The sequence below is a fragment of the Ceratotherium simum genome, chromosome 23, assembly GCF_057802395.1.
Source record: "Ceratotherium simum simum isolate JZ-2026a chromosome 23, ASM5780239v1, whole genome shotgun sequence".
NCBI classification, from domain to species: domain Eukaryota; kingdom Metazoa; phylum Chordata; class Mammalia; order Perissodactyla; family Rhinocerotidae; genus Ceratotherium; species Ceratotherium simum.
Window position 1 is genome coordinate 14,439,428 of NC_141922.1, and position 576,716 is coordinate 15,016,143.

At 46.0% G+C, this 576,716-nt stretch overlaps 1 protein-coding gene and 1 long non-coding RNA gene across 20 annotated transcripts; both read right to left on the minus strand.

The window, feature by feature from the left end:
- Positions 1 to 36,767: 36,767 nt before the first annotated feature.
- On the minus strand, positions 36,768 to 279,323 carry LOC106801885 (uncharacterized). Of its 17 annotated transcripts, XR_015555948.1 has the most exons (9): positions 279,140 to 279,322; positions 235,935 to 236,026; positions 211,393 to 211,746; positions 191,417 to 191,939; positions 189,722 to 190,218; positions 146,182 to 146,308; positions 127,918 to 128,049; positions 39,005 to 39,173; positions 36,768 to 38,935 (listed from the first exon to the last, which is right to left on the minus strand). It is a non-coding gene; the product is annotated as an uncharacterized LOC106801885 (long non-coding RNA). The 17 variants fall into 17 exon arrangements; XR_015555962.1 differs by lacking the exon at positions 146,182 to 146,308 and having other exon boundaries at positions 279,140 to 279,323; XR_015555950.1 differs by lacking the exon at positions 191,417 to 191,939 and having other exon boundaries at positions 279,140 to 279,317.
- Positions 279,324 to 321,724: 42,401 nt separating this feature from the next.
- MYC (MYC proto-oncogene, bHLH transcription factor) lies at positions 321,725 to 326,874 on the minus strand. 3 transcript variants are annotated; one of them, XM_014787965.2, is made up of 3 exons: positions 326,286 to 326,874; positions 323,896 to 324,661; positions 321,725 to 322,806 (listed from the first exon to the last, which is right to left on the minus strand). In XM_014787965.2, the coding sequence occupies exons 2-3, from the start codon at positions 324,650 to 324,652 to the stop codon at positions 322,250 to 322,252; spliced, it is 1,314 nt and encodes a 437-aa protein (XP_014643451.1). In that variant the 5' UTR covers positions 324,653 to 324,661; positions 326,286 to 326,874; the 3' UTR covers positions 321,725 to 322,249. The 3 variants fall into 3 exon arrangements, with proteins under 3 accessions (XP_014643451.1, XP_004431127.1, XP_087303587.1); XM_004431070.3 differs by having other exon boundaries at positions 323,896 to 324,664; XM_087447461.1 differs by lacking the exon at positions 326,286 to 326,874 and adding an exon at positions 324,859 to 326,269.
- Positions 326,875 to 576,716: the final 249,842 nt, after the last annotated feature.

A 576,716-nucleotide genomic window follows, 5' to 3' on the forward strand; every position in this document is an offset into this window, starting at 1 on the left:
TCCAAGCTAATACCTTAGCTCAATTCTTCTCCACTAGAATGCGAGCTCCCTGAAGGCTGGAGTCTTGTCTATTTTGTTTACTGCAGAACTCCACCCCTACCTCCTCTCCTGCACCTCGAGCAGCACCTGACACTGAGACGGCATTCAATACATAGTTGACAACTAACTGAATGTGCTCTGTGGACTGGACCAGCATTCACCACTCAGTCATACCTTGAGTGCGTTCAATGAACCAAGCACTGTGCTTACAAAGGATGCTCTCTTTCCTTGTGTCAGGAAACAATAATAATAGTAATAATAATAATAATGCCGGATCCACTGGAAAAAGGAAATTGCATGAGATCTGCCCACCCCAACCCCATCTCTGGAGGCACTGAGAACCTGATCTCTAAAAGAGACATTCTGGCTCAGGCTGCTGCACCACCACTGCTGATTTCATCTCCTTAAGGGCCTCCCGAATCCCAAACCTTGCAGACCCCCCTGCCATGCCTGACACGAAGCCACTGCATTCTCTGAAGAAAGACCTGATTATGCCGGAGGCAGCCACCTGCAATTTCCCATCCACTAAGTCAGGCTCCGTGGGGTTTTAATTCTCCCCTTCACTTCAGAGGCCCCCATCCCTTCTTTTAAGTACCTCCCCTCCTCCTGGCTCTGACATCTCTGTCAACATCCTGGGGCAGGAGACGCGCTGACATTACGGTTGCCATGGATTAATCTAACGGCTATATTGATTTCTCGGTTACATCTGCTCCAAGAGAGCCACAGAGAATCGGCCCCTCAGGGTCTGAAAAGATAAAAGAAGAGAAACATAAGTGGACATTTTTTTTTCCTTTTGGGAAATAATAACTACAAACAAATTAGCGTTTGAGCCCACGTTTAGAAGCATTTATTACAAGAGACCATGAAATACAAGCACAGCAGTCGAGGCGTGTAATGTGTAATACAGAGGAAACGAAAATAGCCTGCAAGTAGATACAAGGCAGGACCATTAAAAGGGCAGACAGATTATATATTTGATGAAAAGACCCTTACTAGCTAGGTGAAATTAAAATCTCTGAGCCATATTTCCCTCACCTGTAGCATGGAGCTAATAATATCTACCTTGCTGGATTATTGTGAAGAATAAATGAGACAACAGGTGTGAAAATACCAAGCAAAGTCTCTGCCACATATTAAAATCTCAATTAATATTAGTTTTGCTTCACAGGGGGAAGAAAAGTGATACCCAGAAAAAAATGCATGGTTGTAGGCATGACAATGGATGAGAAGTAAAAATTGGGACAACGTGGGACAATCGTCTATAAATAGTTTTAGAAACAAAAAAAAAATGTCTATAAAATCACACGCAGTTCCTCCATGACATAAACCGGCAATAGGCCATGTGTCTCTCTAAGGAGGCCACGGGGGATGGAAGCCAGACTCAGCCCTTCCAAACCCCAACACTGGCACCACCTTCTGCAGTAAGCCCACCACCAGCACAAAAATTTCTAGCCTGGCCTGCCCAAGAGGCCAACAAACCAAGCAATTACAGAAGATGAGACAGAAAGGGAGCAGATTAAGTTCCAGAGCCACCTTACAAAGCAAGTCCAGACCTCAGCTGCCAAAGAAATCAAATTCACAAAAAGATGGCCTGAGGGACTGTTTTGACCAAATGTTGCCATCCACACTATTAGACTAGTGGGGCAATCATTTTGACTCCAAATCTTCACCTCTAAGATGTTGGCCAGTGGAGAAGGGCTCCTGCTTCTTTCCTTCCTTATTTCCTTCCTTCCTTCTTTCCTTCCTCCTTCCCTCCCTCCCTCCCCTTCTCCCTCCCTCTCCCCATCTCTCTCTCCCTTCTTGACTTCCAGGCACTGATCTAGGCCCTAGGATTCCAGGAGACCTGAGACAAACACTCTGAAGTGGGTCAGCAAACATGGCAGTTAAGAAATCCTTAATTGGGCCGGCTCCGTGGCTTGGCGGTTAAGTGCGCGCGCTCTGATGCTGGCAGCCCAGGTTCGGATCCCGGGTGCGCCCCGAGGCACCACATCTCCGTCCAACCCGAGGCCGAGTCCCGCGTACAGCAACTAGAAGGATGTGAACCTACGACATACAACTGTCTACTGGGGCTTTGGGGGGAAAAAATGAATAAATAAAATCTTAAAAAAAAAAAAAAAAAAGAAATCCTTAATGACTCTGGGGATGATCCAAGGAACACAGATGCAAATGTTATCCTCTTGCACTTTTCAGGGGAGAGCCCCACCAGTCATTTTAAACTTCATCACTCAGGACCAGAGAAAGCCTTCTGGTTCAGAAGGAAGCAAAATCCAGATACACTGATTAAAAGTGGCCCTCCCCCAACCAGGACCTTTAGATGACACGAATCCAAAGTGATTTAGTTTCTAGCAAGAGAAATAGAGTCCTGAGTGAACACCTACAATGCACTAGACACTGGGAACAGATTCAGAGGTGAGCAACATTCATGTATTCATTCGACAAATATTTATTAAGCTCCTGCTATGTGACAGCCATGATATTAGGAACTTGGTTCAGAACAGTAAACCCAGTGGGAAAAAGGGCATTTCTCCTGCTCTCAAGTTAGTCACAGAGATATGGAAAAGTAAATAGATCTTCAAAGCAGGAGTGGTCAGTCCAATGGGAATGGCCGGGAAGGGCTGACCAGATGAGTCTACAGGATGAGTAGTTGTGAGCTCAGCAAAAATTTTGTTAAATGAGTGGATGAATAGTTGAGAGATAGAGAGCTCCAAGCAGAAGGAACATCAAGTACCAAAGCAAAGGAGCATACAAGACCATCAAGATTGTCAGCAAGTAAGTTGGTACGGCTGGTGTGTGTGAAAGTGGTGAGGTCATAACAAGAGTAATGATGATAAAAGGAAGACAGTTGGCATTTCTTGAGTGTTTTCTATGTGCTTGGCCCTATTCAAAGGGCTTTAGGTGCACTGTTTCATTGCACATGCACAAAATTATTAGCTCCACTGTACAGATGGGAAAGCTGAGGTATAGTGAAGCTAAGAATTTGCCCCAAGTCACACAACCCACAAGTAGCAGAGCTGGGATTCAACCCAATGCCAGTGTCTCCCCTCTTCACCTCTGGCTCTTGTGGAGGGCTTTGCATTTCACAGAGAGACTCTGGCAGCCCTGCATTGTCTAAGGTGGTAGAAGTGAAACTCATGCAAGACACCCCTGCATCCACGCTGGGAGCTTTCAAAGTGCTTGATGGCTGTTAAGCTGAGCACTTGGGCCTCTAAATGGGTGAAGGTTGCTGGCAAGAGAGTGGGCTGATGGACCCAAGAAATGTCTCTTTCCTCTTCTCTTTTTTCAATTTTTAGGGGAAAAAAAGTCCCTTGACTCTGGCTAATATGAGAAAGCCCACTGAAAGCACTTGAACCAGGGAAAAGGCACGAGATGAAGGGGGAAAGCACCTGAGATCAAGTCCTAGCCTGGCCCTGACCAGCTGTGTGCTCATCATACCATCTCCTCCTCCCAAGGAAGACTACATTTCCCAGCTTTCCTTGCAGCTGCTTGGGGTCATGTGACTGAGTTTTGGCCAATGGAGTGTGAGCAAAAGGCAGGAAGCCACTTCCAGATGTAGCCCTTTAAAACATCCCATGTGACCCTCTGCCCTCTTTTCCCTTCCCTGGTGATTTTGGGGGACCAAATGGTGCATGGATGGAGGAGAGCCGTCTAACCCCACTAGGACTGTGACTTGAGCAAGAAATACATTTGATTCGTTGATCCACTAAAACCTTAAAGTTCCCAACATTGATTCTCCAGTGGTTCTAAAAGCATGGTCACAGACCGGCAGCATCAGCTTCCCCTGGGAACTTGTTTGAAATGCAAATTATCCAGCCCCACCCTAGACCTGCTGAATCAGAGACTCTGTGTGGTGTGAAAGGCCCAGAAATGTCTTCAGGTGATTTTGATACAGCTCAAGTTTGAGAACCCCTGGCCTGCTCTAATATGCTGCTGTGTGGCCTTCATCTTTTGAGCCCCAGCTACTCTCTCAAATGAGGGTGAATCCCTCCCCTTGCTGGGTCCATGTGAGGGTTAAATTATACTACATGATGTGATGTGTATAAAGAATCTGGTTCAGTAGCCTACACACGGTCAATGCGCAATCTTCTCTCCCTTCCTTTCAGCCCGGAGCCAGGTGCCTTGGGAAAACCAGAGACATAGAAGGTGGGATTCCTACCTTCTGGCACCGTGGGAGGCAGCCTCTAAGATGACCTCCAGTGATTCTGCCTCCCAGGATTCAAGCCCTTGTGTAATCCCCTCCAGTGTGTGTGGGCTGGACCTGGTGACTCACGTCTAATGAACAGAATATGCTAGAGCCATGCTCCCTTCAAGGCTCAAGGGGAGAATTCTTTGCCTCTTGCAGCTTCTGGTGGCTCCAGGTATTCCTTGGCTTGTGGCTGCGTAACTCCAGTCTCTACTTCCATCTTCACATGGCCTTCTCCTCTTCCCTCTGTCTTCTCTTCTGTCTCTTGTAAGGACACTTCTCATTGGATTTAGGGCCATTTGGGTAATCCAAGATGATCTCATCTCAAGATCCTTAATTACATCTGCAAAAACCCTTTTTCCAGACAAGCTCACATTCATAGGTTCTGGGAAGTGGACATATCTTTTGGGGACCACCATTCAACCCACTACACCACCCAAAGACAGGGACAGGTCTTGGTCAACATTATATTCCCCTGACCAAGGCACCTAATGTAGCACTTGACACAAAGTAGGAATTTGCCACAAGTTTGTTGAACAGAAAGGCAGCAGAGCATAGCATGTAGAATTAGCTAAACCCCTATTCAAACCTCAACCACTTACAAACGATATAACGTTAGGCAAATCACTTAACCTCTCTGAACCTCAGTTTCCTCCTGTGGGCATTTTAATAATACCTATCTCATGGGGTTATTATGAGCATTAATCTATTAAGGCAAAGCACCTAACCGTATCTGGCAACTAACAGGGATGCAAAGTGTGGCCACATTGCCTGGTGCACAGGGAGTGCTCAGGGAAGGCTCGCTATTCTGACTAGCATGTGGATGATTGGACTTGTTGTGGTTCCCACTCTCACAAAACCTCCCAGCCTTTTGCTTAGAGTGCACGAGGGTCCCTTCTCCAGCTCAGAGTCACTGGGCACTCAGCAGCCCTTCTGTGAGACAGCTGTGGACAGATGCCCCAGCCCTGCCCTCCACCTGCAGGCCCCCTTTCCTTCCCACTGCCTGGCTTGCCTCCTCCAGTGATGCCTCCCAGAGCAGGGCTGGCAGCAAGCTTGTCTGGGCCCCTCATTGTTATTCCTGGCACGAGGCAATCCTGCCAGCATCCTCAGAGGCCCATAAAAATATTCGCAGTATGTCTTTCATCGGAGTAGCTCAAAGCCCTGTGGCATCCTCCTGAGAAGACGGTGCTCCCAACTGGGTTCTGGGAGCCGGCTACTTCCCAGGATGGTCTGGTATGTGCGAGGCAGCAGGAGTGAGTATGAACTGAAATAACCCAGCCTGGGCACTGGCTTGAGGACCACGCACCTCCAGGCTGCCAGGGAGATACAAGGCTTCATGTGTAGAGAGACACTCTCCAGGATTTTCTGGATGTCAATGCTCTGAGTCATACACAAGTGGGTCTGCATTCCCACTCTGCTACTGAGTAGCTGTGTGACTTTGGGCATTTCACTTAACCTCTCTGTGCTTCAACTTCTGAGTTTCTCAAACAAAGCAGAGATAATCACATCCACTTCCCAGGGTTCCTGTGAGGATTAAAAGGGATAGAGTAGGCACAGACTGGAAGAAAATATTCGCAGCACATATAGCTGACAGCGGACTTGTATCTAAAATATGTTAAGAACTGTTGCAACTCAACAATAAGACAAACAAGCCCCCTCCCCAAATGCATAAACAGATACTTCGCAAAAGAAGATATAGACAATAAGTACATGAAAACGTGCTCAGTGTCATTAGTCAGGGAAATGCAAATTACAATAACGAGATACCATTTCACACCCACTAGAATGGCCAAAATGAAAAAGACTGTCAGTACCAAGTATTGGTGAGGATGTGGAGCAATTGGAACTCACACATTCAGGGTGGGAGTAAAAAAATGATACAACCACTTGGAAAAACAGTTTGGCAGTTGCTTATAAAGTTAAAAATACACTTAGCATATGACCCAACAATTCCACTCCTAGGTATTTCCCCAAGACTTATGTCTATAAAAAGGCTTGTATATGAGAGCTCATAGCAGGCTTATTCGTAATCACCAAAAATTGACAACAACCCACATATCCATCAATAGATGAAAGATAAACAGAGTGTGGTATATTCAGACAATGGAATATTAGGCAGGAATAAAAAGGAGCGGCTCCTGCTATACCTGGAAAAATGTCACAAACGCTACAGAGTGAAAGAAGCCAGACATGAAAAAGAAAAGCTTCCATTTGTAAGTTCTAGAACAGGGAAACGAATCTGTGTTGACAGAAATCAGAACAGTGGTCGCCTTCCTGTGAGAGTAGGGTAGGAGGGTGAATGGAAAGAGGCACAAGGAAACTTTTAGGGGGGATGGAAATGTCTTCTACTCCTGTTTGGGGGTGATAAGTACATGGGTGTATACATTTGTCAAAACTCACCAAACTCTGTACTTAAGATCTTTGCATTTTGTTGTGTGTAAATTACATCTCAATACAAAAGATTGAAAAGCGATTGGAGACGTGGAGGGCTCAGCAAGGGGCCAGACTTATAGACAGAAGTCAGTAAATGTTGACTATTCTAAAATGCTAAAAACAAGTAAAAAGCATATGAATTATTCAACTATATGTTGGGAGTTCAACATGCGCATCTGGACTCTGACCCTAATTAGTCAGGTCCCCTCTCTGAGACGTGGCGAAACTCAGCAAAAGAAACCTTAGGCTAAGTCCCCTGCACCCTGCCCCGACCCTTCCTAGTCTTTCTGCTGCAAACAGAGAAACAGAAAAGGTGTGTTGAGCTGGATGAAGATGCTGTTCTTAGGAGCAATGAAGCGGACAGAGAAGGTAACTTTGAAGGAGTGGTGAGAACAGGCTTACTAACAATAAAGATACATGGATGCCCCAGTGGGTCCACCACCCAAGCTGCCACATCCGGGGGTTTCAAAGATGCCCAAGGCAGCCATGGAAATGAGACTGGCCTGACTGTGTGGGCAGCAGGCTCTTGAAGGCAGGACAGTTTCCAAGGTAAGGAAATTGGCCAAGGCCCAACTGTCCCCCAACATCCCATCCAACCCCAGGCCACCTTTCTTTCTTACAGGCCTCCCCTAGCAGGCTCCTCCTGCATCCCTCACTCTTTCTGGAGTGTTCCATCTTCATGATGTGCTGTGTGGCCTGCACCCAAGCAAAGAGACACTGCTCCCAGCAGAGCGAGTCGTCTGTTCTGCTCTATCTGAGGCCTCTCACTGGATGCTGATCTGCAGTGGCCCCAAGTCTCTCTCTGCCCCCAGTGAGCCTCACGTTAGACGTTAGACAGAATGGATGAGGAGATCTCCAGCCCCATAGCTCTGAGTTTCTGCCCTGTGTGACTGTGACCCTCCCACTTCTTGAGAGCTGTGGCCCGAGTCTCCTCCGAGGAGTCCTGAGGGCAGCATCGGAGAGTTGCTGAGACCAACCAGCAGGGCCTTCCTGGTGGCCCCCTGCCCAGCCCGTGTGGTCCCCCTTCCAGACCTACATGGCCTGGCTCCAGCCTTGCCCACCACAGAGATGCCCGTATTTGCATAAAGTAATTGCCCCTGGCGTCTTTCAAAGAGAACCCTCTGTGTCTGAGGATTACAGCAACAGAAGAAGGAAAAAATAAGACTTCCCTATTATTCACTACCAAATAGGGCTGCTGGTTGGGAAATGGCCCACATTTTGGGTACAAATCCTACAAAGGCCTTAGGAGGCCTTGGGGAAGCCATCTTTGTGGGAAGTGGCGAAAGTACCACCTTTCTGGCCTTTTCAAAGACTGTCAAAAGACTGTTCCTACTGGTGAACCAAAAGTCAAAATAGACTGCACTGAATGACTGAACCTGGAATAAGTGTTTTTGGTTTTCTTTTAAAGAGAAGGGAACTATCAGTTCATTTCCACCATGACATGCTATGTACCCAGAGCCAGCTGCATAATTAACTAGGCCCAGCCGGTGCAAAGTGAAAATGCGGGGCCTCTCGTTCAAAGAGAGAGGAGAAAAAGTTTTTACTTTATTCCGTGATCTCTGTCTTGATCTGATGTGGGTTTTTCAATTTGCTATTTAATGTTGTGCTCTCTTGGCCTGGGGATGCTCACCGGATGAGTGCTGCCCCTCATAGAGTTGCACGCCCCTGCCCCTCCCCATGCCTGTGCCCAGGTCCCCACAAGGAGCCGAGGACAGATGCAGGGTGTGGCGAGGGCAGGGGAAGGGGCAGCCGGAACCCATCTGGGGAGGCAAGAAGGTGATGGGCGGCAGGATTTCACTTACAAAGCATAAATTCAAAGATAAAATTATTAAGAATTTCAAGATGGCTATGGTAGACCATTAAACCCCAAGCATGGACCCCTTGCCCCCTATTTCTGCCAGTCAGTACAGCTGAAGGTTAACACCCTCCCTGTCAATATGGATTCAGGGCCTAGGCCAAGTTACGGATCTTCCCTATTTATAAAATGAGGATAGTTAACAGACCCCCACATCAGGCTGATTTGAGAATCAGAGGACCAAATAATAATTGCTAACTCTTCACGTAGCACTTGCTACATGCCCCTCACTATTTTATGTGCTTTACAAATGTGAAGTCATTTAACCCTCATAACAAGCCCATAGGTAGGTTGGTCCTGTCCCCACTTTAAAAAAGAAGAAACTGAGGCACAGAGAAGTAAAGTAATTTGTCCTAACCCACACAGCTCGTAAGTGGGTCAGTGGTGTAGCCAAGATTTGGACACATCTGCCTGGCTCCAGAGTCAGCGCTTCTGGGCCAAGACTCCACACACTTCAAGGCCCCTAAAAAGCGAACAACGGTTATTGTCTCATTTGACGTCACCCTCACAATGAGCCAATGAGGTGGGTTTTTACACGTATTTGAGATCGTTTCAGAGAGGAGAACATGGGAGCTCAGAGAGGTTAAGAAACTTGCCCCAAGGCCATCAGCAGGACTGACTCTAGGAGAGGAGAGGATGTGAGCTGAGGGGATAAGGAGAGATGGCGAAAGTGGGGCCTCTGACAGAGGGACCTGCATGGATGCCTTGGACATTTTGGGGTAGGCCGTGGGCTCTAGATATAATGGAAGGCTTGAGTTTGAGGGGTATGGAAGAATTGGTAGTTGTAGCCCCAGGATGCTAAAATCCTAGATTATCAGGACAGGACAGCAACATGGAGATCATCAAATCTGAGTCCTAATTTTGTGGTTGGGGAAACTGAGGCTGGAGACGAGAAGTGGCTAGCCTAATGTCCCAGAGCCAGAAAGCACAGTCCCAGGGCAGATGACCCCCCGGCCAGAGTGCTTGCCTGAGCACATACCAAGGGGCCCAGGTCCGTAAATCCAACAGTGAAAACCCCTCCTAACAGGCTACTGGATAACCACTGACAGGGCAGTCCCAGGCACAGTCAAATCCTCATAAAATAAAGCCTCTTGCTACCAATAAGGCAATTTCTACTTAGGGCTGCTTTTTTCAGTTGTAAAATTTAGAGGAAAAGAAACACGAGCTTTGAAGTCAGATACACCTAGATTTTAAAAGCGTTCTATCACTTATTGGCTGTGTGATCTTAGGCAAATTACTTAACCTCTCTGAGATTCAGTTTCCTCATCAGAAAAATGGCTCTGAAGTGAGATCACTTTATAGTGAACATAGATTTCTGGAACAGATTAAATGGAAAGGAAGCTGCAGAGTGTAAAACCGCCTAGTGTAAAAGCTGGTATATAGCAGGTCACTCTAAATCCATCAGAGGCCAAACCTACATACCATGTGACAGATGAGGCTCAGGGGAGATGTCAATTCTAGAATCATCTAAAAGCACATAACAGACATACATCTCCATCTAAAACCCAAGGAGCAACAACACAGCAGAATTTGGAGAGGTCTGAAATGGGACTACCATTCATCACGACCCAGGAGACAAGACTGGGAGGTCCTGGTGATGGGAGGCAGGGGGCCAAAGTGGAGGAGGATGGTCAGTGTGAGAGAACTTACATTTTTGGAGTTTTTTTTTCTATTTAAGGTCTTGCTAACCACTTGGTAAAACTCATTTCTGGTTCCTATTCTTAGCAGGAAAACACGTTCAGGCTAAACAGTAAGAATGGACCCAAGCTTGGAAAGTCCTCAAAGATCCTCCTATCTCTCTGTACCGCTGAGACTGAGAGGTGACATGGGCTGAGCGACTCAATTTGAATAATAGTACTTTGAGGATTTCCAGGGGAGGCACCCAGGGCAACCTTCTGACTGGGGATCTTATGACACAGATTTCAATACAGAGAATGTGCAAGTCCAGAAGATTCTCCCCGGACTGCAAAGCATTCAGCCAACACATATTTATTGCTCACTCAATGTGTGCAGTATTCTGCTAGAGAGGGGAGACACACAGTGAACAACATGGACACGGCAGAGGGCTTATACTCTGTCAGGAGGAGATTTCGAAAGAGAACCTCATGTGGTAATAAGCACTGAGTAGAGAACTAATAAAATAACTAGTAAAATAACTAGTTAGGATCGGGAGTCCAGGAAATCCCTTCAAGGAGGTGGCATTTAGGATGAGAACTGAAGGATGAAAGAGGCGTAGATGAGTTTCCCAGGGCTGCTTTAACAAAGTACCACAAACTCTGTGGCTTGAAACAACACAAATTTATTCTCTCTCAGTTTTGGAGGCCAGAAATCAAGTGTTGGCAGGGCCATGCTCCCTCTGAAACCTGTAGGGTAAGATCCTTCCTTGCCTCTTCTAGCCGCTGGTGGTTTGCCAGCAATCTTTGGAATTCCATGGCTTGTAGAAGCATCACTCCAATCTCTGCCTCCATCTTGACATGGCTTCTCCTCCGTGTGTCTGTGTCCTTCTTATAAGGACCCCAGTCATTGGGTTAGAGGCCACCCTAATCCAGTATGACCTCATATCTGAACTGGATTACATCTGCCAAGACACTATTTCCAAATAAGGTCACATTCACAGGTACCGCAGGTTCAGACTTGAATGTGTCTTTTTGGGGGCCTCAATTCTATGCACTACAGGGAGCACACAGGCCGGCAAAGCCCTGAGCTGGAGATGGAACTGGATGGGCAGGAGGTGGCACCTACGGGGACATGCAGAAGCCAGCATGTCAAGAGCATGGTGAGGGGAGGGAAAAGTGGCATGGTGAAGTGGAAAGTGGGCCAGAGCCAGATCATACAGGCCCAGGAGACAAGGAGGAAATGCTGGGGAATTCACCAGCTCTTCACTCTCTGAGAAGGGCACGCCTTTTCCAGCTCGTGCTGGAGTGGGCCTCAAAAAAGCTGACCTACTGGCAGGGAGTCACAGCCACCGGCCTTTTCATAGTCTGATGCACCACACCTGTGACCTGCCTGCCACTCTGGAGAACCAGAGGTGAGGCAGAAATTTTCTGGCAATGATGTGCTCTGTGCTCTGGAAAACCAGAGGCTAAAAGTGTCCCCTTTACTGCACAGTTGCTGCCTGAGTGCATCCTGACAGGCAGCCGGGGAAACCAGACAGTGCCTTCTCTGCACAAAATACGGCACCTTGGCTATATATATAAAATATATTTTGGTCTTTGAGAAATATTATGCTGTGTGTGTGTATATATGCTTTACATATATACACATACACTTTATATATATTTTGATATATATGTTATATGATATATAGATATGCTTGAAACTTTTAAGCATATAAAATATATAAAATACATATATTTTATGACTGTATATGTGTGTGTGTGTGTGTGTGTGTGTGTGTGTGTGTGTATTATATATGTCAAAGACCAAAAGGTTGATGCTTCAAATAGAGGTTTAAAGGTTTATTTCCTGTGAAGGCTGTCTTTGGTGTAAGATCATTCATTCACGCGTTCCACAAATATTTACAGAGTGCCTACCCTGTCCCAGGCGCTGCTCTAGGCAGGGGCTAAAACAAAATTCCCTGCCTTCCTGGAGTTTCCTTTCTAACAGGATGGGGGATCAACATAGATCAACATAAACAATTGTAAGGCACATTAAAAGGTTCCAAGAGCAACAGAGGAAAATAAAGCCGGAAAGAGAAGAAAGAGCCTCGCAGAATGTGGGGGAGTTTGAAGGTTAAATTCAGTGGCAGGAAAGGCCTCACTGAGATGGTATCGTCGGAGCAGAGACCTGGAAGAGGCAAGGGAGTGAGCAACGAGGGTAAAGAGAGCACAGCAGATGCAGAACCCTGAGGCCGAGCATGCATGCAGGGTCTGAGAGATGGCAGGGTGGGATGAGTAAGATGGAAAGAACTAGGACGTGGTCAAGGGTAGCAGGGCTGGACCACATGGGCCTCATAGACCATTGCAAAGCCTGTGCCTGAATAGAATGGGAAGCACATGGGGCTTTTGAAGCAGAGAGGTTATACGCTGTGGCTTCCATTTCAAAGGGTCACCTAGGCTGTTGTTTTGGGAATAGACTATAGAGGGGCAAGGGCCGATGCAGTAACACCAGTCAAGGGCTGTTGCAATAAAGCAGGCAAAAAAAAATGATGGCAGGGGCCAGTCCCGGGGAGTGGCAGTTAAGTGTACGCGCTCCCCTGCTGGCGGCCCAGGTTCCGATCCGCACCTACACACCGCTTGTCAGGCCATGCTGTGGCGGCGTCCCATATAGAAAGTGGAGGACGATGGGCACGGACGTTAGCCCAGGGTCAGTCTTCCTCAGCAAAAAGAGGAAGATTGGCATGGATGTTAGCTCAGGGCCGATCTTCCTCACAAAAAAAAAAAAGAAGAAGAAAGAAAGAAAAAAGAAATGATGGCAGCTTGGACCAAGGAAGGGGCAGTGGGTAGTAAGAGGATGTGATAGTCCAGATATATTTTGCTGATAGACTGGATATGATAGATGAGAGAGGGAGCCCAAGGTTGACTGACTCTAAGTTTGTAGCCTGAATGATTGAAAAGATGGAGTTGCCATTAATGAAGGTAGAGAAGACCACAAATGGGGAGATTTGGGGAGGAAATCAGAAGTTTGTGATGATGGTTAGACACCCAAGTGGAGATGTGGTGGAAGCAGCTGAATGTTCCAGTCTGGAGACCAGGGGAGGAGCAACATTTGGGAGATGTTGGAATAAAGAGGATATGGACACCCCCAAGACCAAAGGAGCTCTCCAAGGACTTGTGTGCAAAGAGAAAAGAGGGGATCTAAGAATCAAGACTTCCAGGCAAATGTTTCAACTCTCTAAAACTTAGGATCAGGGAGAGGAGGAGAAACAGTCAAAGGGGCTTGAGAAGAGTGGCTGGGAGAGGGAGGCCATCCAGGACAGTGGGGTCCTGGAAGCCAAATGAGGGACATATTTGAAGGAGGAGTGATTAACTGTTTCAAGGGCAGTTCAAGGGCAAGTCAAGAAAAGACTCAAAACAACCATTGGAGAATGCACTTGTGTTTTGGAAATGAGGACAAGGAATTTCCTGACACATATGGATTTTTCGTTCTTGCACTAGGCACCGTAATTACTTGATTATCTTAAGTATGGATCGAATCTTAGTTCCTGTCTGTCCTTCTCACTAGAATTCCATTCACTGGTGTTATGGGCTGAATTGTGTTCCTTCAAATTCATATGTTGAAGCCCTAACCCGCAGTACCTTAGAGTATGACTGTATTTGGCGATAAGGTCTTTAAAGAGGTCACTAAGTTAAAATGACACCATTATGGTAGAGGCCTAAGAAGAGAGACACCAGGGATTCATGTACACAGAGAAAAGACCACGTGAGTACACAGCGAGAAGGTGGCCATCTGCAGGAAACCAAACCTGCAGATACCTATCTTGGACTTCTAGGCTCCAGAACTGTGAAAAAATAAATTTCTTTTAAGCCACCCACTCTGTGGTATTTTGTTATGGCAGCCCTAGCAAACTAATCCAACTGAAAAATAGGAAACTATTTTTGTCTTTGCATCACTGGCACCTAGCATAAATCATGGTCACCCAAAGCAAATGATCATTGAATAAAAGGTCAGCAGGGCTTTTGACTTTAGACATACAGTGATGTGAGCAGCTGTATTCCTTAAGACTTGATTTGGCTGGCAAACCAGATAGAAATGTATTTTTCTCTCGTATACATGAAGTCTAGAGGGAGACAGTTCAGGACTGGAAGGAAACTCCATAGTTTCCAGGATTCTTCAATCTTGTTGATCTACATTCTGCTTCATGGTTCAAGATAACTGCTTAAGTGCCAGCCATCGCTTCTACATTCTAGCTAGCTAGAATGATGAAGAGGTGTTCCCTCCCTCTCTCTCCTTAAGAACTCTTCTAAGAAAGCATTCAGGACATTTGTGCTTATATTTCATTGATGAGAAACTAAGCACTTCGCCAAACCTAGCTGTAAGGGAGGCTGGGAAATTTAGTCTTTATTCTGGGCATCCATGTACCCAGCTAAAAACTGAGGGTTCTATTACTAAAGATGAAAGGAAAAATGTAACCCTTCCTGGTACTCTTCCACGGGTTCTCCCAGTAGAGTGTTGTCATCAGCAGTCTCTGGCACAGCAGCCCAATCAACCTTGCCCACGAGCCCTTCAGTATAGCGTCCCCGAGTGCTGGCTGGAAACCACTGGCCTAGACCAGCAAAGCGGGAGTTTACTCTGCAAATGGGACGTGCCACCTCCAGGTCCTTCTTAGGAGACAACGGCAGGAAGGAGGAGATGGTGGAATAAAGCGGTCTTTGCAGTCTTCCCGAGAAAAATCATGTGAAAGAAAGAGAACACTGGGAATAAGCCTCTCTTGTACCAGAAGTGAGGTGTGATGAGACCCGTCCTGGGATCAATTGGCCACTGCACCAGGCTGGATGCACAGAACGGGGAGAGATGCTCAGGGATGCGGGGAGAAACCCTCTCCAGGCCAGATGGGGGGCCCACTGTGACAGCTCTCAGAGGGGATCAGCTGTGGAGGGCCTGGAAGGCACATCTCCCAGAGCTTGGACATGAGGCTGTCGGTGCCATTGGGAAATCACTATGAAGGCACCCCTGGGGCAGCTGACAACGGTGCCTCACAAAAACTGCAGAGCACTCTTGTAGAAGGTGAGATTAGACACAGCCGCCTACTAGGAGAGCCCCTGGAAGGGAATGGGCTGGTGGCAAGGCGCAAAGAGCTCTGGCCTTGGGGAGCCGACTTGTCCCACCACTTTCTAGCTGGATGACCTTGGGCAGGTCATCTCCCCTTGCTGAATCTCAGTCTCTTCTAATACTGAAAATGACGAGACAGACTCTAATCGTGCCTGAGCGCCCACCAGCTCCGGAATCCCGACCAGCTCTGTGTGATTCCGAGTTACAGCTGCTCAGACTGGGAAGACATCCTCTGGGGCAAGGGATATACCTACGAGTTCTTCAGGAATCCTCGGCTCGCCATGTTATTCCCTCGTTTTTGCTCTGCCACATTTCGCCAGGGTCAGTGGCGTTGCAGCTCCTTCAAGGTTCCAGAATGAATCTTGTCTCCTTGCGTTCCCAAGTGCCAGAGGCTCCGACTATGCCCTCCCCACCCAGAGATCCATCTCCACACAGCAGGCAGAGGGAGCTTAAAATGCAAACTGACCATACAAAATCCCTCGGTGACTGTCCACTGCTCTTAAGGTAAAACCAGTCTCCCCACCGGAGCCCACAGCCCTACAAAACCGGCTCCTGCTGAACCCCGACCTCCCCACAGGCATCTTGCTCTCTTTTCATCACCTGTGGCCACACTGGCTTCTTAAGTCCCTCAACGATGCCAAAGTCTTGCCCATCTCAGGGCCTGTGTCTGAACATCCTCCCCATTCTCCCTGCAGCTGCTCCTTCAGGTCTTGGTTTGACGGTCACCTCCACAGAGAGGGCTTCGCTGGCCCCCCATCTCAAGTGTGTGCCCCTTTATTCTCTCTCTCAGCCCAGTGTTTAGCCTTGGTGTACTTAAACATGATTTAGTTCTCTATTTTTCCTCTCTTGATTTAATTGGGTCTGCATCCCCCACTGGAAGTGCACTCCAGGGGGACAGGGACCAGGTCTATTATGATGTACATTACTACATCCGCAGGACCAGGCTAAGGGGCTAACTCAGAGGAGGCACTCAGGTGGTATTTAAATAAAGGCATATTCGCATAAATATTTAAGAAAACATTTGTTAGAGGAAGGGAGGAAGGGAAGAAAGAAGGGAGAGAGGAAAGAGGGAGGGAGGAAGGAAGGACAGAACAAAGGAAGGACAATTTAAGAAACGTGCAGACTCAGCACTTAAACCCACATCTGTCTATCCCCAATCCCACTCACTCTCCATGCCCCGACAGGGCCATCAATCAACGAACAAACCATGGGGCTGGCACCACGCTGGGGAATATGGATGCTTAAGGAGCTTACAGTACAATTGAGGAAGCAAAACTAGCACACACATTACATGACAGTGGACCTGAAGAACAAAAAGAAGCCATTAGCAAAGTCTGTTGTAGAAGAACATTTCATTATAAAGAAAGATGCTTGTGACACAGTTTTAACTAAAAGAGCAAGTTAGAAAACAGCATGTAAAATATAATCTCCTTCCTAATATATATATTTAAATATATAATATAAATGAATAAATATATTAAATATATATACATATATATGTATGTGTATATATATATTTAGAAAATGCACTAGGAGATAAGACATCAAAATGTGAACGGTATGATTACTGGATATTAATTTGGTTATTTTTGTTGACTTAAAATTCCTATATTGATTACAAATTACTTTTGGAACAAGGAAAAAAGTAATCAAAATTATACTTAAGCATCCACACAAGTCTGTAGTAAGCTGCAGGGTCAACTGTGATTCCCACAGAAGGGGTAGGCCAATGGTGGGTCAGTGACGGCTTCCAGGAGAGGAAGGCATGAACTGAGATGGTTCGTGCAGGAAAGGAGGACATCTCTTGGTGTAATTTGCCCACAGTGACCCTGGGCAGTGGCCCTGAACCCTCACTTGTGCTCTGCCTCTTCAGGCCTCAGAATGAGAAATGCAGCATGTTGGCTGGGCCCTTGAGAGGCCTCTCCTGCCTGGCCTTGACTTCAAGGCCTCCTACGCACCCTCAATTCCAAAGTGCCTTTGAAAGCATCCTTCCCCGGAAGACCCGGGAGGAGCTCACAACTAATTCCCCATCACGCAGGTAAGTGTGAGCGAGTGAACCGAGTGAGCCAAGTGGCGCCATATGCAATGACGTGGAGAGCAGGAGTCTGCATGAAACGGTCCTGGTGGGCAGCCACCCTGCCACTGATTGGCTGGGCGACCCTGGGCACCTCATCTCAGAGCTTTAGTTGCCCCATCTGTAAAATGGAGTAATGGCTGTCTCACAGGGCTGTTGTAAGAGCAAAGTGGGATAATTTTATTGAAATTATTGGGAAAAGGGTAGAAACAGTTGCTTTCTAGGCGGGAACTGCTCACAAACGTTAGTAATCATCCCACAGAAATTCACCAGGAGGTGCAGCAGCGTATTCTCCACCACTGCCAGATAACCCAAAAGGAAGGTACAGCACAGTCCCCGCCCACTGGGGCCCCAGGTCTCTAGAATCAGGAGGTCTGGGCAGAAGGCAATAGGGATAACACTTACAAGGACGTGCCCACCAGGAAGGTAGGTGCTGCCAGCTTGCTCGTCACTTAGGAAACCTCTCCAGAGAAGGAGTGGGCTGGTGAAGGGGAGCTGGGGCAGAAGACATTGTTATACTGAGCACCTACTACGAGCCAGGAACCGTACTATCTCTCATACAAGCCCCTAACAGATAATTATCATCATGACCATTAGAAAAAAGAGAAACATGAGTTGCAGAGTGCTAAGTAACCTGCCCAAGGTCACACAGCTAGAAAACGGCCTCTCTTTCTTCACTCTACACACAGCAATTTCCAGCCCAGGCGGAGGGGCCACCACCGGAAGAGTGGTTTTGTCGAAGCCCTGACAGTGAGGTGGGGAGGGCACGAGGGTGATTTGAGAAGCTCTCTGTTCCCCTTGGCAGCTGTCTTTCCATTCTCACCATCTCTTGCAGCCCTGTGCCAGGCCTGTTGATCGCAGAGGCACCACCCCACTTGCTCAGCCATGAAGGGCAGTGTTTCCTCTGGTTTCCAAGCCTCCAGCACTATTCTTTGCAGTACTCTAAACTCGGGGGCTTCTTGCGCTCCTCCAGGGATGGGAGGTCTTAGCCACAGCCCTGAGGCTACAGCGGGGCCAAGGCCCAGGACCAGGAGTTGACTGTACCCCCCACCCCACCCCCTACCGTTGCCCAGAGGCCATGCACCAGGAATCCAATTCCTTATTGGAGGGACAGGACAGGACAGGGTGGGGAAGACAGAGGGGAGAGAAGACACAGGGACTGCCCCAGGAAGGCAGTCCAGAGGTCCAAAGAGAGTAACGACTTCAGGCCCTGCTCATGCAGAAGTGTCCAGCCTCAGGGGAGCAGGATGCAGCAGGTTCCAGGCCACCAGGAAGGGCAGGAAAGAGAGGCACCACAGCCCTGTCAGCACCCCGCAGGTGATGAGCCGTGTTGGCTGGTGGGGGGAGGCAGTGGCACAAAACACCTGGTCACTGGCTGTGGGTCAGAGGAAGGTAGAAACTAACGGAAACTAATGGGGGGTGGCGGGGTGGTGGTGGAGCGGGTGGTGTTTCCTTAAAAAGAATAGACTCTGGAGCCAGGCTGCCTGGGTTTGAATCCCAGCTCTGCCACTTATTAGATTCTCAGGCAAGGGAATTAACCTCTCTATGCCTCAGTTTCCCCAACTCTACAAGGGACAACGATCATAGACTCCCTGATCTAGACTAAGGTTGACTCTGGAGATCTAGATGTGGTTGGGGTGGGGGCATGTTGGCTGGCTTCCTGCAACTCGCAGGGCTGGGCTAGGGACTGCAGTGGGAAGACCCCTGGGCACATGGGCACAGAGAGAACCTCCTCAGCCATGAGGAGCCAGGACAAGTGATAGCAGAGGAAATGTGGCAAGACTGGGGGCCTGGGGAGTTGGGCAGGGCTGCTGAGTGCTCTCGCTCTGAGCCTGGAGCTCCCCTGCTGTCATCATGGGCATCAGAGTCTATGAGGCTGGAGCCTCTGAGGACAGCAGGCAGTGTGTCCTTCACAAGGGGTGACCATCCATCCTCTCCCAAAAATGTGTGAAGCATATACTATGTTCCAGGTGCTGTTCTAAGCCTTGAACAAGACAGAAGGGACCAGCCTCTGCACCTGGAGATCCTGGTTGGTAGCTTGCCCATTTGTCAGCCCAGAGCTGGGCCCCTGTCCTGGTCTCAAGGAGGCACCCACCTCAGTGAACTCAGCCTTCAGTGGTCCCTGAGTGGCCCTCTCATCGGGGCTTAGGAATTGGGGAGCCCGTTGTTCTGTCCCTCTGGAGGGAAAAGAAGAAAAAGATCTGCTTACTATGCAATGGTAGCAGGGCAAGGGCCCAGCCTGCATTTGCTCAGCTGGCCCTGTGGACCGGAGCCCTTAACATGAAGATGGAAGGGTACTTGATAAATGCTGCTCAGTCCAGGAAGATCCATTCACCACCCCACAGACCCAAGGTCCCAAGAGGCTTCTAACCATAGGCCCTGACCATCAAATGGAAGGTCAACATGTAGCAGGGGTCTTTGAATATCTCTCTCCCAAACTGAGAAATAAAGGATTTTTTTAAATAAAAATAGCTGAGGCGTTACTATGTTTCTGGCACCTGATATACTACCTTATTTAGTCTTCACAACAAGCCAATATGGTGAGTCCCACTGTTGCCATTTTACAGATTGGAAAATCGAGGCTAAGTAAGTCTAACTAAGGCATTTGATGTCATTCCGTTCATAACAATGGAAGAGTGAATCAGAAACCCACACAGTCTGTGCCCCCCCCCCCCACAGATGATGCCCTCCTGCTCCCTGTCGGCAGTCTATCCACCCATACCATATAATAAGTTATATCTAGCGGTTCATCCTTTTTCAGCCTGACTCATCTCCTGCATGGTTCCCTAAGCCTAGACTTGTTGCAAGATACATGGCCAATCCCAATGAATACGTGGGCAGCTGACAGGTGGCTTGAGTTTCTTTTTACACAGAAATGAAAGTAACACCATCTTACCTATGAGAGCAGGAGAAAAGCCCGTTCTGACCATGCCGGAATATTGTGGCAGAATTAGAGCATCAAAGGGAAAACTAAATATCTTAAGAGAGGGCATCAAGAGTATGTACTTCAGGGTAGCTGCTTGTTTTCAACATTTAATTGCTCACACACCTGCGATCAAAGGAAAATGAAATCCATGATCACCTATGGACAGAGCCGCCTTGAGATTCAGAGCAGGAGCCACAAAGATTGGCTGTAAAGAGCCAAACAGTATATATTTTAGGCTTTGTAGGCCATATGTTTCTCTCACAACTACTCAACTCCACCGCTGTAGCCCTGGACAATAGGTAAATGAAGGCGCATAGCTGTGTTCCAATAAAACTTTATTTACAAAATCAGGCTGTGGGCCAGACTTGGCCTGTGGGCTGATTTTGCTGATTCTTGGTTTAGAACAGACACAGCAATATGACTATTTAATGAGACTCGATTGTGTGGCAGGGCACTCCACGTATTTTATCCCCTTTCAAAATAAGTGTTTGGCCAGGCACTGTTCTAGGTACAGGGCTTCAGTGCAGAAAAAGGCAAAACCCTGCACTCCCCAGGGTTACCCGATGGGGAGCCCTGTCTACACCTCTCCACAGGAGAAACCATACCCCCACTTTTCAGATGCACGAAAGATGTGCAGAGAGGGAACATCCCAGAGCACCTGAGGGGCAGAGCTGCGATTCCAGACCAGATCCCATATCTCAGTTCTTTCCACAACTCCACGCCATCCCTCAAACCAGAATCAAGACCCTCGATTCCAGCTGCATCCCGCCAAGCAGTCACCCTGAGCTGAGCTCAACTGCGGCCACAGGGACCTCTCGTACCACTAGTCCAAGTTTCAATGCCCAAAGCAAGAAACGATGCAGCCTCTGATAAATCCAAGAGAGCCTGCTCTCTAGGGCAGCCCATGCAGGGCCACCCCCATCTATATCTGGGACCCAGACCCCCCAGAGCACACAAGGGGTTCCCACTCTGGGTCCTCCCCCAGCATCCCCACAGAGGATGCCAAGGAGCAGAAAGAGAGAGCTGGCAAACACAGCCCTGCTGCCTGAAGGCCCCGTCTGTGCAGAGCACTGCGCTAGAGTCGGCCTGCCATGCTCTTTTTATGGTTTTACGTGGCTTAGATCCTGAAATAAAAGAGCCCTCTGTGGAAGGGAATTAAGACAGGAAAGGAAAGAGAGTGGACGAACGAACTTTTCGTGAGTTTCCACTTGGTGCTGTGCACTTAATGAACATTTTATCCATACACAATGGGGTAGGCATATACCGTTGCTTCGATTTCATAGACCAGAGATGGGCAAACTTTTGTAAAGGGCCAGGTAGTAAACATTTCTGATTTGTGGGCAATATTGTCTCTGTTGCAAGTACCCAACTGTGCCGTCATAGAGCACACACCAGCTCTGTACACATGGTCTACAGCTTGTATAGACAATATGTAAACGAACAAGCATGGCTGAGTGTCAATAAAACTTTATTTATAAACACTAAATTCTGAATTTCCTGTAATTTTGGCATGTTATAAAATATTCTTCTTATTTTTATTTTTTTATTTAAAAATGCAAAAATATTTACATTCCATTTAATTTACATTTCCATTTAAAATGTAAAACTTTAAATAAAAAAACATTTTAAAATATAACAACCATTCTTAGTTTGTGGCAGTGGGTTGGATGTAGCCCCTAGGTGATAGTTTGCTGACCCCTGTCCCAGATGATATCACCGCAAGGTGGGAAGATTCAGCACACGCCTTGATGACAGCTGCTTAAGTGGCCGATCTGGGAATCTAACCCAGAATGTAGGTTTGCAAACCACTCGTGTAGAATTCCCAGGGGCAGCGTGGACAGTAGCAAAAGTCTATCCATTTTTGACAATTTCTAGTAGAACAGTAAAGGCTTGCATTCGTTCTTTCATTCAAACGTTCGTTCATTCACTGATCCTTTAAAATGTGCAGGCCCTGAGGTGGGAGGTGTTCATGTCGAGAGCCTCTTGTAAGCCTCACAACTCTTAACAGGGTTGGTCATTTACAACGGTTATCTCCATTTTACAGATGAGAGAACAGAGGTGCAGAGAGAAGCCCACGCACGTTCTTTCCATTTTCTAAGCTGCTTAGGCATTGTGGGGGTGAGTGCTTTTCCTTAAGGAAAAAATATGTATATTGTTCCAGACGGAGCCAATGCGAACAGCTCAGTGGAGGGAGCATTTTCAACCATCAGAGATGGGGCACTCTGGGCAGCAGGCAGCAGAAAGAATAAGGTCCCAGAGAGGGCATGTAAGGCTGGGTGGAGGGCAAGGGATTTACTGGCTGTGTGAAAGTTACCACAGACATTGGGGAGGTGGGCTGGGCTGGTCAGAGGAGACATCTGTCTAGGGGAGGGATGAGCTCCCCAGGCAGCAGGGGACTCCTGGGGGCCATCTGCTGTGCTGCGACAATTAAGTCAAGGCCAGTTATTACACTAGGAGCACAAGACAGGGGAGTTTCAGAAGATGCTGGAAGCGGGGTATGGAAAAGGAGGGAGAGAAAGAAAATTCAACACATCAAGGGGCCCGACCACCAGCTGGAAATTCTCAGCCTGAGAGTTTGCAGCCCCCTGGTGCTGGGAAGGTTAGCTGGGCCCTCCCGCCAGCCCCAGCAGATGGGATGGGGTGGGTAGGTGCCACCTCTGGGCCTAAGACTCCGGCACAGGTTGGACAGAGAAGAGGAGGGCTCTGTCCAATTCTTGACCCTGGGGGCCCCGGCCTTCCCTAAGCCCTCTTACATCCTGGTCCTCACAACCTCACTAGGGCAGCTATCAGCAATCCTCTTGACAACGGTAAAACTGAGACCCTAGATTGAGGATACACCTGAGTTTTCCTATGACTTGCAGTATTGATAGCACTGATTAATAATGATTAGCATTGAATGCTTATGATGTTTTTCCATGGGTTATCCTATTTCACCATTTAATCTTCACAACCTGATGGAAGTTACTGTATATTTTATATATATATGTATATATACGTAATATTATATGGCATGCCAACAAGGAACCTCAAGCGTAGAGCAGTTGTTCTGGACCACAGAGGATTAAGCCCGGGCTGTTTGATGCTACAGCCTTATCCCTCAACACCTTCATATCCATGGTGTACCCCTCTACCGTGAGACAGGGGAGTACACCCCCACTGGGGGACAGAGAGTTAGGACAGAGAAAGACATGAAGGAAAAATAACTGTCTTAGAGACACTGCGGTCCCCATTATCTGCCCCGAAGAGAAAACAAAGGGTGTGCCGGGGGAGAGAGTGGGTGAATGAGCGTGTGTGTGACGTGGGGACTGGAGGATGATTCTGATTAAAGGTCAGGCTTTTCCAGAGCGAGCATGCAGGCTGAAGGGTAGCGGTTCTCTCAACCACAGCAGCACAGGCTGAGCAGGCCACCAAGGCGAGTGGTAAACTTGGCCGGTGTGCAGGGTGGTGTAATAATCTCAGACCTGTGGGTCACTCTAGAACACCAGGGCAAACTTCATACCAGAAAAACCAACTCATGACCACCTGACAGTTGGACAGTAGGAAGAGTAAACAGAGGAGCGATCGCGCACCTGGGACCCCCCCTAACATTCCTCCCTGTCCTGCTGGGCTATTAATAAGCACGGTAACCAACACTGATGGAGCACTTACAGTTCAGACACATGTGCTCGGAGCCTTATGTGCACTGCACTATCTCAGTGGTGCATCAAGAGCAGTCCTTGAGGAAGGTGACAAAATCATCCCATTTTACAGAGGAGGAACCTGAGGCTGAGGAACTGACTTCGGATCATAGCGCTATTTAACAGTGAGCTGGGATCCAAACCCTGACAACCTGATTCTAGGAGCTGCACGCACGGCCTCCATGCTGTAGGGAAGCAACTGGGCGTGTGGCAAAGGAAACCAAGATCTCAGAGCCTGGGATGGTGTGGAATCAGATCTCAGCTCCCCAACTTGTAGCTGGAGCTGAGTGACCTTGGCTTCACTGTGCTCAATGTCTGTTGTCTCACAGGTAAAATGCAGATCCCCGGGCCTTAGGGTGGTAATGAGAATGCAGGATATAAGCAAAGTAGCTGCCCTACAGTAGTTCCTCCATAACTGGTGTCTGGTCTTACAGCGCCCACAGCCTCTGCCACCTCCCAGGGTATAGCATGGGTCCTCCTTGAACCTCAGGCTTCTTCTCAGCTCCCACAAAGAGTCACTCCACCCTCATGGGCTGTACTCTGTTTGGTGAACTCCCAACTAGTGTTCTCAAACCTAACAAGTGAGCCCAAAGGCCACCGAAGAAGAACCATGTTCTCTGATCACCCAGCCCCAGGCCTTTCTCCCTCCCCATCAAAGTCAGCCTTTAACTTTTCTCCTCTCACCCCCACCTCCCACTGCTAGTTCATTATACTCCCTCCACCAGGAACAACAAGGGAAATTAAAAGGTGGAAAATTCAACTGAGTCAATATGACTATTTTCTAGAAGTTTGGGCATACAATCTGGTGAGAAAAGAAACAGAAACCGTGAGCTCACCAAAGGTGGGCGAAGACAGTCTTCTATGGAGTTGCCAAAACCTACTTGAAAGAAAAACCTCCCACTGTGCCCTCCTTGGAGGTAACCAATTCCATAAATACAGGTTTACCAACCTCAGGAAAGACTTTTTTCCTTGTCTGCAAAGTATCTCTTCTCTACTCCATAAACCTCCACGTCCCCAGCTCCCGGGGAGGCGGGAGGGAGGTCCACGTGCAGAACTGTATTTCAACATAATTGGTTTCCTTTGTAATCCCGAGTGTTTTATTATATGCGTTTTAAAAGCATTATTCTGAAAAGGCACCCATATTTTGTCAAAAGGGTCCATGGCACCAAAAAAAAACCATTTCCAAAGTTGTCTGGCCCTGGGAACTCAACAATCTTTGCCCTTCGTGAAATAATTTCGTAAAGCTTTCTAATAGGTTGACAGATAGCACCATGCCATCTACATCTTTTAGCTTCCCTGAGGAAATCCTCCTGTTTTATCTGCAGATCTGTATAACCAAGAAAGAGAGAGGGAGAAACAAAGCAAGAATGACTCTATTCAGATATATACACCCTTTTCCAATTATAACCCCTACCCTGCTGGGCATAATTGTGTGTTTAATTATCTGTGTTCCCTGTAAATGCTAGGAGGGCAGGGGCAATGTTGATCGTTATATCTCAGCACCTGGAACAGCAACCAGAAAGAGCAAGTCTCTGACAAATGTTTGCTGAAGGCATGAGAAGAAGAGAGAGAGCAGCTGGGGAGACAGAGAGTCTTATGCACACAGCTTCCCTCCCCATTTCTATGGGTCAGTTTCCCTCCCTCGAGCAAATCCCTGGATATTTTCTCTTGGCCTCAGGTGTCTGTCTAGAGTTCTTGGCCTTTCTTCTTACGTGGGCCACATAGAGGACAAGTTGGCATAGTGTCTGTCACCTGGGGTCAGGGGCTGGCCGTGCCTTCTCACCCACATGGACGTCTCCCCCTTCGCCTCCTCTGGGGGCACTGCAGGGAAGCCTGTTCTATACCAGGCGGAGTCCTGTGCTCTTTACCACTGGCATCTGTGGAACACTCCACCCTAAACCTGTAGGGTACACATTCTTTTCAAGTTCACGTGCAACATTCCCCAAGACAGGCCATACGCTAAGCCACAAAATAAGTCTCAATATATTTCAAAGGACTGAAATCACGCAGAACATCTTCTCTGAAATGGAAATACATTAGAAATTAGCAAGAGGAGATAGGTAAAATGTCCCCACGTGTTGGAAGAAACTCTCAGCGCTTGACACAGTGTAGATCCTTAATAATTTCTGCCCCGATATCTCTCTCTACCACAGCTATGACCCTCTCCTGCTCCTAAAAGTAAAGACCGACCACCGGCCAAGGCTACGGCCACAGTCCTCAGCATGGCACTTGCTGCCCAGTCTGTGCAGTGAGCTGGACAAGGAGTCAACCTTGGTGCCTGCTCTGAGCCCCTCAGCTTTCACCAGATCCACACTTAGACAGGAAGATCTCCACCATGCTGTCAAAATGGGGTCCCACCCCACTCTCCACTCTGAGGAGCCCCAACCTTCTCAAGGGGCTGCCCAGGTATGGGGTAAGAGCTGGACTTGGTGATGGACCTTGCTCTATTTACTCAGAATGTTCTCTAGCAAATAAAATCAAATTCATTTTGTTTAGGGAGTTCAGCCCACACCCCTTGAGAAAACAATGAAGACAGTGCATCAGAAAGGCCTGGTTTCCCTTGCCTGCCATTTCAGAGGGTTCTCATGAGGCCAGCAATACAGTCAACCAGAGAGAAAGCCAACAGGCCAAGTCATCCGAGGAAAATGGCGACTGCCGCCTGACATCCTTTGGATGGAGGAATGACGTAGGAACTGAATTTCACTTAAGGGTTTGCTTGAGTTTTTCAAGGCTGATAATCTGATTCACGTTTTTGGTTCACTATATACATGGGCAGTTGTGGTGCTGATAATTCACCAGCCATGGGAGCCAGAGGGTGGAGGAAACTGTTATTGGCACATGCCGCGTGTAAACAAGAATATTCTACGGGGACCAAGCTGGTTGCAGCATCATTTTCCTACAAATCAGGGGAAAGATCTCCTAGACAAGAATGAGTGGAAAATTAAGACCCTAATTAAATCACATCTGAAGAGGGTGGTACGTGACAAAACCTCCTTGGAACTCAGTCCTTGGAAGGTTTCCACCGGGATCCCATCAAGAGAGGGGAGTTTTAAAAGGTAAGATTAGAGCCCCGTTTTGTCATGGGCCATGGACATACACCTTCACCTCAGTTTCCTCATCTGTAAAATGGGGGTGATGGTAAAGGAACCGACCTCAGAGGGTGGCTGTGAGGACTAAATGGGAGGATGCATGAAGATACTGAGCAAGCGCCTCTCACATAATAACACACAATGTCCAGCCCTTATCATGCCATCTGAGCTAACACACTTAATTTTCATGACAATCCTGGGAAGTCAATACTAAGGTTATTCTCAGTTTGTAGATAAGAACCTTAAAGCCCAGGAAAGCTAAGAAACTTACCCAAGAACACAAGCTGTAAGACTTAGAGGCGGGATTCAGACTCGGTCTAACTCCAGAGCCTCAGGAAGCTTCCAGTCTCACAGGAGTGACCAACGGAACCCACCACCACCAGGAGGGCAGGCCAAGCTGCCCCAGGGACAATGCGCTGGGAGCCCAGGGCAGCCAGGAATCGCCCTGCAGGAACAAGGGTTAAGGCGCCCCATGTGAGCTGGGCCTTGAAGGATGTTTTGGTTTTCACCAGGAAGAGGAGGCGGCGAGAAGAGCCTTATTGGTGGAAAACTCACATTGGTAAAAGCAAGGAGTTATTAAAAGGAATTCCCTGTTTAGGTAAGGTGGGAAAAACAGCTGTGCTGAGAGTCCTGGGCTGGCTGGAGTCTCAGATGAACCCATTTCCACGTCTTTGCAAACATTCTGCTGGGCACAGCGCTGTGGCAAAGAGCACAGGCTCTATGTCTGATGAACTAAGCTGTGTGACTTTGAGCAAGAGACTCAATCTCTCTGGTCCTGAAGTAGGCTCACCTTTCAAATGAGGGCCAACATATGAACACTCTGGGTGGCTGACTAAACAAGGCACTCCATATCAAGGCTTAGCCTCAAGCCTGCTGGCATTCTGATGCTTCTTTGTGTTTCTGCTCCACTAGATGTGGCCTGGGTCTCCTCTGTCGTCCTGTTCACTGCTCAGACTACTTTTGCTCACTGGCTGACATTTCTCAAGGAACTACTAGTTAATGTCCTAAAAAAGAAAAGACTCAAAAGCCAAAGAGAAATGGGGCTTGGTCTATTACTAATTACTGGAGATGAGTTTCCACTGAAAACAACTTGCCCGCTTACAGCCAGACTTAGGGATCTGACATCATCCCTCTTGCAAAATACATTTCTGTTAAACAACTGTGATGTGGTGTCATTTGAATTCTAACCATCTGACAGCTGCCTGAGGAAGGCATTTTCTGCCTGGACCACAAGGTTGTCTCTATTGATCTTTGTGTTTTATTGTATAAAATTGGACGGCAGATTAGAGACTTGCATACAAAGGCACATTTGCTTTAAGCTCCCCCTCATTCCTCACCAACTTAAATCTTGGGGGTCTTGTTCTGTGCCTGGACTTAACTAGATGTTTGTGTTAATTACTCTTTAAATCAAAGATCCTAAGATACACCTCTCTTCAAATTTCAACATCTCCAGAATAGATGTGTGTCCTACCACCAGTGACATTCAGTAGTTTAATGGGAAGCGTTTGTTTCTTTCTTAGTGGCACATAAATTAATGGTGAGTTGTATAATTGACAGCATCTGAGATTTGATGAAATATAGTCTGTGCTGGGAACCTTACTAGGTTTGAAACAAAATTTGCTTTTGATCTAAACAACAGCCACATAAATATAGACTGTCACTCCACACTTACACAGGAGAAATCTGATGTCCAGAGTGTTAAAGAAAAATTTGCTCAAGATTGCCTAGTCCTGAGGAGGAAGAGTTAGGGTGGAGTTCTTGTTAACTACTGCTGAGGACAAATTACTGCAAAACTTAGCGTTGTAAAACAACACTCATTTTATGTTGCTCATGAGTTCTTGGACAGGAATTCGGGAAGGGCTTGGCTGGGTGTTTTCCATGGCCCTGTAATCAGATGTCACTGGGCTGTGGTCATTTTAAAGTGCAGATGGTCTAAATATCCAAGATGGCAGCTGGCATGGCTGTCGGCCGACGCTGGGTGCTGGCTGCGAGCTCAGCTGAGACTACAGGCCAGAGCACCTACACGTGGCTTCTTCAGCATGGAGTCTGCACACTTCCCCCAGAATGATATCCGAAGGAAACCAGGTGGGAGCTGCATCTTGCGTGACTACTGCTTGAAGCAAGCACAAGACTCAAGGAAAGACCTAGATCCCATCTTTCAAGAGAAGAATGTCAACGAATGGGGCCATTTTGTTTTTTAACCATCACAGATGAGAACTCTAGTCTGACTGGTGCAAAGACACCATAGTTGGGACTGTTTGTCTGGTGCCCCAGGAGCAGAGAAAGGGAGAAAAAGAGCTAAATGATGAGGAGAATTTTTAAACAAATGCAGGAGGAATCATACAATCACCTGCACTTTCACTCTCAAAGTATTTGCTTTGGGACATTCAACACCGGTCTGGTGTTGCTCCCATCGTTCAGAACATATCTGGAACTTTCCCGGACATGGATTCAGGGCCAACTTGGCAGGTTCACAAGAGGCATCAGGCTGAGAACTTTGTCAGACATATCCTATTTCTATCCAAAAAAAGGCTTTATCTAGTTTAATATTTACTGAGCACCAACTGCAGAATGTTCTGGGTTCTGTGGATGCCTGAATGCACAAAACAATGCCTCTTTCCTCACAGGGCTTACATTCTGATGGGGAACTCAAAGAGTCACCAAATCTGTAATAATGTCAGCAAGTACTAAGAACTATGGATAATGACAGATAATGAGAGGTGGGGGAAACGCTGTTAGAGGGGGTGGTCAGGGAAGGCCTCTCTGGGAGTTGACATCTGAGCAGAGATCTGAATGAAGTGAGGAAATGAGCCAGGTAGGTATGCAGGGGAAAGAGTGTTCCAGAAAAGGGGAACATTCGGTGCTAAGGCCCCAAGGCCAGCCTGTGCTTAGGTATGTTTGGCCAACAGCCAGAAGAGAGTGGGGAGAGTGGGATGAGCAAGGGTGGCAGGGAGGGCCTTGTAGGGCGCAGTAGGAACTTTTGACTTGATTCTAAGTGAGATGCGACTCCATTGGAGGGTTCTCAGCAGGTGAGTCGAATGATTTGGTTGACATTCTTAAAGGATCCCCTGGCTGTTAAGGGAGAAGAAGGGTATGGTAGAAACTGGAAGGCCAATTAGGAGGCAGTAATCCAGGCAGAAGGGGGAGGTGGCCCGGTCTGGACTGTCGTGGTGGTGAGGGTGAGAAGGAGTGGAATGGGCATATATTTTGAAGGAAGATTTCACAGGATACGGTCATGGACACATCTATCAGTTGGTCCTTTAACCTTACAAACAAGGTAGGTTTCCAAAAAGTGCTGAGTTGTTGCCCAAATTCAAATCCGATCTCTACAGAGGATGGCACTGTGGGCAGCAGACAACGAGAGACACCAAGTGCAGTCAGCTCCCTCACACACCGGCCAGGGGTCTCATCCCTCCTGGCGTACAAGGGCCCGGAACGCACACGGGCGTTACCCCTTCCTTCCCACCCCACCCCCAGCCCCCAGCAAGAAAGCTGTGAGGAGATTCAAAAGAATAAGCCACTGGCCGGAAAGACCCTTTCAAAAAGGAGTTCAAAAAAGTCTAGAGCCTTCTAAAAGGGCGGTCAGGGGAGACCCACACCCATTTGCATGGGTGAGTTTAGGTATTTCGGTCACTCACTGCATGACAGGACTTGGTAGTCTCAGCCCCTCCTGTTTTACAAGTTAGCCTTCTCTAAGGAGCCTTTTCTGTCAAAAAGAAACCACCCCTGTTGCTGCTTTGAGACAGACTTTAGGGGGAGTTTCATGCTCCATGGGTCTCGGTAGTGAAAGGGTCAAGGTTCTGCTTAAATACCCAATGATCACATCAAGGTACAAACCCAAGCTTATAATAGTGACTACTTTTCTTTTAATTGTTTTTTTGACAAACGTGCCCATAACCACTTACTACGGGTCAGGCAACGTTCTAATCGTTTTATAAAATACTTAGTCACTTAATGCTCATAAGAACCATATGAGGTAAGTACTACTATTATCTTTCATTTGATACTCAATACACATTTATTGAGCTTTTTACAGGGGACAGTGAGTCACAGAGAAGCGAAGTGACTTGCCCAGGTCACACAGCTAGTTGGTGGAAGAGCCAGGATTAGAATCCCAGAACTCTAGCTCTAGAATTTGGGCTCTTACCCACCATACTAAGCTACCCAACACCGTGCTTTGGTGGAAATCTGTTTTGTCTATTAGAAATGCTTTCAGCTGCAAACAGAAGACAACTCAACTTGGAGTGCATAAACAAAGAGGCATTGTTTCCATAACAAAAGGTCTGGAGGTAGCCTTCTGTCTTGGGCTGATAGAACAGCTTCACAATGCTATCAAAGATCTAGGCTCTTTCTATCTTTTCTGCTCTACCATTTTAGTCTATTGTCTTGTCACCTCATGCTTGCAAGATGGCTGCTGCACCTCCAGATATCATGCCCAACATCCAGGCAGGAAGAAAAGATTAGACTGAGCTCTGCTTTTTCATTTGGAAAGAGAACCCCTCCCTATCATGCTTACCCTAACAAAACTAGATAACATGCCCATCATTACCATATCTGGCTTAAACCAATCTTTACTCATCTCATGAGGCTGGGATTTGGGGCTGTCTTCCCTGAAAGCTGAGGCCTCCTCCCTACCACCTGAACCTGGTTCTGTGCAGTGGGGAGGCAATGGCTGTTGAGGAGACAACAGACAGCATTTGCCGCAGGTAGGTATTACTATCCCCATTTTACAGATGGGCACATTGCAGCTGGAAGTCACAAGCCCAAGATCACATGACTGGCAAAATGGCGGCCCCAGAATACTAACCCAGGTCTCTCTAACTCTAAATCTCATGCTCTTAACTATGGCGGAGTACATTGTGGAGTGGAGTCAAGACTGGATGGATGCACCTTTGGCTTTACCAGTAATAGTTGTGGAGCCTTGGGCAAGTTACTCACTCTCCCCAAGCCTCAATCTTCTTATCTCCAAATTGTGGGTAGTAATGGTACCTAACCAGCGGGTAGCTGTGAGGGTGAAATGAAATAATATATGTAAAGAGCCTGACAATACTATGTAATCAATAATTCTTGGCTATTATTATTGTTATCACCATTATTATTATTGTTGTTGCTATTTTTATGCTACAAGACTTTGTAGCCACAATGCACTGGTACTCAGATGAAAACACCACTCTGGGCATCTCTGGGTGACATGGTAGTGGTACTGACTAGTGGGTAGGCTTAAAAGCGAGGAGAGGGTGTTCGTTATAACACTAAGTATAGATTCAACAGTCCTGAAGCTTGCCTTACTTGAATTTAGTGATCCAGGGCGTGATCACTCAAAATAGGGGTCCACCAATCTACAAAGCACAATAGTGAGTTTTCAGTCTTGGTTCTGCCATTAGTAAAATGCTGTTTGGCCAGAAGCAACTCATTTCTCCTTTTTGGACCTCCATGTTCTTATCTGTCCAGTAAGGTGGTTTTTCCTTCATCAGTAGTCAATGTGTAATAAACACTAACTGAGCACTAACTATGCACTGTGCCATGGAGGCCCAGCAGGCGCAGTAAGGGAGAGAGCAGATGCTGCTCTCAGGAATCTTAGAGATTTAGAGATCTTCAAAGTCCCTTTTAGCAATAAAATTTGATGATGTTAACCAGAAGGTGAAGCTAATAACTTCCAACCCACGGGTTACCTTGAGGATTAACCATGTTGATGGTATTACAACTAAAACCACTGAATAAATGTAAAAAATATAAAGCTTTGGCAGTTACTTACAAAGCAAAAATAGTCTTACCATGTGACTCAGCAACCAGGTTCCTTGGTGTCTAGCCAAGCATTGAAAACATATGTTCACTCAAAAACCTGCATATGAAATGTTTACAGCAGCTTTATTGATAATTGCCAAAACTTGGAAGTAACCAAAAGGTCCTTCAGTAGGTGAATGGATAAATAAACTGTGGTACATCCAGATGATGGAATACTATTTAGCCCTAAAAAGAAATGAGCCATCAAGCCATGAAAAGACATGGAGGAACCTGAAATGAATATTACTAAGTGAAAAAAGCCTGTCTGCAAAGGCTACATACTGTGTGATTCCAACTATACGACATTCTGGAAAAGCAAAATGATGGAGACAGTAAAAAGATCAGTGGTTGCCATGGGTTTGAGAGAGGGGAGGAGGGAGGGATTCAAAGGTGGAGCTCAGGGGGTTTTTAGGGCTGTAAAACCATTCTGCGAGATACTGTAATGGTGGATACATGACATTATGCATTTGTGAAAATCCCACAGAACTACATAACACAAAGAGTGAACCCTAAATGTAAACTATGGGCTTTAATCATAACGTATCAATATTGGCTCATAAACTGTAATGAACGTATCACACTAATGCAAGATGTTAACAATATGGGGAACTGGGGGCAGGGTGTGAGGGCTAGGATATGGGAGCTCTCTGTACTTTCTACTCAATTTTTTGTAAACCTAAAACTTCTCTAAAACATAAATTCTATTAAATATAGATATAGTTTAACAAAATTCATATCTTTTGATCCAATAATTCCACTTCTGAGATTTTCTTGAGATATAGGACATACTAGAAGGAAAATTTCATTTATAGAAGGCAAAAAAGTAAGTAACCTATAGTTTATCGCCAACAACCATATGGTTAAAGGAAATTAAAAAATGGTAGTTGAAAAGGTTCTCAAAGAACATGGGCAATGCTTGCAGAAAAATGCAAATGGAAAAAAAGGGAAAGCTCCTTAAGATAACTATGTAGAAAACTTCAGATAAAACAACACGAGGGCCGGCCCTGTGGCTTGGTGGTTAAGTGCGCGCACTGCGATGCTGGTGGCCCGGGTTCGGATCCCGGGTGCGCATCGAGGCACCACTTCTCCGTTCATCCTGAGGCCGAGTCCCGCATACAGCAACTAGAAGGATGTGCAGCTACGACATACAACTATCCACTGGGGCTTTGGGGGGAAAAATAAAATCTTTAAAAAAAAAAAAAAAAAACAACACGAATGGTTTATAGCACATTGATAGTGATAATTGCTACTATGCTACCAAGGGTCATGAGATTATGCATAGCTTTTTGATTTTCTTTTTCCAATTTCTTATAATATTTTTGAAATATATATACATATTTAAAGGTCTATGAATCCTCTGGCTAGGGGAGGAAAGACAAGAAGAGGTAGCAAAGCCAGATAGCAAATAACAATAGTATCACTTCCACCTCCAGCACCATTTCTTAGGAGCTTACTACATGGAAGCCACCGTTCTTAGTACTTGGATAAGTTGTAACTCATTTGGGTAACTCACTGGAAGTAACAAAGCTAAATGAGCTGGGTTTCCGGTTGCTTACATGCAACCAAAGCAATTCTCATCTGAAGCTCTGGTTTAGTCAAAAGATACTATCAAGAACACAGTAAAGCCACCCCAAGGGCTCTGAGCATACAAAGATAAATGGGAAACAGAAATTCAGAGACCAACAAAGGAGGTTAAGAATCTTCTTACTCACTTACTCACGCATTCAGCAAGCCTTTACTTACTAACTGCTTACTAGAGGCCAGGCACTGGGGATGCACAGATGAATAAAACGAAACCTCTGACCTTTAAGAACTCCCAGTCTAGCCTCCCCAGAACCTTCTATTTCCAAAATGTGACACTTCTGCTAGCGGAAAGGCACATTAACTGTATAAGAGGCTGGAACGACAGGCATAAACTGGAATTCTTTCATCAACCTTGGTCGTGTGGTCAACTTAAGTCTCCCCCACACAGAGCAGCTCCCAGAGAGCAGAGCAGGAACCGTCCCCACAAAGCACAGGATGATAACTCCCCCTCCCCCACGCTAGTTCACTTAAGCTGACTTTTAGGGTCAGGGAATTTATTTCTGAATCTACCTCCCACCCCAGCCCCACCACATCAAGCACTTGAGATCAAATATCTGTGAATCATAGGTCAGGTTGACTCATTTCTTTTTTTGTGTGAGGAAGATTAGCCCTGAGCTAACATCCATGCCAATCCTCTTTTTGTTGAGGAAGATTGGTCCTGGGCTAACATCCATGCCCATCTTCCTCTACCTTATATGGGAAGCCGCCACAGCACGGCTTGATAAGCAGTGTGTCGGTTGGCGCCCAGAATCCAAACCCGCAAAGCCCAGGCCGCCGAAGCGGAGCGCACCATCTTAACCGCTACGCCACCGGGCCGGCCCCGACTCATTTCTTAAAGTTTCCAGATTGTGAATTAAAACGCTATTGATCACTTGGACGAGAATTAAATACAGGGAGACAGTGTGACTTGCTCCGCATTTATCCGCAATAATGCAAACTAGATTTGCAAGTATTTTATTGAAATGGGGGGACAGTTGCTGAGAAATTTGCAGTGAGTGAGGGTTGTAAATGAAAATGACCCATCATTCCTTTTTTTACTAATTTAAGGTGTGTACCATGCTAATGATATTCTCTCCATTCATTGTGCTGCCTTTTTGTTTTATTTTGGTTAACGTGAAAGAATGTTTACGGTAGGCTTTTGGAAACTCAGAATACAGGTTCAGAGACTATAAAATTATGTTTTTCCATACCAGAAAGGGAAAGGGAGGGCTGGTCCGGTGGCATAGTGGTTAAGTTAGCACGCTCTGCTTTGGTGGCCCAGGGTTCACGGGTTCAGATCCCGGGTGCAGACATACACACTGCTCATCAAGCCACGCTGTGACGGCGTCCCACATACAAAATAGAGGAAGACTGGCACAGATGTTGGTCAGTGACAATATTCCTCAAGCAAAAAGAGGAAGATTGGCAGCAGATGTTAGCTCAAGGCCACTCTTCCTCACCAAAACAAGAAAAAACAAAAAGAAAGAGAAAGGGAAAAGGGAAGGAAGGTTATGTGAGCTGAGCACCTACTGCAGAGTCTCATTTCATCTCATAAAGACCCAGCAGGGCAGGAAGCAGAGGCTGGGAGAAGTCAAGTCACCTGCCCCAGGAGCTCACAGTGGAAAAGCATGCCAGACTGGCCTCATTCCTGTACAGACCCGCTCGACCAGAGAACACTTAGCCCAAGAGGTGCTCTGAAACAGAAGCTCACAGCAGGGACGCAAAACAGTGTTGGGAGCAGGAAAGCCAAACTCCTAGAGACCTTTTGGGGCTCCCACACACTTTTCACACCCACTCACCCCAACCTTTCACCTGCAGACCACACTGTCACCAGATCAACGTGTAATGCCAAGACAGGGACCAGAACTCTCACCATACGTGGGAAAGCCTGACTGGGACCCCCAGGGAAACCCACCAGTGTGAGAATCAGAGGCTGTGACCCTTGTAGTCCTGCATCTGAAAGCAGGGGATGCGTGATCAAGGTGCTGAGGCTCACCGGGGAAACTCTACCTATGAATCATGGCAGCACAGAACCTTCTCCGGGCCTCCCTCGGAACCCACTGACACTTGTGTGTCACCATGGGCCAGGGCAGCTGCACAATTTCCGTGTGAAACAAGACGATTTCATGGGTTTTGGTGGTCTCTCCGGATGCCTCATCAATTCACGACATGATGCATCTGCAGGTGACAAGGCTCAGAAATGCCAGATGAAACACCTACAAGTGAGTGTGGTTTTCACCTTTTTTTTTTTTTTTTAGTGAATATTTGGCTAATTTGGAATCATAATATTAAGAGATGGAAACCCAGAGAAGGATAGTGACTTCTCTAAGAACACAGCTGGAATTAGACAAACCTGGACATAGAATTCAGGAGACCATAATCTCTTTCCCCAACACCATACTTCCTTGCTTAGAACAAAAAAGACCACACAAAACAAAGGAAAAAATAGATACATTTTAATTGGATAAAAAAGTAGTAAGAGAGAAGAGTAAGATCCAAAGGCAGTGCGTTCCTGGCCAAATACATACTCTTCGTGACATGGACTCAGCTAAGAGCTCTGGGATGAATCTCTATTTTAAAATTTTAAAATACATTTTAATTAAAATATAATAAAAATATAATTAATTAAAGTTTAAAAATATTTTAAAAGTGCCCCTTTCCCATCCTGACACATAGTGGAGAGCAAGCTAATACACTCTGTTTATCAATCCTGGTGGCACTGTGTAAGCCCTACTATTCAGAGTCTAACAGCTGAAAGAGGCTCACTGAGCCCATTGAGCAGATGAGAAGAATAAGGTCCAGGGAAAGGAAATGACCTGCCCAAGGAAATCTAACACCCCTCACTATCCAGACCTGTGGAATTCCCAAGCGCACAGTGCACTTACTGCCCTAGATTCTGCAGAGAAGGGAATTCAGGTCCCTCTGGCAACCCTTAGCATTTCACATGATTCTGTCTACTGGTTTGGCACAATCCCCAAGATAGTTGGGTGATTTTGATGAAACGTATTGTAGCCACCAAAAGATAGCAGTGGACATGGTCAGTTTGTCAACATACACAGGAGAAGGGATCCTGAATTATAATGCACATGAAAGCAGATAAGGAATTTATTTATTTGGTCCAAATAAAAGGTATTAGATCCACACAATATAATAAAACTATGTAGCAGTTACAAAGAATAAGGTGGCTGACATGGATATCACTCCTTGATATATTGCTGGGTGGGAAAAAACAAGTTGCAGAATAATCTCCTTATCACAGGTCTACAAAAACAGTACTCTGTGTGTGTGTGTGTGTGTGTGTGTGTGTGTGGGTGTGGGTGTGTGCGCGTGCACGCGCGCATGTACATACATAACTGCATTAGTTATGCAGAATGTACGTACTGCAGAATGTCTGCAAGTGATAACCTAAGCAGAGACGATGAGAAAACAGGATTAGGGGTGGTAATCAAAAAAGGACTTTAGCATTATTTGGAAAGTTTCCTTGTTTTTCAAGGTGAAAACATTCATTTACTATTTATGTAATAAATGATTTTTTTTAAAAAAGAGAAAAATAGAAATAGGATTTTATTCATTCATCTATCTAATTTATCTATTCATCCAACTATTTGAGCATCCATTACGTGCCAGGCACGAAACAAGATGAAAAACACAGTCCCTGGCCACAAGGAGCTTACGTTCTAATGGGTGAGGGGGCAGGTCTGCCTGCTGGGTAAGCATAATGAGGAATGGTACACGTGCTCTGGTGAAAGAAGGAAACGGTGCAGAATGGGAAAACAAAATGATTTCCACGTTTCATGGGAGATCCAGAAGCCGAAACAGAGTCCCCAGTAAATTCTGCCATGGTCTGCCATCTTGGAACAAAATGATCATGATGACAGTCTGTGAATGGACAAATCTTTGGTAACTTTAAAGGGATTTCCATTGTCTTTGACTTCAGTTAGAGTTCACGAAGGAATACGATAGTACAAAGGAAAGTTTGGAATTCCCCAAAATTTAACCCCCACAGAGGGAGACGGTTTTATTGCTTTTTAAAGGAATCACTGACTCTTTGGCTGTCTTTATCAGTACATATGGTTTCCTCTGCTAGGCTAGAAATGGCCTCTGCCCAAATTGCTGTTTCGATTTGGATTTCCAAAAATAACTCAGGAGAAGCCTGCAGTGTGAAGGGAAGATGGTCGCTCACAGCTCCAAGGAGGAAAGGAGACAGCATTTGATTCGAATTACCTACGAGCTGAAACTGAGTGCCAGTATCTCCTTGTAGCAACTGCTATATAATTAGCCACCCTAACGCAATCCTTTCGAAACCAAGGCAGTTCAACAAGGAAGTTTAATTGAAAATAAAATTTCCATACCAACTATTCTGTCAAAGCCACATTAAATGAAGACGGCTGAGCAGTGACGGATTAGTGGTAAAATGGGTTCTGGGTTACGGGACAGTGGTTGGGACAGGAGGGAGGTGTTCTCCTATTTGGGGAAACATGGCGATGGTCTAGGCTCCTTTTTCCAGCTGCATGTGTCTTCTAGTCACGGGGCAAAACAACTCAACCGTCTCTGGGTCAGTGTTACTGCTGGGTCTACCCCTCTGGCCAGTGCTTCCCAGGCTCCTGAAAAGAAGCAGCCAGGATTAAAATCTCAGACATAACGACAGGGAGAGAAGAGAAAATTACACTCACCATCCAACCTGCTCGTGATGAGACATGAGATGTCCCGGTCCAGACACGGGCTCGTGGAGGACTCAGCGACTGGAAATGACCTTCACCACTTGGACATTCCTCTTTGTCACTTATTAGCTGGGTGACCTCTGCTGAGTTATTTAACATCTTTGAGTAGCAGTTTTCTCACCTTAAAAAAAAAAAAAAAGTATTACATTTCCACACCTCACTGGATAAGCAGGAAGACGAAATGTAACAATGTACATTAAATTGCTAACCAGTGATGGAGCCAGAGTACACGCCATCTAGCCCTCTAGATGGTGTTGGGTACTGCGTGTGGTGTGCGCCAGGGTGGGAAGGAGGACCAGGTGCTTCCTCACTGCTCAAAACGGGTCGGTGTGTGGACCGAGGCGTCAACATCAGCTGGGAGCTCCTCATTCGTGCAGAATCTCAGCCCCACACAGATGAACTGAACGAGAATCGGCGCTTAACAAGGATTCCTGGGGATTTGTGTGTGGCTCAAATTTGAGGAACAATGGCCTCGGCCATCACTCAGGGGTGTAATTCTGCACCAAGTGACCGGAGTCAAGAGAAAGTGGTCTTAAAGCTGCCCTTTAAGGGGGAGAAGCGGGTTCTCCAGCAGGCTGTCTGTAGGGTGAACCATTTCTGGAGACTGCCCTCCGATACTGTCCAGGCTTCATGCTTCCTGCCTGCAGAGGGGAAATCAAGGTAGAGCCCGGGACCCCCCGAAACCAAGGGATTCTCCACCAACTGGGCTGGACCACTCCAGGGTCCACCACCATGTCATCACAGATGTACCCATGTCATTACATGTGCCCGGGAATAGGCCCTGTGTGCAGAGAGGACAATGACAGCAGCTGGCAAAGAGCAAATGGGAATGGAGGCCTCGTAATTCAGGAGAAACGGGGAAGTGCAACAGGTCACCCTCTCCTCCCTGCTTATGCCCTGTATCATGGAGCTTGTCTGCTGTGAACACAAGCTCACACAATAAAGAAGGAAACATTGTACACACACATGGACTTTGTCGTACACGTGCAGACCATCTCTAGAATGACGGACAAGACACTTCTGACACTGCCTGCCTCCCAGAAGGGAGACCTGTTGGCTGGGGAACTGGAAATGGGGGGACATATCTCACTTTCGCTGCATGTCTTTCTGGACCTTTAGAATTTTCAACAGTGTGAATGTGTTCCTCGGAAGGAAGGAAGAAAAGAAGGAGGGAGGGAAGGAGAGAAAGAAAGAGAAGGGAGGGACATGTAAATTACAAAAATAAAAATAAAAAGATAGTTGACTTGCTTGTTATGAAGGATTAGGTTTAAAAGTTCCCCCAGGAAATTCAGGTCATGAAGTCATGTTCTTCGCTTACAGCCACACCACTTAGCCTGTGATCTTTCGTTCAGACTGAGCCCTTGGTCCCTCACACCCAACACACTCACGTCTGAAAATGCTCAGGTGGAGAAATTCAGCAGGGAAATGTCCTGTGCAGCAGAGATCAACCTTGTTTATTTGCCCCAGACCATGAGACACCGCAGAGATCCCACGCTCTAAAAATCCCCACGGCTCCTGACTGCAGTCCTTTTAGCTTAGATAGGCAAGAAAAAAATCTCTTCCAGAAGATTCTTTTTTTTTTTAAGGAAGATCAGCCCTGAGCTAACATCTGCCAATCCTCCTCTTTTTGCTAAGGAAGACTGGCTCTGGGCTAACATCCATGCCCATCTTCCTTCACTTTATATGGGATGCCACCACAGCATGGCTTGACAAGTGGTGCGTGGGTGCGCGCCCGGGATCCAAACTGGTGAACCCCGGGCGGCGGCAGCGGAGCACGCGCACTTAACCACTTGCACCACCAGGCTGGGCCCTTTTCCAGAAGATTCTGAAGCCTTGGTTTCCAGAGCCTTCCAGGGACTAAAATGGAGCTGGGAGACACAATACTTATACAACGTGTAAGTGTGTGTAAGTGGAAACTGGGATAAGAAACCAATAATAAGGTAACGTAAAACCCTAATTCTGGAGTAAGCGGCACTGACTATGCTCAGTTTGTAGGTCACTTCCTCAGTCCCTACTGGGAGGAAACAGAAGAGACACCCAATTTTAAAGACGAGGAGCCTGAACTTTAGTGGTGGAATCAGGAATTAAACGCTGTCCCAAGGCACACCCTTCCTTTGCTGTCCCAGTCTCCCCAGCCACCTTGCAGAAACGATCACACACCTAGCAGGTGCTGGAAGCATTACGCTACATCTTCATGGTGGGTGGTTGGAGGCTATTTCTTTACAAAAAGTATCACTGGGTCTTCGGCTGAAAATTTATTCTACTGATAGGGAGAGTGATGACGGTGCTCCCTGGGGCCACAAAGCTACTCTCTAGGTGGATGGATGCAAGGCAGCTTCCGAGTCGGAAACCCTTGGGTCAAGTCGTGTCCCTGCTACTCACAGCTGTCTGACGTTTGGTAAATTGATCTCTCTGAGCCTCTGGTTTCTTCATTTTTAAAAATGGCAACAACAACACACCAGCTAATATTTATCAAGCGTGAACTATGTGTGCACTCTGTGCCAGTGTCATTCTAAGTGCTGTTTATTCATGTTTATTAACTCATCGAGCACTCATAAGATACTGTTATTATTCTCCGTGGACAAATGAGAAAGCTGAGGCACAGAAAGGTGAAGGAACTGTCCCAAGGCCACACAGCAATTAATGTCAGAATTGGGATTCTGTAGGCGGTCTGACTGGAGCCTGGGCTTTAACCATAACACAGAAATGCTCTCACAGGGCTGTCAGGAGGGTTATACGAGATCATAAGAATAAAACGCTTCCCGGGCCGCCTGGCACAGAGTAAGTGCTGGATAAATTATAACTAGAAATTAATTTCACTTAGAAATTAATGAATTTCTTTGGCTAGGCAGAAACACAAGGGTTTTGCTATGGTATTCGCATGGCTGATGAGGGGAACTTGCTGCTGCCGCCATCCTATTCCCTAATGGATGTTTCCCCACCTGTCCTCAGCTGGCACTCTGCCTTGGAATCAGGACACAGGCAGAAGCTTTGGCGCTCTGCCCCTTGATTCTCTACGTCGACCTCTCCCCTGGGGAGCCTGCGCGGAAACCTGAGGTGGGGCAGTTGGGGTGGCAACAGCTCTGACGTCCACCTAGCAAGAAGAATGACAGATTCCAAAATGAGCTGGACAGATCTAATCCCCAAGGCCACCGCCATGTGCTGGTTGACTCATCGCTGCAGAAACTCGGGGCAAATGGTTAGTCACACAGATCTGGGGGGAGATCTCTTGCATAGAAGAGGAAACATGTGCTCAAAAAACCCGGCAAAATTAGAGATGTGATGTGGAAGACTCTATTGGTGGCTAACAACCATCCACTGCCCTCTTCATCCTTATTCAGATACTCCCAGTTCTGTTCAGGTACTGGGCAGACAGCAATCTGCTCAGAATAGGTACACGGAGGCCATGGCCATCCTTTTCTCTCTCTCAGACCAGCCTGAGGAGGACATCTGGCCCAGTACGTCCAATGAGACATAAGGGGAAGTCTACTGGGGATTTCGGGGGAAATTTTCTTTCCTAATAGAAGACAGAGAATTGCAGTAAAAGGACCCCCTTTTCCTGCCTGACATGCTTTCTGCTTAAAATCCTATTTTGACAAAATGATGTCTGTAGCAAAAAGAGCATCACAGAGATGCTAATCCAGCACCCGGACGTGCTTGAGCTATCGCATGCATCCTTTCTGATACATCTGATAATACCAGGTGCTGGGGAGGACGCGGGGAGACAGAAACCCTTGAGCACCGTCAGTGGGAGCGCAAACTGTACAGTCATTCTGGAAAGCAATCTGGCAGTGCTCGTGAAATTAAGTGTGCGTGTGCAATGACTCATCCACCCTGGCCCTGGGTCCATACCAGGGAAACTCTCCCACAGTCCACACCGCACAGGTGCGAGGGGTTCGTCACGGAACGTGGCTGGGCCTCCCCAGCCTCCATCAGCCTCCATCAGCAGGGGACGAGAGAGGTAAACAGGGCAGGGCCTTTGGCGAAAGAAGGGTAGATGCAGCCTCTCATCTGAGCTACACGTAAAGAGAGCAACAAGATGGGGTCTAAAAAAGACAGTACTGAGTAAAAAGAAAACCAGAGGGGGGTCTGTAACAGAATCCATGTGTCTAAATTAACCACAGATAGTCAATCAGAACAATGCAGTAGGTACACATGCGAGGCATACAGCAAACAGCCTGTGGCGGGTGCCTGTCAGGAGTGAAGGGAATGGGAATGAGGAAGAAGAGAAAAAGAAGCAAAAGGGAGTCTTGCAGAGACCAAGGATAATGTGCCTTGAACAGAGGGGGCTCTCATAATAGAATTCAAAAGGAAAAAACACAACCAGATGTGGAGTCAGAAAACCCAGGTATAGGGGCTGGCCCCCTAAGCGGGTAAGTGCGGGCGCTGTGCTGCTGGTGGCCTGGGTTCACATCCTGGGTGCACACCGACGCACCACTTGTCAGGCCATGCTGTGGCAGCAACCCACATAAAGTGGAGGAAGATCGGCATGGATGTTAGCTCAGAGCCAGTTTTCCTTGGCAAAAAGAGGAGGACTGGCATGGATGTTAGCTCAGGGCTGATCTTCCTCAGAAAAAAAAGAAAACCCAGGTATAAATGTTCCCATGGGTTTTCCTGGCTGTGGGCCCTTTGCAAGTAACTTAACCAAGCCTCAGTTTCCCCTTCGTGTAAAGCAGATCTGAAGAGCGGCCCTGCAGAGTTGTCGTGTGAGCATCCAAGGAGATGCATGTGGAGAACCTGAGGGTGAACGCAGCCGAGGCTTTCTCCAGGTCCACCAAGGACGCAGCTTTCTTGTCTGTGAAATGGGGATTAGTACATCACCCATCTGGCACCATTATGATGAGGTTTCAATGAGACACGACACAGGAAGGACAAAAGCACAATGGTGACTGTTTGAGGAAGACAGCACGTCCTTCATGGAGCTCAGCTGGTATTAGGTGCCAAGCTGGGGGCTCAGCAGCTCACCCCACTGGGTGAGGCACACGGGTCCTCATACCTGGAAGCAGCCCACACCTGTCACCCCAGAGCACCTGTGACATGCCTGAGAGCAGGCTGCCCTTCTGTGACACCACTCCCAGGGGCACATGAGGCCCTGCAAATCCAAATAGATATTTCTTTTTCTTTTCTTATGTGGCAATGAATCATTTTTTTTAGCTGGATAAGGCAGGTTACCAAAAAAAGAAGAGATGAGGAGACAGATGAGAAGAAGAAACTGTCATACTCCTATGACCCCAAGTAGGCAAAATGTTCATTTTTCCAACAAAGAGCTGATCTCTCTCTACAACATTCCAGAATCCCAGGAAGGTCACAATGCTGTATGAGATTGTCACATCACAGATGGTCACTGCTCTCCTTAAGGTGGCCACCTCTTCTCCATCATGATCCCTCAGGTGTCTGGGAAAGATTCAGTGTCACAGAAGTACCATCTGACCCTGGGCGCCATTTTGCTTCCAATTTTTTCCATATTTTCAAATTTTGCCTATAAATGCATCTGGTTTCAAAAAACCCCTTCCTGCACACCACTACCTTCTCTTTTCCTGGTCTTTGAAATACATTCCCCAAATAGGGATACAAGGTCAAAGTCATGCTTTGATAACTTCTGACAAATAGGTTTGCCAAAAGACTAGTTGATGCTGCCACTGGCAATGCAGGAATGTGCCAGGCTCCCCACAAATTCTTAGAATGAACTCCAAAACCTGTTATTCTAATTTTTGGTAACTTCCTGGGAGTGGGATGCTCTGGTCACACTGTTTTGGTGAGCATCCCTTTGACTCCCAGGGAAGGTGGACTTTTCCCAACTTCCCTGACGCTCTTCTTTCCCCTTGTGAGATGTGCCCATTCGTGAGAGCTCACATCTTTTTAAAGAGGTTTTCTGCATATAAGGAGGTCTCCTTCACATAGCCAGGCCTGAGGAATGGAGTGGGCTGATGGGAAAGTAAGAAAGTTGGGTGGGGGGGGCAGGGGGGAATGACAGCCTAAGGCCTCCAGAAAAGAAGGAAAAACAGAGGAATAATAAATGGGAATGTTTGCATGAAAAGTTGCAATTAAAAAATCCTACCTCCACTGAGAATGCACCTTTATAAAATATATGCACACACCAGAGGAACGGAGACACAGAGAACGTGCAGGAGGGAAAACTAGATTCACAGCTCTGTAGGTGGGTGGATTATGGCTCTGGGATTGGGGTGTTCTTTAGAATAATTTTTACCTCCCTGGTCACTCTTCTCTAGCCCCTAGGTCTTACTGCAGGCTGGGACCTCCACTGAGCACTCCTCTGCCCCTCTGTCAGGCTAATTCCCACACTTCTTTCCCGGCTCAGCTTAAACATCAGTTCCCCTGGGAAGCATCTCCGGCCTCCTAGAGCAGATTCGCTGCCTGGCTTATCCTGCCCGGACATCGTTTGCTTCTCTCATTCCAGAGTTTATAATAGCAGCGACTTGAGCTGGGCGACGTCAATGTTATCTTTTGATTCAAAGCATAATGTTTCTGGGAGTGGACGTAACACTTGGACTGTACAGCCATGGGAGGAAGGTCTGGCGTGGGAGACGGGAGAGGTGTGATGGACTGGACAATGAAAGAGAGGGCGGCGTCCTTTGCTTTGGTTTTCCCCTTCTACGTCCTAGCGTTGCATCACCAATCCAACCAATGCTTTAAAACCTTATTTCTCAAGTGCCTGTTATCACTGAGACACGGTGGTGAAGAATTGCAACACCAAGGCTGTTCCTTGACTGTGGAACCTAGTTAGGGAGTCATGACTTCAACATGAGGAATGCTAGATAACCAAGGAGGAATGAAGTGGAAGATAACAGAACAAGACAAAGATGGATCGCGTGTGGGCACTGTGTGGTCTGGGTGCAGGAGGGCAGGTCACGGTGGGCTGCCAGGGAAGTCCTCTGAGAGCCGGATTTGAAGGACGGCCATGGGGTAGGTGGGTGGGGGGCAGTATCCAGGAAGAGGAGGCCTGTGATCCAGACCTGGAGCAGGGATGGGGGTCTGCATCCTCAGTGGCCAATCAGGAGCCCCTTGAGGCTAGAACAGAAAGAAAACACCTGGGAGTCCTGGGAAGGTAGGTTAGGGCCAGAATTTTGAGGACCTTGAAATCCAGGCAGAGGAGTCTATGCTGGGAAAAAGAGGGTGAAGACTGCATAAAGCAGTGCAGCTGATGAGAGAAGTTCACGGGGAGAGCAGCCCCCAGAATGGACTGGAGAAAGAACTCAGTAAACTCCTCCAAAAGTTATAGCAGCGAGGGAGACACGTGGTGCCAGAGCCTCAGCGTCCCACCTGTGAGCATGGCAGACGTCACCAATCTATCGGAGCCCAGATGGAACCTCAGAATGTGTGGCCACTCAGGCTCCAGGCAGTCCCTACCAATCAATCCAGGGTGCTGGTTCAATCCTCTTTGCCTTGCAGGTTGCATCAGTCAGGAGCAGTGACGTTATGTTACACTAACACATACCCTCAAATTTCAGTGGCTTAAAACAGCAAGAGTTAATCGCCCATTTATACATCCCTCACGGGTCAACCAGAGACTGCACTTAGAGCTAGCCATCCAGCCAAGGCTGACAAGGCAGAAGAGAGGGAGACCTCTGGAGGGTCTCTCACCAGCCTTTTAATGAGAAGGCCAGAAACATCGCTTCTGCTCACCACGTGTTGGCCCGAACTGGTCACAACAGGCAAGGGAGGGCAACTCTAATCTCCAGAAGGCAGAAAGTAGAAAAGATGCATGGCCTAGGCACTTCACTTCTCAGGGCACGTGGAATTTACTATTCATTCGTTCTAGAGGTTCTAGAGGTTCTAGAGGCACTGGCTCCATACCTCTTAGCCATGTGATCTTGAGCAAGTTACTTACCCTCCTGTGCCTCAGTTTCCTCATCTGTAAACGGGCATGATACTAACAGCACCACCAACCTCATTGCAATATTGGGACAACTAAGGGAGATAAGGCACATGGAGCACTTGAAGCCATTCCTAGCATAGAATCTATAAATGCCATCTATGATATTAAAATGGTCATCTGACTACAAGGACACTGGAGCTCAGAGAGGCCACAGGCCTCTAAACCCAGAAACCATCTACTCTCCAATGTCACCTGGCCTCCTAGGTTAGGTGGCCTGCTGATGCTGCTGCTATCTGTGTGCCGGGAGAGAGGCCACTAAGTACTGGAGTAAGCGTCACCCTGTCACGGGGCAGGCCCTGCCCGTAGCCACTCTCCTTTCTCATCATCTTCTTTTATTTTCTTCCTCACACTTGGAACTATCTGAAAAGTCTTAACTCTGTATGGTCTGTCCTCTTGCTTATTGTCTGTATCCCTGACTGGAACCTAAGCTTCCTATCTGCCTGTTCAGAGTGCCCAGTACATAGTAGGGTGCTCAGCAGATATCTGCCGGATGAACAGATGAATGAATAAATGTAAGTTCCCCGAGGGCAGGGACTACGTCGGCTTTATGCCCTGCTGCCCCCCTGGGCACAACGCCTAGCATGTAGTTGGTGCTCAATGGGTGCTGAGGACTCGGCCAGCTTTTGGATGAACAGATGAATGAATAAATGTAAGTTCCCCGAGGGCAGGGACTACATCGGCTTTATGCCCTGCTGCCCCCCCGGGCACAACGCCCAGCATGTAGTTGGTGCTCAGTGGGTGCTGAGGAGTCAGGCCAGCTTTTCACGCCTCAGCTTCAAGTGAGTGCCTCAGCCCTTGTCCCTCTGCAGGGGATTAAGCTGAAGACTGGCCTTGTCGGATGCTACCCTCCCCCTCTCCTCCCCTCCCCTCAGGGCTCGAGACTGGGTGTCAGACTGCCCTGAGGACACGGGTACCACAGGGGAGGAAAGCCACAGTGAAGGAGAGATGCGAAGAGACCGCGGAGGAGGACGGAACAAGCCCGTGCACACTTGAGCACACGCACACAAGGTGTAACAGCCGCACCCTAGGCTGGCCTCTTTAGGAACTTGCTATGGGACCATGGGTGAGTCATTCTCCCTCTAGGCCTCGGTTTCCCTTATGGTGAAACCTGAGCATTGAAGAAGAACATTTCTAAGGGTCCTTCCGGATCGAAAATGCTAGAAACAAGAAATCATCTAGGGCTTTACTTCTCAGTGCACGGTCCACGGGGTGAGGGCTTTTTCAAGGCTTTTGTAGGCCTGACATACAGCACATCAAATCTATCAAACTTACCCAGATCCTACGTAAAAACTAATTCCCATGTAACCGCAAAAGTTGAGCTGCATTTGACAGATGGATGTAAAGTTATATACATATGTATCACCATTTCAATTTTGCAGCTTTGTTTTCATATTTTGAAACTGAAAATTGTATGTCAGTTCTCAAACTCGTTTGCAGGCCTCAAAATACTGACAGGTCTCAGGCCCTCTGCTTATCGTGCCTTCCTGGTCCAATGGCATATCTGAGATGTTTGGTGAAAATGCTGTTTCTCAGGCCCCACCCCAGAGCCAGTGAAGTAGAAAATCAGACAGGGGAGCCCAGAAATCTGCGTTTTAGCAAGTTTCCCAGGTGATCATTTGCAAACTGAAGTTTGAAAACCACTGCCATAAAAAGAAGCCGAGAAAAGGGGTTAGGAGAGTCACTTCTGGGGGAAGGAGGAAGGTTACAAAGGTGACCAGAGAGGGCGAGGCGAAACAGAGAGGACAGCACGTGGCTCCTGGTTTGCATGTGTGCAAATCACTCCTGCCCATGTGCACCCTGCGTGTTCCACCAGAGTAAACATACTTTACAAACCCTGACTCACCCTCTGCTGGGCCCCTCCCCTCGCCCTGGCCTGGGGCTGCACTTACTACTGTGATTTGCAGGAAGAGAACCTTTCCATCATATTGGGCAGACTGCTTGAAGACCGAAGCCACCGCTGCCAGGGACCATACTGCAGGAAGGAATATAAATAGCGCCGTCACTCAGATGTTTGCTGCAATTCCTTCTACCTTTGCTTTGTGATAGAGACTAGCTCCAGCAGCGAGCAGTCTTAAGTCATCCACTGGAGGGAGGTTTTGTTTAATGTCGAGCTACGCACACAAAAGTGTTGCACACGTGCTTGTGCATGTATGCACACATACACACACACCAAACATTATGTGCAGGTGTATTTAAGCTTCTGCAAGGATTAGGGATGCCACCCAGCCATTAGAAGTCATTTCGATTATAATGCTGAGTGTTGGTTTCCAAGGTACCAAGAAGGGACCAGGTTAAAAGGACGCTGGAAAAAAATGAGTGATCTGATAACAAAGGGCCAAGCACTGTGCTGGGGTTTTCCCATGCATGTTTCACATCAATCCATCGCGGAGAGTATTACCAGTTCCATTCTTCGGATGAGGAAGCCAAGATACAGGATAGATCTGTGATTTGCCCAAGATCCTACAAGATCCAACGCTGACCTGGCTAACCCCAAAGTTCATGTTCAATGCTTTATGCAATGCTGCGTTAAAGTTCATAAGCTGTAAGCATGGCGGGGAGGGGAGGGGAGAGTCTGTTCTAGAGAGAGGGGAGCCGAACGAAAAATCATCTCTCCAATCAGTGGGAGAAACAAAATATTCCTTAACAAACAATTTAATTCACAAGCAATGAATGGTCATTGGAAAAAATAAATCACAGATAAAGAATAAGAAAAAAAAAAACATACATAATCACATCCTCCCCAAAATGATAGTGTTGTTTATACTTCTAGGCTTTTTTCTACCCAAATATATTTTTTTCTAGCCTACCAATAAAATGATACAATTTTTCCAATTTTATAAAAATTTTATATAATTGATTTTTTTTTTACGTAGGTAATTAGTGATGCTTGCCCAATCCTAATCTTCTGTGAATTTATGTCAATCCATAAATTTCTTTGCAGATTCCAAGGTGGAAAAGATAAAACCGTTCACTTCTGTTTTATTTGCTTCCTGTTGTCTATTCATCGGCCACTAATGCATTTAGGATGAGCTAAAGAATGTTCTGTCTAAATGCTGTGTTCTGGTAGATGATGCAGCTTTGAAAAACAAGCCAAAAAAAAAAAAAAAATCAGGTTGGTTTCCTCCTCCCCATAGATGAAAATGGAGAATAGGTTTTGCAGCAATTGAAAAAATGATCAAAAAATAAAAGAAAAAGTATCTTAACGCTGAGGGGAAATGCAGCTCTACTATACAGAAGAGCCTAGAAAAGGACCGCCCACTGGCCCTCCCCCCACTGCAGGGATGGGCCCTGCCAGTGCCCCCAAGACTCCCTTTCAGCCATCCCCTACTTGGGAGAGTGAAAAATAACCTCCTTTCCTCTCCCTGGTGTTAAAGAGGCTCCCTATTGAGACGTAGTTAATCCCATCAATTAAGAGCCTTCTTTTTACACTTGGCCTTGCCTGCCAGGCACAGGCCCTCTGTCCAGGGGAAGGTGGATAAGTCATATCATGAGATAATTTATATTTTTTTCTTTCTCCCACTCCACCCATTTTTTCCACTTGTATTTTTTTTTTAATTTTAGGTGTAATTAACACACAGTGAAATGTCTAGATCTGTTTGACCAGTTTTGACAAATGCAGATACCATAAACACTAAACCACCAAGACACAAAACATCTCCCTTACCCAGAAAGTGCCCTGCGCCTTTCCCAGTCATCTCTGCCCTGCTCCCAGAAGCAACCACTGTGCTGACTTCTAGCACCAGTGATTAATTCTGTGTGCTCTAAAAATTCATATAAATGGAATAATATTATGTTTAAAGATGAGCAAGAATGATGAGCAAGAACAGGCAGTTCTTAGTGAGAATGAAAAACAGTGTAGGCACTTTGGAAAACAGTCTGGCAGTTTCTCAAAAGGTTACATCTAGAGTTACCACAGGACCCACCAATTCTACTCCTAGGTCTATATACTCAAGAAAAATGAAAACATATTACACAATGTTATAAGCTAGTATGACCTCAATAAAACAAATTAAAAAAAAAGAAAAATGAAAACATATCCATACGAAACCTTGTCCACAAACCTTCAGAGCAGCATTATTCATAATAACCAAAAAATCGAAACAACCCAATATCCATCAATTGATGAATGAGCAAATAAAATGGGGTCTATTCATACGATGGAACATTATTTAGGCATGGAAAGGAATGAAGTATAGATACACGAAAGAACGTGGACGAACTTTGAAAACATCACGCTAAGTGAAAGAAGCCAGTCACGAAAGACCACATATTGTGTGATTCCATTTACATGAAATGTCCACAGCAACAGAAAGCAGATTATAGGTTGCTTAAGACTGGAGGTGGAGGGGCCGGCCCCGTGGCTTGGTGGTTAAGTGCGTGCGCTCCACTGCTGGCGACCCGGGTTCGGATCCCGGGCTCGCACCGACGCGCTGCTTCTCCAGCCATGCTGAGGCCGCGTCCCACGTACAGCAACTAGAAGGATGTGCAGCTATGACACACAACTATCTACTGGGGCTTTGGGGGGAAAAAATAAATAAATAAAATCTTTAAAAAAAAAAAAAGACTGGAGGTGGAAGGGGATTTGGGAGGTGACAGCTACAGGGTATTGACTTTCTTTCTGAGGTGGTGACAATGTTCTAAGATTAGTAAATTGTATAGTATGTGAACTCTATCTCAACAAAGCTGTTCAAAGAAACAAACATTCAGAATCAACAAAAGTAGAGCCAGTTGTGATGCGTGCATGGAAAAGATAGCAGTTTTCCTTAAGTGGAATTTTAACTGAAGAAGTGTTTGCATTGTGGCCCAATGTGGGGAGCATAACTGGTGTCTAGGAAGGTCTCCTTCCCATAAGAAGGTCCTGGGGTTTGCTGCTTTTTCCAGGGGTCCCTGACCTGTCTCCAGAGTCTAAACTCCTCAGAGTCCAGGAGCTATTCACCAGACGCATTCATTCATTCCACAAACATTTACTAAGCTTGTATTTGGTAGAAAATGCATAACCATATCGAGTCTTGTCGTAGTATCTCGCTGCTTTCAAGTGCCTGCAATTTGAAGGACATATTGAATGCCTGTGTATGTTTGGTCCTGTGTTTAGCAGGTGATGCTTTAGACTGGAGGGGTAGAAAGAGCCTGTTACGAGAGAAAGGCCAAGAACTCTGAGGTCCCGTGGACCTGATTCTAAGACCTGATTCTTACCACCCACAAATGCATGACTTCACCTCTTCTGGCCTCATATCCCCCACCTGCAAAGACAAGAAACTGCCCGATGGTGGAACCATTAAGGGCCCCAACTCTGGGAACCAAACCCCGGCTCTATCACTTACAAGCTGTGTGTGACTTCAGGCAATTTCTTAACCTGTCTGTACCTCACTTGCCCACGTGTACAAAGGGATAGTGACAATAACAGCCTGCTACACAGGATTAGATGAGCTCATCATGTAACCTAAGGGTCCGCTAACTCTTCCTGTAAAGGGCCAGATAGTTAACATTTTGGGCGTTGTGGGCCATATGATCTCCGTCACAGCTACCCATCTCCGCCACCGTAGCGTAAAAGCAACCACAACAATACATAAAAAAAAACGGCAAGCTGTGTTCCAATAAAACTTTATTTATGGACAATGAAATTCCATTTCATGTAATTTTCATGTATCATAAAATATGATTCTTCTTTTGATTTTTTTTTCCCCTCAACCATTTAGAAATGTAAAAACCATTCCTAGCTCATGGGCTGTACAAAAACAAGTGGTGGTCGCGATGTGGCCCGAGAGCCGCAGTTCGCCAATCCTGATGCAAACCACTTAGAACAGAGCCTAGCGTGTCATCAGCACACACTACCCACTAACCGCACCCCAGCCAACAATGGTTGAGGATTTACTGTGTGTTAAGCTGTGTGCTGCGCCCTTCAGGTGTCATATCTCATTTAAATGTCACCATCACTGTGCGAAGCAGGTAATATAATAACTCCCAATACTCAGATGAGAAAGCGAAGACTCAGGTGAGCAAAGAGGCAGAACCATAGTAAATCCAGGTCTTTCTGACTTGAGCCTGTGCTTCTGACCTTTGTAAAATACTGTGCTGGCAGCCAGGACACAACAGGGAACTAGACCCATGGCAGGTTCAGCTCCAAACACCACAAATCATGATTTAATTAATTTGAGACGTGTTACAGAAACCAAGGCCTGGAAGGGGGAACAACAGGAGCATTACACAGTCCACGGTGAGGGAGGTCCTCTGAAGAAGGGACCCGTAGGCTAGAACAGCCATGTGTCTGGTGCTGTGCCACGTGTCAAAGAGAGGAGGCTGGAAAAGGCACATGTATCCCAGTTCCCTCCTGCGGAGGGCGCAGGGCCATGGTGGTCTCAGATGTGGTGTTGGAAGGAGACACTAGTCCAAACTTCCCGAGGGGGAAACACGGCCACCTAAATAGCTTCAACAGCCCTTGCTTCAGCCATTCTTCATGGGAAAATATCGTCACAAAGATTCAACTGAGAACATTCACTGAAGCATTGTTTATAATGGTGCAAAAGTTGATTCCTAAGTGTCTGCTCCAGACACTTAAGAAATATTGGAGGGGTTCTGCCACTTACGTCTGAACAACGGTGAAGCTAGGTCTCCGAGCAATCAAATGGTGAGGGAGCAGAAGTGTGAACGTTGACGTGGGAAGATATTTATCATGTATTTAGTAAAACAGCCATGTACAAACTAATGTGTATACTACCACACTATTACAGGTGTATATATAGGCATATGCTTCAGTTCTTTTAATGAGTCACTGCTGAGCAATAACAAAAGTGTTTTTAGCTTCTTCCTTTTGTTTGTCTGGATTCGGGGATTTTTCTGGACGAGATACTTAGTGCTTTGTAATAAGAAATGCAGTACAACCAGTGCCCAGACAGGATGAAGGGTAAAGTGGAGTTGCTATTCATTAATTTATCCAACGCATCCTTAAGAAGAGCCCATCACAAGAGCCCATCACTGAAGAATGGAGGTAGATGAGGCAGAGAGAGCTCCTTGTTTTGTGGGCAAGCGGGTCAGGTAAACACGTCAGTGCACTGACTCGTCAGATGTTCTGCAGCTCACCAAGAGGGGAGAGGTCTGTTCCCATAATTAGAATGTAGACTCAATTACACTTCACACACTCACAGCTAACGATCTATTAAAGAAGGACGCCTGGTAGCTGTGATAAGACTAGTGCTTGGACTTAAGGCTGCCCGATGATTCCACCACGTGAGCCTTTGTTTTCCTCATCTGCAAAATGGGTGTGCTCTCCAGAAAGCTGTGAGGATCAGCTAAAGTCTGGAAAGTGCTCTGCAATGGCAAAGCCCTGCACACACGACAGAGGTGATTTAATGCTGAGATCTGAACCCCTTTCTACAAGGGTTGACAACCTGGAATTTAAATCATGATGGATGCCAAAGTGCGGGGAAGAAAACATGTTTACAACTGAAAGACTGAACAGAAAAGGCAGTGAGCAGTGCAATTCCACATCACCGCGCCCGGCCTGGCTCACGCCTGATGTATGTGCCTTCCAACTCGGCCAGGGTTTGGGCAGCTCCTGACTTTCCAGAACGCGTCTGTAACCCCAAGAACAGTCTGTACATTTTAAATTGGAAAAAAATTTCTCTGCAAGATTTTGTTCATACATGTTAAAGAGAAATATTTAGGACCTACGGCCTTGAAAAGAAATCTTAACATATCTCACCTCTGGTATAGGAAAGAGAAAGGGCTTTCTAGGTAGGTAGACGAGGGATTGAATGTTGGCTCCGTGCCCTTTTGTAAATTATTTATTATCTCCTAGATTCAGGATAATAATATCTTTCCTGCAGGGTATAATTAGAGCAACATATGTATACGGCATAGACGCTCAATAAATGGCAGCTATATTTTTCCTAGTGGGAAGACACAGGGAAGTAACAAAGCCATGGGGTCACATCACTCAGAAGCTGTACCTTGGTAGAAATCAGCTCATTTTGAAAGGGAGGGAGGCCCAGGGTGGTCTGGCCACTCAGAGCTTAAACCTGACCTCAGCTCAGCCTGGAAAAGGTGAGGCAAGGCTACCTTGGGAAAGCTAAATTAGACTGAAAATCCAAACGTGAATATGTGCTTTGCGCTCCTCTGAGATCCTGGTTGTGCGTGAGAAGAATGCATTAGGTTTTTCTGGGAAGAGAAAGGAAAACGTGTTAATCGGAGAGAGGAGATGGCATCATCACAGGCAGCACGGGCAGCCAGGAGAGCAGCCAGGAGCAGAAGCAGCCTCGTGCCGGTTTCCATCAAAATCACCCTAGAGCCATTGGCTAAAAACTGATTCTAGGTCTACTTTTTGGTTTCAGCAGGCCTGGGGTGGGGCCCATGAATAATCCCTATTTTACCAGGACCCACGGATACTTCTGCTACGTCCCAAGGGCCGGCTTGGGAACCGGTCTTGCGGTAGAGAAGGCACCAGGCACTGGCCCCAGAAGGCCTCAGTTCAAGACCCAGCTGGGCGCCAGCTCTCAGGTCCAACTGTAAAATTTTCTGGAAAACACTGGGACCGAGTCCAGGACAAGGCAGGCTGGGACTTCTTTGCAGGCTGCAAACATATGTACAAATAGGGTAATATCCTTATGAGCTATGCACTAAATTTTAGGTATATATTTAAACATATATGTGTATATATACACACATGCATTCACATATACACATACACAAATACACACAAATACAGACTTCGGTCTATACATATGTATTTATATACACACGCATATTCACATATACATATGTGCATGTGTGTATGCTACACATGCACATATACATGCAGGCATGCATGCCTACACACACATATATTTCAGTTAATCCTCACACACACTCTACTCTAGTACCAATATTATCCCCATTTTCCTGATGAAGAACCCGAGGCATGGAGAGAATAAGAAACGTGCCTCCGCTCACAGAGCTAGTTAGTGGCAGAGGCAGAAACAAGACACGCTGGCTCCAGAGTTCCTGTTTGTACTCACTCCATTATAACAGATAACCCAAGAGGCTAAACAGAGCAGAGACTGCGAGTCATAAACTTCAAAAGCAACTTGTGCGCTGGGGTAGACTGTGTCCAGTGCTGCTTCCTCCAAGAATTCCTCCCATTTCTGTTCCTGCGTGTTGTTTCTCCCATTGAGAGCTGGAGTCGACTTCTCCTGCCCTTAAATCTGTGCTGGCCTGTGACTGCCTGACCAGTAGAAGGTGATGGAAGTGATGCCACGCTAGTTCTGCACCCAGCACTTGGGACGCTGGGCAGCTTTCATTTTAGGCACTTGGGATCCAGCCGCCATACTGTAAAGGTCAGGCTACACTACTGATGATGAGACCTCATGGAAAGAGAGAGGCCCCAGCCGCTGCAGTCAACCCCGCTGAGGTGCCAGACGTGTGAGTGAGGCTACCATGCGGCCTCAGCAGAGCTCCCCATAATTGCGGCCACACACTGCCTCCAAAAGACTCCAAGGGGAGCCAAAGAACCACCTGGCAGGACTCAGCCACGCTATAAGACTATGACAAAAGTAAACTGGCCTTGTTCTGAGCCACTAAGGTTTCAGGTGGTTTGTTGCATAGCAAATAGATAACCGTTTCATGTGCCTACGTGGCTTGCAGACAAGTATATAGTTTACAATAACCAACATCATTGGTTGAGCACTGCGCCAGGCAGTGTATTAAGTGCTTTACATTTATTGTCCTGTTCGGTCTTTATTGCCACCCATGTTGCAGGTATTAATATTATTTCCATTTTACCAACACAGAAACTGAAGCCCAGTACGTACACGTACACACACATACACACACACACACACACACACACACACAGAGACCATGGCCTAGCTAAGTTGACACATAAAAGTAACCATTACACTGCATATCCCCCGCTTGGTGCCAGGTAGCCCTGCAAACCTCCATGGACCCAACATCCCAGCCCACAGTCATGATTTACCATCATGGATCACACAATTTGCAAAATAAATGAGATCTGCCATCAGAGCCTGTCCAGGTAAACCGCAGGGTGTCTAAAGCATGTGACAAGAAGCTACCAGCCATGTTGAAGCCATTGAGGAATAAGCCTAGAGCATGAGGTCAACCAGAATGGCTGAAGTGGACCACTGGTGCTTCTATCAACAGGTGATAGGAATGAAGATGGCGGCCTGGAACTTCTACTGAAAAAGGAGGGAAGGAACCACGGTTGGTTCCAGGACCTGGCTTTACCCTCAACTGGCCATGTGGCCTTGGACCATGCTTCACCTCTCTGGGCCTCAGTTTCCCACATAAGCCTCCTGACCTCCAAAGGTCAAGTTCTTTCCCGGATTCTCTTTGGCTTCATCTTAAGCATAGGTCATTGCCATAGTATCGACTTTTGACTAGGGGAAAAGCCCAGCAAACTCCTCTTTGCCACTACAAAGAAACTGGGGGACCGAGTGCATCATTCACTGTGTGGAAACTGATGGAACCTCTAAAACCCAGGAACCGCCAAACCTGGGCTCTTCTCCTCCTATTGGTTAATATCACTGTGTTCTCACACCCCGCAGCTCCTCAGTTAACACAGTCTGGTGAGAGGTTATCACTCTCACCGGACTTTTGTTTCCTTACTCCCACCAAAGGCAGCTGCTTCCTTCACACTGGTATCAGTCAGGCCAGGAAGTTTCTTTTTCCCTGCAATCCATTGTATGCGGGAAGATCAGAGAGACCTGTCAAATGCAAGGACGGAACCAGTTGGGTACACGGAGATACCACTCCAGTCCTCCTGGTCGCTTGGCCAGTCCCCGGTGCTGGGGGCGCTATACTGACAGTGAGGACAAAAGGAGACTCGTCATGATAATTAATCAGGAGCATTATCATCATCCTAAAGAACCTCTCATCTGCTCCAAAGCCAGCTAGGAAGCTGATCTCACCCCTTCCTGTCTCATAAACCCACTGCCTCCAGTCCATCTAGGACCAATGGATGGAATATGTCTCCTGGGGGCAACCTGTCCAGGAAAACAAAGAGGTTCTGAAGAGCCTGTGTGGACGTCAGATGGGACTACCTCTTACTCATCTCACAGAAGAGAAAGCTAAGGCTAATGATAATACCAACATGTACATAGTCATTTAGTATACTCAAGGCCCTGTTCTAAATGCCTGGCATGTGCTGTGATAGGCAGAATAACAACCACCTGAAGATGCCCATGCCCTCATCCTTGAAAGCTGTGACCATGCTAGGTTACATGGTAAAGGGGAATTCAGGTTGCAGATGGAAATAAAGTTGCTAATGTGTTGACCCTAAAATAGGGAGATTATCCTCAACTATTTCTGTGGGCCCAATATAAGGAGAAGTGTCCTTAAAAACGGAAGAGGGAGGCAGAAGACAGAGTCAGTCAGAGAACGATGTGACTAAGGAAGAAAGGCACAGAGGAGATGTTATGTTGCTGGCTTTGAAGATGGAGGAGAGGCCATAAGCCAAGGTACGTGGGTGGCCTCTAGAAGCTGGAAAAGGCCAGGAGATAGATTCTCATCCAGAGCCTCCAGGAGGAATCAGCTACACGATCCTTGATTTTAGCCCAGTAAGACCTACGCTGGACTTCTAATCTATGGAACTGTAAGATAATAACTTTGTGTTGTTTTTAACCACTGAGTTTGTGCTAATCTGTTACAGCAGCAACAGAAGAATAATATATGAACCAACTCAATTAATTGATTATAATTCTTATAATAACCCTACGAGGTGGTATATTAGTCTACTATAGCTACAACAATGCCGTATCACACCCCACCCCAAACTCAGCAGCCTATGATAATGAGCATTAATTTCTCACTTACATGTCTGCCAGACAGCTCGTGGTCGGCTGATACAGGGAGGGTTTGTCTGAAGTTGGCTCCGGGCTACATATGGATTCTGACTCTGCTCCACGTTGCTCATCCCCTGTGGATCAGAGGCTACCAGAGGCACATTGTCATGATGAAAGGCACGCAGGAAAGCGAGCCCAACCACGTCCACACATCTCCCTCCTCCACTACAGTTACATTGCTAACATCCTATGGACTAAAGCAAGTCACCTGGCCAAGATCCAAACCACGGGGTGAAGAAGTGCATTCGCCCACCTTGAGGCCACGGGAAAGGCAGGAATGCATTAATTTTAGTACGGAGAGTGAAGAACTGGCACATACAGGCACCACTATCAGCATCCCATTCTATAGATGAGGAAACGAAGGCACAGAGTCATTAAGAAACTCATCCATGATCACATTGCTAATAAATAATGGAGCCAGGATCAGAACCCAGAATGTTGGTCAAGGACTTACACCTACTAGTTTGTGGACTAGGTCTCCACGGCTCTAAATGCCACGGTGTCTGGGGCAGGAGGGGGCAGCATCCAGGGGCTGTGGTGATTCCCAGGAGTAAGAGAAAGACACAGGGAGACGGAGGTCACCAATCAAAGATGCAGCCAAGTTGAGCTGTTCCTCTCCTCAGCGAGGCCCCACTTTCAGGTCCAGGCTGTGGCCCAAGGCAGGCTCTGTGACTTTCCAAGGATGATGTGTACAGCAAGTCCAGCATCCAGGATGAGTCAGCCATCCATGGCTGCTGCAGGGCCAAATATCCTTCTCTGTCTTAGAGCGAGCAAGATCTGCTGTTAGCGTGGGCCGTTTGCAAGAAGCCAGCACTTCTGTTTCTTTGAGAGCTGGAGGCTGTTTCTCTGGAGGCCAGAATGAGGTAAAAGTCCAGAAAGAAAATGATACACACATAAAGTGGAAGGAAAGGAGGCAGGGAGTAAGGCAGGACTGCTGGTGAGCACTGGAGAGAGGATGCAGGAAGGAAGGAGGATGAGGAGAGAGGAAAAGAGGGAAGTGATGCTCAGAACTAAACATCACAGAGAAATTTTATTTGAGGGCACCTAGCGGGGATTTCCTGGAGAGGGTCAGAAAGTCAAACTGACGATTCCGGGCCTGTCTGCGGCCTCTTTAGAAAGGCCACTGGGCGGGAAGGCCAGAGGCAGGAGGCAGCAGCCCCCACCGGTACTGTCTGAAGACTCAAGATGCTCTCGGAGGCCCTTCAATCACATGGCCTGGGCAGGCGGCTCACCAAAAGCCCCCCACATTTAGCCCTGCAACTGGAAGTCAGTGGAAACTCCAACTTAAGGTAATGACACACTAAGGGTAGAAGACAAGTGAGAGAACACTTGAAGACCACCCTCTTCCATGTCCTACAGCACCTGATCCTGTCCCTTCTTGTCAACCCAAGACAAGGTCATCCCTCCTGGGGAGTCTCCTCCTTTCCAGCTACCTTTACCTGAAAGGGGGTGTCATGTACTCCACCCCAAAACGAGAAACCCTCTAAGAGGGTGCAGCAGATGACACTTCCTGAGCACACACTATGACCTCTCAGCTCACCCCACAGATTTTCCTCTACTATCACGTGGGGTGAAGAGCACTGCTCTCATTCTCAGCTAAGAACACTGAGGCTCAGCAAAGTTAAGGAGTTTGCCCATGGTCACCCAGTTAGTGAATAGGGAGTCCAGATTGCAATCCAGGTCTGCTGGATTCCTCAGTCCAGGTCCCTTCTTCTATACCATGCTGCTGGCCCTGTACCCAGTGCAGAAACTGCAGCAAGAACCTCCCTGAGAGATGGAATAGTGACCCTTTGATTCATGCACCTCTGGGGTGGTCACCAGGAAGCACTAGATGGCCCTGGCAGAGGGCTTAAGAGTATGGACCCTGGAGCCACTGTGTGGTTTTGGATCCTGGTTTTACCGTCTACTAGATGGGAGAGCTAGGCCACGTTACTTAAGCTCTCTGTGCCTTGGTTTCCTCATCTGTAAAATAAAGGTACTAACAGTATCTACACATGAAGAGGGTGTTACGTGGATTAAATGGTTTGGTAGAAATGCAGCACTTAGAACGGAGCCTGCCACATGGTCAGCGTGATAACAGGTCTAACTGCGGGAGACAAAACTGACTTCATCCTCGCCCTTATGGGATTCCAACCTAGTGGAGGAAGCCGGATGTGAAACAAACACAAATGTATCACGATAGATCATGCTATGAAGGAAAAGCAGAGTACAATGGGAGAAAATAACGGGAGAGCAAAAGCGTAAGAAAGCGCTCACCTTGAAAAAATGGAGGGAATGAACATTCCAAGTAGAGAAATAATACATGCAAAGGCCCTGAGGTGGGAGAGAAGGGGATAGCTTTCTATCACTCGGCCCAGCGGATTTTGTTTTTTATCCCAAGAGCAGAATGGGAAGGCTTGGGTATGTTTGCCGGGGCAGCACAATTTGATTCCAATTTCAGAAAGATCACACTGGCTGCTGAGTGGAGAAAGGATTGCAAAGGGGCAAGACTAGATCCAGGGAGTCGAATCTGGAAGCTGTTGCCATGATCTAGGCAGGAGACAAGGGTGACTTGGACAAGAGTGTTGGTGGTGGAGGGAAAATAATCTCAGCTGAAGCCCCAGACGCCCGAGGCTCATGGGGAGAGAATCCACAAGTTGGTCAAGGTGGTCAGCTGGCTGGTTCTCACCCACTGTCCCGGCCACGGACAAGCCGCCATGACTGCTCAAGGCACCATCATGATCAGCCAGCTGGGAATGTTCTAGAACATCTCTCTTGGTGGACTTTACCTAACAGGGCTTTGTGTAGGTCCACGCGAACAAATGTTGGTGACCTCAGAGCTTACGCCCCTTGGCAGGAAGGGCAGCCATGGCAGAGGCAGCAGGAGACATCTGCAGATTGAATGTTCTATAACCTGATAAGGCCACTCGTGGCCTCTTGAGAGGGAACTCCATCCTCTTTGATCTGAGGGAATGGGGGCATGCATCTGAAGGGAGGCATCCTTTCCTTGGGCATAGAACTCCCCCCAAACCCCCAAACACACCAGATTCTGAGCTACCTATGGGTAGGGGCCCATGTCTTTCTAGGTCTGCCGTCCAGACCTGGCACACACTCTCAGCAGGATGACCATCTCACTGGAGGACTGGCTCCGTGAGGACAGTTTCCATCTCACATCTCTTTATAACTCCCATGCCAAGCACAGACCTAATATATCATGTGCACTCAATCAAATTTGATTCAGTGACGGAACAAATTCCATTCCCTTGGAGTCAACTTCTCAATCACCAGATCAATGGTTCTTGCGGCCAAGCTGAGAACCATACACCACAGTCCCTGCCCTAAAGGAATCCACATCATGCTGAGAGGCCAGACAGAGGCAGAAAGAGAGGAGGTCCATTCCTGCTGCCCAGACATGAGGCATTCTGAGTCATTTAAACAGAGGAAGATGACTTCCAGCAGAAGAACCCAAAGGGAAAGCAAATGATGGAATGGACCTTGAGCACAGGTGGGATTTGGATAATCAGAGGAGTGGCTAATTAGAGAGACAGAAGCCCCCACTCACAGAGTACCTGCCACGAGCCAAGCTCCCAGTTGGAGCCTTCAGGCAGGTTCTTCTCACAGGAACCCTGGCGCAGGAGCTAGCAGCCCATGTCACAGTTGAGAAAATTGAGGCTCAGAGTGGTAAAGTGACTTGCCCAGGGTCACAGAGCCCGCAGCTAGTGGAGCTGGGGTAGAAGCCAGACCTGTCTGTGGCCAGAGCCCACGGACCCCTCAGCATTCAAAGGAGGAGAAACGATGAGATCAAAGCACAAAAGTCAACAAAAGACAATGGCAGGTTCAAAAGCGAGACCTGCTTGCCAGGACAGACACCCCACACGAGAGGTTCAAAGGTGACCAGGATGGACTCACCGGCGGGCTCACATGGAGGTGGGCCTTAAGTGCCATGCAAAGAGGTCTGACTGTATTTGAGCTGGAGAGGGACATGGTCAGAGCTGTGCTTCCAGAATTTGGACTTGGCCATTGGAAAATGAGGTGAGAGACAGGAAGACTCAATGTGCCCAACACAAGGGACTGGAGAGGAGGGGGAGAGATGGAAGGACACAGAAAGTGGGGCCAACAGGAAGGAAGCAGAGGCAGAACCGCTGGCTGGAAGGGAGAAACCACTTCTCCTTCCCTTTCTGATGATAGCAAGATTATTACTTGAGAGCAGGGCTGGACAGGGCAGGACTTCCCAAAAACCAGGAGGGGAAGGGCCCTGAGTATGTGTCCCCAACAGAGGTTGCAGCCTGCAAATCATGTGGTCAAGTCTGACCTCCTCTGCCCACACTGGAGCCTCCTGTGCAGTGAGCTCTGGCCTCAGACAGGCCCTCGGGGACCCAGCAGTGCCCCGTCCTCCAGGATCTCACGGAAAAAGAGGTACAGAAATCAATGAGACCCAAAGGACAGGCGGTGAGAGATGCCAAGAAAAGTGGTGTCACCCCCATACTATGGATGAAGAAACCGAGGCACAAAGAGGTTAAACAACTTGTGATATCATACAGCGAGTGTGTGCCCAACTCAGGATTCAAACACGGGGCCTCTGTATAGACTTTGCCTGTATCAGCTAGGAACCCAGCAGGGAAGAAGCAGAAGAATAAATACCCTGACCTCACTCCTTCCCTGCCCTCCCGTCCCGCCAGTGCCTCCCAAACAGAAGCGAGAGGGTGCAGGAGCCCCATGGGGCATCCATCCTGGGGCATCCACACAGGTCGGCCTCCTGGGCACAGAGCAGGGTGGAAAAGGACAGGGAGACCTGGATGGGGACATGGAGGTTACCCGGCACCTCGCCATTCCCACAGCCAAGACTCTGGCGGGTACCCGGCCTCAGCTGCCTCCACTCTGCAGAGCCACAGGGCAGATGCCCCAGGCCTCGGCTCTGCAGCATGGGGCCACCTGCCTCTCTGTACCAGGGCAAGGCCCCACACATGCAAGCGCTCTGCCTCCATCCCAAGATGCCCCAGCATCATCACCCTCCCTCCTTCCTTCCTCATTCACACTCCCTCCCCTGCCCTGCCTCTACCATATACAGAAATTTCAAAATGGCCTTCTTCTGACAAGACAGGCTATTGAGAGCAGCTGTCTGAAGAGATGAGGGCCGGCTGATGCCCACTGCAGCCCACGCTGCCCACTCCTGGGCCCTGGCCCGCCCCCTGACCCTCCCTGCCAGCCCTGCACATTGAGGCCTGGCTGCCGGTAAAAAGAAAGGACTGCTATCTCTGATTCCGCAGGGCCTCTGATAAGAAATGTCATCCCTTGCTGGGTAATATTACCCGCCCGATAAGAATCTCTATCAAGCTCAAACATATGGCTGGCTACAGAACACAGAGCCCGGCGGGGCAGGATAATTTATTTGCTTAAGCTGAAAGCCCTGGGCGGCCCAGAGCAATGCACTGAATAAAAGAGTCAGAGCCAAATTAGAACCTATTCTGACTTGAGTTGGTATTTTTCCCCCAGGAAGGATGAGCACGTGAGAACAATGGGGTGGGGGCCCTCCTAGCTTGTCTCCCTACGCAATAAGCAATTTCACCTCCGTCTTTCCTCAAAGGGCACTCACTTCTGTGATCACATTTAATCCTCATGACAACCTCAAGAGGAGCATTTTTAGCCTCCTTTTACAGCTCAGGAAATGGAGATTCAGCAAGGTTAAGTCACATGGCCAAGGTCACACAGGCAGCCCCACCAGAGCCTGGACTCAGACCCCACGGGTCTGACTCACCAGCGTGCTGTCAGATCAGGAGTCTGATCCCAACCGCTGGGTGGCTGGGCTCATACAACTAAATTATTCAATGAAGTCAGACCTGCCTGACTTAACTGACGGTGTCAGCTACATAGTATCATCTCAAAGGTCCATCTCAGGCCTCTCCTCCGTCTCCTGGTGTCTCTGTAACCTGGGGAATAATGAGGAAGCCTTGCACAGCACAGAAACTCAAGGAGGGAAGGGGAAGCCAGGGACAGTACCCAGGAGGGGGGAAGGGACTTCCAGAGTTCCGCCCCAGCCTCACGTGTTTGAGGAGTAGCAGGAAGAAGGAAGTTGTGGAAAGAAATGCCCCACTCTGTTCATTCATTCATGCCTTCAGACACTGACAGAAAGGCTATGACGTGCCTGGCTCTGGGCTTGGCCCGGGCAATATCACTGCAAACGCACAGCCCAGGTCCTGCCCTCTTGGAACATGCTGACTCCTGGACTTCCAGGTCAGCAAAGAGGCAGGAACAACAGAACGTGTTAAGTGTGGGTGCAGGAAGTACAGGGAGCCAATCTGGGAGAAGTTGGCTGTGCACACTCTCTACATGGTTCTATGGCCTTCTTTTTTCAAATCAACCTTGTTAAGGTTGACGTTGCTTTTTGATAGTTAATATAGCTTCATGATCGTTCCATAAAGCCACTAGTTCTCTTTAACAGCTGTATGGTATTCCATTTTACAGATGTATCACAATTTTGTCCACCAACCAGCAACTGAGGAGCATTTAAATCACGTCTCATCAGGAGAAATGAATAGGTGGAGCACAGAGGATTTTTAGGGCAGTGAAACTATGATATTGTAAAGATGGATACATGTCATTATACACATGTCACAGAATGTACAACACCAAGAGTGGATCCTAACGTAAACTATGGACTTTGGGTGATAACGACATGTCAAGGTAGATTTGTCAATTGTAACAAACTTACTGTGTAGGATGTTGATGGTGGGGAAGGCTGTGCAAACGTGGGGACAGGGGCTGTATGGGAACTCTCTGCACTTTCCACTCAATTTTTCTGTGAACCTAAAACTGCTCTAAAAAATAAAGTCTATTTAATAATCTTTTAAAAATTCAATTGTTCACAGGAGTGCGAGTTTAGCTCTGGAATCTCAATTCTACCCTGTTTTCTATGGACCACTTTTTCCCCTGAGTTTGGGTCATGCTCTTCTGTTTCTTTACATGTCCAGTAATCTATCACTGGATTAAAAACTAGGCATTGTGTGTCAATCAGTCAGTCAATCAACCAATTGTGTCTCATTGTTGGCTATTTCAAACAACGTTAAGATGAAGATCCACTGCACGTCAGTCACAACTATGCACCCATTTCTGTAGGATAAATTCTTAGAATTCACCTAGCATCTTTTAAACCTGACTTTCCTGCCCTCTTCACTTTGCAGTTGCAAAAAGTCTCAACGCTGCACCTTCACTTTTCAGTTGCAAAAAATGTCTCAGCGCTGCACCCTGACAGGCTGGTGGCCCCCGCGTGCCCACCCCCTTCGGACCTGGCAGGCTCTCCTAAAAGGGAGACTCCTACTCCTTGGTGAGCAGCTGCTGTCATTTCCACAAGAGCACATGAGGAAACAAACATTTTTCCCTTCTGGTCACCAAGAAACCACTCCTCCCGCCCCTGCCTCCTCTGGCCCAGGGTGGCTTAGTTCAGGAATCAAGCCAAACGCTAAGCGAGATGTCCACCTCTCTTCACCCAGGCCATTCCCAGAGCTGGTCAGCTTTCTTCTTTTTCTTCTGGGCCCCGAGGTGTTGAAGAATGCAGAGAGCCCCAGGCTGGAGAGGCAAATCTCCAGGGAGATCCGGACTCCTCTAAAATCACAGCACGGCCGAGGAAAGCACAGTAAATGTCCATGATGCAATTTGGAGCCCAAGGCACCTTGAGGGAAAGCATCCATTACAAAGAGAAAACCCTCTGATAGAAGATAAAGAGAACGTGTTACTGTGCCTGAAATACTGTGGAACCTAAGGTCAAAGAGGTCATCCTACATGTGAGAGGTGGCCATCCACTGAAAACACTGTGGTGGACGCTGAGAAGGAGAACATACACGAGTAAGCCACAGCCCACTCCTCGAGGAACTTGTAATCCACTGGAGGATACTGCAGAAAATGCTGTGATCCGTGTGGTCACAGATGGAGGGACCAAGAGCTTTGGGAACAAAGAGGAAGTCGTCAATGGCTATTCCTGCATGAGTTAGAGAAGAGGTCAGTTGAGCTAGGTATTGAGGAGTAGGGGTTCACCAGGCAGAGAAGGGGGTACAGTAACAGCGTATGTACCACGGAAAGTGGAAACACAGCCTGCCAGCAGACAGGCTGTAAACGGCATCCCTCACGTGCTGTGCTAAGGAGTCTGCCTTTCCCCTACAGATGCGATGGGGAGGCACAGAGGCTCCTGGGCAGCCGGGTGACATGATCTATGCCGCAGCATCACCATGAAGGACCCACTGGTGAGAGCAAATTCCCAGCCATGGAGGAAGCAGTATACCAAGGTTCCCACAGACATCGTGGTTGAAACTGTGGCCACCAGGGCCAACCCTCTGTCATCAAATCTCAGCTCTGCCCCTCCAGCTTGAGCAAGCTGCTTATCTACTCCATGGACAGTCTTCTCATCTGTGAAATGGGGGTGATATCTGCAGAGGCCTCTTAGCGCTAGGGTGTGGACTGGGACTTGGATGAGTTAATATATGTCAGGTCCTGAGGACAGCGCCCAGCACAGAACAGGGGCGCACCACACGACGGCTTTGGGGACCACTCCCGTCTCCCTTGTGCCCTGGCTTCCTCCATCTGCACAGCAGTTCTTCTGCAACAAGAGCTGCCGTGACTCTGAGCAAAGGTGAGCACAGGTGAGCCCAGGTGCGCTTGAGGAGGGCCGACACTATGGTCTGAAACAGAGTTTGGGCATTCCTAGTTTCCTGTCAGCTCCCAACATCCCTGATACAGGGAAGATCTAAGATGGTGGTTCTCAGTGCTGCTGCACAAGAGATCACCTGCGGAGATGTTATGACCCCAAAGCCCAGGCCCCACTCCTGACGAAGTCAGAATCTTTGCGAGTTGGGTGCCAGCAGCAAGATTTTTCAATTCCTCAGGGGATTCCAATGTTAAATCCAGTTTGAGGACAGCTGACCTGAGAGCCAAATTCAACAGGAGAGGGAGACGGTAGAAGGGACAGTGCGCCACCCTGAGCTGTGGCATCTGAAGCCACCGGCTCTCCAGGCCTTCGTGTCCTCACCCTCGGGGCGGGTATGGGATGCTGGGACCCCTTACGCCTTAAGGGGCAGCTGGGATGTCACAGAGCTACCAGACTGGAAAGCGCCCTCGGTCATTAAAATCATGACATACTCCTCAAACCTATTCTGGAAATAGAGAAGGGTGTAGCAAACCAATGGACACACCACGTAGGAATTAGTGGAAAAAGCACTAGTTAGGGGCAGAGAGGTAGTAGTGGTCCTGGGCTCTCTACTAACCCGCCACATTACTAGTAGTCCCATCCCCTTTGAGCCTCAGTTTCTTCAACGGTCGACTAGGGATAAGAACTGAGTGACTATCAGACAAGGTGACTGTGAGGTACAAGCACGAAGAAAGACGGAGGTCACACTATGAAGAGTCCGGCTAATGTAAAGCATCTTTATTTAACATGTTTTCCAGGTCCTCACTGAGCATGAAAAGCTCTGGAGAGAGAGATGCCCCCCGAACCGCTACTGTCACTGAGGGAAGGGAGGAGACGAGGAGCAGGGCTGCCACAGGCAAGTTTTCTTCAGGGCAGACTAGAAGGGAGCTGGCAGGGACCCAGTGGGGGTCAGCGATAGGACAGGAGGGCAGGGTGTGGCCCAGGGCTGTCCCGTGGAGACGTTAAGATAGGAAATGTTATCTGGGAACAATGGAACGACCGGACCGTTGTCCTGGCCTGAATCTGACAAGAGGGGATAAGACTCCAGGAAACACAGCCCCTAACCACTGGCCAGAGCGGGCTCCACAAACCACTGGGCCACTTATGCATTCATTCACCCATTCACTCATGTGTCCTCCAATAAGTGTACACCAACCACGCACCAAGAGTTGTGGTAGAAGGCGGGGACGCTGACATGAAGAAGGCTCGTCTGCACCCTCAGGAGGGACAAAGATCAGGAAGACAAACAAAGAAGTAACATTTAGTACACTATGTGCTAAAATAGAATCATAATAGTGATCATCATCATCATAAAAGAGCCACCACTCACTGATGGCCAACTGTGCACCCGGCAGCATGCTTCGTATTTTATATTTAACATCTCAAAACCTCAAGGGTCCCCTCCAAAGAAGGGTGCTCACTCCACTTTACAGATGTGGAAACTGAGGCTCAGAGACGCTGATTACTCGACACAGATCACACAGCCAAAAGGAGGCTGGGCTCATGTTTGAATCCAGGGAAGTGCTGCTTCGATGCTTGGGCCCCTTCCCCACGGCTCACTGCTGTAATCTGGAGGATCACAAGGTATCCCCCGCAGCCACGTACCACTGACATACACAGTCCCCTCGTTCGGAGAAAACAGTTTAAAAACCATAACAAGCAAACAAGAAAAAAAAAAAGGCATGGCAAACAGCCTATACTTATTGCTCAACAAATGCTTATGAGTCAGAACCCAAATATAATAGCATCTGAAAGCCGAGCAGAGGGGCGAGGCATTGGGACCTAATGGGCCTGGGTTCGAATTTCGGCCTCAGTATTTACACCTTCCTGAACCTCGGTGTCCTCATCTAAAATATGGGACAGTAACACCTATCAGAGGACAGATGGGATGAGGTCCAGATAACAGTAACAATCTCCGTCCTTCGGGATCCCTGCAGCCCTGCCTAGGGCTTGGGGGGTCCACAACAGCAAATGAGAGAAACCAGCACGTTTCAGAAGCTGCCATAAGTCTGGAAATGGGCACCACGCGAGGAAACCGATGTTTCTACAGAAGCCTGGTTCTCCTCGGATTGGGCAGCCCTCTAGGACGGAGCATGAAGCCATTTTAATCTGGGCGCAGCCACTGCCCACAGGCCTGGGTGCCCCCCATGTAACCCCCTCAGAACAGTTTCTCTCCTTTGAGAGTTAGCGCTCACTGCATAACAAGGATTAGTCAGAAAAGCTGGGGGACAGCCAAACGGGGTGTCCTGGGGCAGGGGCAGTAGTTGCCAGCGTTATCATTATTTTATTTAACATCCACTGAGTCCTCCCAGTGTTTCAGGCACTGTGCTTAGTTTTGTTTTGTTCTTTAGTCTTACTAGCCAGGAGGTGTTAATGGTTTAAATTAGAAAATAGCTCTGGGTCCAGATCTGCCAACTATGAGTACCGGGGTGATCTTGAGCAAGTTACTTTACCTCTCTGGGCCTGAGTCACGGCCTGGAGGTCATCTTTAAAATAGAGACTCCTCGGTTCAACAAATACTTACTAGGCACCTACCCACGTTCCAAGGAATAAAGCATTAAACAAAATTAACAGAAATCTCTCCATTTGTGGGGCTCAAGAGGGGTGGGGGTGGCAGAGAGTCAACAAACAAATAAACAAGTGGGTCAGATGGTGATAAGGCTGTAGAGACCAATAAAGAGAGAACGGGAGTTGGGGGCATGAGGTGGGGACTATTTATACAGAATGGCCAGGAAAGGCCTCTCCAATAAGGAGACGTTTGATCTGTGTGTGTGTGTGTGTGTGTGTGTGGTATTTACTGAGTACTTACCATGCACCAGGCACTGTTCCAGGGTGAGGTTAGGTGTTTCATGTGGAATAACTCACTTTACCCTCTCTGACATCCCTAGGAGGAAGTCAGTGATACTGCCCCCGTTTCACACAGAACAAGACTGAGACACGCAGTTTAAATGACTTGTTGGGGTGACTGAGGCAGTTAAGGACCAAGCCAGTGGTTGGACCCTGAAGCCCAGGCTCTGAACCACTGCACACTGATTCTTCCATTCCTAGAGAAATGCTCTAGGAATTCGGCGGTGAGTGATGCTCTGTAGGTCAGTACCACAACCACTGTCAAGCCGCCCACAAGAAAAGAAGCAAACAGTATGGAGGACGGAAGGAGAGCGAAGCACAGGCCCAGCTCCTGGCACAAGACGTACGTTTTAAATCGATTTGGAAAACAAAGGAACGTTGACCGTAGGGTCTTCTCCATCTCTGTGCCTGTCTCTGGTACACACGCCACCTTCACTCCTTTTTATTCATCTTTACTTAATGTCCTCAAAGAAAGCAGACCAAGGTTCTGTCTCCATTTCAGACTGACTCCTAATTGGAAACTTTGTTCAAGGTTCTGCTCTCTCTCATCCTAAAGGAAAACCTATCCCACCCAGGCCCCTGACAGCACCTCGCCCTTTCTCATGGCCAACATTCCAGAGCCAGTGTTTTTCTGCTCAAGCCACAGCCTCTGACAATGGGAGAAAGGGGAGAGTGGGTAGCCGATGAAGACCCAGGAAGGTCCCAGGAAGCAGGCATGGTAATGGTCCAAAGGCCAACTCCTCCTTTCAAAGATCAACACCTGCCTCGGAGATCCTCACACTCCAAAAGGCCAGAAAGAGCTCCTTTAAGAAGACTGTTGAGGAACCTGCTTCCAGGGACTCACATCACGTGTTTCTTCTCTGGCTTCCCATTGGTTGGAGCTCCTGGAGCAAGGCCTCTGGGCTCCGCCCCACACATGTAGCACCTGTAGGGATAGCACGTCTGATGAATGCATCCATAGATGGATGGATGCAAGGGAAGGAGAAAAGGAAGGAGAGAGGGAGGGAGGGAAAGAAGGAGGTGTGGCATGTAGGGTGAGTAAAATAAATTCTATGACATGACATTAGGGGAAGTAGAAATAAAGGGGGAAAATGGAAAAAAGCAAAATGTCCACTAATGCAGAATGGTTGGAAAAATTATGGAATACTATACAGCAGTTAAAAAGAATGAGATGTGTGTACACACACACACACACACACACACACACACAGAAGATTTACAAGATACATGGTTGAGCGAAAAATAAATATGTGGAAATATTTGATTCCCTCCAGCTCTGAATGCCACAGAGTCCACGGAGCCAGAGACAAGGCTTGTGGCTGGATCTGGGGATAAGTCCCAAGGAGATGAGCTGAACTGAGTCCACTGCCTCAGGCTGACAATGCCACCCACAAGGAAAGAAGGCCATGCCCTCTCTGCAGGTCTCTAGGCAACAGCGATCTTGTGACCTGGCTTCCAGTCTGGCTTTGCTCACCCAGTTCCTTGAAAATACTTTACTGATTTCAAGACAAAATAAATCAAATGAGCTTCCCTCCACCTCCACCTCCTGGCCCCCAGCCTGTGATAAACCATGAAGAACAACACAGTGGCACTGAGTTGCAAACTGAAGACCTAGGGGTTCTAACCCGCTGCAGGTTTAACCCACAGGATGTTTTAAATATTTCTGAATTCATTGCCCACATCTAAAATTCAGGAAATTTCATTACAATATGAAGTCCAAAAATTTATTTGACAGCACTGATCTCACACAACACAACAAGCTAGCTGGATGCTGAGGCAGGGCTGGCCCTTTATTCAGGGCACGCACCCTCCCACTGGCCACAGTCTCACCCTTCTGAGACCACCTAGACCAAACTCATCACAAATGAAGACACTGCTGCTCAGAGAGGTGAGGAGACTTTCTCAAGGTCACACAGCAGACCAGGGACAGGATGGGAACCAGAACTCAGTATTCCTCACAAAGACCTATGACCCATCTACCTGCCAGGGTGTACCTCTTCTCATTTAGAATCAATCACAACCTTAGAAAGTGGATGACCCATTTGACAATTAGCTAGAACAAGGCTCCTGGGGTCATCCTGAGTCCAGAGCAAAATCCAACTTAGGCAGAAGTGATGCCTCACACAGCACAGTGACCCAAACACTTGGCACCATCATTCGCCCAGGCCTGGTCATCAGGACAACCCTTGCTCAATGTTATTGTTTGCTTCATGGTTTCCACATACAGAAACAATACTTCCCTAAAAATCAATTGTCCCCAGCAACCCACCTACACAGTTCTTGGAAAATATGGGTTAAACATTCTGCTTCACAAAGAAAATAAGGAACAGAGTGGGTGAGGGAGATTCATCACCACGGTCCTGTACTTTTCATTATTCACACCAAACGTTTTTCAAGTTACTAAGTTCAAATGAGCCTGTCTCCTGGGGCTACAGAACTATTTTTACCAATGCTTGCCAGTAAGGAGGTTCCACATGTTCTAATAAATGGGATTACTTGGTATCAAAAGATGCTAAATGGTTTCAAGAGGCTAGAGGTTAGGGGAATGGAAAATGGCCTGGAAGGAAGATGCCAGAATAATTGGTTTCTGACATAGGAGAAGGAACGGCTGATACCATTCTGCTGCCCAGAACTCTGGAGAGGCTGAGACACAGGAATTGCAAAACATGAGTCAAATAAATAGGTGGCCCCACTGGGATCATTTCCCAAACTTCGAGAACAAATAAGGAGACAGATGGCTCTGGTTTTAAGAAGAGGCAGCATGCAGTAATGGGGGATGCCTGGCACAGAGTAAGTGTTCAGTAAATATTACACATACACACAGACACACACCTGGTTTCTGAATCTCTCAACTTGCCTTGGATAGCCCAACGGACTGCTTCTCTCTCTCCAAACTCGCCCTTTTGGTGATCACACCCAGTCTCGAGGCTTAAATAACATGGCTCTCAAATATGTACCCAAATATTTATTGCTCCTTTAGTCCATCTATTTAGTCAGGGTTCTCCAGAAAAACAGAAACAGAACCCATAGGATATATATGGGGGGCGGGGAGAGAGAGAGAGAGATTTTAAGGAATTGGCTCACACAGTTGTGGAGGCTGGCCAGTCCACTCTCTGCAGGGTAGACGAGGAGGCTGGAGACCCAGTGAAGAGCTGATGTTGCAGCTCAAGGCTGAAGGCAGTCTGCAGGCAGAATTCTCACTTCCTCAGGAAACTTCAGTCTTTTTCTCTTAATGCCTTCAACTGGTTGGAGGAGGCCCACCCACACTATGGAGAGTCAAGTGCTTTACCCAAAGTCTACTGCTGGAAATGTTAATCTCATCAAAACATAGCTTCGATATCTGAAGTAGTGTTTGGCCAAATGTCTGGATACTGTGGCCTAGCCAAGTTGGCACATAAAATTCACCTTCACACTCCAGATTCCTGTATCCAGCTGCTTCCTGAACATCTCTATTTGGATATCTGACAGACATCTCAACGATAACGATTCCACCCCTACCCATAAAACAAAAAAACATCCCTGCTCCCCTGGCTGATCCCCATATGAATAAACAGAAACTTCCTTCTCTATTTCCTTCAGTTAAAACCTGGGGATCACCCCTTTTCAGATACCACGTATCCAATTCTCCCTTCCCAATATATTAATATCTGATCACTTCTCACAATGTCTTCTGCTACCACCCGGTCAGGCCAACATCATCCCTTCCCTGGATTTCTGCAGTACCCTGGGTTACTGCAACAGCCTCCTAACTGGTCTGTCTGCCTCCACCTATGCCACTTTCAATCCATTTTCAGTACAGCAGCCAGAATGATTGGTTAAAACACTAGTCACATCTACTTAGAAGCCTCCAACAGCCCCATCTCAACAGAGAAAGAACCAACATCCCTACCATGACCCCCTCTGAACCATTTCATCCTTGAATCTTCCCTGCTCTTTGTGGCTAGACCACCTTTCCCCTTGGGGGGTGACTGCCCATTTCCCAGTGCCCAGATGGGGCATTTTCTGAAGCCCAGCCAGCACCCACTGAGGCCTTATAAGCCAAGCAGTGACCATGAAGACATTAGGGCATTAATCTGAGGAGAATGGGGGTGGGAGGGGGCACTGAAGGGTATTAACTAAAGGAGAGGAGGGCACAGGCTGGGATTTGTGTCTTTGAAAGACTCCCCAAGGCAGCTGGTGTGGACTGTTCTCCAAATTGTATTGTAAAAGGAGAAGAATTAGGTAGTGGCCAGGTAAGGAGAGGTGGGAGGAGGGAGGAAGGGGGTAAGGAGGAGAGGTGGGAACCTGTGCAGGTGCTCAGCATCCTTCAAGAGCACACCGCCAAGCAGCTACCATTTCACACACTCACGACTTGCGGAATCCAGGAAACAAAGACAGAAAGAAGACCTGGTGTGTGACTGTGGTAGAAGGAGGGAAGCTTCCCGGCGGCCAAGGGGAGGGGCAGACACAGGGTGCCAAGCAGACACTTGGCAAGGGGGTTGATTCTCCCTCCCCAGACTCCTGTGTCCCTTCTCTTCCCTCTGACAGGACCTGAGCACAAAGGCTCACACGCTACAAGGTCCCTTCTGTGTTCTAAGCTTTGGCTGAAGACTTTCAGAGAGGGAGAGAGGAACTGCCCTCTTTCCTCCTGCAGAACATTAAGTCAGTCACAGGGCACTTCGTCTATCAGGCCAGGTTCAAGGTCCCCGCAGAGCCTCCTCTGACCGCGCCTCATGAGAACGGCCCTCATCACTTCTCAGAAACGCCCCTTGATGAGCAGGACACAGCCTACTACAGAGCATGCTCTTCCAAGTAATAAAGGACTTTGTCCCCAATGAAGCAACTAATGGAGCTGGGCCCTGTCAATGAACACATGGAATGTTCCTGAAGGGGGCCAAGCCAGGACTGAGCAGGCGTACAGGGCCGGCAGGAGGGCCACCTGATTATTTACAGGGTCCTGTAATTCCAGACACCACCTCCCTCTTAGCACTTACTACCTCCGGAAATTCGATTCTTTCTTTCTCAGCCTCCTGCTTGTCCTGTGTGTGCCCCATTCGGCTGATCAGCACAGTGGCAGCGTGTGCTCCTCATCGCAGCACCCTCACACCCAGGGAAATGGCAGCATGCAGCAAGCACTGAATAAATATGTGTTGAATAATAACGCTGCTCATGGCCAAATGGGGAGAAGACAGCTTGGAGGCTGATGGAGAAGAGACGGTTCAAAGAAATCTTCTTCCATGGACATTTGACCCAAATCCTTGATTTCAAATGGTGAATTCAAAGTTTATACCAGTGATTCCAACTGGGTCTCAGGATTCCTCAATGGGGGTCTTCAGGCTATTTTTCAACTGGTGAAGACATCTACCAGAAACTGCACCTTGCTTTTCAGGCCACAGATGGCACCTAAAGTATCAAGCTTCTTTGCCTGATACTCGCCTGAATGAAATCGACTTGGCCTGGTAACACGGATCAGAAACCCCAACTGGCAGATTTGTTTTTTTGTGTGTGAGGAAGATCAGCCCTGAGCTAACATCCATGCCAATCCTCCTCTTTCTGCTGAGGAAGACGGGCCCTGGGCTAACATCTGTGCCTATCTTCCTCCACTTTATATGGGACGCCGCCACAGCATGGCCCCACAAGCGGTGCATTGGTGCGCGCCCGGGATCTGAACCCAGGCCGCCAGCAGCGGAGCGCGCGCACTGAAACCGCTATGCCACGGGGCCAGCCCCTGGCAGATATTTTTAAGTAAGAAAGTGGAGAAATGAATGCTTCACAAATGACATTTATTCAGTTGAAAAACTTTCTTGCAAGGAGGAAGAACCAATTAAAGGGATTTCTGGAGTTGCAAATGTTGGGACTCGCTAGTCTAAACTACAGTGGTTCCTAACGGATGATGATTTGGGCCCTGCCCCCAGGGGACACTTGGCAATGTCTGGAGGCATTTTTGATGGCCGCTACCGGGGAGGTGGTGCTACTGGCATCCTTGTGTAGGGGCCAGGGACGCTGCTAAACAGACTACAATGCGCAGGACGGGTCCCCCAAGTGTCACTCATGCCGAGGTTGTCAAACACTGGACTCTAAAGCAGTCCAAGGAAGAAGGGGCTTAAGTGTTGATTTACCTCTAAAGTCTCACATTAACACCTAGCCGTCACTACATAAGATGTGAGCTCCCACCGTGATCTGGCCCTGCCTTCCTCTCTGAACCCATCTGTAGCCCCCTCTCCCCCTGCCCTGGCCTTCTTTCTGCGGCCTGACAGCACCAAGCTCCTTTCCTCTACAATGCCTTTGTAGATGCTGCCCTGCTTGGGAGAGAAGCCTTGCCCCCTGCTCCTTGCTGTTCAGGTGCTTCTGTAACATGGCGGCTCTGACGAGAAGCTGAACCCAGCGTTCTCTTTCCTAGCACTCTGTTTTTTCATCAGAAGTTGTAATTATTTGACCTGTTTATTCCCATGTGCCAGCCTCTCCACCGCATGAGAGACTTTAAAATCGCTGAGGGCAAGGATTATAGCAGCCTTTTATACCCTTGTATTCCAGAGCCAGACACAAGCCTGGGTTCAGAGTAGGCACCCGAGGAGTATTTTTCATATGCCTGATTGAATGCATGACAGGCTGTTGTAGGATCAGAAGGGATGATGAATCGGAAGGGCCTTGTCCAGGTCCCACGGGAAAAGTACGTCGTCTGGCAGTGGTCCTCGGGCGGATCGTGCTGGTGGTCGGGAGGAGCTAGAGGAACTGTTTTTGCTTTGGGCTCTGTTACGGGTTGAATGTGTCCCCCAAATGACACATGGAAATCCTAACTCCCAATACCTGTGAATTTGACCTTATTTGGAAATAAGGTCTTTGCAGATGTAATCAAGTTAAGATGAGGTCATATGGATTATAATACTGGACACCAATACTGGTGTCCTTATAAGGAGAGGGAGATGCAGAGAAGGCAACGTGAGGATGGAGGCAGAGACTGGAGTAATGCAGCCACAAGCCAAGGACCCTAAGGATTGCTGGTGACACCAGAAACTGGAAAGATCCTCACTCTACAGGCCTCAGAGGCAGCATGGCCCTGCCAACACTTTGATTTTGGATTTCTGGCTCCCAGAACTGTAACAGAATAAATTTCTGCTCTTTTAAACCACTCAGTTTGTGGTCCCTGGGAAACTCATCCAAGCTCTAACACCTCGACAGGATCCTTTGGAAGAAACGTGAGAGGAGGAGTCAGCCAGGATCCCTCTACTAAAAGCCCTTCTTGTAAAGTAATGAGGCTGCCCCTCACCCCCTGGCTGAACCACCTTTACCTTACCCATGACCCTAAGGACCGACGTCCACAGACTCTAGTGCCACTTAAAAATCGAGAATGAATACACGGCCCATATGTGGTTCTCAGTAAATACCGCTGGATGACTGATGGACTAATCAATTAGTAAGAAGGGTGAGAACAGCAAAAGCACTCGGAGTTAATCAGCCATTACCTCCACGTTTACCATCAGCAGGGATGTTCAGATGGACACCTAAGAAAACCCCAACTGTGCTGTGTGCCTCCATGGACCTGCTCATTCGCTCTCCATCCAGGGGGCATCAGGGCAGCTGCAGGGGGTCTGAGTACCTCTGAGTACCAGGTGGTGGGTGTCATGGTGGAGAAGGATGGGGAGCAGTCAGCTCCGTAACATTTTACACTGTGTGTTCACATCCATGATCCATTCATGACCTCATTTAACGATAGAAACACAGAGGACCAGAGACTATTCTCACATTTTCAAGTTGAAGGAACTAAGCTCTGAGAGGTTCAGAGGTTGCTCAGGTTCCCGTAGTGAGGAGAGGAGAGTGACAGCTTCAAAACCAAGTCTTCCCACTCCAGGCCGACGTTCCTTTTCTCCTGGACGGCACAGAGCAGGCAGGATGCGTGACGGCAGCTGCCTCCGTGATGGCAGTGATGGCCTCATGTGCTGTCACAACCGCATGACCACAACGTGAAGGAAACAAAGCAAGAAAAACAAATCTCACCCATATTTCCCATCACACCAGCATAAAAACCTGAAATTCCCAGAGCTGCCTTCTAGAAGTCATTTGTGTACACACATATTTTCACATTGTGCTCATAGGAGATTATGTGCTTTGCTTGTGTCACTCGGTATGTTATTTCAAGGATCTACAAATGCTCATTTGGCATTTATTCAACCAATTTTATTTTGCACCTGTAATATGCCAGGCACCTTGCTGGGCAGTTGAGACAAAATGGTGAGCAAAATGGACATTGTCTCCACCAAATAAGTAGGAGACACAGACATTAATTAATTAATCAAGCAGTTAAATTATTAGAAACTACAGTAAGTTGTATAAAGGAAAAGAACAGAGAAAAGAGCTTCTACTTCAAAATGATAATCTTAAGGGTCTCATAAAGTTGTACCAGCTAGACACATCCTAGTTTATTTAACCATTCTCCATTTCAACTTTTGATTATCACACAGTTACCCTGAAATATTTGGAAGTGAAATACGATGTCTACAATTTACTTGGAAATATTTTAGGAAAAAAAAAGATGAAGTAAATCAGGAGAATGTTTACAATTGTTAAGACCAGGTCATGGGTATGTGGGTGCTTATTATACTCTGCTCTCTACTTTCCTGGATGTTTGAAATTTTCCATAATCAAAAGTAAAAAAAAAAAAAAATCAGGATTTAATAGACATTTTCACAAAATCATTTTTTTTCTCCCCATCTCCTTAGGATAAAGCTGAGAAATGAGGTGACAGAGTGAAAATACGGACACTATCAAGGCTATTTTTGCATATAATGCTAAGAAAACCCACTCCCGAGTCCACCAATTGCCACAGGCAGCCTCCAAATGCCACAGGCAGCCTCGGCCTCATCACAGCAACGCGTGGGGATGTTTAAATCGCTTCCGCATTTCATTAGTGTAAAGAGGCAAGGTCCCTTGTATTGTACACGTCTTCTATTTTCCTGTAAGCATCTGAACTGCCTCTTAGAACATTCACAAGCTGCTGATAGGAGGTGGCAGAGGGAACAGAGGATGGGTCTGGGGATTCAGGAGGCCTGATTTCAATCCTGGCTCCATTGCCCTCTAGTTGAGCCAATGCCTGGGCAAATACTTAAGGTTGCAGACTTGGGGCTGCCTTGTCTGAGAAACAGGGGTGAAAAGTCTGCCCAGGGGGCTTCATAGGTCAGTCTATCAGGGAGCACCTGGGACAGCCTCGGACGGAGTGGACGCCTGGGGCCTTCGCCCTTGTAGCACACTGCGCTCCTCTCCCTCCAGCCAATGGCAACCCTGACTCCACTGTCCAGTGTCAACACGGCTCTGCCTGTCGCAACCTCGCAGGAAGTGTCATGGGAGGCACACGGTCAAGAACTGGGCTTCTCGCACAGGGCAGAGAATCTGGGATGGCTGGGGTTCCCTCTGTCCCGGGGTGCGGTTAGCCCAGCCGGTATTTATGCTAAAAACGCATCCAGGTCTACCCTCTGGATGGACTCATCTTACAGCCCAGGTGCTTCCAGGCTGCCCCTTGCTCTCCAGCCCTGCTGTTGACGTGGCCTCAGGAGTGCAAACAGACTGTGACAACAACGCCACAGCAAAGGCACATGTATTTCCAGCTGGCGGAAAATACCCGACAGCAAACCAAAGCAAGCCCCTCCTCTCCCCCACAATTTATTATGAAACAAAGAAACACACATTTCAGAATCACATTTGGGATCACCTCTCACTTGCTGTGTGGCCCTGGGCAAGCCAGCCTCTCTCTTCCTCAGTTTCCCCACAGGCAAAGCAGTGAGAACAATGACTCACCTCTGAATGTATGTGTGGGATTCAAGGAGAGAGAATGGCGCTACCCAGTAACAGACCAACAGCGAGACGGGAGTACCATCTATAAAATGGGCACAAAGCCCTCAGAGTGGGGCCACCACAGGGCACAAGGCCCCCAGTGCAGTGCTGGGCCCCCAGAAGTGCTTGGTTCTGAGCAGCCTTAATTCCTCCCCTGTCTGGGGTCTGCTCAATCTCTGCACCACTGGTAATGGCAGCAGATAACTGGTCAGGAGGAAAGGGACCAGGCAGCCTGTTATCAAGTGAGAATCCCAACAGCGGGTCTGCAACTGACAAACCACAGCGGCATCAAAGCCAAATGCCCCAGGGAAGGATGACTGGGCTGGCTCCCACCCACGCTGCTGGCCCCTACAATGACCGGCACATGGCAGGCAAGATACACGTTTACTCAATAAAAGAACTTACGTATATTCAAGAGTAGCTTAAGAGGAAAAACTGGGGCTTCCTGTGAATTGGAGGACCCCAGGAGGGTTAGAAGCAAGTGACCAGTCCAAAAAAATCCACAACTACTAAATGTCTGTGGATCCTCCATCGAAAGGCTCCGCCCAGGTAACCCCTCCAGCCATTGCCCTACACACAGGCATCTCCGCTGAGTGCTTCTCCAGCATGCAGTGTTTTCCTGCTAATAAAGAGAAGGCGAGGGGCAGGGGAAGGAGCTGGGAGCACACACTGCCTTCCAGGCCTAGAACTTCATGTGCATTTTGCTCTTCAACCCTCACAGCCACCATGAGGTGGAAACGATTCTTGTCTTTATTTTATAGATGATGAATCAGGGGCTCTAAGAAGCAACACACCAAAAGGCCCCTCAACCAATAAAAGGCGGAAATGAGCTTGAACGAAGGCACTGGGACTCCAGGGTTCCTGTTCTGAAGCACTGAGCCATTCAGGCTCCTTCACCGCTATAGAAGAGCGGTGTTAACGCTCATTACGTAACATGGCAATGACATGTTGGATTAGTTTCCTGTTGCTGCTGTAACAAATTACAATGAACTTCACAGCTGAAAACAACACAAATTTATTCTCTTACAGTTCTGGAAGTCAGAAATCCAAAATAAGTCTTTTTTTTTTTTTTTTTTTTTGTTAGAGGATAAATCTTCAAATTTATTTTAGAATTTGCCAGAACTTGAAATAATATATTTTCATTGAGAATAGTGGTTCTTTAAATTTGCAGTGTGCTTTATAGCATAAGCTTTTTTTTTTTTTTTAATTTTTTGTTTATTGCAGTAACATTGGTTTATAACATTGTAAAAATTTCAGGTGTACATCATTGTACTTCTATTTCTGCATAGATTACATCATGTTCACCACCAAAATACTAATTACAACCCATCACCACACACATGTACCGAATTATCCCTTTCACCCTCCTCCCTCCCCCCTTCCCCTCTGGTAACCACCAATCTCTGTCTCTATGTGTTTGTTTATTGTTGTTATTATCTACTACTTAATGAAGGAAATCATACGGTATTTGACCTCCCTCTGACTTATTTCACTTTGCATTATACCCTCAATGTCCATCCATGTTGTCACAAATGGCTGGATTTCATCGTTTCTTATGGCTGAGTAGTATTCCATTGTGTATATATACCACGTCTTCTTTATCCATTCATCCCTTGATGGGCACTTAGGTTGCTTCCAAGTCTTGGCTATTGTGAATAACGCTGCAGTGAACACATGGGTGCATGTACCTTTGCAAATTGTTGTTTTCAAGTTCTTTGGATAAATACCCAACAGTGGAATAGCTGGATCATATGGTAGTTCTATCCTTGATTTTTTGAGGAATCTCCATACTGTTTTCCATAGTGGCTGCACCAGTTTGCACTCCCACCAGCAGTGTATGAGAGTTCCCTTCTCTCCACATCCTCTCCAACACATGTTGTTTCCTGTCTTGTTAATTATAGCCATTCTGACGGGCGAGAGGTGATATCTCATTGTAGTTTTGATTTGCATTTCCCTGATAGTTAGTGATTTTGAACATCTTTTCATGTGTCTGTTGGCCATCTGTATATCTTCTTTGGAGAAATGTCTGTTCAGGTCTTTTGCTCATTTTTTAATTGGGTTGGTAGTTTTTTTGTTGTTGAGATGCATGAGTTCTTTATATATTTTGGAGAATAACCCCTTATCAGATGTATGGTTTGCAAGTATCTTCTCCCAATTGTTAGGTTGTCTTTTCGTTTTGTTGATGGTTTCCTTTGCTGTGCAGAAGCTTTTTAGTTTGATGTAGTCCCATTTGTTTATTTTTTCTATTGTTTCTCTTGCCCGGTCAGATGTGGTGTTTGAAAAGATGTTGCTAAGACTGATGTCGAAGAGCGTACTGCCTATGTTTTCTTCTAGAAGTTTCATAGTTTCAGGTCTTACATTCAAGTCTTTAATCCATTTGGAGTTAATTTTTGTGTATGGTGTAAGGTAAGGGTCTACTTTCATTTTTTTGCATGTGGCTATCCAGTTTTCCCAACACCATACAATGGGGAAAAGAAAGTCTCTTCAAAATAAGTCTTAAAGTGCTAAAATCAAGGTGTCAGCAGGACTGGTTCCTTCTGAAGGCTCCAAGGGGAAATATGTTCCTTATCTCTTCCACTTTTAGAGGCTGCGGGCACGCCTTGGCTCCTGGCTACATCACTCCAATCCCTGTCTCTATGGTCACATTGCCTTCTCCTCTTCTGTTGTCAAATCTCCCTCTGCCTCCCTTTCATAAGGACCCTTGTGATTATATTGGGCCCACCTGGATAATCCAGGCTAGTCTCTCCATCTCAAGATCCTTAACTTAATCACACCTGCAAAGTCCTTTTTGCCATGGAAAGTGACAGCCACAGGTTCTGGGGATTAGGATGTGGACATCTTGGGGGCTACTGTCGAGCCAATCACACGTGTTGACCTTCTGTCTCCTCCACCATGTGTCACTCACCACATATCCCCAGCACCCGGTCTGGTGCCCACCATTCAGTAGGTGCCCAGTAAATGTAGAAGGAGGGAAAGCAGGGAAGAAAAAGGGAGGCCCAGGTGAGAACACAATCCCAAAGGTCCCACCTTATCCCTGAGCCCCCACAAGCGAGAGAGCAGGAGGAGGCTCAGCTAGCAGATGCGCATCTACTGGGACCACTTGTAAATAGCAAGGTGTCAGCACCCTATCGGCTGGAGGATGGAAGGCCCCAGTGTGTAACGTGTGTACCGCCCCTGTGCCTTCCCACAGCTACTGCTGCCCAAACAGCAGGCCAGCAAACAGCAGGCGGCCCTTTCCCACCAATTTCCTGGGAATCCAGGTGGGGCTGGTGCTGATTTTCCGGGGAATCCGGGCAGGGCTGGAGTGTGTGGTGGGTTTACTACTGTGTCCTGATGCAGGCACTTCTCCTGCAAGAGAGTAAACACTACCACAGAAGCTCCACATACCGTATCCTGGCCACAAACGCTTCTGTTTCCCACCCAAGAGATAGTAAGAGTGGTTCCTTTTCAGAGAAAAGATCATCACAATAATAGCTACTGCTCACTTTAGGGCTTTGCAAACATCATCTCTATTCTTTTCAACAAATCAGCCAAAGTAAACATTTGTATGTTCATTTTGCCAGTGGGGAAACTGAGGCACGGGGCAGAAGTAACTTACTCAAAGTCACCAGCTGGGAAAAGGCAGAGAAAGGATTCACACCTGAGTCAATCAATGGGAAGGCTGAGCTCTTTCCACTTGGACACAAATTTGCCAAGTGTGAGGATCAAGTTGTGTGCATGGAGCCCCACGCTTTGTCTGTAGAGGGGGCTGGGTATGACAGTCGGGCGTTCCAGCTTCCAAGCCAGAGCGGGGCAATCTGAAGCCCAAGCCCTCTGCAGAACTGAGGGTGTCGCCACTTACACATTCATGTATCCACTCCACACACACAAGTTTACTTCCGCATGTACTCAGCACTGTGGCAGGCCCTAGGGACACAGAGATAAATACAGGAGCTGCAGTCGCTGCCTTCAAATGGCTCAGTTCACACACACACAGGGTTAACCAGAACAGCGCTGTAAATGCTACCCATACCAGAACAAAGCCCTGGAGATGTGGTGGTCCTAAATAGAGAGGCAGCAACTCCAGGTGGGGGGCGAGGAAAGTCTCATGGAAAGGGGGCTCTGCAGCTAGGTACAGAAGGATGAATAGGAGTTTTCCAGGAGGGAGAGAATACTAGTTCTTGCAGAGGGAAGAGCATCCTCTTTATAAACCTTTAGGTCATTGCGAAAAATAAATAAATACCTGGGTTGATGTTTGGCACAGAATAAGTGCAGGGAGGAGACAAGAAGGAGAAGACGACTCTCGTATTTCTATCTTCCATTCAAGGCTCTGCACTTGATTCTTACCAGGCCAAAGGCAGGGCAAAAAGAGGTGTAGTTGATACCACCAAATGCTCACAGCACAGCAGGGGTGGGGAGGTGGGCCGGCGAAGCAGATGGCTGCCCAGCGTTCCAAAGCCGACCACCCAGCCATCCCCTAGACGCATCTCCTGGGCCTGGGAAAGCCCACAAGTGTGGGGTGGGGCCCGAGGCAGCGAGTGGAGAACAGCGCTCCCCGGGGAACAGCCTCCAAGATCGAGGTCAAGCCGAATTTGGCATCTTTACTCCTTGGGGCTCTGCCATGGGTGAGGAGGGGCACAAGAGACGGAGAAACAGCTCCAACCATACAACGACGAATCACTCGCTTCCAGGCCATTTTTGAAATCAGAGCCCTGACTTAGTTTCCATCCCCAAGGCCGGAAATTTAACTGGCGAGGCCCAGCCCACACCTTGTGGCTAATTTATGGCCGAAAGGCCTCATTTCTCCATGACACTGACATTTTGGAAGCCCCTTTTCCGAAGGCTCCCAGGGTTACAGAAGGAATCCTCTGCAATGTTCTAGCCTCTGGGGTGGCCACCCAGCGGGAAGCTTGTGGGAAACCAATGGCTCTAGCCGCCCCTTGGAAGAAGAGGTCACTGTTTTTCTGTCCTACGGCTTCTTTTCCTCCCAGCCTCCAGCCCCCAAGAAACCCCGTGTGGGAGAACTGGCTGCAAGTGTCTCCTAAGTCGGCCCTGGGCACGGGTTTGGGCCCTTTCTCACAAACACACGTACACACGGGAAACAGGCAGACGACATTCCAATGCTGGCTGAGCCACTTCCCAGCTGGGAAACCTTGAGAAAGTGCCCCGGCCCCGCAGAGCCTCGGGAATCATAGCACTGACCCCCTTCAGTGAGGTGCCAGGCTCTTAGGTCTAATGATGTGATTATTTTTAAGTAAGGATGACAGCCGAGGCCAGAGAAGTCTGAGGGACACTTAAGATGACATCACCTGTATCAACCACAAAAAGGTCCCAATTCTTCACCCCCTTGCTGTATCCTCGCCCTCCGCCATGTACCCTTGCAGTCCCTCCCACTCTGACATGGGATTGGCCATGTCACTTGCTGCAGCCAAGGGGGCGTTAGCACATGAGAGGCAAGCAGAAGCCAAGCTCCCAAAGTCCCTGCTCGGTGGGCGTGGTCTGGCTCCTGCCCTCTGCCTCACTGTGAGAAGGACATTCCCGGCTAGTCTGCTGCCCCAGCTGAAAGATGCACAGAGCAGAACCAAGACATCGCCGACACACCAGATAAACCAGATGAGCCAGGGGCAGCCAAGCCCCAGACATGGGGGGAGTCCAGCAAAGATCAGCAGAGCAGTGTGGCCAACCACCCCAGATGTGCGAACAATAAACACTTATTATCGAAAGCCACCAAGATTCTGCTGGTGTTTGTTACTCAGCATTACTGGGGCAATAAATCCTTGATACAATCTGTACTATGACAGTAATAATAATAGGGATGTCCCAGGGCCACCGTGGAGATTAAATGAGATAAATGAGTGTCTGTACTTAATGAATGGGAGCTGTGATCCCACCATCATCATTACAGGGTCTGAGGTCGCCACCAGATTGACTGCAGAGCCTTGGTCTACTGTCCTGAGGGAGCAGGCCAACATCCAAGGAGGCAGCCAGGGTGGGGGTGACCTCTCTACCCTCCCCTTGCTGTAGCCCTAGATCCCTGCCGGGCCCCCAACATGGTGAAACAGAGGCTCCTGCAGCCCTGTGCACACCCATGCAGTTAGGGTCCAGAGCCAGCCAGGACGGCCCTGACCCCATCTGCTCCTCCCAGCTCCAGACAGCACGGCTGCATGCGTCTTCAGCTCTTACAGCTCAGCTTCCTCAGATCTCAAAATCACTCCTTCTCCTAGGCTTGCTCTAAGGATCAGACATGAAAATGAGTTTGAAATTCTGGCAAGCAGGTCGCCATACAAATGAAGGTATGTCCTTCTCCATCACCATCACCATCACCATCACCATCATGGTTGTCATCACCAGCATAATCGACAGGGAAACATAATACTCAACAGTAGAGGGAAGAAATGTGCAGCAAGGTGGTTATATACATGTGCTCCACGATCCGAGTCTCAGGTTTGAATTTCAGATTGCCTTCTAATGAGCTGTGTGACCTTGGGGAAGTTACTTAACATCTCTGAGCTTCAGTTTTCTCATCTACAAAATGCGGATAGAAATGGATGACCTACCTCATAGTGTCATTATGAAGATTAAATGAGTTAACACATGCAAAGCAATTAAAATGGCCTTTGGCACATAATCAATGCTCAGTAGTTACTAGCTGCCAGTGTTATGATTACTGTTGTTGTTACTATTATTAGACAACCATATAGAAGGCACTTGAAGTATCTCAATCCATCTAACGCTCACAAGAACACTAAGAGTTTGGTCTCATTAAATCCATTTTACATGTGGGAAAGCTGGAGCTCAGAGAGGTGAGGAGTCTTGGCCAGCTTGGAGGTCAATGCTGTGTCTGCTACCCCAGGGGGCCCGCGCAAAGTGTAGGCCATCACAAGGCCCCCAAATACTCCCCTACACCTTCCCAGACCCACATCGACGGCCAGGAAACAGGGTGATAAGCTCCGTGGCAGTTCCTGGGCGTTGTTGCGTATTTGTGCCGCTTTTCTGCAGCTTTTGTCTTCCACAATGCACCCGGCTGGGCAGGCGGCCCCTGTGGGCATCAAAGGCCTTGCTGGCAGCAGACACAAGGGAGCAGCCGTGCCAAGCGTCCCTCCCCTGCCAGCTACCAGGCCCCCACCACGCAGCCTGGGAGATTCACAAAAAGGAGGTGCCTGGCCTCACAACCACTCCAGGTGTTACGTAACCCTCAGCCAGGAGGTCTGTTCCAGAACAGCCCAGGTGTGCCAACCCCAGGTGTGACAGGCAGGGGCCAATGTCCAAGTTGCTCCTGAACCAATGGTGGCCGGCAGATCGCTGGCAACTCGATGGCTCTGGGGAACTTAACCTCTGCAAGTGATAAAAGAGTTCAGAGAAGCTTTGTGGCACGTGCAGGGTCTGAAATCCAGAATGGACAGATCCCCACGTCCACAATGCAATATTCACTTACAGGGCACCTGCTCTCGGCCAGACCCTCGACTTGGGCTGAGGGAGTCAAAGCTAATCTCACTTGGTCCTGGCTTGAGGAGTCCACAAGCCAGTGAGGAGGCCACGGAAAGACACGTTGAATGCTAGGATGAGGTCTGTGCAAGAAGAAATGGGATCAAAAAGGAAGTGGACTTCGTTCATTCACTCAGTAACTATTAACAGGGTGCCCACCACGTAGCAGGTGCTGGGAAGCAATGGGGAGTGAGGCAGACATGGCCCCTGTTCCCATGGAACTTCGATTCCTGCTAAATCTGCCTCCAGGAACCAAAAAGACCTTCACGGAGAAGTGTCTGGGTGTCACTGTGCCCCAAGCAGCTGGGTAATCCTGGGAGACTTAATGTTGCTTCCCAGGGGTCCACTTTCTCATCTGTGAAATGGGTATGGCGCATTTGTATTATGGTACATTTGTATTATGGCATGTTTGTATTATGGCATGCCCTGTGGCCTTTAAATATTGCCCTGTAGAAAAATTTCCTAAAAGGAAAAAAAGTTCACCTTATGTTAAAGGGCAAAAGCTGATAACAAATACTTTACTTTTTCAAATATATGTATATCCAAGGATATACGTGTGTGTGTGTGTGTGTCTGTGTAGTATTATATATATATATATATATGTGTTATAAAACTAGCTATTCCAGTGTACATGTGTCTTAGCCTGCTTGGGATGCTATATAACGAGATACCACAGACTGGGTGGCTTAAACAACAAAATTTATTCTTCCGGATCTAGAGGCTGGAAGTCCAAGATCAAGGCGCTAGCCAACTCCATTCCTGATGAGGCCCCTTTCCTGGCTTGCAGACAGCTGCTTTCTCCCTGCATCCCCACATGGCCTTTCCTCTGCGCTCTCACGGAGAGACAGCGAGATCTACCCCTCTTTCTTTTCTTATAGGGCCACTAATCCCATCATGAGGGCTCATCCTCTGACCTCACCTAACCCTAGTCACCTCCCAAAGCCTCCACCTCAAAATACCATCACATTGGGGGTTAGGGCTTCAACCTATGAATTTAGGGGGACACAAACATTCAGTCCTCACAACATGTATACACACGCGCATGTGTATGTGCGTGTGCATGCGGGTCTCTGGCTATGTATATCTGGGCGATGGGATTACAAGTGGTTTGCAGTTTTTCCTTTGCTTATCTGAATTTCCTAAATTGTACAGTGACCACGTATTACTTTTAAAATTACAGAAGACACCTCATTTCACATGGATTTTTTACAGGACTAACAGTGCCAGGCTCCCGGTGGTGTGGAGCACGAGGCCAGGCCTCCAGAGGCCATGCTGGGCTCATGTATGGCCTCCTGCTCCTCCCGGGCCTCAGGTGCTCTCAGCAAGCACAGTGAAGACCACCACCTAATGATAACGCGCTCCAGCAACTGGTTATCGAACACTCACAATGTGCTACCTACAGCACTTCTTTCCTCCTCACAGGACGTCCGTGAACTAGGTGTTCTCCTCTCCCTGCTTAGAGAAGGGGAAATTGAGGCACAAAGCAGCTAAGTCCCATAGTTAGAGGCACACAGTGCAGAGTGAGGTGCTCAACACATGTCTGGAGCCCCGGTCTATGCTTCCACCCTCCACCCCAGCCTGTCTCTCCTCAGAGAGCTCAGAACCCAGCCAGGCTGTTCTTGCTGCCTGTTCTCCTCTGTGGCGACAGGGGCCTCCCCAGAGGCCGGGGGCTATACTGAGGCCGTCACTGTGGGAGAGGCCTGAGAAAAGACTCTGGGCTGTGGGAACAGCCCAGCAGCAGCCCCAGATGAATGTCCATGCCAGCCGAGGTGAATATTCCAGGCATTTCTGTCCCCATGTACATGGGCCCCGGAACAGCCAAGTCCAGGGAGCCCGCAAGGTGGGAGGTGGCTGCCAGGTCTCTGGCACCAGCCCTGGGCCGTGTGCACCCAGGCCAGCTCCGTTGGCTGCCTGTCAAGGCTTCAAAGCAGTGTACGAAGCAAGCTGGGGGACCGGGCTGGACTGGTCTGCCTGAAACTGAGATGAGAGAACAAAAGGAGGCCGTTGTGGGTTGGCTTGGCGGGAGCCCGTGGCGGGACAGAGGGCGGGAAGGGGAAGGCAGCAGAGGGAGGGCTGTGGTGAGCCATGCAAGGTGCAGTCAGCATGGGGCAGCCAGCAGGAGGTCCCAGGTGTGGCTCCTGCACAAGGAACCTGAGGCCCAGGGAAGGCAGTGCCTTGGCAGGTCCCGGCCAGCTCAGAGAAACTCCTGTGTCTGTTAAGAATCCACAGGACTCGGTTGGGCACCTATGCATTTCAGAGAACTCATTCCACTCATTTCTCCACTTATCCAACGTGGACTAACACCCACTATGAGGCAGACACTTGGTAGCACCGAGGACCAGCTGTGAGCCAGAACAGAGGCTCTGCCTCAGCAAGCTTCTTTGCTAGCAGCTCCCCCAGGCCTGGGTAGGTGGATCCCAGGGTGTCTCTGGGATGAAGACAGGGCAGAGCCTCCTGGCATGGCACAGGAGTTAGATGCCCATGTGTGGACTAGAGAAAAAATGTCCGGGCTCCCCTCCTGACCCCATCACTGACTGTGACCTTGGGCACGTGACTTACCTCGAACTTCAGCGCAGGCAAGCAAGCACATCAGGCAGGTGGGGGGAGCCCACAACATGGGACTCCTGTCCCCAGCAAAACGCTCTTCTAACTGCACCTTCCCAGGGGAATCACCGCCACGGGGGAAGAGAGAGCCTGGTATGTTCTAAGCGCCCAACCATGGGAGCTGTTGTAATTGTTGCAGGAGAACACAACATGAGAAGGAAGTAGTCCCTTAACCAAAGAGGCAACACGCAGCTTGCCCTGGGGCACAGGGGCGGGGTCAGACCTATCCCACAGACTCGGAGCCCCAAATTCCAGCTCCAAAGACACAGTCACCCCTGGCCCCTTCCTCTGGGATCCTCATGTTCTTCTTGGAGATGACAGCCACACATAAACGGAAACAGGGGCACCGTGCACAGCAGCTTGTGATCAAGGGTCACAACAGGTGACCCACAGGAGAGCTCCAGGTGATCAAAGGAAGCAGAGGGAGGGACCAGGAGGTGGCAGGACAAGAGAGAAGCCTCAGAGCACAGGCCTGGGGGGCAGGGGAGCTAGATTCCTCTCCAAGCTCTGCCATGCCCTCCGTGGGACAGGGCCAGTCACGTTCCCCTCGAGCACCTTCTCGGTTGATGAGTGAGGGTACTGGAGCAGAGGACCCCCAAGGTCTCTCCTTCCACACTACAGATCCATGACTCCGGACTGGAGGGCAGCTGAGAGGCTGTAAGGAGAAGGCTGACGTCTGAGCTTTTCCCTGGAAAGGACCAGCAGGGCACCAGCTGCTCTGGGTGCCGCCCCAGCACTCCCAGGAGGCGCGCCAGCTTCCTCACCCGCCAGTCTGCCCTGGCACACCTGGTCTCTGCGGGAGGCAATGTGGCATGCGGAGAGGAAGGGCGAGGCTGGAGGCAGAGACCCGCATCCACCTTCTGTCCCTACTTACTGTGCAACTTGGGGGAAGACATTTCACCCGGGGAAGACCCGCCTTCCTTGGATGCAACATGGGGGTGAAGAATCTTCTGCCTCAGAAGATTAAATGAGACACCACATGTGGTGAAGCCTAAACAAAGAACAGCTCAGGGAAACGTTAAGTCCTTTCTCTCTCCTCTGACCTTATTTGAGTGCAAACCCCCTGGATGGAAAATTCATGTCTTCTTTAATGTGCACTAATACCAAAGAGTGAATTAGAAAGAAGCATGGATTTTTAGGGGGATGGGGTACAGTCTCTGCTTTGAAGCTCATTCTACCTATAAGGCAGTGGGCCAGGCCCTCAAGCTGTCTTGGCCTCAGTTACCTCACCTGTAAAATGGAGCTATTCCTAAGGCTTCATTCGCAGGGTGTGGGAGACCTGAAGCCAGCCAATGGATGTGAAACGCTTTGCAAACCAGAAAGCTCTCAACGCATCAGTCACCGCAACGCTCTGACTTACCAAGGCAGAAATCTTCCTATTATAAGAAGTGGCCTCAGAAGCAGTCTCTCACATGGTTCGAAGAGGAAGGGAGCTGTGCCGAAACTCTGAATGAATTTAAATCGTTCCCAATGTCTCATCAGAGGAAGGCAGTGTGTCACCAGAGGGTCTTGCCAGACTCCAGCAAATACTTTCTGACATGGCAAGAAGGGGTTGGAAATGGTGTGAGGTGGGACATCTGCAGGGGCCTGGGGTGCTGCGGGGGGTCGGGGGGGGTCTCTCCTTCCGGGGCAGAAGGTACCCGATGCACAGCTCCGGGGCACCCTGCCAGTGTTTGTTCCGTGCACACTGCCTGGGCCTCCTGCCTTCTCCACAGGGTTACATTAGGTGCTGGCAGGATTATTACCTGCCTGTCAGGTAGCTGAGCGAGGCAGGTACAGAGAGGGCAAGAGACAGCTCCTCAGAGAAGCTGCCAGCCCCAGCAGCTGGCCCCCGAGGCCTGGAACGCCCAGGGCCCAACGGAAAGCATCCTGCTTCCTTTCCTGACCCGCTGAGCAAACACACAAGGATGGCAGGTGCCCGGGGAGGCTGGCCAAGCAGGGCTTCTGCCTGCTGCTCCCTCCACCTCCTGCCCAGCAGCACCAGCCTGAGCTGAGGCCCAGAAGCCTCCCTGGCACTCCAAGCAGGCAGGCAGGAGGACGGGCAGGGTGGCGCTGGAATGGGGGCTTCCCTCCGCAGCTCCTCGGTGGGGTGGTCTGGAAACAGCACACACACAGTAACTGTGGGTTCTATGTTGCGTATTTTAAGGAGCTGACGTGGAGGCCAGGAAACTGACAATGCCGTCACGGGAAACTTATCAAGCATTTCAGTGATGTCCAGTGACCCATGAGATCTCAACCAGACACACCTAGAAGGGGTGTCAGGTAACCTAGTCACAATGCACAGCCGTGGGCAAGCCACATCCCTTCTCCAGGTGGAATTTCAACAATGAACGGTTGGCCTCTAAGGTCCCTCCAGAGCGGGATGGAGTTTATAAGAGGTTGTCCTTGCTGTCAGACAGCCTTGGACATAAAAACTCTTGCTGCTACTTTCTTAGCTGTGTGCCCCTGTTAATTCATCTGATGTCTCTGAGCTGAGGTTCTTCATCTTTAAAATGGGGAGGGCAATTCCTCCCCACAGAGTCTTGCAGTGAAAATCAAATGAGAATGGCCAAAAAGTGCCTGGGGAGCAAGTGCCCAAAATACGGGGGCTGCTATTTTTCTAGCCCACCCATGCCAAGTTCTAAAACTGATATCTGTGTCCGACTGTTTTCCCCCTGAGGAATGTTAACAGGCTTATCTTGGGGTTGGGGACCGAAAGTACTCAGTGGATCACCAGAGACTTACTTACCCTTCAGATTCTGACCTAAAACTAAGGCCTTAGCTACTCCACTCAACACACACCACACACACACACTCACACACACACACACACACACACATTCTCTCTCTCTCTCTCTGAGACTCACTCACTCTATGCATATCCACTAAATGGCACCTCTGCTCCTATTGAAAACCAAGTGAAGGGGGAATGGGGGAACGGCAGTGATCCTAGCCAATTAGAGATATTCTGGGAAGAGGGAGTAGGCAATGTGCCAGACATGTTCACAGTGGGGTTACCTAGTTTATCCTTATCAGATCATTCAATCATTCAACAGGGATGTGATGTATCAGGCAAGGCACGTGGTGCAAGGAACTCCTGCCCTTGTAGAATTCAAGTCACCTAAGAGTCATTATTGATATTCCCCTTATATCTATCACCAAAAAATGCTGCGTAACAACAAAATCTCAGTAGCATAAGCACTAAGTGTCCATGCAACTGGGTGGTCAGGCAGGCGGCTCTGATGATCTTTACTGGGCTCACTCAAGGGTCTGGGAGTTGGCTGGTTGTCAACCGGTCTAGGCTGGTCTCAGTTAGTAGGATTAGAGCACCTTGATTATGGTCTATGTGTCTCTCAGCCTTCTCCTGGAAGCAGAAAGCTAGCCCAGAAATGTCCTTCTCTTGGTGAAGGCAGAGGTCCAAGAGTGCAAATGGAAATGCTTTTTCCAAGCTCTGCTTGTGAAGTGCCTATTAACACCTCACTGGACAAAGCAAGTCACAGAATCAACTCCAGCATCAGAGATACAGGGAACAGGTGAAGAGTTGGGGCCATTCATGTGATCAGTTCACCACATCATTGTATAGAGGGAAAAGGGAGGTACATACAATTATGGGACTTATATTAAGTGTCCTAGGGAGGATTTGTACTCAGGCTATTTGGACTGTGCCACAGGACAGGTACATAGGAGAGGCAGTGACAACGTGGACACCAACAGAGTGAACCTGATGCTAGATCTGGGCCCTGCCAGGGAATACTTCAGTGCATCTTGGGTATAGACGGCCCTACTGAGTGCAGGGAACACCTACCTTACCCAAGACCAGACTTGCAGGATGGGAACTAACACAGGTTCTAGCCATCAAACGTTCTCCTTTACCCAACACAGATGAGAGCAAATAGCAGTGAGTTAAACATCTGGAATCAACCAGCCGCCCCACTTGGGAGAGTGGGTATGAATTAAGCAGTTCCACAGAAAGGAATGCAATTTTCCCTGCATTTCCAAGCTCCATAAATCAAGGAAAAAGGTCAAGCAAAGTCTCCATGTTAACTGATCCACCTCCTCTCACTCACCACCCCCAAAATGTCCTCATTTTCCCGGAGACAAGGAGGGTGCGCAGGAAATCACCTGGGCACCAGGTCTGCGGCTCTGCCATCTCTGCTGGGTTGACACTGGAAAGAAAAGGCCACACAGGGATCCAAGCTGATACCCAGCATCCGAGTCAGTGGTTCTGGTTCAGGCCCAGGAGCAAACAGTTTTCATAAACTCCCCCAGGTGACTCTTGATACAGGGGCTCCTCGGATCACATTTTGAACCCCTTCTCCCCAGGACGGACGAAAGAATACTGCTGTCAACCTCTCCATGTCCCACAGAGATCGTACGTGCCCAAAGCGAAGCATTCGCATTCTAGCGCATGCACGCGCACACACACTCCCACATGTGTACAGAGAAAGAAGGGAGGGTCTGTAACAACAGCAACTAAGAAGTACTTCACACTTCACGTGGCAAGCACTATTCTAAGCTCTGTGCACACACTATTGCATCTTATCCTCACATTAATTTTGTGAGGCAGGGGATATTTTTATCACCATTTTTCAGGTAAAAAAAAAAAACTAAAGCACAGAGAACTTTAAGTGTGCAAAGTCCCAGAGCTTGTCAGCTGTGGAGTCCAGATGCATCAGCATAAATTCTGAGCCCAGAGCCCCGGGTATCATCCGCTGCGGAGACACAGAAGCACTATCCTACGGCGCCCTTACAAGATGAGAGTCAAGTTCTTGCCTTGTGCCCTCAGTACCTTAGAGCAAAACTGCTGAGACCATTAACTACTTTCTCTGATGCCTTTTCAATGGGAAATGGCATAGCCACATGACCTCTCATTTTTTCTGCCCACCTCCTCATGCCAGCTACCATCACCCCTTCTGTTAAGCCATCATCCAAAGGGGGGTGCCATGAGGAAGGTGGCTATCCCCTGGACCTACTGTGTGCACCCCTGGAGGAACATACCTTCTTTCAGTCCCCACAGTCTTGCCAAGGCTAGCCCTTTTCTTCAGCAGACAAGGAACTGAAGGAGCCACAGAGAAGTTAAGGAATTTGCCCACGGCCACACAGCCAGTCCAAGGCCCGGCTCTGTGCTGGAACTTTGGTCTCATCTAATCTAGAGCCTGAGCTCTCGCCTCTTCTAAAATGTGATTCATGCGCCTGTGTCAAGGCTCTTGGGGATTCAAAGAAAACGTTGACACCCAGGCTGAAAAATGTGATTACTGTGTTTACTGGAGGGAAAGGAACTCCTGCGTAATTATTAAAAGTAATGAAGGGGGCGGGGTAGGACTGGGAATAGGAAATATGCTGCTTCCCAGAAGAGGGGGCGTTTGGGAGCCAAGGAGATGCTATGTTCTTTAAGGCACATTCCAGGGCAGGGGCGGCCTGCTGCAGCCATCAATGCCCAGGGCTGCCATGGAGGCCCCCACGCCAGGTGCTGGCTCTGGCTCTGCAGAACGCTCACTGCGGACGTGGCTTCTGAGGAGGGGACAGGTGTCCAGCCAGCAGCCAGCAGGACAGACTCTTTAGCAAGCTTCCCTAGGATGGAATATGGAAAGATTTTTTTTCCCCCTCCATACCCTATATTTCCCCAGCTTGGAGAAAAGCAGAAGACAGGAAGAAAATGGGCCTCCACACTTTGCACTGTTTTAAATAGTGCAAATGGAAAATGGAAAATCAACAAACCAAAAATGAAATTCTAAAGAAAATATCAGCATTTCCAACTTGGGCCTGCGCGAGTATCTCAAGTGGACTCTACTATCGTCCCTCTGGTGTGGGAACAGCAGTATTTAGAGTGGGGGGCTGGGGGGAGGTGGGACCAGGTCAGGGTCCTCCTTGTGGAAGAAGGGACACTAGCCCAGTTTTTCATTCTTATTATATTTGTTATGGTGATCTGTGATCGGTGATCCTTGATGTTACTATAGTAATGGTTTTGGGGTGCCACAAACCACACCCATACAAGATGGCGAACTTAATCGATAAATTTATGGGTATTCTGACTACTCCACTGACCAGCCGTTCTCCCATCTCTCTTCCCTCTCCTTGGGCCTCCCTAGTCCCTGAGACACAACACTATTGAAATTAGGCCAGTTAATGACCCTACAATGGCCTCTATGTGTCTAAGTGCAAGGAAGAGTCGCGTGTCTCTCACTTTAAATCAAAAGCTAGAAATGATTAAGCTTAGTGAGGAAGGCATGTCGAAAGCCTAGATAGGCCGAAAGCTAGGCCTCTTGTGCCAAAGAGTTAACCAAGTTGTGAATGTAAAGGAAAAGTTTTTGAAGGAAATTAAAAGTGCTACTCCAGTGAACACACAAATGATAAGATAACAAAACAGCCTTATTGCTGATAGGGAGAAAGTTGTAGTGATCTGGATAGAAGATCAAACCAGCCACAACATTCCCTTAAGCCAAAGCCTAATCCAGAGCAAGGCCCTAACTCTCTTCAACTCTTTGAAGGCTGAGAGAGGTGAGGAAGCTGCAGAAGAAAAGTCTGAAGCTAGCAGAGGCTGGTTCATGAGGTTTAAGGAAAGAAGCCATCTCTGTAACATAAAAGTGCAGGATGAAGCAGCGAGTGCTGATGTAGAAGCTGCAGCAAGTTCTCCAGAAGATCTAGCTAAGATCATTAATGAAGGTGGCTGAACTACGATTTTCAGTGTAGGTGAAACATCCTTATATTGGAAGAAAATGCCGTCTAGGACTTGCACAGCTAGAGAGAAGTCAATGCCTGGCTTCAAAGCTTCAAAGGACAGGCTGGATCTTTTGTTAGGGGCTAATGCAGCTGGTGACTAAGTTGAAGCCAATGCTCATTGACCATTCTGAAAATCCTAGGGCCCTTAAGAATGACGCTAAATCGACTCTGCCTGTGCTCTGTAAATGGAACAACAAAGCCTGGATGACAGCACATCTGTTTCCAACATGGTTTACTGAATATTTTAAGCCCACCGTTAAGACCTACTGCTCAGAAAAATAGATTCCTTTCAAAATATTACTGTTCATTGACAATGCACCTGGTCACCCAAGAGCTCTGATGGAGATGTACCAGATTAATGTTGTTTTCATGCCTGCTAACACAACATCCATTCTATAGTCCATGGACCAAGGAGTAATTTCAACTTTCAAGTCTTATTAAAGAAATACATTTTGTAAGGCTATAGCTGCCATAGATAGTGATTCCTCTGATGGATCTGGGCAAAGTCATTTGAAAACTTTCTGGAAAAGATTCACCATTTGAGATGCCATTACGAATATCTGTGATTTGGGGCCGGCCCTGTGGTGCAAGCGGTTAACTGCGCGCGCTCCGCTGTGGCGGCCCAGGGTTCGCCGGTTGGGATCCTGGGCGCGCACCAACGCACTGCTTGTCAAGCCATGCTGTGGCGGCGTCCCATATAAAGTGGAGGAAGATGGGCACGGATGTTAGCTCAGGGCCAGTCTTCCTCAGCAAAAAAAAAAAAAAAAAAAAAAGAGGAGGATTGGCAGATGCTAGCACAGGGCTGATCTCCTCACAAAAAAAAAAAAAAAAGACTGTGATTCATGGGAAGAGGTCAAAAAAATTAACATTAACAGGAGTTTGGAAGAAGTTGATTCCAACCCTCATGGATGACTTTGAGGGGTTCAAGACTTCAGTGGAGGAAGTAACTGCAGATGGCAGAAATAGCAAGAGAAGCAGAATTAGAAGTGGAGCCTGAAGATGTGACTGAATTGCTGTAATCTCCTGATAAACGTTATTGGATGAGGAGTTGCTTTATATGGATGAGCAAAGAAAGTGGTTTCTTGAGATAGAATCTACTCCTGGTGAAGATGCTGTGAAGACTGCTGAAACGACAGCAAAGGATTTAGAATATTACGTCAACTTAGCTGATACAGCAGCAGCAGGGTTTGAGAGGATTGACTCCAATTTTGAAAGAAGCTCTACCGTGGGTAAAATGCTATCAGGGCCGGCCCCGTGGCTTAGTGGTTAAGTGCACGCGCTCCGATATACTGGCGGCCCGGGTTCGGATCCCAGGTGTGCACCGACGCACCGCTTCTCTGGCCATGCTGAGGCCGCGTCCCACATACAGCAACTAGAAGGATGTGCAGCTGTGACATACAACTATCTACTGGGGCTTTGGGGAAAAGAACAAAGAGGATTGGCAATAGATGTTAGCTCAGAGCTGGTCTTCCTCAGCAAAAAGAGGAGGATTAGCACAGATGTTAGCTCAGGGCTGATCTTCCTCACAAAAAATAAAAAATAAGAAAAAAAAATACTATCAAACAGCATTGCATGCTACAGAGAAATCGTTCATGAAAGGAAGAGTCAATCGATGTGGCAAACTTCACTGTTGTCTTATTTTAAGTAATTGCCACAGCCGCCCTCCCAGCCTTCTGCAACCACCACCCTCATCAGTCAGCAGCCATCAACATCGAGGCAGGACCCTCCATCAGCAAAAAGATTATGACTCGCTGAAGGCTCAGAGGATGATTAGTATTTTTAGCAATTAAGTATTTTTTAATTAAGGTATGTTCATTGTTTTTTCAGACATAATGCTATTGCACACTTAATAGACTACAGTATAGTGTAAACATAACTTTTACATGCACTGGGAAACCAAGAAATTCGTGACTCACTTTATTGTGATATTCACTTTATTGCAGTGGTCCGGAACCCAACCTGCCATATCTTTGAGGTATGCCTATACAAGCAGCCCCTACAAACAGAACTGCTGTTCTGGGAAGAGTGTGCTAAAATACTTCCGAGATGTTTCAAGACAGTAGAGGCAACCGTTTTAAAACAGTGCAAAATGAATCCACTGAATACTCATTTAAGAGGTATTTTAATAGGCAACTGTAAGCAATATGCCTAATACGGTAGACAGGCCCTCAATGTCCCATTGCCTTTCTCCTTCATTCTGAACATCCCATGACTCTGTTGTGAGCAGGCTGATGGGTGTCATGATGCGTATGGCACTGCACAAGGCACTGGGGGAGGATGGGGAGCCAGGCCTCACTAAAGCATTTAGAGTCTGATGGGGAGATGAGCCTTGCGCATCACACATCTGAATAGCAGCCCTCATGGGGATTCCCTGAAGGCCAAAGGGACGAGGTGGCACATGAGCAGGGCCCTACAGGACTTGGCATTACAAGGCATGCCACTGGGAAAGCTTGGGGATGCAAGGGGATGTGAGGAGAAACCAGATGTACAGAGGGAGTCCTGGGAAATCAGGCTGCAGAGGCACGTTCCTGTCCCGATTGAGGACAGTGAATTATAGGCAGAGGGGTCTGCACTTGATTTAGCGGGAACAGGAAAACCACGGGATGCCCGTAGCTGGGAAGTGAGCGATGCAAGCAAAGCTGTGTTCAGGAAGATGCACCCGGCAGCATGTGGAGGACAGTCTGACAGTCAGGAAAAGGGTGGGCCTGGAGGTGGGGAGACCCCCTAGGAAGCTACCACAGCAACCTTTACCGTGAGCCCCAGGTGGTGGGGGTACAATCCACTGAGCCACGACTATAGACTGCGGGAGAGAGGAACTGTTTAGAAAATGGTGGAATCACCTCCTTCAGGAGAGCCAGGAGAAGCAGGCCTGGGACACAGAGAAGGAGAGACACTAGAGCCGAGAGTGTCTCCTGGGGAGGAGCAAGCATATTCTGAAGTCAAAGAGAGCGGCCCAGAACCTGTGTTCCCAACCACTACAACTGTGTATTAGCTGTCTACAGCTGCCGTAACAAATCAGCACGAGCTCAGTGGTTTGAAACAACACACACGCCTTGGATCATCTCACAGTTCTGTAGGTCAGAAGTGAGAGTCAGCTCAGCTGGGCTCTCTGCCCCTGGTATCACAGGCTGGACTCAAGGGTCAGCTGGCAGGGCGCCAACTGGGAGGCTGTGGGAAGGACCCTCTTCCAAGCTCATTCATTCATGCCGCTGGCCACATTCAGTTCCCTGCGGTTGTAGGATTGAGGGCCCTGCTTCTTTCCTGGCAGTCAGCTGGACACCCCCCCTTAGCAACCAGAGGCCTCTCTCCAGTCCTCGCACGTAGGCCCCTACATTTCAGAGCCAGCAGCAGCACACCAAACCCTCCTCACACTTGGAATCCCTCTGACTCTTCTTCGGGGGCATCTCTTCAACCCCAATCAGAGAAAGTTCTCTGCATAATCCAGGATAATCTCCCTGTAACGGCCCATTGGTTAGTAACCTTAATTACATGTGTAGAGTCCCTTATGCCATGTAAAGTAACACATTCATACGCATAACCCCGTCAATTAGGGTGTGGACATCTTTGGAGGTCCATTCTGCCTACTAGAGGTTCTCTGCTTCTCGAGAGGAAGCTGGCAGACATCACACAATGAATAATAAGGTGCGGTGACCGTGACCATAGATGGGAGCCCTGGGTTCTAAGGAATCGTAGAGAAGAGGCACTTTGCCCAGCCGTAGAGAGGGGGTGCGGGGAAAAGGGGAACATCAGGAAAGGTTTCTCAGAAGAAAAATGAGATTATCTAATGGAATATGAAGATGAGCAGCAGTGAAAGAAAGTGTCACCACCAGAGTGGGTGAGCCTACAGATTATCAGATTAATGTGTGTAGCAGAGGCCAGAAGCTAGAATAAACTTCAAGAAAACACCCCAGGTCTGAGATGTGGACAGTGTCACCAGCCCTTCCACATGTAAGAGCTGCTGTCACCGTCCCTTCTCCTGGTGGGGTGATCCTGCTCTTCCAAGAACCTTCCAGAAGCAACATGGTGTCACATCATGGGAACCCCACCACACAAGGGAAAGGAGCTAAGTGGATCTGCACGCACTGGTCTGGGAAGAAGTCTGTGACGCAGGAAATGAAAATGACGTGATATGCATAACACGTTTCCAATTTCCCAAAAGAAAAAGAAAGTGATCGTTGGTGAGCATGCACAGGTTGACGAAAGCTAATTGCTCAATATTCAAGAATTTTGTGAACTGGTTTTCAAACCTTTGGTAGCCTGAAATCAGCCGTGGAGAGATTTCGCCACAGAAATCAACAAACCTACAATTCAGGGCTTTTTTTCCTTCCTGAGAGGTTGAACAGCATACCACCGGATTTGCATAATTACCCAACTGATAACAGGGATTATCTCAGGAAGAGGAGGGATGGGTTTCAAGATGGTGTTGGTTACTTTCCCTTCCTCATATTATTAATTTTTAAAATTGGTACAATTACAGCGATTTTAATTTTTTTTCATTATTTTCCAGATGTAAAAAATAATGAACATAAAACAAACCCCAGCCTGTTGTAATCCCCATTTTCGAGTCTCTCTGCCTTGGAGGCGGCTGCAGCATCCTGAGCATCGTGCCTGCCTCCAGCTGGTCCAGGCACAGTGGGCTCTGACGTTCGCAGGCCCCGACGGGAACCACCACCCAACGATAATGGGCTACTCACTGCTGACCGCACTGCTGGGAACCCGGCAGCCCAGGCCAGCCAGACGGCTGAGGTCCTCCCAAGAGGCAGGACATGCCTCCTTGGGAAAAGGCTTTCATCAACTGCAGTCTGAGCCACGGACCTGATGCCTCATCTGCTACAATCATGAATCATACACGGATTGTCAAGGAACTAGGAGAGCTTTTCCAGGGCCTGCCAGCTCTGCTCCCTGATCCAGCCCTTCCCTTCGTGCTGTCAGATTTAAGGAGGTGGGGGTGGGGGCAGGTCCCTGAACTGCAGACAGGAACACAAACCACCTGCCCACAGGAGGGGAAGCTTTCTCACTAGTAGTGCTCTGGGTAACACACACATCATAGCCCACACAGTCTAGATGGGAGAAGGTAGGCTCCTGCCCAGGCGGCTGGATGGAGACCTGATCACAGACTAGCTGAGGCTCCCCCAAGCCAACACTCCCTGGTCTACCCTGATGTCATGCTGTCACGACCCGTAGCAGAGATGTTTCCACCTGGAACATTTCAGTATCTTCCCCCTGGCTTCTCACCGGGATTCTCTTCCTCTGTGACTTCTCAATACAGTGACTACGTGGACTATCATCACATCAGTGGTGAGTGCTGTCACATGGAGTGGTGAATGTCATTACATGCACTGGTGAATGTCATTACATGTAGTGGTAAACACGCCATCACACGTAGCAGTGAACCTGCTACACCATGAAGGGGATTTGCTCCCAGCCAGACTGCCAGGGGCTTCCAGGACCAGCCTAAAGGTCAAGACGGAAGCACAGATGGGCAGGTGCCCATTTCCTTGAGAACACCTCCAGTGACCCCCAGCTGGGGTGCCTGGCATACAGTAGCTGATCATGACATGACTGCTGATCTGTGGGCGATTTTATCTGAACCTTTATAGCATCTTGGTCTTTCCTTACCATATTATCATGCCATGTCAACAATGCGCCTCCTGTCCTTCTTTCCCATAATGAAGCCATTTTTAACCATCATGTAATGTTTAAATGGCCGAATAATGAATTCTCTGCACATGCTACAGTTCCTTCAACCACTCCCATATTCTACGACATTGAAGCCATTTCTGATTTTTCACTGTTATAAACACCATCACAGCCAACATCTTTGTGCACAAGCACAACGGGATTCTGAAAAGGCACTCTGAAACAAATCTACCTATTGTGGATTGTTACAAACTCCCCAGGGTGCATGGGCATGAGATGTGCTGGTATTCTACCCGATGCTGAAGAACATGGGAGTTTAATGCGACCTGCAGCTTGGTCACATACGGTGTCATCCCTGATGCAGAGAAATGACAGCACCAGAGACTGAGCTCCTCTCTGACAGGTGACAGGCTGAGGATGGCTGCCAACATAAATGAGGGAGTTGGTGTCTAGGTCCTAATAACTCATGCTAAAAAACTGAGGAGGAGGCAGGTGACCCTGTTAACAGCTGTGTAGACAACACAATTCTTACTGTCTCATAGAGCAGACAGCAGGAATTCTCGTGTCTCATAAACCCACCCATCACCTTTCCTACCCTCACCATTGCCCCGGAACACACTGAGAAGGTCCCTTTGACACGGCCCAGGAGATACCCAGACGCAAAGTCTGGAAAAACAGCAATCTGGGAGCTTGATGTAGGGTCAAGAGAACTTAAGTCAGGACAAGGACATCTGGATTTGATGTCAGCTGGATTTGTCCTCACCCTCCATAAGTCCTCCAACCTCTCTGAGGCTGTGTTTGTCCCTCTATAGGCAGGTGGGGTGATCACCAGATGACCTCCGAGGTCCCTTTCTGAGGTGCTATGAGGCTCTGGAACCCAAGCAGAGGAGCTGCTAATCCAGGAAAGGCAGGGACCTGGTCTCCTCACCTGGACCGGGACATCCGATCCTTTGCATTTCAAACCCCCACAGCACTGGAGCTCTGACTCTGGAAACCATCACTGTCTGGCTAGGATAATCACCTCATGTCACCCGTGTGGCCTGATGAATTGTAAGTAACCTGAGGGCAGGATATGATATGACTCATCTTTGTCTCCCTTACAACACTGGCTGTGTGGTGAGTGTGTACAAGAATTCATGCTGCATCCTTTGAAACAACAAAAAAGAAACGAACACAATCTAAAAGACGCCAGCAAAGGATGAGCTAACACAAATCGTGATCCAGTTACAGAAGATGACAGGTAGCCATTACACTTATGATAAAGATCTATCCTTACGAACACAGAAAGATGTCCACCACATAATCTCCAAGGATAAATTAATTACAGGACCAGAGGAATGGACTTGTGCAGCCATGTGTGTCTATGAGGGATATTTACGTGCCATTTGTGGAAATCCCTGGGTCTTGGGATTTTAGGTGAATTTTTAAACTTTACCCTTTGTCCTTCTCTGAATTATTTAGTTTTTCATAATTAGTAAGCATCCCTACCAGTGGTGTCTACGGCAGTAGTTGGCAAACTATAGCCTCCAGTCCAAATCTGGCCACCATCTGCTTTTGTTGGGCCCACAAGCTAAGAATGGTCTTTTCATTTTTAATTGGTTGCGAAAAAATCAGAAGAATAGCATGTTGTGACACATGAAAATTATCTGAAATTCAAATTTCAATGTGCAAAAATAAAGGTTTATTAGAGCACAGCCATGTGCATTTGTTATGTATTGTCCATGGCTGCTTTTGTGCCACAGTGGCAGAGTATAGCTGCCACAGAGACCAAGTGGCCCACAAAGTCTAAAATATTTACTCTCCAGCCATTTGCACAGCAAGTCTGCCGACCCTAGTCTAAGGCATCACTTGCTCTGGAAACCTTTGCAAGAACCCTTCCCCAGACTCACAGCTCACTGGGGTTCTACATCTCACACTTCACTGTAATGTACAGTTGATCCTCGTTATTCACGGATTCTGTATTTGTGAATTGGCCTACTCACAAAAATTTATCTGTAACCCCCAATTTGCGGCACTGTCACAGTCATTTGAGGGCATTCCCAGAGCAGCAAAAAAAACACCAGAGTTGCCCAACGTGCACATTCCCAGCTGAGGTCGAACAAGGCGACACTCTGCTTCTTGTTTCAGCTCTCGTGCTATAAACGAGTGTCCTTTTCCAGGTCTGTGTAGTGCCTTATTTTTGTGCTTTTGGTTGGTGATTTCGCTGTTTAAAATGGCCTCCAAGCACAGTGCTGAAGTCTGTCTAGTGTTCCCAGGTGCAAGAAGGCTGCCATGTGCCTTTTGGAGAAAATACGTGTGTTAGTAAGCTTCATTCAGGCACGAGTCATAGTGCTGTTGGCCATGAGTTCAAACCTGATGAATCAACAATCTATATTAAACAAGGTGCCTTTAAACAGAAACACACATAAAATAAAGTTATGTATTGATTGGTCAACAAAAATGTTGTAGGCTCCCAGGAACCTAACCCTGTATTTCCCCGGGGCAATGATTCAGTATTCACTAATTCAGTGTTTGCCTCAACTTCATAGAACATAACTATGGCGAATGATGAGAATTAACTACATTCGCTTTCATAATCTATCCACCACCTCAGCCCCCACAAGCGTGACTTGCTCATATCTGTATCCTAAACACCTACGACCAAATCTGGCACAAAGCATGTCCCCACTTCGCCAGCCTCACGGTGAGGTCAGGGGCAGTGCAGAGTAGGAAGGGCCTATGTCGCTGCCTCCACGGTCTCCACCACGTGACAGCACAGCGCGGCCTCTGAACCTCTTGTCCTCTGATGCCTCAGGATCCTCTTCTAGAGAACGGGGATCATACAGTAGCTGCCTCGGGTTGTTAAGAGGATTCACTGAGCTAACACAAGTAAGCACCTGGCTCTTGGCACCCAGTGAGTCCCAGTGCGCTCTTATTACTATAATACCACTCAGCCCAGTAGGAACCATCATGAACTTGTCAATTCATCAACAGTTTTGGCAAAGCGCTGTGACAGACACAGGAAGGATATTGACTGGCCTCTTCCTAATCCCATCCCAAAATGCCTAACAGGGCACCAATTTAGGAGTTTATGAATTAGATTGTGAAGAAAAATACACAGTCAGAAAAAATTAATAATCTGTAAGGTGAAGCTACATTGGCAAAGAGTAGGAGAAAATCCCCAAATAATAAAGGGCAGAGTTTGTAGCACGCACCATACCAGGTAGGTTATGTTCATAAATCCAACCTTACTTATCCTTATGCAACGCTAAGGGAAGGTATTTATGGCAGAAGTACCAACCAAAAGTTTATGATCCCTCTTCTAGAGCTCAGAGTCGCCTGTGGGGAGTGGTCACCCAGGCAGGGATTCCATTTCTCAGCCCCATGCTTCTAGGCAGGGACAATATGACCAGTTCTCACTAACAGAATGCAGTGAAGTGCTGCAGGCCACTTTCAGGACAAGGTGTTTAAGAAGTGCGTGTGCCTTCTCCACCTCCCCTTCTCCCCTCTGCCAGCTGGATGGACATTCAGGGCCTTGAAGGGAGGGCAGACCAACAACATGGAAGAACCCTGAGTCCTCCAATCACCGCATGAAGAAATTCCCACCCACCGACCAGGAGCATCCTCCTCGGGCCATTACATGAGTAAGAAACAGGCATCTTTTGTGCTGAGTTACTAAAATATTGAGGTTTATTTGTTACAGCATCAGAGTTACTCAAATTAGATAGTCCTACCTGTTGTTTTCTTCATTGGATGAGGAAACTGAGGCTCAAATTAGATTAAACTTGACAAGGTTACACTGAGAGTAAGATGTTGATTCCTACAAGTTTATTGGAAAGTTTCTAAAATCTATGATCTTTCCAGAACACCCAGCTGCTGACCTGCTCAGAACTCTGTAAGTGCTCTGAGCCCAGATGAAGAAGGGTTCAGGGGAAAATACTCTGAAAAGTACAAAGCACTCTAGAAATAACCCAGTCGCATTTGTCATCAGCTTTCCTATCCACATTTCCTTTTCTTGGCCAGGTTCAGTCCATCCACAATTTCATTTTCAATGGAAACAAAGAAAGCCAATGTGGTAGCAGACATCATTAACCATTCTCAAAGCCTTATTACTTTGAAATGGGCTAAAAAAGCCCAATTTCTCTACCCACTGGGTCCCCCACCACCACCCCCCAGTCTGGGCTCCCCGATCAGTTTATTATGAGTACCACCCACGGCCAGGCTGCTTCACAGAAGCCAAAGAAGTTATCAGAAATGAGTCCTGGATTTGACAGTGTGGCCAGATGTGCACACAGGGGTATTTCAAGGCCCTCACTTCCCCACTCATAATTAGTCACCTTCAAGCAATGATGAGAATCTGACAACATCGCAAAATAGTGACCTTCTCAGGCAGCTCCAGGGAGGAAGGATGCTTCAGCAACCAACACAGGAGTCTAGAATGGGAGCACTGACTGAAAGCTTCAACAGATCAGCTAACTTTCTGTCTAGAGATGAGGACAAGCTCCTCGAGAAAAGATATTCAGTCTGTCGAGTGATTCTCTGTGATTCCATGTGCACCTACTATGTGTCCGGTAGGGGTGACCTGAACCCTGGGAGGGAATACATGCAAAAGCAGACACAACCCCTGACCTTGAAAAACCAAGGCTTAACGAGAGACTCAGACATGTTTATTTCAGGCCCACGTGTCAAGGGCCCACCACCCCTTGGGTCCCCATTCTTCACAGAACTAACAGCTATCATAGCAATCATGATGGTCTGAACCTACGTATGCTTACATGTCTGTCTTTCCCAGAAGACTGTGAGGATTTTTGTGAAAGTCTTTTTATCTGTGTGATGCCAGCATTTAACACCGATTCTCGGAATGTGTGGCTTGAGCTGAAATGAACGAAATGGATCAATGAATGCATGAGGCACATTGGAAATACAGAAATGAACAAAATGCATTTCCTAAGCCCAAAGCAATGACTATAGATTAATATTGAGAGCGAACAGGTAAGTAATTACAGTAAGTCCAAGGATATCAGATGCGGAAGACAAAGAAATAATGCAGGAGAAGCAATTAGCTCTCACAGAAGCACTGTCCTCCCAACTTCCAGGCAAGAATTAGAACCATTTGTTACATGTTCCACAGCACCCTGACCTGCCTCCATAGCATCCACTGTACACTATTATCATCTCTTGTTCATCATCTGTCTCCTTCATAGACCACATTCCCTGAGGAGCACAGACTGCATCTCTCTTGTCCGTTCCTCAGCACCCAGCAAGTGCTCAAGAAACATTGTGGAATGGATACATCACGTTAAAGACACAAAAGCACATCATAATTCCATACGAGAGATATACACAAGGCAATGATATGCTTACACACAAAAGAAAACAGGACCAGTATTATATATTTACATACACACCATGCCACTACCACAATGAGAGCAACCATCAATTCTCATGAAGCCCTAGCTGTTCACCAGGCCTGGTCCTAAGAGTTAATGCTCACAACAGCCTCATAAGGAAATTAGCATCACTATTTCCATCTTACAGAGGAGGAGACAGAGGCAGAGGCGCAGAGAAGTGAAGGTGGCCTGCCCAAGGTCACAGAGCCAATGAAGAGGAGAGTTGTGGTGCGACTTCACGTAGTGGCCTAGATCATGACCTCAGATCAGGAGAGTTAGAGGGAAGGAGAAATGACACCATTTCTGCAAAACAAAAAAGCAACTGGCACGGGGCCAGGCAGACCATGGGAACAAAAGAGACCTCAGCGTTGACACCTCATCATGATAACCTGTAAACCCGCATGCACAAATCTGCCCCACACCAACACCAATTCGATGATTCTCAACCATCCGAAGAGATTTAAACACACGGATGCCCAGATCTCTCCTTAGACCAAATTAAATCCTAGTCTGAGGGGTAGGGTGGAGGAGAGACTGATACTGGCATTTTTTTGCAAGCTCCCAGGTGACTATGGTACACAGCCAGGGCTGAGAACTCCTGGGCTGATGTTTCCAAATTCCACTGCCTTCCCAGCAGCACAGACCAGGGCTCTGGCAGGAGGAACTGCCCAGAGAGTGCTGGAAATCAGGCTTGAGGACAAGAAAGGATGACTTGATTGTTTTAACTACTGTTTCCCTAGACTACCTATTCAATTCAACTGCATTGTAACCAGAAACAGAGTCTCCATCAACTCTGCCTGTGGCCCATAACTACTTGCACACCCACCAGTGTCAAGGGCATGGACTCCCATTAGCTTGGAGAGGATGCCCACTGCCCGCAAACCTAATGTCCTGCCCAAGAGGAGCTGGAGACCTCGCCAAAGTCACTCTACTCTCTGAGCCTCAGTTTTCTCATCTGCAAAATAATAATAATCATAGCTGGTTCAAGGGTGATTGTGAGGATTAAAGGGGATACGGATGCTGAATAATTTATTAACAAGAACAGAAAAAGCCCACCCTAAGAGAAAGTGTTATCACTGCCAACTTGGAGGAAGTCAGGTCGAGTGATGGGGTCGGCAGAGATCGGGGTTCAAGCCTGGCTTGGCCTTTAGTAATGAGTCAAGAAATCTCTCTGCCCACAGACTCCTCTTCTGTCATCCACAATATAGCAGTGGCTCCTTCATTCATTCCTTCATTCAGCAAACTTGTACTGGGCATCAACTATGAGGTTGTCCTATGAATTAAATGAGATGATGCATATGAAAATGCTTTGGAAATCGTAATGTGTTCTACAATTGAGGGGATATTGTTTCCATTTGTAATGATTAACCATGGGCTCATAGAATCTCAGGGTCTACAGGGATCTTACAGGGTCACACCACAGCGCGATGCTTAGACCCCTTCCACCCTATGCCCTCTCAGTCTCAATGTGGCCTCTATGTGGATATCTCCAGCACTGAGACCCTGACTACTGTCTGAGACAACTCATTCCATCCATAAGGCTCCATTCCCTTATATTCAGTTGACATCTGTCTGCCTGTTATTTCCATCTCTCCATCTTGGTTGTGATCTTTGGGGCCATATAAGACATGCCTGACCCACTGCCTTCCTCCCAGCTTTTCATTATTTGGAGACAACCATCATGAAAGTCCACCTCCACCTGCCATCTCCCCTCCACATCTCTATGTGGAGCTAAGATAGCCCTAGTCCCCCTGTCTTAGCTCAGGCTGTCCCAACAAAATACCCTAGGCTAGGTGACTTAACAGAAATTTATTTTCTCACAGTTCTGGAAATGGAAGTCCAAGATCAAGGCGTCAACAGGTCTGGTTTCTTCTGAGGGCTCTCTCTTTGGTTTGCACATGGCCACCTTCTTGCTGTGTCCTCATTTCGAGGGGGAGACAGAGAGAGAGGTCAAGCTCTCTGGTGTCTCTTCTTATAAGGACACTAATCCCGTCATGGGGGCCCCACTCGCATGACTTCATTTAAACTTAATTACCTCCCAAAGGCTCCACATTCCAATACCATCATCTTGAGGGTTAGGGCTTCAACATATGAATGGGGGGGGGCACACAATTCGGTCCATAGCACATCCCCCCACAAGGTTCTCTTGCTTAGCAGAAGCAAATCCTATTCAGACATTGACTGAGTACCCATAATGACTACAAAGCATTAGTCATATACACTGAGGAAACCGATACGAATTAACTGCCCTCAGAACACTTACAGTCTAAAGAGGGTTACCATCTACATATAAGAAGTCTCTGCACCATGAGAAAGTATATTTTTATACTAAAATATTTTATACTAACATTTATACTATATTAATTTAATGTAACGTTAAAATATTTTATACTAAAATATATAAATATATATCCACTAAAATACTGTATATTTTTAGTTCACACAGAATTGGAACACCACCATACAGTTTACCCCTTTGGTCATTTCAAACACTTAAGACAGGGCTGGTACAGTTATTTGCCTGTGTATCTTATATGTACATTGCTCACATTCACATAAGGATCCATCAGGATTGACACAAACATTGCTTTTGTTGGATTTACCAAGAGTTAAGAGATTTTTAAATACATTTCTCAAAATCTCATGTTGTGCTATTATATAAAAATCTATTTTGAAAAATATCACAGGGGCCGGCCCGGTGGCGCAGCGGTTAAGTGCGTGCGCTCTGCTGCAGCAGCCCGAGGTTCGGATCCCGGGGGCGCACCCATGCACCGCTTGTCACGCCATGCTGTGGCGGCACAGATGTTAGCCCAGGGTCAGTCTTCCTCAGCAAAAAGAAGAGGATTGGCAGATGTTAGCTCAGGGCTGATCTTCCTCACCAAAAAAAAAAAAAGAAATCACAAAGCTCTGGTCAAAGGTTCATTTAATAACACCTATATGTCCTCAATGTCTTCAGACAAAAGAACCTTACAGTTCAATTAATGTTTGCTTGTTGGGTGCAATTTGACAGGGAGCACCTGAAAGAAACAACGAAAGGGGACTGTTAACTATTTCTAGGATAATGGTAACTGTGTCTTACCCAGACATATAGAATAGGCCCTTTAACATAACAAATATTTCAAAAGACAAAGATACTTTGTTATGTGATGCTTTTTTGACCTTAGCTAAAACAATTTTTAATCACGGAATTTCTGAAAATCTTGTCATTTCTTTCACCACACTTATTGGAAGACAATTACTATTTTTGTCGAAAGACTGAATTTTTTCCCTCGTTTTCCATACCCTTTGGTTGAAAAAAAATGTTTCTACTAATGGAGTAAGCAGACATCTAATATTCTATATGCTTTTGAGTTATGTAACAAAACTGGGAAACTTCATTATTAGCTTGATTACGTCATTGATAAAATGGTGATGTGTATGAATGTTAGTTCAACCGCTATTTATAACATCTAAGAATATGTAGCTATAATTCTGTGGGAGAAATGATTTGGCAGCGTTCCCTAGTTTGCAAAAACCTGGTGCAAGAGCTTGAATATCTAAATGAATACTGAAATGAAAAGAACATCTTGGACCGACCTTGGCCTCCAGTTCCTAGACAGACCTGGCTGTGGATTTCTGGCCCCCATCTCACAGTGAGCCGCTAAACCTCATTGAATGATTGGAAGGAACAATGACATAATGCATGGGCGTGCTCAGCATTGTGCCCAGCACAGTGAGGGCTCCATAAAGACACTTACATATTCTATTTTTACTATTATCACCACCATTATCATCCTTACTGAGGGATCCATCATGGAGACACCATGCCAGAGCAAGGCAAAGGAACTTAGACCATGAAACAGAGCTAACGTTTAGGAGCTACAAGAGGTGTTGGGGCAGCCCAGAGAGCAGAAGGAAGTGAAGAGAAACCGTGCTGGAGAATGAACCCCAAAAGAAGTAAGGAACAGGCAAGAGGAAGGGCCAGTACTTTCAGCAGCTACCTCAGTGAACACACCAGAGCCAGTGGGGGCACACCATTCTGCATCTGTTTCCTCACTGATAAATTGGGAGAATGTTACCTAGTAGTGGGGAGGTTGCATTAGTCAACATTTGTAATAGTTCATGGCACATAGTAGGCCCTCAAGAGATGTTGCTTTTGTTCTTGCTTCTCCCTTCTTGGATCAATGAGCATCTGCTCTGAAATGGGAAAACAAACCCATATAGAAAAATAAACCTACCTAAATGAAATTTAGCCTAGTGATCATTAAAAATTCCTAGGAGGAACTGATGATGGTTCACTAATTAATTGGGTTTAGAGGTATCAAGCACCACTTAACAAATCACTGCTCCTTAGAGGAGCAAATAGGACGACTGTCACTTGGCAAATTGCTAATTTACACTGCTCTGCGGAGACCAAAAGGATCCACGCTTAGGAAGAAAGTTCTCCCTAAAGTTTCCAAAGGTGAACAATCGCCAGCTTCCTTGGATAAAGCTAAGACATGTCAGCTGCTGTCACTGTAACCAGCATGAACGGCAGGCCCCCTTTGTGTCTACAACTAACAGATTTTGTCAAGGATCAGATGTGGGAAAGTGGATAATGGAGGTAAAAATGGGTGAGTATCCACCAGATAAGTTTTGCATGGCACTGCCTGTGTAGGAAAATATAGCAGAAATTGAGCTGAATGAGGAAGCATCAAAACTAAACAGACACGAGCAGAAGCACACCCACACATACAACCACATGCTGATTACTTTCCCATTTTAATATTAAAGCATGCTCTTTCTTTAAAAAAGTACAAAGTAAAAGCTTCAACTTTCTCACACCTTCCAATCACGTTTCCCGGAAATGTCTGTTAACAGGAAATACATACCCTTCTCAGAATTTCTTTCATGTATAGATAAATATGTATACGCACTATATAGTTCGGTCTTGTTTTTACAAAGTGGGCTAATTCTATACAAAAAGCACTACAATTTTTCTTCTTCAATTAATTGATCATGGACACCTTTCCACCTTACTATATATAAATGTATCTCATTTGTATTTGAATTTTTTTTTTACTTTTCATTTTGAAATAATTTCAAACTTACAAAAAGAGTTTAAAAACACGATGAATTCCCACTGCCTTGCGATTTCTCAGTACTGATATCTTCTATTACCACAGTATAATTATCAAATTGTATCAGGAAATTAACATTAATATAATACTATTGCTTAATCCAGAGATTTTATTCAAATTTTACCAATAATGTCTTTTTCCAATCCAGAATCCAACCCAGGGTCATACATTGCATTTACTCGTCATGTCCCTTAGTCTCCTTCTATCTGGAATCATTCCTCAGTCTTGCTTTCTCTTTCATTTTTGAAGAATATTGACCAGTTATTTTGTAGAATGTCTCTCAATTTGGTTTGGTCTGATATTTCCTCATTACTAAATTCAGGTTATGCACTTCTGGCAAGAATACCACAGAGGCAATGGCTGATTCCAGGGCTGGGGTGGCGAAAGCACAAGATGAGCCTGGAACATCTTGTGGTGCCAAAAAGCAAGGCAGTGCTCAAAAAATGATGGCGAAATGTCAAAAGGACATAGAACCCAACTTGAAGGACATCCCAATGGCCGTATCCAGGAAAATTTGAGCAAAAAAATTAATTGTAGTTATGGATTATAATCAAGATGATAAAATAAGAATCCATGAGTTCATGCTGATATAAATAACTGATTTTTTTTTAAAAATGGAAAAGAAAGGAAAGTTCTTCCCTACATTAGAATTATTCCAATCGATAAATGTAGAAGGACTGATGGAACTAGACAACCACTGTTTGGCAAACACAACAGTAATAGTTTCAGACAAGAACTAGCAGTGGATGCTAAAATTAGGTAGGTGAAAGTATGACAAGAAACATGATATTTATATAGTACCAAGGATCTCCTACTAAGATACTTATTAATTATAAAGGGAGAAATAGTAACTTTACAGTGGAGAAACCTGGCAGATACCACCTTCATCAAGTGATCCAGGTAAATGCCATCAGTAATGAGACAAGCCAGCACCATGTGCCTCCTGATCTGATGCACCGAGGAGCACACGACATCTCATTCTTCTTAGTGAGTGCGGAGCAGGACACTGTGGATCAGTGAGGCTGTCCTCCAGGTTCTGCTATTTTCTCAATGCTGTAAAATGAATAGCTTTTGAAACTTGCTTTACTATTTCTAGAGGACAGACTCATTATAAGTGGGACTGCTGGGCCAAAGGGTGCACACACTCTAAACTTTGAAAGGTCTCACTAAACCTTCCTTCAACGAGTTTGGTCCAATTTATCATCATCCTGCCCTGCCCCCACAGCGCAAGAGAGTCCCCACTTTCCCCTGCCAACATTCATCGCTACAACCTGCCAGAATGCCTAATGTAGGAGCAAAGGAAGCCAGCTGTGGCTGTGTCAGCACTGGGAAGGTACAGTGAGTACAGCAGGAGCCAGGAGAACTGGGAGCAGGGGTGCATCTGCACACAGAGGGATTTTCTGAGGTTGAACAAGGTCAGGGCTCCAGGCCCAGCAGGAGTCAACAGCAAGCACGTGTACAAAAAAATACCAGGGAAAAGATGACAAGACTCTAACATATCTGCAGGATGCCATATAGGTTTGCTATTTGAGAATAATTCAAGAGCTTAAACCTGCACATATTGCTACCTGGCCTCAGCTGCAGATTTCAATGATAACTCCTTAAAAGCCTAAAATAATATAAACGTAGGAATGAAGTTTCCCAATCCAACTTGTTAATGACAATTATCAAGCTTTATGTTGTCTTTTACAACCCATTTCATGTCACTTGAAGTAAATTTCACAACTTTAAGAAAGGCGTTATTATCTTTACAGGTAACAAAGAGCAGAAACAGAGAGGTGAAGTAACTTGGCCAGGGTCACACAGCTAGAGAATGAGAGAGGCATTTGGTATTTGGAAGCCTAGCTCAGAGTTCTTCTGGAGAGCAGTGGTTCTTCCAGCCTAGGCCTCTCCCTCACGACCGGACTATTATTGTACTAAGGCACACATCCATTATGCCATTTCCTCTCCACAGCCACCTGATGAGGCAGGTACCATTATTAGCTTCATTTTGCAAAAAAGAAAACTGGGATTTTGCCCAAGGCCTTGCCAGCAGTAAGGGGCAGGCTCAGGACTCCCACTGGCTTATGTGACTTCCAGGCCCATGTTCCTAATGACTGCACTGCTGAGGCCTTTATCTACACTTAGAAAGACCTTGCTTAATGCTGCCCACTCCCTGGGCCATCAGCAGACTGGGTAGAGGGCCGGGAGGGGAAGAGGAGAGCTTGTTCATTCCCTCTCCTGCCTCCCTGGAGATGAATGAAGGGAGAGAAGGTGAAGAAGTGCTGGCACCTGGGCTGAAGACCCCCCTTCTCCCCCTCCCAATAAACCCAGTAAATTCACGATCACTGATCACCTGCTGTGTACAAGCTGTCAATTCCACAGACTTGCTTTATGAGCTAGTCTGGGGCAAAACAATGCATGTATAAAAAACAGAATGACAGTTCAGTACCAAACAGTGACAGAGATGATGGGTGCAGACGAGACCCACAGCTGAATGATAATGAAAGGGCTGAGAAGGACAGGGCCCAGGAAGGCCTCAGACATGACGCTGCCTAGAGTGACCCCAGGACTGAGTATCTGCCCGCTCAAAGCTCTCCCCTCCTTCATGGGCAGGGGCAGGAGCAGCCACTGCTGGAGGCAGGGAGGAGGGAGAGCTGGGCAGAAGGGAAAACTGCTAACAGCTACTAGGTACCTACTTAGGGACCTCACTTACCCTCCCAAATAATTCCCTAGGTAGCCATTATCCCCATGTCCCAGATGTGGAAGTGAGGCTCAGAGAGGGTAAGTGACTTGCCCAAGGCACCCAGCTCCTGATGATTTAAAAAATAAAGTGGTAAAAAAGCCAGGACACAAACCAGATACATCTGGAACTAAAGTCAGGTTCTATCTACCATGCCAGGCTTTAAGTTTTCATTGTAATTCACAAGATCCAAGGGAATCTTACTGTAAAAAAAATCCAGAAGATAGGGCCTACTATGGACTGAATTGTGTCCTCCCCCCAAATTCACCTGTTGAAGTCCCAATCCCCAGTGTGACTGTATTTGCAGACAGGGCCTTTATGGAGGTAATTAAGGTTAAATGAGGTCATAAGGGTGGAGCCCTGATCCCTTAGGATTAGTGTACTTATAAGAAGAGAGAGAAGAGAGCTCTCTCTCTGTACTATGTGAGCACACAGCAAGAAGGTGCCCCTCTGCAAGCCAGGAAGAGAGCCTTCCCCAGAAACTGAATCAGCCGGCACCTTGCCCTTGGACTTCCCAGCCTCCAGAGCTGTAAGAAAATAAATTTCTGTTGTTTAAGCTACCCAGTCTATGGTATTCTGTTATGACAGCTCAAGCTGACTAAGACCGGGCCCCTCCATAAATCAGACTAGTGGCCTGATTATTATTTTTTTGAGTATGTCCTCATAACTCATTTTGAGCATAGCACCCAATATCTGTTTAAGTGTCTGTTTATAATATATACACATGAATGCCTGTATTATTATAAAACATACAAAATCTAAGACATTTTACAAAAAAGAAATAAACAAAAATGTAAGTTGCAACATTTTTTTCTTACACTCTGCTGTGGGTTGAACGGTGTCCCCCAAAAAAGATACGCTGGAGTCTTAACACTCAGTACCTGTGACTATGACTTTATTTGGAAATGAGGTCTTGGCAGAAGTTAGCAAATTAAGATGAGGTCGTATCGGATTAGGGTGGACCTAATCCGTACAAGATAAGGGAAATTTGGACACAGACACACGGGACAGAAGGCCATGTGAGGATGGAAGCAGAGACTGGAGCATGCAACTACAAGCTAAAGAAGGCTGAGGATTGCCAGCAACCACTAGAAGCTAGGGGAGAGGAAGGGAAAGATTCTTCCCTAGAATCTTCAGAGGGAACGCACCCCTGCTGACACCTTGATTTCAGGCTTCTAGGCTGCAGAACAGTGAGAAAATACATTTCTGTTTTTAGCCACCTAGTTGGTGGCACTTTGTTACAGCAGCCCTAGCAAACTAATACATATCCCAATAAATCTACACAGCCCATTCTGGAATGTTCTGAATAAGGAAGGGTAAGATGCAAAGCAATGTAAGGAAAATGGAATGCACGTACAAAGGCCAGTTCTTGATGCAGTTGATCATCATAATGACGACGATCAATTAGAATTCCTGAGGAATATCATGACTTATAATCAATCACATTGTACTCCGAAAAACATAAAGTTTTGGCACTGGAGCGACACAAGGATTGTCGATGTGCCTGGTCAGGAAGGTGAGTTCAGACAACGATATTGCGTGGGGGAACAAATGGGAAAATCAGGGAAGGAGAGTTGTTTTTGCTTCGCAGGCACACCCCTCAGTGACTGGCCTCGGAGAGTCTGAGGGTCTCAGGAAGCGGCCAGAGAGCCCCGGAGCATCGGAAACCCCCCAAGAAGCACCCGGCCCACGTTCTCTCCCCGGGCCAGCCTCACTTCCCCCTGTCAGCACTGCCCTGGCTTATTTTGACAAGGCTGTTTCCACCCCACTGGGGCAAAGGCCCTGCAGACGCAGAGGAGCCCGGCCCACCCTGGGGACTGGTGTTCATCGTGGAAAACCCAAAGCATCACCTCCCTGCGCAGCAGGCTGTGGAAACAGGGGCTGCCGGCAAGCCCCCCGGGAGTGCCCGTGGTTGTGGGCAAGTCGCAGGAGGGGGGTGAAGACAGTAAGCACTGAGAGCAAGATGCAGGGCTTCCGGGCACGGGGCTGCAGGTGGGCGGTGGGTGGTGGCCCTCTGGGCCTCGAAGTGACAAGCCTGAAAACCTGCTTCGAGCTCAGCTGAGCGAAGGAGACAGGGTAGGAAATACAGAAATATACCTTGCGTATTAATTACGGTTCAACACGGGAAGAGGGAAAATCCCGGTTAACAGGCAGAATTTCAGACAAAGAATTAACCCATTTACTGAAAAGGCAAAAGGGGGATCCGAGAAGTCGTGGCTGTGGAGAGCGAGCATGCCCCTTTAGGGATGGGGTTTGGGGTGGGATTATCAGAACTGAAAAGGCTGGGGGGCCCTGGGGAGCCCCAGCTGGGGGGTGTCATCTCTGAGGGCAGCCAGTGAAGCTGGTTCCTGGAGTGTGGGACAAAACCCCCTGCAAACTGGAAGCACCTGTCATTGTTGGGACCAAATGCTGCTACCAAGGAAAGACGTGTTGCTACAGCAACAGCATTGGGAACAGGAGGCAGATAAGGCAAGGGCAAGGCCCTCCTCCCTCCCTGGCTTCCAGTCTCCCTTGGAACAACCAGTTCTGGCCACACTGGGCCAGCAGTCCTTCAGGGCCACAATCAGCAACCATGGACTGGCCACTGCCCTGTTTACACTGGGCATGCACGGGGGCAAGAGTCCAAACGTTCCCGAACAACTAGTCAGGCACAGACTCTGGGCAATCAGACAGGACACTGGCCTGAGTGGGGCTGCACAAGCTGTCCTGGCTCCTCGCAGCCCTCGTGCCTTCCCGTTCCACAGCAATCCCTGCTGCCTGCCCACCAAGCCCACATCACTTATTTATACTGCCTGACTGGCCCCTGTAGACAATTGAGTTTGAGACCCCTGGCCGAAAAGGAAACCAGGTAGGAGATTCTGCATTTTGTGAACTCCTTCATTCCCATTCAGTGTGCGTCAGGTTACAAGAAGGTAGGGGTATGTGTCTTATCCACTGCTTTATTCCTCTAACAAACTCTGAAACTGAATGGATGAACCCCTTCCTTGGTTTTGGGGCCATGCAAGGCACTGTCTAGGTGATGCAGTGCTTCCCTCAAGGGCCTGGTCTACTTGGGAGGGGCAGACAAGCAGAGAATTACAAAAAAAAAAAAAAAAAGTGGGTGCATTTCTGATGGGGTAAACCCAGGGAGCTCTAGGAATGTGTGGGGGAAAAGGGGATGTAGTGGGGGTGACATGGAAATGGAGGAACAACAGGGAAAACTTTCCACAGGAGGACAGGAAGGCCAAAAGGCCAGGAAGGGCTCACAGGCCCAGGAAAAGACGTGCAAAGGCCTGTAAGTGTGGCAGTGTCGCAGTCTGCAAGCATTCGGGGCCACACAAGTTTCCAAATCTCTGTCCAACAGTGTCCGACTCATCTCGACATCTGCTCAATCTTGACGTCTGCTCATGAGACCACAATGCCCACAGGGAAAAGTCCAGTGTTCTCAGCCCACTGCTCTCTGCCCATGTGGACTTTCAGAGCTTGCCATTCATTACCTCCTCTTGCCAACCAACGTGGGCGAAAAAAACAAGTCTGTTCAAAAGGGCGTGGATATGGTAATAGGTTAGAGTTGGGACATCAGTATAAATTCATGGTTCGCTTAATATAGATACAGACAGATACCTATGGAAATATTTATAGGTGTATATACATGGGTTGTATACACATGCATATATTTCATTGCTCTGTTGGCTAAGGCCTAGAAGCAATGACACCCCAGTAGCAATGAGCACATCTGGCACCCAAATCTTGGTTCCTGATACCATTCTCCAATAAAACAAATCAGGGCTCCTTGGAGAAATGGCTGCTTCTAGGTCTAGGGCAGGAAATATACAGGATGAGCCTGGAGCATCTTGTAATGCCAGAAAGTAAGGAAATACTCAAAAAAATAAATAAATAAATAAAACCCACAATGATGGGGCTATGTCAAAAGGACATGAGCCAACCGAAATAGCTCCCACTGGCCAAAGCTGGAAAAATGTGAGAAACAAAATCAATATAGTCATATTGATTATAATCCAAAGTATACAATAAATATCCATAAGTCCATACTGATATAAGTAAATAAACGGGGGAGAAGAGACAAGTCTCCCAGGGATGATTCCAAATAGTTTGTGAAGAGGTGCCACCATCAAGGGGAGCATAACCCCTCACTCCTTAAGTGTGGGCTGTATATAGTAACATCCTTCCAAGCACAGTGAGGAAGAGGGGGTGGGGAGAGTATCTGTACAGCAGAGAAATCTGATAAACAGTACCATGGCCAGTGATCAAGGGCAACATTAACATCAGTGATGAGTCGCGTTGATAGTACAAAGCCTTGATATGATGGGATAAAAATGGCACTTTGCCCCTATGGTCCTTCTCCCCAAACCCATCATCCCAGTCTAATCATGAGAAAAACATCAGAGAAATCTAATAGATGGACAATCTACAAAATACCTGACCAATAGTCCTCAAAACTCTCAAAGTCACCAAAAACAAGGAAAGTCTGAGAAACTCACAGCCAAGAGGAACCTAAGAAGACATAACAACTAATGGAATGTGGTGTCCTCGTGGGATCCTGGAACGAAAAAAGGACATCAGGTAAGAACTAAGGAAATCTAAAAAAAAGTAGAAACTGTAGTTAATTATAATGTATCAATATTGGTCAATAATTGTAACAAATGTACCACACTCATGTAAGATGTTAATTGCAGGGAAAACGGGGTGTGGGGTATATGGGACCGTTCTGAACTATCTTCACAATTTCTAAATCTGTTCTAAAAATCAAGTTTGCTTTTATAAAGTGTGTGGAGGATGTGTGTAGGAGCATGGAAGTGTAGAGGGTACAGGTAAAAAAATCTGACACTTGGAATATTTTCGTCAAATTCCCGCTCCTCGTGATGACTACCTTATACTATTCCCATTAAACTCTGAAGAGTTTTATCTGCCAAAAAGGAATTGGCGTGAATGTGAAATGTGTGAACTGGGAGGGACCGTGGCAGCCATCCAGTCCCCTGCTTTTCAATTACAGCTGGGGAAAATGAGATTCAAAGACCCGAAGCAAAGGGCCAACGAATGCATCAGCTCAGCACCCACTGGCGGAGCATCTTAGGGGTCTTCGAGGAGTCACAGCCAATAATGTCATTTGGTCTGCAGAGTACTCCGCTCTGCAGACCAGGAAACCAAGGCTCCGAAGTGCCAAGAGCCTTCCTCTCAGCCCAGGGCTGGCAAGTGGCAAAGCAGAGACCTGGGCTCAGGTCCCCTTCCCGGCTCCCTGTGTAGCACCGCATCCCCCACCCCAACCCCCAGGACTAGTCACCTCCCAATTTCCCCCACGCCAGCAGAGGCAGGGCTGATACTCAGGGAAGAAGCAAGCTCAGGGAGGATGGCACTTCAATTGGCTTTTCTTTTTTTTTTTCTTATTTCTGTTTTTATGAAACTTCTCCTTAATTTAACATTTTTAAAGGTCCCACATCTGATTTCCTCTAGGCTTGAAGCCAGGGTGCCTCTGCTCTACAACAGCAGAAAAACGCCCAATTGAGTCCTCAAGGCTGAACATCATATGACGCTGAGACAGGTCTATTCCCCCATTTTGAGGTTTCATCTTTGAAGGGGGGAAAAAAAAATCCTCAGGATGCCTCGCATCTGGCCATGGGTGTTTTGTTCATAAAGGCACCCACTACAACCTGCTCCAGGAGAGTGACAGAACTGGAGAGAAAATGGCCTGGAGCAGAAGAACGTGAATTCCCAGCAGACACCAAGAGCAGCAACGGGGCCCCAGAGCCTCGGAAGTGCAGGGCTTCTGAAAGCCACCTGCACCTCAGAAGCAGCAAGGGCACCAGACAGCCATGTGCCATGTGGGGCTCTCCATTTATTTCATTACAAACCAAGGATAAAACCTGCTGATCCCAGACTTTGCCCAGCTTCCCAGATAAACCTGGGTTCCGAGGGGAGCAGAAAGGGAAGGGTGGGCCCTGGAGAGGACCTGGAGACTGGGCTGGGAGGTCCCCTGGAGGGAACAGAAGGGTCTCAGGATGATATAAGAGACACACCGTGATGGAGCTCCCCGGGATGTGTCCCATTAACTCCAATTTAGCAAATGGTCCTTTCATTAGTAAAAGCTTCTCAATATTAGCCTCAAGTTAAAAAAAAAAAAAAAAAAAAACTTTAAATTATGCAAAAGCACTAGTATACGCTTCAAACACTTTCCATGGGGAGATTCCTTCAATTGCCATCTTGGGCTCATTAGTTAATCTCCATCCCTCATATGCTCTGAAGAGTAAATGAGATAATATATGTAAAGTGCTGGGGACACCATGAGTAATACATTTGAGCTATGATTATTTTTACTATTATTATTGGTAGTATTACTAGCAGTGTTTTCATCATCATTCTAGAACCCAGCCCCCCAAATCCCATTACTACTCCTATAAGGACAGTACCTTAATAGTGGTGCCTAATAGCAGCTGTTAAAATTCCCAATGCTTAGCTACTTCAGGAAGCAAATTGATTGATGGACCAACAGAATGCACAAATGACTGAAGAAATGAACAGATTCCTGTAATATGGGGAGTGCATCTCAAAAGGGAGGCAGCCCACTGGGTCACAAAGGGCAAGACCAGGAGTCCAGGGCAGCTCTACTTCCAGGAGCCTGACGCTATGACCACAGGAGTGTTCAATATATACTTCATCATGTCTGAGCAAGGAAGAGACCAAGAGTGAAAACAACCAATTGGGCACAGCTTAGGGAAACCCTGAAAATCAGGATGCAGACAGAACCGGACAAGAGAGGCTCTTCTGATTACTTGATTCCGGCTCCTCGTTTTAAAAGATGGGATTGTGAGGGTCGAAGGCGTCAGCCGGGGCTCAACACTCAGAGTGGCTCTGGGACCGAGGCAATCAAACCGAAGCCTATGGCTGAGATGTGCATCCACCGAGTCTCAGTCTGCTCGGGCTGCCATGACAGAACCGGAGGCCATGTGGCTTCCACCACAGTCTTTTTCTCACAGTTCTGGAGGCTGAAAGTCTGAGATCAAGGTTCCAGTGGATTTGATTTCTGGTGAGAGCTCTCTTCCTGGCTTGCAGACAGCCGCCTTCTCACTGTGTCCTCACACAGCAGAGAGAGGGAGAGCGAGCTCACCGGTGTCTCTTCTTATAAAGACACTAATCCTATCAGAGCAGGGCCCCACCTTTATGACCTCATTTAACCTTAATTATTACTCCCTTAATCCAAATACAGCCACACTGGGGTTTAGGGCTTCAGCAATATGAAGGGAGGGGGCACAAATATCCAGTACATAACACTGGGTAAATACAGTTGTTTGAATATGCTGTGTTTCCCCCAATATATTTCTTATCTGCTCTGTTGTCTCCCCATAGCTTGGCGCAACACCGAGCTCATAGTGGGGAAGTGGAAGAGAGGAGGGAGGGAGGAAGAAATAGCTGCATCATGGCAGTGTCCATACTAGGTGCTGGGAGGGGGATTCGGTGAGACAGACCACCGCCCCAGGCAGGAGCCGGAGCACAGCCCCTTTACCATCGGATCCCTTCCCCCAAATGGCACTGTAAAGAGAAAGACCCTTATCTTCAGAAGAAAGAGAGCTGGAAGAGAGGGAAAGGGAGATGGCAGAGGAGAGGAGAGGGAGAGAAGGAGGGATAGATGGAGCGGCAAGGAGCAGCCGAGGGAGGCCAGGTACACCTGCAGATCAGGTGGGGGGTGGGGGTCGCGGGTCTGAGTGCCTGGATTCAGAAGATCCACGTTCGATTTTGAGATTCACCAACTAGCACAGAGTTCACAGTAAGGCGATCGCTCTGAGTCTCCAATTCGTTCATCTGTGAAATGCGGTGTCTTAGTCTGCCCGGCTGCTATAACAAGACACCGTAGACTGGGTGGCTTAAACAACAGAAATCCATTCCTCACAGTTCTCGAGGCTGGAAGTCCAAGATCAAGGCACCGGCCGATTCAGTTCCTGGTTTGCAGAAGGCCGTCTTCTGGCTGTGTCCTCACATTGCAAAGAGCAGAGAGAAGCTACTCTCTTGGGTCTCTTCTTATAAGGGCATTGATCCCATCATGAGGGCTCCACCCTCATGACCTCACCACCTCCCAAAGGCCTCACCTCCTAATACCATTACACTGGGGGTTAGGGTTTCAACATATGAATTTGAGGGGGACACAAACACACAGTCCATAACAACCAGGATCCATAAGGCCAGTCTCTGTCCCTGGATTTCCTTCAGAGCAAGAATGGTGGCTTTTTTCTCCTGTATTCCAGGCGCCCTGCATAGTGGGAGGCTGCAGTTTCTCAGTAAACAGTCGTGGAATAAAAGAAAGGTGAAAGGACAAGAAAGAACTTGACAAACTATCAAGTCCTAAGCAGACGGCAGTGCTTACGTTGTTTCCAAAGCAGACTGGGGACCCCTTGAAGGAAGAGGCCTTCCTGCATCGTTTCTGACTTTCTAGCCCAAACTCGGTGTCCTAAAATTCAGTCAGTCCTAGAAAACATCCCCCAAGTATGTCTTGTGTGCCTGTCATGATGCCAAAAGCTGGGGCTGGAGAGAGAATGAGACCCAGAGCTCACTCTCAGAACATGCACACTGCAGGGAAGAGAGCTGATGTTCAAGAAAGTCGGATGCTGCTTCTGGAGACGATGAAAGCTACAGGCGCGATAAGAGGGAGTAAAGAGTCCAAAGCCTGGTCTTTATTATTAATTATAATAATTACCATCCACAATGATAACCTCGGTGGTTGTTCATCTGTGAGGCCAGCTACTGGATAAGCTGAACTAAAAGAGACCCAGAAACACTTTCGTTTTCAGGGGGTGGCCCAGATACCGCTCCCTGCCTCTGAGGAAGCCCATTGTAGGCACGACTGAGGAAGCTCGGCATCTGCTGGTGTGATAGATGTTATCAGAAGAAACAAACTTAGGCACCTTTTCCCCCAGACTTATGAATCCCTCCTCTGCATTTGCCCTCACATTCTGACATTAATTGAACTCTGTGTCACGACTAAAAATAAACACACAGGTCAAATGCGATGAGCCAAAAACCTCACTATGAAACCACAAGAAACAGAATAATAGTAAAATGGGCCAATACCAGAGGTGTTTTGAAAGTACATTTCTGTTTCAAGCGTAGAGTTCCGAGTGGGCTGGGAGTTCTTTCAGTACTGTGGACACCAAATATAGGAAGCAACCTTTACATACATATAGCTAGAGACCACGGCTGGCAGGAGCTATTGAACACCCTCTCAACAAAGGCCAGAGAGGGCAGCTTGGGAACAGCAGGCAGGAGCCAAGAGATGCTCCCAGGGGAAGGTGGGACCAGGAGACGAGTCCGAAAGAGCAAGGAGAGGGTCAAGGGGAAGACGCCAACCCTGTTTGCATGTCCAAAGAGGGGCCAGGATGAGAGGGAATAATGCTGAGGAGGTCGGGAACTACCCAGGTAAGGAGGTGAAAGAGGGGCAAATAACAAGGGCACAGAACCTCAGCCCGGGTTCTGTGATCCTCAGGACCACCCAGGGGATCCGTCCAATTTGAAGCTGAGAAAAGAGAAGCTCGGAGAGCAGTACAGGACCGGCCCGGGATCCCAGGAGGAGCGGGAAGTGGGGCTGGAGTGGAATCCAGGTGTACCGGTACCTCTGTTCCGTGAACAGTGTAAGTGGTCCAGACTCACGGATGGGAAAGATGTGGATGCTCTCCTATTGGCGTGCAGCCCAGGTGAGCTCATTTCTAGCAGGGATGCAGGCAGGCAGGCTCCCAGCGGGCAAGCAGTGCCTTTGGGACAGGTAGGACCACACGCACAAGCACAAACGCTTGGGCCTTCCTCAGAGTCCCCATCAAAGAACAGCCCTACTCCAGACGTGTTCAGGACTGTGGGCCTCCAAATTCCAGCATCCCCCCTGCTCCATCTGCCTCCTCCCAGAAGCTGAATTCTAGGGAAATTCCTTTCCCATCACCCCCAGACAGACCTGCCAAGCCTCTCCTCCGTTCACAGAACACAGGCAACACTGCTCACTTTTGCAGCCACGGCATCAAGAGAAGGTTCTTCCAGCTTTCAGATCCTCCAACCCAGCGACTCGAGTCCTGTCTGCCCTTTCCCCCACAACGGGAACAGCTCCTTCCAGCCCTCCAGGTGCTGCAGGCAGTGGCGACCACAGAAAAGGCTGCTGCACTTCCGAGTCCACTCCTGCTCCGCAAGCCGACTACCTGGACCAGGTGTGCGGGCTCCCAAAACAACTCCAGGACTGGCTGCACGCTCGAGGGCCAAAAAAGGCACGCAGCACGTCCACAGGAAGGCCTGTCAGCTGCGCTCACTGCAGATGAGGTCTGACACCAGAAGTGGGAAATTAGAAAATGAAATAAAAACGAATGAGGAACGTGAGGGACCACGGGGGCTGAGTTCCACAGGATGGAAAGGCTTCTTAATTGCTAATCAGCTCAGCTCCTGGAAGGTCTTATTCATACACATCTTTCGAGAGTCTCACGAAGCAGCATCCTCTCCAGGCAGCCTCCCCGAATGGACAAGGGCCCCTCCCCAGGCCTCGCATGCACCCGGTGAACCTGGAGCATCCTATGTGTGTCCCCCACCTTGACCGAAAGGAAAGCCCTCATGCTCTGCATCTCTGTATGTCTCAGGACTGCCGACCACCATAGGAGAAATTTAGAAATACATTTGCACTTTGAAAAATTTAAGGCACAAGAGAAAAGATGACACAGGTAGCACAATTCTCTGTGACCTTGTGACCTCCCTACTATCTTCTCACCAGTCTACACTCTCACTCACCTTTCCATCCTTGCACAGTTTTCAAATTTGTGGTAGGAATCATGTTACCCTTTTCCATCACATTATTTATGCTTTTCCACATCTTGTTTTAAAAAAAAAATTGCAACTGACCTCATTCTTTGTTCTAAATCTTTAAAAACTTTCTTCTTTTGATGCATGCTCTCTTTTCCTCTCTACTCTCTCCTTTTCAATTATTCATTCATTTGTTCTTTCAACATCCACAATGGGAGGCCCAACCCTGGGGCGTCTGGATGTGTAAGACGGTCCTTGCTCTAAACAAGGTCACCAGCGACTGAGGGCACAGGCAGAGGAGGGGAGAAACCCTGCGGTAGGATGGAGGCATGCCCCAAAAGGTTGCTGCCGTCAGGGGAGGGAGTAGCCAGCTCTGCTGGGGCCTGGTGGCTGTGCATGACCCTCCGTGAAGGTGATTCACATGCCGGTTCCCAGGCCGACTTGGCAGTAGGTGAAAGGAAGAGAGAAGAGCAGGTCAATGACTTAGAAACAGCCTGCTGTGTGGAAGGACCTCTAAATGGTGTAATTACTGAATTAAAATAAAAAAAGATTCTTCCATTTTGGAGCATTCCCTCCTCCATGCCAGGCAGCACGCTAAATTCTTTATCTCCACTATCTCGTTCAATGCCCCCAGCATCCTCCACAGGCAGGCGCTAATACCATCCCTATGTCACAAATGAGGAAACAGAGGCTTAGAGAAGCTCCCTGATTTGCCCAAGGTGAAGCAAACAGCAAAACCAAGGAAACTGGGGTCTGCCTGAAGCCTTCGGTTTTATTTATTTATTTTTTTTGTGAGGAAGATCGGCCCTGAGCTAACATCTGCCAATCCTTCTCTTTTTGCTGAGGAAGACTGGCCCTGGGCTAACACCCATGCCCATCTTCCTCCACTTTATACGGAACACCACCAGAGCATGGCTTGCCAAGCGGTGCGTCGGTGCGCACCCAGGATCTGAACCAGCGAACCCCGGGCCGCCGCAGTGGAGCGCACGCACTTAACCACTTGCGCCACCGGGCCAGCCCCAAGCCTTCGGTTTTAACCTTAGCCTCAGACTCGGTGTGGCTGGAGCATGCAGTGCAAGGAGGCAGGGAGGGAGGAAGAGAGCACATTCTGGATGCCCCCAAAGGCGTTTTGACCTGATCACGTAACCCCCACCGCACCTTCTCCTCCTCTCCACAGTGCTGTCTGCACATGTCTCAGCAAGACAACTGGAGCATGCTCCACCTTCCGCCAGGAGGAAAGGAGTGGGGTATCCACCTAGGAGGTGGTGGGCTCCCTCCTCAACTAAGGACAGAGGGAATGCTCCGGAGGCACAATGCCCAGGCGACCAGACATCAAGAACCAGGTCGTGTATGTCAGGATGGGGTTCAAGGAAGCCAGCTTCCCAAGCGAGAACCACAACCCAAGTTGTATTGCAAGAGATCACCAATTCCAAAGCCATTTTTGGTCCCATAAAGCCCAAGAGGAGAAAATTCCTTACCTTAATTCTCCAAATCCCAAGATATTCCAGCTTTAGTTCAGCGAAGGACAGTTCTCAAGTCCCTCTGGAGTGTTGAATGGGTATGTATTTTTTTCAGATTAAAGGCACCTAAATCCCAGGTATAACAGGATTCTAGAAATATACAAGAAAAAAAACAGGGAATTATTAGTATCAATGCTTACCTTGAATAGATTTGGTAATGAGATGTTTCATTTATTTAAAAAATAAGAACTGCATATTTACTATATACTAAATGAGAAACATCAGAAGAGCAGGCATTTATTGAGTCACTGTTATGTGCCAAGTACTGTGTCAGACATTTAAAAACTTTAAGCCATTTAATCCTGTGAGACCAGTTTTGATAGCTCCATATTTCAGAAGTCACATAGGCGGCCAGGCCAGAACTGATGCTCAGATCCTCCTGACTCTGGAGCCCCCACCCATCCATCCCCAAAAACTTTTCATTCATCTGATTCCAGGAATTTTGAGTTGAGGGGAGTGAGCAACATACCCAATAACTTCATTCTGAGTACAGCCTGTCCCTCAATGCCCAGTCCATTACGCAGACAGCAGATTATGTGAATCATGGGAGCTGCATCAGATTAACTTTGCTATAGCTTTATCTGAGCCCAACACTGTCATCTAGTCACATGTGATCCGTGGACATCATGCATTACACAGGGAATGAAAAATGTGGCCTCACCAGAGATTCTTATCCTAACTGATAATCGAGATGGCTACATGAGGTGGCCAGAAGGGGTGGGACAGTGTGGCGAATGGGACATGGGGTCACCCCTGGTCTTACCAGCTCTGGGAGGACCTCCTAAGATACCCCAAAGCAGGGCCAATGCTCAGCCAGGTGGATTCGGACACTGACCTTCTCTTCTCCTTTAAGGGATAGTGTGACACCCACAGAAAACCATACTATTACATTTACAATAGGGTAGTCCTTCCCCTTCCAGATCTCCCTCCTACTCCCTCCCAAACCTCCAGCATCTGGGCAGCCAATCATCAAGGAGAGGGGGCTTGGGGAGCACTGATCCAGAATAAAGAACACTGACAAGTCCTGGAAGGGAATTTGCCCTTAAGTCTGGGAACAGCTGGAGAATGTCCTTGCCCCACAGCTGAGAGCAGAGGCCAGGCGGCCGGGATTCCCCACCATCAATTCCCTCTCTCTCCTCCAGGAAAAACTTGGCCGTAACTTGCTACTCTGAGGCCCTCTGGTTGGTTGTCACTTTCCTCCCTCAGATGTGTATCACGGGCAGACCTCCAACAGCTCTGCGAGCCCCAGGGAGTTCCCGTCTCCTCCCGTCCAGCGCTGCTTTAATCCCTCCTGCGCTCAGAATCCCAGTTCCCAGCAGGAGAGGCTGAATTCCCCTCACTCAGAGAAGTCCCCTCCACTAGCAACACGCTCCGAAAGATGCCTTCCTCAGCACCTCCACACTCCCGCCCTGGGCAGCCTCCCACGCTTCTCAGGCATCTGACCAGGAAAGCACTTTTTGCCGAAATGCATTCGCTTCATTACCCAAAAAGGGCAGCAGCCCAGCTTCCCAGTCGACTGTGGGCTCTTGTCAGACCGCCTGGGTTGGCGGCCCAGTTCTACTACTGAAAAAGTCTGCTTAGGAGGCTGAGCATGTTACTGAAGCTCTCGGGGCCTCAGTTTCTCTTCTTCCAGGTTTGTTCTTAGTGTTAAGTGAAAATCTTTGCAGAGCGGGCACATGGCCTGGCACAGTCTGAACACTTAGAAATGTCAGGGGCCAGCCCCGGTGGCCTAGTGGTTAAGTTGAGCACGCTCCGCTTCAGTGGCCTGGGTTCTGTTCCCAGGCACAGACCTACACCACTCTGCTAGCGGCCATGCTGTGTTGGAGGCCCACATACTAAAAAATACAGGAATATTGGCACAGACGTTAGCTCAGGCTGAAACTGCCTCAGCAAAAAAAAAAGAAAAAAGAAATGTCAGCTACTATTAATACCACTTAAGCAAATGCTGGGGTCTTACCTTCTAAGTCTCCTCCCAATAAGGCCAAAAAGGTCTCCCCTCTTCCTCTCTCACCACCACGACTTAGTGTAAGTGCTCAGTGCATGGGGCTAAGGGAACAAGTGAGGCCGATGTGCATGGAGCCAAAGCGTGAGGATTGCATCAAAGATGCTCGGTTCCTGGCCTGAGCATGACCCTCACCTCTCAGTTTACTCATCTGTGAAATGGGGTGGATTATAACACTTCCCATCTCCCGGGTGTGCCTCCAGGACTGAACGAGACAGTGCATGCAAGAGGTGCCCTATAAACTATAAGGTGCTAGATAAATGTCATGAATCTAACAACAGCACCATTCACGAGCACACTCCATACAGGACACTTTGCTGAGGAACGTTTTCCCAGGACCTCAGTGAGCACCCACAATGACCCAAGGAGGTCAGGTCACAGTGTGACCCTCATCCCCATTTTACAGACGTGGAAATTACAGCTCAGAGAGGCGAAGGTGGCTGCCTGACACCAAACAACAAGTATGTGGCTGAGTTGCTGGTTTGCAAGCTCACTCCCCTGCTCCTTGTAGGGGGGCAGCAATAACACAGGACATCAGCTCCCGCGCAAAAAGAACCTCTGTCCAAGGCAGCCAAACTGATTAATGTTTTTAATTAATGCTTTAAAACCACACACATGGAGCAATGTTCCATGGAAATTAAGGAGCTAAAATTTCTAAGTTTCTCCCAGGAGTTGGGCCAGCCAGAGGGAGGGGGTCCTGGGCTGGCCAGGGCGGTCAGAGTGGGAAGGTCATAGCCCGGCCTCAAAGCACTGAGCCCGGCAGGCAGTACAGCACTTCCCACCCATAGAGACTAGCCAGGGAAAAGGAGACTGGGCCAGCACAGGATGACAGGACTCGCGTGGCCACTCCTCCTCAGGAATCCGGCAACCCCTGCAGGAGGGGGAGCAGGGGTGCCGAGAGAGGCCCCACAGGTAGCATGTGCCAGGGTCCTGGACCTGAAGGGTCAGGTAGGTCTGCTCCCAGACCCTCCGCCCTGACTCTGTGTCCCCAGGACGGGACATCTACCTGCTCTGCGGTTGACAGAGATACCCTGCACCTGAGCCAGGGAGCCGTGGGCTTTCTCAGGATGCTGACAGTACTTCCCTGGTGTCGCTAGGGATGGCAGAAGACCAGTGCTGGGCCCAATGCTGTGCTCTGATGAAGGAGGAAGTGAGAGGCAGACTGGGGCCCGACGCCGGCCCCACAGCTGTTGTGCTCTGGGATCTTCTTTGCTCTGCTGGTAGAATTCCAAGTGTGTCACAGTCTCAGAGCGTCTACTCCTCTCCCACAACCCAAAAGGCAGGGATGTATTGTCTTCCTTTCTCCAATGAGAAGGAGAGATACATGGAGTGTGAGCATCAAATAATTAATCACCAGCTCCGCTACGAGCAAGGCCGCCTCAGCATCAGGGCAGCCAGCCTTGAATGCTACCTGGACGTTGCCTGGGCAGTGGGGCTGACGAGCACACTGAGGCAGCCAGACCAGCCACCCTATTAGGCAGGAGCCCTGGGCAGCTCAGCAGGAGACAGAGCCAGCATGAAATGAGCGACTGCACTGGACACCTGAATTGGAAATCATCCAAGTGCCATTCGCTCCCTGCACACAGACCATGGAGGGTGACTGCAGCACCCACAGGAGCAGAGGACAGGACAGCTCCCCCACAAAGCCCCTGAGAGCAGGCCCTGGGCATGGGATGGGCCTGCTCCCCGCTGCTAAAGGCCTCGGAAAAGAACATAAATACACGTACTCCCGTGCCTCTCCTGGAGGGTCAGTAAAGCTGGTGAAAGCCTCCAGCCTGGCTCACATGCTTGCCCTGGATTCTATGAAATCTAGCAGGACTGAACGCAGAGGCAACATGCAGACTCAGGATACAGGCTGCCTGGGTCAGAGCTAGTCCCCACCAGTTAACAGCTGTGCACTCTAGGCAGTCTACTTAACCTCTCTGATCATCATCTAAAAATCAGCGCTGGTAAGGGCAGTTACCTTCCCGGACTGGGTGGGGATGCACTGCAGCATATGTAGAATGCTTAGCAATGATGTTTGGCTCAGAGTCTGCTATTCTCAGTGTCTAATTGCTGTCATTTTTCCTATTGCCTGGCAGGCAGATTAGACAGTTCTAATTGTACCCCAGCTCTGCCACTTCCTGGGAATGTGACCATGGACCAATCGCTTGACTTCCATATGCCTCAGTCTCCTCATCTATAAAATGTGGGCACAACCACCAGCCATATGGGACCACCAAGGATGACAGGGAGTGCAGCTGAACAAGTGATACAGCATGAGCTTTCAAGAATGAAAGTCCCAACCCAAACTGAGGGACATTCTGCAAAGCCACTGGCCTGGACTCCTCAAAAATGTCAAGGGGAAGAACACTCAGGAAACTGCTCCAGAATAAAGGGGGGCCTCGGAGACATGGCCCCTAAATGCCGCTGTGATCCGGAATCGGGAAAAAATACTCCAAAACGACATTATTGGGACAACTTATGAAATTGTGTGTGGCCTGTGGATTAGATAATACAATTGTAGTAGCAAGGCTCAATTTCCTGAGTTTGATCATTACACAGCAGTTATGTAAGAGAAAGTCCTTGTTCTTAGGAAACACACGCTGAATATTTAGGAATAAAAGGGCATGTCTGCAACTTACTCTCAAATGGTTCAGGAAAAAAATTGTGTGTGTGTGAATGGGTGTGTATGTGTAGGGAGTGGGGTGGAGTGAGTTAACAATTGGTGAATCTGGGTATACAGCAGTTCTCTGTATTATCCTTGTAATTTTTTCTGCCAGCTTGAAGTCATATCCAAATAAAAGCTGACCAAGGGCTGGGAGCAGGACAGCAGAAACAGGCCTAAAGGGCTGAGTATGAACCATCCATGCAGGACAAAAACACAAGCCTTTCCCACAAAACCCATGCCACCTTATAGACAAATGTTATGATTTATTGTGTAGAAAACTACAAAGGATAAAACTAAAATGTAATTTGAACCACCACCGCCTCCCACCAAGAAAAAGACATGGACAGCTACTTCCGTTACTACGCCCTGGGGCCAGGCATGGAGGGTCCACATCCTTGCCATCAAGCAGCGAGCCAGGAGAGGCACCCTGGAGAAGGGTAGAGGCAGCATGAACAACCACAGCCAAGGCTGCCTTTCGCTATATGCCAGGCAGAGTTATGAGAGCTGTCTGCATCTTGAGTCACTGGATCCTTCTGAGAACACTTAAATTTAGCAAATTCTATTGTTATCCCATTTCACATTGCAGGAAACTGAGGCTGGAGGGAAGCCCAGGTTTTTATCTGGAGCATGGGTAGGTTGGGATTTGAGCCCAGGCTGCCACCCTGGGATTTCCACAGGCAGAAGGGAGGCAGCCACTCCAGGCCAAAGGGGCAGCCAGCACCAAGACCAGCCCTTCCCGTGAAGCTGAGGCCCCAAGCCCAGTAATGCTGAGGTCTCAACACAGCGGGAAGCTGCGAGGTGCCCAGACTCCATCGTCCCTGTCCTGTGTCCCCCCACCAGCGCCGCCCCAGCAGTGTACACAGCAGCTGTTCAACGCCTGTTTGTAGATGCTCTCACAGACATACATCTTCTTTTCCAAGGAGTTCAACAATGCACAGATGGTCTCCGGGAGACCCAACGAACTGGGGACGTCAGCCTCATTGGGGAGCAGAAACAGGTCTGGGGACAGGGATGGGGAAGGGTCTTCGTTGAAAACCCTCTGATCCCTTCTGGGTTGTGTCTTATGAAGGACTTATCTATTCAAAAAGTTTTTGTTTCTTTTTTTGAATACAAAGGCAGAAAATGAAATTTACCCAGTTACCGTGCGAGCTTGCTCTGGTATGAAGCAGTGAGCCAGGCCATGCTGGACAATGCTGAGTCCTGGTACACAGCTGTCCCTCACTACACATCCTCCTACTTTCAGAGGTGGAGGGACTAGAAGAATCAACGACCGGAAGAAGCAGCAGCACCCATTATCCTTAAGGGTGGTGGATCTGATCACCAAGAGACCAGCCTGTAGGTCCCTGAAACTCCAGAACTGCTGCTGAGGCAATGTGGGAAAGCCACCTCAAGTAATCCCAACAGCTATCCAGCTCCAACATGTGCCAGGAACTGTGCTGTGCTCTCATCCCCATGACCACCCAGAAGGCGGTTGGGGACTCTTATCACTCTTATCAGAAACTAAGGCAGGGGGCCAGCCCTGGGGCGTAGTGGTTAAGTTCACGCACTCCGCTTAGGCGGCCTGGGGTTCGCGGGTTCGGATCCCCAGCATGGACATATGTACCACTCATCAAGCCATGCTGTGGCAGCATCCCATATATATATAAAGTAGAGGAAGATGGGCACGGATGTTAGCTCAGGGACAGTCTTGCTCAAGCAAAAAGAGGAAGATTGGCAACAGATGTTAGCTCAGGGCCAATCTTCCTCACCAAAAAAAAAAGGAAACTAAATTAGGAAAGTGCCTAAGCTCTCTGCAGAAGAGGCTGGCGAGGAGCACAGAAGTCTAGCTCCAGAAACTGGGCTGCTAAACCCTACACTTCCCCTGGGAGGGAGAGTGAGGACCCATCAGTGTCTGATGAGGAAAGGATTTTGAGTCAGAGACTCCTGGGTTCTGGGCCAAGATCCTCCTAAAAGTTGCATGCATGGGTCAGATAGCATTTGGCAGTACTACCTTGGGTGTGGACTAAAGGAAAAAACACATGGGAAAATATTTTGTAAACTGTAAAGTGCCGTGCAAATCTCCCCATTGAAACAGAAAGCGTGGTGGCAGCCTGGGGAAGAAGGCGGCTTCTGGAGGGTCCACCTTACCAGACAGCTTTCCCTGAAGCATGGAAGCATTTCACCTCCTGGCCTTGTACCTCAAAACTTTCCTTTTTGTACCTACATTTACCTTCAACTTTCCCTCACAAACATCCTCTCACCTCCCCTCCCACCCTGGGGATGTTAAATTATTAAATCAACCCCAAAGGTAAATAGTTTTCATTTCTCCAACCCCAAAAACCTCCCTTCCTGCCGGCATGCTTTCGGTCTTGTCACCCAGAACATCAAAGCATTGCTTTCGGTAAAAGCTTCTCAGATGGCTCAGGTGACAAGCGCAGATAAAAACAACCCACCACACACTGGGCTGTGCAGCACCTTCTCGGCGCCCCCCATGGGGAAGCGAGTCAGCTGGGCAGAACTGTAGGGGTAGATGCTTTGCAGAGAGGCAAATGCCCTGCCCCTCCCTCTCCAGGTCCAAATCTGCTGGGTGATCTTGCAAGTCCCATCCCCACTTGGGACCTCTTGCAAACAAAGGGCGTTGGACTGGGCAATCTCGAGGTCTCTTTCAGATCTAAAATTCACTGATTCCATCTCATCCTCCCTGCTCACAGTCTCTACTTCCTGAACCATAATGACAGTTCATTTATATACAGGAAAAAAAAGAGACTACGTAGTTGCTTATACGCTGGGCTGTAGTTTTTGGTGACTCACAGAGGAGAAAATACATATTTCCACTCAGCTCAGAAGAGTGGTCCCTCCATTCTCCAATTACTCAAATGATGTAAAGTCACTGGGCCAATAGGACCCTTGGGGAAGTTCCAGGCTACTGGGAGTTCAAACGTCAGTGAATGTAAGTTAAGCAAGGAATTTCCCACGGCGGACAGGTGCATCAACAGGTGGGCTGGATGGAGATTCCCCTCCCTCCCTGAGAAAACCATCCCTTACCTATTCACTCTCCATCTCAGTAAGTCACTTTCTAGGGAGCCAAGGAAACACTGGTCCAACACTGGCCCAGGGCCCACTTTCCAGGAAGTCACACCCACAGAATGAAGGTCATCTCTTCCAGGAAGCCAATGTTGAACCACCGCCACCCCGAACCCCCTAGATTACAAACTCCATAAGAGCAGCAATAGTGCCTGACATGTAAAAGGAGCTCAAAAAACATTGACAAAATAGTAAATCTTTGCTGAATGATTTAATCACACTGCTTCCATAAAGCTTAAGTAATTCCATCCCCCAAAATACTGGGTGCCTGTTATGTGCTAGACCCTGGGGATAAAACAGTGAACAAAGCAGACATTTGTCCATCCAGCCATCATTCAAAGAAGCTGATGAAAGAGCTGGCAGAAGATGGACCTTCAGCTGTCAGCCCCCTTTGGAGGCTGTCTTGGCTGAAGACAATGACCTTGCTCAAGGTCACATATCCTTCCCAGTGAGCCCACATACAATGACTGATCAACCCTCATCTCAATTCTGGACACTTCTAAAGGTCCATTCCTGCTCCAGGGCTCCCAAGGGGTTGGCTGAGGCCTTTGCTGGGACACTGTCACAACTTGACTTCTCCCTCTGCTCAATCTTGATTTCTCCTCCCTCAGTTTCATAGCTTTGATCACAAAGGCACCCATAATGAACACCTTGCTTACTAATCTACATCTCAGCATCTGCTACCCAGGGAACCCAACCTGCATCAAGAAGGTTCTTATGATTGATGCTCAGGCCCTGTGCCACCAGGATGAGGGCTCTAGGACCAGGATGGCAAACAGACCATTCCTAGATGAGAACTGCTTCTTTGGAGGGCCCTGTTGACAAGGATGCTGGAGCCTGAGTTCAAGGCTACAATCAACGAACGAGAGCTGTGAAGCAGCAAGCATCTGTCATTGTTTTTGTGTGTGGATGAGCCCAGGCCCTTGAGGTAGAGGCTCATTTTCTTCATCTTGCTCCCCCAGCACCCAGTACCGGAGAGGAGCTCAGTAAAACCTCTGCTGAATGATTAGATGATGACTGGATCCATAAATGGATGGATGGACAAACATATTTGGTTGAACAAGGAAGTCACACCTAAAGCAGCCACACAATAAATAAGAAGTACTGATGATGTGGTGTAGGTTAAATTATGCAACTCATGTAAAGTGTTTATCATGGCTCTCAAGGAACATTAACGATGATGATGACAACTAAACCCCTCAGGGAGAACTTCCTAGAGGAGGTGACCTGTGATCAGGAGGAAGGAAATGAGAGGATGGAGGAAGCCACGTGAAACAAGAGAAATGAGACATTAGCATTAGCAAACTGAGTCCTGACTCTGCTCATCAGATACGGAGTAAATAACAACCCCCTCATTACAGGGCTGCTGTGACAGCCCAGTGATGTAAGATGGGGGAAGCCGTTTGCAGCCATAACATCCACCACTCTGAATGTGGGCTATGATGCTCTCATCACCAGCGGAGGCAGCAGCTGACAGGCGGTCCTGGACATGTACTGCAGTTTGGAGACTTAATCCTACAGTGAAAGGAAGCCATTAAGGTTGTGGAACAGAGGTGCTAGGCGACAGCGTCAGAACTGATACAAGATTTCTTAAATAATCCATCCCCTAGGTTGTCAGCAGTTGCTTCCACCCCACAGCGTGCCGTGCTCCTGAGGCAGATGGCGACTTGAGGGGGAGGGGGCGGCAGATGCAGCCTCAGGGGCAGAATCAACACTGGAGAACCCCAAGCCCCAGCCTCAGTCCCCCTAAGAAATGTACGGACCCTGGGGGCCATGCTCATTCAAGCACCCGCCCGACCCACCGAGCATCCTCATTTCTGAGGGTGATGCCCAGAGAAACAGATGGGAGTGCCTGAGGCAAAGGGGAATAAATAGGAGCATGGTGTTTGCACAAACAAGAATAAATGATGAGAATAATGGGAAAGGGATAAAGTTTACTTTGGAAAATTACGAAACAAGTGATGTCACAGAGGCTATCTGTTAAGCAGTATAGTGTATTCTAGAAAACACAGATGCCTATGTTTTCTACTACACATGCTACATGTCCCTGAGCTGGGATCATCTAAAAGGCTAAATGCTGGGGCCATCAGAGGTGGCAGGCAGGGGTGACAACTCAAAGAACCAACCTCCAAGCCAGCCAGGACGCTGCGTGTCAGGTTGAAGGTACAAGTCACAGGGAGGCAGTAAAGCTCAGAGTTGACGCAGAAAGGTTTTGCTACCGAGCGACCTGGGCCGGATCTGAGGCTCCATCACTTCCTTCCTGCATGACCTGGGCTAGGTAGGGCCCACCTCCCTGAGCCTCGGGCCATATCTGAGATACGAACCTACCAGAGCGCCTGTAGGAATGAACACAACCTACCGGAAGCGCCTGTCACACAGCCAGGGCTCAGTAAGTGGACGCTGCTGTCATGTAATCACAGATCAGGGGCCTACAGACGAATCAGGGAGGGCTACCCTTTCCAGCTGCACTCACAAATCCCTAGGGGTTCAAGAGAGTCTCCTGGGAGGCCCTTCCTGGGGGCTCGATGGAGTTGGGGTGGGGGCAGCAGGGGGACCATGACCCCATTTTAACCCAAACAGCTCTGCTTTAATAGTTACCAGCATGAGGCCTGCGTGTAGGTTTCAGTTGTGCCAAAGTGGATTGAGGGCTTTAAGAAAGCACGAAAGCTTCAAACCTTCATCCTCTTACCTCACTCAAGAAAAACATGAAGCCTCAAGAAACCAAGGGGCTCAAGCAAACTCACACAGCAGTCAGCGGCAGGGAAGGGACGCAGCGGGAGACCCTGAACCTCACACAACAGGCAGGTAGTTCAAGGCCTGGGGTGGTCGGGTACATACTCCGAGGTCTGCTGCCCGAAGGTACAAGACTCTCAAGCTGTGGGCTTGGGGTGGGACCCCCGGTGCCTCGGCACCCCAAATGCAAGTCCACAAGCCTCACTCTCAGAGCCTGGTTAAGAGAGCAAAAAGGAGATCAAGTGGAGAATCCAGTTCCAGGCAGAGAGAGAGTGCCCCCTCCACTACCCTAAAGAGGGACAGTCTCCCCCAGGTCACTTCCCAGAACTGAGCTGGGGCTGGACGAAGGGCCCTGCAGGCTGGCCCTCCAGGGGCCCTCGGGCAAGAAGGGGACTTTCACCCACAAATGCCAGGAATGAGAGAGGTAAGGAGCCAAGCAAGAAAAACCAGTCCCTTCCTTGTCAAGAAATCACAGCTCCCAGATACTCCAACGGGTCTTGTCCGAAGTCATGCATGGCTCTCCATCTGCCCACTACGTAGGCCCATCCAAGCAGTTACACAACTTCTCCCCAAGCAGAGAGGATAGAAGAAGAACAAGACGTCTCACAAATGAAAATGCTCTCAAGTGACCACAGGTCAACTGTCAACTCAAGAATCAGCACAAAGGAAGGAAACACTAGCATCAAAGAACAGATGGATCCTACAGAAATTACTCAGAACAGCCACTCATCTCCAGCCTCATCAGTGCCAGGCACTGGTGGGCTTTCCACATGACCACTAAGCCTGAAAGACAACTATACTGTCCCCAAGCGACAGACGGGTAAAAGGAGCCTCAGAGAGCTTCCCCAAGATGCAGTCAGGTTTGAATGCATACTGTATGGAGTGTCCTGTGCTAAGAGTAAGACCCACGTAATAAAGCCCCTTCCCAAGTCTCTCTTGCTTTTCCCCACGTCCTTTCAATTAGAAATCCTTTTTGTAAGGACATTAAATCTGGTTGAGGTCAATTCTATTCAACAAGGAAGACGCAGATTGCCCAGCATGGGAGGGGCGCCAGCAACAGCGATGCTACCATCAGAAATACTATACAGGGGAGTCCTGCTCCAGATAAGGATTGGAAAAGATGATCTCTGAGGTTTCTTTTACCCCTAAGATTCCATAAGTCTAAATGGAAATTCCAATTCACATCCAATTATTCCCTTGAGTCGAATGCAGGCACTTCTACAAATCCAAAGATGTAAGCTTCGCTCTTCCTCAGGGACAACAAGGCTCATTACAATCTATCCTGGCTTCTCCCAACTAGCCTCAGCCTTCCTGGGGAGGAAGGTTCCAGCTGGAGAGGCAGGCGAGGACTCCAGGCACACAAGACAGACAGGCAGAGATAAACAGAGCTAGAGGAGCCCCCGACCCCACAGGATGTTGTGGCGAGATGAAGCAGCAAGAGAAAATCGGAGAAAGCCATCTAGAAACACAAGCAGCACCACAAATAAAGACTTAACGGGAACACACAGGGACTTTTCTTCATTTTTTTTTGACCTAGGAAGCTCAAAAATAGTTGAAAGAGCTGTATCTCAAAGCTTTCTGAAGAAAAATCCTGTCTTGTTCATAAGACAAATCTAGGGGGACGAGTGTTCAGTTTGAAGTCATTGAGACGACAAGGGCCAGTTCAGATTTCATGCCGAACTCCATGACGGGAGTGAGGAGCAGAGTTTCCATCCCAGCCTTCAAACTCAGGAGCCAGTGTGCTCATCAGCCGTTCACACAAAGGCTCCATTTCGAAGATCTCTCATTTTAAGCAAAGGCCGCACTGCAACCGCCTCAACTTGAAGGCGTCCGCATGGAAAGGAACGAACATGGCTGGTGCAGCAGCCAAAATCAGCATTCCCAAAGAGAGTTAGTAAACAAGCAGATGAAGAAAAAAAAATTGGCCCTATTAAGGATAAAAAAGTATAAATTTAACAAGAGACTGTTTTTGCATCTATTGAATTATAACTTTTTTAAGCTAATAATACCCAGTGTCGAAGAGGCTGTGGTAAATCTGGCATACCCACATGTTGATGGTGGCAGTGTAAACAACCTTATTTGAAAGTAATTTGGCAATATGGGTCGAGAGTCATAAAACTGTTCCTTTTGACTCAATAATCCTTCTGCTGAGAATTTGTCCAAAGGATTTTCCAAGAAGAGAAGACTTATATGCACAAAGATGTTGATAGCACCCTCAAGTATTACAGCAAACTACTAGGAACCTTCATTTTCAACAACAGAGATGCTCTTTAAAAATGATCATTAGTAAGGCGCTTGAAGAAAATGGAAAAATGCTTATCATATAATGTCAGATAAAAAACAGATCACAAAATATTCCCTACGTCTGTGCCTATATAAAACCCTAAGTTAATGTATGGACAGACATATCAGATATCTGAAAACAATCTGACTGGTCAAAAGGAGATGGTTATTGATTTTGTTTTCTTGTCCATTTCCATTCTTGGGAGTTACAATGCTGTTTCTGCAATAAAGGACAACAAATATCGATGATGATGATGATTTTATATGGGTAAAACTTCAATAACGTACAGAAAAAAATGGGGAGAACTCTGGGGCATCAGAAACAGAACTCAGGGTAGGAGAAATTATCAAACCCCAGAGGCCTTTGAGGATCAAGTCAAAGAAACGTGATCTTTAATCAGAGAATGGAAAATGTAGGTACCCAATGGGTCATATATTAGCGACGTCAGTCTTCCAGCCCCTCGGTGCATCCGGCTGTATCTGATCATCTCAGCTTGGTGAGGTTCAGTCTTCCTCCCCACCACGCCCACAGTGCTTACACAGGAATAGAAAAACCCAGATCTGTGTGTATTTAAATGCGCATCCTCCTAAAACATAAAACCCTGCTGAGAGGCCTAGAAATAATTTAAATACTGATTTCCTAAACTAAGTCTTTTTCAAAAAGGCAACTTGAACCAGTTTCTACACGTGGTGCTCGAGGTCATATGGAACTTTCGTTCTCTATGGGGGGGACCCAGGTGGGATTTCCAGTGTGGACAGCAATCTCAATGAACAGCTGTCTCCACTGACGGTCCGGGCAGGGGCGGTCAAGTCAGCAGTCAGGACTTCGGAGTCACAGGTAACCTGAGTCCAGTCCCGACTTCAACTCTTCCAGCCCTGTACCTTTGGACATGTAGTTCACCCCCGTGACCTCAGTTTTTGCATCCGTAAAATGGGGATATTTCAGGACCTTCCTGAAAGGGGTGTGGTGAAGATGAAGAAAAACGCACACACTCAGCAAGGCGCCTGGCAGCAGCAGGCACTCACTAACTGGTGGCTCTCTCCATTATTCTCATCTCCTAGTCTCCTTGTCTGATGGATCTGACTGAGGTCTTCATGAACCACGCATGCGCATGAGGCACGTGCGAACGACCCAATGCAATTCCACTCTAGCTGACATTAGAGTCACCTGGTTACTTCAAAAAGCACAGGCACCCCGGTCCCTCCTAGCACAATATCAGATTCTCTGGGGGTGGGACCCTAGCACAGCTATTTTCTAAAGCTGATCCCACTGTGTCACTGGGCTGGGGCACATCTAACTCAGGCAAGAGCAACCAGTGACTTCTCCTCCAAAACCCCACCCCCAGGAGAGCAAGAGGGGAGAGTTTTCCTTAACTTATTTAGGCCATGGTTCAATAGCTCCTCTTGGAACTATCAAGTGCTTTCTGAGTGACTGGCTAATGGCAAGGGGTTCCCCCACTCCCTGCCCTCCTGCTCAGCCCAGTAATGCCCTGCAAAGGAGGGAGGCGGGCCAGCTGGAGCAACCTGCCCCACAGAGGCCACTAAGAAGCATCTGACCAATATGAGCAGCAACCCGGATGGGACAGGGCTGAACCAAAGTCCCTGGGGCCATCGCTGCTCAAACCTGGTCTCCTTCCCACCTTGTGTACAGACTTCCTGTGTGTCTCTGGCATAGTGACAGCAGATGGGCACTAACAGGCCTTCATGGGTGCACTGCATCTCTGGAGGGAGCAGGTGTGAAGGCAGGAGGACCACATCTGTGAGGCTGGGCGCCTGCAGACCCTCATCTGTGAAATGGGCATAACCCTCCCTGCAGGGTTGCTGCGGTTGAGACGCCAGGTGCCCAGTGCAGGCTCAGCAAAGGCTCTCAACCAACGTGGCGGGAGCTGTGGTTGGCATGAAGTGTCCCTCACAGGAGACATGGGGCCACTCTTCCTGGGCGAAACATTAACCCTTCACCCCCAGCGCACAGGCCTCCAGGCCTTGCTGCCCCCAGCTCAACCCTGGGGTGCAGCAACAGCTGCTAAAGGGAGTGCAGGGCTCCCCCGGAGCAGGATGCCCTGCCTCTCCCCAGGGAAGGGAACAGCACCACCGCTCTCAGCCCACCTTCTCCAACGGTGGCCCGAGTGGAAAAGGGGCTTGCTGGGCCATCTTCGGCACTCTCCCCGGCCCGGAAGTCTCATTTTGCAAGACTATTCAAAAGCCAGGACACTGCTCTTCCCTTCCCTATTCCCAAAGAACCCTTGATAAATACTTCCTGAGCCTCAATAACAATAGTCCACATTTCTGTCACACTGACAACTGGCCAAGAACCTTCCATGCACATTACACACAGTAACTCCTGTAACCTTCACGATAGCCTCTGCGGTCGATGCTATTCTTATCCACATTTTACAGATGAGGAAACCGAGGCATGATAGGTCAGCTACCTTGCCAAAGGTCACACAGCAGAGCTGGATCTTGCAGCCTCGCGAGTTCCAGAGTCTGGCTCTGCTGTGCTACACCACAGCGCCCTGGCTCAAAGGCTGCTCCTTTCTTTGATTCCTCCCTCAGGTCAAAAACATTATTGGGCTCCTGCTGCATGCCAGCCCAGGGCAGGGAGCTGGAGACACTCCATGGGAAAGGACACAAGCTGCCCTCTCAAGAGCTCAGCTGATCCAGATATTCCTAAACCCCTCACAAACAATCCCGAACAGATCAAGGACTCCCGAAAACTTCTCTAAGCAGTGTGGACCTGGGCCACCTCCTGCGGAGGCTGGGCACGGGGCAGGGTCAGTGGGGCACGTGGCTTCAGGGGGCAGCCTGTGGGGTCAGGAAGACCTGGGCGTGAATGCCAGCTGCTCCCAGAGGCGCTGTGTGTGACCTGGACACGCCCCTCTCTGGCCCTCATCTGCAGAGCACAGATAATAATAGGACCCCGCCCAGAGCTGCTCTGAGGGGTAAATGGGAAACTCTGCAGAGTGCTCACAGCAAGCAACCGGGAATGTCTGCACTTGACCAAATGCCAGTCTGAAGACATGAGCCGTTGGGTGGTCAATGTCTCACTCAGAGCCGCTGAACTTCAGGGCTGGGGTGCGGAGGCCAGAAGGGGCCCCAAAAGGTATCCAAGAAGGGTCCCAGCCTGAGATGGATGGGCAGGTGTTAGGTAGGTCTGAGAAGCCCCGCAGCCAAAGAGAAAGGCATGAATTAAGATAAGGAGGTGGGATAGCCAAGGGTGGGGTTACCAGCTGGTTGAAGCAAACTATGGGCTGGAGAGTGGGATGCCTAGGACAGGGAAGAACAGATTGCAGCAGGTTTAATGACAGATCCCACGACACTGTAAATGCCCAATAATAGAGTGAACGAGAGAGAGATGCCACATTATGCCAGCAGAGGCAAACATGCAAGTGCGTCTATAAACTCGCAACTGGAGGCTCTAAATGGCATCTGGGAAAGCTCTCACCATCCACAGGATGGGATTCCCTTCTACCCTAGTCTCCTGGGGCTGCCACCACAAAGTGCCACATGCTGGGTGGCTCACAACAACAGAAATCTACGCTCTCAGTTCTGGAAGCTGGAAGTCCAAAATCAAGGTGTCAGCAGGGCCATGCTCTCTCAGAGGGCTCTGGAGAAGAATCCTTGCTTGCCTTTCTCCTAGCTTCTGGTTTGCTGGCAATCCTTGGTGTTCCTTGGCTGGTAGATACAGTCATCTAATCTCAGCCTCCATCTTCACATGCCTTTGTCCCCGTGTGTGTGTCTGTGTGCCTCCTTTCTCTTATAAAAATACCATTCATTGGACTTAGGCCTCACCCTACTCCAGTATGACCTCATCTTAATTTGATGACGTCTGCAAAGACCCTACGTCCAAATAAGGTCACGTTCACAGGTACCAGGTTAGGATCTGAACCTACCTTTTTGGGGGACACATTCAACACACTACACCCCCTTTACCACAACCTCCCAGATACGCTCCACTGGTCAGCTTTCACCTAAGCCAGCGTCCAGGCTAGCTGTGACCTCCCAGTGTCTTCACTTAACAGGGACACACAGGGTTCTAACGCAGAATCCCTGATGGAGCAAAAATGCACAGCACATTTGTAAGATGAGAGAAGCTGCACCAGCCAACCTGGACCTCATCTCCAGGAACTCCTGGATGCTGCACTCACATCAGTATGGCCTTGGCTTCCTAATGGTATTTTTGAAAGGTGGCTGCCCCCACCCCACCCCACAGCTAGCCCAGAGCTCTGCACTCAAGAGGCACCCAGATCCAAGATGTCTGGACAACAGAGGTCCCCAGACCTGTACCTGTTGGAAAGGACAGGTGAGCACAGATCCTATGCCCTAAGAGGCCAGGCAAGCAGGTATCACTGAAAAGGGGTTAATGCACTCCTGGGTGTCTGCAGGACCCTCCACATGGTTCTGACAGATCCAGAACTTTCCCAAGCTGCTGTCTGGAAAACTCTGTGCCATCTGTTTGTGCAATCAGCCAGGCAGTCCTTCCACAAACATTTCTCAAGCTCCACTCTCTTGTGCATGATTGTTAGCTGGGCACAAACATGAGCAAGGAAGGAGAGGACAGAGAAGGAACGGGCGCTCCAAGGTCACAGGATTCCAGGGCCTTCAAACCCCAAGGTGCCCTCGCAAGGAAGCACTCAAGCATACCACAGGCATCAATAAATGTTAGTTGTGGTAAACTGACCAGACAGACTTTTCCAGTCCATAAATGAGGCACATGTGCTCAAATATTTTTTAATGACCAGCTGTGTGACCTTGGGCAAGTTACAGGACCCCCACGAGCAAGCTCATCTCCATATCTAGATCTATGAACCTGAGATTAAAAGGAGCCTTGAACTACTTGGCATATTTTTCCTTTTTGTCTTTATGGCAGGAGAAGTAATGACCAGGTAAGCTGTCCTGCCTTAGGAGATGTCTCAAAGCAGGCTGGAGAAGTAGGATGTGAACCCTCCCTGAAGTGGTCTCATTCTCAGCAGGGCCATGGAGCACATTCTGGGCCCAGCTGGACCAAGCCTTGTCTTAGGGGCTGGGCTGGGCCATGCACAGATCCCATGGTTCTGTCCAGAACACACACCGGATGAAGAACATCCCCCCTTCTCAGGGCTGCCCCAATGCTAGAATCTGTCATTTTTCTTCCTTCCTACCAGTATTGTATTGCGAGCCTACTTTATGCCCCATATGGGGGCTGAGGGTTAGGGTGAGAGGCGAGCAGACAAAGACCCAGCCTTAACAGGACTAATTGCAGGGGCCTCTCCTCCCTCTACCCCTTCTCCAAGCCCACCAGGAGCTGATCCCCCTCCTTCCCGATGCATTGTCCAGTTCACTCCTGATCTTCCGCAAGAGGCCCCAGGTCTAGTTTCCATTCAAAGAAAGGCCCTGCCCTCCTTCTGACCCCTCCTTTGTCACAGAGGTGGATGCGAATTCCTGTAAAAAGCACTCAACCTACAATCAGCCTGGGGCGATGTTCCAGGAGCTTCCAGAAACGAACAATCCTTACCTGAGGAGTTGTCAGGTGGCCCACCCTCCAATTAGTCTTCCAGAGCAGGCATCAGGGGGTTCCCTTCTGCAGGTGAGGGGTGGGCCTGGCTCAGCCGGCCAGCACACCTGCGGCGGCACAGGGAGACCTGTGATGGAGGGAAAGGAGTCTGAGCACGTCCCAGGGAGACAAAGGAGGAAGACACTCTGAAGTCCCCACCAGCAGGTGCTCCCTGCTGTGAACCTAAAAGAGACAAGGTGGAACCCAACAGCCAAGCGGTTTCCACAAAAGTCCTTCCTATGCCCCACTATGGCCTGAACTTGACCCTGACATCCCACCTGAACCAGAGCTCAGAGCCCAAGAAGGGGCGATGAGCAGGTACCACCCGGAGCTTCACCTAGAGGCGCTCAGAATCGTCAGCCAGCCCTTAACTTGGGAGCACCGTGCTCAGAACCAAGAAACTCCTTAGAGGCACGAATTGAGAAGTCAGGTGGCCCCAGAACTCCAGACTGAGCCATCCAATGGGGCAGCCACGAGCCATGTGCGGCTATTTAAATTTAAATAAGTTAAAATGAGTTCTTTAAAATGGCCATTCCTTAGTCACATGTGCCCAGGGGCTACTGTATCAGACAGTGCAGGTGACAGGACATTTCCATCAGCATGGAAAGCTCTACCTTGCTCCAGAGGCTCTCTCTGCCTCCAGAAGTGAAACAAGACCCACCACCTCTCTTCCAGGCCCCAGTTTACACCCAGCTTCCCAGAAGCGTAGTGGAAAATACCTCCACAGGGAAAGAAGTGGGTGATTGCTGAGAAATGAAGGCAAGAACAGTGGATGAGAGTCCTAGGATTTGAGGCCAGAGTGCAGCTCTGCCACTTACCAGGAGTGTGACTCCAAGCACATGAGTGTGTCCTCACATCATCTTTGAGTGCCTCTGCTTCCTCATCCATATATAGTGGGGGGCGACACGCTCCTTGCCTCTGGACCATTAAGTGACTCCATAACCCGGGTAAACCCAACACATAGAGCGATCGTATGGAAACTAACACTGCCATTAAAGTTTGCATTCTCTGAGATACTACCGTCATCCTTCTCTTCTTATTATGAAAACTTTACCAGCTACATCAATCCATCAGAATTTAATGGGGGCCGGCATGGTGGCGCAAGCAGTTAGGTGCGTGTGCTCCGCTGCAGCGGCCCGGGGTTCTCTGGTTCGGATCCCCGGGGGCACACCGACGCACCACTTGACAAGCCATGTTGTGGTGGCGTCCCATATAAAGTAGAGGAAGATGGGCATGGATGTTAGCCCAGGGCCAGTCTTCCTCAGCAAAAAGAGGAGGATTGGCATCAGATGTTAGCTCAGGGCCGATCTTCCTCACACACACACACACAAAAAAAGAATTTAATGGGCCTCTTAGTAATGACATTTGATTTCATGCAAACCAAGCAAGCTACCTCTCAGTACGCCACCTGCCAAATCCCTAGAACTAGAATTGCAATTCCAGTTGTCCAGTCACCAAGAAGACACAATGGAAGCTCTTTAAAGCCTCAAGCACTAGGATACCAGGTGACCTTGCATGGCCTGCTTATCTCCCGCGGTCCCTGCTCTGCGCCCAGCACTGGATACAGCTGACCCACCAGACACGCTGCTCCTTTGGGTCCGAGACCTTATCCGCCTGAACAGTGCCTTCTAAGTCAGTTTCAAAACCCAGAGCAGGCGTTGCATGTCTTGGGATGTGCTCCCAATTCACACCCACGGGAGCCTAACCCCGATCTCCTCAGTGACCCCCCCGTGCAAGCTCCCGACGGCACTGTCCGTCCCACCACTGGGCTCCTGGAGGCCCCTCACCTTGCTCAGGGCCTGGCACGGAGGGGGCCTCCACATGGGGCTCTCCAATAAAATAAACGGAGACGAAATAGACACAATCAAAAGGCAGCTGCCAACTCCTGGGCATGGGGCAGAGGTGAGGACACTCAGCTGGAAGGGGCCAAAAGTCAGCGGGGGGAATCGTCTTCTCTAAATAATCCCAATTGCATGAGGAGGGCCGCCACCCATGCATCAAGGGCAGGGAGGAGAGAACAGGAAGGGTCCCCCGGAACCCCGGGTGGCTACCGGTGGCTGAGCACAACTGCATCCTCAGCAGCCTTCCCGTGACTTTGCCAGGAAGATGCCACCTTCCTGGTGACGATGTGCTTATTACCTGAGACTTTTCAAAGCAGTGCCAGGGCCTGTAGGGGACTGAGTGGTGGCACCCTCCAAAAAAAGCTCTATTCCCTGGAACCTGTGAATGTGACCTTATTTGGACAAAGGGTCTTTGCAGATGTAATTAAGTTAAGGATCTTGAGATGGGATCATCCCAGATCAGGGTGGGCCCTAAATCCAATGACAGGCGTCCTTTTAAAAGAAGAGGAGAGACAGACAGAGAAGGCCATGTGACGGCAGAGGCAGAGATTGGAGCAATGCAGCCACAAGCCAAGGAACGCCTGCAGCCCCCGAAGCTGGAAGAGGCAAAGCAGGATTCTCCCCCAGAGCCTTCAGAGGGCGCATGACCTTGCCGACACCCTGACTTGAGGCTTCTGGCCTCCAGAACTACGAGAGAATACACTTCTGTGGTTTTAAGCCATCTAGTTTATAGTCATTTGTTTCCGCAGCCCCAGAAAACTAATACACGGAGTTTGCCTCCAGCGTGGGAAGGAAGCCAGGTGCTGACTCAGGATGGAGGTCTGAAGCCCGATGGGGCCCAGTGCCTTCTGCGGACCCCGTCACCCAGTTCCAGCTCCATCAGTGCCTGGGCTGCCGGCTGTGCACCCTGCGAGCCAAGGACAGGAGAGTGCATGAAGGCATAACCAAGAAATACTTCTGAAGGAAGGAACTCTGACAGTGAGGAGCAAGACCACTGTGGGGGACAAAGCACCCCAAGTCTGGGAAGGATAACTGGCAGAAAGCGCCCCCTCACAGAAGCTGCTCCCCTCGGACCTGGCTCAGGTGCACCTTTCTTAGCCCACCCTCTGTCAGTCTCCCCGCTGCCTGTCCTGTAGCCCCGGGCTCATCCTCACCACACTGCTCCTTCCACCTGCTGGTTGCCCTTCTCTGACTCAGGCTGAGTTTTCCCCTCTACTGGCTGTGAGCTCCCTGAGGGTGGGGACGCTCCCATTCCCACTGGTCACCCAGCCCTCGACAAGAGTTACCGGAAGAATAAATAATCCCAGAACCGGAAAGTCTCTTTCCAGTTGGAGATATTTTTAATCCAACTGCTCACTCCACATACGCGCAAACTGAGGGTCAGAGGAGCAGAGGGAACTGCCAGGCCTGGGCCCCAGGACGCCCAGACCAAAGGCCTCGCTGGCCTCTGCTTCTGGCCCAACACAGACTTCTTGCCAGATCAGCTTCCTCCCCAAACAGATCATTCCCTGATGTGTACCAGGACCTAAAACAGTGTCTGGCCCATAGTAGGTACATGGTGAATACGTGTTGAATGAACATTTGTTAAATGACCCCAGAACTCAGAGGATGGGTCTGCAAAGTTGGTCTTAATATTGTAAAGGCTGCTCATAAACAGGGACTTCTGAATGGAAAAATAAAAATTACCAAAGGGTACTAACTCCCTCTGGGTTCATACTTCTGGGAACTTCTCTGCCACATTTTTCCTCTGAGAAGGCAGGAAGGGCTGAGAGGAGCAGGAATTGAAACCTTTCCAATAACAACTGTAATGCAAATAACAGCATTCATTCACTCACCAAACATGCACCAAGTCTTACTAGGTCTGGACTGAGAGAGGCACTAGGAGCCCAGAGATGGCAAACCCATCGCTGACTGCACAGGATGCACCGCTGAAGCGCGAGAGCAGGCAGTTTACCAGGGCAGGTGGTGAGAGATGGAAGAGAGTCCAGGGCCCTGGGGTAAGCCTGGGGGAGTGGCAGGAAGGCTGCCTGGAGGTGGCGGTGGACCCCAAAACTTCAAAGATGCACTGGGGGCACCTCCAGAAGGAAGAGAGAGCTGCCAGGCCGGGTGACACCCAGATTCCAAAGGAGAAAGAGGGGAGCAGTGAGCCAGGTCAGACTCGGATCCCACAGGTCAAAGGTCTACTCTCTCCCAAACACCCCCTCTTCCCTGACCACCCCAAAGGGGATCTGACACCAATCACCCACCTGTAAGTCTCAGTCTGCTCCTCTGGGCAAGAGGGACACTAAAATGGAGAAGAATTCCCATAAGATAAGAAAAAAATCCTGAGCCTGGAATTTAGGAGACACAGGTCCTAGCCCCTAAGAGGGGCTGTAATCCTCAACCCTGTTATCTATAAAATAAGGTGATAGCAAAACTAGATGATCTTTAATGTTGTGGCAGAAATAAAAAAATTCAATGAGTTGATTACACCCCTCGTGAGGTGCTGGCTTAAGGATGAAAAAGTAAACTATATGTTAAAAACCAATTAAACTGTAAAGCGGTGGAAATGAGGATAATGTGAGGAGTAACAATCTCCTAATTTTGCGGCACCCTCCCCGTGAGCCAGGCGCCGTGCTCAGAGTTCCACATTCACTGTGTCCTCCAGAACCACTAGACCGTCTCCTACACACACACACACACACACACACACACACACACACACACACACCCCAGCATTTCCTAGCACAGTGCACGGCATCAAATCCATGCGGAGGCCTACGCCAGACACGTGGCAGCACATGTAATTCCTTCCTTCCTATAATTCCCCAAGCTCATCACACACACGTTCAGGGGATTCTCCCTCTGCGGGGTCTCTCCAATCCATCCCCGTCTCCACCAGGTCAGGCCCCATCAGCACTCCCACCAACTTCAGGCCCCCTCTGATTTTGTCTCCGTAATGCTCCGAGGGTGAGCTTTCCGAAATGCCAACCTCACCCTCTCACGTCCTTGCTTAAAACTCACACAGCTGTCTGGTGCCCTTAGCACAAAGTCAAAATGGTCTCTCCAGGATCTGCTCTCTGCTTACCTGTTCCCTCTTTCCTCCTGCCTCTTCTCTGGGCTAACCCCTTCCTTCCCTGACCACCCAAGTCCACACCGTGGGACCCTCTGTGCACTCAGATGCTCTGCTGTGATTACCTGATCTCTCATCCAAATCTCCCCCGCCAGGAGACCAAAAGTTCCCCACAGGTGAAAAGCGTCCTACTAATTTCTGTCCTCCCAGAATGCAACACGGTACCTGGCCTGTAGTATATGCTCAATTAAAACTACTGCAGAATCAGGAGCATCCTGCATTTTGAACTGTTGTAACAGTGATATCCCCATCAGGATTTTTTTTAAAAAACAGAAAACAGTTATCTACGCCTCAGTTTTTGCATCTGCGAAGTGGAAACAGACTCCAGAACAGAGCAGACGGGAAGGAAGTACCTCAAAGCAAGCCCTGAAGAGGCCTCCAGTGATAAGTGTTCTCCTTCCCTATCTTCAGCTTGCTGATTTCCCTATCAGGTTGCATTCCTCCAGAAGGCTCATGGGTGACAGGCTCTGCCACAAAGATCCTATCTCCCACCAACCGAACTTCAAAAGCATCTTTATCTGTAGCCCCCACCTCAAGGAAGGTCAATTCCTAACTTCTCTGGGTAATCCTTTTATTCTGGGTCTGCCAGGCACACCCACCCAGCCTTATCTGCAACGTCCCCAAGCTGTTGTCTTTCCAGGAAGGGTGTCTCCTATCTACCGACCTCCAGGAGGCCAGAGACCAGGGAGGCAAATGGAAGTGAGGGCCACCAAGGCCCGATCCTGGTTCCTGCCACAGGCCTGCCACCCTCCAGCTGTGCGACCTGGGACCAACCAGCCCATCTCCCTGGGGCTCAATTTCCCCCGTTTTCCCCTCTGTGTAAGGAAGCGGGTGGACTCAAGGCCTTCCAGCTTGGAAACTGCAATAAAAATAATAATTTCAAAGTCTGGGCTGGATAGGCTGAATTGATACCATGACTGCCTATGTTATTAATCCCTTGTAGAAAGTGGGCAACTGTTAAGGAGAAGGAAATCAGGGATGTTTCCAGGAATTCTGGTATCCTGGGTTTGCCGCAGATGACAAAATCGCCAAGTGCAGGAGAGCCTTTCCAAGAACTGCTTGCTGTGTCTGGGCAAGACCAGAGTAGGTGCAGAGACTCCGGGGAGAGTGAGCATTAGGGACAGTTAAGTGAAGGCCAGTTCCCTGCTCCCGGAAACTGAGCAGCCTAACAAGACTTCTGTAGGGGCCTCTTCTGTATTTTCGTCTGAGGGTGGCAGGGAAGAGGTGAGAGCCAGGCAGAGACGCAGGTGCCCGGGCTCCTGAGGGGCCAGCCGACCTCTGTCCTAACCCCCTTCTGCCACGGCCCACCTGGCTTGTTCGCAGCTCCTTGAACCTCAGACGCTGAGTAGCTTAAACAGAGAACGTCTATGATAGCCTAACGCAGCGCCTGGCACAGAACAGGCATCGCTTCCTGCCTCTTTCCTTACGGAGTTTGCAGTGAGCAGAGTGCCTCTGAGTGCAGGCACTGGGTCTTGCAACTTCTGTATCTCCGGAATCTAGCAATACTTGGAAGACAGTAGTTGCTTAATAAATACTCAGTAAATGCATAACTAAGATGAAAACATAAGACAGGAAGCCATCCCAGAACCGACATAAAATATATTCAAATGGCTGAGCACTCAGGAGACGTTCCCCATCCCCTCCTGCCCTTCCTCCTTAGAGCCTCGAGGTGCCCCCCAGGCATGGATCTGTCCACCTGGGGCCCCCCCACCCCACTCCACCCAATAGTTAGCCTTAAAAGGGAGGGCAGGATGGGCAAAATGTGAGGACTCAGGCTACTGCTGGGTTCCAATCCTGGTGCTGCTGATCACAAGCTCTGAGACCAAGGACAACTTTCTGAGTCCTCAATGTCCCCATTTCAATAGGACCTCTTCATGGGGAGTTGTGAGGACTCCGTGAGTTCATACACATACGGTGCTTAGAATTGGGCCTGGCACAATGGCCTGTAGATTACGATTATGATTCCTACCACTGCTATTCAATGCCAGGGCACACAATCACAGTTCTGGAGTCACAGAGCAATGGAAGGCACACATCCCTGATTCTACATCACAGAGGTCAAGACACACTTGAACTTTGGGAGTGGAATCCAAAACCTTCAGGTCAAATCTGGGCTCTCCCCCATGTGGCCTCTGGCACATTACTTTCCCTCTCCGAGCTTCCGGCTCCTCCTCTGGAAAACAGATCATAAACGCCCTCTGTCTTCCCCAAAGGGAGGATCGAATAAAACAGAAAGCATGACGCTTTCTAAGGTTGGTACCATAGGTGCCAAATAATTATATTTATTTAAATGGATGAATTACAACCTCCCCACCCTTAGGTCAATCAGCCAGCCAACCCCCCTGTACGTTCCTGTTTGATTCCTCGTCCATGCCCCCCAGCTCAGCCCCAGCCATTCCCATCTGTCCCCCCACCCTTCCTGTTAGGAGCACTCAGCTTTGATCACCCAGCTGGGCTTTTGGTGCCAGGGAATTAGAAATGGCGGCCAAGATCTGAGAATGTATGCACCCACGGACTGCACAGCTGCCCCCACCCCGGGGCCTTGCCCAGTGGAACACGGAGCAGCAAGGAACCTAGAAGCTACACTCCTCACTCCCTGTCCATCCCCTCTCTGCCCACACCACTGCCCGCCCACCTGTGTGCAGCTTTGGAGATCACAGCAGCATCAGCTACACAACGCATGATGCCACCCTCGGAATGAGACAAGCACGGGCTTAACCGCACACGACAGCATGGGCAACAAAGGCAGACCTCCTGGGTTTGAATCCTGGTGCTGCCATGTAAAAGCTGTGTGACCTTGGACAAATGTGTCGACCTCTCTGTGCCTCCATTTCCTTAGCCACAAAATAAGGATGCTAAATAGCACCTTCCTCTGACGGTTGCTGTGAAAATTAGCTCATTTCTGACCAGTGCCGGCATTCAGTAAGGGCCGTGCAGACAGCAGCTCTGTTGCTGTGATCGGTGACCTACACGCACACTTAGATGAAGATGAGAGATCTGAGAAGGTATCTGCGGAAAAGGCGGCAGGAGTGGAAGAAAGAGGGTGTCGAGGCTAGGTGTCCTCGCCCCCCAGGCATCAGGCTCTGGACAGGGAGCTGGGGTGTAGCTCCAGAGACAAGCAGCTGAGGCACCGGGCAGAGCAGAGGGAGGGGAAGGAGGCGAGGGGAGAACAGGCAGATTCACAGCATCCACCATGGGTGCCACTCCCAACACGACCCCATTATAAATATGACAGCACATTCTTGTCCCTGTTTCATAGACGAGGCTCAGAGAGGCCGTGCAACTTGCCTGAAGCACACAGAATATCGGGGTTTTGAACCAAGTGCGTTCAAGGCACTCACTCTCGTGATGGCTGGGGGAGCGGGGGGGACTTTCAAAGGAATGAGCTGTGTGACCCTCAGCAAGTCACTGCTCCTGAGTCCCAGCCCGATCACCTATAAAATGGAGACTGTGCCCCACCCCCCGACCCCACCCACCTCCCCCCCCAGGCCTGCAGAGGACACATTTAAAACCACCTCTGAAACCTGAGTCCGAGGAGGGGTTCATATCACCAACTGCCACTGTGAGCTATTCCCAGGGCCTGGGAGCAGAGTGTGGATTCTGCCACCCCCCAAGCTGTGCAATCCTGGGCAAGTTACTTGACATCTCTGAACCTTGAGCTTCCACATTTGCAAAATAGGGATGCTAGGAATAGCTAAAGTACAATTAAACAGTGGTTGAAAAAGCTCTTCGAAAAGCATTAAACACCGCGCAAGCTAAGCCAGTAATACTGGTTAATTTCTATAGAGAGGAATAAAAAATAATGATGGTGGTGATGATGATAACAACAGTGCCTACCATGAGAGTCAGGCCTATGAAATGACTATTCTTAAAAGAGCCCAACTGAATAAACAAGAAGGAGCTTCTACAGAAAGGTGAGTTCTAGCTCAGGTTCAAAGCAGACTCTGTTTTCATCTTTTTCAGAGAAATGTAGGACTTAATGAAAAAATTAAACTGAGGGCTGTGTCTTCCCTTTGCCAGGGAAGATGGAAAAGAGGCACAGTCCTCTCCGCTGCCATAGCTCCCTGCCTGTCCCTACACAGTCTGGAAAGACAGACCAGGCTCTGTCCAGAGCAAACACAGCGGCCTGATGCTCCCACCTTGCCAGCCAAGAGCCGGCCTTTGATGGCGCTGGATGAAGGAGGGCCGCCCACTCGCGGCCACTGCTACCGCCCAGCCCCGCCAGCCTGGCTAGGCACTGCCCTTCCTGGGGGACAAGCACTAGGACTCACCCTGGAGCAGCTGAGTGCTGGGGCCAAAGCCAGGGCCCTCCCCACTTGAGCGTGGGTCCCGGATATCTTCCCACATTCCATTGTAACACACCGCTGTTGTTGACTCGCTGTCTACGTCCAGAGCTCCTCAAGGACACTGTCCCAGGCAATCTCTGTCAAGAGGTGGTACTGAGCAGTGAGTAAATTCAGCGCTCCAGAGCCCAGCTACCCGGGCTCAAAACCAGTCCTTGCACAAACTAACTGGGTACCATGGGCAAGTTACTGAGCCTCTTTGAGCTTGGTTTTTAATTTGCAAAACAGAAATGATGATAACAGACTCAAGCAAAATTCCAAAATCTAAGAAGCTCTCAAGACCAACATTTTTGGTAATTTTGAGTCTTGACTTAAACTAGCATGAGGTTGTTTATTGATTTTATTTATCTCACTTGGTATAAAAATTAATATATTTCCCTATAGAACTCTCAAGATTTGGTTAATAGCACTGCCCCAGACACATGGTGTATCAGTTTCCTAAAGCTGCCATAACAAAGTTCCATACACTGGGTGGTTTTAACAACAGAAATTTATTTTCTCATAGTTCTAGGGGTTAGAAGTCCACAATCAAGGTGTTGGCAGGGTTGGTTTCTCCTGAGGCCCCTCTCCTCGGCTTGCAGGTGGCTGTCTTCTCCCTGTGTCCTGACGTGGTCTTTCCTCTGTGCACCCACAACCCTGTGTCTCTGTGGGTGTCCCAATCTCCTCGTATAAGGACACCAGTTAGATGCGATTAGGCCCACCCTAACAGCCTCTTTAACTTAATCATCTCTTTAATGGCCCTCTCTTCAAATACAGTCACATTCTGAGGGGCTATGGGTTGGGACTGAGACATATGAATCTGGGGGGGGGACACAGTTCAGCCCATAACACAGGGTATGAGATGTGCACTGTGTTGTCTTTCTAAAATCTCAAAACATCACGAATGCAGACACACAGCTTGCCCCAAACTTTTCGAATGAGGGATGGAGGAACTGGGGAACTGACTCCTGGGATTGTGCTGAGGAGTGAATGCAAACACGTGAAGCGCTGCCCCAGGGCTTCACACACGACACTCAGCACCCACAGCACCCCCAAAGAGCAGCAGCTCAGTAACGGTTTGCTGAGTGGAGGCATCACACGGAAGTTGGAGGCCTTACCCTACAACTGTATGACCTTGGGGAAGCTACTTCAGCTCCCCAGGGCTCAGTCTGCCTGCCTGTCTGTACACACCAGGCAATTCCCACTGGGAGGCGCTCTGTGGGGCCTGTGGACACAACACACGTGGACGTGGATGCATCCTGAGTCTACGTCACAGTGGACACGCAACCACAACTGGATACTAGTTCATGAAAAACATCTCTATTAGTTACGATACGGGCACTGCCAGGCCTCTCACCTCCAAGAATGATTCTTAAAGAACGTTCTGAGACCCACAGGAAGGCTAAGAGCCACTGGGGGTCAGCTTGACCTCCACAGGCAAGTCTTTTCTTGGGTCCTTGCCAACGAATGACAAAGCCCATGCCTTCTTGTTTTCATTTTTGCACTTATTTGTGGTGTATTTGCTAGTAACTAAGAGTTATTCAAGATTACTAATTTTTGAAGTTTGGTGGGCGTTTTCTCCAGAGTCCTGCAGCCAATGCTCTGGCCAAGCTTTGCCTTTATGTACACATCTTCCATAGCTGGAACTCCACTGGGAAGGAGAGAGGGTGTGCCAGGCAGCTTTCGACCACCTCTCTGGGCCAGAATCAAAAAAAAAAAAAAAAAAAAAAAGCCAGTCATCGAGGAGATGCACAGAGCAATGAGCTCACAACAGACTTTTCTAAGTGGGAGAAGGGGAATATTTCATCCTCTGAAGTCAGGAGATCTGGTTTTGGGCCCCAATTCTGCACCTTTGAGTTTCAGCCTCAGCTTCCTTACCTGTAAAATGGGAGCAAATCATCTGCCCAACTTATCTCATGGTGAGCTGGGGGAGGGGTGTAGGCAGTGCTGTTCCTGCCAGACCAAACACTAGAAGTTTCTGGAAAAGTGCTTGGTGCATACTAAATACTCAGGAAATGTTGGCTATTACTAACTACTCTTCTGCCTGTCTCCACAGCCACCATCTGATCAAGTTTTCCAAAGAGCCTGATTTTATGGACGGAGATGGCACAGTTGTAGTTGGGTCAGGTTCTCAGGGCAGGCCACAGCCTGGTGTCTCCAACCTCAAGGTCCATCTGTGCATCCACCTAACACGAAAAGTCAAGTAAAGGGATTCCTGTACAGGGAGGCTGCGGTGGGGTGACCTCCAGCAGATCAGGGCCAAGATGCTCCAGAACCACTCGAAAGGACAGAGATGGCCCCGCCCAGCCTTTGCGGCAAAAATGAAGAACACGCCGTCACCACCATCTCAGAGCCAAGTTCCAGGCGGGCCCTTCTCCTCCTCCAGTTAAGGAAGGGCAGAGCAGCGTCTGCTCACTGGACAGAATAATCTAGAAACACAGGTGCGATTGCAGCAAGGTACAACCCGGTAAATACACAACCTGGGAGAGGACCCTCTTGCTGCTCTAAGCCTTGTGACCCTGTGGACCTCCCCAGTCTGAGCCTCAGTTGCCTCACCCGAAAATGGGGATATCATGCATCTTGCTTCACAGGATGGCTAGAAGGCTGAAAAGGAGTCAATGGATAGAAAAGGCTTAGCACAAAATAAGCACACAAACTATGCCAGTTCCTTCCAGCACAGCAGGTGAACAAAAAATTGGCAGGTCTTCAAGATACAAAGGAAGCATCAAATAAAATGCATAAAGATGCAAGGGGGCTGGAAGGAAGGAACGGCTTTGCAGCCCTGGGGACACTTTTGCTGAGTAAGCAACAAGGACGGCGTGTGTTAATACAGCCTCGGAGCGCAGGGAGCTCAAAGGGCTTCAACAGACATGATCTCACTGGGTTTTTTTTTATTAGCTTCTAAGGCAGGTTAACAGGTTCCTCCATCTCTGCTGAGACAGTGAAACCGCGGGCTCCCCCAGCCTCCCCTGACACACCGAGGCGGGGCAGCCTTTCTGCGCCTGCCCGAGCGGCAAAGACCCAAGATCTGTTTCTTGAACTGCGATATGTCATGAGCCAGGCATCTCAGAAGGAAATTAATTTTTAAAAAATAAATTTCCTAGAGCAACATTAGAGAAATTCCGTTTTTGTTTTTCTAAAGAGCAGAGCAGGGAGGGAAGAAGGGAGGTCTGGGGCCAGCCTTGGGCTGAATCCTGGAAGTGTTGACCAGTCTGCGAAACAAGGTGAACAGCTCTCCCCTGGAAGGGCTGTGCCGAGGACCAGCACGGTGAGGGGCATGAGGTTACCCCTCCGTGGAGGCATACGACTCCCAAGGGATGGTTGCTGTTGCTATTACAGTACCCTGTTACACGAGTCTTGATTTCTCCTTCTAGGAATCTTCATCTCTAATCGCAAAACCATTCTGTGATCTCCCAAGGTCCTTCAGACTTCACAGATGTCAGCCCCACACTGTGATGCTACCTTCCTTTTGATTATTCTGAGGCCTGCATCTAAGGTGGGCCTTGAGATTCAAGACACCCACTGGCCTTGCCTGGGATTCCTACCCATGGCCCTGCTCCCCAGGCCACTGCCAGGGCGTCTGGGTGTAAGGACTAACACAGACCGGACAGTTCAGTGCAGGGGGCCCCCTGCTTCAGGATCACCGAGCTCCGGCAGCATACTTGGTAGAAGGAGCTCGGGGCAGCTCCCAGACAGGTACTTCCCCTCTCTGCAGAAGCCTCAGTTCCCCCTTCAGTCAAATGGGGGCTTGAATTCCCATGTGGTTGCTCAGAACGAGATCATGTCTGTGAAATGCTGAGCAGTCAGGTGCTGTGTTAGCCATCCTCGCCCCCCCCCCACCTCCTCGCAGGAGGATGCTCCTCTTGGTCACTGTGAAGACAGGTGGGGAGGAGGGACTGTAGACGCCAGAGAGCCCTGGTCTCCAGGCTGCAGCCTGAACTTGGGTGTGTGCGAAGGGGACAGGAAGGAGAGGCCCAGACCTAGGCTTTCTTGGGTGAAGGTCAGTCCCGCCCAAGTCAATCTTTACTTCCACTGACCTGTCTCTCTCTCCCTCTAAGTAACTCCCAGCTATCTCCTCCTGCTCTCCGGCCAGCTCTTCTCCCAAAAGTCCCTTAAGCAAATTCGCTATCTGTGCTTGGCGACCATATAGCCCTTTCCCTAGTGCCCATCTGAGAAAGCAGGAAACTCCGCCAGCCCCAGGTCCATCATGCAGGGGCAGCATGGAGCCATGGGGAAGTTCACGCTCTGGAGTTGGGGTGCCCACTCGGGAAAAACTCTGCTCACATTTCCTACAGTACAGATCTGTGGCCAAGGACTCAACAGGCAGACCCCACACGCAAGCCGAGGGACCCAGAAATGCCTGAGTCTCAGTCTCCCCTTCCATGAGACGGGCATAATAAAAACAGCATGCCCTTGCAGGGGTACCCGAGTTAGCCCAGGCACCTGGCACACAGCAGCACCCAATCAAGTGAGCTACTTTCTACTGTGAGCATCCACACAGCTGAGCTGGTGTCCTCGCCAGTTAACAGAGAGATTAGAACAGCCCCTGCTCAGAAGTTTATTAAGAGGATTAAATGAGAAGATGCCTGTAAAGTGTTTAGCACAGTATCTGACACTTAGTAAGTGCTCAATAAACGAGATCTAATGATTTAAGTAGGAGGGGAAATCCACGTGCTTGGCATGAAGCTTTTCCAGGAACCCGGGCTGTCGGGGGTGGGGGCTGGCCTCAGCCTGAACATGAAGAGTCTCTCTGGCTGGTGACTCAGGCTCAGCCACCAGCGAGATCCAGCAGCTCAGGCAGGGTGGGGTTGGGCTGATGCCTCGGCTGGCCCACGTTCAGGGTGACACGTTTTCACCATAAGGCCTCCGGAGCCAGCACTGGCCTCCCCATCCCTGGGGCCTGACACTCACCAGTCGGCCATGAGAGATGCTTCATAAAAGAGGCAGAGCCCTCCAAACTGCAAATGGTGAGAAAGACGGGGAGGGAGCCAGGGAGGGAAGGACAGATGCATGGGCGCGTGTCATCTAATAAAAGCCACCCTGGGGTGTTTAGCCATCTGAGGTGCGATGATAGCACCGCAGGTCCAGGTGCCAGGCTGAGTCCCGAGACAGGAGCCAAAGCCAATTAAGACCAGGGATGAAGGGGGAGGATAAATAGTGAGGCTGATGGGAGGGATAACAGTGAAGGAGGGGCTGGGACCCCAAAAAGGGGAGGAGAGAAGAGAGAGACAGACAGACAGACACATACACACACACACAACTCTTGGGGTCCAGACATCCCAAACTCAACGCAGGAAACAGAAGCTCCATTCGCAGGGGGTCTACCTTCAACACGTCCCACAGGCCTGGCATTCCTGTGCTGGGACACATTGATTAAGTCTGTGGGCTCCAGAAACCAAACATGAGGGTCCAAATGCTGGCTTGGCCCCCTACTTGCTGAGTAACATCAGGCAAGTTAATTAACAGCTCTGTGCTCCACTTTCCTCATCTGTAAAATGGGAACAGTAATAACCCCCCACCAAAAGCATATACACAAGGATTAAGTGTGTTCAGACACAGTAAGGGCTCAGAACGGGGCCTGGCCAATAGTGAAGTCTCGATGACTGTCAGCTGTTCTTACCAACCCTTACCTAGCCTGTGAGGCAGAAATCCTAATGCCCCTTCTTGCAGCTGAGGCAAAGGGGGTTCAGAAAGGGTGGCAGCTCATGGCCGCTGTATCAGTCAGCTAGGGCTGGCATAACAAGTACCACCGGTTGGCAGCACAATGGAAATTGCTTTTCGTACAATTCTGGAGGCTGGGAGATCAAGGTGTTGGCAGGGTCGTTGTTTTCTCAGGCTGCTCTCCTTGGCTTGTAGGTGGCCGTCTTCTCCCTGTGTCTGTGCATGGTCTTCCCTCTGTGTGTGTCTGTGTCGTAATCTCCTCTTCTTATAAGGACACCAGTCGTATTGGATTAGAGCCCACCCTAATGACCTCATTTAACTTAGTGACCTCATTTAACTTAGTTACCTCTTTACAGACCCCATCTCTACAACAGTCACATTCTGGGGTGCTGGGGGTTAGGGCTTCAACACACGAATTTTGGAGGGGACACAATTCAGCCCATAAGAGTCGCCAAGCTCTCTTGGTCTGGGATAGAGAATCAGCGTGAACAAAGACTGAAATCTGAGGGAAACCTTTGCTTTGCCCTTCTACTCGGAAACGGGGTACAAGTAGGAGATCCATCTGTGCATTTTCTCCCCTGAGAAACCAGAGGGGTTGACCAAGAGTGGGTCATCTTCACCCCAAAACCCTGGACCTGGCAGTGTGCCAGGCATAAGCATAAAGCTAAGGAAGTACTTGTCCCGAGCACTAAGATGGCACAACTGTGTGCTCTATCACTTGACAGCTGCTTCCCAAAAGGAAGAAAATGCTACCATATGGAGCATCCGCAACCATTCTAAAGTACTGCTCTGTCAGGGATTATAAAGTATAGGAAGAAAGCCATCTTGGGACTTGGAAACGTCACTCCACTGTGACCATTCTTTTACTCTGTGTCCCATCCCCAGACTCAGCATCCAGTAGGCATTCAGTACACAAATGATGTCTAAAATGGTCCAGAAACCTGCCCCAGGTATCACAGCAACTAAAGCAGGGCTGGGGGAGACCCTATCTGACTCCACCGTTCTCTCAAACGTAAATTATGCAGCAGCTAGGATGCCCATTTTAGAGGTAAAGGAAACTGAGGCCCGCAGATCTGCAGGCTCACTGTGAGCAGGGGAGAGGGAGAAGAAAACACAGCAGAAAGAGCAGTTAGAAAGGACAGCTGACAGGGCTCCAGGACAAAAGAACTTGTAAAGGGCTTGTTCACGGTGTATTTCAGCCCAAATTGTCTCAATCAGCCTTTGGGGAACAGTAATTATCTCTCCGCTTCAACCAACTTCATGTGCCACCCCCCGCCCAAGTCTTTTCCAACAAGGGAATAAGAGTGCAGACATTAAAAGCCAGACAGTGGTGATTTTGAATCCATTCAATCCAGCTGTGTGACTCTGGGTGAGCTACCTAACCTCTCTGAGCCTCTGTTTCCTCATGTGCAAACTGAAGAAAATATCCCCCGAGCTGTTACAAGGTGAGACGAGATTGGGGACCTGTCACGTGACAGGCAGTGAATGACGGATCACCCCTTGTCATAAACAAGGTGCATATCATGAAAGCATGACCATGGGTTTAATTTCACACAGCCACTGTGAAAACAAGAAGTCTACATTTTAATACGTATTTATTATAGAAATGAACAGAATCATTATCAGAGCTTGCTGCTTAGAGAAAACTGGGGAAAAGGAAATTTGAGAACAAGGTGAAAATGTCAGAGGGAGAGAGTCATGATCGTGGGTCAAACGCAGGCTGACCGGTGCTGGTGGCAGACAGCAGGGACTTACTTCTCTGGGATTCTAGGGGTTCCAACAACAGGGACCAGCCACAGACACTTTCAGATAAAACAAAGGCACCTTTCCCAAACTTTGACCCTGTGCCTTGGCTCACAGATTGCCACTCTGTACTCAGTTTTCCCGTCTGTAAAATGGGGATAACGATATTCCCTGCCTTGTTTGTACAAAGCATTTACAAGAGGGTCTGGCACACAGTAAGTGCCCCATCAATGTGAGCTATTCTTTTTATTCCTATTTAGTATTATTATTATCATCCCCGCATCGTCTCTTTTCTTTCCTCTTCTTGGGAATCAGCACTTTCTCAGAGACAAAGGACAGTTACCTAAGTAATAAAGATGACCCCCACTTCTTCTCTATTATGAGTGACAAGGTCACCTGAAAACATCCACGAGGCTTGAAGATGCCTTCGTAGCACTGAGTTCATCTTCCCACAAATCCTTAATTCTTTGCTCCTCTGCCTCCCAGACTACAGGCCCCACGGGGTCAGGAAGCCTATCTGTTTTGCTTGCCATTATATCCAATGCACTTAGGACAGTGTCTAACTTATATTAGGTACTCGATAACATTGATGGAATGACTGATGCATAATAATCGCTCAACAAATCTGTGTGAATAACCACGAGGAGAAAGGCCAGTCGCCGTTAAGTTCTCTCCATGCACACCTGGCCTCCAAATTCAAGACACGGGGGCCTGTACCCAGGCAGACCAGCAGCAATGTGGCCCAGAGGGGTCCACCTGGGTTCGCACCAGCATCCCAGCCAGCTCTGCCCCCGCATAATGCTTTGCTTGTCCCTAAACACGTCAGTACACACTCATGCAGACTGCGAACTCCTTCCCCTTTCCAGTCAACTGCAAGGTTGGTAGCGTTAGTCTTGCAGTACCCAGAAACAAGACAAGGCACAGAGAGCTCATGGGTCTCCCCCTGGGCCTCAGAACCGACAAAGGGCAGCAAGACTCCCAGGGGCCAGCCGGGAACCCAGGCCTTTTGCTTCCACATCCTGTGCTGAATAAAATGCTCAATAATTGCTGGTTACTCGAAGGAAAAAAATGAACGAATGGGAGCAACAGTGTGATTGTTTCCCAAAGAATTCAGTCCTCTCTGCGGCTAAATTGTAGAGAAAACTACATTGTAGTGGGTCCAAAACTGACACTCCTTGAAAACGAAAGTGAACTGAGAAGGGAACTGTTTCAGATAACAATGCGCAAGCCATACCTTCTTCCTGGGGGTCAGAGATGGGCGGGAGGGCTGTGAGGATTCACGCCACCTTTGGGGTCCTTCCTCATGGGTGGGGCAGGTAAGTGTGCATGATGCTCAACCTCCTAGCAATCACAGAAACTTCCAGAAACTGCGCTCACCCATCAGACTGGCAAAAAGGTGAAAATCTGAGGTACCTAATGTGGGTGACAAGGTGGGGAAACGGGGCTCTGTGTACAGCGGGTGGGAGTGTAAACCGGCATGGTTGTTCTGGAGAGCAATTTGGCACCATCTGTAAAATGGAGAATGTTCATCTTCCTGGGAGGCAGCCATGTCAGCTCGGGGTATAAACCCCAGAGAAGGACTCACACACGTGCCCAAGGGAGCAGAGGTTGTTCCTCCTAGCACTGTGACGTGGAAGACGAGAAAGGAAAGAAGGAAAGAAAGAAAGGCATCGAGCGCAGGATCTCTCAACAGGGGAGGGATAACCAGCCCTTGGAAAATACTCCACAACTGCTCATCGCTCATTCCCTTGAGCCCCGACTCCCCCCATGCTCCCTCGCCCACTCCAGGCTCATTTTTATGTCTTCCCAGCCCACTGCCCTGCCCTCCAGGGGAAAGAACAGAATTCACATATGAACACAGCACGCCAGACTCTCCGGAAAGCTTTTCGATGTCCTTTGCCCAGGAGAGGTTCCCGTTACCATGGGGCCTGGACCTCAGCCATGAGCCCAGGGAGGGGAAGAGCCAATTTCACTCCACTTAACCTGATTTGCCAGGCCCGGAGGGCGGCTAATGAGCAGCCTGAGCCCTCAGAGTTATCGATACCACTTTCCAAATCAAGTTACCAATTGGTCTTAAAACCGCTTCAAAGAGGCTGGGCCGACTGTTACCAAAGAGGCATCCCGCTGCCATATGGCCACAGCTCCTGCTGCCAGCATCCTCCTCCTCAGCATGAGCGGGAAAGGGGCAAGCTGGCTGCCTTTCTCTGCTTTGGGGGCCTCCTTCCTCCAAACGCCTGATCCCCCAGAATGGAACTCGGGTCACCAGAAAAAAACATAGGACAGCTGTGGCAGACATCCAAATCAAGGAGGACCCGTGCAGATCGCCCAGCCTGGGGGACCGACTGCTCCCTCCCTATACCCACCATTTTGAAAAGCTGAACCAGGAATGACAGGAATTGGTGAGAACCATGCCTGAGGTGTGGCTCCAGCCGCTCTGGGGACCCTGGAAGCCGAAGGAGAAAGAAGAAAGCCCCCCACTCCACTGCACCCCATTCCCTGGAAAGTTTCCCAAATAAACCATCTCGGGGCTGGGTAAGGGCAGAGTCCAGCACCCAACAGAGAACTGGACAACAGAACCTCGAAGGTCACCTCCGGACAAGAATAATGGAGAGGAGTTTCTATCCAGGATTTTATTGAAGCCTCACAACACCCTGTGAGGTCGGTACCCTTTCTGTCCCCATTTCACAGACAAAGAAACTGAGGTTATGAAACCCGAGCATGGTCATGCACTAGCAAGCAGCCAAAGCAGAAATCAAACTTGGGCCCTCTTCACACACAGCCCACGCTCAACCCCTAAGCCACACTGGCTTTACCGACGAGATCTGGGTGACTTACGTTCCCTTCCCTACAATTAAAGGTAAAAATGGTCAAACGAACCTTGCACAAGAGCCAAATATGGTTTCCTTAAGATACTTTCCATTAGGAATCCTAAATATGGCACCTACTCTTTCTTAAGAGAGGGGGGCTGGGGGTTGGGGGGCAGTGCTACTGTCATCTAGTGGGGTAAAGGCCAGGGATGTTGGTAAGCATCCTGCAATGCACAGGCCTGCCCCACAAGGAATGTTCCAGTCCAAAATGTCAAGAGTGCTGAGGCTGAGAAACCCTGCTCTAGACCCCATGTGTCTTTTCAGCTTCTTCATGGTCTTGATTTCACACAAGGAGAGCTTCTCTATTACTCAATACAATAAAATAGTACTTATTAATTTGCATTAGAACTTAACACGGATCATTCTTGTGGCTAACGCACCCACCGAAGCCTCACAAACGGTCGGCCAGAAACGAGACCTGGGCTGAGTTCAACACATGAAATAATGATGTAGGATCGCTGGAGAAATTCGCTCTCTCCCTAAATGTAACAGAGAGCCCACTGTGTGTCAGACCCCACGCTGGATCTGAGGGTGGTGTCAACGGGCAGGAACACTCTCTGTGAAACGCAGGGCTGGAGTGCCTTCTCCCCAGGGGGATGTCCATCATCTCACAGAGCCACCGAACGGGTTGGGAAGGGCATCGCATTGCCTTTTAGTCCAGGAACGTTTCCAGGTCCTCAGGCCCAAAGCCCCACAGCAGCACTTGCTCTTCTTTCAGAATCTCAGGAGAGAGGCTCCAGGCCAAATAAAGAGAGAGCTGGAAGACCGGGCACTGAGCTTGCAGAGGCAGCCCCGAGTCAGGCCCGGCCCCCTGCCGTGTTTTATCCCTCAAGTCCCAAAGAAAAAGAGCCTCAGGTGAAATGTCAGCTTATAGAATCTCACTTCGTTCTGGGCTCTTCAAGGACCACTCCAGAGCAGTGGCAACCTCAACGGCAGCCAGAGCTGACACCCAGCTTCAAGGCAGGATTTGATCCAAACAGCCCTTCTCCACTGAGGATGATGAAGCTGGAGGCTCTGGTACCTGAAGTCACCTGCCACAGAAGCATAGCTGCTAAGACAAGTCAGAACCAGCTCTGCTCCAAATGTCACCAAGTTACTGTCACTAATTCTGGTCACCAGTCCATGGCGTGGCCTCAGGAAAGCCCTATACACTCCCTGGGCCTCAGTTTCACTAGCTGTAGAATGGGTGATTACACCCCCCCCATGGGGGCTGTTATTGGGTCAAAGGGGAGAAGGTGAGTGTCATCAGCCTCAGTGCACAAAGATGTAAATGAGCACTTTCGCTCCACTTGCTGAGCAGTCACACACAGGAGAGGAAGTATTAACGAGGGCCACTGTGGGACAGTAAAAACAGAACTGCGTCTCAATCCCTTCCTTTGGTCACAGCAGACAAACCTGGGTTGAACTGCCAGCTCAACTGCTTTAGGCAAGCTGTGCACATTCCCAGAGATTCTCCCATGCACATCCATAAAACGGAGATGAGACCTCGCGACGGGTAGGAGCTGACAGGTGCAAGTGTCCGGCCCAGGCGCATGGTGTGAGTGTGTTAAGCACCACACGCAGGGGGTTACAGAGTTGGGGACAGAGACCCACACTCCAAGGGCAGCCAAGAGTCCGTGGGTGTGGGGGCCTGGGACTCAGGCTGCCCCTGGGAAGGAGCCATGGTGCCACTGACCCCCGAACATGGGCCCACAAGGGCGGCACCCTCCACGCCTGGTTCAAAGAGCAATCGGCCCAGAGCAAGTCAAGAGGGACAGTCCCCAGAGACTGCCACTTCCCAAAAGGGGAAAAGCCCCACCCCACGCCCACGTTCAGAGCTGGGCCGGTGCTGAATGAGTGGCTTGGCAACGGAACGGGGGGCACTTCCAGGCCAGCCAGAGGCTGGGGGCAGGAGCTGTGGATTGAGCATCATGGGGGACGGGGCGGGGGGGGGGGGGCGGTGCACAGGGAATGGCAGCGAGTAAAGAGGAAACCCACCTGCCCCAAAATCACGAGTCCAGAATTTGTAAGACATGATGACGGTGATTAAGAGGTATAGCAGGATGTTCACATACACATTATTACACCAAATAATAATAATAACTTTTTAAAAGTGATCCCTAACAATAGGAAACCAGAACAATAGCGAACCGGCTGCATAATGCACAACTTCTCCACCGCTAGAATAACGAAAGTGAAACTGCACTGAGATTTACTATAGACTAGATATCATTAGGTTGACTTTTTGCAGGTCAGCAGCTGAATGCTGGCAATTTCATAGGGTTCAACCTCACTTTTTAAGTACATTACATGTATCAATTAACTTAATCCTCACAGCAACCCTTATGGTACGGTGGGCAGAACAATCTACCCCCCAAAAAAGAGATGCCCGCATCCTAATTCCCAGAACGTGGGACTATGTTACCTCCCAGGACAAGGGGAACGCTACAGATGTGATTCAGATTAAGGACTTTGGGGTGGAGATTATTCTGGATTATCAAGGTGGGCCTAATCTAATCACGTGAGTCCTTAAAATTGGAGAACCATTCCACGCTGGGATCAGAGAGATGAGGAGGAAGAAGAAGAGATGGGAAGTGTGAAAGGAACTGGACCTGCCATTGCTGGATTTGACCATGGAGGGAGGAGGCCACCAGCCAAGGAGCGTGGGATAGAAACTGGATACAGCTCTCAGCTGAGGGCCAATAAGAAAATGGGATCTCAGTCCTACAACCCCAAGGAACTGGACTGGGCCGACAACCAGCATGAGCAAGGAAAGGGACCCTCCCCCCAGTCTCCAGAAATGAACGCAGCCTGCAGACACCGTGATCTTAGCCCAGTGAGATCCGTGTGGGACGTCTGACCTACAGAACTGCACAATAACAAATCTGTGTTGTGCGAACGCTGAGTCTGTGGTAATCTGTTATGGCAGCCATAGAACACTAACACACCAGGTAAGAAGTGCTCAGAGCCACATTTAGGGTTCAGATGAGAAGACGAACCATGGAGCCCCAGGCCACACAGCCAGCAAGGGGCAGAGCCAGGTTGTGATTGGCGGCAGGCGGGCTCCAGGGACTCCTGGCCCCACCACTTCGCTCTGGTCTCAAGGAAGAAAGATTCCAAATCACGTTGCCAGAGGACAACGCAGAGGTTGCATTCTGGACTTACTCTACCTGTAGTCTGACTTTTTTTAAATACAGTTATTATTTTAAAGAACTGAAATTGATCAAAAGAATAAAAATATAAGATAGAGCAGTTGATAAAGAGTTGCTTCCCCAAGAGGACAACTGTTGTCCCACTATCTGGGCCTCTCCTCTGGGGCCTCATCCCCCAAGACCTTCACAAAATGCAGGGTTCAGGCCTGGCATAGCCTGGAGGCTCCCAGACCCTGGCACCATGCATCCCAATTGCTCAGGCCTAACTATTTTGAATATCACCCCCAGAGGAGAACAAAGGAGAGGTGAAAAACAGTGGTTCCAGCAGGCAAGTGACCTTGGACTTGCCAGAAAGAAAGAAGCTCTTCCTGGAGCCTCTCAGGATCTGGGAAGCGGGCAGGAAATGCATGACCCTTCCATTTGGCCTTGAGCATGCCTCTATCACCTCTTATGAGCACATGACCCTGGGCAAGCCATTTTACTTCTCCAAACTTCAGTGTCCCTCGTGGTAAAATGCAAACACCAAGAGGGCCACCTGCCATGCAGCTCAAAGGAGAGACCCTACAGATTCAGCCTCCACTTAACAAGAACCATCATGATGACTCATATGTGCCAAGGACACCAAGGCATCTCAGGACAACGCTCCGTGAAGTGGGGTCAACTATGACCATAAGTGCTCTGGGAACCAAAGGCAGGTTTGCAGAGCACAGCATTCCCAGGGACTCGGGGGCTTCGGGAAAAGCCCACTTGGCTCAGCCCAATGCCTCCAAATGTGGTCTTTCTCCAGCCAACTCATCCCGCTGGGCCACCCCGTGTCCACCTATGCCCCTTCTTTGGTCTCCTCTGTCCGGGAAACATGGGTGTCTTTTGCTGGTGCCCCTTCCCTTCCCAGATCAGGATGCGGAGCCACGGTGCTGGTGGGGAAGGGTACCAGCCCAACCCCTGTGATGGGGACTCTTAACACATTTTGGTTAATTGAGAAGGAAGGTGGGAGGGAAGAAGCACTGAGTAGCTGAAACAGACCCAGCTCTTTCGTCCTCAGTAACCAAGGAGGCTTGGCAGAGACAAAGGTGAAGCCAGAAGACGCCCTGGTACAACCCCCACAGCCAATCTAACCTCACCAATAGAGAAGTTGAACACCAGAAAAGAGAAGGGGCTTCCACGGTATCACACAGCTCCAAGTTGCTCAATCCTGCCATCCTCAGTTCCCTCATCTATCAAATGAGCATGAAGCCCACCCTGTCTACCCACCAGGGGGAGGGACTGCTCAAGGCAGATGTGCAATGAGAATCTTCTCCATGAGCTGTAGGGTGCATTCAACGACGTGATGACGGCACCACCTAACAGTCCACACAGCTGCCAAATGGAGACCCCAGGATGACATAACAAAAGTGCGATCAACTCGAGATACTGCACATTTGTAAAAACAGCCTGGAATTTTCATCCATTTCCAGGGAAGCTTAAACTTTTCCCAGTTTTGCAGCTTTGAGAACAAATGGTCTTGTTTTTTAAATGTGTCATTTTTCTTTAAACACTTTAAGAAAAAAATATCAGAACCCCCAAGAAATCTTAAATTTAACCTCTCTCGGTAATCTGTATTGCCGGGAGCTTTCAAATATATATGTTTCTGGAGCCACAGGATAAACCACAGGGTAAGGCCTTTTGTTCACAACACAAGACCCTCAGAACTCTAGGGGCGTCTCTCATTCATCTTGAGCAGCTGCCTCGAGGAGTGTGCAGTGGATACAGCCGTTTGAAACAAATAAGCCTCATCTCTGGCCAACAAGAAACACGATGCGATTTGGGCTTCTCCATCCCAGGACGGGACCTACCCCCGAGACTGAAGCCAGGCGCAGTCACATACTTTTCCTGGAAAGCACGGAGATTTTTACTTGGCTCACATTTGATCACTGCCATCTCTTCTCAGCCCCAGCTGATAAACCAAGGGTGGCACCATTTCTGGAATGATGTGAGGGGGCCAAATAGAGCCCTGGACCCCACGCCCACCCCACCCCTATGCAAAGACGAAATCATTCTCTGAGGGATCTGCTGCTCCTTGTAAACACCCCAGGGAGGTTACTTGAGGTTACAAAGCCAGGGATTCCAGTGGCTGCAGCCTGGAGTGAAAGAGTCTGGTCTTGGAAGGCCCAGGACAAGAGCCAAGAGAGGAAGAACTGAGAGACTGTGGTATTGCAGCATCGATCTCCAAACAGGCTTTGAACTGGACAGAGCACGTAAAAGGTCACAATTTGGGGTGACAGAAACACCTGGGTTCAAATTTCAGCTCCATCACCTTCTCAGCGAGTGACGTTAAAAGATGTCTTAACCTGGGCCAGCCCCGTGGTGTAGTGGTTAAGTTCGCGTGCTTTGCTTCAGCAGCCCAGGGTTCGCAGGTTCAGATCCCGGGCACAGACCTACACACCACTTATCAAGCCATGTTGTGGTGACGTCCCACATATAAAGTGGAGGAAGATGGGCACGGATGTTAGCCCAGGGCCAATCTTCCTCAGCAAAAAGAGGAGGATTGGCAACAGATGTTAGCTCAGGGCTGATCTTCCTCACCAAAAAAAAAAAAAAAAGAAAAAAAAGTCTTACCTCTCTGAGCTCCAATTTGAACCATGGGTAATAACGACCTTGTGCGATGCTCAGAAAAGATTGCACCAGATAATGCAGCTAAGCGTCTCAAGACGTGCACTGAAGACTTGTCAGTTTCCTTGTCCCTGCTGTCACAGGGCTTACAGTTTACTTGTAGAGGCCAAGTAGATGCCCATAACAAAGTGACAACCAGATAACGAAAGATTATCACCAAGCAAATAGTGCAGACTGCAGGCCCATATGGGTCAGTGTCTCGGTCTGGACTTAAAACAGGGACAGGGAATCAACAACAGTGGTCATTTTCCTGGTCTGCATATTCCTTTCTGTGTAAAACTCTCCCAAGGCGCATGATGAACACACACGGAGTTATACTTGGCCATATAATTAGAGGATTAGACATCTAGAGAATCCAACCAAAAGCAAGCACGGTGTCCAGGAGGAAGAGGCTATTCTGTGGGACTGGTGGCCTTGAAGACAGGGGAGCTGAGCCAGGTCACAAAGAAGGGTATGTTCCCAGGCGAGCCTGTGGGGCCAAGACCGGCTTAGGCTACATTCAGGGTGAAGTTCCCCTCGAAGGTGCCAGAGTCGCCCCCTCACACAGAAACAGGAGAAGCAGCAGCCTTGCCCATCATTCAGCAGAGCTCACAGCCTTCTGTGGCTTTTGAAGATGGACACTCAGGGAGATGGGGGGGTGGGGGGGGTGCGGCGGGGAGGGGAGAGATGTCTCCAAGGCCAGGGCATGTGGGCCTGGCCCATGTGAAAGGCTGGAAGCAGGCGTAGATCCAATATCGAGCCAGGTTCACAGCACGGCCAGTGTCAGGGCAGCCATAGGAAGTCAGAGGCCACGCTCGGCACAGCCTTCCTCCTTTCTGAGAAAGACCATCAAAGCAAAACGAAGGCGGCTGATGGGGGTGGAGAGTCCCAGCCTGGGCACCTGAGGGCTTCCGTCCTGCTTAGAGAAGGCACTGTCTGCCCAATGCTCATCCCAAGACCACTGCTCACTCGGACCCCTACCACCCGCCTACCAGCCATCTGGCTACCCCCAACAAGACTCTCCTTCCTGAGACCACTGCTCGCACCGACAACTTTTGTAATCATGTGGCTTCCAATTAGTCACCCAGCTCTTGTCAAATCCACTTGAACCAGGATGATCACCATAGCTAAGATCGCTGATCTGCGTACTGTGTGCAGAACACTGACCTACACTCCATACGGAGGACTTGACTTTGATAACTGTTCACAGTGACCTTTGGGGTAAGTACTATTACAATCCCATTTTATAGGTAAGAAAATTGAGGTTCAGCAAGGTTAAGTAACCTCCCCTGGTCATCAGCCAGACCCCATGCTCTGTGCCACTGTACCATGCATGCCTCCCTTCCCCTGGTCTCTGGGGCAGACCCCTGGGTTTAAATGTGACTCCAACATTTACCAGCTGCGTGACCTCAGTCAAGGCACTTCATCGCCCTGAAGCTTCACTTCCTCCTCTACCACCAGGATCATCAGAGCACCTGCTCTGCAGTGTGGCTGTATCAGCTGATGAATGCAAGTGCCCACCCCAGGGCCCCGTGCATAGTAGATACCAGAAATGGCAACTGCTCAGCGGGCGCGTAGGGGAGACAAGAGAGAGAAAGACACACACACACACACACACACACACACACACACACAGACGGAGAGACAGACAGGCAGACAGACTGACCTGGCCTTGCTGAAAAGGCAATGAGTTAACCTTCAGAAACAAATAGCAGCTGAGAAACACCTTAAGACACGCACTGCTGTAGGGAGCGAGCCAGCACAGATTATGCTGTTTTCTTCCTTCCTGAGGGAAGAGAGGCTTAGAAAGAGGAAGAGAAAATGTAGGAGGGCTTGGCTGGATACCAGAGATCCAGGTGCAGCAATGAAAACAAAACTGTCCAATATTGATTTTACCCAACCCCATCTGGTACTGGGGGCGACCGAAGTGCAGAATGCATAGCAATTATCAATCATCATCAATTCCACCAGCTCCACCCAATTCCAGCAAATTGCTGACAAGACAAGAATGAAGCAGCTTCGCAACCTCCGTGACACCTCGAGGCAGATCTGTACCCTAAAGTCTTAGTCCCGCGGGAAAGTCATTAAGGGAACCTGTAAACTAACGTTCAGAGATCAGGGAGGCTGTGCTGAATGAAGGAGGCAGTCTGGAATCATCCAGAGCTTCGTGGGGAGGAAGAGGCATAGAGAGAAGGGTTCAAGGGCCGCAATCTCTCAGTGGATGCCACCGCAGACTCCCATCAGACTGGCACCTTGATGAAGATGAAGATGGGGCCATCTTGTTTGCCACCCTTTGCCCAGACAGGTCCCTGGGGCAAGGTAAATGCTCAATAAATTTTTATTAAATGATTGGATAAGCAGGATCCTTCCACAAAAATGAATTTCTTGCAGTTATCGCCACTCAGTGAAATGCCCAACGAGAGACTGCAGCTTCTCTGCCCCTCTGCATGTACGAAAGATACCTTCTCAGTGACGTTCAGCAGACAGCCAAGACTGGGGCAGAGGAGACCCCCAAAATGCAGTGAGAGGGGCTCAGGGCCATACCCTGTGGCTGACTCTTGGTCTAGTAACTAAAAATGACTAAAAATGGGCAACATGCAGCTCTTTTAACACCCAGCTTGCTCTGGGCTTGGTCCCTTGTAAGGGCTTCACTGCCCATCTCATCTGACCCTCTCGCCTTGTGAGACACACAGACAATCACTCACATTCCATGGATGAAGCACCCAGGACTTAGAGAAACTAAGCAGACATGGCCACGGTCACCCATCTAGAAAGCAACAGAGGCAGAATTCATACCCAGCTCTGCCTGTCTCCCAAGCTCAGGCTCTTTCACTGTGCTAGGAAGCACGGCCAGGCCCAGAGACAGCAGCAAGCAAATCGAAACAGAGGGCCCTCAGTCTCGGGGTGACCACACGCTTGGCAAATGTCTGCAGGGTCTGCCCCCCACCAAACCCAGGAAGACCTCTTTCTGCCCCACCTGGCATGACGGCACCAGCCCCTCACCACTGTGCCGTCTCCCCACAGTGACCCACCCCGCACGCGCACAGGGTCTCTGCTCCACCAGAGTGATCTTCACAGGGGACTGTACTCACAGGGTTGGTGTCTCTCTTCATGCAAAGCGGGCAGCAGGGCTGAGTCCTCTTTCCAAACCCAGGACTTAGTGCCCAGCACACAAGAGGCACTTAATACATATTAGTGACATTGAGTAACGCAATGGATCAATTCCCATCCATAAAATGGGAATAACAATATCAACCTCCAGGGTTGATGGAAGGATAAGATAACCCATGAAAAGAACTGCTAACTACAGTCCACACTGTGATAAATATATCCCTGATTCCTGACGACCTTTACAGTTAATGAACAAAAGGAGAAAAATTAAATGCGCCAATAACGTAGCACAACACCCCACGTGCACTGGGAGGATATATATATATGTGTGCACATGCATGTGTTTGCATGGTGTGTACGTACATGCATGCACGCACGTACTTACCAAGACAGAAAGGAGTGTATGTGGTTGTTTTACAACTGACAACGGGAGAAGGGCCTTCGGTGCAGCTAGCAGAGCTGTAGCTTGGTACTCATCAGGTACACCGTCCACAAACAGCTCATCTGCACAGAGTACAGTGAGTCCAGTGATGTGCCCACCGAAGGCTGGGACTCAGCCACTTTTGCGGGGAGTCTGATACAGCTGGTCCTGGGAAAGGAGCTGATTTCCTTCAGCGCTCATCTTGGAAGTCTTGCAGACAAGGTGGAAAGAAAACTCACGCAGCAAAAGCTTTTGCATGACCTACACTGTTCATGCCCACTTGAGAAAATCCATGTCAAACTTACCCATCTTCATCCCTTCACCTCATCCTCTGCCAGGAGAGGGGTGGAGAGGAAGGAGGTTAAATCTAAATCGGAGAGGCAGCTCACTGCACACCAGTTAGGAACGGAGGGGGAGCAGAAACGGCCTGAGCTGCCCACCTGAACGCCATCCCAAACCCAGGGTCTCCCCATCCCTGTGGCTGGACCCCTGCTTGCCTCAAGCGCTGGAATTTTGAACGTAGCTTTGAGTACATGTCATTCCCAGCAGTGATGCAGGCCCTGCTCCAACATCCCTTCCCATCAACAGCCCTCGACTGGCCACAGCCAAAGGCCAGGCCCTCCGTGCAGTGTTCCCGGGAACCTGGAGAACATTCAATAGAGGAAGCCCAGGGATGGGACAGGAGAAAGAAACAGGACAAAGTGGCCCTGGCAAGGTGTCCAGAGGAAATGAGTAACCCGTTGTTAGGCAGTTACACATCGCCAAGCAAGGAAGTGGCATTGTCTGGGGACCAGCCGAGGGCGTTACATAACAGGCACCCCCCTCGCATTCTGGCCATGGCCGTATTTGGGGATTGGCAAAAACATCTGATGAGCACCTCTGCCCTGTGTAAACACTGGCTTTATTAGGGAGGTGGAGAGAGGTCTGGCCCGGAGTCCTGCTTGGCTCTGTGCTGAGGCTGAAATGGACGCAGGGTCTCGGAAGCCCTCACTCAGCAGCTTACATCCGCCAAGCGGCCGTTCAGCTCCGTGGCTAACCCTGGGCTCAGGAGCCTGGCAGCTGGCTCCACCATTTCCCAGCTGCGTGATTTGAGCAAGCTGTTCTCAACTACTCTGTGCCTCAGCTGCCTTATCTACACACAGGGAAATACTTGTGCCTGATCCTGGGGTTGCCGACGATGAACTGAGATCATAGACACACAGTGCTCAGAACAATGCTTCCCACAAAATAAGTTCTCAGTGAGGTTCCAAGTGGGGTGCTGGAGATAAACATCATGCTGCCCCCACTCTCAAGACAGGGAACAAAATAATAAGCAAAATGCAGGGTTCTGGGGCCTGCAGCAGAGTTTGCACAGGGTCTGGCAGTTGCACAAAAGGGAGCCTTAGAAATGAAGATGGACAAGGATCTCCCTGGAAGCAGCCAGCAGAGGGGGAGGCACAGAAATAAGAAACACTAAGTTCCTGTTGGAGATGTAGGAAGGTACTAGCCCAGTTTAACAAAATCTTAAAAATTCACTCCAATTCAACCGACATGGTCATGGCCCATGATGCCATGATCAAGGCTGAGAGAAGACGCCGAAAGGGAGTCAGTTCTCCGTGGAGTCTGTAAATCCATCCACCACTCTCCACGTATGTATGTGGGCACATCACTGAGCAGGTACAAGGGAATGGAGAAACCCACGATGCCCAGGAACCAGGACCTTTGGGCACCCTGCCAGGGTCCCCACATTCACAATGTCACCTCCTGCTCACCACAGCCCATTCAGGGAGATATTGTCACATGCACAGACACGCGCACACACACACAGACCCTTTGTTTTGAAAGATGAGGAAACTGAGGCACAGAGAGGTTAAATACTGCAGCTACAGTTGAACCCTGAGTACATTTAAAGGGTCAGAATTCAATCCCAGGTTTGTTTGACCCTCCACTAAACAGATTTTTTCCCCTCCATTGGTTGGTTAGTTGAATTTTTTATTATTACTATTATTATTTTGTTTACAGTTCCTTATTTTGTCAATTGAGATATAATTGACATGTAACATATTAGTTACAGGTGTACCACATAGTGCTTCGATATTTGTATATATTGCGAAAAGATCACCACAGTAAGTCCAGTTAACATGCACCCCCACACATAGTTACAATTTGTTTAAATTTATAACTATGTAACTATTATTTTTTAAAAATAATCACAAATTTAGAGAAAAGTTGGGATTACAGTGCAAATCCTTTTTCCCGACACCGTGTGGGAGTAAGTGGCTGGCTGACACCCCATCGCCCCAGAATACTTTGGCGTGAGTTTCCTAGAGCCAGGACATTCTCCCTAGAACCACAGTCCACCAGCAAAATCGGGAAGGACAATCACGGACACTCATACGTAACTAACATCTAGTTCTCATGGCCTATTTGCCAATTGTCCATAATCAGGCGTTGTATCTAGTCATCCCATCTCTTCAGTTTCCTTCAATCTGGAATCCTGCCCCCGTCTTTCCTTAACTCTCATGACCTTGACACTTCTGAAGATGATAGGACAGTTGTTGTGAAGCCTGTCCCTCAATTTGGGTTTCAGATTCATGTTATGTATCTTCATTAACTTTTCTTTTTTCGCATAATTGCAAAGTAAGAGTTGGAGGGAAGATTTCCTGGATGAAAGTAAATCATCTAAGTCAGCTGTGATGACAACCTTCACCCAATGATTCTTCCTGGGGCGAGGGAAGACAGTGGAGGTTGGTACATGACTCAGGCAGGCATGGCACAGTCTGCAGTCTGCATCTGGGGAGGGACCATGGTTTCTACACAGCCGAGGAGACGCTGGCCTTGCTCACTCATGCCAGCTTTGCTTACAAATAAACAAGAAAGAAAGAAAGAAAGAAAAACCTCAGAGTTCAGCTTAAAAAGACCTTTCATGCAGTGCCAGGCCTCTCCCTACCCCACCCCCCACCTCTGTCGCAAAGTACAATACGTATGTTTATCTTGCTTCTAAGAAGGGGTATATTAAAATACTTGAGGATTTTCCCCTCCTAACCCTGGCATGCTGGCTCCCACCGGCTGCACGGCCACATATAATGAAGTGCAAAAGCAGCAGTCAATTATGGCTTTCGCAAACACAGGGACCTTTCCTGAGGCTGGAAGGCGCATCACTTGAAAGGCTGACTTTCTTCAAACTTCCAGGAACTGAGTGGCCCAGAGCCGCTCTATTTAAAGGTCAACCCAGCCCTGCTGTATTTGGAGGGCTGCCACGGACACAAGCTTATTCTCGGCCCCCCTCCGCAGCCACCACAGCGGGCCAAGCTGTGAGCAGCATCGTGTCCCTTCAAAGGGAGGGGAGGGTGTGCCAGAGACAGAGGCAGGGCCAGAGAGAGACAGAAAGTCAGAAGTGAGCAGTCGCTTCCCCTTTGCCCACTGCACCCCTTCAGGGGACAGCGTGGGGGCCGATGCTTAACAGAGAGAACTCCTCCACGTGGGGCTCATCCTTAGAAGCAGCCATCAAATCTCGAGCCCAGGTCCCAATTTTCAGGGACATGGTGGTCCTTCCCCCTTTTAAGTCAGCTGTCTGGGCCGGAGCTCTGGCAGGAGCAGACGGAGAAGGGGTGGCAGGAGAGGGCCCCTGTACCCCTTTATAAGGTAACCTGAGGGATGAGAGCCCATCTCACCCACCAATCACATAAAAAAACCTTTTGAAAGTGTTTAAGCCTTAGCTTGGTGTTAACTCACATGGCTCTACATTTATTTAATTCCATGTGTTTACTCTTCCAAGTGTCAGCCAATTCAGAGGTGCCAGGTATCGAGAAACCACTGCTGACAGCGCACCTATAACATGCTCAGGGTCCTGTGGGTGGACAGTCGGCATAGCTTACCAACCCAAAGTCACTCAGCTAGGAAGGGACAGGGCCAGAATCCCAATGCCCACCCATCTGACTCCAGAACACACTCTCCTGCTTCATCACACCCTCCATACACCCCCCATGTTCATGAAGTCAGCGATGTAGTAAAGGAGATAAACCCGATGGATCCTATACTATCCAGCAAATAGTGCTATGCTGGGAAGTATTAATCCCACCTGCCGTCATCCAACAGGACTTCAGGGAGGAGGTGGCACTTGAAGGCTGCCTTCACTGGGGCTCAGAGAGAAAAGGAAGAGTGACCCAGGAAAAAAGTACAGTGTGAACCAGACCCCAAAGGGCCTGGATGGATGATAACTGGCTGCCAAGGCTGAAGCCCCAAGAGGGTGAGGGAAGCCAGGAGTCCTTAGGGACGGTTTCCCAGCCTCTGTGTACCGAGCGCCGACTCGATGCCAGTCACTATATCACCCACCCTGATCATCCTGATCCTTGCAACAACGCCAAGAAGCAGAGATGACCAGTCCAGTTTTCAGATGAGAAGTCACCACTGATTATCTGATTACTGAGTGGCCCGGGCTGGACTTGACCCCAAGGCCACCTGGTACCAAGACTGGTGAGCCTCCCAAACAGATGCTCTTTCCAAGTCTTCTTTCTTTCTGCTCAGGTCACTGCCGACACAGGAAACGATGTTCATGGGGAATGAAGGGAGGAAGGGAGAGAAAGGAAACAGAGAGAGAGGGAGGCAGGAGGGGAACCGCGCCAGCACTGTGATTCAGTGCAGACCTTTCCGAGCGCCCGATTAGCCTGAAAAGACTTTGAAACCCAAACCAACAAAACAAAACAGAACACCCAGCGGGCCCAGCCAGGAAGCTCAGGCAGAGACCCTCCAAGGCTAAACGTCATCAGAGGGGACCAGGGAACGGACTTTGTTACCAGACAGTGTCTTAGGGTGCGCCCCCCAGAAACAGATCCTGAGATGAGAATTCCTGTTTGCATGTTTACTGGGGAGTATGTTTGACAGAAAGAAAGTGAGGGGCGCAGGGCAGAGGAGGGGCTCAGCAAGGACGTAGATTCAGCTGGACACTAGCCTCAGCCTGATCCCAAGGGGAGCTCTGACACGTGAATGGCACCCCAGAGTTCGCCCCACTTTGAAGCAAAGGGGCTGGTCTTTTGTGCCCCTGAGTCAGCAGGCTGGGGGCAGAGGAGTGAGCCACTTCCGGGATGAGGCAGCAAACCTCCAGAGAAGAGGGCGCCACGAACTTTAGCAGCTGGGGGTGAGTGTGCCGGTCTGGTAAAGGGGACCTGGGCAGGACATCAACAGCAACCACTACAATTAGTCATAATTAGATGACCAGGAACGATAACAGCCCCATTTTTTAACATTTCCTGCAAAGCCGGCCTACCTAAGCCAGAGATTGGACCCAGGCTGAATCAGCCTTTCAAATGAGTGCTGGAAACATCTGGGACTCTGAGGGCCACTGTGGATGGGAAGAGCACTACCCTGGGGACAAGAGAGCCGGACAGACTCGCGTCTGGCGGGAGATGAACAGGAAGGGCAGTCTGGGGAGTCGCATCCCTTCTCTGCATCTCTCTCCAAAGACAGTCAATATCTGAAATCAAATGAAATGGGCCGAGAACACAAACTTGTTCTCCCATTCGCCCATCCAAAAAAATCTAGCAGGATGGCCTGTGATAAATGTGTAGATCTCTTCAAGAGATTACACAATCAGATATTTTCAACAAATTACTAGATGGGCCTACTATAGTGCCTGGCATATAGTCGGTGCTAAATAAAAGCTGAGTGGCTTGTCAGCGAATACATTTTAACCCCCACCATGTGCTTAAAGGTAACCTCCTAGACCTTTCTCAGAATGGTGGAAACTCCTTTCTGAGTGAGTTTGGCCTTAATCACGTGATACTGGATCAGCCACATCTTGATTTTTCAACTAAAGACTTTTGCTGTCTCCACCTGTCCATCAAGAGATGAACGGACAAACAAAATGGAGTCTATTCATACATCGGAATATTATTCAGCTACAAAAAGGAATTAAGTATTGATACAGGCTACAAGTTTCATGAATGAAACTTGGAAACATGATGCTAAGTGAAATAAGCCAGTCACAAAAAACCACATATGAGTCCACTTATATGAAACGTCCAGAATAGAAAAATCCATAGAGACAGAAAGTAGATTTGTAGTTTCCTAGGGCTGGATGAATTGGGGGTAATATGGGGTGACGGCTAATGGATATGGGGTTTCTTTTTTGGGGTGATAAAAATGTTCTAAAATGGACTGTAGTGATGGTTGCTCAACTCCACGAATATACTGTAACCACTGAATTGTATATTTCAAATGGGCGACTGGTAGGGTATGTGAATTACATCTCAATAAAGCTGTTATTAAAAAAGGAAAGAAAGGAAGAGTTTTGCTGTCATATGAAGGAATGACAATAATGCCACCAATGGTGGATCCCAGCCACTGTACAGGAATGTTAGCTGGTGGCTTCTAGAATACAGTGTGCTGGGTCTGAACCACTCCAGGAACACACAGACATGTGTCCCCAAACACACTCCCCAAAAGAGGGAAGACACCCCCAGCTGAAAGCCACAAAGCTTTCAGAATAGCTGCTGCCCCCGCCCCCCCCAACTCCCAGCGATCCACCGCCACGACGGAGGGCCACGCAGCGGACAGCCAGGAACTCTTATTTTGTCTCCTGCCCCGAGCAATTCCTAAACAGTGGGAGTTAAATATTTATAGAGCAGTCACTGTTTGTTTAATGTTCAATCTGTACTTGCGAAGCCTGATGCGGGGAAAGGCCGAAGTGACAGCTGATTATACAACCCAGGGAAGCGCACGTGGGGGGCGCCGACATCACCGGGTCTCTGCCCTCACCTTCCCTCCCTTTGTTCCTTCCTCCTCCTCCTCATTGTGCCCCCAGGTTAGGAGGGGCCTCCACTGTTTAGTCTCCTCTTCCCCGCGCCACCCGCAAAATAAGACAAAATAGCCCTTTTCACCAAAAGCCGCAGGTCCCATGGCTCTGTGCTCTGAGCTGTGCCTGAGAACGTGGGATGCTGTGTGCGTGTCAGGGGGGCGGGGGGGGCGGGGAGGGTCCTTCCTTCAGAGACCCCACCACACAGAAAGGGGGGCCTCCAAACCAGGGCGGCAAGAGGCGCTCAGGTGCACGAGGAATGCCTTCTGGGGTCTCCCCCAAATCGCCCTGCTCGTGCCTGTCTGAGCACAGCAGGGCCGGGCCCCAATCTGAACACTGCACGTGGAGGGCAAACCTGGGGACCCAACTCTCGGGCTCTCATCCCGGCTTCAACCTGCTCGCCTCAGTTTCCCCCACTTGTAAAAGACCACTGAAAGGCCCACTGGCTTCAGAGAGTCACTTGTGATTAAATACGATGTGACTTTAAGGCATCTAGCATCATGTAGCTACTATTATTGTGATCAGGAAGGTCACTGCCACCGCCTGCTTCCTCACTCAGCTCTGACCCTGGGCAGTTCCGGTCACTTGTTCCAGCCCCAACCTCAGTGGCCTAATCAGCGAATGAGAATCAACGGCCAGGATGAGGAAATGTTCTTTGTAAGCTACAGAACGCTGCCGAAAACACACGTCAGGGGCTATCGGTGTTGCTGGTAAACTACAGGGTGGGGAGGTGGCCGCTAATGCCTCCCCGGTGACCCGATGGCTCCTTTTGGGACCTGAACTCCTCTGAGAGTGGCTAATGCATGGGGAACGGCTATGCCAGACTCGCCACAGCGCCTCCCCCATCACTTCTAGGAATTCCCACCCATCCTGTTTGCACCAGGTCCGTCCTAAAGTAAGGGCAGAGGGAGGCCTGGCCCCAGCCTGCTAGGACCTCTCCTAAGCTGCCGGCCGCTCCCTTCTTCCCGCTGTGTGGCCAGCGCTGAGCCAGGCGGACACGAGAAGGAGGCCAGGTCTCCTTGCTCAGAGCTTCTCCCTTGCACCACGAGCCAGACACAAAAGGAATCTCTGATGAATGCACTGCAGGGGGAATAAGGAAGCACAGAGAGGTGCAGATAAGGTGGGGAAGAGGGAACAGCAGGAGCAAAGACCTGGGGACACAGAACTGAGTGGAGAAGAGGACCCAGAAAAAAAGCCACTTGAAGCCACTTAAAATAAGGTCTAGATATTTGGAGTAAGGAAGGCACGCGTGTGCCATCGGAAGGGGTGGCCTTTATCTTGACAACACAAGCTGCCACCACCTGCTCCTGATCCCCAGCTCTCCCCCTCATTCGGCTGTGATCTGGGGCCACTCATGTCACTTGTCCTAGACCTCCTCTGGGGGACTTTATCTTGAGAAAAGAAACAAAGACTTATAACTAGAAAATATTTTATATTCATAAATTAATAATTTATCACATATAAAGATATAAATATACAATATATAATTTATATTATAAATTATAAATAATTATAAATATAAAGCAAGGTTCGTCTGTCTTAAACTTGAAGTTGTCATTCTAAACCGTGCTCTAAGTGTCAGTCGTGCAAAGAATGACTCCAACGCCAAAGTTTTCTGAGCACATGTTTTCCCACAAAATGTAAACCTTCTCACGACTCATCATTAAAAGGATCATTTTGCAAAAGACCTCTCGGGGCTTCGTGAATGTTCCCAAGGCCTCTCTTAATTTTTTTTTAAATTTTTAAATCACTTTCTTCTGATTTGCCCAGAGGGTCCTCATCCATGCTTCCCCCTCTCCACTGCTAAGCCCCCAGGCCTCCCCCACAGCAGCGCACAGGCCTCTTCCTGCTTCTCTCTCCCTTAGAGCATTATGGCCAAGTGCCTACATTGACCCTTTGGTTCCAGTTACAGGCGTTTCGACGCTCTGGGACGGGAGGTCCCATGAGGGTGGAGATTTGTGTCCACTTTGCTCTCCACTCCCTGTAACCCCACTAGTGTATCAGGCGCTCCATCAGTGCCTGCACACAGGAGGTGCCAGGTAAGTGTGCGCGATTCAAGCACCTTCACCTGTGTCAGGAAAGCCTGCAGTCTGCGCAAGTGAAGCAATTTCTGGCAGTCGATCTGCCCTGGAGAGAACAAGCCCTGTTCCCCGACTCCCTCACTGTCACGTCTCTGAAAAAGTGGGCAACCATAAACAGGGCAGACACTGAAATATTTTAGCATAGCTGCACATTTATTAGCCAATCGAAGGGCAGGGTCTTTCCTTGTGCCACCGACCGGAGATGCAAATCGTCTTTCTTGCAAAATACACACTCACGATTCAACATCTACAGTTTCTGATTTCCATTTCTTTAAAGAAGGGCAAAAGTTAGTCATCTGCAAAGCATAGGGAACACAGACTCCTTACAGTTGTACAATTTTTTTTCCTATTTTTTACAGCTGTTTTGCCTCTAAGTGATTTGGTGACAATTTTTTAGGAAATCAACGTTATCTACTTTTTCAAAAGTACTAAACTTAGTTTTCATGCAACAACTCTTTTTTATCATCAGATTATGTAATGTTTAATTACCAACACAACTTTTGGCCAGCACAGACACCACCAATGGATGGCAGAAGCCTTCCAGGCCCACCAATATCAAAGCTAAGATTTAATGGGCATTTACCCCGGGCCAGGAAACACTGTTCTAAGCCTTTACATGTATTAACTCATCTAATGCTCATAATCACCCTGGAAGGTAGGTACTAGTATTAGTCTGATTTCACAGATGAAGCATACAGGCACAGAGAGGTTATTTAACTTGCCCAAGGTCACACAGCCAGTCACGGCAGAACAAAGCTTTGAATCAGGAAAATTGGGCTTGTGAATCGCCTACCAGCCCCCAGCCTCCAGTGAGCCTGGGGCCTCGCTCAGTTTGCTGTACAAAGGGAATGGGCAGCTTCAACTAATCCAGCAAAGGAGCCAAATGGAGGTCAGTTAAAAGTTTCTGCTATTCGTGCCCTGGCCTGACAGATGTTTACAACGTCTGGCAATCAGTAAAAGACTGATTATCGTCAGATGTGGGTGGGCTGGACGTTAGCAATGAGTTTATTAGTGCATATTTTCATGTTATGATGACTTTTGCTTCCCTGTGCAATCTGTCTGCAGGAACACAGATATGCGGGACCCCTCAACTTCTGTGCGGCTGCAGCATGAACTGCTAGTGGGGGATGGGCAACAGATGAGGCTGGGTTCAGAATTAAGGGCGGATGTGCTGGGCCCTGGGGTTTGCATTCAATCCTGCCTATAGATGCTTCTTCATGTGCAGCCGCTGTCTGGACAGTGCTACCTGCCTGCTGCTGCTCCTAGCAAATGGTACGAGACTCAGAGAATCCCCAAAGCGCTGGGATGCAGGGCAGTCAGCGCAGGAGAAAGTGGAGAGGAGCCTGAAATCCAGATGGTGGGCTTACAGAGGAGGCCTTGGGGGCTTTCCTTCCACTTTCTGATCTTCCTGAAGACCCCCAGGATGCCTACACTGCTGGGCCTGGAAAGCCAACCCACCCCTTAAACAGGTAAGGCCCAGAGAAGGTGAAAACCTGAACAGAGGGCGACCAGCTCTTCCAGATGGAGCAGAGATCAGGCATCGATCTCCAGGCTCTCGGTCAAGCGTCCTTTCCACCACCCAGTGCCACAGTCTCAGCAGACAGAGCCTGCATGGGGACTGCTCAGGAGGGGCAGACCTGCCTCGGACAATTTCACAGAAGGAAGGACGAGTGCTCAGTCTGCAAAGGCCCCTCCTGAAACCCAGACAAACTGACAGTGTCACTAAATAAATCACCTTCCAGACTAGAGGGTTAAGAAGAGGAAACAGCTTTGCTACTTAAATCCCTTCCGCGTAGTAGAAGTCACCTCCCTGTGTCTTGAAATAATCAACATCAAAGAGGCCGGCCCCGTGGTGTAGCCGTTAAGTTTGCGAGCTCTGCTTTGGCGGCCCGGGGTTCGCAGGTTCGGATGCCGGGCGCAGACTGGCACACCGCTTGTCAAGCCACGCTGTGGCGGCGTCCCATATAAAGTAGAGGAAGATGGGCATGGATATTAGCCCAGGGCCAATCTTCCTCAGCAAAAAGAGGAGGATTGGCAACGGATGTTAGCTCAGGGCTGATCTTCCTTGCAAAAAAAAAAAAAAAGAGGAGCTCAGGGAACTTTCAGCTCCTCAGCCTGCTGAAAAGGCGCCATGCTAGAATGTGCACGCTCTACAGCTATCCAGGTACTATGGGAAGTATGGTGATAAGGGGCTTTAAAAAATAAACACACAAACACCACCTTAGGCTTCCCTGCTCCCTGTTTAAAAGTGGAGGGCTGTCACGTTCCTGCACTCCACATGTGACTGCATCACTGGGAGGGGACGCCACATGCACTTGGCATGTCCTATGTGCTGGATGTGCATTATTTCATTTAACCTCACCTTTAAACATTGCTCAAGAACTGCAGAAACATGCTCAGGGAGGTTAAGTCACAAAACCAATGCCACCCAGCTAGGTAAGTGGTTAACCCAATGAGGGAGAAGACCCAGAAGGGACATGGTATCTGCCTTCATGAACTTGCAAGCTGTCAGCTGTGAGAAGGGCTGGTTTCATTGGGAGGGACCCTGAGGATCAGAACCCAGAGAGCTGGGAGAAGGTGCCCACGACTCAGCCAAAGAAAGAACATCACAGAACCATCAATGCCATCTTTCAGTGGTAGTGAGTGTCCTATCAGTGGAGCTATTCAAGGGTAAACTGGACAGACAGGTGGCCGTGTTGCTATCTGTGGGGATACAACTTATCTCATGGGTGGTTAGATGGGACTGCAGCAGAGATTCCATGAATGGATCAAGTCTGAAGCACTTGATCCTTGCGTTATGAATGCACACAGGAAAAGTTGTACCACCGAGCCTGTTTCAGAGACTCAAGTCATCTAAGCTAACTCTTTGTTCGTTCACACACATACACACATACTCCTCTCTCTCTGCAAAGCTAGACGAGCCGTATAGGTGGCATAATCAAAGTCTCCTTTCTCCATCGAGCCATCTGCCAGTCACTTACGAGGACCCACTCTACAGCAGACACTGTATGGGAACTGTATGTGGATGAATAATGCAAGTCCCCAGTTCCAGTCCTGTAGTGCCTACAGCACAACAGGTCAAGTTCACCCATTCAGCTAGAAGCCAATGAACATTCCTGAGGGCCTACTGGGCTCCAGACAGCACATAAGACGAGTTGTGAAGGCCACAAGAGTTGGCAGTAGTATTCTTCCCACTGACAAATGAGGACACAGATCAGAGAGGATAAATGGCTCCCGACGTTCACTCAGTGAGGAAGTGGAGAAGCCAGCACTAAATTCAGCCCTGGGGGCTGGCCTGGTGGCATAGTGGTTAAGTTTGTGTGCTCCAATTTGGCAGCCTGGGGTTTGCAGTTTCGGATCCTGGGCACGGACCTACACACCACTCATCAAGCCAGGCTGTGACAGCATCCCACATAAAAAATAGAGTAAGATGGGCAGAGATGTTAGCTCAGGGCCAATCTTCCTCACACACAAAAAAAATTCAGCCAGCCCTGCCCAAACCCAAAGGGCACAGTCTTTCCATGGCACCGCCAGGCACAGCGATACACAATCTGATACCAACGAGAACCCCCCTCCACCAGGAAAGTCAGAACGTGCCCCATTGCCTCCACTCCTCCATCTATAGCCCTCAAGGGTCATTCCACCCATTTCCCTTATAGTTTACCATCGGCCTAATTCAATTCCGGTGGCGCTGCCCGCCCCGGATGTAGGCCAAAGACGGGCCAGGCTTTGATACTAGAGATGAAAGGCAGTGGTGCTGTGTGCACGAGGTCCGAACAAATGTCAACTGCTTTCATCAGGAAAACCCAAAATTACCCACTCTTACACACAGTCTTTCATCTCCTACAGGGCAAGCAGAGGCTGCTTATTAGAAAAGCTGCCTTGTCCACAATCTCCCTTGCGGGGGATGGGGCTAAGGGGCACATGCCAGCGTCACCCTCAGCATCACTGCACTGCCCCACTCTGAGGGGCGGAGGGGCCGTCAGAAACACAGGCTCCACTCTGCCCTCTGCCACAGGACGCTGACTAACCCGACAGAGAGGAGGTCTGTCCAGGACAGCCGCCACCACTACACAGGAAGGGCACTGCCAACAGACGGCCATCCCCAGAGCAGGCTGCAAGAGCGCTGGGCCAGCCAAGCCACCATGTGCGCCTCCCACACACACAGCCTGTAGCCCCAGGAAACGGAGGTTTGAGACCGCAAACATAAATGTACAAGAGGACTGACCTGCCCCTCTATTTCTTCCTTCTTTCTTTCTTTCTCTCTCTCTCTCTTTTCCAGCAAAGCCAGCAATTGAGAACTCCACATCACAGATTCCTGTGGCTAAAAGAGGCCTCTTGAGGTCATCAACACTGTTCCGCCACATCGAGACAAGCCTGTCGTGAAGCTGCTGCAGAGGCATCGTCCTCATTAAAGGGATCTGAAGGAGAGGCTGCTGCCTCCTTTGTCGCTACCAGAGCAGCCTCCGCCTTTCTGTATCACAGATACAGAAATCACTCGTGTATCTGTATCACTCGTGATGCTGTATCTGTATCTGTATCACTCGTGATGCTTGATTTTCCTCTTTCAGTCCAATATCTATGTCCTACTCGTGACTGTGAGCGCCTAAAGCCAGGGACCCTGTTTTAATCTTCTCTGTATCTTCAGGACTTAGCATAATGCCTGGCCTAGTGGGGCTGCTTAGTAAATGTGGGTGCGTGAGTGGGTGAATGGGTGGGTGGAGGGATGAGTGGGTGGATGGATAGATGGACGGATGGGTAGATGGATGGAGGGGTGGGTGAATGGGTAGGTGGGTGGATGGGTGGGTGGGTGAATGGGTGGGAGGATGAGTGGATAGGTGTGTGAGTGGGTGGGTGGATGGGTGGGTGGGTGAATGGGTGGGAGGATGAGTGGATAGGTGCATGAGTGGGTGGATAGATGGTTGGGTGGGTGAATGGGTGGGAGGGTGGATGGGTGGGTAGGTAAGTGGACAGATGGATGGAGGTACAAGCAGAAAAGGGAAAGAGAGACAGACGATGGTTGCAAATAGGGGCCATCAAACACATCCACTGTAGACTGCCAGAATCATGGGACTTTTGGGCCAAAAGGGACTCGGGAGATCCTCTAAGTCTCACCCCCACTCCTTACTTTGCAGATGTGAAAACTAAGACTCCGACAGCGCTGCTTTGTCCGAGGTCACATGGCTGAGGGTGAGCGAATCCAAAGCAAGACCCAGGGCTTTGGGCAGCCAGTCAGAACCAAAATGACACCCACGCTCCCAACTCAGGCACAGAGCAGCACTGCCTCTTACTCCAACCCATGAAGCTTCAGCTACGTGCTCCTAAAAACGTGATGGAACCAAGAGGAGGAGAGGCACAGGGAAGAAAGAATGCCCAGCTCTCGTGGTTATAAGGAAGCTTCAGTTGACAGCCCAGTAAGTGCCCACCAGGATGCCAGGGCTCCTGCTTCCACTGTGACACTCTGCCCTGATCACGCACCTCTTCAGGGTGAGGGGGGAACAAAGCTGAGCATTTCCACCCTCCTTTATCCTGTCTTCCTGCAGTAATTCCTGCTATGAAAGAAAACGCAGCCAAAATCCAGAGAGCAGAATGAAACCGGCCATCTCCACCTCGGTTATGGAGAATACAGACGAATCAATCACAACTATTTCCTGACAGTCTGCTGTGTGTTCAGTCCCGGGCTGAGCACATACCCAGGACAATTAGCAGTCTAAATCCTGGCCCAAGCCCACAATCCAGGTCACTGGCTGCCAATTGCTCATTTACTCTCTCTTTCATGCAACAAATCACTGCTGAGCACCAGCCACATACCCTGGGCTAGATTTAGAGTTTGGATCCGTTCTCCGCTGAGTATGCAAGAAGCTTGAACCTGATCTGAGGAGTGACCATCCCCATCACTCGTGTCCACATGATGCTTTTCCATTCTCAAAGCACTTGCCAGACCCGGATGTATTCGATCCTCACGACGACCCCAGGGAAGACAGCGGTGAATGTTCTCAAGCTCTCCCACTGCACATCTAGGGAAACTGAGGTACCAAGGGTTTAAGACTCATCCATGATCACACAGCAGAACAGTTACTCAAACCCTCATCTGTTTTCTTTCGGCTACAAATCCTTGTGAGAGACGTGAGGAGTCTGTGTCAGGAAGATCCCTGTAGGCGGGTGGCCAGAGTGGACTGGACCGCAGAGGAAGTAGATACGCAGAACGTAAAGGGCAGGCATCTCATGAAAGGATACGAAGTAGAGCTTCTCGAGGTCAGCATGATGCATCCACGGGCTTAGCACAGTTCCTGATGTGAGCCAAGAATCTAAAGCAAAACAAAACAAAAGCCGTGTGTGTTGCCAAGGAGGAGGAGCAGTGTAGAAAAGTGATCAGGTCAGAGACAGACCAACCCTGGTTCTGTCTGTGCCACTATAAACCGTGTGCCCTCGGGGCCACCCCGGTGGCATAGTGGTTAAGTTTGCACACTCCGCTTCAGCAACTCAGGGTTCGCAGGCTCGAATCCCAGGTGCTGACCGATGCATCATTCATCAAACCATGCTGTGGCAGCATCCCATATACAAAACAGAGGAAGATGGGCACAGATGTTAGCTCAGAGCTAATCTTCCTCAGCAAAAAGAGGAGGATTGGTAATGGATGTTAGCTCAGAGGCAGTCTTCCTCACCAAAAAAAAAAAAAAAAAAAAGCCTGTGTGCCCTAACTGAGCTTAGACTTTCTCATCTATAAAATGGGAATAGTGGGGCCCATTCCATCTCTACAGAATCCAGTGGAATTAAGTGTTAGACAGTCTCTGGCGTGAAGCGAGTGCTCCCCATCTCTCTTTTTACCTAAGGGGACCTTCAACACCACCATGTTTGTTTGTTTTGGGTGAGGTGAAATTCACATAAAATAAATATTAACCATTTTAAAGTATACAATTCAGTGGTATTTAGTACATTCACAAGGTTGTACAGCCATCGCCTCGATCTAGTTCCAAAACATTTTCATCACCCAAAATAAAACCTCATACCCATTAAGCAGTTACTTCCCATTCCCTCCCACCCCCAGTAACCACCAATCTGCATTGTCTCTATGGATTTACCAATTCTGTATACTTCATAAAAATGGAATCATACAATATGTGACCTTTTGTGTCTGGCTTCTTTCAACTAGCAGAATATTCTCAAGGTTCACAACAGGGGTAGCATGTAGCAATACTTCATTCCTTTTTATGGCTGAATAATATTCCATTGTGTATATGTATATATAGATAAATGGAATATCTATGTTCCATAATATATATATTCCATCATGTGTATATATGTGTGTACATATATATACAGATATACACATATTATACATACACAGTATATACATACACACACACACCCTACATTTATCCATTCATTTCATCCATTGATGGGACATTTGGGTTGTTTCCACCTTCTATTGTGAATAATGCTGCTATGAACATTTGTGTACAAGTTGCTGTGTAAACATATGTTTTCAGTTCTCTTGGTATATACCTAAGAGTAGAATTGCTGGGTCATGTAGTAATTCTATATTTAACCTTTTGAGGAACCACCAAAGCGTTTTCCACACGGCTGCACAATTGTACATTCCCACCAGCAATGCACAAGGGTTACAATTTCTGCACATCCTCGCCAACACTTGTCATTTTCCGTTTTTTTGATTACAGCCATCCTAGTAAGTATGAAGGTATAGCTCGTGGTTCTGATGTACATTTCCCTAATGACTAATGATGTTAAGCATCTTTTCACGTGCTTGCTGGCCATTTGCATATCTTCTCCGGAGAAAAGTATATTCAAGTCCTTTGCTCATTTTTAAATTGGGTTGTTTGTCTTTTTGTCGTCGAGTCCTCTGGCAAACTTCTATGATGCCTCAAGACGATTGATCTGGTGGTGACGAGCGCCACAGACGGTCAGGGGCTGGGGTGAGGATCTGGCATGCAGGCCCAGAGCGGACAGTCAGCCCTGTGTGTGACCCCAATCTCCACTCAGACAGGCTGCTGGAGGACCTGGAAAACGTCTGAGGAGAGGACAGACGTGATTAAAATGGGCTGGGAAGCGGGACCTGTGAGGAAGGTCAGAGGAGGGAGAGAGCAGGAAAGACTGGATGACTTAATACTCTTACAGGGGCTCGGAGTGGCTGAGTAGATTTCAAGGAATCAGTGGCCAGCTGTTTTCCATTTCCACCGCAGATAGCAAGGAGGAAATGTGCACAGCGGGGGAGAGGGTTGAGGAGCAGAAGGAAGTGCTTCCGGACTGGAGAGCTTTACGAGGACCCCAAATCTGGCAGAATCTGCCAACACCTGGCATGGAACACAGACCACCCATGGGACAGGCTGGACTCATCCAAGCAGCAAGCAGCGCCCTGACGGGGTCTCAGGCTTGACTGCCGCCATTCCCCATCGAAACACCTTCTTCACCAAAGAGGCAGAACTGGCCACAGTCACACATGGCCCAGCATTCACCTTGACACCCCCTGGCTTCCCAGCACCAAAGGGCACACACCGGGCCAAGCTTGGTGGATGACCTTCTCTGGTCATCCTGGGTGCCGAGAGCAGACATGAAGAGGACTTCGTGCCTGACCCTGAGGGGTTCACGGCTCACAGGGAGGATTCTGGGGACACCACCCCCTCCAAACCAGAGGAAACACAGGCACTCTGGGGACACCTGCACAGAAAGGCCAGCTGGACGAGGTGACATGAGCAGAGCCTCCAAGTTTGCAAGAAAGGGAGGAGAGGATATAAGAGTGACCCTGTATTTGGAGTCAGTGGACCTGTGTTCAGGCCTAAGGGACCCATTTACAACTTCTTGAGTTCTGGCAAACTCCTTAACCGCTCAGAGCCTTTCTTTCCTCATCCATCACAATAGGGATGATCACACTTCTCCACTAGGACATTGTGGGATGACATGGGGGAAGAGACAGCTCCAGAAGCTGGTTGTGCTTCTCTTAGGGGAGTGCCATCACCCAGCATGAGCTTAGCTGCGTGAGCTCGGCAGCCTCTCCATGGCTTCAAATCCCCACTCGGCCACCGACTTGCTGAGGGATCTTTGGCAGACTACTTTACTCCTCTGAGCCTTAGTTTCCTCATCTGTAAAATGGGAGTGGTGATAACAGCACCGATCATGTGGGGTAGTTGTGTGTGTTACACGAGTTCACACACGCAAACCACTTAGAAGATGCCTGGGAAGTGCTCAAAAATATAGCTAGCTATTATGATTACACAGCCTTCAGTAAAACAAACAACATTCCCCTAAACTGTCTCTGTGTTTAGTACAGTTTCTGCACAGTGAGCTGAACGCCAGCTCCAAATGCTCAAACAGCAGGGGGATCCGAGGAAACTGACCTCCTCTAAGGAAGAAGCGCCGGCCCACAGGCTCACCCAACCAGGGGCACGCAAATCCAGGTCGCCTCCAGCAGCCAGTTATGCCCCGGCCCTTCCCCATCCGCCGACTTCCCCACACGGAGCCGCGCCCATTCTTTATCCATTATGAAACAAGCGCCACCCTAGACCTGCGGTGAGGTTCAGTTAAGGCAGTTTATGGAAAGGAAGGCTGCTCTTGGTGTCTTCGCCTAAGATAAGAGGAGTCTGGGACCTGACAGGAGCCAGGATGTCACCCACAGCGCTGACCCTGGTCCCAACAGAGAAACCCTCAACCTCCCTGGGCACAGCAGAGCAGGACAAGCATGCTCTGAAATGCAGCTGATGTTAAGCTCTAGTTCTCTGGCTATGCCTTTGGGAAAGCTCCTTAAGCTCCCTGGGCCTCAGTTTCCTCACCTGTTAAACAGGGAACACACGGGATGTACTGATGTAAGGAATAGGGAGCCCCACACAGCGTCTCCTCCAGGGACTCCCGCCTGCACTTCATGGAGGCAGCAGTGACCACTCTCAGAGACCCATGGCTCTGGGCTAGGCCCTGTGGAGCCCTTGCAAGGCCAGCAGGCTAAGTGCTGGGAGTGGGGAGCAGTGGCCGCTTGGCTCTGTTGCGCAGAGTCGGAGACACCATGCTCAGAAGCACTCCCGGACACAGCACTCCCAGGGAGAGCTCCCAACACAGACACGCCTGGATCTGCTGACTGACACAGGCCCACAAAGCAACGTCCAGAACAGAGGAATGTGGCTGGAAACCAGAGGGAGCACTTACGAAAGGAGCTGGGCAGAGGCTGGAAGCAAAAGGGGGAAGTCACCCTGTTCCGGGAACCCTGCCTCTCTGGCCCCTTCTGCACCCCTGATGGTTCAGAGCAGGTGGAAGAGGAGATGGGTGTCGGGGGTCCAGCCTGCTCCTGGCTCTCTGAGCACAGGTCCTGGGACTGACAAACTGTGGCAGGCTGAAGGAAAGCCCACATCCCTATCCCTTCCCAGAACCCTCAACTGTGATGTCTGTCAGAGCTTCTGTAAGCAAGCCTGACCCACCCACAAGAATGCCTCACAATGGTCTGTTGCCCTTCACCACACACACACACACACACACACACACACACACACACACTCTCACTCTCTCTCTCTCTCTCTCCCTCTCCCCCCACTCCCCCTTCAGGCAGGCTAGTACAGTGGTTAACACCATAGGCTCTGGAGCCAGACAGCTGGGGCTGGAATACGAACCCAGCCACTTTTAGCTGTGTGACCTCAGAGACTATCCTCAGCCTCTCTGATCCTCCGTTTTTCTCATTTATAAAATGGGGCTAATTATAGTACTGCCCCTCCTAGGATGACTGCAGGAATTAAATTATATAACAGATGAGGTCTAGTCACATTGCCCAGGACTTAATAAGCACTAGATGAGTGTCACCTACGATTATTGGCCACTAATCTAATTATTACCATCAGGAAGCCATTTAATTTCACCGATCTGACTGGTTCAGGCTTCATGGATTGTCAGTCTGACAGAGGTTTACCAGCAAAAGAAGACAGTTAAGAAGGGGGAGGGGCGGCCCCGTGGCGTAGCAATTAAGTGCATGTGCTTCTCTGCTGGCGGCCCGGGTTCGGATCCCAGGCGTGCACTGACACACCGCTTGTCAAGCCATGCTGTGGTGGCATCCCACATAAAGTGGAGGAAGATGGGCACGGATGTTAGCCCAGGGCCAGTCTTCCTCAGCAAAAAAGAGGAGGATTGGCATGGATGTTAGCTCAGGGCTGATCTTACAAAAAAAAAGAAAAAGAAAAGAGGGGGGAATGAGCATTCTTGGTCTGCTTCCTACAGACACGTGATCATTTCAGGTCAGGATTTCACAGTGGCTCCACGGAAAGGAAGTTCTTAACCCCAGTTTGCAGATGAGGACACCAAAGTTCAGAGAGGCCCAAGCAACAGAACCGGGTTCCAAACATAGTAAATTTGTTAAGGAACAAAAACAAGCTTTAAAAGTCTCACCAATTTCGTCCACATGTTCGCATTTTGCAGCTGGGGAAACTGAGGCTCAGAGAAGTACCTGATCTGGGGTCACATGATAGGAAGTAACAAAGCCACGATTTAAACTCAGGCCTTCTCACTCTGAGACACATCACTTTAAACACTTTTTTCTACTCTTTTCCTGTTATTTCACCAGATTTAGGGAGGGGAGGCACGTCTTTCTAGTCCCGACCCTGAGAACACAGCAGACATCCACTTATACTCAATGACTATCTGAATGGTAAACAGCAGCCAATACTCAGGTGGAAAGTGGCCTGCAGGATCCATCCCCTTTAATTCTGAAGAGTCTCAACCAGGGTTCTTGCAAGTTCTTCATGCATCAGCAAACATGAACTGGCCCCAGATTAAGAGCTTTGAAATACAATGTGGACCGAAACCTGGTCCTCCCACTGGAAATGCTCACAGCTCCTGGGAGAGACAGACTCACGTGGCAGGAGCACATCGGAGAAAAGAGCAAAGAGGACAGAGCCACGAGCTCTGCTGGGGAAGCCAGAGTAAGCCTCGCGGACCCCTCAGCTGGGTTTAAAACCAAGTTCAGGTGGGGAGAATGGAGGAGAGAGAAAACTTCCCAGGAGAATGTGCAGCCCCCTCTCACCACTGGTGATGGCGGCATGCTTGTCCTCCTTGTGACAGTGGCCCTACTGCTACACTAGTCCAGACACTCCGGTGGCTCATCCACCTACACCCCAAGAAGTTTCTCGTCAGACTGTGAAACAGGCTAGGAAATCAGCAGTCCTCAGAGATCCAATCTCAAGGTCCCAGACGATGGGGATTTTCACCAGAGTCCCACCCCAGGCTAAGAACTGAGCACAGGACCCTAAAGGACAGGTAGAGGTAAACAAGCGCACAAGGACGAGGACCAATGCTCCGAACCACTGACCACCTTGAAAACACAAAGGCCAGGACGCCCAAAAACGACTGTGGGGAAGAGTGAAATTTGGTTGTGTTTTGTGGAGCCGTACCACATGTCGCCTCGACCTATTATCCAGAAAAAGAAAGAAAAAAGGGCAAATTCCAAAAAGATGAGGCAGCCACAAAATGAAGATAGAGAATGGCATGAAGGATGCCTGGCCACAGAATAAGTGAAATGGAATTTCCTCCTTAGTCACGGGAAGGCACAGGAACTCAACTCCAGGCGAGGGAGGCCACTTGAGTCACGTGAATCGGCCCCTTGTTCACTGTTGGGAGAGAAACTTAATCTGGAAGAAGCTGGGTGTGGAATGTGCACATTCCTGTCCCCTCTTCCTCTTCCTCAGCTACCACCCCTGCCCCACCCCCTCCTTACAGCCTCCATAAAACCTTGGCTCTTGGAAAATCCAAAATCCACGACTACCAGGGTGATCACTTAGAAAGCAAAGTCCTTTAAAATGGCAAGGACTTCATGGAAAAATACAAAGATTTCACATTCTCTTTCTGCAGCCCAGGCTTCAGAATCTGGTCCAAATCTGGTCATTTGAGTGGCCGTCCAATAATCCAGGAATCTGTCCACAATATGGTCTGAATTGTTGGTAGTAGGTTTCCTCCCTCTCACCAGCCCTGCCTATTCCGCCCCACTCCCCCTGACCACCAGGCCCACGTCCACCCAGCAAACCAACAGAGCTGGGGCATAACTTCCTGTCACCCCCCAGAGTGCTGGCCGGCCTGTGGGTTATGACTTCCGGAGACACTGCAGAAGAACAACGGGGGCTGTAAATAAAGCAGGCTAGTGCCACGTCCATCAGGCTCAAAGATCCAGCACCCCTCTCCCCCACAGAGCCCCCTCTGTCCATCTGGGATGAGAGTCCTGGCATTTAGCACAATGGGTTTTGACATTTTTGGGGTAGGGAGCAGGCAGCCTGGGGAACGTGCTCAGGAGTCCTAGGGAAACTGGGAGTCCCAGCTTCGGCCTTACTAGCTTAATGTCTGATCTCTCTGAGCCTCCGTTTTCACACCTGTGACAACATTTACGCCTTGGGGTGGCTGGGAGATTAATCTTGGCACACAAAGGGCATTCAATAAAGGGAAAGGAATACACAAGAACTGTGCCATCGATGCCTACACATCAACGCCCTCTATGACACTGTGCTCAAGACCTTAACATCTGACAGAACGGATGGGAACAAGACTCAAACGTTATACCATAGAAGCACCAGGAAAGCATTGGCTTTTCCAGGCAGCACAACAGTCCCCCCTCATGCCCCTCTCATCCCAACACCTGGGAGCAGAGGACACCAGATGTGTCTGCCATCCATTTCTCACCCGCTCGTCGCACCCAAGAGGCACAGTCTGCTCAGCCCAAGTCTGAATGTCCCCTCATTTTCCCTTTATCATTATCTTTGTTGCTATCTAAACACTGATCATCCTCAGGAAGATGCAAAATGCCAGCGCCGTCTGAATTCAAACTGCAATGCCCACTGGAAACCGCAAAGCCATTTGGAGGTATTTATCTTGGAGCTAACTAGAGAGCAAATGAAGCCCCAGGAATGGCTTAATTAACCCTGCATTTTTTTCCTGTCTTGCTCTGGCTCCCAAGGCTCTCGCAGGAAAGAGAACGTAACCCAGGTGGTCATTAGGTCTGTCCCTGAAGGCAGGGTGGGAAAGGTACTCCCATTTGGAGGAAGAAGGGCCCAGTACACGCAGTTCCTGACCCTCTCTGAATCATGCTGAGGTCACTTATAAAGCGGTGGCCAGAATGACCAGACTTCATCGAACACTTGGTGTGTGTTGGGCAGTCTGCTTAGCCCAAGCCTGAGTTGGGTGCTGTGCTAAATGCAACACCATAATATCTCATTTAAACCTTGAAACCTTCTTACACAGAGGCTGTCTTAGTCTGCTGAGGCTGCTGTGACAAAATACCATAGCCAGTGGCTTAAACAACAGACATTTATTTCTCACGGTCCTGCAGGCTGTGGAGTCCAAGGTCAAGGCGCCAGCCAATTTGGTTCTTGGTGAAGGCCAGCTTCTTGGCTTGCAGACAGCTGCCTTCTCGCTGTGTGCTCACACATCCTTCCCTCGGCATGTGTGCATAAAAAGAGAGAGAGGGATCTCTCTGTCTTCTTCTTCTCATAAGGGCACTAATCCCATCATGGGGGCCCCATCCTCATGACCTCATCTAAACCTAATCACTTCCCAAAGGTCCCCCCTCCAAGTACCATCACATTGGGGGTTGGGGCTTCAACATATGAATTTTGGGAGGACCCTAACATTCAACCACAACACAAGGACTATCATGACCCCATTTCTCAGATGAGGAAACTGAGGTCAAGAGACATTAAACAATTTGCCCAAGGCCACACATCTAGCAAATGGCAGAGCCAGGAGTCAATGCAGACCCCCTGAAGCCAATGCCTTCTGTTGCATATGAAGTGACAGAAAAGATTTAGACTGTGATGACAGGTAAGCCCAGAGCGGGATCTTGGCTCCACCTTGATTTCCTCACCTGCCAAATGGGGATGACAGCAACAACCTCACGGGGTTGCTACGGCGAAGAGAACAAACACGTCCTCAGGGACTCAGAGGGGCCTCGATTTCTCAGCACAGTGCCTGGCTCTCAGTCGGTGCTCGGCAACCGTCAGTTGAATACAGAGATAACCAATGACCATGAAAACCTTACAGGGCTGTCTTAAGGATTAAATGGTACCACAGATAAGAACTGCCAGCACTGTAGGACCTCAAGAGATGCACATCCTAGAGGAATTCTTTTCTCCAGGTGAGGTGTCCCCTGGACATCAGCCCCAGGACACCATGTGAGTGGCCTGCACACCTGAAACCAATCGATCCCCAGCAGAGACAGCGATGCTCAGCACACCAAAGAGCAGGTGGGAGGCATCAGTGCCCAAGTGACAAAGCAGGAGAGGGAGACCATGCACCCCCCCAAGACAGCATGGCAGGATCGAGCCCCAGACAGAAGCTGGTCCAGTCAGATTTGTAGACGTCCATCTGAGTGCTTGTGCATGTAGCCTGGGGAAGGGCAGGGGGCCAAAGTAACTTGTTCCCAGGGAAGGCAGGCACCTACGAGCACCCTAAGGACTCTACTAGGCCTGGGCTCTACAGACACATGAAACACAGCCCAGCCCCACTATGCTTTGACTCGGGAAGTAGATGCAAGGTCCCAACCTCATGCTGCCCTTGGGGCGCTTCATGGACATGGCCTTCAGAAAGGCCAAGGGCTTGATTTAATGCTCTGCTGTTGCCATCTAGAAATTCAGTCTGTTTGTTTTTTTCTTTTTTGTGAGGAAGATCAGCCCTGAGCTAACATCCGATGCCAATCCTCCTCTTTTCCAGAGGAAGATCAGCCCTGAGCTAACATCCCATCTTCCTCTACTTTATATGGGACACCGCCACAGCATGGCCTGACAAGCGGTGCGTCGGTGAGCGCCCGGGATCCAAACCCGTGAACCCCAGGCCGCCGAAGGGGAATGTGCAAACTTAACTGCTAACGCCACCGGGCCGGCCCCTAGAAATTCTTAATCATTTTTGAACAAGGGAGCCTGCACTTCATTTTGCACTGAGCTCTACATACTGTGTAGCTGGTCCTGCCTACCAGGTTGCTGACAGGGCCAACCGCCTCTCCTTGTCGGCGTGAGTCTCCTCAGAGGTAAAGTGGAGGCATGAGGTCAGCCTCAGAGCTGCCGAAGCTGGCCGGCGACATGTGTCTCAGCACTGGATGAGCGTGAGCTGCCTTCCCCTCACTGCTGAGGGCCTCAGTTTGCTGCTTGGAAAATGGGGTTATTGTCTCAGGCACTGGCTACTCCATGGGTGTTTTGAGGGTTCAATAAGGCCAGAGGTGGACACACACCTCAGAACGATGGGTGCTGACATCATCATCATCACCACCACCACCATGAAATGGTGAGCTGGCCACAGGAGTGGCATCATTCAGGGGCCTGAGTGTTATATTGGGGGTGGGGGAGGGGGGCGCACAGTTATCAAACACAGCATTTGGACCAACGTCCACCCTCTCCTGGCACCAACCTGCAAAACCAGATAACCCACCAGAGGAAAAAAATCCTCAAACCCCTACCGTGCAATCACAAGGGAAAGTATTGCCAAGACTCCCTCCCACCACCTTTCCCTACTTCATACCAAAAGCAGGCTGTAACTCCCTGAGGACAGAAAGCAGGGCATCACCTCGGGCGCCCCACGGCCTGCAGCCTCACACAATGCCCGGCACGCAGCTGGGGCTGAATCAACACCGTGACTACTCTGACGATGCTGCGTGAGCTGTCAAAACACTTGAACCTCAGCGGTAGAACTTAACTCATAGGCAGGGTGACCACCACCCCAGTGTGCCCAGGACTGAGGGGTTCCAGGAGGTGGGACTTGCAGCACTGAACCCAGGAAAGTCCCAGAACAACCAGGATGAGTGGGTCACCCTACTCACAGGAGCTATTATTATTACAAAGGTTACCAGGGTTGCTCTTCTGTGGAGGGTCATGGGACTTTTTTTCAACCATCTATACATTTCTATACATTCTAGATTTTCTCCAAAGAACTTGAATCAGTTTTATCATCAAGAAAAATGTTTATGAAGAAAATAAGGCTATTTCAGAGTATACACACAATTATTCTCCCATTACCAAACCCAAATTTTCTACTTCTAATCATATTTTTAGAAAGAATAAAAACAAAAAACTCTCAAACTTTGTGTTCAATCCTCTCATTCTCATGTTTCTCTTAGCTGTTCCGCAGCGTGGATCTTGCTTCCAGCAATTTCCTCTCCAGATCGTCTACAAACTACCGCTCCAGCCCTCCTCCTCTCCTTCAACACGCCTGAAACTTTGCTAGAAACCCAGCTCCTGGCTGATACTGGCTTCCGTAGTAGTCATGGTGACTCTCCATCCCCCACGATGGGGACGCTGTGATGGGGACATTGTGTACCGGGCTCCTCGGTGAGTAAGGGTGGGGCAGACTTCACCCAGCCCTGGCTCTCAATCCAGCACCCCTATGTCCCCCTCAGCTCTCCACACCCACACACACTCAGCCTCATCCAGCCCCACAAAGGCCACCCAGCAATGGTTCCCGGGCCCTTTGTGTCCAGCCTAGCCACATCCACCCAGGCTCAGACACCTCTGCTGGCCCCTTCACAGGTATCCTTTCAGCACCAATTTCTCCACCACGCCCACTTCTTTTCTCCTCTCTGCTGACCAAGTGCTGCTTTGGCAGAGGGCCATCGGGGCACTGCTCCTTCTGTATCCTGACTCTGGTCCTGCCCTCAGTGCCCATCTCGTTTCCTTCCAGAATTCTCTCCATTCAAGCATGTAATGAGCTAGAACCAGTGCTGGGCACTGCCGACCCAACACAGGGATACAGCATCACCTCCTGCCCTCAAGGAGTTCACCCAGTAAACAGATCGTCCCCGCTGGACAGCAGTGTGGCAACCTCCGGCAAGGTTGACAGTGAGCATTCCCTGGTCCTCGTGCCCCTGGGGACACCCCTCCGTGCACCTGGAGATGTGTGCAAGGAAGCTCACCCAGCACCGCTCAACAGCACAAACCTGGAAACAACCCAAAATCCACCACGAGGGGCATGAAGGAACAAACACAGCATCAGCATCACCCAAACATAATAGGGAAGGAAAAGAGCCAAGTGCAGTCACCACACATCTATGATATGCCACCTCCACACAAATTTTAAAACACATAAAACGGTGCTACAAATAGCCACCAAACAGATTTGTAATAAAAGTGTAAGAACACGATCTATTGATAGCTCGAGTTCAGGAAGTACTTCTACGAAGCAAAGGAAATGGAACAGGAGAAGAGGGACCACAGACTTCCACTTTATCTCTAATTTTTTTTATTTCTTCCAAAGCAATGATGCAAAGGAAATAGCCACATCAACACTTGTTAATCCTGCGGGCAGGGTTAGGGAGTTTGTTAAATAACCCTTTGTGGCTTCTTGTTTTGTGTTTCAGATCTGGACGATTCACATTATGCGAAGACATGGCCCCAATACTGAACAGCAGATTCTAGAATCCGGCAAGTCACCCTGAAGGACATTGGGAAGCAGAGGAGAGCACAGAGTTGGGGGCACTTACAGGATGCCCAGCGCTCCGTGACTTGAAAGGGAGGCAGGGCTGCCTGCGTCCTGAACACGCCTCAGCAGTCTCGTGCTGCCTGGCTAACCTTAATAAACATGCTCCATGCCATCACCTCTGCCACCTCCACACTCCCTCCCTGAGGAATCAGGTTCAGCCATCTCCCCTGGCTGTGAAAGGCAACCCAGCTGTCAGCCACTTTCCCAGAGGTGACTCATTTGGTCCTCTCAACAAGCACGTGAGGGGCACAAGGCAAGGACACCACCTCATTGAAAGACGAGGAGCTAGAGCCTCAGAGAAGTCCCAAGAAGTGCCTGAGCTGACTCAACAACTGGGAAATAGGACAGTCACAAAACGAATCTGACTTAGATTCCGAGTTCCTTATGTGTCAGGTTCGGAGCAGGGGGACTAAAAATCCGCCGGGTGTCACATCTCAGGTCATCTAATTTTCACAATAACTCGACTTCGCAGGGGAGGAAACAAAGGCTCAGAGAGGCCAAGCGTCCTACCCAAGGTCTACACAGCCAGCAAGCCCCGGCACTTACACAGTCCCAGATTTTCTAACATGCCCCCACAACCTCCCTAGAGCATTTCTCCATCAGGAAAGTTCTGTTTATGACGAGCATCTTCATGTTCCCTGAACATGCAACAAGCAGTTTCCGGGGCCCCAGGGGAGCAGAAGGCTGGGAGCCTGTCCTGGCTAATTTTTATTTGTTTATGTCATCGCCTCCCGCTAAACCCAGTCCCGAACCTCTGAGTGCCTCAGAGACCTCACCACGAGCAGCTGCTCTTTGCTGGGAGCCAGATAAGCCTCGACCGGGGAGAGGAGGGTAAAGGCAGTTCCTGGTAATCAGGTGGAACTGACCCCTCTCCCCAGAACCCCCGCCCCATGTGGAGTCAGAGATGGTGGCAGATAGAGGAAAAGACCCCCACCCCAGCAACTGCCCTGCAGCACCAGCTATCAGCATGGCCAACACTTTAGGGGGACAGACTCCCCACGCCCCTCCGCAGGAAATACTTCACTTCCCAGAGAGCAACCAGGGCAGACGGGACACATGCTCACGGCCGAGGCCACGCAGCTCCGTGCAGGCCCACCATATCCACCCAAGACCCCAAGCAGCAGACTCAGACCGTGCTCGCGCACTGCCTGGGATGAGCCCGACCCAGTGCGGCCCAACAACCGCAATTTCACTGCCCAGCTCTGGCCTCCAACATCCTAAGCAACGGCACTTCACTGCCTCGCTCTGGTCGCCAAAGCCTTCTTCCAGAAGGTTCCACGAGCCAGAAACAGAGACTGTATCTTGAAACTGTCTCAGTCAACAGAGGCCCATTCTCTTTACCCCAACCCACTAGTTCTACTGAATGTGCCTCTTGGGTCCTAAGGTCAGAATAATGAAAAAAAAAAGTTTCCTTTTTTTTTTTTTTGTTTAAGGCAACTGATTCTTCTTTCAAAGTTCTCACACAGCCCCTCCTGTGGACAGCTGAGGATCATTCCCCAGCTTTTTCAAATATGCTCCCCTTCCTCCAAGATGGCCGGCCTTGCCCGCCAGGTTGTTCCCAGCGCCTCTCTCTGTCTAACCAGGCACCACGGGGAAGAGGCTCCAATTCACCCACACTGGTCCAGGCTTCCAGCAGCCGAGGCCATGGTCCCGCCCCACCGCGTGAGAGTGCTTTTGCTATAAACCTTTCATTGCCTCCAAACGTGCTCAGGGCTAACAGGGGTCGGAGAAGGGGTGGCAGGTCAAACAGAGACCCTCCTGGAATCTGCCCCCTTCATTAACTTCGGAATTCCACAGGCCAGTGTTTTCTCAAGCCCTGAACACGCACCCGGGAGGAGGGGGCTGCAACCCTCACACCCACAGGCTCCAGCTGGAAAAGCCAGGATACAGCTTCCTGGGATGAAGGAGGGGTGAGGCCAGCAGCCACCAGACCCCCATGAGCAGGCATTAACATTAGAGAGCAAATACCAGCTGGCTACACTGCAGCAAAAACTAGAGATTCAGCCGTCTTATGGTTCCCACTTTGCAGATGAAGAAAGCGAGGCTCAGAGAGGTTTAGGAATTAGAGCAAGGTTACACAGCTATGACACAGCAAAGCTTCAAAATCTGGTTGTGTTTGGCTCCAAAGACCACACTCTTCCACTAACTGCAGCTATCATTCAAAGAGGGCAAGGGTCTCACAATGTTCCCAGCCACTCTGTGAGGCAGGACCCTGAGTGGCTGTGTCTGGAGCTCAGGCCTGCCACTCGAATTAGCAGTGAGGCCTGCGTGTAATTCAGGGACTGGACAGTGCACCCGACACTGAGAACACTATAAACTGACCCCCCTAAATCATCACTGAGTGACCCCTTGCTGATGCAGCCCCCTCTGCCAAAATGCACGTGCCTTTAGGTTTTATTGTGGGTCAACATCAGAGCTGGGACACAGCAAGCCCTCAATAAAGATTTGCTAAATAAACAGCAAAAGAACTAGCAGTGTGAAGGCCTTCTTCTGTATTTTCTGTAAAACCCCAACGAAAGCACTGCCCTTATGTTGCTCAACAAGCCTCATATAAAGACTACATCTTGTAACAAATTTTTTTCAGTATTTATGATCCAGGAGAATTTTCTCTCTTTCAAAAACAAACAGGTTTCCTTCATTTAGACCAAAGGGCAAACTACAGTCTACGGGCCCATTGCCAGTTGTCATAAATAAAGTTTTATTGGAACACGGCCATGCCCATTCATTTCCATATTGGCTATGGATGCTTTTCAGACACAAAGGCAGGACTGACTAGCGGTGACAGAAACATATGGCCCACAAAGCTGAAAACATTTACTATCTAGCCCTTGTTAGAAAAGTTAGCCAATCCTTGTGCTAACTAGGAAGCTCAGAGCTAAATCTAATGTTAAATTTTAGTAACTCACACTCAATATTCTTTCTTTCTATATGCCTATATGTTTTGATCTTCTAATTCCATTTTAACATTTTAGTTAAAAATAGCTATATTCCCTGAGTGCTTATTATATGTCAGGCACTGAATTAAGCCCTTCAATATGTTCTCTTATTTAATTCTCACAATAAACCCAAGGGGTAGGTAATATTACTCCCTATTTATTGAGGCAAAATGAATGAAAAAATGAGTGAACGAGTCATCTATTGATTACAGAGTGGGAATATTTACTATTTCATCATTCAGTCTCAGAGAGTAATACAGGTGTTGACTGGAAAACTCTGGATGCTCCATAAATATAACAGAGTTGGCAGGGCCGAGATTAGCAGCCGCGGTCAATTCAAGCAGAATTAAAGGATTATAAAGCACTGTCATTCTGGGCTTCTTTTCGTTTTCAATCTAGCTTCAGACTGAGCTGTGCAGTCACTTCATCATGACTCTTCTGGATTTAGGGAGGATCACAGTGGACTAAATGGCACAGCTGACATGACTCAGGACACAGAGCTACTCAGGTCACAGGCTGAGACACGGTCTGTAGTGATGTGGCCAGAGCCACACAGCCAAAGGACCACAAAGGAAAGCAGGGAGCCGCACTCCAAACTCAGCTCTCTTCAAGAGGGCTATGTCCATTTGTCATCTTAACATTTTTGCAAAATCGACCTTTTTTTTTTTAACTTAAATATCTACGTTCTAAGCAGTAATATCTGCAACATCACAGATCTCATGTGCCAATTGTGGTCTTTTTCTAATGCAAGTTAAAGTAAGTATAAAACAAGTATTTTTCTAAAAAAGTTTGCCCCCATACAACCTAAAATCGTCTCGCGCATGTCATCGCACACTACGAGAACCACTGGCTGAGCAGAAGGGAGGTGGAAGGCTGACAGGTTGGCATGCACACGCCAGCTTCTCCGCCCTCTCCAGAGATGAGCATGGCAGTTTTCTGGATCTCTCTGAGCCTCAGTTTCTTCATATGTAAAAGGAGGGCCACACCTACCTCGCCAGGTTGGAAGGTTAACCAGGCACATTCCAGGCGGTCGTAAACACCAGCCATTAAGCAACCCCATGGCTGTTCATTGAGAGCCCCTGTCTCCAGACTCGGCCTAGAGAATGAGTCACAGCCCTTCTCTCACGGTGACCCTGTGCAGACTCCAGGGGGCCCAGGCACCCCTGTGGGGGAACAGGTCCAGGGCGCTAAGCCATCTCTGGGAATGCAGGCTGGGGGGTGTGTGTCAGTGGGGGGGCAGCACTGTAACCCCCAGCCCCCAGGACTAGAGTGTGTGCTCTCCACCACCACAGGGGCCCATCAGTTAAAAAACATACAGATTGGGGGGCCGGACCAGAGGCGCAGCGGTTAAGTGCGTACGCTCCACTTCGTCAGCCCAGGGTTCACAGGTTCGGGTCCCGGGCGCACACCGACGCACCGCTTGTCCAGCCATGTTGTGGCGGCATCCCATATAAAGTAGAGGAAGATGGGCACGGATGTTAGCCCAGGGCCACTCTTTCTAAGCAAAAAAGAAGAGGATTGGCATCGAATGTTAGCTCAGGGGCTGATCTTCCTCACAAAAAAAAAAAAAAAAAAAACATACAGATCAGGCCTGCTCTAGCCGCAGTCTGGGCAAAAAGGGCTCAAAGAGAAAGGAGTTCTTCCAAGCAGCTAAAGGCAGACTGTGTGTGAGATGAGAAGATTACGCCAAGCTCATGTGCCATGAGCAGAAATGCAAACTGCCCACGCAACTGCAAGGAGAATCTGGAGGAGCCAACTTGCACCCAGGAAATAGCAGCATTAGCAGCAGCAGCACCACCACCAGCAGCACCACAAGGACCAGCAGCAGCACCAGGACCAGGACCACCAACATCAGCACCAGCATCAGTAGCATCAACACCAGCAGAAGCACCAGGAGCAGCAGCACCTGCACCACATCACCACCAGTAACACCAGCAGCAGCAGCACCAGGACCAGGACCCGCAACACCAGCATTACCACCACCACCATCACCACCAGTAGCACCAGCACCAGCAGCAGCAACAGCAGCAGCACCAGAATCAGGACCCGCAACACCACAACCAGCATCATTAGTACCAGCAGCACTACCACCAGCACCAGCAGCACCACCAGCACCAGGACCAGCAGCACCCCCCTCCATCTAACTGATGAGTCCAGGTGCCACAGGGTCTGGTTTGCCCAGCACCCTCCTGGTTTACACCTCTCATCCCAGAGTCAGTGTCACAGTGCTCCTTTCACTCTTAAGTGTCCCAGCTTAGAAGAGAAATTAGATGGTTTCCCTACCAATGCGGGTACAAAGGCCCAGAGCAAGGAGGTGATCTGCCCGAGGTCACACAGTCGCTGGGAGACCAAGAAGAGAGCAGAAGTTGTGTCTCTCAGCTCCAGGCAGTGTGGCTCAGTGGCTCTGGAATCAGAGAGAACTGTGTTCAAATCCTGCCTGTGTGCCCTGGGGAGACCTGCTTTGTCTCTCTGAGTTCCAGTTACTTCAACACTAAAAAAGACCATAATAACAGCACCTACCCCATAGGTCTGTTCTGGGGTTGGAACGGAATCATGTCTGCCACGTGCCCTGCACAGAGCATGGCTTAACAAATGGTGATCGTTCCTGCATCAACGTCCACAGGGTGCAACCTCACAGACGTGGGGCAGGTGCTCAGAGCAGCCAGACAGGAGGGGGAAGCAGTAGTCTTATTTCTCGCCATGACCATCCTGTCTTCTGGTGCCCAAGCCCACCCTCGCCCTCCCGGGAGGAGCAGGAGATAACCAGGACCACCACAATGGGGTTGTTGGAGGGAGTCACTGATAAAAGGAGAAAGAGCAGGGCTGCGGGCCTCCTGATAAGTGAGACGCAGCTGCCGCAGCAGGAGGGTGGGAGGAGACGGCAAGGAGGAGTGCAAGAAGCCTGGGAGGGCAGAAGAGAAGGGGCGGTGCTGAGCCCTGGTCTCCCCCACTCACTTTTCTAGCTGACTTTTCACGTCCCCAGGACAGTTCTGCTTACCACGGCAAGCCCAGCCAAACCTCCCAGCCCTCCAAGTCTCCCAGTCCCTCCAGAGACCCTCCCCGGATGACTCCTCTCCCCGCCCTGCTTGGCCATGGTCCGGCTGTGCTGCAAATCCCTGCTCACCCAAGGGCACAGGCTCCTTGCAGACCATGAGCCGCCCGGTGCCAGACCATGATCCCAACCTCACTTCATCCCACGGCCCAGCACCATGCCTGCCTCCTCCGCACAGCGGGGGACACAGTTCTCACTGAATGTCTCTCTCTCCCAGAGGACAACCTGGGCACCCAGTTCTAAGGACCCCAAGAGCACTCCACAGCAGGCAGTGCTCAACACACACACACACACACACACACACACACACACACACCCTTCTCAGCTTCCTGCTCTGCCTTCTTTTGGATAAATAACCTTGGGTAAGTTACATGGCCCCTCAAAGCCTCAAAGTTTTCAACTGTAAAATGGACACACCATTGCCCACCTAGTGGACCTGTTGGGCTGATTAAGTTACACACAGATGCTGAAAAAGAGAGTGTTTCCCCATGAACAAAACGAAAAGACAACCTACCAAGTGGGAGAAAATATTTGCAAATCACATATCCGACAAGGGGTTAATTTCCAAAATATATAAAGAACTCATACAACTCAACAATAAAAAAACAAACAACCAGATCAAAAAATGGGCAGAGGATATGAACAAACATTTTTCCAAAGAAGATACACATATGGCCAACAGGCACATGAAAAGATGTTCAACATCACTAATTATTAGGGAAATGCAAATCAAAACTACAATGAGATATCACCTTACACCCGTCAGAATGGCTATAATTACCAAGACAAAAAATAACAAATGTTTGAGAGAATGTGGAGAAACCGGAACACTCATACACTGCTGGTGGGCATGCAAACTGGTGCAGCCACTATGGAAAACAGTATGGAGATTCCTCAAAAAATTTAAAATAGAAATACCATACAACCCAGCTATCCCAATACTGGGTATTTATCCAAAGAACTTGAAATCAACAATCCAAAGAGACTTATGCACCCCTATGTTCACTGCAGCATTATTCACAATAGCCAAGACGTGGAAGCAACCCAAATGCCCATCGACTGATGAATGGATAAAGAAGATGTGGTATACATACACAATTGAATACTACTCAGCCATGAAAAAAGACAAAATCATCCCATTTACAACAACACGTATGGACCTTGAGGGTATGATGTTAAGCCAAATAAGCCAGACAGAGAAAGACAAACATTGCATGATTTCACTCATATGTGGAAGATAAACAAACACACGGATAAAGAAAAGATTATGGTTACCAGAGGGGAAGGGGGTCGGGGGGTAAGCGAAAGGGGTAAAGGGGCACATACATACGGTAACGGATAAAAATTAGGGGCACATACATACGGTAACGGATAAAAATTAGACTATCAGTGGTGAGCATGATGCAGTCTATACAGAAACTGATAAATAACAATGTACACCTGAAATTACACAATGTTATAAAATATTATGACCTCAATAAAATAACTGGAAAAAAAAAAGAGAGAGACAGTGTTTCCCTTTTGTGTGTGTGTGTTTCCCTTTTGTGTGTTCTTTTCAGAGAAGCGGAAAGAAAACCACTAAGAGTCATCATCTGATCTGATCAACTACAATGCAATAAGATGCCTACCGCGTGCTTAGCCTGTGAGCAAGACAAACACGTTTCCTGACCTCAGAGAGACTACTTGCTAGTGTGGGAGAAAGACAAGAAATCAAATACTTTGCATAAATGAATATACCATTACAACACAGTAGGAGCTGTGAACCAGAACAGTGTGGAATAACCAGAGGGACATTACTGGCATTAGGTCAGGGAAAGCCTCGCTGAGAAATGCCATTGGGCATGAGCAGAACTGGGAACCCAAGCAAATTGAACCCCAGGCCCCGCCCCAAGTACAGTCTTGGCAGCCAAGTGCCAGGTGGCCCCAGGTGACCTGAGCACTCGGGGCACTGGCTGTTTGGGCTGCCACTCTCCTGTGGGTGGCCCAACGCTAAGGCAGCATCCCTCGGAGCCACCAACCTCACAGCTGCCAAGTCAGGACGCAGGGGGCCAGTCCTTCTGCTCATCAACTGCAGAAGCACACCAGGCCTTGGTTGCCAAGTCCCAGTCCGGCTGCTCTCTCCGTCACGCTGATACGAGGCTCCTTCCCCTCATCCGCTGCTGACCCGCCACTCAGCCATCCCACAGGCTCCAGGGACTGTGACCTTCGATCAATTGTCCACGCCAACCAGCAGTGCCCAGTTCAAAGTCCAGCACAGCCCACCGGGCTCTGCTCAGAAATGCTTTCAAGGCCTCAGCCACACTCCTCCTTCCCAGAAGCCTTCCTCCCACCAACAGGGACCCTACCACGTGCTGAGTGTCTGCTGTGTGCCAGGCACCATGCCAGGCGTCAGCACACAGGCCACTACTTTGTGAGCCTTGACACCAATCCTGTGAAGGACAATAACACATCACCTCTATTGGAGAGAAAAGATCAAAGGATCCAGCAGTCACTTGCCCATGTCACACAGTGGACGCAGGTGAGACATTCAAACCCAGGCCTTGCTTGCTCCACTGGCACTCTGCTGACACTCAATTCCTTGTTTCTAGCTGCAAGCACAGAGCCAAGAAACTATCTCCTCATGCATATGTTCCCTATTTACTCTTCGATGTCTTAATTCATTAATGATCATGTCTTAACGCACCCTTCCCGCAGCAGGACACATTATGTGCCAGGCATCACGTGACATGCTCGTGACACAGAGCCCCAGTCTTCAATGCACTTATGGTCTGCGAGACGGCGAAAGACACAGGAACCAGGAAAATAAATAAAGGGTGACGGCATACACGTCAGCACAGGAACAGTGGCGGCCCCCCCAAGACACTTTTCCATTTCCATCTGTCTCCCCCAAGCCCCCAGCACCAGACACAGAATGAGCTCACGAAAGGCCAGTGTCTTTTGAGAGCCGGCCACATCACAATGACCTCTTTACCACCAGCCAGGCCAGTGTCCCCTAAGCCCAGGGGAGTGCTTGACAGAACACGCATTAGATGTGTGCACACGAGACGTGAGACAGGACTTACGTTTCACAGGGAGCCCCCACAAGGAGCCGGCAGAGACCCAACTGAACATTCCAGTCCAAGATGAGGACAGAGACCTCTCAGGAAGCTGTGGTCCTTGTCCCCCACAGGCGTCCAGGCTGCAGGAATCCACAAGGCATGCAGCCAGAGCCTTCCTTAAAACCACCTTTAGCATCCAGAAATGTGCCGGGTATGTGTAATTCCAGAGAATGCTTCCACCAGCATGATTCCCCAGGTGGCTGAATATCACTGTAAATCCACACGGCTCAGAAAATCCCCGAATGAAGGTCCACAGCTGACAGGCGCAGCCATCACAACGGGCATCTTCTTAATTCCTTTCTGGTCAAAAGATCAGGCCTGGGGACAGGAAGGAAAAAAATCAATCTTGTTACAATCAGGGACCCAGAGCAGTCGTCAGTTATCCTTTCTTCCTTCTATTTGACCCTAATATACTTAGTGGGGAACTCACTAAAAATAATGCCCTGTGGGTCTGGTCCAGGTCAAGTGGGAGACGGGGCCCTCAGGAGAGTGTCACCTCCCATAGGCAGAACTTTCCACCGCTTAGAGCTCCTCTGAACCACCCTGGGAGGGCAGAGGGGGCTGAGGTATGTCCATTATAAAGATGAGAAGAGAATGTTCCGGAAAGGTTAAGTGGCTGGCTTCGGATGTTCACAGCGCGGCCAGGCCTGGCACGCAGCCCTGACTCCCCTGCAGGGCTGAGGTCCTATAGTGAGCTGAGGGGGTTTTGGGTCAGCTGGTAGGACGTCGTGCTTTGTTTTGTTTCTTTTTAAAGACAACCGCAGAGCCCTGGCGTCACGCCAGGCCTTGTCCGGCACTGTGAGCTTCTGCAGGGCAGGACAGGGCCTGTTCCTCTTTTATGCATTCATTCAGCAATCACTGAGTGCCTACTAGGTACCCAGGACTATTCCAGCTATAGGGAGAGACTTTTGTCTCCCCAACCCAGCGAACTTGAATTATTCTAAAGATAACCATGAACAAATGGATCCACGAAGCATAGGGCCTGAGGCCCCACAGCCACCACCCACCAGATGATAACAGTAACTGCGCTTTGTGGAGTCTCTTACTCACCCCGCTAAAAGCTCTGGTCCACATCTGATTCCACCCCGCAACCACCCTGCGACTCCTGCCCCTTTTCTCCAGATAAGGAAACAAGGCACAGACAACCACCTTGCTTCAAACTGCTAAGAGCGGAGCCCGAATCTGAGGCCTGAGAGTCTGTCTCCTCAGTGTGCATCCTGATCCACTGCTCTGCGCTACTCGTGAGGAATGTCTACCCGGACGGCTACAGCTAAAACGTACCTCTAGGCATTTTGCGTGCACAGAATCCTAATTTAATCCTCACAACAAGCCTACGTCTTCTAAACTATTCTTATCCGATTTTAGGGGTGAGAAAGCTGAGGCCCAGAAAGGTTAAGCGACTTCTTCAAGGTCACTCAGCTAGAAAATGACAGAACGGGGGTTTGAAATCAGGCAGTCTGGCTCCAAAGCCCGTGAGCTTGACCATTACAGCAAGTGTCACCAATAGCAGCCATTGCTGCAATAACAAATTGTCAAATACCTAGTGGTATAAAACAACACAAATTCATTATCTTACAGTTCTGGAGGTTAGAAGTCCGACACAAGCCTCACGAAGCTAAAATCAAGGTGTTGGCAGGCTGTGTTCCTTCTGGAGGCTCTAAGAAGAATCTACTTCCTTGGCTTTTGGACCTACTAGAGGCTGCTCTCGGATGCCTGCGCTTACATCGCTTCCTCCATCTTCAAATACAGCAACATAGCATCTCTGCCCATCCTCACATCTCCTTCTCTGATTGACTCTTCTGCCTCCCTCTTCTACCTTTAAGGACTCATGAAATTACCCCGGCCCCACCCAGATGGTCCAAGATAATCTCTCTATCTCAAGGTCCTGAACCTCAATCATATCTGCAAAGTCCCTTTTGACACGTAAGGTAACATATTCACAGGTTCTGGGGACCAGGACATGGATATCTTTGGGGAGCCATTATTCTGTCTCCCATAGCAACCATGCCACAGGGCATCCATCCTCCATTTTAAGCATTCTTCAGTGACTAGGGGTCACAGGGTCACCAGTGAGCTCCCCTTATCCCATTAAACCCATCTGACATAGCTTTTGGAAAAACCCAAGAGAAAGACAGGTTCAAAAGGAAGCTTAAGTGTCTAAAATCAGCCCCTAAGAGAGAAGTACATGATAGCAGTTAAAACACTGAAGTTTAAAGTCAAACCACCAAATGTATTAATTATGTTACTCTGGAGAAACATTTTTAACTCTTAGTTTCTTCGTCTGTAATATGGGGGTAAGTCACACCCACTTACTTCACAGAACTGCTGTGAGGCTGACATGGCATAATCAACATAAAGCACAGAGCATATTGCCGGGCACTTAAGAGTTTCATCTAAGCCATTATTTTATGCACCAAATGGAAGAGGTCTCCCCCAAGTCTGTCCTTCAGCCTGGTCTGTCCTAGGACTCCTCACACTTGTCCCTCTTCATCCTTAGCTCCTACAGCAACCACCAAGAGCTGCCAGCCCCAGAAAGCAGCCCAGGAGCAGCATCGCACCAGAACGTCAGGATGGAGTCCTGTCGGGGGAGAGGAGCTGCCTACAGCAGGAAGGAGAGCAGTGATTTATGGTACGAGCCCCAGGTAATGGCAGGAGAGAGGATGGGGGACACAGTCTGTTAAATATTTACAGAGGCCCACAGGCAAGTCTGAAGCCAGGCTTGTTTTGTTGGGGTCAGGTACATTAAAGCTCTGTCACCTGGCAAAGAATTATTACATGGTCTGTTGGGTATTACTGCAGCAAATTGGCGGTCCCCAACCCAGGGCAGGGGCAGCGCTGATGTTCACGTGAGCAGGTGGCCCCGCCACGGCTCCACCTGCAAGAATGCACGATGTGGGGCATTACACATCACGATTTCTAGTATCATCTAGATATGATGATTCTCTTCATAGAGAGAAGAGCCCTCTTGGGGAGCATTTTCATTTTCTCTCCTATGTGATTCCTTTCAAGTCATTTTCTCTTTCTGTAACAGATTGGCCAAACTAAAAATGATAGGCAATACCAGCAAACCAACGACTGGCTTCCATGTGGAGCGGGAATTCTCATATGAGCTGGTGGACAGGCATCCTGAACAAAGACAAACAACCACTTTGGGAAACCATTTTTGCACCATCTACTTAAGCTGAATATATGTGCACCCTGAGACCCAGGGGTTCCACTCCTCCGTGTAAACTCACAGAAATGTGTGCATACGTTCACCAAAAGATCTAAGGATGTTCACCACAGCACATCCTAACACCGAACACTGGAAACTACTCAAATGCCCATCAACAGTAGAACGGATTTTAAAAACACGCACACATTACAGAGCAATGAGAATGATCTAGAACTGCAGGCAACATTTGAACACGTCTCACAAACGTAATTTTGAGTGAAAGAAACCAGACACAAGGGAATGCAGTATGTTATTTATATTAAATACATAAACAGGTTGAACTAATCTATGCTGTTAAAAGTTAGGATGAGCCTATCCTGAGTGAGGGAGAAAGGGACAGTTGGTGACTGCAAGGGCTCAGCAGGGGACTTCTGACATGCTGGAAATGTTCTGTTCATCCAGGGGCTGGCTACACATGCAGGTTCAGTTTGGGGACATTTGTCAAGCTGTCTACATACTCAGGATCTGCGCCCTTTTTTATGCATGTTACCTCAGTAAAAAGTTGGTTAACATTTTGTTTTTATTTCTCCTGTGAAAGTCTGTCTGCTGGAATATTGAAGACATCGGAACTCCCCCTCAAGGCCTGGGAACCGACACCTTCCAGGTTTCCCCGCTCCCCCAGACTTTCATGCCCCACAGCCCTAGAGCTGACCCTGCCCCCGAGGGCACTGAGGGAAACACTTCACTAATAAATATGCTCTGGCCTGGTGACATGGAATTTGACACAGAATTGCCCCACAACAAAATACGGCCCTCAGTGTCATTCTCTTGGCTGAGTCTCCCTCCTCTCTGCCTCCCAAGCTGCCAGGCCCAAATATGTCATTTCATTCTTGACCCTCCCCACCAGGTATTTCCACCAGCTGACCCCCACCCCCCCGTCGTGGACACTCTGAAGAAAAACAGAAAACAGGCTGCCTCTCTTTCCTGTCCAGTAAGAAGAGAGCATCTTTCTACACCAACTTCCCCTAAATATGGAACGCACAGAGGGATGCTCTGGGAACCTGAAGACTTAAGGTATCGTGGGTTGGCACAGACTGGAGAATGGGCTACGAGGGACAGAATGAGGAAAGCCAGGTCAGGCGGTCCCTGGTACCACCGTTGTGAGAGGATCGAGTTTGTGGTGCGAGCCACAGAGAGCATCTCCCAGCGGGTGCATGGCTGTGTGTCGGCCCCCTCTCTGCCTCCGAGTCTCCTTGACTCTGCGTGTGTTTTCTCTCTCTCTCTCTTTCCCTCTTGCAGCAGCCATCAGTCACGCTGTTAATTTTAGCAGGAGCACGAGTCAGCAGACGCTGACTCCAACACCTCTGAGAGCCGGCCAAGGGGCAGCAGCACCAGCTGCAGGGGATGCGAAGGTGTTCTCGGAGCTAAGAATCGAGTCAGCGAAGCCCTCACGATCTGGGCTCGCCTCTCTCTCTCTTTCTCAGGTTTGTGGGGTAAGATTTCCTCAACACCGATGCCACAAAGAAGGTGTCCACTTCATCTTTTTCTGACCAAGAGAGACGCGGCCGTTTCTCTGGCCGTGTTCACGTGATTTCTCTGTGATACCCTGAGAGCGGGGGCCTGCCCAACCTGGGAGATAAATCAAGGAGACTTGTTCCCCGAGAAAGCGGCAGCTGTCCTCCTGCTGACAGACTCTATTTTTGCCTCATTTCGGTTTCCCCCCACCGTGTGCTGGGGTGACACGGATCAGCTGATCTGGAATGCCCAAGCCTTCCGGCACACGCTCCTCCTCGCACTGACCCGATGCCTCCCTCAGGGGATGGGGGGATGAGTGGGGGCGTGGGGGCCAAATAAACCAGGGTGTGACTCCCACCGCTGCAGTCAGTCCCTGGCCCTGGGCACATCCCTCAAGGTCTTTGAAAGTGCTTCCTCGTCTGTTTAATAAAAACAAGGAATTGGAATGCATGCCCTCTGGGGTTCATCCGTGGAAGACAGACTGTATATAAAGTGCTTGGCATACAAACCTGCCCACGGGGGCCTCACAACTCACGCAGAGCGTCAGCATCTCCCTTAACAACAGCCTGATCAGCTAGTACTGTTGCTGTTCCCACCCGTTAGGCTTGGGAGATGCAAACTGAACCCAGTCCCATTCACTAGTAATAGTAAGAATCTGATTGATGATGCTCTGCACTGTGACACTCCCTATGCAGGAGGGGGCACGGGGGCCCACACAGAACGAGCCCTCTATCGCCGGGCACCTTCACCTGCATTAGGTAACAGAGCCCTGCTGACAACTCTGCCAGGTACATTGATTAGAGCTATTCTTTAAAAATACTGACATCCGGGTTTGGCCAGGCTCCAGGAGTCCTGCACAGCACTTGGGAAACTCAACAGGTGCCCAATAAATGTTGACTGGCATAGTGATTAATCATAGCTACATATGGAGTGCTCATGGTGCTAGGAGCCAGAAATTACGTTCATCAAGAAAGACAGGATCCCTGCCTTCAGGGAGCTTTCAGGCTATACTAAGAAATCCAGAGAGGGGCCGGTCCCATGGCTTAGCAGTTAAGTGCATGCGCTCCGCTACTAGCGGCCCGGGTTCGGATCCCGGGTGTGCACCGATGCAGCGCTTGTCCAGCCATGCTGAGGCAGCGTCCCACATACAGCAACTAGAAGGATGTGCAAACTATGACATATAACTATCTACTGGGGCTTTGGGGAGAAAAAAGGGAAAAAAAGGAGGAGTATTGGCAACAGATGTTAGCTCAGGGCTAATCTTCCTCAAAAAAAAGAAAAAAGAAAAAAGAAAAGAAATCCAGAGAAGCAAACATGCAGATAGCACATGTCCAAAATCGGGCACATCTGGTGACATCCTGGTTACCAAGGTGGGGTGGCAGGAGGTGGGGCACGGAGGGAGAGGCTGGACCACACGGAATGTGAGAAGCCCCAGCATGTCAGAGCACGAGAAACCTTGGAATGATCTGGTTCAATGCCCTCACTGAACAGCTGAGAAACGAGGCCCAGAGAGGTGACATGACTTACCTAAGGTCACCAAGCTAAGACGCGCGGGATGCAGGATAAGACGCAAATCTCCAGAAGGAAGGGTGGGCTGGACACACAATGCCTGGGAGAGGAACTGCTCCTTTATTTGGTAGGTGCAGTGGCGCTGTCAGCAGAAGGTAGAGGCCCGGGAATAACCACATCGCCTGGGTGCTTGTTCTAAGAGCGTCAGCTGCCTTAAGTCATGGAACATCAACAGCGCTGTGAGTATGAACTCGTTTTCAAACGAGAACACTGGAGCACAGCAAGCTGTAGGGCCAAAGCCACGCAGGTGGTCAGAGACGGAGCTGAGACAGGAGCCCAGGCACTGCCCCCAGAGCCTTTTAGCTCAACCACTAGGTGTCCTGCCTCAGAAGGCCTATATGGTGGGAAAGACTGGGGCCAGGGTGATAGGATAAGAAGGTTCTAGAAGACAGAGATGAGGAGGGCAGGAGCTTGGTCGCTGGAAAAGGCAATGAACAGAGATTCTCGAGGCATCAACAACATCCACCGCCAGACTCTGACCAGAACGACCCCAACCCAATGGCCTGTCAGTGGGTCCCAAGTCTCACTCCTGCTCCCACAGTAAATCCTTCGTGTTGCCCATGACAGGCTTTTCCAGATGGCTCCTCAGAAGAGGGGGAAGAGTGTCCAGCTGTGGTCTGGTGCCATCACATCATTCCTACCAGGCTCAGGGCTGATGCAACAGGAGTGGGGAGGTGGGGCTCCCCAAAACAACTGACCCCTGACCGCTCCTCCCCACCTGCAGGTGAGAAGACAAATGCTCCTGGAGGAAGCTGTGAGCAGCACCCAGGTAGAACGTGGGCACTTCTCGCAAGCCGTCCTACAGACCCACCAGGATGAAGGCCCCTGACTGTTAACAGGGATACAACTGGCCTAATAACAGACCCCTGGGGTTCCTTCATAAGAGCCTCTTCTTCACTAACTAGACCAAACCAGAGAGGAACAGCCATAGCAATTTTCAGAGAAAGAGGCAGATAGACAGGAGGTGGGGCAGGAGAGGGACAGAGGGACGCCATATCAGGCGATGACCAGCACTTTATAGACAGACGAACCAGGGTGAGAACGTCAGCTCCAATGCTTACTAAACAGCTGTGAAACCCTAAGCTCTAGTTCCTTGACTCGACAACCATATCTGCAAAATGGGTCCTGTCTCACACAGTTAGGGGGACAATCAGACATAACCTACATAAGCCCTTTCACAGGGCAGGTCCTCAACACAAGAAAACCTCCCACTTAATCCGCTCGCCTCCACTCTCCTGTACAGCCTGAAGGTGACTGAGATACTGAAATGAGCTGAGAAAAGTCAGCACTTTCCTTCCACAGATGACAAACCTTCAAAGTTTGGTGTTTTGTTTTTTTTAAGTTCCTTTTGTCTGCCTTTGCCAGGGAAAGGTCAGCAAAGACCCAAATGTCAATCAAATCCCCATGAACAAAGGGGGCAAAGTGCCAGGGAACCAAACCATCCAGCACGGACTCAAGGACACAGGTGTTGACAGGACAGCAGGACCTAACCTTCAAGACTCAGCACAGACAAGTTCTAGGGCATGCATGTTCTCCAGGAAAGTAACTTAGAAGGAGACTCAAGATCTCACACGCGTCCTTGCCTGCAAAGAGCTTCAAATCTCATCAAAGAAATGGCGTCATGAGAAGGAGTCCATGTAAGGCCTAAGCCAACAAACTCCAGGACCTCAGGGAGCTCCACCGGGACCGCAGCTGTTTTCAGGGACGGATCACATAGACCCTGAGAGGTATGTAAGTTGGGAAGAAGAAGAAGAAAGACACTCAGGGTAGGGGTAGAGAGTGACGCTCAAAATAAGTAAGGAGACAAGAAATGGCATTTATTAATCATCAACCAGAAAGAGGCCCCTTTTAATTCCCCCAATAATGCTCACAACCCCAGAGACAGGTCTCATATCCCAAATCACAGCAACGGCAGCATGGGAAGGGTAGGCACCTGGTTTGAGGTTATGCAGCTGGCAAGGGGGTGGACTTGAACCCAGGACCATCAGACTGCAAGTCTCCCCGGGTCTATCATCGCGCCAAAGCCCTGCGCCTCACTTTGGGATCTGGGTCACATTCCGAGCACCCCGAGCTCCCACTCTCTCGGGGGCTGGGGAGCTGGCTTCCTCCACACGAACCGCTTCCTCAAGACAGGCTCTCCATCAAGCAACCGCTGCAGCTACCCTTTCCCACATCCCACACTCCACACATCCCATAATCACCCGCTTTGTTCTGGCTCCTGTTTAAAATCTAGATTAGCTGAGCTTCCGGGAGGTCACGCTTGTGACTTCGGAATGCACTTCTGACTTGCACAGAAGCAGGTCTTCACTTCGAGTCACACAGGTGCCCTTCACTACGTCAACTGGGGAATTGATCTCCAGGCCCACAGGACACTGGGTAAATCCAAAGGTGGGGGTGAGGGGGGCAGGAGGAGGAGACAGAGAACAAAAATCCAACCAACCGGCTGGGAGCAAGGCACAGGAAGTCAACACCGCTGCGCTGTCACCCAGATGCTCCACGGAGGACGAGAGTTGTTTAAAACTGCCAGCGAGTGAGGTGGGGAAGCCTAGCTCCTACTCTCCTCTCCCATCCTCGTTCCCCTGCACTCAGAAGGCAAACCCCACTACGTCCTAGCCCATCAGCATTCGGGGGTGAGGAGACAGAAAGTGTGTGTGGGCAACACGAACGTTATCTAGGGAAAGAAAAGAGAAGGAGCAGGGGAAGGGAGGAAAGGGAAAAAATAAAATAAAAAATAGGCAGCAGAAATTCAAACCCATTAAAACATGTCAGAACAGCAGTCCAGAAAAGCACCCTGACTTGGGGAACGTAAGTCTCCAGAGCTCCATGGGACTGGGTGGCATTACAGCCTTCACGATGACATCACACACACACACACACAATGCTCCACATTTACCAAGTGCCTTCACGGTGTGAGTTACAGTACTAGGCTCACTCAAGGTATGTCGGACCGTGCCCCCCCCCCGCCCCCCGCAAGTGCACCTAAGCATCCCCTCCGGGCTTGTTACAGGTCAACCCCCAAGGTCCACCCACAGCAATTCTGGTCAGTAGGCCTGGGGTGGGGTCTACTCCACGGTCCCTGGGTGACAGTGATGCAGGGATGTCACAGAACTCACTGGAGGAACCCTGTTCCTGGGAGTTACCCGCTCTCTTTTCAGCACGAGGTCCTGGAAATACAGTGGAGATACAGTGAGTGGTCACTGCTGGCCAGTGAGGGGCCACAACCTGCCTTCCTGAGCACCTTCTGGGCCAGCTCAGGGTCTCGCTTCATCCCCAGCCACTCCTCGGAAGTAGTTACCAGACGCATTTCAAAGATGAACAGCTAAGGCTCGCCAGGGTGGCTTGCCTGAGGTCAGCTAATTAGGAAGTAGCAGAACTTGGAACTTCCTTTTGTCTCAGGGAAAAAAAAAAAAAAAAGGAAAGGAATACACTAAATTCGGAAAACGTGGAGTGGTTCAGAGGAGAGGAAGGAAATGGAACAGAAAAAAAAAGAAAAGGAAACAGATTATTGATTACTTACTACCTGCCACGCTTGGCCGCATCTCTTTTAATTCTTCCGACAGGCTCCAGGGAGCATGCGGCCCCAGTGGAACCCCCTGGCTCCCCCAGATCGTAACACTGGGAGGAAAAACAGACCTGAGATGGCAAAGGAGGGGGTGATGTGTGACTTTCCACGGTCACACGGTAAGTTGATGAAAGAGTAGAGACGAAAACCCAATACTCCGATTTCTCCCCAACCACCATATAAAACTCAGTTCAGCTCACGACACACGTCATCATTCCCTGCTTCCTCTACCATAAACACACAGGCACCGAAGGTCACGTCCAAGGAAATGCACACAGTGGGAGCGCAGCAGATCCTCAGCATAGCCCTGAGGAGGATGAAGACCTTCCTTTTGGGATGAACAGGGTCACAGGTCACATCTAATCGCATCACTTCTCTGTCTCAAACCGGCAGGATTACAGACGACTGCTTCACAACCAGCCTAAAGGTAACACCCACAGCAAACATTCACGGAGCGCCTTTTAGTTGGAGACAGCGCACACCTCAATATCTTTGCGCCCCTGCCGGGTGGGTACCAGCCCCATCCTCCTGAGCAGGTGACAAAACCACAATACCAGTAACACAGGTGTTAATAAGATGAACTGGAACTGAGGCCCCACCGTCCAAGCTCTTAACTTTACAGCTTCAGCTACGGCCAGCTCTGCACTCTGGCCACACTGGACATATCGCACACTGTCCCTCTTCCGGGCCTCTGCTCCTGCTGTCCCTCCAACTGTTCAGCCCTCTTGGTGAACTCCTACTCATCCTGCAAAGCCCTTTCCCTCCTCTCTGCAGCCTCCCCCAATCTTCTCATCAGTCCCTTGTGACTCTCAGCTGAATCCACTGCTGCCCACTCCCCAGTGCTCCCACAGCAGAAAGACAGACACCATATCAATTTTAAATCCCAGCCTGTCATCTCCTTTGGCCCATTTGCTCTGGCGCAGCAAACCAATATGAGGAACTGGGATGTTCTAAAAGGATGCAGGCCTTATTCTCTCCATACCCCTAGCCCCACACCGAACAGCCATCACCTGTATGTAGCCCCGAGCTTTCTCCATTACGGAGCTGCGAGCGAGCAGCCTGAGGACGGCAACTACATCACCTGAAATTCTGCCTCTCCCAGAACCCAGTAATGCAGCTGCTTGGCAGCCAGTAGGTGCTCAACTAATGCTCACACTGGATGTTCAGCCACTGGACATTTACTGCAAACCTACGCTGAATCTCTGAATCACAGAGGGAACGGAACAGAGAGGTGCACAAAGATTCCGGAAGGAGAACCTCCCCTTTGGAGGCCCAGGCTCTGGAATCACAACGGCCCATTTGCATCCTGCCTCCATTACTCACTGTGTGCACCAGGAGGCTTTTCGAAGCTTCACCTTCCTCCTCAGAAATTAACAACGGCCCTTACTTCCTAGGGCCGCTGGGAGGATAAGACGAGATAATCCATGCCAAGTGCACTGTGGGTCCCTTACACACAGAAAGCACTCAATAAATGTTAGCTATTAGTACTACCCCCCAGCAGCTCAATACGTGAAAGTTAACCACGATTTTCAGCAGCCAAGAATGCACCTGAATGATAAACATATTCCTTGTGCTTCCAGAAATTAAAAGTGGTCCCCTTTCAACTCTCATACACTGCTGGTGGGAGTGCAAACTGGTCCAGCCACTATGGAAAACAGTATGGAGATTTCTCAAAAAATCAAGGATAGAACTACCATATGATCCAGCTATTCCACTGTTGGGTATTTATCCAAAGAACTTGAAAACACCAATTTGCAAAGGTACATGCACCTCTGTGTTCATTGCAGCGTTATTCACAATAGCCAAGACTTGGAAGCAACCTAAGTGCCCATCAAGGGACGAATGGATAAAGAAGCTGTGGTATATATACACAATGGAATACTACTCAGCCATAAGAAATGATGAAATCCAGACATTTGTGACAACATGGATGGACATTGAGGGTATAATGCAAAGTGAAATAAGTCAGAGGGAGAAGGTCAAATACCGTATGATTTCCTTCATTAAGTAGTAGATAATAACAACAATAAACAAACACACAGGGACAGAGATTGGATTGGTGGTTACCAGAGGGGAAGGGGGGAGGGAGGAGGGTGAAAGGGATAATTCGGTACATGTGTGTGGTGATGGGTTGTAATTAGTATTTTGGTGGTGAACATGATGTAATCTATGCAGAAATAGAAGTACAATGATGTACACCTGAAACTTTTACAATGTTATAAACCAATGTTACTGCAATAAACAAAAAATTAAAAAAAAATAAAAAATAATAAAATAAAAGAAATAGACTAGCTGCAAAAAAAATAAAATAAAAAAAAATAAATAAAATTTTACTTATAAACAAGCATGCTGATTAAGATAACCACAGCCTTCTGCTACACATTACGAAGAGTTGGTATCCCTATTTTTGATAATGGTAACCTATAAATATAACGGAAGGTTTATACAAACTGTGTTCCTGAATTAATGCTTTGTAAGAAACACTAGGAATAATTAAGATATTTCTGAAAATTAAAAATATGTTTAAAGTACCTTTTTGAATAAAAATAAAATTAATCCTCTTTAAAGTTCTGAAGAGGGGCACTTAAATAGAGGGGGATAGATTAGTGTTATGGAATTTTATCTCATAGGATTATATCCTCAAATGCTCCTTACCTTTTTCACCTTCTTTTTGATGATTCAAAGTGGTTGCACGCTTTTCCTAAGAAGGGACTTACTATTTTTTTCTAAAGTTTTTATTTGTGTAAGTTCTGGTTAAAGCCACTCAAAAATGCATAAACATTTATTGTTAGCTCATATGCGTTACTAGTTGTTTCTCTTCTGATAAACGTCTAATAAATAACAATACCACTTAAATGTATTTGAAATTGTTAAAAAATAAAAAAAATAAAAAAATAAAAAAAAAGTGGTCCCCTTTCTATTCATTTTCCAAATTAGTGAAGGATGAAAAAGTGCCCTTCAGTTAATTCAAGGTGCCAAGCACTCAGTGCTCACTGAGCAGGTAAATGAGCGAAAGGGAATCGAAGTGGGTGTCATGGGCACCTTCGAGAGTCTACAAGGAGGAGCATGCACTCACTCTGAACCTGCCCAGACTTTCTCTAGAACCCTCGAGAGGACATGCCTGGAGCCAGACGCAGGCCCAGGTCGTGGGACACCACAGACGCTCCAGGCCAGACACCCACTGCTCCATGGCCTTGCCTAACCCAGGAAAGAGAGAAGGAGCTGGCCAATACCAGCGAGTGAGAAAGCAGGGCTGGGGAGGAGACAGCAGCTCAGCCGCACAGCCAGCAACCCATCAGAGAATAGACAGGGCCCTTCCAGTGACTTTGCTCTCACATGTCTGGATTCCTAGAAGATCAGAAGCAAGGAGGGGGAATGGGGACAAAGAATATTTACTGAACCCACAAAGGACCAGTGCCAGCCCTAGACATAATTTCATCAAACATCTCCCATAACTTTCATAAAGGCCCTCGGGGGTGGCAGGACTTTTCCCTCCTGTGAGACCTTTAGACACTGAAACGGTCAAGCAAGGATTCCAAGCCAGGGTGTTCTGACTCCTTCCATTAACATTCTCTGCCAAAGGACAGGAATGACATTATAGGGAAAGGTCACTTCCTACTTTTTACAATTCTGTAGTGGTTGAGGCAATTTTTCAATAAGCATATATTTTTAACACAATCAGGGAAAAGAAATACAGATGTTTGGCTGGTTTTGTTTTTGAATCAGCATCTGGCGCTAGAACTTGCAGATATTCTTCTCTGGGTGTCTAAACGGTTCTTGGCTGGAGGTACAAAAACATCGAAGAGCTGTATCCTCACCATTTCGTTGCATGACAGATGTCCGACCACACTGAGGGGCAGTCACACACTGTAGCTGGTTCTGACGGATTCTTGCCCAAGCACAGATAAACCTCAGGGACCCTCGGCATCAAGCCCCCAACAAGACTTCGAACAGAGACCCAATCAGCTTCACAGATGCACACAAAGCCACACCGTGAAGCAGCAGGCAGCCCGGCACGGCTCACCCAAATCTACCTGGCCCTACCACCGACCCCCTGATCTCACAAGCCAGAGCTGGGAGGGAACAAGGGCTTAGGGACAAGGGGAAAATTTGAGTTCTCCAGCTCTGGGAAAGGGCCACGGAATCAAAATAACCTGTCTGAGACCAAATTTCCTAAGCTGTGCAACAGGATTGTTGAGTGGACGGTGGGAGCTAAAATTCAACGCTTCCCCAAACCTCTTCCACCCAGTGACCTGTATGACCAAATACGGGGGTGGTGAGACACTGGGGGTGGGGGAGGGAGATGGAATTCCCCTCTCCTCTTTAATGTTTATTTGATTATAAGTTTTTATATCCACTGCCCTCCCCAAGAGCAAACCCCGCACTTACCCCGAGGTTTGCCATCCCCAGGGAACACTCCCAGGCGTCCAATCAGCAGAAGGGCAGGTGTCTGTACCAACGCTCGGCCAGAATGGAGATGTGCATCACCTGCTCTGGAGTGTCAATTTCCAACACACCCCATCCTGGTGTGCCCCGGAGGAGCCCACTATCTAATAACAACCACTCCCTTGAATTTCCTATTTCAGCTTTGCTCTCACTGTCTGTTTTTTTCCCTTGCAGAGGAGGTAGACAGGGCATAGTTACTCAATACACTTGGAGGAGGAGGAAGAGGAGGGGGAGGAGGAGGAGGAAGAGGAGGGGGAGGAGGAGGAGGAAGAGGAGGGGGAGGAAGAGGAGGGGGGCAGAAGGAGGGAGGGGAGGACAGGAGGGAGACTTGAAGGTGGCAGTTACAGGGTTAAGAGTAAACGGGGCATATACAGCAACACTACTCACACCTTTGGCAAAAAATAATAATAAGTGCTAACATTCTCGGGGCACCAACCGTGCTCTGGGGGTCTACATGCATCATTGCATTTAATCGTCACCACGACCCAGAATAGGTTCACATTTTACAAGTAAGGCCACCGAGGTCCGAGGACATTAAGCCACTTTCTCAAGGTCCCATAGCCAGTTAGTGGGAGAAAGAGGTTCCTCGAGCTGAAGAGGATGTTTGTCCAGACGTTGAGAGCACCCAGAGCTTCGGCCAGGGAATGCGGAATGAAATGACCAGTTTCACAGCGTGCTTCACCTTCCCTTCATTCAGCAAATATTTACCGAGTGCCTACACGTAAAGAGAGGGACTGCGGCCCATCCTCCTGTCCACCTTCCCCGCCTCCAGGGGAGTTTGTGGCGGTGGCTGTCTTAGGAATCCTTCCTTGCCTCTTCCTCGCTTCTGGGGGCTCCAGGCAATGCTTGGCCTTCCTTGGCCTGTGGCTGCACCACTCCCATCTCTGTCTCACTCTGTCACTGTCACACAGCCTTTCCCCTGTGTCTCTGCAGAGCCCTCTTCCCTACATCTGTCTCTGTGTTCTCTCCCCTCCTCTAAGGACACTAGTCATTGGATTCAGGGGCCACCCTAATCTGGTAGGACCTCATTGGAACCAATGACATCTTCAAAGACCCTGTGTCCAAATAACGCCACATTCAGAGGTTCCGGCAGACACACATTTGAGGGGAACGGTATTCAGCCCAGTACAGTTGTCTACTCTGACCTTCTATTATAAAATACAATTTAACGAACATTCTCAAACTTGCAGCTTATGGAGTTGCAAGGAACGGTACAAACAAACAGGTCCTCACCCTCTCAGGAAAACAGGACGGAGAAAATTCTAACGGAAAAGGGCTGACACGGTCTGACATCTTCGTTTCTCTATCATCCTTTCCTCTGACTTTCAATGACAGTTTAACACTACAAACCGTCATACCAAGTAATGAGACTTAAATAATTAATACTTGATAGCATTAGCATCATTCTGTTATTTAATAATAAAGAATAATTACATCAGCTTCATGATTTATTCATGACCACTTAAATAATTAACTGTAATATGTAATATGTAACTTGCAAGCTTGTTGACTCATTCACTGGACTCCATCCTGAACCTGGCCCCCAGGCCTCTGGTCACAATCATCTCGGCCATCAACACTGTTCTGAGCTACTTATTACTAACCTCAGTCCACCAGAAGCCACTCCTTAATACCAAAGCATGCATTGAGGGACAGCATGGAGGCAGTGCCTACGGGTGTGTTGGGGGAATTTTAAGTCATTCTTAAAGTTTACTAAACTTTTCAAAAGTAAAGAGAAGGCACTGATACATGTGAAGAGGAAGGAGGACCAGGATGCAAAACTATATATGCAGGACCATTAAAACAATGTTACTGGGGCCAGCCCGGCGGCATAGCAGTTAAGTTCGCACTCTCCACTGTGGCGGCCCGGGGTCCGCAGGTTCAGATCCCGGGCGCTGACCTACGCACCGCTTGTCAAGCCATGCTGTGGAGGTGTCCCATATAAAGTAGAGGAAGATGGGCACGGATGATAGCCCAAGGCCAATCTTCCTCAGCAAAAAGAGGAGTATTGGCAACAGATGTTAGCTCAGGGCTGGTCTTCCTCACAAAGAAAAAAAAAAAAATGTTACTGATTCAAATGATGTGAAATTGGCTAAATAAACTATGATACATCTATACAACAAAATGATCTATCTATAGCCACGTAACTATGCCCCACATTCTGGAAATACTCAGCGTTTATTTCCAAGTGGTGGAACTAACATTTTTAATTTTCTCCTTCTAAGAGAGGAAAAGGCCACGGACCCTGAGGGCTTACTGCCTGGTCTTTTACAGGAAGTGGCCCTGCGACCCCGGCATGTCACCTAACCTCTGTGTCTTAGCACGGCCTCACAAGGCTGCTATGGGATTAAATTAAATGAGTTAATATTTGCAAAGGACTTAGAACAGTTGCCTAGTTCGTTAGAAGCACTATATAATTCTTTGTGAAACAAAATAAATATTTATTTTATAATAAGAAAAAACTCATTATTTTAAAAGTCAAGGAAAAAGCTATTGATGGACGAGGACAGAAAAGCTTACAGAAGCCCCAATATAATGCCACTGGGACACTAAGTTGTTGCCCTTTTCTTATGTTTTCCTTTTATAATGATTTCCGGTGGACTTCCCACCCTCAGTGAAGGCACAGTTTAGATCACCAGGAATTGCATAGAGTAATTTTATCAGCGGGCAGAAGGTGGGTGACCTAGGGCCTCTGGCACATATAGATGAAAAGAGATGACCCTAAGAGGTGACAACTCAGAAGACCTTGGTTTCAGGTCTTAGGACTTCCCAGTCCCCTTCTCCTCAACCCCTCCAGGCCCAGCCACTCCACCCCCAGCACATCTGCATAAGAAATGAGACAGCACATCCTCAAGAGTTGTCCTCAAAGTTTACCCGGAGCCAAGGTCAGCCCAGAGGGCATTACCATCCCAAAGTCGCTGCCTTTGTCAGAGAAGGACAGGACAGCGAGGACGGAAATGCAGGGACATAAGCGCTGGTTCAGCAGAGCCCTCCCAAACAGAGCATCCTCCAGGAGCGCCTGAAGGAGGCAGGCATTCTGACCATCACTCATTGTTATTCCAGCCAGGTGTCTGCAAGCCCGCCAACCCCAGGATACTGCAGAGGAATGTGCATGTCTAGATCAGAGATAATGCCCCCTACGAAATTCCTCACCTCCTACCCCTCTAACTGGGGGAGGAGTGAATGAGGGTGTTCCAGGCAAAGGAGCTGATGGGTCCGGTTTGCACATAAAAGGGCCGCCAGGCTGCAGAGTCTTGGTCCCCCTCCTCCTCCAACTTCCAGGCAAGTGTGCCCCTCCCCCTTCATCCTCCCTGACAACTTGACCTTGGCTGAGGCCAAACACAAGCCCAGGCAGCATCCCCAGCCATTCCTCAAATTCTGGGTGACTGAGCGCAAGGAGGGCACAGGCAGCTCTTGAGCAGACCTGAGGAGGGATCTGAGGCCAGCTGAACCAGGCCCTGGGCAAGACGCGCTTGGTGGAGCCACACCATTCAAGTGAGCAACTCACATTTAGCCGAGGGACCTGTCAGGCCAGCAGATGACAAGGGAGCTGTCCCGGCTTCACTTTAAAGAGGCATTTAATGTCATCCTATACAGTGAATCCAAGCCTCAGACACACACACACACACACACACACACACACAAACACCTCACAGACAGAATGTACCTTCTAAAACGGCCCCAAGCCTCTAGAAGATGAACCTCAAGGCTTCACGACGGCATGTGTACCTAGCACAGGGTGCAGCATCTGCAGAGGGTCAGTGAGCGGGAGGCAAGGTATTCACCTCTTTGAGCTGGGTTTCTTCATCTGTAATAATACAGATGTCTGTTCTACAGAATATCACAGTACCCGTCTCTTCCACGAATGCCTGCGTTCACTAGCAACTAACCAAGCCTCCAACACAAGCTAAGATCTCTGCAGAACACTGCTTCCCCACGCATCCCGACCCCAGCGAATGGCAGGCTCCTGTCTCTGTGCCCCACCTGGTGGGGGTGGGCACTAAGGAAGGCGGGAAGCCCCAGTGCAGTGTTCCAAGTGTGGAACGGCCAGGGCCAGGCCTCGGCAGGTAAGCAGAGGGCCTCAACAGGGCTGGGTCACCTCCATCCAGTCCCCACTGCTGCCTGTTGTCCCAGTGCTGTGGGAGCAGGGCAGGAAAGAGGACAGGGGTGGGGTGCGGCCACATTCCCTGCACAGGCAGCTCAAGAGGGCCCTACCAGCAGGAGATGGGACATATCCAGGAAAGATCCAGAAGGTGCGGGACCCTGAGCCAGGGCACAGCCAGAATGCTGGATGAGCTCATCATTCCAGGCTAATGTACGCTTGTCAACTGCACCTGAGATGCTTAAAGAAATACGGAACTCAAACAGACGAGCAATTAAAACTTGAAACAGCAGGGTGGGATGGGGAGGGGTTCCCATACCTCATGCACCATTGCACCACCCTTCCCGGCAGCCCCGAGCCAAAGGCTGGGCTGTCAGAGGAGAGGTAATGGGCATTTGGCATTTATACAGGATCGTTTATCGCATGGATCTCAGAACACTTGGTGACGCAAGCCATCCCTGCCAGGTCACCAGGGAGGCCTCGGTGGCCCTTGTCACCAATGATCACACCCAAATAATGGGCTGCCTGCCAGTGCCACACCTAAAAAAACACGTCCTCTGAGGTCTCCAGCTCGCACTCCTCATCGCGCAAGACACCAAGTGTGGCCATCAAGTGCTTCAGCTTCCTATGGCTGCCGGAACCAATTACCACAAGCTGAGTGCCTTAAATGCACGCAGATCTACTATCTTACAGTTCTAGAGGTGAAAAGTCCAAAAGGGGCCTCACTGAGTGTCAGGAGGGCTACATTCCCTTCTGGAGCCTCCAGGGGAATTCCTGAGTCCTCACATTTTCCAACTTCTACAGGTGGCTCATATTCCTTGGCTCCTGGCCCCTTCCTCCATCTTCAAGCTAGCAGTGTCACTTCTCACATCACATCACTCTGACCTCCTTTTCTGTCTCCCTCTTCCACTTTTACGGACATCTGTGATGCCACTGGACTCATCGTAAAATCCAGGACAACCTCCCTATCTTAAGGTCAGTTTTCACTCCACCTACAACTTTAATTCCTGTTGGTCACATAACGTGTAATGTTCACAGGTTCTAGGGATTCGGATGTGAACATCTTTGGCGAGAGCATTATTCTATCTACTCATCCATGTTTATGCCAGGCCCCAGGATGCTGTTCAACACCTCCAAAGCCCCCCAAATTGTTACCTACCACCTTCCCCCTGAAAAAGCCCAGCCGGCCCTGATCCCAGCAGCTTCTAAATGGTTCTAACCACCTCCCCATCCCGGTATCTTCACCCAACCTGTGGGGCCATGACCCTCCCTAATGCCCACTTTCACAGATGGATGAGCAAACAGTGACAAGAAACTTGCCCGGGGCCACTAGGCTCCAAGTACGGGGCCTGGGATTGGAATGCGGGTCTTCAAGCAACATGCGCTCCACCACCCATCATGGACCCCAAGGACTCAGACCGGTTCTGGACTTGTGCGTTTAGCCTCCTAGTGGGGACCCTTCCAACAGAGGGATGGCTTCTGCACCCTCGTCTGGTGCTCTGCTGGGCAGGAGGACCTCCTGAGTTCTCACTGACTCCGCTGAGAATTTCCCAATGTTCGAAATTTTCTGCCAAATTCAACATGTCAATTATGAAAACGGTGGAGAGGGGACACAAAAGCAAACTAACATCCACTGAGCACTTGCTAAGTGCCAGCAACAGGCAGTGAATCTGCCCACAACCCTGAGAGGAGGCCTAACCAGTTCCACCTGACCCACAGGAGGCTGGGTCTCCCAGAGATGGAAGCGCGCCCAGACCCACAGAGCAAGGGATCGACAGCACCCAGATTCGAGGCAGCAGGTTCTCTCCCCTCCACCAGGAGGCCTCACCTATCCCTGCCCCACCAGGAACCAAGCATTCAACCCGCACGGAAGACTCTCCCTGGCCGCCCCCAGTGCAAACCCCACCCCACCTGCGGCTTCTCCTGCTAGTAGGCTGGGCCCTGGAGTGGTGGAACCAGAGTGCTCAGTTGGTTTCATGCCTCAGCTTGTGACAAAGGAAGCTTCTTTCCCCTTCTACAGCAGGCCCAGGGAAGCCACGCCAGGCGCAAGGCGTGGGTGTAGCCAAGCAGAGGGCGCAGCCGGCTGTCACTGGGCACTCGCCTGCAAGCCAGTCCCAACCTTTCCCCTGGATCTCGCTCTGTCCTCACTGAGCCAAAATAACCCGGAATGACCATGCCAGTGGCACACGGGGACAAGGCCCCGTCACACCAGCCGACCTTTCCTCCACTCACCCAGACACCAAAGCAAAGTCCTGATCGCAGGTGCAAAGGGTGCTGAAGGATCCAGCTCCAAGGAGGGCTCACATCCCTGATCAAGTCTCAGATCCGCCACGTCCAAGCTGGGTGGCCTCAGGCAAGTTACTTAACCTTTCTGGGCATTCATTTCCAAGCACTGCACTATGGGCTTAGGTAACACACAGGATGCAATAAGGGACATGGTCCCTGCCCTCAAGAAGATTCGAGTCCATTCGAGAAGCAGACATGAAGCAAATGTTCACACAAACATCCCCTAAGGTAGAAACTGCAGCTGATGCCCTGAAGGACAAGTCCACCCAACCCCAGCAGTAGTTAACCTGGGGGCTCCAAGTGGAGGTCTCTGCAGAGCTGACACACTAACACCTGCAAGTTAGCATGATTTTTTATTTGCTTACGAAGAAAGAAAGGAAGAGAGAGGAGAGGAGCTCCCTCCCAAATACCACCTCTGCAGGAACATTTAAAACTGGCAACTGCCCAGATTAAGGAGACCGGTCCCCAATTCACTTGCAAAGCCTGATTTTGCCACCACAATCACATGCAGATTGTAAAGAAATGCCCCCCATAGAAATGGAGGCGCCCATTCCTGGAACAGCATGCCTAACAAAGAGTCCAGCGGGGCTCCCCATTTCCCAAATCTGCAAAATTCACAAGTTAATCAAGACAGATCTTACAAATCAATGAGGAAAAAAATTGCCAGCACCCCAAAGGAAATGACCAGTTGACAAAACATAAGCAAGCAATCCACATGAAAAGCAGATCAGTCACACCAGCAGTCAAAGAGAAGCAACAAGAATATGTTTGTTTCGGGGTGTTTCCTAGCACATTACTGCACTCCCACTGTAGGGTTTGTTGCATTAATTAGGATGCTCAAAGTTAGGGGGCTACCTCAGCAACCCCTCCTAGCACTATCTGTGGAATGGTGACTGGGGAAATATTCCTCAAAAGAAATCTGACAGACAGGAGACTATAAAACTCCTCATAATTTCCTGGGGGACTCTGCCAAGAGAACAACCAGAGGTGTGAAAAGGTTTGTGTGTTAGAACAGGCACAAGCAGAAGGAAATCTGGAGATCAGCAGTGCTGACTTGGCTAATGGTGACAATGACAGAAATACCAGCAGCATCTCGCACACATGTGCCCTGTGCCATCATCCTAGGCGAAGTACCTTGACGAGCTCTCCTCACCTCTCCCTCACAACAACCCCACACAGAAGGGGCTCAACCCCCCTAGAAAGGAAAAGCTACTCACAGAGGACCTTTCTTGTCCAGGTGCATGATGGGAAAGCTGCTCAAAACAAGTTTTGAAAACTTTGAATGGCACCGGGAAATACGCTTGATGTATGTTAAGTGAAAAAAGTCAAGATAGAAAACCACAGGGAAGCAGGAAACAAGTTGTTATTAGCAGCTAGCAGCGAGCCTCAGGATTACAGGTGACCTGTATTTTCTGTCTTATCTTGCTTTTATTTTTTCTGCTTTTGTTTTATTTTCTGACTGTGTTTTCCGGTGTTTCTACAAATAAGCACGCTCAGGGGAAAAAAAAAGTTTGTTTGCCTGTTAAGTTCCCCTCAGTTCTATGATTGGGGCCTGAGTGATGGCGGACCTGACGGGGGACTTTCAGAACCATTCTGCTAGGGCATGGCCCGCCTCGCACCACTGGGGCACGTGCTTCTCACAGCAGCTGCTTCCGACCAGGTCGACGACCACAATCGTGGACAAAGGCATGGATGCGAAAGGAAGTCACTTCTGGAAAGGACAGCAAAGCAAGTGAACTAAGAGTTACCAAGAACATACTATGCAATGGGCACTAGGAGGACAAGCCTACAAAGACTGAACAAACTTCCGCAGTTGGGCCTCTAGCCTGAGTCCTCCGATCCCCCACAGTTCTATTAACACATCTCAAGGTCTCGGGACCTCCTTACTCACCTCCGCCTCCTCTCCCTGGCCCCCACAGGCGTCAAGAACCAACTCATTCTCCAAGACTCAATTCAAGCAATTCTCCAATGAAACTTTCCCGGGGGCACCCGAGCTGAACCCTCAACCCCCTCCAGGCTCCAGTGTACCCCTGTTGACACTTCCATTATAGCACCTACTATGCTGTGCGATAGTGATGTAGTTATATGCCGGGCTTCCCACCAGAAAATGAACTCCTCCAGAGTAGGAACCTTGTTGGCTCTTCTCCATCTGTGCATCTCCAGAGCCAGACACAGTGCCCAGGTCAGCAATGACTATTAAATGTCTGGGTGTCTAGGTAGATAGATGGCTGGATAGAAGGGTAGTTAGCTAGAAGAGTGACTAGGTGAAAAAATGGCTGGATGGAAGGGTGGCCAGGTAGAAGGGTGACCAGATGGAAAGGTAGCTGGGTGGAAGGGTGGCTGGGTAGAACGGTGGCTGGGGAGAAGGGTGGCTGGGTGCAAGAATGGCCAGGTGGAAGGGTGACTGGGTGTAGTGACACATAGAAGGATGGTTGGGCGAAAAAAAGGATGGAAGGGTGGAGGGGAGCACAGAAGTATAGATGGAAGAATAGACAGAAGCATAGGAGAAAGACAGTGAGGTGAAATCATCAGGCAGGGGTGAGGTAGGAGGTTCCCAAACAACACAACAGCAGCAGGCAGATGAGAAGCAAGGCTGTGTGACATGGCCATAGCAACACCCCAAATTCACATCTTCTTGACTGTGGGTCATCAACAGCCATCATGTTTCAATGTGAAGGGCACTCTGCAAAGAGCTTCCCTGACCTTGAGAGGGTCACACAGCAGAAGGGAGAGCCATGGCCATATGGCAAAGTGATAAACTCCACAAGAGACTGAGAGCTCACGAGCTAGCCCACGGTTATCAACTCCCCTTCTCTACAAGACTACCTGTCAGCAGGCAACCCACCTGGAGAATCTCCCCATGGTACCGCCCAGCTCCTAAGCTCCCAGAAATCCTGTCCCTAAATGCTCCAATCTGGGATTCCCCGCCTTCTGAGGGCGCCTTTAGGGAGCAGCCCGTTCCCAGTCCCACACCGCACCCCAGCGCCCACAACTGGGAACCAGTCTGCCAGGAGGAGCCGTATCTCTTGCAGCCCCACACCAAAACCTGCTCCTCTTCTCTTCCCCCGGCAGCCAATTCCCTCTGCAAAGCTGCCTGGCCGTTCCAGTAAGACACACTGCCCAGATTTGCACACGCCGTTCCCCACAGTCTCCCACAGTCCCCCACAGTCCCTGGGGCACCCTTAGTGCTCATCACCTCTGGCAGCTGCAAGCCAGTCATGGGGCCCTGCGAGAAAGGAGGGGTTCACAGGGTTTTATGTCACGGATCAGTTCGCACATCGGCATTATTCCTAGGGCTCGCCACACCCAGATAATACAACCTGAAGGGGGGGCGATGACATATTTAGGGAGGGAAGAGAAAGTGATCTCCCCTCGGCACTTGTGACTCAGCCTCACTACTTGTAGGGACAAAGAAACAAATGATTGCTGAGGGCCTTCCACGTACCAGGCACTGCAGACATGAGAGTCCCACTCAAAAACCTTTGACCTAGGTGGTATCATACCCATTTTACAGATAAAGGAAACTGAGGCTACAGCAGGTTAAATAAATAGCAGGCCCCAGATCAAGCCCAGGTGACTCTACAGCCCAGATCTGACTTTGCACTGATTCCTCCAAGTTCAGCACCGCCCCGCCTCTGCTCAGTTCAGAGAGAAAGCACAAAGATACCAAACAGGATCCGGTAAGATACTCACAGGCTAGCAATGGACATTTTTGTCCCAACCTCAGAGCTGCTTATGTACCATGGCATGTACTGTAAAGTTATTTACTTGGAGTCCAGGGTAGTAGGAAGAAAGCAAGCTCAAAAGACAGAGACCAGAGTTCAAATTCTGACTCTGCCACTGTGTGACCATGAGAGAGTTGCTTAACCTACCATAATGGTCCTCAGTAAAGAGCGTGTGCCATCACACGCTGGTACGGGGTGGCCATCCAGGAAACGTTGATTCTTATTCTTTCTTCCATTTCCTAGTAAGATAAGAACCCACACTTAGTTATTCTGTATGTTTACGGATGCGAGGATACAGCTGGGGAGTTGGACAGCCGAGCCATCAACTGAAATGGCCCAAAATGAGGCGTCCAACTGCAAACAAACATAAGAACGTTGGGAGGAAAAAAATACTGTTTTCCTCTCATTTAAAAGTGCCATTAAAAATGAATCTTCAGGTGCAGTAACAAGAGAAAAAGAGGCAGGAGTGGTGAAAAAGAAAAGTGGTGGCTCCAGGTTACCTGGAGATCTACATTAGATTTCATTCAAATTCATACGATATTGCCCACCTTCTACCGGCCGCCACAGTTCTAAAAACCCTCGTATCACAATCCTTCCCTTCCAGAAGACTGCTCTGAAACTTTCAATCAAAACCAGAAACCCCAGTTCAACATCTGGCCTTTTTGCCGATATTCAGTATGTCTCTCTTCAAAAAGTGTCCATTTCAACACCTCTCTCCACCTTGCTCACACGTCGGCTGCAGGAGGTAACCTCAGGCTAAACAGAGACCTCACAGCCACCGTGTCGGTGATAAGCTTAAGCCTCTTGGGGTTTTACACACTCGAGATAATAACAGAATTAGAATCATGAGACCTTTCTAGGCTGACAGCCTCAGAAGATTCTGAACATTAAACTCTTATCATCTTCGTTTCTTCAACTCAAACCACGTTTCATCTTTTCTCGGCCCAGAGCTTAATTTCATCCCAGTCCACCACGCAGACCAATCTGTTTTGAAGATTCATTTGAAGATGTTTCCAATTCACAAAACTTTCCAGTTGTAGAAAACACACGAGTTAATACACATTCATTCATTCAACAAATATTTATGGAACCTCTACCGTGTGCCAGGCAACTAAGGGGGTGGAGGAGAGGGGAGCACATGAAGGGAAAAAGCAACAAAGTTGAAGTCAGAAGATGTGGACCTCCATCCTTGTGTGTCCCTAACTCACGGAGAGTCCCTAGGGAAAAGGACCGCCTCCTCTTGTAGACAACGTCATCAAGAATCCAAAACAGACCATGTTGATCTCAGTATCCCAATACCTAGAACAATGTAGGCACATGGCAGGCACTCTGAGTATAGTAGACTAAACTGAACTCTTTGGCCTCAGTCAATCAATCTATCATATGGGATAACACAAGGGTGGGAGGTTTGAATGAAATTAAATATGTGGCAGTACCCAGCACTTCTTACCAGGTGGACTATTCAAGGGCTATGAAATTCTCCCCAGGGCACATCCAGGAGCACAGTCCTGGGGCTCCATGCTCTAGGTCTAAATGATGGCCTTGTCTGTTACTAGCTGTGTGGCTTTGACAAGTGACTGTGCCTCCCTAACCCTTAACTTCTTCATCTGGTAAATGGGGATAATGACAGTATAGATACCTCTCCCATTAGGTTTCTGGCAAGGATTAACTGAGTTAATATAAGGAAGTATTTCAGCACAGACCTGCACATAGAAAGTACCGTAATGTCTTCTGCCGGACATCCACCCGTGTTTCCGCCAGCTGAACCCTACACACCCCCATTCTCTGTCAAATCCCCCCCCATTCTTTGGTCTATATCTAGAGTCCGGGCAGGTATAAGACATTCTTTACTTCTAGGAAGAGAGGTGTGAACTCCCATCTTTCTAGAAACACACAGCCCTTGTTTTCCTTTTCTCCTTTTGATAGAAAGGTGGGCATAAGAATATTTCACATCTCTCTTTTCTAAAAGAAAAACAAGATGAGCGTGAATATGAATGGGAACTGCGGCATGGCTTCCATCAGGCGGGCCTGGGAAGGGGGATGGCAGGAAGTGGAGAGAGACCATCCCAAAGGGCAGCCCCTTCAGCTCCAGCCAGAGTAGCAGTGTGGGAATGGGACCCTCGCCCGCCCCAAGTGAAGCCAGAAATCACTGCCTCTCAGGGGCTGACCTGAAAGGGGTTCTCCAGCCTCACCTGGGGAGCTCATCACAAATGCAGATTTAATCCTCTCCCCCCCATGCAGATGTCCCCACCCCCAGGGGGGCTATGCTTTAGAAATGGGTCTAGCCCAACTTCCTCTCTTTATGTAAGAGACCACCAAGAGCAGCAGAAATGAAATGACCCCCCAAAGCCACCTGTCCAGAACTTGAACCCCAGTGGGCTTCTCTTAAGGCTGAGACACTTCCCCAGCATCCTGCAGCCTCAACACAAGTTTCCCCTCAGGGTCAAGGAGCTGCCCAATTTCCTCCACAGGTCCCAACGCCACCCCCGCCTCCCAGACACAAACCCTTAGGGGTCCTCACTGTCAAGGCCTCCAGCTGCTTCCTCAGTCCCTTCGGATGAGGTCCAACGCCCCAGTTTGCCCTCAGGGCTCAGCACGCAGGCTGAATCCACAGTGACAGCAGGACTCCTAATGACACTTTTGTTTCCCCTTAATAGTCGGTTTCCTGCACTGCTGACAGCTGCCTTCCTCAGGGAAGTCTCCAGCAGCCAATCAGCAAAAGAGAAGAAAGAAAAAAAAGGAAAGAGAGAGAGACAATGAGAGAAACAAACAAATACACTCGAATCAGGGAGTCTAATATAGTGAACTGAGGTCTGGGCTCAAATTCCAGACACGCCACTTTCTAGCTCTGTGACTCTGAGCAAGTGTCTTCTCCTACTAAACCCTCAGTTTCTTCAGCCATGAAACGGGTATGAGGACAGTGCCCGAGGTCTTGGGGTCGGGACAGGAATGACACGTGGCACGGTGCCAATACAGATGCTATTATTGCACCTGCTCCCTCCAGTGACAGGGGTGGGTTTTCAAGGTCATTTCAAGATGCTCACAAAATACGCAAGACACGAGATTTGTGCGTTCCTCCTGTGGCCCTGTCAGGACACGAGACACGGCCCTCTTCCCCAGGGATCTTGCCTGGTTCGGCCCGCCCCAGCTTGCTTAACCTGCCCACGCTTCTCTCCTATAACTCTGCAGCTGACTTGCGTTACACTCTTGGATGCTGGGGCGCAAAGGGACACAGTTCAGCCCACGAGGCAGCCTAGACATGGGCCCTAAAGTGGTCAGGGTGCAAGAGACCTCGAGGGTGGCCAGCAGCTGAGAGGGTCAAATGCCAGTTTGGGCCCAGGAGGGTCCCACAAAGGACTTGCTGTTAAGGACAGGGCTGCCCTGGTGACTCAGAGGCCACACGGAGGGGCAATGACTCAGCATCCAGTGCAGAGCACCCTTGAGTTGCCTCCAGGAGCAGGGGGTCCCGTGCCAGGCAGGCCGGGCTCAAGTCAGCCCAGAAGAATGCCCCCCGCCTACCCGCCTGTGCTCACTGCCGGCGACTCACGGGGCTGGCATCCCGGGGGCACCACGTGACGGACCTGTCGCTGCGCCAGGGTAAACAGGCGGGAACAGGAGCCCAGCTTCCCGGCCGTGGGGTGAGATCATGCCTGCGCCGGGTGACTGGGATCAGAGGAGGGTGGGAGGCCCTCGGGGCAGGAAATGGCCAGGATGCTGGCACACTGGCTTCTGGGGCTGGGGAGAGAGGAGCCAGGAGGAGAAACGACAGGCTCGCAGGACAGAAAAGGGCAGGGCAGGGGCACGCCCCTGGGGAACAGTGGGAACCTGCGGGGTAAATTATTCTATACGGTGTTCAGAGACTTAAATAGCATCTGTCCCCCCCCCATCCGCTCTTCCTCCTCCTGTTCCTCTGTGATCTCTCCCTCCCTCTCCCATTCATTTTTAGAGTTCAGTCACAACCACTTCCCCAGCACATTATACCCTAGAGAAAGCCTCTGCCACAACCAACAGCCCCCTCAGACTCACCCTGGCACCCGCCCTGCAGCCAGCCCCCTGAGGTAAACCTGCCCCATTCTGCCCAGCAGAACCCCCCATATTCCATTCCCCCTCTCAAAATCCTACGTCACTCACGGGCCACCTCTTCCAGGCAGCCTTCTCAGGATCCTCAGAGCCAATCCCTCACTTTCCCCTGCCCGGCCTCCTACTGGGCACTGACTCCTACTCACTCTTTCATGACTGCTCTAGGTTCCCATTGCTGTTAGTTCTCTGGGAGGTTCCATCTTGCCTCTTCACCTGGAGCCCAGGTCCTGGAAGATGGGCTCTCCTTCCACTGGGTACTTCTAGGCTCTGGGCGACAATCTTGCGCATCATAGATGCTTGATAACCTTCTGCCGCCGACTCTTTCTGATCTAAGATCTGGACAGCATGAGAGAACCTCATTTGTTCTCCCAGAGACCCTATGCCAGCCAAAGTCACACTCGGGCACTGTCTACTGAGCACCTTCTCCACACAGCTGGACGCTGCACTAGACACTATGGAAGCAGAAAGGACCAAGACCCAGAGGCCCTGCCCCCAGGGGCCCCACTGCTGAAGAGGAGCAGCCAGGTCAAGAACCTGCCGTTACACATGGCAGGAACTCTGAGACCAGACCAGTGGGTACCAGGCTGCTGTGGGGAAAGGGAGGGGGAGGAGCCAGGACAGGCTTCATTAATAGTAATAAGGGTCTGGGGACAGCAGCTCACATTTACTGAGCCTTAGTTTGTGCCAAGGGCTTAACATCTTAGTCTTCACAATAACCTTGCTGGGGGCCAGGCACTGTACTGTGCACGTTACACATGTTAACTCATTTAAAAGCCCAACCCTTTGAGATAGATCCTGTTACGAGTCCCTCTTTCACAGATGAGAAAGCTGAAGCCCAGGAAGTTAATATTGTACCGAAGATCACACAGCTGGATTCAAACTCAGGCAGGCTAGCACCAGGGTCCATGCACTAACCATTACACGTGACTGCCTCTTGCCCAAAGCTTCCACGCAGGAGAATGATGTGCTGAGCAGAATTTAGATGACTCATCCAAGGACCCAAGCTTACTCGTGGCAGGGGCAGTCACTCAGCTCGCCAAGCATCCGAGCGTCTCTCCAAGGGGCCTCTGGCTCACAGTCCCTTGCAACGAGACACAGAGTTAGCCGATGTGGTTCCCTGATGCCTCCCAGCTCTGCCTAGAAGCTGCAGACCTGCTCTGCTCCACTGCACTCACTGCTGCCCTAGTTTGGGCCAAACACAAAAGTCATCACGGCAATTACCGCCGCCGTGACACAGCCCCAAGAGTCCTAAAACCAGAAATGGAGGCAGCTCCTCCAGTGCCTCTGAGCCTGGGTATGGGCTACGCAAAATCACAATGGTCGGCCAACAGGCAACTCGGCTCCAGGATGCTCTCCTAAGGTGCTGGCTGAGCTACCAGCACTTGGAAATCTAGATGAGCCGTCACCTCAGCGACTTTGGTAACTTCCCACGTGGAGTGAGAGCGGAGATGGTGACCACTGCCTAGGAGATCCCGGCGGAGAAGCTAGATGGGCCCCTCCAATGAAGCCAGCCCACAGAAGCACAGGGGACAGGGCACAAAGGGCCCGCAAAGACCCCTTGTCCCAACCTCTCTCCTGTATGGAGGTGTAGGGAGCCTGATAACCGGACTTCTAATGAATCAAGTCCTGTCTCTGTGACTCGTGACCCCTGGTCCAAATTCACCCTCCCAAAAGGCTGAGACGAAATGACTCCCCCACTTACCACTGAGACTTTCACTCCCTGGCCCACGTCCTTCACTGGAGGTGGAAGAGGCCACGTCCAGAGAATCACTCTGCCCTCGACTAGACCACCAGGGACTGAATGCCAATCGTGTGTCAGGCCCTGGGCCAGGCGTTACCATACATTATCTCACCTAATTCTGACCAGAAGCCTGCAAAGTGCGTATTACTGTCTCCAGTGGACAGATGAGGACCATGAGGGGGTCCTCAGGGATTAAGTACTGGATCACACAGTTTGGGACTGCACTTGGGTTAGGAACTCAAGAAGATGCAATTCCACGGCCCTCACTCCTCCCACACAACCACAGTGAATCCCAAAGAAAGGAAAATACCACCACAGAAGGGTACCTGCCCCCAAACATGTCAACTAGACCAACGCTTACAGGAAGCCACCGTGACAAATCAATCAGTAAATTATTCACAGCCCCCTTATTCATCCCCCATAAAAGTTTTATCTTTAAAATTTAGGAGAGATTTCGCCCCTCCCCCTGGTTTTGGGGTCTGTTTTGATTCCCTCTGCATTCTTTTTTTAATATAAAATGTTTAAAAACTTTTCTGTAACAGCATTTTCTTAATTTAAGACAAAGGGCATGTGAGCCACTGATGAGTCTACACCGGAGACCAAAGGACAAAATCCACGTATCAATCTTGCATTGCTCAACCCCATGTGTACACACTGATTTCGTGCTTTGAAAAGTGCCAGGAGCTCCACAAAGATCAGGCAAAGTGACTCGTTTTAATATCTGTAAAGCCAGCTCTGCACTGGTCCACACCACAGCTGTGTGTTATAAGCCTAATCCCAGCACTCGGTAACCTATATAAGCATCAGTTGTTTTTATTATTAGTTATCTTTCTCAGAGTCCCTGACCAGGAGCAATGGCATCACCTCCAAAAGCACAGACAGGTGTCCCCAACAGGTATATATGGCCCGAGTTTCAAGTCAAGCTTCAAATGTTGTTATCTGGGAAACCACAGAGATTAAAAATCTCTTATGAAATGCTTCTTTATCAACACCAAAGTGCTCCTCAACAATGACCTATCCTGTAAACCGGATGTCTGACCCTCAGGCTTGCTTCCAGGGAGACAAACCTTTGCCTAACTGCCCTTGAAAGAAGTTTCTAGTCCCTAACAGCCAGCATGCAGCCACGAAAGCCCCTGGCCCACACACCCACATGTACACATGTGCGCACCCACGCAGAGACACATACACAAGCTCATACAGTGTTTGTCTTTTCTTATTTTTAAGTGTCCCTGTTTCTTCTTCCACCCCCTTTAACTTGCCGGTGCTGGAGTATGAAGACAGACACCTCTTGGAGACGATAGGGTGCTGGAAGTTTCCACAGAATCCTACCTTTATCTGATTGAAAACCAGTCTTTCCACCTCCTGGGAACACCTTGCTCTGAGAGCGAGTTCTGCCTTATCCTGAAGGACTCCAAGGACACAAGCCTCTGAGGATCCCCGGAGCTTCTCTAGCCCTGGTTTGCTCCCGCGGCATTCCCAAACCGCCCTGACCCCACTACAGAGACACTGAGGAGGTAACGGTCTTCTGAGGTCTAAGGGAAGGAACAGAAAACTCCAGGGTCCCCAGGCCTCAGCAGATATCTGCCGCCTGTTCTCCAAGTCCCCCTTCCCTGTCCTTGGCAACCTCAAAAACGATCACAGGCTTCCCGATGAGCCAGGGCACGCTCTCAGCAGCCACCCAACCAATCAGGGCTGGCCCAAAGAATGAAACCATCTGCCATCCCCTTCCCAGCAACTCAGCATCTCCCACGAGGGCCCCTGGGATCTAACCCCAAGCTGTGTTTCCACTCCCAGCTCCCCAAAAGATAGCCCACATCCACACACGGGGATAGGAGCTCACTCCGCCCTGGGCCTGGAATTCTCTCCCTCTTCTTGTGCTCCGGCACCACCCAGGTCCTTTCCACACTCGCCTGGCACCACCTCCTCTGCCAGGCCATGCCACACCAGAGTTCCCACCACCATGCACCAGCTGTGGGCACCCGGGCACATTTGTAACCTGTCTGAACCTCACCTGCCAGATAGAAATAACTCACAGGCTATTGAGAGAATCAAAAGAGGCCATGAATTTTTTTTCTGCATATTTTTAAATAAACTTTTTAAGAACAGTTTTCGAATTTTACAGAAAAATTGTAAAGATAATACAGAGGTTCCTCATATACTCTGCACCCAGTTTTCCCTATTACTAACACCTTTATTGCTATGGTACATTTCTCACAAATAAGAAACCAATATTGATACATGATTATGAACTAAAGTCCATACTTGATTCAGATTTTCTTAGTTTTTTCCTAATGTCCTTCTTCTGTTCCTGGATCCCATCTGAGATCCCACATTACATTTAATCGTCGTGTCTCCTTAGGCTCCTCTTGGCTGTGGCAGATTCTCAGACTTTCCTTGTTTTTGTTGACCGTCTCAGTTTTGAGGAGCACTGGTTGAGTATTTTGTGCAATGCTCCTCAACTGGGATTTGTATAAGCCATGTTGATATGACATACCTTTGATGTGATCCGATAAGAAATGGCACTTTAGCTCTGCAATTTTCTTCCCCAAAACCCATAACCATAAGTAGGTCATGAACTGTTTAAATTAAATATACGATAGACAATACAATCAACATGGTTCAAAATTCAAATGATTTCCAAAGATACACAGTCAAAAGTCTCCTTCATATCCCTTTCCCCCTCTGCCCAGTCTCCCCCCATAACACACAGGTACCACTTGTGTTAGTTTCCAGTGTATCCTTACAGAATTGGGGCACATATAAATTCTTACATCCCTCCACACATACGCTTTTACACAAAAGATGGCATGCTGTGCTCACTAATCTGCACTTTGCTTTTTTTCTCAACAATATATCCCGAGATCTGCCCATGCCATGCACACAGTGCTTCCTCACTCTTTTCCACACTAGTTCCACATCTAGTGCAAGGGGCCACCATTCACTGAACCAGTCTTCGACTCACAGATATTTGAGCTGCTCCCAATCTTTTGATACTGTAAAAATGCGACCATGAATAATCTTGTGCGTTGTTTGTTTCACACAAATATCTGTAGGTAGATTTCTAGGGGAAATATCCCAGCATGTGACTACTGGGTCAAAGGGCACATTCATTTGTAGTTTGCATAGAGAACGACACAGACCTCTCCCGAAGGGCTGTGCCAGCTTCATTCCCTCCAGCAACGGATGTAAGAGAGGATCTGTTTTTCCACAGCTCTGTCAACAACATAGTACATTATCAACTTGCACATTATAAGATCTAAATGAGGAAAGGTAGCATTTTTTATTTACATTTCCCTTTTCCTGAGTGGGTAGATATCTTATGTTTCAGTGCCATACGAGATTCCTTTTCTATGAACTCTCTTCATATCCTGAATTTGCCTCACGCATCTCAGCTGCCACTTAGCCGTGGGCTAGCCTCTGTGGGTGCTACCTGGACACTCATCACCTGGGCTCCACTCATGAAAAGGGAGCCAGCAACCTGGGGAAGCAAGCAGTGAGAATGTAAGAGTAAGAACGAGGAGTGTTCTAGAAAGAAAAAGCTCATGTTTCACCTCCAGAAGGTGGGACTCAACCAAGGCCTCCGAGTATTATCTGTTACTTGGAGAGATGGGCAGAGAGGAAAACACCTCACCTGGAAGGAGCCCCACCCAGGTAAAGGCTCCAAGGAAACCTGAAGAAACAGAAGACTGTGGGGTCTGTTGAGAGGGAGGGAAGACCAAAGGCAGCATGGACGCCAACCAAGGCCTCAAGCACCAAGCCACAGAACTGTGTCTTACAGTGCAAATGGAGGGGAATTTTCCAGTCTCATTTTCATTCTTTACGTCCTACTGACATTTTAAGACCAGTTACTTTGTTCTCTTGCATAACCATTTAGTTCAGTAGCTCTTCAAGCTTCAACCGCCTGAAGAGCCTTTATAAAGCACACCTTCCAGACCCTGAGCGGGGTCTGGGATGTCAACGTGGAAAAGGCTTCTAGGTGGATGATTCCCATGTGCATCGCTGATAAAAGGACCACCCCCGGCCTCAAGGTTGACAAGGACCAGTCCAGCCCTGCCTGGGACCCTTGGAGAGCGGGGCCTTTCAGAAACTCAGGTTGGATGGGAAGGTGAAGTTTCGACAAACGGGAATAACCTTCCCTTAAGTTTTGCTCAGGAGAGAAACCACTTTGTCCACTTTGGAAATCTCTCTGGCACTCACAAATTTGTGCCAGGCCTTGAGCCTATGGATAGGGAGACAGAACATTCCATTCTGTAAAAGTCTCAGGTCAACTAAGAATTCTCAAGACCAGAGATACCCTGGGCAGTTCATCTGCATATCTGATGTATTTTTTATGCTCCTGCCAGCTTCCAGAGTGCTCTGGATCATACCACTTGCATAACCTTATCTGGTAGATGGAGGATGGCAATGTTGAGTCAGCTGTATGTATGCTTAGGGTCAAGGGCTAGTCATCTTAAATTTGTAGACTCAAATAATATCTTTGTCTCTCCATTCCTCTGCCCCCTACCATCCACCTGGTCTAGGCTCTCAAATGCTTCTGAACCTCCTCCTGCCTTCACCCTCTCCCCTCCATCCCAACCAGTCTACCCAAGAGACAATCTTATTATCTTGGGGCATGTCTGCTCAAAAGCCCCGAGGATCCCCCTTTTCCCTTAAGACCCAGACCACACTCTTCACTCACTATTAAGGTGTCAGCCTTCAAGCTGAGTCCCCACCAGCCCTCACTCTGACCATCAGCTCCAAGGAAAGGATCCATCTCAGCAGCCACAACAAAGCCTTGGCTTTGGTCCCCCAGCGTCATCCCCCCTCACAACACACTCCTTTTATACCATACGAAGGGCTCAATTCCAATCCCGCCTCCTTTAGGAAATCTTTTCCCACTACTGCAGCCAACACCCCACACAAATAGAGCACCCACTAGGTTCCAGGCACTGCTCCAGGCAGTCAGATGCATATAAAACACAGGTTCATCCCCAAGGAGTTCGTCTAGTAGACGAGACAGACGTTCTGATGCAAGGGGATGAGAAAGGCTCTGGCAGCCTGTCCTAAATCTGGAAGTCAGGGAGGACTTCCTGGGGGAGGTGGCAACTGAGTTGCATCTTTAAGAACCAAGGAGAGGGCCGGCCCCGTGGCTTGGCGGTTAGGTGCGTGCACTCCGCTGCTGGCGGCCCGGGTTCGGATCCCGGGCGCGCACCGACACACCGCTTCTCCAGCCATGTTGAGGCCGCGTCCCACATACAGCAACTAGAAGGATGTGCAACTATGACATACAACTATCTACTGGGGCTTTGGGGGGGAAAAATAAATAAATAAAATCTTAAAAAAAAAAAAGAACCAAGGAGGCTAAGCAGGTTACAGAAGGGTCGTGTGGCTTATAGAAGAGCCGAGCTCGGAAGGCCCTGTGGGCAGGGAAGAGGAGAGGGACAAGCCATATGTGCAGAATGAGCAGCAAAGAGCACAGTCTCAGGTAACGGTGGCCTCGGCTCTCCCCCACCGTTTCACATTTATTATTTCAGAGCTGTCATCATGAGGCTGCAATCAGGACTGCTTCCCCGGGGCAGCTTCCCCATTCACAGGGGCACCAAATCCAGCTAACTAATGCAAATAGAGCCTTTTAATAATGTAGACACGCATCAATAATTCAGAGGCCAGGAGGCTCCCCAAAGACCATGACAAGTATGAAGAATTCCCTGCCTGGGATTCAGCAGCTTCAGAAGGCATGGCCCGTGAGGCCACGCTCTGGACAGAAAGGGGCTTCTCTCAAGGAATCCGTACCAAGTTCCAGGTGAACACCTGTAGTCTGCCCAGGGAGCTGAGGGCTTCCAACCTCATATACAAAAGCAAGTGTCACTCACGAAATGTTTGATTTATAAACACCTGGCCTGTTACAAACCTCTTCCAACCGCATCACCTGTTTCCGTCCCACAGCAACCCTGAGTGGTGGGCAGGGTCCTGCCTGCCAATTCTGCAGACCAGGAAGCTGGGGCTCTCCCTTGGGGACTTTGGGGCATATGACAGAAGGTTCCAGAGGGAGGATTCTGACCTGGCCCTCTCCCCTTAGGATACTTGTTCTCCATTACGTGAATTCTAGGAAGTCTGGCACCAGGCAGACCCCTGCAGGCCACCTTGTCCAATTCCCCCTGATAGCCACTGAAGGACTGAGGGGTTCCGTGACTTGCTGGTGACCGAGCTGAAGGAGTCAAGATGCTGGTGTCCTAAGACTGATTAATCAGCTGGAGACAAACCAGCTCTCTTCTGAGGAGCGGGAGGGCTCATGCATACTAGTTTCTGCGGGCCCAGCCAGGACCTCTCTGGAGAGAAGGAGGGGACAGATGATCTTCAAGGGGGCTGGGGCTGGGAGCAGCACGCCGTGCCGCAGAGACACGGCCTTCCAGGGAAGAGCCCAGCACCGCTGCAGGAGCAAGGTGTTAACAAGTTCCGTGCAGAGTCCCATCAACAGGCCAATCGGTTTTTCAGCTTTTGTCTTAAAAACCCAAAGTGCATAAAAGGTAAGGACAGGCATAAAATTCCAAGGATGTAAACATAAAACACCCCACAGAAGTTTAAAGGGCCGTACAACTTTAGAAACAATAAATAAAAATAAAATAATAATAATAAAACAAAAATCAATGAAGAATAAATAATACAGTAATAAATAATTTTAAAATAACATAAAAACGCTGGTGTTCAGCTCTTCGGTCAGATGATGGGCTATGAAATTACGGCTGTGGAGCACACAAGCTTTGGGGGCAGGACGTGGATTCCACCACAATCCCACCTCAGGCACCGTATTTAGCCTCTTGCCTTCGATTCTGACTTCCTATCAAAGGCGGCTAGTAGTGCCTGCATCCCCTTCCTCCTGGACAATGAGAGGGGTAAAGACCTAATTCTGAGTTGGAAGGGAATTCACTGAACAGGTACCATGTGCCAGGTTCTTGGCCTCACTCCCAACAGCTCTTCAATGCACATCATCCCCATTTTACAGGGGTGGAGACTGAGACTCAAAGACATTAGCACTTTGCCCCAAACCATCCATTCCCAGAGCCAGCTCTGGGGGGTACAAAGGTCAAAAAGAATTCCTGCCTGCAAAGGGTTTCCAGTCTACTTGGTCGCAGTGGTAAAACACGACTGTAGCAGATCCCTCTGTCCTCCCTCACTAGCCCACTCGAGATGAACCCAGGACCCACGAGTGTGCCCTCCCACCTCTGGGCATCCTGTGAGAACCAGCTCACCAAGAGGGACTTGGCGGCAGTCTGGCCTGAGAAGACGCCAGGCAACTTCTGGGCGGGACCGGCCTCCCATGTGGCCAAGGCCATTTCAGTGCCACAGTCTTCGGGAACCCAACCCAACCCAACCCAACTTCAGGGAACCAGACAAGAAAGCCATTGTGTGCCCTGCTTCTCGAAGCACAGCTACGAGAGTGGCGGGGGTCCCCGTGGCCAGGGCTGCCCCACCAAGGTGTGGCCAGCACAGGGAGCACATGACCTCTGCCCCTTCAGAGCCCGTCTCCCAGTATCCCACACTATTTTAAGGACAGATGCAAACAGGATTCAGGGCTCGCCAGGGACAGTCTGTAAAAAGTTTTCCACGGAACAAAGATTTCAATGCTGTAACTCAAAGCATGACTTTACAATGGAATCTGATTATCAAGAGCTCCAGAATATCCTCTTTTGAGACGCACTGCTCCTTTCTCTTTCCTGTCATTTACAGGCTGGCAGGCACACGGCACGTAGACCAGGCAAATGCCTCATCCAGGGGGGTCGGGGGAGAAGACCTTTTCCTCCCCGGGGTCGGCTCTGGGGTCCCAGCACTAATCCTAAGGAGCCTCCGTCCACACCCACCGTGGAGAAACGTTATCCTGATGGTAGTGTCCGTGATATTTATATACATTCATGCCAACCCTCCTGGCTTCCCACTTCCCTCCAAATACAGCACAAAGGCCCCATGTGGTGTGTACCCCTTGCCTCTCTGACCTCACCTCCTATCCTTCCCTCACCTGCCCACTCCTCTCCAGCCACATGAACCTCCTCACTCTCTGGGTTATTCTCCTGTTGCTTCCTCCCCCAGCTCCAATCCAAGCCTGCCCTTCTCTACCCTGCTCTGTGCCCAGCAAGCAGACGTCTACGGGCTCCATCAATGGACCCAATGCACTGACTATCGGCTGAGTTCAGCCAATGGGAGGCACCAGCAGGAGGTCAGAGGGCAAAACAAGCATGAGTTCACCGTAGGAATTATGGGACTCCCTCCATGCAGCAGGGGCTGGGTCCCCCCACACTTCAGCCCTACCAAGCTCCCCACCTCCACCTCCCACTTCCCAGGGCTGGGCCTGCATGATGCCTCATGTTGGTTCCTTAACCCTCCCACACCTCTGTCCATGGCCCCTTCATTGGACCCTCCTCAGCTGAGCCACTGGGACCCTGACTCATCCAACCACCGCATGACTGACGTGCGTGTATCTGTGCTCCGTTTCCCCAGCCACTGGCTGGTTCATTCCCCAACTCCACTCGTGTCTGAACCCCTACCCTCAGAAGCCCTCTCTCTGCTTTATTTTTCTCCATAGTACAAATCACTCCCTAACATACTCTAACTCCCCCTCCCTCTAGATTTAAGCTCCATCAGAGTACGAACTTCGTTTCATTTGCTCTTGTGTTCCAGGTGCCTAGAGCAGGGCATTACGACTGCTCAATTGTTGAATGAATTTGGTAACAGACGTTTATAAACAGAGCTCGTCAGCTACAGCCATCATAGGATCAACAGGTATTTACCGAGCACCTGCTGCAGGCCGGGTTCTCTTCCAGATGCTGGGGATACACGGTGGACCACACAGCCACACGCCAGCCCCCATTCAACAAAAGAGCGTCTTCCAATTCTGGCCTGCTTGGGCTCACCCCGCCTCGGAGGGTCAGTGTCCGGACCTGGAGCCCAAGTGTCGCTGCAGATTAACTAGCTGTCTGCAAACACTCAGCTCGCCTGATGGTAAAAGCTCTCCCGGCGTCTGAACGCACAAAACTGCTCTCTCGGGCCATCTGCATCCTCCACTCGCCAGCTGACTTCAGATGTCTACAGACAAACACGGGTGGACATCCGATTTCAAGAGGGAGCTTAGGTTACTCTGTGCCCTGTGCTGGCTTGCAATGACAACCAGAGGCCACAGGATCGACTGGAGTCAGGCATGACAGCTCCAAACCCCTGCTTAGCTACTCACCAGCTACACGACCTCGGGCAAAGTACTTTACATCTCTGAGGCCTCAGTTTTCTCATCTGCAAAATGGGGAGAATCATCTTTAGTTTTTCTAGGGCTACCATGAAGACTCGATACTTGACGCGTAAAAGGCACAAAGCAAAAACGCATGACAGAAGAAAATGAAAGTTATCATTACGTCTCTAAAGAGTAAATGCTGGGAGAAGTTTCCAATGCATTATTTTTAATAGCATGCATATGTGGGATGGAGCAGGAATCCAGTTCCAAGCTAGAAAAACATTAAATATATTTAGTTACTCCTAAGGACCTGTTTCTGTAACCTTCTGGGTACATATTTTATGTGTTTGAGAAACCTGCCTTTTAAGGAAAAGATGACTTTTCCCTACTGGGAGATGTCACCCAACTGTGTACAGAGCAGGCATCACAATCGAAGGCATCCTGGTAACATATAAAGGCGACAGCCTCGCGCATGCCCGCCGGTGTGGTTTTAAATAAACGCCACCACTTCAGGAAGCTAAACATTTGTCCCAGTTATGGGCTCACGATAAAAACATTCACAGAGCACCTCACTGGACCGTGATTTGTGAGAGAGGGGCCGTGAGAGTGGGGACAGGCGGCATCGTGCCGAGATCACAGTGGCTGCAACGTTCCAGGTTTACTCCTTACTCACACTACACGTTCATCCAATGTGGGTCCACTGGGGGCTCTGCTCAGCACTGTCCTCCTCATCCCGGGACCCAGGATGCGAGAGCAGCTGCCATCTGGAACCTGCTGTAGCATGGATCTTAAAGCTTCCACCTGGAAGTGCCATGCTTCTGCTCACATTTCATTGGTCAGAGCACGTCACACGGCCTGGCCTCGGCGCCAGGAGGAGGGAAGCATCCTCTCCCACAGGAAGGGGAGCAGACGCTGAACAGTGATAGACACCACCGATGACAGGAATCCCTTTTCATTTTTCTTTCTAACCCCCTCGCCTAGCACAGTGTCTGACAAACTGTCAAGACATTCAGGAACGTTCCTTAAATAGAAGAACAACCCCTTCTTTGAGCTTGACCTTCAGAGCCTGTTTATGAGACCCACAAGAAAAGCAGCAAAAGAACAGCAGTTAATATACCATCTATATTACGTGAGCAGTTAAGCTCCCGGCCTGTGGAGCCTTGTTACCTGGGTTCAAATCCCAGCTCTGGCTTTTATTACCTTGGTGACCTTGGCCAAGTTAGTCAACCTCTCCGTGCCTCAGTTTCTTCATCTGTAAAATGGGGATGGTGATAATAGTACTTAGAACATGGGGTTGTTATGAGGATGAGATAATTGATGGAAAGTGCTTAGACTAGCATTTGGCTGGTACTAAATAAACTCGATAAGCAGAAGCTATTATTATTACTATCATCATCAGAGTCAGATCCTGTTTTTGACCCCACATGGTTTGAGCTGAGTCACTTGCTTTAATTCCTCAGTAGTCTTCCCAATGACAAACCTTCAAATTACATGTTCCCAACACTTGCTGAGCACAGGCCAGGATACCGAGACCCACAAGGTGGTTTCTAGAAAACAATTTGTCCATGGGGTCGATGTCCACTTAGCCCAGCTGGGGCCAGCCTGAGCCAGGATGGAGAAGGTAGGAGGGGACTGGGCCCAGCAAGCAGAAGGGAGATGGCATTACCCAGTCAGCAGGACTCGAGCAGAGAGCAGGAGGGAGGAGAGGCTCAAATTCCCCTGGAGCCACTGTCACTGCGGCCCGCATTCCAGTTCCAGGAGAGGAATGCAGGCAATCTCTGAGATTCCTGGGGCAGGACTGCCCTGAGGTAGAAGGGATTACGGAACGCCTGCTTGTTGACCAAAACTGACTATGGAATCCAGCTGAATCCCTCAACAACCCTTTAGCCCTAGTCCCTTTATTCCCTGGGGCTCAGTAGGGCCCAGGAGATTATGTGCAACTAGCAGGGAACAGAGCCAGGACTCATGCACAGAGGCCATAAAAAACAATTCACATCACAGGCCTTGGGGTCAGACTTGCCCTCAGACTCTAAAGCATTCCATTTTCTCCTCATCCCTCTCAACCTAAGTGACACTTCACCATCCAAGGTGACACAGCAAGACAGAGATCAGGGCCCAAAGTGGCCAGGAGAACAGACAAGGAATCACAGAATCTAGAAAGGACCCTCTTCCCTCCAGTGGCTTGGCCACCACCGCAACCAGACCACCATCACTGTCACCTGTAATAAAGCAATGTGGTCAGTCACCCCTCCACACAGCCAGCTGCTTGATCCCATACTGCCTCCTCTCCAACCGTCAATCCAACCGCCCCCCTCACTCAGCTTCTGCCATCTGGCCCTCCTTCTGTTCCTCAAGCAACCAAGCTGGTTCCCATCTTATTTGAGAAATATCTACCCATACTTCTGATGTGACAATCATAAAAATAGCAAACGTTATCATCTGCTCGGATGTTATCTGCAACAATACGCCAGGCATCTCTACTGGGTGGAATAATGTCTCCCCAAAATTCATGTGTCCCCAGAACCTCAGAATGTGACCTTATTTGGAAATAAGGCCTATGTAGAGTAATTTGTTAGGATGAGGTCATACTGGACTAGGGCAGGTCCTAAATCCAATGACTGGCATCCTTATAAGAAGATGAGAGGACACAGAGACACACATCAGGAGAAGGCCATGGAGGCAGAAATTGGAATGATGTAACTACAGGCCAAGCAATGGCAAGAATTTCCAGCAATACCAGAAGCTAGAGAAGACAAGGCAGGATTCTTCCCTAGAGCCTTTGGAGAGTGCACAGCCCTGCTGACACCTTGATCTTAGACTTCTAGGCTCCAGAACTGTGAGAAAATAAATATCTGTTGTTGTCAGCCCCCCAGGGTGTGATAAATTGTTATGGCAGCCCTAGGAAACTAATGCGGCATCTTATAAATATTCTCTCTAGTCCATGCCCCAACCCTGCAAGGGGAGAATTCTTGTTCTCACTCTACAAACGAGGCACAGAGGACCCTTGCTCAAGTTCACACAGCTACTAAGCGGCAGAGCTGAGATCCAAACCTAGTCTGACTCCAGAAAATGGGTTCTTTACACAGGGCTGAGCAGTCACCCTCTTTTTATACAATGGATGTAAAAGAAGGAGGCCTGCAAAGCCACACCTTTAAGCAAGTCTTGCTTAAAAGGCCTCTGGCAGCTCTTCTGTCAGAATGGGTTTCTGGGAAGCTCTGGTTACCAGGGAGAAAGGAACTGGTGACCAACTGCTTCTAAGAACAAACTTAAAGGCGGACGGAGGCTTAATTCTGCAGTTGTAACATAAATTTTTGTTACTGGGACCACCCCGTCATATATATATGTATTTAAAAGGTTTCATTATATGCAATATGCAATCATTATTTTTTGCTCATCACAGAGCCCTTTGTAGTCCCTGACCTGAATCATTATTATTACGCTTGGCTCAGACGCTAACAAGCTTACCTTCTGAACATGCATTCTGGGCAAAAGATCCAAAAATCTTTAACTGGTTCGGGCAGAGAACTTGGAACGGCATCTGGCGTGTAATTATTTTTAACAGGAAAAACAGCCCATCTTGTCAGCTTTCCATTTTGAGCACAGACAAATTGGCCACCAGCACATACAGAAAAGGGTGAGCATGATAGGACCCACATCGTCCTTGTGCTAATTCACTGAGCTCAATCAAGATGAATGCCGTCACTCACTCTCTGTGGATGGAGTGTCCTTAATGTCCCCCTCTCCCCACGTTTAAAGAGAAACTTGGCCTATCTTGGCTCCAAAGGCACCGTGAAGAGGTTTCACGCAAGTTTTCTAAAGCTTCAATGAAAACAGGACTTGTTTGCTTTATCATTTAAATTTCAAAATACATCCCTGGCCAAGGAAAAATACAAACACCACAGGCCTGTGCTGCTGGCAGAAGAGAGAAGAAGCCACCCGGCTTCACCGTCCCAGCTGAAAACTAAAATCCCCACACTTTGTGGCTGCTACTGCTGCTTCCTATTATTATTACTATTGTCCTTGTTACCAATAATAACAAGTCTTACTACTCAGAACCTTACAAAGTCTTTCCCTGGGGAACGTCACATATCCACTCTGGGTCTTAGTTTCCCTCATCCGTGCCGTGAAGAAGTAGATAAATAGTAAGATCCCTTGGCCTGAAGTCTGCTTTGAGAATGAGAAGAGGAGAAAGTTGGCTCCGCGCTGCTGAAATGTGCCCAGGTGTGAACGGCAGAAAGCACTGGCACTTCCTAATAAGAGCCTTCTCTCTAATGAAGTGGACAATCCAAGCAGATGCACCACCCTCCTGCCCACCCCGACCATGGCATCAATATGGTTATTTTCATTTTCAATGGAAAAACAAAAGTGGGCCTATAAATGCTTTTATGTTTCCTGAATTGGTCGCTGGGTAGAAAAAACTGCTCACCACTGAACACAACGGCCTCCAAAGAGCCGTGACTCTGAGCTAACAGCCTGGCTCACCAGCTGTGACAACGGGGCTGGGGGAAATGAGGGAAGGGGGCTCCGAGCCAAGATGAAGATCAAAGGCTTTCAGGAGGGAGAAGATCAGGGTTTCAGGATTCCTGCCCCACTGAGGCCACAGAGCGAGATGCTCCATCAGGACTCAACTCAAATGACCCCTGAGACACACGGTCTGGGGCAGGGCAGGGAATCCACCCTCCGTGCCAGAAAGAAAGGGGAAAAGAAATTTTTCCTGGGAGCTGCCAACTCTGCGCATGAGGCCTGGGAGAGCCGCTCCGCCCTGCCATGCGAGCAAAGCAGCCCTGAGATTCTTGGAACAGGCCCTGGTTCAACGGAGGATAGAGAACAGGCTGCACAGACTCTTCCTTCTGCGCTGGAGGCGCCGGGGCCAGGAAGGGGGCTGGGGAGGAGGAGGCCAAGGCCTTCAGCCTCAGGCCTGCTCAGTGTGGCCCAGGGCTCCCCCACACTGACCACCCCGGAGGGTGGAACAGAGGGGTGGTCAGCTGCCTGGGGAACAGACGCCGGGTGTCCAGGACCCACGTTGGCAGATTCTGGAAGGCAAAAAAGGAGGCCAGAGGGAACGGGAGACGGTTTGTGTGAGTGGAAGAAAGCCCTCTGGCCTGGGATTCAGGGGACCTGAGTTCAGATGGACAGCTACAAAACAAACCGATTTCAGAACACTCCTAGGGCTTCTTCTTAATGCATTACGAAGCAGGATGGCATTCAAAGACTTTTTACTACCTGGTGGATTTTTAAGAACTTGTTTCTTATTGATTGAAGAACGAATCACATGGTAAAAATTTCCACCAAATGAAGAGTCACAGAGACAACGCTAAGCTTCCCTCCTGCTCCCACGAGGCCCCCAGTCGGCCTCCTAGTAGCAGCCGCTATTATCATTTTTTTGTGCATCTTTCCAGATCTAGTCTGTGCATATATGCGTGCGTGTGTACGTGTGTGCTCTTCCTTTGGCACACAGATGGAAACAGTGAGAAAATTCCCAAAGAACTACTCACCATCTGGAGCCTGACTTTGTCATCCATCAAATGACGAGCTTGGATGGGTCCCTTCTGACTTTGAAGAGTCCAAACTACAAACCCACCTGCCAAAAGCCACAGGCAACCGGCCTGAGAAGCTAACCTGCAGGTTGGTTTGACTCAGCTCGGGGGACCTTCGGGTCTGCTGGAGAGCACAGTGCTTACAACTGACCTTGACTGAGCCCTCCCCAGGGCCAGGCGCTGGGCCAAGCAAGTTACAGGCACCATCTTGTCCAGCCTTCACAACCACCTCAGGAGGAAAGGCCAGGTATTATCATGCCCATTTTATGGGAAAAGAAACTAAGGTCCAAGAAGCAAAGCAACTTGTCCAAGGTCACGTAAGTGGTAGGTAACTAGGATGCAGACGCACTTCTCTCATGTCATCATTTTGGGGGACACACACATAACTGGGGAAGAGCTGCCAGCCATATGACATAGGTATTTATCCCCAACGAGGCTGAGTGACTGCAAGGAATGCACAGCTAGCCAAATGCGTCAGAGGCAGAAACTAAACCCTTTGGTTTTGCATCCAAAACCCACGCTTTTCAGCCAGCCTCAGTGGCCTAGTGGTTAAATTCAGTGTGCTCTGCTTCAGCGGCCTGGGTTCGGTTCCCAAGCGCAGACCTACACCACTCTGTTAGCAGCCATGCTGTGCTGGTGGCCCACATACTAAAACACAGAGGAAGATTGGCACAGATGTCAGCTCAAGGCAAATCTTCCTCAGCAGGAAAAAAAAAAAAAGCATGCTTTTGATTTCCCCCAAAGCATCCCCAAAATAGAAATGGTAGTGCCCTGCTGAGCAGTCAGATTTACATCAGCTCGTTTCACCTCCAGCAACCCTAAAGTGGGTGTCATGATCCGCCCTTAACCAACGAAAGAACAGACTGACAGAAGCTGAGCAACCTTCCAAAGTTCTCTTAGGCGAGACTGACAGCGATTGGTCCTCTGGCTCAGGCCAGGATTCTCCCCACTCAGTCACGCAAACCTCAGGGCATAAATTCCACTGCAGTCCTAAGGGGCTTCTCCCATTTCCCAAGAAGCAAAGAGTGGTATTTAAGCGAAACCCAAAATCAAAATGAGAAATAGTGACAAATGCTGAAGAGCACTCCCCTTCCCCTCCACCAAATCCACGTCTCCCTGGCCTCAGAAACCCAGCTTAATAAGAAAGCAACTCCAAGCAGGGAAGATGTTTGACATCATTTTGTGGCTGCAATTTGGCAAAACCAAATGGGAAAGCGACTTAACGATATGCATCAAGAGCCTTAAAAATGTCTAGAACCTTTCCAGAAATCTATCCTAAGGAAACCTGAAAGATGGAAATAGGTTTATTTGCACATGTGCGTGCACACACACACACACTTAAACACACACAAAAACACTCATCTCAGCACTAGTTATGAGAGAAAACTACAGGAACTATTCTTAATACTCAATACTACAGGTAAAATTGGGAAAATGACAAACTATCATTGTAATGGGATATTACAATGTCATGTTGCATTAAAAGTGATAGTTAAAAGGCTGCTTTTAAAATCGTGGAAATACTTCTACTACGTTAAGAGAAAAATCCAATAAAATTGTCGTATTAGGTGATCTCACATTTAAAAGAAATATGCAAAGAAAAAAGAAAGGAAATGCCCCGAAATGTGTTAACATTATTTCCTTCCTTGTACTCTTCATATTTCCCAAATTTTCTACCAGAAAAAATATCCTTATAAAAACAAGCATTATTTGAAAGAAATGATGACCCATGTTCCTGGATAAAATGAGCAGCAGGTGTAACATGAGATCGAGAAGAATTTACTTAGTGTTCATATTATGCTCCTAGCAAGGTACACGATCCTGCAAAACAAGGGAGCCAACTTAGAAAGAGATGGATGGGGAATCCAGGAAAAAGTGGCTCAAGCCCAGAAGAGCCATGGAAAGCAGAGAAGGGAAGTTCCAGGAACCGCCCACACCGCAGCAGGTCCACAGTAACCACAACACGAGGGAGCTGGGGGTCCCCAGGGGAGTGATCTGAGAAACAGGGCAGGGGGCCCTTGACGGAGTGGACTGAGGTTCAAAAGCAGCTACTCTCAGGATAAAGCCAAGCAGTTCAGGAGGAGGAGGTGATTCGAAATCCCAGGGTGAACAGAGAGCTGTCCAGAAAGGACCCGTCATCAGCATCTACCACTTGGATGCCTAAGGAAGGCCATTTAGAGGCATAATAATGCAAACGCTGTTTACCAACGTTTCCACTTTCAGAATTAATCCTGCAGATAAAGCACAGGAGTCTTAATTATGGATACGAGACAGAATATGAACGTGCCACGCCTTGCCGATGTGAAAATATAGATGCCAGGAAAGGGAGGAGGGGAGAGCGGGCATGCTGGTATCTCGGGCTCAGCAAGCGTGAGTCACAGGAGACTGGGGAGGGCCCAGAATAAAGGTCTAAGTCACTGGAGGGCCAGACAACTGGGCCTGTTATTTAGAGATACTGACCTGAGTCAGTATCCCATTCCCTACACTCTGGGACAGGACTAAGGGCAGGCGATGAGGGGGTCAGCGGGGTAGGGGACTCCAGCTTTTCCATATAAGTCTTTCTCATTTGATTTTAAATATGTGCATGTATTATTCTGATTAAAAACCTAATTCTTTTAAAAAGGCGTTAGACTCTGAATTCAAACACACTATGAGCAGGAGCTTCCTACTCTAATGTTCACGTCTCTCTCTCTTCCTTATGTTCAAAAAGCTCTTCATCCATATGAAGCCGCTGTTGGTGGGACAGGCCAAGCTTCCCTAGCAACCTGGCACCATTACCCACACCCCCACCAGGCTGCAGCAGCTTTCAGGTGCAAACCATTCCCAGCATCTTTCTACGCAGAGAAGCTGGGAAGGGATGACGAATGTGGGATCATATTATACACGCCACTTTGAATATAAAGACTTTTAACTTGAATGGAAAAAAAATACACTACAAGGGCTTTTGAAATAGCGTCCTTCCCTCTCCTGATCTTCTTGCCACAGGCTCCCTGCCCTCTCTCCAATCCCGCCTCCTCAAAGCACCTAGAATGATCTGGTCCCCAAATCCAGTCATGTCAATCCCTGGCTCAACATTCCTCCTGGGCTCTCATGTAGAGGCTCCGGGGCGGACTCAACGCCCAGCCGCCAGCCTCTTCTAGCTTTGGTTCCTCTCCTGGGCGCTCCACTGTGGTTTGCTCAGGCAAACAGCTCCTGCGGTTCCCAGACTGAGCCAGGCTCCCACCTGTCTGAGCCTTGTAGGTGCTGGCCCTTCTGTCGACAATGTCCTTCTATTTCCTATCTGCCCACAACAGGCTCAGCATTTCTACTCCTAAGATTGGGCTCAAGTCCAGCCTCAGTGGGAACACTCCCTCATCTGCCCGGATGGACTTATGCCCTCTAATAATCACTGCATTTATATTCTGCTTCTTTCCCCTCTGGCTCCCCACAGACTGGGTCTTTCCATCTTTGTGTCTCTATCTCCTAAAAAACAACCTGCGATAACAATTACAGCAACCAAGACTCACTGACTTCTTAAAGTGGGCAGGACATTTTTCTAAGCACCGTATATGCATTATTTCATTTAATCCTTACAACAACTCTACGAAGTAGATACTATCACAATATTCATTTTACAGACAGAACCACTGAACCTCAGAGAGGTTAAACAGCTTAACCAATATCACACAACTAATTATTGGTAGAGCCAAGATTCAAACCCAGGCTGTCTGATCCACATACAGTTGTGCAGGTTGTACACTACACAACTGGGAAGCCCACCATTCTTATCACAGTCTAGCTTGGCACCATCCAATAGAAATATGACAGACACATATATAATTTTAAATTTTCTAGTAGCCAAATTAAAGAATAATAAAAAGAGACAAGTGAAATTAATTTTAATAATGTATTTTACTTAACCTAATATATCCAAATCTTACCATTTCAACATGTATTCAATATAAACAATTATTAAAGACATTTGACATTTTCTTTTTTGCAAAGACTTAGAAATCCACTGTACATTTTACACTCATGGCACATTTTGCTTCAGACTTTTCCATATTTCAAGTGCTCGACAGCCACATACTAACTACCGTACTGCACAGCACAGGTCCAGCTATAGCTTGAACAAGCCCCAACCTCTCTGGGCCTCCACATCCCTATGTTAATAGTGAGGATGGACTTAATCTCTGTCTTCTTTCATACAGGTCAACAACCTTTCATTGATCCTAAGAGCCGACATCTGCATAGCATCTTTCAGGTTATACCAGACCCCAATGCTTCCTCTAGTCCTTAAAAAGTGCCTCCAGTTGAAAGCTTCAGAAACTGAGACTCAGAGAGGTCATCTGCTCAGCCCAGAGTCACACAGCCAGTGGGAACCGGAACTCAGGCCTCCTGCCTACAAATCCAGTTCACTTATCTTCACTGACTACTTGCTAAATGCTTCACCCAGGCCTCGCTAGCCAAGGGGTGCCTCCTTCCCTAGAGGGAAATACTACAACTCCCCTGGGGATCAGAGGCAAGTCACTGAAATTTAATGAACCATTCTGTGCATCAACTTTTTTTTTTTTAATTTTTATTTATTTATTTTATTTTTCCCCCCAAAGCCCCAGTAGATAGTTGTGTGTCATAGCTGCACATCCTTCTAGTTGCTGTATGTGGGACATGGCCTCAGCATGGCCAGAGAAGGGGTGCGTCGGTGCGTGCCCAGGATCCGAACCCAAGCCGCCAGCAGCAGAGCGCGCGCACTTAACCGCTAAGCCACGGAGCCGGCCCTACGCATCAACTTTTAAAGAGATCCACTCATGCACCCTTCTCCGCTTCCTGGGCAGAGAAACATCTGGAAGTATAAACCCGTCAACAGCTGGGAGACATTCTCACCCTTAAAAAGCATAACTTAAAACTCCAACAATGAAAACCATGCTGTCAATTGGAGGGGTGCAATTTTGCAGGTCTCAGTTTCCTGGCTGGGAGGGAGTGTGTTTGCCCTGGGCCCCAGGCCTACTGGAGTAAACGGGATGCGACTGCTGCTAATCCACTCTCGCTGATTAAGTCCCAACCCGCGTGAGGCCTCCCTTCTGCATCAGGATCAGGTCTGCAGGAGGGGCGATGAGTGGACGTGAACCTGCATTATTGTCTAAACTCAGATTCATCCCCATGCGGGCTCAATTGGGCACAACCACACCACCAGTATCTCTAAAAAAGGTAAAGCGTTCCAAACCCCACCCTGAGAACCACACTCAACCCAGTGACATTCCAGAAAGATGAAAGAATGTGGATGAACCTTGGAGCTGCCAGATGGGAACCGATAGGATCTGTGGTGTAAGGATAAAGGAACATCTGCCTTCTAATCCCACCTCCACTATTCAGCTCACCTTGGGGGTCCCCAACACACCCTTGTCCTGAGCTCCTGCGGGTGAGCAGTAGGTGCCATTAGTAAACCTCCCTCCAGGGCCCCAGGCTCTTCTGCATTGTGCAGCTCAGTCAACTACCCAGAACCCTGGAGGCCGAGATCACCTCCGGGCAAGAGAGCACACTGGTTAGGACACACAGATCCTAAAATTAGGCAGCCTGGCTTCAAATCTTAGCTCTGGGCCCTGCTACTTATTAACCATTACCTTAGATAGCCACCTAGCTCTCTGCCTCCATCTCCTCATCTGTAATTTCCCATGGGGAAATTAATACCAATGACATGGACTGTTGTAAGGATTAAATACACAGATTAAACAGAGATGCAGAGCGCTCAGAACAGAGGCTGGGACACAGGCGGAGCTCTTGACGTGTGTGCTGACATGAGTTTACAGATGAGGAAATCAAGGTCCAAGGAGAGGGATGCAATGAGAGTCGTTTTGCAGACACAGGGCTCAAGTGTGGATCCCAGGACTCCAAAGCCAGGAATTTAAACAACGAAGCAACACACATAAATGGGCTTTTCCAACAGGAAAGCACTAAACACCCTCGCTCATTCAACAGAGTTACAGACCACCGATTGTGCTGGAGGCCCAGTACTAGCATGCCCATTCGAGGCTCACAGGCCGGCTGGATAATAATAACCAGCACTTATTGAGCACCTACTGCATGCCAGCTCTGGAGGAAGCTCTTAATGCACAAAATCTTCAATCCTCACCACAAAGCATCTGGTAGGGACTACTGCTTTTCTAGTTTGACAGATGAGGAAACTGAGACTCAAGAGGAAAGGAACCAGCTCAGAGATCTGACGCTTTTGAAGGCAGAGGAGGAACTCAAATCGATGCAGGAAGACTGCACTCTCGTCCACTAGGCTTTGTTCTTCTATGCTTCTAACACATATGAACAATTATTCACGGCTTTTGGTGGTCTCTGCCACCAAGTATCGGAATGATTCAAAACGCCAGGCAGAGGCCCCGGTTGTAAAAAGCCCAGGCTCTGAGCCTGACACAATAAACCAACGAATAAATCTGGCTATTGAAACGGGTCCCTCTCCTGGAAGAGGGACCTGCCCGCCCTCCTCCTATAATTTGGGCCTGAAGGCTGGAACGTGAGGCAGGAAGCAACGCAGGAATCATGCAGCTATTTATCCCTCATGGAAGCATCCAGGGTGGGCTGGGACCTCCTGGGAGCCCATTCTATTCAGCTGCAATCAGCTTATCAGTTTCTGAAAGGCTTATCCTGGCTGGGGGTATCTAAGCTGTGGGCAATCGTAAACACACCTCCACTGCAGGAGGCGCCCTGCATTCTTACATTCCATGCAGAAGAGCAGTGGGAAGTATGGAGGGAAGAGGGGCGAATCCCACCTGGGCAGGTGAAGATCACCTGGCAGAGAACAGCGGTCCAGCTGGACTGCGAACCTGCCTGGAATCCTGGGCCCACGTTAAAGGGAAAGTAAACCAGGCCAGGGCTGTTTCCCGAGCTCCAGTGCCACCACTGCCCCTGCATGACTTTCTCTGAGTCACCGCCCCTCTCCTGGGCATCAGTTCTGCACCAGCATCAATCTGGGGCAGGTAGAAGTGATCCTTAAACAAACAGTTCCCTAACAATGCCAACAGCAGGAAGCATCTGTTCACTGTTCATTGTCACCCCCGCCCTGAGTTAATCACGCCGCATGCACCATCTCATTTAAACCTTGAGATGATCCAGACTTTTATCCTCAGTTCACAGCCAAGGAAACAGGCAGAGAGAAGTTAGGCTCACTGCACAACAAACTAAACAACAGAACAAGGCAAACGCAGGAGGGAATCCTTAGCCATCACATTCCAGGAACTTCACTACGGCACCAAGAGCATTGCTTTCCAGATTATGGATGAGGGTCAACAATACTTCGCCAAAGAAGTCCCTTCCAACTGAAAGTCTATCATCCCAGGAAAATCCAAAAGCAGCATTGGTCCTACCACCCTAGCCAGAAACTCTGGCACGTGTGACCAAGTGTGCAAGAATGCTCACAGCAGCCCTGCTCATGCGGCAAAAAACAACTGTCAACAACTCACATGTCCTTGCAGAACAGATAAACTGTGGTCTGTTCACTCCATGGAATAGATTACCACAGTGAGAAACAGACCTCAGAGACACGCATCAACATGGGCTATCAATGTGATGCTGAGTGGAAACGTAAGTTGTATACAGTATGGAATTGTGTAAAGCTTAAAAGGAAGGAAAGAAACAACACAGTATTTAGGGATACTCGTGTATATGGGAAAAAAAATTCATTAAGCAAGGACATAATAAACACCAAAATTCAGGATAACAGTTACCTCTAGGGGAGAGAACTAGGTGGGAGTTGGGGGAGACTAGGAAAAAGATCTGGGGCCAGCCCCGTGGCGTAGCAGTTAAGTGCACACACTCCGCTGCTGGCAGCCCTGGTTCGGATCCCGGGCACGCACCGACACACCGCTTGTCAGGCCATGCTGTGGAGGCGTGTCACATAAAGTAGAGGAAGATGGGCACGGATGTTAGCCCAGGGCCAGTTCTTCCTCAGCAAAAAAAGAGGAGTATTGGCATGGATATTAGGTCAGGGCTAATCTTCCTCACAAAAAAAATAAATAAATAAAATAAATGAAAAAAGATCCATTGGAGCCAACAGTTATTGGTCATATTCTGGTTCCTAAGCAGCATGGAGGGTTCACGGGTGTTTGTTCACTATCAGTCATGATGTCATCTTCTTTTGTGGATATTAATGGAATATAATGAACTAAATGTTGAAGCTACACAAAGTTCGCTCACCAATTTTGTCACACCAAAAATGTTTGCTAGTTATTTATTTTGCGGGAAGTACAACTCCCAAAGAGGACTTTGAAAGTGATGTGCTGGGTTGGAATATCCAGGGCGGGTGCACTATGACCCCTGCGATGCTGCTGACTGCAGCATTAGCCAGTACCTGCCCTCAGCAAATCTCTGCCAGGTTCCAGAGAGCTGGGTGCTCCCCTCCACTTCTGGGAAATGGGGTAAGAGCATCCACCTGATAGAGCCACTGAGAGGATGAACAAGATGACACACATAAGAGCTGAACTGAGACACTAGCCCTGGGTCTACACTGGCCACCGGAATCCAAAGGATGAAAACTCGAGGCAGGGTAGCAAGTGGTCAAGACCGGCATTCTGCCTCTCCTGGCTGAGTTTCGTACACTGTCTGTGCCTCATACCCAAAGCACAGGCAACAAAAGAAAAAATAGGTAGGGGCCGGCCCTGTGGCTTGGTGGTTAAGTGCGCGCGCTGCGATGCTGGTGGCCCGGGTTCGGATCCCGGATGCGCATCGAGGTACCACTTCTCCGTCCATCCTGAGGCCGAGTCCCACATACAGCAACTAGAAGGATGTGCAGCTATGACATACAACTATCTACTGGGGCTTTGGGGGGAAAAAATAAAATAAATAAAATCTTTAAAAAAAAAAAAAAAGAAAAAAGAAAAAATAGGTAAGTTGGATTTAATCAATTCTAAAACACTTGTGCATCCAAGGACACTTTCAAGAGGGTGAAAAGACAACCCACAGAATGGGAGAAAATATTTGCAAATCACATACCTGAAAAGGGGTTAATATCCAGCATATATAAAGACCTCCTACAATTCAAGTGGCTGATAAGCACATGAAAAGATGCTCAACATCACTAGCTATTAGTGAAATGCAAATAAAAACCACAATGAGATACCACTTCATAATTATTAGGATGGCTACTATAAAAAAAGAAAACAATACAACAAGTGTTGTCAAGGATGTGGAGAAACAGGAACCCGTGTGCACTGCTAGTGGGAATTTAAAATGGTGTGGCTGCTATGAAAACAGTATGACAGTTTCTCCCCCAAATTAAACACAGAATTACCACATGACCCAGCAATACTTGTACTTGTCCATGTTCACAACAGCCGAAAGGTGCAAGCAACCCCAGTATCCATCAACAGATGAACAGATAAACAAAATGTGGTAGAGACACACCATATAACATCATTCAGCATTAAATCAGCTGCTTAGCTCCCTGGGCTCCAGCAACACCCTGACCATGTCTGAGAAGCACTACCTCACCGTGGTGTCATCACCATGTGCAAAATCATATGTCTGTGTCCCTGCACTGGACTCAGGGGGGAGGGTCTCAGAGGGACCCCCAAGCACAGCGACAAGCCCAGCCCAGCACCCGCACGTGAGACGCAGAAAATGCTGGGGAGTTGAGTTTAACTGTCCAATTGTGATTTTTACATGTAATATTAATATTTATTGCTTACATGAATAATATGGGTAAGTTCTTAACACTGGCACATAGTTAGGGCTTACTATCTATAGGATGCCATTTTATTATAGCTATTAATAATACTAAATAACATGATGCTACATTGTAACTACGTTAATGCTATATTATCATCATCAATGCTTTTGCTCTCACTCTGCGTCTCTCAAAGGCAAAGACTGGATCTTCCAGACCATAAAGTCCACAGTTTGTCTCTTTTATTCCTCCAGAGCCTCACACAGCTCCAGGCACCTATGAAGCTCCTAGAGTTCCCAGCCACATCCTGATTGAATTTTTCCTCCCCAGCGTGAAGAAAGATAGGATGGGAAAGGCTGCACAAAATGGTGTGGGGCTTTCTTCCTCATGGCAGCTGACCGGTTTGTTTCTTTAAGCAATTTTGCCCTGATGGCTCTCTGCAAATGAAGAGAAATCTGAACATCACCCTTGTTCCCCTGATGGAAATCAGCAATGGCTGGGCAACTGTGAGGGCAAAAGTCAGCGAGGTGGCCGGAAACCATGACTGCTTAATAACAGCCGACCAACACCTTATGAGCCCAGCAGGACAAAAAGGACTGGCTTCCTCCAAAAAAGAAAAAAATCCAGTATGTGCTGAGGGGGCAGAGAGGAAAGAGGAAAAGGAAAAAAGCAGTTAGAATCCAGGAAATGATTACTTTTCCAGGCACAGCCTATCACAAACGCATGTGAGGGGCTGAAGAAGCAATTCAGAGTAACATCATGTGCGAACAGTTTTGAGGTAAAAAATATTAATACCACGTATCCGGGAAAGTACTTGCTCAGTTTCGACATTCAAGTCAATAAGGATTTAAGCAGGGAGTGCCCATTATGACATGCTGGCTGCCTGCTAGGTACTGGAGGCACAGAAAAGCAAGTCACGTCTGGACACACTTGTACCATGAGAGAAAGAGCCATAAGCAAGGGTTGCAAACTCCTGGCCCAAGGGGGGCCACATCTGGCCCACACGTGTTTTGTTTAGCCTGTGAATGTTCTTTAAAAATCTGAATGGAAACATTTGAAACTCAAGAGTATACATTAAAAAATAAAAACAGCTATCTGGCTTCTCCTTAAAGAGCAGAAGCTCTGGCGATACTGCCTCTACCTTCTGGCATGGGGAATAGTGGAGGTGGGGGGGCGGAGCTGGATCTAAGAGCAGCCGCCCCTTCTAGAGAGGGGACTGGCTGTTCCGCAGTCTGCACACTTTCTGTCTTCTATCGGGCCCATCTGGTGCTTTTCCATCATCTGCTCATCCTCTAAGCAGCTGAGTTTGCAAGCCCTGGCAGGAACGCACGGCTGCAACACAACACAATGTGGCGTGAGCCGTGATAACTCAGACGCAGGGTGCTTGGAGGGGATGGTCATGTTCAGTTTGGGAAAAAGAAGGAATGCTTCCTGGAGGAGGTAACCGCTAAGCTGAGTCATCAAGCAGAAGTAGGAGTTAGTTAGGAGAGGAAGTGGAGAAAGGGTTGGAAACCTGTGCCATTTCCCCAGCTGGCTGCTTCTCTCCCTGTGTGAGACACACATGTTAGAAACAAATCTGCAGACACCAATCCTCTAGAAGAATCATATCATTCCAAACCTTCGACATTATTCAAACCCCATATTCGCCAGCTGCCTCTAAGAGACAGGCCTTACTTCTGATCCAAGCCAGAGGCATCCACCAGGTATAAAGTACTCGGTCTTTAGGGTCGTTATGAGCCGGGTCCTTATCCACCGTTCACGTGCACTCAGCAATTCAACTGATACTTGCTGAGAGCCTGTTATGCAGCAGGTTCTCAAATTAATAATGGGAAGCCATTCAAAGCTCTTAAGTCGTAGAGTTTCAGGATCTAGTTTGCCCTTTTAAAAGCTCACTCCAGCCAGGAGGAGGAGGGGAGAGGGAGCAGGTAGACAGCTGGGACCGGCGCTCAGGAGCTGGGTGCTCTGGCACCGGGGACGTCAGGTCTTACTGCTGGACCAAAAGTGAGACAGTTGCATAATCCTGGTCAAGGGTCAGGAATTCTTCAGGTACAAAACGTGAAAACGTCATGTACCTGTCTAAGTCGTGGCTGCCAAGACCATTTCCATATGTCACAGTTACTGAAATAGTGATCTTTTTCCTTCGGCACCCCTCGCTTTTTCAAAAACTCTTTGCTTTTCCTTTTTAATGGAATAAGTATGTGGGGAATGTCTCTAATTGAGAAAGCACGTATGGAATGTCCAGAGAAACGATAGGGAAGAGATACTGCCTCTGGCCAACCTCCCAGTGGGGAGAGGACAGAAGAGGCTCAGGCCAGCCGGGAACTCTGCACAGAGCAAAGGCCAGGGGGCAGCCTCCAAGCTCCTCTTCTATTCCTAGAGCACACGGCTGGGACGCCAGCTCCTCCAGGTGTCCTGGGGGAAGCAGGCCTGGAAGGAGGGAGGGGGGTGCAATGACCACTGGAGGCACAGCCTGCAGGAGGAAGCCCCGGGTCCCCACTGGCGGTGCCCTCTGAGTTTAAACCAGGCCAGGACAGCGTGGCCTTCGTCTCATGAGTTTCTCACGGACCAAATGCAATCGTCTGCTTTGTAAAAAGCGATGCACCACAAGGGGAGGAGTGATCTCTTGTTGAAATCTCTAAGTGGAAAGATCGCTGAAGTGATCTCGAGGCTGCCGCTGGCCCGGGTGGATGAATCATGACTAAAGTGGGTCTTGGAATAAACCCTGTCACGATAAACGCTGGAAGGGGCCCCTGTCTCCTACAGCTGCTTGCTCATAAATTCCAGGCGACTTTCAACACCGAGGACCTTTTCCTTTTCCTATTTCTTTTTGAAAAATGAGAAAAGCCAAGCATCCAACAAGAAGGTAACTGATGCGCTCTCAGCTCCATTAACTAGAATGTTCTTCAGAGACTCCAGGCTGCAGACACCACATGTGGATGGATCTCTCTGAAATGCCACTCTAAGCTCATCCCTGCCCCTGTTTAAAACCTTCCATAGCTCCCTATCGCCCAAGGGATAAAGTTCAAGCTGGGTTTGGAAGGCCCCTGGCTACCTCTTCAGTTCCACCTGGAACCCCTCCTACTTGGCCCTCCAAGCAGAAGGCCCTTCCATCTCCAAAATAAGTACTGAATTTGCCCTCTCACTGCCTCTCCATGGCTAGAGCCAGGGTCCAGATCCCTCTAATCGCTGCAATACAGCTTCCGTTGTCAACCATCCAATCCACTGTCCACCAGCAAAAAGGTCAATCCAATCAGACCACGTCCCACTCAGCAGCCAACAAAGGCTTGCAATAACACTTCACGCCCTCCATGGCCTGGCTTCTGCCCACCCTAGACCCCGTCCTGTGTCTCTGGCCCTTGGACGACGTTCACTCCACTCCACCCACACAAGTCTCTTCATACTATGAACACCCCAAACTTTTTCATGCCTTGGGGCCTTCACACATGCTGTTCTCTGGGGTCAGTATACCCTTCCCTCAAATTATTTTTTAAAAGAAATTTAAAGAGCCTGTAATTTACAACTATAAACATGTTGTCATATGTGCTCCCAGTCTGTTTTCCTTTCTGTACATTTTCAGAATGTGTAAGTGATATCTGTACGTATATACACTCTTCTTTTAAAAAGCATTAAAGGTAAAGTTAAAGTAATCTTTGACCCTCACCACCAACCCCATTCCCGCCTCCCTTCTCAGTGATGATAGTGAGTTTGACTAGATTCTTCCAGTTCATTTTTCAAACGTTCACATCCATCTCTAAATATCCCTACGTAACACACAGCATGAGCTGTGAATTCTCAAACTTATCTAGGAGTGGCCTGTACATATGTTTTCGATTTTACTGCGCGCTGCCAATTGATCTCTCTGATGACCTCACACACTCACTGCGTGGGGGATTTTGTCACACAGCCTCATCCAAACTTGAGTCAGACTTCCTATTTTTGGCACATTTTAAAATATGAAAAATGTACCCCTTGGAAACAACCCAAATGCCCTTCAACTGGAGGAGGGATAAAGACACAGTGATATATCCATAGAACAGAACACTGCTCAGCAATCAAAACTACCAGACGACTGATACACACACAACACGTTAAGAGTCTCACCTGCATTATGCGAAGTGAGAGAAGCCAGACTCAGAGGGCTACATACTGTACGATTCCATTTATATGAAAAAGGTAAAACTGTAATCAGAAAACCAATTAGTGGTGGTTAGAAGCAGGGAGTTGGGGAGGAGACTGACCACAAAGGGGCAGGAGGAAAGTTTGAGGGAAGATGGAAATGTTATATATCTTCATGGTGATGATTACATGACTATGTTACACAGCTATATGCATTTATTAAAACGCCTTATAGTGTTATATACTAAAAAGGGTGAATTCCACTGTCTATCAGATCAGACCTCAATAAACCCGACTTAATTAGGGAGATTCGAATCTTTTCACATGTCCCGCCCATTCTGCTTTCTTCTTTTGAGAACCACTTGCTCATATCTTTACCAACTTTGCTCTCAGGTTGTCTAGGTTTTTGTTATTGACTTTTGGGAACTCTGTATTCTTTATTATTATAGCTTTTTTTGCTTAGACGTACTTTTTCCTTTACTATCTAGTCATATTTATCAATCTTTTCCTTTTTGTTTGTGCTTGACTCCTTGTCTGGATAACTTCTCCCAAGTCTTCATGTCCCATTCAAATGCAGGATTTCAGTGTTAATCCCTTCACCCCACAGAAACTATCCTCTCACATTAGTCTATTTCATATTCTTTCATATTCCTTACAATAATGTGGGTTTTTTTTCATATGTTTGCTTCTTTCTTTGTCTCCCCCACTAAAAATTAAGCTCCTTAAGAACTGTCACCGTATCTGTTTTGATCACTGCTGAATACTCTAGAAGGCCTAGAAGAGTGCTTGGTACAAACAGGCATTCCACAAATACCTGCTGAATAAATGAAAGTAATGAAAAAACTAATACAGGTGCATATGATGTATATAAACATGTGCCTAGCATGTAATATACACTATACATATCAGTGTATCACGGACAGCCACAAACATCACACGTTTCACCAGAAAACAGCAAATTTGGCTTTGGCACAAATCTCACAAGCCACAATATTTACCTAAAAGTTTTAAAACATTGAGAGGCTATGATGCAATAATCCTAGGACTGGATGTTTATCAAAAAAAAAAAAAAATTAACTGAAAAATAGAAAACTTAACATATACAAAGTTTTATATATATACATAAAACCAATATCTATACACAGTATGTTATGAGCTACGCATCCAATTCAAAAGAATGATTAAGCACCGAAACAGTCACTGAACAGAAATGCTGTTTACGCAATAAAAATGACATGGTCAAAGTGTAAGTGATAACATTCAGGAATGCTTATGACCTAATGGTAACTAAGAGAAGTCAGGAAGCAAACATATACAACATAATTACGACTGTTTTTGTAAAAAGCAACAATCAAGACAAAACTGATTGAATTTAACTTAAATTATATTTATCTTTTATAGACCTTTGCCCCAGATTTTTATTTATTTATTCATTTTTTGTGTGTGAGGAAGATCAGCCCTGAGCTAACGTCTGTTGCCAATCCTCCTCTTTTTGCGAAGGAAGATTGGCCCTGTGCTAACACCCGTGCCCATCTTCCTCTGCTTTACATGGGATGCCGCCACAGCATGGCTTGACAAGCGGCGCGTCGGGTGCGCCGGTCCGCGCCCGGGATCCGACCCTGCAAACCCCGGACCTCTGCAGCGGAGCACGCCCACTTAACCGCTACGCCACCGGGCTGGCCCCGCCCCAGATTTTTAAAGATAAGCCTGTATTTCTTTCACTTCAGGAAAGATCATTTAAATTTCCCTAATCATAGTTCTGTCCACCAAGAGCCTGGAATCCCCAACCCAGGTCCCTCCTTCCCGAAACCCACACTGTCATCCTTCTAAACATAAATCTGGGAAATTACTCCTCGGTTATAATCTTTGGAAAGTGCCCAGAGTTTGCAGGACCCATTCCAACCGCTTCTGCCTGGTCATGAAGGCTCCGGAGACTCCCCCACCCTCTGGCCTGCTCGCCCCTCGTCTCTCCCACCTCAGCCACAGTCCCAAGGCACAGCAGCCTCACCTCTCAGTTCCCCGTCTTCAAGACGCTCGCTGAGACTGGAGACCCCTCATCCCACTTCCCTCCCAGGCGAAGATTCTCAGGCACACCACACCTGGCTGCCAATGGTCCCATTTTCACAAGTCTTCCCTCCTTTCCAGCAGTTATCGTCAGCCATCTGCCTCTCTCACACACTGGGAGTTTCTTGAATACAAGGATGGTTTCTTACTCACTGCAGACTCCTCTGTGCCTGGTACTCACTCATTCACTCATATGATTCACTGAACGCCCACCAGGTCCCAGGCACTGTTCTAGAGCCATGCTGTCCAACGGAAATAGAATGTAAGTTACGTGTACGTTTAGATTTTTCTAGTAGCCACATTAAAAAAAAGTAAAAAGAAACAGGTGAAATTAATTTTAATAATACATCATATTTAATCCAATATATCCAAAATATAATTTTAATATATAATCAACATTAAAGAATTCATTAATGAGATATTTTACATTCTTTTTTTGTGCTGAGGCTTTGAAAGCTGATGTATATTTTACACATACATTACATTTTCATTCAGACCAGCCTCATTTCAAGTGCTCAGTGACCACACAAGGCTAGCGGCTACCACATCAGGCAGCGCAGTTTTAGATGCCTGGGGATACAGCAGTGAATGCCCAGAAGCCCATTACTTGTAGCCACGTCCACCACCACCAGCCTGGACCAAGCACCTGTGTTACTTGCCTGTTCGCCCCTGGCGCCCTGGCTTCTCACTCTGATTTAGTCTCTTCTCAACACAGCAGCCAGACTGATCATTTCAAAAGCTAAATCAGATCACATCAGCTTTCTGTTTAAAACCCTTTAACGGCCATGCATTTTACTGCATGAAAGACAAAGCCACTATGTATAGTGACAGACGTTAACTAGATTTATTGTGGTGCTCATTTCACAATATATACAAATATGGAATCATCCTGTTGTACACCTGAAACTGATATAATGTTATATATGTCAACAGTACCTCAATTTAACAAAAAAGACAATGTATTTAGATAGGCCTGAAGACAATGGGAAGCACCAGTGAACGCTGCTCTGGTTCCCCTTCTGCCTCTGTCTGCCTTGCTCACACCACTCCAGTTTACTCTCCTCCTTGCTGTTCCTCCATTGCACAGGCCCACTCCTCCCCTTGGCCTCTATCTCAGCTCTTCCCAGGGCCTGACACACGCATCTTCTAGACTAAGTCCTTCAGCTACTTCAACTCTACTCCAATGTCAGCTTCTCGGTGGAGCCTGCCCTGACCAGCCAGATTAACAGGGCAGCCCACTCCAGCCCTCCAGACCCTGACCCTGCTCTACTTGTTCCCATCAAACGCGTTTCCCTCTAACACACTACGAATGTCCTCATTTATTATGTCTACTGTTCCTTATCTGTCTATCCCAGTTATGATGCAAGCACCATGAGCGCAGAAATCTTTTTTGTTTCTTTCTGCATCCCCAACACCCAGAATAGTGCTTGGCACAGAGTAGGCACACAATAAGTATTTGTTGAATTAATGAAAATGAATGAATAATTGGCTGTAAACCCTCAGGCTTATAGAGTTTACAATTTAGTGCAAGAAGACATATGGTCTATCAGGTAATGAGAAGTACTCTCCTAGTCTGCTCAGGCTGCCATGACAAAATACTATAGACCCGGTGGCAGACAAACAACAGAAATTTATTTCTCACGGTTCTGGAAACTAGAAAGTCCAACATCAAGGTTCTGGTTTCTGGTGAGAGCTCTCTTCCTGGCTTATAAAAGGCCACCTTCTCGCTGTGTCCTCACACACAGCGAGGAAGAAAGCACTCTGGGGTCTCTTCTTATAAGGGCACGAATCCCATCATAAAGACCCCACCCTAACGACCTCATCTAACCCGAATCACCTCCCAAGGCCCCACCTCCTAATACCACCATATTGGGGGTTAGGATTTGAACTATGACTTTTGGAAGAATACAAACATTCAGTCTATAACGAGTTCTATGCAGAAACATCAAACTCAGGAAGGGAAATAGGAGAAAGGAAGGTTGTCTTTTTATAAAGCAGTCACCCAAGGAAAATAATAATAAATAAACAAATAGAGCTACTACCACTTATACAGTAACTACCACACACTAGGCCCTGTGCCGAGAACCTTATATCTATTAACATAGTGGTTCCAGGGCCCCTGGGCACTGGAGTCAGTGTAATTTTTGCCTGCACCACCTCTATCCATTCCGCAGCTTCCCCGGGGGCCACCCTGCCCCCACTGTGTGGCTTGGACTAGAATGGAAGCTACAGGAGGTTAGGATTTTCGTCTCTTTTCTTCCCTGCTTGATCTCCAGCAGTACTCGGCACACAGCAACTGCTCAGTAAATGAACGAATCAATCTTGAACAGAGTAGCAAATGTTGGGGCTAATTTACCAGGAAAAGAGAGTCCTGAAGAAGAATAAATAATAACGATTGCTTTTCTGTCTTCCTCAAGAGCTTACTTCCTCTGTGCTAAGTGCTCGGCAGCATCCCTGGGAGGGAGAAACCCTTCTCCTCCCTGTGCAGCAGCTGAGAGCTAAAGTAACTTGCACAGGCAGGCTGACACCTGAGGAGCAGCCTCTGACTCCTGTCCTGTCTGAGACCCTCTCCTGCAGCCTTCCTGATTTCTTCTCTCTTTCTTTACTTGTATTAGCCCTCATTTTTTTCAGATGCTTGCAAAGAACTCCAGTGAAGTCACTGCCATCTTATGATCTGTGCAAACAGAATGTTACCTTTACACATTAAAATGTATTCAGAAACCACTACTCCAAGCAGCCACAGGAAGTAATAAAACCTAGTAATTGTAACAGTAATAATAATAGCTAACTTTTCATGAGTGCTTCCTCTGAGCCCAGGCTCTGTGCAAAATGCCTGTTCATCCCCTATTTTCTCTTCCCAGCAACCTATGAAGCCAGTGCTTTATCATCCAAGTCTTACAGACGAAGAAACTGAGGCTCCTAAGTAATACAGATCTGCCCTACCCCTCAGACAGCCCAGATGCCTTCTGCTGCTTCCTAATTTTCTTCTGTCTTCAGTATCCTTTCCCTCGGGGCAAACCCAACACTTTCCACCAGGTCAGGCTCTCTCACATCTAAGACAATCACTGCAGGCTGGGCGCTGCTGGTTTCCTTTAAAACAAAGCAGCTCTTCACAGCCCCCTGATCCAACAGAGCACCAGGGCTGTGTCTGCCACCAGAGGGGTGAAGATGACTCCACTCCCCACTCCACCACCCCGCTGCTCTCAAGAAGTTCACAGTCAAGGAGCAAAAAGACGCAGGTAACCAAATAACACTGGGGCTCAGATTACCCACCAGGCAACAGCAAAACAACACCCCATAACCACCCCCCCTAAAAAAAGAGGAAGAGAAAATAAAAGAGAGACAATTCCAAATTCTGCAATTAAAAAATGACTGAGATCGTTTGGGCCTCTTGTATGTAACTCTTGTGTTTTATGACGTGGCATTGTTTTCGTTTTTAATGACACGGTTGAGAGAAGCCACCACAATCTTTGTATTGTTAGGGTCGCTAGGGGACCTAAACATACCCAGGATAGAGGCAGGTACTCAGAGCAGTTGGGCGGAGTGTGGAGGGATGGGGAGGGTGCAATCATTTACAAGGAGTTCTCTCTCCCATCTGCTGGGAATGTGGACAGTAATTAAACGCTGGTCACAAAGCCGGGCAGGATGCCCGGATGCAGCATTTTGCAAATGCTCATAGATTCTGCACCAAGAGTGAGGTTCCTGCCTGGGCCCCAGAGGCCTCGTTTCCTAGAGCCCCAGTCCAGAATCTTCCCAGCACTGAAGCCCCCACTTAGGTCTTCTTCACCCCACTGTTAGCCTGCTCCACAAAGGCAGAACGGGCCGGCAGCCTGAGCAACGACATCTTCGCACAAGGTGTGGGGGTTTCCATCTGTGCCTAGGTGAGGGGTGGAGAGTGGGGAGCACACTCAATCCTCCTGCTCAGAGGCATTCTTTGCTTGTTCTTTTTTTTTGAGGAAGATTGGCCCTTAGCTAACATCTGTTGCCAATCCTCCTCTTTTTGCTTGAGGAAGATTGTCATTGAGCTAACATCCACGCCAGTCTTCCTCTACTTTATATATGGGACGCTGCCTTAGTATGGCTTGATGAGCGGTGCGTAGGTCCGCACCCGGGATCCGGACCTGTGAACCCCAGGCCGCCTAAGACGAGCGCCCGAACTCAACCACTAGACCACCCAGCCGGCCCCTCTTTGCTTGTTCTTAACTTCATTGTCCTCTCAATTCTGCCAGTGGGCCCAGGGAGTCAGAGGGCCCTGATCCAAATTCGATGGCTCTGCCACTTCCTAATTGTGTGGCCTGGGGGGATATTTTTAACCTCTCTGAGCTGTGGGTTCCTCATCTGCAAAATAGTGATAATAATGATAATCCTATCTTATATGATTGTTGGGAGATTAAATGAGATAATATACCTAAAGTATTCAGAACTGAGGCTGGCCCACAATAAGAACTCATCATTGCTAGATATTTTATTATTATTGCCTGGTAGGGTTGCAGGGAGCACAAAATGCAAAGAACATGCTTGGCATGACATACGATTTCAATGTTATTACAGGAACTATTATTATTATTATTATTACTACTGTTATTAGTTCCTTAGATTACTCGGGTCCAGAAAAACAGGAGAAGCAGAGGAGGCACCCATCAAAAGACCCATTTTAGCAGTGTTCTCCTGTAAGGCCTAGAATTTCTGAGGTTTTCTAGGGAAGGTGTAGAAGTGACTGAACGGGGCTCATCAATGGCCAAAATGATTCCAGATCGTTGCTCTGTTCCCATCTTGAGTCAGGGGCCCCTGCAGACACTGGGGATATAAAGAGGGAGTCCTGGTCTCTTAAAGAGATCACAAACCAGCATCATAAGGAAAAAAATAAAACCAGCCAACTATGAAAGAAAATGCGAAATAGAAAGCCCGAGCATCAAGGAGGGCATCGGACATCTAAAATACACACAGTAAAGTGCAGCCATTAGCGGGCCCGCGGCCACCTCTCCAAAGAATACGGACCCCGCCACTCTCCAAGGACCTAGGCTTTCCCAGGAAAGGGTCGATCTGCTCTTGGTCTGACCAAATTCAGGGACACAAACACGAAGAGGAAGAAAGGAAGGGTGTCTGATTGTCCAGGGGACTCCTTAGCTGAGCTGTGGGAGGAAAGTGTCCATCCCAGGCAGGCAGAGGCCCAGAGCATGGTAAACACAGGCTCCCCGAACCCAGCCTGCCTGTCCATCTGCCATTCAGGAGGAAAAAGGTTCAAGCACAAGAACTGATGGGACATAGTGAGAATCCACCAAGTTTTTAGACCAACAACCACACAGAGCAGTGGGGGTCAGATATTTCAAAACCAAGAAAAAGAACTCCCTCTTCCCAGCCCCAAAAAGCTCTAGCCACAGTGAGAAGAGCACAGCAGACTGCATGGGGGAGGGGATAGAAGAAGGGAGAGAGAAGAATCAATGAGAAAAAGAAACTGATTTCTTCTACTTTTCAAGAGAAGCCCGGTTTATGCAAAATTTTGCACTCAAAGTAGGTAAAGCAAAAACAACAACAAGAAGTCACCCTTAACCAGGCAAAACAACAACCTGACCACAAAACAAATCCCCTCTGGGAGTTGAATGGGTCCAGCGTTAAGGTCAGCACCGCACCTACCCAGCTTTTCCATCACCAGATCCACACGTGGAATTCCAGTCGGGCCCTCTTGCCAACAGCTGAGACCACGAGGCAGTCCTCACCTTCAAGATGTGTCTCCTCTCATATAACGGAGACCAGGCCACGAGGCTCTCTGCCCAGGCAAAGACTCTGTGTTTGTCCTTCTGCTGCTTCCAGGAAGGTTTTTCTCCTAATAAATCTTTCAGGAAGTTCCACTCAGGGTTCAGAGGATCCATACAACCCTCTTTTCTACTGGTTAGAGCTTTAGAAAGATTTGCTGTGACCACAGGACTGTGTCAAATGAACAAGCCTCAACTTGTCACCACCAGTATGCAAAGTAGGCCTGCAACATCCTATAACGAACAGCAGAGCAGATATAGTCCCTACCTCCTCAGGGCTCCCGCCCACCCACCACACACAAACACACGTTTCCCCAGTTTCTTCCAGCAACTAAACAGCTCCAGTAGGCAGGACTCACAGTGACAGAGTGGGCGACAGGGGGCTGCCAACCTCTCTTTGGAAAACATAAGACCAGAAAGGAAAACACCAAAACCTCACCCTCTTCTCCCTAAAAACCCTCACAAGTGGTTTCCTCTCTTCTTGCACCTTCTAGAAGAACCTGAAGTCAGGGGATCGAGTGAACAGAAGAATATTCCATGACTGCAAAGTATCAGGAAAATTCATGGTGCATCCGGCACCGACACATGCAGCCTCATGGCTGCCGCTCCCGAAAGTCTACACCCCGACCACAAACACTGGCATAAATAAGAGCACGTGATCCCAGAGAGGGTAAACCTCATTAAACCAACAACCTTTCCAAAAAGAATTACCGTGATAAGGGTGTGGGGGCACCCGGCAAACCTGTAAATGCAATGCAAAAGCAGAGAAAGTTTCAAAAAACAGAGCTGCTGAGTTTTCGGAAATCACCTTGGTTGGGGGTGGGGGCAGATGGCCAAAGGATGGAGGGAGCATCATATGATTCACAGACTTCCAATTTTGCAAAAAGGGCCTCCAAACCGTATCCGTGACCCCAATCGGTACTGATTGGAGGGGGTCTATTTTTAGAGATTAGGTAATACGCCTTTGATGAAGTACATAAATCCAGAATTATCTCCATGCACGGAGCGTTTGATGTCACCCTCCTCCCCTCCCCCTCTCCCCAGACGCCCAAACTCGCTGCCAGTCTTGAGTCTGGTGATGAGGAAAGTGCACGGTTAACACACAGACATCCGAATCCGAAAGCCCCTTTCCTCGGTCCAACTACTCAGTGCGCATCCCCACCCCCAAGACCATGGCTTGCGAGTTTCCAGAAACGCAGAAGACAAAATGCTAACTTACTGGAAGGTGGATCCAGCCGTGTCTCCGAAGGTCGCCCGCGCCGCCAACCTCCTCTCCGCGTGGAAATCCTCTCGCCGGGTGCCGGGGGGTGCCGAGGCCCCTCCTCGCCCGCGGCCCCTCGCCGCTCCTCCTGCCAGGCCGCCCCGAGCCCGCCGGCCCGCGGGCCCATGTGCTCGGCGGCCGCACGCGCTCTGCCCGGCGGAGCGCGGGGCTGGCGGGCGCCCGTGACGTCACGGCGGCTCGCGCTCCGGGCCGCGGGGAGGGGAAGCGCGCGCCGCCCGGCCGGCCGCGTGCGTCCTCGGCCCCCGCCAGCCCCGCGCTCCCCGGCTCGCCCGCTGCCCGCCGCCCCGCGCGCCCCTCCACCCGCTGCCCCGGCAGCTTGCGGCGCCGAGCCGCGGGGCGCCGCGTGGAGGCGGGACGGGCCTGGGCCGCCGAGGGCCCAGATGGCCCGGGGGAGGGCGCGCTCCGCACCGGGCTGGGGTCCTGGCTGCGCCCACGCCGGGGCCGAGCCAGCCAGCGCGAACCCCGCGCTGATGCCCGCCCGCGAGTGCGCGGCGCTTTCCGCAGTCCTGCGCTCTGCCCTCCTCCCCACCCCCCGGCGCGCTGGAGGCAGTCTTCCCACTTGCCAGATGGAGAAGGCGAGTTCAGTGACACAGAAGGACCAGGATACTCTGAGATGGGACTTCGCGCAGAAGACCCCTGGCTTAGCTCCATCCGTAGTGACCCATCTGAGCCCCTCCTTGGGTACCACCCAGCATCCGCGGCCCTGGTGGGAAGGGCGCAGGCACCTTCCCACCTCCTTCGACGTCTCCAGCTGTCCGCAAGGGCTGAGGTTGGCAAACCCTTGCAGAGGGCCTGCAGTCTGATGGCTCCCTCCACTCGGGAGTATTAAAGTACCTCCTCGAATCTCCAGTAGTCCCTCCAAAGGAACAAGAGAACGCCGGCGCCCTGGGTGGACCGTGTTTATCTTGCTTTCTCTACGTAAGCGCGGGACTGGACCGACGCAGGGAGCTGCCTCCGTTCAGTTCAACATTTATTGAGCCCTTCAGGGAGCCAGGCACCCTGCTAGGCGATGGGGGGCAGAGACTGAAAGGCAAGTTGGACACAAACCGTTGAAGGAGGTCACGATCCGGTGAAGAGATACACACGCAAGTGGGCGATTTCAATATTATGGAAGCAAAGGCTGCCCCTCTCTCCCCCGCCCAGTGCCCTACATCTATTTCAACCCACCCGGGGGTCTTCAGCCCCTCCCTCCCTCTTGTGTCATATTCAATTTCTCCTATTCGAATGGCTTCTTCCCGACGTGAATGGTTCTCCTCTGGTGAAAAAGAAAAAAACCTTCAGTTGAGGCTCGTGTACCGCCTGCGACACATATTCATTTATTTTCACGGAGCGGTTGTTTTGTGCCTGGCTCCCTGCAAGGGTCTGGACACGTCTCTGGGCTACGGTTGTCAAACCTCTGCATCTATATACGACGCGGTAGGAGCTGTGAGAACTTAGCCCTTTCACCGCTTAAACGTCCTCCCAGGAACCAACTTCTGTCACCTGGGGAAGCTGGTGTCCTCCTGCTGGATGCCCGCGGGCCACGAGAGGCCCAGCTTCTGATGGCAAGCTCAGCTCCGTCCCTGAGTCCGTGACCCTGGCTACCGCATCATTCCAGTTAGCTGCCTGCGCTGGGGCCTCTCCCGGCTGAAAAGACGCTTTGACCCAGGATTCACTCAGCCTTGACCTTGACTCTGCTTACCCTCTCCGAATCTCTGACGCACTAACCTTAGATTCACATTTTTCCTTTTTAAAAATTCCTCTTTAAAATTAAAAAAAAAATTTCAGAAAAAATTCAAAAAGGTGTCAATATCCCTATCATCCAAAATTAACTATCAATTACATTTTGGTCTATCTGCTTCCAATTGTTTTTTTAAAAATCATTTGCTTCTTGCAACAGTGATATGATACATGTACATTGTAAAAAATTAAAACTGTGCAGGAAAATACAGAAAATAAAAGAAAACCGAAATTTCATCAGCCAAAAATAACTTTCACGAATATTCAATAAATCCCGGACATCTTTTTAGGCATATATTGGCATATAAATATAAATATGGCATATAGGGCATTTGTAAGGCATATATATGGTTAAATGCAGAGTTGACAGACTAATGGATAGATAGGAAAAATAAATTTATTTTAGTATATTAATACCTTATAGTTGCTATTTTTAAATTGAAGCTGTTTCATTTTCTTTTAATAGAAGAAAAGAAAGCTAACCTGAAGCTGAAGGAATTGTTAAATTTTAAATATTTCTTTACCACATGAGAGAAATATTCTGCAAAGGTTCAGAAAAGAGATGATGAAAGACAAGAAGGGACTCAAGTAATGGTGTTTTATTTGTAGATCTCTCCATTTCAGAGAGCAGGCGACTCCTCGATATGATGTTAGCACATTTCCTCCCACCAATCCTTACTTCACCTCTTATTTCTGTTAGATGTGTTATTGTTTTTAAATTGCCACCCTCCATTCTGTAATTGTAATTCCTATGGTTGTTTAGTGGTACTGGGTCCATAATTAAACTATATCATGCTCTCCACCATTCTTTCCCTTTTCTACATCTGCTTCCTTATCTACAAAATCCATCCATTCATTTATCACTCATCATCGCGTCCCTAGTATGAGCCAGACATATACTAGTCCCCGAGACTCCTTGGGCAATAAGACAGGCAAGGTCCTTGCTTTTGAGAAGCTTACATTCTGGTGAGAAGATACGGAGACATGAGCGAATAAGCGAGATAGTTTCACCGGTGATAAATGCTCATGAGACAGTAAATCTGGGTGAAGAGCTAGAAGGGGAGGGGGCAGGAGGGGAACTGACTCTAGATAATCTGAGCAAGAAGAAGCCAGCCGTACAGACTGGAGAGAAGGTTCGAGGACGAAGGAACAGCCAGGGCAAAGGCCTGCAGGCACATGAAAACAAGATCATCAATCATTCCACAAAGGCTTATTGAGTCAGACAGGGAAATAGTTGCAGTCATCATTTTCTATTGGGTCAGGAATCACGTGTCTTCAGCTTGCCATTATATCCCCAGCACCAGCTCAGTAAATATATGTAGAATCAATGAGTGAATGAATGAATGGACAAACTGGATCTTGTGATAGCAGAATGAGAAGGGAAAGGTGCCAGGTGCAGTAGAAGCACAAAGGGAGGCATCTATTTGGCACAGGCTGAGCAGGCTCCCCAGAGGAGGTGGAGATGGAGCTGAAACCTGAAAAATAGGTTGGAGTTTGCCAGTTTGACAGAGAGGAGAGTGGGGTGCTTGAGCAAAGAGAGCATGTATACTTGTGCAGTTTGGCAAACGATAAGTGGCTTGGTATGGCTGGAGTCTAAAATCACTGTTGGAAAAGTGGTGAAATGATGCACAGGACAGAGATGGGTAGACCAGATCCTGAGAGGCCTTGAAGTCCATGCTGAGTAATTTAGCCTTTGTCCTGAAGAAAGGAGGAAGCCACTGAGGACCTGTGTGCTGGGCTAAGACATGGGCTATCTTGTTTGGTAGAAAGATCACACTGGCTGTCATGCAGAGAATGGATTTTAGGGGGACCTGATGAGAAGCAAGGAGACCGATTAGGAGGATGCAGCAGAAATCCTGGTGAGAGACAATGAGAGCCTGGACTGGAGTGGTTGCCTTGGGAATGGAGAGAAAGGGGTGAATGCAAAGGACATTTAGGAAAACAAACCTGCCAGATGAGCAAGTCTAGGGGAGAGGGAGGGAGAAATCAAGGGTGAGGGCGAGGTTTCTGGTTTCAGCACGTGGGGGTCAGTGGTACTGTTCATTCGCATGGGGATCACATGGAGAGGATGCGGTGGGGAATGGGATGCCCTTGATTGTGGACTGGTTGAGTTGAACAAACCTTTGGGCTTTCCAAGTGACGTTCAAGAGGCAGGTGGCTCTAGGTGTCCCACACGCCTGGGAGGGGCCTCAGGTGGAGATATAAGTTTAGCAGTCATCAATATATAGCATAGCGGTTGATGCCTTGGGCAGGAATGAGCTCACCCAGGCAGGAAGTAAATGTTAAGTGAGAGGGCCAGGGAGCTGACTCTGAGGAGTGAACATTTATGGGGCAGAAAGAGGCAGAGGCTGCTTCTGTTTAGGATGTTCTCTATAAATCTGTGATTGGAGGTTCAGTGCTCTGCTTTCTGCCTGACCTCACAGGCCCTAAGAGGTTAGGACAGGCCCCACCACTTGCCGATAAACCGAATCTTCTAGTTCTCCTCTTCCCAGTGTCTATCCAGTGATTATAGTCTGTATATTCACCCTCCTATCCTTCTTCATGCTCACAGTCATTGCTCTGGAATAGACTTCCCTTCCTTCCTTCTGGATTCTGCAACAACTAACTGGCCTCTTCGCCTTCAAATCTCTCTGCTCAGACAGCCTCTAAATAGTCTCTCCAAGGTTTACCTTATGAAGATGCAGGTTTCTCTTTTCCCACCCTAGCCACCCAGTATCTAACTGCCCCATTTCATTGGTTTTTTCTTTTCTCCTAGAATATCCTTTCTTTTAAGGCTCAGCTGTGTTCTCTGTCTTTCGCGGCTCAGCCCCAGTGTCTCCTCTTCCATAAGCAGTTCACAGAATACTCTAGGCTGCAACTCTTTCTGGTGACCATGGCACCAGCCCTGCCTGGCAACCTCCAGTAGTCACTGAGTAAACCTCGCCTCCCTCTTCAGCCTCTGAGTAGCCCTCAGGTGGAGACTTTGTTGTAACCCTCGTTCTTCAAGTTCAGCCAGGCAAATTGAGGCCCAGAAAGCTCATTGATCTTGACTGAGGTCAGACCACCAGCAAGGGGAAGAACCAGGACTTGACACCAAGTTGACTTATCTGGGTCCCCTATGGCTCACCTGCCCCCAGGTGAAATGAAGCTAGGACTGGTTGTATTTCGAGCAGAAGAGATACAGAAAATGGGATCTCAATGAACAAACACTTCTAGAACCACGCTGATCATCCCAACGTGGGGCACTGGGAAGAAGGTGTGATTTTATGCCTAACAGACCTTAGTTTGAATCTAGGAGCTACCATGTGATCCCAGGTGAGTTACTTAATCAAAGTCTCAGATTTTTTTAAATTTATTTTTTTACTTGTGGTAAAACACACATGAGCCAGTCCTGGCGGTGTAGTGGTTAAGATCTGGAGCTCTCACATCCTCGGCCCGGGTTCGTTTCCCGGTCAGGGAACCACACCACCCGTCTGGAGGTTGTCATATTGTGGCAGCTGCGTGTTGCTGTGATGCTGAAAACTCTACCTCCGGGGAATTCAAATACCAGCAGGGTCACCCATGGTGGACAGGTTTCAGTGGAGCTTGCAGACTAAGACAGACTAGGAAGAAGGACCTGGCCACCCACTTTCAAAAAAAACTCGCCGTGAAAGCTCTATGAATAGCATTGTCTGATAGAGCCCCAGAGGGTGAGAGGATGGCGCAAAAAGACGGGGCAGGGTTACGTGGGAGTAGCCTGTGCTCTATGCTACACAAGGTCACTAGGAGTTAGAATCAACTCAGCAGCACTAACAAAACACATGACATGAAATTAACACTTTTAACCATTTTTAAGTGTACATTTCAGTGGCATTAAGTACATTCACTTTGTTGTGAAACCATCACCATCTCTAAAACTCTTTTCTTCTTGAAAAACTGGAACTCTGTACCCATTAAACACTAACCCCTATTCCTCCCTCCCCCAGACCCTGGCAACCACCATTGCACTTTCTGTCTCAATGAATTTAACTACTCTAAGTATCTTTTATAAGTGGAATCATACAGTATTCATCTTTTTGTGACTGATTTATTTCAACGTAGCATAATGTACCCAAGGTTCACCCATGTTGTAGCATGTGTCAGAATTTCCTTCCTTTTTAAGGCTGAGTAATAGTCCATTGTATGTATAGACAACTTACTGTTTATCCATTCTTCCATCACTGGACACAGCTTGCTTCTACCTTTTGGCTATTGTGAATAATATAAACATGGGTGTGTAAATATCTCTTTAAGATCCTGCTTTCAATTCTTTGGGTACATGTCCAGAAAGGCTGGATCATATGGCAATTCCAGTTTAAAAAATTTTTTTAGGAACCACCATATTGTTCAGATGTCTTAAATAAACTTTTTATTTTGGAATAATTTTAGATTTTCAGAAAAGTTGCAATAGTACAGAATAGTACAGTGAGTTCCTATATACCCCTCACCCAGGCCCTATTATTATTAACGTTTTATGTTACCACGGTATATTTGTCAAAACTAAGAAACAACATTGGTACATTACTATCAACTAAACTCCAGATTTTATGTGGATTTCACCAGTTTATCTCTTAATAGTCTTTTCCAGTTCAAGGATCCCATCTACAAAACCACATTACATTTAGTCCTTCTGTCTCTTAGTCTCTTCTGGTCTGTGACAGTTTCTTAGATTTTCCTTGTTATTCATGACCTTGGCAGTTTTGATGATTATTGGTCAGATATTTCATAAAATCTCCCTCATTTTGATTTGTCTGATGTTCTTCTAATTATTAACAAAGTCTCAGTTTTTTCATCAGTAAAATGTGAACTAACATACCTATTTCACAGGTTGTGTGTAACTAAACGAGCTATCATAGATTAAGACTATGTCACACCAACATAGATCCCTGGATTGCCTGGTACACTAAATCCAGCCACTTTTTTAGAATTTTATGAACTTTGAACAAAATCAACCATTTAAGTTCAGTAGTTTAAAACTCTTCTTATCAGGGAAATGCTAATCAAAACCACAATGAGGTATTACCTCACACCTGTTAGAATGACTGTCATCAAAAAGACAAGAGATAACAAATGCTGGCAAGGATGTGGAGAAAAGAGAACCTTGTACATTGTTGGTGGGAATGTAAATTGGTTCAGCTACTACGGAAAACAGTAGGGAGGTTCCTCAAAAAATTAAAAGTAGAACTACCATATGACCCAGCAATTCCATTTCTGAGTATATATCCAAGGGAAATGAAAACAGAGTATCGAAAAGATATCTGCACTCTCATGCTCACTGCAGCATTATTCACAATAACCAAAATATGGAAACAACCTAAATGTCTGTCAGTGGATGAATGGATAAAGAAGATGTGGCGTATATATATCAATGGAGTATTATTCAGCCACGAGAAAGAAGGAAATCCTGCCGTTTGTGACAACATGGATGGATCCTGAGGCCATTATCCTAAGTGAAATAAGGCAGATAGAGAAAGACAAATATTGCATGGTATCACTTATGTGTGGAATCTAAAGAAGCTGAACTCATAGAAACTGAGAGTGGAATGGTGGTTACTAGGGGCTGGGGGTGGGGGAATTAGGGAGATGGTCAAAGGGTACAAACTTACAATCAGAAGATGAATAAGTACTGGAGATCTAATGCACAGCCTTGTGGTTATAGTTAACAATACTGTATTATATACTCGAAGGTTGCTAAGAGACTAGATCTTAAACGTTCTCACCACAAAAAAGAAATGATAATTAAGTGACGTGATGGAAGTGTTAGCTACCACTATGGTGGTAATTATATTGCAATATACAACTGTATCAAATCAACACGCTGTACACCTTACGCTTACAAAATATTGTATATCAATTATATCTCAATAAATAAAAATAAGCAACTCGAGGGGAAAAAACAAACAAAATCTTCCCCTTTCCTAAATCTTGCAGAGGATTTGTTTCTATCACAATTGAATCACCCAAGCCCCAGAAGACCCTTGATCTATATGTTAAGATAATAGCAAATCAATAAAGTTGAAGAGGAAATGTGTATTTATTATTTTCCCTCTGGAGTAGTGTACTTATGAGTTGGTTGAGAATATAGGTTTTGCAGTCAGCTGAACCTGAGTTTGAATCTATTAACTGTTCAACCCTGGGCAAGTCCCTTCAGCTGTCTGTGCCTCAATTTTCTCATCTGTAAAATGGGTCCAATAAGGGTATTTACATCACAAAATGGTTGTGAGAATGAAATGAAGCAATTCATATATAGTACAGAGCCTGGTACTTTGTAGGTACCTAAAAGATATTAGTACTTATTAATTTCAATGTGTTGCCACCTAAAGCTCATTGGGTATCTTTATAGTGGTTGGATGTTTTTCTGGTTAGTAATGCACAAATGAATATTTAGTATAAAAAATTTGAAAGTACAGAAAAATGTAAAGAAGAACATCAAAATTCTCAATCTGCCTGAGATATCTATTATTAACATTTTGACATATTACTTCAATCTTTCTTAACTATATGCTAAATTTGGGCATATAAATATACATTTGTTTCTTTTCTTCAAAATTAGTATCTCACATATACTTCTTTGTAACCTGCTTTTCTTCATATCCTGAACACTTCCCTATAGCGTTAAATATTTTTGACTAAATACGCTTTTAAATACTTACTTAATAATATACTATTTGATTATACCAGCATAATAGATTTAGCCATTTCTGTCTCACTGAACAGTTAGACTGTTTCCCATCAATCATTCTTCATTATGTAGAAAACTGGCATGACAATCGTGGAACATGAGTCCTGTGGGAACTTCTAATCCCATCCGTAGGTTCTAGGTCCTGAGGTGGGCTTGTTTGGGTCAGTGAGAACGAGGATTTGTGAAACTCTGCCTATTGACAAATTGTTCTTCAGAAAGGTTTCACCTGTGAGCATGCAGAGTTCCTTGCACTCCCCCACTCCCCCCAAAAAAAAATGGAAGGAAGGAAGGAAGGAAAGAAAAAGAAAGAAAGGTGTCACATTTTTGTGTTAATTGCATGTTGGATTATTACCAGCATACGTGAGAATATACTCACATATGTGTTTATTGGCTCTTTGCACTTTTTTTTAATGAACATGTTTCATTCAGGCCCATTCCCCTTTTTTCTGTTGAGGTATTTTTTTACTTTTTTGTATTTGTTCCCAAAATTAAGTTCCTTTTCTTTCTTCCTTCCTTCTTCTCTTTCTTTCTTCCTTTTTTTTTTTTTTTTTTTTTTTACAAAAGCTGCTCACTATATAAAAAAAAAATCAACAAATATATAATCCATGAAAAATAGCCATTGTTAACTCTGGGGTATATATTCTTCTAGATACTTATCTACACACACAAACACACACACACACATGCTACATTTTCCTTCAGGAAAATAGAATCAAACCATATACATTATTTGTATTCTACTTTTGTCACTTAATAATACATCACAATTGTCTTTTCATGACAGTACATATATTTCTGCAACATTATTTTTAATAGTCCTGTAGCATTCCATTGTAAGTTTGTATCATATTTTGCTTAACCAGTACCTTGTTGCTGAATATTCATCTCCCTTGCAACTTTTCGTTATTGAACACAGTACTTCTATAAGCATCCTTGTGACTAAATCTTTGCATGTGTCCTTAATGATTTCCTCAGGGTAAAGTCTCAGAGTGATTTATGGAATATTAACACTTCATTTACCATATAAATTGCAAATATTTCTCCCCGATCTCTTATTTGCCTTTTCTTTTTCTTTATAATGAATTTCCTTATAAATACTCTTTAATTCCAACAAGCTCAGATGCACCAGTCCTTGACTTTGTGATGTATTCCCGTTGTTTTTCTGCTCAGAAAGACATTACTCATCCTGTGATCACTTTTGCCTACTGTAGGGCATGTTTTGGTTGATGCTTCAGTATCCGCTGCACCCAGTAATCAGCGTAAACCTAGCACGTCATTCTGATTCCCCTGCTAGTGATCAGTCCAGGAATGGACTGGTTGATCCCATTCTGGACAGCAGCATGTGACAGGAATGCCACTGGCGAACTGCAGCAAAAACTTGATCCTAAGCAAGAGATGAAAGAGGATATCATTTCTCATGTTAGGTGAAAAAAGAATACATTTCTTGTTGTTTAAGACAGTGGTTACCCTTAGGAGTGCTTTCAGCAGCAGGTAACAGAAAATCCACTCAAAGTGGTTTCAACAGTAAGGGTTTATATTTCCCACGAACAGGTAGTCTGGGGGCTAATTGCTACTGGTGCCGCAGCTCATTGGTAGCTCTCAGGTGGCTGTTGCAGCCTTAGGCAGCACATCTATGGTTAAAGCAGAAAAGTGAAATGAGCAGCATCAGCCGTGTCTGACCCTTTCACCAGAAAAAGCAAAAGTCTTCCCAAGCAGCCCTTGGTGGACGTCCAGTCTCATTAGCCGGAACTGCCACGTGGCCTCCGCTGGCTGCAAGTGAAGCTGTGATAGCAAGTATTTGGTTTTTCCAACCTCTGTAGCAGGGGCAACCAAGCAGGAAGGGATAAGGAACTGGGCTGTGTTAAACAATGGGCAGTGTCTGCCTTGGCCAGTTTTGAGTTGAGATTTCCGTTGTTTGGAGAGCATCATTTTTTTTTTTTTTTTTTTTTTTTTTGCTGAGGAAGGTTCACCCTGAGCTAACATCTGTGCCAATCTTCCTCTATTTTGTATGTGGGTCGCCGCCACAGCATGACTGATGAGTCAAGTAGGTCCATGCCCAGGGTCTGAACCCATGAACCTGGGCCGCCAAAGCAGAGTGTGCAAACTCAAGCATTATGCCATGGGGCCGGCCACTGGATGTTTCCTTGATTGTACTACTTGCTCTTATTTATTTACTTATGGTTTATTGGCCATCCCCGTCACCCTCACTGGAATGTGAGCTCCAAGGAAAGACGCTGTCCATCTTGTTCATCTCTGTATCCCCAGGGCCTAGCACATAGCAGGTACTCAGTAACACTTGTTAAAATATTTGTAGACTGAGTACAGAACCTAAGGTTGGGTCTCACACATAGTAAGTGCTTAGTAAATGTTAATTCCTTTCTATTTTTCTCTAATACCTACACAGTAGCTGTTTTGCAATAAGCCCCACATTAACCATCAAAAAACAGGGTCCTTGTTCCAGCTTTGCTAGGGCAGAGATGTGTGACTTTAGTAAAATGACTTCCCCTCTATGTGCTTCCGTTCTGTTTCTTTATAGTATAATAAGAGGGTCCAAGGAGAAGATCACTTCTAACTCTCTCAGTCTGCTGCTCTGTGGTTCTGAATAAGTTGCAGCCTCTTTACGTAAGAAAGACCACATATCATATGTTACTTTTCCTGCCGGAGGAGACAGGACACCTAATAGAGAGATCTGCTTCCGTGGAATCTGACCTTGATGAGTGATTTCCAATGACCAGACTGTCATGGCTAAAAGAAGCCTCAGAAATTTTCCAGCCCAGGCCCCCTATTTACGCATGGGCTCTGAGAGGTGAAATTGGCCTGCCCAAGGTCGCGTGGCTAGTTACAGGCCAAGTCAGGACTAGAACTAGATTTCTTAGCTCCCAATGTCTCTTTCCTCAACTGTATATGTCTCCAGGGTACTTCATTTTTCTGGATGTGCCCCTCTCTTTTATCTGTCCACTGGGTCTCAGTCCATCTGAATATCATTTCTCTGTTTGGGGAGAAATGAGTGGTACTCCAACATGCACAGTTAAGGGTAGTTAGATGAATGGTATCATGTGACTCTTATGACTTGATTCACAATTAAGCATTAACCAATCTCTTCTAGGTACATATTGTCACTTCCCACTGAGTTTTCTTGGCTGCTCGTCCAGCCCTGATTCTTGGGATCACCACCCCCCTGCCTTTCTTGGCTCCTCTGCACTTTATCCTCCCCCATATCTAAACTCAGTGGTGTCTCAGGCCCATGGGTCCCTGGAGAAGTAGAATCTTTTCCTTACAATGTCTTAGGGTCATTGGGTACTTTGTACTTGGGACTCAGGTCAAAACGGGTTACCTGACATCTATATGTCTTTCCAAATTTGCTGAACACAAGAAATCGATGCTGTGTGCTCAAGACACTGAATTTGGAGCCAAAATGATCTGGTTCCAGTCTGCTTCTACTACTCTTGGGGCACATGGTCAAAAATAAGTTATTGACAACACAGGTCCTTGACTTGTTTATATATATTTGTTTTAAAAGGGAATAATGACATCTATTTCACAGAGTTATTCAGTGGACTGAATGGAGCTCTGTGGGTGTAAGTTGTGGTACAGAGTTTGGCACAGAGTAAGCTCTTAATAATCCTTTGTTAAGAATTATCAGTACTTAAACCCTTATTTTGTAGCCAGCTGTGTTAGTATTTTTTGAGTTTCTTTGGAAACTAATGGAACAAAGCCAGTAGAGGGAATGACAAAGATTCTCTCCTTGACCAAACTCTAGCCAGGCTCATCTGAGCCCTCTTCTCCTCTAGACCTAAAGCTTGACCTATAAAGACTTGAGCAAATGCTAACATAGTTTCTAACAGCTCAAGGCTGCATTTCCTAGGATGACCCTCACCCAACTTAAAGTGCTGGCCTGAGAAAACTCAGGGCTGCCAAGAGAGTTGGCTGTCTTTTCCAGCCATCACCTGCAGACAGGGCCCCATCTCCCAGTCTCTGTGCCAGGGTAGGAATCTAACTTCCATAAGCACCAGTCAGCAAACCCAGATGGGTTTCAACCCCTCTTCCTGCTTTTTGTAATTTTTCCTTTCCCTGACTCTACTGAGCCCCCACCACTCCCCCTCCCTACCCCTCATTCTCCCTTTAAAATGCCCAATCACCTCTGCACAAAGTGGAATGGGAACTCAGTGCTTTCCTCTATAATTGGTAATTACTGAACAAAATCTGTTTTCAACGCTTTAACAAACGTCTGGCCATGTTCATCTTTGACAGTAACAGTCCAAGGCAGATGCTCAGGTGGAGAGGCAGCCCTTCCAGGCAGTCATTCGGGGCTTTAGGTGGACCATATCTCTGCATCATTAATATGTAGCTTCCAAGCTGCCCCTGAGGTTGCCATACCAATCAGCCTAAAGTGGAAAAGAGCATGGAGGAGTGAGCACAGGCCAGACCTGGACGTGGTTCCCATCACATCCATCCACATTCCTTTTCCAGAACTCAGTGACATACTGTGTGCCCAGAGAAAGAGGAAACGGACTCGGTGTGCAGCTGCTAGCCTCGGGCACACATTCCAGTCAACTCCATCCTACTTCCATCTAACTCTCTTTTTCTGTCATCATAGTTGAAGTTTCTTCTAACAGCTTAAATGTTATAGCCTCAATATTCTCATGTAGTTCACCGCAAATTCTCTGTTTTGTTTTTTGGTAAGTCAAAAGGGTAGAAACCAGTTATTGGGCATGAATTATGTGTCAGTGTACTATACTAGTCAACTTTTGCTGCAGCAACAAATATCCTCCAAATTTTAGTGATTGACAATTTACTTTCTTGCTAACGTGTAGTTTAACTGTGGCTGTGCTCACCTTTGTTCAACGTGTCTACTTGTCCCTGGATCTGAGCTGATGGACAAGCCCATATACAGGACAAGTCATTCTCACAGCCAAATGTAAGAGCTGGGGAGACATTTCCAAACCTGGCGCATGTGTTTAAAGATTCTGCTTAAACTTGACACACGTCACACCTACTCGCAGTCCATTGGTCAAATTAACATGGCTAAGCCCAAAGCCAATGGGCACGGAGTATATTCTACCTATAGGGATACAGGGCAAGAATGGGGAGAAAGTGAATAACGGTGAGCAAGCAATATGATCTATTAATCTACCATAGCCAGACACTATGCTGAAGATATAACAAATATTATTTCATGAATCTCAATTTTGCATTTGAAAAAATAGTTTTCTGAGAGGTTAAAACTTGCTCAAGTTCTCAGCAGATGATAAGTAACAGAGCCAAAGTTCAACTTGACAGAGCCAAATTCAAGCCTGTTTGACTCAAAAATACATTCCTATTTCTTGCCCCTCTCTTAACAGAGTCAAATCACAAGAAGACTTGCTCAGTTTCTCTGTGAGTTTGTTTCTTTTGCCAGAAGCCAGAGCAAAAATATATCTGAGGGTCATTATATTCTCACCCCCATTTCTCCTACTTTCACCACTGTGTCTGCAGTTCTCCATCGCTCAATGAATGCACCAAGATGCCATCATATACTTAAGATGACCACCTCCTATGTAAAGCCAGACCAGACACTGGAAGGCAGGCTTTTGTCCTTTGTGTTCCATTGTGCCTCAGAGGGGCCTCCAGTATAGCAATTACCACATTGCAATGTTTGTCTATTGAATTTTCTGTCTGTTTCCATTTACAACAATGATGGTCCTTAACCAATTGTTAACAATCTATTGGGGAGCATCCCTTTGAGCAATAATGAAGACTATGGGTCCTCCACCTTGGAGACATACACCTGTGCAAGTACGCACCAACATGTTCCCACAATTTCATGGGTCTGTGGATTCTCTATTAACAACACCTGCCCCGGGCTGTGGGCTGTAGGAGTAAAGGGACCACATCTTTGTACTATTGTATCCCTAACACCTGGCATGGAGCTTAGAACCCAAAACAGGTTCTCAATACATGTTAATACATGGTTGAATAAATGAATGGGCAAACTAAGGGGGAAACTATAGAAAACCTTACATAGAGCTTATTACATACCAGACACTGTCCTGAGTGATTTTTGTGGGTTACCACACTGAAGTCTCACAACAACCTATGAGGTAAACACTATTATTATTCCCATTTTATAGAAGAGGAAACCAAGGCACGAAAAGCTTTAGTGGTTTGTTCAAAATCACTTGGCTAGTTCTAGAGTTCATAATTGTAACCACTAGATTATAAGGAAAATGAAGCAAAACATTTTAGAACATTTTAGTTGGTATTTTTTCTTTTTTACTGATATCTTTGGAGGACCTACTCAGTGCCAGGCATTATGCTGGCATTATGGGTGTCTCCAGCTCTTGTTAGAGGTTGATGTCTCCTTTCCTCCAGTCTCCCAGGTAATCCTGGCCAGATGGAAGATCTTGTGAGCTCTTGCCCCATTGTGAGGTTCAGATGGAGCAATTCTTGGTCCAGAACCAGAAACACAGGTCTCTTAAAAAGGAGCATTTCCTTATAAAAGGTCAAGATCAATGGGGTCGGTTTATCACCTTTTTTAATGGATTGACATCAACTCTAAATATCATAGGTTGGTTGGACTGGCCCATCAGGTACAAAGTCTTTGATGCCTTGATCAGCTCAGTTTATCTAGAGCAAACAGAACCATGCATCCATCTGTCATTGGTCAAACACAAAGAAGTTGATTGCTTTTGAATTGTCATCATGGAATTTCCTGGCTACTAGGAAAATTACATATAATACAGATAGCGGTTGTGGTTAGAACTGCCAGGAAAGAGGAGATATAGATTCAGCTCCTACTGTATTATTGAATTTGACACTTGCCACTTCTGGGTCTCAATTTCTCATCAGTGAAATGGGAGAACTACACAGGGTGATCACTAGAGCTCTCTCAATTTCTAATAGCCTGTGAGTTTGTGGATTTATTCAGCACGGAGCTTCAGCAATGTGTCAAATGCTGTAAAGAAAGAGGTGAGAAATTGACTTTTCTTTCTTTCTTTGTATTCATTCAGCAAATATGTATCGAACATGGTTCTCAGCTCTGAGGATGCAGCAGTGAAGAAAACAGATGAACATTTCTTCCTTCATGGATCTTACATTCTGTGGAGATAAGCAGATGATAAAGAAGGTAAATGGGTGAGTTATACCATATACTAGAAGGTGATGAATACTGTAGAGAAAAATAAAGCAGAGCAGAGGGCTGGTATGGGTTGAATTGTGTCTCCCCAAAATTCATATATGGAAGTCCTAATCCCCAGTATGTCAAAACATGACCTTATTTGGAAGTAGAGTCATTGCAGGTGCAATTTGTTGATGAATTGATACTGGAGCAGGATGGGTCCTAATCCAGTACGACTAGCGTCTTTATAAAAAGGGGAGATTTCACCACAGACACATACACAGGGAGAAGGCCATGTGAACCTGAAGACAGAGATCAGGGTGATACATCTACAAGCCAAGGAACAACAAGGATTATCGGTGACACCAGAAGCTAAGAAGAGAAAGGCATGGAACACATTATCCTTTAGAGCCTTCTAGAGAGCATGGCCCTGCCAACACCTTGATCTTGGACTTCTAGCCTCCAGAACTACGAGACAATAAATTTCTGTTGTTTAAACCACTCAGTTTATGGTAATTTGTTACAGCAGCCCTAAAAAAACTAACACAAATTTAAATAGGGAGATTGAGGAAAACCTCACACAGAAAGTAACATTTTTTACAGTCTTAAAAGTGGTTAGGGAGTGAGTTATGTGACTATCTGGGGTAAAAATGTTTTAGGCAGAAGGAAGAGCCAGTGCAAAGACCCTGAGGTGGGATCTTCCCTAGCACATTTGAGGAAGAGCAAAGATGCTGATGTGAGTGGTACAGATGATCAAGAGAGAGAAGAGCAGGAGCTGAAATCAGGGAGGTAATGGAGACCCACAGTGTGTAGGGCCTGGCTGATGTTAAGTAAGATGCAAGACAATATTCTGCAAGATGCAAGCCATTAAATGGTTGTGAGTGACGAGTGATATTTTATGGCTGAGCTTTTGAAAGGGTACCTCTGGCTGTGTAATGGCTGTCAGAGGCCGAAGGTGGAAGCACTGACGCAGGCCTCTTAGCTTGGACCAGGGAGGGTGCAGGTGGAGGTGGTAAGAAGTAGTGAGATTATGGAGGAAAAAAAAAAATATATATATATATGTATATACACACACACACCCACATACACACTCACAAACTCAAGGAAAACATATTGCCTTGTTTCACTTAGTGATCTGCAATGTATCTATTTGCACTTAAAATATATATATATACACACTCAACAATAAATACGTCTTAGAAAACCATTCATCTTAGGACATCTAGATCTATCTCATTCTTCCCTCTCCTCAGAGCCTTTCCCACCCCACTTCCATTCAAATCAAGATGGTCCTGTTCTTTAGGTTGAACTATATGAAATTTACTTTTTTGAAGGCTAAAAATATTAGCCATTTCACCCCAAACCTTCTCCAGGAGTTAGCCACAATTCTGGAGAAGAATGGAATGCTTAATTACCTGAGGCGGAATTCTTACTATCCCAGTGGAATGAGAGCTTAAAATGCAAAGTTTTAGAAAAAGAAAGAAAGCTGTGTTTCCTGCACAGTGGATCATTCCTGGACAAAGACTTTCATCTACATCATGAGGGATCTCATCCTGCATTGCTCAGCATCCTCGTGGCTGCTGTACCTCAGCTGCTGATTACCAACCTGAGAACTGGCGTCAGTGAGCCGTGGGCTGCCAACGTGAGAGCTGATGTCCCAGGACGACTCTTGGCAGGCATTACTTACTCAGAGTATTTTCACTTCTGTGGACAGATTCAAGATTGTGTCTCGTTCTTTGTAAACTGCTACATGGTATTCCACATCATCTAGAATGTCAGTTTATGTGACTATTGCTTAGGGATGAATAGTAAATTTTTTTCTGATTTTTTCCCGTTATACATGCTGCAATGAACATCTTTGTGCACGTGTGAGGGTTTCTTTAGGAAACTTTTCGGTTTTTTTCTTTTCTTTTTACCTTTACACTTATTTTTCTCCATCATTTTAATTAATAAAATTTGTAATATGCAGAAAAATAAAAAAGAATAGTATAGATCTGTCATGTAGATTCATTAATGAATAACATTTTGACATATTTGCTTACATTTGATATTTGATCCATTTCACAGTAAGTTACAGACACCACTCTTCCTTTGCTCCTAAATGTTTCAGCATGCATCTCCCCAAAACAAAGACATTCTATTAGCTACAATACCACATCCACACCTAAAACATTAAAGAAAAATTGTATATTCAAATTTTCCCAGTTGTCCCTTAAATATCTTTTATGGCTGTGTATGAGTTTTTTTTAACCAGACCCAGTTGAGGACAGGATCATGAGTCTCTTTTAATCTATAACAGTCATCCCTACCTCCTTTCTTCCAGGACTTTGAATTTTTGAAGAGATCAGGCCATTATTTCAGAGAATGTCCTGTATCCTAGAGTTGGCTTTTGTTTTTTTGGTGGTGGGGGGAGGTCTTTCTATAGCAAAAGCCATACTAGTTTACAAAGACTAGTTCAAATGCCCTTAGTCTCAGCACTTGTCAAAATGATGTTTTAGCTAAGCAGATACACAGGCAACTGGGAGACCTGAATTCTAGTCCAGTGGTTGTCTGCTAGGGCAGTTTCCCCCCAGGAGACATTGGTAATGTCTACAGGCATTTTTGGCTGTTACAAATGGGGAAGAGGATGCTACCGGCATTTGGTAGGTAGAGGCCAGGGATGCTTCTGAACATCCTATGATGCACAGGACAGCCCCCCAAAACAAAGAATTGACTGGATCAAAATGTGGATAGTCCTGAGGTTGAGAAACCCTGCTCCATCTACAACTCTGACATCAACTTGCTCTATGACCTTGGGTAAATGCTATCCTGTCTCTGGGCTCTTTTTGACGGTTCTTTCCAGCCCCAACCAACCCAATTTGACAGAAGCAAGTTCTGCTCTACTACTGGCATCTCTGCAGCTGAGACTGAGTGGGAACATTCTAAGCCCAAACCTCCTGTTTGACTGACAGTAGGTCAGGTTCACATCCTGTCTTATTGTTAACATCCTCTTTCACACACTGTAGACAAACTATTTTGGGGTCAAGCCATACGGGACAGTTTGGAAAGACCCAACCACGAGACAAATGGGCTGTGGCTAAACAATGCCACACAGTGTTGCCTGTTTCTAATGCTTGTCATGACTGACAAATGTGAACTTGTAAAAGAGAAGAGCGATTGGGAAAGCAAAATATCAGGACAGATACACTCTTCATTATTCTTGTGAGATGAGAAATGCTGATCCAGATAACTGCAATGTAGATAATTTGAAAATCACTCAACCCTGAATATCTGTTGAAGGTCTACCCTGAGATCCTGACTACCCTTGGTTCCACGTCCATGTGTCAACTAGCAACTACGAATTGGGTACCTCCCAAGAGGCAGGTACTCTACTGGGCATTTAAACCTATATTAGTCATTTAATTTTTAAATCCTTACAATTCTGTGGCAAAATTTACTTTCCCAAAATAGCCTCAGCAAAATCTCCCATCCCATCAGCTCTTCTTACAGTGTGATCTGGCAGTCCTTCCATCAAGAGGTGGAGTCAGTGTTCCCTTTGCTTGAATCTAGGTGGGCTTGTGACTCTAATGGAAGTGGCTTCTGGGGCCAAGTCATAAAAGGTAATACAGCTTCCACCTGAAGCTCTTAGAACGCTCACTCTTGGAACTGAGCCACCATATTGTGAGGAAAAGAAGAAATCTACGACAAAATCCTTTAGGAGGAGAACCGAGAATCTCAGACCACAGTCCCAGCCGAGTTCCCAGCTGACAGCTGGCACCAACCTACTCAGCAGCCACGTGAGTGCGCCATCTTGAAAGTGGATCCCCCAGGCTGCCTCGACTCACTCTGCACGGATGGGAGATGAACTGTCTCTGCTGAGTGCTGCCCAATTGTAGATACATGAACCAAATAAACGATTGTTGTTGTTTTAAAGCATTTAGCTTTGGGGCAATTTGCAATGCAACAATATATAACTGCTACTAAGGCCAATGTTTAGGTGTAGATATCTTTATTTCACAATTGGGAATGCTGAGTTTCAAAGAGTAGCAAAGCCAGAATTCAAACTCAGGTCTGTCTAGTTCGAAAACTTGTGCTCTTAACCACCACACATTGCTGCCCACTGAGAATGAGATATAATCCCTGCTATCAAAGAGTTTAAGACCCAGTTGGGGAAATGACACCTAAACTTTATACATTAATAAAGAAATTCCAAACTCAAATTGCCAGCGGACAGATAATATCAATCCTGGGAAGTTTTCCTATGGAAAAAAATCCAAGAGGGCATGTTATGTGTAACAACAAAAATTTTGAAAGATCTCAACTGTGCCATAATTGGAAATGGTTGATCAAATATTATGCAGCCAATAAAAATGCAACTATGAACACCAGGTGACAACTTGTAAAAATGATTGCAAAATCATATTAAATGACAAAAATAAACCACAAAATTAAATGTTCTCTAAGCTCATAACAATGTAAAGAGCAGAGAGGGAAATCATATTTAGTTAACTTCTCCTAAGTTCCCGGCACTGTACATATTATTCCTTAATTTCAGTTTTCTAACAACTCTATGAGGAAGTATTAATGTCCTTGTTTTACAGATCGGGGAACTGAGGCTCAGAGATATTAAGTAACCTGCACAAAATCAAATAGCTAACATATAGCTGGGCCAGGGATCAGACCCAAGGAGATGAGGGTGGGGAATTATGAGTACATAAGCTGCAGATGGAGGCAGGATTGAAGGTAGGGCTGAGAAGATGAGAGCAGGTAGAGCATCAGAGATGAGAGCTGATGAAGTCAAATGATTATTTTTGCCATTGGCTGCATTCACTTCTTTTAGCAGAAGCAGACTTACCTCTCAGATTATGGTTTCCTTATGTTCATTAAAATCAACAAGCCACTATTTAGCAGCTGTTGAGCCAGCACTGTGCCAAGCCCTTGGGGTACAGAGAGGACTATGACACTGGTACCGGCCTGAAGGAACTACTGGTTCACTGAGCCTAATACAGGCTCTATTCTTTATTTCTGGGAACATCCCACAACATCTACAGGCAGGTGAACAGGTGAGTGAAGGAGATCAGTGAGAAAGAACATGTTCTGACACCATTTGCAAAATGGGTGGTCCACGGGCAAAGAGATGGACAATAAGTTCTTAGAATCTTACTTCCCGTTTGTCCTACATGTTATTTAGAATTCTTCAAAGAAAGGGCTCTTTAAAGACACAAGATTGAAACAATGAATGGTCAAGTAAGCAAAAATATAGACATTCAGGTCAAGATGCTTCCTGGGGAAGAGAAAGGGCAAAATGTAAGGCTCCCTCTCATTTGGATAATACTCAACAGTTTTGGAAGACTCTTCATGTGTATAATCATGGTAGCCAGCTTCCAGAATGGCCCGAGTGGTCCTTGCTTTCTTGTATTCATGCCTTTATGTCATCCCCTCTATGCTGAGTAGAGTTGACTTCTGTAACTGAAGAGGATATGGCAGGAAGAAGGCATGTGACTTCTGAGGCTGGATCATAGAAGATATTGTGGTTTCTGCCTTGCTCCCTCTTGAAATACTTGTTCTGGGAGAGTCAGATGCCATGTCATGAGCACACTCAAGCAGCCCTCTGGAGAGGTCCACGTGACCAGGAACTGACACCCAGTTAATAGCCAGCAGTAGTTACGCCTTCAGATGACTGCAGCTGTGGCTCGAAACTGCAACTTCTTCAAAGATCCTGAGCCAAACCGCTCTGCTAAGCTGTCCCTAAAATCTTGACCCGCAGACACTTTTTGAGATAATAAGTGTTTATTGTGGTTTTAAGCCACTAAGTTTGTGGGTAATTTGTTATACAGCAATAGACAACTAATATAATAATCTCATAACTATTTTGAACTTTCTACAAGCAAAAGAATTTAAAGCAAGTAGGTTGCTTTTTCTTTTGTAAAACAGAAAGTATTTTATTGTTTTGTTTCGCTCTATTTCATTATTATAAGTTCGTGCCTGCTTGTTGCAAACAGTTTGGAAAATTTGGAAAAGCATAAGAAAGGAAAAAAATTCCCTGTGATCTACAATGGAAGACAACTACTGGTAACACTCATGTCCTTACAAGTTTTTATACACATGCAAACACACGTTTAAAATTTTTATTCATTTTAATTAATTAAGAAAGTCTCAGGCAGAACTTGCACAAGGTAAAAACTTCAAACAGTACAAAAAAATATTCAGTGAGTAAATATTGTCTCACAGACCCCTGTTCCACTCCTTAGAATCAGCCACTATATTCAGGCTCTTGGACAATCTACCAGAGTTATGCTTTGCATATATAATAGTATCACCTACAAGATAAATGGCTAACTCAACAACAGAGATCTATTATATCATTTTATTTTATTTTGGTTGAAGAAGATCAGCTCTGAGCTAACATCCATGCCCATCTTCCTCTATTTTGTATGTGGGACGCCGCTACAGCATGGCTTGATGAGCGGTGCATTGGTCTGTGCCCGGGATTCAAACCAGCAAACCTTGGGCCACTGAAGCAGAGCGTGTGAACTTAACCACTGCACCACTGGGCTGGCCCCTACTGTATCATTTTAAATGCCTACACTTATTGCAACATACAGATATGTCATAATTACTTAGCAAATTCCATACGGACAGACATTAGATTGCTTTAAATTTTTCATTATTGTAAACAATGTCTCAGGGAACATCTCTATACATACATCATTCTGTGTACTTGGCTGCATAGTTCCTTCGGGTACATTTCTGTAAGTGGAATTGTTGGGCCAAAGTATATGCATTTTAAAATTCCTTCACAACAGACATGGGAGATATGGGATATTGTTATCTTCATTTTACAGACCAGGAAACTGAGAATTAGAGAGGTTAAGTGACTTACCCTCCCAAGTCACACAGCTGGCACTCCAAACCACATTTTGGGACTTGAGGTCTCATTGCTTCCTCTGCTATGGCAAAAGTCTCAGGGCAGGATGCAGGAGATCCTTAAGAAGAAGAGCCTCAAAGAAGAGCAAATGACTCCCCCATTCCTCAAGCCAGAACCCTGTCCTTGCCTCTTCCTCTGAGCTGCGGGCAGGGAGGGACCTGGCACTTCCTCTTGTAACTTAAAAATCAAAGAGCAGGGGGCCGGCCCTGTGGGTCAAGCGGTTAAGTGCGCGCGCTCTGCTGCGGCGGCCTGGGGTTCGCCAGTTCGGATTCCGGGCGTGCACTGATGCACCGCTTGGCAAGCCATGCTGTGGCGGCGTCCCATATAAAGTGGAGGAAGATGGGCATGGATGTTAGCCCAGGGCCAGTCTTCCTCAGCAAAAAGAGGAGGATCGGCAGATGTTAGCTCAGGGCTGATCTTCCTCACACACACACACACACACAAATCAAATAGCAGAGGAGAGCAGAGACACTAGAGTCTCGAGAATCAGAGGATAGTGTGGGATCAATAGTTTGCTGCAAGTGGTGGGAGTGACTAGAATTCCAAAATCAGGAAGTGGTGAAAGATGTCTTCTGAGATCACACACAGTCCACACTGGTGTTCTGGCGTTTTCATCACTGTGAGTCTTATCAGCCATGATGCCTGACTGCCTATTGACTCTCTGGAGCTGAGCAGGTAGAAAAGATGGGACTTTCAGGGCCACTGAGGGAGGGAGTTGAGCCTGGGCTGAGGCCTAAGTCATGGGACAATATTAAGTGTGCTTTTTGTGTGTGTGTGTGTGTGTGTGTGTGAGGAAGAGTGGCCTTGAGCTAACATCAGTTGCCAATCCTCCTCTTTTTTGCTTGAGGAAAATTGGCCCTGAGCTAACATCTGTGCCAGTCTTCCTTGACTTTGTATGTGGGACACCGCCACAGCATGGCTTGATGAGCGGTGTGTGGGTCTGCACCCGGGATCTGAACTCATGAACCCCAGACCACTGAAGCAGAGCACGTTGAACGTAACCACTACGACACTGGGCCTGCCCCTTAAGTGTGCTTTTCGATCCTCGAAGAAAAGAAATTAACTCTCTACTTCTCTTCCATTCCTTTTCCACCACCTCTGAGAGGCAGTGTGGTTTCATAGAAAGAACGTGAGTTTTAGAGCTAGCGTCCTGGGTTATAATCCTGACGTGGCATTAGGATCGGGGATATGGCTAAAACCCTGAGTTGAGTTTTCTCATCTATAAAACGGGTACATTAGTACCCATCTCTCAGGTTCTTGCGAAGGATTCATGAAATCACGTACACGAAAGAGCCTGGCATATGATAGGCAAGTGCCCAGTAAATGAGACTTTCTTTCCTTTTCCTTTCCATTCCTGAAGGAGATCTTAGTAACCGGGTTATAGTCTATATTGCCTGAGAAAAGGTAATTTCCAAGGATTCTTGGATTACCAGCTTTCTCTAGGCTTAAAAGAGATGTAAATAAAGTAATTATCCTTTTCATATCGGTATATGTGCAAATCTCATGAGAGGGCATGTGTGTGTGCATGCACACGCACTCACACACACTCACACCACATACAAAGTGGTCACCAGCCAGAGTTTCCCTCAGTAACCTGCCCCAGTGCCGGGGCCCTTTGGATGGATCAGACCAAATGACTTAGGTAATCACAAGTGGAAGTAAAACATAACATGTAAGTCCTAATTAAAGTCCTCCCCTAAGATAACCTGTCAATTACAGGTTTTCCCAAAGACAGGATCAGAGAGCGTTTATCCGCAGCTCGCGCTGTGGGCTGATAAAAAATTGTCGTGTTTGCCAGGCACAGAGTCGAGGAGGACCAGACTAGACTCTGAATGAGCCTCGTTAGGTAGAAACTCAGTACACTTCCCGCCTTTGGCTAGCAGGCTTCTGTCCAGAACTCCACACACTGCAACTTTGTTTGGGGCTTGCTGAGGGTTTTCGCGAGCTTTCCGCCAAGCAACACTTTGTGGAAGTGATGCCCTGTGACCTGGTCCTGCAGTATTTCTTAATATCAACATCGAGTTTGGAAGAACACATTTAGACGGGCTTTGTTCTCTTCTGGGAAACCTGCTTCAGCTCTTAGAAAACATGGCGTGGCTGCTGAATGTTGACTACCTCATTAGACCAACCTGCGGACTGAGAGAGACAAACTCCAGAGATTACTGATGGGTCAGGATGTTTGTCTCATGGATGGGTGACCTGGGCATTCACACAGGGCCCCGCAGGCAGAAGGGCCGACATTTGGTTTTAATGCTCTGCTATAGCTGTCTTGAAATTCTTAATAATATTTGAACAAGGTGCCCTGCATTTTCATTTTGCACTGGGTCAATCAAATTGTGTAGCCAGTCCTGTCCTCTGGGCCTTTGCACATACTTTCCCCGCCTGGAATGCTTTCCCATCTTACCTGCCTGGGGAATCTCTAGTTTTTCTCTCCTTGTTTCCTTCCTTCATCCCTTCCTTCCTCCTTCCTTTCGTTCCTTTCTAGTTTTCTTCCTTCTATAGACAGTTTTTGAGTTCCTGCTTTGGGCTCTACCCTGTGCCAGAGCCAAGATTTCCAGGGTAGACCAGACAGAAGCAGTCCTTGTTCTCACGGAGTTTATAGTCTGGTGAAGGAAGAAGACAAACAAAATCATAAGGAAACAAAAAAAAATCAATTACAAATTATAGTCATTGCTATGAAGGAAACAAGCAGAGTGCTGAAAAAAGAATCACAACGGTGGGGGCAAGGGGACAGGGGTCCCCTTTGGGGAGGATGATCAGTGGTTTCAGGTCAAGGCTGCACCGAAGCACGCCCTTACTCTCCACTCTTAGAAGGGCTGGTCACTCCCCCTTTGAGCCCAGTCTGTACCTTGTGCCTGTTCATTTCTCTATTCTTGTGCGGGCCACATGTAGTGGCAAGTATACGTGGACACGTCCATCTCCCCTACTGGAGCGTGAGTTACGAGTTGCATGAGGGCTGAGATCATGTCATAAGCATTTTTGTCTCCCCACACCCTTTGTGGGTGCTTAAAAGACACTGAACAGTGTCAGATGCTTTGTAACTGTCCACCAGTGTTTCTCCGAGGAGGTGAGGTGGTGATTTTGCTCCCCAAGGACCGTCTGGCAAGGTCTGGAGGCAGTTTTGATTGTCATGACCAGGGTTGGGGAGGCTACTGGCATCTAGGGGGTAGAAGTCAACGATACCACAAAACATCCTACAATACACAGGACAGCCCCACAACTCAGAATCATCTAGCGCAAAATGTCAATAGAGCTCTACACGCTACAGATCACACAGAATTGCACATATGGATAATAATTTAAAAATATTCACTGGCATAACCTAGCCCCTGCTTTCCAGCAGGACCAAACTAAAGAAGTTCTTCTGGAAGCCCCTCAGAGTCAGTCCCACAGCTGTTCTTAGGACACATTGCAGTGTCCCCCAGCCCTGAATTTCCACCCTCTCTTTCCCATTGTGATTCCATGAGCTCATGTATGTTAAGTTCCTTAGCAAGTGCTGGACAGTCGTGATTTCCTCTTAGCCAGCCCTTTCTCCCCACTTCCTTCTGACCTGATGTTCTCCTGATGCAGCTAAAATCCATTTCCTCAGCAGCAGATATTTCTGAGCACACCAGGTCACCCAGGAGCACGATTGAGCAAGTTCAAGAGCAAATAGCTGCTGAAGAGGTTTTGAGTTGAGGAAGGAAGGAACTAAAATTTGGTAAGAGCACTTAAGGGCCAAGCACTTTTCCCAATATAATCCTCAACACAAAGTTTTAAGGGAAGTATTATCAGCACCTCCACCCACACTCTTCTAAAAAAGAAGAAACTGAGGCACAATAATTCTTGCAATGCTGAAATTCATATATTTTCTGATGCTAATGCATAAGCTTGTTCTGAAACTTATGTTCTCAAGTTATGTTGCTCATATTTTTATTATTTTCTTCCTTCATTTTAAAGTAGATGTGAAATACCTAATGGATATATATTACACCAAGGGAAAGAAGTAAAGAAATCAGGGTAAGGAAAATAAGCAAGGGAAAAATTATGATAGGAAAAATAAAATGAAGCCAAGGACAAGGTTAGTACTGAAAGTAAGTGCCATAAAGTCTTATAGACTTGCTGGATGTCTTATAGACAGATGGACATTAATTTGCCTCTGAGCTTCCTAGCAGCCAAGGCAAAGAGGGAAATAGCATCATTTATTTTTTCCCTAATGCTTTCAGAGCTTGAAATAAAATAAATATGTTAAAATTAAGATTATAATCTGTGCCTCCAAAAAGAAGAGCTATTTTGGCACTGAGACAGAAGAGAAGTTTCTCCCGTGGATTCTTATAAATGTGACTATGGTGAATCAATGACCCTTATGGATATCCCTACTTTGTGACATCACGTGACGAGGGGCAAATTTTGGTTTAGATGCAAATATTTTTAATAACTCAGGTGGGTAAAATGATAATGCAGTCTGTTGATGAACTGAAGGTTAAGTTACAATCTGAGTTAATTTATAATGGTCAAAGAGACAATGTGGGTTGTATCAGTCAAAACAGGCTAGATAATGCTGCAGTAACAACAACTCCAAAATCTCAGAGGCTTACCCCAGCAAAGGTTGATTCGTTACTCACAGTATCTGTCCCTCCTGAGTTTACTGGCTGGTTCTACTCTGTGTTGTCCTCAGCCAGGAGCCCAGGTGAGGAAGCTCCATCACCAAACTTCCAGGATTGCCACCTAAGAAAAATGGGATGTAGTGAGTTGCACGTTGTCTCTTAAAACTTTCGCCTGGGAGTGGCAGAGGTCACTTCCACTCACATTTCATTGGTCAAAGCACATGAAACTCAAGGAGTAGGGACATTCATCCTACCATGTTCCCAGAAGGACAAAGAAGTGGAAATATGTGAACAGAACTAATGATTATCCTGATGGAATACTTTTTTAATTGGATATATTAGTCATCTATTGCTGGGTAACAAATGACCTCCAAAATTAGTGACTGCAAACAGCAAGCATTTATTATCTCACAGTTTCGTTGGGCCAGGAATCTGGGCTCATCTTAGCTGGTGGTTCTGGCTCAGGGTCTCTCTCGAGGCTGCACTCAGAGGACCTATCAGAGCTGCGATCATCTCAAGGCTGGACAAGGGGAGAATTCCCTTCTGGGGTCTCTCATGTGGCTTTTGACAGACCTCAGATCCTCCCTGACTGTTGACTAGAGACGTCAATTCCTCACCACCTGGGACTCTCTGTGGTGCAGCCTCACAGTATGGCAGCTGGCTTCCCCCAGAGGGAGTGATGTAAAAGAGAGCACCAGAAAGTGCCCAAGATGGGGCCACAGTCCTTTTATGATCTAACCTCAGAAGTGACATCCCATCACTTTTGCTGTGTTGTATTTGTTGTAAGCGAGTCACTAGGTCCAGCCCACACTCAGAGAGAGAAATTACGCAAGAACGTGAATATCAGGAGGTAAGGATCATTGGGGCGGCTCAGAGGCTGCCAACCACAATGGGATGAGATCAGAGAGACTGTTGTCAAATCCCAACTCTACCGCCCCCTTATTGGGTGACCTTGGGCAAGAATGAAGAATGCAGTAGTTGACTTTAACCCCGGGCACAGGGATGCAAAGATAAATAAATCAGTTCCTGTTTCCGGGAGCTCACTGTCTGGAAGAGAAAATTACAATTTACTGTGGTCAGTATAAAGATAGAGGCAAGCTCGAGCCCAGGGGTTCTCAGACTGGGGTGGAGATACCAGCACAGTACAGCAATTCAACCTGCCTAAGCTTCCACAGTTATAAGAGGGCAGTTGTCATAGGAAGTACCCCATGGGGTGGATATAATTTAATATTCTGTGGTACATATGAAAATGTCCGGCCTGGCTGGTAGTAAACACTCTCTAAGCTTTCACTTCTTGTTTGTTATCTCTTTCTCTTCTTTTTCCCCCTCCCTTGACCCTGTGCAGGCCCTTGGACTTATTAGAAGATGATGACTCTCTTTCTTAATGCAAAGAAATTGGCAAGATATTGGATAAATGCTGTTGGGTGCACTCACCATTCTATTGAGAGTCTCCGAGTTGGAGAGGACTTAACACATCGTCTAACTCATCTACTGATGTGATGTGTGACTGTCAGCCTCCTTTTTCTTTTTCCCACTGGCCTGGCCCTCTCATCAGCCATCAGGATATTCTCTGAAATTGGGTGTTCCCTGCAAAGTTGGGAACTTCAGCGCTCTCTTGAGTTCTGTTTCTTCATGCTTTCCTCACTGTTCGACTCTCGGCAGCTCCTGCCTGTGCTTCTATGTGCTCTGGGCTTGGGAACTGTGTACCTAAGGAAAGCTTAACCACCACGGACTTCCTTCCTGCCTGCCCACCTCCCTGCCGTGAGCTTGTGATACTTCTGTTGGCATCTCATCCAAAGCAGAGCCAATATTCTGAATAATGACCTGGAGCTCATGCCAGCTGGTGAGGTCACTGCACCATCCCCAGAATTTGACAGCCGGGGACTGGAGTTCAGGTATCTAGTGGGGCTTGGGGTGAGGCTGGACATAGAATCTTCTCCTTGGCCATCCTCACTGTCCCCCATCTTTATGGGGCTAATTATTATTTTTCCAGCTTATGTAAAATGCTCTTCTCGTGCAACTTCAAGTCAGTCCTTCCAACCAAATCCCCTCCCACAAAGGTATTTTGTATGGAAATATTAGAGCCACAGAAGACTGTGGAAACGGGAACATGAGTGGGTAAGCATGCTATACTTTTCTCGTTAGAACGTATTTAAGAAGTTCTCATTCATCCCACAGTTTTTATTGAGCATCTTCTATGTGCCAGGCACTAAGCAGGTTCTGAAGATACAGAGGGGTGAGAAGGACATCTTTATCTGCAAAGAACTGACAGCCTGGAAAGGCCACCAGGTCAAAAGTAGCTTGTCTGTGGGATATGAAGAGTCAGCTGGAAGTAGTTGTTTGGCAGGTGTTCTGGTCCCATCAGGTCAATCTGGACGACCTCCCTTTAGTGGGTTAGTCCAGACCTCCTTACCTTCTCTGTTATTTACCATCCATTTACTCCTATTGCTTCCTTTCAGATCTCAAAGGATTTGAAAGAATTTAGATTTCATCAAATCTAAAATCAGTTCCCTCTGGCAAGAATGAGGAATGCAGTAGTTGACTTTTACCCTAAGCACAGGGATACAAAAATAAGCATCCAGTTCTTGTTTTCAGGAGCTCACAGTCTGGAAGAGAAAATGACAATTTACTGCGGTCTGTATAAAGCAAGAGGTAAGCTTGAGCCCAGGGGTCCCAAACTGAGGGAAGTGAAACCAGTGCAGAAATATGACATGATTTTAGGTGGGACTTTTTTAATAGCAATAATTATGTCAGTGTATTTTTAGTGAGTATGTGAAAAAAAACATACACCCAACACCTCAGCCTCATGTTAAACGTTTCCATTTTCCTTCCTTCTTTCATTCATTCATTCAACAAATATATAGTGATGGTAACTGTGCCTGGCACTGTTCTAGCCTTAGAAATGAACAAACAGCTGAAAATCCCTGCCCTCAAAGATTTTACGTTAAATACAAATAAATTATCTAAATTTAAAAAATGAAATGATTTAAAGAAAGCAATCCACAGATATGCCAGCTCTATCACTCTCTCCACAGGTGACCTCGGACCAGTTTTTTGATCTCCTTGTGCCTCAGTTTCCTTATCTGAAAAACAGGGATAATAACAGCCTCTTCCTCACTAGGGTTGTTCTGCCCCCCATGTGGGTTGATAGTGTGAAATGCACACAATGCCTGGAACACAGTAAGCCTCTCGTAAGTGTTTGTTGATTTTTTGTTAAAGTACAGGAAAAAACTTTTGAAGATGAAGCAATGACTCAGTTCTGGGAAGCTCGGACTAGGACATCTTCCCAGGGGCCTGGAGAACTTGCTAAGATGCATATTTCCCACACTCCATCCTAGCGATCCTGACTTAGTACATTTGGGACAAGTCCTAGGTTTTAAGCCTCCCACTTACTACCCAGAGAGTGAACCACCAGGGGCTGCTTTAGGGTTTAGATAAGGACTCCTCCAGGGCGGGGTGGTGGGGAAATGCCTTCCTGGGTGCTATGGTGCCTTGAAGGACAAACTCTCAGGCAAAGAGTTGGGTTCGGGTGGAGGTGCTTGGCAGAGGGAACAGCAGGGGCAGAGAGGCGGGAAAGAACCGGTTCGCTCAGGAAACTGCAAGAAATTTACCAGGACTGGGGTGTCCAGTGTGTGAGGCTGTTAGTTGACTCTGATTTGGGGATACATTGTGGCTTGTCCTCAGTCAGCATAGGAACATGCTGAAACAAGTTCAGTGGAAAGCTGCCAACAGGGAGATTTTTGAAATTGTGAGAAGTTTGCATTTTAGGGCTTAAGTTATTGCACCCAGAAGCCCAAAGCAGCTGCTACGAGAAAAATTGATTCCAGGAGAACCTTTGATAATGATGTGCAGGCTCTCATTTTGACTGCAGGGTTCCCTTTTAACAGCAACTCCACTCCCCAATGATTTCAGAGAAGAGGGAAATGGGAAGAGTCTGCTAAACTCCTTAAAGAAGTCAGATCATACTCGATGGTCTTACACATTTTTAGGAAGCTTGGCTGGGAAGCAGTTTGAAAGAATATAATGTCCAAGGGTCTCTTCCATAACCCTAGTGTGACGAAGAGAAAGTGCCCTGGAATCTGACGGACAGGTCCAAATTTTGATACCACCTTGAACTAGCTGCGTGGTCTTGGGCCAACTACGCAGTTGCTCAAGTCCTTAGTGTTCTCATCTGTATGATGAACATCATGTGAAGAATGAGTGATATGATGTGTGTGACGTGTTTGGCACACTGCGTGGCTCATAGTAAAAGCTCGTTAAGTGACAGCAGGCTATTAGTTTTTAATCAGAAAAAGTGAACTGCCATCCAGAAACTAAAGAAAGAGGAAGACACAACAATGAGGAAACTTTTCACTTGGGACTGCTGGAGAAAAAAAAATCGGAAGGGTGTGTGGCTAAGAGAGGATATTTGAGAATTTAGTTCGGCTTTCTGGAAGTCGCTAATGGCCTTGCACCCTAAAAGCGCAGAGTAAAGAAATGCTTGGGTGGGGTGAGGGAACTTGATGTGAGGAGATTAGACGCACGGAATGGGGAGGGAGCTCCCCACCTCAGGAATGCATGCACACACACACACCTCCCCCAGAACTCCCTGCCAGTCCAGCCATTCGTGCTGCAAGGACGAAGGAAAGAGAAGAGGAGGCGAGGGTGGGTGGAGAGCGGGAAGAGACATGTCAAAAAGAGAAGAAAGGGGCTTGCGAGTGGTTTGCTGCATGGAGGGCTGGGAGCAGAGAGAAAACCAGCCTCCCATGAACTGGCTGCCCTCGTGCTGGTCCATGCTGGTGAGTGGGTCCAACCAGGATCGTTGGGGGCCTACGGCGTGGACTCTTCAGTTTAGGCACTGAGAGCAGAGTGGATCAATGTCATAAATCCAGCCCTGGAGGTGCTTACCCATCCTCACTGGGCTGAATTTTGTCCCCCCAGAATTCATGTCTACCAGGAACCTCAGAATGGGACCCTATTTGGAAATAGCATGTTTGTAGATGTAGTTACTAAGATGAGGTCATACTGGTTGAGGGTGGGCCCTAAATCCAATGACTGGTATCCTTATAAGAAGAGGAGAGGAGGCACAGAGGCACATACGAATACAGGGAAGAAGGCCACGTGAAGACAGAGGATGAGACTCCCATATAAGCGAGCATGGATGGCAGTCCTGATAGATTGGTGGGACGTGGGCTCTTGGGAAGGTCACATGGGAGAATGCTGGGTGCCTCCACTGTTCTTCTAGGGTTCTGATCCCTACTCTACCACTTGTTTGCTCTGAGATCGTACCCTACCTGAGGCTGAGTTTCCTCACCCGTGAAGCGGTGATCATACAGCCCAGCGTGCCTGGGACACGCGGACAGAATCATTCACAGCAGCCCCTGTGAATGGTCTCAAAGGGGTCCTGGTTTGTATTTAAAAAAAAAATGGGATGGGTTTTATTTTCTACTTTTCACATATGAAATTACAATGTCCTATTATATGTGCTTTTCAAACAACAATTTCCCTGGAGATTCTGATACTCAGCTTTGCTCCCTCCAGGGGTTCCCTGATTGAGAACCACTTGAATGGGGTGTCTCTGAGTCATTCCCAGACAATCCAGCTGAGAGTTTTAGAGTAGGGCCTCAGGAGTTGGACTGAATTGGGTTTATATCTAAGGCCCACCACCTACTAGCCACGTGACCTCGGTTGTTCATTTACCCCACCCCCATCTCTGAGGGCTAGTTTTTCCTTAATGCAATGGAACTAATAATAGTGTATAGCCCATAGAATTGTTGAGATGATTAAATGGTATATGTAAAACCCTTAGCAGAATATCTGCCACAAAAATAATGATTTCCTAAATGGGAGTTAAAAAAAAAACAACTAAGAATTGTGCTTTAGCTGTGCAGAGTTTATTTGGGTTTGGAAGGAGGAAGTCATTCTAGACAGTAAGAGTGGAGATGCCACAGTATCCAGAAGGTTTGCTATCAGCTGTGTCAGTGGACCTGAACCCCAGTACAAAGTATCCCTAATTGCAGATACTCGAAGAACAAAATATGCAGCTGATGAGATGGGACTCGGAAGACGTTACTGTCCAGGACTCGATTCCATTTATGTCTTGTTATGACGTTCAGTTTCCTGTTTCTTTTGGAGAAGACATGAACAAGGCTCCAGCATGCAGGGCTTTTTAGTTGCAAGAAACAGAAGCTCCTACTAACTTAATCCTAAACAAAATTTTCTAGAAGGAATTGGAGAGTTCTCAGAACTGATGGAGACCTGGGAAGCCAGGGCTGAGACGGGCTTGACACGGGCAATGCCAAGCTATCTACAGAGCCGGACAATTCAGTCTCTCCAGGAACAGTGACCAGAAAGAAATGCTCGCCTCTCTGTGTTCTGTCCTTGGGTCATTCCGGTTAAGGCTCAAAGTCCTGAGAGGAAAAGTCTGCTTAGTCTCCCCTGGGCATCTCCATGGCTAGAATAGGGCAGGGCACTCCCTTAGGACTACCAAGACCACCCACACTGGCTAAGAGGAAATTCCAAAAGGAGATGGGGGTGCAGTCCCCAAAGAAGCGTAAAAGATGCTGGTAGCCCCAGTGCCACAGGGGCACCCGAAAAGTGGCCCTAAGAAACTCGAATTGCTATCCCTACCTGCTCCTGGATATCTGTGAGCTCTGTATACAGCCTTCTGCCTGGATCTCAGCTTTTCATCTGCAAAATGAGGTGGTCAGCTCATGCAATCTAATCTAATCATAGTTACCTATTCACATGGCTCATGTGAAGATTCAAGGAGAAAATGCATGTGAAGTGCTTTGCACGGCACTAGGCCCATAGAAAACACTTGATAAATGTTAGTGTTGTTATTATTATTTTTATTATTATTGTTATGTCCCAGTTGGAAAGAATTTAGCATTTATGATAACCTGGTCTGGGCTTACTGACCCATATTACAGACAAAGGTACTGAATACAATGGGTCCAGAGGATGGCAGTGCAGAGAATCCAATATCCTGGCACTTAGCACTGTGACTGTTGACTTAACCACAACTCAAGGCCATGGGGATGGTGCCACTATGACCGGAGGATCCTTACAAACGTGGCTGGAATGACGTGATCTCCCCTTACACAACAGTCCAAACACTGTCATGAGGCTTCTGGGTGATCTGACCTGTGGGCCACTCCTTGGGCCTCACCCAGGGATGTTCTTCTCTTTTCGCTACCTGATCCTGCCATTCTGGTGGGTTCCCTGAGCAGGCTTCCTCCCTCCTATAGCAAAGTCTCAGGATATTGGGCTTGACTAACTCATACCCATCCTCCATGTCTTGGCTGAAAACCTTCCCTGAACCCTTAGGCTGTCAGATACCCCCATAACACATTGTTTTTCCTCACTCTACTACTTTGGGACCTTGAATTTAATTGATTATTTGTGTAAATACTTGTTCAATGTCAGGCTTCTCCACTAGATTGTTGAATCTATTTCTTCCACACTGATGCCTACTTTGTATGCAGGAGATACCCCACAAATATTTGCTGACTGGGGCAGCCTGAAGGTGGGGATAAGACCTGGTGTGGACTTGGGAACTGGGCCAATTTGGAAAGTCCACCCCAGGAGCAAGTTGCCACTAGTTGAGGAGATCATTCTATATTCAGGTAAGGCAGGGAAACAAATCCTTTGTCTCAGAAGATCTGAGAGCTTGAACCAATTCAGCTAAAAATGAGGAGAGGGACCTTGGGAAGATTGTATCTTCTCCAGGGGCTTGGTCTAGAAAGCCAAGGCTAAGATTGTCTCCAGCTCTATGTCATGTGCCCTAGATCTTAACCCTCAAGCAGCTTGGCAGGTGCGAAATCCTTTGGACCAATCTCTTTGTGGCCACGGATCTTAGCACATGAGCCCCTTGACTGTATTTATTCAACAACATTCATTGATTCCTCTCTATATGCTCAGTCTATGCTAAGCATTGGAGATATCAAGACACATAAGCAAGCAGCTCCAATTCCAATGGGGAAGCAAGAGGACATAGGTGATTTCAACACAGTGTGGTAGATGGGAAGCAGCAGGAAGTAGAGAAACCTGGTGACATGGAATCAGATGACCGAGGGTTGAATCGCTGCTCTGACACTGCCTTGCTTTATGACCTTGAGAAAGTTACCTGACGACCCTGAATCTCAGTATCCTGAGGTGTATGATGAGGAAAGAGTGATTGCATCTCATGGGGATATTGTGAGATAAAATAAAACAGGCGAACAACCTGGTGAACGAGAAGGATGTCACAGTGCTTGACTGTTCTTAGCTACTGTGAACAAGATAAGCATGAAAAAGGGAACCAAGGGAGCAGAGATCAACAAGGGCTTCCCTGAAGAGGTGACATTCAAAATGACACATGGGAGAGTGTGGGTGATGTACATTGCTCAGGCCGAGGGAAGAGCAAGAGCAGAGATCCAGAGGAGAGAATGTGCCTGACATTTCAGAAAAAACACAAATTGATTCAGTAGAGTTGTAGCCTATATCAGAGGGAGTGATGTGGCAGCAGGCTGGACAGGTAAACTGGGGACAAGTCATGAACAGGTACAAAGATATTTGTGCTTTACAGTCAGAGCAAGGAGAGCCACTAAGTTCTTGTATGTCCTGCATCATCTTTTGAATTTATTTATTTATTTATTTATTTATTTATTTATTTATTTATTTTTCCCCCAAAGCCCGAGTAGATAGTTGTATGTCATAGCTGCACATCCTTCTAGTTGCTGTATGTGGGACACGGCCTCAGCATGGCCAGAGAAGTGGTGCATTGGCGTGCGCCCGGGATCTGAACCCGGACCGCCAGCAGTGGAGCGTGCTCACTTAACCACTAAGCCACGGGGCCGGCCCCCTGAGTCATCTTTTGAAGGCTACTCTTGTGCCTTTGGGGAGACCAGATTAGAGGCAGTGAGAAGCTACCGTAGAGACTCAGGCAAAAGGTGACGGTGGGTATAAAGAGGGTGGTGGTGGTGAGCAAGGAGACATGTGGACAGAGCTGAGAGGTGTTTAGGAGGTAGAATCTAAAGGACTTGGTGATGCATTAGAAATGGAGGGTGAGGGAGGGGGAAGAGGAAGAGGAAATTCTCATTTACTGAAACTGTGCTGGACCATTTCTCATAAATTATCTTATTTAATTCTCTCAAATACCCTGCCAGAGAGGTATGATCCCCCCCACCCCTGGCCACCCCTTTATTTCCTTTTACCCCGGTAAATTGGGAAAGTCAGGCTCAGAGTGGCAAAGTCATTTGCCCTGGGTCACAGAGCCAGCTGGTGGCACAGCCAGACTGAAACTCGAGTCTGTGGGACTTCAGAAGCCAGGTGCCTTTAGCTATGACATTAGTTGTCAAATCTATTTCTTCATCCCTCTTACTTGTGGAACTTTTAAAAAATGCAGGATCCTAGGCCTGACCCTCCAGATGTTCTGGTTGTGTAGCTCTGAGACTCAATCTGAATCTCAGAAAAGTCTCAAAAAGAGCCTCATGTGGTTTTGAGAATTAGTCAGGTTTTGAAAACATATGGCTTCTTCCAAGCAACTCTGAGGAGCTTAGCACCACAATTACGCAGTGAGTCCATCTAGGGAACACATTTTCTTTTTGTGCACCCATCTTTGCCTTTTAGAAATTGTCTTTCCCCTGCCGGATGCGGCTGTCAATCAACTCAAGGTCCCAACTCTACCACAGGATGGGGGCTGGGAACCAGGCAGGTCAACCGGTCTCAAGTTGAGCCTGTGACCCCAGGAGACCGATCACAATCCTTTCTGAGGCTTTCCCTTGGATGAAAGAGAGACTTTCTTTCTTTGAGGAGCCTATGTTAGCCTACAGGTACTGGCAGCCATCTTTGCCCCAGGTGGGAAGATTGTAACTGAGATGAAGATATGGGAAGAATCCCGAAGCTACTGTCTGAGCCCCTAGATCCAATCACCTCTGGGCTTTTTCAGTTACATGAGCTAGTATATACATTTTTTTTTTTTTTTGCTTTTTTCAGTTTCAGCTGAGTTTCTGTTGCTTGTAACCTACAGATCCTGATTCATAGACTCAGAGAAACTGTTGCTGAGGCTGTTGCTGTCTGGAATGAATTTGGTGGAAATCAGAGGGAAGAATAGATTTAGCATGAGCTGAGCACAGAGGATAGGATTGAACGGGGTGGAAAAGATGGAAAATCTCAGGAAGTAGAAACTTAAAATATATGGCAAATTCATGCATTCAATCATTCATTTGTTGATACACTAATTCATTCAGCACAATTTTATATACTATGCCTGACCCACAGGGTACAGTGACAAAGGAGAAAGTCACAGTCCTTGTCCTCCAGGAGTTTAGAGTGTAGCAAGGGAGAAAGAGAATTAAACAGGTTATTTCTACACAGATGAACTTGGCCTGTGATAGAGCAAGAGCAGAGAGCTCTGGGAGCCTAGAGGAAGAGACCTGGCCTGGCCTTTGATGTCAGTATCTGGAAAAGTCGCTCTCTGGAGGAGTGGCCATGTTCAGGAATGCATCCCTTGGGTCCCTCACATTCTACACATAGCTGAGGGCCTTTAGAGGTCCAGGCGATGTGATTGGCACCAGGCAGACAAAGATGGAAGCTGTCCTTGAGATGCCTACATCTGGCTCCATCACTTCTTTTCTCCTTTGTCTTCAATTCTCCCCCTCCCAACTGCATCCCATCAGCATACAAACTAATTATCTCTTCGATCTTCAACAAGATAAAATCAAAATCCAATCAAGTGAAACAAACCAAATATACACCCTTGTCTTCACTTGATGGATTCATCTCTTTCCTTATCTTCAGAGCTACACTTCTTGAAAAGGTTATTGAGAAACTTTGTCTTGTCTCGCTTGGCCTCCTATTCACTTTCAATGCCCATCACACCATTAAAATGGCTCTTCATTCAGCCATTCATCAAGGAATTATTGAGTTGCCGTTAGACGCCCGGTATTTATACTGGCACTGAGTGAGGGTTCATTGGTGAACGTGACCCATGTGGTTCCATTCCTCAAGGCAAGATGAGTGATTTCCATAAAGAGCGAGGAGTGTTAGGACAGGCAATCCTAGCCTCCTTCAGAATCTTATCTAGTGGTTAGAGAATCCTAGAAGGTGAGCCATGAGGAGGAATAAAAACATGCCAGGCTGGTAGGCATGGTGTTGGTGGATGGGTGGGTGGTGGGTCAACAGTGTTTTGAGCAGAGAGGACAAAATCTCTGAGAAAGCTCACAGGACATACGGAAACCAGAGTGACAAGACCTTCAAGTAACCAGAAGCCAGTGTGTGGAGGACCTTGGAGGTGTAGGACAGCTTTGGACTTAATCTGGATGGTAGCAAGAACCCTTGAAGGGTTTTAAGCAGGGTAGGAGCATACTCATATTTGTGATTTAGAAAGCTCACTGGGGGGCTGGCCCTGTGGCTTAGCGGTTAAGTGCGCACACTCTGCTGCTGGCGGCCCGGGTTCAGATCCCAGGCGCACACTGATGCACTGCTTCTCCGGCCATGCTGTGGCTGCGTCCCACATACAGCAACTAGAAGGATGTGCAGCTATGACATACAACTATCTACTGGGGCTTTGGGGGGAAAATAAATTAATAAATAAAATTATAAAAAAAAGAAAAAGAAAGCTCAATGGGGAGGCAGTGACGGAGAAGGTAGTGGTTCTCAAACTTTATCAAGCCCTAGGGGGCTTGTTAAAACACAGTTTCCTGGGCCCCACCTCCGGAGATTCTAATTCAGGGGACTACATCTTTGCATTTGTAATGAATTCACAGGTGATGTTGATACTGATGGTTCAAGAATCACCCTTTGGGAACTGCTGGAGAAGGTATTGCAGGAGGGCAGGGTGTTGGGGGGATGATTAGGCAACAGTTTCATGTGATGGACTGAATGAAGAGAATGAGGAAAGCAAGGATCCTGGGTGGATGGGGAGAAGATGCCTCCATATTGCTAAGTCCAATGGACCATTCTCTGCATCCTGCTGCACCTCTTGCTGCCTTTGACACCTCTGATAGAAGGGCTTCCTCCTGGCTTTGGATACACTGTTTTCTCCTAGTTTCCCTCCATCCCTCTGATGACATATTCTCCTTTGGTTCCTCTTCCAGCATTTCCTTGATTCCATTTTCCCTAGAGGAAGGGAGAGAGGTCTCCAGCAGCTCCCAGAGCTTCAGCTCCCTCCTGCTACGTAGTAAGCACTCTAAAAGTGTTTGTAAAATAACTTAGCATCTAATTGCGAGTTTTCTTTGCTCTCCACAGTCCATCAGGCTAGGACGTTATCTGTCTCCTTTATCTTGACATCTTTCCCACCCCCAGCACCGTGAGGGCACCCAGTAGATACTCAACAAATATTTATGAGTGAATGAATAATTCCTCCTCTCCCCATTTTGCCAGCTCTGTGAATGCAGGCAAATTACTTCATCTCTCAAACTTTCAATCTCTTTCTGTGTAAAATGAGGATTAGAAATAGAATTTACCTCCTAAGAGCTGTTTTCGGGAAGAAATAAGATAATGCATGTAAAGTGTTTAGCACACAGTAAACATTAACTACTATTATTGTTGGTACTTGTGTGATTTTGGAAAAGCTATTGAACTTGTCTAAACTTCACTACTGTCCCGTTCAACAATCGCTCTCCAGCTGGGCTGTTTGAGGGTCCTCTGAGATGGAGGGTCTGGCAGAGAGTAGGTGTGTAATGAAGGTTAATTCTCTCTCCTCAAGCTCTCCCCTCTCCCACCCTAGAGACCCCTGATTGCCCTGGAGTGTTTTATCCCTTGATGGGCTGATGGGGTGACAATGGGAAGAAAGTGTTGGGGATTGTGGCTGAGCTCCCAGGCATTGTTTGAAAACAAAGAACATTCCTTTTAACCTTGGAAAACCTATATTCCATTAACAATCCCTCCCCTCAACTGTGTCTTCCTAAAGAGCTTAGCGTAGACTAATACAGAATGAAATAAAATTAAAAACAAAATACGAAATCAACTCAGAGTCATTTAGAGTCACACAACTTTTTTTTGGTCCTCTTTTCCAAGCTTTTTGCCAGATTGTCTTAAAGACCAGCAGAGAACTCGTATATCTAAGCTTTGAGCAACTTAAGTGTCAGGCTGGGATTGTGAAAACTTTTTTCTTTAAAAAATTTGATAGATTGTTTTTATAATGTGGATCTCCTTTTTTGCTTCCAAATGGCAGCATAAAATAACATTTCCTTCCTCTTTATACGTTCCATTCCTAACAAAACCATCCCAGGAATCCCCTGGGGGTAGACATTAATTCCTGGATAGTGTCCTGGTAAAAAGGCATAGTCAGTATCAGCTTATTCCTTTCTATATGCTCCTGACAAAATTTTGAGCTCCTCCTCTCCGTCTCCAATTCTTGATTATTGTTATCTACAAAGTAGGTTGCACAATGGCACAGACCCTGGGGACTCTCTTGATTGGCTCTGAGAGCTAATTTGTGCTGGGGTCATGATCAGCCTGACTTTCTGGAAAGAAGTTGGCATCTGTGCTGTTTTCAGACTGTTCCCTGGCCTCATAAACCTAAGAGGGGGGCCTAATAGGTAGTTGGAATGGTTCCCTTCCATCCTCACAGCCAAGCTCTGCATCCCTAAAGTTGTTTTCTGGTCACTTGGAATGGGGAGTTGTTTTCCTAGTGAGGAACACTCTCTCCTATTCCACGGTCCTGTCCGTACTTAGTGATTCAAACTAACACCTTCCCCGTTCCCAAGTGAGTCACTCCAGTGTTGCTTTCCAGCCACAAAGGGACAAAGAGTGAATCGTTTAAGATCGCCCCCGCTTTAGTAACACTTTGAACTACTCAACTTCTGTGGATTGTATCTCCCTTTGAGTTTAGTATATAGGGTGTGACAGCTTGAAGCTATTAGGGTGGGACTTAAATCCCAAAATAAAAGATCAAGAAAAAGACATTAAGGGTTGGAATAAATTTTTCTAGAGGTCAGCGCCAAAGACAGTCATTATTTATTGATTTATGGGTGGTGGTGCTGGTGGTGATGGATTAAAATCCCAAAGAGAGTACAGGGATCTGAAGATCCACTCTGAGCTGAGACAATGAAATAATCACAACAGTGATAGTAACTTCCATTTACCTATGTGGTCAACATTCTAGTTTCTGGTTCAGGCTGTGGGTTTTCAAAGGCTTATAATTAGTGATATCTACATTCAAAAATGCCTTTTCATGTTCTAATGACGAGCATGTGTCATGAGTGTCCCTGTGTGAAAGAGGCTGGAAGAGAGGAGTTTGTAGTTTCCAAAATCATGACTCACATGACAAAGAGTAAGTATGTTTTATTTTATGATCTGAACAGTAGCATTTCCAGACTGGCTGCTTTCCATGAGCAACAGGTGAATCGCATTTAACAAATGGCTAAGGTAGGAGTGAATGAGCTGTGGGGCTTCTCATTGTGAAAGGAAAAGTTAAACAATGAACAACAATAACAAAAAATAAAAATAAACAAAAAAGGGGAACTGATGTCCTACCGGACCTAAAGGTTTTAAGTGAAGGCACATAATTCACTAGATTGGTGACTCCTGCTCTCGTGAGCCGCCAGTTTATTCCTACTGGCCTGTTGAGAGCAGTCTGGCACAGGTTAAGAGTGGACCACCTGGTTTGGAATCCCAGCTCTACTGTTCCAGTTTCAGTGGACCTTTCGTGCATGGATGAGTCTTTCTGTGCCTCAGTTTCTCCTTCTATTAAGGGGCAATCAACAGTACCTCCTTCCTAGGGTTGCTGTAGAGTTATTATAAGAAAGATGCTTAGAAGAATGCATGGCACATAGTTTAGTATTATTATTACTTGAGTCAGTCCATCAGGCCCCAAACCAAAACTACTCTTAATCTCAGCCTGTGAGACGCTGTGGGGTGAGCTAAGGCAAGTCAGTGAAGTATTAAGTATTTTTCATCAAACATGGAACCTGGATTCTGCCCTTTACTATCTGTGTGGCCACAGAGAAGTTACATAACCCCTCTGAGCATCTCTATTTCCTTTTTGAAAAGTAGGGTTAATAGCATGCCTCCCAGAACTGCTTTGGGGTTTACGAGATAATTTATGTAAAGGGCCTGGAACCTGGTGGTAGCAGGCAAACAGCAGCAGTTGGTTCCTCCTCTGCCCTCATCAACTCCTTAGGTGGGCAGGACCCTTGGGTTTGGATGGAGCAGGGGTATGGCATGGGTTAACCAAACAGAGGGGAGTTTCTCTTCATCTTCTTCCCAACCCCCAGCCCTTCCCCGCCTTTGTATACTCAACTGTTATCTTCAACCTCTGCATCCCTTTGCCTACCTCTGACCACCGCTCACCAGCCTCCTGCCTTTCATTCTTTCAAGTATCAACTCTGGACCTTATCACAAATCTCCAGGAAGCATCTTATAACCCTGAGAACTTAAAGACCTTAAGGCCCCAGACCCATTTTAACAAAGAAAAGCTCTTGCCCTGCCTTAAATAACTTCTGTTCCCATCTTTGTAAGCTCACTCCCTGAAGGGCCAAATTCTGTTAATTGGTAATCGATGAAAAGAGAATGAAAAAGAAAAAAAAAAAAGAAAGAAAGAAAGGAAAAGAAACAAAACACTCACAACTTAAGATTTGGCTCAATTATATATTTGCCAGGCATTTTATTTTTTCTAAAAACAATAGAAAAAAATCAACTTTAAAAAGGAAAATGTACTTAAATAAAAAAAAATTATGGTTTATAATACAGGGTTGAAGTCTTGTATAACTGCTATAAACGTTTTATTAAAGTTATTTACATTTAATGGCCATATTTACACAAGAACATTGGGTAAACTTTAGGATGTCTTAAAAACAATTCTTAAATACAAATCTGTTAAAGGACAAAAAAAAAAAAAAATGATGGCAAGCATAAAAAAAGTTCTTTTATGCCGAAAGTTATGTTTGAGGCAGTTTACATCATGGCTAAACCTTTCAGTCCCAAGATCCAGCCAAGGTTGTGAGGTTGCAAATGACCATGCATTTGAAAAAAGTTCACACGTGAGGAATTGCCGCGGTTCTGTCAGAAGGAACCTCCTTCCTTACTTTCCCTTAGTAACAAGTGAGAATTCATGAGCAATTCCAGTTCCTCCCTCCCACAGGTCAACTCGTGCTCAACAGTTCCGTAGCTGTTCAAGTTTGTGTTTCAACTGTTCCCGCCGCTTCCTCAACAAGTCCTTTTCTGAAATGAGCTTCTGCTCCTCGGCATGGACCGACAGGATGTATGCTGTGGCTTTTTTGAGGATAACTACCTTGGGGGCCTTTTCGTTGTTTTCCAACTCGGGGATCTGGTCACGCAGGGCAAAAAAGCTCCGTTTCAGCTCGTTTCTCCTCTGGCGTTCCAAGACGTTGTGTGTCCGCCTCTTGTCGTTCTCTTCTGTGTCTGAAGACCTGGGGCTGGCACATTTCCGGTTGTTGCTGATCTGTTTCAGGACTCTGCCACTGTCCAACTTAGCCCTCTTGGCGGCGGGATAGTCCTTCCTAGTGGAGGGGGGTGCTGCATAGTTGTGCTGATGGGTGGACACATGGCATCTCTTAAGGACCAGGGGGCTGTGTGGAGGTTTGCTGTGGCCTCCTGTAGAGGGTGACCCCGATTCTGATCTTTTGGCAGGGGGCTGCCTCTTTTCCACAGAAACAACATCAATTTCTTCCTCATCCTCTTGTTCTTCCTCTTTAAAAAAAGAAATAGAAATGACCCGATTAGCAACATTTCCTTAAAGCAGTCAATGACGAGATTAAATTAATGCTATGCAAAGATAAGACATTATGATGTGAAAAAGGACCCTGGCACAAAGTTATGTCCAGAGAACAAACTAGCCAGTCAGCCCTGCTCTTCTCCCCATGAAGGCAGTCTCAGAAAGGGAGGAGAAGGACAGCTGGGTTTATGGCATAGAGAAGAAAATTACAATTTACCAGGATACAACACTGATGCCAATTCTTACCTAAGACTTAATGAGGCTTTGGACACACCCAAAGCACATTCCCAAGCACCTCCTATTTTTAAGGGACTTTACCAAGAACTCTTCAGGTATTGCAAATGATAGCTGCAAATCTCTTGGTATGACTTTAGCAACTCCCTAATTCACTGGAAGCGCAAAAAGAAAAAAGACATCTTGCAGCTTTGCCAAAAGTCCTAGGGGGTGGGGGAAGGAAACAGCCCGACTTTAGCCAGGATTTTGCTTTTAAGGGTTCAAAAGTGGCTGAAAAGATCCCAAGTCCTCAGCCCATCTGCTCTTAAGGCACTTTCTCTAGTTCACAGCACCCAGGCGGGAGGCTGCTCTGCCTGTCTACTGCCCTCTTCATTTTTGTAGATTTGTAGTCCATTAAATTCCAACAACTTCTCAGAAGTTAAGGAGGCAGTTCCCTCACTCTAGCACGGATCAATCCTCTCTTATCCTCATTCACACTCCCCCCACGCAGGGCAATTAAAATGCTTAAGAAAGGTAAGAAGGAGTGGATTGAGTTGCAAGATAAAGCCAGAAGATTTAAAAACCCAAATGAAATTCCTAAGGTGGGGGGAGGGAAAGGAGGAGGCTGGCCACTAGGGCAGTCTAAGGGGAAGGGATGGGAGAGAATCCTAAAGCCCAGTGTTCCAGGGATGATGAGCTTCCAGATCCTTCCAGATCTGCCATTTCTATTCCAAATATAAGAAAAGAGAAAAGGCAGAGTCAAGTGAAGTGGCCAGTTGAATTAGCCGCCAATAAGAAGAGGAAAGACTGCCAGCCGCTCCCTTTGACACGTCTGAAGGGGCCCAGCTTACCCGAGTCGCTGCTGGTGGTGGGTGGTGTCTCCTCGTGGAGCGTCAGGGGCTCGGGGCTGGCCCGCGGCGAGGACTCGGCCGAGGAAAGCAGAGAGTCCGAGGACGACGAGAAGGCGGTGGAGTCGGGGGAGGCGCAGGGCTTGGGCGAGCTGCTGTCGTTGAGCGGGTAGGGGAAGACCACGGAGGGGTCGATGCATTCGGAGGCGGCGGCGCTCAGGTCCTGCAGGTACAAGCTGGAGGTGGAGCAGCCGCTGGGCCCGCGGGCGGGGCTCGGGCTGCCGCTGTCTTTGCGCGCAGCCTGGTAGGAGGCCAGCTTCTCCGAGACGAGCTTGGCAGCGGCCGAGAAGCCACTCCACATACAGTCCTGGATGATGATGTTTTTGATGAAGGTCTCGTCGTCTGGGTCGCAGATGAAGCTCTGGTTCACCATATCTCCCCCCAACAACTCGGTCACCATCTCCAACTGGTCGGCCGTGGAAAGGCTGCGGCCGCCGCCGTCGTCGTCTCCCCTGGGAGAGAAGGACGCCACCGCGACATAAGAGGGCGAGCAGAACCCGGAGCGGCGGCTCGGGGACAGGGGCGGGGTGGGCAGCAGCTCGAATTTCTTCCAGATATCCTCGCTGGGCGCCGGCGGCTGCAGCTCGCTCTGCTGCTGCTGTTGGTAGAAGTTCTCCTCCTCGTCGCAGTAGAAATACGGCTGCACGGAGTCGTAGTCGAGGTCATAGTTCCTGCTGGCATAGCTGACGTTGAGGGGCATCGCGGGAGCCTGCTGAAGGGGGCACACAAAGCGGGGCGGTCTTCAGTTAAGGGGGTTTTAGTTGGTGCTGAACCCCGCGCAGTGCGCGCGGAAATCTCGAACCAATCCCCTTCAAACGCTATCCCCCAAAGGGGCCGGTAGGGGGGACCCCCCAAAAAGGCACCCTTTCACCTCCTCTGGGTGAGCCCCTCCGATCTCGGACGCACACTTGGAGAGCCAGCTGCGTAGCGCCAGTGGAGCTTCAGTCTCCACGAAGCGCGAAGCCAGGGAGTTGGCCCCTCAGCCCCTGAGCAATCGAAATCGGCTCTGGCCTCCTTAAGAGGCCGGGGGAGGCGACAGTGGGGAATACAATCTACCAAATCCAAAGGCGCAAAGTTTTGCGCCACCCCAAGGATACGGAGAGAGGCGCCGGAGGCGGGAGAGGGCGCGAGCGGCCCCCTCCCGCGCCGGGCCCCTCCGCGCCTCGCCCGTTCCCACTCGCGCCCTCGCCTCGCTCCTTCCCCCGCCGGCGCCACCGCCCCTCCCAGCCTCCACTCTGCCTCCTCCATCCCCACCCCCAGCGCGGCCCCTTCCTCCCTTTGCCGGCTTTTCTTTTCTCTCGCCGGCTGGCGTGGCGAGCTCAGCCGCGGGCCTTAACACTTCCCCCCCATAAATAAAAGGGGGGTGTTAGATAATAACAGGGGCACCTCCCTTCAACACCCAATACGGCGACGAAACTGCGCCAGAGACCCTGCTGCGATTCCGCGCCCCGAGCCGGGCGTCTTCCCCTCACCCGCCGAGGGTAGCAGCTGTTCTGGAAAAGCCCCGAGCCCCGCTCCTTGCCGTCCCTTTGCATTTCAGGGGCGCGGGGACTCCAGAGGCGGCGGGGGAGCCAAGGAGGGGTGCGGAGATTTACCCTCTTGCTCCCCAAGTCAATGATTCCAGGAGAATCGGGCGCATCCCTGCCCCAGTCTTCTCTTTCCCCCTTCCTGTGCCTCCCCAACACGGAGTCCTAACATCTCTGTAGACCAAGATCTTTAATTTCATTATTCTTTTTAAAAGCCAAATGCCAACTTCTTAAAAAGAGCAGGGGGCGAATTGGAAACACCGCGGGGGTCGGTGGGCGGGACGTGCCGCAGTGTCTGTCTCTGGCTGTCAGAAATGCGGTATCCCGAAATTTAAATGTCCTCACCGAGACGGCGAAAAGTCAGTAGCCGCGGAGGTCTTTCGCTCACACACGCAATATGTAATTCTTACTCCAAGGAGCTCAGGATGCAAAGGGCTTTCTGCCCACCGCGAAGCATACCCCCTCTCCTCCCCCTAAAACCCAAATAGCAATTACTGCGATAAAGCAGGAATGTCCAGTTGGCCAGGGTCAGCGTGAATATACATAGGCAAAAATCTCTAAAGGCTTATTTCAAAAACGCACCCTCGCTTTCCCTCTGCCTTCCCTCCTCCCATCTTGACAAGCCACTCTACCCTGATCCAGTTCTGGTTCGTCCCCACCCCATCCCGACCTTCCACAACTACTCTGAGAAAGTGTCAACAGCTCAGGAACGGGAGAAAACACACGCCGATTCGGGCATTCGACTCATTGCGGCGTCAAACCGGCAGAAAAAAATTCATCAGAAGACAAATAGATGCGGGTGCTTACCGGGTTTTCCACTATACGAAGGAAATCCAGCGTCCAAAGAGCGGCGAGGAGCGCCTTTCAGAGGAGCGGGTCGTGGGCAGCGGCGGAGAAAAGTGTCTCCCCAAATAGGCAGAATAGCCTCTCCGCGTCCGGAGAGTCGAATTCTCTCTCGGGTGTTGTAAGTTCCAGTGGAAAGTGCCCACCCGCTGCAATGGGTAAAGTTTCGTGGATGCGGCGGGGGGTTGCGGCCCGCAGGCAGGGGTCGGCGGGAAGGGTGGGGTGGGGGCAGCTGGGCTGGAGGCGAAGGCCCCCTTTCACTCCGGATCTCCCTTCTCTCTGGGCGGCCGGAGCGCGACTCTGCTCGCTCGGCTTACTCTGCTTTTCCACCCTCAAGGGCCCGCCCGCTCGCTGCCTCTGCCTCTCGCTGGAATTACTACAGCGAGTCAGCTAAAGCCGAAGACAACCGGCTTTTATACTGCTGTGCACAATCCCTCCCCCGTCCTTTTCCCGCCAAGCCTCTGAATAGCCCTACCCTTCCCGTGGCAGGAGGGGAGCCAGGCGGCGGCAGGGGCGCGGCGACGGCGGAGGCAGCGGCAGCCGCGAGAAGCGGGGCCTGGGGGTCCTCGGCCGCGCGGACCCTCGCCTATAAAGGGCCGGTGGGCGGGGATTCGCGAGAGAGGATCTTTTTTCTTTCTCCCCCGCCCTCTGCTTTGGGAACCCGGGAGGGCGGCGCTTCTGCGGAGAGAGGGACCCGGCGGGGAGGAGACTCAGCCCTTTCAGCCTGGCACTCCAGGGCGCCGAGCTATCGGATGTAAACAGTGAGAGCGCGACATGAATTAACTGCGCGCGCCTACCATTTTCTTTCGCTCCCGCTCAAACCCTCTCCCTTTCTCTGCTGCTCCTCTGGCGCAGCACTCTGTTTGACAAACCGCATACTTGTCCCGCGTGCTTAAATCATCTCAGGCGGAACAGCTGAGCCCTTACGCTGAGAATACACTGTGTACCCACGGCCACGCCACGCACGTCCCTTAGGCGCCTCCTAAGGCTGGGGAAAGGGCAGCGTTTGCAAAATAAGTCCTATGAGGAGAGGAGAAAAGAAGGGGTATATATGGGCGCGCGCTTTGACTGTGTGTGGGGTGTTAAGTGTAGATAGGGATAAATGATAAGAGGTAGAGGGAGGAAAATGATGCCTGGAATCATTAAAAGAACTCAGCAACCCGTTGCCACGTATACTTGGAGAGCGCGTTATGAATAAATATCCATTGTATTTGTTGGGGGTCTTATGCATTATTTGTGTACAGCTATCTCGATTGGGCACCTTCCACCCAGAATGAATCCCTCAATTTGATGCCAAAGCAGCAGACACCCTCTCCTGCCGCCCCCGCGCCCCGCCCGCGCAGACCTACACCAGGCTCCTCGGGATCAGGCTGTTCTCCCGGGGACGCGCTAATCCTTGAGATGTTCTGCGTGTTCCGGAGCTGGAGTAAGGGAGGAGCGTGGCTGCGGGTGCGCGCCGCGGGGGACCCCCCCCGACCCCGGCCCGCTCTCTGCCAGTCTGCACCCCCCTCCCACCCCCGCGCCTCTCACTCGGAGTTCCCAATTCTGCAACCAGGTTTCAGAAAAGAGACAAATCCTCTTTGCGCCCCGTGGCGCAGGTTTGCACCAGTCTGGGGCTCCCAGGTTTGGGGGTAATCAAAGGCGCTAGACAGGAGAATATTGGGGTGGGGAACGTGAGCCGCGGGACCGGCCTCCCCAGAAGGGGAGGAGGAGGCGGCGAGGTTGTGGACCCGGCTGGGGGAGTCAGCAGAGCCCCTGGTGAAAACCGTTAACTCTTTCCTCCTCGGACAAATCGGACGTTTACTTCCTTTCGGGGTCTTCTTTCCCCTGTATTATTGCAATCGTGATCACGCGCAAAAAAGTGCATCGATTCTGATCAAAGGAGGGGAGCCAAGTATTACTTCTGTGCTTTTTTCGGGGGGGGGGCGGGGAGGTGTCTTGAGCCAATTAAAAATTGGCCGAATTTCAGATATTAATTTCGGTTCACTAAATTTTTTTCTGAACACCATAGTGAAAGTGCCTAAGTATAATCCGCGTACATCTGTATACATTTCATGTACACGTCGACCCAGAATGTTGGCCAACACCACACATGATTTGTTCACTCTCTGAATGAATCGATATTTAATACGTATATAATGCACATTCCCTCGGCATTTGCTATTTTGCATTATACTAGGGCGTTAAAAACGAAGGCAATCTTCCCATCCGTGATCCCTCATCCAAATGCATTTTAAGCAAACTTTTCCATCCCCTCAACCTCCCTTTCAAAACAGGAAAAAATTTGGGGGGTGGGCGAGTATGGCGTGCTTGCGTTCAAGATAAATTATTACCCGTTGAGTCTGCAGCTCAGCGTTCAGTTGTTAAATGAGTAGTAACTTCCTCCAAATCAGGCGCAAAGCACAATTCCAGCTTTAAGGATTGCAAATTACTCCAGCCTCTAGGCCTTTGCCGCAAACGCGGGAAGCGACCAATCCCTAGTCACGGTTTTGCTGCAAAGCGACTTTCGCCCGCCCTCAATCCAGGCTGCGCCCGCGCTCGCGTTTGCGAAAGTAAAGTAAGTATGCCCTCTACTGGCGCCTGAGATCCCGCGTCCGGATGCCAAGAGAGGGCGGGGGTTGGGTGGGGGCAGGGACGTCCCGAGCGCCGCAGGGCGAAGGATGGGGCGGCTCTTGAAAACGAGTTTCCAGCCGCCGCTTACTGATGCCTTCAGGCCGACTGCAGAGGGGCTGAAGGAGGAGGAATTACTGGGGGGAAAAGTGGTTCAGAGGCGGCTATTCAACCGCATAAGTGGTGGTGAAAATTAACTCATCACTACTTATTGACAATGAACATCACCCTATGGAGAACCGATGCTATTTATGGGAAACGTGAAATAATTAACAAGTACACACGCGAAAAAAAGTTTCAACAAAACTCTAAAGCAGCAAAACAAGTTTTAGTCCACATGTCTTAGAAATCCATCACCTTCTAACTACTAAGTTTTAAAGCAAGACACTGGGTTTATTGGTGACGGGGAGGCGTGGTGGAAGGTGAGGGGTATTTGGTTTTGCTTATGATTTTTTTTAACTTAAAAAAAAATGGCCTAATGAACAATAGTCAGATGTTTTGATAGTGATGGGGGGGGTGTGCATTTGAGATTCCATTGAAAAAAAGTGTAAAGGACCATTTTAATAAAAAATTTTCGTACTACAGCGACTGAGGGAAAAGGGCAAAGTTAATGTGAAGGAAATTTATATAGCATGCTTAGTGGGTGTGAATATTTCAAATAGGTTTTTATGATGAGAAGGGTGCTTAGGAGTGTCTGATCCCCTAGCTATACCCTCACGGAATTTGGCAATAGGGCATCCTTCCTGGAGGAGGCTTCTTAGGGGGGTTTCCCAGGAATCTGGCACTTTCTTGGCATTGCTCTGCTGGAGGCTGAATGACTGCTCTCCACAGGGGCAAAACACGAACAAACAAAAACAAAAAAACACAAAACCAACCAACCAAACAACAATGAAAGTAGGTCTAGCTTGACCTCAGAGGGTAGTTTTATTAAAAGTTGCTAAAGATGGCAGATATGCCCTATCTTCAGGTCTAACTACTAAATTATGCCAGCTGGGTGTAGGACCTGTGAACCCCAGGTAGGTATGCTGCTTGTAGGGTCAGGATTCAACCCCATTCTCCCCTAGGCTGGTGACATCACCTGGGTGTTACTTTCAAGTAACAACTTGGAGTTGTTTTCTGCCTCCAGACAAAGTAGGGACCATCCCATTTTACAGGCGAGGAAATGGAAAGTCAGATCTCAGTGAGGTTGAGGGACTTCACCTCTTATTATTATTATTTTTTTTAGTAATTTTTAAGAACCATTTGACCTAGAATAGAGATTTGCTGGGTTAAGACACGGCTGAAGAGATTAAAAATAATATCATTTGAGCTGACCAAAGTGACCCTTATTCATTATAAAAGAAAAATTGTATATAGAAAAATAAAGGAATACGATAACTAAGAGTTTCTAATCCTGATCACCCAAAGATAGCTGTTGGAGTTTATCTTTTAAGGAAACTTTTTAAGGGACAACCTTGGCCTTTCTACTTCCTTTTGGAAGTCAGTGGAAGGTGTCTATTGAGGGAACATTCCTGGTTTGCTGGTCTAGGGACATTCTAAGGCTGTATCATTCCTTCTCTTTAGGGGGATGCTGGGTTTCTAAGAAGAGGCAAGTCTTGCAAAGGGTGGCTCTGTTGTCACCCACAGGGTTGGGACTCCAGTTAAACAGTCCAGTAAGAGTTCCTCACGGAAAAGAAGACCGTTACTACGGGAACATTCTTTCTTCCAGGATTGTACAAATAAGAATCATTAATTCTCACCACTGTATATTCTCACAATGACAGTAGTGCTACTTTTATGCTTAGGAAAAAAGAAAGAAATGCAGAAAGAGCGAGCAATTTGACTAAACTTTCTGCTTTCTCTCCAGAGACACAAAAGGAGAGATTCAGAATGTGCATAACAGAACACCAGTCCCTCTCTGCTCCTTCTTTGAATATCTCTTCCCCCCACCTCTCAAAAAAGTTTCCTACTGAGTTAATCTTTGACAGATAAGAGCAGTGACTAATATGGGAAGAAACGGGAGCCCTGTGATCAAAAAGCAGGTTCCAATTTGGGGACAAGAGAGAAAGCTTAGGATGGTTGGGCTGTTATTTCAAAACCCCTCCAAGTCATGTGAGGCCTGTCAAGGAGGCAGGCAAGGTAGGAGAATGATAAATCCGTATCTCCAGCAGAAAGATCATTTTGAAAGAAAGGCCGTTAGATTAAACCCAAGCTAGCCAGGGAATATTAAAAGAAGGGAAGGTCTCACAAGCATTTTAATGCCAACCGTGTGTCCCAATGAGAGGAACACAGGAAAGCTCTTCAGCAGACAAGAAAATAAAACTCGGCATCATTCATAGGAACGGTTACAAAAAAGACAGTAAAGAAAATCTTTGTGCATTTTAAAAAATGCATTTTTAAAACGTTGTTTCCTTACCCCCACCCCTATACTGCATAAATTAAAGCAACCGAGAAGGAAAAAAATTAGTAGATGTTTTTAACATGAAACCCTAGAGCCTACATTTCCTGTGTCGCATTGAGTGCATTTGGTTGCTTTCTTACCCATTGGCTTCCAGACCTGAGATCCTGGCGGAGGGTCCCAGGCTGGACCCAGTAAGCCCTAGTCTCGTCTCCAGCTTGGCACTCTCCTTTTATTCCTTCGTCTTTCGCTCTAACCCTGCCTTATTTTGTAGCTGCTAGAGTAGACAAATGGTTCCTTTGTTCAGCCTCTTCAAAGGCTCCGTTTATTGTTCCCTAAGTGCCAAACCCAAGCCAATCTTAGAAGTTTCCACACTTTTGCTCCCTTGGCCAGTCTTTGCTATGGTCCTTTTGGGCAACATCTGTCCCCAGGATGGACCCTCGCTGGGTCGGAGGTGGAGGTGACTGAGAGGGCGACTTGCTGGGGGAAACTTTTGCTTTTGAATCTTGGACCTTCATTTGGAAGCCTGGGACTAGGAGCCCGTTCCCTTTATGGGCTTGTAGGATCCCAAACTAAGGCTCGCCCTTGGTTGCTCTCATTTTAAAATTGTCTATTCCCCCTGTAACTCCTTCTAAATGGACTTTGTGACAGGCGCTTTCTTGAAGGTACCTAGTGACCTCCCATCACCAAAGCCAATGGCCTCACTCCCAATTTCCTTCTCGACTTTGTTGCTGTCAGGGAGACTGATGGCTTTGGAAAATGATTGCTCTTTTGGTTTCCCGTAACCTGTGATTCTCAGCTGGAGGTGCCCCTAGGGGACATTTTGGAACGTCTGGAGACATTTTGGATTGTTACAAAGGAGTAGGGGCTTACTACTGGCACCTAGCAGGTTGAGACCAGGGATGCTGCTAAATGTCCTGCAGTGCCCAGGACAGCCCCACAACGGAAAGTTATCAGGCCATACATGAGCAGTGCCCAAGGTGAGGACCCTGGGCCTACCTCCATGTTCTCCCAATGTTATTCCCGCATATCCAGCTTGTTCTTCCATTTCCCTTGTTGGCTCTCCTTCCTCCTGTACCACCAGACGTAGCTGATAGAATTGTCTTGCGGTAGATCCCTAATAGTTCCTAGTCTCCTGCTCCGTTTAACCTTGCACACTGATTAAATTTCTTCTTCATTTAAAATTCTTCAGTGTCTTCCAATGGCTGAAAACGGAGCTCCACTGATGGGCTCAGCATTCCAGGTCCTCATGCATCTGGTCTCTACCTTATCTTATCCTATTTCCCACCAACCCTGCACTTCAGAGAAACAGGTCTATTTACAGTCACTCTGAGTGACGTGCGAGTTCTCACCCCAGCACTTTTGTTCAGGCTGTTCCCCAAGTCTTACTGCCTCTTCTGGACTTATCTAAGAACTACCTTGCCTTCAAGACTCAGCTAAAGCCCCATTTTCTCTGTGGAGTCTTCCCTTGGTGCCCTAGCCCAGGGGCCTTCTTACGGAGTCATAAAAGTGTGGAGCTGGAAGCAGTTTTGGAGAGCAGCTGATTCAGCTTTTCTGAAACCTGAACGTTTGTTCTCAGAATGAGATCCAGGGGACCCCTGGCTCTGATGGACTCACTGTGGCCTTTTCTAGCCATCAGATAAAGGCAGCTTTTCCCTGTTCTCCACGAGACTATAAATGTCATAAAATCAGGGAGCAAGTCTGGCCCATAGTAAATGCTCAATTAATCCTTTCAGGGGGAATGAATGTTCACACTCTACAGGGTAGGAGAATTAAGTTAATCGGTAGACTTTCTCAATTACTTTTTGATTACATAAGAATCTAGTCTATGAGCAGAGGCTGGGGATCAGCTTGCCTGGGGACCTGTTCTGTCACGACCACTTGCTAAATCTGGCAAGTCGCGTGACCTCTCTGAACCTCACTTTTCTCATCCGTAAAGTGTGACCACCATAACTGTAGCACCCACCTTATTGAAGATGTTGTAAGAATTAAATGAGATAATGCATTTAATACAGAGCCTCGTGCCTGGCCCGTGCTCAGTAAATGTTAGCAATTGTTAGCGTGGGTTCTTGATTTAGCAGAAAATCATGTACTGAGCTATTTTAAGTTTACTGTATCAGTACTTCACGGTGCTCCACAGATAGTTGCATGACATCTATATCCTCTATCACTTCATCAGGCATGAGAGATGGTGGACTAATACAAGCTTGTCGTTGGACTGATGAGAGACTGAGGTCCAGCATCAGAAAGAGATTATCTAATGTTTGGTAACTAATTCCTAACCCATCCCTCTCCTGTCTCCAAGTGCAGCAGGACTGACTTACTATTCCAAGTGTTGTCATTTTATAGACCCCTTCATCCAGAAAAAGCAAAATTCTGGAAGCTCTGGGAGGCATAATTATGCATTGATCCTATTTAATATAAATCAAGGCGTTAGGTTAGAATTTCCCTCCTTTGACTGAATTCCTGTGCTTTCCAGTGGCTGACCACCAGGGCGTTGTCCTGGAAGACCCAGAGCCCAAGGGAGGACCTTGGTTCCTGGCTGGACAAGGCTTCTGTTGGAATCTGCATCTGTGTTCTTGCTCTGGTGAGCGAGCCGGACACTGGAAAAACTTTTCCTTCAAAGCATAGACTAACATCCAAATTTAGAAACTCTTTCTGACTTCTTTTTTTTTTTTTTTTAATTTTATTTATTTATTTTTTTCCCCTCAAAGCCCCAGTAGATAGTTGTATGTCATAGCTGCACATCCTTCTAGTTGCTGTATGTGGGACGCGGCCTCAGCATGGCCAGACAAGTGGTGCATCAGTGTGTGCCCGGGATCAAACCCCGGGCCGCCAGCAGCGGAGCACGCACACTTAACCGCTAAGCCACGGGGCCGGCCCTCTTTCTGACTTCTAACCCACATTTCCTCCTATCATATTTTAGATCAAGTGTTGCAAACTCAGATGCTTACAGGGGCCCAGCAGGGAATGTAAATGAGGAGCATAATAGGGAGTGGTGGGGACTGTGACAAACTGGAGAACATTTGCCTGTGTGAAGCTGGCAGCTGCTACTCAGTGCCTGCTTGTGGTTGCCCTTCAATATGGGTGCATTGGTGGCAGCATTTCCAATTTTTCAGGGAAGGTGGAAATCCAGGATTTAAAATGTTGGCAACTAATTTAAAAAAGTATTATGGAGAAGCCAAACATGTCTATGGGATAGAATTAGCCCTCAGGCTGCCAGTCTGAGATCTTTGCTTTTTAAGTCTTAGTAACTCAGCTAAAGTGTGTTCCTCTAGGAGGTTTTCCTGATGACTTTTCCCTTCTTTTGAGAATTTTAACCATTCCTTCATTCTTTTGTGATAAGGGAACAGTTTACCGCTTTTGTGGGTTTTCATGTCTGACTCCTTGACCAGAAGCTTCTGTGGTCAGGATGGATTGTGTCTTCTTCCCCTTTGCATCTGCCAAGAGAGCCTCCATGTTGCAGAATTCCTCCTTGCTTTTCAGTTCCACCCATGGGCGAGCCTTGTTCATGAGTCCTTGATGACAGGCTGGGCCTCAAGACGGTTAGAATGAGGGGATGAAGACAGGAGCCAGCCCAGAGCAGTAGGATTGCACCCACTGACCAAAAAACAAATGCAATAAAATAAAGACCAATTCAAACTTCAATAACAGCTTAAAACAGCACCCCCTGCAGGCCCCTTTCGTCACATTTTATAATCCCATCCAGAGGACAATCATACCAGAATTGAAGAGAGGAAAGGAGATGTGGGAATCTGGTGATGGGAACTGGATGAGGGAGAAGCTCATAGTGTCAGAGTTTTCACTGGAAAGTGATGACCCATTATTGGGTCATGAAATCATTTTAACAGGTTGTGATCAACACTTTTGCAAAAATGGACCAGAATAGAAAATATCAAAGTAATCAAAGTATATTACTGGTTAAGTTTTGTTTTATGAATCCTCTCTCTGTTTCTCTCCCTCCCTCTCTCTGTGTATGAACTTGGTCGTGATGTGAAATATATCTCTAACTGTGAGTTGAAAATGTTAGAACGCCACTGCGTTATTTCATTAAATCTCCACAGTAATCCTATGAGGTGTAGATTAATAGTCCATTTTACAGATGGGGAAAATTGAGGTGTTGAAAGGACTTGCTCAGATTCGCACAATGAGTGGTAGAGATAAGATTTGACACCCAAATCCTTTGGTTTCACAGCCTGGGCTGAATCTGCTCTGCCACAAGCCTCAGTCAACCATGGTGACAGGCACTTGCTGTTTCTCTGCTGCTGCTGCTGCTGACTAGGGCAAGTTTCCTCTGGGAAATGCTGGAGGAGTCACTTAGAGGACTTTACCTCTCACTGTTTCACCTCTCACTCAATGTGCAACTTTTCCGGGTGCATAATGCCAAGGGGTCAATGGCAACACGAGTATCAAGACAATGGATACAGACAAATGGACGAATCCTTGCCCTCCAAGGAGCGGGTGAAGCACACGTGCTCTCTCTCTCTCTGCTGGAAAATTTCATAAGGCAGCTTAGCGCTATCTGTGCTTGTGATGTAGACTTTTGTTTCGGTGAGGGGATGAGGGCAGAGGAAGAGGCAGTGGTGGTGCACAGAAAAAAGAACACAGCTTGGCAATCCTATAAAGCTTGATATTCCTGTGAATCTCTGACAGCCCGGGTTCAGATTCTGGCATCGACTATGACTGGGTGTGCTGCCTTCGAGAAATTATTTCATTGAACCAAACCTCAGTTTCCCCATCTATAGAAAATGGCAAAAACCACAACTGCCCTCAGAGTTGTCCTGAAGATTAAACAAGAATGCATGCCCTCAAAAATGATGGCTGTTTTGTCGTCATTAGGATTAGCAGATTCCTTCTCTCACAGCTTCCGTTTTCTTCGTTTTTTTCAGATTGGAATGCTCTTGCCTCCCTTGGGGGCTTATGCGAGGATTCTGTGAGAGCACGCATGGTACGTTCCCAGCTGAGTGTCTGGGTTGGCCTCTTGGTGGGCGTCCACATGCAGTAGGTTATTCCTGAGGGGCAAGCAGAGGCTGGGTGGCTCTGCTCATCACTTTCTGCTTCCACAACCAGGTGGTCACTGCACCCAGCCTTCAGTCTGCAAAACAAGGTGGACTCCCTTGTGCCCCTCCATCCAAACATATCTGGAACATCAATGCCTTCCCTTGCCTGCTCCCCGTGGGTCATCTCGGAATTCTCACCCTCCCTGCATCTCTGCAGGGAGGGGTGTAGGGGAGAGAGTAGACGTTGGAACCTGGCCAGGGGACTTCACAGGCCCAACAAAGAATTTTTGAAAAGGGTTGATTTGGTAATAGGCGGAGGGGAATTCCACAGATAAATAGTAATTTATGCAAGGAATGCCATTTGCTTCCCTGTTGAAGTGTTAGTGCATACTTGCAGGCTCAATTCCCTTCCCATTCTTTGCCTGTTACCTTTCAACTCCTTAAATAATTACATTGACACCTCCTTGAGCTGACTGGGTGGGAGGTATGGTGCCCAGCTTGGATGCTGGCTGCAGACGGTGTGCCGTAAAACTGAAATAATTAATTTTAATGCATCAGAGGATTAAACACTCAATAAGAACATATAGGAGTTCTGGCCAGTATATCTGAATGTTGTGCTGGAAATTAATAAAAACCGGCTTCACTGGAGATACACAGTTGTAAATTAAATTTGGTCTCTGAACAAAGATTCTGTTATAGGATTCTCTAATTAGATTGGGAATCAAACCTGTATGCCCCGAATCCCTCTCCATGGAACCCTACCCTGACTTTGGCATCTACGAGAATGTTTTGGGACTCTTCATTTGTGTATGAATTCTTCTGTCTCTCTGTGTAGCTTGGATAGATTTTGGCAGAGGAGGTGAGGGGTCAACCTGGATTTAGGGAGGAGGTGGGAGGATCAGGACCACTTTGGGAATCATGATAAAGGGCCTAGAGCAGAGACAGCAAACTGTCCTAAGGACCAAAACGTGCCTGCTGGTAGGTTGGCTCAGATGCAGCTTTCGACCTTCTCAGCATTTATCACATCTTAAAATCGGTGCCAACACTAAAAGTCTATAGATTTCACATAAAAATCTGACCTTCTGCCTTCCCTTGAAAAGCTAGATTTGGTAATCCTGGGCCTGCGCTCCCGTGTGGATGGAGGCTGAGAAGCAGTCAACTGCTCTAGAAGGGCCTCGAGCTTTTCAGTTGGCCTCAGTCTCCACCACGCCCTTATGCTGGGCCTACTCAACTTATTTATGGCCACTTTCTGGCTTCTGCCTGATCCTTGTAGGCATTTGAGCTTATGACCCCTGATTTAGAAAATTTCCTGATCTATTCAGAGCTCTGATGATAAGAAAAAGTTTCATCCTCAGAAAGGAGGTGTTTGAGAAATATTTATTGAATAATGATGATACTGGCTAACATTAAGCACACACTATGTGCCGATGTGCCTACCCCCGCTTTTTAATGACAGCTTTGTTGAGATAAAATCACATACCATACAATTTATCTATTTAAAGAGCATGGTTCAATGGTTTTTAGTAGGGTTATGCAACTCTCACCGCAATCAATTTTGAACATTTTCATCATCCTCAAAAGAAACTCTGTACCTAATGGCAGTTACTCTCCATTTCCCCTCAACACCCAACCCTCTGCAACCACCAATCTACTTTCTGTTTCTATGGATTTGCTTATTTTGGCCATTTCATATAAACGGGATCATACAATATGTGGTCCTTTGTGAGAGGCTCTTTCACTTAGCATAATGTTTTCAAGATTCGTCCATGTTGTATCAGTACTTCATTTCTTTTTATGGCCGAATAATATTTCATCGTATGGATATATTGTATCTTATCTTTTCATCCATTGACGGACATTTGTGTTGTTTCCACTTTTTACTATTATGAATAATGCTGCTATGAACATTCCTATACAAATTTTTGTGTAGACATATGTTTTCATTTCTCTTGGGTATGGACATGTTGGATCATATGGTAACTGTGTTTACCATTTGAGTAAATTTTCCTAAGTGGCTGCACCATTTTATCTTCCTACCAGCAGTTAATGAGGGTTGCAATTTCTCCATCCTCGCCAACACTTGTTGGCTGTCTTTTTTTATTATAGTCCTGTGAGTGGGTGTGAAGTGGTATGTCATTGTGGTTTTGATTTGCATTTCCATGATGGCTAATCATATTGGGCATCTTTTCATGTGCTTGTTGACCATTTGCCAGCCCTGTTTTAAGTGCTTAAGAGTAATAATTCTTTGCTCCACAACAACCTTGTGAGATAAGTACTATTATTACCACCCTTCCCTATTACATGCCAAGCTCAGACTTTTAGTTACAAGCTTTCTTTTCAGAGGATAAAATTAATTCTTATTATATGCAAGGAAATTTTAGTTCTTATTCTGGATAGGAGTGTAAATCTCAAAAGAAGACTGTCTGATGTATAGTTAGCACTTAATAATCAGTGCCTCAGTAACTCCTATTTATCATGTTTTTCCTGACTCAGGACCTTTGCACATGCTGGGTCCTCTGCCTCGAATAGTCTCTCTCTGGCTAACTTTCATTCATCTTCTAGATTCTCTGAGAGGTTTCCCTGATCCTCCAGTCTAAATTTGGACACATTCATTCTCACTGAACTCTGGATTTACCATAATAACATGCATTCATTGGTGTCATGTTTTCTTGTCTTTGTTTTAAGCAAAAAGTTTTGTTTTATGCACTTGTAATTATGCTATATGTGTACATTTGTATTCTGCCTTTTTAAAAAATTTAGCACTGTAATACAAAAATCATTGGAATAATTTAAAACATAATTCTAAATGGCTATAAAATGTTCTTTTAAGTGATTATAAAATAGCTCATTTAACCATTTCCTTTTTATTTTATTTTATTATTTTTTTTGTGTGTGTGAGGAATATTGGCCCTGAGCTAACATCTGCCAATCCTCCTCTTTTTGCTGAGGAGGACTGGCCCTGCGCTAACATCCGTGCCCATCTTCCTCTACTTTATATGGGATGCTGCCACAGCATGGCTCGACAAGCAGTGCGTTGGTGAACGCCTGGGATCCGAACCGGCGAACCCGGGCCACTGCAGCAGAGTGCAATTAACCGCTTGCTCCACTGTGCCGGCCCCCTAACCATTTCCTTTTAAAAACATGTTTGAATTGTTTCATGGCTTTCCTATGGTAAATAACACTGATGTGAACATCTTGGGGCATAAAGCTTTTTTCTATATTTAGGATTATTTCCTTAGGGTATTTCCTTAGGATAGTCTCAGAAATGGAACATTGAGTCAGAGGCGTTTGTAAAGCACTAGGGCAAAGAAGATGTTTCAGTGACTTAGACTGTCCCAACTATATATGACAGTGTCAGCAGTGCATTTATTATCATTGTAAGAAAAGCTTTGCTTTAATCTGCATTTCTTTGACTAATAGTGGGGACAAATCTAATAATTACACAAACAATGGAAGCACATCTTAATTGATGTGCCAATTAAAAAAAATAGATACTAAATTATTAGTGCATTTTCCTGAAGGAGCCCAGGAAAGACTGAATGAGAACATTTGTTGGTGAGGATAAGAGAGTGAAGTGTCCTGAACAGCCTCAATAAAACTGCTGATAATGGGATTTGCAGATAAGGCAGAAGGACGTATGGCTGGACTATTACTCTGTAGCTCATTTTCTATGCCTTATCAGAACAGAGGCCCGCTCCCTGTAAACGATGGCCACACCTGGCAGTGCAATAAAATGATCTGCACGCTGCAGGTGGACAATAAGAGCCACCGGAGACAGCTCCTGGCGCGTAGGACAGGACTTAAGATGTAGAATGTTGCGATTGGAGGAGGCTTCGAGAAGACTGAGAGGTTAAGGGTTTCAAACATTATATTTTAGTTTAACTTTTATTTATTTATTTATTTTTTCCCCCAAAGCCCCAGTAGGTAGTTGTATGTCATAGCTGCACATCCTTCTAGTTGCTGTATGTGGGACACGGCCTCAGCATGGCCGGAGAAGCGGTATGTCAGTACGCACCCGGGATCCAAACCTGGGCCGCCAGCTGTGGAGCATGCGCACTTAATCGCTAAGCCACGGAGCCGGCCCCAGGATCTTTTTTTTTTTTTTTAATTTTTTGTTTAATTTACCAGTGGAATTGTTTTTTGTGTGAAATCTCAACATGGAACCCGGGAAGGGGAATGGAGGTGGGAAACAGGAGGGCCATTTGTTCCACTCTCTCATTCAAGAGTCCTCGAGATGTTGGCCATTATTTCCAGGTGAGGTTATAGATGCAATCCTAGAGACACACTGAAAGGATGGAGAGACTTCCATCCTTTGACCTTCCTCCGTGCGCTTACATGTGTTAATCATTTATTCGTCACAGCAACCCAATCAGGGATACCACCCTTATTCACATCTTGCAGAAGAGGTGATGACAGCATGAAGAGGTTACATTGTTGGCCTGGGATCAAACAGTAAACGGTGGAGCAGGGATTCAAACCCAGGTAGTTTGAAGAGGGTGGGATAGAGACTTTCAAACTGGAGAGCAGAAGCTATGATGAGTGGATAGTCCCTGGGAAAATGTGGTTCACTGTGGTAGATCCCCTGATTTTTTTTAAAAAAGCTAAATTTTCATTGAAAATGGGATTAGCCAATCTTGGCTTCCTGAAAGATATCAATTAAATCAAGCAGTTGAAGTAGGCAGAAGATATGGCTGTCAGGGAAGGTCAACAGACCCTCACTTAGCCATTGGAGGGTCAGATCCCGAAGAAATAAATGGGACGTTTCTACTAACAGTCCATTCACTTGTTTATCCTCACATTCAAAATTCATGAAATGAGCAGTATAGTGGTTAGAGAACGGAGGCGCTCAGGTTCAAATCCTGCAGTCCCTGATCTATAAATCTAGACTACTCAAACTCTCTGACCCTCAGTGTTCTCATCTTTAAGATGAGGGCAATAATGATACTTATCTCGCAGAGTTCTTGGGAGGAATAAATGAGATCATGCATAATATGCTTCTATTGCATGGTACATCATAAGTGCTTAATAAATGTTAACTATAAATATTTAGTCATTCTTTCTTTTATCAAAGTTTTGCTTAGCCTCACCTGTACTCCATTGGGTCAGTGGAAATATCTTGGATGACCCAAGAAAGGGATGAGATAAAATTCTGAGGCCAAAGGTTTTAGCCACAAAAGCCCCTTGTCATGGAATGTGTTGATGGGTAAGAATTTTTAAAAGATGATTGCCTAACTTATCTAAGCCTAGAGGTAGATCAGGAGAAAGGAAGTGGACTGTGGTCCACTGGGAACACAGACTCAGAAGCACCCAGAAGTAAGGCTTTCCTGACATGGATTGTGAATCATGTTCCTTTTAGCTGCCTAGGATGAACAAAACAAAATGAAAAAACTAGTGCTTCTCTGCTACTCAGGATCAAAATAGGATCTGTCATAGAAAGCAACGTTCAGACCTTGTCTCTGGGGAATGGGCTAAAGCTGAGTTGGAAAGAATTTGGACCATAAAACAAGGTGCCCGAATTAGCAGATCATCTTCTGTGAATAAATCATCTAAATATTACATCAGAGCTCAAACAAAAGTTCTGTGCTTCTAAAGTGACACTTTGAACCACTTTTTCTGCGATTAAAAATAAAAGAAGGGAAAAGAGTTGAATGGAGGCCAAGGACCCAATAAAAATCACTTTAAACTCTAAATAAGGCATTCTAGTAAGTAATATTTAAAAAAAATTGGGATTTGGAACTAAAATCGTTATATATATAGCTGTCATTTATGCAGCATGTGTTACATGCTAAATTCTGTGTCAAGAGTTGATGCATCATTATTCCATTTTATTAAATTTTTTTAATTAAAACAATTTTAAAAAGACTTTTTTTTTTTAGAGCAGTTTGAGGTTCACAGCATAATTGAGAGGAAGGTACAGAGATTCCCATATACTCCCTGCCCCCACACATATCTAGCCTTTCCCGTTATCAATAACATTCACCAGAGTGGTACATTTTCTACCAAGGAGACACCTACATTAACACATAAATACCCAAAGTTTGTAGTTTACCTTAGGGTTCACTCTTGGTGTTGTACGTTCCACTTGTTTGAATAAATGTATAATGACATGTATCCATCATTATGGTATTATCCTGAGTGTTTTCACTGCCCTAAAAATCCTCTGTGTTCAAGTATTCATCCTCCCCCAACAACCACTGATATTTTTACTATCTTCATGGTTTTGCCTTTTCCAAAATGTCATATAGATGGAATCATACAATATGTAGCCATTTCAGATTGGCTTCTTTCACTTAGTAATATGCGTTTATGTTTCCTCCATGTTTTTCATGGCTTCATAGCTCATTTCTTTTTACTGCTGAGTAATATTCCATTGTCTGGATGCACCACAGTTCATTTATCCATTCACCTACTGAAGGACATGTTGGTTGCTTCCTAGTTTTGGCAATTATGAATAAAGCTGCTAGAAACATTCATGTGCAGGTTTTTGTGTGAACACAAGTTTTCAACTCCTTTGGGTAAATACCAAGGAGCACAATTACCATTTTTTCATTTTAATCCTTTCAGCGGCTCTATGGAATGATTGTCCTTATCCCCATGTTACAGATGAGAAGACTGAGGTTCAGAAAAGTTATGATTTACCTAAAGACACACAGTTAAGAGTCGGAGTCAGACTGGGTCCTTGTCGTCTATGTGATGCACTAGGAGTCGGAAAGCGGTCTTACTCCCAGCTTTGCCTTTTTGCTGGATGCCCTTGATCTGCTAACTCAGGCTGTCTTCTGTGAAATAACATTATGTGTTCTACTGCCTCATAACATCCTTGTCAAATACAATCCTGGGCAGAAAACCACTTTGGATTTCTCTCACTTCCAGTTAGCATTGTGGACAGGTCACTTTGTCTCTCTGGCCTTCACTTTTTACATCTACTATAAAAGCATTGGACTAGCTTCATTGAACTCCTTTCCAGCACTGCAAGTGTAGGATTTTGCATCTTCACACTTCTCCGGGTTCCTCAGTGGTGAATTGGAGACACTGACTATCAGTGTGGGAGAATGGGAAGCTGTGAATGCTTCCATTTGATCTTTGGGGTTGAATGATGTTGGTAATTTCAAAACCTCATTAGCTTAATCCCTAATGTTTTGCATCTAAATAACTGTAGTTTTGGGGGAGGGGGATGGTAGAATAGCAATGTTGGAAATAGTTCCACTGGGGAAGGTGAAGGGTATTTGGAGTTTTTAATTTAGGACCTTAGTGACAAAATGCTGCTCAGAGTTTGTCCCTGGGGCACTCAAGTCTCCATCAAGGTCTCTACAGTGTTTGGAATTGAGCCTGTTGTTAAGTTGGTGCTGGGTGGTGGAGGATAACATAGCAAGGGCTGGAGGTAATATACTGTAGTTGCCAGCCTGGGCTTGGGGTCCAACAGTCTGGTTCTAATTCCTGTTCTCTCACTCCATAGCTTTGTGACCCCAAGCTCTCCATGCCTGGCTGTTCATAAAGCAAGAATGATAACACTCTCCAACTGTTGTCTTAAGAAAGAAAAGAGATGTTAAGCCTGAAGTCTGGTGCCTAGTTTACTGTTGTCCAATTCAGACTCTACAGAAGACAGTCTGGTCCTTTGGAAGCCCAGGCGGGGTCAGAAGCTTCTCTGGGTTGCCCTTTCTGGCAGAGCTGTGACATCTCACTGAGCTTGAAACTTCTTGGGTGGGAATTGCACCTTGATATTTTTCTTTTCCTCCAGTCAAGTCTAGGCTGGGCGGAGGGAGGAGGGAGCCAGGCACTGCCTTACATACATTCCATCCTTATAACAACACTCTAACATTGTTACTCTTATTCCCATTTTATAAAGGAGGACACTGAAGTGCAGAGAAGTAAAACTTGGCAAAGATGACAGAGCTAATAAGGGGAGGAGCTGGGATTCAGATCTATGTCTGTAAGGTCTGTGTTCTTCCACAGACAATAGGAGTCCTAACGAAAATTGCTGATGCTTGACCTTCCCACCCCAAGCCTCTACTTGCCAGTGGCTGCAAACAAATGACAGGAATCTGTTTCACTGCATGTCTCTTGACCATTCACAACTGCTCTAAGGTTCAAGGAGAATGGGATTAAATGACACTACATGAAAGACTGATTGCAGAAATGGCAGGAATTCATGCCCCTCTGCAACATGCCTGTGCAGCTCCTCCATCAAGAAGTTGTGTCTGTTTCTTCTCCCATGGATCTGGGCTGGACATGTCACCTGCTTTGGCCATTAAAATGGATTGGAGTTGATGGCATGCAAGTTTCAAGTCTAGGTCTCAAGAAGCTTTGTGTACCTCTGTTCACTCTTTCTTGGAAACCTGCCCACCTGCCATGAGACAAACTCAGGCTAGAATGCTGCAGGATGAGAGATCAGGTGGAGCAGAGCCAAGGTGCCCCAGCCCAAAGCCAGCCAAACCCTAGGGACAGAACTGCATCATTGAGCCACAGCTGACTGTGGACGCATGGGTGAGCCCAGCCAAGATAAGAACCACCCAGGTGAGCCCAGCCTAAACCATCTACCTCACACAATTGTGAGCTAAATGAATGGTTGTTATTTGGAAGCATTCTGTTTTTTCAAATAAACCTTTTATTTTGGAATAATTTAAAATTTATGGAAGAGTTGAAAAGATAATACGCCCATCACCCAGTTTCAATTCCCTCTAATGTTATCGTCTTACATTATTGTGGTACATATGTCAAAACTAGGAAACCAACATTGTATATTACTATGAACTAAACTGCAGATGTTACTCAGATTTTAGCGGTTTTTCCATTAATGTCCTTTTTCTATTCTGGGATTCAATCCAAGAGCAAATTTCCTTAGCTCCTCTGATCTGTGACAATTTCTGAGTCTGCCTTGTTTTCATGACTTTGACAGTTTTGAAGAGTCCTGGTTAGACATTTTGTAGAGTATCCCTCAGTTTGGGTTCATATGATGTTTTTTTCATGATTAGACTGGGGCTATGAGTTTTTTTGGAAAAAGACCACAGATGTGAAGTGCTTTTCTCATCACATCATATCAATGGGTACATCAGGTCCACTTGACACCACTGATGACCTTAACCTTGACACTTGGTTAGAGCAGTGTTTACCAGGCTCCTCCACTGTAAAGTTTCTTATTTTCTAAGGCAATAAATTTTGGGGTGGTTTGTTACACAGCAGTAGATAGCTGTTATATACTACATCCTCACCCCATTCATGCCTCTCTAAATCTGGCTTTTCCAATCTATTTCCTGGACTGTTTTCCAACTTTAGTCTCTTAGTCAACAATCTATTGTAATATTGCTTCCACATCGACAGGGCTAAAGCTAAGTTCTAATTTCACTTTTGAAATTCTCAGAGTGTTTCTAGGTTCTGATCAAATGCTGCTACCTTTATAACCTTCCCTGGCTCATTCTGTAAACTCTTACAGTATTGATTCACTCATTCATTCATTTTATCGAGCACCATCTACATGACAAGCTCCCTCCTAGGCCCTGGGCCACAGCCATGAAGCAGACAAAATCCTTGCTCTCATGAAACTTACCAGGAGGGAGATACACAATAAACTCAGTAGTCAAATAATTTAAAAAGAAACATGTAACTTTGGTCTTCTCTGATATCCATGTTCTCATGCATCTCAGTTAATCAATCAGTCAAGAACTAAGTCAGTAAATGTTTACAGTGTGTGTACCGTGAACCAGGAATTGTAATAGATGTCTACGATGGAATTCTTATGTTGCTCTTAGAGTTGCAGAAAGGAAGTGTTGTTTCATCTAGTCCATTCTATTGTCAACTATGAAACAGGGGCAGAGGAGGGATGTTTACTGAGGCAGAGTGGGGACTCCAACCCAGGTCCATGCACAGGTTCTTTTCGCTATGTCCCGCTGCTCTCTTGGTTAATGAAAAGGAATGGCTGGAAGATCTCAAAGGCAACAGGACATTTATTGTCTCAGGGTTGGGGACAGGAGGTTGGAATGACATTTACCAAGAAATTGATCTTCCTCCAAGGCAAGAATATTCGTCTCCCTGGAATTGAAACTTCCCTGGAATTAAAGCAGAGCTCACCAAACTTTCCCATTTAACCGAAGACCAGTCATCCTATGCATTTGTTTGTTGTCTGTTTCCCCTCTAGACTATGAACTTCACAATGGCAGAGACTTGTCTGTCCTCTTCACTTCTATATTAAGCACCTAGAACAGAGCCTGACATAGTAGGCGTTTAATAAATACCTATGGAACAACTGAGTGACTACTGATTCAGAAAGGACCATGAGACCAAGATCAGTTGCTTTTTTCACAGGAAAACTTGATTTCCTTCTCCTGTTGTTCAAAATCCTATCCTTCCATGGGTCCCCATGGCCTGTAAGCCAAGCCCAAATACTTCAGCATGTTTATTGGCCAGGGATCTTTCAGTTGTAAACAGTAGAAACTAATATCTAATGAGTCTAAGCAAATGAAACAGAATATAACACATTTAAAAAATCTCCAAATTTATTGCCTACCCCACTGCATGTTTCATTCAGGCACAGTTGGATCAAGGGGTTTGATGAATTCATCCAAACTCTGCCCTCTCCTTCTCTTGGACCTGTTATCCTCTGTGTTGACTTCATCCTCAAGCAGGCTCTCCTTATGTAGCTGTTTTTGGTTACATGAGCCAAAACATTCCCTTCTTTTCCTTAAGCCAGTTTGAGTTGGGTTTCTGTCACTTGTGAAAAATAAAAAGTTCTGACTAGTACTCTTTCATCTAATCAGAGTGTGGCATAGTGTAGATATATGGAATGAATAAAGAAGACGAGACTTGAAGATGAAGGCTGTGAATCTTGTGCCACCTTGGATCCATCTCACTGATTACCTTCCCACTAAGCTCGAGTCCAGTAACTATTTAACAAGATCCTTCCCTGGGCACATCTCACTTAACAGTATCAGCTTACCTGACGGTTCTTCCAGTGGGAGTCGGGAGGTCTTACATGTTAAACACTCAGTTTGTTTTAAAGCTGTTGAATTTAGAATATCTTTTTGGTTCCGAGGATAACCGGTCATAATGGGTTTGAAAAGGTAGGTGCTATCAGCTCTTCTTAAAAGCAGAGGTGGGAGAGCCCCCTGTATTTCCTGAACTAAATGAAGGCTGCAGCAGTGAGCTCCAGATTTCTCAGGAATATGTAAAGCCTCTGAAGATCACCATCATCACTCAGCTTTCAGATGCTGCTACTTTGTTGTGCAAGGCATTTTGTCATTAACCTGTTGCTCCCCTCAATAGACCTGTAAGAGAATTCAGACATGTTCATTTTTTACAGATACTCAAAATTCAAGAATGGTTCCAAGGAAAGTTGAGATATGTTGCACAGAAGATTAGCGTCTGCACAATGTCCAGGAGATTCCTGTGCAGGAAGGTCGGGGCCAGTGATGGGTTCTGGCCAATGGACTGTGAGTGGCAATGACATATGTTACTTCCAAGCCCAGGCAATTCAGAGCTTTGTGCTTCCCCTTTTCTCTTTCTCTTTGGGGTGACCATGGACTTGATCTGTTGAGATGGTGGAACAACAGCATGGAAGAAACTTGTATTGTGGAGTCACCAAAGAAAGCTGCAAAGAGTTGCTTGATCTACAGTGGGCATTGAGTAAGAATCAAACGTTTATTATGCTAAGCCACCGAAATTTCAGGGTTTATTTCTTACTGCAGCATAGCTTAGCCTATCCTAACTAATAAAAGCCTGAGTTTCTCCTCCAGTAGACTCTTAGGATGGTTGCTGTCTGAGATGTATTTAAACTAGAACAAGATTGTCTCATTGTATATATGTATTCACCTTCCAGTTCCTGGTTTTTAGGCTTAGCCTTGAAATTACACTGAAGCAACAGACCTGGCTTGAACTCTACCTCCACCACTGATTCACTGGGTCACCCTGGGCAAGTTGCTTTACGTCTCTGAACCTCTGTTACTTCATTGATATGAAGTTGAAAATGATTGGGTTTATTGAGAGGTTGCACCATGTATTGCCTATATAACTTTTAGCAAGCTACTCATCTTTCTAAACCTCTATTTCCTCATGTTTAGAAAAGAGGTAATAATTTTCTCTATCTCTCAAAATGGTCCTAAAGATTAAATTAGCAAATATAAAGAACCCAGCCCTGTGTTTGGCCCAGTGCAGGCACTTAGTGTACTTAATTCTCTTCTATATTTCTCACCCATGGAGGTCTCCTAATTTTTCCTATCATTCTCTGCTTTGTCTATTTCTGTCCCTTTTCTCCTTTCCCAATCCATACTCAGGTATAGAATATTGCTTCCTTTTTAACAAAAATTACACTCTTTTGTGATTGGTTTGGAATTGCTGGTAAAGAATAAACTTTCTGAAATAACTCATAGTAAATGTGTGTGTGTATGTGTGTGTTCAAACGATTTACACCCTAGTTGGGGAAAGGAAACGGCTACTGGAAGTGGAGGGCAAAGTTAAGTCCACACCTGGAGAACATACCCAAGTACACTGATAACAACTGGACGACCTAATCATTTGTCTTGAAGAAAATTGAAACAGTCGTGCTGATAAACAGACCAATTGAGAACATTTAAAATCTCAGCCACTTATCTGAAGCCAAACAAGAACAACTTCAGTGAGTTTGAAGGTGAGAAGTCACTTAAGCAGAAACTCCGAGAGCAGAATTCCTTGTGAAAGAGGAAATTTATGACCTAGTTTCACCACCATGCTTCCCCGTATACAAAAGTAGGGCATGTGCAAAGTGAAGAGCTTGAGGTGAGGGTCCTCTGACTGTGTGCCAGGTGGGGTGGGGGGGTCAAGAATGAAACAAAACAACCCTGGATAATGATGAATTGGGTTTATGTGCAGATTCTTTCTTCTCTTTCCTTTTTCATTGCTTCTACTTGAACTCTGTGGTTTTCCTTGGAGAGATTGGCGCCCCAGAAGGAAGGGTAGAAAGAACCAATTGACTGTTCTCAAAACAAAACAAAACTCAACAAAGGCCCTTTCTTCCTCAAGGACTATTCCCATGGAAAGTAAGAAGTGAGCCCACTTGGAATTACCTGACTGCAAAACAATGTCACTTTTATTAAAGAGTTAGTTTTTCACTCACCCAATTTAAACATGGCTCCATAGAAATTGCCAAAGTCTTCAAAAAGGATATGGTCCTCAGACTAGAAACCAAGGCAGAGAAATTTAAAGCTGAAAGGAATATTTTTTTGAGTGAACCAAAAATAGGGGTTTAGAAGGGAGCCACTCTTCTCAAATTATGTTCCAAGTAAGATATATGGTTCAGATATTCATGGGTGAGGAATAAGAACTTGTCCAACTGCCTTTTCTCCACTGTTCTGGAGAAAATATTCTCAGAATATTTTAAACCAGTCCAGAATTTTCTTTTTTTAGCACATTTAGATTTGTTTTTGCGTTCTGCATAGTGTATATTTAACAAAACACATTTGTGTTGAGATGGGCACATTTGCCAGCCTTCTCTCTAAAGAATGCACATCACCTTTGGACTCATGATGAGTAAGGAAATAACATTGTGGCATCATGGAAAAGAATTCTGTCCCGTCTGAGTGAGGAGGGCAAGAGATTTGTTTTTCTCTCTGATTAAAGTTGAGTATGAGGAATCTGTTATAACTTTTTCCTTGTTCTTTGATTCGGTATCTCAGGAATCCCCAGAACATGATCACCCAAGAGGGACACTTAACTGCTGGAAAATACAAGGTTTGAGCTGGGAACCATGAAGCTAGGGTTAATAAACCACAGAGTGGGCTTGTCTCCTCTGAGAATTCACATCATTTTTGGTTTTCACTCAAATGGGTCTCCTTGGTGGGAGAGCAATGTAAGAGGTCTTTATGTGGGTTTTGACTTAGGTGTGTAGTCAATAATATATATATATATATTTTTGAGGAAGATTAACCCTAAGCTAACATCTGTTGCCAATCCTCCTCTTTTTGCTGAGGAAGATTGGCCCTGGGCTAACATTTGTGCCCCTCTTCCTCTACTTTGTATGGGACATCGCCACAGCATGGCTTGACAAGCAGTGCATCGGTCCACGCCCGGGATCCGAATCTGCAAACCCTGGGCCGCCGAAGCGGAGCGCACGCACTCAACGGCTGTGCCACCAGGCTGACCCCAGTAGTATTTTTTTTCATCAAAGAACAAACTAGGATTTGAAGAAACCCAGGTCATCATTAAAAAGATTCAAATAGACAGTAGCTTCTTTGGGGACAAAGACTGTGTCTTGTTCACCATTTTATCACCTGTACCAAGCACAGTAAAGTTCAGTTAATGACTGTTAGGAATGGAGATCAGATACCAATGCCTCGTGCATCCCATGCATCCTAAACACTGTTAGACAGATCCACTCAATAGAAAGAAGGGTGCAGACTGCGGGGTAGTTTTCCTTCTCCATTGCCTCAAGATGAACACAAAGGCTATATCTATTATGAAAGAATTTGATCGCTCATCCCTCTGGGGAAATGTCCAGGAGAAATAAATGACAAACATGGGCGCTGACACGAGTTTTGAGACATTTTGCAGCCATGATCTCTGCTCTGTGTGCTGATTCCTTCACTCGAGTATTCCATCCCACCTGGCTTCTTGCATCTTAGAGACCAGCTGAACTGGTTACTATCTGATATGCATTTCTCGAGATCTCCAGACTAAATGACACTTATTCATTTGTCCCCTGCCCTGTACGTTGCCTCACACAGTACAACAGCATTAATCTGTAATTCTCTCACTTATGCAGAAAATATGTACGTGCTCCTGGTATGTATACCAAGCAAAATGTTTGGCAATGGTGATACAGAGGTGTATAAGGCATGGTTTTTAGCTGTCAAGACACTCACAAACTAAAGGGGAGAAAGACACCTGTAGAAGTCATTACAACAGGAAATGGTAAGTGTGATGAAAGGGCGTGAGAACCAGAGTGCAGGCTGGCCCGAATGTGCTGGCGACGGACCTGGCACTTGGTGACTCTTTTCCGGTTGTGATGTTTTTGTCACAGGAGAAGGGACATCATAAAAAAAATGTCAGTGAGAAGATGTTGTGGAGAACGCTGTTCAGCGCGTGGACATTGTATGTCCTCTTTAGGAGAATCCTGGGAGCAATTGTCTTTCTGACCACAGGATTGGGAATAACTCTGCTTTTCCTGAGAACTGGTTCACTCATTTTTGCCTTGACTGGGACAGGATCTGGTGTCCCTTTCTGTATCAGCTGCTGGTGAGTTGAGAGCCAAAGTTGGGGCTCACCCTGAACATCTGTCAGTAACTTTTGCACAGAGCTACAGACAGTCTCATTCTGGATTCTGTTCTAATTTCCTATCCTTCCCTTTTTTTTTTTGGTGAGAAAGATTAGCCATGAGCTAACATCTATTGCCAATCCTCCTCTTTTTGCTGAGGAAGATTGGCCCTGAGCTAACATCCGTGTCCATCTTCCTCTATTTTATGTGGGATGTCTGCCACAGCTTGGCTTGATAGGCGGTACATAGGTCCACACCCAGGATCCGGACCTGTGAGCCCAGGGCTGCTGAAGCAGAGCGGGCAAACTTAACCACTACGCCATTGGGCCGGCCGCTTCCTATCCTTTCCTAAGTTTCTGTCTTTCCTTCTCAGTACCTTTTAATTTTTGTCATTTTTGCTCTAATTTTTAAATTTCCTTGGATATTCCTGGTATAAGGCAGAAAAAATATGGTATAATGATAATAAAAAACCCCTCCCTGTCTCAAGAGGAGACCCTTGAGCTGACGTATGATAGAGGGGAGATGAGTCAGATGGTAGAGGAGGTGTTTCAGGCAGAATATATAGTGTATGAAAAAGCAAAACTTTGTGAAATGGACCCGGATTCTGGCTTCCGTTTCAGTGGTACAAGAGGAATTCATATAACAACAAATTTTTTTTTTCCCTTAACATTGTCTTGTTTTAACCAAGTGCATTCTGGATATTTCTAATGCATTCTGTTAGGTTGAGGTAGCACGACTTATGGGAGGTAATCCTACAGGAGCTTTATTTGGCCCACCATCCTATCCCTTTATGTCCACTCCAGGGGCCTATTAATCCTCATGATCCTAGAAGAAAGCTCAGGCAGTCCCCAGGATTCTTCTGGGCTCTCTTCACTTTATCATCAAACAGCATCTCAATGGAGGAATTAAAATGTCTCATCCAATATCCTTCTAAATTGATAAAGTTGAGGCTTTGCTTTCCTCTGGCTCAGGAGGGAAGACTGCGGTTTGGGAGGGGGTAGAGGAGACCTCTTCTATCCTTTGCTGCTGCTTCTCTCCTCATCTCACCACCCAAGGCTTCTGAGCCCTCCAGCACTGGAGCTCAAGGAAGGAGTGGGGCGGGGCAGGAAGGTTTTTCACCCGGCTGAGACCAGCGTGGAGATTGCACTGCCACGTGAGCCCCTCACATCCTCTCAGCCCACCTTTTCTCCTGTTTCAGCAACCAATTGCAGCAGGAGGAACTCAAAAACACCAGCTTATTCTTCACTTTCTGCCCCAGGGCTTCTTCACTGTCACCCTGCAGGACGCCAAAGGAACAACGCACTCAGCCTTTCTGATGCATGACCAGGGAATGATAACCCCATGGGGCAACACTTGACCAGTGGGGGTGGCAGTTGGAGGACAAATGCTCCCCTTTCCCGTGTCTCAGGAGGTTGATCCTGAGGAGCATCCCAGAGAAATGAGCTCAATAATATAACCATGGGACAGCTTTTCCTCCTCCGCTGCTGTACCCTTCCTGGACCCCTACTCCTGTGTCTAGCGGTCACTTCCCAAGGCAAACTCCCTGCATGCAAGCCCTCGTCTTAAGCTATGCTTTTGGAAGAACTCAGCATAAAACAGAAATCTAGCAATGAGATAGCTTTTAGGTTTCTCAGAGGTTTAGAACTGACTCTTTTGTAGGTGCCTTCATGGGTTCTTCAGGGACCCCTATCCCTGGGGTCTCTCCTCCACACTTCCTGGACAAGGCAATGGCGTCTTTATTTCCATGGATGATTATCTTCTTCCTTAGCCTCTAGCCAGGACCAGCTACATAATTTGTGGGGCCTAGTGCAAAATGAAAACTTCGAGCTCCTTGTTCAAAAATTATTAAGAATTTCAAGATGACAATAGCAGAGCATTCAACCTAAGTATGGGGCCCTTCTGAGAGCAGGGCCCCGTGTGACTGCATGAAGCGGCCCTGTCTCTAGCCTGTTATATTCACCATGCTTCCAGTCTAAGATGCCTCCACAGCAGAGCTTCTTCACAGAGAGATCCACACCTGGTCCATGGGAAACCCACATCCTTTGCCCCACACTTGCTGACTCGACTGCTTCAGCTAGCCTTTTTCAATTTCGATTTCTCAGAGTAAATCACAGGCAGTTTGCTGAATATTTATACTAGCCAGCCTTCAAGATGGCTCCCAATGATCCTAGCCTCTTGATTTTCATGCTCTCCTGTACAGAATTAGGGCTGGCCTGTGTGACCAATAGGATATTGCAGAAGTGACAAGGTGTGCTCCTGAGGGTAGGTCATAAAAGGCACTGTGGCTTGGCGTTTGGTCCCTTGATTTTTCTTTCTCTGGAGGAAGCCAGCTGCCACGCCATCAGGACACTCAAGAAGTCCTATGGAGATGACACCACAGAGAAGAATTGGCCAAAAGCCAGCACCAACTTGCTAGCCCTGTGAATAAGCCAGCTTGGAGTGGATCCTCCAGCCCCAGTCAAGGCTTCAGATGACGTAGCCCTGGATGACATTTGACTGCAACCTCCAGCTCAAGCCAGAGCTGGCCAGGGAGGCTGCTCCTGAATTCCTCATGTGCAGAACCCTGAGCATCACCAATCATTATTGCTGTTTTGAGCCACTAAGCTTTAGGGGGGTATGATATGCAGCAAAGGATAACTAATGCAGCAAAGCAGGCCTCCCTGTGTGGGGGGAATAGCTCTCTCCAAAGAAATTTTCTCCAAGCATCCTCTCTCAATATCTGTATTTCCTATGGACCAGACATGGTCATCTCTGGGAGAGAGAAACTGTGGGATCATTTTAGGTCCTGATCAAGAGAGCAACCTGGAGGGATCAACTCATCCTAGAAGAGAAAAGCTGTAGTTTTTTGGGGGGGCACTGATCCTTTTTATACACTCCATTCTGTATGAGAGATTTACAAAATTTACATACAGATCTTTGCCACTTATTTTGATTTTCTTTTGCATCTTATTCAAACACCTCATTTTAGAATATGCCTCAACTTCCATTTTTACCTCCAGTTATATTTCTGTACCCAACATTGAAAATTGATGGGACCAATGTCTTGGTTAGAACATTCCCATCCTCTATATCCTGAAACCATCTCTGTGAGTTGGTTTTGTGAAAAATTTTGCATTGTAGAATTTGATTGACTTAGTGTAACAACATTCCTGCCACAGCCAGATTGGGTAGCCATGGCCTTGGAAAACGGAGAAGTCCAAAACAGTAGGAATATTCATTACAAAACAGAAGTCTGGAATCCTGCCCATGTTCTGGGAAAAATCTTTTAGCCAAAGAACTCAAATCTCTGTTCAGATTTGCATGAGTAAAATTCCAAAAAGTCTCTTCTTAGAGAGAGAAAGCACCGCTTTTGTAGTTCTGACCTAATTCTGCTAACAAGGAATTTAACAAGGCCCAGATAATTCATTTAGCATCTAATCGCAGACTTATTTCCACCCAACAAGGATCTGAGATTTTTGGAGCATTCGGGGAACTCAAGTGCGAGTTCTCATTCTCCTCTAACAATCTTGTGACCTGAGGTAACCTGCATGACCTCTCACTGCCTCAGTCTCTTCCTCTGTATGAGTCTGAGAATATCTGTTGACCAGAGACAAAATATCACAGGGCTTTGAAGTGCTGTAGATGCTTTGCCTGTTTGAGGTTTCATTATTATTTTGTCTTTTATATTTAGAATCGTTTTCTGGAAGAGGGGAGAAAAATGGCTTATATGACATTATAAAAACATTAAAAGTCAAATAAAAAACAAGCCAGTGCATGATGACTGTTAAGCAAGTTTCTGTTAATTGAATCATATTTCCCCATTGATTTGCATAAAGAATGATGATTGGTTTCCATGGGGGCAGGGGGCTTGCAAAGAAGCAAAATCACACTCAGAAGTGTAGAGAATCTTTAATCAGTTATTTAAAATAACAAAAATGGGCCAGAAATGTGAGTATAACATGACAGTGAATATACTGGATTCTTTGAAGAAAGGTCCATGTGTGGGGAGCTGCACATTTAGGTTGGGTGTCCTTAGATAACCAGGAGATTCCCCCAACACTGAAGGAAGTGAAATCCTTCTGTTTGTTATGGGAAAAAGACTTTCCTAGCTAAGGAAGGTAAATAGATGTGTTTAAGTCAGGGTTTGGTTGGGAGAACAAAAGCTACCCTGTAGATTACAGAAAATGAGTTTTACTAAAAGGAATAAGGAGCATATAGGATTGCTGAATAGCTGGAGGAGGAAAGATCCAGGACACTACCATGGCTGATCTCAGAACCCAAACAGGTTCTCATGAGCTCTAATTCTCGAGAATGTCTGGGAAGCTCCCACCCAAGTCCTCAGACTATGGCAGTAAAGCGGGTGATTCTTAGGAACCCTCTGGGAAGCCGCTGTGAATCTCGCAGGCCTGGCTGCTACTGCCTCCAAAGCAAATGGCTGCTCCTCCCCGTGCCTTCCAGACCCTGCCTAGGTCCTCTCGTTGGCCAAACTTTACTGGGAAAGGCATTCTGGAAAATACGTCCGGCTTCTTTTGTGCAATGCAAGAACTTAGGAGAGTGATGATGCTGAATCAACGACAGACAGTCCAGTATATAGGAGGAAGCAACTAAGCATTAGGACACTCCCTAGTGGCTGCTATTCCTGTGCTAGCACTACCCCTGTCATCTCAGCGAGCCCACCAGCAATTTTAGGAAGGCGGGAGCATTCACCTCTTAACCTTTTTTTTTTTTTTTTTTAATAAATGGTGAAAGTGAGGCTCAGAAAAGCTAAATAACTGGCCTAGGGTCATACAACTGGTATTCAGCCATCATGATTCAAATTTGGGTCTGTGTAAGGGAAAACCCCAAGTTCTTTTGGTACTTTATACATCTAGATTAGTGATTCAAACTTCAGCTGTATCAGAGTCACCTGGAGGAATTACCCCACCCCCAGAGTCTCTGAGTCAGCAGGTCTGGAGTGGGGTTTGAGATTTGCATCTCTAACAAGTTCCCAGGTGATGCTGATGTGGTCCAGGGACCACATTTTGAGACCTCTCGAGCAGGGAGGTGATTCTGTTCCTTATCTCACTCTACTGGTGCTCAGGGTCAGGCAGATCCTATAAAATACCAAATTTGCTTTAATTATTTTCACTGTCCTTGCATTTGGTTCCTCAAGTAGTGCAGATGCCATGCTTGGCTACGCACGTGTGTGAGTTTGCATGTATGTGTATTTTAGCCATATAGACTCAGAAGGTAATCACACAGCTGAATGAAAATGGATGGTCTCATATTTCTGAGTGCTACCTTATTTGGAAACCAAGGAGAGTACCTGGTACTATGCATATTTTCCTGATTAAGCCAGAACACCAAATTAAACTTTTGAGTCGATGATTTATTTATTATTTCATTGTGAGTTTTTAAAAATCAGCATTTGATAAGTAAATGGCCCAAATCTTACTTTGGCATTCATGGAAGTAACATTAGTCTTGATGAATTATTTGCTTATTCATTGAATATGTAATTTAATTCTATAGAAACTTCATGGCAATTTAGCACGCATTAATGAGTGGATACTGTCTCATAGCTTAACGAAACTGTCATCCTTTTAAGGTAGGGGGAAAATTTAAGGAATTAACAATTGACTGGGAAGGAGCCTGTTCAGACATTCAATGAACTCAACCAACATTTATGAACACGATTTCAAACAGCCAGGTCAGTACCAGGGGGTAGCTGCTATCTCTTTTTGGAGAGAGTCAGAAAGGCCCAAGTGTGGACCCAAGCAATGCCTCCAACTAGCTAGAGGATGCTGGGCTGTCACTGAACCTCTGGGGGTCCTTGCCTGTCAAATGGGGGACTCTAATACTTATCTCACAGGATCACAGTAAAGATTAAATGAGATAATGAATGGATGTAAAGATTCTAAAATGTAGTTGATTCTCAAAAAATTATCATTATTATAATACTATAATGCTACTATAGCTTAGCAACAATTTCCCCTCTTTCCTTCCTCCCTTCCTCCGTTCATTTATTAAATGAACATTTCTTTTTTTTCTTTCTTCTTTTTTTCTTTCACATTTACAGGTCTATTGTAAAGGATACAACTCAGAAACAGCCAAATGGAAGAGATGCACAGGGCAAGGTTACGGGGATAGTGGTGCAGAGATTTCATGTCCTTTCCAGGTGCGTTACCCTCCCAGCACCTTGATGTGTTCACCAACTTGGAAGCTCCTCAATGAACATTTTTTTCAGGACTCTAAGATGACCCATATTCTGGCCCAGAAGATTTGGCCATTGTGAATCACTCTGCCCTTCCCATCCACGTTGCCCCTTCTCCCACCTCTATGCACATTGTCCTCTTGTGTCAAATTCCTCGTCAACCTTCAAGATGTAGCTCGAGCATCACCTCCTCTATGAAGTCTGCTGTGATTACTTCCACCTACAGCAGAGGTCAGGTCTGTTGCTTGCACCCCCTTCCATCTCGATGCCTACTCCCTTGTACTGAAATTGTCCGTATTCATGTCTGTATCTTCCAAATGAGAGAGCTCCTTGAGGAAGTGACTGTGATTTTCGTATTCACGACATTAGTGCTTGGCCCAGGGGTAAGTAGTTGGTAAATAAATTTTTAGTGCTGCCCCCAGTGAACGTACTGACTATCAATCTTACAATTTTGGGCACCAGGTCTGGGACTAGGGTGAGGTGAGCAAGGTATATAGGACAAAAAATTTAGAGGGATGCTCTGTCCCAGGGCACTTCTGTCGGACACTCTGAATTATTGAAAACATTGGACACTCTGTCTTCACTCATTGCGAGCGATAGTTTCTATTGGCATCCAGGCTTTTAAATTTCAATATATATTTGTTTTTCATGTACTTCCAAGAGCTGACAACGTTTTCTCAGCACCTTGGCATGTCTGAGGTAACGCTCCATGAGTTTGTAGAGTGCCTATTACACGTCAAGCAGTGTGCTAGCTACTGGGGATACAGTGGCAGGTGCAATGGGCTATCCTTGTCTTCAGTCCCATCTGAGCTCTCATGGAACTGTTGTAGGGATGAGGATGGGGTGGGGGAGACTATGCATAAAGAATTGTACTTTAAAGGCTCTAATACAAGGTTAAAGAAAGTTAAATTCCATAAGAAAGTGAAGACAAAATACTGGGGATTTGGAGATGACTTCTAGTTGGGCGGATGGACAGACCTTGTGAAGGAAATGGCATTTGGTTACTTATGCTAAGGTAGTCTATGCTGTTGGTGCCTCACTCACATCCCCTTTACTGGGCCCAGCTGCTGGGCTGGTTAGCTCCTAAGGCTGACAGTTGCACCCTTCTCTGGGGAATTGCCTTCTGCCAATAAGAGCCCCCTCTCCCTGAGATACCTTCGAGGTTACACTCCCTCCCCTTGGATGGCTATGCCCCTTTCCCATGGGTGGCTCACAGCCAATGGCAGATCTGTTCCTTGCCTCATGGTGAGGCCGCTCTGTGGTGCCATTCACATCCTAGGGCTCTCCGTGGAATAAGGCTGAAACCAGATTTCAGCTGAAGTCACCACTTGCTTAGATCTCACCCTGCCTTCTTCCTTCTCCCGTCTTCCCATAGGTTTCTCTCAAGAGCATTTCCCCAATAACCCACTTCACAAGAATCCCCATCTTAGGCTCTGCTTCTAGGGATGCAGGCTTAAAACAAAAAACAGCAAACAGTAACAATGACAGTACTATGGCTAATAACTTGCTATCAGGTGCTTTGCATGTGTTCACTTACTGAAATCTTATAAAACCTTGTGGGTTGTTCTCCCCATTTTGCAGATGAGGAAACTGAAGGTCAGAAATGTGAGAGGTACTCTGGTCCCGCTCACACAGTTGCTAAGCTGGGTGTCAAACCCAGGAAGTCTGGCTCTTGGTTCCGTCGTGGAAGGCACTCCTCAGCCTTCCATCTCTGTACACCTCCAGGCCTGGAGGGCTGCTACCTGAGGAGCTTTGCTTGTGGGTGCAGGGATAGTGCAAGGTGGGGAGTCAGGAAGCCTGGATTCTGGACCTGGGGCTGTGCCTCAGTGGCAGTGTGATGGCTCCTCCCAGGGCCTCAGATTTTTCACCTGCAAAATGGCCCCAACAGCTGCTTTGCAGTGTCGTCATAAACATTTTATGAGAATGTGCTTTCCTTATCTCTGTGCCTGGCATTCATCAGGTGCTCCATTCATGTGGCTCTCAGCCTGCCTGGGGCCAATCTGATGGTGGTGCAGAGAGGCCGGCCCTAAGTGTCGGTTGGCAGGGGCAGTGGTGAGCAGAGGCATGAGCTCTGGTCCTGGGGCAGAGGCAGCTTTATGTGTGATCTGGCTTTCTTTGTTCTCCCTGCTGTGAGAGAACAACTGGTGCAGGGGCCCTATCCTGAGGCTCCACATCCTCAACACGTGGTTTCCCTTCTAGGGTCCCAGGTGGCTGCCTGGGATCTGACAGAAAGGGCAGAGAGATGGGCCTTCCCTGTCCCCAAGAACATTTCTTGGAATATACTCTACTTCCAATTACATCCCTTGACACAGAACTTACTTTATGTCTGCATCTGGTTGTCTGGAAGGCTGGAGGACTGGGGTTCTATTACTGGACGAAGGGGGACAAGTAGCCATCCCCACCTCAGTGGACAGTCGGGCATAGATGGTGGTCACAGCTGGGAAGTCTTCATGAGCACTTCCTATGTGCCATCCACATGTTTCAACCACCTTCTTTTATTTTCACAGTCACCCTATGAAATGGGCGCTCTTAGTATTGCGCCTGTTGTACATGAGGTGACTTGAGTGCAGAGCTCAGATTTGATCCCAGGCAGGCCAGCCCTAGGGGCCACACGCCCAACCACTCTGCCGTACCACAGGATCCAGAATGGATAAACACGGTTGGGACTCACGGGTTTGCTGTTTACTAACCACATGGCCTTGGGTAAGCTACTTTGCCTCACAAGGTCTCAGTGTTCCCATCTGTAAAATGGGGCTGATGTGCTTACCTACCTGAGTGGTTGGGTGATCAAGTGAAATAACACCCTGGGATAGCTCTTCGTCAACTGGAAAGTGCTGGAAGTAAGACCAACTATGATTTCTTTTAGTGACCATGGGACTCTGAGTTCCAATGGGGGTGGAGACAGAGAAGCTGGTCAGAATTTACCTGACCATCAAATTCCAATAGACAAGGTTGTGTGCATGAAATGCTATTTTTGGGATGATCCTCAGGACTCAGCCTACATTCCCCATTACTTCAGTCTCCTGTCCCTGTGGGATAAAACCATGCCTGGTGAGATTGCTTTGCCTTTCTGTCCTACTCAGCAGGAATAATATGGCAGACGAGGGCAACAGAAAGAAAAAAGACATGTTTGCTACAAAGAGAAGATCTGCTGTCACTGGGAAGAGCTGGGTCCTGGAGCAGCTTCAGGCGAGCTTTCTCACTAAATCTTTCTGCAGCACCGCCAGCCAATTCTCTCAGGAACAGCAGAAAAGCCTTTGTTACTCCTTGCTCATTGCAGATACAAGACTCAAGCCAACCCGAGACAGAGGAGGGTGTCGGCACAGCTTACAGGCGTCTTTGAGTCCAGGGCCCGAGTACAGTGGGGGCTCCTGGACTAATTAGAGGGAATGTGAGCAGCTTTTGGCTTTGTGGCCAAAAGGTTCCTCCACAGCTGTTGCTAAAGTGGTTCTGCATGGCGCTGTATCTGCAAACTGGGTCAACGGGTCAATTGGGCCTTTTATATGCCAGCCAGGCCGCCTATATTTATGTTTAGGGTCAGATCCAGGGCAGAAACAAATTTGGGCCAAAGAAATCCATTTAGAACCTTTCCGTGCTGATGCCGACTTCGCGAAAGGGCTGTTCATTATTTATAGATCATGCAATTGTGTTTTGTACAGTAACCTTATTTGGGCATATAAATAAGCAAAAGATAAGAGAGGAAAACAAAAAAATGCATTGATTTTTTTTTTTTCCTCCACAAATGAAAGGCGGATGAAGCGATTTTATATCTGAGGACTCCTGGCTGGCATATCACTCGGACAGTAGGAATTAGAATAGATTTAATCCTCTGATCCATACTAATGGGGACATTAAAAACACTGTTTATTAAATTTATCTTTTTGACACTTTTAATATATTCCATTGCAGCCTTGCAGCATAAGGGCTAACTAATGATAACATTTCGCGTTTATTAAACGCGTTTTACACTTGCACCGGCACCTGCTAACTGACACACATCATCTCATTCAGTCCTCACCACAGAGGTATAAAAAGACATCTCTTTCACTCCCATTTTATTTATTTTCTTTTTTTCATTGTGAAATTTTTGTTGTACATTATTGTTTATCAGTCACCATATAAGTGCATCCCTCCATCAGTTGTGCCCACCCCCCACCTCCCTAGCCCCTAGTAACCACCAAACAGTTCTGTTGGTGCATATGTTGGTTTATCTTCCACATATGAGTGAAATCATGCCCTGTTTGTCTTTCTCTTTCTGGCTTATTTCGCTTAACAGAATACCCTCCAGGTCCATCCATGTTGTTGCAAATGGGACGATTTTGTCTTTCTTTATGGCTGAGTAGTATTCCATGGTATATATATACCACATCTTCTTTATCCATTCATCAGTCGAGAGACTCTTGGGTTGCTTCCATGTCTTGGTTATAGTGGATAATGCTGCGATGAGCATAGGGGTGCATAAGCCTCTTTGGATTGTTGATTTCAGTTTCGTTGGGTAGATACCCAGTAGTGGGATAGCTGGATCATAAGGTATTTCTATTTTTAATTTTTTTTTTTTTTTTGTGAGGAAGATCAGCCCTGAGCTAACATCCGTGCTAATCCTCCTCTTTTTGATGAGGAAGACGGGCTCTGAGCTAACATCTATTGCCAATCCTCCTCCTTTTTTCCCCCAAAACCCCAGTAGATAGTTGTATGTCGTAGTTGCACATCCTGCTAGTTGCTGTATGTGGGACACGGCCTCAGCATGGCCGGAGAAGCGGTGCGTCGGTGCGCGTCCGGGATCCTAACCCGGGCCGCCGGTAGCGGAGCGCTCGCACTTAACTGCTAAGCCATGGGGCCGGCCCCTCTATTTTTAACTTTTTGAGGAATATCCATACTGTTTTCCTCAGAGGCTGCACCAGTTTGCATTCCCACCAGCAGTGGATTAGGGTTCCCCTTTCTCCACAGCCTCCCCAGCATTTGCTGCTTTTTGTCTTGGTGATTATAGCCATTCTAACGCGTGTAAGGTGATATCTTAGTGTGGTTTTGATTTGCATTTCCTTGATGACTGGTGATGTTGAGCATCTTTTCATGTGCCTATTGGCCATCTGTATATCTTCTTTGGAGAAATGTCTGTTCATTTCCTCTGCCCATTTTTTGATTGGGTTGTTTGTTTGTTTGTTATTCAGTTGTGTGAGTATTTTATATATTATGGAAATTAATCCCTTGTCAGATATACGGTTTGCAAATATTTTTTCCCAGCTGGTGGGTTCCCTATTCATTTTGATCCTGGTTTCATTTGCCTTGTAGAAGCTCTTTAATCTGATGAAGTCCCACTTGTTTATTTTTTCTTTTGTTTCGCTTGTCTGAGGAGACATGGAATTCAAGAAGACCCCTTTATGGCTGATGACGAGTAGTGTACTACCTGTATTTTCTCCAGGAGTTTTATAGTTGCAGGTCTCAGCTTCAGGTCTTTGATCCATTTTGAGTTAATTTTTGTGTATGGTGAAAGAAGGTGGTCCACTTTCATTCTTTTCCACGTGGCTGTCCAGTTTTCCCAGCACCATTTATTGAAGAGACTTTCCTTTCTCCACCGTATGTCCTTAGCTCCTTTGTCAAAGATTAGTTGCATATAGATATGAGGTTTTATTTCTGGACTTGCAATTCTGTTCCATTGATCTGTGTGTCTGTTTTTGTACCAGTACCATGCTGTTTTAATTACTATCCCTTTGTAGTATGTTTTGAATTCAGGGATTGTGATGCCTCCAGCCTTGTTCTTCTTTTCCAGGATTGCTTTAGCTGTATGGGGTCACTCCCATTTTATAGTCGCGAAAGTTGAGGCACAGAGAGGCTCAATAATTTGCTGAAGCTCACTTTATTTATTTATTTATTTATTTGCTGAGGAAGATTATCCCTGAGCTAAATCTGTTGCCAATCTTCCTCTACTTTATATGGGACACCTGCCACAGCATGGCTTGGTAAGCGGTGCATTGGTCCGTGCCCAGGATCCCAACCTGTGAACCCCTGGCTGCCGAAGCAGAGCTCGCAAACTTAACCACTACGCCACCGGGCCGGTCCCTATTTATTTTTTTTATTTGACCAAATTTTCTTTATTAACTTTGCTAGAACTTAAATTTATAAAGCCTGCTTTCTGATAGCATCTTACATACGATGAAATTCAGTGTTCTGTGGTTGCCACTTGGGCGTATTCAACAGGATTGGGTTACAGCGTTACTAGAAGGACCGTATAATGTTCTGTAAGGTTGTCTTCCATCTTGGAACTTCAGATTGAGTGAGGAATTTATTTGAGCTCAATATATGATTAGCAGTGACCGTTGAAGTGCTCAAAATATACCTGCTGTGTAAAAGAAACTTTCAGCCCTGGAGTGGGGAGGATGATCTTTAACAAATGTGTGAAGCTCCTTTATCAGTAAGTAGGAAAGTTGGGGATTGACCTCAAGTTGTCCTCTGTGAGTTCATGCCCTTGATCATCACGCTGTACTGAATGATGGGGATACCTGCCGCTAGCTGTGTGGTGGGCAGTCCCTTCCTGTTCTGGAAGTGAGAGGTGAGAAAAGTGAAAGGAGTTAACCCTGGGTCGGTGCCCACTGCATGCCGAGCACAGAGCTAGGCCCTTTGCTTACGTGATCTCATTTTGTGTCCTGAACAAATGCTCATAGGTTGGTCCACCTCTGAGCATCTTTGAACCTTCTCTATAAACTGAAGGAGAATCTTCAATTTTCTTAACTTATGACTTAAAATAATATGGCAATTTTTCTGACATCTAGTCTGGAAGTTACCAATAAATTAGTTGGTTCATTCATTCATTTACGTCAATGTTTTTTTGAGTACCTACTGTGTTCTGGGTGCTAGAGCTTTATCAGCCAAGAAGACAAAGACTTCTCCCCTCAAGGAGATTACATTTGTTTTTTTTGCTGAGGGAGATTAGCCCTGAGCTAACATCTGGGCCAATATTCCTCTATTTTGTACGTAGGTTGCCACCACAGCATGGCTGACAAGTGGTGTAAGTCCACGCCTGGGATCCGAACCTGCGAACCCAGGCCACCAAAGTGGAGTGTGCTGAACTCAACCACCATACCATGGGGCCAGCCCCAAGGAGATTACATTTGTAAGTGAGGAGACAGATGATGAGCAATAAACATAGCAAACAAGTAAATTATATAGTGATAAGTGCTATATAAAAAAATAAAGATGGATAAGGGGAGTCAAAAATGCTTGTGGTTGGGGCCATCCCAGTGGCATAGTGGTTAAGTTCATGTGCTCCACTTTGGTGGCCCAGGGTTCACAGGTTTGGATCCCAGGAACGGACCTACACACTGCTCATCAAGCCATGCTGTGGTGGTATCCCACATAAAAAATAGAGGAAGATGGGCACAGATGTTAGCTCAGCAACAATCTTCCTCACCAAAAAAAAAAAAAAAAAAAAAAGCTTGTGGGTGGGGGCAACTTAGAGCAGGTCTTCCTTTGGATAAGATGTGTGAGCATTATTTGAAGGAGGTGATGGGATGAATTTTAGGGCTGTCCAGGGAAAAGCATTCCAAGAAGAAAGAACAGCTAGTTAAAAGATCTAAGAGAGGAGCTGGCCTGATGGGTTCAGGCAAAAGCAGGGCTCAGCGTGGCTGGAGCAGAGTTGTCAAGGAGGAGAAAATACAAAAGGCAGTCAGGAAGGGGATGGGGGCCAGGCTGTGTAGGGCCTTGTAGACCATTGTAAGAACTTTGGCTTTTACTCTGAGAGAAATAGAGAGAAATTGGAGCATTTTGGAAAAAGGAGTGACATTATATACTTTTATTGAGTGATTACTCCTTGCCAGCATTGGGACTATCAGCATTAAAGAGACAATCCCTTAATAAGTCATAGTTTTACAGGGAGAGATGTATAAGACGATAACTACACAACAGCATGAAAAGTTCCCTGACAGATGTAGGAAGCCCTCAAAACTCCGTGCGGCCCCCAGTGATCCCTGCTTCCTCGTATTTCATGCTCTTATGTAGACAGTTCCTTCCACACGAATAGTGCTGACTTGTGTAGCAAAAAGGATATTGTGGAAATGACGGTGTGTGATTTATAAGACTGACCATAAAAGACTGTGCAGTTTCTGTCTTTTTTCCTAAATTGTTCTCTCCAGGGGAAGCCAGCTGCCATGTTTTGAGGACACTCAAGTAGCCCTATAGAAAGTTCCATGTGGTGAGGAAGTGACCCCTCTTGTTAGCAGCCAGTACCAATTTGCCTATCATTTGAGTGAGGCATCCAGGATCCTATTGACCCAGTCAAGCCTTCAGATGATGACAATCTCACAGGAGACCCTAAGCCAGAACCATCCAGGCAAGCTGCTCCCAAATTCCTGATCCACAAAAACTGTGAGATAATAAATGTTCATGGTTGTTTCAAGTCACTTAAACTTTGAGGTCATTTGCTGTGCAGCAGTAGATAACTAAAAGGAACCCAGTCTGGGAAGGGTGGAGATGGTAATCAGGAAAGGCTTCCTGGAGGAGTTGATAACTGAGCTTGTCTTGAAGGTTGAGTAGGAGTCCTGAGCAGGAGTCAGTGCAGCAGAGAAAGAATGTTGGGTGGTAAGTGCTTTCCAGGCAGAAGGAAGAATGTGTGCTAAGTCCTGGATGTTGCTCAGTTGGGGACAGAAAACTCAAATCCCAACCAGGGCTGGGTAAGTAATGCAAGTGAGCGAAGCAGATGGCTTATGTCGTGGAGTACTGTGCATGAGGGGTGGGGCCAGGGAGAAGGGGACGGCCCAAGTCCCTCAGCTCCGGCTGACTGCTGCCATGCCCGAATAGGCCCAGACTTGCCAGAACTTCTAATGTGTCCAGAGAAGCCAGAAATTGTATTTTAATATAAAATCTAATTTTCAAAAGGTAGCCATCCCAAAACTCTCAGTGGCCAAATGCCCCCCATTTGCAGCCTCTTGTTCGGGAGCTCCTTGTGAGTCTAGAGGAAACTTAGCTTCCCTCGTGAGCTGACCACGAACCTTTGTCCTCTGCTCCCTGGTTAGCCCGAGTCCCATGTGACTGGTGCAATGATTAACTGTCTCCATGGTTTTCTAAATGGTCGCAAATAACACCCGAGCTCCACTGAGCTCCAGCGAGAGGAAAGGAAGTCAGCATTAATCCACGTGCAGAATCCCACAGCGCCTCAGCAAAGCCATCTGCCACTTAATACTCTTAGGGCGCAGGTGGCAAAGCAAAATCTCAGAATGTGAGACAAAGTACTGTGGACAGTGAGCCCTGTGTATATTTCTGGAGGACCATGCCTAGAGATAGACTCCAGGGCTGGCTGGCTTCTTAGTGTGATTTTTCGAGATCCTGGTATGTGGCCCTGGGAGCATCTCTATCTTAGAGAGAGAAGTCAGTGAGTTTATCCAGCCCTTGCTATGCGTCAGGCATGAGGCCGTACATACGGGAGCTAATTTACTCCTCACAGCAGCCCTAGGAGATTGGTGCCATCATTGTGCCCATTTTACAGATGAGGAAACTGAGTCCCAAGGGATTTTACTGACTGCTGCCCGAGGTCTTGCAGCCAGTAAGAGGCAGAGTAGGAATCCCTTCTGGGTCTGTTCAAAGCCCATGATCGTATCTACTCTCCTGTATTTTCCTCCCTGACATCAAAAAAGAGACAGCAGTGAGGTCTCTGGAGTTTTTATTTGAGAGGAACTCAGCGGGGACAGTCTGATTGGAAGGGAGCTGGGCCAGGGCGCGTGTGAAGCAGTGTTTGTGGAGACAACAGTGTTTTTTTTTCCCTTAGGATGAAGTAAGGAACCTCCTCGCTCCAACCTCAAGTCAATCCCTCGGTGACACTACTGACAGGGATCTAGTTATGACAGGAATGTCAAGGACAACCTGTGTATCAGATTTAGTCACCTGCTTTGTACTGAGCTTGTGAATTACAATCAGGTGAGTCAGAGTTCTCTCCCTGCTGGACCACATACTTGATTTGCGGTGGGAGGGCACGCGAAGGAGAGGAAATGCCATGGGTTTTGGGGCTGGGAAATGTGGGTTTCAATCTTGATTCAGTCACTAACTTGCCGTGTGACCTTGGATGAATTGTGTAACCCGCCTGAGACTTGGTCTCCTGTTCTGTTACACGGGGACAAGAATATTTAACTTAGTGTCCCCAGAGCTTCGCACACGGCCTGGACAGTTGGCACTCAACAAAGCCTTGTTGAATGAATGACTGACTGACTGAATGAATGAATGACTAGTTAGGGAAGACTGCAGATGGGACCTGAAGTGTTCCTGGAGGGTTTAAATATGTGAAGAAGAGGACGGAGGGAATTGCAGGCAGGGAAATGATACGGACAGCGGACGTGGTGGCAAGAATGCCAGGTTTAGGCGACAGTGAAAGCCGATATGGCTTCTTGTGGAGGAAAGGATAGCTCAGGAGGGGCCCGCACTGAATGCCTCATCCTGATTAAATTTCCTCAGAGACCAACTGCTCCTGCTGACACTAATAGTTCCTTTAAAAAGCACTTTCATCTCCCATCTCAAAGTGCTTTGCATGTGTTAATTAAATCTCCAAACTCCTGGGGAGGTAGGTATTATTTATCCACCTCTTGTAGGTGAGGAAACTCGGGTACAAAGGGAATTGATTTGCCCAGGGCAATGCCTACCTGCATGCCCTTCCCACCCTGGTTCCGGAATTGCCAAAACACAGCCAAAATGCAGTTTTAGGAGAAAGCAGGAAAACAATATTAAATCCCTTTGCTTTCCCCTCCTACACCCTCATATATACAAGAAACGGAAACTAGGACAGAAACAGTAAAAGTCATCATAAAATAAGATTTCTCAGAATTTTTTAAGGCCCTCCAATGCATTCTCACATATACGCTTCCCTTCACAGTTTTCTGGGACTGGTGGGCAGCGGGATGGGGAAAATTGTTCAGTTGAGTGTTTCCCTGATGTAATTCAGATTTCAAAGCTGTGCTTCGTATTTCTCATCTGTAAAATGGGAATCTTTCCTCAGTGTGTTGTTGGGAGGATTAAATGAATAAATAGGTATAGAGAAGCACTAACCTCAGGGCCAGACCCACTGGAAGCACCTGATAAGAGGTGGTCACAATGATGATTTTTGTGGAGCCAGCAGAATGTCCACCCTGATCGTCCAAGTGGCTCCCGGACATTTCCACTCGAGTGTCCTCCCATCACCTTGATTCATTTATTTGACCACTATTTATTGTCCTTCAGGTATTGTGCTAGGTTTTGGGAATATAGCAGTGCACAAAGCAGGTAAGGGCTCTGGTCTCCGGTTCCACTCTGGCTTACCGTCCAGTTCAGGAGCCAGACATTAAATAAAAACAGAATCCCATAGTGTAATATTCCTGCTAAGGTGAGCACCAGAACAAGAGGTCCGTGGTGCTCCAAGGGGGTTTAAGAGAAGGGGCTCCTCTAAGCCAGCGAGGGCAGCAAGTGCTCCTTGGGGGAAGCGATGCTCTAGCTGGGATCTGAAGGGTGAGAGGAGATAAGCAGGTGAAGGAGAGAGGGAAGAGGGTACCACACAGAAGGAACAGCACGTGCGGAAACTAAAGAGATGCAGAGGCATTCATTCACCTACCATTACCCAGTGCCTTGTTGGGAATGGACGTCAGGCACCCGGAGGAGAACGAGGCACAGGGGACAGACTAGCCCTGGAGGTGCGAGATGAGGTGATGTTAAATCAGTGCTCACGCTGGATTCCAGTTTGATAAGGAACATAGAGAAGGAGCTAGAATTGTTCAGAGGCCCTGGTGAATGGTTCTGCCTGGGGAAGTTGAGGCAGGCTTCCCAGAGGGGGCACAGGACCTAGGATTTCTTTTATTTATTTGTCAGCAAAAATTATTGAGCCTCTACAAGGTGCCTTCGCCCTGTGGTAACGGAGGGAGCAGGATAAGGTCTTTGTCCTGAAGGAGGACACAGTGGAATGGGCGAGAGGAAGGTTCAGAGGTTGGCAATGGAAAATACAGAATGTGATCCAGTTCTCACGTCTGCGTGGGAGCATCGTGGAGGAGGGGCGTGTCAGCGGGTGTGAGCTGTGTTTGCAAACACAGATATAATTCAATAGTTAAGACTGAATAGGGGCCGGCCGGGTGGCGCAAGCGGTTAAGTGTGCGTGCTCTGCTGCGGCAGCCCGGGGCTCGCCGGTTAGGATCCCTGGCGCGCTCAGACGCACCGCTTGTCAAGCCATGCTGTGGCGGCATCCCATATAAAGTAGAGGAAGATGGGCAGGGATGTTAGCCGAGGGCCAGTCTTCCCCAGCAAAAAGAGGAGGATTGGCAGATGTTAGCTCAGGGCCGATCTTCCTCACTAAAAAAAAAAAAAACAAAAAAGACTGAATAATGACCTCTAACTCCCAATGATACCTAATAGTGCCTTGCATTGATTCAGCACTTCACAGTTTAGAAGGCATATGCATTAACTCGCTGGAGAGTCACAGCGGCTCTGCAAAGAGGCGGAATGGCTAGTATCACCCACATTTTAAAGACAGTGAATTGGAAGCTCAGGAAAGGTAAATTAAACAAATGATTTAATTTGTGTGAGACATAATGCCCACTGTTGAGAAGACATTGGAGGACTTGGGTTTTGGCTCCATCCGGTTTGAATTTGCTTCCTGTGAGTTGTTTGACTGGAATCTCCGTCCTCCCTGGCGTTTCTGAAAGTTCACAGCTGAAGATCAGACTCTGGTATACACCCCAGACCCATAATACCAGCAACCATCCCAGACCCCTCTCTCTCTAGCTCACTTGCTGCAGAGGGTGTTCACGTCTATCTGCGGTTACCGCCTGAAGAGTAACAAAGCTGCAGTTCTTTACAAAATGCACTTTAAATTGGATGACCATATAACAGATTGGGTAATTGGGACACTTCTGAGAGTGAAAGGGGGTTGTGATTCATAATTGCATTAGGACAACAGGCGTGTGTTGGGACTGTCCCTGGCAAACTGGGACATATGGCCACCCTACCTATGAGTCATCCTTCTCACTAATTGGATTCAGATTCTTCCTTCTGTCCTCACTTTTTCTGAATCATTTACTCATTCACTTATTGGATAATCATTCATCGGACTCATCTGTTCACGGCCCTGGGCTGCCAGGGAGGAAGCATTGGCTCTTTCTCGGGAGAAGCCCCCGGTGAACATTGACTAACTCCCGTGGATAGGCTGACACCAGCCCTCTGGTAGCTTTCGTTTGCCATCTTCACATCTGTTAATGAGTAATTGAAGGAAATGTTCCTGGAAGGCAGAGGCCATGTCTCCTCTGCCTCCACAACGCGTGGGTCACGTGAGGGTGTCAGGAAGTGGTGTCCACAAACACGGCCAGGCAGGGACTTCAAAGCCCCTCTAGAATACGGTGGTGCTCAGCGATGATTCCCTGCGGACCCCCCACTCTCCAATGCCTGTTCCCTTCGATCTTCCTTTGTTTCTTGTGTCTTGAAACACTCATCACATAGTGATTAATTATTTGTGAGCATTGGTTTAATGCTTGTTGGACCGGAAGGTGGGGGCTTGTCCCCAGTGTGCTGCAGACGCCCTGGTCATGGAAGTGTTCACTGTATATTTGCTTGCTGACTAATTGACCTGAGGTCCAAGGCAATGGGCTGCCTCTGATGGGAACCCTGGGGAAATGAGCTTCCTGGGAGAATAACGGGGTGCAGGCAGGGACTGGAGGGGGGCTTGCAGATCTGGGCTGGTGGATAGAAGGTACTTGAGAGGGACATCCTCAAAGAAAATCTGGCTAGGGAGGAATGAAATGCCGCTTCTCCTCGCAGTCCTCCTGAGTTCCCCAGGGAGGGGTAGCCATTTCTGCCGTCTGCCCTATCCAGAGCTGGGTTTGGCCTGACACCCAGCTGAGCAGAGAGAGCAAATAAGGAGTAGGGTTTCCTGTCGGGACTGAACGGAGGCCCTGTTTCCAGGGTTCCACGTGTCCCAGTGAAAAGTGCCAGGGGCTGCCAGTGGCCAGGGGCGTGGAGCTCAACCCAGCTGGCATGAGGCGGTGTTCCTGTCACACTCACTCCTCTGGCAGCCCCAAGCTTGGTATTTCCCCACCTTTTCCACGCTGGGACAGGTGTCAGTTGCTAAATTTGCTGCAGGACTGTACCTGCTAAGCACATGCCTGGATGGGGCTCGCTTGGGGGAGACCTTTGAAGAGGGCTCTTGACCCTGGCTGTGGGTGGAGGGGGGTGGGGGCAGGCCGGGCTGAGCCCCCAGGGGCCAGAGAAGGAGAAGGCTGGAGCTTCAGTGAGGGTCTGACACCCGGGGGCTGAGCAGCCCGTTTCACAAGCGGCATCTCCTATGATGCCCAATCTGAACAGTACCCACAGTCCAAATGCCCGGGTTCAAATCCCATCTCCACCTCCTGCTGGTCGTGTGGCTGAGGGCAAATTACTCACCCTTTCTTTCTCAGTTTCCTCATCTGCAGAAGGAGGATGGTGATAGTAATCACCTCACAGGGTTTCCTTGAGGAGTAAACGGTTTGCCTTAGAGAAGTTCCCAGCACAAAGTGTTTGCTAAAAGTGAAACCAAAAATCCTGCCTTCACACTTTTCCCAATAGTTCCATGCTTCTGTATACTTTTCTCTTGCTATTCCCAGTTCTCACCTGCCTTAACCCTACCTCTCCTTCTAGGCATAGCTTAATCACTTCATTTATTCATTTGTGTGTTCATTCATTTATTCAGCAAACTTTATTGCGTACCTGTGACTTGCCAGAAATGGGTCAGAGCATACTGTAACCAACAGGCAGAGTCCCTGCCCTCAAGAAGCCTATGGACCAGTGGGGTAAATGAAAAAGGAAGATAAATAATTTAAATCAAATAGAAAGTAATAAATTCCCTAAGACAGAGGTAGAGACAAATAGAAGGAGTTAGTGCTTTTAGCAGAAGAGAGCTTAGAAGGCTGCCTGGAAGAGGTGCCACTTAAGATGGGTTGAAGAAGATGGATAATGTACTAATAATAGCTCCCAGTTTTGAGCACTTGCTCTGTGCCCTGTACTATGTGCTTTTCATGGATTATCTCTTTGCAACAAACCCTAGGAGATAGGTACTGTTGTTTTTCCTCCCTTTACAGATGAAGAAACTGAGGCTTCAAACAGATAAGTAGGTGTCCAAGGTTTCATAGCTAGTTTAAGTGAGGACTCAGCATTTGATCCTAGGCTGTCTGGATCTAGAGCCTGTGCATCACTAAGCCCCACTGAGAGGGCCCTGGCCTCTTTATGCTGGACCCTCCCCCTGCCGAGATCCTGGGATTCCTCATCCCAGGGCTGCCGCATCCCTGGAGTGTGTCTGGCATGGTGCTTTGTATGGACCGTGTGTACATCAGTCATCCTAACCCCAGCTGGTCCTCAATAAATACTTGTTAAGTCAATAGCAACGAGCAATGTTTATGGGGTGCTTACCAGATGCTAGGCACTCTTCTAAGAGCTTTTCCTGTATTAACCCATTTATCCCTCAAAACCACACTATACGGGAGTACAATTATTATCTTTACTTTATGGAGGAAGAAATAGAGGTGCAGAGAGGTTAAACTACTTGCCTAAGATCATATAGCTAAGGAGTGGAAGTCCTGAATAGGAGGAATCCCAGGTCTTCCCAATTCTGTAACCCTGAAATGGGATTTTTGCTTTGCTTTCTAGGTTTTTTTTTTTTTTTTTTTTTTGGCCATGCCCCTCTGTGCTAGGGTGATGGGAATTCAGGATGGAGTGGGAATACCAACAGATGGCCAAGGCAATCTCGAAACACCCCAATTATTGCATCCCAGGGGTAGGGGTGGAGACCTGGATGCCTTTATCTGGATTTGAAAAACACCGGCCTACCTGGTCCTTGAAAGGACTCAGGAAGTATCTGTATTTTGCTGCTGCTGACTCGGGGAATTAGTCTGGCTGACACTGGGGACTCCCCAGACTTGCTTGTGTCTGCATGTGTCTGTGGGAACAAGTCCAGCGAAAGCTCCTAGGAGGTCAGGCTTGCAGAGACCCCTCTGTAAACAGAACACCCCAGGTCTATAGAAGACCCAGTGTAGATTCTTCCTTGCCCCTCTCAGTCCGTTTGCGTGTATCTGTCTCTCTCTCACTAGACTGTAGGCTGCTCTGAAGGCAGGGACCAGATCTTATTCATCTTTGTAGGCTTCTATCCCCTCCAAGCACCTGGCATGGTGCTCTGTGCATCGTAGGTGTTGCAAGCACATTAATATCCTAAAAAATGCTGAATATGATGTGGCTCTTGTGTAGGGTTCCTTGTGGTTTGTGGCCTGGATGTTCCGCTTCCTAGTTGTGTGACCTTTGCTATTTACTTTGCCTCTCTGGGCCTCAATTTCCTACTATTGTGAGGATTAAATGAGATGGTATAGAATATGGAACAGTGCTTGGCACATATAAATATTCCACTAGTGTTAACTATTCCTAATATTATTAACACATAGTTAATGTCCTCAAACCATTTGCTGCTTACAGTGGGAGTTCTGGAGTCAAAGAGGCCTGGATTTGAATCCTGACTCCTCTACTGTGTCTTGGGTGAATTACGACACCTCTGTCAGCCTTGATTTCTACATCTGGAAAGTGGGAACAAAGTTTCTACCATATTGGGCGCTGGAGATATGCAGGTAAAGCCCTCCATACATGGCGGACGCATAGTAAGTCCTTGGGGAAGGCTGCCGTCCTTGATGATGGCCATGGTGGCAAAGATTAAGCTGGGAGAGTTTACGGCACAACCCCATTTTCGTACATGAGAAACAGGTAGCAAAGAGGCTTGTGGTTAGTTTTAGGGCTCTCGTCCTCCAGGAAAGCTAGACTTCCTGACTGTCTTGAGTGGCATAAAAATAAATTGTTACCAGAACCCGCGTTGGATTGTCCACCAGCCCCTCCACCCTTTCCCACCCTGAATCCTCTTGGCTTCTTGTCCTCTGCCAGGCTTCACGGCATTCGGACATTGTGATTCTTGCAGAGGCAACACTCTCTGAATTGTAAAGCATTACCCTTCTTCATCCTCCAGCGGAACTTCCGAGCTGCACCAGGCCACCATTAGTTGGCTATCACTTCAGGACGGGTCTCTATTGTCTTATGAGGGGTTCTTTGTGACCTTCCCCTTCTGGAAGACACAAACTCGAGAGGAAGGGCAGAGTCCAGGATGCTTCCTTTTTATTCTTGTGGTGGCCGTGCCTGGCGCAATGAAACCCAGGCTGAGGGGACCAAAAACACCTTCTCCCTTTCTCTCCTATGCCTTCTCCGAGCAGTGCAAATGGCAGAGCCCAGCCCTGGACCATTTGCATGGCTAGCCATGGCGCTTTATGAGGGTAATAGCCCTGTGCAATTCAGCGACCGGCCCTCCCCGGGTTTGAATAAAAAACCACAAGCCATAATACACATAAAATCCTAATGTGCCTTCAAAATTACCTCATCTTTTATTTAGAGGTTATTCCGCCCTTGTCTTCCTTTATCGCTCTTTATACGACTGAAGTGGGTGAGCAGCACCAAATGATGCCATCTCGGTTGCTGAGTGGAAGGAGCGTTTATGGCCTAACTTTGGCGAGGCAGCAGGGCCCCAGGAGTCCCTCTGTTTCAGCCCCTCCTCCCTTCCCTAAAGCCAGCCTTTTCCACTTGAAGGCTGCTGTTTCTTCTCTACCAGGTGCGTTTTTATATTGTCCTTCCAAACGTGAATTTTATTATATTGCTAAGTGAAAAGGAGGTGCCTTTCCGAGAAGCTGTGATTTTTGTGAGTGGTCTGCAAACACCGCCCTGGCTAAGGCTGGGCCTCTGACACTCCCAGGGCCAAGGCTTCAGCTCAGCATTTCCAGCTGAGGTCCTTGTTCTCTGAGCTCAGGAGCCTTGACATTTAAAGGCCAAGAAGGGCTGTGATTTATTCTTAAGCTCAATTTGGAGAAGGGGGTGGGGAAAATGGAGAGATTGCTTTTTTCAGCCTAACGCAGTGGTTCTCAGACTTCAGATAAGAATCGCCTGGAGGGCTCCCGGAAACAGTCCTGGGCCGACCCCCAAGGGTTCTGATTCTGTAAGTCTCGGGTAGGGCCTGAGATTCTGCATTTCCAACGAATTTCCAGATAGTGCTGATGCTATGGGTGAAGGGACCACACTTCGAGTATTGCTGGGCTAGAGAGATTGGTGAATTAAGGTGAGGGTGTGTGTGTGTGTGAAAAAGAGAGAGAAACAGACAGGTAGACAGACAGACAGACAGACAGAGCCGAGAGAGACAGACAGGGAGAGAAAGACACACACACACACACACACACACACACACACACACACACGGTGACTTTACTTTCCGAAAGAGTTTCCTACCTAGGGTGAAGATAGGCTTAAATTACAGCGAATTGGATTCTAGATTTTAGAACTGTGAGGCCCTGGAACATACAATTAGTGCAGCTCAAAGAGCTTCCTTCTACAGAGATTTCAAAAGGGCTAGCTATTATCAGACTTTGGAAATGCCTTTAGCCTGGTCCTGCTGGGAAGCAAACTGTGTTCTCTATATTTCACAAGTCTTTGAAATTAAAAAGATCTCCAAGGGCATAGGGCCACTTCTCTTTAAGTGGTGGAGTACAGTGGTTACAAGCCCAGAGTCTGGGGACAGACCAAGGGGAGTTCATCTTTGTGATCTCGGGCTAGTTAGAAAACTTCTATGAGCCTCAGTATCTTCAGCTGTAGGATGGGATAAAATTGGTACCAACCTCAGAGGGTGTTGTAAGGATTAAATGAAATGATGCATGTAAGATCTCCTAGCATAGTGCCTGAGACATAGTCAGTCTCGGCAAAGCATTCCTGTTATCATTGTGAGCATCTGCTTCTCTGAGCATCTTTTAGTGCTTCCTTAGATTTGATGAGCACCTATTGAATACTTATTATGTGCCAAGCTCCTTTATTCTCATTATTTTATGTAGCCATCGGAATTTGTTGAAATAGGTGTACTTACCATCCTATTTTACTGATGAGAAAACAGCTACTCAGAAAGGTTAAGAAATCTGCCCTGGTTATTTAGAAGTCAGAGAGCTTACAAGTAGTATACCTGATATTACACTTAACCTGGGTGATTCTCTTCCCACCACAACCCAGGTGGAGCTGGAATTTGCTCTTGGCTTTGCTGCTAGAGAGCTGTGTGATATTAGGCAATATGCTCACCCTCTCTGGCCCTCATCCCAAAGGAGGTGAAAGGACTGGATTATTCATAATGAAGTGAAAGTTTTTTGCATAGGCTCCAATAATAATAGCTAGGGGCCTGGCAAGTGTTTCACAAGAATTTTCACTGGACCTAGTCAGGTTTCACTCATAGCATCATAAATTCAACCATTTAACAAATATCTGTTGAGCATCTACTGTGGATCCAGTACTATTCTTATCACTGGAGGTGTTGCAGTGAATAAAACAGAGGGAAGTCATTTCCCTCCCTGAGTGTATGTTCTACTTGGAGGAGTGGTGGTAGAGGAGGTGGCCATAAGCATATAAACATATAAGCAAGTGTTCCAGGAAAAGGAACTAGCAGGAGCAAAGGCCCTGAGTTTAAGACATGCTTAGAAGGTTCCAGAAACAACCAAGGAGCCGACATGGCTGGAGGGGGTGTACAAGAGGGAGAATGGGGCAAGGGCGGAGCACATAGGTCCTCATGGATCGTGGCACAGACTTCGGCCTTTACTCTCAAGGGGAAGCCATTTGTCTTGGTGTAGGTTCCCCCAGGTGCACATCCTGAGACAAGGATTTGAGTGTTTTATGTGGGAAGTGATTCCAGAAAACACGAGAAGAGGAGCGGGGAAGTGAGGCAGGAAAGAAAAAGAAACCAATCAGAGGGTATCCTCAAGCTGGTTACCACAGTGAGCAGCTGGAGCTCAGTCCTGCTCAGGGAGCCCTGGGCGCCGGCATAGACAGTGCCTTCATGTTAACACGATCCACCAGCTCTCCAACTACTGATGGTTGAGAGCTGTGTCCAAGGGCATTAACCATCTGGCACGTTCTGCCTGCCCTGTGCTTGGCTGCGTGGGATTACCCAGCCAGAAAAAGGGCTCTGAGGCAGAGAGTTGCAGGTAAATGGACTTTGGCTTGTACAGGTGAATGCAGAAGGGACATGGCCAGGGCACCTATGCTTCTGTGACATCACTGGGAGGTTCTGAGCAAAGGAATGATGTGGTCTGATGTATTTAAACGGGTCACTCTGGATAGTGTGTGGAGAATAGATTGGAGGCAAGAGAAGAAGCCAAGGGAACAGCTGGAAAAAGATTGCAATAATTCATATAATGATGACCTGGATCAGGGTGGAGGTAGTACTTTTGGGTCACATTTGGAATGGATTCTGTAAGTTCTATCAAAACCCGTGCTTTCTAAGCATCAATGACTGTGTCCACCATAGAGCTAGACGGAGTCTTCCTTAATTTCTTTTCATCTTCTTACATGCTGGGAGTTGCAGCCCAGAATTCAACACCTAAATATATTCGAACTGTATGCAAATTGGCTCATTTGTGCATTGACTCCAGAAAAGTCTGTTAATCTTCCTCTTTGGGAACAAGCATCAAGTGCTTCTGACAGTGAGACTCAAATGACATGCTAAGCTTGTAGAAGCTTCAGCAAATAAAGAAAAGTCTTAAACCTGAAAACAGTCAATTTTTGGTTATCCGGAAAATGAGGTTAGGGATCTAGTATAATTTAGTAGTGATTTGTGAATGTGCTTGGCTTAGAGGACAGAACACCAGGCAGCAGGTAGAGAGTAAATGCTTATTGAACTGAATCGAATCTTCTTCTAAAAAACTCACAGCGTTTCGATCTTTAGCTGTGGGAAAGTTACCGGGATGCCTATTGTTGGTTGTAAAAGATTTACTTGTCTGATCCTGCTCTGAAGGAGCTAATGTTTACTACGTGCCTACTATGTGCCAAGGACTTTACCTGCAGAATTTGAATTAATTCCTGTGGTCTCCTGCCTCCCAGATGGCCCCCAATGATCCTGTGTCCTGATATTCACACGCTTGGGTATGTGTGGCAGAAGTGATGGTTGGTCACTTCTGAGATTAAAAGACACTGCAGCTTCCCTCTTGTTTTCTCTTTTTCTCTCTTGGATCATTCGCTCTGTGGGAATAGCTGCCATATTGTGAGCAGTGCCGGGAGAAGCCCCCGGGGTAAAGAATTGCAGCCTCCAGCCAGTAGCTGCTTGAGTGAACTTGGAAGCGTCCTCCAGCCCATCAAGGCTTCGGATGTCTGCAGCTGGAGAGGAACACTTAACTGTAGTGTCATGAGGGATCCTGAGCTGGAACCACCCTGCTAAGCCACGCCTGGGTTCCTGATCTTTGGAAAATGAGTGAGATAAAAAAATACTTGTTGTTTTAAGCTGCTAAGTTTGGGGGTAATTTGTTACACATCAAAAATAACTCAGACAGTTCCTATAATAGTTCTTTGAAGACAGGCATTATTTTCTCGTTTTTATAGATGAGGAAGCCAAGGCTCACAGGGTTAAGCGTAGTGGAACCATATACTTTACGGTTCAGTCTGACCCACTTTGAGCATGACAGGGGTGCTCTTATTAATTACACTGGGACAGCAGGTGTAAACTGGGACAGTCCCTGGCAAAGCATGAGGAATGGTCACTTTAACTTAACGGGGTCTCCCAGACACCAAATATCAGAGCCAGAACTGGTCTGAGATATGCCTGTGTCCAAAGTCTGCACCTTCCAGTATCCCAAGCTTTCTCCCTGGCTCCTTCCTAAGCACATACGCAGGAAGAGTAGGAATCCAGACATGAGAAATTATATGTATGCACAGTGTAATCCCAATTTGATTAAAACAATTTCATATAGATAGAAAAAAGACAGGAAGAAAACAAGGCTTCATGCTCTATTATTTTCTTCTTTGCGTCTTTGCATGTATTACTTTTATAATTGTAAAGCAATGCACTTTTTAAAAAACGAAAATATCTGCAAATTATTGAGTGAGGGGCTCTTGAGCAAAGCTCAAGATGAGCGGCAGTGTGTGGCTCTCACAGGTAGGCAGTGTGCAGTGGAGAATCTGCCAAGGATGAGTCCCAGAGTGATGGCCAGGGCTCCTGGTAAAACATGTGTGAATTCTTCTCTGGTTAACTCTGTGTTGGCAAAAAAGAAGCTGAAGGCAGAGAATTTTCCCAGAGAACCTAAGACAAGTAGTTCTTTTATTTGGTGAGCAAGATCAGCCCTGAGCTAACATCTGCCAATCCTCCTCTTTTTTTGCTGAGGAAGACTGGCTCTGGGCTAACATCTGTGCCCATCTTCCTCCACTTTATATGGGACACTGCCACACATGGCTTGACAAGCAGTGCGTCGGTGCGCGCCAGGGATCCAAACTGGCGAACCCGGGGCTGCTGCAGTGGAGCGTGCACACTTAACCACTTGTGCCACCAGGCCGGCCCTGACAGGTAGTTCTAAGTTGCAAAATTTTCCTACCCAAGCGCACAAGACACACAGTTGTCTGAGGACTTTGGGCAGATTGGCTTGCTTCTTCTCTGTCTCTGTGCTTTCTCTCTCCGTCCTTCCCTTCCTTCTTTCTCCTCTCCTCCTTTACATGCCTCTTTCTCTCCCTCCCTCCCTTCTGTCTTTCTTTTCTTCTCTCCTCCTCCATCTGTCTTTTTTCGTTTGTCTTCCTTTCTCTTCATTCATTCAACAAGTATTCACTGGGAGTCTGCCACGTGCCAGGAAATATGCTAGATGCTAGGGACACCATTCATTCATTTGCTCAGAAAATATTGAGTCCCTACTGTGTGCCAGGCACTGTTCAAGGCATTGAGTGTACAGTAATGGGCAAAATAGACACAGATTCTTGCCCTCTTTAAGCTTATATTCCAGTGGGTGGAAGATGGGCAATAAATAAAATACATAAATAAAACACATATTATGTTAGATGATGATAATGTCTGTGTAGAAGAGTGAGATAGAGAAGGAGCATAGGAAAAGCCGGCAAGTGGAGGATGTGGGCTTTTGTGTTAGGTGGGCTGGTCAGGGAAGGTCTCACTGGGGAGGTGGCAGCATCTGAACAAGGGCCTGAGGAGGTAAGGGAGGTAGCCATGTAAATAACTGAGGGAAGAGAGTGTTCGAGGAAGCAGGCACAGCTGGTGCAAAGGCCCTGAGGTGGGAATGTGCCTAGTATACAGATGGCCAACAGGCATATGAAAAGATGTTCAACATCATCAATTATTAGGAAATGCAAATCAAAACTACAATGAGATATCACCTTATACCTGTCAGAATGGCTATAATTAACAAGGAAAGAAATGACAAGAGTTGGAGAGGATGTGGAGAAAAGGGAACCCTCATACACTGCTGGTGGGAGTGCAAACTGCTGCAGCCACTATGGAAAACAGTATGGAGAGTCTTCAAAAAATTAAGAACAGAACTACCATACGATCCATCTGTTCCACTGCTGAGTATTTATCCAAAGAACATGAAAACATGAATGCATAAAGATATATGCACCCCTATGTTCATTGCAGCATTATTCACAATAGCCAAGACTTGGAAGCAACCTAAGTGCCCATCAAGGGATGAATGGATAAAGAAGATGTGGTATATATACACAATGGAATACTACTCAGCCATGAAAAAGATGAAATCCAGCCATCTGTGACAACATGGATGGACCTTGAGGGTATTACGCTAAGCGAAATAAGTCAGAGGGAGAAAGTCAAATACCGTATGATCTCACTCATAAATAGAAGATAAATGCAACAACAAACAAACACATAGAGACAGAGATTGGATTGGTGGTTACCAGAGGGGAAGCTGAGAGGGAGAAGGGTGAAGGGGGTGATTTGCACATGTGTATGGTGATGGATGGTAATTAGTCTTTGGGTGGTGAACATGATGTAATCTACGCAGAGATCAAAATATAATGATGTACACCTGAAATTTGCCTAATGTTATAAACCAATGTTATCTCAAAAAACACACACACGAAAATAAATAAATAAATAAATAAATAAATAAATAAATAAATAAATAATGGTCACGAGGCTGATGTAGTTGGAGAAGAGCCAATGAAGGGGCAAGAAATACGAGGTGGGGTCAGAGAGCTAATGAGTGGGCAGGGGGGCTGTGAAGATTTCCAAGGTTAGAACTTTGACTTTCACTCTGAGTGAGGTGGGAGCCATGGGTGGCTTTTGAGCAAGGGAGTGACGTGATCTGATTTGTAGTTTACCAACTTTCCTCTGGCTATTGTGAGCCATGGTGCATAAGGATCCAGCCCTCAAGGAGCTCACAGCCTAGTTGGGGAGCAAGCCCTGTAAACATTTACGAAAGTGAAATAAAATGCTGTGCTAAGATCTGTCCTGGGGACAGAGGACATGCAGGAGAGCATGTGTGCCTGGATGGGGGCAAACTCTGAGGAGGTGTCAGGAAATACTTCACAGAGGTGGTATCTTTGGAGCTGAGGTCTGGAAGATGAATGGGCCATGTTCACTGAGGGACAGAGGAAAGGGTGGTCCAGGCAGAAGAACCGGCATGAGCAGAGGTGTAGAGGCTCCAGAGGGCACTGGGGGAACCACAAACAGTGTTTAGTAGGGCTGCAGCAGAAAGTGTGAAGCAGTGAGTGGAGAGAGTTGAGGTGGAGAGAGTGAGGAGCAGCGAGAGCTCCAGACTCCGGGGAGAGTGGGGAGCCACATCTGGAGAGGGTTGTAAGCTCCAGGGAGCCCCAGAAAAGAAGCAAAGGGCATCCCTGAGGGATGTCAAGCAGAGGAGGATTGGGACCAGATTACGGGTGTGGCTGCAGTGTAGACACAGGTTAATCTATACAGTCCTTGCCTTTCAAGTTGCCACATATTCTGCCCGGAAATGGTTTGAGTAGTGTGATTTTGTCACAACATGATGGTGTCTCGGTTGCCTCCACCCTCATGAGCAGTCCTGCGTGGTGACAGAGGGCTCACGCATGGGCCTTTCGTCAGGCGCCAAGCCGTGGGTGGGCTTCTCCAGCCCAGCTGCTGCCCTAGGAGCTCCATGATCCCATCTCCATACCTAGGACTCGGGGAGAGAGGGAAGGTCGTCTCACCCCCCACCCCAGATCCTAGCGTCTGCCCCCAGGAGTAGGAAATTGGGGCTTCCAGAGCATCTTACTCAAGAGATTATTGCTGCCCCTGTGGCCTGGGACAAACCTAACGTCCCCGAGGGCACAGAGTGTGGGCAACAGGCAAGAGCAAATAAATGAGCGTGTCTAATGATGCCAGTGCCATCCAACAATGAGAAGTGCTGTAAAAATAGCAACAGGCAGGGGAATGGAATGTAGGGGATGGAGGATGCTGTTTCGGATAGAGGGCCAGGGAAGCCCGCAGAGAATCGAGGAAGAGAAGAAGTGAGGCGCCAAGGTATCAAAGGAAACGTATCTGGGCAGAGGGGACAGGAGGGGCAAAGGCGGTGGGGTGGGAGCATGCTTGGAGGGTTTCACAAGCAGGTCAGTGTGGCTGGCATGAGATGTAGGGAGTGGGGCAAGATGAGGGCAGGTATCTGAATTACCTGGAGCCCCTTCATGTAGGGCCTTGTGGGCCATGAGACGGACTTGAGATATGACTCTGAGCATGAAAGATTTTGACCTGGCAGTGATGTGATTGGATTTATGCTGTTAGGGGTCATACTGGCCTCTGCATGGGGAACAGTAGAATGAGGAAGGTGGGAAGCAGGGAGACCAGGAGGCGCTTACTGTAGAGGTCTAGGGGACCATGCATGCTGGCAGGAGGGGTGGAGGGGTGAGCAGGTCAGATTGCGGCTCTATTTTGAAGGTGATCCAAAAGACTACGAGATGGTGCTGTGTCATCCCACCAATATTTATTGTGCTCCTACCGTGAGGATGCAGAAATGAGACCATGTGACTTCCGTCCCCAAGGAGGTTGCATCCTCACAGGGAGAGACACACAGCAAAACCGACCCAGATACAATGAGCACCCAGAGGGCATATCACTGGGAAAAGGCCAGGAAGGACCTCACAGAGCAAATGGCATTTGGCCTGAGTCTTGAAGAGGGAGCAGGAGTTTGTTAAATGGGCCGGAAGCAGAGGAGGAAGGGCATTCCTGGCAGAGGGAACAGCCCACGCACAGGGTATAGTTGCTGGTTCAGTTTCATCTTCTCACCTGCCTGTGGTTCCTGATGGTATCGCCAGGGCCTGGCTCCAGAAATACTGCTATTTGATAGATAAAAACCAGCATGGTATGTTTGGGAAACCGCAATCTGGCTTATAATCTGGAGCCTAAGATGTGATGAGTGTGTGGCATGATGTCTCTATATTTGAGGGGGCTTGGGGAGTAATTTGGGGGACCATGAAGTTATGTTGGCACAGCCCGCTACATAAAATTGAGAAGAGGCCAACAACGGGCCTCAAAGAATAGGGGTACTGCTAATAGAGGTGAGGGGGGTTACTGCTCCCCTCTTGCTCCTTGGTACTACCTTTGAGCTTGGAGGCATGTCTGGGGAGGTTACAGGCGGGTGGGGCAGTGTCCATCTGGCTAACGAGTTCTGACGAGTGCAAACAGGGAGCCCGTGAAGGGATTCATGAAGGCGAGTGAGAGGTTCCGATGAGCCTTCTAGAGAGTTCACTCTGGAGCTTTGAGGAATATGGAGCTGATGATGCAAGACAGCAGTTTAGCGAGAGGGCGGCTGGAAGGCTGTTGCAAACGTCCACTCAGATCTTCTCTCTGGAAAGCCTTCCTTGGGACACACTCCCAATTCTTGTCTTTACTGGCGCCTCCTGAGCCCGCAGGAAGGGAGGCCCTAGGATACACAGGAAAATTCAAACAAGTGGAGAATGGAGAAAGGATGGGAAGAGGTCCCAGAACCTGCAGCAGCTCCCCAGCAGCACCGCCTCCCTGGCACAGTCAGGTCAGGATCTCTTGGCAGCGGGCATAGGAATTGGCCCCGGGCAAGTTCCCCGGGTACAAGGTGCAACCTGGGCGTGGGCTGGTTTCCTTGTGAAGGCTGTTGCTTCCCCTCAGGCTCACCCTCGCTGCGGCTGAGTAATCTGCAGGCTGCAATCTGTCCATGAAGGAACTCTTGCAACATGGAGTGCAAGGCTCCCAGGTAAACAGCCAGTGTGTGCGCCCCGAGCTGTGCTTACGTCTGTCTTCTGGGGACCCTCCCTCCCCGCTGGCCTTCGGGCTGTGCCTCCGCCCTGCCTCTTTGTCTTATTCTCTTAGGCTGCCCTGTCCTTCCCTGGGAACCAGGTCAGGGGCCCTGCTGGCAGGTGTCATAGGGCATGAATCAGGCCCCTGAAGAAAGAGGCGGAAGATCTGGGCTGAAGCCAAGCAGGAGGGTTAATTGGATGGTTTATCTGGTCAATAGCCAATCTACTAAACTCCCCTGAGAGAAATAGGAACCTGCGTACATGATGGATCATCTCTTTGTGGGAGAAGTTTAGGTAACTGGAAACCACATTTTGGTCGAGAATGACTCAGTTGATTTTTCCATGCCTTTAGTGGAGAATTTAATATTGCACAGGTGGGTAATGTTAGAGTGGTGAGAACTGGCTGTCATTTTGGCTGGTGGCTCAGCCAGGCAATTTATCCCTTGAGTTGGCTTATGATTTTCAGCATAGATGGACTTTCCAAGGCAAATTTACTTATGCTGAGGCCCAAGTTAAGGCTTTCAAATGGTTCACACCCGAGACCTGACAACCTGTGAACTGGGTTTCTTTTCTAGACTCGTGTCTGTGTGATTCAACAGACCATTCCTGGGCATTGTTGATGTGTGCTAGTCAGAGTGATAAGTCCTGGGGATGTGGCAAGGGTAGACACTCAGTCCTGCCCTTGGGAAGCTAGCTCATGGTCCAACGCTGGACTCACACACAAGCAAAAAAACAGAAATGATGGTGTGGCATGATATACTGAGGGCAAAGGGTAAGGAGGAATTCATCCTGGTGGATAAGGCATAGAATCAAGGAAGGCTTCCCAGAGGAAGCAAAATCTTAGATGAGTCTGGATAAATAGGAATGAATGTTCTCCAACTGTTGCCTATTTGGTGATCTCAGAGTTGGCCTCTTGTCATCCTGGTTTTGGGTATAAATGATTAATTCATTTGTAACATTTAATAAAGAGAAGAAAGCATTCATTAGCATTGCAAGGGAATTTATTTCAGACTTTTTAGTAATTTTCCTCCTATACCTCTGTTGATGGGGTCCATGATCTTTGCCCTTTATGAAGAGGTCCAAGGTGTGAAAAATTTGAAAGGCCCCGCGTGAATGAATATCAGGAGAGCAAGTGAGTTGAAAGAGCATATTGGGCAGGGAGTTAGGATGTTGAGCTCTGTAATTCTTCAGACTTTTCTCTGTTAAAATCACTATGATTCCTCCAGGGGAGTTGGAGGGGGCAGGGGCTGCTCCAGGTAGAGTGATCAAAAGTGGAGGAGGTAATGAGAAAGAATGAAGAAATAAGTGAGATTCGGCAAAAAGGAGGAGATGAGCAAAGAACAATGAATGAGCAGGTGAAGGCAGGTTGCTCAGGACCAAACATGAGAGTGAGATGGGTCTTAAGGACCCCTGCTCTACCTACAGAGGCAATATTCTGTATCATGACCTTTCATCATGAGAGTGGGTAAACACAGATTTTTGAGGCAGCCATTTTCACTATTGAGCATTTCTGGCCATTAGCAAGTTCTGAATATTGGCAGTTGCCTCTATTTCAAAGCATTCGACAAATATCAAAGTGCTTTCCCCCATATCATTCATCTTAGGTAGCCTGGGAGGACATGCAGGGCAAGAGGTGACCTTAGGAAAGCCACTTAACCTTGCTTAGCCTCAGCTTTCCTATCTATGATATGGAGATAAGACACCTACCTCACCTGATAGAATGAGGTCTAAATAACATATGTATGTAGGCCCATAGTAGGTCCTTGATGCCTCATCTCTATATACCTGTTTGCCATTGTTGTCCCAATGGGGTAAAGGTCCCATTACCCCAACTACCAGTTGTATCAGGAGATTTCTTCAGATTCCCCCCTAAGCTTCCTGGATGGAGTATCTACTGGTGTCCCCCAGTCTGAGTGTGCTGGAGTTTGGCAAACTAATCCTTGTTCATGTTTGTCAGATAGGGTGCACCATCATTAAGATGAGTCCAAAGCTGCAACTGGAAAGTTAGTACCCCAGCCAGCAATATATGTTTCTGCAAGATTCAAAGTTCCCTTGAGAATCCCTGTTGATTCCCCCCCCCACTGAAGTGTCTTGTGTTAGCTCTTCTATCCTGATGATTCATGTTCACCAGCTTTAATCATCCTCCCTAACTCTGCTATTGCATTTTGAATTGGACTTTCCCTTAACCCACTGTTCCTCTGGTCCCCCAAATACACTCTGTTTTTCCTTTAATTTCATCTAAATTTTGTTTGCTAAATGATAACCTTAGTCACTTGTACCTGATTTTTAAGCCACATCCCTTGTTCAACCTTTTCACATTTGACCTCACACATTACTCATACATATGACTGTTTCCTTTACTTTTCTCCTCTTTCAACGTTTATTGAACGTCTGCTAAGCAATGGGGTCTGTGCAGAGCATTCAAAGATGACTAAGACACAGTCTTGTGGGTGGAGAGAGACCATCGGAATGCACCTTGGGAAGTGTTAGGTTGGGGAAGCAGAGATTATGGGAGACTAAGGGCACCATCCCAGAAGCTGGGACAGGTTTGGGAGGGATGGTGAGCTCATGTAGGCAGAGGGAATGTTTCATACAGAGGAAAAGAGGCAAGAGAGAGCAGACTGGAAGCCATATTACTTTCCTAGGGCTGCCATAACAAAGTATTACAAGCTGGGAAACTTTAAAATATCAGAAATTTATTTTCTTAAAGTTCTGGAGGCTAGAAGTCCAAAATCAAGGTATTACCAGGGCCATGCTCTCTCTGAAGGCTCTAGGGGGGAATCCATTCAATGCCTTTATCCTAGCTTCTAGTGTTGCTGGCAATCCTTGGCATTCCTTGTTTGGAGATGCATCACTTCAATCTCTGCTTCTGACCTCACATGGCCTTCTCCTCGTGTGTCTATCTCTGTGTCTCTTCTCCTCTTCTTACAAGGACACCAGACATGTTGGATTAGAGCCCACCCTATTCCAGCGTGAACTCATCCTAACTTGATTACATCTGCAAAGACCCTATTTCCAAATAAGGTCACATTCATAGGTCCTGGGGGTTAGAATTTCAACACATCTTTTCAGAGGAAACAATTCAACCCATAACAGAAGCCTTGCAAAAAGTCATTATGGCTGGATCACGAGTGCTAAATGGAAGACTATTAAGAATATGAAATTTTAGAATCTTAACTTCTCAACTGATCTTTGGGAGCTAACATAGAGTGAAGCAGGTTAGAAGTGACACTAACAGAGATGGCACTCTGGGAGCAGAGCCAACCTTTCCAGCCAGCCTTTCTCTGTTCCTAGAGAGGCCATAGGCTGGTGTTCAGAGAGGGCCAGGGCATTCTCAGCTTCCTCTCCTATCTCCTCTTCTCTGCTCCTTGTAATGAATTTCAGAGCAATTAGAGATGTTTGGTCTAATCTCCTGAAAGGTTTTCCTCACTGTGGCCCTATTGGGCTGGTGTGTTAATATTATCTGGGAGAGAGCGTAGTTACTGTGTTGAGGAAGGCAGAAGAGAGAAATGGAGCTCATACTGATCAAACACGTGTAATCAAAAGACATTACTGAGGCTTGAGGATGCTGTTCAGGGTGTATTTCCCTCGAAATGCCTCTTGAAAGACAGCAGCTTAAAAGAATGAGCAAGACAAGAGATTCACAGCGATAACATTTCAAAAGGGAGTGTAGGTACAGCTAAGCTGAGCTGAGGAGTGACAGAAGGGGAAAGTGCATCTCAAAAAAAAAATAAATAAAAAAAGAAAGAAAGGAAAAATCATCAAAGGCCTTTGCCCTGTGGATCTTATGGGCGGCAAACTTTCTTTACAAAATGTATGTTTGTGTTTTGAGTGACTAACAGTCCAGAGACAAGTTTAAACACATAAGTTCAATTTAAAAGTAAATAATATAACATTGGAGGAAATTCACGATACAGTGTCCCTTTTTGTATAACACCTTTTCCTTTGGAATTCAAAATATATGTTGCTTAAAAATGACACAGCAACCACTGTATGGTTAACTGAACGACCTCCATCATCCTAGCATTGGAAATGGCTTGAGAGGGAATCGCTCAACTGCATTCATCTGGCCAGGGGAGAAAATGGAGATGGTATTTATTTTTGGGTGAGGTAGGAGATGCCTCCTAGCAAAGTTCCCAGAAGTCAGTATCAGGCATGAGAATAACAAACATTCGTTTATTCAATAAATATTTGCTGAGCCCATACTCTGCGCTGGCATTATGTGGCACTATAAATATTCTCAGTTGTTAAATGAGGATGCTCATGTGTTGTGAGATTTGTTATTCAGGCTAATACTTGGGGTACTAAGTGCCAGACATTGAATTGTACCAAGTGTCATGGATGAATGAGCTCATTCAGTCCTCCCAGTAAGTGTGAGGAAGTGGCTAATATCTCCCCCACTTTACAGATGGAGAAACTGAGGCACAGAGAGATTAATGATGTGCCCAAAGCCACAAAGTTGGGAAGTGACGGGGCCAAGGTTTGACCCAAGCAGTCTGCTCCAGATTCCAGGTTCCTAGAGCGACATAACAATATTGTAAGGCATAAACTAGCTTGGTTTGGACCTGCCACATAACAGGCATTACTACATTTTATCTCCTCAAGGGAAAAACAAGGTCTGAGAAATAAAAAGGGTGAAGAGATTTGGAGAAGAAAGCACCAGGATTCTGAAGATGAGTCAAAGAGTACCTCTGGGATGGTGGGGAGAACGTTGCTAGTGTTGAACTGTAAAACCCCAGAGATTCTCCGGCAGAACCAACCAGATCATTTTAACCAGTATGGTTCCTCCCTTGAGGCTGGATGGTAACACAACAATGAAGTTCTAGGTAGGTCTTGTATGTTTATGGTCCACCATCATTCAAAAATAGCATGCAGTGGAATTTCGGAGAGAAAGACTGGATGGTCTGAGGGGGAGAATGGCCTCCAGGGCCCGGCACACTGCCTGTTTCCAGTCATCTTGAGATTGTGTGTGCCGAGTTCTTCCAGCAACAAATTGTTATAGAGTGCTCACCATGTGCAGCACTGCACTACACCCTGGAAGCAAATGAAATAAAGTTCCATCCTCGTGAAACTTACCTTCTAGTGGAGAAATTGATTAATTCAGATGTTATGCATATTTATTGAGCACCTACTACATGTTAGGTATAGGCTCCGGAGTTATGGCAATGAACAAAGGTTTGGTCCCTTGTTTTTGCACAGTTTATAGGCGAGCATCACCATAATGTATAAAATAACTAATTGTCCTACTTCCATTGAATGACTTAAGTGGGGATGTTTTGGCTACTAAATAACATAAGGGTTGGTCCTACCCAGAAGTGCCTTGCTTTAAGAAAGCTATATTGCTTAATTCAGCCCCCAAAATATTGAGAGAGTAAGCAATGACAATTCTACGTGCAGAAGGGCTGATCTCTTCTACAACCTGAGATGTGCTTCAATGGTTGTGGTACAGACTGCCATGTCATCACTCAGACCAATTTCCTTTCGATTCTGGGCACAGAGCTAGACGACATGTCCCAGTCTCCTTCGCAGTTAGGTAGGGCCATGTGACTGAGTTCTGGCCAATGGAATATAGGTAGAATGGTGAATGCCACTTCTAGGCCTAGATCTTACATAATCCTCCCTCTCGTAAGGCTGGACGCTGAGGGTCCTCAAGGGAGAGTGAGGCCCTAGGGAATGGCAGAGCCTCAGGATGGAAGGAGACTTAGTCCTTGAACAAGTACATTGAAGACCGTTAGACCATAGACAATGAACTGTGATGTGAGTAAAAAATAAACTTTGCATTATGCCAGTAGTTCTTATTTGACAATGTCTGAAGACATTTATGGTGTCACAGCTGGGGGTTGGAACATCTAGTATGTGTAGAGGCCAGGGACACTGCTACACATTCTACAGTGCACAGGATAGCCCCACAACTAAAATAACATGAGGCTCCAAATATCAATAGTGTCACTGATGTTTTGAGATTTCTTTGTTACAACAGCTAGCATTATTGCATACCTGAACTAATACATTGGTGAGCTTGATGGTAGAATCACTTCTTTATTCATTCAACAAAGTTCTCAACATCTACTATGTACCAGGCAGCTCTTTTGGACACTGGGATACAGCAGTGAACAAAACAGGCAAGAATCTTCGCTCTCATGAAGGTTACATTCTACAGTGGAGGCAGGCAAGCAATGACAACACTCAAATAAAATACATACTATAAAAAAAAATAAAATACATACTATAAGCAATCAACGACAGTAACTACTGTGAAGACAATAAAACAGGATCTGGGAGAGAGATGACTGTATGAAAGTATTACCATTTAAATATTTTATTGAAACTTTATTAATCATAGAGTCACCATCCATCCTATCCCCCCAGTATAAGTCTGGATTACTTTCTCCTTTATCATCACCACCCAAATCTTGCTGAATTTACTCTAGTGTATTTTTTGAACTCTTCCACTCGTCCCCATCACAGCCCTCGTTCTGACTCCCGCTATCTCTGCCTTAAACAGTTGTAGTAGCCTACAAAATTGTTTGGATAAAAATGAAACTGAGGCTAAGAGAGAGGAAGTCAATTTCCCAGGGACACACAGTCAGTAAAGGCAGTGCCATGATTGACTCTTGGGTCCCCCATGTTCTAAAATCCCACCTCTCAGCACCTCAGCCTTTGAAGAGCCTGTCCAGCTCTCATGAGGGGGGGTGCAAATGTCCCTGCCTGCTCTTTCTACCCCTGGTCATGCTGAGGGCTAGGATATCAACTGACATCACTGCCACCTTTGGAAAGGCCTGCCAAATCCAGGCCAGGAGCCAGAATATGAGGCAAAAACCACCCCTTGCCAAACTCATCTATAGTTGGAAGAAGAATTATGTTACATTCTACAGTGGAGGCAGGCAAGCAATGACAACACTCAAATAAAATACATACTATAAAAAAAATAAAATACATACTATAAGCAATCAACGACAGTAACTACTGTGAAGACAATAAAACAGAATCTAAATCTCTAAAGTCCAATTCTCCAATCAGATTTATCAGTAACAAATCTGGTAGTTTGGTCTCCATCTGGGTCTTTTGCGTCTTATTTCTCTGTTGGTTCTGAACTTAGGAAGGGAAACACCTCCCCACCCCTCCCCAAGTAAATAATCATGGCAATAAGTATCAGATAGGAGTTTTAAGAAAATTGATATTATTTCAACAAGTGTCTACTACGTGCTTACTCCCAGCTAGGAACTATGCTAGGCCTGAGGGGATAAATGGGAATAAGACACAGCCCCTGCCCTCAGGTTGCTCATAGTCCACCAAGGGACTGCCAGATAAAGAACTAGCCTTTGCAGAAGAATATAATAAGACAAATGATCAAGATAGAGACAAGCACAGAATAGTATGTGGGCCCAGAGTGTGGCCAGGCTGGAGAGGTCAGGGGTGGGAGGTTTGAAGGAATTATTGCTGGGAAAGTTAGAGCCTAATCCAAGACTTGAGGAGTTAATGATGCCAAGAAAGAGGTGAAGGATGCTCCAGGCAGAGGGCACAGCATGGGCAAAATTTGCTGAGTATAAAATTCATAGAGAGAGTGGTAAAAATGAGGCTGGAGAGGGAAATGAGGCTCAGATTATGGAGGGCCTTGTAGGTCATGAGAAGGAGTTGGATTTTTTTTTTAACAGCAGGGAGGTAAGTGATGGAGAGGCACTGAATAATTTTAAACCCACACAGTTTGGTGGATCAAGGAGGCCAGGGGAGGCAAGTATGTAGGCAGGGAAGCCAGGGAATTTACGTGAACTGAGTGAGTTAACGTATATCAGATGCTTAGAACTGTGCCTGGCACAGTCACAACACTATATAAATCTCTGCTGTTGTTGTTGTCATTAGTCACAATGGTCTAAGTCAGGGGTCAGCAAACTTTTTCTAGACAGAGCCAGATAGTAAATTTGTTAGGCTTTTTATGCCATTAGGCCTGTCTTGCAATTATTCATTTCTGCTGATGAATCGTGAAGGAAGCCACAGACAAAATGTAAATGAATGAGCACGCTGCATTCCAGTAAACTTTATTTCTAAAACTACAGTCCACGGGCTCTAGTTTGCCAACCCTCCGTCTAGGTTATGCTGCAGTTTTAATTCCCAAACCTTAGTGCCTTACAAGGGTTGACTCTTATTTCTATCATTATCCTTTGGAATGGGCTAGGTTATACTGTATTAACAAACAACTCCAAAACCTTGGTGGTTTATAAAAAGAAGGGTCTTGATCTTGCTCACACCGCATGGCCGCTGTGAGTTAGCTGGGAGTTCCGCTCCACATCTCCTCACATGGAGACTCAGGCTGATAAAGCAGCCAAATGTTTCTGGTCTCCAAGGGCGAGAGAACTTTTGAAGGTCTTGCAGCAGCAATGAGGCAATCCTGCCTGGAAGTGTACACATCACGTCCACTCACAACTCACTGGCAGGCTCCTGGACCCTCAATCACAAGGGGCCCAGAAAGTGCAATTCTACCACCTGCCCAGAAAGCAGGGAGCTGGAAATATTTGGCAAACATCATTAATGATTTCCACATCATTATTACTTAATACTAAGCTTCCAAGTCAACATGTTACAGCTCTGGCCACGTGGAGGAAGAGACATTCTCTCAGTGGAATTGCAAATTCTTGAGGAAGAGAATCTCACCAGCTCAGCTTGAGCCAGAGGCCTATTGCTGATTCAATTCACTGAGTCAGGGACAGAGTATCATATTGTACAAATATGGCTGTTGGGAGCCCGTCCTTTGGACAAGGGGATGGTGGAGAAAGTTAAGGGAGTTATTTTAAGTTGGGAAAGTTACTCCAATATTCGTATATTTTGGTAAAGTGGCAGATAACAGAAGTTCAGCTTTCCGAGAAGGAAGCGAGTGGAAAGACAGCGCCGTATATAAATGAAAGCAAGGGAGAGCTGGCATGGGGAAACTGAGGCACAGGTCCTGGTTCTGTGGCTAGGATACAGATGTGGCTAGGGCCAGGTGTGTGACCTAGGGTAAGACATCTCACCAACTCTCGGTGCTTTATATATACCTTATATAACTTAGTAAAATGGTAGACAAAAGAAGTACAGTTTTCTGAGAAAAATGAGGCATGTTAGACGTTTTGAAGATCAAATGAGACAAATGGATGTGAAAATGCTTCGCAAATCATACTCTGGTCTTAATTGCACAGTCTTGGTCACGTTGCTTACAATTTGTGAGCCCCAGTCTCCTCATCTTTAACATGGGGATTAAAAGATCTACTTCTCACAGCAGTGAGGATTTGAGGTGATGAAAGCTGAGTATGACAGTATTAGGTCTGGCCAGGCACCTGATTAATGATGTTTCCTGTTACTCCTGGTCTGTACTGGTGGGATTTGACTTCTTGTGTCTTGTTGGCCTCCAAGTTTGATTAGGCTGATCTGACTTATCGGGTGTGTTTATTTTCTCTTCTTTCTTGCTGTTATTGACACCCATGGCTGTGAATATGTGCTCTCCCAGGAGCTGTGGCATGAACGAGGCTGACCCTCCAAGCAAGTGGCCTTCTGTGAGATGTAATGTCAGAGGGATAATACCTTATATTGCCTCCTCTCACTGGTCTGTGTGGAATTCTTATCCTTTGTCTTGTGAATCATGTGCCCATTAAGGCATTGCTTCCAGAGGACATTTACGAAAGCAAACATTTAATCCATCACTAGGCGGAAGCAGATGAGATATTGGGCCACCTGGTATGGGATTGGACCTTGAAGGAATGGGACACAGGACAGATGTGGCTGCATGTTAGAAACTGGAATTATTCGAGGAGTTTAAAAAAAATATGGCTGCTCGGGACCTGCCTCCAGAAATTCTGATTTAATTTGTTTGTAGTGTGGCCTATTTTGGGAGATGTTTAAAAGCTCCCCAGATGACTCTCATGTGCAGCCAAAGTTGGGGGCCCCTGATTGAGAGCACAGGGAATTGTTAGAGAGGGCAGATCTGTTTGGGGAACTGTGATGAGACCGAGGAGAAACAAGACAGGGCAGAAGAGGTGCCGGGGTCCTGGGAGAGGTTTTGAAAGAAGGAATATGAGAGGAAAGAAGAGGAAGAAGATGGGGAAGGTAATTTTACCCAGGCCTAATCTAAGCGTAAAAGCTGTAGTGAAATTTGGCAGGAAGAATTGGTGACAAGGGAAAAGATGAGGTCTACTCTCATAGCACCCCTGTGATGGTTAATTTTATATGTCAACTTGGCTGGGTCACAATATCCAGATATTGAGTCAAATGTTAGTCAGATATTTCTGTGAAGGTATTTTTTAGATGAGATTAACATTTAAATCAGTAGAGTTTGAGTGAAGCAGATTATTCTCCACAATGTGAGTGGGCCTCATCCAATCAGTTGAAGGCCTTAATGGGAAAAGACTGACTTCCCCAAAGGAAGAAGGAATTCCACTAGCCGACTGCCTTTGGACTTGAACTGCAACTCTTCCCTGGGTCCACAGCCTACCGGCCTTCTCTGCAGATTTTGGTCTTGCTAGTTCCCACAATTGTGTGAGCCAATTCCTTAAAATTTCTCTCTCTCCACCTCTCCATGGACACATCCTATTGGTTCTGTTTCTCTGGAGAACCCTGACTGATACATCCCCAATGAGCTGGTATTATTAGTTTTCTCCATTTTACAGATGAGGAAACTGAGAGGTTTAATAATGTATCAAGCTCCCTGGAAGTGGGGGGAGACAGGACATAAGTCAGGCAGTCTGGCTCTAGCACCTACCGGTTCTGCCTCTCGGATTCTTTTTTTTTTTTGTTTTTTTGCTGAGGTAGATTCACCCTGAGCTAACATCCGTGCCAATCTTTCTCTATTTTTCAGTATGTGGGCCGCGAGCACAGCCCACTGGCTGCTAACAGAGCGGTGTAGGTCTGTACTTGGGAACCGAACCCCAGCAGCCGAAGTAGAGCGTGCTAAGCTTAACCACCAGGCCACCGGGGCTGGCCCTCACATTCTTCTTTTTTTTTTTTTGGTGAGGAAGATTCCCCCTGAGCTTGCATCTGTTGCCAATCTTCCTCTTTTTTGGCTTGAGGAAGACTAGCCCTGAGCTAACATCTGTGCCCATCTTCCTCTATTTCATATATGGATCACGGCCACAGCATGGCTAACGTGTGGTGTAGGTTTGTGCCGGGATCTGAACCTGCGTACCCGGGCTGCCCAAGCGGAGCGCGCTGGACCCAACAACTACGTCATGGGGCCGGCCCCTCTCAGACTCTTTTTAAGAGGCAGTCGGTGTGGTATATATGGTCATGAAAAACTACATTTTTTTTTTTTTTTTTGGAAAATCACTTCTTCTCCCCAGCTTCTTCATCCCCAAAGTGAAGGGTACACTCAGGTGAACCTTCTCAGTTCTTCACTTGCTTCAACTAGCAGCAAACAGTGGAGGCTGATGCTTGTCCATTGGCCATTTCAGCAGTGCCGCTGGGCAGGGAAATTAACACACAGGTCTGCTCTGCCTTGCCCCCTGCTGCCCCTCTGCTCCGTCTCATCCTCTCTCCTCTGTATGGGCTCACCCTGCTGCTCATAAGACCTCTTTGGTTTTTCTGCTCACGTTCATATCTTTCCAGGGAAGCTCTGCCAGCTGCCACTGTCTGACACACAGCAATATCAGAGGCTCAGAATGATTGCTTCCAGCCAAACATTGGGTTGGTTTTAAATGTATTCTCGTCTTGTCATGTTGGTTTTTAAGTTTCTGTGTGTACGTGTTTGTGGGTGCACTTGCATGTGTGTATATGCTCCTTTCTAAATATGTAACCAACTATTTTTAATCATATGCATCTCTGAGTAGCCCAGCTCTGTCCAAAGTCTTTGGACTTGACCCAAGGCTGTAGTAGATTGGTCTGTTCTCAGCATTTTTCTCAACCTACTTTTTATCTACCTGAACTCTGGTAGATCAAAGTCCAGTTCTGGCCATAAAGTGATTGGGGAGCCTGCCTCTGCTCTGAGAAAGGCAGCTGAGATTCAGACAATCCCCCACCCCCTCTTCTCGATCTCATCGCTCTTGTTTCTTTCTCACTTGACACTTTTTCAGTGTATCAGGCATATTTTCTTTTTCAATCAGCTTTGTTGAGGTATAACTGACACACAATAGACATATTTACAGTGCACAATTTATTAAGTTTTTACATATGCACACATCCATGAAATATCACCACAATCAAGCTAATGAACATATCTATCACCCCCAAAAGCAGCCTGTGCCCCCTTGTAATCTCTCATTGCCCCCTTCCTATTATGTACTAGTTTGCATTTTCTAGAATTTTTCATGAGTGGAATCAGACAGTGTGTACTCTTTCTTTGGTCTGGCTTTTTTTTTTTTTTTTTTTTTTTACTCAGCATAATTATTTTGAGATCCATCCATGTTGATGCAGGTTTACTCATTTTTATTGCTGAGTAGTATTCCATTGTATGGATATACCACAATTTGTTTATCCCTTCACTGTGGATGGACACGTGGTCGCTTTAGTTTTTAAATATTACTAATAAATCTTCTATACTCATTAATGTAAAAGTCTTTGTATGGACATATGTTTTCACTTTTCTTGGGTGAATATCTAGAAGAACGTCTGGATCACGTGGTAGATACATATTTAACTTTTTTTTTTTTTTTTGGTGAGGAAGATCAGCCCTGATATAACATCCATGCCAATCCTCCTCTTTTTGCTGAGGAAGACTGGCCTTGGGCTAACATCCGTGCCCATCTTCCTCCACTTTACATGGGATGCTGCCACAGCATGGCCTGACATGCGGTGTGTCGGTGTGCGCCTGGGATCCGAACCCAGGCTGCCAGCAGCGGAGCGCACGCACTTAACCGCTACGCCACTGGCCTGGCCCCCCATGTTTAACTTTTAAAGGAACTTCCAAATTGTTTTCCAAGGTGATTGGACCATTCTACATTCCCACCAGCAGTGTACAAGAGGTCTAGCTGCTCCGCATCCTTGCCTGCACTTGGTATGGTCAGACTCTTTAACTGTAGCTTTTCTAATACATGTATAAGTGGCATCTTGTTGTGGTTTTAATTTGCATTTCCTAATGATTAACGATATTGAGCATATTTTCATATGCTTGTTTGCCATCCATATATCTTCTTCACTGAAGTGTCTGTTCAAATCCTTTTTCATTTTTAATTTTTTTTCTTATTGGTGAGTTTTGAGAGTTCTTTATATATTCTGAATATAAGTCGTTTATCAGACATGTAATTTCAAGATTTTTTTCCAGTCTGTGCCTGCATCTTTGGAAGAGCAGAAGAATTTAATTTTGATGAATTCCAATTTATCATTTTATTCTTTTATGGATCATGCTTTTGGGTCACATGTAAGAAATCTTTGTTGAATCCAAGGTCATGAAGATTTTCTCGTATATTTTGTTTTATAAGTTTTATAGTTTTAGGTTTTATGTTTAGGTTTATAATGCATCTTAAGTTAATTTTTGTATATGATGAGAGGTATGAAACTAAATTCTGTTTTTTTCTTTTTCATATCAAAACCCATTGTTCTAGCATCATTTGTTAAAAAGGCTGCCCTTTTTCTGTGTGTTGCCTCTCCATCTTTATCAAAAATTATTGTCTATATATGTGTGGGTTTATTTCTGTACACTATTTTGTTCCGTTGATATTTGTTTATTTTATATAAATACTATCCTGTTTTGATTTTGTAGCTTTATTATCTGATTATTTTGTATTATCTGCTTTTGAAATCAGATAATGTTGGCCCTCCAACTTTGTTCGTGATTTACAAAGTTGTTTTGGCAATCTTAGGTGGTTTTGTCTCCATATGAATTTCAAAATCTTCTCAATTTTTACAAAAATGCCTGTTGGGATTTTAATTGGGATTGTGTGAGAGAATTGCCATTTTAACAATATTGAGTCTTCTGACTGATGAACGTGGTATATCTCTCCATTTATTTAGGTCTTCTTTAATTTCTGTCACCAATGTTTTGTAGTTTTCAGTGTCTAGGTTTTGTACATCTTTTGTCTGATTTATCTCTAAGTATTTTCTATTTTTATTATTTTTGGTGAGGAAGATTGGCCCTGAGCTAACATCTGTTGCCATTTTTCCTCTTTTTGCTTGAGGAAGACTGTCCCTGAGCCAACATCTGTGCCAATCTTCCTCTAGGTTGTATGTGGGCTGCTACCACAGCAGGGCTTGATGAGAAGTGCATAGGTCTGCGCCGGGTTCCGAACCTGCGAACCCTGGGCTGCCGATGTGGAGCGTGTGAACTTAACCACTATGCCACCGGGATGGCCCCCAGTATTTTCTATTTTTGATGCTGTAGTAAATGGCTTTGCTATTTAAATTTCAATTTCTCTGGTTGCTTTAATCATTTCTCTTTATCACTAGTTTTAAGCAATTTGATTATGATGTGCCTGGCTGTAGTTTTTTGCATGTTTCTTGAGCTTGGTTTATTTTTTTGAGCTTCTTGGACATGGGGGTTTATAGTTTTTATCAATTTTGAATATTTTCAGTCATTATTCCTTCAAATAATTTTTCTGTCTCCCCTTCTTTCTCTTATCCTTTGGGGACTCCAATTATATGTTTATTTGGCTATTTGAAGTTTTTTCATAGCTCTTTCATGCTGTTAATTTTTATTTTTTTTTGTGAGGAAGATTAACACTGGGCTGACATCCGTGCCCATCCTCCTCTACTTTATGTGGGACGCCGCCACAGCATGGCTTGACAAGCAGTGTGTCAGTCCACGCCCAGGGTCCGAATCTGCAAATCCTGGGCCACTGAAGCGGAGTGTGCGAACTTAACCAGTACGCCACGAGGCTGGCCCTTGCATTAATTTTTTTAAATTCTTTTTTTCTCTCTCTGTTTCACCTGCATAGTTTTTATTGCTGTTCTTCATTAATTTTTTCTTCTATAACATCTATTCTGCTGTTCATTCTATCCAGTGTATTTTTTCATCTCAGACATTGCAATTTTCATCTCTAGCATTTTAACTGGTTCTTTTTTTATCTTCTATGTCTCTACTTATTTTTTTGAATCTGTGGGATACAGTTACTATAACCTTTAATGTTCTTGTCTACTAATTCTAACATCTGTGTCAGTTCTGGGTCTGCTTTGATTGAATGCTTTTCCTCCTGAGTAAAGGTCATATTTTCCTGCTTTTCTGCATAACTGGTAATTTTTTAGTGATATTTGATTGCATGCCAGACACTGTGCCTCTTACCTTGCTGTGTGCTGGATGTTTTTGTATTATAAATATTCTTGAGCTGGGTTATGGGATGCAGTTAGGTTACTTGGAAAGAGTTTGATCCTTCCAGATCTTGCTTTTAAGACTTGTTAGGTGGGACTGGAGCTGTGTTGAGCACATGGCCAATGTTTCCACTGAGGCAACACCCTTATGAGTGTTCTTTGCAATATCCTGTGCGTTACGGAGTTTTCTAGTCTGGCTGGTGCTGACAGGCACTTTTTCTGGCTCTGTGAGAGTGCTGTGTGATGTGTGGAGTTCCCTCTAATCTATGCAAGTGGTTCTTTCCCTGGACTTGGGTAGTTTCCTCACTCCCGCCACGCCCCGCAATGAGCTGAACTGTACTTTGCTGAATACTCGAAGAGAACCCTGCGCGTATCCTTGGGCTTCTCTCTCTGTGCAGATTTTTCCTCCCTGGTACTCTGTCCTGTGAAGTCCAGCCACCCTGTTCTGTCTGGATTCTCAGCTCCATCTCTTCAACTCTGGATGCTGGCCAAGCCCCGCCTGGCTTGCCCCTCCCTGTGCTACAACCTGGAATCTCGCTCAAGGCAATAAGCCAGGGCAATCACAGGGCTCACCCTGTTTGTTTCCCACCTCCCAGAGATCACTGTCCTTCACTGCCTGATATCCAGGGTCTTAAAAACGGCTGCTTTGTCTAATTTTTTTTTTTTTGTCCTTAAGGTAGGAAGGTAAATCTGGTCCCTGTCACTCCATATTGACCTCCCATTTGCTCAAATCCCAGGCTCTTCCCAGGAAAGGGTATGGGAGTTCAGGTCCCAGAATGTCCCCCAGGGGTATAGTGACATGACAAATAAGTTGAGCTTCCTGCTTCCCCCTATAATAGCTATAGCTAGGTGAAATAAAATTAAAATGCATTTCAAAATCAACCTTGAAGCGGAAAGAAATCCACCCAAAACGCACTGGGAGAGGAGGATATAGAAGATGGTGGAGCAGTGGATGGACCCAGTGGTGAGGGTGGCTCTGTGGCAATGATGGGCCCAGAAAACATATTATTCTTGGATGCCACCATCCTAGAGTGATCCTGAAAGTCTGAGACAAGTAGTCTTTTTATAATTTTGCTCTTGTCCATATTTGAATAATACAGCCAGAATGGTGGCATGTGGGGTGAAGCCTTAAAAAAGGCCTCTGTCAATGTGGCTTTGATTTCTCCACTCATCAGAAAGTTCCTGAAAGGGTCACTTACATCGTTCACTTATTCTTGACTGCTTTTTAATGAGGGAAATGACAAGCTTGACTAATTTTCCCAAATTTAAGGAAGGACTAAATTCTCAAACTCATGCCCTTTCAGTGCCTCCTGGTGAGTGGCATTTCCTCCTTGTCCTATAACCTTCCTCCCTAAGTGATTGCCTGCAAGTCTGGTCTGAGGTGCGGTGGGTCTTTCAAGTGAGACTAAACTCTCCGGGAGTGGGAACCCCTTTGTATTCCTCATCTGCATCTCCAGCAACAAGCACAGTGCCCGAGTTGGTTGTTGCCCAATGAATATTTTTACAGCCAAATCTGTTGCCAAGCGAAGCCTGCTCTGGATGTTTAAGTCTTTCCTGGTAGTGCTCCTGGTTCTAGGGAAGATTAAGATGAAAGGAGGAAAGCCAGTGGTTCCGGAGCCCCTACAGTGTGCCAGGCATTGCAGCAGAATCAACTCATAGGTTATTCCATTTACTCTTCATCATTATTCTACAACAAAAGAATTATTATTGCCTTCTGTTACTAATGAGGAAATGAAGGCTCAGAGTGGTTAGGACGCTTGCCTAAGGCCACACAGCAGAACTGAGATTTGGACTCATCCTTTTCATATTACTTTAAACTGTGTGTGGTGATGGGTTGTAATTAGTATTTTGGTGGTGAACATGATGTAATCGATGCAGAAACAGAAGTATAATGATGTACACCTGAAAATTTTACAATGTTATAAACCAATGTTACTGCAATAAACAAAAAATTATTAAAAAAAAAACCTGCCTCCATAAGCATCCTGGATATGCCAAGACCATTGACTTAAAAAACAGATAGCTAACATGCATTGAGCACTTACTGTGTGGCAGGCCCTGGGGACTTGGTGAAAAATGAGTGATTTGGGAGAAATGTTATGAGGGAGGTGGGAGAAGTGGGGATGGACACGATGATGATGAGAGACAGGTTGGGACTGGCTTTGAAGGGTGTTGTCCACCCAGCTAAGGAACATGGGTTTATCCTATAGGTGTTGGGGAACAACAGAAGGGTTTTATTCAAATGAAGACCAGGATTGGACTTATATTTAGAGAGAGCATCCAGCAGCAATGTGGAGGGCAGAGGGCAGGGGGTAGGGGGCAGGGCAAGAGGCAGGAGCAGCATTTATAATGCCACCTTTCGAAAGAGAGAGAACAAAGATGATGGTGATGAGATGGGTAAAGGACTGAGCACTTATGTGGCAGATACTGTGCTAAATGTATTGATGTGCTCACTCATTTAATATTTAGAACAGTGTTAGGAAGTAAATACTATTATTATCACCACTTTCCAGATGAGGAAACTGAGACACAGAGAGGCTAAGTAACAGTCGTCTGTATTATAAGAGAACAAGCCCTGAAGAGAGGTGCCTCTTGCTCTGAATCTTACGGCTAGTGAATGGCAGAACGGGGATTTGAAGCTACAAATTCTGGATCCAAAGCTGCCACTCTTAACCTCTCCACCATATGTATTTGTTTTCTCACCTACCAATCACATTGGATCACAGACTCTAAAGGAAGAAATCTTTCTGATCACAAAGCCACCTCCCCGCCGCTCCACACCCCTCCAGATACTCAGATCCTTCCTGTGCCATCTGCCTACACATCTCCAGTGACAAGGGACCCCTGTCCTGCCCAGACACCCTGGGACACGTTGTGACACTGGCATTATGAGAATTTTACCCTTTTTGTCGAGCTCTGGTGAACGTGGCCCACTGCTTTTGGTGCTTTCTCTGAGCCACTGCTGGCCCTTCCTCCCACAAACAGCACCTGAAGGTATAAACCGTGGCTGCTAGGACAATCTGGGACAAAGTCCACCAGGGATTTCAAGGAGTGTGCTTTGCAAGCAAAACATCGTAAGGTGGCAGGGCCCATGCTAATTGGCTGTATTTGAACTATAACAACATTCAAACCCAGCAAGACAATTAAAGCTGAAAATGATCAGCTGGGATTAAAAGGATTCAAAGGGTAATTGCTTCATAACAAGCTACATTGCTCCAAGTAGCAGGAAGGGTTGATGGAACTGGAATTAATTATGCCGGAATACTTGTTTATTTTTACAGTGTCTTAAAACCATTTGGATTTGGCCAAGTTGTGCCTTTCCCCAATCCTCTCGGCTTTGGTTAACTGCTGTGGATTTGTCTGCCAAGTGCATTCCTGCCGTTCCTGGAAACTATGGAGGCACGAAAACACACTCACCATTTATCAGTGTGATCAATCCTTTTATTGCCTTTGTAATAATGACACCGAAATTTGTATAGCACTTGTAACGTATTCAAAATGCTTTTACACCTGTTATCTCAGTTTGTCTTCACAACAACCCGATGAGATAGTAAGGGCTGAGATCCCATATGGAGATGATAAAACTAAGGCAGAGAGAAGGGAGCCATACAGCAGATTAATAGGAGTCCAGAGGGCCTGCCTCTGACCTGGGGGTTTATCCTATTGGACTAGAAAAAAGCATCCTGTTTGCTGGGTAGGTGGGGCTGAACACTGCTGTCATGAAGGGGAAAAGTCATTGCTGGGGTTCAAGTGGAACTTGAAACTCATTAATGAGTTCGCCATTTAAACCAAATAAAGTAAAAGAGATTATTGATCAGATAGGAAAGGTGCTTTTGGAAATGAGGTTGCTGCAATAAGGCCTGAGGAATGGACTCTGGTTTGGAGTCACTGGCCTTGGGTTTACGTTCTGCCTCTTCCCTTTCATCTTGTTACGTGACTATTCCTCTGGACATCTCAGTTTCCCCTTCTGTACCATGGGTCTACCAGTGACCTTCACTGGTGTTACAGCTGAGGTCAAATGAAACACTGCATGTGCTGGAACCAGACAAATGTGAGATACATTTTTGGGGCTGGCATTTTTCTGTCTGACGTCCCTATATTGTTTGACTGTGACACAACCACCAAAAAACCAGCCACATTTGCAGCTTGTTTCTCGAAAGAATTCACTCTCTATGTTTTAAGGTGTGTTTTTTTTATTTTCCCCTTTGGTGAGGAAAATTGGCTCTGAGCTAACATCTGTGCCCATCTTCCTCTATTTTGCATATGGGATGCCACCACAGCATGGCTTGATGAGTGGTGTGTAGGTCCGCACCCAGGATTCAAACCTGTGAACCCTGGGACACCGAAGCAGAGCATGTGAATTTAGCCACTACGCCACCAGGCTGGCCCCTTAAGGTGTGTTTTAAGGTATATTTTCCAATTATAATAGAATGACTTACTAGGACTTCAAAATGTAGCAGTAACAGGCAGAAAAGTCTTTTCTGGATAAACATAAGGCAAACCAACTACCTTAAACCAAACAGCACCTAAAAGATGTGCCTTCTAGTTCTGACATGTACATAATTTCTAGCTGTTGGTGACAACCCTGTCCAGGTTGGCCAGCCCTAATATTTGCTCTGGGGCTGGAATGTGCAAAAACACTCTCCTGAATGTGAAGCCATAGGATATAGAAAGGGCACTTGCTGATTTTGCAGTCCAGTAAAAGCCTGTCTTGGGGCAATGCGCTGTGGATTAACTCCTACCAGATGGAAAGCCTTGTTCTAGGTGTGCAGCATTTATGGTGCGGCACGCAAAATAAATAGGAGTTAGCTAGTCTCTCAGCAGGAGCTCAGAATCTAGTTGGGGAAAGAAGATGGATACACATGAAGTACTTATAATACTTAAGCTCTTGCCTTGTGCCATGAACCCGGCTGGGCCTGCTGTAAGTGTTACCTCTTTTCATCCTATGAGATGAGTACTCTTGCTTTTATTGCCATTTTATAGCATGGGGAACTGAGGTTCAGAGAGTTTTAGGACCTTTTCAAAGACCACTCAATCCATCTGTCTCCAAAGACCACACTGCTACCACCTGGCTAGTCATGCTGCTAAACTCAATGGGTGGGTGCTTCCAGCCAGCCCTGAATCTGGTTCATCGTCCCAAATATCATTACCTGAAGTTCAAATGAAAAGATTTCCTACAAAAGAATTCACCTTAAGGAAAGGCAATGAGATGACAAGGGATGAATGACAGCGACCTCTGGGGTCCGACTGGCCTGGGTTTGAATTCCGGACCCAACGCTTATAACCTGCAAATTGTTGAGCCTCCTTGGAACTCAGTCTCCATGTTTCTGTAAAGGAGGGAGAAAGTTCTCACTTTCCACAAGATAACTTGTGGAAAGCACTAGCACAAAGACTGGCCAATACGTGGCTTCTTCATCCTCCCTCCTATTTAGTCGCTGCTCAACAGCTTCCTTGGCCATGAGGCCCCCGCCCCACCATACTCACCCCTGGGTGCCTTATCCACTCTGTCTTTATAGATTTCATTCAAAAGGTACCCTGCTCACCTGCTTTGAATGTTGCTGGCTTCTGGCTTCCCTTCTCTGATCTCTGGTGTGTTCTTGGTCTTGGAGAGATTCTACCTGCCCACCTTCTTGCACGGTCACTGACTGAGTCCAACTCTCTACCTTGACAGTGGCCCTTAGAACGTGGAAGTGTGTTTACATTTCACAAATGTGTTTGAATTCCCTGGACCTGGCATTAGAGAAACCACAGCCTCAGCGTAATATCCTGCAGCCTGACTCCAGCTCCCAAACTGCTCCCGTGAGATGCCATTGCTGTCAGAAAGTTCGTCCTTAAGCTGAGCTGAAACCTGGCTGGATGGCTTTGAGCTGAGGAACTCGGACCTGGTATCGCCCACCTGGATTCAGAACCACCTGTCAAGAGATGCTGAGCTTGTTTCCGAACGTTTTACTGTTATAAATAAAGCTCCAAGCACAGGCTTGTGTGTCCTAGGAGAGTGTTGCTGGGATATACATCTCGCAGAGGAAGTGCCGTCTTGTGGGTGTGCACACCTTCAGGTTGGCTAAGTGCTGCCAAGTGGCCCCCAGACTTGTTGCAAAAATTCACACTCCCATCAGAGTCCATGTAAATTGTGATTCTTCACGGCTTACCTATTCTTGGTATTGTCTGACTTTTAAATTTTTGCAAATCTGGTGATGTGAAACGACATATTATTATTGTTTGAATTTGTATTTTTCACACTATTAGTAAAGGTGAACATCTTTATATGTGTTTATTGACCAATTGTGTTTCCATCGACTTTTACTATTCTTTGCTCATTTTTTATTGGATTATGTATTGTCTTCCTCTTGATTGCCTAGGAGTTCTTTACATATTCCATATATATGTGTATATATGTGTGTGTGTATATATATATGATTATATATTTTGGATTATATATATTCTATTGATTATATACATTGCAAAGTTGTTTTTTTTTTTTTACTCCACGTGTTATCTTTCATGTAGTTTACGGTGTCTTTGTAAGAAATTGTTATATTTAATGGGGTCAGATTTCCCATTTTGTCCTTTATAGTTTGAACTTTTTGTGATTCTTACTGCTGCTCTATGTACCTATAATAACAGGGAAGCAGAGGCAGTAGTGGGGGCAGGAATAAGTGGAGGATGATGAAAAGGAAAATTCTGGCAGGAGCCCCCTTGAAAGGGTTGGCTGTGAGTTTTCTTTTCAACTTTTATTTTGAAATAATTATAGATTCACAGCAAGTCACAAACAAATGTCTTAGTCAGCTTGGGCTGCTATAATAAAATACCATAGACTGGGTGGCTTAAACAATAGACATTTATTTCTCACAGTTCTGGAGGCTGGAAGTCCAAGATCCAGATGCTGGCAAATTGGGTTCCTGGTGAGGGCTTGTTTCCTGGCTTGCAGACGGCTGCCTTCTCACTGTGTGCTCACAAGGTGGAGAGGGAGAGAGAAGCAGAGAACGAGGTGGGGAGAGAGAGAGAGAGACAGAGAGCAAGCTCTGGTCTCTCTTCTTTTTCTCATAAGGGCGCTAATCCCACCACGGGGGACCCATCCTTATGATCTCATCTAAATATAATCACCTCCTAAAGGTTCCCCCCTCCAAATACCATCACACTGGGGCTTAGGACTTCAACATATGAATTTTAGGTGGGCACAAACATCCAGTCCATAACAAATGTACAGGGAAGTTCCATGTATCCAGCACCCGGTTTCCCCTAATGGTGACATCTTGCCTAGCTAAAGATCAGTATCAAAACCAGGAAGTTGACATTGGTTCAATTTGAAGCATTTATTCAGATTTCACCAGTTTCACGTGCCCTCCTATGTGTGTGCATGTATGCATGTGTGTAGTTCTGTGCAATTTTATCACATACATGGAATCGATTCACCACCACCACAGTCGAGATACAGAGCTGCCCCATTACCACAGGGTTCCCTCATGCTATCCATTTCTCGCCTGTGATTCTTGTTTTAAAGTATCTTAAAGATGCTGCTGGCTAAACGCATTTTCTGCTTCTCCGGAGGACTTCAACAGAGTGGATTTAAATCCACAAAGTCTTGATATGTATACAATATACAACACAGAATGAGCACAAACTCTGGACTCTGGCGTCCCTGGGTTTGAGGCACAGTACACCTCTTCACCAGCTGGGCAACCTTGAGTCACCCCCGAGCCCTGTGGATGAAAGGCAGGAGGGACAGTACTCTCAACAACGTGCAGCATTGTTGTACAGGGGCCAATAAGTGCCTAGTGATGGGTAGTTACTGTAATCGAGGTTTTCTCCTTTGGCACCAAACCCATTACCCTGACTTTCTTCCACATGAACAGAAATCATGGTTGTTCTCGTCCCCTCTTGCCAACCCAGCTGACAGAGCATCTTATCTGGGATGCTCTTAATTGCGTTTTAGTTTTCCTCCTCCACTTTGCCCCCCAGCAGGAGTGGTGACTGTGGCAGAGGCCTCCTAAGCTTGTTAGCCGGGGTCTCACGTCTCCCTCCCCTTCGTGTTTCACACATGCTTGCCAGGGAAGCTGCTGGCCTTTGTTGTCTGGCTGGGCCAATCCTCCCCGTGCCAGCGCCGATGTGCTGGGTGCGCTTTTAAGAGGAACGCCAGGGCGCTCTGGCTTCTGATCTGAGCAGGGAAGGCTGAGCTGGGGGATCCGAGAGCATCCTTCCTGGGGGAGCAGCTATTCTGGGAAACGAATGCTGCAGGCATCTCATTAGCATAATCTCTGGAATTAATGGCTTGATTGATGGTCCACGTTTCCCTGCGGTTTTCTATAAATGATAATGTATTAAAACGAGATGGAGGAAAGAAAACATGACACGACATATATTATTTAGGTGTTTGCAGAGAGGCTGACACACAAATACACACGATTTATCAATAGTCATTTTTTGCATGGTGTTCTGAGCCCCAAGCCTCCACAATGTGGAATTAATTTCATAGCAGGTGATTCTAGACTATGTCACATGGGCCATCTGTAGCTTCTTCATCTACCTTTCTGCTGTTACAATAATTAATCATTTCCGGGACTGGCTTGGCCCTGGAAAGTCCATTCTGGCTGAGAGCTCTATGAGAGTGGGTAGCGTTGGAGTATTTGTTTTGAAGCAGGTGTGTTCAAATATTTTTCTTACTCACTTTTATCTACCCACACCTGTGGCTCAGCAGCTGGGTGGGGGCTGCTTCAGAGAGTGTTAGATTGTTGTTACTGAAACTGTTCATATTCTTCCTCTGCAGTTGAAGGAACCAAGTTCAGAGAGGTTACTTGAATAGTCCAGGGTTACACAGCTAATCTGAGAGAAATGAGACCAGAACTCAGGCCTCTCTATTTTTCATGGCTTGGTCCTTCTGGTCATTGGTCTGAAGTGGTTATTCCGTGGAAGGAAAGGAATCTCACCAGAAATGATAAGAAGATAGCCCTAGGAACCCTAGGAGTAGCTCAGCGTGGAACATTTGGAGTACACTTAAATTAAATGCTCTAAGTCCATGATTTAATCATTCCAGAAATCAAAATATCACCATGCTACAGGGTAGAATTAATGTTAGAGGAGATTGAGTCCTTGAAGAAATGTGAGTTGTTGGTCTACCATGCTTGCTGTTAACAGTGGGAGAGATGAAACACCAGGCCATTTCCTTGACAGAGATGCATTCACCTACTGACGTTTATTGATTGATTTATTAATGACACAAATACTTATTGATTGACAGTTCATGCCAAGCGCTGGGCTAGGTGCTGGAGACACAATGGTGAAGCCCCTGCATTCATGGAACTGATGTTTTAGCGGAGGGACGTACAATAAAGAATTAAACAAACAAATACAAATTGGGATAAGTGCTCCAAAAGAAACAAATGAGGGGCAGAGACAGAGAAGGATGGGTGACAATCTTCCCTGTGTGTGTGGGGCTTTAGATGGGGTGGTCATAGAAGGCCCGTTTGAGGAAACTGCATTCGAAATTGGATCCCGAAGGCTGGGAGCTGAGCACGCGACAAGTAGGAGGGAGAGAGTCCTAGGCAGAGGCCCTGGGCTGAGAAAGAAGATGAGCAGGGCAGAAATGGAGCCAGGGATGGGGAGACCGGTAGCGAAGGAGTTGGGAGATGTAAGTGGGAGGCAGATTGTTCCAGGCCTTCCCTATGGGTCGTTTTATTATCCCCATTTCCCAGATGAGGAAACTGAGATGCAGAGCAACAGTGCAACTGCTGACGGGCACACAGGGGTAAGTAGCTGGGCTTCTAACCCAGTTCTGACTCCAGAGTCCAGGCTCTAAGCCAGAGGTTGGCAAACGATGGCCTGCAGGCCAAGTGCAGCCTATTGTCTGTTTTTTGTAAATAAAGCTTCATTGGAACATAACCACGTCCATTTGTTTATTTATTGTCAATGGCCGCTGTCCCACAACAATGGCAGGACTGAGTAGTTGTGACAGACACTCTATGGCCTGCAGAGACTAAAATATTCTCTAGCTAGCCCTTTAGACAGAAGGTTTGCTGAGCCGTGCACTAGCCTGTATCCTCAGTGGGGAGGGATCATGTCTACCTTTCTCCTGGTGTTTCCCCACAGTCACCCAGTGACTGATATTAGCCAGGATCCAATAAGCTTCTGCTGAATGAATGAAGAATGGGAGGTGGGTGCATGGAACCCAGCAATCAAAGGGCCAGAGATTGGGTAGACAGGACCAGCATGAGATAAGAAACACTCGTGGGTGAGCACAGGCTCTGCTTGGATGCAGCAGGTGGACCAGTTTGGCCAGAAGGGAGGAGCAGGATGGCAAGTTGCAGAGACGCCCTGGGTCTTGTGGAAAGCCTTGAATGCCACCCAAGTACCAAGACTTTTAAGTGGCTGAGTTAGCAGTCACAAAGGCTCTGGAAGAGACTTGCTTTTCCAAGAGGGAGATTGTAATTGGTTATTGATGTCCTATTTGTATGCTAACGCTGCTCGGTAAAGTAACTAAACCGTAATTAACGCTCCAGCTTCTTCTGAAAAAAAAAATAGCCCACTGAAATGTCAATAGATTTCATATAATAAATTATTAAATAATGAGAAACACAGGGAGTTAAGTTTCTGAGCTATAATCTATTCAGGTTTTATTAACTATCATTTATTAAAAGCATCGACAGTGTTTGCATTTTGCTTTTGCCATTTTCTTGCCAGCTCGAGAAATTTTTGGAGTCGGAGTTAGTGTTGAGTGGAAAAATATATTGTTTGCCAGACATCGTCTGTCTGGAAATCAAGACAGTGTTACCTCTGTGGTCTGACTTCTCACCTCTTTGTGTCAATGTTAAGTCAAATAGTATGGCAGCACATTGGCAGACCTTATGCTATATGGAAACCAGGATGAATAACATTATGATGCCAGTGAGATTTATTTGGTAACAACAAAAATATGCCAGGATACTTTGTGGATGAAATTCTTACTCCTGTATGGCAAATTCTGCCGGAGGGAAGAACTTATTCATTAGGAATAGGCGTGACAGGGATGCCCATGTTCATGGGCTCTGGAATCAGACTGTCTGGGTTTGAATTCCAGCTTCACCTTTTAGTAGATGTGAACCTTGGACACAGCTCTTCTGTGCCTCATTTTACTCAACTAGAAAACAGTGAAGTGAGCGATACTTAGTGTGTAGAGTTGTGATGACTAAGAAAATGCATGTAAAATGCCGTGTACAGTGTCTGGCACACATTAAATATTTAATGAGTGTTAGGCATTATTTTAACTCTTTAAGATTTAACATGTTCAAGGGCAATGACCCACAATGAGGCCAAATGGATTGTTAAAATTTTCAGCTTTAAATTTTTTCTTCAAACATCAGTCAATTCATTGCTAATTTACCTAGCCCTGTAATGTGTGTTTTGGGAAGATGCTAAAAGAATATAAGCTGAGATCATCCTGGCTGTCAAAGAATTTGCAATTCTTGATGAGGAATCAGCACAAAGACAACCCAGGGTACTATTGACTAGAACTCACTTGTTCATCTATTGGGCACCTACTCTGTAGCAGGGACTAGGTTGAGTACTGGTGACCTAGAAATGCATCAGAAGAACATTGATCACAGTCTGGTGGGGCCTGTAGACAAGAATTTCAGTAAGGTGTGGGAGAGTCAGTATTAGAGATGTTTCCCCAAGAAGGGAATTAGGACCTGAACTTTGGGTTTTAGTCCTGGTTCTACTCATTCTAGGACTTCAGCAAATTTCTGGGCTTAATTTCCTCATTTTATGTTTGAGCCTGAGACATAAAAGACGTTTGCCACACCCAAGGACTTGCTCCCTAAGAATGCATAGTTCTTACATAGAACCATTGTTCAACAATCAAATGATGGATGATGAACTTCCAAAAAAATACATTTAAGTGATGAAAGTCATATAGGCATGATAATCACACATAATCCCAGCATCTTAATATCCTAACTCCAACTCTTTATGAATTTTTCTTTCTGTCTTCTTTATTTTCTGTCACGTTTTCAAGTGTAGTTTTAACTGTAATTCCGGTCAAATTATTACACACATAATGATTTTTTAGGACCATAGCTATACAGAAATAGATGTCAATCATAACATTCAATTCAGAACACACTCTCATCATTGTTTCATGCCCATAGAATTTGTATCCTTGTGTTTTCTTTTTTGATTTGGCATTACATAAACATTTTGATGTTGCTGCTCAGTTTTAATAAATATTATTAGTATCATCGTTACTGTCGTTGAATGTATGAGTTGCCTGGCTTTACATTCTGTCAAATGCTTTACATTCTGTTTTTTTTTGTGTGTTTCTGTGAGGAAGATCAGCCCTGAGCTAACATCCATGCCAATCCTCCTGTTTTTTTTTTTTTTTTTTTTTTTTGCTGAGGAAGACTGACCCTGAGCTAACATCCATGCCGATCTTCCTCCACTTTATGTGGGACGCCGCCACAGCATAGCCTGACAAGTGATGCGTTGGTGCGCTCCCAGGACCCGAACCTGGGCTGCCAGCAGTGGAGTGCATGCACTTAACTGCTATGCCATGGGGCCGGCCCCCTACATTCTGATTTATTTCCAACTATGTGAGTTTTCCCAAGAGTAAAGAAACTGGGGGAGCGGGCAGAGTCCAGGGAGGCAAAGTCTCAGACGGCCCTGAGCACTTCTCTTGGCCTTGGCCATGAAGAGAACGTGTCAGAGAAGTGATGCTCTGAGAGTCATAGCTGGCTGACTCGACCAACCTCTTAACCACTGTAGGTGCCACATGTGTATATTTGATGGCAGAGATGATATTGCAGCCATCATGTTAGAATAATTTTTTAAATTAATAGACTTGATTTTTAAGGGCAGTTTTAGGTCTCCAGAACAACTGAGCAGAAAGTAGAAAGTTTCTTGTACTCCCACTCCCACTCACAGTTTCTCCTATTGTTAATATCTTGCATTAGTATGGCATATTGGTTACAACTGATGAACCAATATTGATACATTATTATAAACTGAAGTCCGTAGTTTACATTAGGGTTCACTCTTTGTGTTATACATTCTATGGTTTTGACAACTGTATAATATATGACATGTATCCACCATTACAGTATCACGCAGATTAGTTTCACTGCTCTAAAAACTCCTGTTCTCCACCTAATCATCCCTTGCTCCCTCTCCTTAAGCCTCTGGCAACCACTGATCTTTTTACTCTCTCCATAGTTTTACCTTTTCCAGCATGTCGTATAGTTGGAAGCATACAGTATGTGGCCTTTTCAGATTGACTTCATGCAGTTAGCAATATGCATTTAAGGTTCATCCATGTATTTTCATGGCTTGATAGCTCATTTATTTTTATCGCTGAATAATATTCCATGATATGGCTGTACCACAGTTTATTTATCCATTCTTATATAGAAGGACATCTTGGTTGCTTCCATGTTTTGGTAATTATGAATAAAGCTGCTATAAATATTTGCATGCAAGTTTTTGTGTGGAATAAGTTTTCAACTTATTTGGGTAAATAACAAGGAGCATAGTTGCAGGATTTTATGTTAGAATTTTTGTTTTTATATTTTTTAAGTTAAAAAGGCCTAGATATATCTTTATTTTTTTCACGTTCTCTACAAAGTTATACAAGAACAGTTATACCTGAACATTTCAATGGCGGCAGGGAGTATCTAGGGGTAAATATATCAATTCATACTTCCTTGAAACAGTAAATAAGGCAAACACCCTGACATGTACACTCCATAAGGACTTATCAGATCTAAATGTTTCAGTACATACTGTTTTAAAGTAGACAACATCTGTAAACTTTGCTCATTTTGCCATCCTACACGTTACAAAACTTTCTCACCAAGGAGCATCTTTATCATCATATGTGAAAAATGAATAAAAATTCATATAAAATAAATATTCAAATAGAAGTTAAATGTGTGACCCACATCTCATTTTTTCCTGATTATTTTTAGACAGAAATCAGTATAATGAACACTAACATTTTCATGACTCTATTTTAACAAATATCAATATTTTGCTAGTATTGTTTTATCCATCGGTCAGTTTTTTACTTCATTATTTTAAATTCTGCACATTGTATTTACATTATTTGTAATGGCTGCCTTTTATTGCACATCACAAAGAGTAGATTATGCTCCTAAAATTTTTCCACTGTTGGATAATAAATAATAATACCACAGTGGATATCTTTGAGACTAAAGCTTGTTGATGTTTGATGAAGACTAAAATGTGAAACCTTTCTCTTCCTCCCACAAGATCTGATACAATGAGTGAGAGGTGCTAGGGTCAGAGGGATGGAGGATAAGATATCAGCCATATGGATTTCCTAATACTTTTTTCCCTGAATTGAACTTCCTATCTCTTCTTGCTCAATCTAGAACAAAACAAGGTTCCTGGAAGGCAGCATGGAGAAAGGGAGTCCAACATATGTGTGAAGACTCTTGTTGGGCTCCCTCTCCCAAATGCACCCATCAGCTGTGGGCTTCTCTCCCACTTGGCGCAACACGAGAGAGGGGAGGATTCTGACTCTTCTAGGGTGTAAAATTTCCCCCCATACAAAGAACCCAGAGGCCTGGGTGATAAATGGCTCTCCTTACAAAGATTTTGGATTAATCCCCAGGTGGGGGATTTCTGAGTCAAAGAGTGAATGCAATTTTATGGCATGGTGCCAAATTGTTTTCCTGAGGAGCTGTACCTCTGTATACTCCTACCAGTCATGAATGAAGCTGCCCCAACTTTAAATTGGCCAAAGTGCATAAATACCTGGGCAAGTGTATCTAGCATCATTGTATTTCAATAATAAGACCACCAAGCAGAAATCCTTGACAGTTCCCTGGTAGAGCTTGCCAAAACCCAACTAATCAGATTGGGTATTAGCACCCTTATGCACAGAGTGGGGGCTGTCTGAGTTAAATCAGGCACCAGTTGGAAAGCATGAAATTACTGACTTTGTTTAAATCTAACTGCAATTTATCTGTAAGAACAGTACTGAAAGGTGACATTTGTCTTAGTGAGTTTCCCATTCATTTCCGGAGCTGGAGTTCATCAGTCATGCAGCTCAAGCGCACGATACATGCAGATGAATATTTATTATAGATGATGGAGTATCCTTCTGGCAACATAATACACTTCATTCACTTGAAAAGGGAATTCAAACAGATCCATGATAGACTGCTTGTGCAACTGGAGGGGCATTTCACCTCCCTTTGGGAGAAATCCATGGAGAATCCACCATTTTGGTGAAAGGAGAATCCACTTGGTTAGTGTCCAGGTGCAAATTGGTTTTAAAACATTAGTTAAATTTAGTTAAGTAAATTTTATTTGGAAAATAGTTGCTATCTTAAAGCTAATTCATTAATGGTTGATGAGAAAACCAGTTATATGCCTGAATTCAGTCAATAGTTTTGAAGCATATTGGCTGTTTGAATGTAACTCTTTGTTTGAATCTTTTTAAGTTTATATGCGAAGATACAGATTTGGCCTGATTCACAGAGTTTCTGTGCACTCAAAAAGCATCTTAAAATAAAGCATACATTTTCAACATTGATCTCACACTGGAGGTTAAGTGCTTCTTTCTTAGGAAATGCAAGATCAAAGACAATGAAATGACAGGAAAAAATATACTCAGAGCATCATTTTTTCTTTTTAATTTAGAAGCCACTCCCCTTCCCAGGGGAGCTGAGCAGAAAAATCACTAGAAAAATAGCTTCCTTGTGCCCATTAAGCTACCTTTTGTTTTCTTTTGATGACCGATGGGAGTCTTGTTCATTAAAATTGCATGGATGCCTTCTCCTTTCCTCCCACTGTTTATTTACACATAAAAAATAGATGATTTCAAGGATTCAAACATCATGCTTGCTAAGGCTGCTGAAAACCTCCATACAAACAGTCATCTCTGTTTGCAGAACGATTGGGAGTTTCCAAAAATATACTATGGTGTATTCAAGTGGGTATATTTGTGGAGTGTGGACAAGGCTGGATATCTGAGGAAAACCAGTATTACAACACACCTTCCGTATCTTGTTTTAACAAAGAAGAATCACTCTACCTTCTCAGTCTCCAGACACATGCCTTTCCCTTAACGTGCTAAATGGAAGTTACAGGAAGCGCAGTGAGTCTGGGGAGACTAAAACCAAAAGTACTGCCATTGAGGAAGATTAAACTCAGCTTGACCTCCAAGGCTGATGGACAAATGATGATTAGAAAGAAGATATGAATATCTAAATTGCATTCTATCTCTATTACCATCCAATGACATTACTAAAATTGCTGTTTGATAATTCATCAGCGTGAAAATGTGTCCACTTATCTCTGGCTATAAAAACAATCATTGTGGGCCGGCCCCATGGCTTAGCAGTTAAGTGCGCGCACTCCACTACTGGCCACCCAGGTTCGGATCCCGGGCGCGCACTGATGCACCGCTTCTCTGGCCACGCTGCGGCTGTGTCCCATATACAGCAACTAGAAGGATGTGCAACTACGACATACAACTATCTACTGGGTCTTTGGGGAAAAAAAGGAGGAGGATTGGCAATAGATGTTAGCTCAGAGCCGGTCTTCCTCAGCAAAAAGAGGAGGATTAGCATGGATGTTAGCTCAGGGCTGATCTTCCTCACACACACAAAAAAAATCATTGCTTCAGCCCCTCTGTGCGGGTCTTGCCAAATTATCGTGGGCAGATGGTCAGATCATTGAATTAGGCTTGGGTCCAAATCACCTCTGTCTTTCCTCTCTCTCTCTCCATTTCTCCTTTTTTCTTCCTATCTGCCCAACAAGTATTTACTGTGTCCCTGCTACACGTTCAACACTGTCTGGTTTCTGGCTGTTCCACTTGCTACTGGTGATCTTGGCCAAGTCACCTGAGATCTTGGAACCTTGGTTTCTCCTCCATAAAAGGGGAATGAAGGGGCCGGCCCGGTGGCGTAGCGGTTAAGTTTGAGTGTTCCGCTTCGGTACCCCCAGGTTCGCCGGTTTGGATCCTGGGCGCGGACCTACTCAACGCTCATCAAGCCATGCTAAGGTGGCATTCCATATAGAAGAGCTACAACTCCGCAACTATGACACACAACTATGTACTGGGGCTTTGGGGAGAAAAAAGAGGAAGATTGGCAACATATGTTAGCACAGGGCCAATCTTCCTCAAAAAAAAAGGTGGAGGGGAATGAATTCTGCCCTGCTTACCTCACACAGTTGTTGAGAAGCTCAAAAGTCAAAGCATTTTGTAGGCAGTAAAGTGCTGTAGAAACATGAAGATCCAGGCCCCACTTGGGTTGAACAGTATTCATTTATGTATTCATGGAGCACTCACTATGTACTAGACAATGGGCTAGGTTCAAGGGATGTGAAGATGAATAAAATGTACTCCCTGTGCTTCACACTTTTTCAGTCTAGTTGGGGAGACAGATATGTAGACTAGGGGATGTGGTGTCGGGAAGACAATCCTGTACAGACAAAAGAGCATGTGACAAGGTACAGAGATGGGGATGGTGAATGGCAACTAAGGGGTCATCTTTTTCCCTGTGAGCATTGCTGTGTTTGTTTGTCTAGACTCCACCCCTCTTACCCCTTCTAAAACCCGAGCCTCTGCATTCCCTGTGACCTGGGCCAGCCCAGGTGGGACCTGCCAAAGTGATCTTGATGGATGCTGTTGCTGTTATGGTATCATCATGTAGCTGCTGGTGAGGGATACAGGTGAAATAGAGAAGCTGACTAACAGTGTGCGCATGAGAATGACATGGGAAGATGCTGATTCTCTACTATTGGTCCCTTTTGCTGGTGATTTGGTGAGCTTCTGATGAACTGGGCGACCTGACGAGCTCTGTTCAGATCATGGACCTACTTGGTCCCTAGGAAAGAGAGGCACCTGCAAGCACTTCTCAGATTTCATAGCTGGATCTCTCCTTGGCCCCAGGACATAGACCTTGTAGTATAACAAGCAGGAGTGGAGTCAAACGGACTGGTTTCAAGTCGCAGCTTCGACACTCACTATCTAACTCTTTAAGCCTCCGTTTCCTTATTTGAAAATGAGAGTGATAATCACAGAAGCAGTCTCCTGGTGTGATCACCCACCACTTGCTGGTGGATAATAGACTTGAAGTGCTCAGTGCAGGGCTCAGCACATAATAAGCACTTAGTAAAGTTCTTCTGTTGCACGGATTACTTGTCTTCTGGATTCTGAGAGAATTAGCAGGGGAAAGAGGAAAAATGGCCCTGTCTTCTCCTCTTCTCCTGGTACCACCTGCTTCTTTCAAAGGCAGAAATGCTTTTTTTTTTTTTTTTTTTTTTTAAGCAAAACAGCAGTCAAGAGAGAGGTATTACAGCTGTTACACCAGCTGCTGGAAATGAAATTTTCCTGCAGGTGCTTCTGTGCAGTTTTCCCAGAGGGTGTTTCCAGGCTGTACTTCCTAGCCTGTGGAGTCTATAAGGCCTTCTTTCCAGCTGGGCAGGCTGGCTTGGGCTGGGTAACAAATTACCCCCCAGTCCTAGTGGTTTGTAACAACAAAGGTTTATTTCTTACTCATGCTACCTGTCTACTGGGAGTTGGCAGGGGATGCTCAGACCATGTTGGTCATTCAGGGGCCCAGTTGATAGATGCTCCATGAATTTCAAGGAAGGAAAAGGGAATGGGGTAAATCTTGCATTGGCTTTTAAAGCTCTTTCTGGGAGTGACACAGATTACTCTCGCTCACATTTCACTGAACAGAGACGGGAAGGGCAATCCCACATGTATCTGGAAAGAGTGGAGAACTAGAAATATTTGGTGAACAGCACTAATGATTCCCAGGGCCTCCAACAGCCATTTCCTCTTCTTCCTTGCTAACGGAACCCTGACTTTATTAGGGTGACAGTGTGCCAAGCTGTAGGGGACAGATCACTATTGCTCTAATGTAGTCAAAGCAATGTCATTCCTCTTTGCCAGTGATTGGTCTAGACTAGAGATGAACATGTGACTCAGCTGTGACCACTACCCTGCTTGTGGGCTTCTGGGAAAAAAATCTCTCCCTGATAAAAGGAGAAAATGGCACAAGGAAAGATTCTTTTGACCTTTCTCTTTTTAAAAATTTTTCTGCCTGCTATGTGTGGATGCAATATTTGGAGCTATGGCAGCCATTCTGTAACAATGAGGGAAAGACCTAGGAAATTGCAAAGACACCAGCCAATGTAGTGACATTACTGTGCTGCTAAACCAAACCTGGAATGACTTACCTCCAGACTTTCCATTGTGTGAAATAATTAAACCTTTATTTAAGCCCTTCTATGTCAAGATTCTGTACCTACAGCCAACAAAGCTGAATCTCATTCTAACTAGTAGGTGATGTCAGTATTTCCTAAACTTGCCTAATCATAAAGAACTATTTGAGGCATTTTTTAAAAAGAGATTCCCAGGCTCCTCCCTAGGAGATTCGTAGTAAGTAGGTTAAGGGTAGGGCCCAGGAATCTGTATTTTTAACAAGTGCCCTAAGGTGATTCTTATGATTAAAAAAGTTTGAAAAACACTGGGACAGATAATATCTGAAGTCCCCCCTCTCCCACCTTTTTAAAGCAGGAGGCTGACTGTTTATTTATGAATGTATATATACCAGTCTGGTTTGTTTGTTTATTTATTTAGTGAGGAAGATTAGCCCTGAGCTAACATCCAGTGCCAATCCTCCTCTTTATTCTGAGGAAGATTGGTCCTGGGCTAACATCCGTGCCCATGTTCCTCTACTTTATGTGGGATGCCACCACAGTATGGCTTGACAAGCAGTGCACCGGTGCATGCCTGGGATCCGAACCTGCGAACCTCGGGCCGCCAAAGCAGAGGGCACACACTTAACGGCTATGCCACTGGGCCAGTCTCAACCTGTCTGGTTTGTTTATTTTAAACGTCTGACAGCAGCAGTATGGAAAGTGTTATTGAGGAGTCGGGGAGTAGGGTCAGAGAGAACACCTCCAGAAGTCCAGATGTGAGGGGATGAGCCTGGAACTCAGGTCAGGAGAGCAGGGGAAGTGAAGAGAAGTCTCACGCATCAATTGGACTTGGTGACCAACTAGGGTTGGGAAGTAAGGGAAGAACCCTGGGTAATTCCCAGGGCTCTGGGTTGGGTGACTGGCAGAGTGGTGATCTTACCAAGACAGGAAATGCAGGGGAAGGGGAAGGTTTGGGGAAGAAGATTAAGAGGCTGGTGTAGGATGGGCTCAGCTTGGGGTTCCAATGGACCAAGCTGCCCACCTCAGTTCTGGGGCTGCAGCCACTCCTTCCCCAGCAGGACCTGAGTGATGGTGGAGGTAATGTTTAGAGGAAGTGAATAATTTGGGCAATAAGCATGTCGTCCATCCAAACCTCCCGGTTCTGGCCAAGACACTGGGTCTAATGTCCCTTTTTAGTCTAAAAATTTTCCATTTCTTTGTGTGCTCATCTTGTCTCCCCAACATAAAGACACATGAAGGAATCAAGGCAGTGAATGGGTCGGTTTATTCATTCATCCAACCATTCAGGTGTAGTGCCTAATATGTACTAGGGCTGAGGATAAAAATGATGAAAAAGATAGACATGGCTCTAGCCTTCGTGGAGGTGAGACTGATGGGGGAAAACAGATGAAAAAATAATTAAAAATACATGAAATTCTGAATTATGAGAAGTTCTATGAAGGAATCAAACTTTGTTGAGGGAGCACATGGTGTAGTGGGATAAGCACAAGGTTTGGGGACAAAAGATGTGGATTGGAGACTTGGACTCTCACTCTCCAGCTTTGCAGCTTCTGGCTCATGACTGGCTCAGATCCCTCATTTGTAAAATGAGCTGATGATTCCCTTCCATACCTCACGGTGGCTGTAAGGCTTGGGCTAAGTAATGCTGTGGTAACCAACCACACCTGCACCTCAAAGGCTCAGAAGAACCAAATGTATTGCTCATTCACGTTACCTGTTGGTTGCAGGCCAGCTACAACTCTACTCCACATCCTCTTCTCTCTGGAAGGGGCAGCTGGTAACTGGGACATTGGCATTCTTGTGGTGGAGGGAAAGATCAATGCTTGGACGGGGCATAGAGTTTCACTCACATTCCACTGACCAAAGAAATTCACATGGCTCAGTCTGAGGTCACTGGGGTGTGAAGCTCTCTCCTTGCGCCAGGAGGGCACCAGGAGAAGCACGGTAGGAAATGGCAACTAATTCTTAAAAAACATTTTTCTGAAGTATAATAAACCTAAAAAAAAGGATACCTATTCAGGTAGCAAATATTTTGAAAAAATAACACAACAATACACAGATGTGAAAATCCACTTGGGTAGATATAGTAAGGCTCTTGTTCAATTAGTTTCAGGGGCAAACATTAAGAAGTAATTCTGCATGTTCATTGCAGCATAATTCACAATAGCCAAGACATGGAAACAACCTAAGTGTCCATCAATAGATGAATGGATAAAGGAAATGTGGTGTATACATACACAATAGAATATTACTCAGGCATAAAAAAGAAGGAAATCCAGCCTTTTGCAACAACATGAATGGACCTTGATGGCGTTATGCTAAGTGAAATAAGTCAGACAGAGAAAGACAAATACTGTTTGTTCTCACTTATATGTGGAATCTAAAAAAGATGAACTCATAGAAATAGTAGAATTGTGGTTGCCAGGGGTGGGGGATGGGGGAAATGGAGAGATGCTAGTCAAGGGTACAAAATCCTAACTTTAAGATGAATAAGTTCTAGGGATCAAATGTATAGCATGATGACTATAATTAACAATATTATATTATATACTTGAAAGTTAAGAGAGTAGATCTTAAATGTTATCACCACAAAAAATAAAAAAAATGGTAATTATATGAGGGGATGGAGCTGTTAACTAACCTTACTGCGATAATCATTTTGCAATATATACCTGTATCAAATCATCACATTGTATGCCTTAAACTTACATATGTTCTATGTCAATAATATCTCAATAAAACTGGAAAAAATAGGAAAAAAACAGAAGTAATTCTGACTTCCTGCAGGTCCATTTAAGAAACTACTCCAGGTTATGGATTAATTCAGGGAAGAATATACAAGTCACCTGTCTGATGATGGTAATGAGCGTTGTAAGGACGGCTGAAGGATGAAAAGGAATAAATAACTTACATTAACATCCCCATTTTTACTGATGGGGAAACCTCAAGTCGAATACGTTACGTAACTTGCTCGAAGTCACACAGCTGGGATCTGAACCAGGTTGTCTGTTGCAAGTCAGGTTCATAACCACCAGGCTCTGTTGTGGCTGTGGGGCTGGGGTAAGACCTTCTGAAGTTCAGCAACTCACGAGACGCTCTTGCGACAAGTGGAGAAGCTACTCTGAGACCCACGCTCTCTCTCTCTGATAACAGGGGTGGAGTCCTAGGGCCCCCTGAGACCCCACTTACACTCCTTTCTGGCCACAAAGGAGCTATTGCCCCAAAGAGTTCATAGGTCATTACTAAAGACATTGAGGCAACCTCTCATTGCTAATGACCTTGACGTGGTTTGCAGGGGCACAAGTTCACGTTGCTGAAACCAGTCTCCCTTATCAAAGCGGAAGGAGGCGCACACGGCCTGGGCCCCTTTGAGTCAGAACTTGTGGGAACCGGGCTGCTTTTCCTCCTTGAGTTGAGAGGCTGAGAAGAGCCTGTCCTCTCAGTAACCCAGGCTGGTAGTTGAGAGCCTGGAGACTTCCACACAGACCCTCCTCCTGCAAGCCTTCACTCATTTATTTTTTGATTCCTGGGTGAATTTTCTTCTCCTTCCAAAGCCAGATTTGGATACCAGGAGGCCAAGGTATATTTACTTGTCCTGGGCATGTCATTTGCATATGTCACTAGGGTTGACTTGTCTATGATTAAGCAGCTCCTAAAGGAACAGCTTGTCAAATGTGTCACTTGTTATCTTTTTCTTTGTTTTTCTTCCTTCACTTCACCGTGGACCCAGTGGCCTTTTCTAGGCTGAGAGATGCAGGCTTACTGAGGGGGCGGGGGTCAGAATGGCGTGAGGGCTGAGACTCATAGCCACACGCGAGGTTTGTTTCACAGACCAGTGAGTTAGATGCAAAGAAAACTCTGGCATGATTATATTTGTCATTCACTGAAGATTTGACTGTATCAGACACTGTGCTAAGAACTTGAGTTATCTCCTTAAATCTTCACCAGAACCTTATGAGGTAGACACTATTGTTTCCATATTATAGTTGAAGGGACTGAGGATTGGAGTTTATCTAATACCCCCAAGACCACCCAGGTAATAACTGTCAGGGCTGAATTCAAATTCAGGTTGACCTGGCTTCAGAGCCCATCCTTATAACCCTATACAATGCTGTTCTTCTCTTCTCCATGTCGCTGTGTTGTCCACACATATTCATTCCCTGTCCCTTTCCTGTAAGAGGACTGCACATGCCCCTCCTCCTCCTCCATGCCATGTGACTGGAAGTGTCTCCTGAAGGCGGGAGGAGGATACCTCCTTTGGATTTGGCCACGTGACTTGCTTTGCCCAGGGGATTGTGAGTAGATGTGAAATATGCTACCTTCGAACAGAAGTCTTCATGAATCATTATGTGTTTCTGTCAGCTCTCTTGCTTTTTCCCTCTGCTATGAGAGTGGCACACTCCACACAGGGGCTGTTCCTTCAGCTTAGATCCCAGCATGAGAAGACACGTGGAGCAGAGTGTCTCAGTCTGGTCGGGCTGCTATAACAGAAGTAGACTGGGTAGCTTATAAACAACAGAAACTTATTTCTTACAGATCTGGAGGCTTGGAAGTCCAAGATCAAAGTGCCTGAAGATTCAGTGTCTGGTGAGAGCCCACTTCCTGGTTCACAGGCAGCTGTGTCCTCACATGGTGGAAGGGATGAGTGATCTCTCTGGAGCCTCTTTTATAAAGGCACTAATCCCATTCATGAGGGCTTTGCCCTTATGACCTAATCACCTCCCAAAGGTCCCACCTCCTACTACCATCACACTGAGCACTAGGTTTCAACATATGAATTCTGGGGGGACACAAACATTTAGTCCATAGCACAGAGCTACCACTGGTGACCTGCAGCCATCAACATGCAACATGATCTAGAAATAAGTTTTTCTTGTTGTTTTAAGCTACTGATATTTTGGTGCATTTTGTTACTACACCTAAATCTGACTAAATGTCCAAAGATATTGTGAGACACTTGGGTCACATAGAGAATAATCATCTCAGGGAGATAGTCCTGGATTTGGTTTTCATCTGTGGTACCTTGGATGGGTTGATAATAATACCTGTGGGGATCAGTTTAAATAACTAGTTATAAAAATACTTAGTAAACCATAAAGTTTCATATTGATATTCATTACCCCAGTAAGCCATTCTTGGTGATGTGGAATTTTGTTCCATTACTTTATAAAGTCGTGAAGGTATGTCTGTTTTGCTCAAAAGTATGTAGTGCATATCACATAGTAGATGCTCAAAAACTATTTATTTAATGAATGAAGGATGTTAGGAGGGGTTATGCAATGAGAAAGTTCCCTGTGAGCAAATAAAAGTTTGACCTGCTGAGCTAAATTAGCTTATTTATTGTAGGATTTCTCAGAGCCTTCAGTGCACTAAAGTGAATTGTGACTTGTCAAGGGAAGGCAGGGCTGGTAGGCTGCATTTCACAAAATTGACCGCGGAGCCCTTTTCTCCCCAGGAACATCTCCCAGGATGAGATGCTTTGTTTCCCACCTTATTCCATGGAGTAGATCTCAGAGAGGGTCATTGTCTGCAAGCTGACTAGAATTAGGATTGGACCTATAATTGTCTGGTTGCATTTCTGATCATTTCTGTCCGAGAAGATCTTCTGTGCTGGCAGGAATATGGCATTGCTAATTTGTACCTCAATTTCCTAATCTGTACGAAGGCAGTGTCTTCCCTGCCTGTCTCATGCTTGGAAGGAAAAAACAAAGGAGACTGAGCAGTAGACTGAGCTACTTGAGGACAAGATTCGTGGCTCATTCCCTGGGTTCCCAGCACCTGGTTCATGAGCTGTCACGAGATGAACTCAACATCTTTCTGCTGAGTGAATGAGTAAGCTCACATCACCAATCCAGAGTGAGCAGTAGGACCTGGATGGAGTTGGGCCTGCAGAGTGAAAAACTAGCTAGAGGTGACCTGGTAACTTCCTCCAATACACCAATGAGTTTTTACCTAGGTCTACCATAAGCAAGAGCTCCACTGTAGGCAATGAACTTGTGTTATTTAGGAGAATAATGAATCTGTGTAGTAAAAAGTCACAAGGGGTATAGCAGATGCTTACTGGTGTGTCAACTTAATCCATTCCCAACCCGTCTTCCCTCCTAACAAGCCCTGGTTTTTTTACCCTCCTCTGAAGCTATGTCTTTCAGAGGGAGAGATAGAATTACTCTCAGCCATCCAGGTAGGCTCATTCTCCATGCCAGGGATTGGTTTGGGTGTGGACATGTGACGCGCTCTTGGCCCATAAGATATGAGGGAAAATCTGCTTGAATGACTGAGAAAAGGTTTTTCAATCTTTTTTTTGTTTGTTTTTTTGGTGAGGAAGATTGGCCGAGCTAACATCTGTTGCCAACCTTCCTCTTTTTGCTTGAGGAAGATTGTCCTTGAGCTAACATCTGTGCCAATCTTACTCTATTTTTTGTATATGGGATGCCGCCACAGCATGGCTTGATGAGTGCTGTGTGGGTCTGCGCCCGGATCTGAACCCACGAACCCCAGGCCGCCAAAGTGGAGCGTATGAATTTAACCACTACGCCACTGGGCCGGCCCCCAAAGCTGGGATTTTTAACTTGCCATTTTTTCCCCTAGAAATCTAAGTGAAGAGACGAATTGTGGGCATCTCTCCCACAATTTAATTTGAAAAAATGTCTAAAGTATGTAGACATATTATTTCTAGGAACTCACCAGACTGTATACTCCATGTAGGTGGATGGTGTTGGCTGTGCTGCCTCCAGCTTTATTCCCAGTACTCTGCACTGAGCCCAGCACAAAGGAGGCTGTCAAATGTATTAACTGATGAATAAATGAGCGTCTCAGCTTTTGATTTCAAGAGGTCACTTGTTCCAGAAAAGCTGTCAAAGGAACGCCTGTAGAAATAGGCACTGAGAATTGCAAGGACCTGGGAGGGCTTCTGGAGCAAATCCTGATCCATTGCATGAATCTTCCAATGACTCATTTTGGGTCTTCGTTTCACGGAGAACACAGGACAGGATGTGACAGATGTTCCAGACATCTGGGCCATAAGTAATCATGCAGATTTTATGGAAAGTATTTGGCCGAGTTGTAATAAGCTTCTCTAGCAAATCGATCAGTTGATCTTTTAGTGAAGGTACTGAGTCACAGAGGAAGGGGTGGATTAAGAAGACATGTCCCAGGCCTGAATAGGAGGGAACAGCCAGGCCATGGGCTTGCCTGACCTGTCTGGTGGGTGAATGGCAGCCAGGGGGTTGGCTTACTGGAGCCTCTGATTGGGTGTCTTTGGCGGAAGGGCTCCAGAATTGGAGACTGTGAGAAATGGAAGGGCCCACACCACCCAAACAACAACCTGTAGTTGATCATTCAACCACTTGACCATTAAAAAGGGGAAGTGTCGTAACAGCTGACAAGGGGTCTTTTTACAATCCTCGACTTATTTAATTGTTATTATTAGTAACAACAGTAGCTGTCATTTCCTGAGTACTTACAACAGCATCCATCTCATTGAGTTATTGAAAATTGAACGCATATAAATTACTTAGTACAGCCAGTTCTGCTATTAACACATATGCATTCCTAAAATTCACTGTACTATGCAAAATCACACAATAAAAACCACAGTGCTTATGGCAAAAATGGGGTTGGGAAAAAAACACTAAAAAATTTCACCAGTGACATATATCTATTTAAAAGATAAGGACCTAATAAAATGGTAGCACAGTTTTACACAGTAAATGGCTAACAACTGCATAAATGCTACAATAAATATGGTACTTTATCTTAAGAGAGACCTCATATTTACTTGGGTAAGTGGGTGTCACAAGGGCTGTAGCTTGTGAGTGATTGTGAGATAGAGATAGGAGGGTTATTTGAAATCAGACAGAAAGTTGTCACACCAGATGTGCATGGGTGTGGCTCATCACATACATCTTGGGTTTCCAACTGAGGTAGCTGGTAGATGTGTGAAATGCATTTTGTATACTCCCACGTAGCTTGGTTCGGCTGAGTGCATCTAGTGTTTCTCACAGATGAAATCTCACATAAGCAAACATGAAATTTGCATTATGTTCATATTGTTCCCTGATATATCCATTGTGCTGGAACAAATACATGTTTTCAAAATAACTGTTACAGCGAAACTGACTCTACAAGATTCAGGGCAAATGCTCAATAAATGATAGTTGTAATTGTCATGTAGAGTATCTCTCATCCATTCATGAAACCCATTAAGGTTAGTATAAATAATGCGATTTTACAGATGAGTAAAACTGAGATTCATAGAGGTCAAATCACTTGCTCAAGGGCACAGAGCTAGGAAGGAGCAAGAACCCTATCCACCCCTCTATAAGTCTTACTCTGGGGTAAACCTCTTATACCCCAATATAGGATAATGCACTAGTGGCAGAGGAGGCTACAAGATGAGTGCATGCTTCTAGGTCATCATCCTTGCCAGCTGAAGATATTGTTGCATAGAATTCAAACCCACATGATTTTTAAAGACCAGACAAATTTCTGAGACATTTCTAGTCTGTGCTGCTTCCTCAGGGGATATATTAATTCTCCTCCTCTATTCTTGGGGATGATAGAGTGGAAAGTATTGAAAAGCACCGTGATATCCCATGCTACTTCCCGATGTGGAGAAAATCCCTATATTTAGCCAAAAGCTGCCTCCCTGAACAGTCCACGGCTGTGTCCTTATGTGTCCTTTACTGAGTCTTCTCTTCTCCAGGCTGCACTTGGCAGTAAGTAGCTTACAGTTTGACAATGTTCCCTATAGATTCTGGAGTCCAGAATTGAGCACACTACCCCAGACACGCCTTAGCAAACCTAGACACAAGGGATTCTGTTGGGATCTTGGCCAAAGGTGAGATTGACTTTTATAGCAGATGCCTCACTTTACTAGCTCCTATTGGTCTTGGGGCCAACTAAATCCCCAGACAAGTTTTATATGAATGCTTAACACCTGGTCTCTCTTCCCCATTCTGAGCTCAAATGTAGGATTTACATTTATGCCCATTAAAATATCTTCTTGTTGGTCTTATCGCATCAAAGTTCATTTTCCACTTTTTATTATGGAAGACTTCCAACTTACTCAAAAGCAGAGAGACTAATAGCATAATGAACCTGACTGAACCCATCACTGCCATGAACTTCACCAATTATAACTCACGGACAATCTTGCTTTGTAAAGGTTCCCATTCACTCACAACATTGCATCTCCACCTCTTCAATTGTTTTTAAGCAAATCCTAGACATCATACCATTTTGTCTGTATTTCGGTACATATCTCTAAAAGGTAAGACTGTTTTTTAAAACATGCTTGCAAGATCATTATCATGCCAAAATAAGTTAACAATACTTCCACAATATCATCGAATATCCAATCAGTGTTCAAATTGCTTTTGTTCAAATTGGGATTCAATATGGATATATCTTTTAAATCTCTTTTAATTCATAGGTTTCCCCTTCATCTCTCCTTTTTTGCCTTGAATTTTTGTTTTTGTTGTTCTTTAAGAAACCAGGTTGCTTGTTGTTTGTTGAGTTTCTTAAATTGTGATTTTTTTTTTTTACTTCATCCCACTGGTGTCACTTAACCTGTTACTCTGTCTCCTCTTTCTCCTATAAATTGGGTGTAGAATCCAGTGGCATGATCAGATTTGGTTTTGGTTTTTTAAATATATTTTTATTGTGATAAAATATATACAACATAAAATTTACCATTTTAGGGCCGGCTCCGTGGCTTAGCGGTTAAGTGTGCGCGCTCTGATGCTGGCGGCCCGGGTTCGGATCCCGGGAGCGCCCCGAGGCACCACTTCTCCGTCCAACGTGAGGCCGAGTCCCACGTACAGCAACTAGAAGGATGTGAACCTATGACATACAACTATCTACTGGGGCTTTGGGGGGAAAAAACTGAATAAATAAAATCTTTAAAAAAAAAAAAATTTACCATTTTAATAATTTTAAATGCACCATTCAGTGGCATTACGTACATCTGCAATTTTGTGCAAGCATCACCACCATCCATTTCTAGAACTTGTTCATCATCCCAAACAGAAACTCTATACCCACTAAACAATAACTCCCCATTTCCCCTTCCCTTAGTCCCTGGTGAGCAGTATTTTTCTTTCTGTCTCTATGAACTTGCCTATTCTAGGCATATAAGTGGACATCATATAAGTAGAATCATACAATATTGGTCCTTTTGTGTCTGGTTTATTTCACTTAGCATAATGTTTTCAAAGTTCGTCTCTGTTATAACAGGTATTGGAACTTCATTGTATGGATAGACCACATTTTGTTTATCCATTCTTCTGTTGATGAACTTTTTGCGTGTGCTTTTGATTTTTTGACAAGAATACTTTATTGGTAGTATTTTTACTTTTATAAAGAAACTCATGTCTGTACAATCATGCCTCACTTAACTACGTTCTGAGAAATACATTCTTAGGTGATTTCATCACTGTGCAAACATCATAGGGCGTACTTACACAAACCTAGATGATATAGCCTACTACACACCTAGGTTGTATGGTATTGATCTTATGGTACCACCGTTGTATATGTGGTCTGTTGTTGACAGAAACGTCCTTATGTGGTGCAGGACTGTACGTCTCTCATTAAGATCCTTTGAATCTTAATTTTTAGCATCGAATCCCAAAATGTAAGTTTTCTGCACCTCTATGTTTTTTGTGCATTCTGTTCTCCCCCTCTGCCTCCAGTTTTCTCCCTCCCTCTTTCTAACAAATCTTTCCTCTGTGCTCACCATTTTATATCTCAGCCAGCTCAGTAAATATCCCTCCTGCCTTGGAGAAAACCTGGCTTTCTCACAAGGACCTGCTCCCTCCGCAGCATCTCCCCCATGTGTTGCAGCTCCTATCCCAGTGTGTGGATTCAGAGTGGTGGACCGGCTCCCTTATAGCTTCCCATTGCTACTTTCAGATTTTTGTTGCTCCTTCCTCCTTTCATGCTGCCTTCTCCTTTGAGGCTCATGCCATCCTTTAACTTCTGTTGTTGTCCCTTCCCCACCATTCGCTGGAGACTTTGGTCTTGGCTCAGTATCTTTCCTTTCACCTCATTTTTTTCATCATCATGACTGACCTTGGTACCCATGAGAACACTGCACCCAGCATCATTGCTTCTTCATTCCTTGACCTTGTCAACTCCAGTGACCTTCACCTCTGCTCTGCCTCATCCACCCAACCCTATAGTCCATACCCTGTCCATTGTCAGCACTGAACGGCTCCATCTCTGAAACCCTCACCTTCAGCATCTCCCACTTTGACCCTAACTTCTGAATGTCTGCCTCCTTCATGTTTTCCCTTCCATTTTCTCCCAGTCAGTCAGTGGCTCCCAGCTTCACTGCTTCTCTACTTAGCCTAGGCCACTTGGTTGATCATCAGAAGGATTATCTTATCAATGCCTTTGCTTCCTTTGAGCTCCTACGTGTTTGCCACAACCGTTCAGCAAAACCCCAAATCTGATCAGCTCCACAGCCTTCTCCTCCTATACCCTGGCTTCTGAGCAGTATTGGAGCAGGTCACACAGCTGTGCTGATTGGTGCCACCACAATTTCACAGGATCACAATTGAGCCCCAGGGTCACCTGATAGTCCTCATTTTGGCCCCTTTCCAGCTCTCTGTCTTGTTGCACTCTGTAACTCTTCCTCAGTTCCTGCGTGCTCCTCAGCCCATGTTGTTACTTTTGGGAGAAAATAGAGTCACTGGCCCTGGTGTGATTTCCCTCTGGTTCTTTCACCCTCTGTGCAAATAAAAATTTATCTTCATCTGTACCCACCTTTACCTCCTTCTTTTATGTTCTAGGGCCCATATGACCCTTGGCATGTCAGAAATCTTTGTACTCCTAACATCTGGGACTAGACAGAGTGGCCAGATGACACGGGCAGGCCGAAGAGAAGAGAAGGGAAGGAAGGAGAGGGAAGGGAATGAAAAAAAGAGAAAACCAGTAGGAAGGTTGGAGAAGTAGTGACAGAGAGAGGAAAAGTGGAAGAGGTACTTAGCCCCACCCCCAATGTTCTGAGGGGTTTTCTGCTTGACCGCTGAGTGTTCTCTCAGTAGTCTTATCTTTGCCTGCTTCCCTCCAAGCGCTGGGGGTGGATTGCCTCACCCACTTGTCTCATAGGGAAGTTATGATGATAATGTTTACAAAAGGCTTCACGCTCTGTCCTGCAGATGCCTGCATAGAGGCCCTGGCCTGTGAATCCTGGTGGGGAGGGTAGACCTGCACTCCCAGGAGTGGTGGGATCTGGCATTCACATTGTGCATTCCTGGGGCATTGGAGATGCGGAATCTTCCATCTGCAAGCTCTGGATCATGGTACAAGCTCTTTTGGGTCATGGTACAGACACAGAGGTTCCCCGACAGAGCCTGCCAATATATTTGATCTCTTTGCTGGCACCACTAGAGAGCATCCGCAAGAAATTTCCACAATGAATGCTTTTTGCAAATGGATTTGTGCAAATATTCTATTGTTCATCAACGTTTATTTGCATTTTTGGCTCTTGATGTTTTCATTCATGTGCCAATGAAAGAGCCCCCTGGAATCCTGAGATACAAAGTTTTGTAGCTAAGCCTGAGAGTCATTAGAACTGGGAGAAGTCTTCTCCTCTACTGCCACCCCCACCACCACCCCAACCTCACACAAAACTATCCTCTAGCATCCAGTCATGCTATCTAGCTTCTCTGTGTCTGTCCACGGCAGGGAGTCTGCTACCTCAGGAGAGAGTCTGTTTCACTACTAACAATAGTTCTCATTGTTATAAAGTTCTTCTGAGTTTATCTAGTTGTGTGATCTTGGGCAAGCCACTTCCCTTCTCTGGGCTGCAGATTCCCATATGAAAACAAGGCAGTTGAAATGAGTTGACCTGACCTTTTAATTCTAGACTTCTACGTCCTTTGAATCAATTCCAGTTTCTTCTACTGATTTTTTTTTTTTTGTGAAGAAGATTAGCCCTGAGATAACATCCATTGCCAATCCTCCTCACTTTTGCTGGGGAAGATTGGCCCTGGGCTAACATCCGTGCTGATCTTCGTCTACTTTATCTCGGACGCCGCCACAGCATGGCTTGACAAGCGGTGTGTCGGTCTGTGCCTGGGATCCGGACCTGCGAACCGTGGGCCGCCGAAGCAGAGTGTGCGAACTTAACTGCTACGCCACTGGGCCGGCCCCCTGATTTTTGAAACATCCCAAACCCTTCTGCTTTTTCTCCTTGGTCATTAATTGCTTCTTTGTCTTCTCCTCCTCCTTAGGGCTTGTGTTCCTCAGAGCTCGATCCACCTCTCATGCTATATTTAACTCTCCCATCCTCCACTCCAAACCTGTGATTTTATAATCCCCACAGCTTTAAATACCACCCCTTTATGAAGAACTTTCTAAGGCAGGTCTCTGGCCAGCCCTTATGTCTCATCCTGACATCACCACTTAAGGCTTTCAACCTTAAAATGCCCTGTCTAGACTCTTGATCTTCTCTCCACCTGCTTTTCATCCAGCCTTGAAAGTCTCAGGAAACGGCTCAAGCCAGAAGATGAAGTTTCCTTTTTGAGTTTTCCTTAATCCTTCACATCAGTGCATCAGCAAGGTCTACTGCATCTATTAACCAGAGATTTCTTCAGACTGTCCACTTTACTCCAACTCTTCTGCCCTCAACCTGGGATTCAGCCACATCAGTGCTGGCCTGGGCTTCTGCTGTGAAAGCCTCCTGGATCTACGCCTGTCCCCATCTTCCTGGTCATTCTCTAAACAGCACCAAGATGAAATTTGAATCATGTCCCTCCTCTGCTTAAAATGCTTTAAAGCCATCCCCTTGTGCCTAGAATAAAATTCAAAGACTTGACTGAAGCCCAAAATCTCCTGCTTGCTCTGACCCCACCTTACTCTCCGATCTCATCTTAGACCATGGGCCATGAGCTCAGGCCACAGGGGGTTTTCTCTGCTCCTCCAACATGCCAGTCTCTGTCCCATCTCATGGCCTTCACATGGGCATTTCCTCTACCTGGAAATTCCCTTCCCTGAACTCTTGCCTTATCTGCATCCTTCTCATCTTTTGGGTTTCAGTTGAAAACACTTTTCAAAAGAAGCGTTACCTGGTTGTCTGATGCCTTTACTTACTAACCATACAACTTTGGAGAAGTGATTTCCCCACTCAAGGCTTCTGTTCTTTTAATTTACAAGGTGAAAATGATAATATTTATTTGGCAGTGCTATTCATTCATTCATCTACACGTTGAATTCATACAATAAACAACAAAAATTTATTGAATGCTTCCTAGGTGCTGTACCTGGGGTGGAGGACACAGAGATGAGGGCACACCTGTAGAGTGCCAGCATAGTGCCGGGCACACAGCAGATGCTCAACAAATATTTATTCCTTATAGGCACTACCTCTCTAATGCTCAAGCCAGTCTCTTCAAACAACTTCCACCTCCTTCTGGAGAGTTTACATTTATAGTTGTCCAAACAGCTCCAATCATAGCAATAGTAGCTATTTATAGAGTGCCTAGTATGTGTCAAGGTTTCTATATACCACATCTAAGGTCCTGATGACAACCCTGCAAGAGAAGTATTACCATTACCCCCATCTTACAGGTGAAGACAAAGCTCTTAGAGCACACAGACTCCGTCCAAATCCTTCTAACTGGAGACAGGCAGGGTGGGGAGTTAAGCTTAGGTCTGTCTGATTTCAAACCCTCGCTACTTTCTGTGAAGCCATGCTACCTCTTCAGATGCTTCATTGCCTATTCTCATGACAAGGCTTTTCCGGAATTAAAGAAAACACATGTTCACCGTAGATGGTGTTCAATAAGAACAACAACAGAAACCTGGACATGACCTCATTGCTCTAGTTCTCATAACTCATGTTTATCACCTCATATTCATTTCCCACAAGAACAGTTGTTGTGACCCAAACAACTTCCTGGTCTTGAGATTGTCAACTGATAGCATGGAGGGGACCATCTAGGAACTGGCCCTCCTTGCTGGCTGTGTGACATTTTGCTGGTCACACTATCCCTGTGACTCAGTTTTCTCATCTAGAAATGGGGGCTCTGGGTCCTTGCCTCACACCCGTTTCTCAAGGAAGTTGTGAGGATGGGATTTGCAAAGTGTTTTGTTTTGTCCTGGGTCCTTCAGTCAGACAAATGAATCCCTCTGGCTTCTACCTCAAGTGGTTGAAAGTGAGTGGCTTCCAGTCAACTATTGTGGTTGAAAGTGAGTTGGACCAAGTTATCTCTGAGGTTTCTCCCAAGCCTGGGCTTCTGTGATTCACACATCTCATCACTGATGGTCTTTATAAGTTTTCTGTGGGTGTCTGGAGAGCAAAATAAGGAGATTACCTTCCATGTAGCTTTAGACTATTCTAAAGAATAATAACTATAGTGGCGAAAAGTTTTAGTTGCTTCCCATGTGCCAGGTGTCATGTTTAATACTGAACAAGAATCACCTCATTTAAGATTTACAATTCAGATTGTACAGACAAGGGAATGGAGGCCCAGAAAGATTAGATCACACAGCTAGTAACTCACGATCCTGGGGTTTAAAAACAAGTAGTCTGGTGTCCTAGTCTGGGACCCTACTTTTTCCAATATGCAAGGTATGTATTGGGGAGAAAGTGGCACAGAGAAGGGGGTGAGGAGCTCAGCTATAGGGATAATTGAAGTGAGGCAAGGGAATCAGGGAAGGCTTCATAGAGGAGGTGATGGTTAAGCTGAGTCCTGCAGGATGAATAAATCTGCTACAAATGAATGGCAGTGAACTAGGAAAGAAGGGCATTGGAGGCAGAGGGAAGAGCAGGGGGAAAGGCATGGAGGATTTAAACTGTACTGGGCTTTGGAGAAATGGCAAATGTTGAAGGGAAGAATGCTGAGGGAGGTGAGATGGGAGAGGTGGGCTGAGGGGGTTCACGCAGGCTGCTGCGTGCCATGCTAAGACAAATGACTTTAAGCAGAAAACTGACAAAGTCAGTATTTTCTTTTTTTCCCTTAAGAACATATACCAAAGTCTTTTAATAGTCTCAGAAGCCCCAAATAAAGAGACAGATTTGAGTCACCACTATAATTATCCTCTTTCTTAGAGAAAGTGATATGGATTCTGTTAATTAAACATGATCAGATTAGAATTTTGCAATAAATGCCTCAGCATGGAGATTGGTGGCTTAGAACTGGGGAGACCACTCAGGCGGCTCATATGGTACTGAATATCAGGGGCCTGGGTCTACGTACTTACTGGGGCGCCATCCCCAACATGTGAACAATATCCAGAATTTATTAAGCAACTGCACTAGGCAATCTCATGTAATCCCTCTTTTAGCACAACCCTTTGGTGGACCATCCTTATTATCCCCATTTTGTGGAGGAGGAAACTGACCTTAGAGAGCTTAGATTTTCAATGGAGAGTGAGCAGCAGGGCTGGAAATTGGCCCCAGGCTGTCCGACTCACGGCCGCTATAGCTCCTTCCTTTGTTAGTGGATTTCAAATTTTAGTGAGCATGGCACACTCCTGAGGAGCCTGTTCAAAATACTGATTCTTAATTCCCTCTCTTATCCTTCCCACCCTTGGCTGTTGATTCATTAAGTCTAGGACAAGGCCTGAGAGTCAGCGTTTTTAGGGCCTGTTCCAGGTGGTTCTGATGGGGGTGGTTTGGGGACCACCCTTCCAGGACCACTGCTATGTTGAATGGCTCACCACCTTCAGAAGTTCATCACCAGGAGGGAAATGAGAATATTGAACAACAACACAAGGTTTGAGTAATTTGTCCCAGAATGGATGTGATTTCACATGGCACTGCTGCTTAACGGTCAGATGGGTGATTTCAGGGAAGAGTCTCTTCGAGCTAGAGTGGCCAGCCTGACGACCAGTAGATGACAAAGCTCCCCCACGATGCACTGCTCAAAGGAATCAAGTGAGGCCATGATATTTCTGCTTATGTACTGTATTAGTTTCCTAGGGATGGAGTAACAAATTACCACAAACTGAGCGGTCTAAAACAACAGAAATTTATTCTCTCACAGCTCTGGAGCTCAGAAGTCTGAAATCAAGGTGTCAGCAGGGAGAGGATCAGAGGCTCCAAGAGAAGATGCTGTTCCTTGTCTCTTCCAGCTTCTGGTGGCTCCTGTCATTCCTTGGCTTGTGGCTGCATCGCTTCAATCTCTGCCTTCATCGTCACATGGACTTTTTCTCTTTGTGTGTGTCTGTCTTCCTCTATGTGTCTCTTATAAGCACATTTGTCATTAGATTTAGGGCCCACCTGATATCCTCTGCAAAGACCTTTTATCCAAGTGAGGTCACGGTCACAGGTTCTGGAGATTAGGACATGAGCATATCGTTTTGGGAGCCGCCATGTAGCCCATTACACGTACGTACCACATCATCCTTTATAAATTGCTTCTTTATACACTCACTTGTTTCAATCCAACCTCACAACAGCCCATGAAGCAGCTAAGGTAGGTATCGGTACCCTCATTTGGCATGAAAGGAAGTGGGGTGAAACCCAGAGTTGGGCAGCTAGTTAGTGGCAATCTCCTGACCTAAGCCAGTGGTGGGAGATCAAGTGCCTGATTAGGGGCCTCATCTTTAGCTTGTGAAAGTGTGAAAGACACAGAGATAAATACATGTGAGCTCACAGACCTCTGGGGAATGACAGGCAGTACTTAATTACAGTTTAAGAGTTTGCAAATTGGTGACACATGGGCCAATTGGAAGTGAAGATGGGATGTATTTGCCTTCCACTGTATTTTAGAAAAATTTTTGAAGTAGTTACTAAAATTTAAAAATCAGAAGAAAAATCTAGATTTTTTTTTTAGTTCTTTTGAAAAAATGAGAATATTTAGGTACCCATTTTGATGGGGAAACAGTGGGAGTTGAATAGTAGTAGTTCCTTTGGATCAGGCATGCTTTGGTTGCTTATAGCTGAGTTACAAGTTACCCCCAAACTTATTGGTGTAAAGCAACTATTTCATTGTGCTCACAGATTTTGTAGGTCAGGAATTTCAATAGGACACAGAAAGGATGGCTTGTCTGTGTTCCGTGATATCTGGGGCCTGAGCTGGAGGTAACTCTAACATCTGGGGGCTGGCAGAATTGTGGCTGGGGGTCCACTTCCAACATGGCTTCTTTACTCACATTTTGGCCTTTGGGCTGGGGTAACTTGAAAGAGGGGCTCAGCTGAGAGACTGTTGACCCAGCATCTCCATGCCGTCTCCCATGTGGCTTGGGCTTCCAATCTCATGGCACGACAGCTGGGTTCTGAGAGGGAGTGTTCTGGGAGGAAAAATTCCTTTAACAGACTAGCTTCTGAAGTCATGCAGCATTGCTTCTGCTGCATCATTGGAAGAAGTGTCAAAGAATTTGAGGCCGTTTTTGCTCCCCTAAATCTCCGAAGAGCGTGTGCTACTTTTTCTTGTAACCTGATCTTCAAATGCAGACAATTGAGTTAATTAAACTCCTCAGTTAATTGAACACTGTCATCTTGATACCATTGGTCCCTGCAAAGCCTGTCTCATTTATGTTTGCATCTATTTACCTCTTTATTTATTTTTCCCTTTAATGCCCATCCTCCTCTCCCCAGAGGCAACATTCCAATGCATTCGACATTTATCTTTCTGTTTGTAGGTGTTCTGGTATGATATATAGTGCTTTGTATGCACAGAGGTTAATTTACATAAACAGTATTATTTCAGAGATCTGATTCTGTGTCTTATTTTTTGGACTTAGCCTGGGGTTTTAAATCCATCATGTTGTGTTTGCTTCTAACCTCTGCTGGTACTCTGGGGTGAGTGTCCACTGTGTAGTCCTGTTCTCTCCTCCAATGACAGCCACATGGATATTTCCATTCTCTGCCACCTGCTGTGATAATCAAAGCAACCCACGTTTCCCCTGTGGACCTGTGGGAGGAATTCTTTGCAGGAACACATCCGGGAGTGGGACGGCTGGGTTGTATAGTGCATATGTATCTGATTTCGCTCTCCAGAACAGCTGCAGCATTTCACTCTCATCAGTGGGGTGTGGACATCCCAGACCCCCGAGTCCCACCAGCTCCTGGTGTTTCCCAGCTTTATGGACGTCTCATTTTATTTTATTTTTTCCTGATTACCAATGAGTTTGAACACCTCTTCATATGCCTGTTGGCCTTTTGTGCATCCTCTCGAGTAAGTTATCTTTCACGCTCTTTGCCCATCTTTCTATTGTGGTTCCTACCTTTTTTTTGCTTTGCAGGGACAAGTGGCCTTTGGTTTGTACCATTCTCCACCTAGACACTTCACACATTGATTTTCTTTGTTGTTGCGTGAGGGCAGGTGAGTTTGCATCCCCTGGTAGAAGGGTTCTGCTGGAAGGAAGCACGGGTTGCAACTGGGACCACCTAACGAGGCTTGGAGGAAAGGGTGGTTAGGGCAGGCTTTTTAGAGAAGGTGTGTTAGTTTCCTATGGCAGCTGTAACAAATTAGCACAAACTTGGTGGCTTAAAACAATGGAAATTTATTCTCTCACAGTTTTGGAGGCCAGAAGTTGGAAATTAGATGCACTGCACTGAAATCAAGGGTCTTCAAGGACATACTCCTTCTGGAGGCTCTGGGGGCAGATCCTTTCTTGCCTCTTCCAGCTTCTGGTGGCTGCTGGCATTTTTTTATGACCTGTGGCCGCATCACTCCAGTCTCTGCCTCTGTGGCCACACAGCCTCCTCCTCTTCTCTGTATGTCTGTTCTCCCTCTGCCTCTCTCTTATAAGGATACTTGTCACAGCATTTAGGGCCCACACAGATAATCCAGGATAATCTCTTTATCTTTAAATCCTTAATTTAATCACACTTGAAAAATTTTACCATATAAGGTAACATTCTCACAGGTTCCAGGGATTAGAAATGGATATCTTTGGGGGACACCAATCTGCCCATCACAGAAGGCTATGCTTAATTTGAGCCAGGAGAACAAGATGGAGTGGAGGGAAACACATTTCAGTCAAGGTGACAAGAAAACATGACATCAGTGAGGACTACCAGGAGTTTGTGATGGCTGGGGCCCACGGCCTGGGTGAGAGAGAGGAGGGATGCAGGGGAGGGATGAGAGATTGGAGGGTCTCAGCAAATGACCTAAGCAGGCAGAGGTAGAACAGCAGGCTCTAACGAAGGCTAGCTACAGTGGGTTTAGGAAACCAATTTCTTTCTTTTTTTTTTTTTTTCTATATCACCAGTAAAATGTACATACCCCAAATATGCGGCCTCTCAAACAGTGTTGTGAGAGCAAAAACCACCTAATGTTTCCTTGAAACAAATCCAAGAATCTGTAGAGATGGTGTTGAGAGGGTTTGAATGGTTTATGTGTTATCTCCATCTTTAAGGCTTGTGGTTGAGCAGAGATTATCTTTGAAAGATTGACCTTTTGGGAATTTTAGAGTTTCTTTAAATATTTGGAGTTGGTCCAATAAACAGAATTGTTTTATTCATTTGATAATTTTTTTCCCAGTATATATTATATGCCAGGCACTGTCCTAGGGGAGAGGAACATGAGAGTGAGTGAGACAGAGCCCCAGTGCTCATGGGTCCTGACAAGGGAGATCAGTGCTATAGAGAAAATGAGGTAGTGCCATTGGAATAAGAAGTGTTGGGGACGGGAGTGGATAGTTGTTTTACATAAGGTGGTCAGGAGGGAGCAGAGTGTCCTGGTTAAGAAGCCAGACTTCACTTTCACCACCCAGCAGTATGACCATGGGCATGTTACTTAACTAGCTATGTTAATTCTCCTTCCTCTGTAAAATAGAGCGTGGTGGTTTCAAAACACGGCTGCAAGTTCTTTGAGAGGTCTATGTTCCCTCCCGTTGAGTTTGGATGGAATTCATTTGAATTGGATGAAATGAATTGGGATAAATGGGTGTGACTGCTTTGACCAACATAGTACAGCGGAAGTGATGCTGTGACTTCTGAGGGAGGGTCATAAAAGGCCATGCAGCCTCATTTGCTGGAATGTTTGTTGTGGAGCTCTGAGATGCACGTAAAGGGGCCAGCTACTGTGAGAACGTCATTTTGGAGAGGCCTCTGGTCAACAGTCTTCAAGTAATCCCAGCGCAGGAGCCAGACATGTGAGGGAACACGCCTGCAGATGATTCTAGCCCCCAGCTCTTCCAGTCTTCCCAAATGAGGCCCCAGACATCACGGAGCAGAGACAAGCTATCCCACACTGCGCCCTGTGTGTCTTGACCCACACATACTGTTTGCATAATGAAATAATTGTTGTTCCTACATTTGAGGTTGTTTTTGTTACACAGTAACAAAACTGTCGTGTGGCTTAAATGAGTTAGTGGATTTAAATTTAAATGAAGTTTTAAAATTCAGTGACTCCAGCCTTTGTTCACTTTAGGACTGGAGAATGAGAATGTTTCTTTTTAAATAATGATTTGATAAGATTTCCAGAATTTTAATCTTGATATTTTTCTTGTCCTATATATTTGCTCCATTAAAAAAAAATTGCGACTCTGCTTTCCTTTTTTGGAATCTTGTAGATAATTCATGTTGCACCCACCTCAGCGTGGGACACTTTCAACATGGACTCTTTGGTCTTTGTAACCATGGGCCGTCCAGTGTGTCACATCTAGGGAAGTGTCTCATTAATATAGATCCCTATGTAATTAAATAGTCAGCATGGATCAATCAATAGATCATTTCTAGTCCTCAGAATTTAATGTTTCTTCTCTACAACTATTGTCTTTGGAAAATAGGATTAAAAGAAATTGGTCTGTCCTTGCCTTTGGACGCCCACCAGCAACCACCCCATTTTTCTACAAACCTTTATAGAAAAATTCTCAGAAGAATTAGATAGACTTACTGTCGCCATTTCCTCTCTTCCCTCTCCCTTTCAACTCTTCCAAGCAGGCCTTGGTCTACACGACTTCAGTGAGACCAGCTTCTGTCGAGATCACCAGTTGCCTCCACAATGCTAAACCAGCCATCAATTCAGCATCTTTAGCCTCAGCCTCATCCTCCATCTTCAAGTGGCCTCACTTGGCCACTTGACAGGTGTGTGAATTATCTGATACAGTTGATTGTCCCCTCTTTGTGGAATCATTTCTTCACTTGGTGGCAAGAACCTCCCTCTCCTCTGGTCCTCCTTCATCTCACCGGGTGCTCTCCATCTTGCTTGGTAAGTCCTGCTTGCCTTCTACTTCTTTAAATATTGGAGGGCCCTAGCAGAACTCTGTCCTTGTCTTTGTTCTCTGTCTCCGAACAGTTGCACATTTTTAAATGTGTATGCTAATAACTCCCAAATTGTTATCTCAAACCTGGATCTCTCCTCTGGACTTCAAACTCTTATACCAGCCTACTAAGCATCTTGAACGTAACATGATCAACATTGAACTCCTGGTCTCCCCCAAGACTGCTCTTGTCCCAGTTCCCCCTTTCTTAGTAAATGACTATCTCCTTCTTCCAAGTGATCAACTTGGAGATCTAGAGTCATCTCTAACTGCTCTCCTCTCTACATCAGATCCCTTAGCAAATTCTGGGGTATCTACCTTCAAAATACATGAAGAATCTAACCACTTCTCACCACCGCAGTTGTTAACACCCTGTTCTAAGCCACCCTTTTCCCTCACTTCATTTATTGCAGTGGCCTCCTAACTCTCCCCTCTGCTTCCATTTATGTCCCTTTGTGGCCTATTATCTCAGTGATATTTTAAAGATATACATTAGATTATTGCACTCCTCAGCTCAGAATCTTCCAGTGGCTTCTCATCTCACTCAGAGGAAAATCCAAAGTTCTTATACTGGTTTGCAAGATTGACATACGCCACTGACTCCCAACCGCAGATCTGATCTCATCACTCATGGTTCTTTTCTGCTCTTGCTCTGCTCCAGCACATGGTCCCCTTGCTGTTCCTCAGGGCCTCGCATTTACTGTTCCCTCTTCCTGGAATGTTCTTGCCTTGGATTTCTGTGTAGGTGGCTTATCTCTAACTTCATTCAATCTCTGTTCAAATGTCACTCTGTCAAGGAGACCTCCCATGAATGCCCACCTAAAAGAACTTTCTGTCTTCTCTGTCATGCTCAGTCTCCTTTTCTTGCTGTATCTCTCTCTCTCTCTCCCTCCCTCTCTCTCTCTCTCTCTCTCTCTCTATATATATATATATATAATCTATCTATTTATTTTAGAGCAGTTTTAGGTTCATGGCAAAATTAAGAGGAAGATTTCCCATCCATGCATAGCCTCCCCCATTATCAACATCCCCCACCAGAGTAGTACATTTGTTACCATTGATGAACCTACGTTGACACATCATTATCACCCAAAGTTCAAGTTTACTTTAGGGTTCACTCTTCATGTTGTACATTCTATGAGTTTGGGCAAATGTATAATGACACGTACCCACCGTTATAGTATCATACAGAGTAGTTTCATCACCCTAAAAATCCTCTGTGCTCCACTTACTCATCCCTCCCCTCACCCCCAGCTCCTGGCAACCACTGATCTTTTTACTGTCTCCATAGTTTTGCCTTTTCCAGAATGTCGTATAGTTGGAATCATACAGTATTTAGCCTTTTCAGACTAGCTTCTTCACTTAGTAATATGCATTTAAGTTTCTTTTATGTCTTTTCTTGGCTATATTGTTTTTCACAGAGGTTAACAGAACCTGACCCATGTATTTATTACCTATCTCCAGCTACTATATTATAAATCCCCTAAGGCAGGGATTGCTTTATTTTTAAACAGCTGTATCCTCTGCAGCTAGAACAGTGACTGGACTGTAGCAGGCGTGCAAAAGAATCTGTTGAATAAGTAAATAAGTCAATCAACAAAAAGATTCCTTTTGCCATAGTCCAAGTTTGCAGAGTGTTCTCTCTCTCTCTCTCTTATTATTATTATTATTTTTTTTTGTGAGGAAGATTAGCCCTGATTTAGCATCTGTTGCCAATCGCCTCCTTTTTGCTGAGGAAGATTGGCCCTGGGCTAACATCCGTGCCCATCCTCCTCTACTTTATACGTGGGATGCCTGCCACAGCATGGCTTAATGAGTGGTGCGTAGGTCCATGCCAGGGATCCGAAGCTGCGAACTCTGCAGCTGAAGTGGAGCCTGCAAGCTTAACCACTACACCACCACAGCAGCCCCTGCAGAGTGTTCTTCTAGATAATGTATATGAAAGAAACCTGTAAACTGCAAAGAGCTTTGCAAATTCCAGTAGTTATCGTTGTTGCCTATTTGGAAGAGCCCATGTCATCATGTCAAAGAATGAAGGAGTCTCAAATTTGAAAGCAATCTGAGAGGTGACCTGGTGTAACTCTCTATGATGGACCTGCAGATCCCCCAAATCTCCAACTATTTCACCACCATCAAGAAACCCATCCCTTACCCTTATTTAACAGCTCAGTTCCTTTATTCTCGTCTTTTGGGTTGAAATCTGCTGCCCTGTGCCTTCTATTGTTTGATCCTAACTCTGCATCGGAGCCACAGAGCACTACTTGAATCCCTTGTCCTCATGACAATGCTTCAAATATTGAAGATAGTTGGCCTGGTCCCTTTTGGATTTAGTTCTCCAGGAAAACACTTCTCATTTCTTCATCTGCTCCAGGTGTGTCATGATTTTGAGATACCCTTCGCGCTCCTGAATGTACCCGAGTTTGGTACTATTGTCCTCCATGTAATTGCTCCCCAGAAGTGAACACAGCACTTCAGCCCTGATCTGATTGCTTCAGAGCTCAGGTCTCTCTGCCTCCCTTGTGAAGGGCTTGTGTGTCTAAGAAATATTATCAGCATTTGTTTAGTTTTGGGGCTTTTGCATCACATGGTTGACTTGCATTGGGCATGCATTTGAACTTCTCTAATTTTTCCTCTCTTCCTCCTCCTTTTCTTCCTCTCTTTTTCTCGTCCTCTTCCTTCTTATTTTTCTTCTCAATAACAATTGCTGTTAAGTCCTTTCTGCCAGACCTCTCTTAGCCTCAGCTTTAAAAATATGTGGGCAGAACTTCACACTGATTCCTGAATGTTCTATCATGTAGGTTTGTCCCTCCTTCCTTCTTTTGAAAAGTTACGTTGTTTTGAACATTTATCTGTCATTTGTCCCATATGTTTTCTTTCTCTCCTAGTTTAGAGTCACCTGCCTACGGGACAAGCATGCCTTCCTTATCTTCTGGGTTGGTAAGAAAAGTGATGGCTAGGTTAAAGCCCCAGCCAGGCCAGTCAATAAGGACCGCATGGATCCATTGATGGCCCTCTGCAGGTACATCCTTCAACCTGCTGTGAATATACCACCTGCAGCACTTGTCCAGATCACAGTGGTTCTTATTGACACCAGAATATCATAGGAGACCTCCAAAGCCTTGTTGACATCACCATCTGCCATGCTCAGAACATTCCCAGTTTGAAACTCTATTAAGAAAGGGAAATCCATGTATTTTCCAAGCTTTACTGTAGGCAAACCAATATTATCTTCTTCCAGTTCACTGTGGCTCCTGGAAGAAGCTCCTAGTGAGACCATCTGGTCTTGGCACTCGGGAAGGGAGTCTCAAACACACAGTCTAGCCCACACACCTTAACAACCACAGTAGCTAAAATAGCACTTCTCAGGTGCCAGATACTGTTCTAAGTGCTTTGTACATTATTAACTCACAGATTCCTTACGGCAACCCTAGGAAGTAATTACTATCATTATCCCCATTTTATGGATGAGAAAATTGGGGGACAAGGACATGAAGTAACTTACTCAAGGTCACTTAGCTAACAGGCAATAGAACTGGGGCACTCTACTTCCAGAGCCCAATATATTTTCCCTTTTTTGCTTGTTGCTCGCACCACTCTATTCATATCTCCATCTTGGCCTCCAGTTTAGCTCTCAATCTTCTAATCTGTGTAATATGGCAGAACAGTTATGAACATGGACTTAGGAATTGGATAGTCCTGAATTCAAATTCGGGTTCTACCACTGCTAACTATGTGACCTTGGACAATTCACTTAATGCTTCTGTGTCCTGTTTTCCATATTTTTATTATACTGGTGATTAAAATATCTACTCTGTCTGGTTGTCACAAGGATTGATTGTTATGATAATGTGAAAAGTGCTCTGGACAGTGCCTGGCACGAGTGCACCCACACAGCAGATGTTCTTGTTATTTTTGTCATCTTTGTCGTTATTAGCTAAGTATGCTATGGGTCTGTTTAAAGCTCTGAGGCTCTGGTGGAGGGGCTTGAACTTATCACCCTGCCCCATTGGCTCCACCAGACCTCTGGGAACTCTTCTCCAGCCTGCACCAGAGGGGTCCAACCATTGTGTTCGCCCATCTATCCTGGCCTCATGAATTAGACCTGGATGACCTGATGCTTGCCATCTATATTCCTAAGTATCAACAATCTACTTTCTAATAACACATTCTGGAATTTTGTTACAGGTTAATATCTAGGTCACTCTTCCTTTTGGTCCCAGTGTCAGATGAAACAGCCTTGAGTAACCCCAAAGCCTACCCCAGGCTTTCTCTGTTTGCTTTTCCAGGTCAGTGGTGGTGATTTCTCCAGGATTTGTAAACTTAATGGGACGCTCTCCCATAATATCCTCATCTCTCTTGGCCTTTCATTCTCTCCTTAGCATTCTTGTTCTACTTTTAGTGGGAGGAACACCTTGATGAGAGAGGTAGACTTGAGCCTGAAGGAGAACAATCTGGCTCTCCCATGTCCTTGGGAAACCTACTGCCTCCTCTTTGCAAAGCACTTCACAAGCTTGCAAGCATTTTCATACATGATCTCATCTGATCCTCTCCACAGGCCGCTATCCACAGAGTGTGGTCCAATCATGCTAACATTTTCCCATTTCCTTAGAGATTTTCAACAAATATTTTGGCTCCAACATCACTGATTTGTTTTTAATCAAGAAAAGAGAATTCGTAATTGCTTTTAGCATCGGGATGAAGCGTGTTTGCTCCTTGACATCTTGCATCATTTCTCATTTGTTTTCTAGAGCCTCTGAATGGGAGACATGCAATAATCCTTCATTAAAGATGCATGAAGATGTCAGCCTAACAGACAGGCTCTGTAGAAAGAGAGACGTGGGTCCAAATCCAGGTCTGCCTCTCACCAGCTCTGTGACTTTGAGCCAAGGCACTTATCTTCAATTCCTTGTGTTAAAATCAGGCTAACTTGCTCCCTGTCTCATGGGTTTTGTATAAGAATTAAATAAAATAATGCCTATAAAGCGTTTGACACAGTCTCTGACCCATTGGATGCACTCAAAGATGGTTTTAAAATTATTATTTGGACCATATGTCGATCATCTACTGTGTGATAAGCCTTGTAGTAGGTGCTTTGTATCCACTGTTTCCATGAAACTTCATATCAACCTTACCAGATAGGGATGATGGTACTTATTTTACAATGAGAATGCTGAGAGCCAGAGAGGTTAAGTAACTTGTCTCTGGTCCTCAGTTAACCTTAGTGGCCAAGCTAAGTGTTCACTTGGATTCATCTGTTCCCGATGCCCATGCCTTTTCAACTCTGCTCCTCAGTCTCTAGTCTATATTTTTCTCTTCTCCAAATATTTCTGAGCCTTTCTTCCCAACTTAGCTCCTGATCCTTCCCTAAACAAACTCTCTACTCTGGCCAGGTTGTTTGAGGAACATGCTTTGTACATTTCTCCAACATCCTTCAATTCATTTGTTCATTCATTCGACCAACAACTCTTGAACACTGTGTCTGAGGCTGGGATACAAAGATGAAAAAAATCAGGACTTTGCTTGTGGGGAAGTTACAGAACAGTAAAGAGTTACATAAAAGGACATCAACATGGAAGTTTTGTTTGAGACCCCAAGGCAACAGATTATCATACACCATAATGTACAATAAGATGGACCACCCAGAAGAATTTGTGAAAAGTAGGTGGCCAAGAGTCAGTTAGCTACCTCTTAAGCCCCTAACCTGCATCAGAATATGAAATTGTTGAGAAAAGAGGTGATTTGATAGGAAGGGGATTTCTTGGTAGAAGCAGCTTGAATGCTGGGCTTTATGATACTCCGAAGGGATAGGGACAAGGTGCTTTCCCTCACCTTGTATCTATGGAGAGGCGCTTCAGCAGGACCACTTGGAGAGCACGGCATGTACCTCTGGAAGTCAGAGGTTGCCTTGGACCTGAGTCTGACTCCCATCTGGGACATTTGAGGGGTGAGAAATGGGCTGGCTGGCTGCTGATGGATCATCCAAAGGAAAGGTGGCTGACTGGGCAGCCTGTCCTCTGGGAGTTTGTCAGGGATAAGGATGTGTGACTGTTTCCATGGACCAGACGTGGATACATACACAAGAGAGCTGGTGTGGAATTGTAACTCTGTTCTAGAGAGCTGCCTAGAGCTGAGCACAGACCTCAGCTGGAGCTATGGCTGCATTCCCAGGAGATGTGGAAGGAGTAAACCATTAGCTGAAACTGAAGCATACATTCCCCGCATCAAGGGAGCTGTGGGTCAGAGATTCCCAGCAATTGGGGAGGGGTCTCCAAAAGACTTACAAAAACATCCCTTAAGAAAACAAGTCGGCTTTAAATACCTGCCATGATCAGAGAACATAAAGCCAGCTTATAGCAATGCCAGGCAAGCAAGAACTTCTGTGCACTCCTTAGCTTCATTCTTCCCCTTTCTCTCATTCTGGAGGGGGCGCGGGGTTGGGCAGAAACTGCTTAGCAAGTTGATGGAAGAGAAGCCCCAGCTCCAGGCTTCTCATCTAGCACAAGCCTTACCCAAGGAAGGAGAAAAGATTTAACTTGGAATCAAGTTTGGAATGAGCATTATTGTGTGAAGGGGCGTCCCCTTTAGACTATGGTGATATAAAGGGACGTGGACTTTCATGAACTGAGTCATCAGAAAACTCATTGAATTGTATAAATTGTCCTCCTAGGGTGGGGAATGACCTTCTCCCACTGAATACATTATAAAGGGACAGTGGGAGCATAGTGAAGTTGCTTTCTGCTTACACCCCATGAATCCACCTTCTTCACAGCTGGTTACAGTTACAATAGAGATCGAGGAGGAAACTGTACTAGGTGTGATGGGAGTACTGAAGAGCAGTGTACAGCACTATTTAGGCTGCCTAGAATTTAATCTCTCTATTCTCTGCATTGCTGAAATGGACTCAACCTTCAAGGCACAGGTCAGTTCTCATTTCCTCCAGCCGTGGCCACAGCCAACTCTCTCTCCTCTGACCATCCCCAGTGCTCATGTAGGCCTACTTTTATGTTTGTTACGTGTCCTCTCACTATTGCTGACCCAGAGGCTCAGATGCTAACTTGTATGAAGATACCGTTTTTCCTTCAGTCAAGATACACCAGGGTCTATTATGTCACAGAATCAGCTGTGTTCTTTTCCCCACACCCTCCATGCCGTGCAAATCCGGTTAGCACAGTTTATCATGAAGCTGAATTTGTGAAAAACAAAGCGTAACAAACACAGTCAGTGGCTGTATGTAGTGCTGGTTTAGTTTCTTTCCTAGCATTCTTCTTGTCCCTCCCCTGTTTCAGGATGGTTAGAGGTGGCGTCCTCTCTGGGCAGAGCTCACTTCCTCTTCACTGTTCGCCTTGATGCTGCCTCTACAGCATCATAAGGTATTTGCTTGCTAGGGCAGCCGAAACAAAGGACTGCAAACTGGGTGGCTTAAACAACAGAAAATTATTTTCTCACAGGTCTGGAGTCTAGCAGTTTGAGATCAAGGTGTTAGCAGGCTTGGTTTCTTCTGAAGGCCATGAGGGCCTCTTCTGTTCCATGTCTCTCCCCTAGCTTCTGGTGATTTGCTGGCAATCATTGGCATTCCTTGGCTTGTAGAAGCGTCACCCCGATCTCTGCCTTTATCCTTGCATGGCGTTCTTTTTGCATGTGTGTCTGTGTCCAAATATCCCCTTTTTTTAAGGAAACCAGTCATCTCACCAGGGGTCTACCCTTCTCCGGTATGACCTCATCTTAAATTGACTAGTTGCAGGTGCAATTACCTTATTTCCGAATAAGGTTGTATTGAGTTACTGGGGCTTAGGACTTCAACATACAAGTTTGGGGGAAGACACAATTTAGCCCATAACAGTCAATGGTAAGTTCCTCTTCTCACCGAGGAAAGTGCTTGTTCCGAGGTTTTTGAGCCAATCTGACCCATGTCCACACTATATAGACACTGGCTTCTAAAGATGACCCAGGGTCCCCCACTAGGGTTTGGCCAATTATGCTTTGCATCTTCCGTTTTTTTCCTTTCTGAACTGCTCTTAGTGTTTCTCCCAACTTTTCTTTTGTTTCTTTTTAAAACTTGCTGGCTGTGCAACTGAACTTCAATTCCCACCTCTGGCCTCTGGTCTTCTGGGGATTTTAAATTCAACTTTTGCCCCATCCAGTAGCCTTTGGCTTGGCTGTTCCTCTGGTTCCTAGTTCCAGCCTACGGAATCTAACCTTGACCTTGATCTACTGGCCAGAATCCTGGCTGAGCCAGCCTGGCCTCCTCTCAAGGTCGCTCAAAGCATTTGGCAGGCTCTCAGTGAACCACTCTGAAACTCAAGGACCCTGTGCAGAACACGAAGTCCCTGTGGCAGAACCTGCTACATGCTCATGATAATATGTTTTCTCTTCCTTTGGAGCACACACTAGTTTGCACGTCTCCAGGCAGCTGGGTGTGACGAGGTGCCTGGTTGTGGCCAATGTAATATAAGCACAAGTGATGTGCACCACTCCCAAGCCTGGCCCATGAAAACCTCCTGTGCAACCCTCCACATTCTCCCTGTCTCCATTTCACGCTGGAGGCAGAGATCTCCAAGGCCCTAGTGGCCGGCAAAGGTTGTGGACCCACATGTTGGAAAGAGCCTGGGTCCCCGAATTGCAGTGTCAAGGGTTACCCGCGGAATCCTTGCATTGAATTGTTATGTTAGAGAAAAAATAAACTTCTCTTGTGTTAAGGCATTGAGATTTTGGGGGTGTTTGTTAAGCAGCTGGATAGAATTACCCAAACTGAGAAGTCTTTGAGGAAGAAAAGGAGACAATCTGAGTTTGTTTCCCTCATTATTGCATTTTTCCCCCATTCATTCCCAAATCTCTATCCTGCACCTCTAAGCTTCCAAGTTGCCTGTTTTGGAGAATGGAGAATGAGAATTACTCCCCATCTTTCCCCCCTGTTGACTAAACACTCGAGGGTCCTCCTCATGTGTGTTAGGGTCGTCCTTCAAGTCAAGGGGTTCAGGGCTATGTTGAAAGTTTTATTGTTGATTATGTCTGCACTCTGACTCTGTGTGTGTGTGTGTATTCACACACATACATAAATTATAATATGTTATTATATATAATATACAATAATATATACAAAGTCTATTTATAATATAAATATCTCTATATATCTATATAAAGATAATAAAATCTTTTTTTAGCCTCATCCAGCAGATATGTAATTATTAGAAGAAAATTTCCAGGCTTCTGTAAGCTGAAGTTGGGTTTGTGGTCAGGAAGAGAACAAAATAAACAGTGAAACTGACAGAATAAGTGAACATTTTCATGGAAGGACAAAAGGGAAAGACCGTCTAAGGAAATTCATTCTTCTGCATGGTCTTTCAAAAGGGAATTTAATGAGCAAAACCTGGACAGCAGATGAATGCAAAGAGGGTCACTACACCTAAGCACAGACTAAGGAAAGCTAGAGACTTTAATTAGCAGGAACTTCAAAAGTGTGAAAGCTATAAAAAGAGTTTTACAGAGTGTTTTAGGATATCCTGAGAACGGAAGAGGCAGGTGTGGCGTAGTAGAAGAGGCACAAAATTCAACCAGTATTCAGGAAGCAAACTCATGTTCTAGTTCCAGCTCTGCCTTTTACCATCACATAAATCCCTTAATCACCCTGGGCCTCTGTCCCCTTCTCTATCAAATAAGTATAAGACCTACCTTATAGGGTTGCAACATGATACTTCCTGAGCATTCAGAACTGTTAAATACCAGGGTCAGGACTCAAATGCGGCTCCTCCCCTTTGGGAGCTGTAATCTTGTGTTCTAACTTTTGCCATCACAATATATTCCCTAGATTTGGGTCAGATACTGAAGGATTTTGAAAGCCAGGCTGAGGAATTTAGACTTGACCCTAGAGGTGAAGGAGAAACTTCAAAGACAGTGAAGGCCACTAGAGCCTTGAAGATTGAGTTTGTTAATCATGATGCCTGGAGGGTTTTCTGAATTTGCAGCTATCTTTCCTTTCATAGTGTTAGGCTACAGAGAAGTCTGGAGTTCTGTGCTCATTTCCCAAGCCTCACTTCATTGTTCTCCTTAAACTTTCCTCTGGGGGTATGCTGACAGTGTCCCTCAACCTCCTCTGAATAGAATAGCTTGGTTCTTATTCTCCTGGGGTCATGACCTCATTTTGCACAGAGGTGTAAGTGTCAATTGCCATTAAGGAAACCTGCCCCTTTAGGATCTGGTAGAGACTCTCCCATGGCTTTCCAAGGTCCATCAACCAGGTTTCGGCTGTATCTCAAGACTTTGGCCAGACTAGCGACTGAAATCTTCAGGCGAGAGTCAAGGCCATCATCTCAAGCAGTCTTACTGCCAACACAAAGGAAGCCCAGAGGCTTTATGAAGGCCCCATTGATTCTTTATGACCTTCGTAGCCATTTAGAATACACAAAAGAAGACTTCTCTATGGATATAAGAATCTCAAGCAGAAAGGGGGCAGCCTTCATCTAATGAAGAGGCTTTAAGTGCTCCATTAGCACAGGCCTTGGAAGATCCACTGCTGAATCAACAGAAGGAGGTTTTTCTTTTTTTAAGCTCTTGAAAAATATTGTGAATTTAAAACACAAACAATTGCAAAGGTCAAAGGTGTAGAGGCTTAAAGGTAAATCTTAGCCCCCTTGTAGGCCTACCTATAGATGCTGACGCTGAGAGGTTGGTCTTGGAGGGGCCTGGACTCCGAGCAGCAGTTACAGAGGCTCAGGTGTCCTGACCACCGTAACCATCCTAGATATAAGTGGGGTCCTGATGGACAGACAGCACACTCACAATTAAGGGCTGTTCAATAAGCAAAGGAAAAGGAAGGTCAGCCTCTGAGGAAAAGGACGTGTTTTCTCTTTGAGGCCATTGCACTAAGGTTGAAAGAAGGGAGATTGTATGCCAGTGGACAAGCACCCACATTGAAACAAAAGCACCTGTTTTTCCTCTTGGTGTCGTTTAGTGAGGGGAGGCCATGTAATCCACTGGTCCCAGAGTTTTAATATAAATCTCCATTTGATCGACCCCAGATCCTTTTGCCTGTTAATATCAGTAGTTAACTTGTATTATGTGCTCACTATGTGCCAGCATTGGGCTGAGAGATGTATAGATGTTATCTCAGTCCTCCTATAAAGTAGATACTTTTTAAAAAAATCCCATTTTACACATGAAGAAACTGAGGCTCAGAGACGTTGAAGCCTGTCAGTGAAGAATTGTGGGTGTCTGGATGTCACTTTCCCTCTCAAAGCCTGGTCTGAATGATCTGAAACATGATGTTTTTCTAGCTACCATTTATATTAGCAGCTTTATTCACGATTGCCGAAACTGGAAGCAACCAAGACGTCCTTCAGCAGGTGAATGGTTAAACTGTGGTGCATCCAGACAATGGAATATTATTCAGTGCTAAAAAGAAATAATCTATCAAGCCATGAAGAGAAATGGAGGAACATTAAATGCATACTACTAAGTGGAAGAAGCCAGTCTGAAAAGGCTACATACTGTATGATTCCAACTATACGACATTCTGGGAAAGGCAAAACTATGGAGACAGTCAAAGTATCAGTGGTTGCCAGGGGTTAGGGGGAAGGGGAGTGTGAGATAAGTAGGTGGAGCTCAGAGGACTTTTAGGGCGGTGAAACCACTCTGTATGATACTATAATGGAGGATACATGTCATTATATATTTGTCCAAACCCACAGAACGTACAACACCAAGAGTGAGCCCTAATGTAAACTCAGGACTTTGGGTGATTACGATGTGCCAATGTAGATTCATCAATGGTAACAAATGCACCACTCTGGTAGGAGATGTTGATAATGGGGAAGCTATGCATGTGTAGGGGCGGGGGGTATATGGGAAATCTCTCTACCTTCCTCTTAATTTTTCTGTGAATCTAAAATTGTTTAAAAAATAAAATCTACTAAAAGAAAGAAAGAAAAAGCACATGGACACTGTTATGACTAAAACACAAATTCTTTATACTTTACAGGATTTAAATTTTTTTTGCCATAATGTGCCAATTAACTGGCAACACAAAAAAGAGTAAAATTATGAGGAAATTATGTTGAAAAGGAGTTCTCATACCTGGAAATTTTGTGAATCACTGAAGTAGATGGTCTTGGAGGTCTCTCCCAGCACCCCCAGGCTCAGGTGTTACTGAAGGCCTATAGGGTGGCTGTCTGTAATTATGGTGGCTGTCAGGTGACCTGACTAGGGTCCTGGTCTATTTAGCTTCATCCACTCAGCTCGTTTTTCTTAAGGCGGAAGAGCCAGCATCTGTGAGCAACTGCAGTGTTCCAGGCACACCTTTCGTTTCCACTCCAAACCTTTGCTCGTGAGGTTCTCTCTATTTAACATGCTCTTTCCCTTCTCGATTTGTCAGATCATGCCCACTCTTTCCTGTCGTGGTCCAGCTCAGGTGGCTCTTCTCCTCAAGGCCTTGTACACTCTCCAGCCCACATGCCCGAGTCCCTTTAAGTCCTCCGGCTCTCGCTTCCAGCTGCACTCCCTCTGCCCTTGAACTAGAGACCTCAGCGTCCCCTGGGGAGTCCTGAGCTCCTCTCTTTCCTTTTACAGAAAAATCACCTTGCCCAAACGTGGCAGATTACCATGGGCAGAGCCAAGATAGAGTAAGGTCTCTGGGCACCACGAACATGTATCCTCTGCCACATGAGTGCATCAGCCCTTGTGGAAGGGGAAATGCACAGATCTCGCTTTTCCTGTGCCCTCTTTAGAATCAGAGTGGGATTTGAGACCTTTTAGGAATACAGATACTTGAAGATTAAAAAGTAGCAGAACAAACATGCCATGGTACCCTGCCCTTTATATTGGTAGAAGGATCTTTCTCTTTCTCTTCCTTTTTTTCTCCGTTCTCTAAACCAGGTTTCTAAACCTCAGCTCTATTGACATTCTCCACCAGAAGTCTTTGTTCTGGGGGAGCTGTTCTGTGCATTGTAGGATGTTTAAGACAGTCCTCTGGTTTCTACCTACCAGATGTCAGTAGCACCCATCCCCCAAGTTGTAACAATCGGAAATGTCTCTAGACTTTGCCAAGTGTCCTCTGGGGAGCAAGACCACCCCTGGCTGAGAACTAATGCTCTAAGCTTGCATTAAGTACCTGCTATGTGCGTCTCCCTTCCAATCTCTAACCCTACATGGGGCACCTACTCTGTGCTGGACGGTACTTTAATTGCTGGGCAACCACCGGTCTTCCTTCCCAAATCTGCCCCCCCCCCGCCCCGCCTCATTCCTTTCTATCTTATTATAAGAAATCATGGCTTTCTTACGGTAAACCATAAAGTCATTCTACGCTCTCTCACCTTGGCTGTGAAGATAACACAATCAGGTTACAGAGGCAGGGTTTGGGGAACTTCAAAGCTGAGCCGGAGGGAGTGGAGGGACAGGAGCTGGGGAGCTAAGTTCTTATCTGTGGCTTGAATGTTCTCACACTTATCAATCCAGAAGGAGGGGACCCTAGCGGAGAGTAAGTGGGAGTCAAAAGGCTGTCTTACTTTCTTTTTCCCACCTGTCTTTAGACCAAAAGGGACCAGGGAATAAGGAAGGACTGAAGAAAGGAAAGCAAAGTAGGAAGAATGCTGACAGGAGAGTGGAGTTTTAGGGGTGTGGAGTGTGGAGGGGTCAACCTTTTCTGACTTTAGACTAACCCATGCTGACCTGGAGTAGACACCAGGGTTCTAGAAGGTCTTGGCTTTAGCTTCATGAGCACCACCCAGATGACACCTGAGCCTCAACCCCTGGGGACCTTCACTGGGTAGGTGTGGACTGAGATGCAGCTGCTTTGAGAACTTCTGCCATAGGTAATGAAGGCCTGAACACAGACAGCAGCGACTGGATTGGAAAAGGGAGAATCTAAACAGGATGAATTTGCTGGAGTTGAGGGCAAATCATTTGTAGAGGTTTGAAGGAGTAAGAGGAATCTAAGACAATAATAATAATTGCAAACCCATATATATCACTTAAAATGTGCCAGACACTGTTTGCTGCCCTTTATATACATATTGACTCATTTTATACTTCCCACAACTTTATAAGTTAGGTACTAGCAAAGTACCCATTTTACAGCTGAGGAAATTGAGGCACAGAGATGTTTAGTAAGTTGCAGGTCACAGAGCAAATCAGAACTGGGACTTGGGCCCTGATAGCCCAGTTCTAGCACTTGTGTTTTTAAACCACTGTGCTGTCTACCACTTGGCTAAGAATGTGGACAGCTACGTGGATAATAAAATCATGAACTTGGATATGGCCTGAAGGAGAAGCAAGTTTGAGGGAAGAACAAGTGGGTTCAGCCTTGGAGATGCTATATCTGGCATGTGTGTAGGGCACCCAGGAGTTGTTGCCTGGAAGATGGCATAGCAACTGAGCTCTAAGCTCAGTACAGAGGTCCATAAAGCCATGGACTTGGAGCTGTGGATAGGGAACTGTGTGCAGTGAGAAGGCAAGGGGACTGAAGAACCCTGGGGAGCATAAACAGTTAAAGACAGAGGGAAGAAGAACCAGGAAAAGGTAAAGAAAAAAAATCCATCAATGTAGAGAGTGGTGACCTGGAAATTAAGGGCAAAGTGAGTTTCAGGAAGGAGGGAGAGGTCACTAGGGACAAAAGCTATAAAGAAGTCTAAGATAAGAAATGAAAAGAGGTATTGTTCTTCAATGGTTTCAGGGGTTTCTAATTTATTTCTCCAACCAGCTGGGAAACTTCGTGAGGTCAAGAGTTGCATCCAACACTTCTTTGGGTTCATCTTCGAGTCTTCACAGTCTCTAGTGTAGGGCTAAGCAGGCAGAAGGCATCCACCAAATTCCCCTAGAGTTGATGGTCATTCAGGTTCCTGTTGGTTTTTCTCCTTATTAAGACAATGACATTATTTATAAGTTGTCCATATCTGCTGAGGAGGAGATAGGATGTTCTCAGTCTTATATGACGTTGGGTAGCCCATAACCACTGTATTTGGCATTGCTAATGCAGATGATTGGCAGATGCAGCATCTTGGTTCTTTCCTCCTCAGTCATAGGGATAGACATAAAGGCTATTAGGTGTTGAGGACCTACTGTGTGCCTGACCCTGTACTGGACAATTGATGTTTGTAGCTCAAATCCTCACAAGCTGGCAAGCTAGGTATTATTATCTTCTTTTTCTAGATAAACTGACTGGATTGAAAGCTCATGGCCTTGCCCAGGGCCACAGTTACCTAAGCTCCTTCCCATTCCCTCAGATGCCACTGACTTATTTCAGGTGGCACCACGATTTAGGTGAGTTTTACCATAGCTTCTTATTTGTTCTCCATTCTTCTATCAAACCTCCTTCCCCAGAATCCATCCTCCAAACTACAGCTGCAGTAATTTATCTAAATGCAACCCTGATCACTTTTAAGTTCTATCAGTGGCTCCCTTGTTAGGATATAAGCCCAACTCTCCCAGCACACCCTACTAGGCTTTCATCATCTGACCCCATTTGCTTTTCCAGGCCCTTCTTGGCTGTTGCCTTACCCTCACCCTTCTCTACAGCCAAACCAGCCTCCTTCACTTCCCTGAAGATGCGTGACTCTCATTTTGCATATTCTGATCCCTTGGGTTGCAGTGCCCATCTTCCCTTTTGTCCTGGGTTCACTCACACCGGTTCTTTAAGACTCAGTCTACTCCCTCCTCTTACAAGCATTCCCAGGCCTTCTGAGACCTTATTAAATGACCCCTCTCTTTTCCTCTTCTGAGGACCTCAGCGTCCTGAGTACAGATGTGTCACTCTGCATTCTACTAGCTATTTTCTTCTTTTTCTCTCACTTCGCTGTGAGGTCTTGAAGGACAGTTGTCATGAACGCTCCTAGCTAAGAGAAGGAGCTGAACCCCTGCTTGTTAAATGTGACTGGATTTTGGGGGACACAGGGAACCAACATCAGAATGTAGGAGAGGGAGGGAGAGCATTGGGAAAGGCAGGGAGTTGGGTTGGCTGGAGTGTAGGTGTCACTGTGGGGAGTTGGTATAATGCTTCTCCCATTTTTACCTCTTCCCGTCACTCCTAAAGGCACAGGGGATACTCCGCCTCTGTTTCCAGACAGTGATAATCCTGCTGGACCTGCCTGGGCCAAAGCCTTGCCTTGAGTCTCACCTTTGGAGTCCAGTTTTCTTTTGGCAAGACTGAGACAGGAAACACTTGCACAGTGAGGTTCCCCTCCTATGGAATGTGTGTTACAAGAGAACTGAGAACCAGATGGAAAATGCCTCTGAAGTCCTAAGCCAGGCTGGAAAGATAGGTCAATGATAGCGAAGTCCATCTCTCCATTTTAAAAATAGTTGGCAGTGAAATTAATCCAGGCGCACGCATCTGAAGTGTTGTAAAAATTAGCAAGACGCGGGGGCTGAAAGGAAAGTAGCTGAGCTGAAGAGAAAGAAAGCTATCTTCTCCTCATTATCTCTACCTTTCCATCTTCAAACTGAGGGAACCATTTCTGTTTTAGTGGAAACACCATGCCTTTACTGAAAGGAATGTCTAATGGAATTTTCAGACAGTAAAACAACAAAGGAGACGATTTCGAGGTGATCAGGCCCTTCAAATACTCAAGGGGCAGCCACTGACTTTTTCTGCTTATAGGACCAGCCCTGTGTAAGTGTATGACACAGTAACCATGAATGTTTGATGGAATTATCACTGGTGACATACTTCCACAGATATCGTCTGAGTTGATCCTTACAATAGCCTGCTAAGGAGGACACTGAGGATCCGAGACGTTAGGCGATTTGTCTAAGATCTCACAACCATTCATTCACTCTTTCATTCATTCTCTCATTGGTTATCAAACACTAACACCATGCCAGGTGCCATTTTAGCTTTTTCGATACCATGCTCCACAGGACAGACAAATTCCCTGTCCTCACAGAGCTTATGTTCTAGTTGGGGGAATAGAGAGTAAAGGTGTGACTATGTCACACCTTTAGATAAATAAGGCCATGTTCTGTAAAGAAAATATAGCATTGGACCCGGATAGAGAGTGCTGGTGGATGGGGAGTGGTGGAGGAGTATGTGCTATTTTGGAAAGGATGATGGGGGCAAGCTGGTGGTGGAGATAAAAGTAGAATTTGAAGGAAGACAAATTCTATGCTCCTTTCATTTCACCCACACTGCAGTGAGCTCCTGAAGGGACTTCCCTCCCTGACACCTCTCTCTCTCTCTTTTTTTCCCTCCTAGAAGTCCCCAAGAACCTCTCATATAAATTGACATAGGCAGAAGCATATTTCTCTGGGACGCTAAAGAGGATACTTGGACCTTACCAGTGACAGCTCGGAGATGGAAAATGGAAGTGCAGGCCCCACCCTGGCAGTGTGTCGGCAGCTGTTCTGGAAAATAAAAACACAGGCCGTTTTTACAGATTCAGGAAGCTGAAGTGTTTTATGGGCACAGTCATCAAAGGCAAACACCGCCGTGTGTCTTGACGACATCTCCTGGAAGCCATTCACCCGGACAATAGATGGTTGTGAGGAAACTTAACCGTCTTCAAATATTTGAAGCACTGTCACATGGCAGAAGGACCAGCTACAGGGAGTGAAAGTAGGGCCAGTGGCAGGAGGTGAGAGGGAGGCAGGCGTCAGCTTGGTATTGGGAAAAATTTTCTAACAATCTCAACTGGCCAACAATAGAATGAGATTCCCTTGAGTGGGAGAGAGATACTTCCCTCCATCACTGGAAGTGTGCAAGTAGGGGCTCAGGGATCCCCTTCTACCATTCAAGGAATGATTTTTTGATTGATTCATTCATTTAACCAGTACTTATTAAGCATCTTCTGTGTGCTAGGTACATGGATGCAGTGGTGAAAAAAACATGCAAGATCCCTGCTTTCATGAAGTTTCCATTCTGGTGGTGGAGATAGTCAAGAAAGAAGTGAACAAGTAGCTACAAAGATGTAGCTAGTGATGGATGTCGAAAGCACAATAAAAGAAGGGGATGTAAAAGATCAACTGTGTGTGTGTGTTTGTGTGTGCATGTATGTGTGGGCGTGCGTGTGTGTGGAGTGGATTGTGCTTTATATTGCATGGTCAGAGAAGATGTCTCTGAGAAGATAAACTTTGAGGCAAGTCCTGAAGGATCAGAAGGACTAGCAAGGGCAAAGACCCAGACTGGTGCCCCGGAGAATGGAGAGAGGCCAATGCATCTGGGCGTAGTGAGCAGAGGAACGGAGCAGTAGGAGATGAGGGCAGGCAGGACCGGATCATGTAGGACATTGCAGACCATGGTAGAGGGCAGCTGGGTATTTTATAAAAAGGGCAACAGGGAGCCACAGCACAGATATGTTTTTTTGAGTGAAAGATTGGACTAGGTGAGTGGTTTTCAACCCAAGCTATACATCAGAATCACCAGAATCACCATTGATCCAGAGTTGAGATCCAATGGACTAAGTGAGCTCTAAGATTCTTTTCATGGTGAAGATTTAAGGTACCGATGTGAGCTACCGTATGGGATTACATATTTTGTTCAGGACATATGAGAACGTCATGGCCCACAGGAATTTTGCTAACATATTACCTGCAAACCAATTCATTAGTGTGGGTGGGTTCTAAGTAAGTTTCATTGACTTCGACAATTATTTGGTGGATTGTCTTCTGTGTGCCAGGCACTCAGCATGCACAGTGGCGCAAAGCACTGTGTCTGGCCCCCAGCAGGTGCTCCATAAATATTTATTGAATAAATGAGTGGATGAATGCGTCAGATGATCCACCGGGTACTGGGGCGAAAGAGATGGGGAAAAGATAGTAAAGATGCTCCTGCTTTTCCTTTCGCATGGAGGAAGGACAGCAATAGCATTATTTGCAAACTGTGATGAAAGGGTGAAAAAATAGAATGTGCAAAAGAAAGGGCTGTTGGTCTGAGTTTCTGTTTGGGCAGCAGGATTCCACAGAGTATTCGTGGGGAAGGCAAAATGCAGAGGGACAGCGCTGGGACCATTTGGAGAGTCTGAGTTCTTCACTTTCCAGCCTGGTGGGTTTTGGCTTCTGGCTTCTCAGAGGAGTTGGCTTCCCATTTTGTAGAATGGTCAGGAGCAGGGACTGGGGCTCCTCGGGAAGATCAAGCAGCTTGGAACCAGGGCCTCCTGATTCTCCGCTTTGGTTGGAAAACGGAGGATTTCATCAAGGAGCTCAACACCCAGCACCTCCGCAGCTACCAGCTTTTGTAGCCTGTCGCGGGGCCAGATCTCTGTGTGCTGCAGCCAGTGTTAACCTAGTCAAATTACCATCAAGTGGCTGGAAGCCACAGCCAAATCAGCCCCACCGTTTTCCCCACCCTATTTTAATCATCTGGGAGTGGATTTCCCGAATTGCCTCTAATCTAGTGAACACATGTTAAAAAATCTAAGCTAAACAATTAACCCCTTTCCAGGGCCAAGGAGCCTTTTGTAGAATGTACAGTTTTGGTGTCTGCAACTGGATTTAAACTTTTTGCAAATTCCAGGAGGAAGGGAAGGAGAAGGGCTTTTGATCACTGCTCTTACGGTCCAGACACTCTGCTAGATGTTAATATCTATTGCTTGTGCACACTAGTTCTGAGATAAGCATTCCTATCTCCATTTTAAATGCAAGAATCCAGAACTTGAGTGAGATTAAGGGACATGGCCAAGATCACACAGTTTACTAAGTGGCAAGATTTGATCCCAAGCCTGTCACCCAAACTCAGGCTTTTCTCATTATATCTCCTTCTGGTCCAGGACTATCCAGTAACCACAGCCTTTTTCTTATAATGTCTGCACAGCGGATTGAGCCTCAGGGGTGACCTTGGGAATTTCAAGTGCTTGGGGATTGGGAAACGCCATTCTTGAGTGCTTATGCCCCAGAATAGAATGCCTGTGTTCTACTCCCAAGAAATTCTGATTTAGTTGGTTTGGGGATGCAGCCTGGACCTTAAGTTTTTATTGGCTCCCTAGTTAAGGATTGGAGGCACTCTGGATCCTCAGCTGCAACCAAGAGGAAAGCAGGAGCTTGAATGGAAGGAATGGGGTGGAGGAAGCTGTGAGGTTGCAGAGGGTCAGCTCTGTAAGGGCATCTGGGCAGTCTAGAACATGGGGTCCAAGGGATGAAACAGGATAAAGATCCCAGGTCTAATATCAGAACAGTGGATGGGACCCAGAAATGGGAGGCTTCATGTGGTTGATGGTAATGAAGGAGAAGAGCTGCAGAAGCCCAGTGAGAATCCAGTTAGGAGTAGGGGTTGAGGGCATGGGGTACCCCAGAACTCCAGCCTCCTAATAAAGGAGGTAGAATGCCTGTAGCTTGGCAGGAGCCCCAAGGTTGTGAAGATTTCAACTGCATACTATCTTACTGTCCTAGAGAGACTGACATATGGCCTAGCTAGTAATAGTAATCACAGTGATGACAAGTATGACAATGATGATGATCATGAAACATCTGACATTTACTAAGTGCCACAAAGCCACTTTCCCTGGATTATCTCCCATCGTGGGTTGAATGGTGGGCCCCCAAGAGATATATTCATGTTGTAATTCCCAGAACCTGTGATTGTGACTTTATTTGGAAGAAGAGTCTTCGCAGATATAACTAAGGGAAGGATCTTGAGATGAGATCATCCCAGATTATCAACAATCAGCTGGGCCCTAAATCCAATGACAAACGTGCTTACAAGAGAAAGGCAGAAGGAGATTTGAGACAGAGAAGGAAGAGGAGAAGGCCATGTGAAGATGGAGGCAGAGATTGGAGTGATGCAGCCGCAAGAGAAGGAACATCTGGAGCCAGCAGAAACAGGAGAGGCAAGGGAGGATCCTTCTCTATTGCTTCTAGAGGGAGCACAGTCCTGCCAATACTTTGATTGTAGACTTCTGGCCTCCAGACTGAGAAGGACTAACGTTCTGTTTTTCCAGGCTACCTGGTTTGTGTAATTTGTTGTGGCAGCCCTAGGAAATGAATTCATCCTCCTTTAATCTTCACAACAACTCTGAAGTTGGAACTATTGTTCTTTCTATTTCATTGGTGAGGACACTGAGGCTCAGAGATTTTGAATGTTTTGCACAGAGATTGCAATTAGTGGGCACAAGATGCACACCAAGAGAACCCGGCTCCAGAGCTCAGGAGCACTTGTAACTGTCTATGAGCTCCTCAGTGTAGGGACTGTCTCCTGTGTTTCTGCTGGAACCTGAGGGCTGCATAGGTGCCCAGGGCTCCTGCCTGGCACCATGGTTTCTAGGGCTAATTTCAAGCCAACGTCATGGTCATGACTGACCCAGGACCAGGAAAAGGTCAAACCTGATTTACAAAAAAATTGAAGTGAAATTCATGTAACATAAAATTAACCATTTTAAAGTGAACAATTCAGTGTCATTTAGTACACTCACAATGTTGTGCAGTCAGCATCTCTATCTAGTGCGTTTTCATCACCCCAAAAGGAAACCTGTACCCATTAAGTGTTTGCTCCTCATTCCTCCCTTCCTCACTCCTAGTAACCTTCAATTTCTGTTCTGTCTCAGTGGAATTACCTATTCTGGATATTTTAAATTAATGGAGTCATACAATATATGACCTTTTGTGCTGGCTTCTTTCACTTAGCCTAATGTTTTCAAGGTTCATCCATGTTATAGTATGCATCAATACTTCATTTCTTGATACAGCTGAATAATATTCCACTGTATGGCTATATCACAATTTGTTCATTCATTCATCCATTGATGGACAATTGGGTCATCTTTTGGCTGTTGTGAATAATGCTGCTATGAACATTCATGTCAAGTCTCTGTGTGATATATGTTTTTATTTCTCTTCGGTATACACTGAGGGGTGGAATTGCTAGGTCATCTGGTAACTGGTAACTCTAAAAGTTTAATTTTTTGAGGATCTACCAAACTCTTTTCCAAAGTGGCTGATTTTTTTTTTAAATGACATGGATTGAGTCCTTGTAACATGCTAGACACTGTACTTTAAGGCTTTGTTGAACTGGATCCTTGCGACAAGTCTATGAGGGATGCATTATTGTCCCCATTTTACAGATGGAGAAACTGAGACTGAGAGAGGTGAAATAACATCCCCAAGATCACTCTTGTAAGGAGCAAGGATGCAAACCTCAGTATGTCATGCCCAAAGCTTGTGCTCTTGGTCATGATGTCCCATTGTGGTCTCTGCTGTTCCCACTGAGGGTGGAATGCTTTGAGGAAAGGATAGGGTGGAAGGCTGCCCTTGTATTTTCTGCAGTGCCTGGCACAGGGCTGGATATTGAATAGGCTCCCAGTAAACACCTGCTAAATAGGGCTAAGAATCTATTTGATATGTAAAATAGTGTCTACAGATGCTACTTTTTACTTCTCTGTTGGGTACTTTGATACACCTGTGTCAATCTCAACATAGAATAGGACTTAGCTAAACTCTCTTGTAGGACTGGAAATCTGGTCCTATACAAAGGCTTTATAATGTTGGCCAATAACGTTTAGGCAACTTAGCAGGATTGCAGGGATCTACCCACCATTTATAAGGCCCTGTTGGAGATTTGGGTCCAGGGCTCATCCATAAGGTGCTTAAATGTTGAAGTTTTGGACATGGATGAGATCCCCAAGAGATAAAGTGGGAGAAAATGAAGCCATCTGGCTTTGGGAAGAAACTTGGGAGACACGCATATTTGGAAAGTCCAGGAGAAAGAATTTACTGAGAAAGCAGAGAAGGTGCAGTCAGGGAGGTGGGAAGAGAGTCAAGCTTGTGCTCAGTGTCAGAATACAAAGAAAGGGAGGTGGCCTCCAGTGACAAAGGCTACTGAGAGGGAGAAGAAGGAGATAGAGCCCAGCCTCATTCAAGTGGGTCTGATGAGTTCATGTGTGGATCAGAAAGCTCACCCTGTTCCTAAAATGCAAATCTGATCATGTCACTGCCTTGTCTGAAATTCTTCCATGGTCCACAGTTGTCCTCAGGATAAAGAAACTGCCCCGATCCTTGCTCAGCCTGGCTCCTGCTGCCTGCTCCAGGCTTATTGCTCCTAACTCTTTTCCTAGATGCCTGCCATCCACAGTCACTTGTGTCTTAATGCTTCCTGCTCAGCTGTGCCTTTGAGCCTTCTTCTGTTCTTTCTGTTGGGAACGCCCTTTCCCTCTTGTTCACCCAGTGAAGTCCCTCCCAGCTCCAGCCTTTCCTTCTGGATGAAGTCCTCTCTGGCCCTCCTTCTTGTACCCAAAGTAGTGAAGACCTCTCACTCTGTCATCTCCCAGGAGGATCTTGGGCAAATCTCATTTAAAACCTGTATCACTTTATACAAGGATTATTTATTTACAGGACCATATCGGTTGATAGACTATGAGCCTCAAGAAGGCAGAGGCTGTGTCTCATTACCTTTTGTCTCCTCTGCGCTAAGGTTTGCAATTACTCCTTGATGAAAGAGTGAATGAATGAATAGATGAATCACCAGCCGAAAATTCCAAAGGATAGGTCTGGTAATGCAGAGTACCTCTGTATGATGAGAGGGCATCAGTTGGCACCTTCCTGGACCTGTTCTGTAATGTGAACACAATCAGCCCTCTTCACCCCTTAGGTAAATGCCTGTACAACTTCACTTGTCTCAGCAAATCATTTCTGTAAATGAGGCAGCTCAGGATAGCCATGGCTGTGTGAAAAGACAGACTGGAAGCAGACAAACTGGGGTTGCCTTATTCCTCAGAGACTGGCTGTCATGATCTATGAAGTAGGGATGATAGCAGCACCTTTTCATCTTCAGCCAACATTCAGTAGGTGCTATGATGCTGGGTGCTAGGGTTGCAAAAAAATAAGAAACCAATCTTGACCTTTGGGAGCTCCCATTCCTTGGAAAGAGCTCACAGGATTCTTGTGCAGATGAATGTCAAAAGTGCTGGTGGTGAGCTAGCCAGTGCTCAGTGATAAGCACCTTTATAAATTGTCTCATTGAAGGCCCACGGTAACCCTATGAGGAAGGCATCATTTTGCAGATGAAAAAAGTGAGGCCCAGAGAGAGGTTGGGTAACTTGACCAAGGATTTGAACCCAAGTTTGGCATGCAATCAGAGCCAGGCCTTGCTCAAAACCCTATGCTGACTCCTCTATGTCCTGTGAGGAGCAGCACTACTGTGGCTGTTGTCTTTTGGGTTCATCAATGTCAGATCTCAGTTCCCCTGCTTTTAGCTATGGCCGTCAAGCTCTATGAGTTGAGATGACTTGTAAGACCCAATCTCTAGGTTCTCCACAAAGTTTTTATCTGCAAAGTCTTAAACCTTCTTTCGTGTGCGTGTTTTTCCCCTCTCTTAGTTTTTCCTTGTCCGGTAGGAAAAGGCTCAGCTGAATCGCCTAATACAGTTCCATAGCCCCTCCTGCTCCAGTATCTCTGTATTTGGAGAAGGGCGCTTCTCCCTGCTGTTTTATAGGGGAATGGAAATGATTGTTCCAGGCAGTAAACCAAAAAATAGGAAAAGAAAGGCATTGACAAGTGGGACAGAAGAAAGAAATTCACAGAGAGAAGGCTGGACTGTTGGATTTGCTGGCCGGGAGCTGCAAATATTTAGGTAAAAGGGACTTGGAGTGCGTATCTCATTTGTATCCAGGCACGTCCCTGTTCCTGTTGAAAAGACCTGGCAGCCAAGGACCTTGGCAGAGGCATTCAGGAGGCTGGAGGACTGCTAAAAATAAGGCAGGCCATCAGAAGACTGGAACCCACTTTGTATCTGACACATAAATACCAATGGGGTGGGCAGGAGGGGGAGGGGAAGAGGAGAAGGGGCCTTGGCTGTGAGCAGGGGCTGGTAGGGGAACAAAGGGAGGCTAATGGGGAGTGCCTGGCCTCCAGCAAGTAGGCCAGGCTCTGGGTTGGGTGGAGCAGTGCAATTTAGGAAAGCTGGAAGGTGGGAGTTTTTGGTCCCCACTAAGGGGCTCCTGAGGCCTGTGTTGGAGGACAGGGCCCTGGGGGCAAGATGAGGGAGGGAGGACGCAGAAAAGGAGGGGCTAACATTAATCCAGCACCTACTATGGCCGGTGCTGGATTAATGGCACAATACCTATGGCCAGGTATTTTGCTACTCAGGCCTGGAATCAAACTCTCACCCCCAGCCTCAGAGGTTAGTGCCATCATTCCCCCATGACAGCTGCAGACCCCAAGGCTTGAGAGTTTTCATGACTTGTCCTGGATCATACAGCCAAGTGGCAGATAGGACTTCAAACTCTGGAGGTCACCAATACAACAGATAACACCAATATTTGTGTAAATACTTGTAGGGGGCTCTGGAGCCAGGAGGAGAGGCCTCCAACATAATGGAAATGCATGGCCCCTCTGCTGGGCGTATTCTCCCCTTTGTCTGCCTGAGAGCACTTGCTCATCCTTGAAGCCAACTCAAGTATCACTTTCACCTTGAAGCATTTTATTCCATCCCCTGATAGATTCAGGTGTGAGCGCCCCTGTGTGTGTTTCAGACACGGCCCTTACCATTTCTGTAATCATCTACTTCCATCTGTCTTCTGCCCCCAAGACCATGAGGCCCTCCAGAGCAGGGCAGAGTGGACACTTCTGCAACTCCAGTGCCCGCCACAGAGTAATAATCACTAATAGTAGCTAATAGTCCTGGAGCACATACCATGTGCTAGGAAATTTGAGTGTGGCATCTCATTTTTTAGGGAGTGCCCAAATAATTTATTTTCTTTCTCTTGAGATACAATAAATTTATTAGAACAGGTTACGCTCTTGGGTATTTTGGGTCTATTTTCCCAGGCACATGGTGTCTCTTTCAATACGTGGTTTTAAATATTTTTTTAAATGGCAGTTTTCATGAACTACAATGTTTTTCTGATAATTTTCTATCTAAAAGGGTTTTTTTCAACAGATTTATTTGGGGTAGAATTGGTATACAAAAATCTGCACATATTTAATGTATATAATTTGATGAGTTTGAACATATGCATACACCCATGATACCATCACCACCATCAAGCAACGTTTCATTTAAACATCACACAACTCCATGAAGTAAATATCATCTCTTATGTTTGTTATGGTGATGCATAAAAACCCAGAAATGGCAGGGGCTTAGAACAGTAGAAGTTAATTTGTTGCTCACATAAAGTCCACAAGGAATTTCTGATTGGGAGGTGGGAGGGGGCGGAGATTTTAGTGGATGTTACTGGTGCCCCACTTGCTGCCCATCCCTCAGCTGTCGTGTTGGCTGAGAATGGCTCACAGCTGCCCCCTTTTCCAGAAAACTGACTTCTGCAGAATGGTGGGGGTAGGGGAGAGGGGGCTTCCTTGACCAGGGGTTTACACCCGCCCCACCTCCTCGGGTGCTAATTGAGCCCGCAGTCAATGACTGCCTGATCCAGGTACAAAGGCTGCCTGCCCCCCTTGTCTAGAGGTGGAACCAGCTCTGTGGTGTAATTCACGCTTCAGAGTCCCCTGTGGGATTAGGTTAAGGCTAGTTCCCTGCTGAAACAACATCCTTGCTCACTCCTAGCCTGCTTTTCCCACTCCCTTCCCCGTGATGTTCCTTCTTCAGGGAATCACATGCAGTCTAATCCTTGTCTCAGGCTCTACTTCAAGGGAAACTGGCCCAAGACAAGAGCTCTCTGCTCCATGCGGTTATTCAGGGATTCCAGCTGATGGAGGCTCTATGTTCAACACAGAGCTTCCAAAGTCACCCCAGGGCTCAACATCCTGCCAGCAGACTGGGAAAGAGAGAAAGAGAGAAGAGAATGGCGAAGGAGGGTGTATGCGTCAGGCCTGGAAGTGGTACCCATTGCTTCTTCCCACATTCCATTGGCCCATACTTAGTCACCGCCACACCTAATTGCAAGGGAGGTTGTGTAATAGAGTCCAGCTGTGTGCCATGGGGAGAGGAAAATGGGCTTGTGATCAGCTAAGCTGGTCTCTGTAATGATACCTCATTTTAAAGGTGAGAAAATTAAGGGTTAGAGGTTTTAAGTAATTCATCCAAGGTCACAAACTCAAGACTGAAAACACAGACAGACTGATGCCAGAATCTGTGCCCTTGACCACACCTCTACATTACCACACGCAAAGTGTATGGAATGTTGGCAGTGACTGAAGATGCTGAAGTTCCTATTTGAGACAGGTCCCTTGTCCCCACGGCTCTATGGGCAGGGCTTTGCATTACCAGTGTGTGGAATCCACCCTGGCTTGGCTGACACATCCCTCATTTGAATTATAAAGTAAATTGTAATAAAATACCCTGCTTTACGTCTTTCCAGGGACCACCTGAACAGAATGTTTCCAGATTTCAGAGATGAAGGCACAAGACCCCTGTCAAGAAGGGAGTGGGAGCAAAGAGGTAAAATAAACAGAGCCTTAACATGGCACCATTTCCTCTCCCTTCCCGGCCTTGAAATCCCTCCTGGGACCTTCACAAGTGTCACTCTCCCCTCATGTTAGCCTCTTGGTGGCTCACTCCACTCCAGCCAAGGTAACTTTGTTCTGAGTAAGAATGCAGAAGGGTTTCCAGAATGGAGTGGGCACGAGACTGCCTGGGTTCACGTTCTAGCTCTGCCACTTCAGAACTGTGTGACTTTGAACATGTAGCTTAGGACAGGTTGTATCTAGTTTTTAATCTTTAAAGTGGGGATTGTAACACCTGCCCCATAGGTTTGTGGTGAGGATGAAATGAATGTCTATTTCACCTACAACAGAGCCTCTGCATATTAAACGTCTACAGTGTTTGCCATTATTATTGTTATGCTTGAATAGACTCCTTCCCAGCCCAATGCTAACTGTAGGCAGGGCCCTCTCCACCCCTCACAGGCTCACTTCCCTACAGGTCTCAGGCTCACTGTTACATCCTCAGGGGAGCCTTCTCTAACCCCCAGCCTAGGACTGGTTCCTCTAATCTTCTTTGGCAAGGCTGGGATTAGGGTAAGATGAGTGAGGCACCATCTTATTCATTTTGGGTGCAAAATTTAAGTGGATTCCCCCCAAAAAACCTCTCAGTAATCAAGATAAATAATATTCTAATGCAATACTTCAAAATATCAAAATTAATGCAAAAAAAAAATTCCGTGGTGAACAAAATAGCAAATTTTAAATACAGACCTGTTCGATGCTGAACCAAGTTGGTGCCTGAAGCCAGAGGGAAATTGTGTGCTCCTGGCTTTATTGGAAGCGAACTCTCCATAATGTTTTCAGTATCTACTTCTTTGTTTACCTTGTTTACATTGGAGAGGATTGCCATGTTTGACAATTTCTCATGACCAAGTGGCAATCTTAAATTACTTTTTTCATTAACTTAAGCTAAAGTAAAATTATAATAAATTCTGTTTTGGAATAAATAAAACATTTAAACATAATGTGAATTTTAATAACCTACTTTTAAATTTTTCAATGTTTTTCAACTACTTGAATGTTCTGGGTGAAAAATGACCATTAAAATATGCAAAAACGTATATATAGGGGTGTACAGTTTCTTTTTACCCCAGGCTCCAACATGGATTGGCATGACACTGGTCTTTCTTTAAATTTTGGATATTTTGTTCAGCGTGGATGTTTTTGCATTAATTTTGATTCAAAAAATTGTCTTAAAGTATCTATCTTTTTGCTGGTGTTTTTTGTTTTTTGTCACCTCCTTAAATTTTGTACCCCAGGCAAATGGCTTACTTGCCTCACCCTCATCCTGGCCCTGTTTTTGGTGGTGCTAACCACAACTACAATGACATCGTTAGTTGTGCCATTGCTTGTTTGATTCTCCTGCACATATGCTCCCTGAGGGCAGGGACAAAGCCTGTTTTGCTCTCCACTGTGTTCCCTGCGCTGTCACTATGCCTATCCCCCTCAGGTATGCAAAAACATTTGCTTAGCGAATGAATGAAGAGATTTCTAAAAGGGGCTGCTCTGGAGATGGTTTGTAGTTTCACACTGTTTAATTCAGTAAGCATTTATCGAACACCTTCTGTGGCCAAGTGCAGGCCACGCAGCTGTAGAGATGGAAAAGACAAGGCCTTTGCTCTCAGCGAGATTGGCTGGTGGTGAAGACTGATCTAGGAACAGTTTACTTCCACAGGAGAAGTACTGAGAGACAGAGGTCATGGTAGGGGAGCTGTGAGAGCACAGAAGACGGGTACAAACTCACCCTAGAGGTTCAAGGAAAGTCAACTGAGAGACAACAAGTTATAGAGGAGGAGTAGGGGATAGGCAGGTGGACAATCAGGAAAATGGAGTTTTGAACAGAGGGTGCAGCATGTGCAAAGGCCCAGAGACAAGAAACAACGTACTATCTATGGGTGGAACCCCTAGCAGTGTGGTACTCCTGGAGCACAGAACCTAGCACTAGAGATCAGCTAGGACAACCTCATAGACATGGGCTGGGCAGATTCCTGCAGTCCTCTATGTCAGCGTCTTTCTCTGGGGTGGGTGACCAGTGTAACTCCTTTTCCAAAGGGGTCAGAACAAGATTCCACAGGTTGTTCTGGTGAATGCATGCCCAGATGTTTTCCGAGATGGTTAGATGCACGGCCACATATTTGAGAGTCGCAGGGAGCTGTTTGTTATGTGGAATAGGGGAGGCTGGTGCTGAAGCTCAGTGGAAGCCTGGGTAGAGTGCTGAAAGTGGATGCACCACTCCCCAACCCCAACTCAATTGCAGCCAATCCAGCAAGTGTCCCCTCATCCCTCTGATATGTATCCAGGGTTGTCACCTGCCACTAGGCTGTCACTCACACCAAGAAGGGGTTTAATAGCATCGACTTCCCTCTTGAAACAATCTCAGCCAGGCCGTAACACCAGATAGAGCGTTGTTACCAGCCTGAGGCACTCATGTCTGTTATAACTCTCTGTTCCAAAGTCACAGTTGAAGCAGTGGACACCACCCCTTTGCCAAACAACTGTCAGTGGCCGGCCATGGGCTTCGAGAGCTTATCACAAGAGCCTGGTGGGGCTTCCTGTCATAACTTTGCACAAGGCGTGTGCTTATCTTTCGGGAACCTTTGGAGTTGTGACTCGAGTTGCCAACCCTTCCCTGCGGCCCATTTCATCCTGAGATGAGTGTCCTCGCTCACAGGGAGATGAAAAGTGCCCCACCCGGGTTGTTAAGGTTTACATTATCAGCTCCTTGAGCCTGTATCAAAAAGACATTTGTGGTGGCATTTGACCTCAAGGAGGAATCTGGGCCATCTGATGGCAATTGTGGCACTTTTATCTGCGTCTGTTGAGCATAAACTCCCCAGGGCAGCAGCTTCCCGCCAATGATTGGTTTCAGTCGTCAGAGCAGACAGAGGACATCCTGCTAGGGAGGCAAGATTTGGCCATTTCAGCCCGGCTGAGAGGCATCCAGCTGGTCCGGGAGAAAGAAGTCCTCTCCATATTTACCCAATGTAACCCTCCTCTGAGTGTGGAGGCATCTGGCTCCTGTTCTTTATAGCTGCATGACTTTGGGTGCTTGCTTAGTAACTCTGAGCCCTAGTTTCTCATGAGTAAAACGGGAATCATTTTGCCCATCATTTAGGATCAGCAACGCTAGCACATGCAGAGAACCCAACGCACAACAGACTGGTCTGGGTTTGGTGACTTCTGCACACGGTTCTCTTCTCTGAGCTCCAGTCTCTGACCCTCTGGCCAAAGCTGGAAAAGGAGCTATAGCTAGCACAGAGGAAGTTAGTAAGTGCTGCTCAGATTCTAACTGCAAATATCAGGCTCCAAAGTTGGGTTCTTCTTGTGACGTTTTCTTTCCTTTTCAAACAGATCACACTTTTACATATGTCATTTATTTCACATATATTATTCCACTGGTCAAATACTAATTTATTTTGTCTTCTGGAACTCTGGGGAAATAAGGGCAGGTGTATTAAGTCTCAGCTTGACCTCTGACTCACAGACCATGTCCAGCCTTGCCCAAGGCCACCTGTGGAACTGAAATCTGCCAGCCAGAGCTCTTGACTGCTAGGCAATTGCCCAACTCCATCTCTTTTGGCAGGTACCTGTCTCTTGGTATTGACAATGTGGTGGTTTCTACATCCTGTTCTGACTGCCTGGGTGATCTTGGGCAAATTCTCCCATGTCGTCAGTCTCCCTGTCTGTAAAACGAAGAACTTGCATGGAATTTTTTCAATGTCTCTTTCTGCTTCTACTGAGTTCTCTCTTCCCGTTTGTACACTCTGCTTTCGCCAGCTGTTGTTCACTGATTGAAGCTGAGTTGTGTCTCAGGTCTGTGTTTGTATCAGTCGTCCAAATTTCTCCCCCACCCACTCAAGAGCCCACTTCTTTGCCTCCTTCAAGATGGTGACTTCTTAGAGTTCTGACTTTTTGTTGATAGGCAGATCTGGGCTCAGATCTTACCTTTGCCTCTTACAAACTGTGGGACGTTGAGATAATGTATTTCATCTTTCTGAATCTCAGTTTCTTCATCTGTAGTATGAGAAAGCAGCCATAGACAAAACAGAAACAAATGCGCTTGGCCACATTCTAATAACACTGAAATCAAAATTTCATATAATTTTTACATGTTACAAAATATTATTATTCTTTTAATTTTTTCAACCGTGTAAAAACCATTCTTAGCTCATGGGCTGTACCAAGCCGCAGGCCAGATCTGACCTACGGGCCATAGTTGACTAACCCTGTTCTGGTCTGTTCTACACTACAACAGTCTAAACCTGTTCCAGTCTTCCTGGGGCTGCAGAGGCCGAGCTCATCCTTTGAGAATCCCTTGTCTTCAGAGCTAAGCACTTGAGGCTGGAATGAAAGCAAGAGGCACTGTTGTTGGCTCCGTTCATGCAACTCTGGCCTCCTCTGCTAACGGCACAGGGAGTGGTGCATTTGGCTCCTCCTTTCCTCCCACTGTCAGCTCACACCTGACTGTTCGGTGCTGTGTCAAGTAAACTTGCCAGCAAATGGCTTGTCCATACAACCTCATTTACGTAGGTCCCCTGTACGTCACGGGGCAAATCTCTAAGGCGAGGTGACCCTTAGGCTGACTCTTAGGCCTATGAAAGTTCATGCTTCTAAAAAAAAAATTTGCGTAGACAGTGAATGTACACCTCACCCAGAGTCACACCCACCTCCTTCCTATCATTCACACCCCAAGAACATTACTTGGTTAGAAAAATCAAAAAAGACCTAAGACTCATTTTAGTACTAAAATACAACTTTTTATGAAATTTGCATCGTTGACAATATCTCCTTACTGTTCTAGGATACAGGAAGGCAGGACACTGTGTATGCCTTTCTAAGGTGGGGGGTGTAGGGGATGGGAGAAGGAAGGCCTCAGGCCCAGACAGGGTGTCATTATCATGGCCTCTAGGAATCTTTCTTGGCTCTCAAAGGTGGGGGATGGACAGGGACGAGAAGCTCACGGCCCAGCTGACAAAATCCAATTAAGCTTATTAACAGGGTGGCCTTGCCTTGGGTCAGCTCTGCAGCAGGACCTTGGAAGAGGAAGAAATGCCTTCCTGTGTCGGGGGCATCTGGTTCCCCAATGGCAGCCAGAGAAGCCACACTTAGGGCATTTCCTGGTGGGGCAGGGCTGTCCCGTTGCCTGGAGTCTGTGTTGCATGATTTAGAACTAGAATGATCGGCTGACCCAGTTTGCCCAGGAGTGGGCTGGGGGGGTGGGGGGTTCCCTGAAAAAAAACAGGAAAGTTCCAGACAAACTGGGATAAACTGGTAACCCCATATCATGCTTGGGGAAAAACAAGGCCCATAGTGCCCTTGAGAGGATGTCATAATCCTTTACCCTGATCCTCGAGAACAGGTATCCTCAAACTTTCTATAAAGGACCAGATAGCGAATATTCAGACTTTGTGAGTCATATGGTCTCTGTTGCAACTACTCAACTCGGTCATGGTAGTGTGAAATTAGCCATAGACAATATATAAATAAAATGTTATTAGATTCAGCTCGTGGGCTGTTCTTTGCCCACTCACCTTGCTATAACTATACCTTGCTATAGAAGGTATTTATTTTTTCTACTCTTCCCTCGATGTCACATGCATATGCACCTTCAGCAACTTTATTCAGGAAGAAAGATACCCTAATGGTATGGAGGGATTGGACTTGGAGTGAGACAGATTAGGCTCAAATCTTGGCTTTGCCATCTGCTAGCTGAGTGATCTTGAGCAAGTTGCTTCACATCTCTGAGCCTCGGTTTCCTCTCTATGAACTAAGAATAACAAGAATGACATTGGCCAGCCCAGAATGAAGGGAAGGGAGTATAGATTCTACCTCTCAGTGGGAGAAGTGTCAGAGAATAAGGGGTCATCTTTCATCCACCACAAGAGTGGATCTGGAGGTGTGACAAGGACGTCCAGCACACAGCTCCTCTGTCCCCAGCTCCAGGCTAGTTGCTGGAGGCAAACACTCAATAAAATGACACATAGCTCTTTTCCTCATGAGATTTATGGTCTGGTAGAATATGTAGATAGACAAATAGGCAATTATAATAAGTAGGGTTAAATTCCAGATAGTGAGAAGGCGAGGGTGGAGGAGACTTCAAACCTTTTTTTTTTGAAGGTAGTTTCAGTGAGGGGAATACATCTCTTATACTGTCTTGAAGAGCTGAGTGGAGCAACCACTCCGAGTCCACCCAATGTGGGTGCAGTGGTTTCTCCTGGGGCATAAGCTTAGATGAGGCTATTTGCTGCAGGGGTGTGGGCTCAGGATGTGTGTGTGGAAATGTGTTTGTGTGTCTCCTGGTGGGTAATTTATGGGTGTGTCACTGTCTGATGACAGATGAAGGACGGCTTGATGTAACAAGAGACTTGTTTGCATCTGTGACTTGAAGAAACAAAGAACTTTAGGGCTTGAAGAGTCTTAGAGATGATCTGATCCCATTCCTCGTCTTCTTCTCCTCGAGTTACAGGTGGCTACGTGGAGGACTGTCCCAAGTCCCTCAGCTGGTCTCCTGACTCCTCACCCAAGCCTACTGCACAACCAAGGCCAACTAGATTCTGGGTGAACTCGGCGGTTGAGTTCAGACATTGTGCACGGCCCCGCCTGGCTTTGGGTTGACATAGGAAAGCAGGGTGAGTACTGGGAGGACAGAAGGGCATGTTTATGGCAATGAACCAGGCACAGTGCCAGACACTGTTCTCAGTAACGGTCAGTTGAACTCGAACCTACATTTTGTTTATGTTTCATCAAAAGCAAATTCAAAACCTGCCTTTAAAAATTTCAACTTACATTACAATTCTTACATTTCCATTTCCATGAATAAAAACCCCAATTTAAAACTGCACAAGCGGGCCGGCCCTGTGGCTTAGCGGTTAAGTGTGCGCACTCCGCTGTTGGCGGCCTGGGTTCGGATCCCGGGTGTGCACCAACGCACTGCTTCTCCCGCCATGCTGAGGCCGCGTCCCACATACAGCAACTAGAAGGATGTGCAGCTGTGACATACAACTATCTACTGGGGCTTTAGGGGAAAAAATAAATAAATAAAATAAAGTAAAAATTAAAAAAAAAAAAACTGCACAAGCTAGGGGCGTATTTTCGGGGGAGATGCTGTTGTTTTCCAAGATAGCCTTAGTGTTTTTAAGGTATGAGATGGTTTATGAAAATCTTGGACGAATTTGAGAAGCTAGAAAGGACCTTTGCCGGAATCAAATTTGTTCTGACAAGCGAGGCTACAGGTTTTTGACTTCGGTTTTCGTCACAGGTCTGTACTTCCAACGACAGGCCATGATGCTTAGTGATGTCCTGGCCTCTTCATGCCCCTGTCTATGGTGTAGCATGTACAGGACCTTCTCCGCCAATGTCAGTTTCTCTTTCCAGCATGATGGCTGATTCAGTCCCACAGTGTGGGAATCTCATCTCTCAGACAAGGTGGTGCCAAGTATGAAATCCTTGGTACGTGCCTGGCAGATGTTTGGTTTGTATTTCCATCCAGGAGATGCCACCCCTGGGCTTGTCCTGAAAACAACCAAGTCCAAAAGATTACTAAGCTGCTTTGACAATGCTTTATTTTAAAAGAATACTTTCAGTATGTGAGCAATACATAATCATTGCAGAAAAGTGGAAACAAAACATACAGATAATCTAATAGAAGATAAAAATCACTCTAGTCAAAGACACCTACTTCTAAGATTTTAGAATGTATTCGTCCAGACTTTTTATGACATGCGATGTGAGTGTATTTTTTAAATGAAATTGAGATGCTGCAGTAAAGCTCTGTGAAACCGAGCAAGTGGCTTAGCCTTCCTCAGCTTTAGGGTTTTTTTTCAGCAAAACAGGAGTGACGACACCCAGAGGATTATTACCCCTCTCAGAACCCTGCCACCATACTGTGGGAGTGGCCAAAGAGCACGAAGATATAAATGCTCTGTGGACCATCCCAGCTGAGCCCAGCCTTTGGATCTTCCCAGCCCAGGCACAAGCCACATGATCGAAAAGACCTCCAAATTATTCCGGTCCCAAGCTATTTGAATCACCCTTGACCATTGGAGTCATCCCAAATAAGACCCCGGACACCACGGAGCAGAGACAAGCCATCCCCGCTGTGGCCCATCAGAATCCTCACACAAGCAGGGGATGTAATAAAATGGTTGTTGTTTCCCATGACGTTTTACATTTGGAGTGGTTTGTTCTGCGGCAAAAGGATCTATAACTGGAATATTAAGTGATTACATTTGAGAAGCACTTGAGAGAAACCCCTCACCTGTGCATGGAATCCGCCCCTCTCCACTCCCTTGAGGAACTTGTTCCCTGCCTGGTTTCCTCTCTTTCCTGACTCTTCTGTCTCTCTCACTCCTTCCATTCAGCCTACAAGCATATCCAGCCTTCTCCAATGGGAGAAACCCCTTCTCGCCTCTCCACTATTTTGGCAGTCTGCCAATCTTTCCCTCACCTGTTCTTTATCAATTCCATTCTTGAGAGGACTTTCTATTCTTCCTACCTTGACCCGGTACAGCCTGGCTTATGCTACTGGACATTCTTTGTCAAGATCATCACAAGACTCCACCCAAAGGCCACGTCATCCCATGTGATCCCTCTCAGTTCACTGAGATCCTCCTCTCCCTCAGATTCCAGGTTGCCTGTGTTGTCTTGCTACTTCTAGTTCCTTACTCAGTAGTCTTTGGCAGTTTACTTCTCTTCTCAGTCTCTACGTTATCCCCCCATGGTCTCCTTTTCCCATCATTGTGGGGACAATTCCCAAATCCACATCTCCAATAAGGAATTTCCTCTGGAGCTCCAGGCTCAAAATTTAATCTGACGATAAGACATCTCCAGTCATCTCCTTGATGCTTCAAACTTTCTTTAATAACCTTTGGGTTCCTTTTCATGGCAGTATTGGGTATTCAGTCAGACTTCACCTTCTGGAGTCAAACACATCTGGGCTCAAATCATGAATGATGTATGTCGTCGAAAAGGTTGCTTCAATTTTCTGAGCATCAGCTTTTCCTCTGTAAAATGGGGATAATAATGTTCTTACCTTATAAAAATGTGAGGATGTAGTAGTTCAAAATGTAACTATTATTATGAATAGTAATTTTAAAATAATGTTACCTTTTCTGATTATAATACATGCTTATTTTAGAACATTTGGAAAGTATTTTGTCATTCAAGGATAAGCACTGTTAACCTGCTAATGTATTTCCATTTCTCTTGTCTTTTTTTATTTGTGTGTGTGTGTGAGTGTGTTGAGGAAATAGAGGTTCTTTCAGTGACTCTACCATTTTCCCAGCCTCTCAAGGTAGAAGGCTTGGTGTCATCCTTTCCTCTATCTTCTCTCTCATAACTTCATCCAAGAAGTCACTAAGTTCTGCTAATTATAGCCCCAGATTTCTCTCAGATGCAATATCCCTTCTTCCACAATGTCACCCTCATAATTTACCTGACTTTTCAATATTATGACTCTTTCCCCACTTTTTGTTCTAAATTCCACATGGCCAATCTCCTCAAATCACAAAGCTGAATGTGCCAGTCCCTTGCTGAAAACACCTCTATGGCTGTCCTTTGCTTCTGGTGTCAAGTCCAGCTCCTTCCTTCCCAGCCTCCTGTCTCATCTTTCACCTGTACCCACTCCAGCCACATTCCCTGGAAGTGTCAGGCCTGGGTATGTCCGTGCCCCTGTATTTGCTGTTCCTTCTGCCTCAAGTATTTGCCCTGCTTCGTTGGCCTGGAAAACTCCCACTCATCCATCATGTCTTAGCCCAAATGCCAGGTCCTTTAGGGAGCCTCCTCATTTCCCTATACTCCATCACCCCACTTTTGTCGGTCCTTCCTCTGGGTACCCCAACCCTCAGCACTTTGCTGCCATCCTGGCTGTAGCCTTGACCATGATGTTCAGTAATGTATCAGGTTGTTTGCTCTCTGTGAATTCCTTATAAGAACTGTATCTTCAGTACCTGGAACAGCGCTTGACACATAGGAGCTGCTCAGTAAATATTTGTTGAGTAAACGGATGAGGGATGGTGTGGTGTGGTGTAGCAAAGAGAGCAAAGGATTCTATGGAATAACAGCTGAATTTGTGATTTGGTTTCTCCGTTGTTTCACCTGCATGGCTTTGACATCTTTGAGCCTTGAGGGTTTTTGTTGTTCAAGTTTTTTGTTTTTCTAACAGAGTTGTTGAGATGCTCCAATGAGATGATGGAAAGGAAAGTGCTTTGGAAAATAGAAATGAAGCACTATGAAAGCATTCTTTATATGGTTATTATTAACTGAGAAATAAGCGGCAGGTGAGCTTCAGTCTGATCTTGCATGATGATCATGTTCTGTGCATAGGGTCTTGGTGGAGGATGGGAAGTCCCATGTCTAATTCCAGGAGCTGTGTGCCTTCAGGCAAGCCATCCTGCCAGTTCCCTTCTGGGTCAGGTGAAGGTATTTCTGGTCTTTCTCATCTCTCTGGGTTTGTTGTGAGGCCCAGATGAGATAATGTGTGTTAAACATCCGTTGTGGTTCAAGTGTCTGGGAAAGGTCCTGGAGCTACACAAATGTGCGATGCATCTTCTGGTGAGCCTGGCACCCTCCTGGGGGGCTCATGTGCTTGGCCCTGGCCTGGCACTTCCGGTCCCAATCCTGCTGTAAGTCTCATTTGATTGATGCCACGTCTTCTGGCTGCAAATGAAGCTGCAGGCTAGTTCCTGCTTTTTGATTTTGGATGGGGTGGGGGGGTGCTTTATACCAAGACTACCTCCTCAAGAAGCTTGCTGCTGAATTAATGCTCACCAGGAGGGGAAAAACGCTACTTTCCTACTGTCCGTTGTTCTCATGGATTCTATTTCAGGGAAACTTTCCCTAACCTCCCAGACAAGGCAAACTCCCTGCATCTCCATGACCTTGTGCTCTTGCTCATTAACTTTGTCATTTTATCACAGTTATCATGATATCAATGTGTTTGTTAGCAGTCTCCTGGATCATACCTGGTTCACTGCCATTTCCCTTCTGCCTAGCACAGTGCCTGGCACAGAGATGATGTCAAAAGAATGTTCTGAACTTATTCAGTCCCCTCTACATGCATTGAACTTTCCTACCTTGGTACCTTTGCTCCTGCTTTTTACCCAGCCTGGAATGTACCCTCCTCCCCTCTTCTCCCTCTCTTTGTGTCACACACACACGTGCACACACGTGTGCACACACACACATATTTTTTTAGGGGTTAGCAGCACCACTGTGTGTCATCCTGCTGAGCCTCTGACCCGTATCTCCTTAGTCGCCTGTGCCCCACTCACAGCCTAGCACACACAGCATGTGCTCACTCAGTACTTGTTGCATAAATGCACAGTCCTCGTCTTCTTTCATGGGGATGGAAGGGCATTTATGGAGTCATGTGGTGGGTGTTTTTACTGCTATTTTCTAGGTGAAGAACTGGTGGTTCACAGTGGAGAAGAAATTTGCCCATTGTGCCTGGTCTTGTGCTTGCCTCGTGGGTGGGTGGGTGGGTGTGTGGGGAGGAGAGCAGATAAAATGACAAGCAAGACAGGACAGACCCCTTGTGCTTAAGGATCTTGAAGTCTGACTCTGCAAGAAGCAATGCACTGTGGTGAATACCCACATCAACACTTGAGTCAGACAGACGTGGCTTGAACCTTGAACATTGGTGCTGCCACTTTTCATCCTTGGGATCTCGGGGACTTCCTAACTTCTCTAAGCCTCAATTTTCACATATCTAAAAATGGGATAAAAGTAGCCCAGTGTCAGCAGTGGGTGTGACATGGAGTGCCATATGGTAAGGGCTAGAACAATGCCAGCTGCCAATCATTAGTGATCCTTCCCGCCTTCCTAAGGAGAGGAGTGTTCCTTCCTCTCTCCCACCCAAGTGGAGGTGGAGAAAAGATTTTCCGGTAATCTCCCTCCTCTCTCCATCACTCGGTGGGTGCTTGTGCTCTTCCCTGACATTCCGTGTGCATCAGTGAGTGCAGCAGGGAGAAATCACTGTGCATAAGCCTCATTGAGATGAGTGTGCTGGCAGTGGCCTCTGCATACAGGTGTCTCAATAGAACCACCAAATGACTTCTGGGGTTTAATGATCCTCCCTGGGGCAATCTAGGCCTTCATCAATTGGTATCTTTGGGAACTGTCCCTTGCTGCCTAATCAGCCACCTGTCGCTCAGAATCCAAACTAAAGTCTATGCCACGGTCCCAGCATCGAGATGGGAAAGTGCCATTTTTGGTGTCTGATGAGTACAGTTATTACTTTAGAAAGGCTTGAGCCAGGGGAGTGAAGGCACGGCAGAGAAGAGAACCCTGCCACCACTATTTATATTCATTGAACAGTCACGCCATTAGTGTTAGATAGTGACAGCGACGCCACATAAAATAAAACGGATGCAGAGGCTCCAGGAGGTACCAAGGAAATCTTGCTTCCCTCCCGTCTCTGGTCCCCACCCCTTTCATCAGATGAATATATTTCTCCCCGAGCTAAAATATTCTTGCTGTCTGAAGCAACTTTTCCAAAGGCTAACTCCTGACTTTTCAAATTATATCCAAGCGACAGCTGCATGCTTTTTGTGTTCCAATAAGCTGAGTTCACAGTATGGAGAGATTGGCCAAGATAAGAGGCTGTGCTGAGGTTTCCTTGTGGGCCTGGACCGGGCCAGACCATGCAATATGGTTTGCATTCTGCCACCACCCCCCTGTCCAAACCTCCCCCTTGCTAAGGTCACTAGCGGTCTTCCACATGACGTGGGCGTCTCTCTGCCCTCTCCCAAGTTCTGAGCATTTCATTCTGTGGCTCAAGAATTGGGAAATTCTCTCTTCTAAGGCTCCTGGGACAGTGCTTCCACCTGGTTCTTCTCTTCGCTCTCCACAACTTCTTTTTCTTCCTCTGCTGACCCCCTATTCAGACGCTCTCTTTAAGTTCTGTTTTTGTCTCACTTCTCTTTTAGCTCCAAATATTCCCTCTGGATGATCTCATTCATCTCCTGGATTGTAATAAATCATTGTAGTGAGCAGAGTGATGGTGCCTACAAAGATGTCCACGTCTTAATCCCTATAACCCGTGAACATGTAACCCTATGTGGAAAAAGGCAGTCTGCAGATGTGATTAATTTAAGGATCTTGAGATGGAAAGATTATCTTGGATTATCCAGTTGAGACTAATGTAATCACAGAGTCCTTATAAGAGGGAGGCAGGAGGGTTAGAGTCAGACAGAAATCCACGTGATGACAGAAGCAGAGGGAGAGGGAGAAATTGGAAATTGCTGAACTTCTAGTTTTGAAGATGGAAGAAGTGACCATGAGCCAAAGAATGCAGGCAGCCTCTAGAAACTGGAAAGGCAAGGAAACAAAACAGAATTGTCCTCAGAGCCTCTGGAAGGAATGCAGTCCTGCTGACACCTTGATTTTAGCCAAGCGAAACTCATTTTGGACTTCTAACGTCCAGAATGGTAAGATAATAAGTTTTTGTTGCTTTAAGCTACTAAATTTGTGGTAATTTGTTATAGCCGCAATAAGAAACTAATACAATAATCTACATAAGAGAAAAAGAGCATGGGTTTGGGGGTCCTGGAAAACTGTAACTGAATCCTGGTTCCACCACACTGACCACTTCTTCCTCACAAATTGAACTCAAAGGAGAATTAGATGACCGTTCCTTTATTTAGTTTATTCAATCCATTCCCCAACATTTGTCAAATGTTCATTATGTGCCAAGCCCTATGGTACCTGTGGGTACAAAAGTGTATACAACACAGTTCTACCCTCAAAGACACTGTGTCTAGTAGGGTTATGAGCACTTGAGAAAAAGTATAACGGTTCTTACATAGTTCCTGGAACCCAGGAGGATTGCAACACATAGCTTATAAATATAAACCAAGAGAAACTGCACAAGTGACGGTGGGGGCTCAAGGGAAAGTGTGGGCAATTCCCCAGGGTTGGGAGGAGGAACTTCATGAGGCTGAAGTTTTAACCATGTATTGGAGGAGCAGGGAGTGTGGGCATGATGGATGATGACAGAGTAGTCTTGCCAGGCAGAGGGAGCCCTTTGAAAAAAGGCACATGGGCACCCCAGAGCCTGGGGTACATGGAAAACTTAGAGTAGTTCCGTGTGGGCAGAACAGAGGCAGGAAAATGAACCTAAAGGAAAGGGATGGGCAGAATCATGGAAGATCAGGCCATGGCTTACCAGGCCAAGGAATTCGGATTTAAAAGAAAGAGCACTTTCACAAGACAATGAGAAAACAAGCCACAGAGTTTAAATATAATGAGAAATAATGTAAATATTCACAAGAAAATATTTGCAAAAGACATTAGACACAAAGACCTGGTGTCCAAAATATACAAAGAGCTCTTAAAATGTAACAATAAGAAAACAAACAATCTGATTAAAAAATGGGCAAAAGATCTGGATACTTTACCAAAGAAGTTATACAGATGGCAGATAAGCATATGAAAAGATGCTTCACATCATATGTCATCAGGGAATTGCAAATTAAAATAACAGATACAACTACACACCTACTAGAATGGCCAAAATTCAGAACACTGACCAACACCGAATGCTGGAGAGGATATGGAGCAACAGGAACTCTCATTCACTGTTGCTGGGAATGCAAAATGGTACAGTCACTTTGGAAGACAGTTTGGTAGTTTCTTACAAAACTAAACATACTCTTATTATACAATCCAGTGATTATGCTCCTTGGTATTTACCAGAGGAGCTGAAAAGTTATATCCACACAGAAACCTGGACATGGATGTTTATAGTAGCTTTATTCATTATTACCAAAACTTGGAAGCAAACGATGTCTTTTAGTAGGTGAATGGATACATAAGCTGTAGTACATTAGACAATGGAACATTATTCAGTGCTAAAAAGAAATGAGCTATCAAGCCATGAAAACACATGGTGGAAACTTAAATGCATATTACTAAGTGAAAGAAGTCAATCTGAAAAGACTGTATACTGTATGATCCCAACAATATGACCTTCTGGAAAAGACAAAACTATGGAGAAAGTAAAAAGATCAGTGGTTGCCATGGGTTCGGGGTAGGGAGGGATGAATAGACAGAGCACATAGGGTTTTTTTTTTTTTTTTAAATTTTTCGTTTATTGCAGTAACATTGGTTTATAACATTGTAAAAATTTCAGGTGTACATCATTGTACTTCTATTTCTGCATAGATTACATCATGTTCACCACCAAAATACTAATTACAACCCATCACCACACACATGTACCGAATTATCCCTTTCACCCTCCTCCCTCCCCCCTTCCCCTCTGGTAACCACCAATCCAATCTCTGTCCCTATGTGTTTGTTTATTGTTGTTATTATCTACTACTTAATGAAGGAACGATGAAATCCAGCCATTTGTGACAACATGGATGGACACTGAGGGTATAATGCAAAGTGAAATAAGTCAGAAGGAGAAGCACATAGGGTTTTTAGGGCAGTGAAACTACTCTGTATGAAATTCTAACAGTGGATACATGTCATTATACATTTTTCAAAGCCCATAGGACGAACACCAACAAGAGTGAACTCTAATGTAGACTATAGAGTTTGAGTGATTATGATGTGTTAATGTAGCTTTGTCAATTATAACGAATGTACCCTCTGGTGCAAGATGTTGATAATGGGGAGGCTGTTCATGTGTGGGGGGAGTGGGTATACGGGAACTCTCTGTACATTCCGCTCAGTTTTGCTGTGAAACTTAAACTGCTTTAACAAATAAAGTCTATTCTTTTAAAAAAATCACTTTCTAAGTGCCAGGCATTGTACCAAGTTGTCACATCATCTCATTGACTTGTTTGTCTAGTGGGATAATGCATAATTAACTTATTTGACAGATGAGGAAACTGAGGTTAGAAAATTTAAGCAACTTGCCCAAGGTTAAACAGGCGGCATATATTTTCACCATGTTATGGAGGAGGAAATGAGGCCCAGAGAGGTTAAATAACTTGTCCTGGGTCACATAGCTAGCAAGTGGTGGAACTGAGATTCAAATCTAGCTTTTTTTTTTGGTGAGGAAGATTAACCCTGAGCTAACATCTGTTGCTAATCCTCCTCTTTTTGCTGAGGAAGATTGGCCTTGAGCTAGCATCTGTGCCCATCTTCCTCTACTTTATGTGTGGGATGCCTAACACAGCATGGCTTCATCAGTGGTGCGTAGGTCTGTGCCTGGGATCCGAACCGCAAACCCTGGGCCACTGAAGTGGAGTGTGTGAACTTAACCACTGTGCCACCGGGCTGGCCCCTCAAATCTAGCTTTTGAACACACAAAAAAGTAAAAACTTTTGTTGTGAACCATGGCTTGAGATTGTCCTAACATGTGCCTCCCTCCATTGTGTAAGGGGAGGATTTCAGATGACAAAGTGGCTGAAGAATACTGATACAACTGGGGACACCCACCCGCACATTATTGCTGAGGTTTTTAGGATCCCAGATTCATCCCATTGCATTACAAATGTTTAGTCTTTTCTTTCCCCCACCAGGCTGTCAAGTTGATGTGGGCAGGCCTAACTGTGCCAGTTTCAATCCTAGAATGCAAGAGGCCTTGCATGCTTCCACTCATTCTTCTCGCACAGTTGGGCTTCCTTGTGTTTGAAACTTGGCCTTGCCAGGAGAACTTGCTTGGTTTAACCTTCTGGAGGAAAAGGCAAGACACATGGAGTGTGAGACCCATGGAGGAGAATCGAGATGCCCTGAGTGACAGCCATTCAGATACAGAGCTCATCAACCGCAGCTGACAGCAGACACATGAGGAAACTCAGTTGAGGCTAGAAGAACCATGAAGTCGAGCACAGCCAAAATCACTGACCTACAGAACTATGAACTAAATAGAGGGTCTGTGTTTTAGGTCACTAAGTTTTGGGAGGTTTTACAACATAGTTAACTTATACATAAGTGCTTAATAAATACTTACTAAATGAATGAAGCAAAAATAGATACATGATGAAGTTATCCCTGACCCCATCCATCCTGAGCTCAACAGCCAAGTTTTCTCCTTGGTTCCTCACTACAGGGAGGACATGGTGCTGATAAGCAGAGTGGGCTGGTTGAGGAATTTTTGGGTGCACTTTATTCTTTTCAGGATAGTGAGCTATCAGGATGTCAAAGGCATAAGGCTGGTAGAGGAGGGGCTTCGCAATAGCATCCATCTGGTCTCCCTGAAGAGCACATGTGTCGGATGGTCATCCTCAGTGCCAGGATCTGACTCTGTTCCATCCATGTGGACCCAAATCATGAGGGTCTCCCCACATCAGGCCTGAGGTTTTTGATTTGTTTTTCCCTGTTGGCCTGGTGAATCCACTTGCATCCTCAACAGTGCTGGCCTACTTTGCATCTAGCACTTCCATAATTAGGTAATAAAATCAGCCTCCTAAGCCCCTAATGCAGGTCTGTCCTTTGGTGTGAGCCCCCGAATACGATAAAAAGTGTCTCTCCCTACCTCTTTCAAGCAGGAAAGTAGGCTTGGCTGATCAAAGATCAGGTTCTTAGTGAAGCAGGGTCGTGCGGGAAGAAACTGGGATGAGATACTGATGAGGAAGTGAGACCTCCGCCTCTCCCTGACATATTTATTCTGAGGCTTGCACAAAGTTGGGAGTGACTTTCCTCTTTTATGTCCTCTAAGTGGGGTAAGCTCAAGCAAGAGGAGCCAGGATTTTGTCTTTCTTATGCTTTAATCACATAGCCTGATGACCTGTGCCATTCAAAGGCAGAAGAATTTATATCAAGGCCTTTTCCTCCTGGGCCATTGCCTTGGGCCCTAGGACACAATGCCTCAGATGCTTTGGTTCATTTTCTTTACCCATAAAAGACATGTTGGCCTTTTCGGCGCTTCATTCATCAATTAAAAATGATAGTATAGCTGACATGAATTTACTGCTCACTATTTGTCAGGCATTGTGCCCATCACTTAACATATGTCATCTCCTTAAGTCATCATGGCAACTGTATGAGGTACTCTCATGAGTATCATCTTACGGAAGAGGAAGCTGAGGAAGAGATAGCTTCCCCAGGGTGACAAAGTTATGAGATGATGAAGCAGGGATTCAGACCTCAGAGTTGGCTGTAAAGCCCATGTGCTCAACCTTAATTGCTTATTTTGTTTATTTGCAGCTCTCAGAGGGGAGACAGACCGAGCACAAATCAGAGGTGCAGGCCTAATGCACAAACCTCACAGCAAAAGTAAATGCTTTTAACTTCCTTTTACAAGTGGTGAAACTGAACATTTTACAGCCAGACTGTGGTGAGTGGTGGTGGTGGTGGTGTTTCATTTAAGAAATTCCCATTTGACCATCGAGCACTAATCACACAGAAGAGGCACAAACGTACGTGGACATAACAATCATAAGAGTGAGATTTCTTTTTCTTTCCTTCCTTTGTTTATCTTTCTCACAAGTGCTAAAAACAAGTGAGATGTAATATAAAATTACTTTATAAGAAAACAGCTGTTCAGTGCAGATCCTGCATGTTAAAGAGCTGCAGCTTAGGGTCAAAACATCACTGATCTGAAAATTGTTGTCCAGCTCTGCAACTACTCTCAGCTTTATGTCTGAGTTCTTTCTGACAAAGCAAGGAAAGAGAAATAGCTCCAGATATGGTGGCTCCTGACACTCTGTTTCAGTCTGATATTCATGATGGATTTAATCGGCTTCAGAATTCTTAAAGAACCCACTGAGCATTTTGTACAGTTCACACTACCACGCCATTCTTCAGAGTAGAACTCTATCAACTCACGATAATTGGGCACTTTCCATCTTTTCAGGAGCTCTGTTGGGAGGTTAGTCCCATCTCCAAATAACACAAAATATCAGAGCTTTGTAATTATTACCTAATAAGGACTTATTGGATACATCATTTCAAAGCATGGTGCATAGAGAAGAAAATATTCAAAAGAGTTATAGAGATGGGGAAGGGTTGTGGTCAACTAACCTAGAAGATGTGAGATCCCTTCTTATGCAAAGTTTACATTCTTGAGAACTCCTTTCTTTCGTTTCTAATCTCTTCTTGCCTTTCTTCGTCTTCCTCATATTCTACCAATATTTTCTACTTCTTTCCCTGCTGAATGTAGACAGAAGAAGAAAACCTCACATTTCCATGCATCAGTGGGAAGAGAATGTCTTTTTGAGGAGTGTTAACCTAGTATTACCCTATCTTTGTTGAAGATACTGAAACAGAACTACCTGCTGGGATAGCCCACTAAAAATGATGATAATAGTAGCTACCATTTACATTGTTGAAAGTACATTATAAATATGAGCTTGAGTTAAATCTCACAATGAATCCATGAGACAGGGAATATTATTACCCTCATTTTATAGATGATGAAACTGCAGTACAGAGAGCCTGATTTATTCAAAGTCATGTGGCTAGTAAGTGACAGAGCTGGGATTTGAACCGAAGCAATCACGACTCCACTTCACCTTTTGTTAGGTGCCGTTATTGTAGTAACAAGGCCACAGATGAGCCTTGTTAGGTACATTCAGTTACCCAGTCTGAGCCTCTGTCACTGTTTTTTTGCCACTTAGTAGACGTTGTCAAGCACACAGTGTAAAATGTTTCCAAATTAGAGTCCTTCCCTGTTCTCTCTCTGACAGCCTGGTGTCAACACTCCCTAGCACCAGGAATAGCTCTTGGAAAGTTCTTGTAGCAGTTGCGAAAATATTCTTTCCCTCCCTCTTCCACTGGCTGGTTTCCAAGGTTATGGGTTTGGGAGTCTAAACAGTGGGAACCTGAGGGATAAGACACAATTTGGAGTTGCAAAGAGAGGCTACTTTTTGGCAGTTGGACCCAGAAGGGAGCAAAGTTACGTTGACTTTATCCCTCTGGACCTTCCTCCCATAGATAGGATACAGGTTCTTACGCAATATCTTTACCCAAATGCTAAGACAAATTTCTTATACAAAGACAGCAATATTATAGAAAGTAGAAGCTGAAATCCTTGTATGGGGTGCCTTATAAAGGAAAATCTTTGAGCTTTGTAGTCAGGCAGACATGATCTCTCTTCCCAGCACTGCTGTCTTATTAACTGGGCTAACTTAGGGCAGTTATGTAACTTCTAGGGCCTCAGTTTCCTAATCTATAAAATAGGATTAGATTAGCTTTCTTATAGGGTTCTTTAAAGCTTATGTTAGATATCATATTTTAAGCGCCCAACTGAGAGCCTAGTGTATAGTAAACAATAAACGCTTGTGCCTCTTTCTTTGATGATCTCCACGTCTCTATTCCTTTTACACTCAGACAATAGCCTTTCTCTACTATTTGGATACTTGTCCACATAGAAACCGGCTCATGTGAGATAGGGTCTAGATAAACACATGTTGGATTCATCTACTTCTACAGGCGTTCCTTACGTGCCTAGAATTGTAAACTTCTGAGAGGTGGAAGTGGGTAACTATAAAATGGGAGAAGATGTCATCTTGTACACAAAGAGTATATTCTCTGATCTAGACAAACATAAGGGAAATAGTCAGAAAAGAGTTAAAAAATTGGATAGGAAACAGACATTTTGGAAATGATGTGACTTGTGTAAATAAGTTATTGCTGTGCCTCACCATCTTGGAATGCCTCTTCTCCCCATGATAGGAAATTGTATCTAGTTAAACATGTGTCATCATTTAACTAGTCTTATATGTCAACTCCATGCCTACTTTGCTGAATTGACCAGTGCTGTCCAACAGAAATGGAAGGTGGGTCACACATGTAATTTTAGATTTTCTGGTAGCCTCATATAAAAAAAAAGTAAAAAGAAACAGATGAGATTAATTTTAATAATATATTTTATTTAACCCAATATATTAAAAATATTATCAGTTCAACTGGTAATCAATGTAAAAATTATTAGTGTGATATTTCACATAATTTTTTTCATATTAAGTATTCAAAATATGGTGTGTATTTGACACTTATGGCACATCTCAACTTTGACTAGCCACATTTCAAGTGCTCATAATCACCTGTGGCTAGTGACTCCCGTCTTAGACAGTGGAGAACTGGATGGTAAGTTCCTTGAGGGAAGGGATCTGTCTTTTACTCTTTTTGTATCTTCACTCTACTCATCTTTGGGCTTAGGACATGTCTTATGCCTACTCAGTATTCAGTCCTTTTTTAAAATTATTTTTTGCTGAGGAAGATTCACCTGAGCTAACATCTGTGCCAATCTTCCTCTATTTTGTATGTGGGTTTCCGCCACAGCATGGCCACCAACCATGCCTGGGGACTGAACCCGGGCCACTGAAGCGGAGCATGCCAAACTTAACCACTAGGCCACAGGGCCAGCCCCAGTATTCAGTACTTTTGTTGCATGAATTTGAGTTCCACTTTCGCACTTGTGTGCAAGCCAGCTTACCTTTATCTATTTTTCTCGCCACTGCTTAATTGAGTGACACTCTCTTCATTTCTTGAAGGTTCCCCATATGCCCTTTCTTGTCACTTGGAACCACTAGTTGGCACTTTCCCATCGTTGGAATCAGTAAGAAACTTGTTCATGATGTACCAGGTAATTATTCAACTCAATGCTGGTGTGGCTTCAGGGTCTCCCAGGAGACAGCCTTTGGTCCTGGACACCCCACTTAATGAACAGACACTGAGGGATTGGAACCAGTTAAAAGGAGAGCATCAGAGAGTGACAAAAGGTTGTGGGAGTCAGATTTACGTGAGGAGTTGAGAAAGATTGGCCTGGTGAGTCTATAGAGAAGGCTGAGCCTGGTGAGGTGCTCAGACTGCAGCAGACACGTGAAAGGATGTGCTGAGAAGGACAGAGGCCAATTATTCTCATTAGCCAGGAAGCAGGGGCTTGATCTCTGACAGGACATCTCTGAGATGATGAAGGAGACAAAATTCAGCTGTTATGTGGTAGAGAAGAAAGAAGAGGGTTGTGGCATCAAACACACTTCTGTCCCAACTCTACTCCGTCCATTTACAGACTCTGTGACCCTGAGGAAATTACTTAATATGTGGGCCTTGTTTTTTTTCATCTCCAAAATGGAAATAAAATTTCAACCTTAAAGGTTATCTTGAGTATTAAATGATGTGGAATATATGTAGTCTCTAGGGCTGTGCTTGGCCTAGATTAAAGATGCAAAAAACGACATTGTCTTTCAGTGCTTTAGAATCCCACAAGAAGTGGACACTGTGGTGGCTGGCAGCAGTTACGGACTCGCAGACACTAATGAGCGAACCAAATCCCACAGTTGGGCAGCTTGTGGAACTCGCAGGGAAGAGAAGCTGTCTGAATGTCCTTGCTTGTCTCAGAAAATAGTTAAGGCATTTTCAAAATTAGAACATGTCTCATTGGTTAAGTGATCTAAGAACAGGTAAAGAAAGAGTACTGAGGACATTCAAAAGCAGGAGACATCAATTATGGCAGAAAAGGCACAGGGAAGAAGGAAGGGAACTTGCCTTATTGGGAGCAACTATACGCCATGCACTTGCTCATATGCTGTTTCATTCTGTGTGGCAGCTATTGTTAATTCCTCCTGCCTCTTCTTTTTAATAGATGAGAAAACACTCGGAGAGGATCTATAACTCTCCCAAACTTGTGTAGTCAAAATATGACCATTGGGATCCAAATTCAGGTCTGACTCTGCTATCTAAGCTCTAGTTTACCATGTCGTTTCCATTGGGGTTAACAAACATTGATAGAGTGTCTGCTATGCACGAGACTTCAACAAGGAAACAAGAGGGATTTAATCCATTTTAGGAAGAGAATCTTTCTTTCTTATTTTCTACCTCCTCTTCCCAACTCTTTGGCGGGCTTTGTAATTCTCATGAAATCAGACTGTCTGGTTTCAGTGTTTCCCAAATGTCTGGGGAGAATACTACTAATGGTATGAGATTGTGAGAAAGTTATTCTTTTTAATTCTCTTTCTATCCTTCTGGAGAGACTCTCAGTTTGATGTTACTTCTTAAGGCCTTTCCATAATTTGCTCTCGTCTTTCTAAAGGAAGAGAGAAGAGGGTTCAGGGACAGAGCACTGGATGAGCAATTTTATCTACCCGGAATTTAATACCATTGTCATATGTACATAGCATTTTCTATTGAGGGTAACTGATACCGATTTTCTACTTATGGTAATGGCACAGTTTCCTTGTGCCATAAATTAAGATAAAAGTGACTCAATTAAATATATTAAGTCAGTAATAGTATGTGCAGTACACAGACCTGTCATAATTGTGTTCCAGAAATGTCTGAGGTTTGGGAAACACTGATCCAGGCCCATATTGTCCGTTTGTGATTGAGATTGGAACCAGTGAGAAGTTTCCTGTCTGCCTAAGAAGATCACTGTTCAGCTTCACACTGGATCGCTGGGCTTTGGAGACCCGGTGACAACTTCTGCCCTATCATGGCCATGTGCCCTTGGACTGGTCTCTGACCTTCTCAGAGCTTTTGTTTCTGCTGAATTACATTGATCTCTGGAGTCCTTGAGTAGTTCCAAAATTTCTTTGGGGATATCCCCCCTCCCTTTGCCCTTTGATCTCAAGAATCCTAACGGAGGGCTTCGTGCTCTGGGTTTGGGGGCCAGCGATAGGAATGAGGACTAGTGCGTGCAGTGGGAAAGGTTACCACTTATTCAGCCTCAGCAGCATTCTTTCTTGCCTGAGTGACTGGTTCAATTGCTGCAAAGAATGGGCAATTTTGAACCAATATGCCACTGGCTCCTTTAGACGATGGTATGGGACTTAACCTCTCAGACAGCCACTTTCCTCAGGGTGGTTCTACACTTAATGTCTGGTTTTGATTTACTGATGGCTTTAGCCTTATTCGTGACTTCCAGATTGTCACAAGAACAATGTTGGTCCAATTTGTCCCATAAATGGACATTTAATTATGAATATTATTTGGGGAATTTTCATATTCTTTTCAGTATTTAAGCAAGGCTAATTAGAAAATTTAATTATATCTTTCTAGTCTGGGACCTGCAGGTGCAATGAGGTGTTATTTTACCAGAGCCTTGTAGAGCAGGGGCTGGTAAACTTCTCTAAAGGGCAGGATGGTAAATATTTTAGGCTTTGCAGACCATACATACTATGTGAGTGTGGTAGTGTGGAAACAGCCGTAGACAATATGTAAACAAATGAACATGGCAGTGTTCCAATAAGACTTGATTTATAAAATTGGGTGGCAGGTCAGATTTGGCCCACAGGCCATAGTTTGCCAACTCCTGCTCTGGAATGTCTTTATTTTTCTATACTTTCTCCTATGCCACATGCACATAACATGTACACTCACACCCTAGGTGACTTTGTTTAGGAAGCAAGATAGCCTGGTGGTTAAGGAGGCTTGGACTGGGACAAGAACCTTCTGTGCACTCTACTTAATGTTCTGTGAATCATAAAATGGATAAAAAAACATGCATACCTTTCAGGACTCTTGTAAGAATTAAGTGAGATACAAATGTAACATGCCTAACATGTATGAAATACTCAGTAAATATTATATTCCCAACTCCAATCCACATGGTACAACCCCAGCATAATATTAAACCAGAATTACAATCTCTCCTTCCCTTACTCACATTCACCAAGTCCTTGCAGAGCAGCTCCCTCCACCCCCACACAAGCCTGGGTCGTGCAGACACAATTTCCTCAGGTGCAGTGTGTGGCTGTTCTTGGCTTTTTGGACTGCTGGGCTCCTCGGAGTCTTGGGTGTGGAGAAAATCAAGCAGCCTCTTCCAGGAATTCCGTGGAAAGGAATTTCTAGGCAGACTGCCTAAAAGCTACACTGTGTTCTTAGAAAGCAGCTGTTGTATCTGTTAAGAGTTGACTCTGTGAGGCCATTGGCAGGAGCTGCTCTTTGAGGACTGACTCTGAGACTTAGGGCTCCAGAGGCTGCGAATGACAGCAGCACCACCACCACCAAAACAATCCTGGGAGGGTGATGTGCTCCAGACATCTGACAACTGTCCTGGCAGAGCGTCTGCCTGCTTCCTGCAGACTGGGGCCCCATCAGCTCTGCCCAGTCCAAGACTGAAAGCAACGGAGGAGGGACAGAAGAAGACAGGACTTCGGAGGGTGGCTTCGGCTTCTTTCCTCAGCTCTGCCACAAAAAGACTCTGTGTTGGCCAAGCTGAGTTCCATTACCACTCTGCTCTGTTGGTACACGACCTCCGCCAAGCTTGCTATCTTAGAGTCGTTGAAAGTTAGAGCTGATGTGGCCTTTGAAAATAAATTAGTCTAACTCCTTTGCTTTCTGGCAGAGGAGGCTGAGGCCCAGGGAGGGTATGGCACTTGCCTAAAACCATGTAGCTATAATGCTAAAGTCAGGTCCCCTGAATTTCCCAGTTTGGAGCCATAGTTACAGTGAGATATTTGAATTTTTGTTTGAGAGTCTTCTAAGGATTTAAGTATTGAATAACTTAGAAGGAATATTTCTCCTCTCTTATTTCATAACCCCAGTTATCAGCCAGTCCCTATATCTGTATAGTTTTATATACAGGTATATAATATACACATATATATACACACACACATATACACATACATACACACATATGTGTCTATATACACACATACATATATATAATTTACTTTATTCATTAATTTATTGTTTATCCATTTCATAAATGTTGAATGCCTTTTATGTTTCAAGTGCTGTGATTGGGATCCTTGTAATGCGTGTGCGCATATGTGTGTGTGTGTGCTTGTGCAAGTGTGTATGTGTGTGTGTTGGGGACGGTATGGTACAATAGCAAGAAATTCAGTTTTGGCCATCAAGAATTTATAGTCTCATGGTTTCTGTGGGTTAGAAATTTGGAAAGGGCTCAGCTGGACAGATCTCATTTGTGGCCTCTCACTGGATTGTAGTCAGATGTTGGCTGGAGCTTCATTCTTCTGAAATCTTAGCTGGGGCTGAAGGATCCACTTCCAAGTTGGCACTCTCACAGGGCTGGCAAGTTGGTGTTGGCTGTTGGCCAGGGGCCTTAGTGCCTCCCCACATGGATGCTTGAGTGTCCTCATGCATGGTGGCTGGCTTTCCCCAGAGTGAGCAATTCATGAAATCAAGGCAGAAGCCGCAATGCCTTCTATGATCTAACATTGGGAGTCACACATCTTCACTGTAGCCATATTTTATTGGTCCAGCCATAAATCACTGTGGGAGGTGGCTACACAAGGGCATGAATACCAGTAGGTGAGGATCATTGGAGGCCATATTGTAGAATGGCCTCCACGTATTCTAAGTGGGAAACATGTGAATAATTATAATTCTGTGTGATAAATACCATAAAAGAGGAAGTATAGAACTAAAGTGAGCAAAAGATAAGTACAAATAACCTTCTCTGGGGTTGGGGGAAGGTGACAGTAATGGTTCTAGTAAACATTTTTTGCAAAAAATGGTATTTAAGCTGAGGCATGGTGGTTGAGTAGCAATTGGACAGGCTTAGGAGGGAGTGTGTGGGAAGAGTGTTCCAGGCAGAGGGAAGAACATTCTTTAGGTTGCAGCTTGAATGACATTTCCTCCAAAACTCTAGTCCCAGGAGATGTAGGACAAAAAAGAGTCCTGTGCTTAAATAAGTTGGGAAAATGCAGTATACTTGTTCTTGTGAAAGATTACAGTTCTCACGGATATTCTTAATGTTTCAGAAATTTTGCACTAAAGATACGTTTTAACAGTTTAACCCTAAACTTATTTGACTTGAGAAAATTCAATGTTCTGTGGAGCACATTTTGGGAAAAGGTATATTAGACATACAGATCAGTACTTTCAGTTATTGGCATATCTTTCTCAGTAATTTAGAGAGCAAGGGAAGAAACCTTCCTTGTCTCCTTAAGTTTTCTTCCTTGGAGAGTACAGAGTAGAAAATTCACTCATTTATCCACTGTATTTGTGAACATTCTTTTGACTGCAAGAGGTAAATCTGATTCAAATATACTGAAGCCAAAAATGGGACATTATTAGTCCATGTAAAGAAAAGATCAAGGGTAGATGTTCAGGCTCAAGTGGATCTAAGTAGTCAAAACAGATCATCAGGAATCTGTGTTGACCTTATACTCAGCCGTGGTCTGAGAATGGCTAAGAAGTTGACAGCTAAGAAGTCCACCAGCAACTCTAATTTACCATATGCCAGCTTAGTGACCATGGGCAAGGATGATGGCTGATTGTTCCAGCAAAAGACTAACGATGGACATTGATTGGCCTGGCGTAGGTCATAGGCAAAGAGTATATAATGTCACACAGTGGCCTGACCTGCGGCAGATGCCATATTTTGGAGCTAAGAAGTTAGGGGTAGTTCTATTGCAAATCACGTGGATTTAGAGACAGAGATGGAGGAGGAGTGGTTCCTCAAATAGTAGAGAGAAATTTTTGGAAGAAGGGATCAAGTAAATAAAAACAAAAGGTGTCCATTCCCATCAATTATTAATTCATCACTTATCAAGGCAATTTCTTGGTTATGCACAGAAAATGCAGAGATTGACGTTAATCCCTCCCTCCAAAGAGTCATGCATGCCAAAGAGTTACCCAGATTCAGTTACTATCAGATCACTTCATTTCTACACCCAGCCTTCCAATTCAAGAGTTCCAACTCACGCCTCAGAGAAGTTGCAGATGACCACCTGACTCTCACATAGACAAAAGGACAAGGGTCTTTCTTGCAGTTGCCAAGAGTCTCCTATAGTTATAACGAAGTGTTCTAGAAAGGCTATGCCAAGGGCAAAGAGAGCAGGATAATTCATTCTAGACCAGTAGTTCTCAACTCTCTCTAGGTATCAGAATCTTCTGGGGAGATTAAAAAATACAAATGCCAAGGTTCTACTTTCATTGATTCACTTGGCTTGGAGTGGGGTCACTGGACATGGGTCTTTTTGAAAGTCTCCCAAGCTATTGCGATGTGCAGCCAGGATGGGCACCCACTGCTCTAAAGACCATCAGCTGCTTGAGGCCAGAAGCTGTGTTTTGCGCCTTAGCACCTAGCACAATGCCTGGCATGTAGTCAGTGCTCAAGAATTATTTTTTGAATAAATGAATGAGAGACTTATACAAGCAAGAAACAGTGATAGACCTTAGTTTTCCCTTTCCTCCTACACCCTGTTCATCCTGAAAATCAAGGGGCAGGTTCTCTTTGAAGGGAATAATATATCTTCAAATTGCGGTGTGCAGGAATCTTGTGAATTCTCACAGCACTGTGATGAGGAAGGTTTTTTCCTTTTCTCCTGTTAACTAATGGGGCACTCAATCAGAGAGCACACAAATGATTTGCCTCAGGACCTCAGAGAGGAATAATGATAGGTTTGTGGGGTCTCTGATGCAATTATAAGTAAGCTGATGAAAAGAGATTAAGGCTGCAATTTGGAAACATAAGAGGTTAATATAGGCTAGATGTTTTGGACCTGAATTTGAATTCTGGGACAGCTGACTAGTGCTAGATTTACATTACCTCCAATTCCGAAGTGTTATTTCTGTTGATGCTGCCTGAGGCTCCTGTCAGGCCCTGTCAGCTTCCCCCACCCCAGCTGTTCCTCAGGAGCATCCACTGAGATGTATGTTGTTCCAGTTCTTACCAGATTGACAGAGGCCACTGCATCAACAGTCCTGGTTCTATGAACTGGTGAATTTAGAATCAGGTTTTTGTGGCATTATTCTTGAGAGGATGGCTCTGGGTCCCAGGACCAACAGCCGTGGAAAAATGTGCTGGTCCCCAAACTGGAGAGAGAGATGCTTCTGTTAGCCCTTCTCTACTGGACCACTTAGGTCCTTGGGCATTAACTATCTCCCCCTTCCCAAGGCACTTGTTCTCATGGGCTCTGGAGCCAGGTTTTCTGGTTTGTGCCCCAGCCACATTCCTAGCTATGTGACCTTTGGCAGCTTACTTTACCTCTCTGAGTCTCAGTTTTCTCATCTGTCAAAAGGGGACAAAATTGTACCCACCTTATAGGATTGCTGTGAGGATTAAATGGATATTTCTACACACACATTCACAAGCACACATATAAGTGAATATTCTATTCTAAGATAGATCTTAGAATAGTACTGAGCACACTGTAGGTGTCCAGATAATCTTAGCTATGTCGTTGTTGTTGATTCTTGCACATGACCACCCCCTACTCATGCCCTTGATGGAGCTTGATCTTGTCTCTTCTCCATGCTTAATTCTAGAAAAATCCCCTTGGCTAATTCAGCACACATCTGCTGCTCCTGTTCTCTTGGCTGCAAGGCCATGGAGTTTCTGTGAATAGAGGCCTCTGGAGTTGTGCACTGTACACTGACATGGCCATTTGTGGTATCTCTGCTCTGCTTTACCCTGTATAAGCTGATGTCTCATGCTCTTCCCCAGAGAAAACCTTTCTTAGGTCTAATGACTGGATGGCATTTGCCATGCTACCAAGGGATGTGATCTCTAACCAGGTACTTCCTCTCGCTGTTGCGTCTGTGTCCACCAACCTGTTTCAGCTGGTTGTCTCCCATTTGCTTCCACTTCCCCTTTATTCCCAATGCTTTACCAAGAGCAGTACTTTGAAAAATTGCTTTTAAGAGCCCATATTCATCGTCAGACCATAAGTTCCCTGAGGGCAGGGGCTATGCCTGTCATTTCGACTTCATATTTTCCATTCTAAGCTCAATGCCTGGCACATGAAAGCTCTAAATTAACCTTTATTAACCTTTCGATAGGAGCTGTGCTCAATCCTGAATATGCATTGGGTACACATAATACAGTCAGAAGGAGGGAAGAACAAGAAAAGTAGTTAAAATTAGAGAAATTCAAAGTCATATGTAATTATGCTACTAAAAGTTTGTGCAATCATTCAAATTGGATCACATGAATCCCCCCTGAGGTTGAGATCTATAGAGTAATGACTCTGAGAACTTGTTCCTACTCACCTGAGGGCTGTCAATATCGAGTTTTAAAAAGGCAAGTAGATTCCAAAGCTTTACCAACTCTTGAGGACTTTCCTCACTGATCCAAATTCATGGGGTCTCACTTCATTTAGTAATCCCCGGTTCTTTTAGAGCTACTATATAAAAGTCAAGACTCTTCACCGAGTTTGAAGATGCCTCATTTGCAGAGTTAGGGGAGATTGATGAAGGTCTGTGTTTAAGCAACATAGCAGAATGCCTGATACATAGAACGCACTTGAGGAATGCTCCTTTTCTTCACATTGATGAACATGTCTCCCACTAAGCATCATTCTTCCATGTTTCATTTATTTGTTCACTCATTTGGGCTGTGTTATCCAAGTTTCACCACTATCTATGTAAGTTTGGGCAAGTTACTTGATCTTTCTGTGTCTCAATTTCCATATCTGTGAATAGGAACAATAATGGCAGCTCCCTTGAGGGTTACAGTGAGGATGCAATGAGATAACACATGTTCCTGACACATAATAAGCACTTTATAAGTGTTTTTAATATTATTGTTATATCATTTGTTAGGCACTAAGTATGGAGTATTGAATGTTTCAGAGTACAAGCATGGGCTAAAATGATGGATTTGAGAGTAGAATTAAATGAATTTATAAGAGTGAGAACTGGCACTTCTTGAGCACCTCTGGCATGCTCAAATTCTTTGCTTGAAGGTTAACAGAATACTATCCTCGGATAATTTCACATATCTGCAAGATGGTGAAAAATGAGGTCGACCTATGCTGGATGGGGCAAGATTGGTGAAGGCATATCTTAGTGGGTTGAACCTGGATTGTAAGGTTAAGGTTGAGAAGAGACAGAGATCAGTACCACGGAGAGTTCTAAGAAGGGCTGAGGGGCTTCACATGCTGAAATAGAAAAAAATCAGTCTCTCTAGATTGACCTGGTGGGACCTGGAGATGTTTGCTCTACTCTTCCCTTCAGCACTGGCTTCTGTGCTTCTAATGGAGAGTCGTTGAAGGAAACAATCTTATAAAATCTGCTTTTCCTTTGCTCTTGAGCTATTGTAAAACATCGTCCATTCATCACGTAGAACCTATTATTAGATGTTACTCAAGAGAAATTTCTTTTGGAGATATATTCTAGGAAAACATCTGTCTCCCTTTGTCTCATTGATGATGGAAAGTGTAGGCTCTGACTGTGTTTTCTTTTAATTTCTTGCCCTCAGGGAGCTCAGAACACAAATCCCCGCTCAGCTATAGCAAATAGGTAGGACTTTATGACTGTATTATTTACATTCCCTTTCCCTCCCAGATCTATTGATTTCTTCATCGCCTGTAATTCTTTATTATATTAATTTATATTTTCCTTAGTCCTGGTTTAAAAGTTTATATTTTACAGTTTTATTTTGTGTATTTCCTATTAGCATCTTCAAATCTTTCATGGAAGAACTTGGGCTCTAACAAAACTAACTACATAAGCAAACGTGTGTCCCTTCCTAGAAGAGGAGACAATGAAGGAAAGAAGTGAGGCAAAAAGCTGAGAGAGAGTATGAATGAATAAACAACAGCAGCAGCCACCCCATCATGTGAAGCAGAATCATGTCTGTGATTATCCATGACAACTCTCCAAATTTTTTGACCCTCATCTATGAGTACAATTTGAGTTCTCATTTGCACAACTTGCCCCTGTGACTTTTATCAGATTTGACCATTAGCTTGATTATTCTGTTTAAATCTTTGGATTCTATCTATGTCCTTCCATTGACTTCCTGTTACTGACCCATTTCCAGCTCCTGGTCCTCACACTCATACTCTGTACTGAGCGTATGTTCATTCCTCCATCTGGATCTGATTCTCATAATTGGCTCATGCGTGATCCCACCTCTGATCCTCCTCCATACATGCTAATACCTTCCCGTCCAAGACTCTAAGATTGGGTTGCATTCCTGGCCATACCACTCCTGGCTACATGTTCAAATCCATTCCTCCACGGCAGTTTGACATCTGATTTAAAAAGGAAACTAGGAGAAGATGGATATTTAACTCAAGGGAAGGCATCTGGTAACTGGGAGTCTTTAAGATGCCTTCCAACTTGGAGGTTCTATATTAGAAGAGTGAAAAATAGATACCATGCATAGCCTCAGTGTATTTCTCACAGCAAGCACTCAATAAAACTTCATTTAAAAATTACACAATAGTTTACAGTTTGAGAATATCTACACATATATTTTTTTATTTGGTCCACATGTGTAGTAGGCATTTACAGTGCCATATCATGAACGAAAAAGACTGAATCCCAGAGACATTGACTGATTTACTCAATGTCAACAGAAGTAGAGAGTCATGAAACTTCAGTACATAAGTGCAGATGCTCTGTTTTCTAGGTTCATTCTCTTAACACTGTTTACATGGAAACATTTGAGAAGGAAGGAAGGAGATGTTTTGGAAGGGGAAAGAGTGATCCACTTCATGGCTTCTCTAAAATGTAAGATAATCTTTAAAATATAGTATGGTTTCCCAAGAATGGATATCACATAAATACCACCTTTAAACGTAGAGAAAAGTCTGCAAAGCCCGAGGCCGAGAAGGCTTGCTTACACAAAAAATTTCTTCCTTCTTCTTTAATTATGCTGTTACAAAAAAAAAAAAAAAAAAAAGACAAGCATATATTGTTAGACTTTTACCTATACTGCAATTAAGATTGTAATCTGGATGACTACTAGAGCTTGTAATGAGATTATATCCCCCTATTAAAACCATGATCCAGTGGTGTAATAAAGAAGATTTCGGTTCTATTTAGTATGCAGTTGGTCTTAGGTGCTAAAAGGCTTTGAAAGGCATTCTTAAGTGGGGAAGATGCACACCAGAATGTATGGTGTTTGTAAAGCTCAAAGTATTTAGAATTAAAGTCTTGCTTTTTGGTATTTTATATTTTTTTCCCAGATTCAGTTGTTCCAGGTTTGGAATTTTTACTGTCTGTTTTTTCTTTTTTTTTTTTTTTATAATTTTATCTTTTTATTTTTTCCCCCAAAGCCCCAGTAGATAGTTGTATGCCATAGCTGCACATCCTTCTAGTTGCTGTATGTGGGACGCGGCCTCAGCATGGCTGGAGAAGCGGTGCACAGGTGCGCGCCGGGGATCGAACCCAGGCCGCCAGCAGCGGAGCGCGCGCACTTAACCGCTAAGCCACGGGGCCTGCCCTGTTTTTTCTTTTTCTTTTTTTGTTAGTATGTTCCTGAAAGGGAGTACTATGATTTTTAAAACTAATCACCAGAACCGGTAGAGAAATGTGCTGCCCTTTGATGCATTGGAAGGTGCTTGGTCAATTCTTTAAGTACCATTACAATGAAAAGTATCTTTGTTACTGCTATTGCCCAGGTTTATTTTAATCTTTGTAGCGTGTCGAATATTCTTTATGATGTTTTTAACCTAAAGATGTTCAGTTGGTATCAAAATACATTGGTGTCAAAGCTTCATTGACATTGATCTTTTGTCTGGGAGCCACTTCTCATTTAATGTTTGAATTTCCTATACAGTGTCCACAATAAGAACTCCTTCCGGGACAAAAGAATATAAACCTATCTCAAACTGGCTGGTTAAAGAAAAAAACGTTATTTTCTTTTTAGGTCTCATATAGCAGTGAACTCTTGGGGTGCAATGAGTCTGAGGGACAGCTGTATACAAGGGCTCTCTTGAAGAAGTCTTTGGGTTTCTCTCTCTCTCCCTCTCTTTCTTTTTCTCCCTCTCTCTCAACTTCTCTCTCTCTCTCTCTCTCTCTGTCTATCTCCTCCCTCAGTCTCAATTCTCTCCTTCGCTTTCTCTCTTTCTCCCTCTCTCTCTCTCTCCCTCTGTCTCAATCTCTCCTTCCCTTTCTCTCTCCCACTCTCTATTTCTCTCCCTCTGTCTCCATCACTCCTTCTGTCTCTTTCTCTCTCTTTCTCTTTCTCTCCACTTGGCTTTCCTGTGTGTTGCCTTCATTCCCAGGCCACTTTCCCTATGTTGTGCCTGGATAGCCCCCGGGAGCTCCAGCCTTCCTTTCTGTCTACCACCATAGCTGCTCCACATAGACAGTGCAAATCTTCCTTAGGATTCCTGCAAAAATTATGATAAGGACTCCTTTTTTGCCTGGCTTGGATCCCATGCTCACTTCATAGCCATTCTCAGACACTCTTCACTCTGCAGACCTGGACCATGGGACCACCTCTTGGAGCAGGAGAGTGGAGCCCGTCTTATCTGAATCACATGGACTGAGAGGGAGAAGGAATGGTTCTCCAAAGATGCTCAGGATATTACTAGAAGAAGCGAGATGAGGGGCGGGGACTCAGCATCTACACACGTCCTCTAGAGTAGCTGCCCAGAGTTTCCTTGGTCATCCTCTTGATGAGGAGCTCACTACCTCCTGCAGGACACTCGTTTTAATTTTTAGATAGCAATGAATCTCAGAAAATTCTTCCGGCCATTCAAGCCAAATTTTTCTGAACTTCCAACCCTGGTCCTAGTTTTAACCTTCAGTATCACACAAAACAAATGCAGTACTTTTTCCATAGGAGAAAGGCCTTGATACATGGAAACAACATGCTTCTCTCTCTTAAGGGTTCTTTCCAAAGCCAAACTTCCCTTGTTTCCTCAACCCTCTCTCATGTTTAAGCTAGAGTTCTGGATTTCTTTCTTTCCCCACCCTCCATCACATTTATCCAATCACCGAGATCTCATGATTCCACCTTCTGACAACCTCTCAACTCATCCCCTCCTCTGCATTTCTATGACAACTGCTTTAGTTAGGATCTTATCACTTTTTACTGGACCATTGCAGGAGCCCCAACTGGTTTTCTTTTACTTTCAGTCTCACTCCCTCATTTTCATCCTTTATTCTGCCATCGAGGCTATATTTCTGAAACATAACTCTATAGAGGCATAGCACAACATGCCTAGCTCAGAAGTCACCTCTTTATATTTTATTTGGTGCTTCCATAACCCTTTGTTGTACAACACAACTCTGCTATTCAATATACCCCTTTATGTTTGGTGATGCTGTTTCTTACACATTTGCTCCCTTTGCTAAAACATAAATTCATAAAGGGAAGAGTCCATATTCCATCAATCTCTGTATCCACATGCATGGAGCATAGCAAGTGTTCAGTGTTCTTGCGTGATTGAAGAATGGAGTGGACATGGTTTGTTGGCCCCTCCCCATTCTGGATGCTTTTCTTTGCCCCTGTTACTCTTGAAATGAGATTCTCAGAACCAGATCCAATATTCCTGGTGTGCTGTGATGAGTAGAGCACATAGCACAATGATCACCTCCATCTTTCTGGATTCTTCTCTTTCATGAAAGCAACTTGAGATCAAATTAGTGTTTACGTCAGATCCATCATGTGGTTTCCTTATATTGAGATGATTCTATGTTTAAACCCGAGGCTGTTTTCTTTTACCTCATGTACTCCAACTTTCACAATTTTTTTGCATGATTGATCCCAGTTGTTTTAGACTAATTTCTAGAATTCACTATCCTACTTTTTAGGGAAAAAAATTGAGACTGAGAGAGAAAAGAAATTTTAATTTTGGAAGTAGATTACTTTCCATAACTTATAACTTTATCTGCCTTTGTAGAGTGGTCTTTGGTAATTTTATGGTACTTACCATTTAAATCCACCTTCTTCTTGTCTTACAACAGAGATTCTCAACTGTGTTTGTGTGTGTGTGTGGGGGGGGATTTTTATCTCCCAGGAGACATTTGGAAGTGTTTGGGGACAGTTTTAGTTGTCACAATACGTGTGTGGGGGTGCTACTGGCATCTAGTGGTTAGAGGCCAGGGATGCTGCTAAACATCCTACAGAGCACAGGACAGCCTCCCCAGGAAAGAACTATCTGGTCCGAGACATCAATAGTGCCAAAGTTAAGAATGCTGTTTAACAGCTAAAAAACCACCACCGCCACCACCACCACCATACACTGATCACAAGAAATAAAACAAATGCTTAAAGTGACATGCTTATCAGCAGTGGCAGTAGAGCTCTCAACTTTTCAACTTCTAATTTCTGTTGTCTTCCTAACGATGTTGTGTCATGGGAGTTCCTGCTTCATCCTTGAAGGGATAATAAGATCATGTGTCTTTTGTTTTTGTGTCTCCCATCCTTTTCTCTTTATCCAAGTTTATAGACATACAGAATTTACATATGACTTGTTCCTTCTTTGCCAATCTTGTCACCATTCACTCTGGAATGTTGGCTTCTCAGTGATTTGTTTTTGGTGAGGAAGATTGGCCCTGAGCTAACATCTGTTGCCAATCTTCCTCATTTTGCTTGAGGAAGGTTGTTGAGCTAAAATCTGCACCAATATTCCTCTATTTTTTTGTATGTGGGATGCCGCCACAGCATGGGTTGATGAGTGGTGTGTAGGTCCGTGCCTGGGATCTGAACCCATGAATCCCAGGCTGCTGAAGCGGAAAGTGTGAACTTAACCACTACACCACTGGGCTGGACCCTCAATCATTTTTTTCTTTAGGCTTCAATCCATTTAGCTGGGTTGAGCAAGTATTCATTAAGGACCCAATATGTGTCAGGTCCTGCCCATAGGCACTCAATGAGTCAGGGAAGATAATTTTATCTATTCATTCCCAAGTTATGCACAAAACCTTATATCATAATTTTACCAACAGTGCCCTGTAATGTTCATTGAACAAATATTCTAATTCCTTGAATGAGAATAAGTGATTGAGACCTGGGATTTTGGTAAGTTTTGGGAATACAAAGATGTATAAGATGGGAATACAAAGATGTAATGTGGGTATGAAGGCTGGTGCTTTATCTTTTCCCTCAAGGATGTCACAGTTCAGTGATGGAGACATATAAGCAGCTGAATTTCAATATAATTATTTATTTCTATGGCAGCAGTATGCACTGACTCATGATAATTCAGCAAAAGGGCACCTAACCCAGCCTGGGATATTAGGGAGGATTCTTGCAAGAAGTAATATTTGAACTGAATCTTGACAAGATGAAGAAGGAGAAAGAGAAGATTTTGGAGAGAGAAAATAGTATAATCAAAGACATGGAGGACTAGGATGCAGAAGACACTTAGAACTTTTTGGTCCCTTAGACTTGAACAGAAGCTTGGTTCAAAGGCAGGCCACTCCCTGGCTCATCAATGAATGTGTGGAATTTTGATCTCTTTGTATACGCATGTTCTATGGGAACACACTCCCATTACTCTTTGGAGGGTTCCAGATTCTCAGGAGCTTTATTTCCTTTTTGTACATCAGATTCAGCCAGCAGTTAGTGAACACCTTCTATGAGCCAAACACTTTGCCAGCTATTTCACATCCATTATCTCACTGGGCTCTCATAATAGCCTTTTGAGCTATATCTTCGGTTAGAGACAGCTAGGTATCCCCCAATTTCCACTCCTGACTTTTTATACAGTGGTAAAATTCCCCATCCTGGACACACAGCTGTCCAGAATAACACTAAATTTTCCAGCCTCCCTTGCAGATATGTGTGGCCATTATGTCCAATGGGATGTAAGCTGAAGTGTTGTCTGGAGGCTTCCAGAAACTTTCCTTAATAGAGATCTAGTCTAGATGCTTGGCTCCTTTTTCTTTATGCATTTATTTACGTTGGCTTGAATGTGGGTATGAGGGCTGATGCTGAAAAAGCCCTGTAGACCATGAGGTGATCTTGAGAATAGAGGCTCATTGTACAGAGGAGAAACAAGATAGAAGGGACCTAGGGCCTGAAATCTCTGTAGAGTAGAGCTGCCATAAGTTCTTGACTGTTTACCTCTGGATCTTTTACAAGTTAGAGAAATAAATTTCTATCTTGCTTAGACCACTGTCATTTTTGAGTCTCTGTTACCTTCAGCTGAACTGATCGTTTCCACTCTACAGATGAGGAAAATAAGGCTCAGAAAAATTAAAGTATCTGTCAACAGTGTCCACAATGGTAAATATTTGGGACATAGGTATTCTGATTTTAAGAACAAGGTTCTTCTCACTATTCCAGACTTTTTCACTTGCTGTGATTTTTTTTTTTCCTATTCTGCTTTAATTAAATTATGATTGCCTGGGGCTGGCCCTCAACACAGCTTAACCCAGAAGTCCTTTAATGTCGATCTGATTTAACTCTAATTTTCAGGACATGGCTCTTGTATTTCTTTACTTCAGAAACCAAGGAGCTGCAAGATTGGTAGGGCAATAGGATAAAGAATGTTCGTTAGGCACCATGACAGTAAATTTCGCTATCTTCATTTGTAGTACAATCTATTGTTTATCCAATCATCTTTTAATTAATTAGCAATTAAGGTTGCTAAGGATGTGAAGTTGCCCATTAATAAAGTTTGGCAAATTGCTCTCATGATCTGAGGAAAGATGAATTTCAGTCATCTCTCTCTCTTTTTTTTTTTAAGTCAAACTTAGTTACCTTTCCCATTATAATTTATTGTTCAATTTTGCCAGTAGTACTCAATATGGCAAATAACCTGGACAAAGAGCATGAGACCCTGTCCTTATCCCAGCTATGTCATAAAATTCCTTTGCGACCTTGAGTAATATGCTAATTTTAATTGCTAGTTAAGATGACACCCAAAATAACTGGGTAGTGTAATGAGATACATTATTTTATCTCGTCGTAGGACAAAACCATAAATGCATAGAAAAACAGAGACTTAAGTGTTTGTTTTCTTCAACGTCCTCATTTTGAAGGAAAAACAACAGCATAACAAACAAAAAACACAGTGAAAACCAGAGTGAGTGCCACATATTTCAATTAGCTGGCTACCCAAATTGCCCTCTATTTTAGTTAAATTGCATAGACATAACTCTGTTTTCCCATCTTATTTAAATAAGCTCTAAAATACATTCACCAAAGGCTAATGAAAGCAATGCACCATAACAAATGAGATCAAAGTGTGTTCCACGTGATGTCAGCAGGTGTCCTTATGCAAAGTGTGTTGACCGTAGCACAGATCCTTCATCTCAACTGTCTTTGATCAGCAATATGGACCCTAATCCAATTAGATTGTGCCAGTCATGATCCAATTCTGGTCTAGAAAAGCTAGAGTCTTTGCCATCCTCCTTCCTCATCTTCCTGCCCCAAGAGCAAGCTTTTCTCAGTGTCTTGACTTATGTGGATTTCTCCAAATGGAAACGCTTCCATCCTCACCCAATCCTAATCTGACTCTGAGGATCTTTGGTCTCATCTCTGCAAAAACATTTGCACTTTTTGTCAAAGCCTTTTGAGAATCCAGTAGGTACTGGATGAATAGTTACAGACTGAATAAGTGGAAAGCAGGTGGCTGTATAATTCTACACTTTTGCTTACCTTTTTGGCTCTGGGCATGGGCAGAGTGCGCCTACTAACACTAGACAGGGATTCTGTGGCTGGAACTGATCCGTAATGCCATTGAGACAGACTTGTTAGAAGGTGCGATAAATATTAACTGGTAATATATTGAACAGTAGAGGGAAATACTCTGGAAAATATAGATGTTGGGGTTTATTAATATTTGGGGGTACTACTGTCCTCTAAGTGTTGGCTTAATGCCAGTCCTGTTTGAGATTTCCCAGGTTGATCTCTCAGTATTTCTGAGCCCTAAAAAGAGAATGTGCACTCCTATTAGAATGGTGAAAATCCAAAACATTGACAATACCAAGTGCTGCCGAGGATGTGGGGCAACAGGAACTCTCATTCATCGGTGTCAGAAATGCAAAGTGCTGCAGCCACTTTGGAAGACAGCTTGGCAGCTTTTTACAAAACTAAACATACTCTTACTATATGATTCAGCAATTGTGCTCCTTGGTATTTACCCAAAGGAGTTGAAAACTTATGTCTACACAAAAACCTGAACACAGATGTTTATAGCAGTTTTATTCTTAATTCTCCAAACTTGGAAGCAACTAAGATGTCCTTTAGTAGGTGAAGAGATAAGACTGTGGTGTCTCCAGACAACGGAATATTATTCAGCGCTATAAAGAAATGAGCTTTAAATCCACAAAAAGACGTGGAGGAACCTTAAATGCATATTGCTAGGTGAGAGAAGCCAATATGAAAAGGCTACATACTGTATGACTCCAACTATATGATATTCTGGAAAAGGCAATACTATGGAGACAGTAAAAAAATCAGTGGTTTTCAGGGGATGGGGCGAGAGATGGATGAATAGTCATAGCACAGGGGATTTTTAGGGCAGTGAAACTATTCTGTATGATACTATAATGGTGGATACATGTCGTTATACATTTTCTCAAAACCCATAGAATGTACATCACCAAGAGTGAACCCTAATGTAAACTACTGACTTTGAGTGATAATGATGTGTCAGTGTATGTTCATCAGTTATAATGAATATAACAGTCTGGTGTGGGAAGTGGGCAGCGGGGGAGGCTGTGGGTGTGTAGGGGCAGGGGGTGTATGGAAGTCCTTTGTACTTTTTGCTCAATTTTGCTATGAACCTAGAACTGCTCTGAGGAACAAAGTATATTTAAAAAAAAGAAGAAGGGGAATTAACATTTTTGCACCTACAATGTTCCAGGAATTGTGGTGGGCACTTTGTATACACTATCTCACTGATCCTTTCAACAACCTTGAGCAGCAGATTAAAAAACTCAGGCTCAGGAAGTTTAAATAACTTGTTCAAGGTCATAGAAAATATAGGCAACAGAAAAGAGATATGAACACCAGTCAGGCTCTGAAGTCCCTGTTTGTCTTCATTCAATCATGGTGCCCCCCAACCTATGATTCGTGAGAAAGCATCCCTCCAGCCTCTACACTGCTCCTGCCTGTGTGAGTGCTTCACCCCATGAGCATGGTGGACCCATTGTCCAACAGGACTCATAAGCAGCAGCTGGAAACTGGTACGTGAGAAGTCTTATACAAATCAATCTGGCTTTTTGCCTTGTTCATTACTGCACCTGGGATAATTATAACATCCCTTTGTCTGTGGAAACTGACATCAAAGGTCCTGACAAAGAGTATCTCTGGTGGGAACTGATTATCCCCATTTTATGGCTGGAGAAACTGAGGAACAGATTCATTAAGTGGCTTGCCCAAGGTCAGCTGGTGAGTCAGGGAATTGAGTCTACAAATGTAGGACTCCCAGGCTACATACAAACCCTTGCACCATAATTCTACTCTTGGCCAATTCTACTCATGGCCATGTTCATTAGACTAATATTACAATTTCCTGGGTAAAAATTAAGGGATTAAATGCAGCCAAATGATAGCATCTGTGTCATTGTGAGGTCCACAGGAAAGAAGGCTCTGTCTCTCTGGGAAATAGGTCACCAGACCTAGTCTTTTGCTTAAGCTTCTGGAGGAGGGATCTTGGGAATGAAATCACACCAGTTCAAGAAATCCTCAGCCACATAATCAGTGGCCATTTTTATCCTCCAGAGAGGTTCACCTTGCTGGTCATTTAGGAGCCTTAGACCACCTTGCCTGTGACTAACACACTTTGCTTTTGAAGGACACTGAGTTGCATGTCACCATGTAGAGAGGAAGAGGCAGATGAGAAGAAAATTCAATGTGTCAGAAGATTGAGATGACTTTATAGCCTGTATTCACTACCTGAAGTCATGTTTGAGAGGGGGCGGTATGACTTGCCCTGCATGAAATTTGCACCTCTGGACATTAGTGAGGCATGTATAGGTTGAGTGGTTTAATGTGTTAATTAAGGCAGAATTCTAGAGTTTTGGTCCCAAGACAGGTTATATGACAGAAGCTTGTCTTTAAGACTCAAAGCTATACAAAATTCTGTTCCCAGCTGGGGATGGACACAGCCAGAAGAATGAATCTCACTGTGAAGAGAAATCAGCCTCATATAGTCCCGGGCCATGGGACAAGAATGGGGCTGTCACAGTCAACCCATGGGATCTGGAGACTTAAGTGGGCCCTTGGGAGGGGGTTGAAAAAGGCTAGTCTGAATTACATAGATATGAGGTCACAGGAGGCAATCAGCTCTTGTTGCTACCTGCTAGTTAGATGCCCTTCCACTCTCTCTGCCTGCAAAATTCTACTCATCCTTCAAATGTCACCTCCTCTTTGAAGACTTTGCTTCAAGGCACAGTCAGATACTCCCTCTCCGATGCTCCTCTCAGCTCTTTGTTCTTACCACTGTTGTGATATCTGTCACAGTCCTGCACTGCCTGTTCATGACATCTCTGTCTTTACCATAAGACCGCGAGCTCATTACGTGACACATCCCATTTGGACCAGAGGATACTCAGTCAATAAATCTGCTTGGTGCTGTCGGCATAAATATGAATCTGATCTTGCTTTGGAAGGGAGTAGGTCGCAATAATCTTAGTCCTTGCTCCTTGGATATCTGTTGGTTTTTCCAAAAGAGAAAGGAATCCATGCTAAAATTTTGTTTTGAGATTCCAGAATTTGTGTGCATGATTGTCCATTTACTCTAAGCTTTTTTGCTACCTGTTCATTTCTTCATATAATAAACCATTTGACACACACACAGACCCATAGGTCAGTGGGGCAGGCATTATATATGATTATACACAGGGGAAGTTAAGGTCAATGGCTTGTGCAAAGTCACACAGTCACTGAAGTACAGTGTTTAGCCTAGCACTCATTGCTATTTCCCCTGCACTGTGCTATGGCTGGCATGTAAAACTGTCAGAAGTTATTAACCTATGCTTAAAAAATATAGAATTAAATGAATTTACCCAGCATGGAAAAATCTGACATAGACCTAACTTCAGGGAGCACTTGAATCATCCAGTAAGCTGGTGATTCTTCCTTCTGAAGGCCTGTTGTCTATGGAAAGTAAATTTCATTAGGCTCTCCAAAGCCCCATTTATTTAACAGCTTTCTCCCAATCTAATATCTCCTGTTTAATGGCCCTGGTGCTATGATGATAGACATCTGCATTTCCATGGAAAAGCAGAGCAATATAAAGAGGTAGATAAGTACACCGGTTTATACGGGGTAAATTATACATTAGAATTGCCCTTTCTCTGTTCACCTTGAAGTTCATTCCTTTACCTGATTCATCTCTTTTTTTTTTTTTTTGATTTTTTGTTTATTGCAGTAACATTGGTTTATGACATTGTAAAAATTTCAGGTGTACATCATTGTACTTCTATTTCTGCATAGATTACATCATGTTCACCACCAAAATACTAATTACAACCCATCACCACACACATGTACTGAGTTATCCCTCTCACCCTCCTCCCTCCCCCCTTCCCCTCTGGTAACCACCAATCCATTCTCTGTCCCTATGTGTTTGTTTATTGTTGTTATTATCTACTACTTAATGAAGGAAATCATACGGTATTTGACCTTCTCCCTCTGACTTATTTCACTTTGCATTATACCCTCAATGTCCATCCATGTTGTCACAAATGGCTGGATTTCATCATTTCTTATGGCTGAGTAGTATTTCATTGTGTATATATACCACAGCTTCTTTATCCATTCGTCCCTTGATGGGTACTTAGGTTGCTTCCAAGTCTTGGCTATTGTGAATAACGCTGCAATGAACACAGGGGTGCATGTACCTTTGCAAATTGGTGTTTTCAAGTTCTTTGGATAAATACCCAACAGTGGAATAGCTGGATCATATGGTAGTTCTATCCTTGATTTTTTGAGGAATCTCCATACTGTTTTCCATAGTGGCTGCACCAGTTTGCACTCCCACCAGCAGTGTATGAGACTTCCCTTCTCTCCACATCCTCTCCAACACATGTTGTTTCCTGTCATGTTAATTATAGCCATTCTGACAGGTGTGAGGTGATATCTCATTGTAGTTTTGATTTGCATTTCCCTGATAGTTAGTGATTTTGAACATCTTTTCATGTGTCTGTTGGCCATCTGTATATCTTCTTTGGAGAAATGTCTGTTCAGGTCTTTTGCCCATTTTTTAATTGGGTTGGTAGTTTTTTTGTTGTTGAGATGCATGAGTTCTTTATATATTTTGGAGATTAAGCCCTTATCAGAAGTATGGTTTGCAAGTATCTTCTCCCAATTGTTAGGTTGTCTTTTCGTTTTGTTGATGGTTTCCTTTGCTGTGCAGAAGCTTTTTAGTTTGATGTAGTCCCATTTGTTTATTTTTTCTATTGTTTCTCTTGCCTGGTCAGACGTGGTGTTTGAAAAGATGTTGCTAAGACTGATGTCAAAGAGCGTACTGCCTATGTTTTCTTCTAGAAGTTTCACAGTTTCAGGTCTTACATTCAAGTCTTTAATCCATTTGGAGTTAATTTTTGTGTATGGTGTAAGGTAAGGGTCTACTTTCCTTTTTTTGCATGTGGCTATCCAGTTTTCCCAACACCATTTGCTGAAGAGACTTTCTTTTCCCCATGGTACGTTCTTGGCTCCTTTGTCAAAGATTAGCTGTCCATAGATGTGTGGGTTTATTTCTGGGCTTTCGATTCTATTCCATTGATCTGTGTGTCTGTGTTTGTGCCAGTACCATGCTGTTTTGGCTTTGTAGTATATTTTGAAATCAGGGAGTGTGATATCTCCAGCTTTGTTCTTTTTTCTCAGGATTCCTTTAGCTATTCGGGGTCTTTTGTTGTTCCATATAAATTTTAGGATTCTTTGTTCTATTTCTGTGAAAAATGTTGTTGGAACTTTGATAGGGATTGCATTGAATCTATAGATGGCTTTAGGAAGTATGGACATCTTAACTATGTTAATTCTTCCAATCCAAGAGCACAGAATATCTTTCCATTTCTTTGTGTCCTCTTCAATTTCTTTCAGCAATGTTTTATAGTTTTCAGTGTACAGATCTTTCACCTCTTTGGTTAAGTTTATTCCTAGGTATTTTTTTCTTTTTGTTGCAATTGTAAATGGGATGGTATTCTTAATTTCTCTTTCTGCTACTTTGTTGTTAGTGTACAGAAATGCAACTGATGTTTGTATGTTGATTTTGTATCCTGCAACTTGACCATATTCGTTTATTACTTCTAAAAGTTTTCTGGTGGTTTCTTTAGGGTTTTCTATATATAAAATCATGTCATCTGCAAATAGTGACAGTTTCACTTCTTTCTTTCCAATTTGGATCCCTTTTATTTCTTTCTCTTGCCTGATTGCTCTGGCTAGGACTTCCAGTACTATGTTAAATAGGAGTGGTGACAGTGGGCATCCTTGTCTGGTTCCTGTTCTTAGAGGGATGGCTTTCAGATTTTCACCATTGAGGATGATATTAGCTGTGGGTTTCTCATATATGGTCTTTATTATGTTGAGGTACTTTCCTTCTATACCCATTTTATTCAGAGTTTTTATCATAAATGGATGCTGTATCTTGTCAAATGCTTTCTCTGCATCTATTGAGATGATCATGTGATTTTTATTCTTCATTTTATTAATGTGGTGTATTACGTTGATTGATTTGTGAATGTTAAACCATCCCTGCATCCCTGGAATAAATCCTACTTGATCATGGTGTATAATCTTTTTAACATATTGTTGTATGCGATTTGCTAGTATTTTGTTGAGGATTTTTGCATCGATGTTCATCAGTGATATTGGCCTGTAATTTTCTTTTTTTGCGTTGTCCTTGTCTGGTTTTGGTATCAGGGTAATGTCAGCTTCGTAGAGTGAGTTAGGGAGCTTAGCTCCCTCCTCAATTTTTTGGAAGAGTTTGAGAAGGATAGGTATGAAGTCTTCTTTGAATGTTTGGTAGAATTCACCAAGGAAGCCGTCTGGTCCTGGACTTTTATTTTTGGGGAGGTTTGTGATTACTGTTTCGATCTCCCTACTGGTGATTGGTCTATTCAAATTCTCTACTTCTTCTTGATCCAGTTTTGGAAGGTTGTATGATTCTAAGAATTTATCCATTTCTTCCAGATTGTCGAATTGGTTGGCATATAGCTTTTCATAGTATTCTCTTATAATCTTTTGTATTTCCGAGGTGTCTGTTGTAACCTCTGCTCTTTCATTTCTGATTTTACTTATTTGTGCCTTCTCTCTTTTTTTCTTGGTGAGTCTAGCTAAAGATTTGTCAATTTTGTTGACCTTTTCAAAGAACCAGCTCTTGGTTTTATTAATTTTTTCTATTTTTTTTTTGGTCTCTATTTCATTTATTTCTGCTCTGATTTTTATTATTTCCCTTCTTCTACTGATTTTGGGCTTGGTTTGTTCTTCTTTTTCCAGTTCGTTTAGGTGCATTGTTAGATTGTTTATTTGAGATTTTTCTTGTTTGTTGAGATAGGCCTGTATCGCTATAAACTGCCCTCTTAGAACCGCTTTTGCTGTATCCCATGTATTCTGGCATGTCGTATTTTCATTTTCATTTGTCTCCAGGTATTTTTTGATTTCTTCTTTGATTTCTTTGTTAACCCAGTCGTTGTTCAGTAGCATTTTGTTTAATCTCCACGTATTTGTGGCTTTTCTGATTTTCTTCCTATAGTTGATTTCTAGTTTCATACCGTTGTGGTCAGAAAAGATGCTTGGTATTATTTCAATCTTCTTAAATTTATGGAGACTTGTTTTGTGGCCTAATATGTGATCAATCCTGGAGAATGTTCCAAGTGCATTTGAAAGGAACGTGTAGTCTTCGGTTTTTGGGTGGAATGCTCTGTATATATCTACTAGGTCCATCTGTTCTAGTGTGTCGTTTAAGGCCAATGTTTTCTTATTGATCTTCTGTTCGGATGACCTATCCGTTGGTGTAAGTGGAGTGTTAAAGTCCCCTACTATTATTGTGTTACTGTCTATTTCTGTTTTTATGTCTGTTAATAATTGCTTTATATATTTAGGTGCACCTACATTGGGTGCGTAGATATTTACAAGTGTTATATCCTCTTGTTGGATTGTTCCCTTGATCATTATGTAATGCCCTTCTTTGTCTCTTTTTACAGTTTTTGTTTTAAAGTCTATTTTGTCTGATATGAGTACTGCTACCCCAGCTTTCTTTTCATTGCCATTTGCGTGGAGTATCTTTTTCCATCCCTTCACTTTCAGTTTTTGAGTGTCTTTAGGTCTGAAGTGTGTCTCTTGTATGCAGCATATATATGGGTCTTGTTTTTTTATCCAGTCAGCCACCCTATGCCTTTTAATTGGAGCATTTAGTCCATTGACGTTTAAAGTTGCTATTGATAAGTATGTACTTACTGCCATTTTTTAACTTTTTTTTTTCCCTCTGTGTTTTAGTAGTCCTTCTCTGTTCCTTTCTTCTTCTATACAGAATTGATGGTCACTTTAGTTTGACCTCTGTCTGAAAGCTGTACTCTTAACTCCCCTCCTTCCTCCTTTTATGTTTTTGATATCATATCTAACCTCTTTTTTGTGTATTTGCATCCATTACGTTCTAATCATGGAAATGGATAATTTTTCCTATTTATGGTCTTCTCTTTTCCCCTTAAATCAGTCCCTTTAACGTTTCTTGTAGCACTGGTTTCTTGGTGACAAACTCCTTTAATTTTTGCTTATCTGGGAAAATTTTGATCTCTCCTTCCATTTTGAATGATAGCCTTGCTGGGTAGAGTATTCTTGGCTGTAAGTTAAGTTTTTTCCTTTTAGCACTTTAAATATATCATGCCATTCTCTTCTATCCTGTAACGTTTCTGCTGAGAAGTCAGCTGATAGCCTTATGGGGTTTCCTTTGTATGTAACTTGACATTCTCTTGTGGCTTTTAGGATTCTCTCTTTATCTTTAATTCCGGACATTTTGATTATGATGTGTCTTGGTGTGGGCCTCTTTGGGTTTATCTTTTTGGGGCTCTCTGTGCTTCCTGTACCTGGATGTCTGTTTCCTTCCTTAGGTTAGAGAAGTTTTCATCTATTATTTCTTGAAATAGATTCTTTGCCCCCTTGTCTTGCTCTTCTCCTTCCGGGACACCTATAACACGGATGTTAGTGCGCTTGATGTTGTCCCAGAGGTCCCTTAGACTGTCCTCTCTCTTTTTAATTCTTTTCTCTTTTACCTGTTCACCTTGGGTAATTTCTTCTAGTCTTTTGTCCAGCTCACAGATCCGTTCTTCTGTATCCTCTACTCTGCTTTTGAGTCCCTCTAATGAATTTTTCATTTCCAGTACTGTATTCTTCATTTCTGATTGGTTCTTTTTTATATCTTCCATTTCTTTGTTGACATTCTCACTGAGTTCATCTATTCTTCTCCCCAGATCAGTGAGCATCCTTAACACTCTTAGTTTGAACTCTCTGTCAGGTAGGTTGCTCATTCCTTTTCTGGGGTTTTGTCCTGTTCCCTTACTTGGAATGTATTCTTTTGCCTCCTCATTTTGCCTCTTTCCCTGTGCTTGTGTCTACGTATTAGGTAGGTCAGCTATGTCTCCTGCTCTTGGATATGTGACCTTATATAAGTCATGGCTTAGGAGGTTTCCAGTGTGCTTCCCTCAGTTCTCAATATTCCAGGGGTGACCCCTATGTGGGCTACGTGTGTCCTTCTGTTGTGGCCTGTTTGCTCTCCCTGTAGGCGCCCAGGGAGGCCGAGTTATGTTCCTGGCCAGCTGTTGTAATGCTCAACTGCTTGTAGTTGTTGTGGGCCCTTCAGTCTCTTTATCAGGTGTGGGGAGCCCCAGCACAGTTGGCTGCACATTCTAAAACCACATTTGTGTTGCAGTATTTCTTTTAAGTGAGTAGGCCCCCAGCATGGCAGGTTGTTAGGCTCAGGGCCTTACAATTGCTGTAAGCCTCTAGCCTATTAGGTCTCTTGTCAGCTCTCTGAGCATTGCTGCTGGGTGGGGCTGGCCTCAGGCACAGGAGCACCCAATTGTTTCAGGCTTTGGAAGGTGGGGTAAACCTCTTATGTGGGTCTTTGAGAAGCACAAGTCTTCTGCAGCTGACAAACCCTGCCGTCCACAGGGCCACACACACAGTCAACACAGTCCTGCCCCGTGTGCACACCCCGACCTCCCCAAGTGTACCCAGTCTCTCAACGGTGGGAGCCCCACACACTCCGCCACTGCCCCACACTCTCCACCCTCTCCTTGTGCACATCCTGCCCCGCTAAAGTCGGCTCAGTTGCCAGGCTGCAGAGAATCCAGTCACCAATCTATGCAGGCCCACAAGTTGCCTGAGGGCTTGTTGTTGGGTGGGGCCAGTCTCTAGGGTGGGCTGCCTGCCCTGGCTGAGCTGGATTAAATCGGTGCTCTAGCCGGTGGGGCAGACCCTGGGCTAGCAGGCCTCAGGGAGAACTCCAATGGCGTCTGTGTCAGCATGCCCACACCAGGCCACAACAATGGCCGCCGCCAATGTCCCAATCCCTGGAGAGGTCTCACTTCTCTCTGAGATGCACTCAGGGCCTATTAGGTGAGTCTCTTTTCACCACAGCACTGTGCACCTTTCTTGCTGGTGATTTTAGGATGCTTTCTGAAACGGGTGAGTTTGCGCACGGGCCCTTTAAGAGCCACTTTTAGTTTCTTTGTGAACCGGGTTTTCTGGGGGTACTCCCCCATGCTTTAGTAGCAGGCAAAGTCAGATATTATGCCACTGGTCTCGATTGTGCTGGGTCCACAAAATGCCCACAGCGGGGGCGCTCCCTGGCTCAGGGCCCTGTGCCTCCAGAGAGGCTGCGTACCTGTGAGCTGCTCCCGGCGGCCGTGAAGCTGGCTGCTTGTGAAGGCGGTGTTTTTCCTCTCCAGAAGGGAGTCTCTGCCTCTTCTACCTCAGTTAGGATTGTCTGTTGTTGCAGGAGTTCCTGTTATCCAGTTTTCAGTTCTGTCTCAGGGGTAATTTTTCCATGAGTAGTTGTAAATTGGCTATGTCCACGGGAGGAGGTGAGTTCCGAGTCTGCTTACGCCGCCATCTTGACTCCGCCCCTCTGATTCATCTCTTAAGTGCTGTTCCATGTTAAGGCCATCTTTTGCACGGTGATGGAGTGTTTGGATGGCTCAGTGCAGAATGGATTTTGGTAACAGGCTTATTCCTCCCAAATAGCATTTTCCCTTTAGAACAGTGTGCTTTGAGAAGTCATTATCAATGTGTAAATTGAGATTCCCAGAACCTAGGGCAAAGGTGATTAGAGCTTATGTAGAACTCAGTAAAGAAGACATTAGGGAATTTACTCTAAAATAATGGACTTCCATGTGCTTATCTATTTTGCTCTCTGTCTCTCTCCGTTGCTTCCCCGACAGCCACCCCTCCCCCACACCCCTCTACCCTCTGCTCCATTTTTATTTGACCAAATTGCAGGCAAATGTACAAGTCTCCAGTTTCTTTATTGTTGGTCTATATTCTTTATTGCCTATTTAATTATATAAGTAATCACACACACACTTTTAAATAATAAAGAGCATTTGCATACCTACCGTCCAGCTTAAGGAACCCATCACCACTTCTTTAGAGGCTGACTGCTGCCCTCTCCCATTGCAGGCCTCTCCTTCCCCTTGTATTCGTCATTCCATCACTTTTCTTTATAAGATTGTCACCTACGTATAGTTTCCTAATGATTTAATGTTTAGCTTTTTTTTGTTTGGAGCTTTTAATGAATAGAATCATACTTTATAAATTTTTCTGTACCTTGTTTCTCTCTCTCATCGTGGTGTTTTTGAGACCCATCCTTATTAATGCACAGAGTTGTAGTTAATTCTTTGTTACTGCTGCACAGTATTGAAGAATATGGACATATCACCATTTGTTCTGCTGGTTATGGGCAGTTGGGTGAGCTTCCGTTTTTTGCTGTGATGAACAATACTGTTAAGGACACTCTTGAATGTGTGTCCTGGTGCATACGTGCAATCATTCCTCTCCAGCAGGGATTCCCAATCTTTTTCACGTCATGAAAATGATGATGTTATTAGTAGAGTACATGGGTAAACTAGAGGGGCCTGATGATAAATCCATTACTTTTTACTTAACGTTGCATAAATATGATAGGAAAAGTAAAGTAAAAGGAAGCATTTTCAAAATTGTAATGAGAAATATGAGCCTGCTTCCATAAATATAATTTCTTTATATCAGGCTTTATGCCTGAAGTGGCTATATATAATTTCTACTGAAGTTTTTAATAGCAGTCTCTTCAAATTCTTGATGGCCACTATATACAAGAAATTTTGCCCAGGTAAGTGATATAAAATGAACATTTATATTATTCAACTCAAAAATTTACAACAGTGACAGGATCTGGTAACTATTTTATTGACAAATGCAATTTGAAATTACTTGTCACAATGCAAATAAATTTCAAATTCTAATAATAGTTGCTTATCAAGTACTGCGAAATAATGAAGAATCTCTAGTTTTAATGTACATGGAGGCTCAGGACGAATGCACAGGTTAGAATGCACGTGCAGCTCATCTGAACTGGCTTGGGTGCTGCTTAGAGGGCACAGCAAGTGCAAACAGACACAAGTATGTGACGTCTGTAAGGAATGGTTGGAGACGTGGAACCACCATTGGGAGCTGTGCCCAGTAGGACTTCATACCTAGCCTCCCTTATTCCAGTCTCTGATAGCCACATGTTGGGCCCTGGGGCACAGGCTGTGTCCATGGCGGCATCTTTGTCCATGCTGAGCATGTCCTAGTGGAGCAGTGATCACCAAATTTTGCTCAACTGCTCTTATGCTGCATCTATAAGGATCTCTCCGAGGGAAGCTGGAGAATACTATTGGTGGGGGGTAGGCTGTGGTGGAGAAGTTTGTGGCTGCCCCAGGCCTCGCCTGGTCACCTCAAGGACTCAGAGTATCAGAATCTTGTAGTACATCCACTGGGAAGCTCTCTTCAACCACATACAACTAATAATAGAGTTGCTGAGGCTATATGTGCATACTCAACTTATACTGTTAATGCCAAAAAAGTTTTCCCAAATGGATATACCAATGTGCTCTCTCACCAGCAGTGGGTTAGAGATCTCATTATTCCACACTTTCACCAACACTTGGTGTTGTACACCTTTTAAATTTTCCCACTCTATTATGTGTGAAATGGTAACTCATTGTGGGTTTAATTTGCATTTCCCTGATGAAAATTTCCCTCAACTAAAGGGATTGAGCATCTATTGGTTTTGGACGATTTTTGTATCCTTTTCTGTGCAATGCTTGTTCTTAACCTTTCCCATTTTTCTATTTGGTCATTTGTAGGAAATATTTATATATGCTAGATGCAAAGCCTTTACTGGCTTATTTCAAAAATCTTTTCTCAGCTTGAAGTTTTTCACTTCTTTATTGAGTCTTTTGATGAACAAAATTCTTAACTTGAACATAGTGAAATTTGTCAATATTTTCTTTTAAGGTTTGTGATTCTTGAGTTTTGTTAAAAAATATTTATTTACCCCTAAACCATAAGTATGTTCTCAAATTGCTTCTAAAAGTTTATAGTTTGGTTCTTTACATCTAAATCTTCTTTCCACTAGAATTGATTTGATCCCTGCTAGGGATCAAATATCACTTCAGTATTTATGAATAACCATCATCACAATACACTTTATTAAATAGCTTGTTTTCCCACTGATCTGCAATGACTATTCTGTGATAATGTTTTCACTTTTTGTGTGTGTCTGTTCATAGGCTTTCTATTTTTTTTCTTTTTGTTAGTTTTCTTGTCCTTTTGTTAGTTTCTACATTGTACCACACTGGCTTAATTACTATACCTTTAAAATCTTGGAATTCAACAGGGAAGTCCCATAACTTTGTAATATACCTTCGAGAACATCTTGGCTACTCTTGGGCTGTTGCTTTTTCATACAAATTTTAGAATCAGTTTATCAAGTTTTATGAAAAAATGCTGTTAGGATTTTCAGTGAAATAACATTAAATCTATAGATCAACTTGGGGAGAATTAACATCTTTAAGATGTTAATTAATATCTCAGTTAACTAATACTCAGTCTTACTTAGAATATTATATAGCTCACCATTTATTTAAACTTTCTGTAATGTCTTTCCATTAAGTTTTATGATAGTCATAAATGGCATACACATTTTTGTTAATTATTGTTTACATTACATTTTGTAGTGCTATTGTAAATAATCTCTTTAGAATTATATTTTCTATCTTTTTCCTACTGGAAACAATTGATTTACTCTTTTTTTGGGCCTTCAGACTCTTTTTACTTATAAATTCTGACCAAAACTTTAATATTTCCACAATAAGGAATGATTTAATTTTAGTATATCATATGTAAATGATAAATCTGCATTCTATTTTTTGGAAGATAAATGATAAATTGCTGTTTCTTTGATAAGCAACAGAATCATATCCCCACACAATTAATATGTTGAAGCCCTCACCCCCTCCACACCTCTACTCCCCCACCAAGTGATTGTATTAGAGACAGGGACTTCAGGAGGTGATGAATGTTAGATGAGGTCAGAAGGCTGAGATCCAATTCTGATAGGATTGGTTGCCTTGTAAGAAAAAGATCCCACTTCCCCCATCTCTATTGCTATGTGCACATACCAAGGAAAGCCATGTGAGTGCACAGCAAAAAGGTGCCCTTCTTCAAGCCAGGAAGAGGGTTCTCACCAGACTGACCATGAAGGCACCCTGGTCTCAGACTCCCAGCCTCCAGAATTGTAAGAAATAAATTTCCGTTGTTTAAGCCATCCAGTCTGTAGTATTTTATTAAGGCACCCAGAGCCGACTAAGACACTGAATGTTTGGATTTATTTTTGCAATTTGATCACATTCTTTCCAATCGTCCTGTCTTATATTTCTTTTCATTTTTTCTTTCTTGAGTTTATTGTGATTGATTCAGTTATTTTTTTCTTTTTCTCTTTTCATTTTTTTCTCTGCTCATTTGGTAGCTATATGCTCTATGACTATAGTTTTAGTAGTTACCTAGCTTTTGTAGCACACATATTATGTTAACAAAATCTCAATTTAGTATTTTTACTGCACCCTAGAAAAACATAAATAATGTACATAACACTTCAACTGTGATTATTTCCTATCCAACTCCCCTGCCACAGCTGCCCTATCTTAATTCTATCATGTCTACCTCTGCTCCAAACATTTAGCTCCCTTTCCTCTCCTTCTTCTTTTTCCTTCTCCTTCTCCACCTCTTCTTTTGCTATAATATAAATAATAGTGTGATGAACATTCCTATAGAGAAGTCTTTGTCTATGGCTCTGATGTTTATGTGCTATAAATTTCTAGAAGCAGAATTATTGAGTCAAAACGTACAGATACTTTTAAAGTTTTTAATAGTGCTGATAAGTGGCTCTCCAGAAATGTTAGTACATGTATATTCTGACCGACAGTGCATGAATTGCCTCGTCTTACCAGACCCAGGCCATCATAGAAGTCTGTCAGTTTAAAAATCATTTCCAATTTGATAGTGAATAGTGCTCTAGTCTGTATTTGTGTTTATACAACGATGGGTTAGTTGAACATTGTTTTGTTCATATATTTATCAGTAATTTCAAATTCCTTGTCTCTGAGTTGCTCTTTCAATCACTTGGAATTTTACTTTTGCAGTCTTACCAGTATATAGAAACTTCCTATATATTAAAATTTGTCTTACGCAGGCTTACATTCTTAAAATTTACCTATATCATGTATTAGACTAATTCACTAAATAATTTGTTTATCTAACTACTCAACAAATTTCCTGAGCGCCTGCTGTATGTCAATCAAGGAATCTGTGGAAAAAAATTTTTTTTTTGTGAGGAAGATCAGCCCTGAGCTAACATCCATGCCAATCCTCCTCTTTTTGCTGAGGAAGACCGGCCCTGAGCTAACATCTATTGCCAATCCTTTTTTCACCTTTTCTCACCACAGCCCCAGTAGATAGTTGTATGTCATAGTTGCACATCCTTCTAGTTGCTGTATGTGGGACACCGCCTCAGCATGGCCAGAGAAGTGGTGCGACGGTGCACGCCCGGGATCCGAACCTGGGCCACCAGTAGTGGAGTGCGCGCACGTAACTGCTAAGCCACAGGGCCAGCCCCTGTGGAAAATCTTGAATGGTAATAGTATAACTATCTCCTTGAACATTTCTTTTAGTATATTAAGATTTTCATGCTGTAGGGTTATTATTTTTATTTTTTAAAGTATATCATACCTAACTAAATTATGAACCTGGGAATTCATCTTGTGCATCAAGCTCTCAGGTGGAGGCATAATTTCAATAATAGATACAATATATTGGGCACACGCTAAATACTATGCTTATTATTTAGAATATTTTACTTAGTTTCAATTTACAACATTGCAGGAACATAAGAATTATTATCCTCATTTTATAGATGAGAAAAGTGAAGCTTAGAAAGGTTTAGCAGGTAGCCTAAGGTCACATAGGAATTGGGGCTTGGGATCGAGTTTTGGATGCATGTCTATTTTCTTATGAGACCCACACTTTCCTATGAGATGAGACTTTCCCACTGTCTCTGAGTGGGAATGAGTCCTTCTTAGACATCTGTACATGTCAAACTGTAACCAGGTCCTGTTCCTTCTTCCATGACACTCTGAGGTTTCAGGTACAAAAATAGGAAACTGTCCCCCTTGGTCAAGTGGACCCGTTAGCAGAGGGGCAAATCAGGAAGAGAGAGTTTTGGCACTGTCTCCTATGGGCATCCTTCCCACGGCAGTTCTTTTTATATCTATCACTTCCTAATCCCTTTTTTCTTAAGGTGAAGATGATACCATTGAGGATTTGGGAAGCAAGAGAACAACAAAAACCCTGACCAACTGTGTAAGCCCAAATCAGGAAATTATCTTTCTCTTTCCATCCTCTCCCGAATAACTTGATTATTTCTTCTCCTGCTTGATATATATTGGCTGCTCAGATGGCGCTTGGAGAGGATCCAGGCTTAGGAATGTGAAATACGGTGCAGATGTAGGTGCGGTTTCTCTTGCGGGCAATTGTCCCAGGGCCAGGGTCAAGTTAGGGGATTAGTCCAGGGCCTTTCATGTGCTATCATTCTTGTCTCTGGTCCAGTTGCTTTTTTTCAATGGCTGCAAGGATAATGACTGTGAGTGGTAATCTTGGCTTGCCTGGGATGAAGAGGTCACTGAAAGTTCTTCCATTGGCCATTATGATACTGCAGTCTCCTAGTTCCTGTTGTTAGCGCCCTTGAGTTGATTCTGACGGAACTCTGTCTGGTCTTTTTGTGCCATCCTCTCACTTTCCAGCACTATATCAGACAATGCTCTACTGCTATTCATAGGGTTTTCTTGGCCAATTTTTTTAGAAGTGGGTGGCCAGATCCCTCTTCCTAGTCCATCTAGTCTGGAAGCTGTGCTGAAACCTGTCCACCACGGGTGACCCTGCTCATATTTGAAATACTGGTGGCATAGCTTTCAGCATCACAGCAACACGCAGCTGCCACCACAGTATGACAACTAACCTACAGATGGTGTGGTTCCCTGACTGGGAAACGAACCCAGGCTGGGCAGTGAGAGCACCAAACCTCAACCACTAGACCACCAGGGCTTGCTCCCTTTGCTCATAAGGGGAGGAAAAGCTGGAAACTCACCTAGTAGCCTGATCAATTGAGCCATTCATGCCCCAATTCTGACCAAGTTCTTCCTGGATGTCAAATTGTTCAATGGCTCCCCACTTCCTACCAATCAAGTCAAAGTTCTTTATCATAACACATAAAAACCTTTTATATCTGACCTTATTCATCTGCCTCATTTCTGTTTGCATCCGCAGTTGGCTCCTAGGTGCTGCTCACATTAAATCACAGTGGACCTTTGCACATACATTTTTTCTCCTTCCTCGGTGTGGTAAGCTTTTTCTCCTTGTTGGAGACCCCTCCTTTTGACCGTTTCCTGACAGCCCCACTTCCTCCCAAGCAGAGCTGGTTTCTCCCTACTTTTATTACATGAGAATTCATGAGAGTGCTTCAGCCCTGTTGTTTGCAAGTCACCTTTCCTTCTAGACGATGGGTCTTAACCTCACACATTTCTGATCCCCTTTCACACAGTAGGCACTCAATAATTTTTTTTATTGAGCAGATGGAAGAATAATCCCTGACATCTGCGAGATATTTTAGTTATTTAACAAATTGTTTTATCTCCATTATCTAACTTTTATCTTCACAACAAGCCTATGGGTGGGATTATTTCCTGCATTTTGGACATAAGAGCACTAAAGGCAGAAAGGTGATGTGATACTAAAGTTCCTAAGTCTTAATTGAGGTCAGAACAGAACTCGCTGATTAAACATGCGATGACTGCTTTTATTGTACAAGTGCCACGCTGGTTGAAACGGTTGGGCTCTTTGATTGGCTTTGAATTATGCTGATGAAGAGAAGTGTTTTGTACTTGAGGCTATTTGGATGGATCCCCCATTGTCTGTAGAAAAAAGTTCAAACTCCTCAGCAAGGCGTTCAAGATTCTGACTCCAATCAGGAATTTCAGTTTTATCTTTAGCCACTCTTATGTGGCTATTGCCACAGTGCAATACTCCTTTACTATAAAACAGAGATTGGCAAACCTCTTTTCTGTAAAAGGCTAGATAGTTAACATTTTAGGCTTTGTGGGCCAGATTGTCCTTGCTGCAACAACTCTGCTACTGTAGCGTGAAAACAGCCATAAACATTAATTGAATGAGTGGTTGTGGCTGTGTTCTAATAAAACTTTATTTACCAAAACAGTCAGTGGGCTGGATTTGGCTTGAAGGCCATAGTTTGCGAATACCTGTTATAAAACATTCCTGAAAATGCCATACATTGTTTCCTGTTTCCCTTCTCCTCAGTTTCCTTCCCTCCCCTAGGTTCCTCACTTCTATCTCCTTTCCTTCCTACCTTCCTTCCATCTTCTTTTTAATGTGTGCTTAACAGGTATCTATCCCTGTGATTTGTCCTTGTCACCACATCTGCCCTGTTGCTAGTTCTAGGCAACATGTAAAAGAGAACTCCAGCAAGGAAGCTCATTGTTCACGGTCTTAGTTTCAGACCTCTTGCCTCAACTTAGTTTTCACACTGTATTCCACTTTGTCCTTAATTCTCTTTCTGACCTTCTGGCTCATTTTCTAATTTTCAGTTTTGCCTCATTCACACTTAAAATTGATGGCTCACGCCCCCTTCACAACGATGATCCTGACTCCCTCTTTTAGTAGAGTCAGATTCAGCCCTCTCTGGCTCTGCTGCCTTAGACCACCCAGGGTGAATCTCATCCTGGCTTGATCTGTCACTAGGACTCTCTACCTTGGTGCCATGTTTTCCATCATCTTCTAAGTAGCCTGTCTGCCTGATTGTAATGGGCTGTGCCAGCTGGCACTGGACACTCTGTTCCTGGTCCTGGGCCAAATGCCAAGAGGATGGAGAGACTAGAATGATGTAGTCTGTGTTCTTGAGAAGCCCAGTCTAGCAGAGAGGAGACACAACTAATGCTAATGTAATATGAGAGGAGAACATCTTTGAAGAGCCAGACTTGGGAGTGATGACTTCAAAAGGAGACAGTAGGTTCAGAGACAGCTTCTATTTTCATCCCTGAATTTTGCTTTCTTGCTGAAAAACCTGCTATGGCCCCCTATTGTCTCCTATGTCAATTCCAACTTTCACTACCTCTCCTTGAATGTTCTCTGAAATTTCTAATTGGTTTACTAACCCAATGAATTATACTTCTCAATAATCTCCAATATAGACTTATGTGTCAGTCACCCAGCTTTCTTAGCCTTCCTTGCATACAGCAAGCCTATTTCTACCTACATGCTTAATGGCCAGGGTCATCACTCACCAGCTGTGTCACCTTGGAAGGTCACTTAATCATCCCAGATAAGTTTCTTTATCTGTAGAATGATTAAATATCTGACTTGCTATTTGTTTTTTTAAAATTTTTAAGTACTTACTGAAATACCATATCTAAAATATTTTACCTGGCTCCTGACGCTTAATAAATCCTCAATAAATACCCATTACTTCCCACTCAAATCTCTTTTCTTTATTTCTACTCTTCTAGATCCTAACCACACTTCAAGACCAGCTTCAATTTTTCCTCCCTCATGAAGATGTTTACAATCGTTTCAGGCAACACTGACTTTTGTTCTATTCTTAAGAAGCTACTAAAGAAAGGCGTAGAGAAGAATACATTTATTTCTTGACTTTGTTCTGTTGCGTGGGCTACTTCTTGCTTTAGATTCCGATAGACTTGGTTGTAAGGCCTTGCTCTGTCAGGGTGTAGCTGTGTGATCTTGGACAAGTTATTCAATTTCTCTTAGCCTCCTTTTCCTCACTGGTAAAATTAGACTAGTAATAACTTCCTTACTACCTAACATAAAGCCACCTTTCAGTTTCTCTGTGTCTCATCAACTCTTCAGAAACCTCATTATCTGATGTGATTACTGTTTATTTATCTGTTGTCTCTCTTCTCCCACCAGCAGGTAATAATTGATGGGAGACCAGAGACCTTGCCAAATGTGTTCGCTGCTCTATCATCAGTGACTAGAAGGTCTCGTTGAATATTTGTTGAATGAAAGATAGTAAGTCGCTTATAGGTGGCTTTTGAGGACTAACTGAGGTGTGGGTTAAATAACTGCCCAGTACTTGGCCATCAGTGAGCTTTCAATAAATGTTAATTTCCATAGAACAACCCTTGCTACCTATTTCTACCACTACAATTGCTACTACTATTAAATAAGGAAGATGCAGCACGCTCCACTCTAAGGAAACAATGCTGGTTGGGAAGAGAAAAATCTATTCACAGTGGAACAAACCTCCTTGGAGCTGCCAAACTCTGAGAGTGAGCCATGTGGGTCTTTGAGTGAATATAAATTTTAATAAACAAATGCAAACACCAACAAATGGTGTGATTAAACAGCATCCAGGGGCATGAGAGTCAGAGAGGCCATGGTTTCATTCAGTGGGGTCCCTGCCTTCTTGTTTCTCCACGCTTCATCTTTCTGGGACCAAATGACAATTGGGATATAAATCTGAATTTATTGTTCAGCTCATTGACTGAAATACCTCCTCTTATCCTATTAGTTGATACTATTTTCCTTTTCTCTTGACTTAACACCCAGGCAATGGATCAGTGCAGCTAAAAGTACATGGTGAAAATTCCTTTCATGTTCTTATTGATTCTCTGTTGACACAATTAACCAACTGTTTCCCCCTAATTTTCTGTCACTTAACCCTGACTTTAGTTATATGAGGTAGACAAGAAACTCTCACTTTTTAGATGCTTGCTGATATGTCCAGGGTCCCACGGGTAGATAGCAGTGGGTCCAGGGTACTTCAAGCTTCAGTTCTAGGTTTCTTCCACTTCCTCAGTCTCCTTTCAGCCAGATTTTTGTTTGAGATTTACCATCTTTGACAAACATTTGTTGAGTATCTACTACATGGCAGGCAGTATGGTAGGTGTGTGGAGAAAACAGAGAAGAATTAGACATCATGATGCCCACTCGACTTTCCAGACCAGTCAGGGAGGCACACAAGAGCACACATTATTTCAACAAAATGTGACATGTGCTCTAACTACGAGATATACAAAATGCTGTAGTTGCAAAGAAGTGAGTGGCTTCTTGACGGCTGAAAGTCAACTTGGAGAAATTGTCACAGGTGAACTGACATTAAGAGTTGAGTATGGAAGATGAATAGGAGTTTGCCAGGTGGAGAAAGTGGGAAAGGCATACCGAAAAGCAGAAACCGGAATTGTGAGCAAGCCTAGGTACATGGTGAGTGATGTGTTGAGAGGGTCATATTGGTGGAACACGGGGAAAGAGGGAGTGGGTGCAGAAAGAATGCTCAGGGGGATAGGAACCAGGACACAGATAGCCTACATGTCATGCTAAGGGTGTGGCCTTTACCCCTTAAGGCCAAGGCAAAGTGGATTTCATTTTGTCTCCCATTCCATTGGTAACCTCACCCAAAGAGAAATCCTCTTGCCAAACTGGTTTTTGGGACCAGTTCCTGGAGGTCTACTTCCTATTCACTCTATGGAAATGCTTGGCTCAAATGGGCCATAACACATCTCTATTCCAACATGACTTGGAGCTTCTCTGCTCCACTGACCTCCTGGGAGAGCCTGCTGCTGATGTAGGCAGAACACTGAGTATGGATAGGTGTCACATACTCAGATACCCTCTGTTGTTCAGGAGCTTACTGTCCCAGCTGCCTGTGAGTCAAGATGACAAGCAGCAGGGGCCCTGGAGGTCAGGGAATATGACCCCAGGTAGGAGCCAGAATTCCTCAGAGCCATCCACAAAGGAGTGCCATATTCTTGGTCAACTATTCTGTGTCTAATTCATTTATTGAAGTTGATGGAAATGACAACCCTCACAGTTCTATTTCCTTTACCTGCCAGGATATTTGTGTTTTAACTTCAAAGCTGCCTTCAACCTGAGATCTGGATGGAGCGATCTTTGGGGAGATCTTTCAGCCTATGACTTCATTTCCCTTGCCCCTGGCTTGGTCATCCTTGAGCCAATAGAAATTTCACTGTCTTGTGTGAAAAGGTTTTTCCCGGCCACTGTTCCGCTGTTTGCTTTATAGCACATCCTGAGCTCTCTGTGGTTATCACAGTATAAGTCCGTCAAAGGACACTATTTTATTTTTAACGACAACATGGTAGAGTTGAAAGAGCCCTGGATTAGAAATCAGGAAAAGGAAAAAAAAGGAAAAAAGGAAAAAGAAAAACCCAACCCTTGTTTCAGGCTTATTGTTCCCCCACAAGCTGTGTGTCCCAGGGCAAGTCACAACCCCTTACTGGTTCTCAGTGAAAGCAAATTAGTCCTGATGATACCGATTTCACAGGATTTTGATGGATATTAAAGGATATTACATAATAAGAATGACTTCTAAGTTGTAAAGTGTTTTTCAGATTTCATTGACCTTCACTCATTTTAATTTTTATTGAAAACAGGTATAAATCACAATGGCTTTTATTTTTCTTCTCCAGGAAGTGGATCTCAACTATGCTAGTCCTCTTGGTATATTCTTTCTCTGGGCTGATGAAAAGATAAAGTTCTACCTTTTTTGAACTTAGACACAATGCTTCTTTTGTTATTTCTATATTTATGCATTTCACGCATAGGATGAGGTCCTGGCAGGTATCCGGTATGTCTTTATTTTTCTTTCTGCTTGGTGCAACACTAAGCATAAAAGTAGACACTTTGTATTATTGAGTTAAGCTGAATTTCCATTTATGCCCCTACTTACCTACTAAAGAGTATGTAGTTCTGAGCAAATTCATTAATTGGGGTCATGTTTATTCTAGTATTATCAACTAACATAATACATTTGTTTAAACTCAGGGCTTGGTAGTTTATGTTGGTCCTTAATGCGTCCCAGTGAGATATGGTTGTTTACAGCACTTTGCAAGAATATGTGGGTTTTCCATTCTAAGGAAACCGCAGGATGATAATCAAGCTAAAGGAAGTTTTTCCAAAGCCATAGATGTGTGGCATGGACTGGGAGTTCTCACTGTTAGCCATGGACTCCTCCACATCTTCCAGCCTCCCTTGTCCAGGCCTGGCTATAAAACCTCTTGTGTGATCCCTCTTACTTACTCTTCTTAGTAATTGGTTGATTGAAGGGGATTCAGTGGAAGACTCCGAGGAGAACCTTTTTCTGTAAAGGGCCAATAGCAAATATTTTAGGTTTTGCTTGCCATATGGTCTCTGTTGCAATTATTCAATGTTACCATTGTAGCATGAAATCAGCCATAGACGAAATGTAAACAAATGAGCATAACTGTGTTCCAATAAAACTTTATTTACAAAAACAGACAGTGGCTGGATTTGGTCCACAGGCCATAGTTTGCTGACCTCTGATCTAGAAGATGGTGGCCTCTGACCTAGAAGATGGTGGCATCACAGGATGCAGGGGCCTGGGATCCCTGAATCACCATATTGAAATCTTCTGGCCAAACACCTGATTGGACTATGATGTGAGTGGGAAATAACCTTTACTTTGTTAAGTGGCTGAGATATTTGGATTGTTTGTTGAAACAACTGATGTTAATTATCATGACTAATGCTGGATCACTCTAGAATTCTCTGCTCTTTTTTTTTACTTCCTTGTTCAACCAATCACCAATCCAACCAATTTTGTCTTCAAAATATTTTTCATGCCTTCTATATCCCTACTCCCACTGCTCAAGTGCAGACCTTGCAGTCATTTACCGTCAGTGTGGCTGCAACAGCCTCTGGACTGCTGGGGCTTCTCGCCAGCTCATCTTCAATACCATGGATGGAGAAATGTCTTGAGAGATGTTCCAGACACAGAAGTTGAGGCCAACTCTCCCTTTGAGTCTCAGCTCAGTTGTCCCATCCTTTGAAACATCCCCTGCTTAAGGCATGATGTCAGACTGGTTAAAACACAGCTTTGGGTCAAAAGAGCTTGATTTAAGTAGTAACTCTGTCACATCCGGCTGTAACTTGTCTTTGCCTCCCTTTTTTCATTTGTTCATTGAGGGTAATGGTTCCTTCCTCACCCACTGGGATATTTTAAGTAGGAGAGTGACATGTTTCTCATTCCTGTTTCTGCAAGCTCTCTCTGGCCATTGGTGGAGGATGGACTATAGGGGACAAGTGTAGAAGCAAGCAGTGCAGGAGAGAGGTTAGGAATGTTGGCATCTTAGACCTGAATGGTGAGAATGGAGATGGAGAGAAGCAGGATTATATCTTAGAGGCTCGAGGGCCAGCACTCACCAAAAAGAAGCATTGCCATTAGAAGACTTGTAGCTTTCTGTCAGGGCAGAGTGGCAAAAGGGAACACACAGAGAAGTCATGCTCCTTGTCTGTACATTGTCATTCCTGTGGATGGCCAATCAGCCCTAAGAATGGCTGTTTTCTGTTGCGAAGGTTCAGTTGGTAAAGTGCTGGCACTAACTCATGTTAATAGGCAACCAGAGACAGAGCCCTAAACCAGAGCAGGCCACATGGAAGAGATGAGGGCAGAAGGATCCAGACCATCACTTCTAAGATGAGTATTGCCCTGTGTAGTGACAGGTCCTGCAACCTGCCATCACTCTGTAAAATCTCTACAACTCACTATGAAATATATGCTCTGAGTATATCTGCATTTCTCCATCTCCCTTCTCATTCATCCACACTTGGTCCCATCTGCTTATCCTCTTTGTCCCCATCGGAGATGTGCTGGGGATTTCAGAAACATGCTTATTTATAGGTTGCATCAAACTGAGGAGGCCGGGGATGGAGACACAAACAAAATGACTGCATGAGGAGCTTCTAGGTCCATTCATCCCTTTAGATTCTGGCTTCACTCGATAAATAATTGTGTCTGTGGGTTTCTGTTGGTGTGCTGTTGCAGGTCTTGTCTGTCTTGTGATATTCCTGACAATGGTCTCCCTCCTGGCATGGGTTTCTGGAATGATCTGCACTGAAGAGGCACATGGGACTTTTAGAAAGTGTGTTGTACAGCTTGGGGAGTTGGAGAAGGCAAGCAAGAGTTCATGACATGGCTTGGGGGTAGGTCCCAGGGTGAAGTGTCTGCTCTGATGGTGTGAAGTGGGATGCTCACATCTGAGATCCCCACACCTGACTGCTCAGACTCTGAGTTACCTTCTCATTAATCCAGGACTGGGGCTCTGGGTGCAGTTTTATTTTTCAGTTATTTTCTGATTACCAGTTGGCAACTGATCATTGTAGAAAATTTGAAGAATTCAGAAAAAAACTGAATGGGGCAGAAAAATGGTTTCCCATTATCCTATTATCCAGAGGCAAGCCACCCTGTGCTTTGCATATTTCCTTTTGGCCTTAAAATTTATTTCCTATGCACTGTTTTGCTTTTTTTATGGAGCTGAGTTTATACTGTATGTGCAATTTTTTATCCTATATTTTCCCACCTACCTTTGTCTCATAAATCCTTTTCCATCATATTAAACATTTTTGGTGACACATTCCTTTATTCTCCAAACATATACACTCAGCAGGCACAACTCAGCATTTAGGGTACAGTGGTGACCAATGTGAACGTGGTCTTGATCCTCAGGGGAATCTTCAGTCTGGCGGCAATATGAACATTTTCATTTGTTCTTTCTTCATTTTTTTTAAATAAAAGTTTTCTTTCTGTTAAGGTTTGTGTAAAAGTGCATTGTGGGAATGCACCTCAATGCGTTTATCTAACTTCCTGTTTTGGTATTCTAAGGCTAAGCAGAAATTATTGTGCTCCTTTTACATAGGAAGAAATGACCAGAGAGAAGGGATCAAGACTAATGGTGAAGCGTGCATCTGGATCTAGATCTTCTCATTCTAAGTCAAGGTGCCATTCTTTCTTTAAATAAATATTACTTGAGAAACTACTGTGTGCAAAGTGTGCTGCTAGAGTCTACCCTCTTAGCTGTCAGAACTGCAGAGGACTTGGTAAACTCATTCTTGCCAAGGTGTCCGCTGATAACGGCTTAAGCCTTAAGGAGTTTCCAATTTCAAAACCTTCCTCATCTGCAAAGTCAAGGCAGTGAGGAGAGAAACTCCTCAAGCTTCCTTTAATCTGGAATGTTCTCTTATTCATACAGTTTTCTCCTTACTCCAACCTAGAGTACTGACTAAGAGCCTGGGCTTTGAAGTCAGGTTCCTTGGATTTAAACTCAGGCTCTACTACGTAATTAGTGGTGGGGATTTGGGCATATCACTCAGTCTCTCCGAGCCTGTGTCCTCATCTCTAAAATGGAGATGATAAAGAAGCACACCTCAGAGATTTGTTGTGAAAATTAAATGTAATAATACATGTTAGTGCTTAGCACACTTCCTGGCACACGGTTAAACACTCAAAAACACTTTCTCTCACTGGGTTGTCATTATTATTCTTATTGTTGGCGAGACAAACAATTTCCACTTACGGATTGACACCGTTGAGAAACCTAAGGTTCAAAAGGAGCTGCTCCTTCTCCTTTATGACTTTGAAAGGAGGTGGGTCTAATTATTCCTCTTTAATATATGAGGGAGGTGAGATACAAAGAGATTAATCAACTGGTTCCAATTGAAACCAGGCCTGTCTTAGGCATAATACCATTTTGAGGGGATTTTGCAGATTGGCAAGTAGAAATGTTAACACTCTCTTCCATAATGAATGCAATTCTGGGTGATGTTGTGCAGGAAAGAAGGATTCTGTGGTTTACCAGATGGTCCCTCTAGGAATCATTGGCTCCAGCAGAGTAAGGAGTTATTGCTGGAGGGGTTGCTGCCGTCATAGGGGTTCTCAGGGAAGTTGGGCTTCAGCGAGAAGGATGGACCGAGGATGATGCCCTGCTTTGGATGGGCTGACCCCATGTCCACACTGAGACTTCTGCAGTGCACTTAGGAATATATTTTAAATGAATAACTCAAGGATGTGTCAGCAGGTTAATAGCTGCAGGGATTGTATAACTCTGCAGTTAATGAGGACATTAAGGTGTAGGACAGCCTCATGGGTAGGAAGTAAGGGTGATCCATGACAAAATTTGCCTTTTTTTCCCCAGACCAAAATTACTATCACAACAGAGCATCCTGGGCACAACACTGTCAGTTGAGGGCAACCATCAGAAGGTCTGGGTCACTAGACCTGACCTAGTGACAATTCTCACCACAACGCTATCTCAAACAGCAAGTGGCACTGCCTTGGGTTGGCCTCTGCTATCCCTGCCAGGAAACCAGAAGGAGAAAGAGCCCATGAGGGGCCTCCCTGGGATAAACAGAACAGTATTTCTGTGCTATTGCTATTGTGGTCCCTATTATCCTGTCCTTCCTATCATTGAGCCTGTGTCAGTTGACTTCTGGAGAATGCACGGGGTTCTTCCGCATACAGTGTCAGAACACAATTTTTAGTTGTAATAGTAATAAACAATAGCAGTTCTATAATTGGCTCTTTTTCCCCTTCACACAGCTGTGACTGGACTCTTGGCCTCCGACAGTCAGTGCTACATACTTCCCATCTCCACCCTGCTGAAGCTTTGTAGCTTTAAGAAGCTCTTCAGTATCAGGGAAGTGTTCAGGGGGTAGATGGGCCCCTGGAAGCTGATCAAGGCCAGTCTGCAATGAGTTACCTAGGAGTCGAAGGGCTTCCATTTAGTTTAACCATTATTTACTGTCTGAGCACATCTTTGTGCTTGCCCTCTACCAGATCCAGGGAGTTAGGGATAAAGTACTCATGGCCTTTCTCCTGGGGGAGCTCACAGTTTAGCAGGAGAGATGGAATGGAGAAAGGGAAAGTGCTCTGTTTGACCTGGCAGAGAGGCTGTGGGGGCAGCCAGGAGAGGTCCTTTACCCTGGCTTTGGAATCAGAGAAGGCTTCCTGGAGGAGGAGATGCCTTCATCCTGCCTTCCATCATACCATCTATTCACTCAACAAATATTTATTGAGTCCTAACTATATGTCCGACTTGGGGCTAGAGGCTAGAGACACAGCAGCAAACAGATCAGACAAGGTGCTCTGCCTTCATAGAACTTCTATTAGAATCTTGATGAAATACAGAGGAATCTCAAGGAAGAAAGAGGTGATAGGGTGGGCAAGAGGGAACGGCATTTAGGTAAAGAGAGCAAAAACAATAAAAAGAAATGCTGTGCTTCGTGTGTGCAGGTAACTACAGTGACTTTCAATTAATACTGTGGGTTGACAGACCAATAGAAGGGATTTCTGTGGCATGCTGACAGGCAAAGGCAAGCTTTTCAACCCTACTACATGAGATTAGAGGTTTTACTTTCTTATTCTGTGCAGTTATCTCTGTGTTTAGAATGGTGCTTAGCACCTACTAGGTGGTCAATAAATTCTTATTGAACCATTAAATGAATTAGTGTTGGGCAGAGCTGAACACTAGTCTTTGAATAGATCGTGCTAGTTCCAACTCCCATAGATAGCAGAGCAAAAACATTCTTTAATAATTAATGAATCTCAGGGATGAAGACCGAATTAGACCTGACCTCAGCCACATGGCTGACACCCTCCATTCGTATCTAAAATGCCAAATGCCGGCATAGATTTGCGGAGTTCCAAGTTGATTTTTATGGCTAGGGCAGCTGAATGGGATGTGAGTAACTTTCTAAGATGTCCCTATGGTCCCAAATGTTCAGAGAATGGAAAAAGCTGGATGTTAATATCATTTATTCATTCAATAAGCATTTTTGGAGAGTAATTATGCCAGACACTGTAGTAGATCCTGACCCTTGAGGTACTCTCTTTTGGGGAAGGCTCCCTGGACCTCTCACTCTTTCCCAGCAGATCTGACCCCTCCATCTCTGTGCTACTTCTATGTGTTATGTCCATTTTGATCTCATTCGTAATTATATTTTCCGTTCTGTATCCATTTCTAACCTGTGAGCTTCTCCAGTGCAGGTCAACTTTGATTCTTCAGTGGTTTGGTGAAGACTCTGCAATGTTCAACTGAAGACTCACAACTTGGCAGGGGAGACAGGCATTGAAAGTAACAATGTGTCTGGATCTTTCACGGTCATGTGATTTTCAGATCACTATGGGACCAAGAGCAGAGAATGACTGGGTTTGCCTGGGTAACGAGTGTTGCGAAGGCATCACAGAAGAGGCAACATTTGAGTTGGCAGGTGAAGAGGATTTTGCTGAGAAAAAAAGATCCTGTGAAATGAAAGGAGGAGTTTCGGAAGGAGTACTGGGGTGTTTATTGTACTCCTGCTGGGTTCAATCCCCCCATTATCCTGTGGGTCTAGGACATATGCTTGCAGGATTTTGCTGGAAGCAGCAGACCTGATGTTGACATTGTTTCTTACTGCTCATTATTTCTCAAAGCCCATTTTGCAGGTGGGGACGCTGGGATTGGGAAAGAGGAAATACACAGTGGGGGCAGAGCTGGCTGCAAATTGCTCATTTTGTGTTCCTGCCCTCAAATGTAGCTGCCTCTTGTTGACTGTGTTCTCTTGCCAGATGTGATCTTGGAGTTTCTTGCAGGCGAGGAGAGGATTTCCTTTTGGATGATGTTCAAATGTGTCAGACATGTTGCTTCCTTATCTACTGCTGTTGTTGAGGAGGAGCCAGCTGGGCCCTTGGGTTTCCAAGACACATCTGAACAGCAGGAGATGACCTAGTCTCTCCTAATAATAAAGATCTCTCTCTCTCTCTCTCTCTCTCTTCTTTCTCAGGTTTACATTAAAAGTAGGCAATTCTAGACTGAGACCACGGCCTTAGTACATGGTCAAAGAGACTGGAAATGAGGAGGCTCAGGATGGCTGTAACAGGGGGATGTGTGTCTTCCAGCTAGCTGTGTATCAGGGTCATAGTTGTCCTCTCCCCAAATGCACACCTTATGTCACACACACACGTGCACACACACATACACACACAAACACATTATGCTGCATCTGGGTTTGGCCCAGGGTTGTTCTTGAAAAATGAATTAATATGCAAATGAGAATTCAAATTGAATTATGCAAACAGATATGAAAATAAGACAGTAAGAAATAATTTAGCCTAGCATGCCCCACCTCCCTCCCTTTGCGGAGGTGTTGTATTACACATAGTGGCCTGAGACAAGTTCTTTGATTCTTAACAGACTCCAAATGAGAATCTTATTTTCAAATCTTTCCTTATATCATCCCTGCCCTGTCCTCTTCTCTAGGGGCAAGGCTGTGAGAGAAAGCCTTCATTAACTGGGGACTTAGTATTTGCCAGGTTCTGTTCGAGGCAATTGTTATCTAATTCACCATTCACCACAACACGGAGGAGTACATGATTGTGACTTATATAGACAAGGAAACAAAAGCTCAGAGAAGTTAATGGCCATTTCCAAGGCCACTCGGCCATTAAGAGGCAGATCTGGAATTTGTATGTGACTTGGTTTAAGACTAAGTTGACATGATCAATACCACATTTCTCTTTCTATCTTTTGGTTCTGCTTACATGGTGTGTGGGCTCTTCTCCTCTCCCGCACTCGATACTTCTAAATCCCTGTCAGCTTTAGAGGTTACAACTGTTTTTGTTCACATACAGTAGGAAAGAGATAAACTTGCCAGGGAAGATGAAGGGAACTTTTCAACTTGGAAATCAGGATCCTTCTAGAATGAGGAAGGGAGGAATACCTGCTGTGTAGGAAACCACAATAGTGGGAATACAATTTGGGAAATAAAAAGTAGAGGCAGATAGAGTATTTAGCTTGCTAAAATGACATCATATAAATCCTCAAAGACATATTAAACTAATCTGAATAAATTAACCCTTTTTTACCAATGTCTTAGGTTTTTCATGTTACAAAATGGTTGCATAACACTGACTTATTTGAGTCTCACAGTATCACTTTATGTATGTTTTATTATCTCCATTTCATATGATAAGGGAAATAAGGCTTTAAAAGGCAAAGTCAGGAAGCAGGGTGGCAGAAACTCGAATTGAGATCTTTAGACTCCTCCTCACCAGTCTTTTCACTAACACACTGACTCCCAATTTTAAATACTAGAATTGTTTTCCAGTCCAGAACTGTTATGACTGGCTGATCATAAAACCATCCAGTTTAAAAGAAGTCTGTCCCTCCTCTTCCTGAGAAGTTCAGAGTGTGTTGGAAGTTGGTGCTGTGTGCTGGTAAGAGCCCAGACTCAGGATTCAGATTGCCCTGGGTCCTGGCTCCAATACATGTCTGCTGTGTGACTCGGGGCAAGTTACTTGATCACTCAGAACTGGGTTTCCTCATCCTGTAAAGTGGAAGTAATCACACCTACCTCATATACTATTTGGAACAAATAAGTAGAATATTAAGAACTCAGCAAAATATCTGGCACGTTGTAGACATTCAGTGAAGTGTGGAAATTTAGGGTGACTGACTATCTCAGTTTGCTTGGGGCTGAGTAGGTTCCAGGGGTGGAGGACTTTCAGTGTTAAAAGAGGGAAAATCTCATACAAAGTGAAACTAGTTGGTCACTTGGGTGATATTAGTAACTGTAATTCTCAGAATCAGACGGTTGGGGAAAAGAAACGTTCCTACTCTTTGGTTAAATCATTTGGTTTAAAATAAGAAATTATAAGCCTGGAACTCCAAGGTTCCCATCCAAATGTTGACTGCTGGACCACGGAGAAGAGTGGCTCCCCAGTCTTGAGTCTGGCACATTAGGTGAACATGGTCTCGCTGGAGGGAGCTTGAATAATTGGAAGGTCTTTGGCAGTTGTGAGTTTCCTGACCTGGGAGCAGAACTCTAGACGGTAGTCAGGCTGCTGACCTTGACAAGTCCTTTCCCATCTCTAGGTCCCTGTTTCCTTTTTGGAAAAAAGGGGGCAAGCCTGGGTAGCAATAACAACATACCTTTCTCTAGTTCTTTGCAGTCAACAGATGCCTTTTTATGTCCTGTTTCATGCAATCTTCACTACAAGTCAGCAAGGAAAGTATCATCATTACCCTCAACACTTGCTGTCCTCAATTTACAGATGTGGAAAATGAAGCTCAAGGGAGACAGAGCATCTTGCTCAAGGCCACACAGCCAGGAAGTGATCCTGATAGAACTCAAGCCTAGAACTTGTGCCTCTAGAGCCCATCTCTTTTTCGTGACACCTCTTTGCCTAGCTGAGCACAAAGGTCTCTTCTTGCTTCACAGTCTAATGACACTGCAACTCAAATGTTCTACTTTCTGTCTAAGGGATGAAGAACCACCACGTCAATGTCTTGAGCTCAAGTTCCCTGGCTAAACGTCTTTTATGGAGCACTCTCCATCTTCTGTCTGTTCTTTTCAGGCACAGGAGAAAACTAGCAAGGGTTCCTTCCCCCATCAGAAGAAAAAAACTTCTCTGGCTTCTACGGAATGAGAAAGCAATACAGTTTTACGATCAGCGTCTGCTTTGAGCAGAAGTTAGCAGAATAGAAACAGATTGTCTAAGTGTGGACTGTGACTTTGACAAATTTTTAATTTAGCCGAAACCTGATTACTCATGTATGCATGGTACACTTTCTCTCTGTTCCCCAGCACGTGTATGTGTGTGCACACATGCGCACACACAGGAAGCTAATTATGATCCAAAGAATCCTCTGGAAAGCATAGTTAATTAGTTCTAAAAATACTTTCATCAACAAGAGCAGTGACACCCTTTCCAGGGTTCTGAGAAGTTAGCAGGAAGTCTTGCCCATGAATTCTCAGTTGCAAAGTAAGCCTTAATTTCAGTACAACATGTTTTATAGTGCCATAAAAAAGGAGGAGAGTCAATAGCTCTATCTAGTATCAACGGAACCAAGAAAATACTGATTCTATATTGTTTGAAGGGCAATGGAATATGAATACTTACCCTTAATAAAGGGTACCCTTGAAAATCTTAAATGTATGATTTCTGATTTTGCCTCCCAAAATTGAGGCACCATACTGAAGTATATAATGCCTGATTACTTCCTCCATGAACCCATAAATACTGGGAATCAAGACAAAATTTGTTTATTAGAGAATTTTGACATACCTTCTTTCTATAATTCTTCTTAACTACCATACCTTTGAGATTCACTAACTGAACAAATATTTATTTGTGCAAGGCTGTATTCCAGACCCTAGTGATGGTCTGAGCACGGAAAGGAGACCAGGCTCAGACAAGGTTTTTCCGTTAACAGGACTCCAAGCTTGCTATGTGGGAGCCACCTAGATAACGTCTCCAGTACATCCACTTCTTCCCATTGTCACTACTATGGCCTCAACTCGAGATGTCTTCATTGCTTCCTGGGTCCACTTCCTGCCCTCAGATCTGCCTTCTGTTCTCCCTATACAGACAGAATGATCTCTCCAAAGTAAACATGTGATCATGACCCTCTGTCTGGTTTGAAGCCTCTTCTGGTTCCTCACTGCACTTAGAATAAAGCACAAGCTCCTATACAACCTTGTGCGACTCGGCCTCCCCAACCCCCTCCCCCGCTTACCTTTCCTGCCTCATGTCTTCCCTCTCACTTCTCTTCTCTCTCGACTGCCACCCTGTTGATCTTCCTTTAGTTCCTGAAGCACATTCTTCCCTCTCTTCCTTCCAGGTCTTTGCATACACCTTTGAGGAAATGTTCCAGCTGTGTCTATGCAGCTTATGCATGGCTGAACTTTAAACAGTCAACCAGAAAGACTTTGTGATTGCAGTCATGGATGTGTGGTGAGGAACAGGGCCAGTGACACTCTTTGCTTATCAAACTACTTTAAGCCAACCTTCTTTCCCTCCTTCCAAAAAGTATTTCTTGGTTCATGTTACTAGGGAGGCAGCTGACTTCATGCATAGATAAGTCCAGGGCCTTAATTAGGTTGACCATATCATTTACTACTTTTGAGAGTGAAAGAAAATTCCATCAATTACCACATCAGAATAACAGGTAAAAATTGAGATAGTCCCAATGATTGGGAAAGTATGTTATCAGAATTCTCTTCTGCTCTCTCTCCTTTTTTTCCTTGCTTCTCTCTTTAAATACTTTCTCAGTTAGGCTGCTCCCACAAGGTGGCAACAATCTCCCCTCACAGCTCCTGAGTACTGTGGCCACAGTGACGGGTGTTCTGAATCGCCAGGCCTGGGTCACATGTCCACCCATGGAATCACCCCATCTGAATGACAAGAACTGTGAGAGGGGATGTGGTGGTTCCTCATACTGGACATTGTGTGCCTGTACCCCATTAGAAGGAAAGGGTGCTGGGCACTCAAAACAATAAATATGTGCACACCTTTGGTAGCTGTAGTCATGGATTGGTGGTGAAGGAATACAAAAAGTCATGATAACATTACAAAAGAAATTTTGCACATTCTGATAAGTTCTATAAAATGGGAGATTTTAATTTTGTTCCAAATAAAATGCTGCAAAGTTACATCAAAAAGCCAGCAACTGTTAACAATAGGGGGAACTAGGTGTGGGGTATACAGGAGCTCTGTACTACCTTTGTGATTTCTCTGTAAATCTGAAACTATTCTAAAATAAAAGTTTATTTAAAAAAACTAGCAACCAATAGAAAGATGTATCTTTTACAACAACTCAAAGGCGTATCCCACAGCTGTCGGAGAAGCAAGATGAAGTGACACACCTTGTGAGGGAGAGGAAGAGAGAGAAATTCCATCTCTGATGGTGGCAATAAATATATAGCAAACATTTTTGTAGAGGGTAATGGAAATTGAAAGAACTTTTAAATTTTCAGTTTACTAGAGTTTAAGAAATGTTCTCTTCTTATTCTGTACTTATGTACTTGTCAGAGAAGGCAAAGCAGAGGCCAGGGACTTATTCTGTACTTTAGTTGTGTTTGTGCATAAATTTGTTTATGTCAGCTGTACTACTTCTTATAATTACATCATTTAATTATTACATTTACTGATGAAATATGAATGCAAAAAGAGAGTTGATACATCTATGAAATTTAAGCTAAACTCTCTGGAAAGACTTGATAAAGACAACTTGCTAATAAAATTCTGTTTAATTAGGTGTGATTGAGACAACTGTAAATGATTGGGAAAAAGAAAATCATAGAAATTTACAAGGAATCGGTACTAGATTTTTCCCAAGTGTTTAAAGTTATCCCTCTACTCCAGGAAAAGATTAAGACTTGTATACAATGCATAATGGGTATATTTTACACAAGAAACTTGATTTGATCTCTAATCATTGGGCCCGTAAAGAGAAAACCCAATCCTTAAATTAAAAGATGGGTGACTAAATGAGCATTTATTTCTTTTCAACTAAAATAAAACATGTAAAAGATGTTGACTCATTTTAACAAATTTTTGAACTAGCCAACCAACTTTTGGATCCATTCATATTGAATAAAAGGGTTCTATTGTGTTGGTGAATTGTGATAAATAAGAAAAACTTAGCTGTTGAGTTCTTTCTGGCTTGCAAAAGCTCTTTTAGATGTGGTACATTTTCTCTGACTGCAATTAACCAAAGGATCAGTATGTTGTTTTTGATGGCATGAAGCAGAAATTTAGAGAGGTATAGAAGTTGATGGTTTGTAAGCAATAAGTTTCCACAGTTGTTTCTTCTTCTTCTACGCTTATTATTTGGAAAGTGTATTGGTTTTCCCAAATGAGTCTGTGGAAATGATCATTTCAAAATGTTGAAACGATGTTGAAAAAAGATTTTTTGAGCTAATGTGAGTGTCATAAAGGTATGGAACTTCACAAAAATCCCACTGCTTTTATATTTTTAGGACTTCCTGCCATAGATTTGGTTCTGGATGGGAGCCACTCTGTCCAAAATCTGTTTTATGGATCATTCACTTTGCAGATCACCCATTATGGATTCCTCTTATGCTACCCCCTCACCCTCCTGACTAACAATTGTGCTGACTCTCTCTTGCCACCAATGGGAGGTCCTTAGATAATACATACCTCCTTGAAGATAGGTCTGGATTTGCTGCTGTTGAAATAGAAGTATGTTAGCAAGACTATTTCGTATGTTTATACTGTTTGTTTGGTTTACAAGTGTTTGCACCTACATTATTTCATTTGAGCCACATAACAAACCTCATTACTTCCCTTTTATGGTTGGGAAAACTGAAATTCAAAGACTAGAAGTAATTTGTTTGAAATTCCTTAGCTGGTAGTCAGTAGACCTGGTATTAGGATTCGGAACTTCTGATTTCGAATCCAAAGCTCCTTTCCGAAACACCACACAAAGTACACCAGATTTGTTTGTTCCTTTTAGATTACTCACATCACACAAATCTTTTATTACCTTTTATGAATTCATTTAACAAAGAGTTTCTTGAGCATTGATTGTATGCCAGGTAATTGGTCAAGGATAGATGTACATTATTAAAAAGCAGAAGCCTCATTCTGGGGGTGTTTGAGGACTGAGATGTGACCACAAAAAATGCTCACACGCCTGAGATTCACCCTTACAACTCCCCATATGTGCTTTCCACACACATCCCACATAGCATGCGAAGCTCAGAGAAGCATAAATATCCATTTTAGCATGCTGCCATTGGTTAATTGCACAATTATCAGTAGGCAACATGATGGTGTGAACATGTGCTCTCGATAATTGCCACTATTTCCCATGGAGTGAGTGTGTATTTATTTACCACATTATTATTGCAAAAAATGCATGTGATTTTGCTGGTAACTATGTAATTAACTTGTACCTCACTGTGTTATTTTAGCTTGAACTGTATCTGGTGACTTCTAAAGAGCTATTAGGAACAATGCAGAGCATGCCTTGTGGTTCTGTCTGTGAGAATGCTTATATGGTGAACGTATTTGTAGTTGACTATTTTTGAGCTAACTGTTGGTGTCAATTTCAATTTATTGTAGGCTTGTGCCAGAGAATACGTGCTTCAATATAAAACATCACTTCTTTCTCTACTGATTCCATGCAAGTGCTTTCTACGGACCACATTACTCTCCTCATTCAGACATCTGCTGGATTTCTTCAACATAAAGCAACAACTATACCTCTCCTTCACATACTTCATAAGCTGTGAGGTTTACAATGCAGTTTTATAAATGTGTAACGTAGCCACCCTGGAATGGAGCTCTTTTCAGGTCCCATTTTTAAAGAGCTTCTGCTTTGCACGTCTGAGTGACCGAATCATTTTTGTTATTCTTTTACTTTATATTTTTAATGTCATATTGCTGTCATATAGAACATTGGAAAAAAGAGGGGAAAAGCTTTGTTCCACATTCTGTTTCACTAACTCAATATCCATGAACATTTGGCATATTTCCTTTCAGTCTTTTCTCTTGCACATGTGATTTTTAAAAAATAGTAATAACCACAGCAAGGAGAAAATTTGATATCTTTTTCCTTCACTTAATGTTACACCTTCATTTTCTTGTGCTCCAACATGGTCTTATAAAAAACCTTTGAAATGAAATGGGTAGGTACTTTTCCTTATTTCTCTGGGTAAGTATAGCTAAAAACTCTGGACATTATATATAAAACAAACATAAGAGGACTCTGAAAGGTGGAGAAAAGAAGGCAGACAGGCTAGGGACCTCAGGACTCAGTGAATGACACGGCAATGAGTTCTCTGGATTTTCTTTTTGCTTCGTGTATCCCAGACTGGGTACTGGAGAAGCTGGCATTCTGGAAATGCCAATGTGTTCAGACAAAAAAAGCCACAAGGAACAGATTGCTCTCTCTAGCCAGAGGACCAGGAAAGGGCAGCCTAGCAAGAAAGAAGACTTTTAGACATTGACCACCAAATACCACAAGAAGAAAAGCAGCCCCGTATCAGCTTTTTAATCAAGGTTGCGAGGGAAGCCTGGACTTCTACTCTCACCAAGTTGTAAGGAAGTACCCCAAACTCCTAGCTAGAGTGGTGTCAGAGATGGTAAAGTAGGGACTCAGAACTTTCATCCTTGCTGGACAGTAATGAGGCCCACCCCACGCAACCCATTCTGCCCCCATTGCCAGCCAGAGTGGTATCAGCAGAGCCTGGAGGGAGCCTGAACTCCCACCCCACTCAACGGTAATGAGGAGCCCCTCACCCTCCCTAAGTGTCAACAGAGGCCAGATGGGGCACCTGGACTTCCACCTCCTTCTGGCAGTAGTGAAGTGGTATCTCTCTTCTCTCTCTGGCTTGGTATCAGAGGAAGCCTGAATCTTTAAAACAGAAGGTTTAAATAAGACCCAGAGTATCAGAACCCCAAATGTCTGGAATTCAATAAAAAAAAAATTTCTGGTCATTCAAAGAACCAGGAAGATCTTGAATGAGAAAAGACAATTATGAGACACCAACACCTTGGTGACAAAGATGTTAGAATTATCTGCCAAAGATTTTAAAGCAGGCATTATAAAAGTGCTTCAATGAGCAATTATGAACATGGTTGAAAAAAATCAAAAAGTAGTATCAGCAAAGAAATCAAAGATATATAGAATAACCAAATAGAAATATTAGAACAGAAAAATAGAATATGTAAAATAAAAAACTCAATAGTAGAATGGAAGGATAGATAAAAGTTTAAGATAAAACAATAGAAATGACCCCATCTGAACAATAGAAAGAAAATAGAATGAAAAAATAAAAATAAACAGAGCCTCAGGGACTTGTGGGATTAATACAAAAGATCAAACATTCACATCATCTGAGTCCCAGAAGGAGAGGAGAAAGAGAGGATGGAACAGAGTAAGTATTTGAAGAAATAATGGCTAAATTTCCCAAATTTGACAAAAGACAAACCTACAGATTCAAGATGCCGAGTGAACCTTGAACAGAATGAACCCAAAGAAATTCATGTCAAAATACATCATAATAAAACTTCTGAAAACTAAACAAAGAAAAAATATTGAAGTTAGTGAGAGAGATATATTTACTTATAGAGGAAAAACAATATGAATAACAACATATTTCTCATCAGAAACCATCTCCATGGCCAGAAGGAAGTGGTATGATATTTTTTTCAAGTGCTGAAAGCCAAGAACTGTTAATCCAGAATTCTATATCCAGAGAAAATATCCTTGTAGAATGAAGGTAAAATAATGATATTCTAAGGTGAAGGACAGCTAAGAGCATTTATCACTAGCAAAGGAAATTCTCTAAAGGCATTGCTCTAAATAGGAAGTAGAAGACAAAAAAAAAAAAAAGGAATCTTGAAACATCAAGAAGGAAGAAAGAATAATGGAAAGAGTAAAAATGTGTAAATACAATAGACTTTCCTTCTCCTCTTGAGATTTCTAAATTATGTTTGATAGTTAAAGCAAAAATTATAACACTGCCTGATGTGATTATCAAGTCTGTCAAAGCTGGAAGTATTTAAAACTATTATTGATGGGAGAGGGCAAAAGGCATAAAGGTGGAGGTGTGTGACTTTGAAGGGCAAATGTAAGGGAGATCTTTGTGGTGATAGAATAGTTTTGTATCTTGACTGCAATGGTACTCACAGGAATCTACACATATGATAACATGGCATAGAACTGCATACACGGGGGCCGGCCCGGTGGCACAAGCAGTTGCATGTGCTCCGCTGTGGCGGCCCAGGTTCGCTGGTTTGGATCCCTGGCGTGCACCGATGCACCGCTTGGCAAGCCATACTGTGGCGGCATCCCATATAAAGTGGAGGAAGATGGGCATGGATCTTAGCCCAGGGCCAGTCTTCCTCAGCAAAAAAAGAGGAGGATTGGCAGATGTTAGCACAGGGCTGATCTTCCTCACAAAAAAAAAAAAAAAAGAACTACACACAGGCATTGCACTTCTATCAATTTCCTGGTTTTGATATAGCTTGATATGGTTCGATATACTAGTTATGTAAGCTGTAACCATTGGGAAAATCTGGGTGAAGGGTACATGGGACCTCTCTGCACTATCTTTCAAATCTCTAATTTAGATAATTAATAATTGTAGATTGTGAATCTGTAATTATTTCAAAATAAAAAGTTTTAAAAATGGAAATGGATAGTGAATGAATGATAGTGAATCCATATAATGGAATGCTACTCAGGAACAACTTAGGTGAATCTCAAATGCATTATGCTAGTGAAAGGGAGCATACACAAAAGTTTATGTACTCTATAATTCCATTTATATAATGATCTGGAAAAATCAAAACTACAGGGAAAGAATCATATCAGTGGATTCCTATGGGTGGGATTGGCTACTCAGGGGAGATTTTGGGGTGGTGGAAGTGTTCTATATCTGGATGGTGGTGGTGGTTACACAAGTGTATATATTTTTCAAAACTTATAAAACTGTGTGTAATTTCTACCTCAATAAACTCAGTTTAACAAAAACAAAAAGGAAACATCATAATATACTTAACCATTTCCATAATAATTGAATATTTGTGTTGTTTTTCATTTTTTACCATTCCAAACAGTGCGGTCACAAATACTGTGAGCAAATAACTTTGTTTCTCCAGGGACTTTGTATTATTTCTGTAGACTGCATTCCCAGAAGTTGTATTGCAAGAGCAGATAGAGAGAAATAGAAGATAAATGTTATGAACATTTTTACAACCTTTGAGAAATAGTTGCAAACTTACTTTCCAGAAGTGTACTTTCTTTTAACCAGTTTATAATGCCACTAAGAGGGCATGAAAGTACTTCTTTCTCCACACCCCTGTGGGCAACAGGAGTTTGACTGCTACTGTCAGTTGGTTCCATTTGGTTCGGATATCTCTTCCTGATAATTGAAGGGTTGGTATTTACTTGTGGCTTTGTAATTACGGCATATAGGATTAGCTGGCGAGAGCTGAACCCACGCTATATATAGTTCACTAAACATCCCCTTAAACATTCACACACATGTACGACAAGCTATAAATACTATTCATTTATAACTAGAGAGTGTGGTTCTGGTAATTACCACCAATTTTCTTCACTAGAATATTGGTGACATCTGTCAACAGGAGAATGAGGGCAGTATCTCTCTCCTGGTTCTGGGGCGGCCCCTCCTTTTCATTCTTCTCTTTATCCTCTCTCTCTCTCTTATTCTCGCACCATCTTCTTGGCTCATTCAATTGCATATACCTTTTCAGTCTACGTTTTAATGAGCCCTTGATTTTGATTTGAGTTGATAGATTAATTCTCACGGTGTCATAAATATGATTCACTTGGTCACAAACTGCTCAAAATACACATTTTAGGACCTAGTATCTTCATTTACTCATTTTTTCTAGAGTTGCATGGATATGCATTCCTAGTTACTCTTGTTGGGCATGTGCAACACTTTACCTCAGGGAGGTGTGGTTTTCCCCAAAATTTTTACTGCAAAAGGTATCAGCTGCAGTAGTTGCATCTTTTTTTTAATTTTTTGTTTATTGCAGTAACATTGGTTTACAACATTGTAAAAATTTCAGGTGTACATCACTACACCTCCACTACTGCACAGATTACATCATGTTCACCACCAAAACACCAACTAAAACCCATCACCACACACTTGTACCGAACCATCCCCTTCACCCACCTCCCTCCCCCCCCCCGGCAACCACCAATCGAATCTCTGTCCCTATGTGTTTGTTTATTGTTGTTATTATCTACTACTTAATGAAGGAAATCATACGGTATTTGACCTTCTCCCTCTGACTTATTTCACATTGCATTATATGCTCAATGTCCATCCATGTTGTCACAAATGGCTGGATTTCATCATTTCTTATGGCTGAGTAGTATTCCATTGTGTATATATACCACAGCTTCTTTATCCATTCGTCCCTTGATGGGCACTTAGGTTGCTTCCAAGTCTTGGCTATTGTGAATAACGCTGCAATGAACACAGAGGTGCATGTACCTTTACAAATTGGTGTTTTCAAGTTCTTTGGATAAATACCCAACAGTGGAATAGCTGGATCATATGGTAGTTCTATCCTTGATTTTTTGAGGAATCTCCATACTGTTTTCCATAGTGGCTGCACCAGTTTGCACTCCCACCAGCAGTGTATGAGAGTTCCCTTCTCTCCACATCCTCTCCAACACATGTTGTTTCCTGTCTTGTTAATTATAGCCATTCTGACGGGCGAGAGGTGATATCTCATTGTAGTTTTGATTTGCATTTCCCTGATAGTTAGTGATTTTGTACATCTTTTCATGTGTCTGTTGGCCATCTGTATATCTTCTTTGGAGAAATGTCTGTTCAGGTCTTTTGCCCATTTTTTAATTGGGTTGGTAGTTTTTTTGTTGTTGAGATGCATGAGTTCTTTATATATTTTGGAGATTAAGCCCTTATCAGATGTATGGTTTGCAAATATCTTCTCCCAATTGTTAGGTTGACTTTTCGTTTTGTTGATGGTTTCCTTTGCTGTGCAGAAGCTTTTTAGTTTGATGTAGTCCCATTTGTTTATTTTTTCTATTGTTTCTCTTGCCTGGTCAGACATGGTGCTTGAAAATATGTTGCTAAGACTGATGTCGAAGAGCGTACTGCCTATGTTTTCTTCTAGAAGTTTCACAGTTTCAGGTCTTACATTCAAGTCTTTAATCCATTTGGAGTTAATTTTTGTGTATGGTGTAAGGTAAGGGTCTACTTTCCTTTTTTTGCATGTGGCTATCCAGTTTTCCCAACACCATTTGCTGAAGAGACTTTCTTTTCCCAATTGTATATTCTTGGATCCTTTGTCAAAGATTAGCTGTCCATAGATGTGTGGGTTTATTTCTGGGCTTTCAATTCTATTCCATTGATCTGTGTGTCTGTGTTTGTGCCAGTACCATGCTGTTTTGGTTACTATAGCTTTGAAGTATATTTTGAAATCAGGGAGTGTGATATCTCCAGCTTTGTTCTTTTTTCTCAGGATTCCTTTAGCTATTTGGGGTCTTTTGTTGTTCCATATAAATTTTAGGATTCTTTGTTCTAGTTCTGTGAAAAATGTTGTTGGAACTTTGATAGGGATTGCATTGGATCTATAGATGGCTTTAGGAAGTATGGACATCTTAACTATGTTAATTCTTCCAATCCAAGAGCACAGAATATCTTTCCATTTCTTTGTGTCCTCTTCAATTTCTTTCAGCAATGTTTTATAGTTTTCAGTGTACAGATCTTTCACCTCTTTGGTTAAATTTATTCCTAGGTATTTTATTCTTTTTGTTGCAATTGTAAATGGGACGGTATTCTTAATTTCTCTTTCTGCTACTTCGTTGTTAGTGTATAGAAATGCAACTGATTTTTGTATGTTGATTTTGTATCCTGCAACTTGACCATATTCGTTTATTACTTGTAAAAGTTTTCTGGTGGATTCTTTAGGGTTTTCTATATATAAAATCATGTCATCTGCAAATAGTGACAGTTTCACTTCTTCCTTTCCAATTTGGATCCATTTTATTTCTTTCTCTTGCCTGATTGCTCTGGCTAGGACTTCCAGTACTATGTTAAATAGGAGTGGTGACAGTGGGCATCCTTGTCTGGTTCCTGTTCTTAGAGGGATAGCTTTCAGTTTTTCACCATTGAGGATGATATTAGCTGTGGGTTTCTCATATATGGTCTTTATTATGTTGAGGTACTTTCCTTCTATACCCATTTTATTCAGAGTTTTTGTCATAAATGGACACTGTATCTTGTCAAATGCTTTCTCTGCATCTATTGAGATGATCATGTGATTTTTATTCTTCATTTTATTAATGTGGTGTATTACGTTGATTGATTTGCGAATGTTAAACCATCCCTGCATCCCTGGAATAAATCCCACTTGATCATGGTGTATAATTTTTTTAACTTATTGTTGTATGTGATTTGCTAGTATTTTGTTGAGGATTTTTGCATCGATGTTCATCAGTGATATTGGCCTGTAATTTTCTTTTTTTGTGTTGTCCTTGTCTGGTTTTGGTATCAGGATAATGTCAGCTTCGTAGAATGAGTTAGGGAGCTTTCCCCCCTCCTCAATTTTTTGGAAGAGTTTGAGAAGGATAGGTATGAAGTCTTCTTTGAATGTTTGGTAGAATTCACCAGGGAAGCCGTCTGGTCCTGGACTTTTATTTTTGGGGAGGTTTGTGATTACTGTTTCGATCTCCCTACTGGTGATTGGTCTATTCAAATTCTCTACTTCTTCTTGATCCAGTTTTGGAAGGTTGTATGATTCTAAGAATTTATCCATTTCCTCAGGATTGTCGAATTTGTTGGCATATAGCTTTTCATAGTATTCTCTTATAATCTTTTGTATTTCTGAGATGTCTGTTGTAACCTCTCCTCTTTCATTTCTGATTTTACTTATTTGTGCCTTCTCTCTTTTTTTCTTGGTGAGTCTAGGTAAAGATTTGTCAATTTTGTTGACCTTTTCAAAGAACCAGCTCTTGGTTTTATTAATTTTTTCTATTTTTTTTTTGGTCTCTATTTCATTTATTTCTGCTCTGATTTTTATTATTTCCCTTCTTCTACTGATTTTGGGCTTGGTTTGTTCTTCTTTTTCCAGTTCCTTGAGGTGCATTGTTAGATTGTTTATTTGAGATTTTTCTTGTTTGTTGAGATAGGCCTGTATCGCTATAAACTTCCCTCTTAGAACCGCTTTTGCTGTATCCCATAAATTCTGGCATGTCGTATTGTCATTTTCATTTGTCTCCAGGTATTTTTTGATTTCTTCATTAACCCGGTCGTTGTTCAGTGGCATTTTGTTTAATCTCCACGTATTTGTGGTTTTTCTGATTTTCTTCCTATAGTTGATTTCTAGTTTCATACCGTTGTGGTCAGAAAAGATGCTTGGTATTATTTCAATCTTCTTAAATTTATGGAGACTTGTTTTGTGGCCTAATATGTGATCAATCCTGGAGAATATTCCATGTGCATTTGAAAAGAAGGTGTATTCTTCAGTTTTTGGATGGAATGCTCAGTATATATCTACTAGGTCCCTCTGTTCTAGTGTGTCGTTTAAGGCCAATGTTTCCTTGTTGATCTTCTGTTTGGATGATCTATCCGTTGGTGTAAGTGGAGTGTTAAAGTCCCCTACTATTATTGTGTTACTGTCTATTTCTGTTTTTATGTCTGTTAATAATTGCTTTATATATTTAGGTGCACCTACATTGGGTGCGTAGATATTTACAAGTGTTATGTCCTCTTGTTGGATCGTTTCCTTGATCACTATGTAACGCCCTTCTTTGTCTCTTTTTACAGTTTTTGTTTTAAAGTCTATTTTGTCTGATATGAGTACTGCTACCCCAGCTTTCTTTTCATTGCCATTTGCGTGGAGTATCTTTTTCCATCCCTTCACTTTCAGTTTTTGAGTGTCTTTAGGTCTGAAGTGTGTCTCTTGTATGCAGCATATATATGGGTCTTGTTTTTTTATCCAGTCAGCCACCCTATGTCTTTTAATTGGAGCATTTAGTCCATTGACGTTTAATGTAGCTATTGATAAGTACTTACTTACTGCCATTTTTTAACTTTTTTTTTCCCTCAGTGTTTTAGTAGTCCTTCTCTGTTCTTTTCTTCTTCTATACAGAATTGGTGGTCACTTTAGTTTGACCTCTGTCTGAAAGCTGTACTCTTTAACTACCCTCCTCCCTCCTTTTATGTTTTTGATATCATATCTAACCTCTTTTTTGTAATTTTGTATCCATTACCCTCTTATCATGGAAATAGATAATTTTTCCTATTTGTGGTCTTCTCTTTTCCCCTTAAATAAGTCCCTTTAACATTTCTTGTAGCACTGGTTTCTTGGTGACAAACTCCTTTGATTTTTGCTTGTCTGGGAAATTTTTGATCTCTCCTTCCATTTTGAATGATAACCTTGCTGGGTAGAGTATTCTTGGCTGTAAGTTTTTTCCTTTCAGCACTTTAAATATATCGTGCCATTCTCTTCTAGCCTGTAAGGTTTCTGCAGAGAAGTCAGCTGATAGCCTTATGGAGTTTCCTTTGTATGTAACTCGTCTTTCTCTGGCGGCTTTTAGGATTCTCTCTTTATCTTTAATTCTGGACATTTTGATTATGATGTGTCTTGGTGTGGGCCTCTTTGGGTTTATCTTGTTTGGGGCTCTCTGTGATTCCTGTACCTGGATGTCTGTTTCCTTCCTTAGGTTAGGGAAGTTTTCATCTATTATTTCTTGAAATAGATTCTCTGCACCCTTGTGTCGCTCTACTCCTTCCGGGACACCTATAACACGGATGTTAGTGCGCTTGATGTTGTCCCAGAGGTCCCTTAGACTGTCCTCACTCTTTTTAATTCTTTTCTCTTTTACCTGTTCACCTTGGGTAATTTCTTCTAGTCTTTTGTCCAGCTCACAGATCCGTTCTTCTGTATCCTCTACTCTGCTTTTGAGACCCTCTAATGAATTTTTCACTTCCAGTATTGTATTCTTCATTTCTGATTGGTTCTTTTTTATATCTTCCATTTCTTTGTTGACATTCTCACTGAGTTCATCTATTCTTCTCCCCAGATCAGTGAGCATCCTTAACACTCTTAGTTTGAACTCTCTGTCGGGTAGGTTGCTCATTTCTGTTTCACTTAGTTCCTTTTCTGGGGTTTTGTCCTGTTCCCTTACTTGGAATGTATTCTTTTGCCTCCTCATTTTGCCTCTTTCCCTGTGCTTGTGTCTACGTATTATGTAGGTCAGCTACGTCTCTTGTTCTTGGATCGGTGACCTTATGTAAGTGATGCCTTAGGAGGCTTCCAGTGTGCTTCCCTCAGTTCTCAATGTTCCAGGGGTGACCCCTATGTGGGCTACGTGTGTCCTTCTGTTGTGGCCTGTTTGCTCTCCCTGTAGGTGCCCAGGGAGGCCGAGTTATGCTCCTGGCCAGCTGTTGTAATGCTCAACTGCTTGTAGTTGTTGTGGGCCCTTAAGTCTCTTTATCAGGTGTTGGGAGCCCCAGCAGAGTTGGCTGCACGTTCTAATACCACATTTGTGTTGCAGTATTTCTTTTAAGTGAGTAGGCCCCCAGCATGGCAGGTTGTTAGGCTCAGGGCCTTACAATTGCTGTAAGCCTCTAGCCTATTAGGTCTCTTGTCAGCTCTCGGAGGATTGCAGCTGGGTGGGGCTGGCCTCAGGCACAGGAGCACCCAATTGTTTCAGGCTTTGGAAGGTGGGGCAAACCCCCTATGTGGGTCTTTGAGAAGCACAAGTCTTCTGCAGCTGACAAACCCTGCTGCCCACAGGTCCACACACACAGTCAACACAGTCCTGACCCATGTACGCGCCCCGACCTCCCCACGCAGACCCAGTCTCTCCATGGTGGGAGCCCCACACACTCCGCCACCGCCCCACACTCTCCACCTGCTCCTTGTGGACACCCTGCCCCGCTAAAGTCGGCTCAGTTGCCAGGCTGCAGAGAATCCAGTCATCAATCTATGCAGGCCCACAAGTGCCTGAGGGCTTGTTGTTGGGTGGGGCCAGTCTCTAGGGTGGGCTGCCTGCCCTGGCTGAGGTGGATTAAATCAGTGCTCTAGCGGGTGGGGCAGACCCTGGGCTAGCAGGCCTCAGGGAGAACTCCAATGGCGTCTGTGTCAGCACGCCCACACCAGGCCACAACAATGGCCGCCGCCAATGTCCCAGTCCCTGGAGAGGTCTCACCTCTCACCGAGATGCACTCAGGGCCTATTAGGTGAGTTCTTTTCACCACAGCACTGTGCACCTTTCTTTCTGGTGATTTTAGGATGCTTTCTGAAATGGGTGAGTTTGCACATGGGCCCTTTAAGAGCCGGTTTCAGTTTCTTTGTGAACCGGGTTTTCTGGGGGTACTCCCCCATGCTTTAGTAGCAGGCAAAGTCAGATATTATGCCACTGGTCTCGATTGTGCTGGGTCCACAAAATGCCCACAGCGGGGGCGCTCCCTGGCTCAGGGCCCTGTGCCTCCAGAGAGGCTGCGTACCTGTGAGCTGCTCCCGGCGGCCGTGAAGCTGGCTGCTTGTGAAGGCGGTGTTTTTCCTCTCCAGAAGGGAGTCTCTGCCTCTTCTACCTCAGTGAGGATTGTCCGTTGTTGCAGGAGTTCCTCTTATCCAGTTTTCAGTTCTGTCTCAGGGGTAAGTTTTCCACGAGTAGTTGTAAATTGGCTGTGTCCACGGGAGGAGGTGAGTTCCGAGTCTGCTTCCGCTGCCATCTTGACTCCCAGTAGTTGCATTTTGAAGTGCTTTGTCTCTGCACTGCAGTAATGGGCCATATTTTACAGCCTCTCTTGGCTTTTGGATGGATGTTAACAATTTCTGGGTAATCATTACCCTAAAAAATTATACGCTACATAATGAGAAGTCTTCTGCTCCCATTTTGCTTCCTCCCCTGCCCTAAGATATGGGTACGTTTTCACTTACTTTATGTCATTTAATTTTCAGTTCACTCTCCAAAGGAGATGCTAACACCCCCGTTTTGCATGTACATAATAGGATGACAAAGCCCTCCTACACTGGCACCACTACTGGAAACTCTAAACAAGGTGTGTCCCAGCTCTGTGGAGAGTCAGCCAGGTGTGCTTCACCTGTGCTGGGGGGCGATCTCTGTTGCTGTTCTGCTCTGGCCTTGCCTCATTCCCACCCTGGATTTGAACCCAGTTCTCTCAACTTTCATTCCTTCCTTCCTCCACTGGAACACCTATGATGTGCCAGCTCCATTGTAGGCTTTGGGGATCCTTCAGTGAACAAAACAGATTTCTGCTCTTATAGTGTTTACCTTCTAGTGAAGGGAGACAGAGACAGACCATAAATCATGAACATTATAAATTAGTAAATGATATTTTATGTGAGAGTGAGTGGTATGTAAAAAAATAAAAGTAGAGGAGCAGAAGAGGCCACCGGGAGTATTGGGCCTTGTGGTGACTGCAATTTTAAATTGGCTGGTCATGAGAAACCTCATTGAGAAGGTGATGTGAGAGCAGAGTCTTGATATCTGTGTGAAGAGTATTCTGGGCACAGCGGATAGTGGTGCACAGGATCTAAAGTGGGATGTGGGTTGTTGTGTCTGAGTGATGATGAGCAGAGTAGAAGGAGCTGCAAAGAGGTAAGAGGGAGGCCAAATCACCAGGGGCTCTGTAGGACACTGTAGGACGTAAATCCAATGCTTCCTCTAAGCCGTAGCCAGCAAGTCAATTTTCACCAGCAGCTTTATTCAATACACTTTATAAGAAAACCATCATTTACCCAGTCAGTGTGGATTCTGCTGGCCAAATCCTGCTGCACAAATATGCTAGAAACAATGAATCTTGTTTCTAGCTAGACTTGGCACAATTTTGAAATTGTGCTGTCAACCCAGTAAATATGAATTAAACGTTTATAGTTGTATTAAATAGTCGAAAGATAGGAACCAAAACAGTCTATCAAGTAATTGTACATATTTGTGCACTTAAAAAATGCATATTCATGAGCACTATGTAAATATATATTTAGTCATTTCCTCTTCCATGTGAAGAGCCACGGCTGAACTACAGATGGTAACTTTCTGGCATACAATTATAAGAATGACACAGTAAACCATTTTGAAATTGTTCTTAGGAAAAGACCATTGTCTGTTTGGCCATTCCACGAGTTTAGTGCTCTTAGAACTGGAGGGAAGAAAGTTCTAGAACATGTCTGTCTTTGTGGCAGGCATTTGAGAAAGAAATGACAGTTGTCCTGCAGATGAGTGCCCTTCTGCACCAGTCTTGTTCCCTGTGGAAGAATCTCTCACACTATTTCCACCAAGAGTCACAAAAGGGAAGATGTTCACGTGTGGGACACATCTAGGGTTATGTGCAGCTCTGATAGTCCAGCCATAGATCCACCCTTTCTCTCCCACTCAAAAAAGCATATTGGAATGCTAAGGAGTGAGAATAATGATATTTTAGGGTTAATATTTAATTCATTCTAATTTATTCAAAAATGTGTCCAACTTCAGCATGGTATCTATTAATAGTAACATGACTGGCACCCCCTCACAACTGCTCATGACAACTCTTATGAGTTCTTCTGCCACATCTGAGGACTCTCTGGATAAAGAGATTGCTGAGAGTATACACATTCTAATTTTGTCTTTGTGTGAAGATCCAATGTGAAAATTTTTTGGGGAATCAGAATTTTCTAAATTTTTGGAATTTTTAAATTTATTTTCTAAATAAAACAATTTTCTTATCTCCTAAGGTCCTGATACTTTTACTAGCACTTGCCAACTCATGTATTCAGCAAAGATTCTGTGAGACCCACTGTGTGTGGGGCATGGGCACTTTCTCTCAGAAACTTAGTCTCTTCCTATACCCTCCACTGTTCCTCAAGTATTTTGAGGATGTTGAGGAGAGGGAAGATAGAGACAGAGTGAGAGAGACAGATTGATTAAGATACATAGCTGGGCCTCCATGTTCCTGAACTTTGACTGGCTGACCCTACTGCTCTGCATTCTTGAGATAAATAGGCAGAAATGACACCCTAGGATACAGACACTGGCTATCACTGGTTATCAAGAGGTGCAGTTAGCCTAGTTAGGTGGACTGATATTTGAGTAAGCTTTGAGAACTCAGGGTAACTCTAGAAGCAGACTGGACATGAGCCATTGTCTCTTTGGAGACAAAGAGAGTTTGATTCTGTAATAAGGTAGCAGTAAGAAACGACCACTGGATTGGGTAGGCCCTGTGGTTACTTAGCTTGAGGTGGCCTTTCTGGATCTTCCCATCTCACTCAGAGTAAAAGCCAAAGTCCTCACTCTGACTTACAAGGCCCTTTGTGATCTGTCCTCCCAGATCTATGACTTCATCTCTCTCTAGTCCTCCCCCACCCCATTGGCTTCTTGCTGATTCTTGAACCACCTCAGGTCCTATGCATCTGCTGTTCTCTCTGCCCAGCATACTCTGTCCATCATTTATGGGGCTACTTCCCTAATTTCTTTCATGGCTTTATTAAAAAATGACCTTCTCAGTGGGGTCTTCCATGACTATCCTATTCAAGATTTCAACTTCCTTCCCGACATTTCATTTCCCATTTTGATCTTTTCTTCTAAGCATTTACTGCTTTCTAACACACAGTACTTATTTATCTCATTTAGTGTCTGGTTCCCACTGCAATGTACAGTCCACAAGGGCAGGGATTTTTGTCTATTTTGTTCATTGCTGTATCCCCAGCATCTTGAACCGTGCCAGCCACGTGGTAGGATTCAATATTTACTGAATGAATCAATGATTGTATGCTTACAAGCAAGGAGACTTCGTAGAGAAACAGGAGAAAGAAGCATTGCACAGAGAAGGCAGCATGTATTGAGAGAGAGAGAGCGAGAGAGAGAGGTGAGATGCTCTCAGATTTCCTGAAAGCTTTCCAGTTCCCACTTCCAATCTCTAATGAACCTGGGTTTTATTTTCTGTCCATGGTTCATCCCTATAAAATCCTCTTTTCCTTAAGCTACCTTAAGTGGGCTTGTCTTTACTGCAACCAAAAAATCTCTAAGTAAAAGGAATAGAGTCAAACTAGTAAGCTCTAATTGTTTTCTCAGCATGCAGAATGGCTTGGGGAATGGGGTTCCCATGCAGTGAAGAGTTCTTTGGGTTCTCTTCCCTGCTTCCTCTCCCAGATAACTAGGTCACAGACAACTGGTGTTTCCCCATGTGGCAAAAGAGAGCATGCATAGAAATCCCCGCCTCCTCTCTCTTTGCTTTTCAAGCACTGCTGAATGCCTCCTAATGATTTCATCTGCTTGGAGGTCTGCTGGCTTTTCCACTCTCATAGAAGGTGCTGGTGCCGGGGGCTGATGCATGCTCTGACTACTGACTTGAAGCATGCTTTGATGAATTAGCGCAACCCGGCCAGCCGTTTACTTTAAATTTTATCCTGGATTCTTCCTCTAGCAAACAATTAAGGAGCAGCAGTGGCTTCCTGCAGGGGAGACCAATGCCTTCTGTCCTCTGCGGAAACAGCCTGGCGTTCTTCCAAATGATGAATGGCATGGATCAGGAGCGCCAGTTTCCCTCAGCTCCAAGCATCCAAATAAGTAAACATATAAATGCGTAAAATATAATAAATTCAAATCACAAATGAGCAAACCAGCCTAGGTTACCAGCAAGTCCTGTGACTTGACATGGGGGCTGGGAAAGGTATCCCTGAATTTAGCAATGCAGTGAGCCAAAGAGCAATGAGAGGTCACATGAATAAATGGGCCCAGTGACAAGGCACCACATCCTCCTCCTTCCTGGGTGAGTAGCCCAGTCCAACCTCAAAAGGTCCTGAGTAAGAGGAAAATGTCTCTTTAACAGTATTAAGGGACGATTTATTATGTGTATCTTTCCAGGGAAGCACAATGTCAGTGCGGGCCCATTGCATTTGCATTATTTCCAGACAACAGCAGCAGCAGAAAGGGACACTGATTTATTTCAGAGCAAGCACAGGTGAATGTAATGTCTGTTGGGACTGAGCAAGGGAAGACTTAACCCACTCTTGGGCTCTCAAGTGCTTTACCGGGGACCATGTACTTTTGGAATGGTCCTATTGGCCTCTTTGGTTAAATTCAGCTTCTCTGAGCCTGTGTTTCTCAATCAATTGGAAAAAAAACCTCTTGCAGGGTGGAGGGGATGGAAAAAATTCTGTTTAGGAATAGAAAATCTGGTTTTATGCCCTGACCAGGCTAATTCCTTTCTCAGTGACCTGGGCAAATAATTTAGTCCTTTTAAGACTCAATTATTTCTTTTGTAAATGGGTCTAAGAATACTACCCTGCAGGATTCTAGTGAGGATCTAGTAGGCAAATGTATTAGAGAGTGCTTTGTGAATTGTATAAGTGTTATTGTTTTGGGGTGACATCAATTTGGGATTCCTAGCTTTATCTCAGAAGAATCACCCAGAAACAGGTAATCACAGTTACCCTTTGAACCTTGCATTAGAGAATTTTAGAAATGCAAAAGGTCATGGTAGAAAATGTCTTGAAATAGTTCCTCCAAGCTTCTTGTTTGGAGAAACTAGGCTTAGGGAAGTGAAGTAGATTGAGCATCATGTGGGAAGAAGCGAACCTTAATTGTCTTTGCTCTCTGTTCTTTATCAATATGCTTCAGAATGCTCTGTACACAATAAGTGCTCAATAACTGTTGGTGGCAGTGACAGAATTTGCTCACTGTCAGACATGACCCATGTTGCTGTTGGCAACGGTAGGTTGGAATCTTTTCTCTTTGATCCACACTCCAAATATCTCTTATTGAAATATCAAACCTTGCAGGGAATGTTTACTGGTCCCCTGGGTCATCTTGAAAAAGAACATGGCCCATATAAGCCAGCAACATCCTCGTAAAAGCCTCCAGTTTCAACTTCTGACAGCAATTCCTTGAAGTCTTGAAGGGCATTTTATTCTTATCAAACCATCTTAAAACAAAAATTTTAACATATACATTTGGAAAAATTTACAAAACATTGCCCAACACATGATCTTGTTCAATTCTCTGAGCAAACTGATGAAGTAGGCATTATTATTTCCATTTCTCAGAATAAGGAACTGGGGTTCTGTGAGTCCTGGCGACCCGCTTTTTGATGTACAGGCACTGCCAAGACTGAAATTTGAACCCAGAACTCTTGGTTTTAAATGCATTCCATTAACACTACCTCATAAAATACCAAATAGGCACCTATGCTTCCACTTCTCCTTCCCTCCTTTTCCTCTCTCCCTCCCTTGTTTCCCACAAATTGTTACTAGCTTGGTGCTAGGTACCACACTGGCCACTGAAGCAGGTGAAAATGAATAGAACAGCCTCTGTCCTTGAAGAGTTGGCAACCTACAGAAAAAGAGGATTTACAGGTAAAAAGGTAATTCCAAATGCAGGTGATCTTTGTGAAGCACTAACCTTGATTGAGTACAGCTGGAAAGAGTTAACTGACAAGCACCTAACAGCGTGGCAGATAGGAGAGAGAGAGAAATCCCTGTCCAGGGCACTGCTGCTGCCTTAGTCCTGGAAAAAACAGTCCCTAGATCCCAGGTCACCCCTTTCACAATGACTAGCCTTTCAGAGTCCATGCCTTCACTTTCCCCCTCTCTTTGGTGTGATGAATGAAAGATGGGTGTGACACATCCAAATGGAATCCGTGAATCGCTGATCCTTTAAAACCCGCTTTTGTGAATAACAATGAAACAAGTCTTGACACTCAAATTCCTCAGTTTAGGGAATTCACTCAACCAGGAGCCCTGGAGGAGGGAAGCTACTCCCTAAGAACTTTTCTCCTTTCAGAGATCTCACCTGAAACTGAAACTCATCTCCCCACTCACCCCCTTTTCCTGCCTTGCTTTGATTCTGAGTTAGCCAGCTTATAATCCTTTCTGGTTTCCCTCCTTTGTCTGCCTTCACTTTATCTAAACAGCAGAATTGGTTATCTTTGCCAAATAAATTATCTCACTCGAAAATGTCAAAGTCTGGAAAAAATACCTCCTAGGCACTCTATAAATATTTGTTCAATGAATAAATGAATGGATGAATGAATGAATGAATGAACAATGGCCAGGTTCAGACACTGGCCTTATCATTTACCAGTTGCCCGACTTTAAGAAAGGTATTTAACCTATCTGTGCCTCAGTTTCTTGTCTTTCTGAATTGTATATGGGAGAAGACAGAAATGTATATATATTATGTACTATATAAAGCACTTGTGATTCATTCTGGTACTCAAAAATGGTAGCCACAATGATTATCATTATCATTGTCAAATCATGTTTCTGGATGCAGAGTTCTCCCCACAGTCAAGGGTTAAGGAGAAAGCATCAGCCACTAGGTGGAGGCTAGGGAGGAGCAATGAGCCCTTGAATGGAGGAAGAGGGAGCCTGAGGGTTAGAAGGATACAAACTTTTATGTCATAATTATCAGGGTCAGCAGGACTGATGATCCGTTTCTGCCATAGGTGCCAATCCTAATATTTTCCTTCCACAGGGACTCACCCTGTGAATAACGGGTGGGTTCATTGTCGTCCGTTCCATTCTTTTGTAGTAGGATAACTTTATGCTCTCTGAGGGAGACTCAACCAGTCCACCCAGGGCTGAATTTGAGATTGAAAATGGCTTTGGATGGAAAAAGCTAGGGACAAACAGCAAGTCACTCAAAACTCTATGCATAAAAATAAAACAAACACGTCTTGATAGCACCACCTTTGTGGAATTTTCTATCCAGTTAATATCTTCTGTGCCAGGGGAAGTGGCATGAAGAAAAGTCAATGCTAAGAATTTTGCAAAGTCTCCATCGTTCACTTGAAATTCTTTCCCACTCAGATTCTCTTTTTGTGCCCCACGCCCTGTTCTGAAGATCACAGACAGAACTTCCCAAAGATTTCTTTATATCAAGGCCTCCCTCTCTCCCAGAACTCTTTTTACATATCTCCTCAATGACACTTCCCCAAATGTGGTGCCATCATTATTACTTTTTTACATGAAGGCAGTACTGTACCTTTTTCTTTAGTAGCCCCATCATCTAAAACGGGGTCTGGCATACACCTGAATAAATGAATGTTTGATGAATAAACTGAATTATCAGTGGTGGATAATGTATGTCCTGGCATCCTGTGGTACTTGTCTTTGCAAAGGACACTCATGGACATGAGGGGAAGAGAGTTTTAGGCAAGGACTCTCTCATGTGTGCACTCCTCATGTCACTACCCACTCTGTGCGCCTAAAAAGAATTTGCTTCAGACAAAACTGCATGTGGTGTCCTGTAGGCTCATAAATTCCAGTTAGCAGAAACAGCTGGGCTGGCTGCCCAAGAATCTCTAGAGATTCCAATTCATTAGTTTTGGGGTGGGACCCTGGAATGAAAAAATATCTATCTATCTATCTATCATTTATCTATCATCTATCCATCCATCCAAAAGTTTGGACAACACTGTTGAGAGAGAGAAACACTAGAACTGGAGTTTGGAGACTTGGGTTGGGATTATGAAGGCTCCACCACTGATCAGTAGCTGGGATAGTAATTTATTTTCTTTAAGCTTCCGGGAACCCAACTGTAAAATGACAGCAATAATCTACCTCCCAGGACTACCTGGAGATATAGTTAAATAGTGTTTGTAAACATGAGAGACACATAGTATGTTGTCAGTTGAATCTGAACATACATGACCGTAGAAAGCGCGGGGAGACTGAGGTTTCTGGGACAGTTCATAACAAAGGAGGAAAAATAAAGGATTTTAATGTAGATAGAATGTGATGATTCATTTGCTGTGTTTTAAATTGCTTAGGCTGTGGCAAAGTAGAAAGGGGCCCTAGCCAGTGAATCTGTTTCCCAGGGGCATGAAGAAATCCTTCTTCGGTAGTTGTCAGTTCAACCCAGAAGGTAATGGGATTAACTCCCAGAGAAGTCAAGAGCAGAGAAATCCATAAATCATAGTGTGAGCAACTCTCTTTGCTTGGGGAGTGGGAGGGAGACCACTCCTATAGGTGTGGCCAAAGGGCACATCCAGGATGTGGGGTCAGGGAGAAGGGTGGATGGCAGACCCAGCTGGCTTGCAGAGGAACAATTAATCAGACGCCTGGGTCCAGAGAACAGTCCTCCTCCATCTGTATTCTCACACGGAGCTGCAAGGATGCCGTAATAATGTGCTTTTCAACGAACAAATATTCTGCAACCTTATGGCAAAATTGATATGACGCTATGAACCAAAAACATTTATTGTGTGCTTATAATGTGCAAATATGAAAGGAACCTAGAGTTTATTAACCTGGGCTGAGTGTCACTCCTTTTCTTCCCTTGATCCCCCGTAGCGATTTTGGGTGTGGATCTTACCTCATTGGATGGAAATCATTTGAGTTTGTCTTCTCTGCTCTACCATTTTTTGTTTCCATTTCTCCAGTACTTAGCACAGAGCTCAGCACAAATGATACTGAAGACATTCAACTAAAGTAACCTCCATGGAACTGAACCATGACTGTGGGCCTGGCATTTGCATCCTCATGGTACAGTTTGGTGTGCTGGGAGTTTTTTTATGCTCTAGAATCAACACGGATAGCGTCCTGAAGTCTCCACTGCTCCTAAGATGTTGGTGAAAAAAAAACAAGGAACTTTGTTGAATTATAAGGAAATATATAGTAATCTTAAAATGAACCTCTATATGTTATGTAGTACGACATCAAATTTGCATGAATTTTGAGATAAAACACACAAAGTCAAAGTCCTCCTCCTTCTCCTGACTGCCCTGAATTGTTGGATTTGCAGTGTTTCTTGGACTATGTTGGCAATCATGTGTGGACATCTCTGTGAAGGCAAGGACTGTGTTTTTGCTCCCTAATGTATCCCGAGCATCAAACACAGTGCCTGGCACACAGGAGGCACTCAAGAAAAAATTGCTGAATAACTGAAAGAGTACTTTCTGAATTATTCCTCACGTGCTCCTCCTCTCTCTTTCAATAGAGGGTAAGCTTCTGCAGGGTTTCCTAGTTATCTTTGGGTCTCTGGTACCTGGCACATAATATGTTCTTGCTACGTGTTCATCCCATGCCTCACTGTGTACCCACTGGGCCTGGCACAGCTCTCTGCAAATATCAGACATGCTGTACATTTTCATAAATGATACTGGCTTTGAGGTCACAGCGAGGTGCAATCAAATCCTGCCTTGGCTACTTATCCCTTTAAGCACCTTCTCACTTCGTCTTCCTTAGCCTCAGTTTCCCTGTCTGTAGAATGAGAACAACAATTCCTATTTCACAGGATGGATGCCAAATATCAATGATATTTTTAATGTAAGACATTTGACACATAGCAAGTCTTCAACGAATGCTAACCCTCTCGTCCCTGTGGCTTCTGTCTCATTTCTAGACAATTGTTTATGTGCCTTATGATGAGAGTTGAAAGAGTTAAGTTTTGGTGTTAGTTCTAAGCTTTTGGCTTTGGTTCTTACTTTGCCTGCTTCTGAGAAAATCCCTTACTGCCCTTAAGATTTAATTTTTCTATCAGCAAAATGGGTACAATACTTGCAACAATTCTCTGCTGGTGTTCTGGGAAGAAGAATGAGATAAAGTCTGGAAGGAGCCTTGAGCTTTGGAGATGAAAGATGCTGTATAAATTCAAAGCCCAGAAGCTCTATGCTATTACTCTTCAGTGGCTTGTTGGATTCTTTTAGATCAGGAGACCACCTGACCCACAGACACAGTTGTCAGCTCTTTCTCCTTCCTAGAAACCCTTTGAAACTATTTGAAAGCACCTTTGAATGGTGTTGCTTTGCTTTCTCGCCCTTCTCACCCCTCCTCTACCTCATTTGCTTGCTCTGAGATTGAAGGTGATTGCTTTTGGGGCGGGAGGAAAAGTGAAGAAATCTCAGGGATAATTGCCCCATGATCGGTAGATGTGGGTTCAAGTCCTGACTCTGACTCTCACTAGCACTGGGCAAATCAATGACTGTCTCCAGGTCTGATCTGAAAACAACAAGGTTGGACTGAATAATCTTCAAGTTCCTAACCAGCTTTAAGACTGTGAACCAAATGCTTGTCAGAAGAGTATATTAAGTGTGGAATTAGAACTAAAAATGGCGGAAGAGCATAAACTCTTCACTAGGAGAGAGTCTTTTCGCTAGGAGGAAGGTCGTTGGTGAGGATTGGAGGAAAAGAGAGTGGGAGATGTCATGAGCAACCAGATTAGGCAGGGTTTTCAAATCCAGGCAGAGAAATTGAGAATTGGTGCCACACATAGCCTTACCTTCTTCTGGGAGGCGATATGGTGACCAGAAAGAGCAACACCATGGCTTTGGAGCCAGGAAGACCTGGGTTTAAATCCTGGCTTTACCACTAATTAGTTATGTTTTTAGGCAGGTTATTTCACCTTCAGAATCTCAGTTTTTATTTTCTGTAAAATTGCATAAAAATACCCACTTTATGTGGTTGTTATGAGAATTAGGTGAGGTAGGACATGTGGGTACAGTGCATCTTCATTATTCATGGATTCCATTCTTGTGAACTTGTATACTTGCTAAAAGTTACTTGTAACCCCCTAATCAATACTGGCTGTAATTTCATGGTCATTCGTGGACATGCACAGAGCAGGGAAATATTTGAGTCACCTGGCTGAGGTCGAACAAGGAGACCCTCTGCCTTCTTGTTTTAGCTCTCACGTTGTAAACATGTATCCTTTTCACAGTCTATTTAGTGCCATGGTTTTTCCATTTTTATGCCTGTCATTGATGATTTTGCTGTTTAAAATTACCTGCAAGCATAATGCTGTAGTGTTGTCCAGTGTTCCTAAGTGCAAGAAGGCTATGATGTGCCTTATGGAGGAAATGCATGTGTTCCATAAGCTTCATTCACAAGTTATGTTGCTATTGTCTGTGAATTCAATGTTAACAAATCAACAACATACATTAAATAAGGTGTCTTTAAACAGAAACACACATAAAACAAGCTTATGTATTGCTTGGTTGGTGAAAATGTTTTGACCAGAAGCTCACAGGAACCTAACCCTGTATTTCCCATAGGAGCAATGGTATGGTATTTCCTAACTCAGTGTTCATGGTGACCTTATAGAATATAACTACTGTGAATAGTGAAGATTGACTGTATCTGGAATATAGTTCCTTTACCAGTCAGCCTCTGACAGGTTATGCTTCAGTAACAAGCAACTCCCAAATTTCAGTGGCTTACAATCTAAAAGTTTGATTTCTTATTCATGTTATATGTCAACAGCAGATCAGCTATTGCTTTGCCTCAGGTACTTTCTCACTGTGGTGTCAAGGCTGATTTCAGCCTCCATGCAGAACATGCCAGTCTCTTCTCAGAGATAGATCTGAACCAGGCAATTATTTTATGGCTTCTACTCAGACAGACACACAAAATTATGCCCACTTACATTCTACTGGCCAAAGCAAGACATGTGACCCATCCATTGTCAATGGGATGGGGAGGTATACTTCTCCCAGGGAGCCAATGCAGACACATGTCAATGGATGAGGATGGATAATCCTCTTATATATATATATGTATGTAAAGGAAACAAAGAATAAATACTTGGGAAAAAATACAAATGCAGTTTACCACAGTTTCCTTTTCCTGGCTCTCTTAACTTCCTGCTGTTTCCTTATGATTTGGTAAAGAAGATGATGAGCAGTTGTCTACAGACAGAAGATCTGCACCAATTCTTCAGAGGGAGGAAGTTTTTATACATTGAGTTAATGGCTAAAACTATTAGGTAAAGCTTGTGTGAATGCCTGCGTGTGTTTCTTTGGGTGTGTGTTTGGGGAGTACATCAACAGCATCAGTAAAAAGCATTTTATCAGACAAATAAACTTTAAATAAGCTATTTGAAGGGGCCCTTCAAGAGGCCCCTTAAGGAGGCCCTTAACGAGGAAATTACAACCTAGGAAAATGAACTGAATGTGCAAAATATGCATTTATTTGGTTGTCTGTTTGGGGCCAGTACCAGAAACTGGATCTCAGTTGACATGCCCTTACTTATCTTCCAGTATATTCAAAGCATTGTAGTTGCTGCTGGGTGATAGAAAGATGGTGATTGTCTAGATTCTTTAACTGAAAGGGTAGTGTTGCCATTCACCTTTATGGTGGGTGAGGAGATGATTTGGAAGATGAGGTTAAAGGAGAGTAGTGACGAATCATGATAGAGTGAAAAGATAACTGGCTTTGAGTTCAGACAGACTCTACTAAGATATTGCTCTGAGATCGTGGGCAAACCACATATCCTCCTGGAAATCCAGTTTCTTCACTTACAAAATAGCACTAATATACCTTAAGGGTTACCATTGGAGATTAGAGATAATGTAAAGAAAGGATCTGGCACATACAAGGCATGAGATAAATGGTTGCCATTGTTTTGAGTGTGATCATGATTTTAAACCCTACTGCTTGGGTGACTGGATTGTTGCTGTGAGGCTAACTGTACAGATCCACAAACCCTGCTATTTTCCTAGTTCTGATGGACAGTGAGCAGAATTCTGCTACCATTCTCTATCCTAGCAAAAGATAAGCTGTTGAGCAGAGGAGACTGATAGGCCAGCCTTCCCCCAAAACAGCAAAGATGAGATGAAAGTGGTAAATCTTCCATGGGTTGGTTCTCCTTTCCCTCAGCAGATCCTCAGCAAGCTGGGTGTTATAAGCCACTTGAACTAACCTTCACGGTAGCTCAAAGGCAGTCTGGCTATAAAATCTTTACGGAGGTTTTCTTTTTCCACTCTTTCATTATCTTTCCCTCCCTACTTTTTTAATTTGATATGAAAGGTTGCCTAGATGGCTTATGATTCCTGTTTCATGTGCTTGCAAATTAGAGACACAAGCAGGTAGGTTGTATTTACAGCCAGGGAAAACTCCTGGCTGGATGGAGACATTGGCTACTTTATAGGGCTGAGAACAAGGTTTCTTCTTTTGCTGTTGATGAAGTTATTAAATCTCTGCAGTGTTTTCTTTCTTTTTTTTCCATGCAAGGCACAATAGGGTGTTTTACTGTGTCAGCAGTCAAGGTGCTTCTCATCCCCAAATAAAATGATTGGTGTGAGCCAGTGAATGAAATCTAAGTGAATGCAAACATGTCCCTTTCAGATCACAGATTGACCACGAACATTTTTCTGTTTACTGTTATCAGGCAGTGAAAATAGACAACGGAACAATTTTAGTGGGTTTAGGGGAAAAAAAAGAACTTATCAAGGTATATTAGATAATTTTTTTGGTCTCTGAGAAGCTAAAGAGTCACACTTGGAAGCTCTATGGACAAGGACCACTTTCAAACTACATCATGAGAATGCACCAGCAGAGACCCCATCACTGCTATCGAGTGTAGAGACCACATCTCACATCCCGGACTCTGGATGACAGAAATCTCACTTCTGCTCACTTCCTGAAAGCCAGCCATTTCTAGCCAAAAGATAGTTTCCATCCAGCATCTTCTTTCTCATCTTGCTTACTTCTCAGTGAGGCTCTCATAGGGGAACAGGATTGGTGGGGCTGAGGTCGAGGGAGGGTGGGAAGGGTCTGGGAAATTTCTCACATGTTGGAAAATACGAATGTCTACTCTAGTTTTTAATACTGGATAACATTAAAGAAAACTTGGGAAAAGAATAACTGCTGCTTGGGTTTGCTATGAGACCTAGATCATAGACCAGGACTTTACCTCAGCACTCTTGGAATTTGGGACCAGATAATTCTTTGTTGTGAGGAGCTGTCCTGAGCGTTGTAGAATGTTTAGCAGCATCCCTGGCCTCTACCCACTAGATGCCAGTAGCACCATAGCCCCCCTGTTGTGACACCAAAAATGTTTCCTGACATTACCACATGTCCCCTGGGGGTAAAATTGCCCCTGGTTGAGAACCACTGCTGTAGACCATGAGATGTTTGGTGCACTGTGTGTATATGAATATGTATATGTGTGTATTACCTTATGATAAAAGTATTTTGGGGAAAGTTGATTAAACTAGATATGAGGGGCTGTTGGGAAAGGCACTGGAGGTGAAGGAGTTCTCATAAATTCTTAACTTGAATATAAAATCACAAGTGTAAGAATTTGTCTGTTTTGTTCACAGCTCAGTTCCCAGTGCCTAGTGCGTAGTAACGCTCAATAAATATTTGTTGAATGAGTGGGAAAAAAAATCCAAGATTTTCTTTTTCTTTAGGACAAGCTCAATTTAGATATTATATCCTTTCATTAGACTAAGATTTTGGTTCCAAAAGTATAGCCACTCTACCCTTAAGGTATGTACTGGCCCGAGGGTAGCAGCAGTCAGATGTAAGAAGCCCAGGTGTTAAACATCATGGATGTTATACACTCAGCACCCACAAGTTGTTTAACAGTGGGCACACCCTCACTCCTCCCGTTTCCCCGCAAAATATGTGTAATGTGCATCCCGATGCATCCTTTAGCTGAGTTCGGGCAACCTTGGTCAAGGAGGATGCTTGGCAGCCCTAGTACAGTCAAGAGCCCCAAGTTGCCTTTTAAGGTTTATGTTCAAGCTGAGTTGAAATTTCTTGAGGACCTCTGGGTCTCTTTATTTGTTGATTACATAATTATTGAGTCAAATGCTGAGGGTTCAGCCATGAGTAAGATAGACCAAGTCCCTATCCTTGTGGAACCTACATTCAGGTAGTAGACAGAGATGACACATAAGTAAATACATAAATAGGATAATTTCAGGGAGCTATGAAAAAGAGCACTAGAATGAATTTATGGGGAGAGGGAGTGATGAAGAGTGGGCATTGAGGAAGAAAGCCTGGCGAGGGAAGGCCTCTCTGAGGAGGCTCCCCGAGAGCAGTGACCTCAAAGATGCAACCCTCAACCTTTGCCTCTTTCTCCTTCCCTAAATCCTTGCAAGTAGGAAGAGGATGTGTGTGTGGAGGATGAGGAGGACAGAGAAGAACCAGCTGACATGTTCTGGTGATGCTCCAGAAGAGAACATCCCTAGGGGTGCACACGTCTTTCTACTAAGAGTTCCAGATCCCTTAGAGAATCTGAAGAAGGTTAGGGAATCTATCCCCAGAAAAATGCATCTTAAATAGAAAATTTGCATGCAGTTTCAGGGGTGTGCATGAGCCTGTTGAAAACCATCTACAGGGGGATTCATTTGTCCCAAAGTTAAGAAATTCTGGGGAAACAATAATAGTAATATAGCCATCTATTGAACCATAGTGTGTGCCAGGTGAGGTGCTAACTACTTTACATGTACTACCCCAGTCAAACCCACAATGACCCTATGAGGTTGATACCATCACCAGCCCTATTGTACACATAGGAGGCACAGAGCAGGTGAAAAATTTTCCCAAAGTCACATAGGGATTAAATGTCTGCCTGACTTACCCTCTTTAGTTGGTCTTATAACCTACCAGAAAATGCTTTGGTTGAGTACTTCGTCCACCTAAAGACTTGGACAGCTCTTGATGCACGATTTCAGGAAACATTGATGGTCAATCTCCAGGTGAAGATAGTGTCTTCTACCATGGTATTTGCCTCAGCACCTATGCTGGTTCTTGGTGTCCAGGGCATTCATAGCCCTGATGGGCAGGCCATGCCTGTGTACAATGCCACATGCATTACCCCACACGCATTACCCAGAACCAAGTGCAGCAGTGGGAGAGTGTGATGACAATGCTGTCTTCTTGATAGTAAATGGTTTTGTTGCTGTGGGTTACAGATTGTGTTTGCAAGTGCGTGTGATGAAATCAAAGTTAGAGAGAGACTATCTCACAGTGTAAGACTCTAGAGCGGGGAGCAGCAAAGGCTTTCTGTCAAGGGCCAAGTAGGACATGTTTTGGGTTTTGAGGGCCAAGAGGCAATGCTGAGAACTTTATGTAAAGACTTATATAGCTACTTAATATATATTCATTTAAAAATGTAAAAAGTATTTTTAACTCGAGAGCCATACAAAGTCCAAAACACTGGATTTGGCCCATAGGCCAATTTGTAGTTGGCTGACTCTGCTCTAGAGCTGGATTATCTGAGCTCAAATCTAGCCCTGACATTGGCTGGATGGATAACCTTGGTCAGGTTATTTAACCTCTCTTTGTCTCAATTGCCTCACATGCAAAATGAGGATAATAATGGCATCTATTTATAGAATTGCTGCAAGGATTAAAGGAGTAAATACACGTAAAAAGCTTAGAAGAGTCCCTGGTACCTCATAAAGATTATATCAGTTTGCTTATTATTATTCTTTGATTGTTTGATAAAGGGTATATCCTAGACACACCAGTGTTATGGAATCCTTGCTGGAACATAGAGTGTGAGAACCAGTGTAATATGACATTGGATGACTTTTTAAAAAATGTCTCTAAATTCAGAGAATGATACACTAACGCAGTTTGGTCACAAGGGTCTTCTCTTATCTTTCATCTATTTATGTACAAAAGGAAAAATAAATCCAGGGATAAGTGAGGAGCTTGGTGGGTAAGTTCTTCCAGGAGAAAATTATCTTTTCAGTTAGTTCCTCTCTTCAGCCTCCCCACTTCCCCAGTGCTATGAGAGCTTTGGGGCAGGGACAGGAGAGACGTAGGGGGCGGGCACTATAAGTAGGGGTGGCCAGGGTGATAAACCTTATCTAGCACCTGTTACTCCTTGGAGTTCTGCCAGGTGCTTTAAGAATATGATCTCATTTCTCCATTACCGTGCATAGCAGCTGGGTGAGATAGGCTTAATTAACCCTATATTATTGATGGAGATGTAGCCAAACAAGAAAAGATTGAGTAAATTGACTAAGGTCATGCAGCCAGTAAGTGGCAGACTGAGACTCAAATCCAGGCTTTCCTAACTGCAAAGCACCCAAGTCTATGCTTTTTCCATTATGCCACCTCCCTGGGCAGCAGCCACACGAGCATGGTCTGGGGAGGCAGTTATCTCTGGGTATCTGACTTTCCAACTCTAACCACAGCTCTTCAAGCAAATTAGGGCATAGTCAAATCCTTCTGCTGCCTTGCACTGTACAGAGCCTTCCTCACCGGGGAGGGTGGGTAGTATTAGAGGAACAAGTATGAGAAAAATCACAGCAGCCTAAACCTAGAGTCTTTGGGGGGGTGTTTGGCTAGGGACAGAGGAACTGAACAATGGCAACAAATTGGTGAAGCCCAACTGAGAGGCTGGGATGGTCAGTGGGTTTCTCTGCCTTCCCCAGTCCAGGGTCTCCTTGTAGTTGGGCCCACTTAGGATAAAAATATAGACTGTCTAGGGGCCAGCCCAGTGGCACAGTGGTTAAGTTCCGTGCACTCCGCTTCGGCGGCCCAGGTACGTGGGTTTGGAAAGGAAAAAGAGGAAGACTGGCAACAGATGTTAGCTCAGGGCCAATCTTCCTCGCCAAAAAAAGTATATATATATATAATATACAACACTGCTCTTAAGTTACTGCCTCTCTGTAAATGCAGCATATATAAAAAATTGTATGCATAGCCGTCTTGATTATATGTAAAATAGATTGCCATAGCTGTTTCTATTGCAAGTTGCAATTCTATTGATGCAACTTTTTTTTTTTAATGCCTGCTAGAAAATGCCTATGGCAAAATGTTCTCCTGTGAATAAAACAAAAGCCATAGTGAGAGGGGTTCAGTGGCTATCCCCCCCCATCTCCACCCTCATATACTCAGGGGGCCCCCACTCTGTGCTTTCTTTGCCTGTCTCACTGTCAAACATCCTTCCAGCTGCAAGTGCAGGGATGGACAACTGTATGCTTGTTAAAAGTTTTTTTCCAATAATATATACTATATAAATGATTATACACAGTATAGGAAGTTTGGGAAAAAATTCAGGAAAAATATAATGAATAAAATATAACTTAACTCTAGTCCCATTGCAGAGAAATAACCAGTGTTAGGATTTTCATGGCTAGCCTTTATGACGACCTCATTTTCTTCTTCTATGCACCTAATATACTCCAGGGCTCCATGTGGTTCCATACCAACTAACATTATACTCAAAGAATCACCAGTCCATTAGCCACAGATAATTATTAGGGAAAATATAGGATTCATCTCTGTTTTTCAAATAATGTTAAATTGGATTCAATTTACAACCCACAGTGAAACTACCTGAACCTTCATTTCTATTATTCTACTTTTCTATACCCAAAATCTATACAGGAGCTTGTAGATTTTCCAACCTCCCCACCCCATCCCAAATCATCCTCAGCCTCCTTGTATCTATCCCACATCGCTATCTCCCTCTCTTTCCAGCTTACTTTTTTTTTTTTTTTTTTGTGAGGAGAACTAGCCCTGAGCTAACGTCCGATGCCAATCTTCCCCTTTCTTCTTGAAGAAGACTAGCCCTGGGCTAACATCGATGCCCATCTTCCTCTACTTTATATGGGACGCCGCCACAGTGTGGCTTAACAAGTGGTGCGTCATTGCGCGCCCGGGTTCTGAACCTGCGAACCCCGGGCCGCCGCAGCGGAGCACGCGCATGTAACCGCTGCGCCACCGGGTGGCCCCTCCAGCTTACTTTTTATATAGTCTGATGCAGTTTCTCTGCACTCCTTTTTAATTTTCTCTCTTCTTTGCTCATTACTGGAATCTCCATAGCAGAAGAGAACTTGCAACCATACCCAACAAGAAAGAAATTCATCGAAAAGTGTTCCTACCTTTCCATCCCACTCTTTGTCTACCCATTCTCCTGATCTTGTCTCACAAAAATGCCAAAAATCGTGGCTGGCAAGAATGGGATTCCCCTTGGAGAGCAATGGAGATTAAGGGATGACAGGAAATAGAGAGAAGAGGGAGAGTGAAAAGAGAGCAAACAACGACAAAATCCACGTTGGAAGGTGTAGGCACATAAAAACAAGGCTCAGTTTATATGCTCTACTTTGAATGAATCCCATTTACCAAGGTACCAGGAGCATTTTCCTTGAATCTTTGAGGATATGATTTTTATTAGATATGTAGTATTCTATCGTATAAATATACCATAATATGCTTAATCCTCTTCTTTTGCCGTTTCAATCAGATTCAATTTTATGTTACTATGAATACCACATGATAAATATCCTTGACCGTATTTTGTGTATTTTGTTATAGGCATGTGTCTTAAAAATGGCAGAGGGAAGATTTTGCTTTGTCGACCCATTTTGATAGTCTTTGTCTTTTGCTAAACGTGTTGCAAATATTTTACTATCTAGTTGATGTATGTTCTCATTTATATATAATTTGCATTCGAGAATAGAGTATATACAAATTCCCGAAGTTAGTTTTCTTGGAGATTCCCTTAAAAAAGGGATGATCTTTTATTTTCTGTTTTCTGTGAGAGTATAGGGATTTAGTTCACTCCATTGCTTCAAGCTACAGACTACATGGGAGTAGGAAGGAAGAAAACAGAATCTTGCAAAAAGTGCACAACAAATTTTTACAACCTGGCAATCTACTCTGAGCCTAGAACTTTCTCCCTAATTAGTAAAACTACATGAATTTTGGGAAAGACTAATCTGTTTTTGAGTCATTGGCACTTAATGAATATAAATGTGGTGTTGTAAGAGTTCAATAAGTTTTATAATCTTTTAAATATTTCTCACTTAAAAGGGATGTGTTGAGACTGGTCTGTGGGTTATGGAGGAGAAAAAGAGAAAGGGAAAGCCAGAAGGAAGAGATTGTGGGTTTTTGCCACCCTGAAATTGAGCTGAAATCTGCAAGAAACTCAAGTAGGGATATTAAAGTTATGGGGTTATCTTTGAAGGAAACAAACAATCCTGTATCTTTTAAAATTTAAATGTCTCAAGTGGACAGAAGGGATGAATCATGAGAACAAATGCTGGCCTATTGGTCAAGAGCTTTAAAAATCATGTTTAGAGCTTCTTCATTCCCTCAATCTCTCTTTCACAATTCCTTTGCATTAGTCATTTATTCATTCATTTATTGGACACATATTTATCAAGATGGTACTAAGTGCCAGGCTTCATTTTAGGAGCTGGGATTCAGCTGGGGACAAACCAGAGAAGGTCCCTCTTCTCATGGAGTTGCCATTACGATGGAGGAGACAGACAAACCAGCAAATAAATAATTTTCAGCAAGTTAAAAGTGGATAAATATAATGAAATAGAGTAATGGGGTAAGTATTGAGTCGGTCAGGGAAGGAATTCTGAGGCAGGGTCATCTGAGCTGAGATGTTGAATGATGGAGCCAGAATCTGGATGAAAAGAGAATTCTTAGCAGAGAGAATAAGAGCAAATACTCTGAGGTGGTATCTTAGGTATCTATTGCTGTGTGACACATTACCCCGTAACTTCATGGCTTAAAGCAATAAACATTTATTATCTCACAGTTTCTGTGGGCCAGGAATCTGGGCACGGCTTATCTGGATCCTCTGGCTCAAGGCCTCTTAGAAAGCTACAGTTAAGGTGTTGGCCAGGGCTACAGTCATCTTAAAGTTGGACTGGGAACTGATCTTCTTCCAAGCTCACTCTCATGGTTGTGAGCACAATCCAATTTCTCCTGGGCTGTTGGACTGAGGGCCTCAGTTCCTTGTTGGCTGTTGGCTGAAGGCCACCCTTTGTTCCTAGCCACATGGACCTTTCCATTGGTCAGCTCCCAACACAGCAGCTTGCTTCTTCAGAGCGAGCAAGAGAGAAGACAAAAAGAGAGAGAGAGAGCTAACAAGATGAAAGTCATAGTCTTTGGTAACCTAATTTTTGGATCTGGCATCCCAACACTCTTGCTTTGTTCTGTTCTTTAGAAGAAAGTCACTAGGTCCTGCCTACACACAAGGGGAGGGGATTACATAAGGGCATGAATATGAGGAGGTGGGAATCATTGGGGACTTCTTAGAAGCCTGGCATATTAAAGGCACAAACAGAAGGCTAGAGAGACTTGACCTCACGTGAGTGAGGGGCACAGTGGTGCAAGAATTGGTCAAAGAGGGAGGCAGGGGCCAGATCATGTAGGGCTTAATAGGCCAAAGTAAGGTATAGCAGGAAATCTTCAGTGGGTGTTGAGTAAAGAAGTAAATGTATCTGGTTCAAATTCTAAATAGATCATTCAGGATGTCACGTGCATGTGGCTAGTAGAAAGCTTAGCTGGCAGTGGAGAACCCAGTTAGAGACCACTGTAGCTGTTCATTGAGAGATGGTGGTGGCTTGTACT

Coding starts and splice junctions, on each gene's coding strand:
- MYC (XM_087447461.1), bottom strand. CDS start 325,200: ATGGAGGAGGCAGAGTGGAGGCTGGGAGGGGCGGTGGCGCCGGCGGGG. Junction 324,662..324,858: donor ACGCAGCTGGCTCTCCAAGT/GTGCGTCCGAGA, acceptor CCCCTTCAGCAG/GCTCCCGCGATGCCCCTCAA. Junction 322,807..323,895: donor CACCACCAGCAGCGACTCGG/GTAAGCTGGGCC, acceptor CTTTTTTTAAAG/AGGAAGAACAAGAGGATGAG.